General features: G+C 41.7%; 4 protein-coding genes across 32 annotated transcripts; 2 read left to right on the plus strand and 2 right to left on the minus strand.

The window, feature by feature from the left end:
* Positions 1-757: 757 nt before the first annotated feature.
* On the plus strand, positions 758-260,220 carry HTR2C (5-hydroxytryptamine receptor 2C). Of its 14 annotated transcripts, none has more exons than XR_005259910.1 (9): positions 758-776; positions 74,273-74,378; positions 83,871-83,971; positions 144,272-144,411; positions 180,568-180,961; positions 213,735-214,366; positions 241,931-242,131; positions 252,913-258,726; positions 258,951-260,220. XR_005259910.1 is itself a non-coding variant. In XM_038164795.1 (7 exons), exons 5-7 carry the CDS (start codon positions 213,982-213,984, stop codon positions 253,743-253,745), a joined length of 1,419 nt encoding a protein of 472 aa, XP_038020723.1. In that variant the 5' UTR covers positions 38,376-39,270; positions 83,871-83,971; positions 144,272-144,411; positions 180,568-180,961; positions 213,735-213,981; the 3' UTR covers positions 253,746-260,220. The 14 variants fall into 14 exon arrangements, 1 of the variants encoding a protein (XP_038020723.1); XR_005259908.1 differs by lacking the exon at positions 758-776 and adding an exon at positions 38,376-39,270; XR_005259905.1 differs by lacking the exons at positions 758-776; positions 74,273-74,378 and adding an exon at positions 38,376-39,270 and having other exon boundaries at positions 258,951-259,869; positions 259,961-260,220.
* Positions 260,221-267,453: 7,233 nt separating this feature from the next.
* On the minus strand, positions 267,454-289,947 carry IL13RA2 (interleukin 13 receptor subunit alpha 2). 8 transcript variants are annotated; one of them, XM_038123088.1, is made up of 11 exons: positions 289,357-289,947; positions 281,271-281,385; positions 280,241-280,389; positions 276,278-276,429; positions 274,058-274,211; positions 273,470-273,590; positions 271,551-271,735; positions 270,329-270,486; positions 269,432-269,576; positions 268,691-268,793; positions 267,454-267,796 (listed from the first exon to the last, which is right to left on the minus strand). In XM_038123088.1, the coding sequence occupies exons 3-11, from the start codon at positions 280,320-280,322 to the stop codon at positions 267,754-267,756; spliced, it is 1,143 nt and encodes a 380-aa protein (XP_037979016.1). In that variant the 5' UTR covers positions 280,323-280,389; positions 281,271-281,385; positions 289,357-289,947; the 3' UTR covers positions 267,454-267,753. The 8 variants fall into 8 exon arrangements, with proteins under 8 accessions (XP_037979016.1, XP_037979011.1, XP_037979013.1 ...); XM_038123083.1 differs by having other exon boundaries at positions 281,271-281,388; XM_038123085.1 differs by lacking the exon at positions 289,357-289,947 and adding an exon at positions 282,090-282,135.
* Positions 289,948-296,425: 6,478 nt separating this feature from the next.
* LRCH2 (leucine rich repeats and calponin homology domain containing 2) lies at positions 296,426-338,829 on the minus strand. 8 transcript variants are annotated; one of them, XM_038164739.1, is made up of 22 exons: positions 338,489-338,828; positions 324,547-324,691; positions 321,689-321,815; positions 320,715-320,820; positions 320,477-320,613; positions 320,117-320,250; positions 319,901-319,988; positions 319,495-319,606; positions 319,083-319,180; positions 318,904-318,971; positions 318,566-318,670; positions 316,845-316,922; positions 313,362-313,430; positions 311,613-311,661; positions 310,365-310,481; positions 308,397-308,441; positions 307,948-307,998; positions 306,832-306,889; positions 306,061-306,173; positions 304,819-304,956; positions 304,445-304,522; positions 296,426-303,316 (listed from the first exon to the last, which is right to left on the minus strand). In XM_038164739.1, exons 1-22 carry the CDS (start codon positions 338,766-338,768, stop codon positions 303,197-303,199), a joined length of 2,316 nt encoding a protein of 771 aa, XP_038020667.1. In that variant the 5' UTR covers positions 338,769-338,828; the 3' UTR covers positions 296,426-303,196. The 8 variants fall into 8 exon arrangements, with proteins under 8 accessions (XP_038020667.1, XP_038020674.1, XP_038020675.1 ...); XM_038164746.1 differs by lacking the exon at positions 338,489-338,828 and adding an exon at positions 338,080-338,470; XM_038164747.1 differs by lacking the exon at positions 338,489-338,828 and adding an exon at positions 334,424-338,066.
* Positions 338,830-346,915: 8,086 nt separating this feature from the next.
* LOC119695099 (UAP56-interacting factor-like) lies at positions 346,916-359,136 on the plus strand. Of its 2 annotated transcripts, none has more exons than XM_038122981.1 (9): positions 346,916-347,143; positions 349,430-349,573; positions 353,331-353,473; positions 354,745-354,869; positions 355,703-355,787; positions 356,211-356,254; positions 356,336-356,410; positions 357,063-357,174; positions 357,932-359,136. In XM_038122981.1, the coding sequence occupies exons 1-9, from the start codon at positions 347,062-347,064 to the stop codon at positions 358,025-358,027; spliced, it is 906 nt and encodes a 301-aa protein (XP_037978909.1). In that variant the 5' UTR covers positions 346,916-347,061; the 3' UTR covers positions 358,028-359,136. The 2 variants fall into 2 exon arrangements, with proteins under 2 accessions (XP_037978909.1, XP_037978910.1); XM_038122982.1 differs by having other exon boundaries at positions 355,706-355,787.
* The last annotated feature ends 217,580 nt before the right edge of the window (positions 359,137-576,716 follow it).

Raw genomic sequence — 576,716 nt, forward strand, 5'->3', positions numbered from 1 at the left:
TGCCTCCAACTGTATTTGCTTGCTGTATAATTGTGGTGATTAATTGAATCTTCTATCTCCCTGGGGACACTTCATCTGCTGCCTCTGGGCAGCAAGGATGGCTGATGGGTCCCCCCAAAATTGTTTCCTATGCTAAGAGTGCAGGTGATGTCTGTTTTCCATCTGTGAAAATCCACTAGACTTTGAGGTTGTAGAGAACAAAGTATTCTGGGATGTCAGCAGTGAATTCAGGACACCAGGGACATGGGGGAAATCTCTAACCAGACTGGAGTTTTGCTGAAAACTCCTCAGTGCTCCAAACTGAGGCTTAAACTGACACCAACATTTTATTGTGGTTATGCCATTTATTTTCCTTGGTGTGGAAAATACATAAAACTGAAGAGGCAAAGCATGGAGAAAGAGGTATGATACTAAATATATTAATACCTACTATAGAAGCAGCTTTCCTTCTTCAGGATTAATTTTGCTGAGAAATGAATGTGAGACACTTGTGAAATGAGTCATTCAATTTGTCAGTCCTAAATTAGTTGGCTTAACTTAGGAAATACATTTTATGTTTACTAATGTAACCATAGCTCTGAAGAATATGGCTAAAGAAGCCTCTGTGATGTTACTGGTGGCTAATTTGGAAAACATTTCTACACGTGACTTCCACAGGCATCTCTGCTGGGAGGGGAAATGAAGGCCTGATTGTGCAAACCCTTCATTGTTTTGGGACACTTTTGAATGGACTGAAAAATATACTCAACTTCGAGAGGAAAAATTTCCCAGCTGTGGTGAGTAACCCTAATATGCTTTCAGTAGTCTTCCAAAGGGTTATTCATGGGGATTATTTTGAGGTACATCACTCATTCTTGCTTCCCAGGCAAAAGTGGCCACTGGCACAGGAGCCAAACATAACTGTTTATATATAGTTATATCTCTTCTGAGGTAATCATCAGTGTTGAAGAGGCCCTGGCAATAAAGGCTGACCATTGCTGCAAAGGCCAGGGTCTTTTTGCTCTTTGCACTTTGGAACTGGAGAACTTGATAAAGAGGAAAGGGTGAAAGAGAGCAATAATGCTGCTGTAGTTCTCTCTTTTTCTGCTCTGGAAGAAAGGGCATCCAAGGTGCTTCCCTTATGGCTTTGGAGTCACAGAAGAAAGGCAGTTTGAACTGATAATTGATTTTTCTAGAGAACAGAAGGCCAAATAGTGACTCATGGGCTAAATCCTGTTTGCAAAGCAGTCTTCTGACCTGAGAAAATGACAAATGGCTGGTGGCTGTGTGACTTACAAGCTCCTCAGCATAAAGAAGTAGCATCGCTGCCAGTCCAGAGTGGTTCACAGTGCTTCTACTCCTGAAATAAGAAAGATCTAGTCTTGGTTAAGCAACCAATCCCATTTTCTGGGATGATTGACAGCTACCATGGCATAGAAATAAGCTGCCCTACCATCACTTCAGGTTTTAGTGCAGGTCACAGGTCCTTGGCAGTCATTGCTCTCAATTGTGCAGTAAACAACAGAATCAAACAACAACAACAACAAAAAAATCTATCAAAGTATTACTATTTAAAATGGTTGCTCATAAAAATCACTTAAGCATAGAAACAGAAGCAACAAAGCTGCTTTGTCGTGGTTAAAATAACCCCCAAACCAACGTGCTGGCAGCTGCAGTGATGGACTGAGCAGGAAGATGAGGACTAAAAGAGGCTGCAGGCACTGCACGTACACCCAAAGCCAAGGAGCAAAACACTGAGGGGGGGGGATGTGCAGCAGGATATGGTCCCTTCCAGGAGCGTAACATAACAAGTTTCCATGTAATTACTATCATTAACTAACAATGATTAATTCTTTTAAAGTCATATCTGGGTAAATTACAAAATGCTTCAGCCCAGTATCCAAAACTGCTTCAAGTAACTTGTCTGCATGTGCCTGATTTTACAAGCTCAAGCTGTAAGTAACAAAACCAAAATAAGCTCTCTTTGTTATGAATCATTATTGACTAAATGATTTATGGCGTAAGTAGCTTGTGCAAGTGACTGCAGATGCAGGTGGGTTTTATATTGCCTTTCTTACTGATTGGAATAAGGTCACTTTGTCTGCATGTGACATTGGTTTGGATTAATTACAAATTTTCCATACAGTCCTCCATCCTTGAGATGCAGCGTGGTGAGACTTTTGGAGGTGGAATGATTGACGCCAAAGAGCAGCAAAGTTAAAGGCAGCTTTTTCATTTCCATTGACAGAATCACACCCTCCCTTGTTCCCCTGCTTGGCTAGTGCATGTGGGTGGCCCAGAGTTTGAGAAAACAATTTTACACTTGAAGAACATCTCAAATATTGACTCTAAACCTGGGTGTTGCTGCTGTGGCTGTTGGGCAGGTGACAGTGGCATTGCAGAATGTAACAGGAGATGGGGAGCCAGGGAACTGGTGCACCAGGTTTTCCATTCCTGCATCCCTCTGAGCAGCTCCTCTTTTCTTCAGGCCATCTCATCTCCCTACCACAGCAGTATTTCAAGAGTAGTGGTGGAACTTGTGTCCTTTTAACTTTTTTCTTTCTAACAAGGAAAAAGGAACAGGTCCTTATTTTTGTTCCTGACAACAATAAGAAAAAAATTGAAGTTTTGCAATGACTGGAAAAATAAAGCAATGTGCTATCATAAAGCACTTCTTAACAATGCTTCTGTCAAATATTGTGGGAACACAATATTTCATGATGTCATTTCCAAAATAAAACTGTTACTTTTTCAGGTTGGGTTCACTGTTTGCTATATGAAAATTGTTTTGCATCAATGCACCAAAAAATCCATGTAAGCCATTCAAGGTATCAGAACTTCTAGAAAGGAAAGCTATTACTAATTGTGGACTTCTCCCAACCTACATAAATTCTATTTTTGAATATATTCAACATAATTGCTCATTATGTAAGTATGTTAAAATGTACAACACCCTTACCATGTCTTCCTTCATTGAATGTCATGCTGTGAATTACAAATCTGTTAATGTAGAAGTGTAACTTGCACATTCCAAATGCAAAGATCTATTTTCTGTTCCAAGTCTGTTATGAGACCATCTGTGATTGCCAGTTTGTAAGAAGTGGATAGGAGCAATAGGAGTTTGCATGCAGGTTGTACATAAACTCTGGTCTCTTTCTATCTACTGTAGTGTGGAGATTGTCAGCTTTAGAGAACATCGACCAACTTTTTGTCTTAAGTTATGAAAATTTATGCAGTATTTATGTTCCAAAGCTTTTTCATAACTGCTTTCTGACTAAGAAACCATTAAGAGCCCAAATTATAAAAATCATAATTAACTGGGTATGTGGTATTGCTGTCTGGCAGTGATCTCTTTATGGAAGAGATGTGGTCTGCCTTACAAATGAGGATTTAGTCATAATCTGTGCTGGGTTAATACAGGGAGAGACTCTGTCCCTGCAGGTTAATCAGGTGTGAGGGGGTTTAGGCACTGGAGCAGTCTCAGCAGGCAGAGCAGTGCTGTGCCAGCCAGTACAAACCCAGCTGTGAAGTAGAGGAGCCCTGGGGTGATGGGCTCTGTGTTCAGCCCCTTTTCTGGGTGTGCAAAGGGTTTTTTGGCTGTACTGGCACTGCTGCTTTGTAACCTATTTGTGCTGCAAGTGCAGCCAGCCAGGCGCTGACGCCAAACTGCTGAGCCACCAGAACTCGCAGGGAAACTCTGGCCTTTCTCCTCCTTTGCAGGACAGAATTCAGAGTGACAACTGTGCAGTGGTTCTCTGAGGTGTTCCGTGGGTAAAAATGTGTTGCCTCTTTCCCCTGTTACTTACTTTATTTTTTTCCCTTTCATCAAATGATAAAGCTGCAATGATCCTATGGATTGGCTTGGATTTATGAAAGTCAAAATACATGGCATATTTTAGAGCAAAGGGTGGTGTAGGCTGGGTCACTGCTGTGTCCCACAGCCCATGTGTGTTTCTTGGGTTTGACCAATGACTTAACATCTCCAGTGCAGCTACATGGAAATATTTAAGTACATTTTTGCAGGAAGATAAAGTCAGGTGATCACAGAACACTTGCCTGACCTGCCAGCTGGTAGAAGCACTGTTTCTCTCCAGCATCTCCATTCAGCTGCAAGAGGTCTCTTGTTGCCTATCAGAATTCTAATTTTGCTGGGAAAAAAATGAAAAATGTGCGTCAATGGTGCCATAGTCTAAACTATTATGAACTGCAGGGTTTTTTTAGCTTTTCTTAGTGTGGGTTACCACAGATAATAATAGTATCCTCTGCACTGTGCAAGATTGCTCTCAAATTTAATGGCTGTTTTGAGCTTACTGGGGGTTAGCAAAGAATCTCAGTGTGGGCTAAGTGAAGTAGAGATGAGTTTAGGATGTATTTTATTTGAACATTTAATCAAACTTCTACTAAACTTTTTTTAAAGGATTAAAAAATCTGACCTACCACCCCCTAACTCATCTGTCCATCCAGCAGTAGTCCTTCTCATCTGTGGGAGCAGTATTTGCTCTGCTGCACCCGAAAATCCACAAATGTTTGAAGCATTGATACATTTCTGCTGATGTATTTATTTATTTCTTTTTATAATCAAATTAGCTTATGAGCTCTTCATTATAGCTTGACAGTGGCCCCATCTTCAGAAGCAACTATAAACTATGCATCTATTTTAGCCTTGTTTCCTGAGGCAATTCAATTTTTTGGAGACATTGTCAGTCTGTCCCTCTGTATTCACCCAGTAACTTTTTAACCTGTTGTTAGATTTCTGTAAAACCTGACAGAGAGATGGATATTCAACTTACAATATCTGGAGGAATTCCATGGAAGCAGATGGCTAATTAAAGGAAAGCAACCCAGTTAGTGTCCGTAAGGGAAATGTTTCATCATGTGCTTAGCACTTGAGTTCTTCATGGAATTTACACAAAATATCCCAAATATAATAAAGCTTTCATTAGTGCTAGCAATGTGTTACACATTATGGAGCCACAAACCTACCAGTACTGTTAGTTCTGCAAGCAACTCATATTTTCTTGTTGCCATTAACTATTTGAAGGAAAACAAATAAAACTAGTGTGGAAGTTGTTGTAAGTTTGTATTTCTAGACCAAATACTTCTTTTACACCATTATTTTTTATTAATATAGTAAAATATGAGGATCACCTCAATTTCTCCCCAAGTGATGCACCTACACCTACACCTACACTGCTCTCTGTAATCTATTTCACACTTTTGTGGATTCCAGTCTGGGAAACTTTCTCCATGAATGAGGGTCACAGTCAGTGCTCCGCTGGGGGTCAGGGCACCCCAGAGCAGACAGAGGAATATTCCCAGTGCCCTGGGCTTCCACACCGGGTGGCCACCACTCCTGCATCCCCCACAGCCAGGAGGGCCAATTGTGTCCAAGCCTATTTGTGATATGGATGAAAAATCAAAATTTAAATTAGTCCTTATAATTCCTCTCTTTTTGTTATATCTCATTCTTTTTCTTTTTTTCCCTGTCTCCCAATGAAATAAATCAGCTTGTGTTTTTATTCCACACTGCCCCAAACCAGCATCTTCCAGCACCTGTGCTTTTCCAGAACACTTCAGAGAAACTTGGGCAGCGAGGCTACTGCATTTTAAAGGTCTTTGAAGTGTCTGTAAAATTACACTTCTGATAAAGCAGCAAAGACCCATTTTATCTGGCAAATACTGGGTAGCAGAAAGGAGGAGCACCTATACTTGCAGTGTGTGGTTTCAGTGCTGCTGTTTGAAGTGAGTCTTGTTAAATTTCTGTGCTGCTCCCATCGCCATTGAGCTGCCTTCAGCTGGGTCCCAGCAAGGAGATTTCAAAAATAAATTAGTTCCTGTAATTAGGATGCCCAGCCTCGCTGGTGGAACAGCAGCTAATGCCTGAGGATTGTAAAACCGTGTACCAGTCCTAGAAATGAGTTTCTTGATAAAAAACTGCAAATGGTTCATGTGGCAGGGAGTGGAGCAGAGCCCAGGGAGGTGGCAGGCTGCATTGCTGGGCACAGCTCACTGCTGGGCTGTTTTGACAAACCAACTACTCGGAAAAGGGGGAGCTTTGAAGATGCTCTATGGAGCTGGGATTGCACTTTTGCTGATCTGGTTCATGTTTCCTTGACCATAGGTATAAAATTCTATCAGAAGCCATAGTTTTCTTCAGGTGGAGTATATAATGGTGTAAGATCAAGATGATGCTTTTTACTGCCACAGAAACAGAATGAAGCCATTTGCAGAATTATGCTTAGTGATTAAATCTCTCCAAAGAGTTCCATGCATGCCATTATTTTACTGGTGTGGTTCTTGTTGGTAAAGGCAGTCTTTGCTGTGCTGCAGAGAGCTACATCTGAATTTTGCCTTTTCTTTTCAGAAGGCAGAGTCCCAGAGGTAAATTCTAGCTAGTATCAGACCATATCTCCTAGAATTCACCTGATCAGAGTGTCTCTTTCTGGAACAACTGTAGACAAAGAGGCCTTGAAGCCTGGGAAATGATATTTTCCCAAATTGATCAAATTTCACTGTTTTAAATCTTGCTGTTCTGGTGATCCTTGCCGTGCCCTGTATATTTATTTTCAAGCTTCTCATCTAAGCGCTATCTTGTGATAACAAATTTCACAATTTAATTGCACTGTGTAAAGCTAGATTTTTGTTTATCAAGTTTATAATTCACTTTGAGTGAATGTCACATTTTTCTTGAGCCCTGGGACCTGAGGAGCAGAAGATAGAAGCTCAAAAATACTTGAAATTGGCTAAGGTCATCTAGAAGTCAGGAGGTCAGATCTCCACAGGTGTAGGAACTAGTAACCTTCAGAAATGCTGTTTAGGAAAATTTACTTTATTTGAAATTATGCAGATAATGCTTTAACCAGCATAGGAATTCATCTAATTATTTGGACTGATGATAATACAGTGGTGCCTCTGGGATAGAATATGAAGCCATCTTCCAGCATCCGGTACCTGTCCCCTGCTTCAATGGCATCAATTGATCTTGGCTCCTCTGGCATCAGTGGAATTGCAGCTCCTGTGGAAAATCAGAGAGTGGGAAGTTGAAATGCTTTGCTTCTACTTTGTTTTTTTTTAAAAATTTTCTTTTACCACCTTGATTACTGAATGAAGCAGGGCCAGTTTTCTGCTGTTTTCATGTCCCTGCGCCAAAGGCAAAAAAAAAAAAGTATGAAAGTGGAAGCTGTTCTTTTTCAATTTATAATCCCTTAATTTACGCTCTTTGCAGTTTTGAAGACAAAAGGCTTTGGTGCATGAAAGTACCTCAAACCCTAACCCAAAACTCTCCTTTTTGGGGGTTTTATTATGTAATTATGTTAATCATAGGTCTCCTGACCTCTGGTTCTAGTTCTTTCTGTTTTGCATCTAGGTAACAATTGTGAAGGAACAAAAAATAAGCATAGATATAAATTTCTTATTCTCTTGATCTTTGTTTAACATGCCATAATCACAGGGAGATTTTTATGACAATTAGTTCTGGGATTTTTTGTTTGATGACTTTTTCTTTCTTTTTTTTAATAGCTATTAGATCCCTTGAGTTTGATTCTTTTCTAGATTTTACATCGCCTGTGAGGAGTTGTCATTCCCTTCTCTCCTGAAGTATGGTAGCACAGAAAAAATGGATTAAACTTAACCCAAGTTATTTTTGTAGTTTGAAGTGAACACGGTCTCGTGGAGAAATAGCAAACTGTTATGATGCTGAGGGTCCTTCTCTCAGGGTGATTATTTTAACACGAGCCATGATGGCAACATGGGTACCATGCAGGTGGGGAAAGAGATTTTCCCATGAAGAAGAAGAATAATTTCCTGTCGTTGTGTATTTTGCTCCTAACCTGCCTGCATAAAGTGCTTACTTTTCTTTTTAATTTTTTTATTAAATTTTTTTTGTTCTTTCTGCAACATGAGCCTTATCAGCTCTGCAACTTCCTTCAGAAAGCTTGAGAGGCCATTTCTTCCCACCTAATTACAATTCTGTTACCTCAATCTATGCATTTTGTTTCTGAAATTTATGTAATTCAGTAGCCCACCTATCCAGAAACCAGTTTATTGTCATTGCTGTGCTGTGTGGCTGCCTGAAGGTACAGAGAGCCGACCCCTGCCTGGGCACAAGAGTTCTCACAGCTTTAGAAACACAGTTCTAAGCTGTCACAGTCTGCAGTCATTGAGGGGACCCTAGAAGCAGCTTTACTGCAAAGCCCCCAAAACTCTAATGTGGTTAGGGCCAGTACAGAATAAGAGAGAAAATTAATTTTTTTATGGGGAGTCAATGATGGATTCTCTTGTATGTATTTTTAGAAGTACTTTTCTGAAACATTCTGGTTCTTGAGGGAGTTTGTTCAGAAGATATTGTGCTCCTCTTTTATTGCAGAGACCAAGAGCTGCTGGAGGTTTCTGTTGGGTGTATGCCCTGGGAGGTGCATGGCAGCACTGGGCATGGGAGGCATCACTGGGCAGAGGATGCTGACATCAGGGTGGGCTCAGTTCAGTGCCCCAGCACATTCTGCCGTGCCAACCCGCCTGGCTGGCCTGAGCACCAGGGCTTTGGGCTCAGGCACTGGAGGTGACTTTCACAGCTCCTGAGCCGCACGAAACCCGATGTGCTGCACTCAAAGCACGGTGGTGAAGGATGAGCCTTAGGGTTCCTAAATCCAGGAAATAAACTCTGGTCAATGCCTCCCCCTTGTGCATGTGCATTAGGATACAGCTCGTGCTGTGTGGTCTCCTGCTGTGGCAGTGTCTCCCTCCTTGCTCAGGAATGAGTGATTTCATCTGGGGTGGAACTGGGGTTTTGCTGCACCTGTGGCTGTGGATCCTGGCTCCGTTGTTGAAGAACTGGGAAGGCATCAGTGACTGTGGAATTATAGAGGAAAAGGGAGGATCTTGAATGCCTTTAATATGAGCTGCAGTTCCACCCAATACCCCGTGCTTGTGCTATTTAACTACAAGTTTTCAGTGTTCATGCGCATGTGCCATAATGCTGTGAAATGTCCTAAATAAAGCAGAAAAGTATTTCGTGGTATTTCTTCCCCTGTCCTCATAGAAGTTCTTTCTCATGATCTAATCAGGTCTGTACACAGATTTTTTATTCCTTTCTCTTGCTTAGCCTGCCACCATCACTGATTGCTGATGACCAGTGATTCAATGAAGTGCTGAGTCTCTATAGCAATTCAAAAATCCCATTGTCAATAATAACTGGCTGCATTCATGTCCAGAAGCCATGTAACCATGTAGAAATGCGCATTGTCATTCTGACCTGCATAAAATAAGCTTATGAAACTTTAATGCAGACCTATTGCTCAGATGAAAATCCCCCTACTTGCAGCAGGATGCTGAGATGACACAGCTGTAAGTTCATATAGTCACCTGCTCTCTCCTTTGCCTGATAGAATTGTGGAAATCATGGCTCTGCTCTTTATTCCCTATTTCTGCTCGTAAATCTTCTGTGACAGTAGAAAACCTAAATGTATTGTGTTGGTGAAGGGAATTAGAATATTATTTTCTTTTAGTCATTGTTGTCTAGCTAGAGAAATGTCTTTCTTGTCACAGCTGTTTCCAGGGAAAAACACATTTACATTATTTGGTTACAATTTCTAGTACTAGGATGTGAACTGTTTGTACTTCTAAATGCTTAAAGGACAATTGGAGATATTTGGTTCTCAGGGGTGAAATTTCTACATACCTGTTACACAAAATTTGGAACTCAGACCTGTTAAGAGAAAAATGTATTCTGAAATATAGGTGTATATTTTGCAGCAAAGCTTTAATTCAGAGAGTATGCATCCAAGTGTTAAAGATACTTCATTTTAAAAACATATTTCATGTACCTCTGAAGCACTTTTCTTTTATCTGAAACTGTCACCACTTTCAAAATGAATACAATTTAAATTCCAGAGTACTTAATCTCATTACATAAGTAGAAAGTTCCAAACATGATTGTGTTTATATTGATTCTGTTTTTCTGAGGATTGGATTCACTGCATTAAAACTTTACAGAATAAATCAATCTTTTTTTTTTTCTCCACTTACAGAGTCTTTTCTAATGACTTTGTTTGCTATGTGACATTAAGAAAAGATGTACTTTCTTAACTGCTTTGTAAAAGCTGGTTTGTTTTCTCACTCTGATCTTGCCACAAAGATCACTTGGGAAGGGCAAGAGTTAAGCTGAAGTACTGGATTTTCAAAAACACAGGACAGACTGAAATACATCCCTTTGAGCTGCCCCTATCCCTTGTGTGTACCAAACCCCTCATTTCATGGAGTGCATAAATCCAGAAAAACACATGACTGATCCCATACCAGAACACATGTGGGTTGTGCTGTCATTTCCAGTGATGTATCTCATAACTTAAACATGAATTTTAGCTTTATATCTAGCCCATTAAGGGGAAAAGTAGCATTTCATGTAACTTCTCTAATGCGTGGTGCCGCTGTGGAATTTGCATGGCAAGATGATCAGGGGTATTTTGCAATGGATTTATCTGTTCCTATCCCCTCCACTGAACTTTTTTTTTTTTTTTTTTAATTTTTCTGTGGGGTATTGAGTCTGTTCAGAACTAAAGAATTGCATAATTTAGGAAAAAGGAGATTTGATGGGAAACTGCATTTCTGAGGCAAATATCAGACAAGATGTTGCTGTCAGATTTTGTAATTAAATAGGAGGAACTTCAGCACAAAAGTAAATCTTTGTACCCCTTGACATCTAAGTTAAGAAGTAGTTATGAAAGAATTAAGTTTCTGCTACAGTGAATGGAGCTGATGTTTGTATTCCCATTTATTCAAAAGTGGACTTCTGGTGATGCTCACACCCTTGAGGAGGGCAGGTGGGACTCTGCCCAGCTATTCTGTCTTTAGCATTGGATTATCGACATCCTGGGGAAAAAATGTAAATGTCATGTAAACTATTCCTGATGGAGTTCAGTCCAGTGGCAGTAAGAAACCTGATTACTTTGTTCTGACCTTTGGTAGTCTCAAATGTGTACATATTTCCAGTAAAATAAATGGATGCTCATACAGGCTTTGGGCTGTTTAACATATATTTCCAACAGAACTGAAACATTACAAGGACTCTACCCTATTTTTCAATTAAATAGAATTTTCCTTTTTTTTTTTTGTCCTCTAGCCTGAAAATTCATTAATAATAACCATCAGCCCTGAGATTTCTTAACTCACCTTGACTTAGAACAAGAGACTCCACCGGTTTTAGGAGGTCTGTAGAAATGTTGCAAATTTACCAGAAAATTCTTTTTCCAAGTATTACAAAATTTGATTACTTTTCTTTTTGAATGAAATCTTTCAAATATATAAAATAACGTTTCAATGGTTCATGATGTAATTTGGTATGAAAAAGCAGAAATGAGTAAATGTCACTCTTCTGGGAATTATTCTTCTAGAATTCAGTAACTCACAGCTAGAAGTACAGACTTTACAGTTTCTTTTTAATCATGGTCTACTGGCACCTTTAGCTTAGATGCTGAAAATAAATCTTTCTGCAACTAGTTCAATGAATTTCTTAAACTGTTAGCCTAAATTTTAGATGTTGTCTCTCTCTTTTTTATTCTCATTTCTCTAGCTTTATTTAGAATTGCATTGTTTTCTGTGATTTTTAATGTGTTGTGTCTTCTGTCACTCATTTTGTCACTTCCAGCATTCTGGTTCCAACATACGTGGTTTCCAGTGCTAAAATTATATGTCTTCAGTTGATTTGCATTCAACACTTGCCCACTTCTTAACTTTAATAATATCCCTGGCAGTGTTAGGTTTGCAGTTGGACTCCATGGCCTTAAGGTTTTTCCCAACCTAAATGATTCTATGATTAATTCTTCATTGTGAGTAAAAGCTTGTTGCTACTATAGAAAAATGTATTCTACAGACTTAAAATAATTTAATTGCAGACAAATTCTCTGATTGTTTGACCTTTTGAGTTTGCAGATACTGTGCTTATTTAATGTTCACTGTGTAGTGTAGGGCTATAAATTATCTCATTTTCTTCCTTAGGTAGAGATATGTTATTTACCAAAGTCTTCTGAGATTTGTGAGACTGAAATCACATAAGGAATTCAGAAGCTTCATTTCCAGCTTTTTTAAGTGAATTTTCATAGTTCACTTCTCACCACATCCTTGAAGGACAGGAATGAAGTGGTCTTGTTGTAACTGCTTGCATGTGCATTTTACAAAAGTTTCTGCCTTTCTGTGGACTGTCTTTGGAATAGATTCTCTCTTTGGTTGTTCTGACAGCTTCCAATGCTGCAATCACAGCAGTAACATTAGGAGTTCACAGTGCTGTCTGTACCACAGTTGAGCTCTGATTGCCAAATCCTATAACCCTGCTTGCAAGAGGCACCAAAATCTTCAGGTGGGGCCTTTGGAAATTAGTGGATGTTTCAGGTGAGCACCATCTCGTCCTTGAGGAAAGCAGCTGGTGTGGAGACTAGAAGCAGCTTGTCTGATTTCTTGTATTTACCCCTGGTGCCCTGGTGATTAAGAGAGAAACCATTTCTAAGCCATGAGGCACCAAAACTTTCTCCTGTGCTTCAGCAGTGTCCAACCTGGCATTGCTGGCAGCAGGGACAGTCTGCTTTTCATTCTCTGGGTAAGTGCTTTTCATTCTCTGGGTAGGTGCTAGCAGAGATTCACTCCTTCAGACATAACATATGTTTTGGGGGATTCAGAGGCAGTCACCTGCATTCTCAGCATTGAAATGTGAGTATTAGTGTGGTAATACCTGCCTGCTGCCTGGGTGCTATTAATATTTATCTTCCTTATGTGTAGAGATTTCATTTCCTGAGAAATATCCTTGTAGGGAGTGACAAAATGGGTGTGGCTGCAGGAGGATGCTGCCACACCTCTCCCCAAAGCCTGACCCTTGGCAAAACCCCTTTATTAGCCTAGTCCAGTGTTTCACTGAGTGGCAGTCCATGTTGGTAGATGCAAGGGATGTTTCATCCAAGGGCACTGGATGGGACTCTTCTCTTTCCATGTCTGTTTTCGTTGGCAGATAGTACAGCTCCTGCACTCCCTGTCCATCCCCAGGAGCCTGGCCTGTCACAGGGCATGCTGAGGTGGCTCTCTGACAGCTGACTTCCACAAATGTGGGAGCATGCAGCCTCCAGCCCTGTGTCAGTAGAGGGTCTGCCCCTGCTCCAGCCTTCCTGATAGTCAGCCCATGCTGCTGAGCTTGGCCTTACTGAGTGCTCCAGCATCTTCAGCAGCTGAGGAGAACAAGTTATCATCAGTGACCATTAATGATGCTATCAGCCCAGGCAGGTCTGGCCAGCATGGCCATTAAACAACTCTTAGGTTTTCTATGGGCCATGAGAATTTCTCCCTCATTATTAGTGAAGTTGGAACTTAAGGGGGGCTCCCCTCGAGAGCACAGTTTCTTTTCCTGAAGTACATGAAGGTCATTTGGTTTCTGAGGTCTGACCCAGATTTTCACAGAATGGTAGGCTTGCAAATCTTACAGTGTTTAGGGACAGAGTATTTTTCATCAGAACAGTACATCCGCTTTTAATGAAATTACTTTCATTTATGTGTGTGCATAAGTGTCTGCAAGAACTGAAGGTCTTGGAGACTGTATGTACTGTAGAATGCTTGCATCAGCACCTAGCATGTAGTCTCCATATAAAACTTGTGCTATAAAAACTGCCAAAAAAAGATCTATAGTGTTTGCTTTGGGTGGGTTCCAGTTTCTGCTCTACCCTGAGAACAAGATTGCAAGAGAGGGAGGGGATTGCATAGCAAATTAGTCCTTGAAATGCAGTGATTTGTAGGTCACTTTAGCACCAGGCCATTGTAATAAAAAAACTTAGTCCTTTTAAACTGTTGTAGCAGGGGATCCAGGCTGTGAGATGCATGTGATTTGCAGTACGTCTTACAAAACTGTGTTCAGTGTACTTGGCCTTTTCCATTGAAGAGTTCTCCACAGAGCATTTTTGTTTTAATAACCATCTAAGTCATGATAATAAGTAAGTAAACTTCATCCGCTTTCTCTGACATTTCATTGTGACACAAAATAAGTGTTCAATTATAATTTATTTCTGGCTATGGAACGACAGAGATATTTAATATGTCCTGGAGAAGTTTTAAAAAAACCAGCGTAGACGGAAATTACAAATTTATTGGGACTCTTTTGGGTTTTAGATACATACCTACTGGGTATGATATTTTATTTGACCTATAAACCAGAGTAAATATTACAACTGGTTAATATTCATACACTTCTATTGAAACCAGCAGACTGACTGCCAGTTGTGCTTGGGGACAGCAGTGAAAATCTTTTGGAGCAGCACAGAAATGTTTTGTTCTGTGTGCAAATAACCCTGTACTACTTTTTGAAAAGTTTGTAGACAGCAAGGGCCCATATGCAGGAAAACCAGAGGCAGAAACTGTCTAAGGGGACCTGGCAGTGCTCAGAGTTATACCACTGCATGGGAATCCAACCTTTAATTTTTCAGCCCACTGCCGTGCTGGCTTACTTTTATAATGTGCCATCAAAGGCTCTTGGCATGATGACTGCTCTCTTTGGTGCCTGTGACCTGTGAGTCTTGGTTTTGTCCTTTCTCAGACTTCCACATGTTGGATTTTGGGTGTATGGGGCTCTAAGTAATCTATGACTCTGAGATGCTCAGAATTCGGACTGGCCACAGCCTACAAATATGCTCAGACATCTCATGCCTGTGCTTAAAGCAAATCCGTGATTCTTTGCTTGCACCAGAAAGACAAATACAGTTATTTGGGAGTGCTGCAAAACAGACAGAACTTCCCTGCCTGTGTCAGAAGTGAAAGGATGTGATTTCACCACTTGCTGGTCTCAAAGGGAGGTGCATCCTAGTTTTCCTTCAGATAGGGGGTTTTCAAACTTGTCAGGAGTTGTAGGTTATTTGAAAATCTGCATGAATATCCCAGAAAGTTGCAGTATTTTTCCAGCACATGAAACTTCATAGAGCCAGGGTGGCTGCTGCTGTCAGTGCTTTTTATGCCAGCAAGGGCACCCAAGGAAGCTGAATTTGGGAATTAGCTCTGCAGACATGTCTCCTCTGGTCCATGCCATAGCATGCTATGTCTTTGACATTGTCATTTGACAATGGAAGTAAATTCTGACCTTATCTGTAAGTATTGCTCCTGCTGGGTGATGGAGATTGATAATAAGAGCCTGACATTTTTTCACGGTTAATTAGTTTAAAATGAGAATAGCTCTTGTACTCACTGCTGACTATCAGAGGCAATAATTACAAGAGTATTTTGTATGAACAATCCATATCCTGTTACCTTGGGCTGCTGCTGGTACCCAGCTAAATGTTTCAGGAAGGATGATTTGCTTTTCATGATGATCAGTAAAAATAGATTAATGGGAGAGTTCTATTCAAAGGGTAGAAGGAGGACAGGCTCCTCCGTGCAGCACTTGTCATGTAAGTGCACGTGCTTAGTGGAGGATGGTGCACACAGACTGGGGCTTGCTGCCTTTTTGGCTTTCTGATATAAAGGCTTCTTTTCCAGGAGTGTCTCAGCAATTCCTAAGTGAATCCCATGTCTGTAACTGATTTAAGCCTTTTTGCTCTTAATAAGGTGAATGTTAGACTTAGGGCTGCCAGATTTCAGAGTGGAAACAAACTTTATTGACTGGGCAAAATAACAGCTATCAGATCCTTTACCTGAAAGGAAAAAGGAAATATATCACAAAATCTGGAACAGCAGGATGCAACTTTCTGTCCAGTCATGTGTGCTTGCTATTAAGTAATTACTAAGAAATTAAGGCATGCAAATTAAGCGCTCTTCATTATGTACAAGAATACACTTGTGAAGGAATGCATAACTTGGGAAGTTGCAAGTAGGATGTGTATAGGTGTTGCTAATAAGTGTCCCAATATTGGCATGAAATTAATGTAGATTAGCTAATAATAATAATGATATATTTTCTATTCCCTGAAGTGCTTCTCATTTGATTCCTATGAGTGGTGGGTTTATATATGATGCTCTTAAAGGGCACTCAAAAATGAGGTGTTCTAGAAGAGCATGTTTTGGTGCCAAGAGTTCCTGGTCCTGGAAGTAACTTCTGATAGAAACACCATTGTACACTGAAATATATCTCTTATTTAAACAACATCAGAGAGGGTCAGAAGTTTTAGTTGTCTATATAACTGAAACAAAACTGTCAGCTGCTTTTTATAATAGTTTTTTTTTCCTCCTAAATATGGTCAAAAGGCAAAAGAAATGGATGAGGTGTTTTTATTGTTGTGCCAATTTGATACCTCTTCTGGAATTTATGGAAGAAATGTTCCTTAAACTGCATTGTATCCTTAAAAAAACCCTGCCTTTTTAAATTTAATCTAGCTTTGGGGAGTCTCTGAAATAAAAATGAAAAAAAAAAAAAAAGGAGGATCTTTTATATATTTGCATGAAATAAAGTGAGTTAGCTTGGAACCATTGACTTTTGAGAAAGGAAGAAAAGGAAATATTTGCTTGTGGTTGTCTTCCATATAATGAGAGATCTGGGAGAAAGACAGTGAATTGTAGGCATCACAGGTGTTTTTCTCAGCACTTGTTGCCTCTCTGAAAAAGGTGTCAATTTAATTAGAATGACTTTGAAAGGAGTCCAGGAGACATGACATTGTTTTGCTCCAGTTGTGAATTACATCCATTGTTTTCTCAGCTTCCCAGTTGCAGACCAAGCTAGGATGCAAGTCTGATGTAGTTCTGTTCACTTCACAGTGACCCCATGGTTGAATTTGACCCATGTTTTGGTTAAAAAAACCATAATTAATTGTTTTGAGTCCATCACTGTCAACTGGTAAAGGATGAATTAGCTTTTCCAACGTTAATAACCTAATAAATAAATATAGGAAAAAATCAGGTTTTTGGTTTTGTTTGAGTGGGTTTTTGTTTTTCTGTTTTTTTTTTCTTTATCATAGTCTTAAGACAGTTTTCAACTTTATTAATATCAAGAGTTGGCAAACAGAAAAGTTGTCAGAGGTGTTTTTTGGAAGAGATCTAAGAACACTTATATCAGTTCAATGTATGTTAAAATATTCCCGTTCACAGCAGAGTATCATTGAGAATGAAGGTTTATTGTACTCTTCATTTTCCAGAATTACATGCGTGTTTTATGAAAAAAAAGATTCAATATGATGTACCTGCTTTGGGAGGTAGAAATGGCTAAGAATTTGAACAGAACCTTGAAAAATGTGTTCTTAAAACCTGTCCTCTGGTGCCCTTCCCACCTGCCAATCTTAGCTGTGGAGAGAAAAGAATCCTTTAAAAATATTTTATTTCTCAGGCTGTGAAGCATCCTGTGCATATAATAAAAAATTCCTTAAGGGCTGAACTGCACTTCCAGATTGTGTCTCTGCTGATGAGGCTGGGATTTTTTTTTAAGCATGACAGCAGTTCACTGCATAAAGTAGCAATTTCTCCTTGTAGATTTTTCATTGAGGTGTTTGATATCACTCCTGAAAGCCAGAATTAAAGAACACTGACTGGTAGAGATAGGCAGTCCTTTTTCTGCACCTTGAGTTCCTTTTGCTCTGGAAACAGCCCAAGAATTCCTCTAGACTTTCAGTCTTGGTCATTTATATTTAGGTGTCCACTACTAGAGCTAGAGAAATTCTGATTTTATGCACCTTAGGTAGTGCTGTTCACATAGCAAATACATTCAACTGGATGTGACATCACTGCTGATCCTGCTGTCCTGGAGAGGAAACTCAGTGTGCCTAACCTGAACTGGAGTAAAAGGTTAACATAAATTGCTCTTCTCCTTATTGAATCCAAAATAATTATATGGCAAATCCTCTGGCCAGTGACACATCCTCTTTAAAGGCAGCTGGATGTTTGTTGAACACCAGTCTGGTTTCCTGGCTAGTTTCTAAAAATGAGGTCCTCCAGAATTTCTTACTCATTTTCATAGTGGAAGCCAGAGATGACTACAGGGAATGGGGTTTTAAAAAGCTCTCACAGTATCATCTACAGCTGTATCAACAAAAACTCACAATGTACAAATCACATGAGCTTCAGTGGAATCTATTTATCACTCTTGGCTGTTCTGCTTCCCCTCAGCTAGCACCCTTCATAATGAGCTGCTGAGATTTCCATGGTGATTTGCATTCTGACTATCTATAAGCAGTGAGGTCAAATCTTTCTCTTAGCTTTATCTTCTAGTATTATTGTTTCCTGTAAATGCAAAACCACACAGGTGTGTCTCTGGAGGGCCAATTCGGAATTGAAGGACAGCTGTAGGACAGTACATGGCTTTAGTAATCACTACTGGACATGGAAGGTTTTCAAATGTGTTCTTTTTAATGCAGTTTAGAAATCAATAGAATGGAAAAGCTAATTTCCTAGCTGGTGTCTGAAGAGGTAAGAATTTGTGGACCATCTGACATAAGGCACTGAGAGGCAGAGATGGAAAGTTGTACTGCAGCTGCCTAACAGTTCATTTTCAGGCATGGAGAGTCAGCTCACGGAGTCTCCACTTTGCACAATGCATGGGAAGCCACTTGGTGTGGAATTGCTCTCTGAGAAACCCCTTGGTGACACAGAGGGAGCACAGAACACCTTGAGCATTGCCTAAGGGCTAAGATCAACCCCTTTTTTTTTTTTTTTTTTGCAAGCCTGTTGTTGGAAAGTCTCAAGAAGCGTCACTATGTTTAGATTGGCAAATTCATCTTGTGGCTTTCCTTCATGCTGACCTGCTGAGTAAATATTACTGAAAGGAACAGGGTGAGTGCTTTTATTACAGACAAACGTGGAATGATATCACATAGCAGCTCCTTCGTTCTTGGTCAGCCTCAGAGAGAGCAAGTGGGTCTGATACCAGCTGAGCTCATGCTTGGCAAGTGGGTCCACACCTAAATAGGGGGATCTTTACTTTTGTGAGTTAAAACTTCCAAAATCAGAACTGCAGAGGGTTTGCCCACAGTTATTTTCAAGCTGATATTTGCTGGGAGGGTTGAAAATGTGGTGTGACTTACTGTGCATGACAAACACCATTGCTTTATAGCCACAATGTGCTTTGTGGGAATCCAAGCAACCTGGGGGTCTTTGGGAGATGAGTTTTGAAATGGCTTTAGTGCAAAATTATTCTAATTGCTTAGTGTTTCTAAAACAAACTAATTATTAATCACTAGTAAGCAGTATTTTCACCTGCACTGAAAGACCACTGGCTTACAGGAAGACTGAAAGCACTCTCTCCATTCCTTGCATGCTTTTAAGTGTGGGAGGTTGGTGGTTCTGAGGAAGGCTGGCAGTGTTTCTGGCTGAGGATGCTGCAGTTCCCTGGTTCTCTCTTGCTTTGACCTTCTTACAGCCTCTCCCTGAGCACGGCTCTCAGACCTCCCAGTACCGCTTCTCACTGGGTGGACTCTTCAGCAGCACTTTCCATCCTGTACTTTCAGCTGGAGGCTTGTGGTGTTCATCGCAGCCCTCTCTGGGAGGGTGGCTGTGCCCCCCCTGGAGAGGCAAGGATGGAGTTAGGTGGGGAAAAGGCTGTCCAGGGAAAGCACTTCTCTTTATTTCAGACCCACCTGTTGAGGAGGAGTGTATCTCAGAACCAAGAAGCAGTGCACAGGTATATTTAGGTGCCAGACTGCCATTCTTACCTTCACTGAGAATGGACAAATTTAATGTTTTTGCTGTGGGTCTGCTTTAGAATTTTGTTTCTCGTTTCTCAGCTCAGACACAGAATCACCTTCCCAAGTCCTGTTATTATCTCAGTCAAGTCAGACTCAAAGCTGTCCCCCTTGAAGCAGAGAAGGGCACAAATGCCAGTCTTGCTCCTTTGCTTTCTGTCAGTATGTGGGATTGATGTTACTTCTCAGTGGCATTAATTACCAGAGAGTAAGGAATACAGACAGCTGTGCTCCGACCATGGTAGACAAGACCTTTCAAAAGTGAATATAGTAATTCTTGATTCTTCCACGCCTAAGAACATATTTGCCATGCTGGAAGTCCCTTGTCATTTTTAGCCAGCAGGTATATTAATGAATTACAGGAATAAATATACTTACTGAGAATTCTTCTAGGGTTTTTTTTAATGAAGTGATTTTGCAAAGTCCAACCACCACTGCATCACAAATATGATTGTGCTGGACCCCAGTTTTGTACAGATTTGTAGTTTCTAGGTTGCTGTGTCCTAAAGTTGTAAGGATACAGCCCTCCCTGCAGTTCTCATGTAAGACTTATGCCTGGATGTCCTGCCAATAGAAGTACCTCAGCAACCTCTCTTGGCAGCTGCGGGGCTGTACTTCCTCCATCACTCCTCACAAAGGCAAAGCCAGTACTTATCCCCTTGGCAATGACGGGAGTTAAGTAATGAGGTGATAAAAAACGTGGTGAGGACTTGACTCCAGAGGCATGGCTGTGCCAGGAGGGTTAATTGTGGACACTAATGCTTCAAGACAGGCTTGCATATAACACCTGCTAAGCATTTTTAAAAATATGTATAGAAAGTTTTGTTGGCAAAATACTTTTCTGAAAGTTCTGGTAGCTCTGGAGGAAGATGACCCAGATGTGCAGCTCAGGACTCCTGTGGCTTTCATTCCTGGCACATGTCCTGGCTTCCAGCTGCTGCTTGGGCTGGCTGCAGGTCTTTGGGAGGTCTTGTTTCCTGTAAGCCCTATGCAGAGGTCTTGAATACTGTAGGAAGTGTTCTCCAGTGCTGGACAAGAGCTGATGTTTAAATTTTGTGCACAGTTTGACCCAAGCATGTCGATCATGTTGCTGGGCTCTCTGCCTTAGCTTTGTAAGCTCTTAGTGGCACAGCTAAGCTGGTATCAACATTGTCACCTGCTAAAAGGGCCTGGATTAAGATTGTTACTAATACACTTGGGTTCAATCCTGTGTCTAGATGATACTGCCAGGGTCTGAAATCTGCTCCCAAGCTGCACACATTCTGCCTCTGTCACAACAAATCTCCCTTCTGCTCATCTCCAGTTCTTCTTTCACTGCACTGTGTCTCTTAAGATTTATTTGTGCTGCCTTTTTTGTTCTAAGTGTGGATATTTTAGAACAGAATAAGTAGTCATTAAGTAGAAACATCTTTTTATATTAGCTAGGGCAGGACTAGCGCTTTCCTGTCCAGAATCTTGCAGAGCACCTGGCTGCAAGGGAAGCAGGGTCAGGGCGTTTCAGTGCCACCTGCCCAGCAGCAAGTGGACAACCTTTATTATCTCCTCCATCATCCCAGCTCTGTGGCCCCCAAACAAGTTTACTGTTCACATCATTTCTGGTATCACCTCAGGAAGAATGTAGGATTGAAAATTTGGGCAGATCAGTGTTGAAGATAATACACATTCCTCTGCAAAGGCAAAAATTTATGTGAAACACAATTATGAAATAATCTGAAAATTGATTACCACAGAAATAACTGAAGGAAAAATGGCAAGTTGGTTCATTTGTTTGTTAGGCTTTGTCAGATCATTTTCAGTAAGAAAGTTGAGGAAGATCTCCAAGAAGCTTTAGGAAGATGATTTCAAATTTTAGGGAAAATTAGTTAGTGAAATTTAGTGAAAATTTATCTAGAAGATTAGAAGATCAGGGCTGTTATTTGAACTGCATTTACAGTGACTATATTTGTGATATGGAAAATCTTTCGGTCTTATACGTGTGTCTGGAATCCCATTATCAATGTTCAAGATGAAAAATCCTTGAAATTCATATGTGTCAGAAAGATTAGATTTTTAGTTCTGGCTGCTTCCTCACATCATTCTTTCTGTCAATATTTGTCTCTACAGTAGGTGCTGTAGCTCCCGTTGCCTTCAAATGTGAAGGATTATCAGATTGGATGTCCAGTGATTCTGTGCTACACTACAAAAGTTCATGTACAAAATCTTAACATATTTCTGATTAGGAAAGTTACATATCCTTGTTATCTAATCCTTCAAACTAAATAGCTTCAGCTAGAACCTGTTGTTTAATACCAGGCAACAGGATGGTCTGAGCATAAATGAAATTAGAAAGTTGCCTACTGCACCAGTGTAAATTTGCCTACTATTCATCATGGATCAAGTGCTAAGAAATATCATCCCTGAGAATGAATGAGCTGAAGTCACTGAGCCAAATTCTTTCTGGGTACAGTGTCACATTAGGCTCTTCTCATTCCTAATGTAGCTGTGAATTTGGCCCAAACCAAAATCCCTATAAATCAGAAGGAACAGAGAGGACAGATGCTGTATCTTGAAAGATACACTCCTCTGGAAACTGTAGCTCCCTCTCTTGCCTTTTCATCCCAAGGAAGCAGATGGTTTCTCACTCACCCAGCTATGATGAAAGCACAACGGGTAAAAATAAAAGCAGAGGGCTGGATTCCTTCCTTGGCTGAGCTGTGTGTGGTACCATGAACCCTGGTGGGAATGCAGAAAATGGAAATGAGTGTGAAGCACAACCCAGAGATCTACAGGAGAATTTGTGTAACTTTTACTCCTGGAAGAGTAAGGGAATATGCATGTGCCCAAAAAGAAAGATGAATGCACCCTACTCTTACATCATCTGGCCCTGGGAGATTGCTGGCCACGATGAACAATCCTCAGGAAGCTGTGATTCTCTAAGTGCTGTTCTTACTCCTCCTCATGAGTAAGCCAGAAGCTCACTAGCTCAGATTTTAATTAACAAGGGATTTAATTACCTTTTTTGGCTCTTTGATTGAATATTCCAGTATCTGTGTACATCCAGTTTGTAGAACAATAGGGGGGGAAAGTCTGCTTAGTCAAAACCCAAGCAGCAAAGATCTTCCTCATGTCCTTCATTTCTGAAAAGAAATAAGAAAAGCAAGTGGTAACTGGTAGTTCAATGCCAACCAACGCTGAATTGACCCATTTAATTTTTGTAGAATTTGGGAATAAAGACCTATGGAAGCTTTCCCAAATTATTTTTGTGAGGAAATAATTTTCTTTTTAATTTAGTTTTTTTTTTTTTGCTACACTTCAGTGAGAGGGGAAGTAAACATAAACATCATCATAATAGTAGTAACAGTAATAATAATAATAATAATAATAATGCTACAATGATTCAAGTAAACTTCTGCTCAGTATATTTGTGTTTTCCTGTTCTTCTCTAAAGCCAAACTAATGAATTTGTTCAGATCAAAGCGGGGCACATTGTTCATGTCCTCCTATGTCACATCCTGTGTGGAATCAGCTGTGACAACTCAAGGTAATGCATCCATTAGGACAAGGCGGGAGCAGAGATATGTTGATGAAAGAGGGAACATACATCCAGCTTTGGGCATGGCTGTTTGGTATCTGGGGATGACAGGAAGGTTATTTTGAAACTTCAGAGTTGAATTTGGAGATCGTGTGCTGTAATTTAGATTGTCTTTCAAGCCTTCTGTTTGTAAGTATGCTAATTGACACAGCCTAGGACTCAGACACTCACGGAGGTATGACTCAAAGCCTTTTAATTATGCCATCTGCCATTAGTCCTGTTCTGAGTGCTCTTGGTCACATGCAGGTGATGGCAGTGGGATGGGGCTCAAAGCTGATGAGGAGATGTGATTTGAGCTTGTGCTAGCGTTCATGCTTCTGTTGATCCAAAAAGAACCCAATTTGTTCTGAGCTGCTGGTGACAATTTGTGATATAGTGCCTTGCTTTCATCCTTTTATTAGTTGGTAGCAGTGAGCAAAATGTTAAATCAATAGGTTATTGCTTCCAGCAGGCTAAAGGTTTTTGTATGGCTTTTGTAAGTTGTTAATATATGGAGTCTTGCATTAGGAGTGAAGCATGAGCCTTTGTTTGGAAGATTAGGGATCAAGACAAAACCCATCAATCTGTAGGAATGAGGCGTTTCTAGGAAGAGAAGCTAAATTCTGGCTGAGACCTGGAGGAACAAGAGCAGGGTAAGGAGTGGGGAGCAAGTCCCAAATGATGTGGAAGCACAAGGGCTCTGCATCTGCAGAGATGGTTGAGAGCTCCCTGGGAACAGCACCCAGCTCCTCACTCCCCCACTGTCCAGCCTCTTGGGAACTGATTCCCCTTTCAGAGGAAGCTGGGGGTCCTTTAGAGCATGAAAGCCAGGACACCTGCTCATCCCCCAGCTCCCTGAAGCTCTGTTGGTGCTTGGAGTGTTTGCTGTCACACTTGGGTACAGCACCCTGTCACCAGCAGGTGGGAGAGGAATGTGTGAATGGAGCAAGGTTCCTGGCTTTCACATCCCCCCAGGTAAGTCCAAAAGGCCCTCAGCAAGTCAGCACCTGAGCAGGGTCACATGTCATTATGTTCTTTCAAACAGAAGTTTTCCTGGCCTAAAAACCTCCAGGGGGGAGCTTCCACAGGGTGCCTGATAGTACTTAAATATTCCTTGTGACAAGGAAGATAGAGTTTAGATGCTGGGTGAAGCTAAGGAAAAGTAGTAAAGCATCAGAATTTACTGCCCAGGGAAATTTAGGGCCTTCACTGGTGAAGATCAAGTTAAACACCTCTGGAAAAACAAAGGATTACTGGGGAAGGGAGCAGCCCTTGATGCTCTGAGCAGTGCCTTCCAGCCAGAATATTGTGTTCTCTCTCATCAAGCAAGGCCATTTTAGCACCTCCTCTTCCCAGTTGTCTTCTCTCCCAATGTAGCAGCCCACGATTTTCCTTCTTCCTAGCCTTTATGTTTCTGGCTGTTTGCTCTGAATTATTTTCTTGGTTCTGGTTCTTTCCTGAGCAGAGCAGAATGAAAGGATTTCTCTACACACCTGGTTTCTCTGTACACCTTGACGTGCTTGTCTGGGTTTTTTTAAGCAGTATTGTAACACCACTTTGTGATGATCTTGTACATGGTGATCTTGTGGTCTACACATGCACAGTGTAAAATACAAATTGCAGAAATAGTAAGCAGTGTACAAAAAGAATCTGATTCAGCTTTTGTGTTTGCGGGGTTTTTCTTTTTCTTTTTTTTTCCCCCCCTTTTTTTAATGCAGCAGATGGTTTCTATGCAGGATTAAGTCTAGATAGCAAAGCACTTATACTGGATATGTCAAATTTCCTCCTGGGTATATTTATAGAGGTATTTCTGAAGCAGAATGTCTCCAGTCAGATTATTTAAAACAAATGAAACATCTTCGTTGAGAGCTAGCAATAGGATTTGTGGACTCCTGTGTGCAAGAAAATACACACAGGGTATTCTGAGAATGGTTCATATCTCATTTAGCTGTATTAGCTTTCATGGAATATCCTCTTGTTTGGCACTAGTCAGATAAACAAGAAATTAAATAAAACTGGAGTGTATGAAAGATTCCAGTACTGATACTGAGGGTTTTATTAGATTCATAGTGCATTTAAAGATCCGTAGAAAACCTCAGGAACTTGCCAATCAAATGAACTTGTGAGAGTGGCACTGCTCTGCTTTTTTCCTTGGAAAATGTTGGGAGAAGCAGAGGCTGATGAGTTACCAACTCTTAGGGAGACCTAAATTCATATTGTAATTCAGAGTTTGGTGCCTGAGGAGAAGGTATAAAATTACTTTCTTCAGTTGTTGGCTGGAGGAAGATAGATACAGAAGAGCAATGAAAGATGTGCTCCCAGACTTTCAGGAGACGTGGTATTTCAGAGTACTGTGAATACATTAATTGGTAGACTTTAATAGACCAGGTTCAGTAATTTTTACTATATGGTGCTGGGCTTTCCCCCCCCCTTTTCTTTCTCTACTGAGTTCCAGAAGCTGTCTGTGTCACTAGTTAGGCACATGCATATTTTCCAAGACACTTTTTCATGCTCTTTTACATGTCACTGCTTGGTATTCATTTTTCTGTAAGTTTTTCTTTGGGTGTCTTGCTGTGCTGCACAGTGTCTACCTCCCAAATGCTTTTTGGCTGCTTCCATGTGTTTTATTTTTTTTTTCCTGTTCCATCTTTCTTTTAGAATTGTGAACTTCTGATACGTGCTCAGCATTCCAAAAAAAGTTCCACTATCGTGATGAAGGAGCTGAATGTGTTCCTGGACTTCCTTTAGAAGTTGTTTTTTTCCTTGAGAAAGGAACTTGAGGCAGCCCATGAGTTTGGAGCTGCAAGTGCTCTGCCAGCCTCTTCCCTGGTGTCCAGATCCAGCCTCCAGCTGTCTGTCTTGGAGAGAGGCAGTGTGCAGTGACAAGCAGATCTGCCTGGTGGGCGGTGCTAATGATTTCAGTGCAGTCTCATATTTGCTCATGATTTGGAAAGAAAGTAAAATGGCAAAAAGAAAACTTCCAGCATTGGTGACAGAAGTTATTGCTGGAAATTCTCTGGTAGCTGAGGTGCCCTCAAGATTCTGCTTTGGCTTTAGCAGAGGTGTGTGCCTCTTTCAAGTATTAAAAAGAAAAAATCTTTTCAAAATACTGCAAGCTACTTGGTTGTTATTGCAAAAGAAAAGCACTTTTTCACCAAAAGCCATTGTAATTTTCAATTAATTGCAAATGGTACTGTCTGAGTAATAAAGTTATTAACTATTGACTGATTCCCTACTCTCCCACTGCTCTCAGTATATCTATGAAGGATTTCCCAGATGAGCTTTTGACAGGCTTTAAACAATCAACCATGACAGCGTGGAGGAAAAAGTATTGTTTAGCTAACCTCCTAGCTCTTGTGTTTTCAAGGCAATTTTACTGCTTTTATCAGTGTGACCTAGTTCCTGTTTCCTTTTATGATCATTGTGCTAGCTTTGGATGTTGACAGGCTGTGGTACCTCAAGTCTGGATGGTCTGACTTAAAAGCCCTGAGACATCCTGTTCCCCAGACACTACTCCTGCAGAGAGGTCCCTGCCAGTTTCCCAGGGCCATCCATATGTATGTATGTTTTTGGTTTTTTCCATTATTTTGGTTGGCTGATATTTTTCATGTTCTCATTCTCCTCCTACCAACAAGAATCTGCCCACATTTCCTTGGAGGTTTGTCTGCCTTCTGTGGGAGGACTTGAATATTAGTTCCTCATCTTTTCTGTGTCCCTCTATTTTTATTGCTCTCTCCTTTTGCTGATTTATGGCCTATATGGGAGCCAAGGTGCAGTAAAGGACATAAGTCATATAAAAAAAATGCACAAAGTTAATCAAGTTATTTTCACCTGTCTAATATCTTTTTATAATTGCAGGTATTGCATTGGGTGATTGAAAGTGGAAGTATCTGCCTTATCTTTGTAAAGGTTGCCACATCTTAGCGGAAATAATTATCTTCTGCACAGCTGTGGTGATAATTATGGTGTTACAATGAGTGCAGTTTTCTTGATGTTATTGTGCTTAGCAACAGACCTGTTTTCTCTGTTTTCCTAGATTCAGCTGATTCACATTGATCTATTTTTGGCACAGGTATTAACTTTGGGTGGGGGAAAAAAATCTAACTTGAGATATTCTACAAATCATGCAGTCAACTTCCGTGTGTGTGGGAAAGCTGCAAGGTCAGAACAGCTAGAGTGTAAGGGTTTGTTCTCACCCTGGGAAAAACAACTTTCTGGGCATGATGTCTGCCCTGCCAGACTGCTGCTTGAGTCAAAAAAGCAGCCATGAAAAGATGTAATTCCAGCACTGCTTGTAGGCAGTATGAATGCTTTATTTTCAGTGTCTCCAATTCTTTCTGCATGGCTTTAACAGATAAAAGCCAAAGACAAACAAATGGCACTTTTCTGTTCTTTGTTAGTTATGGCAAAATACGAGAACTTTTTCTGTAGTAAACTTTTGAAATAGGATGTATTTCACAGTTATTTGCTAGCAAAATGTGCTGTCATCTTTACAATAGCAAGCCTTAGAAGAAGAAGCAAGCCTAGGAAAAAAAGGACTTCTGAAATATGAACTCTGAGGGTATTAAATAAATCACTGTATGAATGACTGAACAGTCATGTGCTGTTCATGGTCAGCTGATCTCTGTTCCATCCATGCTTTTATGAAATGCCTTTTACTTTCTGCTTCATTTGACAGTAGATGTCTGTAGATGGGATTAGGTAATTGACTGGATGCTGTGTAAACCCAGGCAGTTTAAAGCAAGTGCTGTAGAAGGTCTCCAAAGCCTATTCTACCATTTCCATTAGCCTCTGTAAAGTGCTCTGATAAGATCAAGATGCATAAGATATTATATGTTAAATTATGCAGCCAGCTGCCCGACTGTGCTGCTGGAGCCTGGGGAATGACAAAAGCTATTGTTAGGGCCAGCCAGAGGTGCTCCTTCCCAAAACCTCTTTTCTGTTGTTGCTTTTGGAACTTTGCATATTAAAAGTTTTTCTGTTCAGTCTCTCCCCAAAGGCTGGAATGTAATTTTTTTTTTTCCCACAGGATGATTTCATTGATGGCACAAAACCAATTTGAAATAAAAGAAGAAAAGGACTGCATTTCCAGGGATTTTTTTTCCTTGGGATTTATGCTTTTGTGGCATCAAACAAGCTGAGTTTTGAAACTCAGTCAGAATACAATAATTAACTGGGGCACTATTTGATAGGATCTTGAAGGAAAAGAAAAAAGTGCTTATTTGAAATTTGGATGTTTTAGTAATTTAAGACTAATTGAGAATCTGTAATGAAAACACCCCTTCTCGCAGCAGCTCCAAGTGGGTATTTAAAAAGAAACTGGCAGTGGAGGAAAAGTATATTAACATGAATGCAGCAAGAAGCAAGGAAATGAGGTGCACAGTGAAGGCACCCTAACATAAATTTGTTTCATGCTTTATTTGTCCACTGCAAACTGAATCCTGACTGCCCTAACATACAAAGTAGACTGACCAGCTGCATGTCTTGTTTGGTGCAGGGGTTCTTTGCAGCCACAGCCCAGGTCTGTAGATTATTTTTGACACTGCCTCTGGAGAGGAAAGCTTTATTGTCTGGAAGCCACAGTTCCCTTTCTACCTCAATACAGTGTTCAGTGTCCCACTTGAATGAACCAGTCTAAGAAAAATAATATTCCTTTAAAGTGATTTAGTAAAGAATGAGTTTCTAAAGCAGACTGAGCAGAGGGTATATTCAAGAATGGGAGCAGAGGGTATATTCAAGAATGTGATGTGGAAAAGGAAGAGCTAAAATTCTTTGAATGAATCTTTGAATGAAGTCTGGTCTCTGTGCTAGACCCAGCTCCCTTTGAAACTTTACTGGGTTTATGTTTTCTGCTCTGCTGCTGCTCTACAGGAAGCAATGAAGTCCATTGCTCTGGGTCCTATAGCTTCAGACTGGTGCTTCTTTTCCTTGAGGATTGATGCTATTGTTTGATGCAAATTCCTTTATGTCCTGCCTGACTCTGTAACCTTGCAGCACAGGTTTTCCTTTGTTTACTGGCACCTGGAAAACAATTATCTGTGCCTACAAGGCCCATGCTTCCCTGCCTCCCATGGCTGATGTTTTAAAAAGAGTGCTGTACCCATCAACAGGTGTTAGCAGCATCTGCTATCAATGTGGCATCACCCCATCAGCCCAGCAGCTCCTGCCAAGGAGCTGGCACTCATTTCATGACACATACTCCCCATCTGCAGGCAGAGCCACTCCCCATCTCCTGCCCTGGTGGCACTGGCACATGTCTTGGTGTGGGCCGAAAGCCACCCAGGCAGATGGGCTCAGGCTGCTCCACGTGTGTGCAGCAGGGATGTGCATTTGTAAAACGGGAGCAGGATTCCCACAGAGGAGAGATAGTGCAGCTTTCAGGCATGGACTCACCTTTTGAATCCCTGTGGGTGGAGTGTGCTCTGATCTGTGTTTCCCTGACTCTGTTTGCTGTTATTCAGTGCTGTGACTAAGGTCTAGATCAGCTCTTTTTCTTATATCTGCAGAAGGCCTAATCTTCAAAATGTTTTCTCTATGTTGTTAGTTTTCTTTGAAAATGAAAGTATTGAAAGTCTGATTGCTAGTGTTTGCACAGAGGAGCCTGCTTCCTGTGGGTAATACACTCTACTGAGGATGTGTGATGGCTTTTGTTCTGTTTCTGCCATGTCTTTGTTGCTGTGCTGTCTCCCTGTGGCTGTGTAATTGTAAAAGGCAATCTGCTTTAGGTCCTCTTTTTCACAAATCCAAGTAACTCATGTCCATCATTCTCCCTTTGTCTGCAGGTTTCTTAGCAAATTCTGTGTTCCTAGAACCTCGGAATGGCCCCTAACCAGGAGTGTTTGAACTCAGAGCTGGCCAAGCTGGCAGTGTGGGTTTGCAGAGGCTCAGGGTGTTCTGTGAATGCCCCTGCTCTGTCTCTTGTAAAGGGTCATTCCAGCCCCATCTGAAGTGCCACAGCTGTGGGTGTGTTTGTCATTCAGGGCAGAAAAAGTGTAATGATCCTTCTGATGAGAAAGCCCATGGACTTGAACTACAAATCACTTGAATGACAGAGTCCTGAGTCTATTGGAGTGGTGTGCAAACCTTAAACTTCATGTGACCCCCTCAAAACTCCCCAGCCTTTTCTGACTTCAGGGAGAAGACAGAAAAGAATATGCCCCAGACAGCTCAGTCTGGCTCATAGGACCAGCCATTTGAATGGCAGAAAGCTTCTCATTAAACTTGTGAACAGAACACTGGAAAATATCCCCTGAATGATTTATTTTTTGGTTGCTCACATTGTTCAGAAGGGAAGTTGTCCCCTTAGATTCCACAGTAACCCCTCCTGGATTTCTCTAGGGAAGTGCATGTCTTCCTTCAAGGATTGCCCCTTCTCCAAAACTTTTCTATTTCTGTCTATTGCCAAAATATTGTTTGTTGATTGCTGATTTCTTTTGTTAAATTTAGTGGAGAGCCAATCACAAAAAAATAGGTAGGATGTAGTAGTAGCATTATGTTTGATTGTCTTCCTTTGGAATTAATATTCCAGAAATCCTGTTTTAGTGGTTGTACTGCTTAGTGACTGAGCAGAAACTTTTAATGAGATAACACTGCTGCAGTTGGGACCAGCAGGTCTTGGAAGGTATGAGTTGTTAGTCAGTATTTGCAAGGGGTGGCCTGAACACTTTTATTGTCCAGGCAATTTTGGATCAGTCACCTAGGTTTCTGCATCAACCTACAAAATTTTACTTGTATTTAATACCCATCTGAGTTCTGCTAGCACAATAAATCTAGAGGACTCTAATGGACTTTTAAAATATATGTGATGTACAGCAAAGTGTTGCCTTCTGCCTCATTTATTTGTAAAATCTTTTGCATTTTTAGTAAATGTACTCTTGAGAGGTTAGCTGAAGCCCATATTTTTCCTGTGGGAGATGATGAAAAGAATTAAATGGAAGTATTAGTCTGAATTGTAAAAAAAACCCAGTTGATCAAACTGAGCAAAAGTGGCCATACTTAATCCTGAATAATTCCCCAGTGCTAGTAGAAGCATTCCGTGTGCTAGGTGGAGCTAGCATGACATTTTTAAGGCAGCAATAGAGAAACCCAGTCCTGCTATAAAAGGACAATGTGTTTATATATTTTAGATCATTCACTACTAAAATTAATGATAGGTTTCACCCTTCTGCCAAAGCTTCTTTGTAATTTTCTTTTTAGCCCCGGTTCAGATGAACCTTTGCAGTGCTCCTGGGTTAATGTGTTCAGGCTGAGCAATCACAGCTCCCCAGTGAGTGTCCTGCCAAGGGGCTGGGACACAGAGTGCTGCTCTGGCCAGCTGGAAAGCGCTGAACTAACCCCTCAGCCCGTGCTGGAGCAGCAGCTGTGGCCCCCCAGCAGCCCAGGACAGGGGGCTGTGTGCTTGGGCAGCAGAGAGCTCAGGACACCGTGTGCTCAGCAGGCCCCTGACCACTGGGCTGCTCTGCAGTGCTCCCCCCACCTCCCTCTGCTACCCACTGGCCAAGAGTGTCAAAGGGAGCACCGGGGCCTCACAACGTGCAGAAGGGGATGGTGTCATCTCCCTGCAGGATCCCTGGGGGCACAGGAGCTCTTGGAATTCCCAGGGAAACTGAAGTGTGTGCAGAGCTGTCCCCAGCTGTCCAGGCTAGGACAAGGCTGAAGTGGAGCTTACTGAACCATTTTAGAACAAGGTTTTGACAGCTGCTGTATGAGAAAGCCCCTCTTCAGCCCTGCATGAGCAGGTCTCCTTTCTCTGCTGTGGTGTGTCAGCTGTGATATCACTCCTCTCTCACTTTCTCAGCTGGGGTTTTTGGACCTTGCAGGTTTAAATAACTGACTCTTTAATGCTCTGACTCCATCAGGAGCTGCCCAAGCATGGATAAGCTCATGCTGCAGCTGAGAGACAGAGGGACATCCCCAGCATGCAGGTTCCCAATGCAGTTCTGTGAGAAGGGAAGGCTCGCTGCTTCCACAGTCTGCTAACTGCTTTTTGGTGCTGAAATTGGTTCTCTTTCCACGAGGTCAGTGCTAACATGTTATACCCTGCATATGGAGATGCCTTTTAACTGGTATTTGGGACAGTGGAGTCCCGGGGATGGGATGCTGCATCTGGGAGCAGCAGGGCAGCCAACAGCAAGGCAAAGGAAAGGTGGGGATTGTCCTCTGGCTGCACATCAGAGCTATGGTCTCCAGAAGTGGAACAGGAAGTTGTAGGTGTGAATCTGCTAGTCCCAGCATGGGCTTGACAGGTTTGTTCTGTGTTGCATCCTGTGGACTTTTGAACAGATACAATATTTATCAATTTCTGGCAAAGGTATGGTAGAATTCTTCCAAAACTGTATAAAAGTAAAACAGATAAAAATAGAAAATTGAACTTGGCCATAAAATCTTGTGACATTTTTGATGAAAGGAAAAATTTCATGACAAAGAAAATCCCCAGAAGGAAGATGAGGTGGGGAGGGTGCCAGAAGCTGTCCAATGACTTTGCTGTGTCTCCCTGTGCCACTGGGTACTGGGGTGCTCCCCTGGCTCTCTGGGGCCCAAGCCTGTGCAGCTCTGCTCTGAAGCTGATGGCACATGAGCTCCTCTTTTGGCATTAACTAGGACAGTGTTTCTTCAAGACCTCTCCTCACAATATTTCCCTGGTATTTGTGTATCCCAGTTGAATGCAGAGCTTGCTCATCACGGGTGCCTGGACAGATCTTCCTGGTTTTGGTGCCTTTGTTGATGCAGGCAGAAGCTGATGGGGACTAAGCTGCATTGTCATTATTGGCATTATGCTTCCAAATATGAATGGAATCTTGAGGTCATTTTAAATAATGTGTTATGGACTTGGTTAGCCCAAAATAACTCACCAGCCAGCACCAGAGGCAGAGGGAGAACCCATGTTCCCCAGTTTCCCAGTTGCAGTAGGCATTGGTTCCCTGTTGGCTCAGCAGGGAGACGAGGACCCTGGTGCAGGAAAGTCAAGAGATCTAAAAGTAGCATGTTCTTCCTACGACTTATCAGCTGTTCACAGCACATATGGCCAGAAAGGAAGCTTAAATAATTCAGTCTCACTCCTTTTTATCCTAGCTCAATTTAACCTAGTTGTCCTACAGTAAAGCTATTACCAGTGCTCACCTTCCTAAAATACTTCTAAGCTTCACTTTGTCTGCACCAAGAAACAGAGGATCTACTTCCTGTAGTTTGGGCCCTGTATCCATGTTTAATCATTCTTGCTGTATTTGAATCTCAGGAGAGTTTGTTTTCCAATACCCAGGTGGTCACTTTGCTACAGCCTATTTTCTCTTTGGGTCCTTTTGGGGTTTTTATTCGTAGCTGCTACCTTTCTTTCATTACTGAATCAGAAAGAAGTACCACAGTCAGAGCCATCATCCCCCATTTATAATGATGATTTGTCTTCTTTGAGAGCTTAATTCTGAATAAATTGATTTGTACTTGTAGATACCAGAACTGATTTTGGCTATAGGGTTTGGCCCAGTTGTCTCTGACTACAAAGGATGTTCAGTAAATAAGATTATTGTCTGATGTGTTCCTATTTTAGTGTTTAATTTCTCAAATACATTTGAAAATTTTGGAAAAATCAAGACTGATTTCTCAAAAGTAGTTCAAGTAGGAAGCCTTGGTAAAGGTGAAGCCAGCTATCTTGTAAAAGGCAGCTGGGGGGACCTTATAATCCCCAGGCTGTCCAAACATGCTCTTTTGACTCTTTGCCAACACATTCATTGAATTCTGCAAACCTTACTCACAGTGCAAATACTTCGATTTCTAAATCACAGGTAGAAGGAGGACTGTGGGATTTTAATGTCTAAATACAACGGAATATTTTCAAGCACAACATAACTACTGATTTAAAACAAAACAAAAAAAACCTTGCAAAAAACCACAATATCATGCTGATCTCTTAAAGATTCATAATCAGTAATATCTACTTCTAAATAGACCAAGTCAAAAGAGTGTTTTTTTTGTCTTGCAAATAGGATGTTTGAAAGGATATTTGGGTCTCTGATGTCCCTAGCTTTTTCATGCAGTGAACTCCCATTCCAGTCACCGCGCATCTCCTTGGGTGAACACTGCACACTGGTCCTATGATGTTTCCCACTGAGGCGCTGCAGCCTGGCAGTGTGGCTGGCTTGGATAATGATGCCTTTTTTGAACTTCTGAAGTTTTTCCAGTATAAATAAACCTTAGGACTGGTGGCTCACCCGGATAATGTGTGTGTGAGTGTTCAAAACTGTAAATGCTTTGGTTGCTCCTTTCGTTAGTTTGGCTGGGAGGTAGTTTCTGAGCAAGCTGGCTATTAAAGCTCAGCGCTGTTGCTTCCCAAACTCCATGCTCTGGTATCTGCTATTGCACTTCTCTTCTGGCTGGATCCCCCTCACTCTGAATCCAGTGGTTCTGAACTCCAGACATCCAAGGGTCATGGTAGGTGCTCAGTAGCTGGTTATTGGAGGGGCTGATAGGAAAAACTGCAGGGTGATTGGTGATACAAAGTGTTGGGAGCTGCTCTGTTAGGCAGCCTGGAGAGCAAGTTCAGGGAACCCTGGGGTGGAAGCCTTGGCATGTGCCAGAGACTATAGCCAATTTATTTGTAGCCAAGAGCTTGTAGGGAGTACAGATTCAGGCATTGCCTGTAGGCACACGGTTTGGGGTCACTGGGATGGGGCTGGCCCAGCCTCATCCCCCGTGGGCACAGCTGTGAAAAGCAGGTGAGCAGCACTGACAGCAGCGAGCCATGGAGTGCCCAGGGGTGCTGAGAACCAGCAGAGGGAACAGAGGGCACACAGGCGCAGTGCCTCAGCACCAGGGCTGTGGAAGGCTGGGCTAAAGAATAAGAAGGGCTGAGGCGTGAGGTCTTCTGAGGTGTGAGGATGTTATTCTGTATGGGCAGATGGCTGAAGCCTTCTGATGTGGTATGGTGTTATTTTGTATGGAGATACTTTAAAGCTTTTTGAAATTGCATGTTGATACTCTGTATTGTGGCCATCTTGACTGTGGCATGTGCTGTGACAATTACCCTTTACAGATTTTGGACGTGTCTGTGAAATGTCCTTCTTAGAAAAGCTTTCACTATTTTCCAAATTTTTTTACTTGGTCAAATTTTCGTGGTCTGTAGAGGAGCTGTTCACTGTACTCAGTATGGCTCCTACTGTGTGTAAGAAAACTGGGTGCAAAGCTCAGGAGGGACACTCTCCCTGCCTGTTGTTTACCCAGGGTGTCCTGGCTTCTTCCAGTGCTGCTCTTGCCATTGTTACCTGCAGGACTTCAGGTGCTTGCCTGTATGGGCAGGCCAATGCAGTGCTTCAGTGCATGACGTGCACAAGTGAAACTCCAGCCAACCCCATCACTCTCCAGAAGGGTGAAATAATTGTGCTGACATTGCTTTTCACACTGTACAGTACAGAGCCCTTTCCTCCCACCTGTAATGGTTTTTACATGTGACCTGAAGGATGAGCTGACAATAGATGCATGAATGGTTTACATGATGTATGAATTGTTTACTTACCTGCCACAAACCAACCATGATTTTCTGCAACTTGGTAACAGCAGGGCACAAACCATTTCTCGGAAGATGAATTAGTCTTCATGTGCTACATGAGAGCAGTAAAAGAATAATTCTAAAGAGAGGTCAGATGTTGAGTGTCAGGAGTAGAGCATGAGAATTTTGTAACATGAAGGCTGAGGTCAGTATTCCAGGATTTCTGAGCAGACAGAGCCACAATATTTACAGGACCCCTGCAGGTGGGTACAGTTTCATCCTGCCAGGCCTCCATCTCTCTTGCCCCTGCTCAGTTTTATTTTTTTTTTCCAAAGTAGCCATTTAAACTAGTACTATTATTTTTGTAAGTCCCAGAAGGGTCGGAGTGCTGGATGCTCTTGAATGTGCCTGCTGTCTCAGGTAGTTGCTTGTTTTGTGTGCATGGACATGTCCACCACCTGGGAACTCTGAATTTCAAAAGGTTTTAGAGTTCTTATTCCTCAGGTATCATGTAGCAGTACACTTGAAACTTGTTTCTGAAAGCTGGGAATAGTTATAGTCAGGTTTCTGACTTCCAAAGTTATTTATATTTTTTTTAAACCCCCACTTTAATGAAGTATGTCTTTCTTACAGTTTACATTTATTTGTTATGCATTTAAAGTCTTTGAGAAGGATTGTTTTGCAGTGCAGTCTAATAAGAATACATATATTTGGTGGAATATGCGGTTTAGTACAATTGTGATGTGAGTTTTTGGTCTTGCAGTTGTTTGCAGATGTCTTTAATGATTCAGCTTTCTGTAGTGTGACACTTCCCAATATGATGGCTTCCTTACATGCAAATATTTTTTAGAATGAAGTCTCATATTACACCAAATCAAAAAAAAAAAAATTCTACCCTTGCAAGCATGTGCATAATTTTTAGAGGCAGATCTGGTATCTGACAGAAAGATATGACCCTGCTGACCTGAGTTTCTCACCCCAAAGCACTCTGTTGTACAAGATGGAATAACTCAAATGAGCATTTGATCTTATGAATTTAACAGGCAGTCATTTCCTCTGAATTTAAAGTTGGTTGGTCCATCAGGTCTTGTAGTTTTAAAAAATAATAGTGCCTGTACACAGAATATTTCCATTGAATGTGCTGCAGAGGACTGCCTTCTTTCAGGACAGATACTTATAGTGATGTTCTGGAAGTCACTGTGCTGTGTTTGCATGCTAATCAATGAGCTCAGGAAGCATTAAACTCAAGAAATCCTCAGCTATCTTTTGGAGAACAAATTTGATCTTTGATACTCAGGGGAGAAACTTCAGGAGCATAAAGCCTTAAGTGTCTCTGCCTAGCATTTTGATTGCTACTTATACATGTTTTGTAGGTCTGGTGTTAAAAAGACTTTCTTTAAGATATGCAATGCATAATAAAGACCATTTGGAATTAGTTCACTGTGGTATTCTTGCACAAAGCTGCATGGCCTGGAAGCAGCGAAACATGCATTGCACTCGTTTCATCAGGGGATCATGTTTTAATAGCCCCTCTGTACTAGCCCTACAGGAAAGAAAGTATTTGTTTTGCTGTGATGCATTCTTGCATCAGTGGTAAGTACTTGCTGGTTTTGTGTTAAGGTACCTTCCCTTTCAGACTATTTTTCAGGAATGAAGTTACAGGATGCTTATCTTACTTTTCACCATAGTAATTTGTTTCGGCTTTGTGTGCTCAGGCTAAAATATCCACACTGCCAACAGCTTCCCTCACGGTGATGGAGGCAGGTATTGATCAGGTTAATTTTGGTGTCTCCATGGCCTTGGAGAATCAAAGGTGCTAACGGGTTGCTGTGTGACGCAAAGCAGCTTAACAAGGTTCAGGGCTTCACACTAGTTTGTCCTGCTCAAAAGCATGTTATCTATGGCAACAACTGCTACTGAGAAAAAAGTGGAGATTTTTAAGAGGGTAAATCACCTGTTTTGCTGACTTCTGAGTTTCAGATGCCAGTTGTATGGGGGCAAGAGAGGGAAAAGCTTGATGTGGGCTGGACTTACTGGCATTGTTATTGTTGTATCTGTGCTGTGACATGATGAAAGACAAACCAGTGTATCCTAAGGCACTCAGAAGAGGGGATGAGGAGAAGCAAAGAGACAATATGTGGCATTCAGCTGGTTCACAGTCCTGGGGCAGGAAGGAGGTGGCTATGGCCCAGTTGCTACAGCCAGTCTAAGACCTGCAGAACTCATCACAGCTTTATGATGTGTGACACATTGGGTTTCAGTGCCTCAGCTTCTGCCTGTGCAGAAGGGATAGCCTTGCTGTGTAAACCAAGGTGCAAAACTGCACTTGCTGCTGGGGCCAGTGGGAGCAGTGCCACTAACCCGACTCTCCTGCCAAGACCAGAGAGGGACACCATGGTCCTAGGGGATACTGGAAAAAATAGCTGGTGCCGTGTGGGATTCGGAGGACAGTGGCCTGTGTGCCCCATGTCTGGCTGGGTTGCTGGTGGGGGTGCCAGTGACAGGGGTGAGCAGTCGGGCTGGGTGACAGGGGCTTGCTCGGACTCCCAGCACAGCGGTGGTGTGTCGGGCCTCACTCCCAGCCCCGGATGGAGGCATTCCTGCTAGCTGCCCCTTCACGTCCTGACTCCTGGGGTGCTCTCCCTCCCCACCCCCGGATTGGGCTCCTGCCTGGGCTTCTTGGCCGCCTGCAGATGGGTAAGAGGCCGGGACCGCAGCTGCGGGCGCTCGCATCCTCAACAGGCACATGTGAGCAATGTGCCTTTAAGACTAGCAGGAGAGCAATAGTATCTCCCTCCCTCCTGTTAATTGTAGCATGTTTTCAGCCATGCTTTCCAGTCACATTCGCAGGCTGTGAGAGGGAGCAGCGCTGCCAGCCGAGTGCCACCGGGCAGCGCCGTGCCCTGTGCCGAGCGGGTGCCCGCGGGTGATGGGGCAGCGCCCGGCGCCGCAGAGCCCTGTGCCACGAGCAGGAGCCCGGCGTGCCTGACTTCGGGTCACACTGCTGGGCTCGCCACGTCACTCGTGCTCCTCTCGTGTCACCTCCTCGCCCGCCCGGCCGTGGCCTCCAGCAGCAGGGTCAGACCTCTGGCCAGCCCACCCTCGCCGGGGCTCCTGCGTGAGCTACGAGCGGTGCTCTGCTGGAGCCTGGGGTTCTGCAGTGGGTGATGCAGTGTGATGCCTGGCTGGGGATGCAGGGGGCTGCTGTGGGAATGCCTGGCTCCCTGAGCACAAAGTGACTGCAACTAACACGAGCTTGGGACTACTTCTCGGAAGATGCCCTGCGTGTCTCCGGTCATTCCTCTCCAGCCTCACCGCAGAATATTCGGAGTTGCTAGCTTTCTTCTGCCGAGGGGGGACAAAGGCAGAGGCCTCCAGAGGGTTAAGAGCATCTGCTTTTACGCCAAGTGTTCGAGCAGGAAATAATCTGCAGAGATACATGTGCAGCAATTCAACTGCTGCTGCTCTGCCAGGCTGCCGCCGCTGCAGTTCGGTGTGTGAGAGGAGCCGTGCTGCTCACAGAAGATGCTTTCTTGGTGTGTCCGAAGCTCCAGGCATGGCAGCAGAGCCCCGGCTGCCTGAGCTGGGGTAAATGTCTCCAGCCAAGAGGAATTATGTTGACTTGCTGGCTCTGTCGCCTCACAGAGGTAGGTGCTGCTGCTGTGCAATATGCCGTGATCTATTCTGGGGGGATACAGTCCTCTCCTTGGTCTGGGGTATACAATTTAAAAAAAATTTTCCATGGGAACTGGGCTTAATTTGCAATCTATAATGCCAAACAGAAAATACGTGTGTGATTTCTTCGTGTGCAGCAGGGAGGAGAGGGCAAAGGATACCTGAGTGATACCCTTTCTGAATGCCAATAAAGTTGTTGCACTTAATTGAAACAAACTACCCTCTGTCTCAGTGAAATGCACCTGGGAGCTTTTACTTCTTCCTGCTATGTGACCTTTCCATGAGGTTGGCTGCAGTATGTTGGATTATGCTTTGGTTCAGAAACTGGGACACAGTGCACTCTACAGGTCCCTTCATTCTGCTCCTGTGGACCTGGGGAGGACAGAGGGCATCCACACAGAGAGGGAAAATGCTGCTGACAGGGAGCTGATGTTTTTTTTGAGGAGTGAAATTACACTAAGAGTAAGAAAAAAGGTGATGATCTTCCCTAAGGAAGAGGGAATGTTGAGGTCCTTAAGGGTTGATCTTGGTGTTCGGAAGTAGAGAAGGAAATTTGTTTTAGAAGCAGCAGTGTATGAGCCTGGGATTTTTGTTTTGCTTTCCCAGCCCTGGGGAGAGGAGTTTTGTTCAACTCTAACTACTTTACCACCCAGAATCTTTGCTTGAGGATTTTTTGCACCAATACCTGGGAGAAAAAAATTTGTCAATGGCATCAAATTTACTTAGGCTTGTTTTCAAAGTTGCCTTCTTGAGAAATCCCTAACAAAATCAACAGCAGCTAATACTGTTACCTTCTCACCATCAGGGCATGCTCTTTTTGGTTTGTCTTGAGACCTCAAGTGGGAGTTTTATTCTGTAAAGATTCAGCTGAAAGGAAAGTTTCCAGTTTTTTGGAAAAGCAGAGTGTTGGACATTGGATACCTCTTTGATTTTGTTGGCCTGGTTGACCCACATATGTAGGTTTGCCTGTTGGCTCCTGAGTGCAGACCCTGCCAAGGAAGGCTGGCTGTGCAGAAGAGGAAGGTGCTGCCTGGATTACACATCTGCATCACATGGAGAGCGGTTTGTGTTCGCTCCTGGTGTTGCAGAGCGATTGATACAGCACAGCCAACAGTGCCATTGCTGTGTAACAGTTTTAGAAGTGTTTCTGTGGCACCCTGGTAGAAAAAATGTATCATTCATGACTGCACTCTTCAGGAGAAAGAGCAGCCCTGTCATCTGCACTGTAAATCTCTTTAGTCAATTTTGTTTTCTTTGCTCAGGTAGCAACACATTCTTAACTGGAAAATGTTGCTACCTGAGCATTTTTGTCAGAGTGTTTGTAATTGCCTCCTCAGTTTCCCCAGGGGTGCTGCGCTGTGTTTGACTTAGCACTGACATATCTCATAGGGAAGTCTGGAGTAGAATCTCCTGCTTTTTTTTTTTTTTTTTTTTTTTTTTTTTTTAATTTGGGCCCAAATGCAGTCAAGAACATGTTTCCTTCTCTTTTTGCCAGAACAGGACACTTGTATGTCTTCCTCTGGGATCCTGTAGAGAAGACCTCTTCTGCTCTGCAAGATCTCTGTGTTGGAGGTGCAGAAGCAGAAGTGGGTCTGGTGGATTTGTTGTTGTGCATGAATTAAGAAGCCGCAATCCCTGCCAGGGATGGAGGCTGTGATGATACCTGGGAAGCAGCTGCTCTCTCTGTCCTGAGAAAGAGGATCCCTTCTTACCCACACACTAGGTGATATCCAGTGCTCCATAGCAACTCTTATTTCTCCCACAAAGAGGAGAAAAATCTCCAGGCTTCACTTGGAGTGGTGAAAATGCAAATGTATGAACATTTCAGTGGAGTCTCACCAGTGTGGAATTGGTATAAGGTCATTTGAATAACTTCTTTCTGGAACAGCACTTATAAAAGGTGGTGGGCATTAAGTAACACCATTGTCTGTGCAGGAAACATTAGAAAAGAATATATATTAGTCATCCCATTTACTGCTGTTTGCACACAGACAGAATGGTGATTAGAACTGGCTGAATCAAAGCAAAATGGCTCTTAAACAAGATTTCAAAATTCAGAATTGGATTGGGCACTTGCTGGCCAACAACTATTTTGGTCATCTTTGTGCCTCTGTTCTAGCAAGTGTCTTTATCAAGAGGTCCTTCTACAAGAACAGCAAAATCTTGCGGCGTGTTTCTATGTGTTGTGTTCTGAAGAAGTGGATGGGAATATCTTCCTTAAAGCCTTACTTGTATCTGCTCAGGAAATCAAACCGGTGTATTTGAAGCACTGATTATTTCTAAGCAGCCTTTCTGGTCAGCACTAAAGTTCTGCATTAAAATCTAACTATGTGGAAGTTGAGAGCTATTTGTTAGAGTTAATAATGGTAATTAAAAAAAAATTATAATTTATTAAATGGGAGCTGAACAGCATTTTGTGTCACACATGCTGTACTGGTCACTTCCTCTCCCTGACAGTCACATTCTGCCCACCCTGGAGACTGAGGGCAGGGACTCTCCACCGTGCCCCCTCTGCAACACGGGGCTAAATTTGGTGTTCTTATGGGCCCAATGCTGGCCTGGCAGCAGAGATGCTGGGATCTCTGCAGGTTTGCCCTTTTGGAGACAATGCCTGCCCTTATCCCTTAGGTGCTGTGCCTGCCCAGCCATGCTGGGATAGCTGGTGAGTCATGTGCTGCTCATCAGTCACAGGTGGTGAGGAGATGGGTAACAGACAGGCCAAAGAAATAAGTATTTGGTAGGGAGTGATTCCCTGGCTTCTGTAGGGATTTAAACAAGGGCCTGTCTTTAGGTACCTGCACTCTTTCAGCAACCATTGCACTTTTATGGTTTGTAGGCTGCTTGTAAACCAGCTACAGGTGAGTAAAGCCTGTGGTCTAGAAACTGTTGAGTTGGAGATAAAACTGTTCCTTTCTGAGAGTGCCTGGAGTGTCTTTAAGAGACTGCATTTGAAATCTATCTGGCTTTGTACCACTTAGAAAATGCATTCACGGTAGGTGGTGGCATCAGTCTCCTCTTAGTGAATGCAGATATTTATATTATGCAAAAGGTTTTCTCACTTTGCTAGATTCAGATGATGACTGGAGATCATTCTTGTTAGATAAAAAAACGGAGTCTGACTTTAGAGGTGAATTCAAAGAGCAATTTCTATTTAATATATATAGCAACAAATAGGAACAAAGCTGCTTAAGGAGTGCTTTAATGATGAATCATTATATTGCTCTCACCAGTCTGAAAGGCAATAAAAGTAAAAATGGAGTGCTAGGATGTAGTTGCTTAGAAAATGTACAGAAAGGGATCTGTATTGTTGAGTGGGTTTTATAACACATCAAAGAAATGTTTTGAGGTGCAAAATTATCAAGTGTCTTTCCACCCCAAAGATGAGGCAGCTGCTACCTATTGTTTATTGTTCCAGAAGGTCATTTTCTTTGGTTGTGACTAACCAAATTTAATAATTTATTGCTTTTTAAAAAAATCCTGACTGTTTCTCCCCGCCCCCGGATCAGGACAGATGCTGTCATAATGCTCCTTCAATGCTGTAATTTTTATTACCAATCTTAATTAAATGCTGTAACTTCTGAAAATCAGATTAATTTGAACCATCAGCCCAGTGTAAATGCTGCTATCATCAGAGATCATAAAATGTTCAAGGCACCATAATTCTACTACATAGCTGCAGTGGCAAGTGTCCAAGGATCTGGCTACCTTTGTTCAGCTGACACTGGCTGAAATGTGAGCACTTCTGAGCAGTGCAGCATGAATAGGAATGATACATTCCTCAGCTGTCGAATTGCACATTCTAGCCATAAGTCAACAAACATTAGAGAAATGGCATCACCCCCCCCATCACTATGATGCTCCTCCTGTGCTATAAATATTGTATGAATTCTGCACAATCAATAAAGGGGAAAATAGAGGAGGGAGGTTGTTGCACAGCAAAGCTGCACTTCAGGGGTGAGCCAGGACATGATACAGATCAGCCCCACTGCCAGCCAAGGTTTTTTCTATCCTTGGGTCATGGTCCATGAATTCGAGTTGCACAGTAACTACTTCAGCTAGTTTGCTCTGCAGCCAGGACACACTCTGATCATCACTTTGGTCTTCTGGACCAGGACATGTTCTGGTTCCTTCATGACCAGTTGGCTCCTTTATGATCAATTTCTGTATTTTGATTTTTTTTTTTCCCTCCACAGATATTAGATGACAAGTAATAAATTCTGATTCCATCTCAAGCAGTGGCAAAGTTGGTCTCCCTGCTCTGTCCCAGCTTCGTTAGGTGTGACAGTGTGGAAGATCTCACTGGTCATTACAGATGTAATTACCTGGCTCTGACAGACAGAAGGGCATTAATCTGACACTGCAAGCATTGGTGCTGGAGCTCCATGTTTAGATTTTCTTCGCAGCACAGAAAAATGCTCTCTGAGGGAACCATTACCCTTGTCTACAGCAAGATGAGATGAATTGCAGGCTGGAAATGCCCAGTCCTCTCCAGTCCCATGGATGGAGCTTGCATGACTGGCTCAGGGCTGGGTCTGGGGGTGGTGCAGCAGCACTGGGTGAGATGAACCCCTCACAACAGCAGCTGCTCTCAGTCCACATTCAGCAAACCACCGGCCCCACCTGGGATGCTCCTGGGTCCTTTGGTGGAGGATCTGACCCTGCAGGTTGAACTCTGTCTTGCTGAATTGAGTGCCTTTGTCAGTCAGTCGCTGTGATGGAGTGGGGCTGTGGAGTGTGTGCTGCTGTTTGCTCCTGGGCATCCCAAGAGCAGATGCTGTTCTGTTTCTGCTCACTGGGACTCAATATTGCTACTTGATTCTATAAACCATCTCTTTGATTGGCATTGCTGGTCATGCTTGTTCAATACAAGTTTTAGCTACCAGACTTGTATTTTCCAGGCTTTATGGTGAAACCAAAGTGGCAAAATCTGTGTCAGTTACAGACTGATGTGGATAGTACATGTTTTGTGTCAGTGGGTGTTGTGGATCTTCTGCTCCTGCCCACTTCCCAGCACCTTGATTGTATGCAGGCAGTTACTGGTGCAGAGAGAAGACCAGAAGAGTGGGATTTGTGCCATAAAGAATTTTATGTTTGAGGTTTACCCAGCAGGCTTGTTTCAGCCAAAATGTGGAATTTGGAGCATGTTTTCATGCCGAGAGTTGCAGCATTTGACCACAATTTTTCTTTTTCAGCATATGTGACATTCAGGAAGCTCTGGGCAGACATATATGATTTTAGAACAGCTATTGCTTGCAAAGGAAAAAAATAATAAAATGCAGAAGCATATTAATTATCCACACTTTAATATATAAATAGTGGTTTGCACACAGTTATTGTGGACATTGTTATTTGGAAGACTGTAATATTAATGTTTCTAATGGGGGCTATTGTACATCTACTGAAACTCTTACAGTTATGGATTAAATTTAATATGCACTCCCTTTGAAAAAGCCTGATTTTTTTATATTTTATGGTACCCAGTGCTAGGTACTCGGCTTACAACAATCAAATAGCTGAATGCTGGAAGAAATGTACCAAACAGCTCTCTTGTCTTGATAACTTAACTGCTTTTAAATGTTAATCATCTCATTCTCTATTTTCTAAACCTGTGTGCAAATATAAAACCTCATGTAAGCAAGTAGGTCTGAGCACTGTAGTGTGAATATGGCAAATATTCTCTAGCAATCCTCAGTTCTGCGATGCATGCTCAATCCTTGGGGTCATCCTGATGACACAGGCTATAGAAAATTTCACCCAGCAACTTCTCCCTGCCTTTCAGAACAATATTCAGGCTTATTTAAAGAGTGCAGATAACTGGATCTCAAAGGTATCCTCAGGGTAGTTGTTTTGGTGAGTAATTATTTCTGGTGATTTATAAAATAATAAATCCAATCTGTTTATTTTCTTGTTTCATAAGTTGAATCATCTTCGTCCTTTGTCTGCTTAATTAAGGAGCCTGCTGGTAATGCAAATCATTTCCCATGATGTGGACAAATCATTATTCAGCCTTCTTTTTTGCTGAAGAGATCATATAATTTAAACCCTTTCCACGCAATCTGTTTTCAGGCACTTAAATTCTATGCATTTCTGTGTTTTTCAGCATCTTTTTGAGCTGTGGACATTAGAGGTGGCTTCTCTGGGACAGCACAATCCCAGATTTTACTAATATTCTCTCTAGCACCATACACAAAACCAACATGATGTTTCTAACCTTGCTTCTCTTCAAACATCTAAAAGTGTCATTAGATCTTACAGCTCCAACATGGCCCTGGGACCTTGTGTTCCATTTTTCTGCTCTGACTGCCATATATATTTTCAATTCTCCAACTTTCAACGTAACAATTCCCCCTTCTGTAGTGGGGTGGATTCTTCCCCACTGCATTCTTTGATCCTAGACAAGTAACCTTGTGTTTTCTCTGTTACAGTGTCTGAGCTCTGATAGGGCTGGGCACATGGAGACGACTGAGTTGTTTGACTCTGCTTGTCTGAGTTTGGTAATATTTATCATGTAAGCCAGTTCTGAGTTGCATTGGGCTGTGAAAGTTTTCTCTGTAGGCCCAGTTAAAAGCGCTTCCATTCACTGATGGCTCCTCATTAAAATTACATCTTGTCAATTATCAGTGATCTTTAAAGTGTGCTGTAGTAATTTCAGGTAATGATATTCTTACAGTCGGTGTGTGGTGTGTCACTGAGCTGTTTGCAAAAAACAAGTTTGCAGTGCTGGCACAGTTGCTAGTCCCTCCACCCCCCATCCTCCCCTTTATTAAGTAGATTTAAAAATTTCAGGATTATTCCAAAGGCTGCTGGAGGTTCCCATCACATTGCAGGTTCAGGAGGCCCTGCAGGCACAATGATTTCTGCTGCTTTCAGGTTCAGCTTCCTGGTGACCACTGGGTGATGTTTTCCAGGAGAGACTGAACAGGTTGCTGTTGAGGTATTCATAAAATCCATGACAAAGATAGAGTAAATTGCAGAACTGGTTTTTGAGCACTCGTTTTACCATACTTTTCATTGGTTCTGAGGTCTCTGCTGGTGTTTAAATACTTTTGTTGTTGTTGTTGTTCTTCCTTAGGAGTTCAGTCCTCTAGCAATTGCTCTATGATGCTGCTTTGGGTCTCATGTCCAGGTGACCACATGCAATTCCTGGACTAATATTTGTGGCCCGTCCAAAATGCTCCTGTCCAGCTCCTTGCCTCATCTGTGTCTTTTCTGTAGCTTGATCATTGTTCTGCCCTTGAGGTACTTCCCTTCTAGCAGGAATACAGAGCAAAATCTTTCCTCTTCCAATCACTGGGGTGTTGCTTTCTATTTCCTATCCCCTCAGTGCTTACCCTGGTATTTATTATTTATTTAGCACCCCTTGACCTCATCTCTGAGACTCTATAATTCCACCTTGATTACTTCTTTCTCGCTATTTTTGCCGCCTTCATTTTTTTCACAGTTTTTTCTTGAGCAGTCCATTTGTTTCCTTGACACTAACAATTACTGACAGCCTGGTATCCTGTCTCCAACAGTGGCAAATAGCAGATGCTTAGAGAATAATGTAAAAAGCAGGGTGAGAATATAATAATCCTAATAAATCCTGGCAGCAGTGATCAACGTCATGTCTGCCTGACTGTTGTGAATGTGTTTAAGTACAGCCCAGTGGGGGCTATGCGTAACACCATGTGGGTGAGGAAAGGACAATTTTACAAGATGGCAAATTTTCTTGTGTAACTGCCTCTTTCCAAAAGTGCTGGCCTTTCCTCGTGCCACTGCTTTGCTTAGCTTAGCACAAACAGCCACATGCTTGTTTCTGAGCCAGTCCTGAGGTTTATTCACAGGACTCCTTGTACCTGATAGGGTAGGAGCTTGTGTTCTCTCCCTTCTGCCTCCTTGAGATGGTTGCAGTGTGGCAAGATGAAGGGAAAAGTCCTTGTGTGTGGATAGGAGCCCTTATATGATCGTGCTGCTTGACAGATTCCTGTGGCGTTTAGAGCTGATTGCAATAAAATCTGATAAGTGTGATGCTGAAAATCTATGAAAATCATGGCCACACAGGGAAGGAAGAGACCCAAAGCAGTAGGAGAAGTTATGTGGAATATTTGGGGGGCTTTTCTCCCTGTATCTTCATGGTTGCTTTGGGGTTCATTCTTTATTTACAGGTTGTTTTCTCCAGTATTCCTTCAAATCTGAAACAAGGTCTGAACTGTGTGAAGGAAGTTGAAAAATGCACGTCAATTTTATAAATGCTAGGTTTGAAGTTGCATTTAAAAATACCTCTGTTAGTATGTAGAATATATTATCCGGGGTACTGAGCAGCTAAATAAGATGAGGGATGCTACAGGTGTTAGACCTTTAGCTGCTAGTCCTTCATCTGATGCTTCCTCTGTTGCCATCACTGCCCCACAACACCACTTAAACTTATGAAGAAGAAGGTAAAGAAAAAGGACCAGCCTCTGCTTTACAACCTCTATCTTGCTTTATATGTGTTACTATATTCTAAAACCTTAAACTCCAAGTTTTTTATCATGTGATATTATACACTTTTAATCAAACTACACACCCATAATCTTAGTTCTATAATTCACTTTTGGAAACTTTCTCCATGGCTTCAGGTCAAATGCAGTGTTCCCTTGGGGGTCAGTGTCTGTCAGCACAGAAAGTCTAAAATTCTCAGCAACCAGGGTTCTGGCACTCCAGCATCCAACACCATAGTTTGATTTATCCTCACCTGATGGCCAACTGGACTGATAGAATTATTTTCAGAGTCTTATTTTCTTCACGTATTTTCTTTTTTGGTTATTACTTGGTATGTTATCCACAAAATTTTTGGAGTCCTTGGGACTTCTTTAGGATAATGTGAAGGACCAAAGGGAAGTTGACATGACTGGTGATCAGCATCCAGCTCTTCACTGTTTGACCTCACCAGTAAGAAAAAGGGTGCTTCTTTTCATGGAGGTGACTCCACAGGTCCCTACAGCTCTAACTCTCCAATGCTTGGTGTGTGATTGTTAAATAAGACTGGGCATCGTTCTTTCTGTCTGTTTTCTCCCCTCTCCTTGCAGAGGCAGAGGAGTGCCTCCAGTGTGCCAAGTGATGCCTGCAGTGGCTGCAGAGGATGTTCAGAACAGGGTGAGGCACACAGTGTGCCTTTCCCAGATGGAGGTTTCCAACTTTGTGCAAAGTTGTGCGTGCCAGAGCTCAGGAGTGTGCGCATATGCAAATTATCTCGTTAGAAATTCAGGGCAAAAAGGCACAGAGCTCCTTTGCTGCCATAGGGAACTATATCCAGAGACTCAGGGTAGCAATATGCCTCCTGATACATGTTTTAGTTCTGTATAAATCATCTGTAAGTGTGGCTCACTTTATTCATTTAGCTGGTGACACTTATTTAGGAGTGATACGAAACAGTCACAAAGTAATGAGGACTGCCTGAGAAGAAAATATGTGCTAAAGCTCTTAGGTGTAATGCTAATTTGAATAAAACATGGGCTATGCTGGGGCTGAAGAATATTTCTTCTAGAAATCCTAATAATACTTAAGCCATGGATGCTTAAAAGTTGTGGGTTTTGTTGGTTTTTGTTTTTGTTTTTGTTTTTTTTTTTCAAAATGAAGATGCCATGATTATTTAAGAACATTTTAGACTCCTTTTTAGGTTGAGTGGATTCATTTTGTTTTTAAAAGAATGTTTTATTGATATCTTAGCAGTAGGGACACCTGTGCTCATCTAATGTATACAAATGCAGCCCAGCAGCCTATACCCCTAAACACGATGGAAAGCACAGAGAAGGACTGCTCGTCATGCTGCCAAGTCAGACCATGCTTCAAGTTAGGCAGATATTACTTTAATGATTGTTAATGGAGAGAGGGTGCATGGAAAAAGAATGTAAGTCTTTGTAAAAGCTGAATTAAAAGAAACATTGCAAAACTAAATCTCCAAGTTCTACGTTAAGCCAAATTATAAATATGCTAAAGGTAATTGACATTTTACCTAGGAGGTGGTTATTTTCCCCACTGTTTATTTCTCTGGAGGTTATTCACTGTGGAGGCATGCCGTAAAATCTTTTGCTGAATTGATAACCTTGTGCTACTTGCAAACAAAATTTGGTTAAATCACAGTTATAACTGCTATCTCACAGTGCAGATGCTTTCTAGTTGTGGTGCAAAAATTAGAACAAACAAGTCTTACTATCTTGAAGTACTCATTTATAAATATTAAAAGATAAGTGTGCATTTTTTAATGTGAGATTCTTGGAATTTGGGTTGGAGCATGGTTATGATAAGAGGATGTTATGCTTACAGTTGAGGAATGCTCCTGGTGCAGGAAGCTCCGTGTGCAGCTGCAATGAGAGCTGCAGGTTGTGCCCTGGGTGGGGGAGATGGCCAGAGCCCCGGGCCAAGGGCTGGGAACTAGCGCTGACCCTTCACCTGACAAAGGACATGGGGCCTCTGCTGCTGGCTGGAGGTGGCCAGGCACTCTGAGACTCTGCAGGAGCTGGTGAACAGCAGCAAGACCCCAGACTAAATGTCACCTTGGAATGGGTCCTCAGTGTGAGGGCAGAAAAGCTCAGGGATTCCTTTGCTGGGGTCCCTCCCTGGAGGCATCAGTTTCAGCTGTTATCATATCCTCCACCACGATTTAAAAGAACCAGGTATTTGGAGCTCGTTTATGGCACACCTGGGGTTGAGCCATAGAGGGAAACCTGTCCTGTGTGGGGTGTGCAGAAAGACAAGCAGGGACCCGGTGCGTGACTGGAGCTGCCACTGCTGAAGGGCTTTGGTCCCAGCAGTGACAGTCTGGGGTGGTGCCACTGGGACCTCGGGAGGGGCATCTGAAGGGTCAGACAGACCCTGACTTCATCAGGCTGTGGAAGTGCTTGATGAAGTCCTCAGCCTGAGAAACAGTATTTTTTTTCAAAGTGAGATGAAATTCTTTAGTCTGTGGTGAGCCCTGAAAGTAATAGGTGCTATTAACTGGAGATTTAAACTTTGTCCCTGTCTGCTGCTGGCTGCAGATTTTATGATAGTTCTTTTTTTTATTTCTCCAGTTTGGGTTGTGTGGTTTGTGTTGCTTTAGTTTGTCAAAGTAGGCTGGAGAGATTTGGGCTTCAAGTAATTTTTTGAAGAGTTGCAATGGAAAAGGTAGGGCTTCCCCCTGGCTCTTTTATCGGTGGCAGGGCAAATATGTCTGCCTGCAGCACTTGATTGAAATCTCCTGTGGGTTGGGAAACAGAAGGTGTGAATACTGTGTTAACGATGCTAATTTGGGAGAAGAGATAGCCAGGAGGGCACGTGGTCTCCCTCCTGCTGAAGCAGTAAGCACTGTGTGCTTACAGGGGTCTCTTCTGTTGTGGTTTGGGCTGCCTGTGCTCACGTGTCTCTGTGCCCACACCTCAGAAATCATGGTTTTAAAAAATCACAGTTTTTAAAAATGCTTATCTTAGTAGGAGAAGATGACTTACAGTGATTGTTTTATTGTTCTGCCATGCCAGCTCTTCAGTAAATACATATGATCACAGAACCACAGAATTGTTTAGGTCAGAAAAGACCTCCAAGACCATCAAGTCCAATCTTTGATGATTACCACCTTGTCAACTAGACCATGGAACTAATTTCTAAGTCCAGTCATTTCCTGAACACCTTCAGGGATGGTGACTCCATCACCTCCCTGGGCAGCCCCTTCCAACAACCCCTTCTGTGAAGAAATTCTTCCTGGTGTCCAACCTGAACGTCCCATGATGTAGCTTGAGGCCACTTCGTCTTGTCCTGTTGCTGATTGCCTGGGAGAAGAGGCTGACCTTCACCTGGCTGCAACTTCCAGGGAGTGGTAGAGAGTGAGAAGGTCACCCCAGCCTCCTTTGTCCAGGCCAACCCAGCTCTCTCAGCAGCTCCCCATCAGACCTGTGTTCCGGACCCTTCCCCAGCTCCGTTCCCTTCTCTGGACATGCTCCAGCCCCTCAGTGTCTTTCTTGTTGTGAGGGGCCCAGAGCTGGACACAGGATTTGAGGAGTGGCCTCAGCAGTGCCCAGTCAGGGGACAGTCACTGTGCTGATCCTGCTGGCCACACCACGGCTGGGACAGGCCAGGTGCCACTGGCCTCTTGCCCACCTGGGCACACCTGGCTCCTGTTGAGCTGCTGTTGGGCAGCACCCCCAGGGCCTTTCCCACCAGGCACCTTCCAGCCCCTCTGCCCAGCCTGGAGCTGTAGGGGGTTGTGCCAAGGACAGGACCTGGCTGACCCTCACACAATTGGCCTCAGCCCATGGACCCAGCCTGGCCAGATCCCTTGCAGGGCCTTCCTGCCCTGCAGCACAACACTCTCACCCAAACTGGTGTCATCTGGCTGAGGGTGCCCTTGATGCCCTCGTTCAGGTCATCCATGATGTTGTCAGCAGTGCTGAGCCACGAGTGACCGGCTGCCAGCTGAAGGATGGTGTGTGTGCAGCAGGGTGAGAGGCAATTTCGCTGTTGTCCCAGGCAGTGAAAAGGTGCCAGGACACAGATAAGCAGACTGAGGGAATTTCTATTTTTTCATAAGCAGAATCATTAATTTTGGATTTGTTTTCTAACCAGATATTTTTAAACCTATCCAAACTTTAGGGTGTTGTTTCTACACTAGACTGCTGTTGTGAGATTTGCAGGGGTCCCAGGATGAGGGAAGAGATCAGAATCTTGACTCCATGTTTCAGAAGGCTGATTTATTATATTATGATGTATATTATATTAAATTGCTATATTAAAACTGTACTAAAAGAATAGAGAGAGGAATCATCAGAAAGTGAGACAGGAATAGAACGGAATGAATAACAAAGTCTTGTGACTGACCAGAGAGTCTTAGCCAGCTGCATCCTTGATTGGTTATTAAGTAGAAAAACCTAACATGGATCAATCAACAATGCACCTGTTGCATTCCACAGCAGCAGATAGTTACTGTTTACATTTTGTTCCTGAGGTCCCTCAGCTTCTCAGGAGAAGAAAATCCTGGCAAAAGGATTTTCATAAAATATCATGGTGACAGACTGCTTAACACTGCCACTATTCCTGTGGGTACAAAGTCTTTAACTTTTATTAAATTTCCAAATCCAAATCTCTACAGGTATTTTCACATTTTTTAATATCACTATTTTTACAAGATATTGGGAAAGCTCATATTTCACTAATCAATACAAAGTTCAGCAATGACATCTGGCTTGTGTAGTGGCTTACAGAGCAATGTAAAATGAATTAATCTCACAGGGTGTTTACTGTTTCCACAGTACTGACATTTTATAGGGAAAAAGAAAGACCTGTATCTCATTCTATGCAGCCAAGCTCATTAGTCTGATGGCAGATCTTGGGGATTCTCTGTATGCAGCTCTGCTGCCTGTTGGATGGCACATAGGCACATGTTTTTCTGAATGAAATTTCCTGACCAGTGAAACCAGTGAGGTCCATCACAAGCATCCCTTGGCTGTAGTATGGGCACATATAAACTGGCATGATGGAAAACTGAACCTGTTTCATGTTTCTGGATTTCACTTTTCTGGGCTCCCCCTGACAGGGATGAAGCCAAAAGAAATGGCATCACCTGCCTGTAAGACAAACAAATACTTTAATTTTTGTGGAATGCTTTCCAATTGATCTCTTTTTAAAACTTTACAAGCTTGTAGCTTTAATGCTCTGTCATCTGACTATCAGCTGTGGTTGAAGGAAGAACTAACTCCAGACCCTAAATGAGAGACTCAGTATATCTGTCATAAACAAGCAAAGAAACAATACCCAATCTCTTCTTAGCCTCTAAGAAGTGTTGCTCTACAGCTGTATCAGTGTTTTATTATATATTCTATGTCCTGGGCCATTCCAGAAGATAATTTTGATCAGGAAATGACTGCCAGCCACATCACTGCCCCAAGCAATGATGAATTCACAACCCTTTATAGAGTTTGCAAGTGAGTTTGCCGTGTCGTCTGACATTGATGCAGAACCCTGCATCTCCCAGAGATGAGGAAAAAGCTCACTGGAAACACTTTGTGAATAATAATTATAGAGATATATTCACCTCTGATTTATTTTTGAGATTTCTGTGAGAAAAGTGGATATTGAGATAGAATTTTCTCTTTTGCTCTGTGTTGCTCAGGGACTTTTTTTGCTTCTGGCTGATTGAGGAAAAATGAGAAAATGCTGAAATTGAACACTAGACTTCCTAATAGTATGAAAAGCATCCTAAGGGGCTTGGATGTATGTCATAATGGCAGTAGTTTCTTGGGTGATTGGTAGCTAAGAGGTCAAGCTTGAAAATCTTGATATAATTTTCTAAGATAGTTCAGTTTTGTCAGGATGACAGATTTTCGATTGGAGATGAAATATAAGAAATGAGGGGTTTATTTTGTAAAGATGACAGGAACAGGTAGCTCTTTTTGTACAACAGACCCTGTTATCCTTTTCTTTTTTTGCACAAATGTGGATGCTGACTCTGGAAAAGATGAAGATCCAAGGACAAAATATTGCCTGGAGCAGTCAATGTCATCTTTTATAATAGCTGTGCCGCACTGCTATATAAAAATGCTTTGCAATGGCGGTGTTGGGGCACGTGTAATTCTGGAAATGCATTCAGCTTTTAGTGTCTTCTAAGGCAAAATTGCCTGTTAACAATTGCTTTACTATCAGGAAAGCTTTTGAGAGTACCCTGTGTTTACAGATTCAGTAATCTGTTTTCTGGAATTTGGGGCAGTTACTGCTCAGGGTAGAGTTCTGCAGAGGCAAAGGGTTGACTTTTGGGATGGTGTGGTTCATTTCTGTGTAATCTCTGAGGCTTGATATAGAATATAATGACTTTAGATTAAACATTTTTCCAAGTTAGTGACTTTTATGTGGTTGGTGATTGCAGGAAAATAGGGAAGGATACAAAAAAAGAGAAGTTTTATGAGCATATTATGAATCAAAAATAATGTAATATTTACATAGCATCCTGTTAAATGCCTTTGAATATCATGTAACAACATCTCTCCAAATACCAATTACTGTTTCGCTGTAACTGCAGTGGTTGAGGTGGACTCTGAGTCTCAAACTGCTGGAAGGTTCCTTAAATGAAGACTCTGGGTCTTTTAAAATCATTTACTGCTCAGGTTTACACCAAGTGATTATCAACAGCACTGAATAAATGTGTGAAATCCCAGAGGTTGTGTGCAGTATCACACCGTGGAAATGTCCCCGGCAGCCGTGAAAACTCTGCTGGCAATCAGCAAGGGGTTACATCCTCAGGAGCCACAGTCTCCCACGCATTATGTGAAGAGGGGGAAGGAAAGAGAGATGCTGACCCTCAGTGCAGGAACTTCTCAAGCTTGCAGCTGAATATCTGCCAGAACTGAATGGAGGAAAATCTTCTTGGTCTCAAATTTACTGGAAGTGTCCCTCAAAACAGCTTTAGCCTACACTGTCCCTCATTCAAAACAAAAATATAACTTTGTTTTCTGTCTTCTCGTTGCACTCAGTGAAACACACAAATGCTGCCAGAATGAGAGTGGGTATCATGTTTTGAATGTGCAATAGTATTTTTTTCCTGAGAGGCTTTATTTTATGATTTAATTATTGTATGACAAGGGTTTGTTTGAAGAAGAAGGCAATTTAATTGGATTTTCTATTTTACAGGCAGGATCTAAAGAATTACTGGAAGGTGTTTCTCATAATGGTTACAGCTCTCCTTTTATAACACTTATTTACACGCATTTCATGGCTAACACAGATGTACGTAGAGAAATAGTACATATTTATAGACTAAGCCTATAGTTTAAGGCAAATTAGCAGGCCTTGCCTTTAGTAGAATATTTTCCTGCATAAGGACTCTGATTTTAAATAGTGTGGGTAATGGTGTCTTTGCTATCCGAAGAGTGTATGGTTATGACTCATGGTGTCATAAATACTATGGCTATTACAGTGAGCATCCAACTGAAATTACACAAAATTATATATTTGCCAGGGTTCTTTTCTCTAACGGCCAAACTTCAAAATAGAAAGCTTTATTATTCATTTTGATGCGTCTGAACTACTGAATGTTCTTGCTGGCCCACTAGACAGTTTAATAGGGCTCCTGAACATCATCAATAATTCATGCGTCTCTTAAACAGGGATGTGGTACTTGTGGTTCAACTATAATCTGAGTGTGTTAAATTGTGATCTGCTAGAGGATGGTCAGGGACACGCTCAGTGCTGGGCCTAGATATTACAGATGTGCAAAATTCTTGGATTTGAACGCCCTGTGTGTGGTGCTCCCAAACAGGGAGCTCTCTGCTTCGCCCTCCCCACAACTGTTGCGTTTCCTGAAAGGGAGGCAGCTGTTAGCCAAGGATGTAGTTAATGTCCTTCAGTGCAGTTTGGATGGTGTAAATAATGTAAATCATCCCCTGAATATGACTCTCAGTGCTGGCTGGACCAAAGATGGGGAAACTGGTGGTCCAGGTGGAGGGGTGGGGAGGAAGCCTAGGCTGGGGTCCATGCAGGTTCAGGTGGCATTAGCAAAAGTCAAAGTTAAACTGGAATGGATTGTTCCAGTTCAATACAGAACTGAAAATCCAGGGATTACTGTGGGACATGTTAGTTAGTATTTATGAAGAAAACTAATAGGATGTGACTTTTTCTGGAGTATGTCTTTGACTTCATTTTCTTTTTCTTATATGTCGCACACACTGTGACATCCCTTGTTGTGCTAAATACCATATCCAGAGAGAAGCTTTTACAATCAAAGAGAATGAGAAAGGCCAAGGGTGAGTACAAGCAGGGCTATCCCCAGGGGCCTGTCATCTTGCCATGCCTCAGGGAGGTCTGCTGTTAACATTGGCTGTCTTTGATCTCCTTTTGCCACTGCAGAACTGAGGCATGCACAGCACTGAGACACATGACATGCCTGGGATGAGCACCTTGGCAGAGCTGAGAAATCACCGAGTTCTCTGCATAGAAATCCAGGCCTTTTCTGCAGGAACCTTCCTTCTTCAGACCTGTCACACTTGAGCCATGCTCATGTCTCAACAGGAGTTGAGTAAGAAGTTACAAAGAGCTAAGAAATTAAGGGTATATTGTCTTGTGTAGATATTTATTAGAAACTGTTGGCAGTGTCATTTTTGAATAAGAATTTGTTGCACAAAGAGGAGTAACTTGTCAAGTTGACAAGTGCAAAAAAAACCAGTACATGTAACCATTCAAATGAAAGTTTTACTGTAGGTGGAATGAGTCTAAAGCCAAGACCTTCTTCTTCTTCTTCTTCTTCCCTTTTTGAACTTTTTGTTCTTTATCAGGCTTCTAAGAAAATCTCATGCTGACTTGTTGAGTTCTGCCTTGCTATCTGGATAAGGGTCAAAGTGTGCCCCTCTTTGCTCAGGATGCAGAAGACTGTGAAGAACTCCATGGCCACGCAGCTTTCAGGAGTGAAGCTACAAAACCCAGGCAAATATGAGCTGTGCTGTTTGAAAATACCTTTTTTTTGCAGCTGATTTAGGGGCTGGTAATGCAGCACAGGGTTGTGCTCTGCCAGTGTGATGCCTGTGTTGAGCTGGGGAGCCAGAGGAGGCTGCTCAGCTCTGTCCCAGCCTGACATGGCTTAAGGCTGGGGCAGATGTAAGTCCACTGCATGCTGGCTCAGTGTGCCTGATGCCTTATACATAGGGTTTCTAGCAAAAATTGGCTAGAGCTCCCATTTTTCCATCCAGACTGCAGTGAGGTTAATCCTAACAATGTGCAGCTCCCCCTGAAATAGTTTTTAGGCGGTAGAGGTGTTTGAAAAGAAAGATAATGCTTCTTCACTTGCTTTTGGCCATAATGGAAGCATTAGATCTCAACATTTCTCTCTTAACTGCTGCCTTTCAGTGAACCTTTTCCTCTGTCGGGGTGAAGTTTTTGGGTCAAATGAAAATTCTGGCTCTGTGGTGAGATAGCAGATGATGGCAGTGGTGGCAGTGATTATCACTTATCGTGCACCTACTCCTTGAATTGATGGCTGGTGGAAAAGGGCTGGTGGTTCCACACAAGGGTTATGGAGCTTGTTCATCTGGGACGCTCAACCCGGGCAAACCCAGTTTCTCAGTAGGCTGCCAGCAGGGCATCTGAGATCACAGCTCCTGAACCACACTGGATAGGGGAAGTTGGGTCTATTTGAACAGGTTTTAAGGTGTTTGATTCTGACCTGGGAGGGCTGAATCTTGCTGATTGTGGCTGAGCTCTGAGCACTGCTGCCTCCTTTGCCTGTTGCCTGCCTGGAGCTGCTGCTTATGCAGTGGTACAGGTTGTCCTGCTTCTGCCCAAACTGCTCATCAACAATAAAACAGCTCTGAAATGTGACAGGATGAAACCATTTCATAAGAAATTATTTTATTCCTATTTTCCTCCTCTCATTGCTGTGACAAGCACTGGAGTTCTTCCAGACTGTCAGTGGGCTACAGCCTGGGACCCTCTTTCCAAATGTTTTCTGCTTTATTTCTTAGTGTCATGTTTTGTTTCCATGGAAACTCCCCAGCCTAACTCAAGTTATAATACTGTCAGGTGCATGAACAATGCTGTCACTAAAGAGCATCCTCAGCTCTGGATGTTTGCTCATCATGTGTCCTGCTACACAGTCAGTATGGTGTCAGGAGAAGCCACATGGTCACCATAACTTGATGGGAGTCTGAAGGCTTTGGAAGAGCTGGTGAAGCCAGCTGTTACACCCCTGGAGAGGAGTTTCCATTGCCTGGTCTTCCTTAAAGCTGTTGTGCCCACAGCTTTGCCATTTTCAAAAGGACTAGCTTGGGCTGTGTGTAAAAGCCTGTCTGCAAAATTCATATTGAAAAGAATAGATTTACAACAGCAGCAAAAGAAGTTAAACAGAAAAGATGTTGCTTCCAAGAATATCGGATTCACTACAAACTGTACCTTGGAGTGAAGGGCTGACTTCTGTCACTGAGCATGGAAGTGTGTGAGGCAATTTTTGTTCACTGTGATGAAGAGGAGTGGCTGATTAGATCAATATTTCTCATTCTGTTTGTACCCTGGAATCTGCTCATGGCAATATCTTCCTTCTTTCAGCCCCATCCCTACTGTTTTCTTTGAAGAACATCAGTATAAGAAAAAAGCTTACTTTCGTGGAGGCAAAAGTACCTAAATAACAGTTTCCCCTTTCCCCTGAGAAATTTCACAGATGCTGTTATATTGGGAACCCCATTTTCTAAGTGCCACATTAGCAGGACAAAACACAGTGCACAAGAAAATTTGCAATCCTTTAAGGAAGAGCCATTAGACTGTGAGATAAAATGTGGCTCTGCATCTCTAAAAATAATATATTTGCATCTCTATAAGAACTTCAATTTTGGTAGCCAGGAATAGTCTAGGCATCTTCATTGTAATTATTAAGAATTACTAGCTTGCACAATTACTGCTTTGAGAGAGATGTGAATGTACATGGTATTTTAGAAGATAGGGAGAAGTGAAGAATTTATTGCTATTTAAAAAGCTGAAGTTAACTTGTTTGCTGGCAAACAGTACAGGAATTCAAGCACTGTCAAGGTGGAGAGGGCTGTGGGGTCATCTTGTTTGGTGTCTTTGATGGATGCTAAGATGTTCAGAGGAAGGGGGAGCCTTGTCTTAGCAGAGGAGAGAGAATTTGTCCATTCAGTGAAAATGAGGAGTTGGAAGAGGGAGGAGAGCAGAGATGCAGAGCACTTTTTTTTTTTTTTTTTTAAATGGCTGTTACTTTACATTTGAAAAACCCTAAAAGAAAATTATCAGTTCGGAAAGAGATCAGTGTCAGGAAGTTCTTTTACGAAAATCTGCAGCTACTCTGCTTTAGGAACACACCATTTTGGTCTCAGAAACTCTTTTTTTATGTTGTCAATCACGCAGCCATAGCCTGAGGACTGCCACAGAGCCCCCTGAACTCAAGGAAAGGGACTCATCATTCATTGTAGCTTGTATCACATTCAAATAGCAGAATTGGGTCTGCAAGGCCTGCAGCCTGGAGGGTGGGAGCAGCAGGAGTTTCTGCAGTGTGGAGTGGGGTGATCAGACCATGGATTTGCTGATTTTTCTGCTTATACGATGCAAGAATAGTAATCTTTTCTGGAACTCTTGAAAATGGCCACAACTCTGCATCTTAGAACGGGTTTCCCATCCCAAGTAAAACTGGTTTCCATTTTCTATTCTGTAAAACTGTGTCTGTGCACTGTCCTTCCATAGCAGGATGGAATCTTTCCATTCAGCGGCGTAGATCAGCTCTGCTGGCTTTTTGTTTCTCGTTAGCTTATTGCAATAATTAAAGTAGATGAGATAGGATGTACTTTATGCATGAACACTGCCAGAAACTGGCAGCCCTCCACAGGGCTGTACTAACAGGTGCAGATACTCCTTGTCAGCACAAAGGTGGCAGCTCACCGTTCCTGACTGCTTCTCTCGTGGCTGGGGTGTGAATGCTCCTGCTGGCTCCTGGTGCACACCAGCATTTTGACCTCCATAAGTACCTCCTGCTGCAGGATGCTGCTGGAATAAGCTCTTAACATGCCTGTCTTCTGCTCCTCGAAAAGCCCCATTTTTCACAGCACATTTTCTTTTGAAGTCTGATTCAAAGCCCATTGTAATTGGTGTAGTATCCTATGCATTCTAATGCAGCCAAATCAATGGTCATGCATTTAGGAATGAAGAAAATTGCTTGCATCTGCAGGGTGGGAGGATTCAATCTTAGAGTGCCATGATGTTTGAAAGGGTCTTGGATGTCAGGCTGAAACCCAGCCACGTGTGAGCTCCAGCTTTGTGTGGCTGAATGTGGCCCTTGGCTGTACCTGTGGGGGAGGGATTGTTGCTCACATGCACCCTGCTGATGGCAACCGCTTAGACATTCAGCCCCTCTCTGATGTCAACACGTTTTAAAAAAGGATTACAGAAATTAGTAAAGGGCTTAGGAAAGTTCTGCAAAAATGACTGGGTGTCTGTAAAACATTCATTTTTAACGAGAGGCTCAGTCTAGTTAAAATAAGGTTAAGAGGATACTTATTGGAACTGTATAAACACTGCAGCAGGAGATTTATGGCTGCAGGAGGCTTTTTAAACTAATAGGCAAAAGTGGAACTATATAAATCAGTGGTTGGGAGCTAAAATTAAGCCAGTACGTGTTGGAAGAAGTGTAACCCCGAAAAAAATCCTACATAAGGACAGAGTGGATCTTTATCACTAGAAGTCCTTAGGAATATATCCATTTTGAAGGTCAGCACATTACTGACTTCCAGGGCAGCTGCAGGAGACTCTGATTAAAGATTTCTGGGTTATACCATTGTAAGACCTTATAAAATATTTAGACTCCCTACTCTTGGCCTTAAAATTGAAGCACTTGGCAGTCACTGATGTGACGGAGCTTTGGAGAAAATCCTTCCAAAGTTTTAGATTGAATATTAGGACAAAGATCTCTTCACAGAAAGAGCTGACAAGCACTTGAAAAGGCTGTCTGGGGAAGTGGTAGAGTCACTGTCCCTGGAATACTTAGATATGGCACCTGGGTGTGTGCTCAGTGGTGGGCTTGGGAGTGCTGGATTTATGTTGGACTCGATGGTTGCAGAGGGCTCATCACACTGTTAGGTGATAATTTCCATAAGGATCCAGGCTCTACCAGCCAGGATTCCTCCAGAATCCAATGACTTAAAAAAATAATTATTTTTCTTTGCTAGTCTGATTTATTGTTTTTGTTAATAACTTTAAACTTATATTTCTTAGCATATATCTTTGCTGGAGAAGTTTTAGACATAATGTTTTTAAATATATATAAAACGATCTCATTGATGCTTATGAATGTTTTATCCCAAGTGCAAAATCTGTAGCTAAATATTCTGGACAAGTGATGAAACTGTCTTTAAAGAAACCCTTTGAAATGTACATATTAAGTAAGTGAAGAAAGGGAGAATCGATGAATATTTTTTTTTTCATTCACAACTCTCAGCTGTAGGGATCTTAGATGTTGCTCACAGATTTAATAGGTATAAAATAACAGAGGATTTATTTTTACCAGATTTTACTTTCCTTTGAACAACTGTCATCAGATTTACTGGTCACTGTGTGTGTTGTAAACAGGATCACAGTTTTGAGATTACAGTTAATTTGTTTATTTTTAATACAGCATTTATTAAGGTAAAACTGAATGAACGTCCTGTGCATCAACATCCTTTGAGAAGCACTCTCCATTTCTGAGTTCTGTCACCGCCATGTTCAGCTGAAAGCATCACCCCTATAAGAGCCTCATCCCAGCTCCTCACAGGCAGATTTCTACCCATGACCTCGTGGCAGCAGTTTGTGTCCTGCTTCTTTCTTAATTGCTTGTAAATGACATGGTTTGGAAAGCAGAAAGTGATTTTGATTTTTGAAATACAATACTCACAAGGCAGACTTGCCTTGAGAAGGGGTAGGCTGAATTCTTGACTTGGAGGTTTTTAAATTCACTAAAAAACTTAAGCTTTGGCAGAAGCAAAGGGTGTGGGTCAGTTCAGCAGTGCCACAAAATCCAAACTGATGACATTTAAATGCCAAACAGAATTGTACTTCAGGAAAATAATAATAACAGTATTCTACCCTGCTTGATCTGCTTTAAAATGTTTCATTTGCCTTAACAAAGCCTTGGGATGACCTGGTGTGGCTGATGCTATTAATATTGAAGACCAGTGCTTTTAACAGTAATGGCTCTTGAAGTGCAGCACATGGGTATTATAGGAGTTAGAATAATATAAATTTAACTAAACTGGCTTAATATGCCCCCTCCTGCTGGGGAAAAAGAGCCTAACGAGCCAGAAATGAGAAGGAATGAAGAAGCAAAGCATCTCATCAGATAACAAAAGCACAATGTGCAATCAGCCACACGGGTCCTTGCAGAGAAACTTCCCCAGAGATGCTTCCAGGGAATGAAGCAGATGCAAGAAATGAAAGTAAGTGGGAATAAAGGAGTTGGTGTATTTAAAAGAATATGACAAGCAGAATTGAATGTTAGCACGTCATGGTGTAAATCTGAAATTGAGTTCATGGGTTTTGTGGGATGTCCTGAGCAGCAGAGTGGTCCCTGAGAGCACCTAACTGTGAATGACCCAGTGAGCAAAACTTCCTGCACTTCTGGTAAGGGAGTTTGGCTATTTCCCTCTCCAGTTTCCATCCCTAAACTTTTTGCTCTGTTTGGGTAAAACCTGCTCTTTCCTTGACCAAGGTTTGTTCCTTGTGTTTGTTTCATAGTGGTTATCACTCATGCTGCTCTTTCTCAAGTATTTGTTGCAGGTGCACTTCAGGGCTTGTGTTGTTTGGGAATTCTTTTGATGCTGAAGAGCTCTTTCTAAAGCTTGTCTGCACTTTATGTGCTAAAATCTTGGGAGCTGTTTTTTTTCCTGAGATTTTGGGAGGTAATGGTGGCTTCTGCAAATGTATCAGCTGCCATTGATCAGGTTGTGTGTGAAATCTAGCTTTCTCAAGATTTTAATAACTTAACATTTGAAGCATCTAAAATACAGAATTTTGGTGGCTTTTTCGTTCACAAAATTCTATCTTTTTCTTCTTTGCAAAGCTGGCATAGCCTTCTGGGAAGGTAATGCTTGTGTGCCTGCAAATGTTAATATGTGATTCCTAGCAAATTTCAGCTCCACTTCAAACAGAAATCCCTTTGATTTGGGGTGCCTCTCTAGGGCTGCATGGTGCTTAATCTCTAGGGTTATCTGTACTGCAGGCACTAAGAAAATATTTATGTAGTTTAGTACTAATGTATATTGTTCTTTTGCTGAGATTTTTGTGCACAAAGCATCTGTGTGAAGTCTTTGCTGCAGGAGAGAGCAGTGTGAGGGTTTGTGCAATAGCCTTCCATTGTATGTTCTGTTCTTACTGAGTCCACAGCTTTTATTTGTCCTTCATGTTTTGTTTTTACCAGAGTGTGGGACATTTCTTAGCCTGCAGACTTTGTGCAGCTGCTGTTCTTTGCTTGCTGTTTCGTCCAAGGGACTGGAAGACAAAGTGAATTTCTGCTGTTAAAAAATAAGGTCTTCCTGCCCTCAGTCACTGATATAGTTTGCCTTGTTCCTGGAAGTAGAGAATACAGCAGTTGGCGTTGTCACTTTGGGGTGAAATTTGCTGTGCTAGTGTGCTTTGACTTCAGGCAGTGTATTTTGCAATTGAGGAAGGACAATTTTCTTGATTATGAATGTTAATAATTAAAGATACAGGATGCCACTATTTTGAAAGCCTTTTCCTTAGAAACAGAAGTTTTTCAGGTGATAAATCTATAGTGTGTGGCATTATTATCATCATACTGGGTGTGATACTGTTCACTTGTGGGTTTCTAATTTTTTGGAAGGGTATGAAAGTCAATGTTCAAATGGCCATTTCCTATAAATACAAATAAAATACATCTGAAGAGGGCTGTCCTAGGCAGTACAGTCTGGGCCTTAACCTCAAGTCCTTTGCAAATTGAAGAAAAATGTGATTTCCCAAAGCATTGCTGTCTTGCTGGCACTGTGTTTTATTCTTATTGAGATGTTCTTTAACTGATAATCTCTTAAATGATTCCTTATATTGATTTGAGCGAATCACCTGCCTTTGTGGGACTTAATTGCTGGATAATCAATGTGTAATACTGCTGCTTCTTTTGGTTTGTTTTTTTTTTTGTTTTGTTTTTTTCTTTATAAAACATAAACCCCAACTCCTGGTGAACAGCTGAATTTCAGGCTGTTCCTGCCAGCATGGCTGGGGCACAGGGGGTGTGGAGGCCACTTGGGAGCTGGGCACTGGCCCCTGGTGCTGCTGCACTCACTGGGCCAAGGTTCTGTCAGAAACTTGCCAAGGATGTGGAATAACAGAAATAATTTCCAATGTTTTGAATCTATTTATAACTAGGAAAAAAAAAAAGTGCTTTTTAAAGGCAAAAATTGCATGAAATGTGTCCTGTCAAACTCTCACTCATCAATGTCAAATTCTCATGACATTGAAAAAACAGCTATTTCTGCATGGAAAATGTGACACAACTGAGTTTTGAATTTGCTGCTGACTTTTGTGTTTGCTACTTTCCTTGGAATTAGCTGGTTTCTTTGGGAAGGTGCTAATTTTAAGCTAGCAGCTCCAAAAATGGGTGAATTTCCTGCTCAAAGTAGTCTTGATGTTGAGTTTTATTAAATCTGTAATTTACTTTGAATGAAATACATGTCTGGGGAGCTGGGAGAATTGTGCATAGCAAATTGTGAGACAGACATCGAAGCACTGCATTTATGGCCTGGCCCGTGGCTCTGACCTGGATTCCCTAAAGATGTTCTCACCCCACAATGCAGCAGGAGGGCAAAGCTGCTGCCAAGCGCTCTTCTGAGGGGTAAGGCTGTCAGTTTGTCATCATAATGTTGCCAAACATATGACATGCTTGCACTTAATTGACTTTTTAATTATTAGATTTTTTGGACTTACTATGTACTTGGAAGTCATATGAAAATTGCCATTTGTCTTGCTCAATGCTAGGTAAGAATAAGTGTGAAGGACAGTGAAAAGCAAGTACGTATTAATGTTCTATGGATGTGACTTCACTCTGAGTTTTTATTGACAAAAGAATAAAAAGGTAGCTGATAATCCTGGCAGACAGTAAATTACAGGCAGGCATTTGTTTCTGAGCTCGACTGCTTTTGCATTTCTTTTTGTATCCTAAGGGAACATCTCTACAGCAGATAAAGACGTTTAGGAGTTAATGGCCCCTCATCTGTAAGATCATTTCCCTTTTAACCATGCACTGAAAGCTGCCCCTTTAGAATGTGACTGCCTCAGCTTCTGTTTCAGAAGTCACTAAGTTGAAGGATCTGGGTCCAGTTTCTTGGAAAAAAGAAATATCTCACAACCCACACAATTTTCCTCTCCTCTTCCCTCCCAGGTTTGCTGGCTAGTGTTCCTCCCAGGAGAGGCAGGACCTGCCAGGAAGCTGTTTGGAGGCTTTCCCATGCTCTCCCTGAGGCTGACATTTATCCTTCCTTTGCAGATGCCTGTCCTGCTTGCTTGTCTCTCAGGTCCTATTCAGAAGCCTGATTTATTTGCCTTTATCTCTTTGGGTTTTTTAAAATGCAGCCATTGCAGCCTCTATTAGGGGTATTCTGGCTTTCTGTTTTGTATTCTCCATCTCTTGGCAGCAAGCCCCTCCTTTTGGTGGAAAGAGTGCTTCATCAATATTTGTCATGAGGATTGAGCAGGTTGGGGGTGACAAAGGTGGCCAAACATACCCTCTTCTCCCCAGGAGCTGTGCTGGTGTGGACTTTGCAGACTCAGTGGTGTGGGCTGAGGTACAGCTCAGCTGGGGCTGTAGATATGGCCCTGGACCACTAAAACCCACCAGGGATCGCACTCTTAGTAGAGCTGTCGTAATTTTAAAATCTGTGACCTTGAACATATTGTCAGGGTGTGGTGAAAGCCAAGGGAAGTTAAGCTTTGGTGCCAGCGTTGCTAAGGTGGCTTGTCTTGTCCTCCAGTCTGTGAGCAGAGTAGGATGAAGTGGGAAGGTGGTGGAGGATCATTGAAAAGACTGCTGCTAGCTTGGCATTACCGGTTCCAGAAGGGGATACATGGAAATTAATTCCTGGAGAATAGGCTTGATAAGCATCTTGAATTCTCCTGGGCTTGACTGGGAGCGGGTGATATTGAAATATACAACTGAGAGGTTCAAATACAGGTTTGTCCCTTACACAGCCTTGCTGTTACTCAGAGATCTGTGGTTTTTTGGCTGTCAGTGGGAAGAAGCAAAGCAAGCAGATGATGCTGAATTATACAGGCAGCAATGCATTATCATATTTTTCATTCATGGCAGAGGTGGATGAAATGTCTGTAGAGATATATTTGAAATTCTCCTTAAATGTTTTTAATAAAATCATGATTTGCTGGTTTCAAAGCAATTGGTTCCTCAATTTGTTTGGTTACTTGTGGAAACCAGGACATTTTCAACGTAAAAGACTGCATACAAGTTTTGCATCTCCAAGGTTTGTTGTAAATGGCATAAAACCCCAAAGGCATCTTAGTATGGGAATTAAGATACAATCCTTCTTTGTGTGTATTATCCACTACTTTTTAATTTCATTTAGATAAGGAAATGCAATCTGCTGCAGAACACTGAATCCCAGTAGTAATAATTCTGGCACACATCTGTACATCCAGCATCAGCTGCAGACCAACCTACAGATTTTTTTGTTCTGTAATAAAAGGAACTTAAAAAAAAGAAAAAAGAAAAGCCAAATCCTGTAATCCTTTGTTCATCTTGAAGCAAAATTCTTCTGTGTTTTGTGTGTGTGAGAGGGACAGCTGCTCCTCAACACACTAAAGCTTCGTTTGCTTCAAAGGAAGAAGCACAGAGTAAATATTTGTAGCTGTCAGTTGTGTCCTGTTGTTGGTGTGCAAACATTTGATCCTTGGCCTTCCCTGCTCATTTTGAAACTTTTGGGCTGCGTTGTTCTCATGTGCGTGGCTTAAATATTCCCTGAGAACAATGTAAGCTAACCTCTCATTTTTGAGGTCCGTGGTATTCATTATCAATGAAATACTTGTGTTTGTAACTGTTTTAAATCTATTGTCATCTCCACGATAACTGTTCTTTTTGTGCTATCACTTTTGATAGCTTTGTCATGTAAAGTTGTCCCCTGAATAGGGTAATACAGCTGCCACAAAAAAGTTATACTGAATTTTGAAATATGCTTCACCCCTCAGTCCCCAGACTAATTTGATAGAACCAGGGCTCAAAAATAACTTCTCTGAATGCTGGATGTAAACCTGTATAAGCCAATCTTTTATAACTGCTAGAGCAATGAAAAACACAGCTGAACCCCATAATAGAAGTAATCTTCATGGCAGAGTGGTAAAACTTGCTAGGAGTTCTCCCACTGATGACTATATTTATCTGGTGTGCCAGTGCTGGGCACTGTGTGCTGCCAGGGCTGGGTACGGAGGAGTTGAGCTCTAAGTATGAAGTTTTATCCACTCTGGTATTCACTTATCCATTAAAAATCACATTATAATTAATCTGCATTAGAACTGATTTTTAGTTGGAGTTATGTTTTTAAGAAGGGAAATAATCACATCCAGTATGTATCAGTGCAGTTCATCTGTTGCTGTTTCCATTTAAGCCCTAATCTTTTCAGCACAAAAATGTTTATATGCCTGAGAATATGTCCATGCCTCCAGCACCAAGATCTTTTATTTTCCCATGCTTACAGAAGATAAACATTTATAGATCCTCCTGAAAGATATTTCCGTGTTGCAGAGTACTTTGATAATCTCTGTGAAAATGCATGTTTGGATTCTTTGTGATGACCAGTTTGAAAATGAAATTACACATCTCTTTAGGGAGGAAGCCTTGAGAAATTATTTAAGCCTTTCAAAAATTAGTGTGTAATAAATACTGGCATATTCTTGTATGAAGTTCATTCTCTTATCTAAGGTTAAACTATAAAAGGATATAAGCCTTGAACCTGAGTAGTACTGATGCAATCATAATATCCACTTCAAGTGCTAGCTCAAATTTGTTCGAACTATTGTGCAAAATATATTCATTTCCCATGAAAGTTGCTCTGAATTGGTAGCAGCAGCATTACAGAAGCTTGCAGACCCATAGGATTAATACTACTAGGGTAAAATGAACATTTATCAATCAGCCCAACAGGCTAAAAAGGGTCCATCCACTCTCTCTATTTGTACAACTTATTAGAGTCTTGGAGGTATTCTGACTTTGAGGCCTGTATTTGAAAATGTCAGCATTAGGAGAATTTGGTGCCTGTTTGGGAGTTGGTTTCTGTGGCTGGTTATCAGATTTGTGTGGGAAGGAATTCCTCCAGGCTGGAGGTGATGTTTAAATCCACGTGCTTGTCAATGCCTGAGTGCTGAGCCAGGCTCAGACTGCCCAACAACAATGAAATGAGATGAGTTTGGCCAAAAAATGGAAATGATGGAATGAACACAGGCACATGAAAGAATGGGGCAGGGTTCTTCCTTCTACAGCATGTGTGGAAAATCAGGTCTGTGTCAAATCTACATTTCCAGTTATGGATAGCTGCAGGACCAGCTAGGCGTGAGAAAGATGAGCCTGGGGGCACTCAGGAGTCAGGGAATGCAGCACAGCCCTGCCTTTGTCCCACGGTGCCTCCAAACAGCAGATTTCAGACTGAACATCATCCAAACATGGTCAACTCAAGACTGAGGAGTAAGAGACTGCTGATTCCCGTTCTTTTATGTAGCTCAAAGGTTTCGTTCTCAGCATATCATGTTAAATGTTTTCCCTCCTTAAATGTCAGTGGAATAACTGTGTGCCATTCTTCATGTACTCTTCTACCAGGATTTGTTTTGTTCAGATGGTCCTTACACTTTTGCTCCATAATTAAAATCTGTGTGTGGAAAATTGAAAGAAGCAGATTCCAATATGCAGGATATATAAGAGAAAGACTTTGCAGTGGTTATGGGACCTGAATTTTATTGGTATCCCCTTTCCACATTTCCTTTTTCTTTGTTCACATCCTGTGTAAGTGGCCTGCCAGTCTTTGGGGAATACATGTTCCCCATGCACAGTAAAAGGAGCTGCCAATGTGGTTTAGAGTCTGAGCAGGTAGCTTCAGTTTTCCTGCAGCCACAGGCAGGGTCCTGCCTTCATCACACTGGGGACACATTTTGCTTTTTCTTTAGTAGCTGCACTGTGCCACACTGCTGACTCCTGCTTCATGTGGCTCTTCTGGCAGTCATGGCTCACCTGTGATCGCTCTGACTGAAATAATGAAAATCCCTGATAATCTGGGCTTGTAGTGTTTTCAGTGGTTTTTGCTCCATGACTGGTGGCACCCCAACCATCAGAAAGTACGGTACAGAATCTGTATGTATTTCACTCTATTATTTCTCAGATCATTACCTTCTTATTAAATTCCTTGGTGAGGAGTTTCCTCTTCTTGATATTAAAATAAATTAGTACGCTAATAAAAGAAAAAAAACCCCAGCTTAAAATGTCTACCATCTATTTTAAATTGTATTTTATTCCTCCTTTCTTTCCCAAGGTTCTCCTTCTCTCCCAGCATTGTAATGCATTGAAAAATTCAATGAATATAGGCATCCAGCACTGCACTGAATACATACTGATCACAGGAATGCTATTTTTTAGGTGAAAAATAAAACAGTAAACCACTTTCTGTGAGGTCATAAATTCTCGAAATGCTTTATCTTTTCTCTGTTTAAAATGTGTCACTTTCTGTGATATGCTGAGGAATCTCTTTCCATCCCATTTTGCAAAAAGAGCTTGGGGGGGGTAAAGTTGACAGTTTATCAAATACTGATTTTTAGTTGCTTATGTCTTTCTTTCTAGTCTGCTACAAAAGTGCTTGGCTTTGCTTGTAAGAAATTTACATTTTGGGGAAATTCTGTCAAGTTCAAGTGATGCTAAGGTGTATGGCCATGCACAGCAAAAAATGTTAGCTGAGGAGCTGATGATATCTTTGAAGTGGTGCAACAACTCTTCAATAACTATTAAGTTTGATATATTGACAGGAACTATAACTTATTAACATTTTGTTTTGTTGTTGTGCATCTTGTTTACTAGACAAATAATTTTCATTTCAGATTGCTCAGCAATAACTCTCTCATATTTAATTAAACTGATTTTTTCTTGTCTTTGTTTATTGTGTTCAACTGGAAAACAGAACAGCTGGAATGTGCTAATCAGATATTCTTTGAGAGCTGAAAATGTCTTTATTTTGGCTGAAAACAAGTTTTATAAAATCACTTAGGACTTCCTCAAAGAAAGACAGAAAATGCTCGCTTTCAGTTTGTCCTCTTTATTCCATTTTTGGGGGAGAATGTTAGCACAGAAGGAGTTTGTATTTTTTGTTTTCCCTTAAACCTTCTGGCATTTCTACTTCCATCTAGACCTCAAAGCTCTGAGGTTAGGGCTCATTGGATAGCCTCAATATCTCTTGTTCCTTTATTTGCTGCTAAGTTTCCTTTTGATGTTTCTGATGTGTTTAGGTGCTGACTGTGCAAAATTAAACTTCAGACCCCAGGTAAAAGCAGCCTGAGGTGCTGCCAGTGGATATGGGATCTCCACTCTGCAAGGAGCAATGTGAGACACAGTAATTCTGCATTTCCTCGCTGCAGCTTGAGATTATTTACGGAAATAGATGCTATGCATAGATGTGCTAGCATCAGTAACTTCATCTTAACAGGCTGCAGCAACCAAGTCTGCCTGTAGCATCCCCATGTAAAATCCATTTGCTCATCTTCACAGTCATAGTAGCTCTAGAGCAGCCTTACAGCTCTGTGGAGAAAGAAACAAGGTATTTGTCAGTGGCTGGAGAAGTGGGAGTGTTCCTGCAGTTTATTTGAAGCTGGATCATTAGGAATCAGTTTATCCAGTGGAATAAATAGCCCCACCCAGGGCTTCCTGGAGTATACCCAAGGCTCCTCTCCACAGGTTATTAAAAATAAAATGAATGGTGGGAAAATCTATTAGTGCAGCATCTTGTTTTTGAAGGCAAAGAAATTCTTTAGAGGGATCTAAATCCTGTATTGCTGTGGCAGCCTTGTGGAAGACCTGGTTAAATGCAAATAAAAGGGACAAAAGAATAAACAAGTATTGAGAGACTGATGTTATGAGCTTGGGCATGTACTGCTTTGTGTTGATATATGTGTATATATATATATATGTGTATATATATATATTTGATATATTCCCATAAAATCTGTTTTCCTCCTTCTTACCAGCAAAGATCTGATACCATCATGGTTTTTGTATTGGGACCAGAGTGATTTGGCTCTGGCTGAGGCCAGGTTGCCCACCAAAGCTGCTCTGTCACTTCTCAGATGCACAGGGGAGAGGAAATATAGCAGAAGCCTTGTGGGTAAGGACAGGGAAATCACTTAGCAGTTGCTAAGTGATTTTGATTTCCCCAAACACTCAACTTGGAGACATTAGTTTACTTTATTACCAATCAAATCAGACCAGGGTAAGTAGGAATAAAACCAAATGTTACGACACCTGCCCTCACAACCCCTCCCTTCCTCATGGACCACCCTGCTTCATTCCCATTTTCTCGCCCTCCCCCTCTCTGGTGTTGCTGGTGGGCTCAGCCTTGGTCTGTTGGAGCAGGCTGGTGCTGGCTCTGTTGGACATGGGGGAGGCTTCTGGCAGCTTTTCAGAGAAGTCAAATCTCTGGTGTCCTCCTGCTCCTACAGCCTGACCACACAAACCCAATACATCCCACCCCTCCTAGTTTAGTGTTAGTTTATGTAAATAATGCACATTTTTTGATACAGCACTCTTGCTTATTCTTTAAATAATATCCCCTACAGACGCTTGGACTAAGTTCTACAGTAGTTCTTGAATACAGTCATGCCTTAAATGCTGGGAGAAGTATTCCCCTAGCATTGCTTGTATTTGGTAGAATTGTTCACCTCTGAGCGCTTTTAGGGAGGCGACTGAGCTGTGGCTCATCCTGAGGTTTCTATTGGAACAAAGGAGTGGTGCAAATGTGTTCCTTTGCACTCTGTGCTTGTACAAATGAGAATGCACAGCCAGCATTCCCAGGGGAGGCAAATAATCCAGCTCTGATTCAACATCTGCAACCAGGAGAATTCCCAGTTTGGTTTATTCCAAGGAAGATACATAGAAAATAGTCCAGATATCCACCCCAGATATGTTGTTACTGCCTCATCACAAGATCATTGTCTGTTTATGGAACTTCTGGAGAAAATATTAACACAAAATAGAAATTTCCAATATGAGCGTCTATGTGCCTGCAAAAATAGGTAACTTTAATGTATTGTTTCCCTTGTTTCTGTTTTCTAGAGGAAGTAACATGTAGAGTAGATCAGTTCCTGTGCAGTACAGATTTGCTTTCCTTTTCACTGAGCCTGTTATTTATTTAACAATTTACCAGTTTTTCATAACAATGAACACGTTCTATAGTATGGATAATTTTACTGTCATTGTATTAAGTTTTAATAATACTTTAAAATGAACAGTTTTTTATGACATATGTAATTTCAATATCCCATAAAAACAGTCAGGAGAATAGAACAAATTAATGGTGCTTACCAATAGTGGATCTTGTCAAAATTAATTTTAAAATAACAATGATCATAGTAATTAGTTACAATGCCTTTCTTGAGTCAACCACTCTCTGTGCAATTTTCATTTGATAAGAATGATGATTGTTCATCAAAACCTGTCTTGTGATCCTGACTAAACTTCAGCTTTATTTACCCAGATAAACATGAATGCAAGTCCACAAAAGCAGTGGATGAACCTTGTACAGTGCAATAGCTGCAATGCTTGTATAACAATTAAACACACCTATTAACAAGAATATATTAAAAAAAAAAAAATCAAGTGAACATCATCCTAGGAGCAAAAGGCTGAGATTTACACCTTATTGATTGCTGAGCTCAGCTGAGATTTTTACATGAATTTTCAGACTTGCTTGCTTTGCCAAAAGCCAGAGTTATGGGTGCAGTCTGTGGAAGCCCAGAGGATCCCTGCTCTTGCTGGGATTGCTGCAGACACCGTGGTGGGCTCTACCAGCAGAGTGCAGGGAATGCAGGATGTGCATGTGCAGGGTGACTGCTGCCCCTGGTAGTTCCTTGAATGCTGACTCTCAGGGCTCAGGACAGCTCTGCAAGGAGCAGCTGATGAGGTGGAAATCTGCAGCTTGCTTTATGTTGCACAGATTTGCCACGTGCTTGCTGGTTTATGCTCTGGGCACAGAAGGAATGCAGATTGTGTTGACCCAGTCTGCAAGCCAGGCTCTGAATGTTGTGTCCTCCTCACTGCTGGTCTCGTTCATTTTGTGTTATTGGGCAGGGTGCTTCCCACTTCCAAAACAGGGATTTGTGAATCAGCCTCCTGGATCTGGATGTCTTCTCAAAGTTCTGTAGCATCTTTTTTTTTTTTTTTTTTTTTTAGTTAGTTGCATCTAATAAGCAAATGCCAGAATGAAACTTGCATTCCCTGAATCATCCAATCCCCACATGCTCTGTATTAAGGACGCTTCATTCTTAGGGAGGAAGAGTGGTTAATATCCAGCCCACCACAGAGGCAGCTGTGCCCCGTGGCACTAGAGGTCTGATTCTGTCCTTTAAGCATCCTGCCTGACTCAGGGGCTTGTTTACATTTCCTCCTCCTGGGTACAGCACTGGAAACTCAAGGGAAATTCCTCCTTCCCAGGAAATTGCTTTTATGCCAGTCAAGCAGTGCTTTGTTCTTTGTGCTTCACATATTAGAAAAAGGTGTTTAAATCTCGTACTTCACACGGCAACGGGGTATTAGCAAATAAACTCACAGCATTTTGCATGTGGCATGTGTTTTGCTGTAAATATTAAGAAACTTCTCTACTGTTGGTACTGGAAGTGAAAAGCCTCTTGAATTAGGAAATACAGAGTAGTTCTGAGGGGAAGAGCTTGAGTGCTGCACCACAGCACCTGGCATCTCACAGAACTGCTGGTCATGTCTCCACAGCCTGAATAGGAAACTCAGAGGGTATCAAGCACAAGTGTGTTATTGAATGTTGGGTATTTTTCACAAAGCAGTTACCTGGATTGTGATTTTGGTGTGCAATTTTGGAAATGTAATTTGGATATGTTGAGCAGGTTGCCACCCAGCAGGCAGTGAGAGGCCCAGAGCTCTGTTCTTCCTGGGCTCTGTGGGGAGCTCCCCTCTGGGGGCTGCTGTGTAGGAAAAAGGATGTGATGGGAGGTTGGAGGCAAGCACTGAGCAAGGCTTGCACCTGCTGAGACTGTCCTTGTTGCTAATTAGTTGTTTGCAATTAGTTTTTGTTGCAAATTAAAAAGTAAAAATTTGAGTAGTAGTAAACTAAGTTATTAGTGTGTTTGAACCAGTGAGAATAAGCCAACTGTATCATATCACCTTCCAGAAATTTGTCCACATGTCACACTTTAGGACATTTTAAACTGAATGCATTAAGTGTTATAACTTCTGGAGGACTAATCTAACCACATCATCTATTTTATAAGGCTGGTGTTTAAACTTTAAATCACTGTTTTCAGGAGCTGTTTGTTTGGCCTTATAAATTCGAATACATCTGAAACTTGTCATGCAAAATTCAAGTCAGAAAGCAATTCTCTGCATTGAAGTCTCAAGAAAAAAAAAGAGGTAAGTAATTTTCTTGTAAGATGTTTACTATGAAGAGAACAGCTTGTTGCTATAGAATCAAAAATAAGTTTTTAAGATTTGATTTTTGAATGTCTTTAGCTGTTGCACTTAAAACTGTGGAATGAATTATATTTGAGATGGGAATATGCTGCAGGAGCAATGAATCTAAAGTACCTCTTTTAGAAATGAAAGGTGCTGTGTTAATACATATATTAGGTCAATCTCTTGTCTGTCACAGTAATTGATGCCCATTACCTCTCCCTGAATGACACAGTTGTTTCAGTGTGCTGTGTCACACCCTGCAGGAAAATGAGTCGTGCAGAAATCTGGCACGTCCTGGCTGCAGGCTTGGAGTGAGAAACGAGGCTTTGAGGAAGGCTGGGGGGGATGGAGCTCATGGCTCAGCCTGGAGGAGCTGGTCCTCCACTGACCCCAAGGTTTGGGGGCAGCAGCAAAGACCCCCTGGCACAGTGGTGTCACGCTGAGGGTACGGCTGGTTCCTCTGGAAGGCACCAAAACCCGAGACTCCAGCACTGGGGACTTATCACAGCTTTTGTGATATTCTCTGATGGTATTAATCAAGCTGTGATTTAAACCCTGATAGTAACGTGCTAATATGAGTACTCTTGCTAAATTCTAGCCTGCTTAATTACATTCTTCTTGGCTACCTTCCCACTGATGTAGTTTTATTCTGCATTTCTTAGCCTATTTTGTTGTATTGCATGACATCTTATAGCAGACTCTGAGTATTCAACCTCTCTTGAGAAATATCATTTGACTGGCATGTGAGATGAATAGGGATTCTTCTCCTGTAAGGAGATGCTGGACAGAAACATAAGGTTTTGCTACAAGAAAATTCATGGAAATTTATGACAAAGCAACATTTTACCTCCTCTGATGCTCTAAAAATTCATTGCAGCAGATGGCCTCGTGCTCAGTGATTTCTACTGTTAGCTTTGATGCTGTTTACATATATAATTACACCATGCTCAGTGACTTCTACTCCTAGCTTTGTTGCTGTTCACATATATAATCTATAACCTAAAGAAAACAAAAGTCCCCAGCTTTCTGTGCTAAGATGCAGAAGAATGAGAGAAGTATACTTATAAATAAGTTATTGGTGTGCCTGCTGACCCTAAAAGCATCATTACTTACATCCTCAAAACAAAAATTGCAGTAAGAAAAGAGGTGAATACTTGAGGAAATATGGAAAAAAGAGCTTAGTGATCAATGAATGCTTCCACAGCTCTTCAGAAGCATAACAATTTATCAAAAACATCATAAACAAAATTATTTTCTAAGGAAGACTCTTTTATATCTACTTCAGAATAAATGAACAAGTGGTTTATGAAATAAATAAGTCTAAAATAGACTAGTTTGTCTAGACTAGTTTGTATTTTTTGAAAAGGTGTGAATTGTCTGACATAGGGCTTAGACATAAGGAACATTTTAGCCCTGTTTTTAGAAATGCAGGTGCTTTTCCCACTGGCTTTGCTAGGAGAGTGTGGAGTTTATAATGTTTGTATGGTTCTGCAATATTTTGTTTTTTCACCAGTTCTCCACATCAGCATTTAGGTCCTCACAGGCAGCAAGCCCTTGCTGCAGTTTTCTTTCTGTGAGAGGTGGGGCAGGTGCCAAGGGCTCTACACGGTGCCTTGGCCATCGCTGATGGCCTCAGGTTGCCGCCCAATCTGGCACTGATGGGAGGAATCCTGAGCCCAGAGATGATGGGAACAGTCTGGGTCACTGCTGTGCTGGGAAAGTCTCAGAGAGGAAGGTCCCATGCTGTCTGCACTGCAGTTTTCTCGCAGAAGTGTTTAATAGAGGAGAAACGAAATAAAATAGCATTCTCTAGGTGGATTTTGATATTATAGATTCTGTTCTTGTTAGTGTTTCCAACTGTAAGTGTTGCTTTCCGGTAAGTGTAATTACCTCATACTGGTGAAGCTGCAAACAAGACAAATAACCCAGTGTAATTAAAGCCCTGATGAGACCTGAATTTTTGGCTCTCTTTGCGGGATCATGTCCTTCTTAGATTGAAACTTTGAGACTGATTGTCTAAAATTCAGGAGGAGTTTAGCATTCCTGTGCAAGATATCAGGGACACGGTGATCCTTCCAGGGGCAGAAGGAGCTTCCCAGCTGGGCAGCTGCAGCTCTGGCTGGAAGCAGCCTGACAGCCATGAGAGATGTGCTGTGAGAGAGTCCAGAGCAGCCCACGAAGCTGCTCAGGAGGCTGGAGCCCCTCTCCTGTGAGGACAGGCTGAGAGAGCTGGGACTGCTCAGCCTGGAGAAGGGAAGGCTCTAGGGAGATCTCAGAGCCCCTTCCAGTGCCTGACAGGGTTCTGAGAGAAGTGGAGAGGGTCTTTTGGCAAGGGTGTCCAGTGACAGGACAAGGGGGAAGAGCCTTAAACTGAAAGATAGTAGGTTTAGATCAGGTATTAGGAAAAAATTCCTCACTGTGAGGAAAAAATGTGGATGCCTCACCTCTGGAAGTGTTCAAGGCCAGGTTGGACAGGCTTGGAGCAACCTGGTCTACTAGAAGGCATCCCTGCCCACAGCAGGGAAGTGGGAACAAAATTTTTAGGTCCCTGCCAACCCAAACCATGCTGTGACTCTGTGGTTCTGAGGGTTTCTACTTTTAGATATTTATTTATTTTAGCAGCAGGCAGGAACTTGAATTATGAAGTAGCAAACTGGATTTTAAAAGGCATGGGAAGACATTGGGTGGGTACTTTGCACTTTGGGCCTTTGTGGGTTCTGGACCCACTGAATTTTTCATATAGCACATCCCTCAGCTCAAAGAGTCCACGATGTGTCTGCAGGGAGCAGGTTTTGTTGTTTAAAGGAGTGGATGTGAGGCACTGTTAAGAAGTTGGGGTACCCTACTCTGTAGTGCCCCATGCTCATTGCATGGTGAAGCTCATTTGGAGGTGAAATCTGTCTCTGCACAGGCAGAGACTGCACTGATGTCCTGCTGCTGGCTCAGGAATTCACAGACTCCTAGGATCCTTAAGGCTGGAAAAGACCTCCAAGGTCATCAAGTCCCACTGTTGGTGCAGCACACCCATGTCCACCACTAAACCATGTCTTCATCCACGCGTTTTGGAACATTCCAGAGATGGTGATTGCACCCCTTGAGAGTGGTGCTGAGGAGATTGTCTTGAAAGTTGGAGTCCTGTATGTATAGAGGATGTAGCACTGACAGGTATTTCCCTTCCTGTTTGGTGCCTGTGTTTTGGCTCTGGCTAGTGTGTAGAGGTGAGCAGGTATTTAATTTATTTCTCTCTCTGCCTCTGGCCTGCTTCTCTGGCTGTTGTGGGGAGAGCTGGAACATGCCTTTTACCTTGAGTTGTGAGCCTAAAGTGACCTCTGCTCTCTCTGGCCTGGAAAAAATGGATGAACCACCACTTCTACCTCTGGTTGGGTGAAACCTGGAGTAAAATGCTGTCTGATCATCACTGCCTTGCAGAAAGACAATGAGATCATGCTTTTTAAATGGAATGATGACTAGTAACTGTGGGCTATGCAGGTTTCTATTGAATTTATTAAATTTCTTAAGGTATGAATCCTCTAGGCAAGATTATGCATTACGACAGCAAATTATCCAAATGTACAAGAGTTATTGAAGAGTTGAATGCATCTGAGTTTTGAAGTGCCAAATATCCTGGGAACAGATAATTCTGATTATGTCCTTTATTGTGTTAGAGCCATTTTATGGGTAATATGTCTGAATAAATCTGAAAATGTCAAACTTATACATGAGCAAGAGATTTGTCTTGATGGTCCACACCACTGAACAGCGCACTGCACAAAAACTGGATTTGGCAGTGTGAAGGGACAGAACTTCTCTGTATCTGTTATATTACATATAATATTCTGCTGAAATATAATATCATAATTCTGCTGAAAACTGCTCCAAACCACATCTGTGTGGCTGGGGGTGACTGTTGTGATCCTACTGTTTTCTGGTGGATGTTCTAGAAATGTTCCTGTTAGTCTGAGGGATTGGCAAAGTGAGTAATGTGGTCAGTTGAAATTCCCCTTTGCCTTGCCTTTAAATTCCAGCTATACCTCTCATGGGCTCCTGTCTTATTCTGGTGCATCAGAATGCCACAGAAAACAAAGCAAATGCTTCTATCTCAGTGCAGATACCTTGGCAGGTGAATGTAATGGGTGGCTGCTCTTCATCTCTTATTTGAATAGAAGTGGTCACTCCAAATAGTGGCACAAATGAAAAAAAAATCTAATTAAAACAAGTTATCATATTTTATTTTGGTGGGTGTTCGGTAGTTTGGAATTCTTTGGTGCTCTTTTTGGTTTTGGATTTTTGTCTTTTTGCTGGTTTTCCTTGCTTTATTTTAACTTCAATACAACTGTGCCTGAAGGAAAAATTAACCAGCTGGACTGCCAACAGCTCCCTGCACTAGCAGTAAGATAGCATTGTGAGGGGGAAGCTGCTCATGGCCTGTGGGTGAGATCTGAGGAGCTTCCTGCTCTGTGGGAGTGCCCCACCAAAAAAAATTACCCTTCTGAAAGGACTGTTGTGTGTGTGCCTGTCTATGAATCACGGCAGCAGAAATACTGAGCAAACACCTGTGGTAATAGCACAACTATTGTGTCTCTGCTGTTAGGGAAGAAGCAGCCAAGAGAAAAGCTGAATGGCCTTTCCCAGAGATGCAGGGTGGCTGAGGTGACTGGAGAGTGAGGCTGTACCTTGCTGTGGTGGGAAGGTGTGTGAGCTGAGGTCTGTCCCCTGTGCAGGGCAGCTCTGGACACTCCCGGGGTGTTAAGAAACTTTGCAGCACAGAGCTTCTGTGATATTATAAATTAATCTGACCTTAGTAATTATGTGAATAGCTCCTTATGAGCAAGAGCCTGCCCCCAAATCACACAACAGCTTCCCACAGGTGTGGGTGTGCAGAAAGGATAATGGCAAGAAGGAGGCACAGGAAACCATCTCAGCAGAACTGAGACAAGGTGTGCTGTGGACTCGCTGTCTCCTCTGTTATGGTGGAAAACTTTTTGGAAGGAGGAATTATGTCTTAGGCCATCACATAAATGGAATCTTGCCCTACTATGCTATGTTGTAGTATGAAAAGCTTTTATTGAAGTCATTTGCCATATGGGGCCCATATTTTTCCATCAGTCTAATTAGATAAACTAAGAAAATAAGTGTAAATACTTTACTGAGTGAGACTAATACAGATAGCAACAGCTACTTTTGCTGTAAATGAATGGCAGATCAAATCATCAAATTCAGCTTAGCTTGGTTTGTTCTGTCTACCAGCACGTATTTCCTTTTACTTCTCATCTGTATAATGCAGCCAAATGCTAAAATGGGCACCATACACAATCTAAATAAGAAACAGGTACTTGAGAAATTATTTAGAGAGTGGTCAGCCATGAATGGCTTTACAGACTTGCTTTTTAGGGCTTGAGTAATTTAGTGCCTTCTGATAACATAACTCTGGTTTCTGGGTACAGGAAAACCCAAGAAGAGGCCAGAAATTCAGTTGTGGGTTTCATCTGAGGTTCTGAGGCTTTATTGGTTCCAGTAACAGGGAAAAGATACAAATTGCAGAATATTTGCATTTCAAGTTCTGTTTTCAGCGCTGTTAAAATATTTAATTTCCTGCATGTAAAGCTTGCCTCCAGATAAATTTTGTTTGTTTAAATACTTGTATTAAAAATGGGTGCCTTCTTGAAATGTATCTCCCGTAGAAGTAAATGCAGAAATTATGACAAGTAGTTCTGTGAAGGAAGACTGTGCTGGCAGTGCCCTCAAGCACAGTTACAACTGTAGAGCAATCCTTTTGCAGTGAAAATGGTGAGCTACTTGCCCAATGAATTTCCAAGTAACCTCCTGCACGGGTTGCCAAATTCCCTCTTACCCCAAGGTGAGGTGGATGGGGGAGGATGAGAGTCTGAAAAACTGATGGCACCTTACTCTTGGGTCAGAAATGCCTGGCTTGAGGAGCTGTGCCAGGGGGATAAAGCTTGCAAGAGAAGGAGCTTGTGATTAGTGAACCACAAACTGGGAACAAGGAGAGTCATTACGGTTTGTGTTTATGAAGGGCTTAGAGCTGCAGTCCTAGTGCGTGCTGGTGACTCGGGGGTGCTGTGGTAGTATAGAAACACACTGAGAAACATGATGAATGTGGGAGTTCATGATTATGACTAATTATTGCAATATAACAGCATTTCCTATGACACTTTAAATGTTCTTGGATGAGTGTTTGGTTATGTATTTTAGTTTCTCCTTGGTTAAAGGGAGTCCTCGAATAAGTAGTGATATTTAAAGCATGATTTACAAGAAGGAAAGAAACCACCATCACTCTAGGGACTTTTACCCATTTAGTCCATTTACTGATTCAATTGTGCAGCAAAATAAGTGCCCTAAGCTTAAAGATGCTGCAAAGCGAGGAAGCTTTGCCACTCCACCTTGTGGAGTGACAATATGCAGAGCTGTGATCTCTCACCTGCAGGGCACCTGGGGCATACACAATTCTAGTGGAGTGTGAGTATCTTTTCCCCTTCTGAGTGAAGCTGTTGGTGGTGCAATCCTTGGTGGTTCTGGTTTTCAGATTAACACAATTCAGGTGTTTATTGTCCTTTGGGTGACTGAAAAATTACTTCCAGTTAGAAGCCTGTTTCTGATTGAGCATCAGTCAGGACTGTTGAAGAATGTAGAAAATGGTGGAGTATATAGATGCTTTTTTCCCACCTGTTCCTTTTCTAAGCCTTTCTTTCCTGCTTGTCTTTTTCCATTTGAGCAGGCTGGTGGCATGGGGGGCAATAGCCAGTCTTCTCTGAGTGACTGAATGGCTCTGCTGAGCTCCTCTCATGGAACCTCCCATGGTTCCAGCTGCTACTGTGTCCAAAGTTTCCAGAGAGATACTGCATTTTTTCTGAATACTGACAAAATTCTTTCATTTTTGCTTTTATCCCCTAATGGAAAAACATGAAATACCTCAGTGAGACTTCAGTGCTGTTCATTTAAAAAACTTTTTCCAGTATGTTTCCTCTATGGGAATAAACAAAAAAAACCAAAACAAAACAAAAACAACAACACCAACAAAAACCCCCAAAAAACCCCAAACCAAAACCAAAAGCCATGGAAGTACCTCAGCAATTGCTCATGATGTGCAAATGTATTTGCATGCTCTTTTTTTAACCTTGTTTTTAAGCCTATTCTTAAAACATCTAATTTCCAACAGGAATGAAAGAAAAGTTTAAAAATATTGAAAGAGGAGGTAGGAATGCAGTTGCTTTTCTTTTTTGCCAAGGCAAGATTTCATTTCTCTGAAGACAGAGAGTAGGCGATGGTGAGGACAGCTGTGAATCATTCATCGCGTAGACCTTCAGTTGCTGGAGGAGATGCACATCTCAGCTCATGGCTGATCTTGTGCCCCAAATCTCCACACTCTGGAGCAGTCTGTACCTTGGGAATATAAACAAGGAGTAGGTCCTTGAGGGAAAAAACCAGCAAAAAAAGTCCACCTACTTCAGGTTATCTCTGTCTGACCTATGCTACCAAGGTCTCTCAGAGAAAGAATCTAGCAGATTTCTTGTCTTAAAAACAGAAAAATTAGGCCAAAAATTTCTTTTCTGTTTTTTTTTTTTTTTTTTTTTTTTTAATTTTAAATAGAGTAATTATATGAGTAGGCAGAAACCTGGAGTGTCTGCCAGTTTGCACATAGCACAGAGAGTTTGGCATTTGCCAAGGCTTTTTTTTTTTTTTTTTTTTTTTTTGGCAGCTTTCTGACACTGGATGATTTGTATCTGAGTCTGATCTTCCTTAGTGTCTGAAATGGCAAAAATGCATCTGACTAATCAATGACATTGGGATGACCTTCTTGTGCTCCTAAGGATACCAAGGGACTTTTTCCTGGCCTTGAGATCTGCCTGTTCTCCCTGTGCTGGGAGCCTCATTGTTTCACCATATTGTGGAGTTATTTCAGTGCCCATAGGAAGCATCAGAACTGTAAATTCTTCAGCTTAAAGGGTATCTTACAAAATGCCACCAACCAAAAAACCAACCAACTCACAAGTGTAGTGATGTGGCTTTTTTAATCAAGACAGAAGAAATCAAAGTTCTTCTCATACCCTGAATCAGACTTTCTGACCCATTTCTTTTGCTGTTTGTGTTCTCCCCTACCACTGTAATTATCTGAACAGCTGGGTTTATCCCCTACAGTATGAGTTTATCCCAACAGTATGGGTTTATCCCATCCCACACTGCTTGTTTCATTTTATTAGGCAGGAGAGGTTGGTCCTGTGCATCTTCCCAGACAGAGGGATGCGAGCTGTGCATTGTATGCTGCTCAGAAAAAGTTTCCTGGATATGCCCCAGAAATGGGCACATTGCATCCCAGGAAACGTCTGTGTGCATCCTCCAGCTCGTCCTGTGGCCAGTTCTGAGTGTTCACACCTTGCTCTGCCTCTCCCTGTGCTCTCCAAAGGGCCCCTCCACGTGCAGCTGCAGAGGCTTTGTGCTGCCTCCTCACTCACTGGACTGCCACAACGTTTTGGACGGTGCTCTGCAGATCAGGGCATCCCCGTGGATCAGCCCAGGCATCATGGAGTGTGATTTCTGAAATGTGATGGCAGCATCTCTGCCTGGATGGCCCCCGCTTCTGCAGCTGTTGGTGCTGCTGAGGCAGGGAGCCTGGGGCACTCATTAGTGCAAACTCTCAGCACATCCAGAGCTCATAATCACACTTTAAAGCCTGACCACCTTTGTGGGAAACCCCCACCAAAGGCAGTAATCAGTCAGTGGAGTGAGGCTGACAGTGGTGGGTTTTAATCCAGCACAGAGCTCCCACTCCCATTGCTCACCCTTCCCAGCCTGTCTGCAATGGCAGCAAGCTGTCAGCTCTGCTCCTGGGAAATTCCCAGGAAATATTTCCTCTTGGAGGCAAGAGGAGCCATGCAGGCTCACACGATCTGCAGCGTATTTTGGGCAAACAGATAAAAATTCCCAAGGGGCTCATTCATCCAATGTTAGCATTTTTCCTGAGGTTGGAGTGACTGAAGTTATTGTGACCGTAAAGCAGCAAAACATTGCAGTGCCCTAGAAATGTGACCCCAAACATGTATGAGATTGCTGTGTGTTTGGTTTCTTTTACATCTGAAAAGTCCTTTCTGTGCCAAATATGGGTGCTGCAGTGTTGAAATGAAGCTCAAATCTGGCTTGGTGACAGCTGTAGTTTGCTTTAAAGTTTAAACCATCTGTATTTTAAAAGAAAATTATCACAGTTGTGTTTCTGTGAATGTGGTCAGAGGCAGATTCTGCTCATGTGGTGATGGTGATGATGATGTGATTTCACTGGCAGGTACAGTTCCTGTTGCTGTAAATTCAAATGTTATGTTCCAATGAGAGCAGGGCTGAGCTCTGAGTGTTCAAGTGAGTGCACGAAAACAGACAAGTTGTCTGTGCCTGAAGTGGCAGGGAGTGATCTTTAATTAATTGAATTACTGTCTCTTCTAGGCTGTGTCACCTACTGCTGTAATGTGGGATAAAGCACAGCTGCAAAGGCAGAAAAAACCATAAATCCAAGTTTGTACCTGTGTGGTTACAGGCCATAGCAGGTAAGTTATAATATTAGATATCACTGAGTGGAATATCTGTAAGTCTATGAAAGGATTGCAGTCTTCACCAGGCACCAGTTATATTATATGGAGGAGGATGTGCAGACAGGGAGATAAATATAATGTTAAAAGACACATAGCATGAACCAAACTCAAAACACTGCTTACAATTTGAATTTTTGTGCATAGTTACCATATCGATTAAACAGTCTTTCAAATAAGTGTATGACAGATACTTGATAAAAGAAATTATGAAAATGAGTGCATGGTATCATGTGCAAGCAGAACATTTAAATGTTGTAGAGATAAAGGCTTCTTTGGGTCACAGTCTCAGTGGTTTTGCCTTTTTCCTAATGGCAGCCCAGTGCGACATTGCCCTAGGAGGGAAAGCTGAAATCTGCAATGAAGGCAGCTAATATGGTGATTCTGGAATCAGGATTTTACAGAATTTACATGAGCCACTTAAAATGAAATACCAGCAACCACTTTGCTTCCCATCACGTGAAGGCATTGCACTCTGCTACACATCACCTTTCCAGAGACCTGGGTGGGAGAGGGAAGTGCCAGCAGTCTGCTGGAGCAGAAAATCCTGGGAGTGCTGGCTGGCAGAAATCAGGGCTGCACTGGTGATACCCCATGGTTTTGTTGGTGTATGTCATCACAAATTAATTAATTAATATTTGCTCTTCCCTCTTCTTCTTCCCCTTTTAACGTCTGCCCTAATACACAATTTAAGCAGTTGTGGATGACTGGAGTGTGCTCTGTAAAGTGTCTGCGGATCTGAATTACTTCAGCATTCAGGTCTAGTTTCTTTTATTCTGCACAGATCTCCAATACTTCCTCACTGAATGTTGTTGGTTGGTTCTTCTCTTGAGCTGACACTAGACAGAAAAAGCAGTTCTGGATCTCACTTGTAGCCCAACAGTTTCTTGTCTGCTGTAACCACAAATGCAAATCAGATGGTTTGTCAGTAGCTCACTTGCCATTCTTAATGTCATTGTGCAGATGGCTTCAGGAAAAGGGGGTTTGTATACAAGTGGTGCCTACATCTTGATTAATTCTAGATGAGCTCAAACAAAAGCTGCTCACCCTTTAATAATGCACATCTTTGAGCTCGCTCAGCAGCACAGGCAAGGCTGGGGACCATGTGTGTGCCAGATCTGTGTGCAGCAAGGGGAGGAAATGTTTCCCTTCGTGGTGGGAGCATATCTGTGCCCTTTAGGACTATGTTCAATGCTGAGAGAGACAGTGCTGTATGATGAGGTAGATGGAGAGGCTGTTGCACAACTTCTGTGGTGGGGCAGAAGTCCCTGGGATACTTCCTCAGTAAAGCGCATGGGGCAGGAGTGGAAAAGGGCAAGACAAATCCTGATCCTGTCCTTCACTTTGTATCTCCCAACCACCTATGGGCTGATGTCCCACCCTGGCCTGAGCTCATCCCCGTTCCCTCAGAGCTGATAGATTTGAAGAAGGAAGAGATAAAAACATCCCACAGTTATTTGAAGAAAAAATGCCATTAAGAAGTTAGACTATGGCCAAGGCAATATTATGCACTGAATCTGTTGCAAAGCAGAGGAGGGGTTTAAATGCCAGAAGCAACCTGCAGTTCTGTTTGAGACATTTCTGCAAAACCATAAGGAAAATATAAAGAGGTGAACTCAAAACAATGTCAACTGTGTCTGTGAAAACAGGCTTAAAAGAGTGAAAACATTCAAAGGAAAACAAAAACAAGCCAAAACTCTAACCAGTCTGGTATGTAGTGATTGACAAGAGCAGGACAGAAAACCCTATAAACAGTTTTTATTTGGGAATATGCTTCATGTGTCCTAGCTGTTGCAAAGAAGAATTATTACTGTTGTTTGACAGACTTGGCCATCTAGCAAAATACTTCCCAGCATATGAATAATAGCTGAGTAATATGTTTGTGAATGAAAAAATCAAGGTTGATGTGGTGGTAGTTTTCCAGTGAAAGTAAAAGGAATATTTTTGGAAAACCTATTGAGTTCAAAAAAGCATTTTCTATGTTTTAATCTCGAAAGCAAGCGACCTTAGCAACATGGTTCCCTCTTCCTAAACAGGAAAAATGAAAATAAAAATGTGATGGCTTAAAAGGAGGAGGCAGATTTGCTCTCAAGCAGAGGATGTAAGAGGGAGGGCCATGGCTTTGTGTGCAGGGACACCCGGCCAGTTCTGCTTGATTCTCTCACAGGATTTCAATTTGTCTGTTGGGATTGTGCTTATGCTTCTTATAGCACAAGTGCTCAGGTGCTAAATAATTTATGCAATTTGTATTTGTCATTAGAACTGGAGATGAGGAAAGACCTTTTGGTCTTTCTCCTGCTGCATAGAAAGCAAATCTGTATGTCAGTGGGTTTTTTCCTTTTCTGATTAGGGAGATGATTTAATCATTTCCATTGAGTGGCTTTTCCAGGAATGGGAAGAGATAAACCCCCATAGCTTGCCTGACATTCATCTCTCTATTCTTCTTTGATTAATTTTCTCAATTTTTTCCAGATCTTATATATTCTAATTCCTTTCTGCAATCCCCTTAAAACATTTAGCATCCACTGCACGACTGCTGTGTCCACATGTGTGTGTTCCGCTCTCTTTGCACAGTAATCTCTACAGCCCTGAAATCTCTACGGATGCCTCAACTAAACAACTAATTGTGTTTATCTTCAAACTGCTCTGATGACTTGGTCCACTGAAAAAGAGCATTAAGAGCAGGTGGTGAGCTGTGATTGCTGTTTCTGATTAGAGAAGAATTATGCATGTCTTTATTTTTATTATCTCTTTCCCCTGTCTTCCCACCTGCTGTTGGCTCTGCTTTTAACCCTGCAGCAGGGTCTGCCTTTTTTCCTTTCCCTGCGCTCAGACATGGAGTTAATGCTACAGAGGGCCCCTGGTTCCCAGCTGCTGTACTAATAGCACAATTGACATTGAGGTACCAGGGCAAAATGTTTATTGAGAACCAGGGGAAGACATAATTGAATGAATTAATGATGGAGGGAGGGATTAAGATTATGCTCCTAGCTTCCAGACATGCCAGATATTTTTAAAGCAGTAATTTAACAAGGAGAATGACAAAAATGCTAAAGAACTGAGATGTTTGAAGGGCTTGGGGGCTGTCTCAGCACTGGGTATGCTCCTTCCCTACAGGGAAGCTCAGCTTATTTTGGCTGGATTTCTAATATTGGGTGCTCCAGTGATGCCGTGTGAAGGCTGAACTAGAACAGAGACTAGACAGAATTACAGAATAAAGTAGGGATTTTTTTAAAAGGCCTCAATGGATGCACCTTGGGCAGCACAAGAGCCCATCCAGGGCTACACCTAAGATGAACCAAAATGGTCACAAAATGTGTGACCCGTCACAGGGTCTCTCACTTTTATCAGTTCTGCTCCATTTGCATATTGGGGTTAATTGTCTAATTACAGCTTTAGGTTATCGAGGCCCATCCTTCTTGTTTTTCTCTCTTCATTCCACTGTTGTTTGTGCTCTTGGGCCTGAGATTTGGATCATTTGTCCTTGGTCCCCAGCTGGAGAAGGAATTGTTTTGTCTCCCTGCTCTGTGAAGAGAGCTCACCATCCCCTACTGTGAAAGTTAATGCCCACACACTAAAGCAGCACAGAATGTGAGAAATATAAAAGCTAAACCTGAGACAGCACCCGGACTTGAGCAGACAGGGCTCGCTGGTTCAGAGATTCCTTGCTGGGATACTCTAAACCCACAGCAGAGTACAAGGCCACTGTTCTCCATGCTGCTGAGCTCTGGCTCAGAGGAATGTGCTGCACAGAGCTTTGACCTGGCTGTGTGTGCAGCTGGAGGAAATCACAGTTATCTGTGCACCACCTACAAAGAGCAAGTGGGAATCCTCCAGAAACAGAGCTGTTAAAAGCCAGGAGTTCCTGATGTGAACATAATAGCTAATTGTTAGTACATTTCCTCTCTTATGGAAGTACTGCCTTGTGATCTGGCTCACTTGGTGGGAGGAAGAGGTCAGGGCTCAATTTCTGTTGGGTTCCTTACATGTAGAAGGCCCAAAACATAAAACCTGTGAAGTTTTATGAGGCGTTGTAGCGTCTTATGTCACTTGGTAATGCTCATGTCACTTTTCTAAAGAGTCTCACCTTGCTAGAGCAACTCCTCTGAGTATGTTACGCTGTGTAACTGCTTGCTGTTCTAGCTAAGTCCCTGGTAAGCTATGAGCCACGAAACAAAATGACACTTAAGGTTTGAAATCTGTCTGACTTTCCTTAGGGTTGAATGTACGACCTCATGCTACAGTTTTAGCTAGACTTGGGTGACCAAAATTCAGGAAGGCCTGAACAGTCTGCCCTGATGTGCACTGTGTATCCAAGCAGGCTCATGATGGCTGTCTGGTGTTGTTATCCTCAAGGTTTGTCTTTGCAAACAATCCAGCTCTGCCTCTGTTCACAGTCTGAATGCCAAAGACCTAATTCTGGGTTAGTTTCAGATTTTCTTTCTTGTCTGATTTGGATGTAAGTGGAACAGTTTGGTTTTGGACAATGAAACCAAAAATACAGGTGACTTGACTTCATTTTCTCTGCATTCTTTTTCTGAAGTACATTTTTATCTCCAGAAAGAGGGGCACGTTGCTTTAACAGCAATGCAGAATTTGGAATCATAGAATAGTTTAGGTTGAAAGGGACCTTTAAAGACCATCCTGTCCAACTGCCCTGCATGGGCCATCAGTCCTGTCTAGTTACAGAACAGATAACAAGCACTTCAGAGCTGTTTCTTGACTCTTTTTTCATGTGAAAAAGGGGGTAGTGAGGAGGATAATACTTTTTTAAAGTATAGAAAAGCATTCCTCTACTGTTTTAAGCTGAGTATTTAAACTATTCAGTGAGCCCTAGGGAGAGGAAGAGCTTTCTGTTTACAACCCTCTGCAGCCACCTTTGAGCTTTTTTCCATGAACTCAGGCAGCTGACAAAAATACTTCAATCCTTTCAAAGGGTGAGCCAGAATCCACTAGGTCCAATTTTGTTGCAGTCTCAGCTGATTTTAGGCTTTCTTTTTTTTTCATAAAGACAAATGCATTCTAAACTGACATGCACTGTACTAATGATGTTCTTTTGATGAGGGAACAATCAGAAAATTGCAGATTAAGATAATTAAAGAAAATAAAGTGTCCCTTACATACCTTGCAAATCTAATGAAATTAACTTTACTGGTTTCAATTTTAAAAGGCAGTGAAAGAATAGCTGCAGCAAGGCTATGCCATGGATCAGGAGGAGAGGTGGTGATAAATTTGAGCTTCAGAAGGGATCTGCATGTGGAAAAGCATTGGCTTGAATGGAGCAGATATTTTTAAATAGCTGTTTGTGCCTTGTACAGGGACGATGGGTAGTGACGCCTGGAGGTTGTGCCACTGCAGTGGGCCAGGAAATGTCAGCTGGGAGTCTTTTGGGAACAACCCAAGTAAAGGTGAGCAGGGGCAGAAGGAGGGACTGACACACTGTGGCCAAGGGACTGGCAGGTAGATTGGGCACAGACTGGGAGATGAGATGCAGGATAGCTTCTGCAGGAGCTGGGAGAAGTCAAAATTCCCTGGGGTCCCACTGGACAAAATGACCAAGTAAAAAGTTCCTGAACACGTGCAGCTTTTGCTGCTGCTGCTATGGTTTGGTTTGGTTTGGTTTGGTTTGGTTTGGGAAGCCAGGTCTTGCCACTGCATGCAGTTACTTCACAAAGATGGGAATCAGAGAAATAGAGGGTCTCTTGTCTCAGGTGATTATTTTAGTCTTTTTTTCCCCACTTGCTGCCCTTGTTTCCCTCCTGTTTCCAGCTGGAGCATGCAGAGGATGATGGATGGGTGCAGAGCAGTGGATCTGTGAGCAGGGCCAATGCAGGTGCCCTGGGGACAGCCCCTGCACCCTGGGAACATCCCACAGACCCCCAGAGGAAGCCAAGGAAAGCCTGCAAGTACTCAGCAGGGAGGCACTCACAGAACCCAGGAACAGCAGCAGTGAAGGGGTTTTCTGAGTCAGAGGACCATGTGTAATCCTGGTTTGGGACCAAGGGTTGACATGAGTGCTCTGGGACAGAGGGCTGCCACTCCTGGGGTTTGTGAGCTGCTAAGCTGGCTCAGATCTCTGCTTGGGCTGAGCCTGGTCCTGCTTGGTCTCAGGGACCTTTGCTTCAAGGGGAGCAGCAAGAACCTTCCTGCAGGGGAGGATAATGGTTCCCTGCAAGGAAATCAGGGGCTTGCAGGCACTGGAGAGTCTTATTCATGGCACTGAATCCTAAAATCCTAAATGTTCTTGTCAGGTGATATCAGTGCTCCATCCTCTTTTAACTCCTGCTTCAGCCTTAACCTCCTGTGTTTGGCACAAAGTTCCAGTGGATTAGCTGACATTTTATGTTTTAAATTGCTGGCTCTTCATCCCTGAGTCTGTTCTCTCATTTCACAGCACAACAAGAAGGACAAGCCTAGATATTTATAGCTTAGTGTATATAAGTTCCTTGCAGTCTTTGTGTTTTTATTGCTATAATTTGTGACATAAAAGTGTCAAAAGTGAGATGAACAGCCTGTGCAGATGGGAACAAGCTGAGCATGAAGCTGGGCTGAGCAGCAGAATGGAAACCCAACACCAGAGCTGCCCCAGGAAACCTCCCCAGACCACTGCATTGGTGTGAGCCTGGCCCAGCCTCTGGTGTTTGCAATTTTTTCTGTCTAGAATTGAAGTCAGCAGGGAAGATCAGGATTCAAATGCTTGTGGTATCACCTCTGTTTCCAGGAGAATTTTTAAGAAAAGGCCAGTGATGCTGGCTGTCCCATAAGCCTTTTCTTAGTGACTCATTTCACACTGGGAATAAACAGGGAATTGAATCAAGCTGGGCCTGTCTCGGACTTTTCCCCTGAATCCTATTTTTATCTGCAGAAATGCAAATCAAAAGTACTTTGCTGAAACTAGGGAGGTACTTTATAATTTATTTGTCAAATTGGTGGGAAGTTTCTGAAACATATGGTTCCAAAAGTATCTGTTGCTGCTGAATATCCCCTCCCTCTGGACACAGAGGCTATTCAGATGTGCTTGAGGATGAGATGAGCTGCTGGGAAGGGAATGTCAATCAGTGAGGCAGGCATGAATGGTCTGAGCTTTCCATGAAATGTGAAGGGTGCAAATATTTAGTATCATTAAAAGAACAAAGTTGACATATTAAATAATCAACTTAGTAAAATTCATTTTGCAAAGGATCTGTTTCTGGAAATTGGGTGTTAGCATTTGGTAAAAAAAGGCTAAATTATAAAACACTACTGTGAATATTGTGAAAGTAAAGCAAGGAGTGTCTGTAAAGTCAGCTGCAGGCTTTAAGTCTGCTCTGATGCTGAAATAAATTCTTGATATTCTTAAGTTTTCACTTGCATCAGTGCTCTACTCCATCCTGTGTGCTCCCACAAGCAGCAAACTGAATTGACAAGCTGTTTGAAACCAAAAGTAACTTTTTTCCCCATGGGGGACTTGGTTGGTTTTTACTCCTAAGGCTCAGAATGAACCTCACACACGTGGTGCACAATGTTGAGTGTTTTGAGGATGCTGTTGGCTTTACACTTTCCTGTACAGGTGCACATCACTGCTCTTAGGTGTTTGGCACTTGCCAGCAGTGTTTGTACCAAGAGCCCTGTGCTGTGCCTGCCTCCCCAGCTGTGATTCAGGAGCTTTCTCTGAATCTCTGATAGCTTCTCCTCTGGTAGTGAAACACAGCTTGCTCTGGAAAGCAAATTATTCCATGAAATAATACTTCATAGCAGTCCTCAGTACTGAGCTTTTACGAGCTGTCAGTAGTTAGCATTTGTCTCTATGTAGTGGCTTAGTTTTATCTGTGAGTGAGGCCAGATAAGAAGAGAATTTGTGAGCACAAGGAATGAGTGGGCTGGCACTCGTGCTCAGAAAGCTCCGCCATGTCTGTCCCTGCTCCTGCTCTCAGCATGTCACCAGGCAAGGGATGAGGTTTTCCCTCCGCCCAAAGTGGTTGGAAAGATGTTTTGAGGTGGGAGTTCAGTGGAAGAGGAGGCAAAGCCCAGGTTAGTGTAGTGCAGAGTGTAGCAATCACCTGCTCAGGATGTAAATCAGACTGGGTTAGCTCTCTGTTTGTGCCTGGGGAATAATTGCTTTTTGGCCTCCTGACTCATCTGGGATTTTTGTGGTACAAGGTTTGGATTAGGAATGAAGAAAAGAAGACTAGACTGACACATCTCTGCTCGTAATTTCTTCTCTGCAACTGCTTTTGTGTCTGTTGCTCTGGTCTTTGGGGTGTTCCATTTTGCTGTGTGACCCAGCGCAGGGATTATCTAGGTTGAAGAGACGTGTAGGAATTACACCATTACTGTGGTTTTACAGCCTTATAGTGCTGTGAGGACCCTGAGTGTCACTGGGCTCATGGGGTGGCACATTGCAGACAGAGTGTGTAGCAGCAGCATCAGTTCTGCTTCCTTCTAAATTGGAATAAGCCTGTGAAACAAATTCTCTGTGAAAGACTGTGCCCTTAATGTAACTATTTGAGGGCTAACACCTCTCCTTCAAAAGATCTATTTTCTTACTGTGGGTTGAGCTTTTTGATCTCTTTAAGGTCAGTCATTGTTTACTGAAGTGTATTTTCACTTCGTAAACTCCTATCAGTTGTTCTGTATCATTTCATTCAGGTGCATTTCTTATGGTTCTTGTGCTCAGCTGATACCCTTGAAGTTATTAATTTGACTCTGTACCTTCTGACATTTCCCTGTGCTGAAATGCTGATCATTCTCACAGCCTGTCCTGTCCTCTCCTTGCTGTACACTCAACATTATTCCTTCTATAATATGTATGCCAGTGGCCTTTTGCCAGGCACTGGTACTGTTGCCTGGTGAAACAGGAGAATATAATTACAGTTCTTTGAAATAATAACAATACCTCTTTTATAATTCTGAATGTAAAATACACTTATAGGCAAACCTATTAGCACTTTGCCCACTTATTATTGATAGCTATACCAATTTTTGCTGGTTTTCATTTGATAGGGAGAGATTAAGTTCCTGTTTAGTTCTGGAGACAGTGGGAGTTACTGGGCTTTAGGGCAAAGCCCAAACAGGATTAAGTCATGCAGGGTGAAAAGTTTCCTGAGGATCTATCAAGGGGAGTAAATGTGGAGGTGGAAGAGGTGGGGAAGAGTGGAAAGATGCATAAAAAGTTTCTCATGGACTGATACCTTGCATGGGTGGCACCTGCATGTACCCTGCTCCCTGTTTGTCACTGAGGTGTGGGCTAAAGGCAGGAGGTGCTGTGGCAAAGAGCTGTGGGGCTGCAGCTGTAAAATCAGGGTGGAGAGAAATCCACTTAGAAATGTAAAGGCATGGCTGTGTACTGCACCTTGGGGAAAGGCTGTCAGTTTTGAGGTAAAGTATCTGTCAGAAGAAAAGCTGAAGCAAAAGTAGAAAACTGTCCAAGGTGTCTGGATGCAGCCCTACAGAAAAAACAAAGTAAGTGTGTGCTGTTGTTAACAAACCCTTTTGTGACAGGAAGGGGTTGATTAACAGCACAATATCTAGACAAGGACCACGGACAGCAGTTCTGCTTCCCATGGTTTGCAGAGGCCTGCAAATGTTTACAGAGGTCTGGAATATGCAACACGCTTGGCATAGTGGAGATATGAAAATAAATTAATTAATTTTCATGATAATAAGCCTTGCTTTAATAAAAAATGCCTGAATTTTTTAATTGTAAAGTTATGTGTTATGAGATGTGCCAATGCTACATCGGGGTGCAGCCTCTGCATTGACAGCTTTGACAGGTGACAAGACTGCCTGCACTGATCTCCTGTCTGAGCAGCTTGTGTTGGAATGGGTAAAGAAGCACTGAGCGAGCTCAGTTTAAAAAAATGAAGTTATCAGAGCTGAGCAGGCTCATTTTTGCTGGGACAGTTTAAGGTCTATTCATATAAACAGCTCAAATGCATGGGAGGAGTATAATCTCTGGTGGGGACAAGCCGTCGAGGCAGGGCTGGGCCACAGCTTCAGGTGGGAGAGAAGAGCCCTGTACCACCAGAGAAACTGATTCATTGGCTGCCCTTCCTGTGTCCACCCTGCTAGCAGCAGTCCTGTGCTGTTGAGATTACTGTTCATCACAGCGGGGGCAGTCAGCCCTGGATGCAATTCTGGAGCTCCAACAGGGATTTGAGTCTTTTTTTTTTTTTTTTTTTTTTTTTTTTTTTTTTTTTTGTATTGCACTTCTAAGCAGAAGCCCTTTGTAAGCCATATACCCTCGTGACATTAATTTCATTGCTCTGGTTAATGCTCCTTGAGACTAGTCACTTTAATTTTGCATGATATGTTGTAGTTGGAGTATAAATATCTACATCAGTCTCTGTGGTTGCAGGAAAAATCAAGCTGTAGTACCTCTGGGGGAATACAACTCCATGGGGACTCAGAGTAAATATTTCTTGCAGCCCATTGAAATTATTTCACTGATTTTATTCTGGCTTGTGGAAGGAGCTGGTGCTGCTGGTTGATGGTTCTTCCTTTTCTACAAGGGAACCCCCTTTTATTTCTGTGCTGAATGATAAGACTCTGCTGAATGTGCACATATGAGTAAAACAATTTTAGTTAAACCTGCAGGTTAACCTGGGGCAGGCAATGGGTGCAGCCGCTCTTTCCAGAGCTGCCACTGAAACAGGTTTCCTTCTTGGATTTCAGCTGGATTTGCGTGGCTGCCTGCAAGTGTGTCATGTTTGAACTGTGTGGGCAATGACCACAAAACTTCACCATACAGCTCTGAATGGTTGGCTGAACTTCACATGGTTAGGATTGGCTTAACTTTATGTAGGAGCATTTCAGCAGTGTCCTAGGGGTTACTACAGAGCACAGTCTGCTGTGGGAGCCATCTCCAGGGTGAAGTGCAGTGTTTGTCTGAGGTCTCTGTGATGTTGTTCTGGAATAGAAAAACTCATGCTTTGCCTTATAGTGCTGCATATGGCACAAGGGGAAAGAAATAGAACAGCATGTAGGGAACTGCAGCAGAAAGTGAGAGAATCACATACTTGAGTAATTCATTAGGTGATTCATCCTGTGATAGTTCTTTGGATCTGTTATAAGAATTAGTACTTCTCCTTATGCAGTGGAGGAAGAAATTAATTCAAACTTTCTAGAACAGCATAAGAAGTGCCTTTGAAGCCCTGTCAAATGTTCCTGTGATTTAGGAATCCAGTACATGGGGGCAGTTTATCAGTCTGGGCCAGCTGAGGGACTGCTTTGAATGAAATCATCTTGATCAGCACTGAAATCTGCTGATGGAAAGCTGTGAGCAAAGCCAAATATGTGCCTGTCTGTAGTTTCTTCTTTGATACTGGCTTCAGTAAGATGCCCAAAAAATACAAAATTCATTGGTCTTGTTTGAATTAAAGCAGCCCAAAAATGCAGGTCAAGTTCAGATGGTGACCTCTTTATCTGCTGGCAATAGATGTTGCATTTCTTTAGTAGAACAGGCAGCAAGGCAGGTCAATTGGAACAGGACTCTCTACTTCTCCTAAAAAAAGACAAAACTGTTTTGTGCATGAGAGAAAATCTTCCAGTTCATGAGCAAAGAAAGGGTGGACCTCTTGGTCAGACTGTTGGATCACTCCAGCTCATGTTGACTTCTCAGTGGTACAGATTTGGCTATGGTGTGCTTTCCTCCCTCTAATATCAGAGCTGTACCTTCCTCTTCCATCTGGAGCCATGGTTCTAATTTCTCTCACTTTCCGGAGGTCCCAGAATAATCGTCACCATCCTTGCAGATATTTTTCTGACTCTACTTCCTAAGCTGTCCCTCTTCTCTGTGTACACGGGGCTTTACTTCTGAGGGTATCAGTGCCCATTGGCTTAATTTCACAGTTTGGGACTAAAAGGTTTGTAGTTTTTTGGAAAACTGCAAAGTGAAGTCATTGAAGTAATTGTGTGCTTAAACAGTCATTTGAAAATATAAGTTGTCCTCAGTCAGTACTGTGTGCAACTTTTTGTAATATATTTGCAAACCAACTTTAAATTATGTAGCTCCAACAGTCTCAATTTTGAGTACAATGATCCCCAGTGAGTTTTGGCAGTGGCTCTACAATTTTGTAGATTAATTTTCAGCCTTTTAATTTGGTTGGGTTTTATTTGTTTGGTTTTTTGCTTCATTTTGTTCCTTTGTCTTATTTTTTTTCCTTGTTTGTTTGTTTGTTTTTTGAGAAGCTGTCCATTTTGGTGGTCCACCTTCCACTTTTATTCCTAGAAAGCTTTATTCCCATCTGCAGCTTCTGTAGGTGTTTCTGTTCTGTGTCTCCTCTCCAAGTAACCTCTGACCCCAGCAGCTATCCCCTGTCCTGCTTCCTGCCCACACCTCTGCCTCCAGCAGGTCTTGAGGCAGTCCTCAGAAAAGAGGAATTCCTTGGATCCTCCTGCTTCTTCAGACAAACCTAGGCTTCTGCTCATCCTGTGGCAGGATTTGTGTTCCTGTAACCTGATTTACTGACAGCTGCCCTGCTCTTCATCTCTCCTGTCTCTGTCATTGTTCCTTGATGCCCTTTCTGCCTCTGTGCTCATGTCTCATGCTGAGTTCCTTCATCTCTTATGATCTTGCTCAAGGACAGCAGTGAGTTGGGCTCCTCAAATATGAGTGCTGTGATTTTCATTTCTTTTCGGCCAAATTTTCACTCCTCATCCTCTTTTATTTTTCACCTTCAGCATTTCTGCTCCTCTGTCCACACCTGGCCCAGGCTCAGAGGTGTGTCAGAGGTATCCCAGTCCTCTCTCAGCCTCCTTGCCTGGATCCCAGCATATCTGTTGCATTTATTCCCTCCCCCAAAACTGGAATTGCTCAGACAGAGAGCTGAGGTGCTGTCCTGTGATATCTCTCTGCTTGTGCCTTTGCACTCACATCTTCCCTGGAGAGGTGCTGTCTCCCTGTTGGATGATGGTTTACAGTGCATTATGTGCACCCTTATGGTTTTGTAGTGAAGATTTTGAGATATTAAACACATTAACACTTGAAATGTGTTGTACCTGTTTAGTTTTCGACCTCAGGGAAATTTTTTGAAGATGTTAGCCGTTTGCATAATAAACTTATGATGATAACAATATTTTACCAAGGAAGGAACAGATCTAATAATCGCTGTCTGAGGTTGTAACTCTGAGTGTGACTTGCATTAGAGTTTTGTGCAATTTGACAAGTTTTATGCTGATTCACTTTGCATATGGGAGAGCTGAAAGCAATTCATGTCGACCTGAGTGTGCAGGATGTGAGTCATTGCCCGATGGTCAATGCCTGGTGTGGCTAAGAAGAATATTTTCCATGAAATGAGTCTGTGAATCTTTGAAAATTACCTTTTTACATATTCATGAAAATTTGCCTAAATTCATAGCAGCTTTGCACAGAAAGTGAATTGTGTTCTAGGAAGTCCCATATGGTCTGTGCTTTTATATTTGAACAATTCCTGCATCAGAAATGTAAAGCCCCAAAACATGTTCTCAGACCATTGGAAGGAAAGTCGTTTACCTGCCATGGTGGCCATATTAGAGTTGTGTGTGATCCCTGCAGGCTTCCTGACACCTCTGTTCAGGAGCACATCAGCACAGAGCCCTGTCTGTTGTCCTTTCATGGTTTTGTAACCCACCTCTGATGACCCTCCTTGAACACCAGTCGGGGTGTATGGAACAGAGTGGGTCAGCTTGGTAGGTGTGGGAGCCAAAAGTGGGGTGTGTGTGATATTTAACAATGGGCCAAGTCTTGGGATGACCCACTCTGTGGTGCTGGAGCTGGTTATTGCCCTGGGAACAGCACCTAAATCTATCCCTTCTGCTTGCTGCACACAGCTCTGCTCTGCTGTCAGGCAAAGGTCAATTTTAGCATGCCCAGGCCATGGGTAAGAGCCTCCCAGAGCTCTCCTGGCTGTTTGGAGCAGTGTGTGGACAGAGCTTTTTTGGGGACACAGCTGTATTAGCCCTCAGAGAATCTTCTGTCTCAGGGAGGGAGCTGGATCCTCCTGATAGGCAAGCACCAATATTTTATGGCAGTGTGACTATAAAACCTATCAGTGCTTGGCTGGAAAATCACCCTGATAGATGCTGCTGTATATTCAAATGTTCTTGAATTTAATCTAGGCCTTGTGGGGAAATAGGCATCATCACCCCTAATGAGACACTAGGCTACGAAACCGGTTTCTCTGAATGGCTTTAAGGGAGCTAATTCCTTGTGGAATGTCTGTCCCTTTGGGTGGCTGGCAGTGGTTAGCCATGGTGCCCTGGTTTTCAGGGAATACTGTTTTCATGGGAAGTGTGGAGCTGGAGCAGAGCTGCAGCATTAGGTTCTAAAGTAGCTCTCCTGTTCTCTGGTAAAGAAGTGAACGTTCTGTAATTGCGGATCAGCATGAGATGGTGCACTTTTTTGGGGTTTTTTAACATTAAGGAAAAAAGAATCACATGCCTTTGTGTAAAGAGGATTAATTAGTCACTGGATGCAAGCCATGTGTATAAAATGCTAAATATTGTTCTTCTGGAGAGTGTATCAGCTAGAACTGGCCAAGTATTGAAGTGTATGTTTGCCTTTTCTCCCATGGACTAATTCACTAGAGTAATTATGATTAGAAATCTCCTACAGAGATGTACATGGAGGAGGAGAAGAGAGCTTTGGCTAAAAATTAGATTTATGGAAATCTTTATTCCAGCTGGCTCTATTTCCAGTTCTTCCTTTCACTCAGACTTGCTTCTTCCCTTCCACTACTGATAGTGGTAAAGTGTTCAGTAAAAGCACTAATGTTCTGTCACAGCATAGACAGAAGGTGACAAAAAGGATGTTTCTACCTCTCCCTGCTTATTTCTGCAGCTGTGGGCTAACTAGTTACTGTCTTGCAGGTGTTATGAATGAAATTGCCAATCTAATTTTATCAATAATTTGCAAGAGCCAAATTATGATATAAAAACAAAGTACAAAATTTATTTTGCGCAAATTTGACAGAATTTCGGTCAGCCACGGATCGGACAGAGTCTAGCCCGGGAACAGACCCTGGGTGACACGCTGAGCAACCCCAAGCACTGGCAGCTTCGGAGTGCGGCGGCACACCGAGGTCTCCTTCCACTCAGGTTTTTATCCCATTTTTCTTGCCGCGGGCTAGGAAGTCCATTGTTCTTTTCATAACCAAACAAGTTCCAAAGGTTTCTCGGTCCAGTAGAATGGTATCTGATGGAAGGTGGTCCGGTCCTCGATTTCTTCGGGAATAATTCATCGGCTTCTGGTCTTGTGCTAGACAGGACTAAGCTTAACAATACACACTGTCCCATCCCGAGAGAGATATCTTTGTTATCACCCTGAATACCTGATACTCAGTCCTTACTGGAAATCTCTTTTACAAACCAAGAGATTTCCCAGAAGTAGTTTTAAAATTCTAAATAGAACCAAGAGTTCCCGCTGTGTTTCACATGTAAATGTGGTCTATTGGTGTGGTATGTGTGTTGGTTTCTCACTGCTGCTGACTGCTTCCCTGGCTTTTCCTTAAGAACATGTCCAGATGTAACCCCTGTGTCACTCACTTATTTAATATCTATCTACCTTAATATATTTTATACTATCTTGAATCTATTTCTCTATTTTAATAAATATGAATTTTGACATCCATTCATAACACAGGCATACAGGGAGCTGAGGAGAAGCAAGAAGGGGAACCACCACAGCATTCCCACTGTGCCCACTCAGCACAGGGTAGGTGGTTTACAGCTCTTGGTAGTTTCTGTTTTCTCCTCTTCTGGTTGGGATGACTCGCAGTCACCTCTTGCATGGCTCTCCCAGCCTCCTGGGAAGATCCTTCCTCACCCAGGTAGCTCTTTCTCCCCTTGAATTTTGGTAGCTATGTCCCTCTCTCTCCTATCCCTGCTCAGCTGTTGGAGATGTCTCCCCAGCAGCCCACTAGGTTGGGATGGAGTCCTTCCATCTGCTTTGAACTGCAGCTTAAAAGATGGAATGACCTTACCACTTCCTTTCAAAAAGACACAGGAAAACTTTGAGTCATTTTTAGATTCTAATGAGCCTGGATGTGACAGTTGCAGCTCTCCAGAGGGCGGATGGGATGAAGTGTTGTTGTGACACTCTGATCTCTGCCACAGGAGAGCTGCTGCTGTTTTCTCCCAGGAGCTGCTCTCCCTGTGTGCCACTCAAAGTTGTGCAGGGGCCATACCTGTGGCACAGGCTGTGCTTGTATATATTTAACAGAATCTCAGGCACCATTTTTTGATCTGTGCTGTGTCATAGGCTCAGCTTTTTCACCATTCCTTTTGACACTACTGCTTCCACCACCCTCCCCTTGCCTGCAGGCCAAGGCAGAGCAGGATCTCTGATCCCCTCTTCCATGTCCTGATTTCAAATCATGGTAAGGGCTGACTTCTGTACAGCAGCTTTGCTCTGTATATGTCTGAACAGCTTTGTGCCTCTCACTTGTCTGCCTTCCTCATCATGCAAGCACATAGGAGGCTCTCTTCAGGAAGAATGCTAAAAGACTATTGTTTCAGCTTAAAAAAAAAACAACCCAACAATTATTTCCTTCCTGCTTTCATCAGACTGCATCTTCTGTGGGATGCTTAAGCTGCTGCCTAGAATGCAGCTGGTGTCTGGCTGCTCTCCCATCCCAGCAGCAGCCTGTGCTGGTAGCAGGTCAGTTTGCAGCTTGTTACCAAGGGTGCTCAGGTGTAAATGCCTTGGGAGGTGATTTTGGGCAGGTAACTTGTACTGGCTGCGAGTTTTGGTCCACTCAAACCAGCTGCAGTCATGCTGGAAATGGCCCCACTGTGTGAGAGAGGGGTAGAAGCCTAAGGCTGGACAACTAACAAGGACACCCTCTGGTCCAGAGTGCTTTGGGCATAAGGAATTGTTAACAACAGGTAGTTTAGGGAGGAGAGACTTGCAGTGACATACCCAGCAGCCAAGATAATGCAGCACTAAAAAGGCATTTTGAGTTGTGCATTTTATTTTATTGTGTGCGTGCATCTTAAATATCTCCTAGAGTTTAGTGTTGGGGGGGGGGCGAGGGAGAGGTTTTGGGTGCCTAAGGTGGGTTAGTAATGTTAACTGCAGTAGTTTCTGCTGCTGCTCTAGCATTGGGGACACACCTTATGAAGAGCTCTGGAATATCTCTATTTCAGAATAGAAATAGAGTGCAGCTCTGCACTTGCCTCCTGTGTAAATGGTTCTCTGCTGCAGAACTACCCTAGGTTTTGTTTTTCTTTTGTTTGTTTGTTTGGTTTTTTGTTTTGTTTTGTTTTTTTTTTTTGTCTGTGTGACCATTGATTTTTGAGACCATGCACCCTAAATGAGCTAACTGTCTCCCACAGTGAATTCAGAAAGTTCAGGGCTTGATGAGTTGGAATAGTGCTAAGATTAGAAAAGCATTTTATTGGAGAGGCTTGACAGGAATAGTAGTTAAAAGTTTCAGTCCCTTCTCAGGTGAGGAACTTACATGAGTATTAATGTGGCAGCAAGCAGGGGAATAGCAAAATACACAAAAGTAAATTTGGCATCTTTGCAGCAAGGCCTAGGTAAAAGGTTTTGGTTGTGTGAGGTGCTGCTCCTGTAGGCACACAGGGAGCAGAAATGGGGCATCCCCTGACCTGCCAGGAGGGTTTAGGGATGCATCTTCCTTGCCCCAGACTTCTGTGCTTGTAGATCCCACAGTGTTAAAAAACTTTATTCATGCAGCTATTTTGTACCCTGATCAACTTTTCCTTAATGCTTGGAGAACAGCAGCTGTGGGGGTTACTCACTGAATGAATCATAGGAGAAATTAGTAGTTGTCTTTATGAATTATCCCCTCACCCACTTACCAGATTTCTGATTGCGGTTTTTGTATTTGATGTATTTTTTCTTTATTTTTAAATTGTGATTAACATTAGATTTTAGCTTAATGTGAATGTCTGGGGAAGTCCTGGTGATTTAGATACTTGTATAAATTTGCCCTCCTCTGTGGAACTTCAGCATTTTGTTGAGCTATTGCATAGTGTTTAAATGAAATGTGTTTGGGGGTTTTATATGTATTACAGTTTGTTCTGTTGAAAGTAACAAGAGCACTGTAAACCATTTTTCATTGTAGCACCTCTAATTTTTTGCCAAACTATGGCTGCATTTCTCTTTTCCAACCTGGCGGAGCTGCATTTAGACCTGGAGCAGGGGCAGACACTTTGCTCACCCTCACAGAAGCATCTCCAGGTGCTTCTGGTGCTTCTTCATCGTTGCAGATGATGAAGGGGTCAGGAGTGGACGTGCCTGACATTTGGTGTGACCTTTCAAAGGGAGCACTGCTGTCAGAGGAGGGCTCATGTGCTGAGAGAGCTTCTCAAACCAACCTGTAACCATGTGCCAGCTGAAAAATTTCAGTGCCTTGCTATTGGCCAGCTGGATTTTCAAAGAGCCACCAGCCTGAAGCTGATGGTTTCTAGACTGGAGGTCTAGTGCTTGAAGTAAGTAGAGACAAAAAGAAAATCAAACACCAGTCATGAGCTTGCATGTGCTGCACAAATGTTGAAAGAAAAAAAAGGAAAAAACAACAACTCCCTTTTATTTAATTACAAAGAGCTTTGAATTGCTACTGGGTTGTTTTTGTTCTTTTTTCTTGCTTTACATTTTTTATAAAATGTTTATTTTTTTAATTTATTTAATTTTTAAAGTACCTTTCCAAGTCTTACCCTTGCCTTTTTCCTTCCTGATGGTTGCTGCCCTCCCTGCCTGGACCCATTAGAGCATTAGTGGCAGTTCTGGGTTGAGCTGAGCTGCTGCCATCCCTGCCCTCCCTCCCTGCCTTCCCCTGGCATGGCTCAGGCCCTGGCAGGGCTGGAGCCTGGAGGCTGCTCCGTGCTCACTGCGAGGAGCTGACCTGAGGAGACAGCACACACCCCTGGGACTTCCTGTTCACTACCTGCACTTTCCCTGCTCTAGCTGGTAGTGGTTTTATCTGCTGCCAAAATGTTTTAATTTTCCAATTGATCTGGGATTCAGCAGGAGGAAAGATGCCTCCTGGAGGAAGTTGCAGTGTGCGATGCCAAGTACTGTCCTGGCTGTTTTCAAGGATCAGTTTTGGTTGACCACAATCTCTCTCAGAGCAAAACAGATTAACAAAAACTATTTTTTTTGTCCCCAGGATTTAAGCCACATAAATAAACAGTTAATGTAGCTTTTCTGAGAAGTGTGAAGGGATGTATTTGCCTTCCCTTGCAATTTTTAAATGTCTAGGATGTGGGGCAGCTCCTTTCACTGAACCCTGAAGCAATACAAGTGCTTCAGGAAATGTTAAAACACAGTAGTTGTGGTGAGCTTTATGGTGCAATTATCCACTCAGAGCTTTAAAAAAGTGACTGTCCAAAGTGCTTGTCTTTATTGCCAGCTGGAAAGATAAATGTAACCTCTTAAATGTTTCTTTGTTTCTTTTTGGTTAATGGGTTTAATTTTTTTTTTTCATTTGCTTGTTCCATCATTATTCATTTATTTTTAGCAAGAGGAAAACGATGGTGCTAAACTAACTGGTGGTAAACAAATTAGCTTTTCAGGAAGAAACTCCACTGCTTTGAATCTCATAATCTTGCAGCAGGACTTGGGAGTTTTGTAGATTCTGTTGTACATTACACAGTACGAGACAGCTGGAAGGAAAAATATCCAACTGGGACCTGAAACAACACAATAACAAAGAGGGCTCCTGCAAACCTCAGTGACAGCAATTCAGATTTCCTTTCCATTCATACACACGGGCCTGCAAGCTAGAGGAGCAGAACTGTGGTCTGGGAAACTTTCCAGAATAATTTGTAAGCAAATGAGGGATGCAGCCCTGTCCCCCCTGGAGAGGCTCTCTCTAAAGCCTGCCTTTATCCTGCTCCCAGAGATGGGCCAGGGAGTGTCTCTGGGCTTTCTCAGCTGCCAGTGAAGCACCAGGTCCCTTGGCAGACCCACTGTCCTTCTTTAGGAAGACGCTTTCCCCAGTTGTCCAGATATTGAACACATTCTTATAGACAATGCTTCTATATTAGGGCTTCTTAAAAAAAAAAAAAAATCAGACAAAACAGTGAAAGGGGATTTGTTGCTTCCCAGTGTCCCAGCAGATGGGTGGAGGACAGCACTGGCACAATGCTTTCCTGGTCTCAGAAATTGTCCTCCCACTGCTGTAGATGCCAGTGTGATGCACAAACCACAGACACTTGTGATAATATTTATCTTTTTACCTCTTGTCCTGGGCTTTAGTTGAACTAAGTATATGTGAGAAAGCAGTGGGAAAGGGATAGCCATGGAATCTTAATTTTTCAGGTTAAATTTCCAGGCTATGAAGGTGAACAGCTAGGATTTTCTGGTTTCAACATTTCCTTTCTTCTTTTTTTTTTTTTTTTTTTCTTTTTTTTTCTTTTTTGAGTGCCTGCAAGCAGAAAGGAAGTGTTCACTGCCCTAAAAAATCCTTCTTAAATGTGAATCACAGTTATGATTTTTTTTAAAATACACTGATACACAGATTAAAACAGAAAGGATCTGCTGCTTTTGCCTTTAGTACAATTACTTCTGTACTTTCTTCAATTCACAATGAATTCCAGAGTAACTGCAAATCTTTGAATATGGCATGAAATCCCATTGAGGCTTTAACAGAAAAAAATATTCGATCACTTAAATTTCAATTAAACTCAGATATTCTAAAAGATTACACATTAAAAAAAAAAAAAGCCAGCAGAATTGCAATGTTTTTAACACTGGCTTTTTTACATTTGGTCCCACTTAACTTGCTGAATTCACAAACAGCACAGGACACATCTACAAAGCCTCCAGTCCCAGTGTGTCAGAGGATGTCCATTCCTCTGGGAATTAGCCCTTCCCTGAAGGGACCTGATGCAGAGAGGTTTGGATGCCTGGGCAGCCTGCCTTATTTTGTGAAAACCTATGTGCATGACCTTGGACAAGAAGATGAGTCACCTCATGGTAGCTCATTTCCCATCTGCAAAAGGGGGATGATAAAAGCTCTGGCCACCAAACCAGGACAGATTGTAGAAGGATGAAAGCTGTTGCAGGAGGCAGGAGATCAGTGTGTTCCATTGGTTTGTGTCTTTGGGAAAATGTTACTAAACACTTTTTCAAACCCAGCTGAACAGAGCTGCTGCCTGGGGAGGAACAAGAGAGACAGAGAACAGCAAGGGGGAGAGGGGGGTGTGAGCTGCCTGGGTGGTTCAGCTGAAGGAGCAAGCAGGAGATGCCTTGGCTTCATTCCCAAACCTCTGGAGAGCCCAAACCCAGGTGATGCCCTGTTGGCTTTGCAGACTCGTGGGGAGGTCAGGGCTGTGCCCCAAGTGCTCCTGTCCATGCTGTGTCAGGGACACAGGGCTGTTCTTGCACATCCCGAGCCAGTTTTGGTTTTCTTTGACTTCTGTTGTACTTTTTTACCCATCTTCTGTTTGCGTAATGTAGTACAAGTGTAACCACTCAAAATCCATACAGACAGATTTTGCAGCAATATTGGTCTTTTCTACTGAAAAGACTGGAAATCATTATTCTTTTTGACAGCCAAACTTCTCTAGAGAGTGAAAAGGAAGCATTATTCTTAAGTAATGAAGGGATTAAATGAAATTTCTCAAAGCTGTAATATATTCAGCTTCAGATTTGAAATGTTCAAAACATTACTCTTTGACTACAAAAAATTACTTTGGCCAATGTAAAATGCCAGGGAAATTCTACCCTGGATAGTTTGTGCTCTGGGGAAAGAAGATCTCATCTTATGTGGATGGTGCTTTCTCATATTTCTAGATCTGTATTTTTTATTTATTTATTTATTTACAAAAGTCAAATGCAACTACTTTCAGTAACTGGGAGAGAACTACCTTGTGATCACTCTTTTTTTCTGCAAGTAGCAGAAAAAGCAAGCACTAGAGGTTGGTGTTAAAATCGTTCCTTGCACTTCTCTTTAGGTATATCAGTCTTTCACACTATTCAAAAGGGAAGCAAAACAAAAACATTGTGGGCAATATTTTATAATAGAACAATGAGCCTGAATAGCTGGATTTAAAATGCCCTGTTTCATAAATATTTCAAAGAATCTTCACAGATTTAAACTTTGGTTTTTTTATCATTGCTTTCCTTATTATGCACCAGCTTTTAAGTTCCACTGTGAGAGAAAACTTCAGAGTGAAGGATGTTATTATCAGTATGCAGCGGCACTTTTATATACTGATTGTAATGAAGCCTCTCCACATTGCTTTCCTTCATGACTTTCATTTCTACACCTAAAATGAAAATGAATAAACACACCTTTTGCTCGGCAAATATTTTGTAAAGTCAGCAATAGATTGCTGAGTGTCAGAGTGCTTCAGGGCTTTTCTGGACATGCCCAGTGATCATGGTGACCAGCGGAGAGCCACATCCCACATCCCTCTGGTTTTAAGCGTGTCTGTTCTCATAAGGGGCTGCTTGTGATCAGAAGCACTTGCTGCAATGCATGGTTTTCTATGTCACAATTTTCCTCATCCTTTCCCATTGGTCTTGTTGCACCAGCATTTGTTTCAATGCAGCTACAAACTCGGCTGATGGTCTGAGGCTGCAATGGTCCTGGGAGTTCTTGAGTGGCAGCAACCTCTGGGGTCTGTTTAGATAATGTTGAGAATATTAAAAAAAAACAAATGGCAAGAGAAGAATATACTGATATATATTATACATATAAAATTATAAATACTATTGAATATCAAAACAGCACACAGTGATCTGCTACTGAATCTTTTCTGCACTCTTCACAGAGGCAATAGAGGAATCTGAGTGGCAGGGGGAGACTCTGCTGTGGAGAGTTATCCCAGGTACCACAGGGTGTGAATAATCCCTTTTGATGACATGCTGTTAATGAATGGTCTAACTTGGTCTGCCTGCACTTGCAATCTGGTTATTTCCTGTTATTTATGATGTTTTGTTAATTGAATTTTCTTATTAGTAATAAATAATAGCTTTCCCAGCTTTATTGTATAAGTATTAATGCAGTGTAGCTGGTCAGTGCTTTCATACCCCTGACACAGAGTGTGAGGCTGAGAGAGTTAAAACAGTGATAGTTCAGGTCTTTGTGCAGTCTTCCCTGTTACAGAAAGAGCTCTTTAAAACTAAAGGGGGGTATTTCTGCAGTTTTAAAACACACCAGGTATTTTCAGGTATTCGTTCTCGGTTTATTGCTCAGAAACAAACTTAATAAATATAAATGAAGTTGAGCTTCATGCTTTTAGCAGATCCAAAGTGCTCCCTCTATGACTATAAAGCTGGTGTTGCCATCCCATATACCCTCATTAGATGGACCAGAAAGGCTGCAGAGTCATCTAGCTTTCAGATTATGACATATCATACTTCCCTTTGGCAGGCTGGAAAAGATAGCAAGATTTGTTATTTACAGTTTTTTTTTTTTTCCTTGGGGCAGAGCTGGCCACTTGTCATCAGAACAACATGAGGAGTAGGTGTACACTGATTTATCTTACTTTTTCCCCTCTGCACCATATTTTAATTCTAGGATTGTTGGGCTGGCGTGTGATATTTATTTATCTGTCTATTTTTAATTCTCCTGGCCTGTTTTCTGAGTGGAAAGGGCAATCTGTCAGGCTGGCATGGAGCATGCCCACAGCACCAGGCCCTGTACTAAAGCACCCCATCTCTGGGAAGTGGGGGGCAGGGTTATCACCTCAATCCACCTTAGCTGTGCTGCTTTCTCACAGCCACTATAAATACTGCTTTGATTGGCACGGTAAAGGATTGTATTTTTGGTACTGCAGGTACACACAGGGCTGCAGTTTAACACAATCACATGCTGCTGGTTTCCAAGTGAGATCCTCACCTTGAAATTTCAGTGCCTCCAGGCTGGTGGGTGCTGGGCAAGTGACACTGGCCCCTGTCCCCACCTGCCTCGCCATGGGCACGGGCAGCACTGAGGGTGGGTGGGCTCCGGAGGGGCTGTGAGTATCAGAGGGGATGAAAACCTGGCTGTGTGTGGGGTGTGAGGTGGATGAAAACCTGGCTGTGTGTGGGGTGTGAGGTGGATGAAAACCTGGCTGTGTGTGGGGTGTGAGGTGGATGAAAACCTGGCTGTGTGTGGGGTGTGTGCTGCTCCTGTGAACGGCCGCTTTCCGTGCACCTCCCGGCTGATGAGCTCTGGGAACAGGTTCAGAAATGCTCTTTGCTCAGCTTCATCTCTGCCTCACTCTGTGCCTCCATCTCCTCTCCTCTTTGGCTTGCTAATCTGATTTATCAGCCATCTCCTTGTAAAGTGCAGGATTAGCTTTTGTGTGGTATTTCGAGCACTGTACTCATATTGGGGGTACTTTGTAAGGTAAATAAGGCATACTCCAATATCAGGGATGCATTATTAGCCCCTGGTGCTTTCACCTGACTCTTCTTCTGTAAAAAATGCTTGCCACTGAAGTTTCAAAAAAGACCCTTTATTTTGTACAGCTTTTTTAGTGTGGTGACTTTCAAGATCATCTCCATGTAGTTCTGCATTTTATTTGTGATCAGTAAGCAAGTCTTTGATAAATTTCTTTTGCTTACAATGGGAATGTATTTCTCCACAGACTGAGTTGAGTGAAACTGTTTCATGTTTCCAGTAGTGTAGACATGTAACAGTCTGCAGATTGCTTGATAGTTCTCTGGTGGGTAAAATTAGAAAAGAAAAAATTTGTGAAATTAAAACATCATTTAAATTATAGCCCTTTGTTCTACCTTGTTAGTTAACATTCCAAACAATGATGTAAAAACTGTATCATTTGTTATGTGAAAATGTACCCAGTGTGGCACCATCTGTGTACCAGTTGACACTATTTATATCAAAAGGGACATTACAATAGCTGGAAGAGCCCCTATTCCCAGATAACCATTTCCAGTGTGACTCTAAGTTATTGATTTGCATTCATTCTCTATTAACCTATTATGAGTTCATCTGCTGCTTCCAGCTCTCTTATCATGTTGATGTACTTCTAATTTTCCAAACGGAATGGTGATTTACTTCAAAGATGTTGGGATAAATTGCTCTCCAGTGAATATCTGAAAGCCTCTTATGCCCCAGATAACTTCTTTGATTTGAAATCTACTCTGTGAGTTCTGATACATAACAAGCCCAGCAGTAATTCCTCGGTAATCTGGAAATGTCCCTTTCCTTTCTGCCCTTCCCAATCTGCTGAGTAAATGCTTGTATTTCCAAAAAGAGCCTTTATGAGATAATGTGCTCCATGTCTGTGGATGGAATGACCATCCCTGTTTAGTAGGGATATCCCATCTGCAAAGTACTCTGAATTTCCTGCGTACTGTATGAGATGTAATTGCACTTCGTGGCTCTTTTGGGCTTACTCTGCTTGAGTGCATTTTGTTTTGTCCTAAAATACATGTTTGCATATTGTGCAACCACTGGGGAAACCACAGAACCATACAGGAATGAAGTTATTTCTAAAAGTGCATTTTTCCAGTTAACTTACACGGTAAAATAAATTTGGACAATGTTTGAATTGGAAGCTGTGATTTAGAAATAATTTTGGAGAAAATTATAATGCTGTAGTAGAGTGAAAGGCAAAGAGTTATATAAATACTATAATGGAGAGAAATTCTATGTTCTTAGATTTGACTGATTTTGAAGACAACTAGTTTGATCAGCATTGAATGTGATACAGCATTTCACCTCTTCTCTGGAATTATAGAAGTATCACTCTGATACTTAGGGCTGTTGGCTCAGTAAAGATGGTTTTACCAGCACCCATGAAGAATGCAATTAGTTGTCTTGTTGTTTTGAAAAACTCTGTGTTTCTTTTTCCCATGACTGTCTAAGCCAGTGAGCCAAGTAATTCCTCCCTAATGTGGATGGGCCCCTGGAGAGATCCAGTGGGTGATGTTGGAGGGTTCTGGTGACATTAGTGGTGACAGCTGCCTCTCAGTGCCCCCACAGACGTGGCAGCTGTGAATGGTGACAGGGGACAGTTGTGTGCTGTCCTGGCACCTCAGAGCAAGGAGAGCCTGCACTGGGAGCTCTGGTGAGAGTCTGGGATTGACTGGTCCTGCCGAGTCCCTCCAAGTGTGACAAAAGGTGGCCAAAGCTGCTGGCTCTGTGGGAGACAGGGCTTTTGGGCTGGAGCCTCCCTGTGCAGGGAGAGCTCAGCAGGAGCAGGGGGACCCTGCAGTCACCAGGCAGTCTCTCCTGCTGGCATAGGGAGGCTCTCGGTGTTCAGCCAAGAGCTGCTGGGCTTACTGGGGCATCTGCTCATGGAGCAGGGAACCTGGTGGACCTAGCCTTGTAACCACAGGCCCCTCTTCATTTCTCATCTTGGGGGACACATCTTCCCTCTTGTGTGCAGTCACCAAGGGTTCCTCAGTGCTGCTGCATTGCAGTGTCAGTGCCACCATGTGTGAAATCCCTCCTGGATGCTGCCACTGCTGAGCTGGACTCCAGGCTGCTTTAACTTGCCAGTGTGAGGAGACTGATTCAGATTCTGCTGTGCAACTGAGGCAGAACAGAAAATGTTCAAAATAAAATGTGCTCATCCTTTCCTTCCCTACTCCCCAGTCCTCACCCTGATCTCTAGGAGCACCATGTGATATCCAGATGGTTATGAGAAGTTAAATTGTGAGGAAAGGATCTCTTCCAAGTACTGTAATACCATGTAACCTAACTCAAATATGCATTGTAGCTCAGAGGCAACATCTTGGTTTATTCTATTAAAGTATAATTAATTACCATTTCAATAGGGCTACTAGGTATATGTATTCACCCAGTGCATTGAAAAATAATAACAAAGCTTCTTATTATCCAAGAGATGATGTTATACATTGTGGATGCAGCCTATTAATATGGAAATACTGGCACATTCAGGATAATTTGTATGGTGTGTTTCCTGACCTAATAATGAAAAAAGGAGGTTAGCTTCCAAGTTTTCTGAGATGGGAATTAAAGCTTTATAGCAAGAAAGTCTTTGATAGTTTTACACAAATGGCTGAAACCTGCAAACCTTGCATATTTAAAGTGGTTTATTCCACAATGATGACTTGGTGATATTTCTAATTAATTGGAGTAGTACATCACCGCTGAGTTTCCTTGGCTTTCCCATTATCTCACTGTTGCTTGCAATTTAGTGGAATTAAAAAGCATTGAAAGATACAGCATACCAAACATGGTGTAATCTGAGAAAATATGGGCTTATAAGGAGATTTGATAAAATGTAGTTTACAGAAGATTATGCAAAGCAGGTTTCTCCTTCAGGAAGCATTAAATCAAGCATTGAGCATTTCAGGTGCTTTATTGTTGCTAGAGAGTGTATAGTGTGGGGTGGCTATAAATACTCAACTGCTAGGTCTGAGCCTGGCCAGCATTTTGCCAAAGGTGTGTTTGTGAAGCTGTTGTATTTATGACCACCTCTAAGATGGTTTCAGTGTTTAATCAATATCTGCTCTAGCCATCAAAATGACAATCTTCCTTTCGGAGCTTTGATTCCGTGCCAGCACAAATGTGAGATGCTGAGCTGTGTTTCAGGAATACAAAGATTGCCGTGTTGCACTGGAGCTGATGCCCATCAAATGTCAGGCTCTCAAGGTGCCCTGCGCTGCAGGCAAAGGTGTGACTGTGTCACATGAATCTCCATTCACTTCAGCCAAAGGCCCTGACAGTCCCCTGCCCATCCCTTCTTCCCTTCCACCTCTTCCTCCTCCAGCTGATTGTCCCAGGTCCACATTGCTCTGGCTGTAGTGTGGAGGCAGATACACACTGGCACTGAGGAGACAGAAGGAGAAGCCCAAACTTGGCCAGTGTTGCAGGGGGTTTTTTGACTCTCGCCCCAACCCTTGTGATGTCTGGGGAAAGGCTCTGAGCATTCGCGCCTTTGTCTCTGGGTGATGCTTTGTGCTTGTGCAAAGTTCATTTTTGATGGGATTCTGTGCATTGCTCACTGTCATTTTGTATTGTTCAATGAAAACACATCCTCGAGCTCTCCTGCTGTGCAGGAATAAATTCTTTTAAAGATTGTGCACTTCTCCAATGCTTTTGTATCTCTTCAGCTAAATCTCACAGCCGTGGTCTCTCACCCAGCAGACATCTTACCCCCAGATGCTCAGATAGTAACTTTTAAAATACAGCACACCTTGGTAGTAGCTGGTTGTCAGAACAGTTATGTTCTCTAAAGTGTTTTCTGAAAGAATGGTAACTGTGCATATGAAGCTTTCTTTTAGGTTTTCTGCTGTTTTGCTTTGCCCAATTAATATTTGACTGTTCTGGACCTGATGGCACATAGGTGTTCTGCTTGAAGAGGAGAGACTTTGCTTTTTCTGCTTCTGATCTGTTAAAGCTTTGTCTCTCGTGCTAAAAATGGAGAGTGTTGTATATGCTGGACCTTTTTGTTTGCCTCATGAACACCTGTGGTCCACAAGCTGAGCTGAAACTGTCACATGTCTATTTTTTGGGAGGAGTAACATCTGACAGAGTCACAAGATAAATTCAGAGAGGGGCTGAGCATGCTCTGGTTTTGTCCTTGTGCATGGTTGTGAAGATGGGAGGAACGTTTTATTGTGGGCCTGTTTGTAGGCACTTTTTGCATTAAGTTCTTGGTTTTATTTTAGAATCAGAAATGCAGTTGAAGAAAATGAAATCAAGGTGTGAAGAACATGCTGTTATTGGAAGGAGTGGCAGCTTGTATTTGCTTGGTGATTTTGTGAGGCTTTATAAAGGTAATAGAAATGTTGGGGGCTGGATAGGCCTGGTATTTGAGTGTTTTCAATACTTATTTATTTTAAAAAGTGGACTCAAACAAATGCTTTGTAGTATGATAAATTATTTATCCAAATAAATTAATTTGGTCTGATGAAATCCCAGTAAGAAGACAAAAACTATTAGGGACTTGGCTTCTGTAGAATTTCTAACAAGGCTTGATAACACAGGAGTTTAGGGGGAAAAAAAGTTATCTGAAATCCTGTTTACTCATAGTAGTCTGTTCAAATTTCCATTGCAGAAATGAGAATTGTTTTAGCATTCCCAGTCCTTGTTTTTTTAATGTTTGTTTGCAGAAATAAAATCAGATTGATCTCAAAATAATCAGTTTTCTTTCTTTTTAATATGACATTATTTTCTGTGTGAAATGACATGCTTTCATAAAAGTAAATGTTGGACTACTCTGAGCCGTCCCATCTCCTGGAGAACAGGGAAACCTGGTAGGAGTATGGGCAGGTAAGAGAGCTGCAGAAGGTGGAAGGAGAAGACAGTGCAGGTGTGCCCTCATCCCCACTCCCAGGTGAGGGATGCAGCACTGTGGGGTGGAAGGGCACAGGACAGCTTCAGGACATGCTAAAATCCCTCTTTTAGAAGCACAGCTGGCTTGCACTGTCCCAAAGCAGATGCCATCCAAAGATGCCTTCCAAGTGAGTCTTGTACTGTTTCAAAGAGGAAAAAGATGCTCCCCCAAGCTTTGGAGATGAAGCATGTTCATTGGAGTGAGTGACAGGCTGGGCATGACCTCCTCCTCAAAGCTTTGGATTTGGATATTTCTGTTGCCAGTAGGCTTTAAAGGGTAAGGAGCATTGCTGCTCATTAATTAGTAAAATTTGAGCTGACTTCAAGTGTGCCTGGAAACATTAACTATCAGAGTTGGATTCATGCCCTTGAAGAAAAAACAGTTCTGTGTTAGTTTTCCAGTTTTAATTAGTAATTCTCCTTCTCCTAAAATAATGCCTCAGCTCAGGAGCTATGAACAGCTTTGGGCAGATGGAGCACTCTGGAGGCTGGTGCTATGGACCAGGAGTCTTTTGGGGACACATGGCCAGCTCTGGTGGAAGCGCTGGGTCTGGCATGGCCAGCAGGTTTGGAGAACCCTGGGGAGCTCCTGTCACTGTTGTGGCTGCACTAGGCAGAGGATCAAAGTGACCAGCCCTTGATGGATTTCTAAACACTCTGCTCCAGCATCTGCTTCACAGTGGCCATCACCAGCTGTGATGGCAGCACCCTTCATCATCTTTCTCCCCACATCTCCTTTTTCACCACAGTGGAAGGTCAGTCTTTTCCTGGCTTTCTGAACCCTCACACTAGCACCTTTTTAGAGCTGCTGGGGCTTTGAGTCTCAGTTCAATGTTGAGGTGTGAATCTGAGGTAGCATTTTGGACCTGTCTGCAGCCCGAAGACGCCTCTCCAGCTGTCCTGGGTACAATCACTCCCTGCCATTTGGAGTCTGAACACAGGACCCTGGCAATGTGCCACACCTCCAGTTTTGGGCTGGGAAGTCTCTGGGCACATAACAGGTATGTGTGGGCATGTGTTGACAGGCAGAGGACTGGAAAGTTTCCAGGATTTCCCTTATTCTATTGGAAAACTAGTCAGTGCCCCTGTACCATTGCTGAAGCTGTCCAGAGAAAGAAATTCTGTCAGTGCCAAGTGCTGTTGTCAGTCTGATCCTGTGTCATTGATGAACAGGTCTGAGAGTAACCAAATGGTTAATCTGCCCTGTAGATAGATATGCTTTTAGATACAATAAGACCTGCCTCTTTTATAAAATTAGAGCATGAATGTGCACAGGCATTGTATAACTGAGAAGTGAATACTGTATATGGGAACATGGTGGTTTAATATATATTGAAGGCTTTGATTGTTCTCCTTTCTGTCCTTCTGGTAGTTTATGGAAACATATGAAAAGTTTTCAAACAACCTTTGAAATTGTGTAGTTGATCATCATTTCCTGTTCCTTGAGCCAGCAGTGTTTAAGGATTCATAATTCAGTATTTCAAAAATTGTCAGTGACTTCAATATATGAAATTTTAAATATTCTGAATGTACTTCTGGCATTCAGTGGTTGTATTTGTTCATTCAAATGTAATGGATATTCAATAGCACCTATTATCAGCTTGATACAGAAAATATACTTGGGTAATTACATATGCCTACACTTGATATAAATTTAAATCTTTTTCTGCCAAGAGGTCTGGTAATAAACAACACATTTTATGAAGATTCAGTTCAGAATTTTTGAATTAATGAAAGAGAGATTTGTGGGCGAAAGAAGGATCCACCTCCCTGGTGAACAAAGCAGGGTGTCAGTTCTCTACTTCTAGCAGTCCTTTCTGTGCTCTTTGAATCATCCTCTGTGTTTTACTGGCCCGCAGAGATTGCAATCTGTGCATCAGAAGCACCTGAGTGTTTTTCTGAAATGGACACAGAAACGGATGATACTGATAGTAACGTGTTCTCTACTGTTTTTTAAATTTAAAGAGTATATATATTTCACCTGCTTAACTAATCCAATATAAAAATTGGATACTATTTTCTACACGCTGGCATGTCTGTGTGGGACTTGTGCACTCTGAGGGACAGGTGCTCGCTGGTGTAAAAGCTGTGCAGTGCTGAGTGTGTCTCAGCAGAAAGCTGCTTCTCTCACAGTGCTGACCAGGCAGGTGACTGTAGGGATCAGGAGCTGCTGAAAAAACCCCTCAGTTTGGGTTTTCCGTTTTCTGCACCCCCAGGCTCTGAGCCAGGGAGGAGCACGGTTCACTGAGCTGGTGAAGGATACCAGAATGGAGCAGTTTTGCTGAGCTCACAGGATCTCTGAGATTGGCTGAAACGCTTTATTTTGACGAAGGCCAAGCAGTTCCTTTAGATCAAGAATAGGAAACTGTGTTTGGTGTAAAGGGAAGAATTTTAATCAGACTTTATTTATCATTCTATGAATTAATACCTGGAAAGAAGAATTGCATTTTGGAAACTGACTGCATTCATAGGAACTGCTATAATATATCTTATGCTGCCATAGCAACATAGGAGTGCAATGAGTTAGAAATCTCCCAGTTATTAGAAAACCTGAATTAAGCCAAATATTGAACAAATGGTGTTTGCATAACACCCAAGGTTCTGCCTTCTCTCACAAGGTTTTGACCTTGTTTCAGGTAAAGAGAATCAAAAAAAGAGAATCAAATCCTTGAGTCTCGAGAATCAGACTTGCCTGAGAAAAACAGTTTATTTTATGCTGAAGAGTATAAGAATAGCTGTGCTGTGGTGCTGTATGGCAAGTCAGATTTGTGAACATATATTTAGGCTGCTGACTGTGCTCAAAGCTCTCTTGAAGAATATTTTAAATGGTTGTGAAGAATGGCAAGAGAAACTAAATTCTCTACTTTATGTTTCCTTTTTGTGAAACAAAGATGCTTATGTTCATTTATTTTGGCCTAATGGAAGGTGAAACAAAAAATTCTTTGAAAAAGGAGTATTCTGAAAGGTGAGAAAATAGCAAAAATATAATATTAGCGAAGACTTGAATGAATTATTTGGTTTCCACCTAATGTTTGAGGAGAGTACTGAGGCTGGTTTTGAAAATATTGTGAGATCAAGAATTCTATATTGCTTTCTGTATGAAATAACTCTTCACTAGGATAAAAAACAAGAACAATTCCTATGGCATGTAAATGGGAAGAAATTTCTGGAAAATATTTATTGGGACAATTTCATTTGGAAAACACCCTTCCATTACCCGAATGACAGGAAGAATAATTCTGTGAGCTCTCAGGGGGCATAGAAAAACTTCACTTTTTGTTATTTGTTGATGGCTCTCCTCACAGTGCTTTTTGATGCCTTTCCTGATCATACAGAATCTTTAAACAATGAGCACTGGCTAACTAGACTCTCATAGTAAAATAAATTATTCTAGTTTTGACAGTGAAAAAATCTGGTTTAAATTAAGGCCAAAGCACAGAATCTGTGTATTTATGTAAATTGGAATTATTGTGGAAGAATAATTCCATGTGGAAGAAGGAAATGTGTTGTGATATTGCTTTATTTTTATTCTTATTTTTGCTGATCTTTCTTATTTTAAACTTTATTAATGTATCTGCTGTAGTTTGATCTTTTGTCAGAGATTGCTAATATGTCTCTAGACCATCTTTTCTAATGTGATTTTATAAATACCTTGTTGCAATATCCATAGAAAACATCTGTGGGCTTTAATAAAGTTTTATTTGTTATGAACTTATTTGCCTGAAGCGCAGAGTTCTGAAAGTACACTTTTAATCCTGCTTTTCAAAAGCTTTCAAAATACTTATGGTTGAGAGGATGAAGAATTTTTTTTCCTATTTTGCAGTGCTCCTAGTGCTTGTCAATAATGTTTTTTTAAAAATTCAGGTAATAGTACAAGTGCTGAAAAAAAAAGTGCAAGTGCAGCTGTTTCTGAACGTTCTGCTAAAGCACTGATAAATCTGTTGGCTTCCAGTAACACTGCAGTGCCATTAGCCTGAAGTATTGGTAATTGCAATTAAACTTAGATTATTTCCCGTACGCTTTCTCCTTACAGCGCCTTTTGATGTACTCCCTTTTCTTTAACTCACTAGCTCTGAAGCGGTTTCTTCCTTTCTCCAATTGACTCTTGGGCATTCCAGTTGGCTGCATTGCCTTTTTCCAGCAGAGAATTTTTCCCAGTGCTGCTGCAGGGCTAGGGCCACCAGAGGCTGACTTTCCTCTCTGGAGCAGCTTTGTGACGTCTCCGCGGTGGCTCTATGGTGTCCTCATTGTACATGCTGTGTGTATCTGTCACATACACAGCGCATGCAATGTGGACATAATGGAGCTCAATGGCCACCTGAGAACAGAAAAAATACCTGCAAATGATGTTACGGGCTTGCTTATGTTTTGGATTTTTAATTTTTTTTTTGCTGTTGTCATAGTATTTTAAAGCTTCCTTGGTGTGCATATATGCTATTCTTGTCCAAAAATTGTGCTGCAGATACAGGAAAAGAAGGCATTAGACCTCACAGGGTCATTGTAGTTTTCCAGATCTTCACAAAATAATTTTTTTGCAGGACTTAAACAATAGCAGGAATCTAATTTTGGCTCCTAACAGCAAGGTGATCCACTTTGGGTACATGTATTCTATTAGTGTTATTTTGTGGGTAATTTTTTTGCACATTCTGTGCTTTGTACTATCACTGAGAGTTTGGGGGGAAAACCTGTGTTTCTCATGTAACAAGAAAATGTTGTGCAAATCTTGTATCAACATTTAAGTTTGGGGTTTGTTGTTGTTGTTGTTTCTTGTTTTGTTTTTATTTTTGTTTGGTCAGTTTATTTTCAAAACCAAAAGAGCAAAGCAAAACTAAATCTTCTGGTTTGTTTTAAATAAAAAAGCCCCAAAGCCTATCATTTGTATCCCAGCTTTTTACAATGTTATGGCAAGAGATGTTTTTAAGAGTTGTTTTTTTCAGGCAGTTCTACTCACTCATCTACAGTAGCAAAACACAGAACCATGTTCCATGTTCTCTCTGCCATGAATTAACACTTTTAAATGATGGGGTTTTTTCACTAGGTGATTTTGACAAACTGAACATTTGTGTGGATAGCAGTTACCCCGGTAAGTGCTAAAATACAAGGAATTAGATATTTAAAAGTGAAAATGATTGCAGGGGCAAAGTATTGCACCTCAAGTGACTTGTGGAAGCTGCAAAAATGAAAGTCCATTCTCAGGTGGATAAAGCCTGAATCTGTAGTGGGCCAAAATCTGCTTTCAGGAGCTGAAACCCTGCTCAAGAACAGGAATTGTGCTCTTTACTCTGTGCTAAAATTTAAAAAGGAGGGATGTGTGGTGGCATGGGACATATTTTCAGAGTCAGTGAGGATGTGCCAACAAACAACTCTTTTGGGGGAGCTGCACTGTGGGAGTATCATCTCAGCATCCTCATCTCATTGCCTGTCCTGAGCCTACATGAATACAAATAAAGACCTGACATGACATGATGAAAGATAGTTTCTGATGTTTAAAGAAAAAAGAGTATCCAGTGCAGAGAGTACCATGAAATCAGCGCTTTGCTTCCAGGTGCTTTTCCAAGAGGAGCTGGGATGTGACTCCTCACACCCTGCAGGTGTTGGTTGTGGCCAGTGGGAGCTGATGGAGCTCCTCTGACCTCGCTCTGCGTCCCACTGTACTGAAGGACTTTTTGAGGGCTGGGACTCTCCTCTGCCAGGGTAGTTTTGCTCTCACTGGATTAGTTTTTATTCCTCCCTATAAATCACTATTTTCATTAATCCAATTGCTGGAAAAGGATTATAGCCTCAGAATAAAATCCGATCGTAATTAAAAATGTAAAAGCCGCTTATGTTTTTTAGGCCAAAGTTATTAGAGGAAGGTATCAACCTACCAATATTAATACCCCAATCTCAGCTGGGAAGCTGTTATCATGATGAAAGTGCCTGATAATGGCCCAGTTACTGAATATTTTATTGCAGATAACTTCTGCTTGTGTTTGACTCTCATCTATGTGCACACCAGTAGCTATCCACAGCAGCCTGCCTCTCACATGCTTTGTGGGTATCCTGGTTTTTTCACATTTCAGGAAAACTCTCTTTTTTTTTTTTTTTAAGAGCTAATCTAGCAATACAGTAAAAGCAAGAAGAGTTTGTGACAGACTGTTCAGGGTACAAGGGCTGTGGGAATCACCTCTGTAAGAGGATTGAAGCATATTCCAGTCTTCAACATCTGCATCTTAAGCCATCTTTTCATAATGAATACTCCCTTATGAAATATCCTCTCTGCGTTTGTAGTTTCCATCAAACCCCTATCTGGATAAAGAAAAATGGCAAGCTGGAACAGCTCTCAGCCATCCCATTATTCATGCCATGTGCCCAGCTTAGAGGCATGCAATTGTCTGTGTATTCAGTTTGCAAGCCTGCTTTGTCACGCTTTGAGTAGAGCACTTTTTAATTACCTCTTTATAATTAAATCAATTGAGGGGCTAGAGTTACCTATTATTGTTTTCAATCCAAAGATTGAAACTTTATTTGACCTTTGATTTCTTCAAATGGGAGGTGTTTCATTTTGTCTCTGGTATTTTGAATGAAATGAGTTTTCTGTGAAGGAAAGGATGCTGAAATACTTATTCCCTGATGGAGGATTTAGATGAAAAATTATGGACCTGCGTGACTCTCAAACTGCATTATTCAGAATCTCTTCCACCTAGACTGTGCTCAACTTTGCAGACTCAAACATCCTTCACCTGACAGTCTGTGGCATTTGGTCTTCTGATGGTAAATGAGCTTTGCATCTGAAGCAGTGAATGAAATAATTTAGAGCATCAGTGCTAAACTGCAAAAGGATGGAAACAAATTACCTCCCAAATGTCCATTTACTACAGCGAGTTTTCAATGAAGAAAGCTCTTTCTGATGTTCATTTCTGGTTTAGGTGTGGTTTTTGATGGTTTTTCTTTTTTCTCCTTCCTTGATTTGCTTTCCCAGTTCCTTTTCATGGCGATATTTTGATATTTCCTTACAGTAATGGCATATTTGTGATCTTTGTTCTCCTCCAAGTGGCCCCATGTAGCTTGTGCTTCACTTTTCTGGGGTGTTAGAAGCAATGCTGACTTCCTTATCTGTCTGATTTCAGGCAGCTTTCTGCTCTCTATCCAGTGCTGCTGGTGTCCCAGGCAGGTGCTGAGGTGCTGATTTGTGTTTCCCTTGGCTCCTGTTTCTCTTGCTCCGTGTTGGGGTTCGGCTGCTCACGTTCAGCCTGGCAGTGATAGTTATATTCTGGGGTGCCTGATGGCAGCACCAGCTGCTAGTCCAAGTTATTTCAAAATGTTTATTTACATAAAATAAATTTAGTCTCTAGGTTGCGCTGAGGAATTCTCTGTATCTCTAGTCTGTTCTAGCAAGAAAGCTGCTGTGCCAGAAAAAGAGATTTCATAAGAGGCAGCATTAAAGGACTACATGTTTTTACTGCTGTGCACAGCTGAGGAATTCCAAATTTAGTATTGTCTGCATGTGGTGGAAAAATACAAACTCGGGGAAAAAAAAGGCTAAAAAAAGAGAAATGCAAAGATTCAGCAGAGTGTTCCTTCATATGTTTCCACTGTAGAAGTCTTGAACCTCAGTGAAGTGCTGATTTTTCTGCTGCTAACACGCTTGCAGCTCTGCTGGGTGCAGTATGAGATTTGTTTCTTGCTGTCAACAGCCTTGCTCGACTCTTGCTTTTGGGAGCAGGAGCCTTTCGCACATGGAGGGGAATGAGTGATGGGGACTGAAGCCTGTAATACAGAGAGAACTTGAAACTTTGCCTGCTGCCCTAAATAACCAGTAAAGAACAGCCCTGCAAACCTCTATCTTCCACATGTTCTGGTCCCCTTCCCAAAAGCTGAGTGTGGAGCAGGAATCTGAACAACCAAGCACTTTTATCTGCATAAATCCCTTATGCCAGGGAGTGAGAGGGGCTGCCCTGTGCCCTGGCTCCCTGGCGGCTGCTGAGGCAGGCATAGCTCAGGTGCAGCAGTAGGGTCTCACTTTCTGCCTGAGCCCTGGCTGCACTGCTGCTGCCTCTGCAGAGAGGGGTCTGCCTAAACTTGCCCAGGTTTGCCATGCCCATTGGTTTGGGAGCGTGCCCTGCTGTGGGGAGTCCTTCATTTGCACTCCTCTAATTGTTTTCTCTTGCTGGAGACCAGCTGCATCGGGAGTGCTGAGCAGAGGAAGGTGGGTGTGTGTAGGGGGAGTTTGATGTGTGTGTGGTGCTGGTTCCTGCCCTGTTGGTGTTTGAGAAAACAGCAGTGGAGTGCTGTGGTGGTGTGCTGGGAGGAGGGGATGCGTTTCACATTTATAATGCCGGACCTCTTTTTCGATAAAGCCAAGCTCTGGAGCAGATATAGAATCATAGAAGCATTTAGGGTGGAAAACTGCCTTAAGATCATTGAGTCCCCTAAACCTTCATTCTGCACCACTTCCTGAGCAATAACTCCTACCTCAGGTACTGCAAAGCCACGCTCTGCTGCTGAGTCCTGTCTGCAGCAAAAGAAACATCTGCAGGTCCAGGCTGTGCCCAGGGGAATGGCCCTGGCTTTTGTTCTACCTCCTTGCACTGCAGGCTGGGAGGGTTGAAGCTGCCTTGCAGCCTGAAGGGTGGAAAGAAATGAGCTGTCTCTGGGCAGCTGCTGAGGCTGACCTTGTCTAGAAATTCTCATCTCCCCAGGAGTGTCTCTGGGCAATGTGGTCTCTCCTCAAAGCAGTCCTTGCTGGCCCCTTTCCTTTAGGAAAAGGAGATTTAGGATTAGGAGAGACTGGGGCTGCTTGTGAAGGCTGAGGGACAGGGTCCAGGAAGAAGGTGGCTTCCAGGGCACATTCCTGCAGCTCTGCATTTGTTTCATTTTTGAGATTAATTGTTTTCAGATATTTTGTCATTATTTTCTGTATTTTTCTTAAAGTCCATTTTATTTCCTCTCTTTTCCCCTTGCTCCATCATTTCCTTCTCACTCTTACTGGATTATGCTTTGCATGAGAAATGCTGTGGTAGAACTACAAGATATTTTTGTTTTGAGCTTTTTCCTATCCATCAATTAGAAAAGCTGTGGGGCTTTTTAATTACTCTGTCAGTGAGGAACAAAGTTTCTTTTGTATTTTTTTGTCGTGCTTCTTTGAACAACTTTAAAATTGTAATATTCTAACTTTCACTGTGGGCTTCCTTGCATTATGCTGATAACGTGGATTTGAAGTTGCATAGGTATAGCCCCAAAGGCTGTGCACAAATGAATTCACTGCTATTGATGAGCATTCAAACTGATAAAAACACTGACACTGAGATTTACGTGTTGAAAAAGGACAGAACACAAATAATTTAAATATTTTTCTCATGTTTGAGTAAATTTGTGGTGTCTGATTGAGCTGGTTAGCAAAATAAAGACAGATGGCAATGAATTCATTCCAACACGTTTTCATTACAGTACAGCTATTCCGACTTCTCACAGCCCCTGTGAAAATTATTTTCTTGTTTAAATTTCCCTTGCTGTTGCTGTCCACACCCTGTCCAGGGAATTCAGAGGTAGTGTGATAGAATTTTCATGGAGAATGATTTTTATTTGCAAAATAAAAATTAAAATAACTGAATGAGGAGCTGCCTTTAACCAGATAGTCAGTGGTGCAGTGAGTGAGAATTTTACTCCTTCTCCTTTAAAGTTCATATCAAAACTTTAACAGGATTAGAACAGAGTTTATCATAATTGAATTTTAGTCAGGTACTTTTCAAATTTTGACGATGACACAGTAATTTTTCAGTCCTGTCTTCATCAGGAGAGTGAGAACATTGCTGTTAACACAAGAAATGAGCAGCAAGAGCAGGCACTGGACCTGGCCTGTGCATCCCCCAGCAGCCCACCTGCTTCTCTGGGCACTGCCAGGGTGATGGGACCACTGTTTCTGTGTGCGGGAATGCTCAGAAAATACGTTGTGAAGGAAAGCTTAAACAGATTATAGGCCCCAGCAGAAAAAGGGAGGAGAGAAAATGCCCTGCAAGGGCTGAAATTGACTGTAACCACCTGTAATTGATGCTTTGTCCAATGATTCTGGTGTCTTCTTGAAGCTTCTGTCCTAAATAAATATAGCCTTTAAAGTTTTTATCTTAATGCAATAATTGTTTTGTCTAGTAATTTCATCTATGGCTTTAAAGGACTACTTGAATTTCCAAGGATTACACTAACCAGTCAGAATCTTGCCTCATTCCTTTGACATATTTCAAAAGTGCCCTTTATCTTGGTACTTTCCTTATGCAGAAAATACTGAAATCAAAGTATATTGCTGGAAACATAGCACTCAAGGTCTGTGTGAAAAAATGTGCAAAACCCACAAGAGTAAAGCAGTATTTACTGTAATTTCCTGTAGTATAAATTGCTGGGGGGGGGGGGGGGGGTTGAGACATCTGCACAGTATTTGCAGAACTGCTCAGTTGGTTTGGTTCTTCTATGTCAGATTTGCTACAGAATTTATAGATAGGAGGAAACATGTGTCTTGAATATAGATTATTCTTGTTTTCTTTGCTCTTGAGCCCCCCAACAGTGACTGGAGTGTGGATGTGCTCTGTCATTATCCCTCCCAGGCCACTTCTCTGTTTGCCCCCCTGCCTGTCGTGGGTGTGTGCATGGGCAGAGTGAGGAGGCGACAGGTTGAGCTCAGCACTCCTCAGCTTTCCCTCCCTCCTGTGCTCCTGGGAATGCTGTCCTGTCTCCTGCTGACAGGGACTGCCAGCCCCTGCCAGGGAAGGATGGCCACAGGGTATAGGAATACTGTCTTAGTGGGGCTGCTCACAACCAGGGGTAGTGCCCTACGCCCATCATAAAGCTTCGGAGCTGGGAGTGAGGAGGTGTTAAAGGAGAAGGATTTTATCTGTCTGTGCTAGCAGCCTCCTGCAGCTCAGGGAGGATGAAATCCTGGCAGCCATGGTCAGCTTTGCCTCTCTTCTGTTACTGCTTGTTCCTCCCCTGGCAGAGCTCTGGGAGTGCCTGGAATTTCTGCCCTGTACCAGGCCTGGCCTGGCCTGCCACAGTCGCAGCCTGTCCTGAGCCAAAGCAGGGCTCAGACTGATCTTGAGTAAAGCTGGCTGTGGGATTCTGGTCAGAAGGCTCCAACTGAGGCAGCTGCAAAATCTAACATTTTCTGTCTCTGAATTGACACCATGTCCATTAATGGAAATGTTTTCTCCATAGATGTAATAGACCAAACAAAAAGGAAGGCATAAATAGTGACGTCAAATACTGCCTGCTAAAAATGTAGTGCTGTTCTGTGCTGGAGGTGGTGAGAGGACCAGAAGTACTTTGATAGAAGGAAAGAGGTGGAAATTTGAGGGAGGAAAAAAAAGTAAGGGCTTGTGCATATGCATCATTCTGTGGAGAAGAGGGTAGGAGGGAATATATTGACATCTGTAGATACAAACTCAGATTACGAAGAGCCAAGAGAATTATGCTTAGACTCCACCAGATATTTTGGGAAAGAGGAGCAAAGTAATAGCAGTTCAGGTTGAGTCCACCCAGCATCCCTGTCCATGTAGATTTCCCCAGGGATAGTGTAGGAAAAGCCCCTGAAGACCTTCTTGGGGATGGGGACAGCAGAAGTTCCAGCCCCACTTCTGTCTCCTTTTGCTAATCTGGAAATCAGCCTGGCTCTCCAAATGAAACCTTCAGGGTGGCCAGGAATTGGAAACCACCAATAAACCCTAATCTAAGGGAATGCCAGCCCTTGCGGAGGTGGTGAGTTTGTCACCTCTAAACATTTTTTAGAGGAAAGAGCTGTTTTTGTGGGAATTTGAGGATCTTCTCAGAGGCTGTTGCTGCCCTGAAGGCTCTGTGCAGGGCTGCTTTGTTGGCTGTGCATGAGGTCTGTCCTGTGGCTGCAAGCAGCTCCTGACCAGGCATCCCTCCTCACATTCACACCAAGCACTGCCAGCTCAGTGTGCAGCTGTGCCCAGTGCTGTGTGCTGCCATGGGAGAGCAGCATGGTGATGGCAGGCTGGAAATGTGCTCCCTGCTTCTCTGGAGAGCACTGCTGTGGCTCAGGAAGTGCCAATACTTTTAACTCTGACAAACCTAAGGACCTGGCTTTTATTACAAGTCTAGCCTATGGGAAAAGCGAGTTTTTAATTTTTATTCTTTTTTTTTTTTTTTTGATTGCCACCAAAATGCCATGCAGTTGAGGGAAGTGTGCTGTATCCTTCATGTCTGTCACATATTTTGGTATTTTCTGTAGAGCTGTAGCACGTTCAGCATGGGGTGTAGGGTCATTCAGTCCCATCTCTACTGCATTTCCTGCAGTGAAATGCTATCGTTCCCTATTTCTCTCTTTTCTCTCCCTTCCTGTGTTCCTGACTTGCTTTCCATTCCAGATACCCATTCTTGGAAACTTTTGAGAAAAGGCTTTCACAGAAGCATGTGTCCTGCATTTTGGGTGGAATTTATTTAGCTCATCACAGCCTGACTTGTTCATGGCAAGCGATGGTGTTGCTGGGTCCTAGCACTGACAGCATGAGAGAACATTTTCACAGGATAGAGACAGAAGTATGTCTATGGCAAATAAAGCCTACATTAGACTTGTTCATGTCCTGAACAGGGTAAGAGAGTCACATTTCACCATGTGAAGATAACCAAACCACGTGCTCAGGCAATAGCACCAACCCAGGGGATCAAGCAGTTCCCGTGGCACTCTGTCACTACCATGCTGCTCTTACCTGACATTTGCCCTCTTAAAGCTCATCTGGGGCTGCCAAAAGGTGTCATACTCATAATTCTCTTAGTGCAGGTGGTTCTGATTCCTGTGTCTCTTTGCTAATTGTCATTTTTGTAAATGGAATGAAGACTCTCGAGTTGTTTAAGCGTGACCTTTGAAATGTCATTGCTAATTTATTCTGCCACCATCACTGATCGTGGAAAGACATGGCCATGAGCTCTTTTAACCTACTTATTATGTAAGTTCACAGATCATGACATTTCTAGCTTTCTTTGAATACCATCTGCTTTTAGGGCAGTTTAGTGTTAATGTAAATCTCCAGAGCTGGTATTGCCCTGCTCGTGTGAGTCTGTTGTGATACTGAGTTAGTCCAAGAAATCTTCTTACTGCTTCATCTGGGGAGAAACATCAGGTATTTCAAAGTATCTCATCTGTGCTGCATTATTTCCCTCACAAAGGCTATGTGTGTTAGCTCAGTAGAGTGCCTGAGTGTTTACTTGGAATGTGTGAAAGGTTTCAGAGAAGCACGACCTTGCTGTGGGCAGACTTCTCAGTGGAAGTGCTTTCACATTGAACAGCACAGAAAGACAAGAACTTTGTCTGAGGGCCAAACGTGTGATTCATACCATTAAGGTGAAGCTGGGTGCTTCATATCATCATCTCATGTCTGAGAATGAGCTTATGCTTCTGCTTAGCCACATGATTTAGATTTTTTTCCTGGCCTTTTCTTTGACCTGGTGGCCAAAAGTTCCTGATGCTGCCGAGGGTTGATGTATGTGCACAGAGTAGAAGCCCCAGAGCTGTTGTGTCACCCTCGTGTGGCTGTGGCCTTTGAGGATGGTAAGAACTAGAGCCAGAATTTGTGCCTGAGAAGGTTTGCTTTTGGCTTCATTTCTTCCTCTCCCAATCTTTCTATTTTGGATTGTTTGAGGGGGTGGGCTGGAGCACGAGGGGAATTGGGAAATGTCTGATTAGAAGTGTGATTTCAGAATATTATACATGATAAAAGTAAAGGCTGGGAGATACAAATGTAGAGGGTGCAAAAGTATATCCTACTGAGCTGCTGGTACAGGAGAGAGCCTGTAAATGGTTGTGCTCAAGATCTTGGGTCTTCAGCCACTTTTGAAGACATGAAATCTTCTTGGTGTACCTTAAGAAAGCAAAGCAAATATTCTTTTTAGTGCCTAATTTTTGGAGCTGAGTGAAGCTGTACAAAATTTGCCATCACAGGCATGTTTTCAATGAAATTTCACATTTTCATAGGTGGATGTCTCAGAGAAATCTTATTTTTCTTCATATTAATGCAATTCTGAACTGGAACAGACAAAAGAGTATTTTTGTAGAAATGCTTTCAAAAATACTTCTTGGTGTCTGGACCAGATCTATGTAACAGTTGCTAGGAGCAAAAAATGAGTGTGGCACTTCAGAATCTGACTTGATGTGTGGGAACTAATTTTTATTTAGCAAAAATAAGATCACATGGATGCATAGATATTTTCTTTGCTTTTTTACCCCCAGTTCACCTTGCCAACTTGGGCTGAAATTAGAACCATGTAAGTCACTAAATAGCTTCGAGAAACCCTGTTTTTTTAATAGCTCTGCCTTAGCAACCTAGAATTAAAGTTCATGGGTATCAGATGGCATCTAAATTATTGAGGATACTTTTTTTTTTCTTCAGCAAAACAAAACTTCTAATTTTCAGGGCAACTTGTTGCTCCCACTTGTGTGTTATTTTTGCTGGCTGGTGCTTGCCTGGGCTAGCAGCCTTTTTAGCAGTTTGCTTTCCTGCTTTCCCTGTGAGGTAACCACTTACCTTTGCCCCAAAGTGTGTTCATTCACAGCTCTGAATTCCAATATTAAAATTACAGAATGTGCAAACTGTTTATTCTTTATGACCAGATGTGGTATTGAGCACTCACACTTTGCTTGTGCGTGTCAGAACACGTAATTTTTTTATTATGGATTGTTTAATTAACCATGGTAATTGTTTCCCTGAGTTGTAAGAGACACTGCGTTTCAAATTCTTCCAGAGAAGAGATGTTGCTTGCTTGGAGAATCATATTTTTTAATGGGGATTTGTAATGAGTGTGACTGCATGGGGCAGGCCCTGCTTTCCCCTTGATTCAGTGAGGTTTTTTGCTTCCTGCCATAACGTTATAGGCTTGCCAGAGGGTGGGTGGAGATGGTGCTGGGCGCAGCACCACCGAGGAGTAACGTGCTAGCAAGGTCATTGGGTCTGCTCTCTCTGCAGGTAGGGGCTGCAGACCCATGTGGCAGCAAAGGTGCAAAGGTTATTGTTGCCTTAAAACCCACAGATACACCTGAAAATGGTCACAAAGGAATTATGTCTTCTCCCCCAAATAGGGTGGCAGGATCTGGAGCCCAACTGGAGTGCTCCTGCACCAGTGCACACAGCATGGGCAATAAACAGGAGGGTGAGAGAGCCACTGTGGAGCAGCAAAACTGGAACTCAGGATAAAAAAAGAGTTTTTGACTTCTGGAGGAAGAGGTGTGCAAATCAGGGGACTGCAAGGATGTCATGAGTTCGTGCAGGGAGAAAATTAAAAGGGCCAAAACCCAGCTAGAACAGAATGTGGTGCTATTGCTGTAAAAAACAATAAAAATGTTTCTGTAATTACTTCAGTGATGAAAGGAGGGCTATGGACAGTCTCCATTTTTACTCAAGGCAAGAGGAAAAATGACAAAAGATGAGGAAAAGGCTGAGGTGCTTCATGCCCTTTGCCTCAGTCTTTAATAGTTGTTCTGTGGGTGCCCAGCCCTCGAGTGGGAAGAGAGAGGAGGGAGCAGAATGAGCTCCCATAGTCTGAGGGGTCAGTGACCTCCTGCATCACTCAGACATGCACAAGTGTCTGGGGCTGGGTGGGATCCACCACTGGAAGAGCTCTCTGAGCCACTGGCCATCCCTCCCCAGCAGTGCTGGCCAGCTGGGGAGGTGCCCCTTGACTGGAAGTAAGCAGCTCTGATGCCCACCTACAGGAAGGGCTGGAAGGAGCATCTGGAGAGCTACAAGCCCTTTATAAGAGGGATTTTCTGTGAGATCCCAGTTTTTTTTTTTCCTTCAATAGTCATTTCTAGCTGCTGATCTTTGTTGTTTAGCTCCACTACTCTGCCTCAAGGGTTTGTATGAGTGGGCTTCTCACATCTGTGCACTAAACCTCAGAGCACCACAGGTGATTTCCAGAACTGCAGCAGTGCAGTGGGATCCCAGAGAGGAAATTCTGGCCCTTCAGGATTACACTGGGACTGTTTATCCAAGCCCAGTAGAGGAGTGAGTGCTGAGGGCTGCATGTGTTGAACTACACCCAAATTACAACTTTTTGGCAGAGGATCCCCTCTAGCTGGCGGTGTTGCAAGTGCAGTAAGTACATATCCCTTTAGGATTCATTCTTCCTTCTGGACCGAGCAAACCAAGGGCCCACAGCCTCTTGTTACAGTCAGAGTAGCACCCTTCACTGCTTAGTTCAGATTCTCCAGGAGCTCTGTAATCTGCATCATTAAAAAGTTGCTTTGCAAGCTAAAGATTGTTAGAAATAGAAATTTTCCTTCTAATGTATCCACACGGTTGAAGGATTAGATTTTACTTTTATAAATCAAAGATGAAAATTCAATTTTCAGAATTTTGAGAAGGATGCAGCGAGCCGTTGTGCAGCAGTAAAGTGTTTGGATTCTCCTGAGTAAGATGAGAAGCCTGGCTAAGGCACCAGTGGTAATTGATAAAGTGAATCAGCACTGCTTTCGCATTTATTTCCATAATGCTTTTTGTGTACAAGAGCTGAGTAGGTTCTGTTTGGCCCAAGAGGGGTATGGAAAAACCCTGTTTTGTTCATTTAATTTCACTGTATCACTGAACCCACCAAGAGCAAGAGTAAGGGCACAAAATGAGGTTTCAGGAGCATGCTGCAGATGCAATAACAGCCTTTATAGTTCTTGTTCTCACAAGTCTTTGTTTTTCCTCATGTTTTTCCTGTCTGGTGGTGTCTCCTGCTATGATGCCTCAATAAAATAAAGTAACTTGCTTCTGTGTATTTCAGGCATGTTCAAATATTGTGGGTTTGTACTGAAATCCTTTATGAAGCTTTCAGTTCCACAGGGACTTAGACTGGTGAGACCTGTATAAGCTCACAGCTTTTGTAGCTCTAATCTTGTTAGTTAAAAGGTGGCATGCTGATAGTTTCATTTCACAGTTGAATTTTTTTAATTATCTCTGAAGATGGATTTTGGCTTCTCAATTTTGGCCATGAGGTAGCATAACCTACAACACAGTATGGAGAAAGAAACCTCAAATTGAATGTGCTTCAGGTCGTTTTTTAGCTCTGAATCTATATTTGTCTGCCCAAGAAAGTTTTAACTTGACCCAAGGAAAAAAGAACAAATCAATAAATCCAATGAGGGTTTGCAATGTAGCACTGATATAAAATATGATTTATTAAGTCTGTAATCGTAAAAATCTGTTATATGCTGCTGCCACTGGGGGAATAAAAGAGCTGAATAGTTAAACACCACTTGGTTTAAATGTTTTGTGTTTTGGTTCCACTGTAGGTAAAGGATGATATTGAAATTTATATTGAACTAAAATATCCAACCAAAAACTTTTGTGGATTCTTAAAATACACATCCATCCATCAATATGTGTATATATTTTTGTTTAAATACATGAGATATATTTCACCACCCATACATAAATATGTATTTATTGTGCCAGTATGAATGCAGTGTTCCCTTTATATCTATCCCTGGAGAATTCCTCAAGGACAGACCTGATCTCCTGGATATTCAGGACTCCACTCACTTTATTTGAGGTACTCTTACCTTCAACCAAATGCTTCCATTCACAGGTTAGCCCTCAGCAGGACTAAAAGGCATTTAATTTGACTAATTAGTTTTGACATCTAAGAACTAGATAATTTCGCAACATTGGAAAATTTCTGTTCTCATTTGTGTCTTCCTTAGATAGAGAGAAAATGTTGTTATTTTTCAATGCTGTCTCCTTAGCTAGGTTGGTCATTCTCCAGAAATTTCTTCTTGACCTGGAATGACCCTGGAATTCAATGCTCCCCATGATTGAGAATGACTTCTTGTGTTTCTGGGCACAATAAATATGGTGTGTGAGTGTTCTGCCTGGGAATGACCTGTTGCCAGGCACATTAGATTATCAGAAATCACAGATGGGAGCATGCTTTGGGATGGCAAGCTGTGTAGGAATTTTCCACCATGTCTGTATGCTTTGAACTAAGTTTTCAAAAGATTCAATAAATGGCTTTCCCTGCCCTATGTTAATTTAGAAGACCACAGATTTTCCAGAGCCTGCTGTGTGTTCCCTTTAGTGTTTAATGCCTGTGCACTGTATGCAATGTTTGGGGTTGAGTGCAGAGTTCATGTTGAATAAATGAGGAGTTGAGAGCTCAGAAGAAGCTTCTATTTGCTTTTCTGGCTGACCTGAGATGCAGAATATCCAGTCTTGTGGCTTTACATACACTTTGTCTGATTTTCAACTGCAGGACTGAAACCCTTACAGCTCTCCAAACTGTTTCCACCAATTTGCCAGCATTGGGCAGGTGCTCAGTACCTCAGCAGCCAAAGGCTGTGCCTGGGTGTTCCTGTACCCCTGCCTCTCTGCACTCCACTTCAGAAAGGGTACATTTAGTTAAAGTCCTAGCCAAGGGTTTCAAAAAAACCCACCTTTTTCCCAGCCAAGGGTTTAAAAAAAAGCCATTTTTTTTTCTATAACTGAAGGAAGAAACACTGTCATTGTTTTTCCTTCAGGATGTAAGGAAGTCTTATTCTAGGTGCTATATATATTCATATATATATATTTATTATATCATTTATCTGTATATGTAAAAGAGCTGTTCATGGAGGTGGTATATGCCATTCCAGAAGAGATGGATCAGGCTGTGATCTCTGGAAATGGCTGGTACCCATGATTTATTATCAAACCATCTAATTATAAATTTTATGCAATTTTTGAAGACATAGATCATATGGGATAGGTTGAATGTGTGGGTGAGAGAACATTGTTGAATGCACAATGAGAGCAAGGCCGTATTTCCAAACTTTTGGTGAGGATGGGTTTTTTTTGTGTGTTGTTTTTGCCAAATTCTGGGACACTGCTGCTGGGTTTTAGGAATATCTTCACAGAACAGCAATGTGACTTTACAGAGATAAATGTTACTTTTAGATTTCCTTGGAAGAAAAGCTGAATTAAAAAAAAAAATCTGTAGTGAAATAACAACTTGTTCTCTCTGCTGTTCTTCTGCCTGCTCTTTGTCATGTCTCTTCTTTTTTTCCCCTGACTTAATGTCTCACTTATGCAGTGTGCTGCACGGGAAGTACTTGAGCAGCAAATGAACTGGGTAGGCAGAAGCTTGATTTTTCTAGATGTTTATTGCCTCACACCCTACTGGCACTTGACAGCTCGGACTCTCAAACTCATGAAAACCGTGGCAGTTGCATTTTCATATCTATTTTTACTGAAATGCTATTTTGCTCCTTATTGTCAGTGTCAAGCACGCTTAGGCAAAGTGGGCTGAGAACTGTGTCTGCTCGGGTTCACAGACTGCCAAGCTTGGTACAAGGAGTCAGTAAATAACAATCTCACCTATTAGTTAAACAAGCTTTTGAAGAATTGTGACTCTGCTCTGATAGGTGGGAAGATAACGGGCTGCATAAATAATACTGAGGAAAGGGTAATGATTTTAAGATGGCCAGTAATGAGGAGAAATGAAGTAAACATCAGCACTATGTAGTGCCTGTCATTTGGGATTATGATTAAAAGAGCAGTTTACTATTCAATAGAACTGAAATCCAAAATGTTTTGTAGAAAATCTGGAGAAAATGACTTTTTGGCAATTCTTGTAAAAGCTGGAAGGTGAACCATGCACTCTACTATTCCTGATACCTCGTCTGCTGACAAAGGTGTTTAGCTCTTGCCTGACTTGTTGCCAGTTGTGAGATTTTGTTTTTTGTCTCATCTTCACTTTCGAGGAGAGAACATAAAAATTCTTTCCCATTTAGTTTGCACAAATCTGGTGGTTTCTGGAGTAGTTTGGGGGATCTGAACTTGCAGCTTGGCAACATTTGGATGTAGTTTTGTAATCTGTTAATCACCATTCTGACCAGGTGAACAATGAACATTTTTAAAGTATTTTTGAGTGACTGTCAATTATCCTAGGTTATTTTAAGATTTTTGTGTGTGTTTGCTCCTGTCTCGGTCTATCACTGAAAATAATTTATTGTCTTGTCATTCTAATATTCAGAAAGAAGTGCTCTGTTCTGTCAGTTATCTTGGATGGTTTCTTGGCTCTGGTTTTAATTTATATATTGTTTAGAGATGCATGATATTTTCATCTTGGAATTTTTTCAGCTATCTCAGAAAACACGTGGTTTTTCCCATCTCCTGAAGAGTCATTTCAAAATGCAGAGCACGTAAGAACTCCTGCACATTGAACACAGTTTTGTAGGGTGTGTTTCCCACTGCAGTCACTCATAACTGGTTAAATGGCAAGCCCTGGAGAATTCCTCAATTATTCCTAAAGAGTTCTAAACATCATTGATATGTACAGAGTTAATGACTTATTTCTGCTTCTGAATATTCAAGAAAATACTGTCTTGTGACTTACAGGACCTTGCTTTGACAAATGAAATTGAAATGTATTCAGTAGAGAGTTCTTGTTTTCAATCCCAAGCTTACACTTTTAAAAATTTGTTTTTCTGTTACTTATCTTCTGTATCAGGGCAATTAAATGCAAAACCATATGTCTGAATTCTCTGGGAGGATTTCTGGACAACTGCTGTGGAGTCTGTGAGCATACCTGTAGCTAGCACTGGCTGTGGCCTCCTCTGGATTAATATCCATAAAATGCTTCAGCAGCTTGATCTGTGTGGAAAAGAGGATGTTCTGTTCACTTGTAAGGTGATTTGAAGGGAGTTCCAATAACATCATCTCTTTTTTTTTTTTTTCCCCGATGCTGATATGTCCCTTGATCTAAAAGAGTGAACAAACAGTGCTGTATCAAAAGTGACAGATTATAGTAAATTAGATGACTCTCTAAATGCCAAGGAAAAAAAAATCAAAGCTATCTAGAGACCTTCCAAGTGAAGCCAAAAAAACTCCTTTGAGATTCAATCCATGAAAGGACAAGCTAATGAATTTAGGGCTTGTAATCCAAGATAAATAAATCAGAGCTGAGAGGGGGAAGGCTAGTAAAGCTCTGGGAGATGTAAGGGTAATAAAGGACTGACAAATAGGCATGACTGTGTGACATGATGAAGCAGCAGAAATGACAACTATAATAATGTGTCAGTGCTGAGTCCTGGAAGAATGAAGCAGAAACCACTGCTGTCTGTGACAGCAACGATCTGGAATAGCAATTTCATTCAACATTAGAAAAGCACTAGGGGAGATATGGGGGTTAAAAGCAGCTGTGATTACTCTGGGACAGAGACATTTCTGGTGTTGGTAGGTGTGGGTGTGTGCACAGATAAAGGCAGAGCCAAAGAAAATGCCTTCTACAGAGAGGAGAACTGAGGTCAGAGGAGGTAAAAACTATATGTCGAAAAAAGAGTCAATAAAAAATGAGTTACTTATCAGAAGGCATTCTAACATTTGGAAATCCTTTCAGAAAGGTGTAAGGGCAGGTGTTCCCTGACTCAATACTGAGCTCTGGAAAACATGCTGCATGATAGGATACTCCATTTTGATTGTCATTTGGGAGAAGTATTGACTGGATGCTCTCATGGGACTCTTTAGTCCCAGCCAGTGTATCACATAAAAGGCAAAGAAGGAACAAGTGTGATGAGAGCTGTGGCAATGGGATAGAATTTGATGTTACCATAGATACCTGGGACTGTACATAAGCACTAAACTACTGTGGCTTTGCTCTGTGTGAAAAGCTGCTGTAGCTTGATTTTCTCCTCATGCAAACAGCTTGGAATATTTGGAAATTACTATGATAACTTCTTATCCATGTATACCTCTACAATCATCTCATGAAATTAAGGATTGCAGCTGAAAGCAAAATCCCAGAAGAGACAGAGGGCATTTGTGTACTAAAACTAAAAATCAGATTTGCCAGGCACACACAAGTAAAAAATTACTAAAATAGGTAGCACCATATTCTTGAAATTCCCCATGTTTCACATCCTCGTGACGCACAAGTCCCTCCTTTCTCTGAGCCATCAGTATGTTGTTGATGTGGAACTTTTTTTGTAAATAGCTTTGAAATTAGCTAATGAAGAATGGTAGACAAGAGATGATGAGTTCTGTCAAAAATGCATGTGGTAGCTCTCCTCTTACTCCTCTTCAGAGGACCCAAAATTTCTGATTTTCCTGACGCAGGGTGAGCTGGAGAAAGGTGTCTGATTTAGACACTGAAAACCATTTTTAAAATCTAAACCTTTGTATTTCTGTATTGTGTGTAATCATGGTAGCTTGTCCTCTTGTTTGAGAATGCTTTTGAGGAAAGCGAGTTCTTCCCTTTTCATAGCCATAGCAACGAGCCATTTTTATGGGTGTTCAGACTCAGCTGTAATCTCTTTTGGTCCTAAAGATGGACCTGAACTTGCACTGGCAGTCACCTTCCTGTCAGTCAGACCATTTGGTGGCACCTCTGACAGTATCTCTCCCCCCTCTCCATAGGTCATTGCTTTTTATCCCTTTTATGTCCTCAGAGACAGCTGCTAATGAGTGGTGATCCTGTATTATTATCCTCCTTTCCAAGGTGCATACTTTGAGAACTCTGCTGTTAGAAGAGAATAGAGCAGAGTAGAATAGAATATCATATCCTGAGTCAGATGGAATCCACAGGGATCATCAAAGTCCAGCTGCTGGCCCTGCATGGGACAGCCCCAGGAATGCTACCATGTGTCCCAGAGCATTGTCCAGATTCTTCAGTTCTGTCAGGCTGCTTCTGTGTCCACTGCCCTGGGGAGCCTGTTCCAGTACCTGACCACCCTCTGGGAGAAGAACTTGTCCCTAATATGCAACCTAAACCTCCCCTGACACAACTTCAGGCCATTCCCTCGGGTCTTCTTTTAGCAGCAGGACGTGGGTGCTTATGAGCATAACCTGGAGCTTCAGTCTGAGCTGGCTGAGCACAGGGCAGGTGCAAAACTTCACCTGTCCTTTATTTCACTTACCTGGTTCCTGGAGAAGTTATAAGCTGATATAGTACACTAACTTTGTTCCAATGAAGAGAATAAAATAAAAAAAAACAACCTGAATTTACTGTAAGACAAGGCTTTGTTTCTCAGAATATGACTTTTATACTCCTACTCTTCACAGGTTACACAAACAGTGCATATCCCCTGACTTTTTCCTTATTTTCTGTTTTCTTCTCAGTCTCCTGGGGCTCTTCTTCATGAGTTCAGATAGATGCTAGGCTTCTGTCTGTGGTGGTCTGGTGTGAGATGGAGCTCAGACCCCCAGTTTTTCCTTTGGAAAGGCAAGCCTGGTTTGCTTTTTTTTCTAAACACCTCCTTGAAGTTCTACTCAGCAGTTAATGAACACTAATGCCTTTAACTCAGAGCATGTGGAAGAGAAAGAGGTCTGTAACCTTGTGGTTCCAAGCCCAGGCATTTATTGGAATGATTTACTGGAATCTAATTTATGTTTGTATGTAATAAATGTTGAAATATTCACTCATACTCTATTTAGAAGTTTTGCAATGCACACTAATTTTAGGCTTTTCAAAAGTTTTTGTTAATATTTCTAATGTCTTGCAAAAATAAGTCTTAAGAGGAGAAGGATGGTTATGATGCCTAATCTAATACCTACTCGTAAATAAAGAGCACCAAAGAACAAAACAAAACCCAGTAGTACACAAACTGCAAAGTACAATCTGCTTAAAATTATCACCATTTTGACAAGCTGAAGGGAAACTAATTTGAAAGAAATGCCATCTTCATGGCTGCATTTTGATTAGCTCCCACCTTGTGTGAAATGTTGGAAGTCTTTCTCCTTCGTCTCTTGATTCAGAATTAGCCCTTCTTTAACAAAAGAATGTGTGACTCTATTCTCCATGACATTTTTGATGACACTTTTGTAATTAATTTCACCAGCTTTATGTCAGTTCTTCAGCCATTTCATTTCTGCATCTCAGCACCATTTGATTTTCTCTTTTCTGCTTTTCAGTCCCATTGGGAAATAGCTGACACATCAAGGAATTTGCAGAAATTAAGGTGCAAATGGTAATTCAAAGCACAACAGTGAAACAAGAAATTGGTATTTTTCATTGCCAGGAAATACACAATGACCATGGTTCCTCAGCCACCATAAATCCATGGGCCCCAGTAGGCTGTTTTTTACTTGCATGCTGCTGAGGCCCAGGTACAGTAATTATCCTTTGCTTATTTGCTCAATTTGGAAGGTAGAGCTCCTTTTAGGCTCCCTGAGACAGTTTTCTTTACATCTGTGGAAGACAGGTGACTTATCCCTCCCTGCCCACAACCTGTGGATGAGTGTTTTGGTTTGAAAAGACAGGTATCTTCTAAGGAAGGCCGGAGCCTCCCCTGAAATGGAAAATGTAAACCCCCTTCCTCCAAATTACTATAAATTTTAAATTAAGGGGTTCTCAGGCAAAGATATGGGAACAGCAATAACAGTTCTTTAGTAGGAAAATTAAAAAATACAAATGCAATAGTACAAACAAAACCTACACTGCCAGAGTCAGAACATGCCCTGACATCCTGTTGTTTAGTGTGGTGGCAGCAGTGCCATTCCGTGGTGGCTCAGCCCTCCTGCAGTGCCAGCTGTGGTTCTGCTGGAGCAGGGATCCTGGACAAAGGTGGAGTTTTACTCTGAAGCTCCAGGGCTGCTGGAGATGGGCCTGCTCTTCCTCTGGGAATGCAGGGAGCAGAAAGCTGCTCCTCTGGGAATGCAGTGGGCAAAGGCTGCTGTGCTGTTCCCAAAGCTCAGATTGTATCCAGGTAGGAATGCTGGGCTCCTCCCCTGGGCAGAGCATCTCCCATGGGATGATGGAATTTGATCAGCCATGCAGGGACACTCAGTGGCCATGGACAGCAGAGATCTCTTGGAGGGAGGATGGGTTGTGGGAGAGATAAAGAAAACTGCCCAATGAACAGAAGATAACTGCCCCAGCTCTGACTGATGGCAAATAGAATACACACCCCCATTTCCAACCTAAGACAATGAGGCTGAGGGTGATGAGCTGCCCTTGGTCAGTGTGTAACTGAGTTTACTCTGATGTCTGACTGCTGACTCAGGGCTGCACTGAAGGAAGTGCATTTTCATCCAGTTATCTCCCAAAATTATTAATAACATACTTCAGTTGAAGGAAAAATAGGTCCGAAAGAGATGCACAACTTGTGTCAGAACACTCTTCTTGCTGGGCTCCCTGTACTTTATGTTGTTATGATTTTCAAGAAGACCCTCTAGTCCCTTTTGTAACTTTAAAAAGGGTAGAAAAGAACGAGGTGAGATTTAAGAACTATCTAGCTAGCAGAACAGCTACCTTTCATTTACTTCCTGCTCCACAGGCCTCAGAACTGTCAGCTAAGATTAAGAGCTTATAATTTATTTCAGCTGGAAGGTAAGTAATTATATTTTTCAATGTGCCACCTTTTACTTTGCTGTGTTCTAAGAGACAGAGTTGGCAGATTAAGGGCCTTTTCTTTAATTTATGTTCATCAACAAGTCTCTCATCAGTTTCTCTATAATTTTCTCTCTTGCACTGATAACTTTGAGCATGCATTGCACCCTTGGTGAGCAATGAGGGGACCTAAATCTCTGCAGCATGAGTGGTGCTGGGTCCCTGAGAACCTCCAAAACTGCTCTGCAGAAATTTGACCTTTCTAAACCTAGGGTGTGTGCTTGGAGGAGAGCTGGCTGAAAACTGAGCTGATTTGGAGAACAGTCCAATTTCCACTGAAATTTCAGTGTTTTTTCTGAAGGTGTCAAAACATGTACTGTGTTTTAAGTATAGGTTTAAGAGGGAGAAGAGGATTAGAAATAGAAATTACCTTAGTGTCAACTAAGGACAGGTAGCCCTGAACAGCAGTATCATCAGCTTGCTTATTTTTCTAGTCCTTGTTGGCTGCCTTCTTCCTTTGCCTTGTCTTTTGCTCCTGCTTTGTCCCTGGCATGTTTTCAGGGGCAATTTTTCTGTACATGTATGGGTGGTGCAATCTGTGTATATTTTTTAACTGTCAAATATAATCTGAGAAATGCTCAAGTGTGTTGTTCAATTCCAGATTGTGGAATTCCTGGTATGAAAGCCAGGTGACCCTGCCTAATTTTAATTTTTAAAAAAATTATCTTTCCATAAATAAGAGATTCTCAAAATTCACTTGTCGAAACCTCAGATAAAAAGAATCTTCCCAAGTGTGCAAACTGCTGCCATTAATTTGTTTAGCATGTCAATTTTAAATTTTTTTCCCCCTGAAGTTGCCTGGTTTTGTAGCTGAATAATAACTTCAACTGGTTTTAAAGTGACACAGGATCATCTTTCTCCATCCTAGGAATGTTTGCTTTTTACCAGTGCTTCCCATTCCTTTGGATACTATGGCAACTGTGTGCATAAATTTTGTGCTTAAACCAGCAAATGAAGCTTAATATTATGCAAAATATTATGAAACTTTATATTATGTGAAAAAGGAACAGTTTTTTCACCTGGATCTCTGTGTATTTGGTGCTAGGATTGTATACCATGAAAACCTTTTCCTGGGAAGCAAATAAATCTGTTTGTCTTCTTCATCTACTGAAGCTATATTTAAGAAATGTAAAATTTGGAACACCTTTTTATTTTTGCCTAAAATTCCTTTATTTCATTCAGTTGAGGAACGTGTGTCTGTCTTTGGAAGCAGCTGTGGCAAATGGGCACTTGGGGCTAGTGTGTGCCGGTTAAAGAGGAAGACTATTTTTAACAGAGATCTGATTTATATATATATATATATATATATATATATATATATATATATATGTATGTATAAATATAAAAAATTATTTTGTGGTACTGTAGACGGTCTTACAAGTCTGTATCTTAAAATTTATTGAGGAAAAAGGTGCAGCGATGTAATTGGATTCACTGCACCTTGGGGGGACATCTATAAAGATCTCTATTGTAGCAAGGCTTGGAGTGCCATGAAAATTTTGTGTGCATTAAAAGGAGCTGTAAATGCAGCAGGAACTCACAGTGGGGAATCTGCCAAAGGCAAAAGCATCGACTGCCCAGCATGGGGCTGCCCTAAGCAGAGGCTTTACTGATTAGAGTGAAAAAACCTTCGTTTTTAGGTCCTTTGACATTGTAAATGGTATGCAGATATAAATAAACTGCCTCATGTGCAGCTAAAAAGCTTGGAGTGGTGATGGCAAAGGTTTGGGTGTTAGACTAAAGAGATACATTACATGCTTCATCTTTTGGGAATCTGCAGACAAATGGAAATGTTCAAAGGGTGGAAAGAAAGAGGGACAGAATGTGTAACTGCTGAGAACAGGCTGAGTGAGCTGTGGGTTTTTTAGACTAAAAAGGGCTCCTGTGACTTTGCAATATATAAAGGTTTGTTGTGAAGACAATTTTCATGAATTATTATCTGGCTGTTGCAGAAAATAAGAGAAGTGAATAATGAATTTTGACTTAGGAAATACTCTTAAGCTACAGAGACTGTGAAACATTAGAGCTGGTTGCTTGTGGAAGTCATGAAATGTGCTTCACTGATTAATTCACTGTGGGTTAAAGCCCTGTTGGATGATTTATAGTAAAGGCAGGTAATACATGCTTTTTATCCTGTCTCAGAACAGGGGAAAGGGAAACAGCCACTTGAAGTCACTGTCAGCTCTTTTAACTCATCTCCATCTGCATTTTTAAGATGAGGAACAGATATTTACAGAGCTGCTGTAGACTTAATTAACACTACAGAGGGTATAATTTTCTTGCCCATCTGTGTGAGAGCACCCAAATATGACACCACTGCTGCTCCAGAAAAGCAAGTCAGTGTTAAACTTGCTAGTGAACACAGGACTAAATGCCATTCTGCCAACAGGACAGCTCTAGTCTTATCAGTGATGTCCTACAAAAAAAAAAATCTACTTTTTGTCAATGAATGTTGAAAATAGGTTTCAAGTAAGAAGAACCTGAAAAGTATATATAAAATTTCTTATCTGCATCAAGGAAGAGGTAAATTGGGCAGAAACATACTATCTGGTGCTATTCAGCATTTGGAGACCAGTGCACAGGGTCCCATTGGAAATAGAAATGAGCAGATCAAGTTGGAAGTGGAAGAAAGATTCCAGCTGTAGCCTAGAAGTAGACTCCAGATATCTTAAGACTGGATGTGTTTCTATACTTGCTGAAGGAGCTAGCTCCTAAGAAGAGATGAACACTTTACTGTGTTGAATTGCATGGAAATTTTGGAATCCTAGAGGAATTTGCTCATTTTAGCCAGTCCAGATACTGTCTGTGCTAAGCCAGGAAAGGAACTGCGGTGTTGGTCCACATTTTCAGAAACTGGGCCCAATGGGAGATGTTTTCTGAACTGATTAAAAGCCCTGAAAAATAAAAGCTATGTGTTGAACTTGTTTACAACTTAAAAACTTGCAAACAGGAAAAGCAATTTAATCACTTAGCACTTTAAAGATAATTATATCAATCTGAAGAGAGGCTTTACTTTAGGACTTCTTGTTAGGAAAATAAACCAAAACCAACCCCCAAAAAGATTTTTGTTCTACAAATGTAAAATTAGTTGTGTATTGCAGCACCAGATAAAACTTAACAGCCATATCTAAAGATACTCAGTTATTTGTGCATTATGTAAGATTAATACAAGCCTAGTGACAGGCCTCCAACTGTCCCAGCAGTAAAACACTGATAGGAGAGTAAAGTACTCGTGGCGAACCGCATAGGGATAGGAATTTATGGAAATGTAACTCTGCAGCTTATAGCTCTGATATTGACACTTCCATTTTCATAAAATAGTTATTCATTGCATCAGTGCTTATTTTCTTATTTGCTTATTTTCTTTGTACTTTACTTTTCCTGGTGCCTGTTTGGAGAGAAAAGCTAATATCAGAGATGGTGACAATGTGTTTCTCTTTTATAACACACAGGTTAATTCTTCTTCCATGTTGAGGCATGTAGCATGTACTGCCTCCAATTGGGGGTAACTTCAACAGAGCTCTGACAGGCATAAACCTGGTCTTCCAAATGTTGTCCCTGGGACATTTTTTCAAAACCTGAAAAAATGAATTAAATAATAGGCAAGGTCTCTTTTTAAAAAAGGACATGTAAGGTTTTATTTCATCTGGAATACCCCTTTCAATCTCACTTTTTCCTGCTAGGTTTGTTTTATATTTGATTAGTTCTAGGAGATGGATTTTGACATTTAAAGTATGTGTAATAGAAAGAGAATAATGACATATCTGGGATTACAGAAAAATATTTGCCCTTGAAAATGGTAATGCATTGTTAAATACTGGTTGCATCATATCTGAGTATAATAAAATCAAAGTGGAAATGGAATGATTGTGTGGGGAATGAATAGTCTCAGTATGTGACAGAAGAAGGGACCTCAGCAATTCTAGCAGTGCAGCTGAAAATGGATTTTGCAGCATGGGCTCATTGGGTTTCCAAACCTATATTTTAAAAATAAAAAAAATATTTGTATTAAAAAAAATATAAAATTTGAATTAAAATTGAAAGTGTTTGAATAAAAATAACAAATGATCTTCCAGTCAGTTCAGACCTCATTTAAATCCTTGGATAAGTTCCCCCAAGAGCCATGGTGTGTTGATTCCTCAAACGGGGGGTGTGTTTATCCTGTTAGTGCTGCTGAGGGGTTAAGGTTTAAGTTTAGCTGGTGTCAGGAAATGGAAGCTATTTGCAGAGTGGACCATACCTGATTTGCAGCTCTTGTGAGAACTGTGTTGGCACAGCTGGGTTGAGCCAAGGGCTGGAACAGGACTCAGTGCACGGGAGAAAGGGGGAGAGTTTCACCTCTGCTCTGCAGGGCAGCCTGCAGTGCCTGCAGCTTGGAGCACACAGATTTTTCCTCAACTCCTCTCTTTCCTGCACAGTGGTATGCAGGTATGTTTATTCCCAGTTTTCTGGTCAGGGATAAACTGTGCTGAGAAGAAAGGAATGGGTGAGGAGTCCTCTGGGCCAGTAGGAATGGTCTGTGTTTGGGTTTTGGTGTAGGTGGTTGGGCTATTTTGTTGTTTTAATTCCAGCCATTGAAGTCAGCTCTCAGGAGGATTTCTGGCAGGGTGTGACTTTTCAAATCAAACCCAAGTGAGGGCAACCACCTGCTGCAGCTGGTGCCTGTGCTGGGGCAGTAGTTTAGTGGCTGATACAACACTGGAAAGGTTGGTTTTTGCCTGTGGTTTTGCTCCCATTAATGGTTCTCACCCTTCTACATAATCCATGCACTGGGGCCCCAGCTGTTGTTCTGAGTGTTTATGAATGGGCTGGGTCCTCTTTTGGGTGAACTCTCTTCCAAATTGTCACATACCTAACTGGGAAGAAAAATTTACAATGTGAGTGCATGAAGAAAGATACAGAGATAGGGAGCAGCATGTGCTGATGTATTTTTTCTCAGTTTATTGTAGCAGACACTAGGATTATATTTTTCTTGCAAATGCACTTTTTTTTTTGGTCCTTATCCTTCATGTTTTTAGTTGCCCTTAGTTCCTGTTGACAGTAACAGAACTGAGTTTTGCCCTAGTTTTATTTAACAAGGAGAAAACCAAGGGCTGGGACAGGGAATTACAGGCAATGAAGCCTCCTCCAGGTCTCCATTCCCCACAGCTCAGCTTTGTGTTGAGGGTAGCTCTCAGAATACTGTTATTAATAAAGTGTATTGACTGGAAGGGAAATTCAAGAGTCCTTTTTTAATAATCTTTCATCAAACTGAAGGAATTTCGGGCTTGATTCTTGGATCTAAACACTTGATTAACTTATCTACCTTATTTATCTGCTCTTGCCTTTTCTCTATCCTCTGCCACTCTGATACCTGCACACTGCTGGAATTTGCCCAGCACCTCTCTGCTCCTGGATTTCTGCTCCTGGCAGAGACGTCCCTGGGGCTCATCTGACTCCAGCTGGGGAGAGGTTTGTTGTGCCTCTGGCATGTTTAGGCTGTAACAAATGCAATGCATTTAAAGAAATTATTCCCTGTTTGTTGTGCTGGAGGCTTCCACTCCTATTTTTAAATATGTTCTTCCTTGCTACTATGGGCTTTATCCTTAGAAGTCAGTGCAAGAGCTGCTTATCAGAGTGTGGAACACGGCTGCCACCAGGTTGTGTGTGATGTGCTCCCCATCTCTAACTGGCAAAATATATCTCAATATCTCCCTTTAAGATATCTTAAGAATCTCCATTGTCCTTTTCCTTTGTGCAGGATTGGGGGATTACTCATGACAGAAGCCCAGTTGTTCCCCTTCCCTGTGTGACCACATCAAGCAGCTGTGTCTGGATCTGTGCTCCCATCCTGTGCACTTCCCAAACATGAGAACTGTTTTTCCTCCAATCCAAATAAAGGTAGGACTTGATGCAGACCTTTGGTAACTCCTTCAGAAAGGGACCTTGGGAACTCAGCTGCTGTAGGTTGCAAGTCTCAGAGGACTCCCTGTGTAATGGTATCTGCCTGTCCCTTGTGCTCTTACTGTGCTGTGGCATCTCTTAGGGAGACACCTTCTTTCCTGGCCTCCTAGAACAGGTATCCTTCACTATGGAGTTCCCCAAATGTACACAGGCAGCTGTTCACCTTTCCCCTGACTCCCAGCATGTCTGCTCTGCAGTGCTCTTTGCAATTTCCAGGGTTGGCCTTCCAGATTTGCAAACACACTGATCTTGTGATGTGCTGTGTGCCAGCTGACTTCATTTTAAAATACAGAAGCGCCCCTTCTTATTCATCCATCTCTCCTGTAGCACTTGTGGCTGGTGTCATTCAACTGTGGAGAATTCTTCAACACCTTTCACCTGTTTGTGCATGTCTGATATTGAAAAGTTTCTGTTATTTAAAGATGCAGGTCTTTGCAGGGAAACTGACTTTCCTGATTTATGTGACTACTCATTGTTCTGCAGTGTTTTTTTTTTTCCTTGATGAAGAGGCAAAGTCCATAATTTCAGACAAAATGAATCATTTGCTCCCTAAGTTGTGTGCTGTCGCATGTTTCTGAGACTGATGTCTCAGAGACCTGTTCCAAGGTTGGTACTTCAAAATTTCTGGGGACAATTGTTGGAGAACTGTAGGCACATTTGTGGAAATAAGCAGGTTATTATATACATATGTGTTATATGTGTATATTAGTAAATATGTAGATATATTTTTCTATATAAATATGTTTATTATATACATATGTATATCATGAATATTCAAGGTTAGCATATGGGATCTGCTCCTAGAATAGTGAAAATAATAACCTTTCGAGACTAGGGAACTGGTTGGAAGGTGCTTGAGATTGTTAGGAAATAAAGACTGAGGCAAGAAATTAAATCACACCTCATCTGAGTGGATGGTGAGGCCAGAGGAAAGCCTGAACACTGGAATTAAGTGACTCTGGTCTGTGAGATGGCTCTCTCAACAGACACAATGGAAAACAAGAGTTAAAGACCATGTTCAGTATCAGGGAGGGCAAGAAGACAAAGTGATAATAACAGCTATATTGGCTAAATATAGGCAAAATATTATGCAGTGCAAGATGGATTGTTAAACTAATAAATGAATACATGATGTAAGGGGACACCTAGAATGGGTTGAATGTGTGAATATGAATAAGCAAAACAGTGTTGGCTCTGGTTTTGTAGATGTTCCAGTTCCTCTGGACTACTTATTTTTGTGTAAGGACTCACACTGGGATGTTAATCAGCATATCCAGCCATTAATCTATTTTATAGGTACAACATCACTGTTGTTGATGTCTAAAAGTACATCTCTAGAAGTGGTAGTGAGTCATAGCTGGGTCTATACAGTTACCAGTGGATACTTTTCTATGAGTTCAAAAGACCTGCAAAAAATCAGATGTACTGCAGAAGTTGCTGATGATGCTGATACTGGTTTAGAATATGGTGTGGTCAAAGTGATAAAACTGACAAACTGCAAGGAAAATGCAGGCAGCTTATTCCTTCATTTCCCTCTAGCATACATTCAGTGCTCTTCCAACAATTTATACAATTGTCAGTAAAATAGAAAATAATCAGTCCAAAGTAGTTCTAGATTTTTTTTTTAGTGAGGTTGGTTACTTTTTGCCCCTTATGGATTCATTTATGCTTGAAAATTCGGGGAAATGAACCACATGCAAGATGACTATAATGAATTTTCTAGATTTGTGCTTTCTCAATGGGTCACGAAGGAGCTGTTCTGCAGAAATCTTGATCCTAGGAAGTGACTATTTTTATAAGGCTCTTCAAAAAGAAGCTGTGCTTCACAGAAAATATTTCTATTTCATAATTCTCCCACTCCTGTCCCTTTTCATCAGTTAATTAAACTTTCATTAAATGTTTACAAAACCAAAACCATTTGACTATTTGGAAACTATTTGTTCAAACTGTAAAGAGGAACTTGGGAAGGAGAGTTGGGCTCAAGCATTAAAGCTGTAGTTCCTGAAACTTGTCCCACTAGTCTTTAGCCAGCTTATGGCTTCAAGTGGATCTGTGTAAGAAGGAGAAAGCAGAATGCAAAATGATAAAAAGGAATAAACTGGCAGTGAAGCAGGCTGGGTGCTCCAAGAGGGAATAGCTAATTGGGTATCATGAGTAGCTTCATTTACTGGTATTCACACACCTGGAAACCACTGGCTGCCCTTTACAGCAGTGCTGGCTTGTTCTGCCTCATGTCCTGGGGAGGTGGTTCCTTGTTTGAAGCCCAGATTTGCTTTCAGACCCACTTCCCATCCAACAGGACGCCCTTGCTTATTACTTTGCCATCAGGCACAGAGAGCCCTTGCCCTGGACAGTTCAGGTTTGTGAGCAGGCTCTCTGGTGCACTTAGGTGCAGTTCCTTGTAGTAAAAAAACATCCCTGATATAAAAAATTAATAGAATAATCCTTCACCATACCAGAGAACAGTGGGAAAGAGACTGGAACTAAGAGAAAGGCCTTTGAAGCCAATATTTAATTATATTTACGGCTTTTGAATGCAGTGCATGAAAGTGGGAAAGGGAAGACAGTTTTCCTCTCAGTTTTTCAATAATAAAGGAATAAAATGTCTCCTGTGGAAGTGAGCGTGCTCATATGGGAATCCTAGAGGCATTGCTGGAGTCCTGCCTGAGTAACAACAGCAGGATGAGAGCCCTGTGGAGCAGCACTGATGTGCACCGAAAGAGATAATGGAGGAGTGGAAAGTACCATCATTTAAAGGACACGTCATGAAGCAGTGTCAGGAGGTGTTTCTACACATGAAGATAAATTGCCGTATGCAGTCATCCCACCAGCCAAGAGGAAAAATAAATTTTACTTATGAAAAATAGTAGACCTGCCTTTGTAGGAATGGTGCAGTGCAAAGTGGTCCTGATGGACTTCCCCCAAACCCAAACATCCCTGAGAGTTGTGAGTTTATAAAGGCAGCCAGGAAGATGCTGTGTAACCTCAGTTTCTCTTTTGCAGTTGTTTCTCTTTAATGTACAACGCAGTCTGAATTCAGACTTGCCATAAGTTTTCAAAAAGGGTTGGCCTTCACTGCCCTTTTTTCAATAACTGATTGAGGGGCATTTTGGATTTACCCCACTAAGGTTATTTTAACTGTTGAATGATTTCAGCCCTGCTCTTGGCTGAACGTCTTTGGGCTCCTGTGCCAGTGTGCCTCGGTGGGCTGGAAAATTATTTTGGTAAATGATTTGGTAGATTTTGGTAGTTCTGTGTTGCTGATCTCACCCCCCTGTTTTCCCTTGCTTTTGCTCTGTCATTTCTCCACCTTGGCAAGCACTGCACTTTCTGCCACATCCCACTTCTTTTACTGGCACTGCACCCTTGTTCTTTTGTGAGGTCTATGGAGAAGGATTTTCAGAAATGTGAAGAAAACTCAACTTGAATTTTTACTGGGTCTTAACTCAAATGTTTTTATTAGATCAATGAATGGAAATCTGGGAGCCATTAGAAAAGCAGTGTCACTGAAATGGCCTCAAATTCACCCTTGATCCTGTAATTATGCTTTCCAAGATACCATCTCATTATCTAAAACTCAACTGTGTCATTAGTTATATCTCATTTTTGTAATTACAAGCTATACATTTGTCATATCTGTGGAAGCAGAAAACATTGCCATTATAAATCTATGGTTTATGCAGCTTCAGCAGGAATTGCTAATGAGCAAATCTTCCTTTCTGTCTCTTTCTATTTTTTTTTCTGAAAGCTTTTCCAAACAAGCTCCTGCAAATGGAAACTGAGCCTGAAAATTCAAATGGTGAAGTGCCTCCCTTAGGCCTTCTTGGTGCTTTGCTCTTGAGATATGTTAATAGACCATGATAATAAATTCCCTGAATTTATTTTGTTTTTCTCTTCTTAAAGATGTCATTCTTCTTTCTTCCACAAATAATAATGTGAATGCAAATCTGAGAGAAAATTAGTGCAGCTACAAAAACAATAATCTTAGCAAGCATCTGTTGTCCTAGGAAAACTTTGCATTCTGGAGGAAAGCAAAGCTCAAATTCAGAATCTCTTTTCTTTCTTACGATGTCTGTGCATTTGAAGTCACCAAACTGAACTGTCCTGGCTCAGTGGTGAGAGCAGAACATTTAGGATATGCTTTTTCCAGATCAACACCTTGAGTTAGGTGATTTGTTTTGGTTTTTTTTCAATTGTGTTCTTTCCCATCTGAATTATACATTATAAAATCACTGTAGGTGTCTCCACGAAACTATAACCAAAATTCAGTGCCAGGGGAATCTTATGCATGGCCTTCCTTACTCTAAGAAGGTTTCTCTGTGCTTCTGGTGCTCTCCTAAATTCCCTTTTCCCAGTCTTTCCTCTTTTTCTGTGTGCTCTCTGTGGATTGTTTTCTTGTTTGCCCCCCCCCCCTTCTCTACCCATTGATTTTGATTTCTCTCCTGCTATTTTCAGTTCAATTCAATTCTCACTGCTTGCCTGGATCTCCATGCCCACAATATGGTCCCAGCTCCCCACTGGCCATCCATGCATGAATAATCTTTGCTTTCCAACAAGTCACAATTCTTGTTTACGATCACTTTTCTGTTCTTCCCTCTGAAATACACAGTAGGACATGAAATAAGTAAAACAGGCAAGGAGACCTGCTCCTTTTGGATGCCTTTGTTAAGTGATCAGCTGTGGGCAGGGGCCCGAGGGGTCGCGCACACCGCCGCTGCTCCCTTCGGTGACACAGAGGAGGAGAGACAGTTTTGCTTTGCAGCAGAGCTGGGGCTTCCATCCTCGCGGGCGTGCCTAGGAAGACAACTCTGGCTCGTTGTCCAGGGTCCTCATTCTGACCCGGTTCTAGTCAGGTCACGGTGACATTAAAATCTTGCTGGTAGAGTAGGAGAACTTCTCACTAGTAGGACCCGTTAATTGGTTCTTTAAATCTTCGGCTAGTTCGTAGTCTTTAGGGTCTTTGGTTGGGTTTCCTTGGATGTCTCTTAAATTGCATATTTCCCGGGGATGTCACCTGGCGCCATTTTGGGGGGCAGCGGAGGCAGTACCCGATGGGTGAAAGAAGAGTGTCGGTAAGGTAAGGGGATTGACAGTGGGGGTAACTTAAAGGGTTAACATTTAACAGCTATTTAATTAACATAATTAACTTGTTACAATTTCAGATTAACATTAACAGCTCTAATTGTATTAACTTATGGACTTGTTAATAACAGGATATTTCTTGTTTGTTTGCACTTTTTTCTTCGCTCAGGTTGTTGCTCAAAAGCCAGCCAAACAAAATAATATTTGGAGAGGGACAACTGTGAGAAAGGTACAGTTTGAGCTCAGGGTACAGGAATGAGCTGTAATACAACACTTTTGCAATGGTGTAAAAACATTCAGCAAACATACAGAATACTTTAAACTACTGCTAAGTATCAGTAGCATAAGCATTGAAATTCATAATCCTTTTTCTCAAGTTCATGCTGTCTGTGAAGATTAATACTTAGATCACTTTTTATATAAATACAGCACTGACTTTCAAGACTTAGTAGGTTTGTTTTTTATGGAGGTGATGATGTGTTTCATTTTTGCTTGGCAAAATGGTGATGGCAATTTACTGAATTTGTTGCTTTTATGACCTGTAGATGCAGAGTGTGTGTGTGCCAGCATGCATAATCCCAATTTTATTCCTTTATGCAGTTAGAGTAAGAAAAAAGATTTAGTACTGTGATGTCATTCACACTGTGAAGCCTTGCAATGAATGGTAGGAAAACAGCTGTAGTCACCTTAATGGAAAAAGGAAACTTCAATGCAGCAGCAATTGCACTTGACTGTGCATTGTGCTGCTGCAGAGGAGCCCTTGGGGATGTCACAGGTCCTGAGGCACAACTTGAGCAGGAAATCTGTTGATTTCCTAAGGTGCTATGAAAATATGCTGCTTTTTTTGGTGTGTTTCCATTTTGAGTATTGCCACAGTTAGTTGGTTATTTCCCTTCCAATCAATCTTTTCTTCTGGGCGACTGAATTATGTATTTCCACATCATCGTGATCAACAGTGCTGAAGTCATTGATTTCATTTTGAGGTAATATTTTGTTGTTTTCACAGCCTACCTTCCAATCTTATTCTGCAGTATGCTTTATGTATGGAGGGAAAACCAATATTATTCCAAGGGAATAATGAAACGACAAAACATTTCAGCATTTCTGTGTGCCCGAGGCAGACAGATTTTCTATATCCAGAGCAGTGGACTTAAGTTTGTATCTGTAGAATTGAACTTAAGTTTGTATTTATTTAGAACGAAAATCCTATTTAAATAATATATTAAATTGTTCCAGATGCACAGTGTTGTTTTGTTGACAACAGATGTCTGTTCTGGAAACAACAATATTGGTGTCTAAGTAGAGCTTACATTGAGAAAATTGTGTCTAGACTTTATAGAAGACATTGTGATTTCTTCAGAAATAGAAAAAAGACCTGGAGGATATTGGCACTTCCCCTCAGGGCTTCAAAAACCCAGCCATTGTTTCAATTTATAGTTGTTAAGTAAATAACTACAAAAATCATATATTTTTGTAGTCTACAGGCCCCTACTGGGCTGTGGGTTGTTTCTACAGTCCTGCCATGTCCACAGTCTGTCCAAGGCCCTGGGAAAAGCAGATCATGAGGAGGAAGATTTACTTTGCCAGGCTCATTCACCTTCCTATCACCCACCTCATGTCTTTTTAGAAAGAAATCTGTTAAAATGGCTGTGTAGATCTATAGGGAACAAGGTCAGTTTATGAAAATCCTTTTGTATATTTTAATTCAAATTAAGTTCATATTTAAACTGTTCTGTTTAGCTAAAGTGTAAATTCAGATGCTAAACTGAACCAATCTGTCTGCTGCATATGCTTTATCATTGAACTGTCTTGACAACCCTTGTTAACATTTGCATAAACTGTACAGGCTAGTAATAATGATGATGATGGAATTAGCCTGTTAGTATCTTATTTTTGTTGTATAATTTTATTCTCTGTAGGAAGGAAAACCACTATATCTTTTGAATTAGTCAATGACTCTGCTTTACTATTATTAGCTATTTTTATATATTTGTCTCCCTAGATAGCACAGCAAAGCCTGCTGGTTTCCTTGTAGGGAGTCTTGAAAGCTTGTCTGTTGTGCTTGTCATCTCAATTATTAGATCATTTAATAGTAATATTTTAGCATGGTTAACTGACCTTCCTCTGAGATGTATTCAGAGCTGAATATGGTTGGCAGTAATTTGAAAAGTAGTTGTGGACAACATGACCATGCATCTCATCTCTTCTGCATACATCCTTTAGAAGTCATGTATTGGACTTGTGCGGAGAAGTTGGTGTTGAGCTGCTGAGCAGCCAGCAGGGCAAGGGAACAGGGATAAGAGTCATCCTACAGCCCTTGAGGTCCTGAGTTCTTCCAGTTCCACTGCTCTCTGTCCTTTTATAAGATATCTAAGTTTGGTGGTTAAGATATTTCTGTATTTTCCTATACTGATATACACGTCCCCCTCCACGTTTCTTATATCAGGAATGCATCAGGACAAATATAGGTGATTTTAATATTTTGTAGTTTGTGCATGAACTGTTCAAGATCTCTAGAATGCAATTGATTGACAATTTCTAAAAAGAGATGTAATTGTGTTTGTTAATCGCTGTACAAAAAAGGAAAAAGAAACTTTAAGTGGTTATATGAAATATATACATATACTTAAGAACATATTTTCATAATGTAAAATGGTTTGTTAAGCTAGTTTTAACTTCCTATTAGGATTTTCACATGAGCAAATAGCAGCATATAGTTTTGCCAAAACCCCTCATTTGACTGGTTTGACTTCAGTTTCCATTTCTCTTCTAAACTGGTCCTTTTTTTAGATAATGTGAGGGAGCAAGACATGTGACTGACTGAAGTTGGAAATATCTACTTTATAATTATAGCTTTTAAATTATAGGAAAAAGGAGAAATTCCCTTTAATTTTAAACTTAATTTTTATGTGTAGGGAGCAAAAGTCAGTGGTTCCGAAGCACAGATGTATAGCAATATATTACTAATACCATGGTATGGTATTTAAAAAACTGAGAAAAAAAAAATTGAAAAATTCCACTGGCCATTTCAAATGAAGTGAAAGAGACTTTCATGCTGTAAATCCTTGCCTACCACACTGGCTGGTTTTGATCTGTGCTCTCAGGGTTGTGTTGGCCATGCTCATTCTTTTCATCCTTGCTTCTGTTGGGGATCTCCAAAGCCATGAGCAGCCCCCCAGCTGGGAGCCTCCAAACCTGCCCCAGGAGGTGTCCCAGCCTCCAGCTGGCTCCTTTCTGCCAGCCTTCTCCCCTTTCCACATGCTCTGGCACCAGCCTGGGCACCCAATCCAAAACCATTACATAAGGAGTGTGACTTGTACAGTGCACAAGTGGTGAGTGGGTGCAGGCACATCTTGGGGAGAGCGGAGCCATGGGCTGAGTAAAAATAGGCTTTGCAGTACGTGCCAAAATGAGTGAGTTACATTGTCAGCTGAACAACGAAACCCAATCCCCTGCTGCTGCCCACTTCCCTCCCCAGCCCCTAATAACTGTAACCCAATAAAATAAACCACACCAGCTGAAAGGAAGTAGAAGTGGCTTATTTTCTGTCACTTGTCAAATAGTCGAGCATTTCACCTGATGTGATGTTTTCAAGTTTGTAGAACATTTTATTGGGCAGACAGAAAGCATTGGTCAGCTCACCATGTCTATGTGTGTGTGTGTGTGTATATATATACCTATACACACACACAAAACAAATAGGGATCTATATGAAGGACCAGGATTCACTGGCTATTTTAAGGATTATGGAACTGCTTTTAAAAATATGTTAAATAGCCAACAGGGTGGAAGTTGTGTATAGATTTGTTATCAGTGATGAACTAGTGTCAGAATGTGAATTTGATGAGTCATTTTGTATTAGTTGTAATTATGGAACATCAGTGCAAATAAATCATGTACACTCGGTTATACCAAAAAGTAATCTTATTGATTGCACCTGACATTTTGATAATAAGCTCCTGTTGAAATCATACAAAAGGTAATTTTAAATCTTATATCTTTGTCAGAGTTATGGCTTTATGGTCAAAACATTAATTAGTTTTATCCTACAGCTGTGATGCAGTTTAATTTTGCAGTGTTGGAAAGACAGCTCTATGCATGAGAGGCTAAGTTAAAAATATTTCTCATGGGGCACTGATGTGGACAGTTGCCAAGCCAGACTTTCAGATCCTTCCAGGGCTTTCAGCTGCAAATATCTACCTCTTAATATTGCATTGATTGGCAAATGCCTTTAAAAATCCACTGTGTAGGGACTTCCATCTTGCACCAATCCATAAACCACTGGTCTGTGCTTCGGCTTTGGGATTTTTGACACATTCTCTGTTTCCATTGCAAACCAGCTTTCATGTTACCAGCCAGCTCAGCCTGGGAGTTTGTACACAGAAAGAGGCTCCTGAGTGCCAGAAGTTACCAGAATGAGTCTGGGTTGCCTGGGAGAAGTTCATAGTGTTAAGAAGGGGGCAAGGATCTTGGTTTTCTCCTTAAAAAGGGTTATTTGCTCTTATGGGTAACAGCATCCCAATAAAGTGCCTGATGGTCCTCAAGTCCTGGGCAGCCCAGTGGCAATCTCTGAGTGGATCTGCAGAGGAAACAGGTTTATATTCTGCCTGAGCAGCCACTGATGGGCACTGGAGGCAGCTGGGCAACACTCCTTGTTTTATAGCTCTGCTTTGCTATTGCAGGGAAAGGCCAGGAAGGAAAACTAGGGAGCTGAGAGGTCTGAGCTCTCAGCAGCTTGTGAGATGTCCCCACCTGAGGAGCAGCTTTGGGGCAGGTGATAAAGGGATGTGTCCACTTTGTGAAAGCAGTTCTTTCAGGTCTGTGCAGTGCTGTTGTGCTGCCTGTTTTCCCTTGTGCTGCTGACCTGCAGGGTTGTTGCTGTGACAGGTGAGCTTTGTTCTCTAGCAATTAGAGAAATTTGCTATTTACCAATTAGAAGAGCAATAGTGAATGGTTTGGTGGTTTTTTGGGGGTTTTTGTGGTTTTTTTTTTGTTTTTTTTTTTTTTTTTTTTTTTTTGTTTTGTTTTGTTTGTTTTTTTGTTTTTGTTTTTTTTTTGTTTTGTTTTGTTTTTTTTTTCTCTGAGAGATTTAGCAGTGGAGGTTAATTGTGCTCAATAGACCTGTGCATGATTATATAAATTATAAATTATTTAAAATGATGCTTGTGATTCTATGAGCTTGACTACTGAGCATCTTGTGGGAGGGAGGAAAACTTCTAATGGTTTGTTTGGCACAAAATCTTAACTTGAATGCTTTGCTGTTCATGTTTGTAATGCCTTTGCTTTGGTCTCTTTTTGCAAAATCAATCAGTGGGCCAACACTTCAAATCTTTGAGATCCAGGCAAGCTGTTTTGACTTTCTGAAATCTTTGCCTGGGAGGGATAAAAGGCTGTGGGTAAACAAATTCAGGAGTTTTTTACTAGAGTTTACTGATAGATGGGCAGCCTGGCCAGAGCCCAGCATGTACCTTAAAGGCATTAGAGGAAGCATCTCATACCAACCTGAACTTAGCAGCAGAGGAGAAAACTCACATGTGGTATTAACTCATATGTGACTTCTTATTGTAAATATTGTGGTCATATTGTGATATTTTTTCTTGACTCCTTTCAGTGCTGTCTCAGTTAGAAGCACACGACTGACTCATTCCTGCATCTGGGTATTGACGTCATTGTGATGCACTTTTCATTTCTAGCATGAGTGTTCCAGTCTCTCCAGTATGGAATTTAAATGAAAACATGATGCCCTTTATTATTACTGAGAAGTAAATGAACTAGAAAAATTACATTCATGGGCTTTCCAACTCATTCTCTATTGCACTGAACATATTGGACATCAGAGCCTGTCAACACAGTCATCTGAAACTGTCTCCTTCAGTGTTTCACTCCTAAAACCTGAATTATTCATCAGAGATTTTACTATGTTAACATATTCTTATGATCACGTTGACTTTAATTCCAGTGCATGAAAAAGGAAGTTTGCTGTTTCTCTTTGCATAAAAACAGATAAATGTATTAATGCTTTAACAGACACCCTTCTAAATCCTTTGGAGCAAGTCAGAGCAGAACAAAGCACAAAGTAATGTCAGATCACATCAAATTAAAGTATTTACAACAGCCAGGGTGTGATGGTGAAGCTAGCTAGGATTGTGAAGAAGTTTCTAGAGGTCTGGATGGAGAAGGTTGAAGTGCTTTATTCCTCAGGATGGGCAGTCTGCAGCAGGATGCCTTCCATGATCAGTTCCACACGTGCCATCCATGTCACAGCACCGGGGCATGGGGAGTCGGAAATGCCCTGGGAAAATTGGAATACTTTGAAGGTCAGAAGTTCTGATTCAGTTAATGCTTGGGAAAAGGGTGAAGAGATTTATTTGTTTTTTTTTTGGTTTTGGTTTTGTTTTTTTTTTTTACCTCCTTTGGTGACAAAATAAATGTATTCTACAGAGTTTCTCTGAGCTAATGCTCAGGGGTTTCTTTATGACCAGCACTATGAGAAGAGATAAAGCAAAAGCAAATTGATGTTTTAGGAGGAGAAATTGCCTTCTGTGGTGTCAGAGGACAAAAAGGCTCTGATGACTTTTTCTGAAACCTTATGAAAAGTAAGATATAGTAAGTTATAGGGCTATTTAGAATCTTGAAAATAAGTGAACATTTACACCTGTACATAACATACAAAGTGATGTCATGGTTTTAGTTTTGTCATTGTAAGTGGAGGTCAGCATCCTGGAGCAGAGCTCTGAGCCAGAATCCATGCAGTTCTTCTGCTTTGAGTGTTCTCTTGGAGAAAAGGACGATTGTGGGGTTATGTGTTCAGAATGTTTGTTTGCATGTAGCCATAAAGCATCATGAGGGCCATTTCCAGGTCAGCTCAGAATGACAAATCTTGTCAAGGGGACGTGTGCTCCTGCAGTGGAAGCTCACAGAGTGCTGACAGAGAACAGGAATAGTGTTCTGCCTGTTCACATGCTCTGACATTTGGGGAGAGGCTCAGTGCTGTGCACCATGCTAAATGAACTTACTATGAACAGAACCCAGCAAATGCATTTTGAGCTGCCTTTCAAACAACTGAGCATTGCTGCTTATGCAATGAAGGTCTCTTCAAAATACTGGCCTTGTTTAAATGTGGGTCGAGTATGAATTTCTTAAGACACTAAATTTAAGCATAAGCATGAAGTAGGCCAAATAGCAGGATTGTGGGTTGTGTTTTTTTGGTTTGGGTTTTGGTTTTGAGGGATTTCACTTGTTTCCCTGTCTGATTTCTTTTTTTCTTGGGTTTTGGTCTGAATCAGATTTAACCCTATTTTTTAAAAAAACTTCCTTGACTTGGAATTACTTAGAAAACTTGTTTAAGGAACCCCAGTTCACAGACCTTGAATAAGTTTTATCCATTGACTTTGTCAGTTTAGAGGGTGTCAGCAGAGGGAAGATGGGATTTGTTGAGCACAAGTTGTCTGAGGCCATGAGGAGCTCTTGCCCACCCCTCTTCCCTGGTCAGTTTTAAGGGCAGTTATAGTCTGAATCCCACCACAGACACCCTGGCCTGGGTAAATTCTGGGTTTTCCAGTTCACACGCAGTAGGATTTCCTTGGCTGTGCCTGTCCAGGAGCCATGGGAAAGAGGTACCTGTGTTTCCCCCTCTGAAGGCAGTGGGGGAGCCCTGCCAGAGCCTCCAGAAGCTGAACAAAACTGAATGTCCATGTTTTCCAGGGGAAAACCCTGGAAGCAGAGCAATGTATTTTCCCACTGACTTTTGCTAGATGAAGCAAATCAGCAGTCTGGTAATTATAATCTGTCTGTTTTGAAAACTATTACTCTCAAGCACTCACCAAGCACAGGCTTTTGATATGTATATTGACAATATATGTCTAAAGTACTGCAACTTCTTTTGGAATATTAAAGGAAAAACTATTTTAAAATTCAGTGCCTAGAGATATGTATTTTTTGTAGTAGGCACATTTATGTAAAATCAACTTAATTTCCAATATTCATATTTTGTGAATGGGAATTCAACATATATGTTTGATTGTACTCGGGAAGGAGTCGTGTATTGTGCTGATTGGTATTGCATTTCATTGGTAACAGGAATGACAGGAATCATGACATCATGACATCATGACAGGAATGCATGCCTAAAAGTTTGTATGCTGCATATTTTCACCTGAGGTTTGAAATACCATTGTATCAAATATTTTGAGTAGAAATTAGTAAGTAGTGCTGATTATTACACCTTTTTACTCTGCTCCTACATATTTTGCAAGCAGGAAAAAAAAAAAACTAAATACAGTAACAAAATATTCATTGCTAATTGCTACTTAAACCTTTATGACCTTAGATTTTCTCTGGTGTTTGGCTTTAAATAAATTATTTTTAAAGCCCTCAATGCATGCCTTAAGTTGCTGTTTTTAGCATATTTCCATGAAGTTTTGAGAAGCGTGCATAGACGATGAATTAAGTGGTGTAAAAGAGGTGGAGGAAAGGTGCTAGCAGGTTTCATAGGGCTGTTCTGTGAGGAAGGGAGGCAGCAGGCAGTGCTGATGCCTTTATGGCAAATAAAAGCATCAAAGCTCTGAGCCCTGTGTGGTGTGACCGCTGCCAGAAGAAATATGACAATTCTCAAAACAAAGCCACCCCCCTGCCACCCCCACATGCTCTGGATGTGAATATCACCTCCCTGGTGCATGCTGATTTGTGAAGCTCATTGAGAAACACTCTCTTTCTCCTTTCATTGAGTGTTTTTTGACTTTGTGTTTTCCGTTTTTGCATTTGGAAATTGTTCATCTCTGCCCTGTTCACGCCTGACTCATGGTTTGCTCGCAGACTTTCATGGCTTGAACTGCCCTGCCACTCTAACCTTGCAGACAGTTTTCAAAGTGGGGTTTAAAGGCAATTGTTCAGGTTTGATCTCGTGCATGAGGATTTATTCCTTGTATCTAGAACTTCTTGTAATATGTTCTTGGAAAAGAAGGAGAACCAGCAATACCTCACCTTGAAATCTGCTCATGTTTGCCAGGTGAAGAACTGGAGAAACCAGCAGCCATCCTCTTCCTAAGGGCCAAACTTTTGCCTCAGAACGGGAAGAGCATCTAGAACACTCTACGTGTTAGGGGACTCAAGGGACGTAAAAGTGAAAACGGATTCAAAATAAATTAGCAAAATGTCCCCTGTTCTTAGCTTTCTTCTCAGTATTTTGCTTTCTAGGAACTTCATCTTCTGCATTTTGTTTTGTACAAGAATAACTAAGTCCTGCAATAATTTTCTTTTAAATATTGATTTAAACTGCAAGTCTAATATATAACTAGGAGATAAAATATTCTAGGAATATGGTGTTAAGCTAAAATAAGATTGAGAACTTTAGTTTGATGCATAACATCTATTTAAAGTAGTCACATAATTTATTGGAGCTGAGCTTCTACTGAAATAGTTCTGCAGTTTCATTATCACTTTTTTAGGCAGACCTCTGATCTAGATAACCAGGGGAATGCTATTTTGGAGGAAAATATTCTAAATGCCTTCCTCTTTCTGAATTACAAGGAGATAAAAGAAGAATACTTTCCTTGTGAATCAAAGGATGATATTTATGAAGAATTCCAGAGGTTGCTTTTCTTGAAACTTAAAATAGAACCTTGAGAGTTCTTCACCTTAACAAAATGCTAGGTTTCTAAAAACTGAAAGATTACTGATCCATATATTCTGGCAGTTTTAAAAATAGGGTTATTTTTGTCCAAACTATAAGCCAGGTTTAGCAGTTCTGAACAAAGTACGTGTCAGTAGGCTCTGCATTTTGGTAGTCCTTCAAATCATCTTGATGTCTTAAAATCTGAGATCCATGCTGAAATACAAAATTGTTGGGGTTTTTTGTAGGGACTTTTAGAATTGATTCAAAGTAGATGTAAATCAAAGCTGCAGCCTGTGTGTTTTCCTCTCAAAGGTGGCTTTGGAAACCACTTGCTTGTGATCCCGACCTTTCAGGCTCCTGAAACTGCAGCAAACTATTGAGAGTGGAAAATGGCTGTGAACATCTTGTGTCTGTGTTGTGGCACCAGGCCAGGGATGCATGTGCCACCATGCAGATGGGTTCTGCATTGGTTGCTGGACAATTCCTGGCTCTCTCTGTTCTGTCCCTGTGTCTGCAGAGCTCTGAATGCTCAGGGAAAGGGGAGCAGAGAGTGGCAGGGAGAGCTGCTGGAGATCTGCTCTGTGAAACCCTCCCTGTGCTGAATGAGAGAGACCAGATCAGATCTTGAAGCACACTCAGACAAGTCCCTGGGTTTCAGAGAACTGCTGAAACTTCTGAAAATAGTTTTTTTCACGTGTTTGGGTTGTTTGTTTTGTTTTGGTTTGTTTGTTTTGTTTTTTTCTCAGCACTTCATATGCTGCCAGTAGCAGGAGCCAGGAAGCTGCTGTGATCTGCAGCATGATTTTGGCAGCTTTTCTTGACAGAGGTTGAAAAAGCTTGAACCCTACTAGGCATCTCCTTCCCTTGGTAGCAAAAGGGCAGCTAACCTCTTTAATCTGTAAATGCTTTGGTAAGAAGTCATTGGGGAAATTGCCTAAAGCTCCAAGCCATTAGAAAGCTTCATTGGGCAAAGTCATCCAGTGTGTGCAGGGATGGAAAAAGCCCAGACTGTGACCAAGGACAGCTGCAAATCCACTCCTGGTTCTGACTAAAGACAAAGCTTTCATTTCATGATTATTTTTTCCTCCAGAAGGAAAAGCCTGATTGCTGATCTCTCCGGCATATTTCATAGATATCCATTGCATTTATCTGATCTGCTGATTTTGAGGACACATACTCTTAAACACTTTATTTTTTGCTAGCAAACTTTATGACAAAAACTCTTTTACAGAAACATGCTTCCTGGTAGTTTTTGCATTGGGGAAGAAGAAGGGAATAACCACTGTATAGGCTATTTAAATAAACTGAAAGGGGACAACAAGATCATTGAAAGTTTTCACTGGGAGTTTAAGACTCTCACCATGTTATTGCAAGGACCACAGGGCACTGACTATGAAGGTTTCATGAATCATCAGACCAAACCATTATACCTGTGAATGAAACTAAATATAGGTAGGTAGTGCTAGAATTTCCTACCTTTTTTTTGTTTTGGCTATTTCTTCTTGGTACCATGGGAACATTTAATCCCCCATTTTCTTTTGAGACTCTCCAAACAATGGATGACAATTTATCTACGGTACTCTGTTCATTCTGGCTAACTGCTCCAGTGCTCCTAGCTTTCTAGCCTGAAAGATATTGAAAAGCTGGAGAAGGCTATTCACAACAACGCAGTACAGCTCTAAATATTTTTATTTCAGTAGTAAGATGGGACCTTTTGGATAGTTCTTATGAAATAAATCCTGTAGTTCATAGCCGGTTAAAAAGGATCTGGAAAGGAGAGGGCAGGGAGCTGTAAGGCCATTTGATTGTGCTATAGGGCTTTAAAATCTCCCTGCTCTTATTTCAGATGCTCAGCATCACTCTTTGCTTGCTCAGCTAATAGTACACAAAGTGATCATTAATCAAAGTAAATAATGTGGCTGTAGCAGGAAACATGAGGCACTGAATGCAGAGAGAGTGTGCATTGATTCCAGGGGATTTTGGACAGATGGGTATCATCACTGCAATGTAAATAGATAAGGTTTCAGGTTCATGATTAGTTTTGCAGACCACCTGAGTTGTGGTAATGGTATATCAGCCCTTAGCCTCTGGTAATGTTGCTGGTTTTTAAATGTAACTTTAACTATTTTTCACTTCCCTGCAGGCCAAACTCAGGCATTTGCACAGCTGCCAATGCTCAGCCCTGGGGGGCTGCAGGATGTTGGACTGCTGTGCCTTCAGTGCATTTGGCAAGGGTTCCCAGGGAGAATCTGTAGAGCCAAGGCTGAGAAAGGGAGGTGCTGCCACACAGAGTCTTCACTTGTCAGCTTCACCTGATCATCATCTAGTTTTCTGTCACACTCTGTAGGGGGATAGAATGTAGGAAAACAAAGATGGTGCAGAAGGCAATCTCACCCCTGAAGAGTTGCAGCTGTACCAATCACCAAAGATTAGGAACAAGTCTGCCCTTAACAGGCCACAGCTGTGTCCAGTGAGGGCGAGTGCTATGGAAGAGTGGGTTAGCTGGTCGAGAAGGGAGCTGGGGTTTGTTGGCTGTGTTGTGAAGAGGAAGGAGTCAGTGCTGTGAGGAGCTGCCCGTGATAAATCCCCAAGAAGGTATGGAACTTTTGCAGTAAGATGATAACAACACTCCTGGCAAATTGTTAATGAAGTCTCTAATGAGATGACTATGCATTTAATATTTTCTACATGATACATAAATTTCACCTGTTGTCTTTGGGAGGCTGCAGCAGGAACAGGTGATTTGAAGGACAGATTGTGGTGATCAGCCAGTAGTATGTAAATATATGTGCAGGAGGGCAAGCAGGCTTGTGTGCTGGACCAGGGCAGGCACTGCAGTGCCAGGCACAGGGGAGGAGGAAGCCCTGCTAAGCCAGTCTGCTCCACCTTTGAGCTGAAAGCATTGGCACCTGCACAAAGAAATCCTGTTTTACCTCAGTAGCAGCAGTTTTCACTTACCCACAGAGAGAGGGGGCTATGAGCTAGTTGCTTTAGCTCTGGAGGGGGAATTTTTTGTTGTTACTTTGTGTCAATGATGTTTTTGTCGTTTCCTTCCTTTACAACTTTGAAAAAAATAAAAATTGAAGGGATTTTTTTTTTTGTCTGCTGATGGAGTTGGTGGGAAATTGCAGCTGCCAGGCATTTCTTGCTCAAGGCTCTGATGATCCGTAAACTTGGGATAGGTGGTCATCTTAACTTTCCAGCTTCTGAGGAAGCAGGCAGTGCAGTCAGACTGGATGGACTGGCACAGGAGCTGGCTTTGCAGTGAGGGGAGGAAGGCTCTCTGCATGGATTAAAGGAAAGCTCTGCTCTGCTACCTGGAGTGGGAAACTCCAGCCCAAGCAAGTTTAGAGTGTAATTGGATTTAAACCCAGAATCAGTAGAGTCCAAGCTCTTGGAGCCATAAACACTCATGAAGTGACTTAGACCAGAGAGGACCTATGGAGATCTCTGGTACAGCCTGCTGCAAGCAGGGCATGACTAGCTGAGCTCTCTCAAGGCCTAATCAGTGGGATTTTGGATTATGACCAAGGCTAGAGGATCTCATCCTTCACGTTTTCATTTTTATATTGTCTAATTAAAGAATCTGCCCTTCCCCAATTGTGGAAGTCACAGAATGTGATTTTACACAAACATCAAAATAATGTGGGTGGGATTTGATTATCAAGTAGCATATTAATATGGAAAGCTGTCCAGTCAGAGTCATTTTACTGCCTCAGGGTTGGGCACCTGGTGAACTGGGCTGCTGACCTGGCCAAGGCTGTGTAGGGCACAAAGTGTCCATTGGATTGCACGACTGGAAGATGATACACTGAGGACTCCCCCTGCCATGGGGACAAAACCAAGACTAGTAAGGTTATAGCCCTGAGAGAAGGACTTGTATTTCCCCCTTTCTAGTCCTGGCACTGGCCTTTTTTTTTTTTTCCTTCCAGATAATTCTTTAATCGAGATTTTTCACCTGAAGAGTGAAATTGGTGCTCAGGGTAGATGTGAAGGAGAACAACCGGTGTTAGATGACACACTTGGACACTAAAAAAGCCATTCATAAGCTCAAGTATAAAGAAAGCCTGGGCCTTCTTTTGTCTTCTTTTTCTAATCATCAAAGCTAAATTTATTTTTAATACTTTCCTTAGAGTAGACATGTATTTTTATAAACATACATTTTTAAACAAGAATTTGGGACATTTTCCTAACAGAAAAGCATTATTACTGTTACCCTAATAAGATTGCATCATTAAATAGTTTGTAAAGGTTTTGAAGGGCTTGGAGAATGTTCACTTTGTAACTTGCACTGCATTTTTTCCAAAGAGTTATAACTTTCTGGAACTGTGCATCCTAGCAAGTATTATTTAATAAACATTTCTGTGAGTTTTTTGCTTTATGGAAGCATTGCAGATCCAACCTATAATCTTTCTTGTAATACCCTACAACATAAATTCTTGCAGACCTGATATCAAGAGTCACCTGGTAATGAGGCACACAGCTTGATGGGGGTTGGTGAGCCTCTAACAGTTGGACTCATGGAAGATTTTCAATTAGGTGGATCACTGTGGCAGTTTCATTATCTACATACCTTGTGTTTGTTACATTGTATGGCACCATGGTTCAAACAAAGCTGCATCTCCTTTGCAGTTTGTCCCTGTGGTCTGGTTTGTCTGCCTGTCTCTGAGGCTGGCATAGTGCAATACTGAGCTGCATGTTCAATTTGTTTTCTGTATGTTTCCTTCTCTGTGACTCTGAAGTAAATTTCCATTGCTTGCAGAGGATTTTGAGAATGCAGATATGTTAATGTGAGCTGCTTCAGATCCCTTTGCAGGAGAACCCTTGGAAGGATTATGCAGAAGTTTTACAAGACTGAAGCTCGTAGGTCTGTTTTGGGTCCAGAAGGTCTTTTGGCACAGGCCGTGATGTGAATGAGAAGGAAGAGCCTGTACAGTAGAAAATGGAAGCTGATCTTCTCCCTGGGCACTGCTGATGAGGGGATGAAACACTCTTGGCCTTTTCTCATGTGAATCTACAGCTAATGCCCTCCTTCCTGAGCCTTAGATGAATTGAACATTGATTTAATAGGTTGGGTGGTCAGCTGAAAAATCACTGGATTTGGGTCTAGGATTTTCTGCTATGTGTTTGTTTGATGCTCCTAAAGCAGCACTACTGACTTAAAATAGTGTCAGACCTCAGTGCATGAGCTGTAAGAGCCTGTGCTCTCCAGGGCATTGCAGAAGTGCCAGCAGGATGCTCTGGGAGCACAGCACTGCTCACATGAATTCCCTTGGTCTTGCCACACCAGTGCACTGGAACCCGGCCCTGAAATAGATGGAGCAAAAAATTTTGGCATGCCTTATGTTACACCACTAGAAATTAGAAACCTGCCTGTTTGTGTAGAATTTAGGGTGCTATCAACCACTGTGAATTCAGAATGTAATAAATGCACTAAGGCTGAATAGCTAATGACTGATTTCTACATACCAGGCCTGAGAAAATGTAAATATAAATTCATTCATAACATAAAATCACTAGTGGTAATGTACCTGTGCTAAAACATAGCCCTTAATTTTGAAGAGTATGAATAAATAGATAACAGAAATGACTGCTGTCATCTCTCCAAGAACAGCAAGGTCTCAGCATCTGATGTGGCTGTTTGCTTTGGTGCCATAGAAATCAACAGAACTTGCAGAGACTTCAGAGAGACTCTGATTGCAAAAGGACATTTTCCCTCCTCGCCTGTAACTCACAATTCCTTTGTTTTGGGAGTTGTTGAGTGCAGGTGTGCAGTTGGCAGCGTGCTGGTGAAAGAAACTGTAGTAGTGGGACAAATAGTGATAAGGAGGTCAGAATACAACAAAATCTGACATCAAGGGGGGTATTCATGTGCCAGCCTACCAAATTCATAGCAGAGACAAAAGGTAATGCAGAGCACTAAAGAGCAAGGTTTGCTAAGGCATCTGAACTGTCCTGGTTTACATGTAGTGCCGTGCAAAGTGACTTTGGAAATTATTTAATTTTTTGCTATGCACACAGGGGGTCCTGAAAATAGCACAAATACTGGAGTAGATATGCTTAAAACCATGGATATTTTCCCTTCTGTGAGAGCTCTTTCGGCTGTTGTGGTTTAAAATAAATCACATTTCTCTGCGTTTTGAATTCCTTTAACATTCTGGGAGATAATAAACTGCTTCATTTGCAGGGTGGTATTTCATGTGTGGGTGTATGGGACCTTCACATCCATTTTGCATCTATTAGCTTTATCAGTTACTTCATCTGTGCCTGACCCATTGCCATCAGTGGAGCTTGACATGTTCTGCAGAGTCCTCCTGGCTCTGGTTTCCAGGGAAGCTCTATTTCTTCCTTCAACTATAAATATGTGGGTGCTATCACTCAGCTTCTCTGCAGTGGCTGTTTATGCTATAAACAGTTTTTGGGGCTCTTTGATCGATTGATTTGCTTGGTGATTCTGGCATGTCTGCAGTTTGAACCAACCCTCAAACCAAGGAGGCTGGATGGGATTCCCTCAGAGGTCAGGGGGCATTAACCATGAGCCCTGTGGTAGCATCCAAGAGGTTTTTCTGCAGTTTGAACCAACCCTCAAACCAAGGAGGCTGGATGGGATTCCCTCAGAGGTCAGGGGGCATTAACCATGAGCCCTGTGGTAGCGTCCAAGAGGTTTTTATGGTCTGAGCTGTTTTATGGCTCTGGGATAGCTGAGGTTTTCCTGACACAGGCAAACACTCAGCTCAAACATTTTGGGGTGCCTTTGTGGCATTGTAAGATGCATTTAGTAGGGTATCTGATTCATCTTGCTGGGTGAGGCTGGGAAGAGAGAAAATTGACCAAAGGAGTAAGGGAAAAATGAGAGAATTTTCTCCCACGAGACCAGACACCAGAACTGTGCAGCTGAAGATGACCCTTACTAGTGAAGAAATACCAAATACTCCCAGCTGTGGCTCTGGCAGTGCCTGGCAGCAGGGAGAAGTGTCATTATCAGAAGTTGTGTGTGTGTAAAGAAAGGCCGAGCCCCTGCAGGTGATGCTGGCTCCAGAATGCCCCCATGTGCAGCTGGCTATTTGCAGATAAACCTGTCTGATCCTCTAGGAAAGTCAGTCATGGAGGAATACCTGGAAGCTGGTTAAATGTCACAGACTGTGACCCAAAGCCAGGATAGCTTCCAAATCTGGATGATTTGGATCCATCACCAACCAGGATTCATCTCAAATCTGTGCTGTGTTGGTTTTGTCCCTCCCTAGGGTGGGGACAATCAGACCAGGAACACACTGAGCTCCTGTGGGAAGTGATCACAGCTATTACCCAGTCACAGAGCCTTGTCCCCAAAGGCAATATTCAATATGTCTATTGACAGAATTCCCACTTCACTGAAAGACAAGGTGACATTCCTGTGTCTTAAGACGTTTTACTCACCTGTTATTTCTCACCAATGGCAATATGGTGTAATTTTAAACAAATAATTTTCTTACTGTTATCTGAGGTTTCTTACTAAGAATTTTTTTTTCCTCAGCGTACTGTGAGAGAGATTTCTTTGATATTGTTAACCTCAAGGAAACTCTGCAAACTAGTAACTGAAAAGCTTTCTGGTACATCTAGAGAAAGATATAATTTTAAAATAAAAATTGAAATATTTTACAGTAAATATTACTGTAAAAATACAGTAAAATACAGGGGGAAGCAATGAGTGGTAGCTGCATGCATACAGCATGGGTCCTGTTTTCTTGTTTGAAGAACTTATTTATTTAGTCATGCACTCAAAACCAGCTCAATTATATAAACAAGCCCTAGCACAACTTTTTTTTTTTTTTCTGACTGCTTTAAACTGGGGAACTGCCTGAGTAATTTTCTTCTGAGTACAAGTAATTACTCAGGTTTGCACTCAATTACTTTCTTTTTATTAAGCTTTAGAAACAATACTGTATTTTGAATCCCATTATTCTTTTTATTCCTAGCTTTAAGCAGAGCCAGCTAAGGGGCATAGGATGAACACAAAAATATTTTCTTTGTTTGGGGATGAAAACTGTGATTGACATTTATCAGTGGTTAGTAAATTCTGTGTCTACAGTCAGTTTGTAGCAGCAGCAATGATTGTTTCATAATGCTATTACCTCAGTAAATGACATTTTAAAATTTCCTTGATTATTCATCTTTTTTGCCTTTGAAAATTTCTAGTATATTTTGGAAGCTGGGTTATAATGAGCTTGTAGGCAGCTTATCACATAATTTCCAAGAGGCATCAACACTGGTCTGTGGATGTATTTTACTTCTGATAGTGTGTGTTTGCTTTCTGCTTTGCTAAGCATTAAGATAAAAAACACACTCTAAGGTAATTGGGAGTCCTGCCCGTGCTCCTCTAGAGGAAAGATGATGTCAGGGGTGTCTTATCTATCAATATGCCCCTGAAAACAGGTGTGTGTGTCTTTGTGAAAGCTTGTAGGGAGATGGCAGTGGGGAGGTGACTGTGCATCTGCTGTGCAGGACTCTGTGATGATGAATTCCCATCTGTGGCAAAGGAATTGTCTTCATCCTGCACAATATTTATTTTCCTGTATCAAATGAGCTTAAAAAGTGAGCACCACATTCTCTGATCCTCACAAGAGTGAGGCTCCAGAACCTGAAGAAGTGGATTTGGCCCGTGAAAATTTGTCTTCTGGCGTGCAGGGACTTTCCTTCCTGGGGCCACATGCTGATGAATCCAGCAGGGAAATTAGGCTGGTGACCCTGAGCCTGCCCAGCAGGAAACGTGGCCAAGGCTCCCTGGGCTCCAAGAGGTTTCCTGCCTGGCTCTGGGGGTTTGCAGCCTCCTTTGCTGACAGGAGCCCATGGTCCTTTCGTGGTCTGCCCATGGCCACTCCCTGCTGCAGTCAGACTTGTGTCTCCACCAATGAGCACTTCCAGGTGCATCTCCAGCAGCGTTCCCAAATGGAGTGGGCTCAGTGAAATGCATTGCTTTGTTGGCTTAGCTTTTATCCTACAAGTAGGGTTTTCAAATAATCATCCATCAAACCCCATCATATTTTGGGAAGTGTTACACTCAATAAAATAAACATGAAACATCGTCTTTCAGGAGTCTCACAGCAAGCACACTTACAATTCAGGTTGTGTTGGGGGACAACACAGCAATGAATACAAGGAGGCAGGATTGAGAATAGATTTTTCCAAGTCAGAAGGATTAATTCCAACTCTCACAGAGGATTTAGCACTTTCCATGTGGGATGCAAACCTTGTGGCTCTGGAATAATTAGCAAGCAGACTAAAGATCTAGTGTGTGTTACACAAGACAAAAATGGACTTTCTTTAAAAATCATGATGTGTACAAAAAATATTATTTGAAAACTTAAGGGAAGTAGTTTAACAGCTTATACCCATTTATTTATGAGCTCATAGAGGAGATACAAAGATGACTACAGAGCTCTGCAGTTTTAGAGTTGGCATCAGTTGTTAACTTGGCTACCTTCTAACAAAAAATGCTTTACTATCAACAGGAGACAGTCAATGAATGGACTTTTTCATACATCTGTCTTTGCTGGGGATGAGAGGTACACATACAGAGCTGTACCATGCTGAATGCCAGAGTAGATGCTTTTTTTCCCCAAATTAAAGCCTGAAGATGTTGCACCATGAGGGTGTTGGGGATTTCCTAGGTTATAGACAAAGAAAAATTTGATTTATTTGTTCTGGAACTTTGTAGAGATTTATTTACATAAATTAAATTTAATTTAATTAATAGTAAATGGACTATTTTCCTCCCATCTCTGGCCCAGGGATTGCACCAGGACTATGGCACCTTCCAGCAGCTGTGCAGGAATGGATGCAATATCTTCTCCTCTATTTCCCAACGTGACAACTTCGAAATAACAGCAAAGAGATCGTTCAGTTACGAAGAGATTAAGAAAGGGGGGAATGGGTCTTCATAGAAATATGCATCTCTATGTCAAAAAAATATTGAATGTGATGAAGTGAATTCAGGCTCATAAAATGAATTCAGCCTCATTTTTAGTGCTCTAAAATGATAATGCAGAGGAAAACCTATTCCAGACATTTCTTTAGGCATTGCAGTAACTTCATTAGCCTTTATTTCTTCTCACTTCTGCTCTCTTGACAGCTTTTCAAGACTCAGGTTCTTCCTTTTTGAAAAGCTTTGATGTGCTCATCTGTTTGACAAACTGTTTGAGGTCTTGATCTTAATTTAACATTTGTAGATACCCACAGAGAGTTTTGTTAATGAAGTCTTTAAAATACCAAGTGAAGTTCTAGTTTTCTTCAGGAACAAAGTTTTATCCTTGACATTATTTTTCCTTTGGAATGATATTCCTATTTAACATCTAGGAAATTATTAGTCTTACAAAGCAGCAGTGGGCTGGTAAGGGTAGGGATGCAATTAAATGAGGATTTTATATTTCTTTGGGGGGCCTTTTTAAAAAAAATAAGAATACATCATAATTGAAAATGTCTTTTGAATGACAGAAGCCTTTGATACCACAAAGGAATGAGAGTAAGTGGTTGCCCAACCTCAGATTAGGAGTGCTCTTACACTTTGATGGATAATACTTTGTTGTCTGGATTGAAGCCATGGTTTTTGCTAGTTGGTTTGGTGTAAGGTAATTAAATTGAACTAAGGGTTATTCATAAACTATGTTCATGAATTTTAGCACTACTGACAGTGACAGCAATCTGAGCTCCTGAGTCTGTGATATGGACTGACAGGAATAATTCATTGCCTTCTTGTAGCTAGATCTGGCATTTCTGATCTCCAATACCAGATGCAGTGGCTATAAAAACCTCCTTGAAGAGCTGTGTATAAGAAGAAAAGGTTGACATGAAGAGAAAGAAAATGTTTCCAAGAGTTCTGTGAAACTAGGAAGTCATGTCTGTTTTATTGTTAAAAATTTGGTCTATTTTTGGCCCCCTCTGTGGTGCTTTGGGACCTGCTGCAGCCCGGAGAGATCCAGAGGAGCACAGCCGCACTGTCCTCGGGACTTCACTTTCTCTGGAACTGTTTTCTACTTGAACCACACAAAATGTTTCTTTGGTATAGTAATGTTTGCATTAAAAAAAAAAAAAATTTACAAACTTGGGTAACAGTTTCCTGGCAGTGTGAGCAGCATAAATGTACTGTTGGTTCTAAGGCATCTGCTGTGACCTTGGTCATAGCAAAGTGGTCAAAATGGGATCTCTTTTTGAAAAGACAAAACAATTTTCTTGTTTTCAAGGGGAAACTTTGGAGAACACTTCTGAAATGTGGAATTTGTTGCTGCTTTTAATCTGTCAACAACTAGCAGAGTTTTGGCTGGTTGTTTTTTTATTTCTTCTTTTTCCTTAGTGCTTTCCCTCATAAATGAAATAATGTAAATAAATTACATACATTATCTAAAATAATGTAAAATAATTCCATCAGCTAATTGCATTTGGCTAATTTTAAAAGAAAAATATTTTGCCTCAGGTTAAAGCTAAGGCTCGACATGCACAGCCCTGTTGCCTTTAAATGCTAATGTAGGCTCACTCTTTAGATAAGGAACAAGTGATCCTTAAAAATGAGAAAGCTGCATCAAGAAATTTGATAAGGCTCATTAAAGTTCAGTTAGAAAATTCATTTTAACACTAGGCACCCTGCCCCTTTTATTTCCCAAGCACAAACAATAAAATTTTCATCACATACAAGTACATACTTAAAATGTGCTATGGAAATAAATAATCTCCATGTTTAATTCATCTTATATAATAATTGATGTCCATTAGGGATTTGGATCAGGCATTAGGTATACAGCTCCACAGCGTGGCATTGGATGTGTGATTCCCAACTGTCCCTACTGGAAAGTTTGTCAAGTGAATTGAAATAAAACTTTTTTTCAGAAGAGTCATGATAGATCTTTTCTAAAGAGTTCATCTGTTTTCTGAGCAATGCAGTCTTGGCACACACTCAAAAAAAATTTGACTCAGCACTTTTACATTGAGTGATTTCATGATTCTTTTATCTACTTCTGTAAGTTTTATTCATTTAGCATCATACTATTTTCAGTTATTGGTTCTCAGCCATGAGGAATAATCCCCTCCTCCTGTCCCCAATATTACAAAAATTTAAATTTTCACTTGGCTGTTTGATTACAGAGTATGAGTTTTGTGAGACTCGTGACGTGGACATTTACAACATCAGTAAATCCAGGTGTGAAGTTGGAGCATTAGGCAGCTCCCGTGTGCTGGGGCTCTTCAGGCTGCTCTTAATTCCTTTTGTGCAGTGATAAACCTGCCAAGAATGCAGTGCTTGTTATGCCATGATGGATGTCTTGTGGAGTCAGTCCTTGTCCCCAGTGCCTGCCCTTTCCCTGCCTTTGTTTCCTCTGCAGTACTGCTTATCTGTGAGACATTGTGCAGCCTTCTGAAATGATGCAAACCTTTAAATAAATGTGGTATTTTTGGCTGAATGGGGACTGGTGTGATCACTTTCCAAGGTGCTGGGTTGTGGCTGTTCAAACCCTGCCTTTGAGGGGCCTGTTCTACAGAGTGGACACTGTCTGTATGTAAAATTATTCAACTGAAGGTGATTGGGAAATGTAAATGAGTCCTGTGATTTTTTTTAAATTGCATTTATCCCTTACTTGCTTTAATGCAATTAATGCAAAAGTGTTTGGGTGATCTTAAAACATAGAAAGCAGATCATATAGAAGTTAATGACTCGTGTCAGCGAAAGAGGTGCCCTTTGTGCTGTCCCAGCAAATCTTGGCTATAATCAGTTTAGGAGGGTTTCTAGTTCCCAAATGGGTGACCAAAACTTTGCTGGCAGTTGCAGCTGCTTGATTCTTATTCCTGTGGCACAGGTCACTAGGGACTGCAGCATTTTGGCTCCCCCACAAGACACGTATTTCCATGAGTTTTAAATACCATTCAATGGTACTGACCTTGCAGGAACAGTATGTTCCAGAGGAAACTCAAATATTAAGTCTTCATAATTTTCACTGTAAATCACTTTGTAATCCTGCATTAAAAGGAAAAAGCCCTCTTAAGATATTTATTTCCCAACTGCAGTTATAATGTTCTAATCTAAAAAAATTTAAAATACTAATAAATGGGAAAACCCACAGAGTTTAAATGTCTAAAATGTCTAAAATCAAGCCAGCCGAGTGACTCAGATATTATTAACTGGTATTGCTCAGTGTTCTTAAAGAACCTTCCCTGAGTCTTTTTTGAAAGACAAATAACTAATTTAAATAAGCTGTGCTTTTCCCAGCCTAGGTAGGCTAGGTCTTAAAGCTGACAGTGCAAAGTGTAACCTCACCGCCATTAAACATTAAATAGGCATTTTGTGAAGACTGTGGCTAAAACAAAGGCCCTGGTGTGTGTTTCTTCACCTCCTTGTGAGCACTAAGCAGATTATTTTGGTGAGTCTCCCCGGAAGGGGCAGAAAAAAGCACACCCCTATTGTATTTGCAGGGTTCCCTGGCGAAGGGAGAGAATGATGCATCTGACTCCATGTTCTCAGAAGGCTAATTTATTATTTTATGATACTATATTATATTAAAGAATACTATACTATACTAAAGAGTACAGAAAGGACACTTACTGAATGCTAAAAGATAATAATGAAAACTCCTGACTCTCTCCAGAGCCCCGACACAGCTCGGCCCTGAGTGGCCCAAGAGTGAAAACAACTCACAGCAGAACCCAATGAAACAATCACCTGTGGGTAAACAATCCCCAAACACATTCCAAAGCAGCACAACACAGGAGAAGCAAATGAGATCAGAATTGTTTTCCTTTTCTCTGAGGCTTCTCAGCTTCCCAGGAGAAAAACCCTGGGCGAAGGGATTTTTCCAGAGAATGTGAATGCCACACATCCTTTTGGTAGAAATGGCCTATTAAATTTTAGGTGATGAAATTCACTTGGTATGACCCCTTGGGTTAGCACACTTGGTCATTCCTGAACAGTTGTCTTAACTTGGACCCAAAGGTTTCCTACTGATCGAAATGCCCCTTCCTTCATTTGCCATATATTCAGAATCAGCAGCTCATGTGCTGTCTGCAGCTTGGCCAGTGCGGGTCATTCCGTGGGGACAGCGAGCTGACACAGAACTCATCCTTCTCAGTGGTACCTTCTGGAGGACCAGATCTCTTTTTGCTGCCTGTGCTGCTGTCACCCAGGATGAAAAGCTGCAGATATCCCAGGGCTGCAGCTGAGCTTTCAGTGCCTTGGATGAGAACTGCACAGATGCATCAGAGCAGCACAGGCAGTGACTTCTGGGAAGATCATGAAAAAGTAAAGTTGGGCTAATGGACCCCAGTTCCTCTGCCTTCCCTTTTGGCAGCCCTTCATGGTAACACAAAGTGAGTACAAAGCCTGGCACCAAGACAAAACACAGTGATTTGTGCTGAAAGTGTTCCTAGAGGCAAAAGGGATCTTTGAGGGCTTCCCTGCATTGATTCCTGTTTGAACTAAAGCCAGAGCTTAAGCCAGATTTTGCAGAACTGCAGCTGCCTGCCCCATGGCTGTGGCACTGGGGAATGAGGTCTCAGCCCAGATCTGTGGCAGGGGCTGGGCTGGGCTGAGCAGAAGGGGAGCCCTGTGCCAGAAGGGGTGCGGGGTATTTGGGCAGCTCAGCCCTGAGCAGGGGCTGTGCTGTCCTGGGGGGAAAGACAACCTGGTGTGGGGATGGATCCTCCTGAGCATCTGAGCTCTCTTGGGACCAGCAGGGCTTCTGTTTGTGATGTAAAAGTGACATGATAAATTCTCCATCGCAAACAGCGCACAGAGAGATTTCCCGCTTTGGCAAGGGGGTCGGTGGGATCCAGTGAGAAACAGAGACTGAAGGGGTGGGTGTTTGAGCCTTGTGATGAGCTGAGATGATGTACCTGACATCCTGCTCAGCCCAGGCGCTGTCTCCTATTTTGGAAAATACCCCTTTGCTCCTGTAAGCTGCTTATATGGGGGTGCTGGACTACATTTCCTGTCCCATCTGCTTTGCTTCTGATGAGAATTAAGTTTTGAAGCTGACCTTTCTTGTTGATGGCGTTGTTCAAATTGGTTCCATCTCTGGGAATGTGAAGTCTTGGGGGAGGGAGGGAAGCTTGTTGGTGGTTTTGTTTGGGTTGGTTTTGTCTTTTTAGCTTAAACCTTATATAAAAATGTTTGAAATATACCCCTTCAGAATTAAAGTGGCATTGCATAATTTCTATATTAACATTTAAACCCATCATAATATCTCAAGTTCACATAAACCAAATATTTAAGCCAAAGATGTTTCCTATTAACATATAAAGAAAGCTACAACCCAGGGAATTCTCTGGCTAAATGCACAAATTATGTGCTTAATTGCAAACCACTTGTAGTTCCTAAAAGCAGCAGCTATCATCAATCCTTTCTTAGATAAAGATGAGGTGAGGCCTTTTCTAAACTTTTGATCATAATATGATTAGCCACAATTGCCTCAAGTCACTAATTAAGTAGATAATTTTCTTCATGTGCTGACTCTTTTTTAAATGTAAACTCAATGGTTTCTTTTGTAGCCACTGCACCTTTTTTCTACATTGTGAATTGAATTCCAACTTTGAATTAAAAGCAGTTTGACATAAGTTGGAGGTAAAAAATTAATTATCTAAACAACAAGAAATCTAAAAAATAGGAAAAAAAATATAGTTGCTAACATGGTGTGCTATTAGCATAAAAATATTTGAAGTTACTGTAATGCCACAACCACTGGCAACGTTTACCAGGCAATCAGAATTAGCTTTTTTCTTTGGAGAAAGAGTATCAAGTAACAGGAATTATACAATAGGATTAACAAAAGTTACTTAAATGGAAATATTTTGGCTGTAGTCAGTGGCTCCTAGGTCAAACTCCTATTCAGATCATCCCTCTTGTTTGCATTGTGTTCTCTCTGAATACATAAGCTGGGCTCCCCATGCATTGTTTGGGAGGTGAAGCAGGGACCTAACACTGCTGTCAGCTTTCCTGGCTCCAGAACAGCAGGACCCCTTCCCTGTGCCCAGTCCAGCCCCAGGGCTGTGTGTGGTTCTGAGCTGTGTCTGCTCCAGCAGGGAGGAGACACTCCCAGCAGTGCACCAATGCAAACACTGGTGCTTTGGCTCCATTTTCAAGGCACAGTTTTTGCTCTGTTACAGACAAGGGCTCCTTCTCTGTTTGCTCAGGCTTCAAGAGTGCCAGGGCAGAAAGCACCTCCTGGTTTGGAAAACGTGGGCAGTGCAGCTGAAGGTCAGTGATGAAGAAGGGGCATCATCTGCTCTGAGGCATTCCAGGAGAGGCTGTCTCCTGTCATTTAAAATCCACTCCCTTTCTTATGCAAAGCATATAGGGGCAGTCACAGGAAGTGTCATTAACCTTCCTCTCATTTGGGGAGGAACTGTTTGACTGCACTAAAATTATTATGAGTGATATAATGGGTATAAAACAGGAATGCTAATTGGAAAATAAGCCACAAGAGAGGTGTCTGAGGGACAGAGTGAAAGGTGATGCTGGCATATGTCTCATTCTCTGTGGAAAGGACTGCAGGAAAAAGGAGAATGGCAGAGGGCAAAGCTGAAGCCATGAGGAATTGCTGTGGGTTTAATGTGTTTGCTGTAACCTACCTTGCTGGCAGAGGCCCTGCTCCTATGCACCCAGTGCCAAACTTCCAAACAATGAAAATTCTGCAGTGGTGGAAAATATTGCTGGCTTTTTCTGGGTCTGTTTAATTTTCTTTCCTAAGAGTGTTCTAAAATACTTATATAGCCTATATTGTCTATGCTGACTCTTTAGCAGGGAAAGAGCAATGTGCTCATGCCTTGGGGCTTTGGATGTCACCAGCTGAATTGGTAGAACAGATTAAAGTTAGATGGATGGCAGTTTTGAAAATCCTCTCTTGGACTGTGCTACCCTGAGTTGTTTGGTGTCCACTGGAGAAAATGCAGTTTTGTGTCAAAACTGTGCTCTTTCTCATCAAAAGATCCAAAAGGGAGTTAATCTTCTGCCCTCTTGTGATAGTGTGTGTGTGTGGTGCTCTTCTGTGGGGTGCTGAGTTGGGGTTTTGTGGTGGTGGGCTGTTTATTTCTAGATCAGAAAGTGGCTGTTGGTTGGTTGGTTGGTTGTGAATTAGAGATTTTTTAAATCAGGCCTCCAGAGGTATAGAGCTATCTTCTTGTTATCTTTTTGCATGCCACAGAGTTGCTCAAAGGAAAACTAAAAGCCATTCTCTGCAAAATACCAATTTTCTTTTGCTGCTTTAGTTAGTAACATTCAGAATTACCAAAACTGGGTTAAAATATTTATTTTCTTATTTCTTTTTTGTTGTGTTTTGTTTGGTTGCTTTTTTTGGTGAGTTTTTTTGTTTGGTTGGTTTTTTGTGGGTTTTTTTGTTTTGTTTTGTTTTTTGGGTTCTATTTGTTGGTTCCCAGTTCTGGGCTAAAGGGCAGACACAGCCTGTGCCCCCACATCAGACTCTGTCCCTTAAACCAAAGAGAAATTCATCCAATACAGCGTCCATGTTGTGATAAAAATGCAGTTACAGTCTATGCAGGCATACTTCCAGAGACTGGAACAAATAGAAGAAATATTTTTACTTGTTTTTGGACTACAAGAGAAAAAAACTTGCAGCTGACTAACCCTCATGCAAGGAGTAAGTTTTGTCTTAAATAGGATTGTAACACATTTGTTTGCAAAGGAGTGTGTGAAGCCAGCACAGGTGACTTTTCTTCCTAAAGCCATATAAATCTCCATGAGACTCCTTTTTCACACCCAGAGGGCTCAGGGAGGGAATCCTGAAGGAACTGAACTCAAAATAGAAATAAAAAGGGGGGGGTGGGGTGGGGTGGAAATTGAGTAAAATGCTCTTCTGTGCCTCAGTCGCAGAAGTTCGAAATTTAGTTAAGTATTCAATTTTTTTGGTATTTTTTTGAAAGATGAATCTGAGTAGTTATGTAGCAACATGGACTACAGAGTTAAACTCAGCCTGCAATATACTGAAAAATATATTAATAATGGTACAGAGTCTTAAATGCTCGAACATTATTGTCCTATTACACTGGCTTTAAACACAGTTTTCAAGGGAGCAGCAACTTAATTCTTAATTTAAATCACTAAGCAAGTGCAGATTATATTTAATTTAAATATTTATTGACTTTGTTTAAGTGTTCAAAATAGATTGGACTTTGAACAGCAAAACTGCTAATATCTGAAAATTTTACTTCTGAGCCAAATAAAGAAGCTAGTCAGGAATACAGCTAAGAAGTTGCTGTGATTAAGGAAATACTTTAATAAAGTATGTACAGAGGGCCTTTGAAAATGAGTGCTCTCCAGTAAAGAAAAGTTTTGTTGCATCTGATAGCATTTTAAAGTCTTGCATTTTCTCTTAGCTTTCTAGGAATTGCAGTTCTTCCTGTTGCACCAAGTACAACTGCAAAAAAATACACAGTGAACCAAAGACAGGTAAAAACATACCAACCTGCTAATCCCCTTGCATTTTATGATGAAAATTGAAGCCCATGATTATCCCAGTTGATTTCACTAGTCAACACATATAAAGTTAAGCATGTGTGTAAATGTTTTCAGAGTAGAAATATAAACCTTGCACAAAGAACATTTTCACAGTTTTGAGGGTATCCCTATCTGTAAATGAGTTTTTGTATTCAGATGTTCCCCCAGCAGTATTTGGTAACCCAGAACATCCTTTGGCACAGTGTTTTCTGCAATATGGCTAACCCCCACTACCAGACCACCAAAGCTTTTTCAAGGATCAGTTCAAACTCTTGGCTTCTCATTCCTGTTCTCCTCTAGGCCAGTTTTATTCCCTGCTATACCCTCTCCTTTTGAGAAACAGCTTCTCTATTGCATTTATCTGTCACATGCCTAACGGCCTCCAGGTCCTGCAAGCTTTAGGATAATTTAATGCAACTTGTAGGTTTCATTTTGCAAAAGTGCTCGTGTTGCCTAAATAACACAGTATCTATGAAGTCTTTCAGGACTGAGTTGGAACCTTCTGGAAGCCTGTTTGGCAGTGTCTCACATTTTTTCAGTGTGGCAAAAAGTGTTCCTGAGATTGACAGGCTCTTTGTGCATTTCATTCAGACATTTCAGCAGTCTTCCCTTGGTTTGTTCTCTGTGTTGTGAAGTCTGTAAGAGCTGCAAGACCTTCTCTGCTTTCTCTTTATACTGCTATGAAGCATTATGTGAATTGTTTTAGGTTGTGTTTCCTGTCTAATTGTACGCTGCTGTTTAGGTTGCAATAGAGCATGTGTTTAATTTTTTCTTGGCCTCATTACATTTCATTCTCTGCTTCACGCATCGCCTGTCCTGTTAGACCATAAATCTGATCTGTTCTAATCACTGTAAATTTTCTCTTTCACCTAGCTGTGTGTCACCAGCAACACTAGTCACTTTGGAAATTGCTTTCCTGAGAGGTTATTTTACAAAAGATAAAGGAGGAGGCACTGTGCAGTGTGTAAGGCTGGGGGTTTCTCGCTCCTTCAAGGCTCAGAGCAGCTGCTGCAGTCTGTCCTCTGCTCATGGGCTCATCTCAGCAGCTGTCACATGCTGGAGGGTCACCAATATGAGTGCCTTGGGCCGCAGACTGCAGCACAGCAAAGTCTTCACTGGGGTTTGTCATCTGTGTGCAGTATAAATTACATCATATTGGGTGGCCTGGTAAAGCAGAGTTACCGGTTCAGAATTACTTTTTGTTGCAAAAAGTACTTTTTAAAGACAGAAATTTTGTGGTACTGCATCAAGACAGTGATGCAGAGCCAAGAACCTGCATTGGATGGTCCATCACAGGATCCCCTTAAACACAAACACTGTGCACATCTTCTGTGCCTCCTGCTTGGCTTCCTCTCCCTTTGGAGAGCACTGATGGGCTGATATTTGGTATATTGATAAGACAGTAGGTCTGTGGGTTAGCTGAGGTCAGTTATATCAGTAGCTTTCCCATTTTCTGTGCTTGCAGATGTCAGTGCCTCCCCTAAGCTCTTGCTCCCTTGCTAACCCTGCTTTGGGGCTGGTTTGGGACAGACACTGCTGCCAGCACACATCTGCTCCTGGCCTTCCTTGTGCTGCTGCTGCTTTTCCTGCTCCTTCCCCCTCTCATTTAGCCCTTCTGTGGTGTGCTAGATATCACAGGAGACTCATGGGAAGAGATTTTGACTTTCTTGGATTCCTGCACAGCCTCTGCATGGAGGCTTCCCTGCCCCTGGCTCTGGGGTCTGTGTGAGGGTGTGGGGTGCACGGGGGAGTTTTGCCATTTTGGTTTCTTGGGCTGTGCAGTAGAGATGATTTGGAGCAAGAGCTGTTCAGTTCCCCAGAGTGTCAGGCTTTTCCCTGGCCTGGGCTCCCCTGCTGGATGATTCCCCTGGCCTGTGATGCTGTGTTCCATGATACCTGTAGTGGCTCATGGCCACAATTCACTCTTGCAGAAGGATGCCATCCACTGATTTGGATGAATGAGTTTAAGATTCATAAATAAGAAGAACACAATGAAATTTAAATTCTAGTATTTATTTTTCCTGAATTTCTTGGATCTTGTTTTTTATTTCCTTCAGATATTTCACTAATCAGGGAGAATAAGTGGGGATGGGAACATGCCAATTTTTGATTGGATTACTGAAGGGCAGTTTCCAAAGCCATGTGACACTACTACAGCAAAATTAAATTAGGGTGCTTCATAAAGGTTTTAATTGATTAATGTATTTATTTGATTTTGTGAGGTTTAGTAGCTTTTAAATGATCTTTTGAATGTTTCTGATTTTTAAATGACTCATATTACTTGTCTTTCTAGCTCAGGGGTGCTGCAACATTATGTGGCATGCTTTACTGCCTTTTTTCAGTCCACTGGTGACTGCTGAAGGTATAACTTCTCCCTATTGCACAGAAATATGCCAGTGTATTCCCTTCTGCTAATTTTTCAGATGTGTTACTTTAATTAACAAAGCTAATGCTTAGGGATCTGATTGCTGAAAAGCTCTGGTGACAGATTAAACCTTCCTGTATGGAGCTGGTTTGTTGTGTTTGCAGAGGAACCCTTCAAACCAGTGCAAGTTTGCATCAGTAGAACCCAGAGAAGAAATTCAGTGATAAACCAGATTAAATAAACAAGTGGGGGAGAGTGGTGTGGGCTCTTCTTGGTGTTTGTTAGATGAAAGCTGCTTACACTTGAAGATGTTAATTATGGGCAATTTTTCCTTGGTGTTGTGAGGTTTGAATTACTCAGAACTATGTTTAATAATAAAATACTAAAACCAGAACAAATTCTTAGTGAGCCACAGCTGACCAAGCTGTCCAATTAATGGGATTTTGTCTAATGGACTGATTTAATTGGGACGTTTCAAACATACTCTAGAAAAGCCACAGACATTTAAATTTCAAGGATAAACACTGTTTTTCATTCATATCTCTCTCTCTCTCCATCTCTCTTCCCCAGAGGTCTCCCTGACATGTGTGGCTCTCCTCGCTGGTGAGCAGCTCAGCCAGTGCCATCCCCAGGCTCCAAGTGCTTTGAGAAGAGCCCACTGAATTCCTGCTAGGAGGGCCCTGAGTCACAGGCACAGCAAACCTGCCCAGCTCATCACCAAACCTCCTTTGGAGCAGCTGCCAGAGAGGCTGAATTCCCTGTTTCCTGCTGTGCTGCCAGATCCTCCTCCACAGGCTGGAGGAGAGCTGTGTCCTCCTGGCTCTGTGTGAGATCCTCACCCTGCACACCCACGGCCTCTTCTGCTCTGTCCCTGCCACCAGTGCTGCTCCACCACCCACCAGATGTGGAAGTGGCTGCAAAGAGCTCCCCTGCCTGAGCACAGGTGCTCTCTTTCCAGAAAAAAGTAAGTGCTGCTCAGCAGGAGCTGGGCTAATGTGTAACTGCATGCTCAGATAAAGAAACTGCTGCTCCTTGGGGGCAGGCAAGGGGAGCAGGGCACTCCAGAATTCTGGCAGGGGCTGGGCTGGGAAAGTGCCAGTTCCAGCACACTGCTCCTAATTTGCCTGGCAAGGCAGCTTTCTCAGATGAAGTGAGATGTGGTGAAGCCAAAATTCTCTTCAGGAAGCTTTATTTGGTTTAAAATGTTTTGTTATCAAATACTGCTTCTGACTTCTAACTTTTAACTTTGCTCAGTTCACCTCTGTCTTTATTTTAAATTCAGTAGTACTTTACACAAAGTGTTCTCATCAGCCAAGCCACTGCTGGATTTGTACACAGAGTAGTTTAGTGTTCATCTGTCTCATTTCTTTACTGTCCAAGATGAATCTCAGGGGACTGAAGCTCTGAACCAAGTGGCTGCAGGCTATTCATCTGGAAAACAGAGTCACTTAGACCTTTGTAAAGAAAATAATTTAGTAATCAGTGCAAGAGGCCAGTCTCTAAGCTAACCCATTTGGAAAAATTGCCAGTGCAGTAACTACAGACATTTTATGACAATAATACTGATTATGTCCTTCCATTATTGTCAGAGTTTCTTCTTCTCTGCAGCTTCAGGACTGAGTTGGTTTTGCACCAACTTCTATGATCCTGTGCATTAGAAATGCTTTGTAATTTGAGATTGGTGCTGCAGAGCTGGACATTGAGCTGCTGACCAAAACAGGTGAAGCCACTGGGAATTGAGGAAGACACTGCTGCCCTCCAGCCCTGTCCATCCTCCCTCAGGAGCAGGGGAGGACCCTGGTCTCTGCTCTTCTGTACAAAGGGAAAGAAGGGGCCACTTTAGAGGGTGTTTGCCTGCAGCCCCTGCCTGCCAGCCCACACTATGCACGCTCCAGGTTTCAGGTGTCTCTGGGATGGGATGGGGTGGCACTGGTGTCCTACCCTGCCCTCCAGCTGTGCCAGCTGAGAGCGTTCTCGCCCAAACACAGAAGGTGAGCACTCTCTTGTACACTATGTTCTGCTAATTAGATATGTGTGGTGAGTCTTAGAACTTACCTAATCTCAGACTTCAGGCCCTTATCTTAGAGGTTTTCCTTATTCTCTGTGCAAATGGGAAGATGCTTGTGGTCCTGAGCACATTCAGCTGTGTGGTTTCTGTACCTTCCAGCCAGGAAAGGTGTCCTGCAGTGCTGGATTTCAGCCAAACACATTTTGAAAAATCCTTCTGGCAAACAGAAAGTTTGGGGTGAAACACAGCATAAAATGAAGTGAAGGGGAGACTGGTCTGTAGATATAAGGTTAATGCGAGGTTTTGGCTGTATAGTTTACAGTTTTGCTTTTATTTTGATTGCCCATGGTTTGTAATATTTTGAAAGCTTAAGGATTAGGGTAAAGGATCAGGTTCCTCTATCTGTGCTAGTGAGATACTCAGTGCTCCCTATCAACAGTTGCCTGTCATTTTGGGAAAATTCCTGCAGAGGTTTGCAATCCTGGCTTTTTTGCTGTTGGCTGCTACATGGACAAGATGTGGGGCAAAACTTCCCACCAAGTGGGAGCAGGGGAACGGGTGACATGTCTCCATTTCAAACCCAGGGAATCTCCAGGCACCACTTCCCCCAGCAGCTCACAGCAAGGCAGTCCAGACTCAGCACACAGATCAAATCTACTGTTTTGCCATCTTGGTTTTATGTGGTAAAGGTTACTGCCAAGTTCAATTAAGTACATGGAAAAATAAAAGGAGGAGCAGAAGTGATGTGCCTTGAGGCAGAGAAGCCTTTATGGTGCCTCTCACAGGCTCAATTACATTGCTGGCAACTATCTTCAGCACTGTTTTTGAGCAATGTTAGTGAGGGGAGAGAAGAAAGAAAATAATTCTAAACTGATGTGCCCTAAAGGCTCATCTAGAAGATTTTCACTATCTCCATAAAGGCTCTGTACACTTAAACCATTTTGCTATATTTTTTTAGGTTATCTCCTTTGCATGGTCTTTCACCCTCTTGATTTTTGCTGTACTATCCTTTTCCCTTAAAATTCAGAGAAGTGTTTTGAAGTTTACATACTATAAAATCAGTAGTTACTCGAAGGATGTTTTGAGCAGCACTTGAGCAGAAAGACAAGGTCTGCACACAAGGTCAAGACTCCAGGGATGTCTCACTGGTGATTGGAGGCTTGTGAAGTCTCAGACTGCTGCAGCACATCCTCCTCTGATGGGTAGGAATGATTTATTGGCCTTTGAGCAAAAAGGAACAATAAAATAACTTTCTGGTGGGGAGACAGAAAGCTTTAACATCACCAAACTTGTGGATTTTAACAGTGAAGAATTGTACTTTTGGAGAGTAACAATTTCCACGAAAAACCCATGGTTGCTGTCCAGCAGTAAAAACACTGTGAAGAACAACACAAGCTGCTTCTGGGGGAAGCATTTCTCAGTGACAGCTGCAGAAGAATTGCTTTGTGCTTTTCTCAGGAGAGAAAACACCCGTGTGCTCCACGTGATCATGTTCAGGATTCACCCCTGCCCTACTGAGCCCCTGGTGGGTGGAGGTGGGGATGTCCTGCTGTCAGTGTACAGAGACCAAGAGGAGGAGAAACCAGCTCCAGCTGGATTTTATACAGAGCTTTTTGTTTCCAAAAGTGCCAGCAGATTTAAATGACTGCTGCAGTTGTCAACAAGTTCCCCCTGCATATTCTGTAATGATTAAGGTCCTTAGAGGTTTTGGACTGCTTATGTTTCTCAGTGTAGCTGCAGATTGTGAACATAAGGGTTGCATCAAGTAATTTAAATAATTAATTGAAAGGCAGAGGTTCCTTCTGTGCACTTGGGTAGGACCATTCCTGCTGATTCCACATTTGAATCACAGAATATTCCGAGTTGGAAGGGACCCACAAGGATCACTGAGTGCAGCCCTTCAGTGAACAGGCACACAGGGATCAAACCCTGCCCTCGGTGTTACTAGCACCAGGCTCTGACCAAGTGAGCTGTGCCTCGGTCCTCTTGCTGCTGAAAAGGACAGCAGGGTCAGGTAGCTGGATGTTTACTGAAAACTTGTCATTTTTTGCCCTTGACACACAGTTGCTTTCAGAAACAGCTGGTGCCTTGCTGCTACCAGCACCAGAGTGTTTTGTTTGATGACTTAATCGACATGTTCTTCTATTAGGAACCATTTTTGGGTTCGAAAACAGATTTAGGATGATAGTTTTTGTAATAAAAAAAAAAAGTGATTTCCTCAAATTCCAAATGTGCCCATGGTGAGACAGCCCATGTCCCGTTCCTGATTTGCTCTGAAGCCAAGTCTAAGCAGGTTGTGGGCTTTGTCTGAGCAATGCAGGGCAGTGGCTTTGCTATTATTGGACCAAATCATTCAGAGCATCAAGAAGGTACAGACTGACAGTAGGCCCAATGTTTACACAGCTTTATTTCTGAAAAAGTGAGAAAAGTGTGAGTCCTTCAGCTCTATTACAAAGACTGTTGTTGCTTTTTATGCTGAGCAGAGATGTGCTTGTTTTTTTTTTGAAACTCTTTAATGCCTATTGAATTAAAAGCTTCTTCTCCATATATTTTTATGATATTGCAAGAAGCCTTATCTGGTACATTCCAGAAGAGACTTTTCATCCAAATTTACCTTCTGCTGTTCTTGATTCTAGCTGGTATCAGACACTTCAACAGATCCAGTATATTCAGGTTTTTTGAGCAATATAAAAAGGTATATTTAACATTATTGACCTTTGATTTGGCAGTGTATGTGGGTTAGGTTACATCTTACATTTTCTTTCGAAAGGGATTGCAATTTTTTCTTTTTGCAAAACTTCAGTTGCAACAAAGTGAAGGTCAGCTTTTCATGTGACCTGACCTTTTATTGCTTGGGATTCCTTCTAACCTTGTTCTCAGTGGTCTTATATGGCCACAATTTCATTGTGCTTGGAGTGCATGGGACCAAACCCAGGACTATTATGCTTATTCTGAAGACCTTGAGAGCAAGCTTGCTTTGCAGGAGACTCAAGAGTGTTAATTGCTGGTTTTGCATCCTGCATGTACAGTTTAAGTATTAATTTAGCTGCTAGACTGCCCTAAAGCTGCAGCATTAATCAGGAGTTAATCAGTAATCCTGTCTTTAACAATCTTTTGTAAGTTTATAGAATTATAAAGCTTTCTCTGGCAAAGAAATTTCTTGATCTAGTTTACAAGGAAAACAGGAAGCTTAAAGCTGACAAAAACACAGTGCTGTTGCTTGGATTTTGATTTTATTTTGAATTTCTAGGGTCTGATCATAGCATGTTTCCTCAGTTTGCAGGCAAGGACATGAATGAATTTCATCCACAACCCCAGGTTTGCTCCAGCCTCTGCTGGGGATACTGGGTATTCTCAGGCAATCACGTTCCTTATCTCCTTTCTTTTCTCCCTAGTATCTTCCTAACTAGGAGTGCCCAATTGCCTCTTAATTGGCTTCTTTCTTTTAATTGACCATCTCTCTTACAGAATGGCAGTCAGTGCTGACCTGCTTTCTCTGCTGGAGATGCATACTCTTGTAGCTTGTTTGAGACAAGCTGTTAAAAATAAAACAATTTAAAAATAAATTAAAAAAAATTCTAATTTATCTGGCTTGTGTGTAAGCAGGATCTTAAATGCTGCAATTTGCTCCACAACTCCCTTTAATGAGCAGGAGGGGGCACCTACCTATTTTCTTTAGCTTAGCTACTCGAATCTATCCCATATTGTCAGGAATGTAAGTATTTTTTTCTAATGTCTAATTTTCTGTGCTGATTTTAACACTTCCTGGGCAGGTCAATCAGTTATTTTAAGTGCAATGTGTGATTTTCACCTGTGATCACATAGCAGAGGTCACCTAAGGCTGTGTTTTGAGCTGAAGCCAGGGTATGCTTGCTGTACCTTGAGAGAAGTTTCTTTCAGCTCACTCCTTAGCAGCCCTTTCCAGAGGCTTTTCCTGGTTTATTCTTAGCTTCTCCTGACACCCACAAATGACTGCAGGAAGATGGGTTATCTGCGTTGCATAAGAGCTGTCAGCAAGCAGGACTCCCTCCCCTCTTGTGCCCACCCAGCAGCAGAGCAGCCGACCCTCGCCGGATCCATCCCGGCATGAGGCTGACTCAGTGCTCTGAAAACTTGTGGGGGATTCTTCCCTGAGAGCAGCGATGTATTATTGTCAGCCAAAAAAGAAAAAGCTTTTGCTCCTGAGAGTTATTTCTGTCCATTTGGCAATGTGCTCTCTTCCTCAATTGAACACCACAGAGCCCTGGTGTTCCAGCAGATCCGTTGCTGCTCAAACCAGGTATGGAATAAAAGCTACGGGATTAAAGAAGATGTGTGACCACACAAAAGGACTTCGGTGCTTATGGAGATGACTGCTGCGATCTATTCTTATGTACATTGATTTTATAACTGGTACTTTGAACAGCCTGGAGAGGCTGGGAGCATATTCTCCCTGTCTAACCTCTTGCTGGGTTTAAGAGACTCTCTGAATGTCTTCAGGGGTCATGCCTTGCCATTCTGCATGGAAGTAGGAGACATCAGGAGATCCTACTTGATGCCAAAGCAGCTGATAGCTTCAAGAGAAATGACATTAGAAATCAGCTTGCTACTATAATGGGAAAGTAGTAAAGGCCCTATCTTCAGCCCTTGTAAAATGTCCTTGGGTTGGCATTGTGAAGGTGTGAGGTGATATCTGCAGGGATTTCACACAGTGATTTTGGCTTTGGATTGCCACTCAGCAGGGAAGTGCTGCTGGCCCCAAACCAGGTCAAGCATATTGTCACTGTGGCCTGGGCAGTGGCTCAGGGGCCATCACAGAGCAGAGATTTGGCTGAAATTGTGCAGATAAAATAGCAGTATTTATGTAACTATCCATCACCCACCACAATTCTTTGCCTCGCTATCAGGCCAGTGAGGTTTTCTTATCAAAATCCTTGTTGCCACTGTTGTGTTGTATAGGAATTAAGACAGGACTCCTGAACTAGGACAGACAACTTCCTATGTTTGCCATGGCAACACCTGTTCTGAAATAGAGTGCTCAGTACTTAAGGCTGTGTTTAATATCCTGCTCAGTGACCTTTTTAAGAGAGCTGAAAGTGCTAATGGCAGGGTAGTCTGTGAAAGGATATGTGCTTTTAATCAGCTTCCCAATGGTAAGATAATAAAAGCAATAATCCTTTCAGGATTCTGCTACTGTGATCTCTATCTCTATTTCCCAAGGTCACTAAAGGAGTAAGTAGAAGGGAAGATAAGCTTCCAAGGAGTGGAACTGTAGAGACTGAAAAACATTACACCCACCAGGCTGTTCTGCTTCCCGCTCACAGTGAGGCAGTCAAACCTTGTAGAGAACAGACCCGGTGGTTTCACAGAGCGCAGCAAATTTCCAGTGCAGCATGAACTTCAGATTCTGGTTCCAATGAGTTTTTTTAGTTTCTTTAAAACCTCTACAGAAAACACTCCACTTACCCCAAAAAACTATCATCTGCTACAGGTAAAAAGAAAACCTATCAGCCATTCTTGGTATTTTTTTAAACATAATAGGTTGGGTGCAGTAGCAAAAAAGTGTCATTAAAATATCCAGAGTTGTTTCTGTTCTCATCTGTGGTGAACTCCATCCCTCAGTAGCAGCCATCCATTTTCCCTTGACTTCTTTAGGCTCTGTCTACAAGAACCCAATCAGGCTCCTTCCAGTGGTGCCCAGTGACAGGACAAGGGCAATGGGCATGAACTGAAACACAGGAAGATCCATCAGAACAGCAGGAAAAGTTCTGTGAGAGTGACAGAGCACTGGAGCAGGCTGCCCAGAGAGATGGTGGAATCTCCTTCTGAGAGATCCAAACCTGCCAGGATGCACTCCTGTGCAACCTGCTCTACGTGAACCAGCCTGAGCAGGGGGGTTGGACCAGGTGATCTCCAGAGGTCCCTTCCAACACCAGCCAGTTTGTAATTTAGTGACCAAGCAGCAAATTTTATTAACCTGCATAGAAAATGCACTGGATTTTTGTGTAGGCCTTGATTTTTCTTTCTTTAATGTTGGTGTAAGTAAAACAAGCAAGTCCTGGAACACTAAATAGTTATTTACTGTAGGTGTTTTGGTTAGTGAAAAGATGCAGCAAAGTCCCAGTTTGTAGTACAGGGTTTATTTTGATTGCCAAAGCCCAGGACTGCCTTTCCAGCAGAACTCTTGTCCACACCCAAGTTGTGATCCTCACCCACTTGATGTGGGGTCTGCAGGCTCTGCCTGGGCTGGTGGAAGGACTGCCTGTGATGGGCAGGGTGTGCAGGAGGCCAGCCTTGACCCACACGTGCTGTGTGAGTGCAGAGGTGATGCAGATGTGGGGATTATGGGCAGCAGGATTAAACAGTACTTTCACATGCCAGAAGAAACCTTGGCATCTAACTGGAACTTGTCACACCAAAGAAACGACAAAATTTGATCCCTTATGGTTCCAACCTTCTTCTTTGATTTGCTGGCCATGTATTTTTTCTCTCTGGAGCTTTACTGTCTGTGTTGAAGCCTGATTTTATTGCATACTGTGGCACAGTAATGATTTTTTTTTTTGGTGTACCATGCTGTGAACATCCAAGCCAAATTGTTGACAGTCTTAATGTGTTTTGGAGCAAATGCATTTCCTGAGGTACAATGTGTTCCACCTTATCCTTCAGTTAATATATCAATTCTTCTGCCTCAGGCAGAGATAGTTAGGCTCATGTCTCTTGGTTGTTGCTTTTAATTTGAATTCAGTTATGGACATTGAAGAAACTGTTTCAGACATTACAATTGCTTTAAATTCACAACAGAAATGGTCCATGAGCCATCAGACTGTTTCCAGACATTCACACTGAATGCTGAAATTCAGGCATCTAGCTCAGACTGTGCCAGGCAGCTGTAGAGAATTGCACAGACAGCAGTGATATTCAGGTTGCATTGTAGTTGAATAAGCTGGGTTGAACTCCTCTTCTCATTTAACTGCTGAGCATTTACCTGCTCTTAAAAGGAAGGGTCCTCTTCAGGTTTCCCCACCCTGCCTTCACTCATGGCTCTATGCTCCCAGCGCTTCTCTTACATTAGTTTTTGCCTTCACTGAATCCATTAGTGACTATTTCAACTCATTAATTAGCTGGGATAATTCCCAGCTGAGAAAAAACAATAAAATAAAGACAAAAAAAGGGAAAAAAACCCCTGGGCTAGTGAGCTGATACAGCTCATTCCAAAGTGCCGAATTTCAGGCATGATGAATTTCCAGTCCAAAACGTGCCCAAAATCATGTTTTCCCTCAGGTGTGTGATGGAACAGCACTGAAGCATGAAAGTTCTGTGAAATAGTCATGATTGTCTTAATTTTACCATCTCCCTCTGTCTTTCTGTTACTGCTTCTAGTCTGACAAGTAGAGTGGTTATCAAAGAGTTGCAGTTTGATAGAAGGGTGTGCTTTGCTCTGGTGGCTGAGCTAAAAGAGTGAAAACCTTGAGTGTATGCAGTCCAGGCTTTCTGGAGTGAGAATCCAGGACTGAACCCAGCTTGGGTATTGTGTCTGCTCTATTGCCTCTCCCAGATTTTATTTCCAAGCTATCAGATCTTGATTTATCTGCTTGTTAACTGAACATAAGTATGTTTACATGTTGTACAGATATTGTGTGTCTGAAAAGCTGTTTGAGAGCCTGAGATAATAGAGAAGCTGTGTAAGAACTTGTAATGAAGGAATCCTACTAAATTACCTGTTAAGCTTTCTGTAAAAGTTTTCCTGTGACTATATCCATATGTTATAAAGATACTTTGAGATATATTCTGGTGAGTTAGTTCACCTGAAGAAGGAATATGTCTAAAATGTAATCCCATTTCTCTCTGTATCTAACACAAACTGATTTCTAAGATGCAAAGCCAAAAGAAACCCAGGTTGTGGTGTTTTCCATTTTGCTCTTTCTTTCCCATCCAATTTGACAGCTTGCATGGCTCCTGCCACTGGCCAGGTATGAAAGTAGAAAGTTGGCTGTGTTAGTCACAGGACACCTTCAAGTCTGGCTTAAAGCAAGACTTGCTGAGGATTTTGTGGGGAGGCTTCTCCACCATGACCCTGCACCCGCTGTGCAGTTCACCAGAGCTGCCCTGGCCCTGTTGGATAGGTCCTGGGCTGGTAAAAATCCATCAATGTCATTAGGATGTGGAGCTGAGCTGAGTAGTCATGCTGATTTACAGCAATGACTAATGGTTGGTGAACTTCTGGGTGCAATCTGAAATTTGGGCAATGCTGTTTGCTCTGTGGCACTTCCTTGGTTTTGCACATGATTGAAAGAGAGTGGCCTTTTATCTGTAGGTGAAGCAATTTTGGCTGCCCTCTGACAGCTTCTCACAAGGATACTGGGACTTGAGACAAACATGAATCAATTGGCTTCTGAGAAAAATTCTGAGAACTGGCTCTCTGCCACTCTGCCTGGAAATGGGACAAAAGTAATATCATTGCTCCATTCTCTTTCACTTTGCTGAAAATTTTTCTGGCCAAAATCCTCAGGCTAAAAAAACAGTCCACAAAAAAAAAAAAAAAAACCAAAAAAAAAACCAAAACAAAAAACAAAAAACCCCCCAAAAAACCACAACCAAAACAAAACAAACAAACAAACAAAAAAAACCCCAAACCAAACAAAAAAACCCCCAAAAAACCAAAACAAAAAAACCCCAAAAAACCCCCAAACCAAAACAAAACAAAAAAACCCCAAAAAACAAAGCACCAAAAAAACCCCCCAAAAACCAAGACACAGAAAAACCCAAAAAAAACCCAAAAAAAACCACTCAGCAATGTGGTTTTGTTGTCAAAATTGACAGGATTCAGGGTGACTGAAAAACCATAAGTACTTGGCTTTCCTTGGAGAACTGAAGCAGAGGAATATGGATTGAACAGTCAAGTGCTAATCTGTGAAGAGCAAGTGGTGTGATTTTTGCCTCGGGAGGAAGTGGTGGTGAGCTGGGAGCGGTGCAGAGCAGGGGAGCAGGGCTGGGAACTCTGGAACCTGCTCACACCCAGTGAGTGAAGCTCACACCTGCTCACACCCAGGAGCTTCACTGCCCATCACTCCCCCAGAACCTCCTGACCTGGGAAACCTGGGCTTCAGGGAAGGTGTTGCTTCAAAGATGTGGTTTCAGGTTATTTGGTCTGTGAAAATTTAGTGTGTGAAAGCAAGGAAAGGGTCAGGGCAGGTGAGGAATGAAGCAGGAGTTTGGGGAAACTCTCCCCAGTGGTTGAGGGTTGGGACTGCACCTGTGGGCAGCAGAGGTTATTATTTGACAGAGCAGAAGATAATTTATTTTAATGACATAAACACACTTTTAAAAAGTTTTAACAAGTTCTCAGAATCTAATTGAAGAAGTTTGTGCAGTCAGCAGTGGGGCAGAGCCCTTCCTGGAGCTGGTGTGACACATGGTGCAGTGTCACCTGCTGGGCTCTGATGCCAAATCTGTGACATTCCCCTCTGGAGTTAACCTCTGGCAGCTGAAGGTCTGTGAATCTTTCAGCACCTTAAATTTTTGTCCAATTTATTGACAGGATTAATATGTTCATATTTCATGGCATTTTTGAAGATACAGAACTAGGCTTATTTCAGTGTTATCACTGGAATGTAAAAATTCATTTTTCAGGGTCTTTTATACTCAATAGCACATTTTTGTTTTTTCATTCTTGTTTAATTCATTTTGGATTTAAAATATACCTCTAGAATTGTGTTCTTGTCAGTTGAAAATCACTTAATATATTTGGACCTTGAACAGAGATTAAATGTTACTGTATTATTACTTTAAGGCAGCTCAAAAATGTTAATTGTGAGAAAATTCTGCCTTGAGTAACTAAGGCTATAATTCTAAATGAAACTGATTTAGCTGATCTCATAAATAATTAGTGAAATTGTAAATCAGATAGATGCTGATTTATTAGCATCTAGTTTTAGATTGTGAATGTAAGAAAATATGAATGGGAAGAGGATGCTGGAAGTGTATCTGTTGGTAAGTAATAATTAGAGAGGGTAGAAGTAATTTATTCAAGATCTAAGATGGCCTTAGCTGACAGTATTCAATTTTTTCCCAGAGTGAAACAGTGCTAAGGAAAGATTTCCGTTGTTATAAAATGAAAGTGGGGATCATCAAAACTTCTTTGAAGACCATGAATTTATTGAATAAACTTAGATAAATCAGTAACTTGTGTTGAACAAGAAAAAATAAATTTATTGATTATTCTCTGGATTTTCATCTGGGGTTTTGGGGATTGCATCGTAGAACAGGTGAGAGCAAGATGAGGTAAATGAATTGAAACACAGCTAAAACTGAAGGAAAACTTGTCCCACACACTGCAAGGAAGAAACTTCATACCAGCATTAATTTATCTTAGTTTGGTATCTCAGATACAGCACACACTGTGGTTGTGTGCAGCTGCTTGGTGTGAGCTGTTAGATGCTGCCACACTTCTTCCACATGCAGGGCTTTCTTAATGGTGTTTGTGGGCAGCTGGTGATGTGGCTTCTGATCCTCACTTTTAATCCTGAAAGTGCATGAAGTGCTTCCTTCATCTCCCTCTTCTGCATGGCAGAGTTACCTCAAAGCTAAGAGCTCTCTCTGTCCTTGGCTCTTGAACCCTTTGCTGTGTTTTCTCTCCCCTGTCCAGCTGCAGAGGGAGAGATAGAGAAGCTCTGGAGGATGTCTGGTATTGTATTTGCAGGGAAAGTCCCGACAAAGGCAGGAATGATGCATCTGACTCCATGTTCTCAGAAGGCTAATTTATTACTTTATTACACCATATTATATTAAAGAATACTATACTATACTAAAGAATACAGAAAGGACACTTACTGAATGCTAAAAGATAATAATGAAAACTCCTGACTCTCTCCAGAGTCTGACACAGCTTGGCCCTGAGTGGCCAAAGAGTGAAAACAGCTCACAGCAGAACCCAATGAAACAATCACCTGTGGGTAAACAATCCCCAAACACGTTCCAGAGGAGCAAAACACAGGAGAAGCAAATGAGATAAGAACTGTTTTCCTTTTCTCTGAGGCCTCTCAGCTTCCCAGGAGAAAAATCCTGGGCAAAGGGATTTTTCCAGAGAATGTGAATGACACAATCTGGCATCTAGCCAGGGCAAACCTGCTGCAGCTTGAACTGTGAAGGGCAGGAATGACAGGATCCATGGCATTGTGTGGCTGGCAGGGGTCATTTTGTGCTACAAAAATGTCTGGGAATCTGATATGAAACACCAGAAGAAAGCCCTTTGCTATAATATTTTTTAAAAGTGTTGGATCTGCAAGAGACTCCCTGCAAACCAGCACCTCTGCTTTTTCACAGTGCTTCTCTCCCACACATTGCTGTGCCTTAGAGAGCAGAGAAGGATTTTGCTCTCATCTGTTTGGAAACTTTATTCTCATTCCTGGCAGTGGGGTGGGTCCCCAGGTATTTCACATGGGTCCTCCCCACCCTCTCTGCACCCCTGAAAGGTTTTATCCCCACAGTGATTATTCTGTTCTCTGAGCTGCCTTTTGGTGAGCAAGCAGAGATTGTGTGCATGTGGAAGAACTGAGCTTTAGGTGCCAGAACAGACTTTGGGCAAGCTGAAATGAGTGCACTGAGTCTCTGAGCCCGAGCTGGAGGTGAGAACTCAGTAATGCATCCTGAAAGTCCTTGAAAAAAACTGTCAGAGACACCATTGACTTAAGATCTGTGGGAAGCTGTTTTTAGCTCTTGCTCATGATGTTGGCATAAGCTACAGATGGCTGAGTTTTTTGTCCTCTGCTTTGTATCTAGTATGCAATGAATACTTTGCTCAGCCTGTAGTGAGACAGTGCTGTCATTGCAATGATTCATCATTTCACTATTGTTCTCTACATGATTTGTCAACCCAAACCCAACTTTAAGAAAATGCCCAGTATGTTTACAGGATGGGAAAAATACTCAATAAAGAAATGAGCTCTGTCGATAATTAGAGTTTGTGCTCATGGGTAATACATTATGGAAATGGCCAGTTCTGTAAATATATGGGTAAAATTCAGAAGTACTGAAAGGTAAATTAACAAATAGTAATGGTCTAACCATTCAGTTTGCCCCAGTGTAGCCCCTGAATCTCTGTGAGCAAATGTTTATGAGCAGAAGTAGCCATTTGGCTTTACAGTCTATACATTGTGGACTTGCTTCCATTTGCAGTAAATATGCACAAACCCTCTGTATTACAGCACTATACACACAAATAAATCCATGCCCTGGGTCTGCAGGCTGTTTGGTGATGCACAGTGTAGCTTGGTTCAGAAGCCAAACTTCAGACTAGTTCTTGAAAAGGTGACCCAACATTTGTGAACTGCAAAGCTGTGCTCAAGTTCTGCAGTTGTGGTTTTGAAAAGCAAAGTCCCAGCTCTCTCCTTCTGATATCTACTTTTTTTCAGTACCCTTGTTGAAAAATTGGAAATGTTTGGAAAAACTCAGACTGGGCATGCTTCCTTCTTTAAGGAGGAAGCATCTCTTTTTTTTATTGTCCCTTTTAAGAGTAACTAAATACTTTCAATAGCCCTCTGACAGATATCTTTCTTTTGCCGTTCATGCAATGTAGGTGGCCTTTATCATGTTTTTCAACAACTCAAGAAAAAATATTCACAAAGTTTCAAAAAGCTGAAGCAATGTGGGTTTTTATTTTGCTGCTTCCTTCCTGCTCCCATCCTATCTGAAAATCAAGAGATGAAAAAACCCACACATTCCAATTTCAGACATTTATTTTGTAGCTACCAGAAAAGGGACCCTGCCAGGTCATTATTTTCTTAATATGATTCACACAAGTCAGTTTCCCTGGCTGAGTGTTCTTGAGGATGATCTCTCTGTAGCAGAAAAACCTCAATTATTGCTTTCAGCAGAGGTTAAACAAGTTGCCATGTCGAGCAGTTGGGGGTAGTAAACTGTTGTGAGTGGAGCTGAGCTCCAGCACGCATCCCACGCGAAGCTCTGGCCCTGGGTGCATGCAGACGGAGAGCCGTGTTCTCCATGCTCCAGGGATTATTCACTTAAGAAATATTTCTCTTTGTACAAAAACTTTGTGAGTGATATATGCCAGAATGACACATGGATTGTCACATTTCTGGGGCTCTGATATGTTCTGTTTACCAGGGAAGGCATCGCTTACAGGCGGAGTGACAGCCTGTGCGCCTTGGGAACCAGCGTGTGTAATCCCAGTGCCACCACAGAATGACGCTCCCAGAAAGGCAGACCCAAATCTGTGCAAGTTAAATAAACTTTTGGGAACTTCAGAGGATTCTTAGTTGAACCATAACTCATGGCAACACATTGAAAAAAGAATTATCAGGTAATTATTAGAGAACAATAACATTGTTAGGCTGATTGGGCTATGCACCAAAGGGCTGTCAATCATAGTTGTTATGAAAAGCAGAGCATTTAGAGGCTGTCAATCATACCTGTTTGTAAAAGCCAAAGGACTTCAGAAATTGCTACGCCTGAATTTACCAACTGCAGGAATAACAAAAGCACCCGAGTCTCACGCAAGCCGATATTTCAATTTGTGTAGAAGCTCTTGCGTAAGTTTATGCCTTTATTCATCTGAAAATATCTTATGGCACTTGGAATTTGGAAAGGTTTATTTTTTCTGCTAGCTCCTTTATAGCACTGATTTTTAAAATATTTTTAAGGTTGCTTAAGTGTGTCAAAGCTTGTAACAAAAATTGACTTTTGTTACATTCCTTTGCTGTGAAGCAAAAATGTCTGAGTTAGTATCCAAATAGCAGAGAGCTAGTGCTGGAGCCTTTCAGCTTCTTGAGGTTCACACACTACTGCATATCCAAAATACTGTAGCAAATACCAGCTGAGGAATTTAAAAGGATTCAGGAAATCCTTAACATGGAGGTACCCACCCATAAATGTTGTGGGAAATTACCTGACAAAGACCTGTAGAACCTTTACTTTTGAGAAAAGTGTGGGATGTACATAACCCACCTGATTTAAACCAAAAGTAGAAGTTAGTTGTTTGTGTGTGTGTGTGTGTGTGCATATTGTGCTTCCCTTCCCTTCCCTTCCCTTCCCTTCCCTTCCCTTCCCTTCCCTTCCCTTCCCTTCCCTTCCCTTCCCTTCCCTTCCCTTCCATTCCCTTCCATTCCCTTCCCCTTTTAAACTCAAATTGTGGAGCTTTTGGGAGGAAATACCTTTCTGAAGATACATTTGAAAGACTCTACTGTGCATCACCCCACTGTGCCCTGGATTTGGAACTCATCTCATTTTGTAACTGAGGCCAGGTGCAAGCATGCCTGCGTGTTCAGTGTTTACAACACTGCTTGAAAACCTGTTTCTTACTGAATAAATCATGGGTTCCTATTGCTATGAAAGGTTTCCATCAAGGAATCAGTGTAGTTTGGGTTTATCTCAGAACCCCTAGGGCTTTCAGCAGGTTTCTTGCTGCTCTGGGCCCTGCGGGAGCCCCAGCATGAATAATTGTGGCATTAAACACAACCTAGGCATGAAGATTTTTATTTATTTTTTCTCATATTCAGAGCTTCATGTTACCAGATCCAGCATCAAGACCTGGGTACTAATACCTTCCACCCTTGGTGGAATCATACCAGAAGGTGTTATTGCAATTTTTACCTTGGTGTCCTTGTATTGGGCACTTTATTAATCGTGGAGGCAGGGAAGGAGAGGAACGAGAAGTCCTTGCTCATGGCTTGACTGTCTTAAACAGATGTAGAAAGGAAAGGAAAAGAGGAAAAGCTGCCCAAAGCCATCTGGTGAGCTGATGGCAGCCCCAGAGGCAGGAACTACATCTCTGCAACACTCAGAAGAGTTTCTTAGGTGGACACGGCCCACACCACCTCCCCAGTGGAATGTCCTCAGAGCATTATCCTGCCAAAGCAGGAGCTGCAGTCACACCATGGGTAGTTAATTCAGTGAGTTATTAATGCAAATGTTAATAATTGAACTCAAGTGGTTAATGAGTTTCTAGAGAAAAGATCAAATTATACTCTTCAGATGCGGAGTTAGAATTTTGCCTAATTAGAAGAAATATGTTTTTCCCGTGAGGGGCAGTTGCTGAAGTGACAGTTTGGAGTCTGTTGTGACAGCATTTGCAGAGATGAGTTCCAGCCAAAGAACAGAGCTTTTTTAGAATCTCTGATAGCATAGTAGTTTCTTTTGGAGGCATAATTATGTTGCATTCTTTGCAGAGTTCATTAGGGAAAGAAAAACAAAGAACTTGTGTTCCATGTGGTTGATGTTCACACATTTTTATCTTAGTGTGATAGAAGAAGCTGTTGGATCCTGAGAGTAACATGGTGTCTCTCTCTTTCACTGCTAGCCTAATAACTCAACCAGTGCTAGATGGAAACAGCTCTTCTAGCCCACAGCTGTTTTTTCAGGAGTCCATCTTTTTTTTTGGGAGTGAAATCTCAGAATGTGTAAAAATGTTTGAAGGCTTATGTAAACTAAAAATCTCAGCTAGAAACAAGTTTGTGGAACTATTCCCAAGCAGCTACAGTAATAACTATTTCCTTCCTTACATCTTAGCATTTGCAAGCAAATGTGGTGAACAAATCAGAGTGAGATGCTGGAGGGGTGCTGGCACCCCTAAAACACAGCCTGTGCCAGGGCCCAGAGGAAAGTGACATGCAAGAGCTGCTCCTTTTCTGACTCTTGTTTTATGAAATCTTCTGAACCTGGGACATTTACTGCAGGGATTTTATGAGGTAATTTCTTAGAAAGCCCAGCCAAACCTTGCTGCAGCTCTCTGTTGGTTTATTCACACTTGCAGAAGCTTTTTCCTCTGCCTAGGGCAAAAAGAAACTCTTCCTGCTGCAGAGGCTGGAGAACTCACCAAAACTAGGTATAGCCCTCCAAATTTTGTAGAGAAACATATAATGTGGGTTTAGTCACTTGGTAGTGCTGCTCCAACCCTTTCAGGCAATTTGCAGCATCCTCCCTGCAACTGAGGAAACTTTTGCAGCATGTGGGAACACACAGTGGAAATATTCCCTTGTTAAGTGTATTTTCTGTCTGTAACTCTAAGCTATGAGCTGTGAAGATAAATTATAGCAGCTGTGCCACATTTGTTTTGGAAAGAACCTAGTGTTACCCCAGGACACAGCTGTCACTGGGAAAAGGAAGGGTGGAAATAACTTTTAAAAAGTCACGTAGGAAAATGGTGCTCAGCATTGAATTCTTCCCAAACCCTCCTGCAGGTGGGAAGGTCCTTACACAAATAACTGGGATATCAGGCAGAGATTGTTATAAGAAAAATGACCCAAACCCAGAGGTCTACTGTTATTGTCTTTCCTTTTTTTTTTCTTTAGCCCATTAGAATTTTTTAGAATAAGAAATTATGACTGAGTTATTTATTAATGACAAGGGCATTTAGATCAAAATCATGCACGGATTATATATATATTGGTGCAAATATATTTACATACATCTACAGAAAACTTATTACCTTCCAGCCTGAGCTGGATGGTGATAAACTGGGAAGAGACCTTAGTTTGACGGGCAAAGTGTTCTGGTAGGGCAGGCAGGCTCTGTTCTTAGATCACAAAACACAGTGCAGAGCTTGGTATTCTGTGAAAAACCTCAAAAGCACCAAAGGGGAAAAAAACCCAAGCAACAAACCAACTCATAAAATAATGGATATCCTGGCAGGAGGAGCGGAAGAATTCAGGAATTCCCTGGTGGTTTGTTGCTATCACTGGATCAGCTCTGCAAGTGAGGCACGTTGAAACATGGCAGGAAGAGAGGAAGGTGGTTAAGTGCACAGCTATTGTTACTCAAAAATCAGACTAAAGCTCATAAAAATCAGCACACCAGTCACACAGGGGTATGTATAGCTTTGCTTTTGATGGCTCTGTGTAAAGTATACCACAGCAAATGTGCTTTTTTTTTACCTGTATTGATAAAGAAATTTTCTAAATAATATTTATCTAAGAAAATATTTGTTGAATTCTTTCAAGTTCTTGTCTTGTCCAGAATTGTTTAGGATGATAGCTTTGCTCATGTATTCTTTGGGTACAGTTTGTGTCATTGAGGGCCTCCTATTTTCTGACTTCACAAAGAATGTCAGAAAAATAATCATGCAATCAGGAGAAGTGTGATCAGGGAGGTGCCTGTTGGGGTGAAATAGTGCAGTGCTGTTATTTGTCAGTGCAGCACTGGTGGTCCTAAAGTACTGGTTAGGATTGGGGGCTTGCCTTTTTTCTGTGTGTCTCTAATTTTTATTTTGGCTTCTTTAATTTCTGTTGTGATACTGACAGCAGAGATTAATTTGTTCTCCAAAATGGTTCTAATCTGAGGTGATCTCACTAGTAAGGAAATGTTCAGCTGACTGCTGACACAACATCTGTAGGCAAAAGGCTGGTGAAAGATCAAACACATTCCTCTTCTAGGAGGTATAAGCTGTGGTTTTACTCAGGCTCTGTGGACTTTGGCTCATATAAGGTTCCTGTTATGCTTTTCAAATATTAAAAAAAGAAAAAACTGTTCTAGATGTGGAGCTTTAAAAAAATCTCTCATTGAAATTGTTGAGTGCAAAGTCACTGGCCTTCAGACAACTTTTAGAAACATGAGTCAAGTGCCCAAGATCATAAAATTCAGGAGATAATGCACTCTGCTTTTATATATATATATTTGCTTTCTGTTTCTGAAGCCTTTAGGAGGTATATTTTTCTTGTTTTGTCTGCAGCCCTGAGACCTTCTGTCTCAAAGGACTGGAATTTAAAAACCCAAGACACAAGACACTAAAAGACTTGCAAGGAAAACCTATGGCAGTTTGCAGTACTGGACGAGTTTCATTTTTCTCAAAGTAATATGAAAGCAGGGATGGAACAACTCACACTGCCATTACTTCATAGTTGGTCTGTGCTTTTGCAGCTTAAAAGAAAGGAAGTAAAAAAAAATCATTTGGTATTAAATAGTAGCAAGTAGGAGCAAGAAGTATTTTAAGTTATTTACAAGAATTCCTTATAATCTTTAAAAAAATATTATTAAAATTCAGCCTTGTCCTGAATTTCAGTCATTTCTGTAAAAACAGCTTATTCTGTGTTTTTCCTCTTATGTGTTAAGACTCAGATCTGTGAGGGGCTATCTCTGTTTCCCTTCTGGGGGAAGGCAGAATGGAGCATTTGGCTTTGATGTAAGCTCTAGCTTTTCTTTGGTCTTTATTCTTATGTTCTCAAAGAAGTGCATTATTGCAACAAGCAGGCCACCAAAATAGGTCTACTTCTCAAGGAATAAACCTTGTATTCCCCGCTTTTTCCAGCCTGCCCTCCCAGCAGCACCTGTAGCTGTTGCTGTGCAGCCTCTCAGCCCTTCTGGAGCAGGGTGAGAAGTGAGCCTGTCCCTGAGCTGTCAGGGTGGGTGGTTGTGTCTCACCCTGCACAGACCCCGATCTCTGCTGGCTCTGGGTGGGGCTGCAGCCCCTGGGTTCTGAATGAGCCCTGGGCTGGGGCTCGTGTTTCAGGGCTTCTGCTCTGCAACATGAGGATGTTATTGTTGGCAGAGTAAAGCCCTTCTGCATCCAAATTACTACAATAGTGCTTTTAGCTGGAAAGCACAAAGTGTAATCTACTTCAGTTTTCTAAATGAGTTTAATGCTATAGAAGCATCAAAGAGAAGAACTTTTGTTTGGTATTGTTATGCCTCATGAATCCTCAATGAAGTTACAATCTCTAGGTTTTGGTAGCGGGTTTTTTTTTGGCTTTCATCCTTGGTTCTGTGCTTGAACAATGTCTGTCCTCCCACACAGCTTTGCTGGGGAAGGGAAAGCAGGATTAAGTTAATGTTTCTTTACTTTCAGAGCTCTTCTCTGCCCAGGACAGAGTTGTCTGCAGGTTTTGTGGGGCTCAGGTCCCTGCATTTGGTGAAGTTTCTGTGCCTTAGGTCAGTGTATGCACTGGTAATAATACTTGCACCATCTCTTGGTTTGTCAGTAAATGTAAAGTCTCACAACTTGGCAGTAATGAAAGAGATTGAAGGTAACATGTCTTCATTTGTGCTTGCCATCAGCTCAAACAGGATCCTCTCATGTCCCATGCTTATTTTTGATTGCTGCAAGAGGATTTCTTGGTTTGCTCCAGCTGTGCATAGATGACTTTGTCCAGTGTTTCAGAGATGTTTGGTTTCTAACATCTTCCGTCTCAACTGCTCTCACAGCCACAGATAAACACTGAGGCTGCAGCTAGGTTTGAAACTCTCAGTTTTGCTCACCAGCTGTAAACTGATACTTCTACCCACTATGTTTAATGACTGTGATGCCTTGTGAAGGCTGACCTAGAACAGAGGCTAGATGAAGTTAAAGAATAAAGTAGGGATTTATCAAAAGGCCTCAATGGATCCACCTGGGGCAGCACAAGAGCCCAGCCAGGGCTGCACCCAAGATGAACCAAAATGGTCACAAAATGCACGACCGGTCACAGGGTCTCTCATTTTTATCAGTTCTGCTTCAATTGCATATTGGGGTTAATTGTCCAATTACAGCTTTAGGTTATCGAGGCCCATCCTTCTTGTTTTTCTCTCTTCATTCCACTGTTGTTTGTGCTCTTGGGCCCGAGATTTGGATCATCTGTCCTTGGTCCCCAGCTGGAGAAGGAATTGTTTTGTCTCCCTGCTCTGTGAAGAAAGCTCACCATCCCTTAATATGAAGCTCAGAAGTTCACACTAAGGCAATACAGAATCTGAGAAATAGAAAAGCTAAACCCTGAGGCATCAACTGCTGGTTGCCTGATCCATCCCTGAGGTTTTTAACAGCTGATATGGTGCTCCCCACTTTGGTGAACATGTGTGCCTTCACCCAGTCCTCCTTTCTGGTGCAATGATGGATGTTCCCGAGTTTTGGAAGTGCTCTGGAATAATGTTTCTGGTGTCTGTTTTGCCAGATCTTCTTGCTTTCTTTGAAGCTCTTGTGAAGTGTTGCACAGTAGCACATCACCACCAGCAGTTTTTGCCATGCACCACTTGATGATGTTCTTGCCCAAAGGGATTCTCCATCACAGAACATCATTCTGTTTTGTGTCAGTATCTGTACTGAGCTCCTTGGCTTTCTAACAGCTCAGACTTGCAGAATAAAGTGCTTGAGTAAGATACTATTTTTAAGGACATTGAGAGGTCTGTTGTAATTTGGAGCAGAGCATTCTGCCCAGGGCAATCTCATGGAAACTTTAACTCTGTAACTGGAATCCTGGCTTGCGGCGCACAATTTTCCTGCAGTAAGGTTCAGATGTTCCTGTAGCCCTGTGTGGGTTTCTGCATCCCACCTCCTTCAGCCTTAAGGAGGAGGCACATATCAAAGGAGTGAATTTGTTTTGCTTCTGGGATTTCTTGAGACAGTTCACTAAAGGCCCTGCAAGCTACAGGCATGAGTTCAAAACTATCCACCTCACACATAGCCACATGATGGTCCAGAGATTCTTCCTCTCAGTTGCTCAAGAGACAGCGAGGAGTGGTGGCACCAGGGTGTTGTGCCATGTCCCCTGGACTGAAGGGCACGATTTCAGCCCCACAAACTGATTTCCAGCATCAACAGACTGGGACATATTCCTGTTGACCCTGTGCGGATGAAGCTGATTTCAGCCTCACTGAGTAGTTACTACTTCTATTTTGGGCTGCTTTAGCTTGATAAAACTGAGATTTGAAAAATGTGTTGGCTACTTTTTTTCCCTTTATAGTCAAATCTTCTTTAAGGGTCAGATGTGTGTGAGAAAAAAACATTGCCAGTGTAATTTTAAAATTACATGATGGTATTTGCTAGGTCACCAGCACAAGGAAGTATTTTATTGCTTCCTAGTTAATGGAAGTGACATAATTTTTTCAATTTTAGACTACTACTATTTGTCAAAGTGTGTTTGTAAAGGTTACACTGCCTGGTGTAAAGCTGCTTAAAATATTGTTACTTTAGATATTCCCATGACCATTTGTTTGTATTGGTAGTGGTTTTGGAAAATGAAAATCTAGGCTACAATTTACTGACACGGAACTCAAGAGGTGTTTGTATTATTGCATAGATATATCCAGGCCCTATTTCTGCAACTGTTCCAAGCTGGTTGATACAGGGGACAAGACCTTCCTTCATCTGTAAAGTGCAGGACATGGGAAAAAAAAAATGGTAGCAATACATGAATCAGGGCTTTGGGCTTTTGCTTCTTGGCTTTCCTGTTTGCTACTAGATCAAGAAGTCAGTGTAATTAATTAACTCGGCCTGCAGAGAAGTTGTATCTATTTGTCACAAGGCGTGTGTGCATTGGGAATCCCAAACTCCCTGCGATGCAGCTCAGCACTGGCAGAGCTGAGTCCCAGGCACAACCTACTGGGGTGGTGTGATCCTCACCCCCACACTGACCAGACAGGTAATTAATGGGCTCAGTGCCCAGAGAGATTTCTCTGCTGCTGATTCCCTGGCTCCCCAACCTCATTTGTTGTATCTCTGTGCAGTGCTTGCTGTGTGCTGTAGTTGCACCTCTGAACTAAAGCAATTTCTGTCTCAAACTGTTCCAGTGTTTGAACTTTGGCAAGAAAGGGACACACTCCTTGGAGCTCAAAGGCTTCAGATATTGCCTCCAAACACACTTTTGCTACACTCACTGGACACAGCAAAACTCTTATTCACCTATAATCAATAGTGCCAGCACCCAAATTATTTTGGTTCGTGGTGATACTGAATTTGTTGGAGGTCAGAAGCCAGGAATGATGGACCTGCCCCATTGTTTCTGATGGAGTATTTCCCTCATGTGAAAGGCTTGCTGTTTCCAGAGGAACAGAAGTGTTTCTCTTTCAAACCTACTTTCAGTGTATGTGGATGTGTGTTGTTTTTCTCCACTTGACAGTTGGTGGTTTGTCACTTCCTTAACTCTGAGCTGTTCACAGAGATATTACGTTGCTGACAAAGTGGAAGCAATTTAGTAATCACTTACAAAATCGACACCATTAGAGTTCAGCTTTGTTTCAGCCATTAAAATGCAGACACTACCTGATTCATATATAAATTGCTATGATACTTTCATTATCTTTCCTCTGTGGGGTTGAATAAAAGTGTATTTGGTGCCCTCCTTCTGATACAGCTGTGCTGGTGTGACCCCTGGAAGGAGAACCTTGTCCCCTGGCACCATTGCTCACATGGGGACAGCTCCCCTTGGGTCTCTGACCCCACACACCAGCACCCACAGCCTGTCTGGAAAGCACTGCTGCTGCACCTGAGAGATTTCACCCACATTTTAGGTAAATGTAGGAAGAATATTCCTTTTAAAAAGTGAATTGGCTGCTTTGGATCCTGTTTGAATTTCTAAATGCAAGTTTTCCTTCTTAGACTGTCACTGAGGCTACAGGTTGTCTTTTGCATTTCTTTGTTAGCCTTTAACCTTCATATTTTCTCTGTTGTTCTGTTGCTGAGTTTGTCTACAGCTTCTCTCCTATTTCCACGTTCTTCTCAGTGGTCCTAACCATTTTGTTAAATGCAGCCAAGCACCTGCCTGCTCTTTTCAGCACCTCAGGTCTGCTCCCTCTGCTGCAGCTTCAGCACACCTCAGCTGGGAGAGAATCCAAAATGTACAAAATCCTTCTTCCATGTGTACGCTCATACGGAGAAACAGGTTAATCCAAATTACGTCAGTTTTTACAGACCTCCTTTGCCTTTCATGTCGTGCTGGAAAATGAAGTATTTTCAATTATGTTTTGTCTCCTTCACTTCATTTTCCCTGACTCATATATTGATGTCAGAGATGCCAGTTTGTGTCAGTGCAATTTGCTCCCATGGAAATGCCTCCTGCACACATGCGCCCGACTCCTCACTCCTCTGCTTACATAATTTGGGAGCTGTCAGAGCCCTACCCCAACATTGCCCATCTGTCTATTCTCTCAAAGCTAATGAGCCTTATTCTTCCTGCTCCAGGCATATTACACACCCTGACTTATTCATAGATGATGTCTATTAAAATTGTCAAATGCTTTGAAAATTTAATTATTTCCCTAAATAAAGAGTCTGCTTCTAATCACATTGAGGATGTTTCAACACAATTGGCCTGTTTTCTAGTGCAAATCAAGAGTGACTATGCTGAGCTCTGTCTGGCCCCGTGGGCATTGTCATTTAATTGAAAATACTTGTGATTTACTATAGTGTAAGAGCTCAGAGATGTCCCCTAGCTTGGTCTGTGAGCAGCATCACAATGCAGAACTTATCTGGAATAAGGCATCCAGATAAAAGTGGCCTCTTATGGCATCAGTCAGTGTGTGACAGGGGTGGAGGCTGGTATTTGTTTGCTTTTGGAGTGATGGAGCATACAGAAATCCCTGGCTTGCTATATCTATACCTTGGATTATATTTGTCTCTTTCATGTCCTCACTTGTGCCTGCATAAGGCTCAGATGCTGAAGCAATTATCTTTGTTTCTGACTGATAAACTCATAGTTTACAGCCAAATTATTTTAGTTATTCATGTGTTACCATATTTCATTATTATTTGATTTGTTCAGCCCTCAGTCATTCTGATTTTCCTGTGTTACATACCAACCTTTACTGATGTGGGTGCTGAATCTTGGTTTTGAATTATCAATGTATTTAGTTCTCAAAGTAAATGTTTTGGTTAGGCAACATTAAAAAAAAACAAAAACCCAATTTACTATCAAGATCAAAGTGTACCAACCTCAACAGACACCTTACTTCCAGACCAGGGTTTGTTTTTCCAGTCTAATCCATTTTCATCTCCTTTGCAGCCAATACTGTGGCAGCTTCACAATTGCTCTGTTCATCTTGTTCTCTGGAGTTTACATAATAACTTCCCTGGTGACACCATATCAAATGGTTTAATGAAGTGTGAGGTAGAGACATTGCCTTTTTTATTATTTTTTTTTAATTTTATTTTCCTAAAGAATGGAGTGTTACAGAACAGATGAACAAAATCCCAAGACACCAAGCCAAGACTTACAATGTACATCTGGGAAACTCATGTTGCCTTTCACAGCACTTTCCACACATTTTTGTGTCTCAAATTTTCCTTTTAAATCCATTCTGAATTTTTGCCTGGTTAAGGTCAAACTAAGAAGTTTATAATTGTGTGGATAATTTTCTATCTTTAAATGAAGACAAGTTGCTGTAACTGTTTCAGCCTTATCTTTGTCCTTTTCTTCTTTTTTTTTTTTTATAACAGTTTTAAAGAGTTATATTTTCTACCTACTTTCATCATTAGAGTTTCCCTTACTACAGATTTATCAGGATATCCAGTTATATATATAATATACTTACATCAGAAAAGTGTTGGCTTTTTGAATTTATACTGTCAGCCATTCCCTTTGGGGTCTGTATGGCTCAATTTTCTAAGAGAAAAAAAAAAAAAAAAAAAGAAAAGGTAATTAAAAAGAAAACCCCCCCATGAGTAACTACATTTTCTATGTAATTATTGTATCAACTGTTGCTATGCATGAGATAAAGATAAGTCAATTCACTTATGAATGTTTCAATAATCCTTTCTCTGACACTGCACAGGTATGTGAAAACACATATTTAATTAAGCTATTACAGTAAAAGCCCTGAGCCATTTGTCAGTTCATTAGGCACACTTCTTATTACGCTTCAAGCTTTGTTTTCCTTTTCCTTGGCTTATTTGATGCTGTAATTTATTCTTTTTAAAGGCATTTGGACAGCAATGACAACAGGAGAGGCACTCTGTAACCTATATTAAGAGTGCACCACCACAGCAGGGAGGAGACCTCTATTAAAAAATCACTCCCTGAGCCTTGAATTAGAAGTTCTGCAGGCTGAGGTGCTCACTGGGAAAACAGATTTGGGGGAGAAGCTGTGCGTTTCAGCTGTGTGAACCCCCCGTGAGCAGCCCTGTGCTGGTGATGTACCAGGCTGTGCAGGGGCACCAGGGCTCAGAGTGCCCGAGCTCAGGGCCACATGCAAAGGAAAAGGGGAGATTTTCCCCTGGATCTCGTGTGGGATGAGGTGCAGGGTGAGCGCCATGTCACAGCATCAGAAATTTCTGTCTTCACTGGAAAATGAGGGGTCCTGTGGTGTGATTTCAGAGGGCACGGAGAGCTGGAATGAAGAGAAACATCAGGGGATTTCTTGCTTGATTAAGAAATGTGACTTACTAAGTAAAGAGTGAGTCAGCAGCGCTCCCCAAGCAGGGGTGGGTGTGCTCAGTGTGTGCCAGGCTGTGACTCACAGCTGCTCACCGGCTCCTGGCCACACTGCTGCTGCTCTCTGTCACTGCTGCAAACCATGCTCAGTCATTAAAGAATGCCAGGCCCAGTGATACTGGGTGTGATATTTCCCCTAAAACATGAATTGAATGTAAATCCCTTGATGATTATTTTTTGCTTAGAGGCATGTATGTATTTAGGTGTGTTTTGCTGTGGTTGCACTTAGAGCTATGAAGTTATTCAACCACACATGGGTACTGTGCATCAGAAACTGCTGAAAATTTTGCAGTCTTCTGGTTTTTAAATAGGCCTGGTTTTAAAACTTGCAAAAAAAGTTAGCTAAAGAAAGCTAAGCAAGTGTTTTTGTTGCTTTGTTTATGTTTCATTTTGGGTAAGTGCTCACTTCCAGAGTTTAATGATGTAAACAAAGAGCTGCCATGCAAAACATTTGAGAGAAGAAGAAAAACTGGTTTTCTAGAGAGAAGGAAAGTTTAGAAAGAATAAGAAAAAGTTTAGAAAGAATAAGAAAAAGTTTAACAGTAGTTTACTACAAGAACCCTGAAAAGCTGAGTGTAAAAAAGCTAGCGCACAGGATTTTTTCACCAATGTCACACTTGATGTTTGCCACATTGTGCAGCTGAATTAAAAGGGACAGAGGTAAAGTCACTGCAGTGGAGGCAGAAGCCAGGTCCTTACAACCACAAGAGCTGCCTTGGGAATCCTGTGGACTCTCAAAGCTCCATGGGCCAAGGAGCAAATACCCACAATACTGTTGCATTAAAGGTATAAAAGTTTGGCAGAAGATAAATGTCCCTTGTGTTGCAGCTGTCCTCAGAAATTCGAGGCAGGGCTCAAATTCAGGTTATAGCCAATTCAGACTATGGGACTGATCAAGCTCAGGAACTTTCAGGAGCACAGCTGTACAAATAGTGCAGTTACCAGTCCAGGAATGTGGGTTTGATTGCATTCAATAGGACTTTGCATGATCCAGATTCATGAATAATGTGATTTATTGAAGCAACAGGAAAGCAGGGTCAGGACTGCCATGATAAATGCACTAACTGCACAGAGCTAATATGTGCTTCGAATTTCAGCCACTGGGGACATGTGTGCTTAAAAAAAAAAAAAAAAAGAAACAAAAAACCAGAGAGGCAGATTGGAATTATATCTACCCATAGAAAATATGAACAGCTAGGGTATAATCATTCCAAGAAGTTAGAACAGTGTGTGATGAGATTCAGATTTATTCTGTTGTGGTGTTTCTGCATGTCTGAGCCAAGAGAGCAAGTTCATCATTGCAGGGAGTGGCAGAGTATCTACATCTTCTTGTGAGGTTCCCAGGTGTTCTTCCACACAGGGAAAATAAAAAAGGATGCTGGTCTTACAGCCAGAAGGTAGATTAAGATCTCTCTGTGTGTTTGTATTGCCTTGAAATGTCTGGAAAAGAAATTAATGCCTTTCTGACTCAGTATGAGGGAAGATACAGAGAGGGGAATTGATGCTATTTGCTTTTGGACAGAATGGTAGTGATTCATTATTACGACCCTACAAAATATCACTGCTTGAGCTCGTATCTGAGCAAATCCATTTTCCTTTTGCTGTGAAAAAATTAAATACTCTTTTTTAGTTTGCCAGTAATTAAATAGTTATTTTCTGTGTCAGAATTAAAAAGACTGGTAAAAAAGCTGTGTTTGGGGAGGTTTCCCTAAGGTTTTATTAAGTGTTTTTCACACTGCTTTATCTCTAATACCTATTGGGAAAAATTCCAGAATTTCTTGCAAAACAGAAGAGGATGTATCAAATTCTTCCTTGGAAAGGAAATCTCTAAACAAAGTGCTAATAATATATCCCCAAGTTCAAGAGTAGCTCAAGAAAATAGTCAAATTAGGCTTAACCACTTCTCTGGATTGCAACTTCAGTTGACTTTGCAGTGAGTGTCTACAGAATAATCATTGGGGTTTGACTTTTCCTTCTCTGCTGCAGTGACTGTGAAAACATTGCCTTTGTGTTGGCACTGGAGGCATTGCTTTCTAAAGACAAGGAGATTTCCTGATGCTGCCAAGTGACTAGAATGAGTTGGGGCTTTCCAAAACTGCCACTTTTCAGAGATTGCTTGAGCTGTAGGATCCTCAGACACACGTGGCCTTGGCAGGTGGGGAAGGTGAGGAGCTGGCTCTGGTGTGTGCCTCTCTCTGGTGTGAGCTGGGGCAGCTGTGGGGCCCTAGATCCCAAACCAGGCACACTGGATTTGTTTTCCCTTTGTTTCACAGCTCTTTTTTCCCACGTGGCCACACACTTTTATTTCTGGCCCTGGGGAAACTGAAGAGGAGAGGATATGCTGGGCTGATCCTGAGCTTGAGCAGCAGGGACAAGCACAGGGGGTGTACCCAAGGGTCGGAGCTCTAAAGCATCCCCATGCTGGACAGCTTTGCTCAGAAGCACAATTCTCATCCAATTATAGGATAATTTAACCTGAAAGGGGCTTTTTTAAGGTCTCTACTCCAACCTCAAGGAAGAGCTAACTTCCAGGTTAGATGGGTGTTTGGGGGTAGATCCCAGCTGTGTTCTGGGCTTCTGCAAGGATGGAGATCCCACAGTCTCTGTGTCCCACTTGTCTGACCACCTGCACTGAGATTTATCTCATTTTTTCCTACTTCATACACGATTTCCTTCCATCTGTCACTGTCACAATTACTTCTTGTTTTGCTGCCCAGCTTTTGGAATTCTCCCTGTTTCCTCTGGAAGTACCAGCAGGTAGATGTAGGCAGCAAAGACATCCCTGTTCAAAGCTTTTTCTCTGAGCTGAACCAAACCCAGTATTTAATGTGCTTCCTCCCACATCACCCAGGTCATCTCCATTGGACTGCAGCATTCTCACACACAGTTTAAAAATAGAGCTGTACAGAAATAGGGATGTTTCCTAGTGCTGCTACAAAAATGAGAAAGATGAGTTCCAACTGCCCAAAATATAGAATTCTATTAATATAAAAATATGATTTTTTGAATCATTAAAAGGAAAGTAGCCCTTTACAAGTTTGCCATGAAAATCTGTATTTTAAAGCAACCTTCTGTTCCAAAAAAAGTGAAAATTAAATTGGCAAGGGACTAAAAAAATAAAGATGCAAATAGCAAGAAATGCAGGGTTTAGAGTGAAGAATGAAGCCTTAAATCTGCCTTACTGAACATAAATTTCATATTCTGTTATATAATTTTAAATTATTTGCCATTTTGAAAAGGGCTTCATGGAGCTATAAAATTTATGTCATCTGACTATCTGGCTCAGATAGTTGTGAACTATCTGCAACTGTTTTCCTGTCAAAAATTGCAGTGCTTACAGTTCAGTTTAGTTGACTTCAGATTTATTTTTTCTCTGATGTAGGTCTACCATCGAAGTCAAGGCTGAAGGAAAAACTTTTTATTTAAAAATGTTTGTTCTTTATGAGCTTGTTGGCTTTCATCTGGTTATTGGGGAGATGTGAATGTGACTTGGAGAACTGGACACTGCCAGTATTTTGGGAGAAAATCTCTCTTGCATATGGCCTTTGTACTAGTGATGCCATTGGATGTTTTTGGTGTTTTTGCGGGATGGGAATTGGCGATCGTTTGATCATTAAATACTTCTGGGGATTTTTTCACAGCAAGACTCACCATGAATTAATGTATTACCTCAGTCTGCCTGAAACTGAGGTTGTTTTTTTGGGCTGAGCTGACAATCCTTGATTTCTCACCCAATTTCAGATGCACGTTGGTAACATCCAGAGGTTCCCTCAGTGATTCCCGAGGGCTCAGGAGCTCTGCAGAGTGTCCAGGAGAGGCAGGATCCTGCCTGGGGCCAGGGAACATCTCCAGTCTCAGCAGGCAGCTGCCTCTCTCCAGGAAAAAGTGCTCTGAGCTTTGAAGGGTAAAACAACTAAAAATGAATTAATTTAATTCAAAGGAAAAAATAATTGTGTTTATTCCAAGAAAGGTTTGGGGTTTTTTTCCTTTTAGCAAGTGTAATGGTGGTAAATAGTCCCAAAGGCATGTGAGCCCCCCAGTGCCCCACCAGTACAGGCTAATTAACCATTGTAGCTTCTGCTTCCCTCCAATTTAACCTTCTGGAATATCCAAAATCTCCAGCATACCAACCTCTGCTTTAGATAATTCATATGTTTCTTGATAGACAAAAGTGTTTTTCTACCTTCAGTTTATTTTAAACTGGACTTAAAGAGTGAAAGGAAAGAATGTGCCAAAATAAATCATTATTTTACTTTATCAAAAAGCAAGAGTGGCATAGAAAAGAATTTGGCTTTGCTGAATGTTTAAATTATAACTTTAAGGACTGTCAGTAGTAGATTGAACTGGAATTGATGATTGACCACAAAATTCAGTATGTGTACTTTGATGTTAGATATTGGAAAAAAAAATCTGTGATGGGCCCATGTTTCAATTTAAAATATGGAGATGGTTCTTAAATAAATGCAAAATCCATGAATAAATTGTGAATTATTTTTCTGGTACAGTGGTGTGCTTAGAAGACTGTAGCTGAAGGAATTAGTCACAAAGTTTTACCTTGAGGAGACTGAGGGATGCAGTGAAAAGAAAAACTGATGACTTCAAGCCAGGGTCTGTGTAAAATAATAAGAGTATTAGCAAAGCAGTAGAACAGTTAATTCTGAAGGTGAAGCCCAGGCTTGAGCATTCCTGTAATCAAATTCTCACATGATTTTTCAAACTGAATATGTAAAATGCAAGAGAGAATGACTCTACTCACCATTTCAGTATACAGACTTGAGCAGTTATAAATACAGACACTTTTAATTCAGAAGCCTTATCTTGGAGTTGTTTATGTGGTGTGGTTTTGTTTGGGGTTTGTTGGTTTGTTTCGTGATCTAGAGTTAAGTCATATCCTGTCTATGATCCTTTGGCTGCCCAGTTAATTAGAAACTTTCTAGAGACCTTTTTTTTTGTTTTTGAGACCAGCTAAGTTGGAAAAAATAAATGGTCCAGTGACCACTTGTTCATTCATCTGCATGTGCAGCTGCAAAATTATTTTCTGTGCCGTGCAAAACTTCTTCCTAAATATGAGGTTTAGAGACCCTCTGGGAGTAATTAACTGCAATGCAGAAGCAAATCTGGGTTCATTGTATGAACTGCTCATTTAAGAAATATTTTTGTGCACAAAGCCCATTAACAAGGTTCCAAAACCTTAATGAATGTTAAACATTTTATTATAGGATTCTGAGCACTTCCTATTTAAATAAAATCTAATGTAATCTCATGAATACATCTAGCTTTTGATACCTGGATTGCTGTGTCAGATATGTGCCACAGTGCATTCAACAGCTAAAATCTGGCTTTTATTTTGTTATTTATTTAACAGTGACAGATCAGCTCTTTTCTTGTGGGCTGCACAAATAGTTGAGGATGTGCTCAAATGAAGCTGCCTGCTATTGATTTTATTCTGCTTCCTGGTCTACTTCCATACCCCTGCTCGACTAAGTGCTTTCCTTCTGTGCTCCCAGCCCCGTGCTGCACACGGCTGTCAGGAGCTTCACCCCAGTGCAGTGGAAGTGCAAAGCAAAGCTGCTGTTTCTCATCAGTTGTGCAGGACTGACAGTCAGAATTACTGAGTTCATTTAACCAAGACTGGGAATACATGCCCTTAGCTTCAGTGGCTGCAGGCATGTGCCTGAAGTCAAGAGTACTTTAATTTACCAAACAGCCCAATGCATGAGGCTCAAGGACCTCAGAAGCAGCAGCATAATGTTCTCTGGCCTGTGTTACATGGGCACTCAGGGGTGGTAATCAGCCTTGCCCTCACTGTCAGCTCCTTTGTGGAGCAGCACAAATCACGTGAGATGCTGGGAGGAAATCTGACCCCACTGAGTGTAGGATGAGGCTCTTGGGGCAGTAGTCCTGAGCAGCAGACTGCTGGGATTAGGCTTGCTGGCCTGGCTGTGTGCTCATGATCAGCAGGAATCAGTGGCACAAAAATAGATGAAAAGCAGAAATAAGTGCTCAGCTTTTATGAAAGTTTGTCCTTTCCTTTCTCTTAACTCTTTGTTGTCTGTTTGTTCCAGAAGGATCATACAATGTTGTCTAATAATATTGCATCTTATCCACCATTCATTTCCCAACAGAAACTGAACTACAGTATTTGTTATTGTAGGAGAGTTAATAATTAAGATCTGAGGGTTTTTACAACACCTTCATTTTACCTCAAAATATGTAAGATATATCCAAGCCCTTCCATTTAAGGTGATGGATTACCCTGTGCTTGGCTGTGCTATCCGGATTGGTTGGAATTTTGTGCAATTACTATTTTACACAGCAGCAGAGTATCTGTGAAGTGGATATCAATTGAAACATATTTTGCTCTTCAGACTTGCTTTTGCAGGTTTCACAAAACATTTAATTAGTGATAATCAGCTTTTAACCAGAGCACACTGATGTGATTCCCTGCCTCTCTCCCCCAGGATTGTAGGCATAGTCTGTACCCTTCAGATAAATTGCTTGCAGTCTGGAGAATGTCCTAGCCAGCAGGAAGGGGAAGAATAAGGATGTCAGTTGCATGGGGAATAAAGAAGGTGTTGCGTATACTGTGGTTTCAGTGAAGAATATCCTTTTCCTTTACTTTTCAGAATGGTGAACTTGGAAACCAGCTGGAGATTGCAAAGTCTCCTTTCCCTTGAGGTTGGTGGTCAATGGTCATCCTCTACCACACCCAAGGAAAGCAGAAGAGCTCCACGCTAACTTCTGTAAGGTCTGCTTCACTATGGAAGATCAAATGATTTTCTGGCTCAGGTTTTGTAATCTGCCTTGGACCTGGACTTTGGAAAAGGAATCGTCTCTGAGGCACGGTTAAGAGACAGAAACCAGCCCCAGACAATGAGCACTTTAAGCAGCACTGGAATATTGCTCAGCTTAACAACAGTGTCTGTTACACTGGATTTTAGTTTGCATGGTGGTCTGATGGCTTGGTCCTTAAGCAGCAATTTGACTCTGAACCAGAGTTTGCCTACATCTGATCCTCTTAACACCTCTGAGAAGGGTGAAGTCTCTCGGATGTCCGTGAGGGAGAAGAATTGGCCAGCCCTCCTGATCTTGGTTGTCATCCTGCTGACCATTGGGGGGAACATATTGGTAATTATGGCTGTGTCCTTGGAGAAGAAGTTGCAGAATGCCACAAACTTCTTCCTGATGTCGCTGGCAGTAGCAGACATGCTGGTGGGTATCCTGGTCATGCCCGTGTCGCTCATTGCAGTTCTGTATGGTAAGTGCCTTCCCTCCTAGTTTGAATATTTGCTTTTGCAGGGAGTCCCCCGAGGCTGCCGCAGTTTGCTGTGCCTGATTTTCCCTGTGCTGGTGGCTTGGGGAGTGTCAGTGTGTCCTTGGTCGTGGGTCTGTGCTGAGGTTCATTCTCTGCTGGGAGCAGAGCTGGTGTTCACAGCGCCAGGAGTGACCTGTGAATAATGTCACACTGGGCGGTTCTTACTGCTGGGGCCACCAGGAGAGTCTGAGCCAGCGAGCCAGCTTTTTACCTTGGGTTGGGTTGCCCCAAAGCTGAGCTAGGACACAAAAGCTCACAGAAAAGCTGAGGAGAGTATTCATGTTCATGAGCTACCCAGCTCTAAGCCGGGTCAGGATCTGTCCTTGAGCTCCCGCTGCTAGGATCAGCGGGATTTGAGCAAAATCATGGATCAGAAAGGAGGTTTGCATGAGTAGATTTGGCATTCAGATAAAAGCATTCCTGGCATTTGTACCTCAGCTTGCCTTGTGCCCTTCAGGGGGTCATTGTGCCTCTTGGTGCCTCAGTTTCCCTGTCTCTAACCTGAGAGTATGCTCTGCTTTAAAGCACCCAGAGACCTGGCTGTACAGGTGTAAACATGTATTTCTCCCCATATCAGGGTCAGTGTGCTTGCAATGGAGTGGGGCGCTGCTCCTGCACTCAGGTGTGGAATCACTGTTAGCACTTCAAAGAAGTAAAATACCAAATACATCTAACTTTCATCTGGCTGAGACTCCAGATCCCTTTGTTCAGTGTGGTGCTAGGAGTCTCCATCCCTGGGTATTTCAAGGGAGTAATTTGTTCTCCCCTTATCTCTGATCATCATGTTTGTATACTCTTGTATCAATTTTATAATCTGTGTATTTTGTAGATAAAACTTTAAATTTTTGAAGTCTGTTTCCAGATTTTCTTAGAAAGGTATTTTAATATTGATATTTCTTGGAAACAAACAATGTTTTTTACTTACAAATTTGATTAGAAATTGGTTTACTGTCCTATAAAGTAAAATGTAGGGATATTTATCTGACTTCTTCACTTGCCTAAATGAGTAAGTCTGGCAGAGATTAATTTCTAAAACACATTGATCAAGCATACATCATTCCAAAGCTGATATAACTTGTCTACAGAGAGCTAAATCAATATGTGATTTAGGTACAGGCCTAGCTATGGAGATCTTATGCACAAAGATCTTTTATTTTGAACTGTCAGAATAGTTCCATCTCTAAATCTTGTGTGTATTACAACATGTGTATTTTATTTTTAGCATTTTACTCCAGCTCCCTGGAGCTTGAAAGGGAGCATATAAATACTGAATTATGTGACAGACCTGCACTTGCATAAATTCTGTGTTAGCCAGTGACTCTAAAAAGGTGAATTTATGGAAATGGTCTTCCTACATCCATACTTTCAAGGTCTTTGAAAACTAATAGAAATGGATTTTCTGTTCTGCCTAGAAAATGATTACTTAAGGTAGTTTAAAGGTGTAAAGCATGCCACCCTTTTAGCAGCAAGGAAATATCACTGATTTCAAAGGCATTGTAATTATCCTCCTTTTTTGCCTGAGAACCAGCACTGGCTGTTGATAGCCCAAAAATTTCTCCACAGACAAACAGTACTATGTAGATTTTTTGGAAAAATCGTAATTTCATGGAAGATTTGTGGAAATACTTAGAGGAATGAGGAGGCTGCTGGGGCAATGCTGGGTGCTGGACCAAAGTATGTTGCCTCCAGGCTTCGTGAGGAAAAGTTGAGTTTGGGGAAAAATGAGCCTCATAGGAACTTGTGGATTGATCTCAGTAGGACCCCAGTGAAATAATTTTTTTAATACTATTTAAGCTACAAATTGTGGAAGTAACGAGGGGGAAAATGTTCTTACATCAGCAGAATTCTTGTGAGAAAAACAGGGGTGCATGGCCATGGACTGAGCAGGGAGAGGGTTACTGCTTGGAAACATCACTGAGAATGTTCAGTCACTTTTACTCTGTGTATTTTACCTTTTTCCTTCTAGACAGTCTACATAATTGTACTCTGGGCTGTTTCAAAGGCTGCCATGTGCTGTACTGAGAAGTGTATGCAGAACATCTCTTCCAGATTTGTAGAAGTCACTTTTAATTTATGTAATCAGAAAGGAACCTTAAAAAATACATATAACAAATAGAAGAGTGAAGAAATTACTTTCAAGTTTCCACATCAGCTCTCTCAGCCTCAAAGATAAATTCTAGTCGACAGAGTAACTAATTTCAGAGTAGGCTCATTTCCTTACTTTTGGCTAATAAGGTAAATGAAGTAGATTTCACTTCAAGCATAACCAGAAAATTGAATAGACACCCTCCACAAATACTTCTGGTTTTTGGTGGTTTTCTTAATTAAAAGAAGGGGAAATCAAGTTGTAAATTAATTCAAGAGTCTTATTATAAAGGAAAGGACAGCAGGAGTCAGCATGATGGATTTTTCAACAATTAATCAGGGCTTGGATATATTTATCAATTAGTCTTAAGTGTCTTACAGTAATCGATGAGTTGCATTTGACAACTGAGAACACTTTCCCTGACATGCAGTTCCTAAAGAAGTAAGCAAATTAGTCTGCTAATTAATAAGCATATACTGGGGAGAGTAAATGAGAAATGTACAAGTGTTTCATCTCAATGAAGAAATGCCTGATTAATTAAAAATACTGGTATTTATATAAAAATATTGATAGGGCATCAGGTATCTTACACATGATGGAGCTTCAGAGAGCAGGTGGAGGTTGTCTCCTCACCTCTGAGCACTTAGGGACAAGCAGCAGTGGGTTTACATCATGTCATGTGTTTATGAGCAGGAAAGAGAGGGCTGGTGGAGGAATGCAAGAGAATCTCCTCAGCTGATCTGAGTTGCAGAGGATATTGAGCTTTCTGGGTTCTTGCAGAAGGTTCACAGCTGCCAACAAGTTGCCAGAGTGTGGCCAAGGAGTGGCCAGCAGACCCCTCTGTACTTCCAGTGCAGGCTCTCCCTTCCCTTTGTGGTGCCAGGGGCTGAGGCAGCTTCCAGGGGGGCTGGTGTTGGATGCAGCATTCATCAGCCCCAGCTGCCAGAGCAGATTTACACCCACAGTATTGTTATTATTGATAATTACCATCATTATGGTGTGGTGACAGAGATGTGCTGAGCACTTGGGTACACTTTGATGCTGGTTTCCCTGCAGAGGGGGAGCAGTGCAGCTCAGCTCTTTGATATGACTTTCAGGTATCTGGAAATGATCAGGCACTTTAAAGACCATATCAAGTCGTGGGCTTAAATGCATCTTAACTACACTGAGTTCCAGGTGACAGTTGCATTACTTTCAGAAATTATTATTTGTTCCTCTTAGTTTTAAATGTGTAATGTTTCTGTTTCTGTAATGTTTCTGTGCTAAGTAACCACTACATTTTATTCTTCTGCTAGGGTGTGAGTGAATGGAAACTCCTACACTGCTTGTACTATCTGTGTCATAAATTCAGGATTATTTTTTTTTTCTCTCCGATGACACCTTGTACCTGGGGTGTATGCATTGAAATTTATATCCAACAGGAAGTGTGAGTTTATCTTATGCTTATCAGTAGGATCCTTAGGCTGCTACACTCTGTGCTCACCCAGCAGCATTTATTCTCTTTTCAAGTCCCTAAGCTTTCTTGTCTCTCAGCTAACTTAAATAATTCTGTGAAATCTGAAATCCTACTACATCATTATTTACCCTCTTTCCAGATTATTAGATACATAGGAAACTTTAGTTGAAATATTGAGTGTCCTGTTACTGAATTTTCTCCACATGAACAACGGCCTGTTTACCTGATGTGACAAATGGGATAAAGTTGTGGTGTTTCTCTGTTGCTGTTGAAAAAGAAAGCTCTGTATGATGTGCCCTGAATCCACGGAACACCTTATTTTCTGCTACCCAAGGTTTAAATTGTGCTTAGAGTCAGAGGAGGGGGGGAATACTAAATGGATACTCTCTGTCCCTCATTGAATATGGGTCCCTGGTTGTAAAAGATCTTGAGGCAGCTAAATGTAAACTTGCAGGATTTTTCAGAGCCTCTGAAAATGTGGCACCCTATGATGATTCCCTGCTGGGAACAGCATTAGGAACCTACACAGCTTTGGCTTGCACTGGTGGAGAACTGATGGGTTCTGGTCAAGTGAGAGTCAAAGGCTGAAGTGCTGAAATCAGCACAAGAGCTCAGCACTGGAGAGGGTGATGATACCTGTCAAGAGGAGGGAGTGATGCTCCACACCCTTTCTCAGCAGTGATTAAATCTATTAAACCTATATTTGCATCACCCTCTTCAAAAACATTTGACTCAGAGCTTTTAATTGTTGTATTGAAAGCTGGATTTGCTCCACACACATAAATTTCCTCTTAATGTAATTTTTGATTTTGTCTGAGATTATCTATACTTTATGTCTGGGTTTTTATCTAGTTTATTTAATTTTTTTTTGTTTTGCTATACTTTTCATGTTGTACAATAAAAACTGGAAGCCAGATGAGTGGGGAAAGTGTCATTATCTGAGGAGTGGAAAGCACTTTGAAGGAAAGACCACAGTGCTTCATGGTACTTTAAAGACATCTTCTCTCTAGTCTTATTAAAGCAGAATTGCTTTCAAAAAATGTCAGAGCAATTTAACTTATGGTAGCCTTTTGTTATTCTTTCTCGTTATTTTGATGTGTGTGTTTTAGTGATGTCTTGTCTGAAAATCTCCTCAAGATTTTTATATGCTTCTGTTATGAAAGATGAGAAGTAAAATTTGATATTTGCAGAATGACACCAATGTGAGATATGAGATAGATGCAGTTATTTGGACTTGATATATATATTTTTTTTGTCCTAACTGATGAAATTTCACTTATTCATCCATGCAGCAACCCCGCCCCCAGGACTTTTTTGACAGCCAGGCTGTGTATGGCTCTAGTGCAACATTCTCCATTGAGAGAAATACTTCATATGAAATTAGCAAATGAACATGAATGTTTTCTACTGCTTTCCATTTCTTTCCTTCTGTCTCAATTAGTTTCATAGAAAAATCTGCTAGACATTCTTCTAGAGGCATGTTGCAATTTTATAGTAGTTACGCTAAAACCCAAAACCCAGCTTGTTAGTTCTGATGGTGTGTTGGGGGCTGACCAGGAATGAAGAGATGGCAGAAATGGTGTAAAACCATGGATGCAGTTAAGCTGTTTATGTGGACACAGGTACCCCACGAGACAGACGTGGTGCTTAAAGCAGCTTTTATTTTCAATGAAGTAAAATGTCACCAGTAACATTGTACTGATTGTTCCTCTTGTCTGGGAATATTTATTTAACTGAAGTGCCTTCCTCATACACACCTTTCTAATCCCCGTTGAGGTTTTGGTTCTCACCAGGTTGAGAAAGAGAAAGATGCAAAAGTGAGCAGCCCATAAAACTGGAGAAGCTCCATGAGGAGCTGAGCTGTGCTGTGTGAAACAAAACACAGCACTGATGGTGAGGTTCTGTTCTGGGAAGGGCACAGGGAAAATTTTTCTTGGTCAGGCTCACATCTTGACTTGCTTTCTGCTGAGTTCCTCCTTTTGGGAATGGATTTTTGTTACAAGACTTGCAAGCAATGGAGCAGTCCATAAATAAATCATATAAATTCAGGAAAGCAAGTCAGGGAAGTCTCTGCTGTCTGCAAACAGACTGTTGTCAATTTGGAGGTTTATTTTACTTAATACTTAAAGTATTAAAGTGAAATTTACTTAAAGTATTAAATGGATTTCTATTTGTCTTTTGAACAGTGTCTCTACATTTGGGTAGAGCAAGAACAGCTACAGAGTGTGCTTGGATCTTCTGGAAAGCGGTTTTTCTTCACCTAACACCTGCAGGTGTCAGATCTGTCTGTCTTCTGGTAGATTAAATTATAGCAGTGTTCAGCACTTGACCTGCCATCACTTCTTTGGGCAGATGGTCATGTACTTATTGGTAACTGAGCTGTTTTTTCTCCTTATGCTGCACCTGTACAGACAGATGTAGAAAGCTTGTCACTTTTAATGTAATGAGAACCAGCCCCATAAAAATTCAGATTTTAGTAAAACCTTGGCTTGAATTGCAAATTCCTCTAAAAAAATTCCATGGAGACTTGGTGTAAGTCTTCTATATGGATGGTATGGATGCTCTTTTCTCTCCCTCAGGACAAGTCTGTCCTTCCCTTAGCAGGCCTCTGTGCTGCTGGTAAATTTGCAGTGTTGTGGTAAGCAGGTTGTGACCACCAGAATAACATCAAAGAGGAGCAGGCAGTGCCCCAGGTGTCACCTGAGCTGCATCCTTGGAGCCCTGTGCCCCACCAGGAGGGACAGCCAGGCAGCCTCTGGTGTCAGCAATTCCCCAGGTTGGTCTGGCAGCATGGTTTGAGTCTTTCCCCCACCCCATGTGAGAGTGCAGCCACCCCAAACCCTGGCCCAGGCTCTTTGCTGTGTGCAGGGTGAAGGGGCCAAAGTCAGAGCAAGTGTTTGGGGCTAGAACTCATGGGTGCAGCCAGCTGAAATTATTCCCTGGCCTCTGGGATATTTTGGAATCTTGCCTGCACTGCTGTGTGTTAGCTGAGGCAGCGTGGGTGACCTGGGGTCAATAGCTAATAATAGTAATAGTAATAATAATAATAATAATAATAATAATAATAATAATAATAATAATAAAGTGCACATGTCCCTCCGGCCTCTCAGCAAAGCTTTTTTGTGTCCTATCCTGCCCAGCTCTGGGCAGGAAGGTCATGTTCCACAAGGTGCTCTGCTCTGCACCTTCCTTCTGGAAATGGATGCTGCTATTCTCCCTTAGATGCTCTGGAGGCCACAGCTCTCCCCAGGGCAGCCCCTTTCCCCTGCAGCTGCTCTGCTGCAGCTCCTGGGAGCCTGGGCTCTGTTTTGCCATGTTGTGTCTTGTGGGAAAGTGGGAAATTAGGGGCTCTCTCTGGCTACTGCTCTGGAGGCATCCTGAGGAGCATGTCATGGCAAATAAAGCTGTTGAGAGTGCTTTTGTCTAATTGCACTTTTGATTGAGGCTGTGGAAGTATATCCCTGTCTGCAGCACTTCTCCTGGGAGGCTGGAAGAGGGATGGGGTTGTTCTCGTTGCTGGTGAAGTACTTTGCAGCATATGGAGCCCACGTCCCCATTCTGCCAGCTTTATGGCGATTTGTTGCAAAAAAATTAAAACTTAGCCAGTAGCATCATAATCATTGGGGTGTATCAGACTATATTTTAAGCCATAAACTAGAATTTCTGTCATGAAAATATGTACTTTTTTAATATAACTCCCTTCTTGCAAAAATCTGGTGACTTTCACATTTATTTTAATGCTGAATGAAAAGGAATTTCCAACCCTGTAACACTCCTGGGAAGCTCAGATTCTACCCAGCATGTCCAAGCAGCAGGAGCCACTCCAGGGCCACAGAGCTGCAGTTTGCTGGTGTGAGCCATGAGCTGGGCAGCTCTCTGGAGCCTGTGGGGAACAGGAGCTGCTTCCTGTGGTCAGCAAGCACCTTCCTCCAAGGAAAGGGCTCAATGTGTCCACCTGACAGTGGCGCCAGCAGCTCTGCCTGAGCTCCCAGGGTGCCCTGTGGCATTCACATTCTCTGAACTTCGCCCAGGGTTCTTTTCCTGGGAAGATGAAAGGCAGCGAGAGGCCTCAGAGAAAAGGAAAACAATTCTTATCTCATTTGCTTCTCCTGTATTGTGCTCCTTTGGAATGTGTTTGGAGATTGTTTTACTCAAGGTGATTGTTTGATTGAACTCCAGTGGGAGTTGTTTTGACTCTTGGGCCAATCAGGGCAAGCTGTGTCTGGACTCTGGAAGGAGTCAGGAGTTTTCATTATTATCTTTTTAGCATTCAGTAAGTATCCTTTCTGTATTCTTTAGTATAGTTTAGTATAGTATTCTTTAATATAATATAGTATAATAAAGTAATAAACTAGCCTTCTGATAAGATGGAGTCCTCCTCATCATTCTCTCCCCTCATCGGGGTTGCCTGAATTTACAGTATTGCCCCATCTCACACAGGAGCTGTTCCCTACGGCTTCTTGCCCATTGCTCAGAGCCATTTGCATGTGGCAAGCCTTTTCTTATTTCCATGAGGAAAGCAGAAGACTCCTTGCCTTAGGTCTCTGATCTTGCTTCCTCTGCTGCTGAGCTCTGGATGGTGCAGCAGAGGGTTTGTGGTGCAAAGATAATTTTTGGAATAAATCAATGCCAGCTTTAGAGAGAGTTTCAATGGCACCTTGCTTACTGCTGTGGGTAGGGCCTGGCAGTTCTGTGCCAGGTCCTTGTGACTCATTTGAGCTCAGCCATTATCCCCATTTTGGAGCATTAGTTTATAGGACTCCAAAGACCAAATTCTGCTGTCAGATAAAAAGGCAGAGCAGTTGCTATTTAATTTTTTTACCACCTGCCTCTTTCTTGTTATTTCTTCACCCTGTGCCACCTGTATATCATCCAGCTCTGACTTTGGCTGGCTTCTTGGAACAGGCAGAAAGATTCTTTACTGTCCCCTCTGTGTTTGTTCCTGTTGACAAGAGGATCTTGTCAATCTGCCAGCATTAGAAGGAAACATCAGAGAACAATAAACATTCCACATTGGTAAACATGCTTTTTTTGCTCCTCCAAACCCCTTGCTGTTAAGCAAGTAGCTCCTTTGCCTGCTGTGGGCTAATGGGACTTATAGCCTGTGATCTGCCAGGGATGAGGCTGCTGCCCACAGAGCTCAGGCTGCTCAGTCCAGCACAGATGAGCAGAGCACAAACACTTCCAGCAGCCTCTGTTTCTGGTAGCTTCCATCATAAGAGAAGCTTGGAGAAGATTGTCATAGAGAAGATTGTATGGCTGCTCTCTGTTGGCTGCAATAAAAGGTACAGATTGCACACCCTTTGAGTCAGATTGTGTTAGATTGGGATAAATAACACTCTCCAGAGAGGGGCAGAGATCCCAAAGGCCCTGGGTGTGCCCTCCATCACACCCTCCCTCACATTCCCCATCAGGAAATGAAGGGCTGTGCCAGCATCCCAGCTTGGCACTGGGCAGGTCAGGTGTGTGTGAGCCGCAGCCCTGGCGGGTGGCAGCACTGCCAGACTGGAGCTCATCCTGGCCTTTTTCAGGAAAATGTGCTTGTAGCCCAGATTTTCACAGCTTGCCAAGAGATTCTGCAGGGACTCAGTGTTTGCCCCAGGGGTCTGACAGGTTTTCTCACAGACAGAGATTCTTGCAGAAAGGCCTGAACAAAACCAGTTATTCTGACCTGCATGGGAGCATGAGACCTTATTTCTGAGATTTAAAAGGACACGCCCATTACTTTCTTTTTTTTCCCCTTAAATATGGAAAAATGAAAACCAGAAATGCTACAGAGCACCTTAGATTTTATTTTCTAGATGGATTGCTCCTCTGTTTTGCTCAGTGGCAGCAGGCTACAGGTAAATAACTGTAAGCATACGGGACCTGGGGCATGGTTTCCTAAAAAATCCATGAGGGGAGATTCTGACTGTGCTAAAGCCAGTGAGAACATTGACAGGACATGCAGAGAGGCTAGGACTTCTGCCAGAGCAATTTTCTGTCTCCTTCAATCTCTTTACTCTCTTCCTGCCTGGTCATGACTGCAGGTCTTGGCATGACTGCAGCATCATCCCTCAGCTAGAAGAGTCTGAGATGTTTTGCTGCTCTCCTCTAAGTCTGAGGAAATCTCTTCTGCCACTGCAGTGCAGCTCCTTTCATGGTATTGCTGTTCACTGGGTTTCAGCACCACCATCCAAAGCACGAGGCACTCTCCTGTTGGAGCTTTATGGAACATACAGGTAAGAGAAACGAGCTGGCATTTGTCCAGCTGAGGTGACCCAGAGTTGCACAGTGTGCAACATTCAGCTCAGTGCTGAAATGTGCTCCTGGTCTGTGCAGGGCCTGATTCTAAAATGTGTTTTTGTGGGTATCCATTTACTTAATGTGGTTTGGCATGAAACACTTCTTTATGTCGGCTTGGTGAGACTGGCTCTCCCTGAGACACTTGTGTTTTGCTTTTCCTGCTGTGAAAGGAGTGAACTCCTCTCTTCTGGGTTGGCTGAGACTGTTGAAGGTTTTTTTGTTAATTTCATTGGTTTTGATTAGAAGCCAAAAATATTTAAAATATAAAGGAAGCAAACTCACCTTAGAAAAATATTGTGCGGAGCTACATAATTCAAATAAGAAAAAGCAATCACAAAGATCACAAGGGGAGTTTCCTGATCCCACAGGAATGCAGGATTGAAAAGAACTTTCTGACTTCTTGTGTCCTTGGTTGCTACCAAGCATCATTGAGACACTGAGCTGCTGCAGTCATATCTTCCATTTTCCAGAGCCTATTACCCTCCAGCTGCCTTCTTTTGGGAAGCTGAGGACAAAAATGTGTGGTTTGGTATGTAGCAACAGAAAGCCAGGACAAATATCTCAGCAACCTATTATGAAATCAAAACCCTTAACTTTCTTGCAAGAGGCAGTTTTTAAATAGAAAATCCTAACACTGCAGTGTGAAAAAACAGAGCCTCCGTTTACCTTGGTACTTTCTAAGAGAGAAATGCGCTTTGAAACTCTCCTTCAAAAGCTGAGAAACTGGGCTGCTTTCCCTTTTCAGATTTATCCAGTGAAACCTGTTCCAGAATTTCCTCTCTCACAGCTCTACCAGGGCTCAGAATTCACCATGGGGTCAGTCATGTCTGCATGGTGTGAGGCTGGGGTGTAAAGCAAAGCCAGAAGCTCAGTGGCAATGACAGCAGCAGAGCAGGTTAGCTAAAGCCTCCACCTGCTCTTGCTAAGTAGGGACAAGATTTTTCCAGCATTTCCAGCTCCACAGCTCACCTGGAGGTGTGGTGTCATCCCAAAACACACCCTGGAAGCAGTTCTAGGTAAGCACAAGCCACATAAACTATCACCCAGGCATCTCAGGGTGGTTCCTTGCATGCTACCTCTACAAATGTGGAGAAGAAACTGGCAGAGTCCATTTTTGCCCTGCCTGTTCCTGAGAGGGGAAGGGAAATGTTTAAATACTTCCAATTATTTCAGTGGAGTAAATCCTATTATACTTGTTGAACACATGGCCTTATATTTTTCTAGTTTACCCACAGCTCATATGGTGCATCCAATCAGGGAGCTATTTTTCATATGTTAGACATCAAATTGGATGGGTCTGTGGTTTGCTTGGTGAAATTGAGAATTGCCCAACCAAAATAAATCTTTTATGTGCAAGAATGACTCATTAGAATAATTTTGAATTGCACTCATTTAAATGTTTTTATTCAATGCAAATAAAGTTTTAGATCCAATTATAGTTTTTATTTCCTCCTTTTGCTCAAAATTTTTGGAAGATACAACAGGTTTTAAAACTCACAGGAGTGTAAAGTCCCCAAAATCTGCAGTGTGTATAGTTACATTTCTGTTTTATACATCTCTGTTTTACTGGTGTCAATTTAAATACAGCAGCAGTTTTAATGCTGTCATTGCAATCTTCTCATGCCCAATTTGCTTCTAGATCAGTGAAGCTAAATGTGCTTTAAAATGCATGAATCTTTATTTACTTTTTATTACAATAGCCTGTTAGATCCAGTAGTAGTTTTGTAAGTGCATTGCCTCATTGTAATTAACTTTTATGAGTTTAGTTGAAAAGAAATATAAACTCCTATGCTTTGTAGCAAACCAGAAATTGATACAAGATAATGAGAAAACTGGAATTGTTATGTATAAAAAGAAAGACTCTATGATGATAAATTGTTCCAGCAGTAAATTTGATGCTTCATAAAGGCACCAGGCAGGTAATGGAGATACCAAATAAAATGAAGACAGGTAATGTGTTTCCCACAGACAGATTTAGCCTCATCTGAGAGGATGAACAGCACCAGCTCCAGGCACAGGAGCCATGTGAGACACACCTAGAGTCCTCCTTGGGCGTGTTTCATCCCCATTCTTAAAATTTTAAAATCAAGAGAAAGGATTTAACTAGAACTGCAAACATTTTACCAAGATTGAGTTAATTTTAGTCTGTGTCATTGCACACACAGGTTGACCTGTCTGTTCCTCATCTGGAGAAAGACTCAGTTAAATGTTCACTGCCTCCCCAGCCCCACTCCTGGTGTCCCAGCAGTGTCCCAGCAGCCCAGGGAGCAAGGGAGCTGCCTGCACCTGACTGAAAGAGCAGCATCTCCTCCTGATCTTTACCCTAGTTAAGTGAGAAATAAAATATTCTCCACTTAGAAGCATCATATTTGTGTCCCAGATTTTAAGGCACAGCTGTGATCACAGGTGAGAGGACTGCATCTCAATGGCTTCAGCCACTCTGCCCATTCTGAACACTCCATACCAGTTATTGTTTTTACTTCTGCTTTCTCTTACCCACAAGCTCCTTGTTTTCCTTCCTAGAAGGTGATTGCAGCTAAATCTAGTAACAATTCCATGCATCAAATATCTGGGACATATTATCTCATGCTGAGAACTTGCTCTCAGTAGGATGTGTTTCCCCACGCTTGTCAAGGAGCAGCCACACTTTCCAGGAATGGTCCTATTGCAGACTGCTGCAAAGATTAACAAATGGCTTCATTTCCCTGGCTGCACCTGCAGATAGCAGAGACCTTGAGGGAAAACCCAGAACTCCAAGGCTGGTCAGCTGTGTTTGTGTTCTCTGTCTGGACCTCATGTTGAACAGCTCTTTCATCCTTGTTCAATCTCTGTTTTGTGTTCACAGAATCATTCAGGCTGGGAAAGACCTCAGGATCATCAAATCAAACCATAACCCTGACATTACCAGGGGCACCAGCAAACCCTGTCCCTGAGCACTACATCCTTGTATCTTCTGAACTCTGACAGGGACAGTGACTCCAGCACTTCCCTGGGCAGTCTTTTGCAAAGCTCAACCACCCTTTCAGTCAAGAATTTTTTTGTAATATCCAATCTAAACCTCCCATGGCACAACTTGAGGTTCATCACTCAGGAAATTTGTTGTTGGATGTAGATGGATGCCTCATCTGCATTTTGCTGTTTGGTGTATTTGTGTACATCCTAAAATATTTGGTGCTCTTGCTGTATTATATTATGGGAAGCACTGTGTGAAAAGTAAGATTTATTTTTAGTGCATGGTAACTTTATGTGATCAATACAATAATATCATAATTTCTTGCCTTAAGGGCTCAACCTGAATGCTGCTGAAATGCCAAGACCTGATCAATAGTCTGCTGCATTTTTAGAAGAGATGGATGTAATGGGCCAGCTCAGCCTTTGTGCTCAAAAATGGGGAAAATCACTGCCATTAGGCAGGCCAATACAGCCATAGACAGCTGCTTTACACAACATGCAAAGAAATACAGAGAAGTGAGGTGAAATCTCTACCACTCCCTTGAATATCTTGTAAGATAAATATTCCAGTGTAAAACGTTAGTTTAAATTATGCATGTTTCCAGGATTGGGTTAATTAACTCATAATTAACTCAACTTTTTCATTCTACTCCCTTTCCCATCCGTCAGCTGAATTGATATCATTAAATTCTACTCAGCAAATTATGATTTTACTGTCTCTATCCAATTCACATAATTTATTCCTTGAAATTCTGGTTCTAGAGTTGTCTATTATTCATTAAAATACCCTCATAAGTTACTTCACTTCCCTGACACCTAACAGTAAAAGTAGCAGTAAGTTCCTATTTGTGTTTTATCAGCACTTGCTGGAAAACAGGCTTTATGTAATTCATCTGCTTGCATGGAAATTAAATGAAAATTACATAGATGGAAGAGGGGCCACATGCCAATTGCTCTGCCTTGCACTATTTTGCACACTGCCTCATTGACAAAATACAATCTTTTCCTGAATGGACAATTTACAAGAGGAACCAAATGGATCCTTACTGTCTCTTCTGCCAAAACTGTCATTAAAGATGCTAATGGCATGAGGGGAATTTGTGCATGAACCCGTCATGGAGCCTAGGCTGCGATTAAAAATATGTGCTACATCAAATGCTTAAATGATTAAAAATGGCTGTGATTTAATGTGCTACATCAAAACTTGGGTTTCATGCATTCGTTTCAAAGATATATTCCATTTTTCGACTCTGTGTTTTCTGCTTGTAACCAGTTTTCTTGTTGGAAAAGTTTACTCTTCCTGCAGGCAGTCTGATAAGCACAGGGACAGCAGTGGGTTCAGTGAGTGAATCTCTCACCCAAGATACTGTCTTGCTTCCTAGATGAAAAAGGTTCAGGACTAGAAAGTTCAATCAGGAATATACAAACATGAAGTGTTCCTCTATCAGCTCTTAGGTGTGGGATTTGATGGGCAAGGCAGGTGGATGATAAGGCTCTGTTGACTCATGGTTGTTTTTTTGGGTGGTTTGATTTCCATTCCTGTTGACATATTGGTGGGAGCCTCAGTTCTCCAGCCGCGCTGGAGTTATCGGGACAGACCAGTTGTTATTCAGACCAACACCTCTCCATCTTATGATGTATAATTTGTTTTGCAACGTGTTTATTTTTGGTAAGTTGGGGTGTTTTGGTTGTTTTTATAAATGTCTATTTCCATCCTCAATCAGAGGCAGCAGCTGCATGGAAAGGTATTGGTGTTGCTGAGATATGAAATTGTATGACAGGCTTGCACCGTGCCTGCTTGGGATGCAGGAGCCTGGAAATGCATGTCTGACTGTGGCATTCACATTCTCTGAAAAAAAAACCCTTCGCCCAGGATTTTTCTCCTGGGAAGCTGAGAGGCCTCAGAGAAAAGGACAGTGATTCTCATCTCATTTGCTTCTCCTGTGTTGTGCTCCTCTGGAACGTGTTTGGGGATTGTTTACCCACAGGTGATTGTTTCATTGGGTTCTGCTGTGAGTTGTTTTCACTCTTGGGCCACTCAGGGCCAAGCTGTGTCGGGGCTCTGGAGAGAGTCAGGAGTTTTCATTATTATCTTTTAGCATTCAGTAAGTATCCTTGCTGTATTCTTTAGTATAGTATAGTATTCTTTAATATAATATAGTATCATAAAATAATAAATTAGCCTTCTGAGAACATGGAGTCAGATGCATCATTCCTGCCTTTGTCGGGACATTCCCAGCAAATACAATACCAGACACCCGTGAATATTGATGGCTGGAGCTGGGAGGCGGCACAGCTCTGCCCTTCTGCCTGTGCATTTGTTCTGAATGGGAATTACTTCTCTCTCCACTATCTAAATGTTGGATATGTTGGGTAAAATTTTGAATTTGCCGGTTGGACTTTTGTTGATTTCTTCTGATCAGTCAATTTGAAATTAACAGAAAGGGAGATTTACATTTTAACACAGGAGAAGCCAAGAGCAGTGAGTCACTTTCTTGTTCAAATCTAACTGGCTGTGTCCATCCAAGAGGCACAGCAGCAGAACAAGATTAATTGATTGATAGAACACAGCAAGATGATGTTGACAAGCATGAATACAGGGAAAATCAACTTTCAAGATGAAGTCCTTAAAATATATATTTTACACCTTACTTTATCTACTTTCCATAATGATTTTTCCAAGATTTTCTAGTCCATATTGGGATAGGTGCCTGTTGTACCTTGGGAGTAGCTAATTGTTCTACAGCACTAATATTATTCATTTGTGTTTGTGAAATTTTAGACAACAATTATAATTTTAGAATCATAGAATATCCTATGAGTTCGAAAGGACCCTGTCAATGATTGAGTCCACCTTCCTGGCCTTGCATGGGAAGCCCCAAAAATCCCACCATGTGCCTGAGAGCATTGTCCAAACATTCTTTGAGCTCTCTCAGGCTTGAGACTGTGTTCACTTCCCTGGGCAGCCCCTTCCAGTGCCCAACCGCTCTCCAGGTGAATAATTTTTTCCTAATATCCATCCTAACCCTGCCCTGATGGCTTCAAGCCATTTCCTTGGGTCCTGTCTCCGGTCACCAGAGAAGGGATCAGTGTCTGCCTCTCCTCCTCCCCTCATGAGGGAGCTGCAGACCCCAGTGAGATCTGTCCTCAGTCTCCTCTTCTTGTGGCACCCAAAACTGTCCCCAGCACTCAAGGTGAGGCCACCCCAGTGAGAACGGAGTGGGACAGTCCCCTCCCCTGACTGGCTGGCAATGCTGTGCCTCATAAACAGCACCTATTTTATTATGTTTAGCCAGATTATTATGTTAACACATTATTTTATTATTGTAGTTATCACTGGGTTTGATTTGTAATCAAGTGCAAGATTACGCAGTAATAATAGTATAACCATGATAATAAAATTATGTTGCACTTGATTACAAAGCAAAAACAAGCCTATCAAAACCCCCAATGGTATAACTTAACTAAATATAATTTCTTTAATTTCCTTTACCACCTCATGAGACCACTATAATTTTCTGGGTAATAGTATTCTTTCTAATATATCAGTACACCCACGCTTCATTTATCCATGTTAAATTAAACTTCTACTTCAAGTGAATGGACCTTACAATAGGCCTACAATTTCTGCAAAACTCAGAGGAGTACAACTGCACCCAGAGCGTGGTCACATGTTAACTTTCTCTGATGTTACCCCCCAGGAATAGGGTCCACATGCCAAAACATTGTTATGGGAAATGGGATCACTTGTCCTGAACTGCAGTTTTCAGCAGATTTTTTGAATCTTTCTCAGGATCCAAAACTGAGTATTCGCATCATTTGTGAGAGAGAGACAGAAAGTCAGGCAGGACTGATGTTGCTGCCTGTATGTTTTCTTTTCGACTGAGGAATGCCACCTGAATTTTAGGATGTGAGGATGGAGGTACATGGGATAGCTTAGTCTGAAATGTTTCTAAACCTTTGGATCTGTAAGAAAAGCCGTGCTGAGTTGACTGTTATGTGTACTCATCCAGCAGTTTGACAACAAGTGGGCATATTATGAGCTGTAAGCACTGCAGTAGGAAAACACCATAACTTCAGGTTAAATCACATTCCAACTTCAAGTCTTTTATGACAGACTCAGAGAAGTGAGCAGTTTTAACTAGGAACAAGGTGTGCACAAAATGCTTACAATAATGGAAATCCTTCAGGTCAAATTATGTGGTTTTACAAGTTGGATTGTGACAATGAATGACAAATTTGTCGCTTGGAGTAAAGGAATGATATTAAATCACATTTCATTAGGCTGGTTGGGGTGTAACAGCTCTTCTGGGAGGGCATGGGGTGAGCAGGGTTGCAGGAGCCCTGTTCTTCATTCCCAGACAGCCTTCCCAGACCCTTGCTTTCCCAGGGTGCTTTGGATACTTGGGTGCATCCTTGTGACAGGGTGACCTGCCCTGTTCACAGCAAGGGGCCTGGGACAAGCCAGCCTTCTCTGAGCATCAGATCATATGGGAGGCTGATTCCCAGCTAGTCTGAATGGAGACTCCTACTAGAGGGCCAGCAATTGAGCCCCCTCTCTGCAGCTCTGGCTGCTCCTGGGCTGAAGTTGGAATTATCCTGCAGGCCTTGGCAGGTGCAAAGGGAAGCACTGCAACATGCCAAGGTGTGGGCTGCAGGACTTCTTCCCTCCAAGGCTTGATGCAGAGACATCCCCGGACCATGATTCTGCCCACACTCCCCATCATGAGCCTTTAATGTTGGTACGTTTTGCTACCACAGAGGTGGGAGAATTGTAGCAGGAGCTCTCTGCTGTCTCTACCCATGTCCTGTGGGTGTCTAGGCTGTCTAGGAAAGCCTCCTGTGCTGCTGAGAGAAATAAGCTGCCTGGCAGGATTACCAGCCAATAAAGCTTTCAGGCCCAGTCTTCTTGTGGAAAATTATTTTCCAGGCCTGTGAAAGAAGCCTCCAGGGTTTCCATGGTGTGGCAAAATGAGGAAACGTCTACGAATGATAGGAAAATGGGGAAGAAGTGGAGAAGGACTGCTAGGTAACTGGTATTAACTTCAGACTTTGAAACATAGTGCTGGAAAGTAAAGGCTACTGAAGTAATATTTTTCAAATATTGTTCAAGATTTGAGAAGAGATCAAGTAGTTAAATAACTTGGTCCATTTTAGCAGCACTTGTTTGCTTCCTCTCATTTCTACATCTTATTTTTCAGTTAAAATTCTCTGCATTTTTGTCTGGGCCACACCACACATCAAGAATCCTCATGGATAATTGTGCATTTCTGGGTGCAAACTGGGCATATTTTGCATACATGCATGGTTCAGCAGGTTATTCCTATAGAGTACAGAACTGATTAGCAATACAGGCATTTCTAGATTGCTGTTAGAGTTCTTTAATTAAATGTCTCTCTCTTGTTTACATACAGGATGAATTGTTCTCCATTCCTGTTTCAGGGAATGACCGAGATCCTTCAGTGTGCTGCCTTTTAATTGGGACAGGTTGCACCTGCACAGATTTCAGTGCTGAGCTGGTACATGATGATCAACAAACTCCTAGAGAAGTGACACTTGCTCACATGCTCACACACTTCCTTGGGATTACTGCACATGGAACAATGTTCATTAGCAAATTATTCCCTTGAGAGAGCCCCTGAAGGTGCTGTTCCCAGTGTGCTGAGCTCCAGCCTGACGTTTCTGCTGTAATGAAAAGTGTGTTCTCGGTCAGGAGAGGTCTGGGCACAGGGGCAGAAATGCTTTGCAAGTGGGAGGTGATGCTTCAGGGTTTAGCTTTTATGTTTCTCACATTCTGTGCTGCTTTAGTGTGTACTTCTGAGCTTCATATTAGGGATGGTGAGCTCTCTTCACAGAGCAGGGAGACAAAACAATTCCTTCTCCAGCTGGGGACCAAGGACAAATGATCCAAATAATTTGGATCAAGAACATAAATAACATGGACTGAAGAGAGAAAAACAAGAAGGATGGGCCTTGATAACCTAAAGCTGTAATTAGACAATTAACCCTGTGAGCTGTCGTGCATTTTGTGACCATTTTGGTTCATCTTGGGTGCAGCCCTGGCTGGGCTCTTGTGCTGCTCCAGGTGGATCCATTGAGGCCTCTTAATAAATCCCTACTTTATTCTTACTGTGTCTAGTCTCTGTTCTGGGGCAGCCTTCAAAAGGCATCAGAAGTGTGCACCTAGGGTATGCAGTGACAGCAGGACAGTAGATGGCACTAAGGATGAGGAGCAGAATTTCCAAGCTTCTTAGCAACCCCCAAATAATTGCTTTTGGCAGTGGCTGCTGTGGAACACTCTCACACTGGCATTCTTACCTGTATAATCACTTAGAATCAGAGATGGGGGAATCAGCTTCTTTGGAGAAAGCTAAATGTGGCATGTGTTTTGCAAATCCTGAGAAATATCAAGAATGAAAATGATTATCTCTTAGCATGACCAAAATATGGCTTCTTTCCTTTGGTTGAAGTGGTTTCTTGCCAGCATCAGTCTCACCAACTGCCTGTGCTAGGTTTTGACCTCATCAAACAAACCGTGCCTCACACTGGCATGAAGTAGAGCAGAACATTAATCCACTGTCCTTAATGGGAAATCTGCTTCACTGAACTCCTTCAAGATCCCTAAATTCCCCAAAGCTCTTGAGTGTGGGTTACACTCTGCTTTGGCACAGGGCTGGTGCAGGTGCAGGGCTGCACTGAATCGGGGCCAAACAAGGATCACATCCTGGGCACATCAAGCAGCCTGCAGCAACAGGGAGGCAAAATCACTGACACTTTTCAAACAGCAGATCTCACATCATATATCCCAAGACATAGGGAAAAAATACTGAGTGGACATGCCAGGTATAGCAGACCAAACATCTGCATCCTATGCTCAAAGCCAGCACTGCTGGTTTGCAGAACAAAGTTTACAGTGAGTATGCAAATTCTTATCAAATTTGTCATCTTCCTGGAAGATTAAGTAAAAATGTTGGTGAGTGAAAGATGAAAGATCTGTGTTCTCTGAATAAGGAACCCTTTATATTGATACAAAGAATATTTTATCTCTTACTGATATCAGATATTTTTACCATGATTTGGAGGTCAATTTGTCCAGCTGCATTGTCAGGAGGGAACCTGAGCTGAGAAAGAGGATTAATCCCATGTAGGCTCCCAGGCAGCTGTCAGCATAGCACAGACATCTGAATTGCCAATGCGTTTTGCTGAAATAAAACCAAATACCTAAAAAACCCAATCCTCTTTATGGTCTTTTGTCCTTTCCCTAGCCCTAGAGCTAGTCCTAGGATTGAGGCAGAATTTAAAAACTTGATTTGGTATTAGGAACTCTGAGTTAAAGCATATGGCTTCTGCTCAGCAGTCAGCTGTAATTGAATAATGCCACGTCACTTTCAGTTCTGAATTTTAGTTTCCTCAAATGATCTGTAGGCTTTGGCAGCTAGTTCTTGTGATAGTGGATCTTTCTCAATCTCATCAGAACTGAGGAAAACCACCTGTAACTGACACATGTTTGTGCGCTTTGTTATGAGACAAATTATTTGAAAACATTTATATTCTCATGTTTAGAATGTATTTGTGTGAGGTCTGTGTTTGCTTGTGGGCTTACTTTCCAGTGTGGTGTTCATCCAGCTGTTGCTTTATTATGTGTTTAAATAACAGGTGAAGGTTGATCTATGAGCTGTATGAAGGAAATTGAAGGAGAGGATGCTCTCCTGATGCTGTGCTGACATGCAGAACATCAGTGGATAGAAAATGTTTACTGTTATGGATGTTTTATTAGGCAGCGGTTTCATTTAGAACAATTGCTATCAAGAACATAGGTAGGTCAGAAGTGTGTGAAGAGATCATAGCTCTCTTGGAGTTAAAAGGCTGGAAGGAACCCTTTATATGAACTTGCTGAAACAATTCAATTAATTGTGCCATTGCTCTGTTAACTGTCCATATCACTCAATGCAAAAATTCCAGATGCAACTACAGATGCTTCAGCTGTGAGCAGGGAGCAGCACTGAGGCTAGAAATTCATTCTCTGGCTTCAAACATAATTTTAGTCTCTGCCAATAAATGAAAAAATCAATACAACTCATGGATTTATGGAATGACAAATCACTACAGAATAATTTTATATTTCCATAAGAGAAGGGATGCTGATGTTGGGATGAAAGCAACATTCACTAGGTTTGCTTCTTAGCAAACATCCCATTTTATTAACAGGGTTGTTTGAAGTATAGTGTATGGAAAGCTGGCTCCTTGCATTTAAAATACTACTTAAATGGTATTCAAGCAACCTTTCCCTAGCTCAGATAATTATATCTGTTCTAGCTTTAATTTTCTTTCTTTCTTACATGTCCTGTTAAGACTGCAAGTCATTGCAATACTGGATAGAAAGGAAAATCTAACAGCTAAAATTCTTATAGCAGCATGTGAGTGCAATTGTTTAATTTGCAATAAAATACAGTCCCATCAGTTAATCACTGGAACTTGTGAGACAAGAACCAAAATGTCTTTGGAGGCACATTCAGCTCCTCTGGATTTTCCCTCAGTGGTGAGGGGTTTCCAAAGGAGACCACGCTGCTCCATGCCCATTTCCTGCCGCTCTCTGCCATGCCGACAGCTCCAAGAGCTGTAAAACAAACAGCTCAGAGGAAAATCAAAGCTCAGGAAGTGTGTCACAGCCCAGCTGGATGTCAGCAGTGGCACAGATCCAAATAAATCCTTAGAGTGGTATTGCACTATGGCAAAGTGGCGTCTTCTACTCGCAGATGTTCAAGCCAAGTGTGGGATCCCAGCAGTGTCTCTCCATCACTGGTCCTGGACACATGGCCACCTGCTTCTCTTGCTTGGTGGTCTCCTCCATTTCCTTGGCCATCCCATCACCTGAGAGCCCATCCTCTGCTCAGCACCCCTTGGGACACTCAAGCCCTTTTGAACTTGCAGCACTGAAGAACAGAGTCCTTCTCCTAAAAGTCACCATCATTCTTTGTGTGTAGATTATGTCCCTGTGCTTGGCTGTGCTGGAACATGTGATGTTTAAGGGACCCAGATAGCCTTAGGACAGCCTTTTTTTCCTCTAGAAAAATGCAGACTGGAAACTTAAAGGCAAACATAATTTCTCATGTAGCTTGATGCCAAGGAGTTCAGTATATTGGAAAAGCTTTAAATTCCACTCTATTGATGATAAAAGGATTGCAAGTGCTGCCCTTGAGATCAACTGTTGCTTTAGCCAGGAGGCTGCATGTCCCGGAGCCCCTTTGTGGACAGTGGTAAACACTGTTGGCTGTGGGGGATCAAGCAAGATGTTCTGTGCTTCTTGGGCATGATGGAGATTTTCAGCACCCTCGGGTGTGTGACTCTCAGACTGATATGGATGTCTCTGAGTCATTTGTCTATGTAAATCTGAGGAAAACAAACTACCAGAAAAGAGACAACGTAGCTTTACACTTCCTGATGTGATAATTCAGAATTTGAAACGCTTTACTTCCTAGTTAAGAGAGAGAGAAGAGAATAATTTAAATTCTTTCATTCCCTTGGGAATAATGCAGTGCAATAATGTTAAAACTGTATGTAATTGCTTTCTATTTTTGTAAAGCCTGTGGCAGCTATGAAACTTTAAAGTGAACACTGGAAGGTCTGGTTTGTACAAATTTCTTCAGTTGCATCAGTGGTGCAGTGAGGGTAAAAAGCAGTGGGAAAATGTAGGCATTATTCTACAAACCACAGTAGTGGGTTTCCCTGGGATGTGTGAAAGAATCTTCAAAAGCAGCAAAACTCCTCAGAAAGTGACAGGTTTGGGGTCTGTCCTGGGTTGCTGTTTGCATTGTCTGCTGCTGCAAGGAAACCCAAGCGAGCGCTGTCATAGCATGGGGCACCCTGCTCGTTTTGGAATTCCCAGGGAATTATGTGAGGCATCTCCTGGATCTCTGCTGCTGACCTTTCCAAGAGCACTCTGCAGAGCAGTGGGTCAGTGAATGGCCTGAAACAGACCTGTGGCAGCTGCAGGATGATCAAAGGTGCTTCAAGCACACACGGGGTTGCCATTTTAACTGCTGGAAGGTTCTGCTTTGTACTGGGATTTATTTACTCAAACTCCTGCCTTTTTCATTCAATTCATTAAAGTAGTTAAAAATGAATGGCAAATATAGTAAATATCAGAAGCCTAAAATGAGAAGTATTCCACGTATTTTAGTTTTTAGCCAACTCAATGAACAACATTAAAAAAGGCTTTCAAAGACGTAAGCATCTTTAGTACTTATTTTGCACATGTTGCCTCTGTTTCTTTTACATAAATAGTATATATAGTGTGCATATATGTCAAATGTCATAATGAGACAAAATATATAGTTTTTTCTTCCTGTGAAGGATGGTTTTTATCCTTTTATCCATCCCAATAGATACAAGGCACTGGCTAAACCCAGCAAATGTGTGCTGAAACCTTTTCCAAATTCCTGCTCATGGCTGGAAAATAAATTATTGATGCAGATTGCTGTGAGTTTCTCAAGAAAAACTCTTGAAGATACAGAGATAAATTTTACCTAATTCTTCACTTTATTGTTGTGTAAGCAGGTATTTTGTTGCTGTTATTCCAGATTTGTCCTAGGTGTTATACCAAATTTTCCCAGGAGATGTCCTAGAGCAGATTGCATTGTAGAAGTACTGAACACATACAAGAAACAGACTTTTTTTTTTTCTTCTTTTTCCGTACAACCATTCTCCTACAATCTGGAGTAATTCTGTTTTACCATTTGACTTAATTAATTTTACTGTGTTTTGGATTATTCAGTCACCTCCTTCTACAGTAGCTGGTAATTCAGACTCTCATGCACTGAACAGTTTGGTGCCCATAACAGTGCTAAGCAACACTTTTTACCCATATGCATAAAGCCTCTGACAAAAGTGACTCAGTTTCATAGCTGCCATCTTTCTTGATGAAAAACACAAAAATGTAAGGAACTCTTATCTGACAGCAAATTAACTCCACACAGAGATGGTCTGTAACTTTGCCAAAATGCCTTTGAAGTTCTTTGTTTTTCTGCCAGTAGTTTGTGTTCATCTCAGCTATTCAGTGACACACAGAAACTGTGGTTTGCTTTTTCATCCTGGGGCAGGAGATGAAATCCCACCTGGGGACCATGACTGTTGGTTAAATATGAGTGTTTGTCTCATGTGTCCTGTGAGGAACCACATCAAGCACGGATGCCATGAGATGCTGTTCAGTCCTAGAGGCTGAAGTAATATTCTGCAGCAGTTTCCTTCTTGCAAGGATTTTTACATGCTGATTTTATTCTGATCAGAGCCAGAAGCTAACGCTGACCTCAAAGTAATATCACTGCAATAGTTTTCTATACACTTTTCTCTGTGAATTTGGACAGTGTAAATTTCTACCACCCACAAAATATTTGGAGGGAAAAAAAAAATCTGTGGTTTGATTACATGCTGTGTAAAGAAATACCAACTTCTGTTTTGATCTGCTGCATTCATCTAATTCCCCTCAGCACTCTCCTATCTACCTATCTACACTGGTCTACCTGCCAGTGCATTAAATATATGATTTTAAGGGCTCAGATTAATTCAAGGTACAAAAATCAGTGTTTGTTACAAAGAATTTGGTTTTTTTGCTTATGCAGGTGTTTAGAACTGTTTCATTCTTGGAGCCAAATTTGCACTGAGATGAATGTTTTCCATTGGAAATGCAATTACTATATCTTAGAGGTGCTGGGGTCCAAGAATTCATTTCACTCAGTCATCTGCTCTTCTAAATATAGGGTAATTGCTATTCTTTGTAAATGAAATAAGAGAAAAAAGAACAAATTAGAGAAATGTTACCCTCTGTAATTAGAGTGTTTCTGAGGACAAAATTGTTTTAAAGGTACAACATCGTTAACAGATTTTTTTTTAATCCTTGTTTGCATCTTAGCACAGTCACAGGGCACATTTCCTATGTTTTGTACATTTATTCAAAACAGAATTAGAATAAAGCTGTTTTTCTTTTTCTTACAAATTACTGGCTTTGTAGGCTGTGTAGGTGTTTTACAAAGGCACATACCATGCTTACTTAAAAATAATTACATTTTGAGCTAGAATATATATTATGCCCTTCCTATCGAGCTACAGTGATGTGTTACAAGCTGCCATTCTACAAATTTCCAGAGTGACACTTTGTTATTGCAGATCATTTTAGGAAACTTCCTGAGAAAGTAAAATGTCTACTCGTGGCTGTTCAGCTGGAAATGTAATGGAGTGCTCTGGGACAGGAAGGACTATCAGGATTTGGAATTAGGAGAACTCTCATCTCGCCTTTATCCTCAAAAGCATCCCGCCAGTTTGCCTGGGCAGTAGTTGTGGGCAGCGTGGCTTGGCTCTGTTGGTGTCTGTGGTTCCTGCAGTGCCAGGGCTGGCAGCAGGTGATGTCTGCGCTCCCCACACACCTTTGCTGCTGGGAGCTGTTGGGTTGGGATGTGTGCTGGTTCACTTCAGCAGCAGAAGTGGTTCTGGGGGGAATCAGTCACTGGAAGTGTTTGGATAGCTTGAAGGAGGAGGTAAGAGGCTGTTCATCATTCAATAATGCTGGAAAGGTGGTTGTTGTAGAAACCTCTTCCAGGTCCAGCAAATGTCAGGCATCAGACTGTGCCCACTGCAACTCCATAGCTCAGCCTGGAGAGGCTCTCACACACAGGAAGCCTGGAGGGTGGCAGTCTTCTTCTGGAGACACTAGGGGTTTCCTGGCCATCTGCCTGATGTGGGCAGTAGCCATCAATGGCACCGTTCCCCTCTGCAGAGGCTGCTGCACAGTCATGATCACGCTGCACAAGCTCCCGGGGACCGCTCCCTCCATCAGGGCACACTCAGGGCTTTGTGCTCGTGGTTCATCTCAGCCTGCAGCACAAAGCTGGCTCTGGCAGCTCAGACAGGTAGTGAGGGGTAAAGTGTGCTGAATGAGCTTTAGTGTGGGTTGGCAGTGAGAGCCTGGGCTGCGCAGGGAGCACAGCTACCGCTTGGATTTCTGACTTGTTCTTCCCCAGAGCATTCACTGAGGAATCGCCCAGCAAATCCAAGGTGTGCTTACCTGCAGCTCTGAGCTCAATTGCATGCTGATGGCAACGATGTCCTCAGCTGTAACAAAGTGTGAAGTGAGCAAGAGGCAGAGAATTTGATCCTAGTGTTATAAAGGGGCTGAGTCATATTTAATCAAGCTCTATTCATTTGTACAGCAGAGGTGCCTTTTAAAGTAAAGATGCTCCAGCCACAAAGTGCTTTACTTAGTTCCCTTTGACAGGGACCTCTCAAATGCTTGCTGCTGTGGATTTCAGTCCACTCACAGTCCGTTTAATAGACATGGTGCACACTCCCTGAAAGGAGTGGCTTATCTCCCCAGAGCTGAGGTCTGGCTGTGTGGGTTTGGTGAGTACTTAGCACTTCATCTGCTTGTTTCCCACTGGTAAAATGAACTAATGTGTCCATCTCGTTCTGCTGTGCTCCTTGTGAAAGGTTCCTTGGCTCCTCTGGGGCATTTCATAATAATTTACTCTGGTTCAGTTAATCTAAGGTTTCTGCATCAAGGTATCCTGGGTCTCTCTTGGCTGGGTAATTTGTTCCAAACTGTGATTTCAGAGACTAATGTTTCATCCTTTCCATTTGAGATCAGTAGGATGGAGCTGCACCATTCTTAATATAACATTGATTCTACAGAGTGATGATTCTGATCCTTGGGGTAGACTTCAAGATTGCTTTAGACATTCATGTTCTGAATGAAGAAACAAGAATATCTCATTATTCAACTATTATGAAGTCTCTCATGTTTCAGCTGCTATAGGTACTCTTGATTTGTTTTCATAAGAAGCCCAGAGCTTGGCAGGACATGTTATTGATCTCACACAATCCATTCTGGACACTGGCGTGGGGGTATCATTCACAAATCAATTTTCTCTGAGCTTTGATTTAAGTATCAGTGGCCTTTGAGGATCTTTCTGGGTCACTTTTATTCTGAAGCTGTACTTCAGCACTGAGTAAACTGTTTAATGAGTGCAGGCACCCAAATGAGCTGTGTGCCAGCTGCTGTCAGATGTGGCTATTGAGTCTGTTCTGTTTGCTAACATAGTTTCTGTTAAGAATAACACCTCACTCTACCTTCAAAACAGTTTTTGAGCTTCAGGCACTCAGTCCCAGCAGCTCTGTAAGGAGGCAAGTATTCCTTTGATATCAAGGCACACTGCCTGGGGAGAAAAGGTGAAGTAGTGTCATTTAGCTATGTGTTAGACTCTGCACAAAAACTCTTTGCTACCTTTCTCCTCAGCAGACAGAAACTGAGACTGACATGTCAAGGGAGTTTTAGAAAGGATCTGAGTGAAATTAATGCCACAAAGCGCTTTGCAATCCATGAAAACAATGTGAGGAGCGAGTTATAAAGGAATGTAACATTTGATTTTGTAAAGATATGGAAGAAAGGTTAAGAGTGGGGAAGAGTGCTGAAATGGTCACTTGCAGGCACTGCCCTTTAGTTACTGGTCACAGAAACCGGATGTGTGGGAACTGGCTATGGGTTTATGGAGTGTCCAGAGCCAGGAATTTCCCATAGAGAAGTCCCATGAGAGGTTTCCTGTCTACCCCTCATGCACATGCCCCTTACTGGTGTCACAGACCGAAAATATTCCAATGGTTTCTCAGAAATGCTGGCCTAGCTTCCCAAATTACTTCCTTCCTTTTTTTTCCTTTCATTTCTTTTCTCTCTATGTTTCAGATTATGCTTGGCCTTTGCCTAAACAGTTGTGCCCTATATGGATTTCCCTAGATGTGCTCTTTTCAACTGCATCTATTATGCATCTCTGTGCCATCTCTCTTGATCGGTACGTAGCAATTCGCAATCCCATTGAGCACAGCCGCTTCAATTCCCGCACCAAGGCCATTATGAAAATTGCTGCAGTTTGGACCATATCCATAGGTAAGCAACGTGGCTCTTGACTGTGTCTGAATGAATGATAGCGTTACTCCAATTTTCATTTAGGATTTTTTTTTAAGAGGATACACTAATTAATTTACCTGGCCTGCATGTCTGAGCGGAATAACTGGAAATGGAAGCCTTTCCTTGCAGCTGGTGGGAGCAGTCATTTTTCAGAGCACCACCCCTCTCCACTGCTGCTGTGTCCCTGTCAATGTGCCGATAACAGCAGTAACAGGACAAGTGGTGCTGTAAAACTGCTGTGTAAACAGAGCAGAAAACAGCATTAGCAGAGCCCAGCACGGCTGTGAGAGGCCGGCCAGCTCAGAGCGCACGGCTGCGCTGCGGTCGCTGCAGAGGAACTCTCTCAAGGCCTAGTAATGGTTTAAGTGGAGCTGCACAGGGTTGGAGGCAGGCTATCAGCGAGGTGTTTACTGCTCCTGCTCAGCCTTTATAGCCTGGGCCGCTCTCTGCCTCAGCTGGATTGCTGCTGGTACTGAGCTAGCAAGTTTGAAGTCTTAGTAAATGAGGAGTAGGCATAACAGAAGGCACGTTTGTATTACTTTGATAAAGCACAAAAAATAAAGCAGCAGTAAAATAGGGAAGAAAACACAAAATTATGGCAAGGTGACTCTGTAATACTGAGAATTATGTGAAGAAAAATTTTTTTAGAACTCTTTAAATGTGCTTTAAAAGAGACATTTGAGGCAGGGGCAGAATTGTATGACAACTTCTATCTGCTGTATTGCCTTTTGTGCTTGTGTAAAATACAGTCTTACAGAGATTTAACATTTAATTTCTATTTTATAAAGTGGTTTTTGCTTTCAGTGCTGTACTGCAAGGAAAAGCATGTTCCAGGTATTTGAATTTCTCTTCAGTTTTTGCCTGCTTTAGAAGTGGAATATGATTCTGGATGTCTGAGTGCTACAGGGACTGATTTTGAAGAAGCTTGCCTTGGGAAAAGGCTATGGGAAAAAAACAAAATATGATAAATTAGGGAAAATATACTTTCTCTCCTCATGAATATAACAAGAATATCTATTAGAAACAAATTTTCATGTGTCACAGGCCTGCTACATTTCCCCTAGGTAATATAAGCCACAGTGAAATTGGATTTGGTTTAATCAATTCATTTAAGATTTTTTTGAAATTATTATTACTATTATTTTTAACTCTCTGTGCTCTCTATTTGACATGGGAAAGAAAGCTGCTTAATTCAATATATAAGCAGTCACACAAGGACAAGTTCACGTGGGCTTGATTTGCACAGGCAGCTCCCAGTCAGCACAGAATTTGTGCTCCATGTTGCCCTGGAACACAGAGGGAGAGCTGATAGACACCCCCCCCAGCTGAGATATATAAATCACACCACAAAACCTGGGCAATAAAACTGTTCTGCTTCCATTTTTGGAGCTAACTTGCAGATTTCTGCCTGTGCTGCCTTAGATGTTGCTGACGTATCCTTAGAAATTTTGGCTAGTGCTGAAGGTGGCTGCCTGCACTAGTGCCTGAGGACCAAGTTGTGGTTTGGACTCTGAGTCCGAGGGATAAAGTAAGTACTTCATGCATGGTTCACTGATTCAGCAGACTGGTAAGGAAATCTGGTGTCTGACCAAGCAGTAAAGACACAGGCCAGTCTCTTCATGGAGCTGTTTGGTGAGGATTGGGCTCATGATGATGGAAAATAGGCACACTGTGACCTCTGCTGCACCCCAAGGAAAAGGGTACCTGAGCCAGAACAGGTGAGGTGACTGTGCTGCTGAACAGTGCAAACACCTCATCCCTACCCAGCTTCCTCAGGAGATGTTTAACCACTCTGCATTGGATAGGATATCAAAAAGGTGAAAGAATGAAGGCACAGCTTGGAAAGGAGATGGAATGGCACTTTTCCACAGGGCACATGGTTTGGCAGCCCTCCATAAGGCAATGGGTGGTGCAGCTCTTCCCCAGCACCCCACAGTCTTTAGAAGGAAGCTGTGAGCAGTTGCTCTGTGGGATGTCTGTGGTGCGCAGAGGCTTTGGGGGGCTGCTCTGGGCAGCACTTCCCTCCCCAGACTGAAGGGACACGAGGTGCAGCTGTGCCTGTGTGCCCTCCTGTGTTAGGATCACAGCTGGGAGCATGTGCAGCACATCTGGGCTTTATGTTCAGTTCATTCTCTTTGATGCAGCTACTGCTGGCCCAGGAGAGCCTTTGCTTGCATCTGTTTTTTTGAAGATACAGGCAGAAACCATTCTCCCCAGACAGTCTGTTCAGGGCACCGAAATGCTGTTAGATTTCCTCCCCAGTACATATGATAGGGCTTACCCTTTTACTTGGGCTTTCTGCAGTAGGTTGCATTAAATAGTGAAATAAAAGTACTCTTGGTATGTATCTAGCTCATTTTAGCATAACTATTTGTACTTCATAAATGAATTTAGAAACATGGCAGATGTGGGAATAAAGCAAGCATGGAATGAAAGAACTCACTCAAAATGTATTGTTGCTGTTTTCTGGTTCTTAACTACCTTATCTGTCACTTGGAAAGGCCTGGTGAAATCCTGTACTAATTTCAGGAGGATGAAATAGGTTAAATGAATTCATCCTCACTTTGGTGTTATGTGTCACAAAAGAATTTGTGCATTTCTGTTTGTGATTAGGCATCAAATTCAAAGCAGCACTTAAGGGCAGGCTGGTCAGTTTGCAATTCCTAAATCCTGCTTCAGATGAAGAAACTTTTAAATGCATTCCATGCAAAAAATCTTGAATTCAGTTTCTGAATCAGAATTCAAACTGAGAAGTGAAAAGCATATAATTTATCTTAATTCAGTAGCTTTTGCATTCCATTTTTCTGAAATGTTAATGCTGACAGCAAAATATAAAAGAGGTTCTTTGCTCATTGAGCTACAAATTTGTCAAGGTGCACAAGCCTAAACTTCTGATTAGGTTTTAAAGTAGGGGAATATAACAGAGTCCTCCCATCTCTTGACAATTTCTTTGTGAATAGGTCTTTTCCAAAGTTGTCTTTGTTCCAGAATAAAGTACATCACCGACAGTTGTCCTGTGCTTTAGAAAACATAACTTGAGCAAGATTTTTGTCTTCAGTTAGAGAAAAAGTGGCTGCTGTGGAGGGCTGGGCTTGTAAAAATTAGTTTTGTGGTAGATAGCACTGTGCTGAGGCTGGAAATTAAAACATAGGCAATAGAAATATCCTCACAATTGAAAATGAAAATCAATTTTAGGTGTGAGCCTGCTGGCAGAATCTTGGTATTGTTTCAAGATATCAGACTTTGTGTAGTTTCAAAGTTTTCACCAGTAATTTGGAGAATTGGCCATCTCACCAGCCTCCCTCTGCCCTGCTGTGAGGAAGGTGAGTGGAGGTCCCCATGCAGGGCTCAGCAGCGGTAAGGAACCAGGGAGCACACTGGGTCATACAGGAGAAAGCGTTAACTGGGTAACATTAAAATAAACAAAATATCCTTTTGAAAATCTGAATGAAAGCACTTCATTGGTGGCGAGGTACACACACATTGCTTCTGATATGAAAATAACTGAAACATTTTAATTCTGCAGTTCCTAGTGACCCAAACGTATGCTTGGAAAGGCTTTCCCTCTGCTTCCTGGGGTGTTCAAGGTTTGGTTATTTGCTGTAGAGTGCTGAAATTGCACATGCTACCAATTTTCCAGCTTGCAGTTTCACAACCTCACAAGCAGTGTAAATTCAATTTAGTTCGTAAGTGACCAAGACAGGGCTATCCTTTAAATTTTGTTCTCTGCGCAGTGCCATAGGCAGATGCCACAAATTGTGTGTGTGTTTGTGTGTATGTTTGAAAACATTTTCATTCTTCCTCTGATTCACTAATGATATTATCATTTTGATTTCAGGGAGGTACCTGAGGTTTGTGTATACGATAAACCATTCAGGTTTAAAAATGAAATTTAAGTCCCCATTTAACTTTCATAGTGCTTCATTGTTTTATTGAGGAGATCTATTGATAGAAATATGGAAGAGTATGAAAAATATAAATGTGTGCTGTGAGGATCAGTATACACTCATCTCAGACTAAGTGAACTTACATCTAAGAGCTTTTTGTTTCTGCCCTGTTCGTCTCTCTCAGGGGCTGAGCAGCTTCATGCTTGCAAGCTGCTCTAATGATGTCCTTCAAGAGCCTCCAGGAACCAGCTAAGCCTTCCCCTCTCTCACTGGAGACAGCCCTCAGCCTGAGGAACATGCCTGGAGCGGCACCACTGATCCAAAAGGAATTGTGGTCTCCTGGGGCAAGGGGATGTGCTGAGGGCAGGTGGTGCATGGAGACAAAGGGGGCCTGGAACAGCTCTCAGGGCCTCCCTGAGGTCACAGTTTCAGAGCACATGTAGGGTTCTGGTTTGCATTTCTGCCCATCAGTGTCTCTGGGGTCAGGGGCTTGCTCAGCAAGGCATTTCCATGGCTCCACGGTGCTGGTGGGATGTGTTTGCTCCTGGCACCCTTAGCTCTGTAGCTGCTCCTGGGAGATCAAGCTTTGGGATAAGACCAAAACCCCAGGGATTTCTTTGCAGGCTTCAAGTTAGCACAAACCTCTGGACTTAATAGATTTAATAGAAAAAAGGGCAAAACCACTGCTAATGAAGAAGACAGCACATGGAAGGTCAAAATGTGTTCATTTGGGATTTTGCTCAAACTTTTCTCACTAAGCAGGCAGGATGTGTGGCTCATCACCTGGACAAAAGGAAGCAGCGCTGAAACCACTGTTACTGGCAAAGCAAAGGTTAGATAATCACCCTCCATCTCCTGGAAAAACATACACTTTCCTGACTATGAGCACTGCCTTAACAGAAGGACAGCAACCACATATATTGCTGAGAAAAATGGTTGCATACTAGTAAAGCCTAAGGGAGCTTAATATCTCTCCAGATTTGGGAGATTTAAAATATACTGTGTAAATGTATTTTAATTTTTTTTTGCCTTTTTATATTTGACACTGAATGTCTGACAGGGTATGTTTGACTAAAATTCTTCTCTTGAGAGCATGGGGATGGTAGTTGGTTGGCCTGTAGGCAGAGGTGCTGGGGTGGTGGTGGTCTGATAACTTTTGTTTGCCTCACCAGAGTGCAGAGGTGGCATTAGCATTGCAAGCTGGGCTGCAAGTTGCCTCTTGTGGAGCAGAAGAGCTGGCTTCTGCTCATAAAACATTTTCAGACCTGCCTTCTGGTCATGGGTGAGACAGAAATATTTGCTTTATGACCTAGAGCAAAACACTAACGTGTCATCTGCTTGTTTCCCATGTGTTTGAGTTGTCTACAAAGTTATTTTATCTAAAGACATTTTTTTGATTGAGTGCTTGTTCCATGATTCCCAAGAGGGTCATTGATCTCCCCAGCACAGGACCAATAGTTATCAAGGTGAGGAAGAACATATTGGCTGATAACAAGCTGAATTCATAGCAAGGAATGTACCTTGGGATTTCAGGTGATTTCAGGGTGCTTGGATTGGTTTGATCTTGTCACTAGATGTCAGTGAAAGGTTTTGCCTGGGACAGCAGCAGATGGTGACAGTGTGTGAAGAATTTTGACAGAAATTAGACTGACCATCCCACCAGATCTATTCCCATGAGCAAGGGGCGTGCTGATGTTTGTGTCTGAGGTTCTGCTCCTGAGCATCAGTCCAGCCATCAGTCCAGTTGGATTGCTTGGGGCAGCCCAGCCCTGGCAGCAGCTCTGGTGTGAGCAGGATCCCCATCACCCTCCTTCAAATGCACAGTTAGAAACTATGCAAATCAACAGAAGTAATTTGGCACAATAGAAGGGCAGGTGGGAAAGTAATTTATTTCTTCTGTCTTATACTGTTGTTTGCTGGTTTTCCATCTGGCTCAAGTTGCTCAGTGCTCTCCCAAGGTTTGAGTAAAGGTCAGCAGCTCATCCAGGCACAGTCACTAATGGCTTTCATCTGCTTGCAGTTGTACTTGCTGTAGGCAGGGAGATCCTTCAAAGTTCACCCCCCTTTTATCTTTGGCTTTCAACCAATACAAGGCTGGCACAATTGTTTTATTGGAATGGTCAGATAAAACTAGACCTAATCCAGCCCTGAAGGCGCATTGTTGCAACATGAGAGGCACTGCAGTTTGTCTGCTGAAATATGGGGACAACATGGAATTTTAGTGATTTTGAACACTTCAGAAGCCAACATTCTTCAATTTTCCTCTGAAGAGCTTTGGTTTCTGAACCCAGTGTCTTTTCTTGTACACTGCAGGAGACTGCTGGCCAGTGGGGTTTGCTCCTCGCTGTCTGAATGAGAGAAATGTGCAGGAACTTTGTGAGACAGTTAAGAAACCAAACAGACTTGTTTTTGTTTAAATATGAGGTACATTTTCACTTATGTTTGTTTAAATATGAGGTTAAAGATATGGATTTGAACATATAGTGTTCAGCAGTGTTCTTGTTTTTACAGCGGTGTATTTGTGGCAGCCACAGGCTTGTTTGGCACACAGCTTTCTCTTTGCTTTCTCCTTTCAGTTGTCTGTAAATGTCAGGAGAGTGGCAGTGAGGTCCAAAGCCACCTGCAGCAGCAGAGCTGCTCTTCCCATGGACACAGCAGACTTTGAATTCAGTGGTGACCCCAGGAGAGGTGGTCCCTGTCCTTCCTAAACTCATGTAGCTGCAGCAAAATGTGACCACTCTTGTATTCAGCGCTGAGAATTCCACACATGGAAAGACAGAGTAAACCCATATGCCTCTGTTTTCTTTAGTTAGGTAGTTGTCCTTGGAGAAAATGTGTTCTTGTAGATGAGTGGAAATTACTCCCTTTTTTAGTGGAAATAACCATCAAAGACACAGCTATTCAGTAATCTCTATAATCTCTGTCAGGCTCCTGGGCTTTCACTGAAGAAAACAAGGTATTAAACACAAAAAATATATTGTTTTTCATTTAAGTCAAACTATCTGTGAATATAAATTTGGACTTTTTAGTCAACTTTTTCTCTAGCAAATATTTTATAAATCTGTATTTGTTGTCATTTGGGTTTTGTTTTATTAATTTAGAATCTGTGAAGAGCATCTGTTACTCTGTCCCACAGTATCATGTCAGCCCAATTTGGTGAACATTTCTACTGGCTTAACAACGTCTTTAAAGCTGACAGGCAGCAGTTAGGACAACATTTGCAATTGGATTTGTAATCCAGAGGATCCCTCTCTCTGTGGCTTCCTGCTGCTCTGTCAAACAGAAGCTAAAGGAGGAAAAAAAATTACATTCACCTTCTCTGCTGTGGTGTAAAGGGATGTCCTGCTCAAGCTGTTGCCTGGCAGAAATGTTCTCAGAGCAGGGACCTGGTTCTTGGCTTACTGGCTGGCAGGTTGCCTCTTCTTTCTGGGGCAAATCCAGCTGTGCCAGGCACTGCTCAGGCTTCAAACAGTTCCAAGTTTGCTGTGAGGAGCCCTTTGATGTGCAGCACTTTAACCTCGCAAGTTTTTGGAGCAGCGCTGCCTCTTCTGGGGAATTCGCTGCCACCGCAGTTAAGGGTTATTTGACACAACTGGAAAATGCCTCTGAGGCGGGAGACTTCAGCTCACTACGTCAGCCCGATGTTTGTTGATGAAGAGTGTGTCAGGGAGAAGCTCAGGAAATGCTCTGCACTGGGGCTCAGAGAGCTGCGCTGACAACAGGCTGTGGGCAGCAGTCACTTTCAGAGCCTCTTGCCTGATTTGACACTCACCCTCCTTGCACTGCTGTGGGGAGTTTGGTGTTCTCTGACCACCTCAGTTCTTAAATTATGGACAGTTAAATCTGCATTGTTAGTGCTGTGGATTGCTTGAGTCAAGTGGAGCTGAATGCCTTCTCTGTACTTGTTCAAACAGCAGAACTCAAGTCAGGCAGGCATCCGTGTTCATCCACGTCCAGGAGCCCTGGGAATGCTCAGGGGTGATCAAGGCACCTCTGCTGAAACGAGGGCCAGGCTGTGAGCTGTGTCTGCAAGCAGGTGTTGGTGCTTTTGGGATGGTGGCAGCAGTGATTTTGCAGTAATCCCCCATGAAGGAAGCCCCTTTGAGGTGTCTGAGACCTTTCACACTTCTCACTGTGAGTCCCTGTTGCCCAAGGTGTGTACAGAATCAGTTCTCTTTCAGACTCAATTGAGCAGTGGATTGGTGATAAATAATTTATTAAAGAACGAGTTTCAAAGGAGAGGTGTGAGGTGAAGGAAGGCATTAGAGATGAGGGTAGTGCTGCCCCTGAGCAGTGCTGAATGCAGCAGACAGCTGAATAAAAGCATGTTGCCAGCTTATATGAGGGCATCTTTCTTCCTACTGCTGTTAATGATGGGATTTTCCCAGAGTGGAAGAAAGTGCAAATAAAGACTTAGTGCTCTCTTTCTTCTGTGCATTCTCAGTTTGAAATCTCACTTTCTTATGTGAGAGGTGAGAGACACTTTTCCATTTTTCCACTTTTCCAGCAGCTGCCCCCTCATTCCCTGTCATTAACGCTGAGCTATCTCATGCTCATGCAGAGTTTTAGGCTGCCATCAGTGCTCTTGATTTGTTTATCCATCAAATCCCAGAACTAGGTTATTCTTCCCAAATGTACCTTATGTGTGTCACATAAATGTCAGTTTATGCGTGAAGATATCCCAGAACCTTATCTCATTTCCCTTGGCTAAAGCAATAACACCAACTTAAATGATGGCTACTTCGTGAATGAACTTTCATTCATTTTGGAGTTTCATTTCAAAGGGTAGGTGCTATAGAGGGCACTAAAGCATAAAATTATACATGCAAATATAATCCCAGTGTAATGCCATTGACCTAATTCAGATTTTTTCTTTGTGTAAAGAGTGCTCAGTCTAACTTCCACTGTTTCCCAAATGTCTGTGGTTTGATGGAGCTATGGCATTAGGATGATGTCTTTAATGATGGGTTTATGAGGTGAAGGTTATTGCAGTGGCAGGAAATTGGCACAAGCAAGATAACAGGTAACATATCAGAAAGGAGGCAGCTGCCTTGCCAAAGGTGAACTGATGAGCATTGGCATGTAGAGGGAAGGAAGAGCAAATCCTGGAACTAGTACTTGAGCTAAGAAAACACATGCTACAGTCACAGGAAGGCATTTATAATCCTTAATTTTCAGAAGAAATTCCATCACTTGATTACTGCCAAATGGTAATTTTCTAGTAATGACAAATTGCAGATGAATTCCCCAGAATCCTGAAAAACACTTAGCTGCAGTGGTAAAAATGCCCTGGTTAATCTCTTTAGCATGTAATTCTTCCTGTTAAGAAATTCAGAGTCCCACAGGATTGGCTTTATGAACCTGTGATGTTCACAGCAACTCCAAAAAAGCAATTCAGGCACAACAGTATTGGTTATTTCTTGGGTGGAGGAGCTCAAGGAGGGCATGGCCAGCCACAGACACACAGCCCACTGAGGAGTGGTGCTCCACGGCAGCCAGGTGCCCAGAGGGGAGCACAGAATTCATTCTGTTGCTCTCTAGGTGCTCAGATGTGCAGGACTTTTTTTGTTTCTTTAAAAGGGCAAAAAAAGAACTTAAAGAGAAATGAAGAAAGATAATCAAAGGCATAGAATGAGTTTGGCATGAGGAGAGAGAGTGAATAGAATAGCATTCTTCAGCTCCAAAAGAGATGTCAGACAGGAGAGATGATGACAGGTCTATAAAATCATTAAGAAGGTGTAAAAGGTGACCAGATAGTGATTATTCACTGTTTCTCACAGTAGATGTACTGAGGGGAGTCAAAGGAAATTACCAGGCAGCAAATTTAAATGAGCCAGAAACACTTGGTTCAGATGAAAAACAGAGAGATTGAGGAACTGAATGCCACTGAGTATTGTGGAGTTACAAATGAGATGAAGGATTCATAAGATTTATCATGAAGATAAATCTCTCAAAGATTATTTTAAAAATGACATCTGGATGCAGATTCCTGCTTTGGAATTTTCTAAGGTGTAATGCTTACAGCTGCCTCATTTTGTACCCATTTTGTACCATGGCCCTAAACTGGTACTTGCCAAAGACACGAGACAGGACTAGATGAACCCATGATGCTTTAACTAGATCTGGCCCACCATGTGTTTTCCTGTCCACGCAGGTTGTGGCATTCCAAAATACGTTGTTGCTTCTGGAAGGTTTTGGGTCTGTCCTGATGTGGAACTGGGCTTCACAAATCAAGGGATGAAGTTTGGATCTCAGTACATGTGAAAAATATTTGCGTGATGTCTTGCAGAGACCACTTTCTGTTTGCACTGAGATTGTCTGCAACGGCCCTGAGATCCAGAACTTTGCTTCCATGTGTCTGTGATACCATGCAAAAGTGGCTATTTTTCTGTCAGGGTTATTTTAATTACTGTAAGAATCTTGCTTTTGAATCATCATAGCTGTAGTGCTTTCAAATTTTGAAAAAATTTCTCTTTAAAATTTACTCCTTTCTACCCTGCGACAGTGATTTCAAACTATCCCCCTCAAACTGGTGGGTATGGAGTGGTCAGCTGGAACACAGCAGAGTGGTGACTGCCTTTCCTACACCCACAAATTCCAATTAACGCTAGAAAAGTAGGAGCTAGGCTGCATTCACTGAGTCAGCTGTGGAGCACAGCAAAGCTGCCACTGTTCCTGGAGGAGGGTGTCCTACCCTGGAGCTGTGCTCCGAGGAGTATAGTTGGATGTTTTCCCTTTTACCTGGAAGTAATGACTTCTCTTCCAAGCTTTAGGCAGTGGGCTGAATGCGTGCAGGACCTGCATTGTCTCTGCTGCCTCTTTGGAGCCTTGTCTCCAAAGGTAACAGTCTCCTTTTTGGTTTCATTTTCCTAGGGATATCCATGCCTATTCCAGTCATTGGTTTGCAGGATGACTCCCGGGTGTTTGTAAATGGGACCTGCGTCCTGAACGATGAGAACTTCGTCCTCATTGGATCCTTCATGGCTTTCTTCATCCCCCTCATCATCATGGTGATCACGTATTGCCTGACTGTCCAGGTGCTGCAGAGACAGGCCACGGTGTTCATGTGTGGAGAGGTGTCCAAGCAGAGGAGGAGCAGCGTGAACTGCCTCAAGAAGGAAAACAACACAGAGAACATTTCAATGCTTCACAATCACGAGGGGGCCTCCCACTTGAACTCCCCTGTAAATAAGGAGGCGGTGCTTTTCCGGAAAGGAACGATGCAGTCCATCAACAACGAGCGAAGAGCCTCCAAGGTCCTGGGCATCGTCTTCTTTTTGTTCCTCATCATGTGGTGCCCGTTTTTCATCACTAATGTAATGTCTGTCCTTTGCAAGGAAGCCTGTGATAAAGACCTGTTGAGTGAGCTCCTGGATGTGTTTGTTTGGGTGGGGTACGTGTGCTCTGGGGTCAATCCCCTGGTGTACACCCTCTTCAACAAAACCTACCGCAGGGCTTTCTCCAATTACATCCGCTGCCAGTATAGGCCCGGGAAAAAATCAGCACTGCGGCAGAACCAGTGTCTGAACGTGGCTTCAACAGCTTTATATGGGAAAGACCTGACTTTAACCAGTTATCGAAATGGCAATGAGTTCAATAGCATGGAACTAGATGAAGCTGAGGAGGGCCTTGAGATGCAACCAGGGACTTCAGAGCTCTCCATAAACAGCTGTAATGTTGTAAGTGAACGAGTGAGCTGTGTGTAAAAGTGACTCTCATAGACCTTTGCTACGGTGTATCCGTAGCCAAAATATATTGTGTAAAAATGTAAGTGTCGGTCAAAGGACTATGTAAATATTGCACTCTGAACAAAGCTTTTGGTTTTTCTAAAGAGAAAAAAGAGTTGTCTTTCCAGTCCAGTACTTAAAATAATATATATTAATATACTGCAGTGAAGTTTAAGGTTCTATATTTACTGTTAATACTAGATCAGAACTATTAGTTACTTTGCATATGTCATGGACAAAATGTTTGAATTCTTCTTCCAGTGCATGAACAAAAATGCTGAATATTTATCTCAGGTGGAATTTGCTGGAGTCCAGAATGGCACGTTAATAGTTATATATCAAATACATGCTATTAGACTTGGTCAGTATAACTTCCTTTTTCAAGTTGACAGTAAATATGTACTTTAAATCCTTCCCCCTATTTGTGCCGTGTAAAGACTTTACAGAAACCTGGCAGAGAGACATCACAACAGCGTAGTGGCCATGCAGGCGCCTGGCCAGACATGTCCTGTTATGTGTAGTGGCTTCTGCCATACTGGGCCAATCTTGCACTTCAAGATTGCAAGTGGTTAGATTTGTTAGATTCTGGCTCCCTCTCCAATCCTGCTGTTTCCTTTCTGTCCCTCAGGAGGCTCTGGCTCCCCTAAGAAAGGAAGGGAATGTGGTTTTGCAGTTCTGGCTGGGATCACTTGGGCTGGAGAAGAAGCATGAGAAGCAGAGTGATGCCCACTTATCAAGTTCAAACATCCAGTAAATGGAAGGCCTAGGATTCATTAAAAGCCCTCCTCTGGTCTTGCAGATAACCATCAGCTCTGGGGTGGAGCAGGCTGTGTGGCCAGCACTGCCTTCACAGATTGCTGGAGGACCAGGGGCTTTGGCCTGTCTGAAGAAGAGCACTCCGGCTTTGGAAGAGCCCAAATCTCTGCTCTTCTCACTCCTCACATCTTTATTCTTTAGCTGGTTTGGCATTTGCTTTTATTTTCCAGCCCAGGGCTGGTGACAGAACCCTGCTTTGGGCACAGAGCAGAAGGTTCTCTGTGTGTGGTGTTGGCCAGGGTCAGGCTGTGAGCAGCAGGATGTGCCTGCCTGGGCAATGCTGGAGAGAGAAGCAAGAGAGGGTCCCTGCTTCTGTCTCAGGAGGGGGTGGGCAGAGCTGAACAGAGCATGTGACTGGAATCATTTGCTGGTGACACAGTTCTAAAGCAAATGGTGACCAGGGACAGCAGGGAAGCAGACCTGCAGCTAGTCTGCATGGAGTATGAATCTGGAGTAACTTTAAAATTTGATTTATTCCATTTCACTCCCAAAGTAAATTAGAGTATATCATATTAACACCACTTACATCTTTAATGAAAGCATCCACATTGGGATTGAATGTATTTTAAGTAATCTGCTTTTAATACACACCATGTATAATTTGAATTAATTTTCCTCTGCATTCCTGTGTACACAAACCCTCCAAGGCACTGTGTCTTTCTAGCACTGTGCCTCTGGGGTGATGTCTCTCATGCAGATTTCCTTATGTGGAGTATTGTCTAATACCAGATATCACCCATAAGGTTTTTATATCTTCATTAACTACTACACAGATGCTGCAGTGCCCATCTAACATGGATGCATTTAGCATCACTGACAGCCTCTGGCTAAGATAATTGTCAGAACACAGACGCTTACACTAGGCATGGATAAATCACATTTTATCTACATGAATTGCTTGTACTCTCAGCTTGTTGTGTTCATTCCATTAAAACTAACTCATAGAAGAACTGGAATATTCTGCCAGTGCTTGAGGTGTTGCTGCATGGCTGTGTGCCGCTACAACCTTGCTGAGGCCACTACTAAAACACAACATTTGGGTTGTATCTGCTGCTGGGTTGATCCCAGAATGATGCACTGAAGGTGATCTTCTTTTCTCCCTCATCCCCTCCTGGGATAAATCCATAGTACTTCCCTGCAGGCAGATGAGGTATCCCAGTGCAAAGTGCAGCTCACTGCTTGCAGAAGGCAGCAGAGCTGCTCCATGTGCCAGCCTGCAGATACCACCATGGGCTTGAATTCTTGGGAATCCACTTGCCTCTCCAAAAAGGTCAGGTAATCAGCAGGAAAACCACTGGCCAGAGACACAGCAACTGCCCTTTACCCTGAGTCAGATTTTATTATCTCAAAAAGTACAAAAAAATCAGAAAAATCAGAAAAATCAGAAAAAAAGGAAAAATCAAAAAAATCATAGTGCATTTTATTTTTTTCCCCTTTGAGTGAATGTATAGCACATCTCTTCCATACACGTATGTGTGTGTGTGTGTCTATATATATATATATATATATATATATATATATATATATATATATATATATCTCTTTCAGAACCTCAGACTTTGAAAGCATTTGGCAATAAGTTGAATTACAGTAGCTTCTAGCACATGTGTAAGCTGTGTGAATAGCTCATTTTCAAGCTGGAGCTCAGTGTAACACAGGCATTGTTCACACAGGCATTGTCTTCGCATGGGAGCCTTCATGTCTCCTTGCCAGTTCTGTTGTATGGGCAAAAAGGGAACCTGCTACATTTGGATGTAAATAATGAGAATTGAACAGAGAATTTTCAGAATTTTTATAAGTGTTTTTAAAAAAATTCAGCACCAGAACTGTAAATATGCCAACCTCAGCTGGACCTGTTCTGATGTCCATCTCTTGTCTGGATGAAGAGCCAAGGGGACTGACTGCCTTACAGCGCCTGTGTTCCTCCCAGCCAGCAGGGGAGAACATTTCTCTGAATGGTTAAATACTGTCATATACCCAGCTTTCTTTGGGTCATTCACATCAGGGTTTTGTGATGCTGCTATTAATTTATTAAAGAAAGGTCTGTTGGTTTCATCATTCTTCTTTTTTTTTTTTTTCATGATCTATCAGAAAATAAATAAGTCAACATGCCCTCTCTTTCTTTCATCTGTCCCCAGTTAAAATATGTCCTGACCATAAACCAAACCAACAACAAAAAAAGGACGATAAGGACCTATACTTGAAGTATGGCCCATAGCTGCTTAATCACAGGAATTAGTGTCAGCAAAAGTCCCAATACTCCAAACCCCAAAACTTGTTAAATATGAAAGCAGTGATAGCTCCCCTTCAGTAACAACTGTTAAAATTTAATTTTTTTTAACTATGTGAATTTGAAGAACTGATTTATTTTTCTGAAACTTAACCAAAGTCAGGTTGTTCTCACAGCTCCTTTGCTTCTCCTGAGATGTAACCATTAACTGTGGTGGTGCTTCCAGAAGCCCTGCCTGGGGCTGTCTTGTGGGAACACCTGCTGGAAGCTTTGTGTGAGTCCTCAAATCCCAGCTCAGGTATGGTTTTGTCTCACAAATAGTGTCTGTGGCAGTCTTTTGCTTTGATTTGGACTGAAGAAGTGAAGATAGTTCCTTGGAAATGGTTGGAGGCTGAGATGTGCTGGCTGCTTTGTTTCCCAAACCAGATGGAGCCATGCAGGCTGGCTGCCTGTGGGACAGCACACGTGCAGGGGCTCTGCTCCAGCACACGGACCACCCTCTTGGACTGGAACTGGGCAATCTGCTCTGGGGGCAGCCCAGGTCAGAGCTGGCATCGTCCTGTGCTGTAGAGGCTTGCAGTCTTTGCCCAGGGTCAGAAGCAAGGCTGGCTGTGGTGTTCAGGCACAAATCTGTGACTGGGCAGCCTGGTTTCTAGACCTGAGCTGCTCATCTGCATCTGTTCCATGCTACCCCGCACAGCCAGGTCTGGGGCACAGCATCCATGGGATCAGCCGTGGTGGCTTTGGGGACCCGTGTGTGCCTCACAGACTGTGCTTTGAGGAGAAGGTCAGCTCCTCCCATCCTGTGCTTGCTGAAGAGCAGCTACCCAGAGGCTGTGGCATTTGGGAGGTGACAAGATTCAGAGCCAATGCTGAGGGGTCCTAAGGCATCCCACCTCAGCACAGCTCTTTATTGTCTGAAGAACTGTGAGTCTTCAATAGTTTTCATCTGAGTGATAATTTAGAGATGTAAATGTGAGGCAATGTGTGAGTAAGCACTGTGAGCAGTGTGGTTCTTGCTGTTTTCTCTGCAGAGACACTCATGTCAATCCTTAGAGACTTTCTTCTGGACAGCCCTGTGAAGAATTTCATCAGTGATGTGGAGTGTGCCTGGTGCTCTTCCCAGTCACCATCCAAGGTGTTGGAGACATGAGAGAAAAAATGCAAAGAAGAAACATGTTTTAAGGAAGAAAAGCAAACTGCAATCAGCCCTTCAGAAATACCATTTCACTTTGAGCTACTGAAGGGTGTGCGATACTGTGGCAGACAAATTGTGCATTCCAAAAGCAGAGCCTGTCATGTGATACAGGAGCAGATGTCTCTTGGATGGCTTTCCTCCCTGTGTCACAGTATCATTAGGATAGCTGCATGCCAGCAACTGCACTTGGCTTTGTCTCCATTTCAGGGGTGGAAAAGGCATCAGAGGCTTTTTCCTAGGAAAAGGCACACAAAAGAGCACCAAACCTTGTGCAGGTGAAGCAGAAGGACGGAGCTAGACAGATGTGTGCACACATCTCAGCGACCCCAGAGAGCCACAGATGGCATCAGACTTTATTCTTCCCTTGAAAAAATGGGAGTATCTGAAAAGCTGGGGAGGAAACCTGTGATGGGGACATCAGATGTACCTGCTGGTGTGATTGTCAGATGGGGGCTGTTCCAGTGATAATGTAGTTTGTGGGGGTGCATGCATAAAAAAAAAAGCTTTTTTTTTTTCATTTTTAACTATGAAGTTGTTATTATCTGTTTTGTCTCTCCCCCATTTTTCTCTAAGTCTCAGGTCTGCTTGTTTGCTTTTGCACACACTGAAACCTGTGCTCTGAAGCTGTCCGAAAACATCCACGGGATGTGCCATTCCCTCTCAGCTCTGCAGGGATACTGCAACCCTACAACAACATGGAGATGGAGAGGCTTCAGGTGAGGGATTTTAGATCTATACACTACAGACAATCAATGCAATGAGGCTCACTTGCTGATTAAAGAACCACACCAGAATGTCTTTAATGAAGTCAAGTGCATGAGCTATGCACTGAAAAAATTTGCTTAAGACTGTCCTAAATGCCAGGTTGTGCTGACAGCAGGAGGGTGTGTGGGTACATGTGCAGGGAGTGTGGCAACAGCAGGGTTTCTGCTCTGTCCAGATCTCCCACATGGTCCCTCCAGGAGGATTCCTGTCTCAGGACCAGCACAGCGTGTCCCATACTCCCAGGATTCACTCCACCCTTTCCAACCACACAAAAGGTTGCACGAGCCCATCCTCCTGGGCCACAGCTCCCAGGGTCTGTGCAGGGGCCCGGCAAGTGGGTAAGTGTCTACTGGTGACAAAGGCCAAATAACTCTGGTGGCTTTGAGGTGGTGACAACAAGAGATTTACACAGACTGCTCACAGCAGGCAGTGGGTGACAAATTATTGTGGAAAATTGAGACTCTGGAGCAATCCTTCTTCTGTATATCATCTCATTAATGTTGTCTTATGTTCTGCTTCCCCAAAAGCCAAAGACCTTGTAGCAGATAAATGCAATTTCCCCAGCAGTTTCCTGGGACAATGGTAGCTGCTTTGTGACTCTAGTTGGTACCAACACTTAGGTGACTTGAAAAATCAATCATGCAGCACCACACAGGGGCATGTTAAATCCACTGTTCTGAATTTTCCTGTGCTTGAATTGTATATTGGATAAATTAATGTTTATTAAAATACAGCCAGATTATCCAATGTATATGATTAATGGGATCTAATTGTGGCATTTTGAATGATTTAACTTTCTGATACACAAAAAAAAAATCTGAAAACAGTGCCTGTTAGACCACTGCCTGGTTACATTTGTTAAAATTTAGAGCAGCTTTACATCTGTGTGTGCTGCTGCTGTTGGTGTCTCCTCCTGCAGAAGGACAGGTGGGAGCCAGTGATGGATGCTCATCAAAGACAATGAAAATTTTAATCAGGGTCCTTTTCCCTGATTAAAGAGAACAGCTCTTCTGTGACATTTGGGGAGGAGGAGGATTTTCAGTGCCTCTCCCGTGGAGCCTTCCCAAACATCATGACACTGCTCAAAGCAACAGGTAAGAGCAATTGCCTAGCAGAGATCTCAAGGGTGTTGGGGGTTCCTGCCCTGCAGGCACCAGTGGTTCATGTCCCTCCCTATCTCCACAGGTCACAGTGACTCACCTGTGAAGCCATGGCAAGGTCTGGCCCCCTCAGCTAAGTGCTCCCCTCCTTTTCTTTTTGCAGCATAGCTGATGCCTTGTGAAAGCTGACCTAGAAGAGAGACTGGATACAGTTAAAGATTAAAATAGGGATTTATCAAAAAGCCTCAATGGATGCACCTTGGGCAGCACAAGAGCCCAGCCAGGGCTGCACCCAAGATGAACCAAAATGGTCACAAAATGGACACCTGGTCACAGGGTCTCTCACTTTTATCAGTTCTGCTCCATTTGCATCTTGGAGTTAATTGTCCAATTACAGCTTTAGGTTATCAAGTCCCATCCTGCTTGTTTTTCTCTCTCCAGCCCACGTTGTTTGTGCTCTTGGGCCTGAGATTTGGATCATTTGTCCTTGGTCCCCAGCTGGAGAAGGAATTGTTTTGTCTCCCTGCTCTGTGCAGAGAGCTCACCACCTCCTAATATGAAGCTCGGAAGTACACACTAAAGCAGCACAGAATGTGAAAAATAGAAAAGCTAAACCCTGAAGCATTCCAGCCCCAAGGCTGGAGCATGGGTAGGACTGTTGCTTTTCGTTCGGGGGTCCTGGGGGGCCCCCTAAGCTGTACGTTCGCTGGTAGCAGCAGGCAGGCAAGGAAACTCCACACGGTTTCTGAGGGTGCTGATTAGATGAGGGCTTACTGGGGGTCCCACCCCCAGGAGCAGCATGGTTTCTGAGGGAGAAGGGGGAAAGGGGGAGGGAGGGGGAGAGAGGGAGAACCTGGGAAGAAAAGGAGCCAAGAGAAAGGACTTTGTCTCCCTCGCACAGCTTCACAGGGAGATTCAAAGTGTGCGCGGAATCAGACTTGGGCCAATGGGATTACAGACACATGATACTGCAGGGAGGATCACAGCTTGGAATAAACCCTACATTTTCGAGGGGTGAGACAGAGCATACCATTTAACTAAAATGTAACAATACATGGGATAACTCTCAAGGGAGCATTTGCTCTCTCTTGTACCTTCTCTGGGTGTTGTGAGGAGAAAGCTGCCCTGATCCTGCCCCAGGCTGTCCCGTGCTGGCCTTAGCGAAGTGCAGGAATGAGCTCTGACTGTGCAGCACACCAGGGCAGGACTTGTGGGCTTCCTTTACCCCTTGAGGGTAAATGAATGTAGTTCTCTGTTGGTCTGTAGGCAGTTGTCATGTTTGTTTAGAGAATAGGTGGGACTGGGTGTTGGGCCTGAGCCGCAGCCCTGGTGGTAGGCACAGTGTGAGGACACAAGGCCAGGCAGGGTGTCTTACGAGAAGGGAGCAGAAACCTTGGCTTTTTCCTCCTAGCAGACAAAGATGGGTGAAAAAAACCTCTCCATCAGGATATCAGGGAGTGCTTGTTCTGACTAAGGAGAGGGAGGAGCTACTTAGGCTGGAGAAAGGCATTGATATACAGAAAGGGTGGAAATAAAGTAGGAAATAGATGCAGGCTTCCAACAAATGGGGTATTCCAGCCTGGGACTGCATTTCCTGGTGAGGCAGCAGTAGCAGGAACTGAAATGCTTATTGAGGGCTCAGCTCTTGCATTCACACAGGGATTTATCCCACAGGCACAGCAGGAGGGCCCAGGTCAGCCCATTTGTCCTCATCCTCTGGCTTGGCAGAGCTCAGGCACCAAGCCAGCCATCTGCACAGCAGCACCACCCCAGAGTCACCTCCCAAAGTGTGGGAGGAACAAACATCCCAAAGAGAGAACACTATTTTTGGGCTATGATTCTTCCAAGTCCTAGCAAAGCCACAAAAAATGCTACAATTTTGGAGGAAGGCAGGAGAGGCCATGCCAAGTCAGTGCAACTCCCACACGCAGGACAGCATGAAGTCAAGGCATGGCAAAGGCTGAATGTTCCCAGCCCCGGCCCAGCCCCAAGTTCTATGAAGCAATATTTCACTTGCATTCTCAGAAGCATCCAGAATCAACCAGCTTGGCTAGCCCAAGCCTGGCTGCATGCAGTCACAAAAGTGTGTTTTGTTTTATAAAACAGCATTTCCATGGACATTCAGTGTTACTGGAGTCTGCTCAGGAGAGCAACAGCATGGAGGTAGTGTCCTTTTGGTCTGCCTTCAGCTGGTGTGGTTGAGCAAACACTACTGAGAAACTTCCAGGGCTGAGCCTGCTTTGTGCCTGCACTGCCTGGCTTTTAAAAAACACTTCTCTTTGTTGCTGTAGCCAGGAACTCCATGCTTTTTCTTCAGTTAGGTAAATTGTGCTATTGGCCTTTTAAGCTCTGTTGTTAAAAGTGAACTTTGCTGAACCTGGCAGGCAACTGGGTTATTGTTTTCTCAGCACGAGTGTTTCTAAACAAATTGGCATCACGGGCACAAAGTTCTGGGCAGCTACCAGCCAAGATCAATTTGAGAGTCCCAAAGGCTGGGACATATTTCCATTTCAACAGGTAGGAGCTGGAACATCATCAGATAAAAGGCAAGGACTATTCTCTTCTGGGCTTCATGCATTGGTTGGGGACCTCTTGGTGGCACCATGGCTCTCTCAGCCTCCCTGGGCAGCTCTGGCTCTGCAGTCAGACCCTGTGGGGGTACAAAGGATGTTTGGGTACCTAGAGACAGTATGGGATGCTATGTCTGCTGTCTGTTTCCTTCTCCTGTGTAAATTTTCTGTAACCATGCCGTGTTACACTCACCTACATGTTAGACCACTGCCTGGTTGCATTTGTTAACATTTAAAGCAGCTTCACATCTGTGTGTGCTGCTGCAGTTTGTGTGTCCTGCAGGACAGCTGTTGCTCTGAGTGGTTTAACACTGCTGGCATCTGCTTGCTGTCACCTGTGTGCCATGGCCATGCATGGAGGGTGCTTGGGGTAGGTGACATGGCCAAGAGCAGCCTTGGAGGGACGCTCTAACCCCTGGGAAGATCAGGCTCTGCATGTCTGTTTGCTATGCATGTTTTCTCCATTACTGCATGAATTCCAGTGAAGAGTGTTCTGCCACTCTTTCTTTGTTTTTAAATCACAATGATAGCTAGATAACATTAAAGGAAGGTGTTCTCTGGTTTGCTTAAAAAAAAACCAACCCTGATATTAAGTACTTATTTTTCCCCAAATGAAAATAATTCCTGGTGCTTTGGTGAGGTGTGACCTCCAAGCACACCAAAGGTGTGACATGTCTTTGTCACCTCCATTCACAGCTTCTCAGGCAAGGAAACAAAGCCCATCCTTTGTGGATGATCTCTAATGGCCTTGGCTCAAACCTCCTCACTGCAACTGCAGGAACCTTTCAGAGCTTCCATCAAAGGCAAGGCAAAGCAACCTCATTTGGCATCTCAGAGAAGTCAGAGGTGCTGTGCAGGCTGTCCTTGCTGTCCCTGCACTCCCAGAGGAGTGCAGCACTGCCACCATGCTCATCCAGCCTCCCAGCCTAAGGAAGTACCCACACTCAGCCCTCCCTGGGCTGATACCCACCTAAACACTGAGATTGTTTCCTGGGCAGATCCATCAAGAAACGAAATATCAAAGCCATGTTTAATATTTTAATTTTTTTTTGTAGTATGTCTGATGGTGTGAGACTTGCTGAAATGGCATTTTATTTCCTGGATGTAGCAGTCCTGTGTTGTGTCTGGATGCAGATCCACACAGGAGGCAAGCAGCCCAGAATGGCAGGGACGTGAATCCTCAGTTTGGGCTAAGCCTTGTGGTGTGTCATTTTTCAGCTGGTTGTTTTATCTCTCTGTGCTCTGGGAAGGGTATCTTGACACAGACAGTTTGCAGAGCCATTTCAGCTGTTCAGACAGCTCAGCCACAATATGTTGCCTCAAATTGTTCTGTCAAGCACATGCATCAGCTGTATTTGCTTGCCTTGAAGCTGTGAAAACCAGAGACCCTCCTGAGAAAATTTAGATTCTACAGAGAAATAAAGAGGGTGACAACGCTCTCAAATGTACAAATGCCACACAAGGCAGCAAGCTGCAAACCTGCCATGGCCTGTGAGGCTTTTTAGATTTCAGATTAAATAATTAGCTGCTGCAGTCCCAAAGCCTTGAAGTGTAGAAGCTGCCACCAGAAGGGCTGTGTTGTCCTTCCAAGATGCCTGCAGTGGCTCAGGGGTGGGTGCTGAGATCCGTGGGGGCTCAGGGGTGCAGGAGCGGCTGCCAGTGAGGCAGGGGCACACAGCAGGGCATGGTCAGACCAGTTTGGGCTGATGGGACCTTTCTGTGGGCGCTCAGTGGCACGAGCATGGGGGAGGGCAGTGGCAGGGGCTGGTTTTGGCGGACACATGCCCTGGGGGACCCAGATCTGATCAGTGGAGCAGCACTGGGCTATGGGCACAATGCCACAAGGCACAAGGTGAGGTTACCCCTCGGTCACACCAGAGCTGAATGATGGGGCAAAGCTGTGACACGTCTCTGCTTCGCAGGACAGAAAGAACAAGACTCCTCTTCCTTAGGGTGACAGAGACATTATCCTTTCTGTTTCATTTTCATGCACTAAATACCAAATTCTGGCAGTATGATGCTGCACCTGCTTTCCATGTCCTCTGCATCCAAGCACAGATGCTGACACCCAGTGGCCATGGAATTTCTAGCACCTGTACAAGATGGAAAATTTCAGCAGAGATGCCTCAGCCGGTGAGATCCAACATCCACCTTTTCACTTCCTCGAGTGCAGGAGGACTAAAGAGTTCCTGAGAGTTCGCAGAATGGGCAAGTCTGGGAGGGAACACTGGAGCTCATCTTGTTCAAACCTCTCTCAAGCAGGGTCCTCAAGTGCTCTTTAGTCAGGATTGTGTCTTGACAACTTTTGAATATCTCCAAAGGACACTCCACAACCTCTCTGGACAGCCTGTTCCAGTGCTCTGTCCCCCTCATGGTAAAGAAGTTCCTTCTCATGTTCAGCTGGAAATTCCTATGTTCCTAAGTCAGCCTTGCTTTGTGTCAAGTTGTAGTGGTTGAAACACTTGTACTGAGACGCCACTCAGAAAAAATTAAAAAATATGAGGATGGATATGAGGAAACAGAATGTAAGTTGATTTTCAAATTATTCTCTTGCTGGCACCTTGAAAATATACCTCAGTGAGAGAAGAAGGGTGAGTTTTGAGTTCAAAGACCTTGGTGTTCCTCTTCCCTGTTTTGCTACTTCCCAAAAGCAGCCAGAATATGACAGACTAAAAGGATTTTGCATTTCCTTGCAGCATGTACGGGACCGTGCTTTTGTATGTGTGACAAGTATTGACATTCTCTAGGGAGAAAAAAGCTGTGTAGGAAAAGTTGGGTTTATTCTTCAACAAATGGCTCTAAGACTTTATCAGTGAAAGACAGAAAGAAGACTCTAAACTCATGGGTATGCAAAGACAAAGACATGTCTCACCAAACATGTGGAGCTTAGTTGGTAAAAATACGTGGAACCCAGACATGAGCTGGGAACAATAAGAGCAGAGCATGCCAAAAGAGGGATTTTAAAAGTGCTTTACTAAAAATATTAATTATGAACTACAGCAAATGGATTAAAACACTCTCATGAGACAACTGTGTGAAAGAAATACTTTGGTATTTATATATATATATTTATATATATATATATATATATAAAAAATATATATTTATATATATAATATATATATTTATATATATTTATATCCTTATAGAATTTGGTAATTCTATAAGGATAAAGAACAGGATAAAATTCTGTATATTTATTCTATAAGGATAAATTCACAGGATGAAAAACCACTACTGAAATTCTAGCAAGGTTCTGGATGGTAGGAAGGCGAGTGCCATCTATTAGGGCTGGATTTTTCAAATTCTGCAGATGTACCACTGTGAGAAAGCAGGAGGGAGGTGTTTTGCTGCTGCTGCAGTGAGGACCCTCTGCAGCGATGAGTTTGGGGAGCAGGGAGCCCTGCACTGGGGCCAAGCCCAGCTTTCCTCACCTAAGTGCTCCTGTGAAGCTGCAGCATACAGATACCATAAGTAGATGTACTTAATTTATCACTCTGTTACTAGGCAGGTTTCTAGGCAGGCTTCAGCCTAACTTTTATATTTTGTGGTTACTGAAATAGCTTTGATCTTTTTTGGGGTGAGTTCTAGCTGTGGAGGTACAACAGCCTTTCCTTTGCTCTCTCTTACTTGCACCCATGCACTTTAATTCTTCTTCCCTTCTTACTTTATTTTGGGTAAAATTGGACTAGAAGCTTTAGCCCAGTTTAAACCCATCCAGCAGGCTGGGGCTGCTGCAGTATTTGCCCCAATCCAAATGCCTTGCCCAGCATTCCCACCTGATAAAGTAGGTGATATTGCACCAGATGTAGCCAGGACAACAGGCTGGGCTTGGCTGCCTGCCCTACTTTTTCCCTTGGGGACGTTCACAACGCACTCACGTGGTTTTAGTAGATATTTTAACTGTTTAGGAGTCTGGCAGAACATCAGAGGCCTGATAGCAGTTCTGAAAATCCATGCCCAGTGCATGCTCACAGGTATTTTTCAAAGTAAAGGCATCCTATGGTGGCTGCCCAGGAGACAGTAGAGACAGAGGTTGTGTCTCAGCAGAATTGCAGCAACCATGAAACTTCATTTCTGCTTCAGTCCCTGCACTGATCTTTTTCTATTTTTTTCTGGTTCTTTCCTCCTTAGGTTGCTCCCCAAATTACACTGGGCTGTTGCCCATTTAGCAGTGGAAGCAGCTGATAGTGATTTAATAATTTTGCAGTTGGATGTGTAAGACATCCAACTGCTAGCATCTGACAACACTTGCTGTGCTGTTTTGTTTCTGATTGGATTGGTATGGCTCTTTACATAGCTGATTGACACAAACTTGATTTTCTCTCTGAGCTTCCACTGTTCATTAGAAATTCCCCTTTTGAATAAATGCTCCTTCAAGAAAATACATTTTCAGGGTTGTTCTGATGAAATGAAACCACACTGAACCCCTGTGTTTGCCTTGGTTAGTTCTTCAAGCAAAAAAACACAGAATGGGCTTGGAAAGGGCATCCCATCCAGTGATGCTTTTAAAATATTTTTTTTCTATCATCATCATAGGGAATTATTCCTAAAAAATCAGCCAGGAATTTCATCACATGAGAAACATCAGGTGTGTTTCATTGAATTCTGGTGCCAATGTCCAGTTCCTAGAGAAATTCCCATGCCACATTTGCTGGAGTGACCCTCACTTCTCCTCTGAATCATCTGTCCTTTGCAGTAGTTGTGGTCATGCCTCTTTAGAGGAAAAGTTTCTCTCAAGGCCTCTGCACCTGAGCTTTTCAACAGATAAGGCATATCAGCTGATGAAATGGATATCTCAGGTAGCTCCTGTTCAGCGTTTAGATGCTCTCAGCAGGCTGAGTGTTTGGGAACAGGGAAGACCTGGTGAGAGCAAGGTGGGCACAGGGCCTCAATGCAGCTGTTTGCATACGTGTAGCATTGTGTGTGAGCTGCTGCCCTTCAGTGTGTGTGTCCTGCTGACAGATTTCTGGAGTTCTTACAAAAGAAAAACCCAAACAAGCCCACAGAACAACACGTTATCTTTATTCATGGCAGTTTCCACTGCCTCTTTTTCTCCCTTGTCCTGTTATCAGAAACACCTTGCTTCAGAGTCAGGTTAGATCTCTTCCAGTTTTCCTGCAGTCAGTTTAAGCTCCTCCAGTTTTCCTGGGCCCGTTAAGGACTGGGATTGCAACAACTTCCTCCACAAGTGGCAGCAGGCAGGGAAGACCCGCCTGGGCTGCAGAAAGCTCAGGGCTCCTGGGCTCTCCTTGGGATGGTTCCATGAGCAGCCCACCAAAGACGAGCAGTACAGAGGCACAGGCAGTTAGAATCCCAGAGATGTGTGCAATGGCTTTCCTGCTGGGGATCTGAAAGGGACACAGGCTGTTATTCCCAACACTGAGAGAGCTGAGGCCGTGCTCCAGCATCCCTGTCAGACATTGCCCCATCCCAGTGGCAATGCAGGAAGAATTTGTTTTCCACAGATTTCTCTCTAGCATCTACACTTTGTTTGAATTTCAAAAACCAAAACATTTGGAAGGCAGATGCACGGCAAAGATGAAGGGGTGTGAATTTGGGACTGCAAACAGCTATCAGTTCATCTCTGGGAAGCACAGAAGGATCTTTGTAGAGCCAGTTCTCCCTCATGAGTGATGCCTTAAAAGGCTTATTAGAAAAGCTTCCTGCTTGCTTATGCTACATAGCCATCAGGAAAAGAAAATAGTTATCAGTACTGGGGCATCAGTTCTCTCTGACCTGAAGAAATTAGCATCAGTAAAAGCAGACAAATTCATCCACTCATCTGCTTTCCCCTCATGCCATCACTGACATGAATGTAAACAGCTAGGATGAGAGTACCAAAAGAATGAGGATTTAGCCCATTAAAATGGCACTGCTATAACACAGCTAGGACAAATCTCTGCTCTTGAGTGGTTTGGGGCATGATAATAGCTTTATTTATGCTACTGTGCATGCAACCAACTGCTGCATTTAACAGAAGCAGTCTGAGCTCTTATGAGCAGTATTTGAGTCTCTGCAGTGAGTTTATGGGTTGCTGTAGGGGCATTTCATATCAGAAACAGACACACTCAGGAAGGTTGTTTACTGAAAATGAACTCTTGTTTGGTGTCCAATCTTAGAGCATCAATTAATGTTTGGCCCTTAGACATTTAATGTGATGTTTCAGTTACAACTGTACTTATACATAGTTACAGACACCAACAAAAAAGCACATTGCTTAGACAGGCATCCTTGGTGCTTACCTTTTCTTGCACTGGCCAATCAACATAAATATTATGAGGCTAATTGACAAACTCAGGATGACTGGAATGAGAATAAATAGCTGCTTGTCCTCTTTTCTGGGCACTGCAAAGATAAATGGCAGGAAATAAGATGTTAGAATGGATTATAGTAACTCCTACGAAGCTTGGGCTCAGACACAAACTCACCTTGTCCATGTTACCCTACATGTTTTTGTTTGTTTGTTTGTTTGTTTGTTACAGGTATATGTTACTGGGTGGGGTCACATCCTCCTTCAGGGTATTATATCTCTGGCACATTGATGCAGTCACTGCTATGTGCCTCTCCCTGCCTTTGCACCTTGCAGCAGAGCCAGTGCGCATGAGGACAGCCCAAGAGAGCCTACAGGATTCAGAGGAGCTGATCTGTGGTGCAGGATGGCCAGGAAGATGCCCTGTGCAGAGACTGCAAATTCCCCTTCCCCTCTCTTGGTTAGCAGCCACTCCTCCATCCCAGCTGTCCCCATGCAGCAGGGAAAGGTGCTGCTGCAGAAGCATTAATATTTTGGGGCTCTCCTGCTAAGTGGACTGGAGAGGTAAAGCTGCAGGAATGGCTGTGCTGGAGCAGGTTGAAGGTGGAACTAAACCAGCAGCCCACCTCCAGGGCTGGATGCCAGCAGATCCCCTGGGCAGACATCAGCACTTGCATCCAAACAGGTTTTATAAACCATACAAAAGAGAAACAATTTACTTTGAGTTCCATACCAGAGAAACAATCCTGTGTCCATTCACTCCAAAAGCCTTGGTCCGCACAAAAAATGTTTGTTCTCCCCCTGACACGAACACATGAAACGTGGCTTTGATTTGCTCTGGAAATTGTTACAGCAGTTTCCATTTGTGTCGAAACAAACTGAGAAACAAAAGAGAAAGAAATATCAAGGAATTACGTGCCACCACCAGGATCTGTCTGGTGTGGCCTGATGTTCCTGCACATTGTCCAGGCTCTGTAAACCTTTGGATTATCTTTTGTCAGTTTTAAATGATTTCACAATAGTTTTGTACAAGCTAATGCAAATAACATGACTATGAAGACAAATCTACTGAAAATACTTTCTGGAGGTGTCATCACTTATGTTGCCATTTATGCCTGTTAATTTATGGAATCTTTCTTTTAATTACCTAAGTAGACTCATGAGTGGAATACGACAATTAAAAAAGAGATGTCCCCTATGATTAATTAGCCCTTTTCAGTTTTGCCTCTGAACTGCACCTGGATAACATACAAGGAAAAAGCATCATGCATAAAAGATATGTTCTGTCTCAGGCCACTCCTTTTGAGAGATTAGTTTCAAAGGTCCGAGTTATGCCTCCCTATTTAGGGAAACAGACCACAGCGACCTTTAAATTTCCTCGATGGCAGTTTTCTGATAGCAGGCAGGAGGAAACGCTCGCTTGGAGCCTCCTGCTGGGCTCTGTTCCTGCTCAAGCAGAGCTGCAGCTGCAGGTCAGGGGGTTAAGGAGGAGCGTGTGCGGTGCGGCAGCCGCTCCGCGATTCCCGCCGCGGTACCCCACACGCTGCTGCAGCCTGTGCCCCCTCTGCCGGCTCGGCCACGGCTCCCCGACCCCTTCCCGTCCCTGGGACACCCCGGGTGCTGTCCCTACCTCCCAGGCAGCCGTGGCTTGACCCGCATCTTCTGCCACCTGCACCTCGTACTCCAGGCAGTGCGGCGGCACCCGCCCGCCCGGGGGGCTCCAGGCGGCCCGCAGCTCCTGGGCTGCAGGCACGGACAGCACCAGCTGCTCCGGGGCCGAGGGCTGTGCTGAGGGGGAGAGAGAGAGAGGCTCAGGAGGCGCGCTCGGACAGCCCCTGGCGGAAAGGCTGCAGTTAATCCCCGCCAGCCTCTGTCCCTGTCCCCGCTGATGGGATTTCTGAGCGCTCCCGGCTTTCAGCCACCGCGCTGGAGGAGCAAGATGTCACCGAGTCTGCAGAGTGTGTTGTTTATTTGAACGTGACACACAGGCTGGCCGGGGTCCTTGCTCTGGGCTGGGTGCAGGGGTTTGGAAGCGCGGGGGGTGAGCGCCGGGCCCGGCACGTTCCCCGCGCGGCCGGGGCCGCCTGGCCCCTGCAGGGACCCTGCACGCTCTGCATCCGGAAAGGGCTCTCATCTGTGTCCGATACACAGAGCCACACGCGAAGCACGTGGCAGCACTAATTGAATTCAGAAATCCTGCTCTTTAGCTTAGAGGCTCAGCTGGACGATTGGCTATTTGTCCTTCTGGCATGTAAGCAAATGCACCAGCACGGTTTAATAAATATACACCATAATAAACACTGAGTACATGTAATGTTTGCACATCATGCTGTGCTCTGCTCCCTTTCCCTGTCTCTCACGGGTTTGAAATCCAACTCTGACAGACCCCATCACGCCTTGCACTCAGCTCACCCCAGACCTTAGCTTGGTTTGAACAGCAAAACCCAAAGATCTCTCCTGTGCTTGCGAGGAGTGCAGCAGTGGTTTCAATCCCAGCAGGAGTAAATGAAGATATGTCTGTGAAGACTGTGCTGCTAGAGCCAAAACCCCCATAGCTGCTCTGCCACTTGCCCAGCAGGCCGTTTATGTCCCAAGTTGTCCAGCTGCCAAATGCAGCACTTGGAGGCACCCACAGACCTCCAGGGTTGTGCTGAGTGGTGTTGCTTGCCTGCAAACACTCCTGGAAACTGAAGTCCTGCTAGGCGCATGCCACAGCCCCTTCCCTGCTGTGGAAGGAAAGGCGCACATTCCAACCACCCAGCTACAAGAGCACACATTGAATGGAGACCCCTAACTCAGGAAGTGGGCCTGGCGGCCACCAGGGTCCCCTTTTGCTTCCCTGCCACCCTTACCGAGGTTGTGAAGGCGCAGAGTGGTGTACAGTGGCCGGAGCTGAGTGGCTGCTGCTGAGCCATTGACACAAACGTGGAGATCCCGGTACTCTGCCTGGCTGAGGTTGTGCAGCACGCAGCCGAGGTTCAGGCCATGCTCCTGGATGTAGTAGTCACACTGCATCGCCTGCTCCAGCCCCTCGTACCTACCAGGGAACAGGGGAACAGAAAGAAGAACCAAAGCAGATTACTGCTTAGTGAGGTGTTTTTTATAAGATTGGACCTAAGCCTGAAATATTGCCCATATCCCAGCCTTTGTCCAAAGCACAGTGCTGTGGGTCAGTCACTATGGCAGAAGTGTGGAGAAGAGAAAAAACCCAAGTTAACTTGCACAGACAGCTTCTCAGGTTGGTTTTTAGGCTGGGCCAGGCTCTCCCTAAGCCCATTCCTGGAGCACAAGAGGGGCCAGAGTGTTACTGGAGCTGGGGAGGGATCTGGCCTCTACTCATGGAGACAGTCTTGCTCCTCTAGGGCCCTTCCTGCACCATCAGCCATGGACTCCGGAGTTGCAGAAAGGTCTCTCCCAAACCAACATGAAGTGTTTTTAGGCAGGATGTGTGCCATGAATGTACTGAGTGCTGCTGAGCTGCTCTGGCTGACTGCGGGTGGTTCCCGTGGCTCTCCATGGGCACATGGAAACTCAGGGTTTGCTAGGAAGGGGTTAGCTGTTTGTTACCTAATGTGCAGCCACAACCCTGTCCCTTCTGCCTTTGGGGGCCACTCCCCAAAGCTGAGCTGCTGGCTGCATCCTGGAAACACTGACTGGTGTCTCATATTGCCTTTAAGATTCCTGCTGCTTTATGCCCTCACGACAGGGCTGAATTTGGCCCCTGTACTCCAGACCTAATGAAAGTCTCCTTGCACAGCACATTATGTTTGGGGGAAAAACTTCATGTTCTAGTACTATAAGAATTCGATCACAGGGATCAAAGGATGCCGTGGTGTCCACCCAATCTTGTGATAAAATGGGACCCAGATCCAAATGCCTGGTTTTATTGAAGGCAATTGAATCAAGGTTGGGTTTTTTTGTGTTTGTTTTCCTTTTAGGCATGAATCATACATTTCCATGGTTTCCTTCAAGCAGATCTTTGCAGTTAGCAGAATGGTTTTGAATTGGTGCTTCTCCTTTGAAGACTATTTCCAAGAACTACATGGAACCTCTTTAAAATGCAGCTATGCTTTTCTCCACATATCCCAGTGGCACGAAATCCTAAGTCATCCTTTCCATAATATCATAGGAGCTGAAGCACAAATACAGTATTTACTTTGTCCCAAACCACTAATTCTAGCTATGTTTTTCCTGCAGAACAGAATTTAGGCACCAGTTTAAAAGAAACAGCTGAGAATTATGTATTATTATTATTATTACCTTGTGGCAGCATGTTTGCTTGTATGGGATATGCTGAGGCTATGAAAATATATTTGAACACTAAAAACTCTAAGTTGCTGAGAAGCTCCACTGTGTGTCTGGGGTTCACTGAGCTTGGTAGCCTTGTGCTAAATCCTGTCCAATTGAGATATATGCACTGTGATCATGGGAAATGTGCAGCCAGAACTACCCAGGTGTGTTTAGCAAAGGGAAGTCTTTATGGTGGACAACATGCAGAAAACACCTCCTGGGGATGAATAAAAGGAAAGGAGGAAGTGAGAAGACATTTCCTGGCAAAGATCAGTATGGGCCTGATCTTAAGAAAGTAAGAAAGGACTTGGTGTTTTCTTGCCAGAAGTTGTGTGTTGCTTGGGACATTATTTTGGCTCATTCTGGGTGAACTGGGCAATAGCACTGCCAGCTATAAAAGCATATTCCCTGTGGCGTTTTTGTACTCTGAGTGGTCCACTTGATTGCTGCCTGGATGTTTTCCTATTTTGCTGTTACATACCAATAATATAGCCCATAATGGACACCACGAGGTGTGAGGAGACCTGGCTGCCAGGTGCACTTCAGGTATTCCCAGTCATGGTAGATGCAGTTGAAATTCTGGACCTCTGATTCAAGTTTTCCTGTCAAATGAGAAGGAAATAACCACTATTTAGCAGTGTATCAGTCAGATGCAGCAAAACCACAGTTTTATGCCTTTGAACAACTGTGTGATGCACTTGAAAGATAAAAAATGGAAAGAAAGGAAAAAAGAAAAGGCAGCCAGTCAGAATTATTAGTTTTACTGCCAAGTGCTCTGTTTCTCATAAAAGCCAGTCCACCTTAGAGCAGAAAGATGCTTAACTAACCTTTTCATTAAGCATTGGAGCTCTTGCAGGGCAGCTGAGCAGAGCTTGGGCAGAGGGAAACAAGCTCCAAGTATCCAGGAACCACAACCACAGCCTTAGGTAGTAGAGCTGCTCTAGTATCTTAAAGAGCAGCAAGCCCTGCAATAACTCATCCATCCAGGAGCCCTCAAGCCAGCACTGGTTCATGCAATAGGCTCATGCAAAGCACAAAACTGCAGCAGGTACCACAGGCTGCTCCTAACCTTGTGGTGGGATCTGAAAGGTTGCGTAAATCCAGTCACTCTGCACCTCCACGTCACCTGTACACTGTCCTTTGAGCAGTGTCTGCAGCCTCACTTCAGCAGTCCTGCTGAGGTCAAATCCAACTCTGAGTTTTAGCTTCCTAGTAAAAATAACCTGGTTGAAAGACAGACTTTTTAAGCACCTCTTCTGTCACTAAGTGGGCTGCAGAATTAGGTACCCTTGCTCTTGCTCCAGCTGCAAATATTCTCATTTGTGTGCTTTATTGTCTCTTTATATTTCTGTCCCGCCTCACTTGCCCAGTGCTCCTCCAGCATTAATTCATGCCTGCTGTGCCCAGCCTTGCTGGCTGTTGACTCCCTTCATCCCACAGGACCCAGTCAGGACTGGGCAGAGCAGGCTGATTAATGGGACCTCCAGCATCAAGGAGCACTGCAGACAGCCTGAGGAGGATACCACCACAAATCCACATAAAAGGCTTTTTTTTATGGTGTGAAATAATCAGAAACAGAAAGAACAATGAGTCTTGTAAGGCTGGTTCCTGTGGGAAGCACGAGCAGCCCCTGAAAGGGTGGACCAGCAGCCAGGCAGTGCAGCACAGCCTCACCCACCACTGTGTACCCCCTGGCTTGGCCTTTGTGGGACTTTCTGAGCACCCCCTTTGAAGGTTTTTCTATTTTCTTTCCCTCAGACTTACTCCCCTTCACTTTATGCAGGGACAACAAAGTTGACAAGGTTTACAACAAATGAGGAGAAAAAGTGTTGTGTTAGCTCACGTAGGACAGAGGTAACGTGCCATAAATGCATCTGTGCCGTAAAATGCATCCGTGTGCTGCAGTGGGAACAGCAGTGGCACAGCCTACAGTCAGGCTGCCCTCAGCACTCCCCAGGTGTGAGAGCTCTGGTGAGCCAGGTGTTTCTAACAGATATCAGTGATGCTGTCATTGATCCTCTTCTACTCATGTCCAATGGATTTTCTTCAGCCTGACTGTTCTTTGTGACCTTCTCTGAAGTCAACATTTTGGCAAGGTGTCAGAGGTGATTTTGCCCTAGTCTGTACATCTGCCTCATATAAGAAACTTTTATTACTCATGGCTTCAGGAATTCTGCGTATGGTTTTCTTTTAAATTGCAGTTAAAATCAGCCTGGAGGGCTCTGCACAGATGCACACTGCTGCACAGCTGGGAACATGAGGTGCATCGTGACCAGCATCAGGTCCAGGAGCCCCTTTCCATGCCCTTGCAATTGCAATCTGTAGCTGAAACAAGATTTTCCCCTCTGCAGCCTCCTCTGGGGTGGCTGAGCTGAACCCCATTTCTGTGGGGGCTGAGCACAGCCTGGCAGCCTTGCTTTGCTGCCCCAGGCAGGTGAAGCAGTGACCTGTTCCAGCAAGGAGCTGGGCTCCAGCACTGCCAGCCTGACTGAATGCTCCTTCTCTCTCCCTGGTCTCTTCAGCTGGCAAGCCCTCTAGCTCTCCTGCTTTAGAATTGTGCAAAAGAAATCCCTTTTTCTTTCAAGATTTCAATCTGTACTTTGGGTTGTTGAGGGAGATCCTCAGCATATTTTTCATGTGTTCCTCAGTACCTTGTGCCAACCAAACAGCCCCCACTGCTGGATTTCTCCTCTCCCCATTCCGTTTACCTTCCCAACCCTGTAGAAGCTTTCATCTTCTAAGCACTCACAAAATATATTCCAACAACCCTTCCTGTGCTGTGCCTGCTACTGCCCTGCTACACATCAATGAGAGATGACTGACAATTTTATCAAAGAGCTGAGTTAGAGTCAACCACATCTAAAAGAGAGAAGTAAATGGCAATTAGAAACACAGTTATGGATAGAGGGAATTTTAGAGCATTAGGATAATAGATAAAATTTAACTTTTATTTGTTCACTGCTCTGCTTTCCTAAGGATCTGTTGTTTCAGTTCAAGCCCCATAAAGATGCTTTAGAAAAGTGTCAATACTTTTTCCTTTTACGATGAGGAATGTTATTATTCTGGGCAGCAAACACTCAGGCCTGTGACAGAAAGAACCCCTTCCCTGGCTGCTGCTGTTACCTTTCAAAGCACATTCCCATTCAAACCACTGAAAGTCTGGTTTCTCATGGAAAACTGGAACAGCTTTGGTTCTACTCCTGCTTGAAGTGCAGACATAAATCTGTGCAGGAAGTAAAGGAAGAACAACAGCCCTGGTTTGGGAGGATTAATTCATGCTGTGCCTTACCTTCCAGTCTCTATCCCCAGTGCTGTGATATTCAAACTTGTATTTTACTGTGCACTCCTGGAAGGTCTGGGCATGGGGCGGGGGCTTCCACTCCACATCCAGAGAGCCCAGGAGCCCGGGGTCAGTGATCCGAAGGTCTCGTGGGGGAGCAACTGCATTAAAAACAAAGCAGAGGGTGAAACAGAGAGTCCAGGTGAAGAAAACAAACCCAAAGCAGTCATGCAACGGTCAGTGTGATACTTTGCTGTGAATTGTTGAAATGAAGCTGCTGGATGAGGAGGCAAGTGCTGCAGCCCTGTCTCTTCAACAAACACACATGAGCTCTGCCCCTGCCCACCCCCCAAACACCAGTTTTTGCTGGTGCTCAGAGAAAGCACTCAAGGATCATTGAAAAGGCACACAGAATGCCCCTTTTCCACACTCTTTTCCAAGATGTTTTAAGCAAAACTGATGTCCTGGGATGACCTTTCATGTCTTGTATTTGCTTACCTTCAACCCCTGGTATTTACCAACCTTCAGGACACTTATCTCTGCAAACATTGTGTTCAGCACATCCACCAACATTGGATGACAGATCAAAGCATGCTGTCAGGGGGATTTATATTCCTTTGTCATAATAGACACAAATCACCCATATTGCTTTAAATATTCCTTTCAAGTGTATTAAAGATAATTGGGGAAAAATGAAAAAAAAGGTAAAAAGCAGAGAATTAGAATAGTTCTTATTTTGAACATCTATCAGCTATAAAAAAATGTGCCTTTACAGTTGATCTGGCTTTTACAAAGGTATTTCAAGGTGCTGTTATGTGTCAATAAATAAGGAAGCATGGATGAATTCCATCCTAAGACATGTCCTAAAGGTCCAGCTCTATATGGAGTTGTTATTCACATGACAAAAACTGTTTGGCTGCTCAGTTTTATTAGCTGGAACAAAGCCAATTTTTGTCAACATTGAAGGTCATTTTTCTCCACTATCTTGAGGTGAGATTATCCATTTGGTTTCTACATATTTATTGCATGATACACTTTATTTCACAGGAATTTGGAGCCCATGTCCTGGCATTGCCAGTCCAGAATTATCACCATTCTCCCTTTGAGTCTGGCCTCCAGATCACTGGCTTCTCTAACACCTTTTTCATGTCTTCATCAGGATTTACACCATTTTTTTTCTTTTATTCTTTTAATAAATCCATTGTGAAAGCAGACCATAAGGATATTTTTCCATGGAAGATGGTGACATAAATCCAGCTGTAATGTGCTCCCCGGAAAGTTCGCAGGGTACATTGCTGGAGGATTTGTTTCTTCTACAGGAATTTTCCCAAATAAAACACACTTCAGGCAGCAGTTTGCAAATCCCACTTTTCCCAGTATGTTAAGCTCCCTGGGAGATTTGTCACTACATTATATGGTGAAGTGGGAGATGTATTTAGGATGATACTGGACCAAGGGCTTGGGAGGCTCCTCCCAAGTGTACGAATGCTGAACCTTACAGAAGTGCAAACAAGGAAGCAAAGAGCTGCTAGCCTTTGTCATGATAACTTGTCAAGAGAGGATTAGATTGGTCAGAACTGGAATTTCTGTCTGGATAGGAGAATGCTCTGAAATTTATTTATATCTTGAGCTTGAGCAAAACAGAAGTATTTTTTCAAAACAATTGTAATTGTAAACAGCAATTCTTGCAAAAAAATTCTGACTGGATTTCAGAGGGAACAGAAAAGCTTCTTTTTGGGATGTTGCTTGCATTCTGAGGTTTTATTGTTTTTTAAATGTCAGCACTGCCTCTTGCAGTTTCTCATTTTCACAATAATACATTACCAGTCTCACTCACATCCCCATCACTCATACAGAACACAGGACTAGAAACGCTCTATTTCATCACACAGTCTTGAAGGAAAGCTGCTGGATGTTTCTTGGAGAAAACCAAACTAACAGCTTCTCCCCCTGAGAATGTTTGTGGTGGTGAGTCAGGAGATGCTGAGCTGGCTGTGAGACAGCCACAGCCCTCACTGCCACCTCCGTGGCTGCTGGGACACTGCCACCAGCATCACTGCTTTGGTGACTGTTGGAACCCAGGGCACAGGGAATGTTTCTCTGCCTGTCCTGAGAAGTCCTGATCCCCAGGAGAACACTGCTTTTAGCCTTTGTCCATGGAGAAAGCTTCCAAGACTTTGGGATGAATTGGAATATCCGAGTGTGTGCAATAGATAGTGGTACAGCTCATCACAGGGTGAAAAACTTAGAGTTTGGGTTTTTAGTTTGGAGGTGAATAGGAGACAAGATGGAGGATTTTGGGCGTTGTCTGATCTCCTTCTTGTTCTTCATCTGCTCCATTTTCTGAAGTGTTGGTGGCATGGGGTGATTACTTAGAAAGAACCACAGTGCAGATGTGTGAACAGAGAAATAATTAGTTATTGCTAGAAAGGTAGAAATAGAATGCATTCTAAGAGTTCATTGGACTAAACAGTTTTAGAAGACCTTGAACCTGTGTGTCTTGTGACTTTTTGTTGCCTTTCTCTTTGGGTGCTAAGTGTGGTGTGCAGACAGCATGCTGAACTGTTGATAAGAGAAAAAATAAACAACAACCTGAAGACTGAAAAAACCAAAAGTCCCGTTCGTCTCTCAGTCCTGGCACAGAACTTTTTAGAGGTCTCCCCATCAGGGGATCCTCAGGGGAGTTTTCACAGGTGACAAACCCTGCTTGTCCCCAGCTGCCCCTCACCACCTCTGTCCACACCACGCCCTCTGAGATGCAGGTGAGGTTTGCAATTTTCCACCTATTTTGCCAGTGGAAAAACAGCAGCCTGCCAGGTGTCCCCCATATGTCCCCCCTCTATGTCTGCCCTTCCCTGTGCTGCTCAGAGAGGTGGAGATGACACTCATGTTTTCTGGAGCCCATTTCAAAGGCAGCAGGCTTTGCTCAGTGTGGCAGCAGGGGGGTTGTCATAGACAGGTAAAAGATCTATAAAAGAAAGGCCTCAAATAATCAGGCCTGCTCTGCTGGATTGATAGCTGACCTGTCATTTCTTCTAAGTGCAGCTAGTACTTTGCAAGTTCCCATGTGAAAACAATCTTGGTATTAATAGTTTTTTAACATAACACCTATTCTTGGGCGAAAAATAAGTCCACCTGCATAAACATTAGATCTGTTCCATGAGAACCCACAAAAGAAAAATGTAAACACCCTGAACCTTAGCATGTACACACAAATCACCCTCTGACCAATAAATGGAGTAGTAAGAAAACTACCACTCAATAGATGTTGCACATGAGGTCTGTGAAAACTGTATAAAATGAGTTATGTGAATAAAGATTTGGTTTTTCCCACATGAAGAAAATGGAGCCTTGCCTGATTTATTCCAACAGAGGGTTGTGGCAGCTTTCTGTGCGTGCTGGCTTGCAGAACAGGCAGTCTCTCAGTGGCTTCCTGGGCATGTTCTCACCTCTGCACCATGCACTGCTTCCATCAGGGAGGGCCAGACCTGCTCAGCATCTCTCTGGGTGCAAATGCCAGCTGCCAAAAGAGCCAGCAGGTGCAGTGCAGCAAAGGAGTGCTCGAGGGCTGGAAGCAAAGGGTGCTTGAAGTGCCATTGCCATGAAAGCTTGCAGAGCAGTGTTCTCTTAGAAGCATTACTCTCCAAGTACAAATAAGCCTTGTGTTTCTTACACCCAGCACAGTCTGTCTGTCTGGGATCATGCTCAGGAGCATTTATAGCAGTGTTTGTATTTGATAACTCTCTATCAAACAAATAAACTTGCTATGCACCGAAGGCAGGCTCTTCTTTCAAATCCGCTCAGAAAAGAGCCACTAAACACATAACATATTTACACAATGGATTACATGTTTATGAACCAGCACTCACACAGCAATGCACACACAGAGAAGAAAAGATCTGGCTGAAGGACAAACCCCCAAAGGGCCCAAGTGAACACCAAGCAGTGAAACAAGAGCACGCTGGCCTTTACCTGTGCTGGGGGAGGAGGAGGAGGCCAGCAGCCAGCCCCACCCCAGAGCCACGGCGAGCACGGGAAGCCTCCAGGGAGCCATCAGGGGTCAGGGTGCCACTGGGCAGGTGCTGGGCAGAAGAGTAGTCCTGCAGCAGGGCTCTGAGGGGCTGTGGAGACACAGCAGAGATCAAAGGCTTCAGCATTACCCTGGTATTCCCTCTGCAGGCTCAGCATTGACAATAAACATGGCTTTACTTGTTTACCAAGGCTGATTAATTATTTCCCAGAGGACTTCTCTTTGCAACTTTTGGTGATGGCCAAATGTGGCTTCATTTGAAATAGTTTCTGGCCAGCTAAGTACACTCTGCAGAAGGGTGTCAGCACTTCCATCACCAGCCCTCTGTCTCATGCCTTCTATGGAAAGTGATTCAACTCCTTGCCACAGGAAGTGCCTTGGACCAGTGATACTTTCATTTAAAAAAAATGAAAATAGAATGCCTGAGCCTTGCCTTATCTAGACACATCTTATGCAACTATCCCCACCTTTTGCCTTTACTGTTTCAGGACTTGATAGGAATGGTAGGAATGCTTGTGAGATTTCTTCTTAGTTGTCATGGCAATATTTGAAGGGGACAAATTTCTATTCCTGTGCAAGTCTGCTGGATGAAAGACAGGGACTGAGAGGGAAAGGAGCAGAATTTGCAGGGAGGGGGCTACTCTTGCCTTCATATTTCATGCTAAAGGTGGGTAGAAATTACTGCCTACAGACACCCCAGCTCAGCATGCCAGAAAGCACATGGATTCTGACAGGGTTTTAATTTCTTCATATAGATACAGGTGTAGGTATAGATTAGACAGAGATGGAGGATGAGAGAGATATATAGATTAGATATAGATACAGATCTAGGTATATAAATAGGTCTAGATAAAGACATTAATCTTCCTGGAACCTTGAGGCCATTGCTTGAGCTCCACTTGAGTAAGAACTTGATGGCCTCAGTGTGAGCATGCAATTTATCACTGAGATCTATTCAGAAAACAAACTCACTTTATATTGCCCACACAAGCCTGGCTTAAGCAGGTGAAATCCCAGGTCAGAGTCTGGCACAGCTGCTTCCTCCTCAGCACCCACAGCTACCATGCAGCAATGGGAAACTTGGGCTCTGCTGAAGGACAGAATTTCAAGTCAGAGGGATCTTTAGAAATCTGAGGACTGGAGCCAACACAAACCCCCCATCACTGGAAGAAGTGGCTCAGGAGAGCCAGAGGAGGAGACAGGTTGTGCTGGCCAGGATATCTGTACGTGTTTAAACTTAACCAGAAATTCAAGCTGGCAATACATAGCAGCAACTAAAAATACACAACAATTTTAACTGCAAATTTTCAATTTAAATTAATATCAAATTCCCCCAGTCCATCACATAATTGTAACTATTATATCACATGAATCCATCACATAAATATAGTTATTACATAACTATTATTGTTACAGCAATAGCAGTAATTTTTCTATTTCACTGTGAAGCGAGAATGTGTAGGCAGAAGAAATCAGAATTACTTCTTTAACCTATGAAATACAGGATAAAACCAGTGTCAGTACAAACCTGTAGGCAGTGGGTATGTGTTTCAGAAAGGTCTGAGGGTGCAGTGGCAAAGGAGAGTTGCCTTGCAGAGCTGGGAGAAGCAGCAGCAGCTCTAACTTGGAGCTGGTGAGCAGCAGCATCCAAGGACTGTGTGCATGCTAGCACAGAAAGCTTCTTTTCATTTCCAGTAAGGTTATTTGAATATATTCATATGATTTCAGAAGGCAAGTAAAAATAAACAAATGCTTTCACAGGGAGATTCAAAATCATCAGAGTGCTCTTACCTTGACCTCTAACTGTGTGAGAACCCATCTATCTCTGGCTCCTCAGCAGCTTCATGGCTCAAAGCTTTGCATTTCACAGAAATCCTGTGGTTTTTAAAGACTCCTCTCTGTGCTCCCCAGGGATCAGATGTTGCATTGCAATGTGATGGCTTTGGCCACACGGTCAGAGGCTTTACTAAGCATCAGGGGGAACATTGCTGGGCTTTAGGAGGTGCTGGTGCTAATTGTTCTTGTTATGTGCTCAAGTGGGTCAAAGGTATGTTTGAAATATTGAAGTGATTCATGAAGATGAAAACCAAATGGCAGAATCAGTGCAGGCTGTCTGCTGGAGCTGGTGACACACAAGTTGGCAGCCACAGCCCCCAGCTCAGCGCAGACCCGTGCATTGCCCTGACCCCGGTGGCTCCACCAGGGCGTCCCCAGGACCACCCCCAGTGTGGCCCACCACAGAGCATTCCCATAATCTCCCTGGCTCTGGAACCAATCCAGCCTCTCCTGGCTCTTGGGGCTCTGCAGGGAATACAGGGAATTACCCTCCTCCTCACACCTCTGCTGTGGCCAGGCATTCAGCCATGAGTTTTTACAGCCTTGCTGTCTCCATTTACTTCATCCCTCCTCTCCTGCAAGCCCTCCCTTGCCCCAGCCTGGAGAACTCTGCAAGGAGCAGGTGCTTCCACCACACCTGGTTTACCCCAGGTGAGAAATCTATTGCCAAATACACCTTGCTGGAAAAGCATCTGATGGCTCCTGCTGATCTACCAAGGATCGTTCAAGGTCTTGGCCAGTCGTGCATGAGTCAGCCACTCCTGTGAGCTGCAGGAATGTGACTGCAGTGAGTGCCCTCCAGGAGGGACAATGGGGATTGCCCTTCCCTCTTTTTGGGAAGAGCAGAGCTGTGCTGTGCATGCCCTGACAAGCAATGGGCTGTGGCTCAGGCTGACTCTTCCCATGGCCAAATTTAGGCATATTGGGAAAGAGTTCAGACATACAAAGAGCATGAGAAATGGCATCAGGAATTGAAGGAGTGCTTCTTGGCAGGAAGAAAAGTGTCCTCCAAGCACCTGTACAGGACTTAGGGTATTGCTGTTTGATGAGAGGCTGAACGGATGTGTTGTCACTTCCCAGTTGTTGTCAGTGGGAATGTTTTGGAGCAGCAAGGACATGATCAGGCCCCTTTCCAGCTGCCAGGTGTCGTCTCCATTTCTCTATGTGCACAAACATGCAGAAATGTGTAGTGCTAACACAGTCACCTTGAGAGCCCTGTGAATTCTGGGGGTAAGAGGGTTATGGGTGAGTTGTCCCTTCACTGAAATTGCACACTGCTGGGTTTTCCTTCTTACTTCCTGCAAAGGATGGGGGGGAAAAGTCCCTTACTGCTGGTAAATGTATGGCCCTGCTTTCAGAGTTATGCAAGATTAGAATTTAGCATTCATGTATTCCCGTTGTGTAAGCTACTTAAAAAGAAAAGGTCACACTGGACACATTGTTTGAAACAAATAAGAAACATTTGCCAGTAGAGTGAATGCCAGTTCCCAAATGCTAGAACTGGGTCAATTCCTGAGAAAATTAGATTGGAAAAAATGCATAGTTGGGATTTGCAACAATAGAGTTCCACCACACATCCAGCAGCACTGGAGCACCCGGGAAGGAGCAGAGGGTGCAGGTCTGTGCTGAGCAGTGCCAGCTGGTCCAGCTGCTCTGGCCACCTCCTGCCCAAAACTACCCCCTTTGTGAGCTGCAGGTGCTTTTCTCTTCCTCTCCTTGTGCCACTGTGCTGGCACTGCTCCTCCTGCTCTGTTCCTCCCTCTGGCAGTGCTGGTGCAGCCGGGCTGGTCTGGAGGAGCTCCGCTGAGGCTCTCTGGAGAGGATCCATGCCCGTTCCAGCAAAGCTGGGGGGAGGCACTGCTGTGGGTAGGAGAGACCTCAGTGGCCCAGGGCACAGCTCTGCACAGGCCACATGCTCAGACCTTGGCTGGCTCCAGCCTCACTGAGTGAAGGTGAGAGCAGTGTCCCAGCAAGCTGTGGGACAGGCAGGGACAATCCCTGCCTGTGCTGGACCAGAGCCCTGAGGTCAGGGCAGGGACAGGCAGTGGATTTACGTCTTATTAACTGTTGTGTAAATGGGATAAAGCTGCAAAAAATATTAAAAAATATCCATCATAAGGTGATGACAAGACCATGGAAGAAGACATAAACAAAACCAGAGCAGCTCTGGCTCACCAACAAGCCCTGCCAAAGCTCTGTGCAATGAGCTGAGCCTGGTGGCATCGCTGCTGGCTGGGCTCAGCCCCTCTCTGTGTCCCCTGTGTCACCTTTCCTTGGAGGCTCCTGGAGTCAGCAGCAAAGCTCCCCTGAGCCCAGCAATGAGCAAAGCCACAGGGACTGTGTCCCCCCTTTGATTGTCTGCCTTCCCTGCTGCAAGGATTTGGAAGTTGACTCGTTTGGTTTGCTCATGAATGAGAGTTTTTAGGATTTGTCAGCTGGGTGACTGACCCCTGGAGTCACTGTGTGCTCAGGAACACCTCAGCTTCCTCCTCCTCCTCCTGGAGCCTGTCCAGCTCCCAGAGCCCCACAGCAGCTCTGTGGGGGCAAGAGTAATAAAAACACTAAAGCTGAGGGAATGCAAGCTTGTAAAGGTGCCACCAGGATGAAAAAGATTTCAAAAAGCCAAGAATCCCCTGAGCTGGGTTCTTGGACTATGACAGATAAGCAGCTGCATGAAGAAATTAAAAAGCCCTTCTGTAAAAATCTGCTTCTGTTTGAGGAAATAAAGGAACAGCAGCATCATTGCTGAAGTACTTCATTGCAAATGGCAAAGCAGTTGGCAAAGATCATTAACGGAGCTAAATATAAAAAATGGGCCAAATCCTCTTTGGTTGAAATATATTTGATGTATTTGTCCCATTTGTGCTAAATTGGTTCTGTCAAGCAATCAATTGTAAACCTAGGTTAAAATATTGGGATGCCATAGCTCAAAATAAAAGGTTTCAACTTTGCAACCTGCATGTTTAGAAGCAGCTTCGTAATCACCAAAATAAAAATTGAAAGGCTCCAGCAATGAACAGACCATTTGGTATAAAATGGCATGTTTCATTTGATCCAGAAGGATAGTTTTGAAATTGCCAGGGGCATGGAAAATGGATGATTTATAAAAGCCTCAGAACTGCCTCATGTTTCAGGGAAATCAGTCTCTTTTACAGAACTTGCATTAAACAAGCTCTTTCCAAGGTGCCGGGATGAAGGACTCAGTAATTCCAAGCAGACCCGTGGCCTCCAGCACAGAGTTATGGATTGCACTGGAGAGGGGATGTCACCACAAGGACAAGGGCTAGGAAATGGAGCACGGGGCATTGGCAACAGTTTGAGTGTTGCAAGGAAAAGAATCCCTTCTTTACATTCATAAATTAAACACTTATGGCTGTTAGAGGATTTCAGGAAATGATGGAAGGAATCCAGACTCTCTAGCAATGTCCAGTGTCAATATTTATTTTTCTGGTGAGTGGAGACCTCAGTTTTCCATATTTCTTTGCTGATGGCTACTATCCTGGCTTAGATGGCATCTTAGGAAGGACAGCAGCTGTTTGAATGTGCCTGTATCATGTGAGCCAACAAGGCAGCTGCCATGGAACTGGCTCCACTGAAATCTTTGCTTTCTGTAATCAGTGTTGCTCCCAGAAAGCCCCACCCAGCCCAAAGTCAAACATCACACACTCCCTCTGCCTTTCAGATGACTCTGTGGCAGCCTCCCCACTGCCTATGAGGCAGCCCTTGCACAAATCCATCAGCAGTTTCCTGCAATTCCTGAAGAAATTGTTTCTGTGTGCTGTGTCTGCTACCTTGGGAGCACACCCTGACTGAAGTATCCACAACCTGCTGGCTCCTGTCTTCACACTGAGTCAGCTTCTGCTCCTGGAGCAATTTCTTCCACAGCTTGCACGTACCCTTTGCCCACACAAGAACTTGCTCTGCCTTGCCTCTGATGCAGCTGGGCTCAGGTTTAGCAGAGACCGTGAGAATAATCCAGTTCTTCTCATGGCACAGTGCCAAGAACTCCATGACTCTACGCTGGAACAGTAGTGCACATAAAACTTCTGTAGGAAAGAACTACAAAGCAGGCTGAGGAATTAGTGCTGACCAAAGTGCATAGCAGTGCCTGGGAATCAGCCTGCAGGAAAAAAATGGCTCCAGGGGCTGGGGGTGGGCAGGGCAGGCTGATGAGATGCTGAACGGGAATAGGAGCACAGCCTGGAATGCTAGGGACACCATTCTGCCACTAAATGCACCAGCGCATTACAGAAACAACTGAAGACACAAAGCTGGCAGAGCAACAACTGCAACAAGCTGTGAATACATCCAGAGGGAGATGTAAAAGAAGGTAAAAATTATCTCCAGAAAAGGAAGGCTCTCCTACAGAAGGATTAGGGGGGACAAAGAGCCACTGTACCTATTTGTGCAGGCAGCACTCTGCCATGTGGCTGCTCTTGGCTGCTGCCAGCACCATCAGCACTGGGTGCAGTGGGGTCCTGCCAGGGGCTCTGCCAGGGATATGGGGCTTACAGGGAAGATCTGTGTGTCCCTGTTCTGAGAAAGGTGCCATTTCCCCTGTTGCTGCTGCTCCCCTCTGCCTGCAGACTCAGATCTCTGCTGCCCAGAGTCAGGGGCAGCTGCTGACCCAATGCAGGGAAGCCCAAGGCTGCTCCAGGACCACTCTCTGCTCTTCAGGCAAGAGCAGGCAGAAAGAATACCTCGTATCTAACAGACTGAGCCATGCTGGAGCAGAGATAATGGAGACATCCAAAAATAAGTGGTTCTCATCCACACCCTGCCTGTCCTGCAGGGTGGGCAGGAGCCTTCTGAGCACCAGGATCTGACTGTGCAGGCATTCATCGAGAGTTAAAAAACACTCTCCACTTCCTTCCTCCCACCAAATCCACCAGCCTGCTGAGGGGGCAGGTGAGCACAACTGTTCCCTACCTGGCCTAGAGACCAAAATCTTCCCACCACATGGCTGTGAGCCTGGCTTCAAGACTGAGTTTATCTGGAAAGGCAAATGTCCTAAATCGTGCTGCAATCCTGAACCCAGTGTGGAGTTAGTGGAGTGGGCAGAGCAAGCTCCCAGGCTGGCTGCCATCCTGTGGCTGAAAACCTGAGTGCAGCCAAGAGCCTGCTGCCTTTCCACAAGAGCAGTTTTGTCACCAGAGTGACATGGGCGATGGCAGCCAGGTGTTCAATCCCTTCCTCAGTGCTGAATCCTGGGATGGGCTGACACACCTCACTGAGACCCTCCTGCTCAGCCTTTTTGCTGTGATGAATGCCCAGATGTCAGCCCAGCCTCCTTCCAGCACATCCTGCTGGCAGGCAATCACCATCTCCACTGGCCACCTGCCCTCCCTTGTACCCATTTTATCCCAGCAGCATTTGCCCCAAAAGTAATCACCTTTGTGGTAAAAGTAATTAAAGTAATTATCCCCAGTGGTCAGCACTTACAATCTCATTTTCAGGTTGCTCCAGAATAGATAGACATACCAAAAACCAGGTTGAGAGTTATTATTAAGGCAGAGAACTCTTCCATGAGGTGCTGTCCCAGTAACTGTGAAAGCAAGGCTGGCAGCAGGGCAGCACTCCACAGGCTCTGAGAGTGAGGATGGGGGAAGCAAAGCATGGATCCTGGCAGGCAGGGATCAGCTGCCTCTGATGGCTCTGGCACAGGCAGCAAAGGGAGCCAATGCTCTGTTCAGGCCATCTTAAGGTGAGAATAATCTCCTGGTTTCTTCTTCTCTGCCATGTCTTTTAAAACTGATTTGTCCTCCTTCAAGCCCTTGGAATAAGGAAAATAAATTTCCCTTTCCTTTTCCTTTAAACTCCATGCACCAGAGAGTTTAGGGAGGTGTTGGCAGAAGTGTTCTGGTCCACTGTGCAATGGGACTAACAAGCGAAAGAACAGATATTCCAGTTTTTATTCATACAGTTGTTATTCCTACAGTTGAATTCCCTGACCTGGGAGCTGGCAAATCCCAGTCTCTTCACTTCTGTTTCCTGCCTTTGTCTCCAGTGGTGCCATGGGCAGGGCAGGATCTGCCAGGGGTGGAGCAGCCACCACCCCCACAGTCACTGCTGGGGCCACACGCAGGAAAAGGACATCCCCAGGGACACCAGGACAGCCAGGCCCCCGGGGGGCTGGCTGGGCAAATTGGTCAGCCTGGGAGACCTGGAGGCACCTTGCAGCCAGAATCTAATCCTGCCTTTGCTGCTGAGGGCAGGATCTGGCAACCTCCAGAGGGACGGGCACAGGGTCAATGCCTGGGCAGGGCAGCTGGCACATGCAGGAGAAAGGGCAAGCTCCAGGTCAGCCTCCCAGACTGGTCCTTGAACCCTGAGCTGCAGCCCAGGGCATATAAACCAGCATTTTCCCTGGGAGCAGGTGGTTTTCCTGGAGTCTGAGCGGGCAGCAGCGCTGGGCTGCTCTCATGTGCCTTCCCTGGGGCGGCCAGAAACCACCAATGCAAACAGCAGCCCGAGCCTTTATTGCTCACATCAACAACTTCTGGTGTTGAAAGCTGCTTTGTGAAATGTTAGATGTGCAGTTTGGCCTGAAAGTGAACAAACTGAGGAGAAATTCTTTAAAAAAGAAAAAAGAAAAGACAGTCCAAAAATGCTGAATGGATTTGCCCTTTTCAGTGGCAGATCTTTGACACCTCCCCCAGGAGAGAAGTGTTAGCCCAGAATAACTGCTTGGCCAGACAGCCCTTGTATGACATCAGCTGACAGCTCTTATCAGCAAGCCAGGGCTGGATTAGGACATGCCTAAAGGCTGCTAATGATATGAAAAGCTGTTTAAATCTTCCCATAAAAGAAAAAAAAATATAGGAAGATACTTAAGGAATGATCACCAGAAGGATTTTAGAATGGCCAGAATGTGGCTTGAAAGGGATGAGACATTGGTGAAACAATGGTGTAAACATACACATACATACACAGCTGTCTGAAATCCTGCAATTTAAACATCACCCGGCACTCTGAGCAAATACTACCAAAGTTACTTCAAGAACACAAACATCTATGCCACTTAAAAATAAAGAGGTGCTGGAAAACTCTTTCAAATTTGTACAGAAATTTTTTTCAAATGTATATAGAAATTCTTTCAAATTTATATATAAATTATGGTATGCATAAATCCATATTCTGCACTACAACTGAACAGCTTTGGAGAGTTTCAAACACACACACACACAAAATAAAATCAGAATATAAAGTAACTACAACTTACCATCACACTTTGGGATTTTCCTTTAAGCCAGGTAACGTGTTAGACAAAATACTTATTATCTCTTAAAAAAAAGAAAGCTGGAAGAGTGAAATGAAAAAAAAAAGTCCTGTGTACATTCCTGTTTCTAGAGAGTAAGCTTTGATCAGCTGCATCTGACAGGGCAGCCTGGGAGTGCTCTGTGCGTAGGATGCACATGAAGAAATAGGGCAGGCACGGAGAGCTGGCAGACGTCAGGCTCAGCATCCCCTCCCAGCAGCACAGCTCCCTGCACGTGCGGCTTGTGGCCCCACAACCATGTGTGAGGGACTTTCCCTTCGCAGGATGCAGCATGTTGGGGAAACCTTGCTTAGTGTGACCTGAAGAGCCCTGCCTGGCTGTGGGACACCGTGGGGACAGTGCCACAGGTAGAGCCCAGCAGGGAGGGGCTCTGGCTGGGGGCTCTGTATCCAGCAGACGGGAAAACCTTGGCAATCCTGGCTGGTTTCAGGTCTCCCAGCCCCCATCACCTGTGACATAGTGACTGCTGCAGTTCTGCACATCCTGGACTAACATCAGCATCTCAGCTGGGCACAGATGTCCACAGTCAGATGACTGCTGGACTTCTTCATATATGGGGAAAAGCCCCCAAAGAACAAGCACAAGTGTCAGAAAGTAAAACATTTTTTATCCAATGAGGAATTTTGTTGGCTTTCACCGGGTCCTTTCAAACTGGCTGGGGCTCCTTCATCAGAGAAAAATGTTGCTCCACTGTTATTGCCTGTGAGGTATGCTGTGACCAAGGTCCTGTCCAGATGACTGCAGCTTTCAGACAGCAACTCAGCAGCTCTCCAGCCATAGATCATTGTGCTGAAGGATGTGCTCACAGGACTGCTCCCCAAGGCATAGCTGGCTGCTCTTCCCAGCACTGACTGGCCAGTGCAATCAGGCACAGGTTTGATCTCCCCAGGTTTGTGGATGCTCTTACATAGGTTTGTTCTGCAGCAGGAAATATGATTAGGAAATATTATTAGGGAAAAAGGGTAGACCAGCCTCTTCTGAAATCCCTGTACAGCCCAGGAGCACACACACATCAGGGAACAGTGGAAAGGGAAGCAGACGGGGGTGGATCAGCTGCTGTGCCCTCTGGAAGGCGTTGCTGGCAGGATGCCTTCATCCAGCAGCTGCTACAGGGCTGTGGTCTGCAGGCAGCGAGGGGGGGGACACCCTGACCCTCTTGAGGGGGTGGTCAGGCTAATCCCACTCAGCTGGGCTTGGACAGGCCAGCTGGCCCTGCACTTGGGTACTGGGAGAGACCAGCTCTGGCCAGGGCTGTCCCTGGGATGTTGGGGCCAGATGTTTTTGCCAGATAATTTACCAACAATTTATAGCACTGATAAAGGCTTGGGTCAGTGTGACCAGACTGATGGTCACTACACTGTTCAGACCTCTACAAAAGCACAGCAAATTTCCAAAGCCAGAGCCCTGAGAGGGCCATTCCCATGTGAGTGTCCTGAGGATCCTTTTCAATAGAGGCTATGTTGGGTTTTCCTTTCAGAGGGGTTCACCAAGCAGCATTTGCACTAACCACTGCACTTTAGCTTGGGTTAAAGGAATTTACATCTCTGCTGTGAACCAACACTTACAAAACAAACCAAAAATGGTTTTATTGCAGATCTGTTGCTGGTAAGAATGAGTGCTCCAGTTTCACACTGAAGGCAGGGCTCAAACAGTTTAAAAACTGCTTTTTCAAACAAAAATATTGGCTAACACCTAATATCTGCCGTGCAATTCTTGAGAAATTAGAGGTCCCACGGGTAGAGGCTCTTGTGGGTGTGCAGGATTAAGCCCAAAAATCATCCTGTAATTTCCTTGTTGTTCCCTTTTCTGACTTTCCCCGGTGTTATGCTCCGTTCTTGGGGCTTGCCCTGCGTTAGAGATGACTTCATGGATTTGAGTAATGCTACTCAAAAGATTTACAGCAGCAAAACCAAATATTTCAACAAGTTTTAAGAAATATACCAATAAATCGTTCATTAATGTATTCATCTGCTGCCACTTACAAGATGGATTTTAGCTGATGGGGGAAGATTTGTCTTAACAGAGAAAAGAAAAATATTTATTTTAATGAAAGGATCTCAGTAGTTTGCCTGCTTTGTGAAAGACATTCCTTTACACTCTGGGTGCAGCAATCTGCACTCTTCTAAAATTGAGTTGTGCTCTCCTTAATTCCCCACAAGGTGACTGAGCAGTGACTTTTTTAATCCCACTACTAGCCTTGAAACCTGAAGAGTTGCCTTCTTCAGCATCTCCCAGTCGTACACCACCCGTCTCTGCAGAAAGCCCCTGGGACGATGCCATGGGGACAGAGGCACCCTGTGATGCTTTCTTTGTGAAGTCCTGCAGCACACTAAGCCCCTGGAGGCCTGAACTCCCTTGCTCCATGCATTGGCTCAGCCCCAAACAAATTATGTGGCTCATTACACACCAAAATATATTTAAATAAACCCATATAATGTCAGGAAAAGGATAAACAGGGAAAGTCTCCACAGACATTGAGCCATTGAAGTGGTTCTGCTCCAGTGGTTCTGCTCCAGCGGATGCTCCAGGACATCACCTTTAATTGCACAGGCTGGGATTGCAGGGAGCAAAAGAGAGCTGGACCTGCTGTCTCTGCTGGGGCAAGAGCTGCCAGCTCAGCCTGGTGCCCACCCTGCCCTGGGCACAGGGGTGAGCACTGAAGATCCTATGCTGAGGAGAGGGGAGGGCACTGCCCAGAACAAAAGCGACATTGCTGCAGTTGAAGCTAACGAGCCACAGCCTAGGCTCATCTTCCAGTCCACAGCATCTGTCCCTCATTGGTTTCCTATTTCCCAGTTTGGGCGTATCAAGCATAAAACAAATATTCCTGTACTTGTAGGTTTTATTTCTGTGAATGTCTGGCACAGAAAACATTCACCAGAGGACAGAAATTCGTCCCCTGTAAGAAGGACTGGTCAACAGAACACAAGTTAACCACTGTCTTCTTCCTGCTGGGTGGGAGATAAGTAAATAAATTCCCCAGCCTTAATCACTTCTGACAGCCTGATTTTAAATGCCTTATTTTGACTTCCAGTTTGTCTCCTACAATGTCTAAAAAATTTCTGGTCTGCAGCAGCACTTCCATGGCACCACAGCGCCGTCCACTCAAAACTATGAGCCCAACTAAAGAGTGGAATGTGGCGCAGGGTAATAACACCTTTGGATTCCTCTTTTAATCCACCAGAATCGCAGCATGCCTGACAAATTAACCAGCAATTGAGATACATTTCATGTCAATCCAGCTGTTCATTTCGAACACACCAGAGCACACAAAGCTCTTGCTTGTGAAGAAACATCCCACCCTCTGTTCTGCCAGCTGACAGGAGTACCTGTGTGCTCCCCAGCCATTTTCCTAAAAATCTGTGTGATTTGTCACAAACCAGCATCTACAGCTCTTTAGAGCCTGCTGGCCAAAAAGGATAGCCTGAGGCACCATCCTGGGGAGCCCAGAGCCAGCAAGCAGGGCAGGACACTGCAGCTCAGAGCTGAGGCTGGAAGGGACTGCAGGAGATTGCCCATTCCACCCTCCTGGCAGAGCTGGCTCAAACACACCAGCAGTGGGCACCGGGGCAAAATCTGAGCAGAACGTGTTTCAGCCCTGTAGGGCAGGCACGTGGGGAGCTCACCTGACTTGGTGGGGGGTGGAGGGATGCCAAGGCTCAGAGACACTGCTGGAAGCTAATAGAGAGCTGCAACTCCTTTGGGCAGCCCTGAGCACCACCCAGGTGTGCATTGTCAACTGCCACATCCTTGGCTTGGATTTTTCAGGTTTACAAGCTTGGAAGGGTAACAGCTTCAGTGGCATCAAGTGTTTATTTGTATAAACAGGCTGCAGAAGTGGCAAACAGAAGAATGCTCTAGTTCTGGAGATCAGGGTGCAGGAGCAGTTTTCTGGCCGAAGAAAAGGGGCTGCAGTGTCTGCAGGCAGAGCACAACCCGCACTCACAAGGAAACACGGGATTAATTCAAGTTGCAATGTTGTCAAGCAGATGCAATCTGCTTGAAAATGAAAAAAAGTGAAAGAAAGTGAAAAATACCTCATGTTTTTACCGTTGTTGAGTAAACTGTCAAATTAGACATGCATTTGTTGTGGTTTTTTTTAAAAGACAATAATAAATTTAGTTCTAAAAATTTGTATTTACAGAAACTAAATTTACCCTCCTGTGCATAAAGCTTTCTTGGTTTATGTGGAAGTCCAAGTGAGAAAAAACAGATGGTGGCGAGGTTTCTTTCCCCATCTGTACCTGTGGAAACAGAAGTGATAAGATCTGCTCTGTTTTATAGATATCTTCAAAGCATATTATAGCAATTCTGAGTTTGCTTTTAGTCAAAACAGAACTCCTTGCAATTTTTTGATATCTGAAAGGGCAAATAATTTCACCGAGAAAAAAAAAAAAGGAATATACCCCAGTCTGGAGTCTGGGGACACATAAATCTTGAAAGAATCAAGTATCTTTCCTAAATTAAATGTTTGTAATTTCAATTTATGCATCAAACACAACTCCTGAATTTGCAATGAAAGCGCTTTGAACAAAATATTAATGCAAGTTATCAAAAAGAGCACACATCAGAAGCAGTCTGTGTGATAAAGCTGTTTCTAAGCCAGTAGCAAAAGTAAAAATTGGGAATGGGATTTTCAAAGTTCCCAAATACACAAGTAAGGCTCAGTGATGCCCTATACAGGCAATACACCAAAACTGATAATCAGAGCAACATGGCACTGCTCAGAGAAGGGCAATAACACTGAATAATAAATCATGGCTCATTCACTGTGAGGGGGGTCTATCTGCTACCTCTCTTTTGTAATTCTGTTGCATATACAGGAGGAAGAAAACTTTGGGAATTCCCCTATGATTTCACCAGAAGAAAAAAAAGCTATCATTTAAACTAATATTCCTGGGAAACAGAAGTTTACATTGCTTGAGCCAAAAATTACAAGATGATCACTGTCCTTACTGGAGAAAGAACAGAATGCACTTACTATTTCAGTACACAGTGAAAAGTGCAAGCTAGACACATCACCCAATGGTTTGTGGAGAAGAGCTTTCACATAAACATTATTTGGAACTGAATTCAGTACTACTTATCTATTTCTAAATTATACCCTTGAGAGTTTTCAGAGATAATCCTGCTTTCTTTTGGTTCTGTTTTTTAGGGCCTGGAGAATACAGGGAGTGTGGGATGATTTGTTTCACTAAGTATTCTTCAGAAGTTCATGCACTTGGAAGCTTCTGCTAGGAAATACTGTGTTGGCTGTTGCTTTGCCTTCTCTTTCTGAGAGCTGGAGACTTTGGAGATCAAAAGGGAGAGGATGAAATGAACAACACAGCATCGGCTCATGAATTTATACCTGTCTATCTGGAATGTGATATTCTTATTAACACAAATTAACTTTTACACTGAAGGTATCAGTATTTCTCACTCAAGCTGCAAAAGGATTTCAGCCTCCACTAACTGTGGAGAAGAAAAATATCTGGAATTGCATCAGGAGAGAAAGTCACAAACATCATTGGGCTGCTAAAGAGTAGGAAGTTTAGCTCTGACAGTTTCATGGAAGATAAAAATGGTAGTATGTCATTGTCTTGGTTTCAATAGGGACAGAGTTAACTTTCATCTTAGAATGGTACAATGATTAAGGTTGGAAAAGACTCCTGAGGCCCTTGAGTTCAACCATTAGCCCAGCACCACTGAGCTCACCATTAAACCCTTTTCCCAGTGCCACATCCACACAGCTCTTGCCCACTTCCAGGTATGGTGATTCCACTGGGCAGCCTATTCCAATGCCTGGCCACCCTTTCAGAGAAGACATTTTTCCCAATATTCAGTCTAACCCTCTCCTGACACAACTTGAGGCCGTTTCCTTTCATCCTGTCACTTGTTACCTGGGGGAAGAGACCAACCCCCAGCTGGCCACACTCTCCCTTAAGGAGCTCTAGAGAGTGATGAAGTCCCCCTTGAGCCTCCTTTCCTCCAGGCTGAGCCCCTCCAGCTCCCTCAGCTGCTCCTCCGCAGACCTGAACTTGGTAAAGTTCAGCTTGGAACAGAGGCTTTTGAATGTGGCATCATTGCCCTAGAACATCCTTTTTATAAGAGGAAAGTTTTCTTCAGAGCTGAAAACCAAACACACACTCAGAATATTTCAACAATAAATCCATCACTGGTAACTGCAAAAAAAGTTCCAGCTGCTGAGATGCTTTTGTAAAGGAATGGTGCTCACTTTCTTTGGAATGCTGCTCCTCAGTTTCTGCTTTATAGTCCCCAGTGTGCTTCATCAGGAAAAAAAGAGCAGCTGGGTGTGTGCAGGTGGAGAATAAGGTCTCACAGGGAAAAACATCCCTCAAAACAGAGTATTTATTTTCAATATTCAGGTATAATAATAAAATTTACTACATCTTTAAATAATCTAAAAGAAATTAAGGTAAAATAAATTAGGTCCTATAAAACACTCTGTTAACCTACATTAGAATAACCCAAATTAACTGCAACTCCAAAACCTGGCAGTTCAGTTTCCCTGAGGCTGGATCAAGCAATTGATGACTGCAAACCAAACCGATTATCTGTGCTAGTGCCAGAGCCAGCCCAGGGAACAGAAGGGAAGCAAATCACCTCTGTCGGGAGGAATTTCTGTGCTGCTTTAAGGTTATCATTAGCAAGATTCAAAAATCTATGTTGCTCCAAATATAAATGTGAGAAGACATTGGGTGGTTCTCACAGGAAAGCATGTAAATATATAAAGATTGCTACAAGTGAGGGCAACTTGATCCTTGTATATTCTCACCACTGCTGGTCAAAACCAAAATCCCAACATACTTCATATGTGGATGTGTCCTACTTCCCTGAACCAGGAGTTAGCTTTCCTTTTCTTTGTCAGAGGATGTTATTTCCTGACATAATGAAGCAGGTCACTTATCTATCAAAATGAAAACACAGACATTTGAGAGAACATACAACAAATTCTCATTATTTACTACAAATATATAAACTGAAATGAAATAAAACTGAATAACTTGACTACACGAAAATTATGAAACAGTTTGTATTTTATACACAGCGTATGTACATGGGTTTTGGAAATGTGGGGTTTATCCATGCAAATTTAATACAAAACGGTATTTACAAAAACAAAATAACAGTAAGAACATTTTTCGAAAGAAACATGTATGTTGGAAGCTCCAGCAATAATGGAAATCCTGAAAAAAGGCTTAATACTGTATAGTACAAGTAGACAATCTTCAAAAGTATGAAATATGCACTTTACAAGAACATGAAATGCAAAATCAATTGAAATGCACTATTGAAAACTTTGCAAGTATATACACAATTTGAGCATCTATTTTTAATGATCACTCTCCTGCTGTGCCCTCAGAACTATTTCTGCCACATCCTGCACACATTTACATGTTGACCATTTGGTTACATTGCATCTTCTGAGTTTTATAACTACAAGTTACAAAATAAAATAACTGAATACCAACTGAATGATAATTGCAAAGCAATCACATTTTCATTGTTCTAGACATTCCACAATAGTAAAAAGTATTCACATTACTCCCAATGTATTCCACCAACCCGCTCTTTTTCATTCCACCTGTGTGCATTCCTCCTGGGAATCTCAGCCTTGCCTTGCTGCTGGTGCCACAGCCAGGAACTCCCACAGCTGCAGGAATTTGCTTCAGGTATCACATCCCTTCAGCAAACACAAGTGCATCAGCAGCTCCATGTGAAAAGCACAGTCCTGCACAGCTTCAGAATACAAATTAATACTGAACTGTTACTGCAAGTTCCCGTGCCAGGTATGGCACAACCAAACCCTACACAGACATAGTCATTCTGGAGATATTTCACTGGTTCAATCATTTTAAAATGAAACAAAGCAAAAAGGTATCCTTGTGGCATTTCCAAATATTCTCTATTTTACAATCTGCCTTTATAAAACTATGATGGAAAAAGTTGTGTTTGCCTTATTTCACTTAACTTGGAATGAAGTGAAGAAACTCTCCTTAGTGCCAAGAATTTAATTTAAATTACTGACTTTATGCAGTAACTGAGTTACAAAACTCTGGAGGGAAATTCTGGTCTCGTTGAAGCCTTACAATCATAGACTTCTTTAGGTTGGAAGAGACTTCAAGTGGATCAAGTTCAACTGCAAATTTAACACTGCCAAAATCAAAATTTTTCCAAAACAATTTAATTGCTGTCCATGGAAAAAATTTTTGGTTTTCGCTTGCTTAAAGATTAGGATTCTAAAATGTAAAAAACACTCTGAAAAATCTTTTTTGAAAATGCAATTGGCTATATATAATTTGAACTAATAATGATAATTAGATGTCATTTTATAACTGGTGTGCCTTCCCTAAAACTGACCAAGCAGCTTGCAGAAATTTTGCTGCCCTTTGCCTCTCATGCTGAAAAAATAATGGTCAAACCCAATGAAGGAACAAACACTTCATATAATCACAATTTTAAAATAGTATGTTAGCAAAATTGTACTATGTGAAATACTTAAAGACAAATAAAGCAAAGGGCATTTTATATTATGTAACAAACAGGAGCCAGAACTGCTTCTGTGCAGCAGCAAGTTTAAAATTCAATTAATCACATGTATTCTCTAAGCAGTGAAGATCAGCAGAATTTTTCTTCACAGGAAAAGAGAAATTTATCTTCATATTTTCCAAAACAAACTTGTACCATAACATATCTCATTAAGAACAGACAGTTTACCTGTCCCTCTGTCTGTAAATGAATGACACACGACCCAGTGTGTTGCATATGGAACAAACCCAGCAGTACTGTTTGCATTTCCTCCTGAAAGTGCACGAGGGCCACATTAACCAGTTCAGAGCCACAGTGCAATTTTCAGTCAGAAAAGTTCCTACAGCAAAAGTATCCTCTGCCTCACTACATCACCCACTGCTGGGGAAAGTTAAATATTGCTGAATATCTATTAGTGATTACTCTCTAATTATCACTTGGTGGTTTTGTTTAGGTTGCAGCATCTCTTTAAGAGCAAGGAGGTGTTTTTGTCAGCAGTTGTCCTGCACAGCCTCACTGGCACAAAGGCAGGGGAGCACAAGTGGCACATGCCAGGTCCCCTGCCCAGGGCTGGGCACGGGCAGTGCCGCACCTCTGCACCATCAGCCACGCTTCCTGCAGCACTGGGACACAGCTGTCCAAACCAAATGGGCTCTGGGAACACAAAGCTGGCAAATCCCTTGTTGTTCTAAGCTCTCCTGAAAGCTCCACACACTCCAGGATCCTCATCCTTCAGCTACGTAACACGTCCCTCTGTACTGAGACTGAAGGCTTTTCCTAAAGTGATTCACTGTGAAATCAATTCAGAGCACTCTCTGCTTGGACAACTCTACTTTGCCTTTCCCATTGCTGGTCTTAATGACATTTTCTTAATTCCAATTCTTAATTCTCTTAATTTCTAAATTGTGTGTGTTGGGGTGTGTTTATTTACTTCTGCTTTTCTAGTAGAGATCCTCTAACAGAAACACAGACATTAGCCTGATTTGGTTAGGGAAAAGTGACATTTGATTTGCCAATACCAAGCCACATCTCCTATCTGCAGAAGGGCTAAAAACTCCCGCAGGTTGTTTTCGGTTGAAATCAGCAGAATCAGCCTTTCAAATAGACACTTAAGGAATCGGCAAAGGGAAGAAGTGCCAGACCTTCGTCCTTCTCTTCGGTACCATCATGACACATTAAAGTTCCATTATAGTGAAAACAGACATCTTCATTTTTGTTTGGATTTAGCTACAGATTTATGTCAAAATCTGATGAGACCGTCACTAAATTATATGGTATTTGAAATGAAGTTTTTAGTGCAGTAAAAACCTAATGGTTGTCCTCACCTACAATTTTATTGAGGTAACACCACCTTCCCACCTCACTTCAATGTAATTTTTCTTACCTTTTAAATACTGTTTGCCTTATCAGAAATTTTTTATTAAATGAATCCACGTAACATTTTACAACTTCATTTGACTTACCAGAGGTCACTATTTTAGACAAGAATCTGAGACTAAAGTTTGCTAGAGTCAAACAAGTTTAAGCCATGTTTGCTATGGTCTCCAGCTCAGGTGCAGACCATAAATCAAAAAGGTGAGAATCTACTGAAGTCAAGGGTAAAACCTGCCTTGACTTCAGTAAAGCCTAGGATTAAAAAAAAAAAAAAAAAAAAAGTGAATTTATGATTCATGTCAGTTGTTTATTGTTTCAAATCCATTCCTCCTTATTTTATGCTCATAGTTCTTGGTTAGATTTTGGAAGGCCTCCAGATCAGGGGTCTGGATGGTTTCTGCATCCCCAGCAGTGCCCCAGTGAGCACAGTGGACTAGCAGAGCTGGAGAACAGATGAAAAGCATTTCTGAGATACTCTCTGGGAAGACACCACACTTCACAACAATTATTTTACTGTCACTGCTGTAAGACCTCACCATATCTGGGACATTATTGCTCAAGTGAAAGATCAGTCACATGTGACATACTGCATGCAGTGACATAAAACACAGAAAATACACAAGGCCAGAAGCCCTGCCACTATGCTGATCCACTCTGTAATTTACAGTTGATGCCACATTATTGCAAAGTTTATTAGGAAAACTTAATGCTTTTAATATTGACTTTTCTTCACGTTTTAAGTGAAAACAGAATGAGTGCAACAGGAACTGAGCAGACCTCTGTTTTTACCCACCCTATCAGCTGTATCAAGTACTAAGTAATGGCATCATATCCTAAACAAAACTGAAAATGGGTATCTCAAACACTGGAAATGTTTGGAGCATGGATTCTGGAATCACAATGGTTCATCAGTGCCACTGGAACAATTTCTTACAAAAATTCAAGAGGAAGAAGGGAAGTGGCCCAGAGTAACTAACCACCTCAAAGCACTAGATCTGAGAATGAACAAAAATAAGTAAGATGCTGGGAATCAACAGGAAAGGGGAAAAGGAAATGAGTATTTGCAAATTCTCGTACAGAGAAGACACAACTATCTCCACAGGCTACCTGGAAATGAAAACTTCAAACTCAAATCTTTTTAGCATCATTTTTGAAATTACTGTTAAAGAAATCACAATAGTACAAGCCAATGTTAGCAAGGCTTTAAACTATTATTATTATTATTATTGTAGTAGTAGTAAATGCAGTTAGAGATGAGAAAAAGATTCACCCAAGCACAGTGGATCCTTTCTCAGACTGCTCCTAAGGCTACTTGAAGGTTTAATCTCTGCCACGCTTAAAGGGAAACCTTGGAAGAATCGGGATTATCCTCCCCCATAAGCAAGAAGGCAGCCATAATAATTTCCAAGGAATGGCAAAGCAAGACTGTTGCTAGCAAGTCTGTGGGGAAGAACTGCAGAGCACTAAAAAGAAAATGTTTTAGATTTCAGTTTAAAATGAATACATAAGTTTCATTTCCAGTTTTCAACTTACTAATGAGTTTGCGAAACCCCTAAGTAGTCAGGAAAAAAAAAAACCAAGGAAAAATGTTACCTTAAGATCAGAAAATGTTTTAAAGTATGACAATGAAATAGCAGTGGAGATCAGTTTTCAAATAACAAAGTGACAATTTATAGTTAGCACTTCCATGGCTAGCATTGAACTAGAACTTTGCTCTGGTAGTAGCAACAACAGTGAATTGAAAGATAAGGATTTTTTCTTTTTGAGAGGCTGGGTTTTTTACATGTAACAGGCAAGCATTTTGCTTAGTGAATTATAACTTTTTCATTAGTTTTTGCATGACTTTTCAGATAATGACATTAATGAAAATAGAGACTGAAGTTGTTAAAATAACCATTAGAAGAGATAAAAGAACCAAGTAGAGATAGATTTGAAATATAATATTTCAAATGTCAAAGCAATTCAGTTTCTTTAAACACGTATTTATCTAACCTAAGATTTATATCTAGGACTTTGCAAACTAACTTATACACCAGCCTCTCCATCAGCTGTGTTTTAAGACAACACTATATGAACAATAGTGGATTTTAGCTATTACATTTACACAAACTTGTTTCAATGGATTTAAAACTAAGTGGTATTTTTAAACTTATCATCAGAAAAAGGTTACTTTTCCTGTCAGCTATTGCCTATAAGACTACAGTACAACAGACAATACTCCTCCCTCATTTTTTAATGAATTATCTTACACAGGGTCTTGGTCAACTGGAAAGAACAGAATCAAATCTTGTCACATGCCTGGCAAACATATCCCTTAACTGAAAATAACTTGGCCTGAAATAGAAAATCTGTGGCAGTCAGAACATTTTTTAAATTGAGCTACCTATTCATGAAGAACAAACTAATACAAACAGACCTACTACCAAAATTATGAAGTTATTTGCAACTTGTTTGGAGAAGAACTCAACTGTGTATGGTTCAACACGCCAAGAATTTGTTCAGAAGCAAACATATACATGAACTCAGAAGGTTCAAAAAAACACCACAGTGGAAATGTTTTGTTTTCACATTTATCCATTGATCCAATGTCTCAGCACAGTGACATTTGTACAAACTGACCTGTGTGCTAATGCCACACTCATGTAAATTACACAATAAACCTTGCAAACGCTAAAAAGATAAACACTGATACTTTCCAGCTAAATTATGGATATACCTGTTGTAAAAATGTCATGTGAGATCAGGAGCAATATTACACAAAATCCTGAACATCATAGTGTAAACCTGAGATTTTGGCAGTTTTATCAAAATGTCCTAAATTACTCTGTATGAATCACTAGTCCTCATGTCTTATTCATCATGTGTATTAGTTTGTCCCAAAGAAAGAAAAGTAGACAACTTTGTTTTTTTCCAACAATACAATAAACCAAAAAGTAATTAGGTATTATCAAATTAAATAGCATAAATAAAAAGTATTTACAGTATTTTCTAATTATTAGACAACAATTAAATTGTGCAACAAACTTAAAACACACAACATCAAAAATGTGAAGTATTACTTAAATCTTCACATACTGATTTTACAAAAAAACTATTAAAATATTTTAAAAATTCCATTTTATCTATTTTAAACAAAGAAACTTCAAAAATGTTTAAGACTATTAAGAGTTATCAATTACACAGGCACTTCACAGGTAAACAATCTACAGTACAACTGAAAAAAAATATTTGGCACCAACCTAGAAGACTGGAAAAACTCAATAAACTGTGTCCTTTTCCCACTGTATCCTGTTCTGTGTAATCACCAGACACTCAGACTCAATACTGGCAATATCAGAAGTGCGTAAGTTACAATCAGGAGTGCAAAAAACAATATTAGAACACAAATATTAAGCTTTCAGAGAGTGAAAGGGGATTACAAGTGATCAGTTGCTCACATTTTTACCATCATACCATCGCTACATTTTTGACTTATCTTTAAATCAAATGATTGACTCAAAAAATTAAAGTGACGGGGGGGGGTGTGCTTTGTACTTTCAAAAGTAATTCAAACAACGTTTTCAATGTAAAAAAAGAAATCCAGCATTTAACTCTAACACTGAGATGTTACATGGCAGCTTTTAACTTAAATAGAAAGAGAACCTGATGCTACCACATTCTCTTGGTACATCCAATTACAAAAGCAAAAAAAAAGAACAGTTATGTTCTTTTAACTGTGAACTGACCCCAAGGTTTTCATACACAGCTCCAAAGTAAGGCTCTCTACAGCATCTGGACAGGTTTTAGTTTTTGATGGCTTGGGTGTTCCCTTGTAGGAGGCTGAAGTGCCTCAGAGAAATCCATAACAGACCAAATGGGAAGCTACCAAGAAGTCGTGTCAGATGGAAGAAAGCTGAGATACTTTCAATGCAGGCAACTCAAGCAGAGCTTGAACTGTGAGGCCAACCTTCACCAGACCCCTTTCCTCCAGAATGTGATGAGGCAAGCAAAGTCTCTCCTGCAAAAGAACACTGGATATTTAACCAGTTCCATGCCTTTGTCCCTAGGGCAGGTAACAAACATATTCTCTGAAGCCACACACACGTCAGGAAGACACTTGCAGAGAAAACACCTCTGGCCTTAAATGTCCCTGTGGTTCTCTACAGCAACAGAATGGGCAGAAACTTGTTACAGTTAGGATCTGTTTGAAGTGTTAAACTGTGACAATGTCAGAAGATACATAAAAGACTGCTAAATTCTTAAAGGACTTTCCTTTCCTAAGCAGAGTCAGAAAAACAAGCTGGTGGGTGCTGCTGGCTCAGTGGCCTTCTTCCCCCTTTCCCTTTTTTGCAAACTTAGTACCAGTCTTTCTCTTGGGATAACTCAGAAGTGCTGATAGACTCAATAATGAACCATTCTCCAAGATAGTCATCATTCAGCCTCAAAATTCAGCACAAGCTGGACAATCTTCCCAACTGTCAGCTGGTGTTACAAGTAACTCAGGAGGTAAATCTCAGCACTTCTAGCTTCTGAACGGCCTGTGGCTCCACATGAGACAGAAGCTATGGCAGATCAGTAAACCAGCTTCTAAATCTATCAACTAATTTTTCTTCTTGCACTAAAGAAGATCAAGGGAACTTTTTGTCTCATAATATGCAGGAAATGATTTGTTTTTTAGGTTTTTTTTTCCTCATAAAAAGGAAGTAAGAGGCTACACTTGGGCAACAGAAGCACAAGTAATGGGCTGCAACTACAGCCATGCTAAAAAAGAGAATCAATCATTCAGGCTACAGACTTCTGTGAGGGTATTTCCTAGGCAGACTGAATTCATGCCAAAGTGAGTTGCTAAACTCAAGACTTTCAAGTAACAAAACAAGTCTCAAGTCCATTTCTTTGTTTAGATGACAATATATCTTACAAGAAGGTCAGTGTTATTTTTACTATTAAGAACTAACTAGAAACCCATAATGTAGCTTCCTCAAGTTCATCCCATAAGCCTGGAATGGAATTTCTGTTCAGATCTTCAAGTTCTCTTGTCAGTGTCATAATCACTACTGCTCCCTAAATAAAGCTCTCCAACCCCCCAGCTCAGTATTTGCTGACATTTTCTGTGGTTATTAATAAATCAATAAAGCAATAAGTGTACCTGTGGAACGCCCAATTTTTTACAAGCATCAAGAAAGTTTTCAACATTTCTTCGGCATTTTGCCATGCTGAGTTTAGGCTGTGAAGACAGGATATTAGATCTTCATCAGACATTCATGAAGGAGTGCATATTTCTGATGTAAATTCACTTACAGTTACTAAAACACAAGATACATTCTATGAAGACTCAGTATGAAGAAAATAGCTCTTAAACTAAACTTCTGAGCATCGCTTAATGCTTCTTCCAAGAAAAACTGAAGTGAGTAATGTAGCAAATCAATGCGGTAAACATGAGTCACAATGTTTAATATTGAAATTCAAAAGCTTTTTTTCATGTAAGATGTACCAAAAATAGAGAAATTATTTATGCCTTACCACTGCTGGTGATGGGACATGAATGCTGGCAACAGAACGTGGCCTTATGTGGTTGGCTAAATGGCAAAGAACCACCCCATCCATCAATGCTGCTCCAATGTCATCTGGCAAAATTACCTTCAACCTGGATTCAAGATTCTAGGAAAAAGACCATAAGTTAGTTACTCTCAACATTAGCTAGTTTTTAATTTTAAAAGCAGGGTGTTTTAAAGCATGTAGATGTATAAAATTAACATTTTAATGCTAAAGTGAAATAAACAGAATAAATTTATGCTTTACTCAGTATAAACATCCTTTTCTCCTTACAGGCCCTGTGTTCCTTTCGTTTGTTTTGTTGGGTTTTTCTTGTGTTTTATGTTATTTTGTGGGGTTTTTTAAAATGACACAACAACATACATTGAGAAAGATATTCTGCCAACAAGGACCAGAATACAGAGCTCTCAAGCCCATCCAACAAACTCACTGCTCATAACAGGAAAGCACAGAACTTAAGGACAGAAATGTTATACTGAATATGTGATCAGTGCTTAGTGGGCAGAATCTGTGAGTTGAAATCACACAGGATTTTACAAGAAGGAGTAAAATAAAAAGAAGGGAACACAACTGTGGGAAAAGCTGTGTTGCAAAACAGAGAAGACAAACAATGGTTTTTCCCACTCCAACAAGACTTCACTGCTCAGGAAGTGAACCAGACAAACAAACATCCTTCATAGAAGTCACACCACAAATCAGCACTGCCATGAAAAGCAAAGCAGCTATGATTTAGTTAACTCTAACTGCTTAAATGCCTTGAAAACAGAATTACACAAAAAACAATTTACTAGAAATCTGAAATGTAGATTCCATTCAGGATTATGGAATTTGTAGCAACTTCCTACAATGAAAAAGCATTTAGCCATTTAGAAAATAATAATCATTTTTCTTCAGATCTCAGGTCAAACAATAGCAAACACAAGCAGATTTATTGTCTCCCTAGAAAATTTAAAACCTCAGAAAAAAAATTTCATTTCACTTTGTTTTTTTTGAAAGAAAACAACCCCAACTAATTCCCAGCTGGTATTTTGGTTGGACCCAAACAAGTACCAGTGTAGCCTGTTACATGAAATTCCTTAAGAAAAAATACCCCTACAGGGATGCCCTTTAACAACTGCAACAACTTGGAGGCCTTTAAAATGGAGATTTAAATTGTGGAACAGAGCAAACCAAATGCACTGCACCCATATAGAGAATGATGGCACCTACACTGCGAAGCTGTCTGATTTGTTCCCTCTCTTCCCTTAAATGTTCCATTTTCCTCCTCATAGTAAACCCAGGATCCACTGCACCGTAGTCCTGGCGTGAGGCACGGCTGAAAGCTGTCAAACATGAGGGAAGTCAGTCAGAATTCAGATTGAAAACATTCAAAAACTAAAGGTCTGTAACTGAGGATAAAAAGGAAAAAAACTGCAGAACTTTTAAGAACAAATATATTTAAGCATCCTGCTAGAAAAGATGCTGCCTATGAAACACCTTTCAAATAAAATGCAGAGATCATCTGACTTAAGTGTAAGTGGATAATTAGAAAATATGGAGACTGAAGTGGCTTCAATATTGAAGTATCACTATGGGACATACAACTCCATCTGCACTTCTTCAAGAATCTCAACAACTTTTGAAAGTATTTGCATTATGTTTTACTTTTAATCATTATAAAGCCTTTAAGCTATCAAACCTCAAGAACAATTGTGTACTGTTTCCCTGTTCTTTGACAGTGACTAAGTATGCACAAAATAAAGAAGTGGGGAAAAAAAAATTTTAAAAAAAAACAACCCTCCAAAAAAAAATCCCAAACAAATCACTCTGCAACTTGAAGAGCTTCCAATTATTTGTTGGCCAAAGCAGCTGTCTGTGCCTTCCCCCGTACTCTGCAGTGATAAGTAAGTTGAGTGAACTGCTGTACTGTGACATCTGCTATGCTTATTGCCTCTTGCGGCCTGGAAAATAAATACACTGTGCTAGAGAACAGCAGCTTACCTGACCTTGGTTTGAGACCAAATGGACCATGAGTGTTACTATCTGTCCTTTCATAATCCTGTTAAAAGAGATGAAGTCAGTTTTCTTCCACTCATTAAAAGAAAGAACTTTTGTTCCCATCAAGATACTGTTTAAATTATTCTTGCCTAAGGAGAGTCCTTCTGCTTAACTGTTAAGTCTTTTGAAGAGGACAATATAAAATAAATTGAATGAATGTAACCTTACTACATATAGGTCAAACTGTCATAATGAAAAAGGAAAGCAGCACTAGATTATCTAAAACGTATTTCAAAATATTTCAAACTACTGCAAATCATTCTGTGAACAGAGTTTAAGCCAGCTGTAAGCAGATGCAAATATTCTCCCAATGTTTAGCATCAAAACATTTCTTAAGAAATATCTACTTCCAACTATGAAGACCAGGTTTTTCTCATCTCACCATCTGAAAAAAGAAATGCATTCAATATCTTGCTATGTACAAGAGATACCCTTGTTTCATTCCAGTGTATTCTGGGAGATGTTTTAATTCTGCTCTCTCAGGCTCCTCACTGACATGAGGTGGAAATGTTAATCATATTTGCTTTACTTTGAGCTAAGCAGTGCAGTGCTCTCTCAGTGAGACTCCATGCACAGCTACCCCTGAATGAGGCTGGAAGGCTGCACCACAAAGGTGACACCCAGCATTGAGAAGGATGAAATTCCTCGAGAAGTGTCACCACCTTTGGGTTCTCTGTGATTTATAAAGTACTAAACCATAAACTTCAAATCCTCTCAGTGACTACATGCCCTGAGGAGCAGTATTCTCAAGGAAGGCCTAGTATTCCCTAGGAAGGCCACCAAATATGGCAAATTTGGTTTTTGTTTTATTAGTATTATCATCAGAAAAGATAATGAAGACAAAGCAATGCACCTTTCCTCACACCAGAGTTGTAAAGGTAAAACAATTTGTAATATTTGTCTCTAGTTTATGTCTCTTTTTAAATTTTTATTATGATGAAATACTTCTAATTGTAATTTCAAAGGAAACTAACAGCTTTGTATCTGCATGAAAACCTGGTGACAGCAATGAACACAAAGAATGTTTGTTGAATGAAAAACAAACCCACAAACTTGTACCTCAGACGACACAGGAGACTGTGGGGACACATTAGTATTATCACTGTCTTGCTAAAAAGAAATCAAAAAGATGAAATTATAAAAATGAAAATGATGATTTAACAAGAAACATGAAATTATGAAATCCATGAGACATGTAACATTTATCAAGTATGCTACAAACTGGCAGCAACTAAATTTAAAATATGTAAGGCAAGGAACCACTGTTTGCTGTTTATATCAAATATTAGTTTTACATCACCTCTGCTTGACAGGTGAATTAATTTTGCTATTACCAAAGCAAGCAAGCATCCTACTGTTCCCCAGCAGGCAATGATGATACTTTTTTTTCAAATAAAGTAGTATAACAGTTATTTCTGCTATGGCTTTGGAATGCAAAGTTAATTTGTTCAAAAAAGACAAGAGAATAAATTTAGTTCTTAATATTTCACACAATTACTACATCTCACCTCATCATTTTCATTTCCACTTGAACTCTTTCTGGAAGACTTATACTGCAAAACACACACAATTATTACTTTAAAATGAAAGCATGGTTTTCAATTGAACTAAAAGGCTTGCTTTCACTCAGATGTTACTTATTACTAATGAAGCTGCTGAGAAAAAAGGCCATGTTACAGAAACAAAGGAACAAAAAGAAACAAACCAGAAAAGAACATGACATTTCTAGGCAAGACAAGACCTTCATTAGTTGAAGAGATACGTGCCTTTTAAAACTAACACTTTTATAATGTGAACTCTGCATGTGACAGCTGATCCAAGAGAAAACATCTTAACAACTGCTAACATTATTTCTTAGAAAAATTATGCAACCTGTGAAAGCTGCTTTTGTAATATGTTTTATGTGACTAAGATTGCTTACACTTCAGGAGACTGACTTGACATTGCAAAAAATTAAATTAAAAAGAATTAATGTTGCCTTTAAAACTTCAAAGCCTGATCACATCCTTTTATGTATTTGAGACAATGCTTTACCCACAGGTCTGTCTGATTTGCTGTGTGTTGCCTTCAGCACTGTCCCACTTCCCTGATTATGCAGAAAGTGGAGAAAATTAAGGAGGAATTGAAGGAAAAAATATACAAAAGTGATATTAAAAAAAATAAACGTATTTCATTGTCTACAGATCAAGTGTACTAAAAAGTAGAGAAGTCCCATGCAGATTGAATTAAAGAGACCATCACCACAGAAGTCTAAGTTTGTGGGGTGTACGTGGCCAGGCTACTCCTCTTCATGATGTGACACAAATGCAGGCTAAGCAGGAGACAACTGTATTGTCACTGGTTTCTCACAATAGCACTGGTGCCTATTTTTTTCTCAGTCTGCCATGGCAAACAAGGTGTTTCAGTGGGTTATTGCCTTGGTTTTGCAAATGAAACTATGAAACAGTGCCTGGTACAGGCTGTTTAATTCACTTAGGAGACCCATCTAGTGCTGTGTGAAATGTGATTTCAGGCATCTGCTTCCATCACAGAGCTCACAACTGACTGGGAAGTTAATGAGCAACCACTTCCGTATAGGTAGCACAGCTCTTTAACCAGGCAAACAAATGAATTCTGTTTTACTGAGAAGATTCTCTCTTTCTCCTCCAATGCCACATAAAAAATTAATTTCAGAATGAAAACCCTGGAAAGAGGATACAACTCCATAATCTTTTCAGGAAAAAAAAAAAAAAAAGGCTTCTGTAATCACAACAATATATCTGAGATGTATGGCATGCTCTGTTCTCCCAATAATTTAATTTCTTTTAAGTTCCCCGGCATTTCACAAAGATGTTTGATGGCAAAGACACAAGAAACTCATTTCATAAGTGACAAATTTAATTTTAATTTAACCTACCATTGCTCAGAGCTCTCCTATTTCTGTACTAAGCCCAAAACAAACGTTTCCCAATGCTGCTAGAACTTCCCCTGTTCTGCAGAAAGCAGACACTGGCACCTGCTGACTGAGGGTGCACACTACAGCAGCAAGGGAACACTGAAAATATTCCTTCTGAAATGCAAACTAATGCCACGAGACCCAAAAGGCATAAATCATTCCTAGAACTATGCTGAAAAAAAAAGGCAATGAATATTTTCACTAAAAATAAGTACATAAATAGCTAAATAAAAATCCCTCCAAATAGATGATGAAGGACATATGACAAGATTAGTTTTTGGTTTTGTCAGAAAACAACAATTAATTACTTTTATTTGAAGGATAAACAAAATCTTTGATCAATTTTTTTCATCTTGATTTTCCTGCACTCTCAAATTATCCTAAATACATATATATTAATCAAAATAGTAAAATAAAAACATATATGTTACACGCAAATTTAAAAGCATCATAATCTTTGAGGATTTACTTTTACTTAGTTTTATAGTTTCTCCTACTCTTATTAAAAAAAAGTGTCACCCAGCCTCACTCCCCCCATTACCTTGAAATACTCTTTTCTAATTTGTTTACTTCTCCTTCTTTCTTCATTCTGCCAGATTACTGGCTGTGTTTCTGGCCAGTGCTGCTCATCCACTGAATCCTTCTGGTTTTCCAGTGGCTGCAATAGTCAGAAATACTTTTATGTAAAATTTAAATATCCCTCTTGTGTATTAGCATGAATTATTAGCACAAACAATTATTAACAATTGTTAATTGTTTGCCTGCCTCAATCTAGCTTTATGACTTGAAAGTTTACCAGTCTTAATGATGATTCTGGTAGAAACCACTTATTTTTTTAAAATTCTAAAATATATTTCACAAAAGAAAAAGAACCTATGAAGTAATTCTTCAGAAAGTAACACTTTTCAGCATTGAGACTAATTTTGTAGGTAGGTTAGGAAACCACCAAAGGCTGCCAGAAATACACCAGTTTCAAGTGTGGTTCACCACTAGCACATCTAATTTCTCACTGTGAATACTCACCACACAGAGAACGGATGGCTACAACAAGACAGCTGGAGTATTTGTTGGCTGTTTCTATCTAAAGATTATACACCCCAACACGCTGGAAGAGGAAGCTCTCTTTCAAAGTACTGTATTACGCAATACGTACTGAGGAGACAGCTAAAGTAGATTGATCCTTAAATAATAATAAATATATATGACTGTCTACTTTATGAAAACTGTAAGTAAGACAATCTGAACGGACTGTTTCTTAAGGGTACCACAACATTTCTGTTTCTTCTTACAAGAATATGAGGGCATTTAAAGCAGTTGTAGATAAACTAACAGATTGAAATAATAAGGTACTCTCTGCAGTTTAACAGGAATTTTGTCATATCATGCAAGCTTCTCACTAAGGTGTGGGAAATGAAAGGTCTACATACTTCAACCCATCTAGAAGCTGCATCTACAAACCAAACTGAACATTATGGTGAGGCAATACCTTTATATGGAAAGACATAGTAAACCCAAGAAAGTAAAATTTATGCCTCATTAGTTTCAAGGCCTTAAAGCTGGTACCACATGCTTTTAAAACAAAAGGCCTCCATTACAAACAAGTCACATTGAGGCATAAGAGCTCCAAAGGGTTCATATTTTCCACCACAATTAAGACACCTTCAAGAACTATGTGTATAAGCAACCACAGGAATGCATAAAGTTTTCTGCCCTAGAGACCAAATCAAGGAAACAACAACAACAAAATCACTCCAATATAAAGCCACCACATTTACATTTGAATATTTACCTGCCAGCTGTATGGGGACACTGAGGAATTCACTTCATTTGTTGAAACACTAAAAAGTGAGATGAAAGGCATTATGAAGCACACTCCTTCTTGTGAACTTTAAAACAAGTTACTTGAAAATAACAAAAAAATGAACCCTTTAAAAGTGGCCTCTCCACAGCACTACAGTATTTTTTTGCCATCTCTATAGGATGTCACAATGTGGCTTCAAAGTATGACCACTTAACTAAAATCTGAAATTGTATTTCACTCTCATTTAACATAACTTGACAATGGGTCATCCACACTACAATACTTTAGTCAGGTAAAACTTCTTTTGACTTTTTTAGTTTGTTTTGGTTTTCAGTCTCAGAACTGCCTTTTCATTAACAAAAAAGGAAAAGGCAAATTTAGTTCTTCCTGGATTACCTTCTAATAAAGAAGCCTAACAGAGTTGTACACTTGAATAGGTGACAGCAACTCATAGAGAAGCTGTGGTAAGTAAGCAAGGCCTGGAAAGTTCCAGGTAACAGCTGCAGCATGAGTCACACAAGCACAGCACATGTGTGCAGCCAGCTCTGCAAAACCACAGGTACCACTGAGGGGAGACAGCCAAAGTGGGATGTGTCACACTGAAGGAGCTGTACTGGGTCAAGATGCTCCCCTGAGGTGCAGCTGAACTACACAGAGCCATTCCCACCTCACTGCTACTCAGCACCACCAGCTTTTTTCTCACCACGTAGGTCAGGACATTTCCCAGCTCCCTAAAGACAAGGCTGTGGGTATTTCTGATTATTTATGGTTTCTGGGTTTGTTGTTGGGGGGTTTTTGGGTTTTTTTGTTGTAGGTTTTTTTTTTTTGTTTTTTTTTTTTTTTGCTTTGTTGTGTGTGTGGGTGTTGTGCTTTTTTTTTTTTAATTCAAAGAAAAAGCCTAAATACAGCTCCTGCAGACAGTGGATTCCTCAGTAAAGCCCAAATACAGCTCCTGCAGACAGTGGATTCCTCAGTAAAGCCCAAATACAGCTCCTGCAGACAGTGGATTCCTCAGTAAAGCCCAAATACAGCTCCTGCAGACAGTGGATTCCTCAGTAAAGCCCAAATACAGCTCCTGCAGACAGTGGATTCCTCAGTAAAGCCCAAATACAGCTCCTGCAGACAGTGGATTCCTCAGTAAAGCCCAAATACAGCTCCTGCAGACAGTGGATTCCTCAGTAAAGCCCAAATACAGCTCCTGCAGACAGTGGATTCCTCAGTAAAGCCCAAATACAGCTCCTGCAGACGGTGGATTTCTCAGCTGATTCATCAGTAACCGTTCACAAACAATAAAGGTGTTGTAGGCTGAACTCCCAGCAATGCTTTTCCTACAGCTCTTAAGAGCACAAAAGGACTGCCAAGGAGGAAAATTTAGATGCCTAAGCACAGTTCCAGTGCCACCCTGTGTAACACAGGATAAGACATCTGCACAGTACCATCACCTGTGGGAGGAACTACAACCTTCACATTGGAACTGGAGCTCTGAAACAAATTAATTGCTGCCATAATCAGACCTACAAATTTGTTTCTGTATGACACCTACTTTCCTAAATGCTCAGAAGAACAGATTTTTTTTTATCTGAAAGAAAGAAGCTCAAGAATAGATTACTCTTGTAGCTTCAATTTCATCATGAGCTTTTAAAAGCATTATGACAGAAGATGGCAGTAGTAACACAATGAACAAAAGTGAAAATAATAAAAGATTGAAAGGTGTGATATATTTAAGTATATCAATACCATTTTTCAGATTCCATTGGCTGCTTTGGCCTGTTCCTTGTGTTTACTGAAACTGAATGATTAAGAAGCCTAGGGAAAAAAAAAAGTATTTAAAGCAATTTCCTTAGAATATATTACTTTTACTGCATCACATTTCCTGTAAATAAAAAAGTTTTGAACATTAAGTGGCACCTTCCACAAAACTAAAATGTGTGTGTACATATATGAAATCCAAGCCCATTCCTGCTTCCATTTGAATTAAGTGTATAATTTCCAGCTCTCAAAGTATTTCAAGTTCTGTATTTTAAGGAAGTAAAACTTGGTGATAACTCAAACACAAATGAAGTCTCCTCTTATTTTTCTCCCTAAATAGATACTATTTCAACTGATCTCACACGTGTGTAAAGTGATGCTGCTCTCTAAAAGCCTCACTGTTCCCTAAATTTAAAAGAGGCAAAAGAGTCAACCTAAAGCAGACCAGCAAGGATAGACACAGACTGAGCACAAAAAAGTCAGTCAGGAGAGGCAGATGAGAAGGTGGCTGAGAAAGAAACACCGCAAGTGCAAAGGAAATGTAGGTAAAAAGGTGAGGTGGAAAATTGAGAAACACAGCCTAAGAACTAAATGAAAATTTTAATGCAGAATTTAATGGAAATTCCATTTTTCTAAATGGTAAACAGCCAAAAAAGCCTATATTTACAGAGATTCAGAAAGGTGTTTTCATCTGGAGCAAATGCATACCGCGCGTGTGTGTGTGTGTGTGCGCACAGGAAAATGATACACACTATTATGGATGTTTTAAGTGTTAAAAATAAAATTATCAGTAACACTTAAGAATAAATGTTTTCAAGTAAGCATCCCCTTGAACTTAAGTGAAAAATTTTGAACTCTTGAAGGTAGCAATATTACACTTTGACACTGACTTCATGTGCAGAAGTGTGATGGAAGTGTATTTATACAGAATTATATTGAGAACTAGAATGTATTAAGAATCAGATCACAACCAACCAACTATTCCATAGAAGAAAGTAAAACAGTAGGCCCCTTTTTCATATTACTTTACCATTACATAGTGTAGCACAACCATTAACCTTAAATGACTGATGATTTTTCAATCAAACTTCTCTGATTACTATGATAACTGAGCTCAGTAATCTCATTTGCAGTATAAACCTCTCATTGTGTGACCCTTAGTTTAATGGGATTATGAGAAGTTAAGCCTGTAAACCTGTAAATGTCTGTAAAAGTTAAGCCTGTAAATGCCTGCTGCACTTAGTCTGTAGCATCTGCTTCCTTTATTTTGTGTTCAGAACGTAAGTTTTGAGAGGGCATTCCAGGATTAATTTATACTACAGCCTGAAAAAATTGCAACCAAAAAAATATTCAGAGCATGGGTTATCAATCCAGAATATAAAGATGCTATTTTAAAGTAATTACTTTTTAAAGAGAACCCCTATTCAAACTAGCTTTGTCTTCAACTGAAAGCAATGAGAAATTCAGTGAGACTTTGTAGCAAGCAACAATTACAAGTAAAGAAAAGAATTAGACTCAGATTAATGAAACACTTGCACCAAAACTGACATTGTAGCGTAAATGCAATGATTGTATATAATACAGGCTATTCCTTTTCTATACTTATTATATGAAATGCAAGGAAAAACTATTCCAGCTAATTCTAACATATATATACATACACTTTTCAGCTGCTTTTCACCATTTCTGTGATACATGTACACAATTAATGATTGAGTTCATCATGAACTATAATTATTTAAACAAAGTATATTCTTATACTTTATAAAACAAAGGCAGTAATTTTTGAAAGCTCCTGTTTAAAAACTGAAGAATATAGATGGGGGAATAACAGCAAGTTCATTATCTGACATGTTGCAAGCCCAGTTACAGAAATCTCAATTTTCTGTGGAATAATGAACTTGAAAGCTTTTAACAAAATAAAATAGTGAAAAAAATTAATCTGAATTTACCAAATTGCAGACAATTGGCAAAATAATTTGTTCAGCTGAAAGGGGGTCAGAGGAAATCACTTCAGGCACATTAATTACTGTCTTCCAGGAAATACAATGCAAAGCAGAGTATGTAACATGAAAGAAGAAGTAGTTTGAGTTCAGAAGTTACACTCAAGTGTGGTGCTGATGGTCTAAAATTTCAGCAACTGCTGCCACTCATGCCATCACTCATTAAACCCAAATCTTTATTGTATAGGTCAATTATCAGGCCAAATACTGATGATCTGACTGATTCATGAACTAAGAACTTGCATAGGATAACTGAGCTAGAACTGCAATTAATTTCCTACTTATGATTCCTACAAAGCACACCAATTCTGCTGTTACAGAGGTAGCACACAAACTAATCCTCTGAAAGGGTTCTAAAACTCACACAATTTTTAAAATCTGAATTACTCAACACCACACATTTATATATTCTACTTCTATATTATAGAAGCACAGTATCTACTCCAAAGTGCTTGACCAGATGAGAGAGAAAGGCAGTGGCAAGATCAACAAAGATATTGGAAAATATTTTCTCAAGTTTCAGGATTTAAAGAGTGGAATCTCTTCTCAGCCACTTATACTGTCAGATTTTGTGCAAACATAACAATGATTAACAGACACAAATGAAGTGAAAATGGTAGCGTTATTTTAAGGTTAGCTATCTTCAAGTTTAGACAAGCAAGTACTACCTTGAATCTCTAAAGTGTAAAAAGACACTAGACATCCTGTGCAGTGAGACAAAGATGATTTATTTTCAACTCGTTCCAGAGCAGTCCACTGACTTCACATCTGGCTCTGCTTTGTGACTGAAGCTGTGCTCTTCTGGGTTTAAACAGTTTTAGGAAATCACTGCTGCCAGGTAAGACCCCAGACTTTAATTTGGTGCAAATTCAAACAGGCTCATTTGGAACCAATGAAAATTACTCAATCTAAACTACCCTACTGTCTTTTGAAAAAGACAAGGAGTATCCAGAATAAGTTATAGAGCTTCAATTTATAAGACAATTAAGTCTGAAATCACTTTATTCAACACCTACATGTTTGAGTATAGTCTACACTATACTCCAATTTTATGTTACTGGTGAGGTTTGTATATTACAAATATTTCCATCATGGGTCAAATGCAAAACAAATTATCTCTGAAAATGATCACTTTAAAACCTAAGTATCAAACGAACAACACAAAACCACCAAACAAACAAAACTCCAAACATCCAAAAGCACCACTTTGCATGAGCTACTATACCTGAGGTTGTACACTTGAAGAAAAATAAAAGCTTTTATTTTTGGCCTCACAGTGTTCTTTGGAGAATTGCCTAATTAAATATTTTCCTTATTTAATATTTCATCCTAAAGAACAAAGAACATATTGCAACCTGTTCTTTGGTAACAAAACATCTTAGGCTAACTCAGCCAATCCCTTTAACTCTGTGTTTGTTCAAGAAATGGCCAAGAGCATTTCTTTTGTCCACATTTGAACTCTTTATACCTTGATGCACGTCCTGCCGCCCTGGTCCTCTGGAAGAGCTTTTCACTGAATGAAGTTCTATAGCTTAGTGGCCTTCGTCTGTATTCACATTTCATGCACACCAAAGCCAAAGACGGAAGGAGGAAGCAGGATAGGTTGATGGGAGAGGACAGGGAAGTCATTAGCATAGCAAGAAAAAGGAGAGGAGACTGCATAATACAAAAACATACACTGAACAAACAGAAACGTGATTAGTAAGGAGTTATTTTGTGATGCTTAACTCCCTGAGGATTCTGTTCACTGATTGACCATATTTTCCACAAATAAGCACAGAAGTATCTTCACTAAATGCTAAATAATATTCTTATCGCCAGTTAAGAAGCCCCACGGACTCAAAATCAGGGCTAAATTTTCTATTAGAGGAGCTTTTGAGCTCATATACCTAAAGATACATAAGCCAACTTTAAAACATAAATGCTAAACTAAGAAATAAAACTTAAGAATTATTATGATTGCACATCTGCATAATTCATTACAAAGCAGAACAATTAGCAAGACCACTGCATTAAGACACAGCAACATATGATGAGTAAAATTCAAGTTGCAGTACTTCAGAAGAGGAGTGGCTTGGCATTTCAAATGATTAGATAACCAGGAAATATGTAATCAAACAAGAGCTTCATGCAACATAAAAACCATCCAACACACTCATTCTCTCTTCCTTAATAGGAGAAAATGATGCATTCTTGGCCTTATCTGCAGTACTTTAGGTACTAGAATATACTAGCATTAAGATTTCATTCTTATTTTTCCCCTCCCTGTGAACAACAACCAATTCTTGAATGCAGGACTTGGGAGCTCAATGCAAAACCTATTTTATCTTTCACACATGCACACTACTGTTACTATATTTACCTAATATAAAATGCTGGTGAATTTTTAAGACCCTGCAATTCATAGTATTGGGATCTCAGTTTGTCTGAGGGCTTCATGTGTATTTCAACCATCTTAAAAGCAAAGCAGCAGAGTCTCATAATTACACAGCAATTTGAAAAAAAAGGACATAGTGTTTAAGTTCGTATGAACTTGCATCCATTACTGTGGGATAATGAATGAGTGTTATGAACTATTGTAGTTAATGAACCACTATTAAATACAACTTTCACCTCTCAGAGGAGTTTACTCTAGAAGTACCTTAGAGCATTTGCCTGCTTGTTAAAGGAAGTGAACAGAAACTGTTCCTACACCAGCCTGGCCATTTCTATGTGACCCCAGCTATTCCTTCCTGTTTTTCATTTTACAGTTGCTAACTTGTTCTATTACATTCCTTTAATCTGCTGCTTGTTCCATGGCTCCTTTTCAAGAACTGCTCTGTTGAGATGCCCATAGTGAAGCAGAGAAAGGCAAGCAGTTGAATAGTTTATCTTTATCCATAGATGTTGTCATTTGACAGAATAATGTTCAAACAAATTTCCCCTTCAGTCCACAGGATATTGACTGAAGGAAGTGCAACCTAAATTAGCTTGTATCTGAATAAATATAACCAGCCATAAACAAACTGTGGGGAGGTTGTGTAATTCAGACAAGAAACACAGGACAAGCAGCTTGACAGAGTCTGTCACTTCACTCTTTAGCAGCTGGACAAAACTGTTCTCAAAATAAGGTGCCAAAAGCTTTTGGGTATAAGAGGTTAAAGAATAAATTAACTGTAACAGAAGTTATTTTAACTAATATTGTTATACCTGTGTTTTTGTTCTTGCTGCAACAACTGAGCTGCAATTTTTCTCAAGTCAGTCACTTCTTTGAGTTCATCATCATCTTCAGCCAGCAGCTGTTCTTTCTGAAGTCTGAAAAATTGAGCATTAGTGACCTGCCTGACTTCAGTGAAGCAAGACACAGAAATGGCTCATTATGGCAGTAACTAAGCAGTGCTTCCTGTCAGCTTATTCTCTGTCCAAGAGGAACACTCTGCTCAACATGAGAATTCTTTCCTCCATATGCAAGGAGCTTTAAAAAAAACCCCACTATCACCCCTGCCACTACTAGTAAAAACAACTCAAAAAAGATGAAGAAGATTTACCTTTTTTCATCTCCCCAGTCCTCGTTTTGTTCTATTTTCTGGGATTTCTCAGGATGTTTTCCCCGTTCCTTCAATAAAATGGAAAAAAAAAAAAAGTCAGAATTGAATCAAGGCAGGAAAAAAAAGAAAAAAAAAAATCAAGGCTACTGGACAGTTTTTCTTTTGTCAGTCTCTGGTACCTTGACATAGGAGAGCAGGGGGACAATCTGTGCATCTCCCTGCTCAGGAAGAGCTCCCTCCTCTGTGTTGGGATCAATGTAGTCAAACGCCTCTTGGTCTAGGGAGGATTTATGAAGAAGAACAGGAAAGACATCAAAACAGTTCTCTTGATCAAATGTTATTCCTGAGAGAAATAAGTACTTATGAAAAATGTCAGATAAAGACAAAATATAGAAATTGTGCCTTTCTCAGCTATATTTTTTTTTCCTTTCCCTCAAGCCTTTTCTGCTTGTGATTATTACATTGTTTTCTGAACTGATGCAAATACAATATCAACACATAGTCCTGTCATTTTGTGTCATTTTCTTACATTAGATTACCTAAGCAAAGTATCTCTGTTACCTAAAACAACAAATGCACAAGTGGTATTACCTTTCTGCGGATCCAGTTTACTTCCCATTACGTGATTGTCATTCCTTAATGTCTGTTCCCTTGTTGATTCTGACACCTGGGAGTGAAGGCTGATTGTATCATCATCAGATGGCTGCAAAGACACTCACATTTAGTGCAGAATTGACATGGAAATGGTATTATTATATGATTTCCTACATTCCCATCATATCATATTAATTAGATTCAACCTTAACCAAAAAAGTTAAACAAATATATAAAAAATTTGTGTCTGATATGGCAGTCTAAGGGTTTAAACTCAACTGTACACATACTGAAAGAATATTAAATGCAACTTACTGAGGTATTTCTCAAATGATATAAAATACAAAGAAAAAAGTTCTAAAAAATCAGAAATTACAAATTCAACAGTGAAAAAAATACTCACTTCTGTAGTGGACAACCTTTTATCCCCATTATCACTTCCAATGCCAGAGTCTGGTCCATGGTTTTTATTGGGATAAAAGTCTTCCATGCTACATTAAGAAAAATAACACATAAAATACCCACACAAGAATGAAAGAAACAGTAGTTTTACTTTCCATAAGAAAATAAACATCCTTTTCAAAAGATGTTCTCTATACTCAAAAATCCCACTACTCACCTGTCTGTGAGTGGCTGGGAGGGGATTCGTTTACCTAATGATGGAAGATCCAAGGAATCCGGTTTTTTATCTATTCTGAGGCACGCCTGAATACTGAGGAATTTAAATATATGTACTTTGCCCTTTAAACATATCTGTTGGGAACACAGGAAAAAAAAGAAGTCTTAATTACACAGCATGTCTGCTGAGACAACACCCCAAGAAATATCTGCAGCACTGCATTTACAGTCACAACACCCCAAAGGGAGAAATACACAAAATACAGCTAAATAAAAAAAGGAAACTTGATTAGTATAACTTAGAACAGCTTCCTCTAAAATCCTAATGCAAATTTCTGTACTTGTGTGCTTTGATACTAACCTGTGCTGGTGGTATCTGCATTGGATTGTTATCCAAAACTATAACTTGTAAGTGACGTAACTTTCTGTAACAAATGGGAATTTCTGTAATTTTATTACAAGAAAAGTCCAGCTTTACCAAGGGAAGGTCTCCTAATTCTGCATTCAGGGAAAAAAGGCAAACAAAAAAAAGAATCAGTTATCTTCTTAACACTTTGCCTAATTTGCCTACATCAATGGAAAGAAGATGAGTAGCTCACCATCTGGCAACATATGGAGATTATTTCTTCTTATGTTCAATTCTCTAAGTGACTGCAATTTTCCTATTTGCTGGGGAAGAACCTGAAGTTCATTACAGCTAATATCCTAAGAAAGACATAATTAATAAATCAACTGAACATCTTAAATGAAATTACACAGAGGAATACTGTGATCAAAACTATAACAAAGCATACTAATAAAAGACAGAAGTCTGAGAAAAGAAACCAAACTATCTTGGATTTTCCATGGAGAAGATGTACCATAACAGATCTTGCTGGTTTTTTAAAGTGTTTAGTGATTCCAGAAATTCAATTCAAGAAGTTAAATCAATGAATGATGAAATACTGGGTTTGAAATGAATACTGCAGTCTAGGAATCAGGAGTTCCTGGCGTAGTTCCCAGATCTGTCAAAAACTTCTTGTGCTATTGCTGGCAATTGACTGGCATTCTCCTCCTCTTCTAAAAATTCTTTTTCCTTAATAAATCTTGAACCAACCCATGAAACTAAAAAAGAGCAGGCAATAGCAATAGCATGCTCACCAGCTTTTTGGATACAAGCACTAGAGGGTGACAAAGCTGCATCAAGTGAACAGAGACTAGAGCTATTTCTGACACTAATTTAATATTGATTTATGTAGACCAGAGTGATTAAACAATCACAGAGTCTTTCCAGCCTTCTTATGTTCTAAATAGGTATACTATAGGTACTGGAATGAAACTGTCTACTATGTCCTTAATCACCATCAAGCATGCATTCTGGGTTTGACAACCTTGAAAAATAAACCAAAAATATCAATAAAACACAGTAACTGAAATTAGATTTTGTATTTCTATATTTTATAAATAGTAATAATTTATTATACAGAATATATTATATATATATAGAGCTTACATATATATATATATATATATATTATATATATATATAGTGCTTATAAGTGTACTTACTACAAAGATTCACAGTTGTACTTACCAACTCCATTAGATCTCTCAACTTTCCAATTTCTTCTGGAATGGAGACCAGCTTGTTATTACTGACAACCAGAACTTTCAGTGGAAGATCAAACAGATATTTTGGCAATGTTGACAAAAGATTTCGACTTGAAAGCAAGAAAAAGGGACAAGAAAGGCTGAATTATAATCTCTTATATAGCTCTCGGGGAGTCTGAGATTAATATTGTACAACTTTTCTCCCATCCCAGATCACATTCTTCACCTATTACAATTTCATCTACAGCGTCCATCACAAATTCCTTATCAGATACAGCCTATTTCAGCTATGTGAATTTTAGATCCCCATTTCACTCAATGAAATGAGGATGTACTAGGGCAGAATCTAACACCAAAATGTACAGAAAAATCTGTTAAAAGAAATAATGTTTGACGCTTACTTTTATCCCGCTGGTACCTTCAGAAGAACCACCTGATTTGACAGTCTGCAAAGCAGAATTTATACTGTTTCTATTGCTTCTCATGTCATGTTATTGGGACCCTCTTGACCATCCCAAAAAGCCCTAAACATTTAATTATTTTGCTGAGCAACAGGCTGGAAAGTAAGCCTTAATTAAAATGTATTTCTTCTGTGTATATTATTTTCCAGCTGCATATATGTATATCTGCTTTGTGCACATGAAATACACTGTAACCCACTATTGGATTTAAATCTACATTGAAAAATGACCCACACAGTGGACTTCCACTGCCAGAAGCACATAAAATGTTTCTAATAAGGTACATTTTAAAAAGTCATTGGGAAGCAAGCTTGTTCAGATGTGATATGAAAGCAATTCCTTCCACACATAAAAGTAAAAAAATAAAAACCAGTACTTGCTGTTGATTTAGGTAGAGCTAGCTTTATTTTTGACAAAAAAGTTACTTTTAAGTGCTGATACTCAGGTTCATACTACATTAAGAAAAATACCAGAAGTTTTAGTGCTTAGCTGAAATAAAGTCAGAGCACTGTTTCCATAATCTAAAAATCTTGGAGTTTTTTTTCATATTTTCTCCATAGATACAGTTTATAGAACTGTAAAAATTTAGGAAATTTCTAACAGTATTTTTATAAAAGCAATGTATTAATTCTGTGAAATTCTGAGTGAAAAAATACAGAGAAGTTATTTATCTAGGTATGCATTAAGTCTCTTTTTCTGTTGCATTTCAGGCAGATATGCCAGGCTTTTTTGGTTGAAGGCATGAGAAGCAAAAATGTACTATGCAAGTGTCCTCGGTTGACTGTATGATGCTTTTATGTCTTGTTCTGTTTATGGTGAATAATAGGTTTTGCACCTTTCAGGCTTGCTCCAGAGAGTGAAGGGGGAGGAAGAAGCGCGCAGTTTGTTTCCAGACACTGCTCTCACTCCTCCACATTCCTGCTCCTGCACTGCGCTGTCTGCGGACGGACAGACAGCGGGACAGAGCTCTCCTTTGTTTCGTTTAGTTTTAGCTAGCTGAGGCAAAGAAGTTGCCCGGAGTGTGGTTCTTTCCCTTTTCTTTGGAGCTGGTTAACCCTGCTCTGGCCCGAACAGCCAGCAGAGCAGCGGCAGCTCGCACCTGCGCCGCCGGGCCGGGCCTGGGCCGCGGCATTTCCAGCGCCGGAGGCACTGCCAAGAGACTGAGTGAGCCGAGCTGCAGCCCGGGGAGGGGGCTTTTCTGAGTTTGACAGCTGTTTTGGAGCAGCAAGAGGTTTTACTGTTCAATATTGTTTAGGTTTTATTGTTTAATAACCAGGGGTTTTCCACTTTTCTCTAAGGAGGTATTTTCTCCCGAACCGGTCGGGGGGAGGGGCCAATTGAATCTGCTTTTCCAGAGGAGCCCCTTTGGGGCTTCTCTCCCAAATCTGCCCTGAACCAGGACAGCAAGTTAACTTTTTTTGAACTGACTATAAAAATGTGGCAATGAAGCAGGCATTCATGTCACTTACATAGATTTCCTCTGTTTTTTTCAGGTTTTTGGGATTTTTAGGAGCTGCCTGCTTTACTTCAAAATGAAACGCACAATACATTTCTTCCACCATCTGAAGCCCAAATTAGAATGTGACTTTCTCCTGTAACAAAGCCCCTGAGCTAGGAAGGCAAGATTTTAGCCTGTTCTCCAATGCTACAGCCCACACGTTCCTGCACTGCAGATCACTCCTTGGACAGGAGCACAGAAATGAGGATAAGGCACAGTCTGGCAAAGGATCATCAGGAGAGTTGACTCCTGAAAGAAGAGTTAGAACTACATAGCATTTCTGTGTAAAGAAGTGTATTCTGCCTCTCAAACACCATCAAAAGAGAAATAGCTTGCTGCTGAAGAAAGTTAGGCCCTATTTCTTTCAGAAAATATTGTGGTTTTGTACCATAAACATCCTCTTTAAAGTTGTGACAGGGCACCTTACTTATGAATTAGTACTGTAGGAATGGGTATTTGCAGTAGGTTTTGGGGATGTAAATAGCTCTTAACTGAGAAAATTGTTTTGGATTTGATGCAGGTAATATCAGAAACAAGGAGTATTGCAGAAAATAGGGTCAGGAAAATTTTTCTAGATTCCCTCACCTTCCAGAGCTCATATCATTCTTCTGTTCTAGTGAGAAAATCCAACCATATGATTCCCAAGTTTAAAAAGAGCAGTACAGCAGGGGATGTAAGTAATGTGCAAAATGAACAGGACTTTCTGGCCAGAGTAATTTAGCCTCTTGATAGCAGTAAATTTCCAGTTGTGGTTTCTGAACACTGTCTACATAGGATCAGAAACAAAGAAAACTCTGCAAACACAATGACCTGATGAAGCAAAATGCCAGCTCTCTAAGGAGATTTGTTAAATAAAGAGCAAAACCAACCACCATTACTCACCTAATGTTAAGGTAGGTAAGCATTTGCAGGTTTTTAATAGATTCTGGAATGGATTTGATGCAGTTGTGATACAAATTTAAAGTTTCCAGTGGTGCAAACAGCCAGACATCAGGAGGAATTTCAGTAAATCTGTTCTTTGAAAGATCTAGAAGCAAACAGAAAAAAAAATCCTTTTTTAGTCAAGACTTTCTCTGCAGTAAGAGGAGATAAAAGTACCCGCTGTTATTCTTGTCATGCTCCTAAAAATTAAGGTGCTGCAAGAAGTGTAAAATAATTCAGTTTTACCAGATGCTACTGCATATAATTAATACACAAAAGAGCCTTAAAATACTGAAAGATTATTGCTCAATATGCAATTACAACAGAAAGTAGAAGAGTGACAGGAATTCAAAAATACATTTCCTACTACATAGTTACAGTTACAATGACACTGAATATCAATTATGATTGTCCCTCCTCTATCAAGTCTTCGTTCTGTGCAATTCTTGGGTTTCTTTGCCTCCAACTCTAGGTACAACAGTAAATCAAGGCAAAAATTTGAAGTTATTTCTCCTGTTTGACAGCTACATTAGAATCCAATGTCATTGTGTACAATATATCTGCAATGCTAAAGCCAAGTTCTCAAAGCACCCTTACACAGTAACTGACATTCTCCAGCTACACATTTCTAATTTAACTAAAAAGAGGATAAAGCTGCATAAACCAATGCCACAGATATTTATATATAAAAGTCAAGATGCAATTTACCCTGGCCCAAAAGCAGAAAAAGGAGAGATCTTTGACCATGGAAACACAATTCTTGAGCTAAAGTTATTCTGACAATGCATGACTGCATTATGCAAATCTGCATGCAGGAGTTATGACAAAACAGAGCATTACCAAAATGCACAGCACCTCTGACTATATGAAACCTTGAAAAGAACCAGAAAATACAAATGAAATGTGACCCAAGAATCCTGGAAATTATCAGCTAAACTACCAAAACCTGTGCCATCAAAAGTCTACTAAACTACCTTGGAAGAAAGAGATATTTACTTGAGAACAACTCCCTAGTCTTCTGAAAGGAACTCTAGCTGCCAACTCAAGACATTTCAAAAGGATGTGGTTTCTCAGAAATGCTGAACAAACTCTTTTAACAGAGAAGTAATACAGATCCCTTGCTATTTCAGGCTTTAGTTCTCAGTTTTTAACACTCACATGGAATAACTGTTTCTGCTTAGTTCCCATCACAGTATCACTGGAACGAACAGCTTTGCAAACAATCTAGAAAAGGGTTGGAAAATTGGCTCCAAGTCATTTTCAGGTTCAAAGAGAGCTCAACAAGCTGAAGTTTAACTGGCAAACCAGCTACGAGCAGCATTTCTCAGGGTCAACACTGCAATCAATATTGCTTAGCTTCTTCATCACTGGCGAACAGGACAGAATGTGCCTTCAGGAAGGGCACAGACAGCACCCAGCTGGAGGGATGGGATGAGAGCCAGGACCTCCCCTGGCAGACACCCAGAGTGAATAAAGGCTCACCTCACATAGCTCACACACATTCATGGTGTGAACAAAGGCTTACCTGTGGCAGATCCCTGCTCACAGCAGCAAGAGCTACAGGACAGAAGGGTAGAGGAAAGCTGTGCAGAGAACACCCTGTGATGCTGCACACAACAGGCTGAACGTAGGACACCAGGGTGCTGAGCAGAGGGAACGGCCTCCACAGCGTGCTGCAGGTGACCAGCAAACAAAATGGACCGGTACCATGAAACACCATCTTCCTGGGGCGTTATTTTTGGTAGTAGCTTTAACTTCACTTCTTGAAGTCTAGAATATGTGAAATTTTATGTACTTTCTGGCTGTCATTCCATTATTTCTAAAAAAACATTCTCAAGCTTAGGCATCACAAAGTCTTCCTAAAAATCAGAGTATCTACTGCTGATGCAGAATTCTGCAAACTCTACCTGCAAGAGGCAGAAAAATATGTTCCTAGGTTGAAGGAATGGCATTCCTAATGAACTGTGAGAAAAATGGAATAAAGTTAACTAAAACTGAACTTCTCAACAAAAAAATAACTGAACATCTCAACAAAACCTAAAAAGTTTATTTAAAAAAAAATAGCATGCTTGAGAAGGTTTTCACAACCAGTGAAGTTCATTCTCAGTTTTCCACTATATCAGTTTTCAGAATGTTACAGAAAAGTGACAGCTTTCACACGAAGGTTTTCTGCAAAACCCTTCTTAAACAAATGCTCTCTTGTTCTAATATTCAGCAGAGTGCAACACCTGCATGCACAAGAGATGCCCACAGTTTTATTGCTGGCCCAGTTCTACAACCTCCATCACATGCTGAAGCCGTTCATACAACCCCATCGTGAAAAAAACCCCAGCTTTAAGCCTCTTCCTGATTTGGTTTTATCAGCAGCTGGAAAGGTGACTGAAGGCTGGTACAAAGATCTAGTCCACAAAACAAAAGAGAGAATCCCGCCCTACTGCCACTGTCCCAGGAGATGCACTGTAGACCTGAACAAGAAGGTTCAAGGGCACCACAAAAATTTTGCTGCTGTATTTGCTTCCAGCCACACCTCAACCACACATCTTGTAAAGTCCCAGGTTAAAAACAGCTTTGCTATTTCTTCTGCAGAAATAAAATCTAGAGGCAAGGCCAGACAACAAGCAGAGGATGCACCAAGACTCTGCTCTGGACAAGTGGACCAAGGGTGTAATAGCCTACAGGGAACATAATGCAGCTGTGGTTTCCAGCCTGGCCTGACACAAATCACAGCAGCACAGTCTGGCTGGAACCTCTCAGTGTGCCCAGGTACAGAATCCATACAGCTGCACACCAAAACACATATCAAGGGCACCGTATTTGTGTACTACTGTAGAAACCACTTCTCTGGAAACAATGCCTTCGAAGACACTGTGGGGCAAGGAGTGCATTTTTTTATTATGAAACCCAGAAATCCTATTATAATAGGCAATGACACCCACTATCTTTCAACAATAAAATAAAAAAGGTAAATAAAGAGGTGGGAGATAGCATGACTTTTATTCCAAGCAATTTTTCATTCCATCATTGCAAAACAGCATTAGAATAACTCCAGGGGTTGGTCCTGACTTTTATGAAGAGAAAGATTTGAGTATCTACAGTTTTCCACAATATTCTCATACTGAATGTACTTGCAGCTTTTTAAAATCAAGTAAAGCTATTTTTATCCAAACTAAAGGATGATTTCTACTCCAAAACCATTTTCATATCAAGCAAGAAGTTTATGAGACAGTATTGCCTATTATGGTAAATAAAATGTAGATGTGAAACGTATGCAATTTAGGTACTTTTTGAAGACTAATAATACAACAGATGACCAAGAAAATACAGTCTGAAAAAAGGAAGAAACTTTAGGAATAGAGTGCTCCTCTATAAAAAAAGACAGCTTCCATTTCACCTGAAAGCAGGCTGCTAGCACTTGAGGATGGCTTTGTAAGGGTTAATACACTGGAGGAGCAAGGAAAGTGCTAAATGCAGAACCACAGATGATTTAGATTGACATTTCCTCTAGAAGTGACATTATAGGAATCCTTTGCTTAACCAGTAGACTGGAAAACTCTCAGTGGAAGTGTTATGTGAGGACTAACCAGAAGACACTACCCATGCCTGCTCATGAATCACAGGGTATTTCAATACATTATCTCTGCAGGAACAATGAAACTAAGAAGTACACCATTACTAAGGTTAAATTTGAAAGAGGAACTAGAAAAATATGAAGAAGTCGGTTTGCCCTTTAGTTTTCTTTTGACAGAAAAAGTAAAGTCTTTAGTTACTATAAGATGGTGATTAAAAAACACTATATAGAAAGAAGAAAAGGAAAGAATTCTAGGAAATCAGTCTGGAAGGGAAGCTACAGGAAGTGAGAAGTTATCTTCTATCAATTTAAGCCACGATCAAGAGGGAAAACAAAAAGCTCAAGCCGTCAGGTTACAGGAGTGTGCAGCCAGGTATTTAAGTAGTATTACCATCACATCTGCCTTGGTTTTGCACTTTTCCCTAAGGATGCAGTACTGCTTCCCATCAGGAGCATGCTGATACAACAGACTGGCCTTTTATTTAAGCCAGTAGAGTTCCTTCTATATTCACATATTACATATACTACATGTTGAATTTGAAATAACAGGCTCAGCTAGGAAATTTACACTGAACCTCATCTTGATTTTTTTATAATATTTTTCATAAAAATACCTTGCTGATCAAGGATATTGGTGTCAGGCTTTTGCTCCAAAACTGTATTAAGAAACTAGATGATAAAACCTCCACATTCCTCACCCCACAAAACCCAGAACTGCTCTCCTAATTCATCACAGGTAAATTTTCCTAGCAATGCTTTAGCTGAAGCCAACCAAAATCTAAGAACAGTTGTAACTGCAAAATTAATCCTACAGAAGACAACAGATGCTTAAAAACAAGTGTTCAGACCTGATCCCAAAGATACTCTTTTAGTCAATCTAAACATGAATCTGAGATCACTGCACAGAACATGGGTAAAACTCATTTGTCTGTCAGATGCAAGATGATTCTGGAGAAGGAAAAAGTAGCCTCAAACACTACAGCAACACCTGCATGTGGTCTCTGCAGGAGGCACAAGCTGTCAATGTCCACAAACCACTGACTGAAGAAAGCTTTGTTACATAAACAATGAAATGGGTTTGTTCATGCTAAGTGCCATCGCTGTGGTTAGTCGCAGCAGACAGATCTCTTTCTGCCTTGGATAGTTTCTCAACAAACTGGAGAAGGTGCCTCAGGAGAAAGGAAGTCTTCAGCTTCCCAAGCTCACCTCAAATGGGATGTCCCTCTAGCATTTCCCTCAAACTCTACATATCTACTTGAAGTCTCACATTCCAATCTTAATGTACGATGAGTGACAGAAATGTTTTTAAATTTTCCCTTCAAAGCAAAAACAAACCTGGGTAATTAAATGATAAACCCCAGAATTCTTCAGACTTACTTATGTTGCAAAATGAAGCAATGAACAATTAGAATACATCCAGATGTAGAATGAGTTCCTATACTGATAAAAACACCAACTACTTCAGTTGCAAAGGAGACCAACAATTTTGAACTTACTGGCAAAGAATGTTCAAGAATTAAAGCACCATAAATCTAAGAAACTGTGTCTTTCCCATAGAAAACAACATTTGCTCTCCAACATCAAGAGCAATGGTGAGGGACAACACAGAAGAAACTGAGCACCCATCAGCTCCTATGCACAGTAAGGAAGCTGAGAAGACCTGCCAAAACCCTGTAGCTCTCAGGAACTTAACTCACTGCAAATTGTCAAGGAAAGCTACGTACATTTGAAGTCTACTCTTAAAAGCTTATGTAGCAGTATTTAACTTGATTTTTATCTGTTGTGTATACTCAAGTCAAGTAGAAGCAGTCTGTCCTCTGTTTAAATGAAAGAAAAAACACTCCCAGGACTAGAGGTGGCTAACAGCAGCTTTTATTTTTTTTTCAACTAGGCGTTTGACAGTGTGGAATAACTTCTAGTTTTGTGAAAAGGTATTACAAACAGATATCAAAATGGTATTTGGATTCTAAATCCAACAACTGAAGATCTAGGAAATACCTGCTTTATGGTTCCCTGCCCCTAAGTTTAGTTACAGACTTGATCTGTGCAATTAAAATGACAACAAAGAACCACATAATTGAGTTTTCTCATCAAGTAGAGAGGAAGGGCTGTACAGGCAACCAGAAATTCCTTTTGACAGTATCTGAGTTCTTGGCTTTTCATGCTAATCAATACTTCTGCACAAAAAACAAAATGCTTTTTAAAAATACACTTTTACTACTTTTGAGACTTCAATAAAAAATAAAACACCCTGTCAGACTGAACAGTTCTTCCACATGACAGAAATGTTTCTGTAACTTGCCAGACCAATCAATGGTTGTCTCTCACATTTCTGCTACCAGGCAGAAAGAACTGAGATGCAGCACACTGGCTCTGAAATCAAAGCAGCCTTAAGGAACCCACTATTCCAGCCCACCCTCACTAAGCCCAGTCTCCCAGTCTACACTGGGTGCACCCACACTGAACATATCTAAATTGGCAGTTCTTGTTTTTCATGTAAGCTGCCTTTGCTCACCACATGTTGGTTCAGGTATGTGAGGTTTTTCCTGAAATCTTTACCAGTAGAAAACTACACCAGAAGCTCTGATCTAAAGGCTGGAACAAGTTGGGGGCGTGCTGGTGTTGATCTGCTGCACAGCACTGCCAGTGTTGTCCACACAAATCAGATTTGCTACTTGAGGTGCAACAAGCACACTTGAGAGGCACTGATTATTTATTTCAGAGTTGTGCAAGCCTGGGTGCTCAGGGGTATTCTGCAAGTCAAGCACACCAACTGTCAAAACTTCTTATTATTTATACATTTTAGCAAAGAAAGGAATTAGTGTTCATTGGCTGCAAGTTACATAGTTCTCCTTACAATCAGCGCTCTATCTTCCATGGGCTAAGGACCTCTCTTGTTTCTCATGCTAATTACTCCATGTGCCCAGTCTCTCTTCCTTTGGGTCAGTGGGCTTCTTGGCTTGGTGGTCCATCAGTCACTGCTGTGATCTCCCCCTGCCAGAATTACCTTTGATCCACTCAGAACTGATTCAGCAGAGATGCCGAGTTGGCTTTATAGGATTCATCCTTATCTTGGGGGTTCTGCCAACTATCCTTGTGACGTGTGTTCCGCACTTCCTGCGTCCACTGTCAGTGTTACATCCTTCTTCCCAAGCCTTGTTAACTGCCCCCACATCTGAGATCACTGAAGCCTGTCAAGCCCTAAATCCAAAGGCAATTCATAAACCACTAATTTGTTTTTTTAACATCTGGACATCACTTAGGTCTTACCTGTTAGTTGCTACCCTCCTTGCTGAGCAGGCTTGAAAGTACACAAAGATCAAGGAACATCCTTTCTCAAGAAAATTTTACATATTCTACATTTTGCAACGTGAGGATGAACTCAACAGATGAATTCTTCGCCACATCGCAACATTAGAAAGGTCCAGACATCTCCAAAACAAGATAACACAGTGCTCCAACTCTGGAGTGTGTTCAGCTATTTTAGCACAGCATGATTTCAATGGAAAAGAAAGAATGCATAACCAGGATCACTCCTCAGTCTGGCGTGTGAAGGTGTAAATTCACATAGCATGTCAAAAGGACATAATCCATTACTTCACATCAAGGATTATTTTCCTCTCCATTACTGAAAGTGTCTTGGCTCCACAAACCTTTCAGAGTTTGAACTGGTAAGCAGAAAATCCCACTGGAAGCTTTTTTTGTTTTGGCACTTGGGTATTTAGTCTAGAGTATAATTCTTAAAATGCTTTACTACCAGAAAGAGTATTTTCTTGACAAGTTAGCAAGACTTCTTAAGCTGCCATATTACAGCACAGGGCATCTTCCACTTAAACTCACCATCATTGATCGGTTTAATGCTGACAATTTCTTTTCTGGCTTTGAAAATTTTTAATTCCAAATTTCTGTCTCACAGACAAGTAATATAAAGGAAAAGTAATCCTCATCTGGCAATGAAGCAAAGCCTGGGTTTATTAAGGAATATCTCAAATATACACAAAATTCCCAACACTTACAGCAGCCTCTGTATGCTCAGTAACACACATCCAAACCTTTGTCCTGACAAGCTTACAATCTAAATAGACATGAGACAAGCTACAACCAACCTGCAGTAATCAGTGTTTACTACATGACTTATCTTTTGTGCAGATAAAATGGTTTGTCACTGGATAAACTGAGCAGAAATATTTTTGAAGTAAGCTAAACTGCTGGAAAACAAAGAACATTGGAGAACAAGGCAACTGCATTAAGATCAAAGCAGAAAAAAACCTGAAGAAACTGAGTAATCCAGCAGTCCATGAGCACTGAGTGTCCTCGGTTGACTGTATGATGCTTTTATCCCCAATCGTCTTGTTCTGTTTATGGTGAATAATAGGTTTTGCACCTTTCAGGCTTGCTCCAGAGAGTGAAGGGGGAGGAAGAAGCGCGCAGTTTGTTTCCAGACACTGCTCTCACTCCTCCACATTCCTGCTCCTGCACTGCGCTGTCTGCGGACGGACAGACAGCGGGACAGAGCTCTCCTTTGTTTCGTTTAGTTTTAGCTAGCTGAGGCAAAGAAGTTGCCCGGAGTGTGGTTCTTTCCCTTTTCTTTGGAGCTGGTTAACCCTGCTCTGGCCCGAACACCCAGCAGAGCAGCGGCAGCTCGCACCTGCGCCGCCGGGCCGGGCCTGGGCCGCGGCATTTCCAGCGCCGGAGGCACTGCCAAGAGACTGAGTGAGCCGAGCTGCAGCCCGGGGAGGGGGCTTTTCTGAGTTTGACAGCTGTTTTGGAGCAGCAAGAGGTTTTACTGTTCAATATTGTTTAGGTTTTATTGTTTAATAACCAGGGGTTTTCCACTTTTCTCTAAGGAGGTATTTTCTCCCGAACCGGTCGGGGGGAGGGGCCAATTGAATCTGCTTTTCCAGAGGAGCCCCTTTGGGGCTTCTCTCCCAAATCTGCCCTGAACCAGGACACTGAGTGAACAGGGTCTACTAACCATTCCAGCACCTCCTCCTGAGACCGGGAGGCCCCTGCTGTAGCAACTTCAGCATCTGCTCTTACCGGCTGGTGCCTCCCACTGACTCTGTCCTACTCATGCCAGACCTCATGACAGCGTTGAAGAATGGCTGCAGCCTCTCCTATTAGCTTAAAAATCATTCTACAGTACCTCTCATTAGTGCATGTAACAACTTGGAGCAAACACTCTCAGAAACCTTTTAGTTCTAGGTCAGTCTTCAAAAAAAGTTCTGGTCACTACATCCTGCTTCCACCTACGGGAGCGGTGCTGAAGTGACAAATGGCAGGAGCGCTTGGTTTAACACCCAGATGGTCGGGGGTTTGCTCCTGTGCAGTCACACCGCCTGCTCAGCTGCCAGTGAGCCGAGGCTCAGGGCTCCTTCAAGCCTTTGAACCACACAAACACTTTTTCAGAAGTCAGTCATTGACACTTGGAAACACATTTGTGATAATCATGTCTGCCAAGAACTGAACTATTTTAGTTCTATACTAGAGTATAAGACTTTATTTTTTATTTTCACCTGAAGTGTGAGACCTCCTCTAGACCTGTGAGCACATTATCCTACCAAGTGGCAAACAATGCCAGGCTGGAAGAATGCTGAACATCAGACTGCTGGACAGCTACAGAACAGCAGAGAACTCAGAAGTCTCTTCCCACAGCCATTCCACTATTTTATCACCAAAAAAAAAAAAAAAAATCAAGTAACTTCACATCTTCTGTGGAACTCCAGCCTTCAGCCCTGATTTAGTTACCTTTTTGCTAAGGACAGATTTCGGCATTAAATGCCAGCCTTGCTGGGAATATGAGTATGTACTTTTGAATCAGCTCCAACTAAGTAGCACAACTCAAATGGGAAAACACACTTCACCAAAAAGAGTATCTCAAAAAGCAAAAGCTACTCCATTATTCTTTATCACACAAGATTTTGCAATACAATTCACAATCTAAATTATTTGCCACCTCTGCAAATAATCAGTAACAAGTAGAAACATGTATCCAAAAAAGTTCCTTAGTTGATCAAAACAGAAATATTACAAACCTTAGATGTTGGATATTTCAAACCACAAAAATAGTCAACACAATGGCAAATTTAATTTTGATGGATGGAGATGGTAATAACCCAAAAATTACACGTTGCATGTTTTTTGTAGGTGAGTGTTTCAGATAAGGCTGTAACACTAAATTTATTGGGTTTTTAAACATTAAGATATAGGCAGTATTCTTCATAATGCAATCCTTTTAGGCAGGCAAATAGTAATAATCAGTTCTTTTACCTTCAAGTCACTGAACTTGCCCATCACACCAAGTATCCTTAACCAGGATCCATTACAGTGGCCCTCAGCAAGAAAGCCTCAAGCACACACAGCTCATTTCTGCTTTGCCCAAACACTGGACAGGCGGTAAGAACCCTGTGGAAAACTTCCATAATTGTTTATAAACTGCGTCACTTCCAGATTTGCATCAGATGCATTTCAGAGCATAAACACTGACTCCTCTGCTCCAAAAAACATAGAATCAGAGCTCCTCTTTTTGTTCAAATCTGAAGGAAATGCTGCTGAAGAACCACATTTTGCAAGGCATTTGATTTCCAGAATGTAACCGAGATTTAAGATATACATCCTATATGAATGCTTATTTTTTTAGCTGAATATTGGATTGTTGTTGCTCTTCAGTTACCACTGTCCTCAATTTAATCAACATTGGCTGCACCAACACAAATAATTTTATTCAGAAAGGAAAATATAATTGGTTTAGAAGCGCATACTGTAGAGGCAGAACTGCATTATAAATTAACATGCTTATGCATTTCACACTCAGTATTAAGCCTTGGGGGTTTGATCTGTAATCACATGAATGACAATATACCTTAGCAAGGCCAGAAATAGGATGTAAAAAAAGTCAAAGACATGCAAGTGACGGTGACAATGGTCTCTATAACAATGCTATGGACTATGGTACTGGCCATGACAGGAGGTCTCACTCCCGTCATACTGGAATACACTTGGTGTTACTCCTCCAGGCTATGAGGACAAAGCAGAGGTGAGAAAGGAGAAATTTCAACATTCATCTATTTACAGGCAATCATTCACCTACTTATAATTGCCTGGGAGTTCCCTCAGAATTAAGAGGTGGGAATTGAAGCTGCTGTGACAAAGCCATAAACAAATAAGCCTGCTGGCACCACTGCATTTTCTGGAGCTGTCGATCACGCACCTTCCCTATTTACTAAATTCATTTCTTAAAGGTGCTCACCAAAAAGGGGCAAAATCGTTAAAGGCACAGGTTGTCTTAGGTTCCGTGCTATACTGTCAGACTGAACTATCTGTAAAAAAAACAAAACAGCAAACAGAACTCTTCAGCTAAGCAGACTGTGATTACACTGATGTGATAGACTCAATTACTTAACTGCCAGGCGGCCTAATGCTGTTCATACAGACAGAAGCAAAGTTACACATAAAATTACTGCAATATTCAAGATATCTCTTGATATCTCAAGAACTATGATTTTATTTTCTCTTCAGAAGTTCATTAAAAGCAGCACAAGATCTGTTTGGGCAGCCAGAAGACAAATTCAGATAAATAATAAAATAAGGATTTCCTGGCCAAAGTGTGGCAAGGACAATTCACAGTTAAAAACAAACAAAAATAGCTAAACAGCCAGATATGGTCACTATGCTTTAGACACATAATTTAAAATACAAAAAAGATGCCTCAGTATTTGCAAATTAAGTATTGGCAAGCCATTATGTAAGTTAGATGCAAAATAAATTCCCAAGCTATTTTTGATAAATCAACAGAAGTTGTGCTTCAACATAGCTCTTGCTGACTTTACTGATATAAAGATAGAATATTCTGGGTTTACAGTAACACTGCAGATCCTACTGCCTAAGGGCTGGTGATATGGAAAAGAAATTGTTTACATCCACACTGGCCAGAGACTGTGTTTTTAAAGCATTTGTTTCAAGCACCACAGAATTGAATTTCAGAGTCACTTACATAAAACAGAAAGTGAAACCCTGGAAATATTTGTGACCCAAGCCCCCATCTCCTCAGTCCAGAGCCTTGTTCATGGGGATATTTGTATGTGAAACAGGGAGAACTGTTTCAGAAATACCAGTTACTGCATGACTGTTGCCTCTGGGGCAGCTGCTAATTCCCCATGGAGCTCCAGGCCACACTGACACTGTCAAGGATGTCCATGATTCACCAGCAGAACACCATTTACCCACTTGACAAAAATTTCTACAGATCAAGTCAAAATACAGACTACAGGTCTTTTTTTAAAAGCACCTTTTGAAAGACATCTAAAATTCAAGTTTCACCAGGATTCATTCACAAACCAGGACTACACTAAATCAGGATTCTCCCGAGACGGTACTTACACAGATACAGTTTAACTCTTTAGTACAGGATTTCAGACAGCAAGTAGTAAAGCTATTTTTGCCAGAGACAGCCCTTAAAAACATTTTCACACCACTATTCACAATAACAATTTAATCCTGATGGAAATAACTGGACTCTACTACATCCTACAATACAGAGACAAGATCACTGTAGACAGCTCTGACTCAAACGTTGAGATTCAAAATAGATGGACAAAAAACCCCTACCAAAATGCACACAGCAATAATTAGAAGCAAACAAAAAGTACAGACCCTTGATGCTCCAGCTTCAGGATACAGAAAGTCTTTTTAATAACAGACTGCCTACATGCCTAGTGCTTTGGTTCTTAAATAGCTACACAAAGCAGTGACCAACAACAATGCTAAATACATTTTTATGCTACTACATAGAAAACTGAAGCTTCCATTATTTCATATAACTTCTTTTTATTTCCAGGTACCACCACGGACAGTTTCCTATTCCAAACAATATGCCAGCTATTCATAACCCACGGAGAGAGAAAAGGCCCAAAACAACCCCCCCCCAGCATCAATTCACTCAAACAACATTTTCAAAAGCCACTACTATTTGTGAACAAAAGATCCTGGGCCTCCCAGTAATATTTTCGTCTAGCACATTGTTTAAAATTATCCACTTTCAGCAACTACCCCAGCAGCAAAAAACCCCACAAGCAAATGGAGATGAGCCACAATATGAGAGAACCTCCGTGGAAAAGGTAGCTTTGTTTTCCAGGAAGCATACAGAAAAACGCCTCCATATTTACTTCACCTAAAAGCCTGGGTAAATCCAGGCCCACACTCACGATATCCAACACGGTGAACACACCAAGCCCTCCACACTCACTGCTGGATGCTCACACATCCCTCGCACCCGCACTTTGAACAACCTTCCCGCTGAGCGGGGACGGCGATACCCCAGGCGATACAGCTTTTACCGCAAGGGATCAGACACCCTTGAAGGTACAACCCAACCACAACACGGAGCTCTCGTTCCCCCGAGCGCGAACTCAAGCGCTCCCCTCACCCTGCACACCCTGCTCCGGACACACCAACTGCAATTACCCATCGTAAAGGCACGTATGGACCGACACAGGGGACAAATGCCCGATTCCCTGAGACCTCCCCTCTTCCCTGCAGGCACACAGACCGCAGCATCTCCTCGCCGCGCACGGAGCCGTTGTTCGCCCCGCACAGCCCCGGAGCCGGCAGCCCGGGCGCACCGAGAGCGCCGGCTCCGCTCCAACCACCCGGGGGGACAGCGACTTCCACCCGCCGAACGCCGAGCACCAGTGAGCTCGGACACGCAGGGCGGGCTGTGCAGGGAGCCCCTCCGCCCGCAAGGCCGTGTGCCCCCGCACACACAACACACATAGAGAAACCTGGGCCCTTCCACGCGCACACACACCCCGGTGCTTGCTCACACGCTCACACAGAGTCACACTCGCCCCCTGCCTCCCCAGGCACCTCCCGGTGACTCGCTCCGCTCGCACACCGCAGGCTCAGCGTGCCCCGCTCACAGCCCACACCTGCACGGACGCTCGCCGCACGCTCACGCGGCAGAACCGGCCCCAGTGCGCCCAGAGGGAAGCCCCGACACCGCAGCCCCACATGCTCCACACCCCGGCCCGGTGCCTGCACGGAGATCCCCCCAGACGCGGAGCCTCCCCGCTGCCCCCCAGTGCCCGCGCCCTGCGGGATCCCCGCTCATCACCCACAGCGGCCGCTCCCGTGTCACCCCCTCGGCTGCGCCCACAGCCCTGCCCTGCCACCGCGGGGATCCCCCCGCTGCATCCCCGCACCCGGGCCCCGCACCCGCCACCGCCCGGCCCCAGCGGCCACCACAGCGGGTCCGCTGTGTCCGCCCTCAGCGCCGGGCCCGCAGCGGCCCCGCTGGACGCCCGCAGCCCCGGCCCGGCGCTGCCAGGGCCCCCTCACCTGCTTGCGTGGTGTCGCTCAGGTCGCAGCCGCTGCCGGGGAAGTCGCGCAGCTTCCTCCCGCTCAGGCACAGGATGCCCGAGCTGCCCGCCTCCTCCAGGGCCCGCTCCAGGCTGCGCACCGTGTGCGACTGCGGCAGAGCTGCCGCGCCCCAGTGCGGCCCGGACGAGAAGGAGAGAGTGAGGTGCGCGGGGATGCCGAGCCCCGCCGCTCCGCTCCCGGCCGCCGTCCCGCTGCCGCTGCCGTTGTTGCCGCCGCCGCCCCCCTGCCCGGCCGCCATCTTGACCGGCCCCTCCACAACAACGGCCGGGGCCGCTGCGCAGGCGCCGACGGGCCCGCAGGGGGCGCCGCGGCACGGGGCGGGGCTTCGCGGCGCCCCTCGGCCGCGCCAACCAATCCCCGGCGGCGGCGGCGCCAAGGGGCGGGGCTTCCCGAGGAGGCGTGCGGCTGTGCGCCCGAGGGCTCGTGTGCCGCTAGGGGGCGCTGCCGGGGCTGAGGAACCGGGATCGGGACCGGGACCGGGATCGGGATCGGGATCGGGATCGGGATCGGGACCGGGACCGGGATCGGGACCGGGACCGGGATCGGGACCGGGACCGGGATCCTCTTGGCAACGGAGGCATCCCGGGAGCGGGGGGAGCCCGGGAGGGAGGGTCCCGCAGTCGGGACGGGAGCGGGCGCGGTGGGCGCCGTTCCGGAGGGCGCGGCTGCGGGGGAGCCTCGGAGCCCAAGGAACGCGGGGAGCATCGGCTCGGCAGCCCCGGCGCCGCTGCGAGCGCGGCCCTGCCCGGCCGCGGGGCCGCTCGGCTCTGCCGCTGCCCTCACGCGCCGCTCGCCGCTGCCCGCGCCGCTGCCCCGGCCCCGCGCAGCACCGGCCGCTCCTCAGGCCCGCAGCTCTCCTGTGCCGGCGGCATCGGAGCCTCCGCGGCCTCTGCCTCGCAAACCCGGGCACCGGCAGAGCCGGGCGCGGACTGCAGAAATCGCCCGCCAATCGTCCGTGTCAGAACAAAGGCAAGACGAGAGAGCGGCTCACCCTCAAGTGGGTGAAGGAACGCTCACGAAAGCCCCACAGACACGAATGCGCCGAGCTCCGAATGTGAAAGAGCAGTGGAGAGACATCAATCAGAAGCCCCTTGCAAGGTCCAGGGCCCAGTTACCTGAATAAAAAGATACAGAGCTGCTGCCATACTGGATGCATGGATAATTACCTCTCCTACCATTTAATCAGTCCTTCTTAGGTGCTCTTCCAAAAATGGCTCTGGAGCTGTGATTAGGAAATGCTATAGAAAGCCTCACAGACCCACATTTTTATGCAGTTGTCATACGTTTGATGAGCAGAATCTGCTTTCAAGTCTCAAACCTCAGGAAGATCCTTGAATTCTTGATTCGGATTGGGTTGGTTTTTTGTTTAGTTTTGCATGCATATGTCATGCCTAATTGGGGGGTCTAAGGGAAATCCCCTCTCTAGGGGGTATGGAAGAGACTGGCAGCAATGCCAGCAACGTCACTGACAGACAGCTGAGCCATTCTTGATCACTAAAGGACCAGACCTGAAATACCGTGTGGCTGATGTCTGGGTGACATTCAGCAGAACCAATGAGCCAGCATCACAGAGCAGGTCCTGAACAGCGAAGGGCTCCGTGCAGCGCTGTGTGGGTTTGGGGATCTCCCTGTCCTGGCACGCAGACTGCCCTTCCAGCAAAGAGCTCTGTGTGCAAAATGCTGCTGTGGGGGGAAAAGGCCCCATTGCCACCTGCAAACTGTGTGGCTGGCTGCCTCCTCTGGCCTTAGCCGTGGGTACTGCTGGGGCCTGTGGCATTCAAGCTTTCAGATGAATATCTGCCAGTCACTCTGGCTGGGCCAGAGCTTCTGCTCTTGCCCTGAAAAAAACAATCATTCCCTGGATTCCCAACAAGAAAATCAGGCCAACCTGTATAAACACTGCTGACTGCTGCCCTTGGTTGAGGTTCCAGCCAGAGAGGGTGGAGGGTGAATAAACCCAGACTGGTGCTGGGCCAAGTGTGTAGGATGATTTTGTCTGCAGACATGGAGCAGGAGGCACAGTAGCTCTGCAGCTGGCAAGAGTGAAGCAGAGTAGGAGCCTGGACCAGCTCCAGCACATAAATTCTACTAAATGTTAGAGATAGTTGCTCTGAGTTTCCTAAGCATTTTGCATGGCACAGGGCCAGCTCAAAGGTGCAGTTTGGTTGTCCTCCCTCTCAGCCATATCACTCAGCCTCTTGCTCTTTAGAGCCCAACTTAGAAAAAGAAAGAGGTTAAACTCTCTTTGTATGAAATAAGTCTGACAAATTAACCAAATTAACCAATTAACCAAAGAGTTTAAACATGTTTTTGTCACCCGAGTTCTCATATATTTGGGGCCTTTTTATCTTTAACCAAATACTCACTGTACCTGCATGTGCTCATACAAAAAGCAAGCCAAGCTTGCTCAGTCTGCTCAGACACAGTCTCACATCTTAAAAGGAACTGAACTGTAGGCTGGAATAATATCTGAGGCTTTTCCTAACTGTTCACCAAAAATTCCCAATCTGCAAACTGTCTTGAGCAAATGCTGCTGACTCAAGCAAAAGCTTGAAAGCTGACTGCATGTTCCTGTGGTAGAGCAGATTTCCCTGTGGGGATCATTTATCACCTCCAATAGCTGCAGAACCAGAAAAGATGTCTGCAATGCTATGGTCTAATTACTTTTATTTATAATTTTACAGCCTTTCAACAGTTCTTTTTTCTCATGCCCTCCTTTCTTTGTCATTTCACAAGCAAAACCAGAGTTACTAGTCTAGTGGCAGAAGGCTCCCCAAACCAACCTTCCTGGCACAATGAGCAGTAAGCCATAGCTGTGCCATCCCTCACTTTCTCCTGGAAAACAGAGATTGCTGCATTTTCTTATTCATTATGGAAGCTGAGTAGAGGAAGAGGTGGAAACCCTCAGATGTTGTCATGACACTGCACAAGACAAACATATTTTCTTGCAGCCCAACAGAGTCAAGTTTCAGGAGTTTGAAAATTTCTGAAAATCCCACACTGCCATGAAGAGTTTCCACTTTGAAAGTCTTTGTGGTTACCCACATCTGCTCCAGATGAGATGAAAACTCATGAAGATATGACTTCAACAAATTTAATGTTAATGCCTCAAGGAATGAGATCTAGATCAGGCTTTGATCTATCTAACTTTCAATGTGGAGTGCAAGATGTGATTACTCACAACTCTTGCAGTGAGGTAGCCCTTGGCACAGCTGGCCCAAGGCATGCTCAGAACAAGGGAGTGAGAGCTGTGTGCTCATCCTGCTGCTCTGCCTGCTGCTGCTCCTCCTCTCAGCCCTGCTCAGCATCATTGCTCACAGACCCCGAGTTCCCCAGGGCTCTGCCTTCTGCAGAGAGCCAGACAGGATTATCTGTAGCGTTGGTGTGAAATTGAATATGACAGCAGGGACAGCAAGAGCGGAGTCCTCAGTCACCTTTGTCACTCTGCAGCGTGTGCTGCAGGCTGTGTCCCAGAGCAGCCCGGTGCCTGTGGTGAGGACATCAGAGCACAGTGACAAGGCGAGGTGCTGCCCAGGGCGAGTGATGCTCCCTTCACACCTCCACAGTGCTGGCAGACTTCTGCCAGGCCACACAAGCTCTGGCACCTCTGGCCAAGCAACAGGGATTGTCAACAGCAGGGAGAGCCCTGAAGCTTTCGGTGTTCCTGAGTAAAGTCCTTGAGGTGAACACACAGCAGGTCTTTGTCAGTCTAGATTGCTATTTACTTAAATCCTCCTGAAATGTCAGCACTGACCTTTTTTGCATCTTTGAGAGACTTCCTTTTGCTTTAAGCAATTAAACGAGAGCTTTCCTACTGTTCTTGCTGTGCTTCTTTACAAGTGCACTCAGTACTCCTCCATGGGTGAGACCCTGAGGTAACAGTCACTGTTCCTTCAACAATCCCATGATCCTGGTGCCATATCCTTGATGCCTCTTCAAATCCTTTGTGTTTATTTTGCTTATCAGCACATGCTGTAGGTGTCATGGATATTGCTTTTCTACTTTGAGACCTGCGGGTGTGCAGTCTCCCACAGGCAGTTACAATAATCTCCAAATACCTGGATTCAAGATTCATACTAAAGTGGCACCATCTGGCCCATTTTGAAAGTGAAGTAAGCAAATTATACATATATTCCTTCTTAAATCAAAAGGCAAATGCCACTCTATCTCTGCTAAAGGGCAGCATTTATCTGAAACACCATTTTTAAGAGCTAGAAATAGCTCAAAATACTCCAGCATCTGATGCTTGAATAGAAAAGAAGCAGGCAGGATTCTGTCTAGCTGCCTTGGCAAGCAATATCTATTCTTTAAGTCTTTTTGTACAGACCACAATGAGAGAACAGATCCATTAATAAGAATATTCCCAATATCTTTCCCATTGGGAGCATCTGATTCATTGCACAGCTAGCAATGCTTCATTAAGCACGAGGAAACAGTTCTGAAGGCAAGTGGGGAGGGGAGCACCTCTCCTTAAAGACACCATTTCAATCCCCACCTATTCCAGCTATATGCACTGCAAGTATCTCCTTGTAGTACTGCAGAGGCCTTTGTCCTTTGCTGAGCATTTTGGTGTGATTTGAAACAGCATTTGTCCTTTCATTCCATTTTGAATAACTTGTTTGCTGTGCAGTAGCATACTTGCTTGTTTCTTGGAGAGATTAGAAATGTAGCCCTTTCAGTGAAGGTTTACTTTAACATTGAGAGATCCCTAAAAGCAGCATAAACTGAAACTACTCCTACATGACAACAAGCAGCACGGCCATGGGTGGTGTACCTGTGGATCTCCATTTACCAGAATGTTGCTTGCCTGGTTACAGATTGCACTGAAGCTCCCAGCTCCCTGTCATCCTGTTCATGTGCTTTTTTATGGGATGACTGTGGGACACTCTGCATAGTGCAGAGGTACAGCTTATGGGTGTTGTAGCAGTGGTTTTGCATGTGCCAGGCTGAGAGGACAATTTTAATACACATACAGAGAGAGAGGGAGAGAAAAAGCCAACAGCCTCTCTCTAAAAAACTCAGTTTTGTTCTATGCAGGCTTCACCTGCTAAATTTGTAAGAAGAAAAGCAAGGATTTTGTCATTTTCCATGGTTGATCTTGTTTTCCCTGAACAGAGCTCAGTGATGTGTGTACCTCAGCCACTTTTTGGCATACAGTGCATACATTCTGCATAAAAACTGAATTATCATCATCAATGTAGTTCATTCTAGGAATGGCTAAAATAAATAAATATTTGTGTAACTAGAATTTTCTTCCAAGAGCCTGGAGAAGTGTTTTGTTTTCTTCCATCTTCTCAAGAAGATGATTTTCAAGTGGTAACATATGACTGAAAGGCCATGTTCAGCATCTAACAATAAAACATAAGCTCTTTCTAGTGGTGCTTCACCAATTTTGCAGCAAGCTATTGTAGCTGTACTGCTACCAGTGTTCCTCATGAAGAGCAGAGAATGATGGTCCTGGGGTTCTCATAAATTAAAAGGCCTAAACATCCCCCTTGTGGGCAAAATACAGTGTCACAAAAGTGATCAGAGTTTTGGCCCATTGAATTAAGTGATTGTTTGTGTTTTGAGCAATTCTGGGAGAGGCTGGAAAGCTTCCACACCCTCAGATAAAAAATGTGTGCATGCAGATTACAAGCCTTTCCTTGACACATATTCCTACAGCCACTCAGGCTTAGTTCCCAAGAAAAAAACTTAAACGTTTATTAACAACTGAGTCATGTAGTTTTGGGTCCATTTCATGAAAGTGAATAGTCACATATTTTGCAATTTTGTATTAAATAACTGTGATATGAGGTGCCCCTGCAAATAAAAGACAAAGTGGCCAGTTTTAATTTTGAGATCACGGCGTAAGATTTGTTACAAACAATAAATCATGACAAGTAATTTAACATGCAGAAGATTCACTAAATCTACTTAGAGACCAAGAACACATTTCAGATAATACAAGTGTTTGACTCCTGGCACGTGTTCCTTTCTCTCACTGAGTTTATTTTTGTTTAGTTTTAACTAAAAGCCTTCTAGGGCTCCTTGGGGTTTCATTGTATGACAAGCAGACCATCTGATAAATTGAAAGGCCCAGTGCCCCTAAGTAACACTTGCTCTTTTGGAACGAGTTGGTCCTGCCTGTGCCCTGCCTGGTCCTGCCTAACAAAGGGGAAGGAATACCTGGTGCCCTTGACAGAGATGCCCCAGTGCTCTTTGAGAGCTCAGCTTGATGGTTTGTTGCCACAGTACCAGCGAGTCAACACAAAACACTTCTAGAAGAAAGCATAACATAAATACTTCCCCCTCCCCCATAGTTTCTTTTTTCATTGTTCATTTATTAATTTCCCTTTTTAGTTGTGAAAGTCACATTCCTGAAGTTCCTTTTTTAGGATGCAGAGTCAAATCTGTCTGCCAGACACCTGCAGTCCTCTCCAGGACAGGGGGATTGTGCTTCAGAGGAGGCTCTGGCTCTTCAGGCCTTTTCACCAACTCCAGCAGGTGTCACCTCCACTGTTGATGTGAGAAATTACTCAGGACTGAGGTGATGGCAGTGCTCAGACATACTAAGCAAATGGGACACTTGCCAAGATGTTAAGAGGTCACAGACTGGCAGTTGAGAGATAAGAGCACATATCAGCTCATACTTCCCAGATGAAGAAATATGGCTTGGAAAGGTTTTATCATTGCCTTTAATGCTATGCACTTGAAGGAAAGCAGCTAATTAAACCTCTTAGCTGGTGAAGTGGAATTTGCTGCAAAAGCTGTGTTAAGTTCCATGAAAGAATGTCCTTTGAATATTTTAGAAGTTGCCATTTCTAAACTCTGCCTTTGTCTTTTTTGGTCCCAAATGTTTGTTTGACTAAATGTGATCAAATAGAAACACTGCTGGAAATCTCTCAGCTGTTGCTTCCAGAGTTTCTGAAGATACAAGTGTCCAAGATTTTACAGAAAGCCAGGAAAGCTTTCATGACACTGACCTCACAGAGTGACCAATTCCAGCTGCTGTCCCATGCAGAAACCTGGGTCATTCAGCTCATGTGTGGCCTTACCCGAGGAGACTCCAGACCCCTGCTGCAGCCCTTCCCTCGCATCTCTGGACAGCTGCTGCTTTGCAGGACACTGTCCAGCGCCCTGCTCCAGCACCCTCCTTGGGTGCTAAGAAATGATACAGCCGTAAACCTCCTCTCCCAGGACACCACTAAAAGCTGGCCTTATATGGATAATTCGAGCCCTTTCCCAGCAGCCACAGCTTCTCTGGATACTCTGGCTAAATTGCTGGGAAATCTCAAGGATTCTCTTTGGAGGAAGGCTCTTGGGCTAGGGCCACATTAGAGCCGGGTTCCCCAGAGAACAGCAGAGCATTGTACCACAGAACATTGCAAACAAGGTATCAACCCCAGTTCCTCACATCTCACACCAATCTGCTTCCTTGGTCATTCTGCAGCGTCACTGCAAAATACAGCAAAGGTTATTTTTTGCTCCCTCAGCACTGTTCTTTTGTTTTCTTTCATGAAAGAACAACTCCCTAAACAAACACTTGCAGAAGCACTTGATCTTTCCGAGATCTATACACATACCAGGAGGCAATTCTTACCCCGATTGATCTGCTTGTCGAAATTTCTCTCCCATTTGAAGTGGAAGGTGGAAAAAAACCACTGTATTGAAAACACAGAACATACAGACACTGTTTGCTATTTGTGTGGCCCCTATTACCTACGTGGTGAGAAAGTTTATTTCACAGCATTTATCTTATGGAAACCTCACAGAAAAGCATGCTCCTCACTTGATGCATGGCAGCCCTTTGGAAGATATTGTTCTCCTATCTCTTTTTTTATTTCTTCACCTGTCTTTTACAGTAGAGGAAGATGGTTTAGCTTGCATTTTGTATTCAAACTGAAGAATAGCTTCGGTGCCATAACCAATGCTACAGAGACTGAAAGATCCCTGAAGAATCTGAGTTCTGTGTGTGACAGGGGTGCTGCCCCGAGACCAGTCCCACATGAGTGCTTCCTCCTCCGGGCGCTCACATTTGAGAACAGACCTCATGCAAGAATATGAGCCACGAGTATCTCTGTTCGCAGAGTTGCCTTGTTTTTCTGGTCTTCAGAAGGAAGCAGGGGCATTCCATCGCTCACATGGCTCAGAACTGACTGCCGGGTTGTTAAGATACATCTGCCGCTGGCATAAACCCCGGAGCAGGAGGATTCGAGGGAGAAGCGGAAGAGTGTCAGCCCAGAGGCTGGGGCACGGTGCTTCAGGCAGAGAGAGATGCAGGGGGGGTGCTGATGGAAGGGATCGCCGGGGAGGGTGCGGAGGGCAGGCAGCCAGGGCAGGGCTGAGCGCAGGCGGGGAGCCGCGCTGGCCGCAGGCGGCGCAGGGGCCGCGCGGTGCGGGGCCGGGGCAGCCGGGCACGGGGGCCGGCACAGCCGGGCACGGGGGCCGGGGCAGCCGGGCACGGGGGCCGGCACAGCCGGGCCGAGGGCCGGGGCAGCCGGGCCGGCGCATTCCGGGCAGGCGCAGTGAGCGCACAGCGCTCCGGGGCCATGGAGGCGGCGGGGCCGCAGCCCGCGCCGGGCCCCGCGGCGGGGCCGCAGCCGGGGGCCGAGGAGATCGACATGTCCCTGGGTAGGTGCGGGGCGCTGCCGGGCGGCGGGGCCGGGCGGGCCCCCCGTGCGGGCGGGGAGCCGGGGCGGCTGTGTGCGGATGCCGGGCGGAGGTGGCCCCGCCGTGCGGGTGCCCCTGTGCGGGTGGCAGCCCGGGCGGAGGGGCCGTGTGCGGGGCCCGGGCTCGGCGCGGGGCTGGCAGCAGCCCGGGGCTCGGGGAGAGCGGCCCGGGGGGCTCAGGCACAGCAGCCCCGGTGACAGGGGAAGGGGGGCCGTGGCCTCGCCGTGCTATTTATAGCAGCTTGCTCCGCTGCTCGCCATTCCTCTGGCACGGGGAATGTGGACTGAGCATAAACAACCAACAGCCGCCCTGTCATGAGCTCCCCAGGCCTGGATTCTGACGCATGGACGAGAGATCTTGGTGGATTATCGTGTTGTTGTCTCTGCTGTGAAAGGAAAGTCCACCAGCACCTTTTGTTACTGGGTCAGCTTCCTAACTGAAACCTTGTGTCATTTCTTCCCAGCGAAGAGTCATTTGTTAGGAATGATGAACATTTTCCACTGCAAACTCAAACTGATCCCTTGGCTTATGCACCCTTATTTTAATGTTTCTATGAGGAGCTATAGCAACAGTGGATCCCTCATTTTTGATTTATTTTTCTCTCATAGTGTTGCACACCCTTTTTCTCTTTGCTGATGTGTGATGCTCCCTTTGCTTTTGCTCTCCCTTAGTGCTTCCCTGAGTCAGACCTCCTGTGGTCCAACTCCATATTCCATCCAGAATACACCTTACTCAGAGTAGAAGAGAGAATTGGAAAACAAGAGGCCCCTGGTGAAGAACTTTCTCCATCAGGAGGTTTCTCTATGCTTTCAGATGCATTTGTGCCTTACATGAGTTAGCAGTCACAAAAAACCTGCAAGAGTTGCTTTAAAGCTGCCCTGATCGATCTAATTCTGCCTCGAGGGCATAGATGTACCATAAATGACCTCTCAGGATCCCCTTGCAGCCTTGTGTAGGAGTCCATTATATCGCTCTGTTAACCCCATCATATTTACGGGCACAAAAGGCAGTGTAACAACTCATACCCAAACAAACAAAACACTGAAAGGTGACAGAGCAGGCACCTGAGCATTCAGCCCTTCTCATTTCCTCGTGCTGTGGACAGCCCACCCTTGGATGAGTGTGGTCACCTCCCTGCTGAGTGTGCAAGGATGCTTTCAAAACGCTTCAAAGCATTCTGTGCTCCAAATCACACATGTCCCAAAGGCACATTTAGCTGAGACCATTAGCAAATTCATCCCAAGAACACGGGCCCAGCATCTCCCAGCCTAATCTTTTCTTGGCAGACTTGAAGGAGAAATAACAAAAGCAGCCTGTTCTTACATCTGCTCTAGTTTCTTTTCCTTGGGCTTTGTATTCATTTGGACGCCAGAGTTTCTTGATAGGAAATGACAAGGGAGCAGTGCTGGAGGTCTGACAATTCATGGTAAGCACCCACTGAAAGCTGATGGTACTTCTGTCCTTTGACTCCAGTGATACATTAAGGAGCTGGAGTAGCCACTGCCTGGGAAAGGGGCTGTTGTGGACGCTTCATTTCTTGCTAATTCATTCAAGTTAAAACATTCTGCCTGCAGCTTCACAGATGTGCCTTTATTATTTGCATAGTATTTTCTGGAAGATTTGAGGTTAAAAAAGAAAATACTGGAAAATATGAATTAATGAAGAGACATCCCTTTGCCTTTGCCATCCCTCTTCATCAGAACAGCTTGAATTAAGAAGATCCTGTTGATTGCAGACCAGCTGATTGAGAATGGAGGGGCCTGAGGTGTTTCTTGATAGAGCTCTGCATCTGGCACTGCTTTGTGCATGATCCAAGTAGCTCAACAGCTGTCACATCCTCCCCCCTTTGGCCACCTTTCCTACAGCAATTCAAGTCAGACCTTCTCAGAAAAGTTCTCTGCCCAGACTGAGCTCCTCATGCCCCTGCAAAAACATCTTCCCTTAGGCTCGTGGGAAGCCTGCAGGATCGGTGGATGGGGTCTGAAATCTCTGTCCTGCCCATGGAGGGAACGTGCTGGATGGTGGCACATTTGTAAATCATTTGCTGCACTCTAATCTCCAGCCTGCAGGAGCCCAGTAAATTGATCCTATACTTTCTAAGCTAAGCTTAATCTTTCATTGTCCGCCCAGCGTAGCTCACAGAGCAGCAAGCTCCGTGTTTACCACGGACAATTCCAAGCACCCAAAGAGGGAATGGCTGTTGGTGGAAAGTGCAGTTTCTATGGATTTCTCCTCATTTCATTCCAGATGACATCATAAAGCGCCACAGGAAAGAGCAGACAGATGCCAGCCCCGTGGGCGACAGCAGAAGGCAGCAGGTCAAGAACAGGAGTTCAGCCTCTGGCTATGGGCGTCCCCGATACCGAGCCTGGAAGCAGAGGAATTTGCAAGGTAGATGGGCACTTGAGGCAGCAGAGGCTGGCCAGCTGGGAAATGCTTTTTTTAGCAGAATCCAGCTCTTAAATCCTTCTCCTATCCAATTTCTGTGTGCGTATAAGATGCGCTCAGGCCCTGATTAGCTTTTCTCCCCATAACAATGGAATATCAGGGCCCTTTCAGATAATAATTCATCCATTTCTTTCCCTTCCACTCTCATGAATTACTAACCCTTCCACTCTCATGAATTACTAATTTAAAGTGACTTAATATCTATTCTCTATTCCCCTTGGCTTTGCATATTTTAATTATGCGTCTTCCTAATCCTCATTTTCCCAGAGCAGACTTAAATTATCCAAATTACCCCCTCAGTAACCGTATTTGATAGCTCAGTTATTGAAGCTAAATTGTCACTTTTGCCAAGCATACTATTTTTATGGTGAGGTTTTTTTATAATACCAAGTGATCACACCTTTGTTTTGTTCCACTTTTACCTACAAACCAAAGTGATCTGCTGCATGAAATGACATCTCTATAAACTTTTTTTAAAATTACTGCTAAGTCACTCCCTGAAGATTTTAGCAATATTTTTCAGAAGTATCTTTTCAGTCTTATATTGGAATGCCAATCATACATTAGGACAGTGGGATCACCGGGAGCAATCCTGCTTGTCTCTGCTCTGCCTCCCATCATTGTGTTCTTGGTGACCACCACACAGTGCCTTAGAGAGGATTGTTCTACTTCAAATCATAATGGTGATAAATGCCCTTAGCAAATTGATTTTTCTATCAGAACCCACAGGCTTTGATATTCTCCCACACTCAAGCAATTACTGCACCCAGAGGCAAATCCAATAAAATATTTTTCCCTATTTCTGAGATGGGAGAGCTTTTCTGTTAATTTATATAATTATTTCTGCTAGTTTCAGTATTTCATAGGTTTTCATCAGCCCTGCCAAGTGCAGAGACCTGCCATGCTGTGTGGTGCTGATTGTCAGTAGCAATTTGGGGAAGCTCAGCGTGACTGGGAATTCAGCCTATAATTCATCAGGGGCTCAGTTCACTTTGGTCCCTGCTGAAATGCAGTCCCTTCTGGGCTGAGATGTGATAACCATTATCAAAATGATGATCTGAGGAGCCCAGCACTGTAATGACAGAGGAGGGGGAAGGGTATTATGCTGATTAAACCAGCAAGCAAAGTGCTGTTAATCCCTCTCTGAATATGGCTTAAACCTTCTCCCTAGTGGGGAAAAGATGATTTTTAATGATGAGAAATTTGAATTTCAAATCTCCTTGGAAAAAAGAGTCTGTTAGACATGGGAACTTGTGCCCAGACTGGACTGGCTGAGCAGAGGTGCCTTTTGGCCATCCCAGGTGTGCTCAGAGTTAGGCTCTGAGCACACGCCCAAACATAGGAGGTGTGTGGGGGGGGATTCCTCCTCAGCTGCTGATGCTGTGGGGTTTTATTGAAATATTCTTACATTATTAAATATCTGCCAGACCTTTTGCGGACATGAAGCCTCCCATGTGTCCCACTTCAGGACACAGATGACAGAGCGAGGCCTTGGTCCCCAGCTGGTGTGATGGGGTCCCCCTTGGAGACTGATGGCTCTGTCATGTGTTATTTGTGTTGGGTGAGCTGTGCCTGAGTGCACTGCTGAGCACAGGCTCTGTAATAGGAACAGACTGACAGGGACACGATTTTCTAGTCAGGGCTGCCTTCTGTTGCAGTCTCTCCCATTGCCCTGATGAGTATCCAGGAAAGGCAGCTGAGCTCAGTCTCTTGTCCTCTCCAGGGTGTAGCAGAGCTGTGCAGCAAAGCTGGGTGTCCAGGAGGAGAGCAGCTCAGCAAACAGGCAAGAGATAGGGACAGGCCCAGGGTGGGGGCTGAAGAGAAACAAGGCAGGGGAAAAACAGACTGGGGAAATAGAAGCAGGAGAAAAAGTCAAAAGGACATTGACTACAGCAAGTCCACATCTGGTCAAAAAGAAACAGTTTACCAAAGTTGAATGTTTGTAATGTTTGTCACAAAAGGAACATTTACACACCTGCACTCCTGCAATGAGAGGGCATTTGTCTGCAAAGGAAGTAACAACTGGCCCCAGAGCTTGTGAGCTGTGTGGTGTTTTTTGTGCATGTTCCCAACCAGCACCTCTGGCCATGGGGCACGAAGCACCCCAGCATGGTGTTTGGGATCTGCTTCCCAAGGGCCTGTCCTGTTGCCCTTCTGTTTTAGAGCCAGAGCAACTCAAATAATCTTCAAGCATGTTGCAGTGTAAGCAGCTCAGGCTGGTGCTGGCTGGTGTTACACTCTGAGGCTGCAGCCTTCATTCCTTGTGGCACTGGTGGCCCCTCCCAGCACTGCCACTGCTGAACACTCAGAACACTTCATTTGCAGTTGATCCAAGTCTAAATTGCTGTCACGTAGCAGTCGATGATGTAAGACCAATATATGCACCTCACTGCCCTGTGGTTTGTGTCAGTGAGGTTCTGCTGTGAGATCCAGGGTTTGAGTGCACTCCCACTGCCCTCTGCCATGCACAGCTTTGTGCCTGGTTTATTCACCTCCAAGGTGTGGGCATATCTCACTGGTATAGCAGCTGTTGGGGGAAATGGGCTCAAAACAGAGGGGCTTAAGTGACCTTGCAGCTGGGGATAGCAAAGTGTGAAGCAGCAGTGAAGGAAAACACACATCTACTGCTGTTAACCCTCTGTGTGCACTGAAAAGTAGAACATCTGGTTATAGACAATGGAGGTGTTTGGTAGACTTGGGGCACTCTTCTGGACATGCTTGAGCTCCCTGCCTTGGTACAGAGATCAGAACACAGCATGGTGGTGACCCTGTGCAGGCAAACCCTTGATAAACTGGCAGCCTGATGATTCTCCAGCACTGTGCCAAGCTTAATGGTGCTGGTGACTGTGCCCAAGTGGCTCTGCTTAGGTGTTGCTTCAGGGATCTGCTGGTTTGTGAGGTAACAGAAGTAAATTCCATCTTGGCATTCCAGCTGTGGGTTTGTGATTGTTGTTGTTGTGCCTGTGTCAGCTCACACAGTGACTCAGAAACTTGCTGTCTCATTAGACTACAGAATTTTATTATGTGGAGTAATTAGGTTTGGTAGCAGTGTGCCTCAGTCTGACAGGGCTTTCCTCTTGCTCAACACTTCAGCACTCCTCAAAATCATCAGCAGGCTTAGGGGAGAAGGTTAAATGCAGGACAGACAGAGGGTGTGTGTGTATCATGGAAGAGCAGCAGGAGACTTCCCCTTCAATACGAGCAACTATGGTGTGTCAAGCTAAAGGAAAACAAATGTGTATATATATATATATATATATATATATATATATATATATAAATAAAAATTATGCTGTGATGTGGGCCCTCAGAGCTGCTGTGGGGTTGGCTTTGGGATGCTCAAGTCTCTAAATGCTTTTTCTGTTTCATAGTTAATTCATAGCAGTGTGAGCTCTGACAACAGATTGACAGGTCTCCTGATGCGGGTGTTCCTGTCTTTATGAGGAATCAGAATTGTGAAAGGCTTTTCTCTTCTGTATTCTTTCACATCAAATAATGTGTATGGCAGTCCTATATACAATAAGAGTGCTAGAGAGACATTGGAAAAATTAATTATTTAGTATGAATCAGCGTGACTTTTGCACCACTATTTCTGTAGATACTCCTGTTTCACCTAAAGTTAACCTTGTAATCTATTTACAAAACTGTAGTCATAAACTGAATTTTGAAGGATGCTAAGGTAAGAGGGCTTTGTTTTTAGGACCTCACCGTTTCAGAAGAGGCTTTGGACAGCAGCAGTTCAGTCGGAGACAGTTCAGGAATGCTCTGCCTGGTCGCAAGAGAAGAGCAGCTGCTGCATTTGATGGAGTGAGCCCTTTAAATCGCCAGGACTCGGCTCAGGAGGTAGGGCAATAAGGAAGGTTTGGCTTTTCCCCAATGTCATGTAGAAATCTGCTCAATTTTATGATCCTGGATCATCCCACAATCTACATAAAAACACCATCTTTTAATGCCTGTGCACAGCATTTTTATGCATAGGTGAGTACAGACATACATGAATATGGAATAGCAATTTTACAGTTAGTTTTATAAAGCTTCTGACTTAGCATAATTTTACTGATCAGTTCCCATGGGTTTTGCTAAAAAGATTTTTTAAAAATTGGTATGAAAAGGTTTAAAAATATTTCCATAAAAATTAATTCCATAGCATCTCATCTTACTATTATCATTTAGAGGAGGTGTGTTAAGATTTTTGTTATTTGTTCTCCACCCAGAGCATTTTCCAAGTTCCTGTGAAGTCAAAGGACAAACTTGGTGACTTGTCAGGTGACTCTGGTTCAGGGATATACTTTCCACCAGAGACACCGATTCCCACTACTGTGACAGATGGTGTGAGAGGCAGCTGGGTTTTCCTGCACTGATGAAAATCCAGTCAGTTAGGAGGTCATAGATGTTCAGTAAGCTTTTTAAAAAAAAGGCAAGTGCTGAACAGGATGGCACATTCAGTGAATGTGTTGTAGGGGTATAAATAAGAAAGCCGTAAACTGAGCATGCATGTGCAAGGAGTGAGGTTATTCCTTAAAAGAAAGACCAGGGTGACTCAGATGAGTGTGGCTGGTATTTACAGAGAGTAATAAGCAGTTGCTAGGAGGCAGAATTCTACTGTAGCTTCCACTTTGCAGGAATAAACCAAGGGGGAAGAATATGGAAATAGACCTCAGTTAGCTGATACTAACATGATGGTAGTTGTCCTACAGAAGTCACCAGGCTGGAGCCTGCGGAAGCGTGTGTTGGAACTGCAGGACAGATCCTGCTGAGGAGTCTTCTGGTGTGTTCCATACATCAGGGCACGGTCCAGGCAATGCACGTGTCTAGACAAGAAAGAGCTGATGACCAAAAGGACACCTGAGCAGGGCTGTAATGCACAGCTTCTGTGAGACTTGCTCTGCATGGACTGATCTTTTATTTCTGCTTTGGTTTCTGCAGCATTAGAACGAAACGTTCTCCCTGGCACCTGTAGTTCCATGTGCAGGAAGCGAGGCACACCCCCTGACTGTCACCAGCTGTGTCAGCAGAGAGCCGCACCTTGCGTGCTGTCCCTTGCTCTCGCCCCCTGTTCTTGTACCGAGATTGTGCTGCAGGTGGCAACTGCTGAGGTCTCACTGCTCTTTCAGGGCACCAAGAAGAGCAATGCTTTTGCCAAAAGCAGTGGTGGGCAGCAGGAGGAACAGCCACAGCCATCTCCAGGCCCCAAGAGATTCAGAGCAGATGCTGCCAGCATCCACGCCCCAGGGAGAAGGTAAAATCTTTGGTTACTTTGGGTTATTTTGGTTTTCAGTGGTTTTTACCTGTGCAACTCATAGGATTTCTCTCTCTGTATGTGCCAGCTGGGTGTGGCTACGGCCATGTCTATGTGCAGCACCAGAAAAATACCCCTGGGTATGTTAGGAAGGCACCTGGAAAGAAAACAACCTCATGCTCATAGTTAATAATGCCAATATTAATCTGTGATTTTATTTCAGGAAGCACAGAAAATGTGACCTTTGTATTTTTAATAAACTTTGTCGCTTTGGGAAAAACTTTTGAAGGGTGAACTAGCATTTATTTTCATACAGGCACAAAATACAGATTCCAGCCATAAGGGATGGGCAGAGACAGGGAGTCTGTCCCACTGAGGGGCTGCAGGAGCAGACTGTGCCCCAGGAGCTGTGAGGAACGCAGTGTGCCTGGTGCTGGGCACTGTCTTGGTGCCTGTCTCATCAAGATCATTATGTTCTCTGAGCTCAAAAGGAAGCTCCTTGCAATCCTTCATCTGCTCTGAGCAGAGCAGGGACTGAATAACACTGAGAGGTCCTTTCTGACCTGATTTTTTTTCTATAATTTTCCTCCCATGTTTTTTGCTTTTAATGAGCAAAGCTCAGAACACACAAACTGTTGCCTCATTTGAGCAGAAAATCAAGTTCCTCTGAAATCCTTTGCTGGCAGAAAAACCTGTTGGACTGAACTCTGTAACACACAGCCTCATTTGCTGCTTACACTGCTTTTTAAGACCAGCTTGGGTTAGGTATTTTGGCATTAAGTGTTAGAGAGACCTGGTATCATCCTCACCTCTTTGTCTCTCTCCTTTACCAGCAGGCCTTTCCTGCTGAACAGGGGACCAGCGTTCCAGCAGAAGCGGGTGCAGCAGTGGCTCTCCAAAGGCCGCTTCCAGAGAGGGGTCAGTATTTGTGACATTTCCTCTGCAGTCTGCTGGTAGTGACAAACCTTCACGTTTTACAGCCCAGTTGTAGCTTTGCTTCCAAAAGTAACTGGGGGAGAAATGGTGGAAGACCTGAATGCTGCCTGTCTTGGTAGGAAAGTATTTGCAGGCAGTTTTTAATGCAGCTTGGTACTCTGGCGGCTGGGAATTCTGGGAGGGTGATAAAAATAAACCTTACAGTTTATGGAGCAGCACAAGCAGGGCAAGGTAAAGGCACCCCATACGCATCACTGTGCCAGTGGGAAACACCAAATTAGCACGTTTCTTGACAACTCACAAGGAAGGAGCTCTTCAGATACACCAAACAAAATCCTGGAAAAGGAATCACTATTTCTGAGAGCTAATTCTTTTAAGTAATTGTTTTTAAATATATTTTTACAGCAGATGGATTCTCAAGGAGAAGGGAAATGGCCAAGGATGAGAAGGTAATTGGTGAACAAAGGCACAATGCAAATAGACAGTGCTCTTTCAGGCTTGAAGCTGGGTAAATCTCCCTGTCTCGGCAGGTGGCAAGTGAAACCCAGCCCGGGAGCAATTCTGACGGTTTCTGTGGTTAATCCTCAGGCGGGCCAGCCCAGCCTGTAAGTAAATGAGGTGATTTGTTAGGGTGGGAGTCCTACAAAAGCCATTGCAAATCCCTTTAGCATTATTCCATCTTCACTTCTGTAATGAGTGTGCAGTGAATGGTTCAGACCCAAAAGGTTAGCAAATGTCTGATTCCTTTCCCAGCATATCAGGAGGAGATAGAAATCTCCTGTATTTACCTGTAATTACATGGTAATCTGTGATTACCTTGCCCTCATTTGTTATGCAGAGTGAAGAGAAATGGAAGCACCATTGTGGGAAGAGGTGTCAGGCTGGTTGTGCTGGTGGTGGTGTGTTGGGAGAAACAGTGTGCCCCAAAGGGACACCTTGTGCTCGCTCTGTAAGAGGAGCTCAGAGGCTGGAAAGGGGCAGCTGCAGGACCTGGCACCCCACTGGGGGCAGAGAGAAGGGTGGGCGAGGGCACTGTGCATGTCCTGGGTGCAGAGAGCACCCCTCAACAGCCTTGATGTGACAGTCCCCAGTGCTGGAACTCTGCCTGCACGGCTACTCTCCTGACTCTGCCAGGGGCCAGACATGCCCTGGGACGGGTGGAGTGTGTGGGTGTGTCCTTTACTCCGTGCTGGTTTGCAGAGGATGGGAAGTGCTGCCTTAGCATCCTGAGTGACAGCAGCTCTGTGCTCTCCCCAGGCCTGGATCCAAGCGCCCATTCCTGCGAAGCCAGAGACCCCCAGCACGGGTGGCCAAGCCCCAGCCCAAGGGGGTGCTGCTGAGGTTCAACTTCCGCGCCATGGCCAACCAGGTAGAGGATTGTCGACGGGACAGGAGGCACCTGGCTCCTTGCAGCAGCCCTGCCACTGAGCTGTTAACGTCACACTCAGGTTTCTGGGGCTGCCAGCTGGGTTTATCTAACACAACCTGGGAGGAAAGTCCCGTAGCTGTGTTGGCCAGGTTGCTCACAAAACTGAAGGCACTTGAGAAGACTGTTCAGCAACTACAGACTCAGCCCAGTTTTCCCCACTCTGATGGCCTGTCTTGGCCCTGTCTTGGCCCCATGTGCTTGCTTGGAGCAGGGAGGTCCTGCTGATGAGTAGTCCTGGCCAGAGGGGACTGTTTCACTGTCAGTGCTTCCCATTCCTCAGAGACACGTGGCACTTCTGGGCTTTGCTCGCTCTTTGCTTTGGTGCCCTTCTTGGTGTCACATTTTACACTGGAGTATGGTCCAAGAGCCCCGGGGCAGCTGAGAAATCCTGCTCCACCTTCTTCATTGCCGGCGTTTCTTGTCTGGACGGTTTGGTTTTACCTGATGCCTTGTGCTCAAATGTCATCTGCTTGCTCCTGTTCTTGCCGAGGATGCCCTGTGTCTTGGGGCTGGGAGCTGCTTGGAGGTTTTCCAGCCGCACACAGTCTGTCGAGCTCCCTGTCTGTGTGTGGTTTAATTGACTAACCAGCTGTGAGTCACCAGCCTGACTGATGGGCTCTAATCAATACCCTGCTACAAGTTTGGCTGTGCTTTGCCACAAGACAGGGGACTGACTCGCTCTCGCTTTCCCCTGCAGACCAGCCTGACGCTGGATGAGAGGTTCTCTGGTCTGAGGAATATGAGGCGCTTTACAGCGGCCCGGAGCGCCGGACGGACGGTCACCATGCCTTAGGACCGCGTGCTCGTCCCAGGGACTGCTTGTGACAGTCCAGGCTCCGTGACAAGGCCTCAATAAAAGTCGCTAGATTCCCTTTGAGATAGCTGATTTGGCAATGTGCTGTCTCCTTCCTTACACACAGAGTGAATGAGTGATTGAGGGTAGGGATCAGGCAGGATGAGAGTTTGGGCTGGAGCATGGGGCAGGTGGGACATGGGCAGGGTGGTGGAGGGGGATGAGTGGAGATGGATTTGCTGGGAGAGCTCTGCTGGGAAGCTGTAGGGCTGGCACCAGCCCTGTCCCCCTGCCAGGGCACCCTGTGCTGACCAGGGTGACAGCTGATCGTGGGAGGGTGTACCACGGAGCCTTCCCTACATTGGCTGGTGGGTAGGAGGGTTTGAGGATGTTGTGCCTGCCCACATGGGGGACAGAGGAAAGTGGGGTTCCTGCAGGTGCCCACAATTGCCAGCATCCACCTGACTGCCCAGGTTGTGCTTGCAGGCATCCCTGCCCAGAGGTTTGCAGTGTAAGACCCCTCCACCCTGAAAACCTGTTGCTTTGCCCTGGCAATCAGGCCTGAGCACCTTTCATTTCTCTGTGGATTGCTGTGCTGTTCTGACTGCTGCTGCAGGGACGGGGTGAGACGTGCCATGCTGTGCTGCTGGAGTCACTGTCCTCAGCCTGGAGCAAGACAGGCTGCCCCAGCCCAGATCACATTTTCCAGTGCTGAGTAGTTCTGCATTAGGGTTTTTGTAGTTGCAGCTCCACCCATACTCAAAGCAGCAACACAATCAAACCAGCAGCAGCACTCTGATAAACATTGGGTGAGATGTTAGTGAGCTGGGTTCAGACATTTAATGAAGCCCTGCATCAACCCTGAGTAACTGCTCCATTCTCCATCCACTGCTGGAACCCAGCACTGAACATGCTGGACACAGCTTGTTACTGGGCTCTAAGCTACACCTGTAACAGGAAATATTTGATAGACTGCTTTATGTTTTACACCAAGCATCTTTAAGAGACTGGACTTGGCATTGGTTTTATAGGAATGTGTGAAATGTTGTTAGAAGCAGTGATGTATGAGTCCAGTGCACTCAATAAAAAACTTAACTTGTCAAATGTTACCTCTGGTTATTTCCTTTCCTTCAACAGCTCTTTGGTGCAAGTTCAGCTTCTGTGTGATACTGCATGGGCTGGTGCTTTGGGGGAAACTGTTCCCCATTGGTGCCCACCTCCAGGCAGTTTACTGCTTTAAAAACTGGCTCCAAAGCAGTGTGAGGTTTTCAATAGGTATCTTGTAAAATCTTTGCTGTGATCTCTTATGCCTTGAATGTTATTGGCAAAATTATCAGAGCAGTCGTGGCTCTGAGTATGTTCAAAATTAAAACAAATGCACCCCAACACCCAGGTTAATGAACTCTGGAGGAGACATCACCTCTTCCTGCAAATAATCTGTATGTCACGGAAGTGAAAAAGTTGAAAAAGAAGCACAGTCACAAATGGCAGTATTCCTGATTTCATTTGCCTCCTGACTATAAATATGGACAGCAGATGGCATACTCACTAGGAATACTGGAGCACTTCTTAATCAGGTTGCAACGGGATGGAGCCATTCAGTCCTAAAAGAACAGCTGAGTGGGAAGCATCCTTTTGCTATTTTGCTGTTCAGATTGCACCCTGATTCTATTCTCCAAAGAAACGGTTTTTAGTAATCTGTACCTTATAATCTTTTAACCACTGTTTAAATTAATATTGAGGGCTTAGGTGATTAAAACTGGGTTTTTTCCTAGCTTGATTCCCTTGCAGTGCTGGGTGACTTTTTATGTAGCAGGAGATAAAACAGGCTTTGCACTGAATTCACAAGCAGCCAAGATGCATAAGCATCACACAAAAAAACATACTGGGAGAGGGCACAGTGTGAGCTCAGCCCAAGAGGCATAAAATACCCCATTCTGCCACAGTACTAAACCCACAGAATAATTGTCTCTAACGGAACTATCCCCGCTGTTGTGCACAGGGTGAACTGCTGCACAGGGCTTGCCTGTCCTTGGGGAGGGTATTCGTGTGACACAGTTCAGCTGCTTCCTGAGCCATCGCTGGGGCACACATGGCCTGGGCTCATCCAGTGTCTGACAGTTCCTGTGCACTGTCCTCTGCTGGACAGGTGGCCCAGCAGTTCCCCACCTGGGGAGTGGCAGCAGCTGGCTTTGGCTGAGCTCCTGGCCAGGATGGCTGCACACAGGCCAGGGCCACTGTGAAGGGGGCAGCTCTGTGTCCTGGAAATCTTCTGCTCTATTTCAGGCCAGGCAACACCACCTCCAGAGTAACATCTCTGATGGTGCCTGAGAAATTTAAAAATGAAGAAGCAACTGCACAGGGTTAGAAGAGAGTCCCCACCGTGCATCCCAGGGCAGGGAGGACACCAGCATAGATGTGTGGACCTGCTTGGTCACTGCACTGAACCCGCAGTACCATTCACCTGTGTCTTTAGCCACTTGTATAATTGCATTTCACAGCACTTGGTGGAGGATTCTTCCAGTACTGCTTTTTGCTTTCTGTTTATCTGTGAGTCCAAAGGGCCCCTACTCTGCTTCACTCTTGCCAGCTGCAGAGCTACTGTGCCTCCTGCTCCATGTCTGCAGACAAAATCATCCTACACACTTGGCCCAGCACCAGTCTGGGTTTATTCACCCTCCACCCTCTCTGGCTGGAACCTCAACCAAGGGCAGCAGTCAGCAGTGTTTATACAGGTTGGCCTGATTTTCTTGTTGGGAATCCAGGGAATGATTGTTTTTTTCAGGGCAAGAGCAGAAGCTCTGGCCCAGCCAGAGTGACTGGCAGATATTCATCTGAAAGCTTGAATGCCACAGGCCCCAGCAGTACCCACGGCTAAGGCCAGAGGAGGCAGCCAGCCACACAGTTTGCAGGTGGCAATGGGGCCTTTTCCCCCCACAGCAGCATTTTGCACACAGAGCTCTTTGCTGGAAGGGCAGTCTGCGTGCCAGGACAGGGAGATCCCCAAACCCACACAGCGCTGCACGGAGCCCTTCGCTGTTCAGGACCTGCTCTGTGATGCTGGCTCATTGGTTCTGCTGAATGTCACCCAGACATCAGCCACACGGTATTTCAGGTCTGGTCCTTTAGTGATCAAGAATGGCTCAGCTGTCTGTCAGTGACGTTGCTGGCATTGCTGCCAGTCTCTTCCATACCCCCTAGAGAGGGGATTTCCCTTAGACCCCCCAATTAGGCATGACATATGCATGCAAAAATAAACAAAAAGCCAACCCAATCCGAATCAAGAATTCAAGGATCTTCCTGAGGTTTGAGGCTTGAAAGCAGATTCTGCTCATCAAACGTATGACAACTGCATAAAAATGTGGGTCTGTGAGGCTTTCTATAGCATTTCCTAATGACAGCTCCAGAGCCATTTTTGGAAGAGCACCTAAGAAGGACTGATTAAATGGTAGGAGAGGTAATTATCCATGCATCCAGTATGGCAGCAGCTCTGTATCTTTTTATTCAGGTAACTGGGCCCTGGACCTTGCAAGGGGCTTCTGATTGATGTCTCTCCACTGCTCTTTCACATTCGGAGCTCGGCGCATTCGTGTCTGTGGGGCTTTCGTGAGCGTTCCTTCACCCGCTTGAGGGTGAGCCGCTCTCTCGTCTTGCCTTTGTTCTGACACGGACGATTGGCGGGCGATTTCTGCAGTCCGCGCCCGGCTCTGCCGGTGCCCGGGTTTGCGAGGCAGAGGCCGCGGAGGCTCCGATGCCGCCGGCACAGGAGAGCTGCGGGCCTGAGGAGCGGCCGGTGCTGCGCGGGGCCGGGGCAGCGGCGCGGGCAGCGGCGAGCGGCGCGTGAGGGCAGCGGCAGAGCCGAGCGGCCCCGCGGCCGGGCAGGGCCGCGCTCGCAGCGGCGCCGGGGCTGCCGAGCCGATGCTCCCCGCGTTCCTTGGGCTCCGAGGCTCCCCCGCAGCCGCGCCCTCCGGAACGGCGCCCACCGCGCCCGCTCCCGTCCCGACTGCGGGACCCTCCCTCCCGGGCTCCCCCCGCTCCCGGGATGCCTCCGTTGCCAAGAGGATCCCGGTCCCGATCCCGGTCCCGATCCCGATCCCGATCCCGGTCCCGGTCCCGATCCCGATCCCGATCCCGATCCCGGTCCCGGTCCCGGTCCCGGTCCCGGTCCCGGTCCCGGTTCCTCAGCCCCGGCAGCGCCCCCTAGCGGCACACGAGCCCTCGGGCGCACAGCCGCACGCCTCCTCGGGAAGCCCCGCCCCTTGGCGCCGCCGCCGCCGGGGATTGGTTGGCGCGGCCGAGGGGCGCCGCGAAGCCCCGCCCCGTGCCGCGGCGCCCCCTGCGGGCCCGTCGGCGCCTGCGCAGCGGCCCCGGCCGTTGTTGTGGAGGGGCCGGTCAAGATGGCGGCCGGGCAGGGGGGCGGCGGCGGCAACAACGGCAGCGGTAGCGGGACGGCGGCCGGGAGCGGAGCGGCGGGGCTCGGCATCCCCGCGCACCTCACTCTCTCCTTCTCGTCCGGGCCGCACTGGGGCGCGGCAGCTCTGCCGCAGTCGCACACGGTGCGCAGCCTGGAGCGGGCCCTGGAGGAGGCGGGCAGCTCGGGCATCCTGTGCCTGAGCGGGAGGAAGCTGCGCGACTTCCCCGGCAGCGGCTGCGACCTGAGCGACACCACGCAAGCAGGTGAGGGGGCCCTGGCAGCGCCGGGCCGGGGCTGCGGGCGTCCAGCGGGGCCGCTGCGGGCCCGGCGCTGAGGGCGGACACAGCGGACCCGCTGTGGTGGCCGCTGGGGCCGGGCGGTGGCGGGTGCGGGGCCCGGGTGCGGGGATGCAGCGGGGGGATCCCCGCGGTGGCAGGGCAGGGCTGTGGGCGCAGCCGAGGGGGTGACACGGGAGCGGCCGCTGTGGGTGATGAGCGGGGATCCCGCAGGGCGCGGGCACTGGGGGGCAGCGGGGAGGCTCCGCGTCTGGGGGGATCTCCGTGCAGGCACCGGGCTTTCAGTGAAAGGACTCCTGGAGGGACATTGTGAAAGCAGAACGCTCTCTCGGGGCTGCCTTTTTGCGTGGGATTTTCTAGCCTTTACCGTTTATTTTCCTGATAGCATCTGGTTAATTTTCCGTCTCCCGTTGTATGGCACCTCAGGCGTGGCTACGGGGAAGCTCCTCCTTTGGTCATTGGAAAGGAACCATTGGTGTGTTACAACCGAGTGCCAGCCTGGTAGGCTGACTGCAAGTTCCTGTCAGTGTCTTTGCAGCAGCAGAAGCTAAAGGATTCCCGGCTGTTTTCTTCTTTTCTGTTGAAGAGCTTTTGAACAGCTGCAGGAATGATTTTGCAGTCAGAAGATTGCGTGCTGCTTTTAGTAATGGTGGAGTATCTAATTCACAAGCATAAGTGGCAATGTCTACTTTAGCCCACTGTTAGTTTTAATACCCCAGAATGCTATTTCTCCTTAGTGCAGCTGGATGTGTAGCTGAGGATTAATAAGGCCATAAATGTGATACAGCTTCCCATCCCTTATGCTACTGTCTGTCCACAAAGCACAGAAGTTGCATCAGGGGCTCCTCTAGCTCTGTCTGTCTCCAAAGAGGAGGCTCAAGAGCAGAAAGACAAGAAGGCTGGGGAGGAGGAACAAAGTGATCTTCCCTCTGTTCTTGGAGATGATGGTGGTGAATTTCCCACCATTCTGGAAGATGACAGCAAAGCTCCAGCAGTGTGCATCGAGGACAGGGAATGTCTTGCAGTGTGGGATAAGGAGTGGGAACATCCTGTGGCACAGGAAAAAGGAGAGCAAAGATCTCACAGTGTGGGAAGAGGAGGGCAGACAGCCAGCGTCGTGGTGCCACGATGGGGTACATCCAGTGGTGTGGGAAGAGCACAGTGAACATCATGCTGTTTGGGAAGAGGATGATGAAGCACCACGTTTTTGGGAAGAGGACATTGAATCTGCCTTTGTCTATGAAGAGGACATTGAACCTCCCCTTGTCTGAGAAGAGGACAGTGAACCTCCCTCTCTGACAGTAGCACAGCCTCACAGCCAGAGGGGAGAGGAGAGAGGTGCCTCATGCAGGTGAGTGCTCTCTGTCTTGTCTGCCAGAGCAGGGTGTGGGGTGTGTGTGTGTGTCTGAGCATCAGCTGTGCTCAGTGTTCCTCTGCAGCTGAATGTCACAGAGTCCTTTGTTGCTCTTGCCCACCTGAGTGCAAGGGGCTCAGAGCCCCAGAGAGTAGAGCTGCATTTTGGCTCTCCTGCAAGGCAGGGTCTCCATCTTGGAGTGACTGCCTTTCCTGTTGTTTTTTTCAGGGAATACTGTGAGCCTGGGGGAGCCTGCCAGGAAACATGCTGAAGCTGAGCCAGTTGGCCAAGGGTAAGTTCAAGTCCGTGACTTCTCGGCAGTGATATCTTTCAGAGAAGGACATGCTAGCGTGGTCTTAATCTCTAAAAATGTTAATGCATCAGCTGGTGGAGACTGTCATTATTGAGGCCCAATTTATCTTAGTCCCAGGTTAGAACAGCAACATTGTTAAGCATTTTCTCCATCTTGTATTTCATTTTTAAAGGATACTGCAAGAGCTAGTTAAGGAGAGATCTTGCTTGGGATCAGTTTCGGGTTTTGGTCCTCCTGCAGCAAATTCATAGAGAGGGATAGATAAATGAGAAGACATATATCAAGAGCAAAGCTCTCTCCTAAACCCTACAGTTATGTTTAGGTCTGGTTTCAGTGACAGCCCATGACAATGATCATATTAGTAATGTATGCTGCATGTTTGCTCTGTTATGCAATTCCAAACAACAGCAGTGGCACTTGAAATAATGACCAAACCCCTTCCCTGATGTTTTGCTCTATTTTCACAGAACCAGAATTGCTTCCTGCTTGCAAAATGTGTGTGAATATTAATAATAGTCGTGATGAATATTAATAATAGAGATTATAAACTAAGGCCCTTTGAGAATATAGATGCAGAGAATGTCTTTAAAGCTTTGTGGCTAATGGATGAGAGACCATTTCTCCAGAGCTTCCAAGGCCAAATGTCTCTGGCCATGCGTCCTGTAAGTGGCCCCTGAGGGGGGAGTGTCACTGACTGAGCTCTGGTGTCCCATCCCAAGGCAGTTCGGCACAGCCTGGCTCCATTGCTCCAAAAAGACTCGTTGCAGGTTTGTTGTGGTCTCATGCCACAGCCTTCTCCAGTTAATGGTCTTCAATGTCCTTTTAGGTGGCCATAAAGAAAATAAATCGTGAACAGCTGTGAGGAGCCAATTCAGTTTTGCTATGCCTGACAACAGTGGTTGTCAGAGGCATGTGGGGCAGGGATTGTGCATGTGCCATGTCCAGGAGGTAGCTAGGAGAAGATGGAGGAAAGCCTCGTCTCTGGGGGGATTTCTCCTGGCAGCCCCTCACATGGGGCAGTCAGTAGGAGACACTGTGAAGGGGTTTCTCTAGTCAGGTCATGAAAAGGCCTCCACAATGGGCGGCCAAGAAATTTTGGACCAGACCATGGGCAGACGTTGGGAGGGGCCGGGGTGTATAAAAACAAACTATAAAACTAACTACGTCACAGCTGGGCTGCTGCTGCTGGGGCCTGCCACTGTTCCCTTGCTACCTCCTCAGCCCTGGCCCCAGCCTATCTTCTCCCCTGCTCGTTTCCTTTGTTGTGGATGCTAGGAAGATGAGATTCTTGTTTCCAGAAACACCTGTTTTTCCCATTTTTCAATTGCCTTGCCTGTTTCTGAAAGTTATTTAAGCAACATGTTCCTGACAGTCGACCACTAAATCTAAATTTAGCACACTAAATTTAGCACACTAAAGTGTGCTAAATGGTGCACGGCCTCCTCCCATGGACAACTCTGAGAGTTGGGGAGTTACCGGTGCAATTGCTGAGTTAAGGTGGTGAACCAGCCGGACGCAAGTGTTGTGGTTCCAGACTGATCTTGAGCGTTCTGAAGCACATTTTTCACATGCTTGCCATGAAAGGCATCTCCTTTTTCACAGATGTCTCCTCCTTTAGTCTGTACAGATTCCAAGGACAGTGTAGCTACAGGAATGTTTCTCCATTTTACTCTGTGTTCATTTACAAGTGACCTGGGAGCAAAATTCCCCTGCAGTCTTTTCCATAAGGTAATTTAGCTGTGCACATTCATCTCCATGCCATTGCCTTCTTCCAGCTACCTTGTTGATGAAGATCTCTGGTTGGTGATGGAGTATATGGATGGAAGAACTTCACAGGATGTTGTTAGACAGACATTGTTGGCTGAAGGAGGGATGGCAGTTGTCAGCCGTGAGGTGAGGGCTCCTGCTTATGCTGCCCATGGCTTGGACATGATGGTCCTTCAAAAGAGATGGTGAGAACAGGAATGGCTTCATGCTCAGAGCTTTGTTTTGGTGTTGTTTTTATGCCCTGGAGAAGAGACAGCCTCTTCAATGAACTACCTGTAAGTATCCCTGCACTTCTGCTTTCTCTTCTAGTACTCTTTCATACTGTTGTTGTACTCTGTCACTCTCTCTTTTGATTTTGTTGTTCTCAACTTTGCCTTGGACCCTTTGTCTGGAGTTTGTCTGCACTGCACTCCTTGCTGATCAAAGCAAAGTTGCTGGTGGCATAATTGTAAACTGTCCTTTCTTGTGTAGTATAGTCAGGTTGTTCATTTTTATCCTTGTGTTTTTTGAATAAAAACTGTTAAACCTGAACTCCCTTGAAGTATCCCTTCCTTATCATCCTGTGATTCAGCTGACCTGAGCAATGTGAGGGGAGAGTGGGCCCAGCCATGCCCAGAGCTGAGCCCCAGCAGAGCCCTGGCAGAGCCCAGAGCAGCCTCGGCATCTGCAGAGCCGGGCTGGAAGGAGGCCCTTGTAGCCTTCTCGAGTGTGTCCAATTCTTGTTTACAAACTCTGGGTGGGGAAAAATGCCCCTGGTGCTGGAAGAGGGCAGAATTGTTCCATGCAAGGGAAAACTTTATCCCCTCCAACTTCGGCCAAAAACTTGCATCGTAAGGCGAGTCAAAAAAGGGCCGGGGAGGAGCTCCGGCCGCTCTGTTCCTGCAAACCGAAGCGTCCTTTGCTCGGTTCTGAGGCTCCTGGGCTTTCCTGGCCTCACGGTGTTTCGTCGTGCTGGCTCCCAGCAGCACAGGCTCATCCCGGCACAGGGTGGGTGCTGGAGGCTATTGGCACGGAGATGCGATCCCGGGATACACATTTGGTGGCCACCTGCGAGCAAGAGAAGCATCGGTCTGAGCTCGCCGCCCGTCCCGTCCTCCTCTGCTCTCCTCCTCCCTCCGGCTCCGCCGCTCACCGGGGGTCCCCGAGCAGGTGCTGCCGCAGCCGCCGCTCCCCAGTGGGGAACCCACCCCGTACTGCTCCTGCAGGGTCTCCTTCGCCTTCCCGGCGGGCCAGACGCCTCTGTCAGCCTTCGGCCCTCCAGGGCCCGGCTTCTCTACCGGCTGCCGGCGGCCGGGCTGCCGAGCGGCGGAGCTCGGGCCGGGGAACCTCGGGAGGCGCGGAAATGTCCTCAGCTCGCGTCCCGCCCCTGGAGCCACGGCGAGCCAGGCGGAGCCCAGACGTGGGACAGCTCCGCATGGCACCAGCTCTACCGCTGCCCGCCCAGCAGCGCCGCAGCCAGAACGGCCAGAGGCGGGCGGCGGCGGGGAGGGGGCGGCGGGTGGAGCGGGAGACCGCGAGAGGAGCAGGGACCCTGGCAGAGGGACGGGAGGAGGGAGGGCAGAGTGACAGCGGGAGCGGGGCAGTAGAGCCGCCGCCGCCGCGGTGCTGCCGGAGCGCCGAGACCGTTTGTGCGTTAGTCCGAGTGCCCGTTGGTCCGTGTGTCCGCTGGCCCATTTGTCCGTTAGTCCGTGTGTCCGTTAGTCCGTGTGTCCGCTGGCCCATTTGTCCGTTAGTCGGAGTGTCCCTTGATCCGTGCGTCCGTTAGTCTGAGTGTCCGTTAGTCCGTGTGTCCGCTGGCCCATTTGTCCGTTCATCCGTGTGTCCGTTAGTCCGTGTGTCCGTTAGTCCGTGTGTCCGTTGGCCCGTTTGTCCGTTGATCCGTGTGTCCGTTAGTCCGTGTGTCCGCTGGCCCATTTGTCCGTTGATCCGTGTGTCCGTTAGTCCGTGTGTCCGCTGGCCCATTTGTCCGTTAGTCCGTGTGTCCGTTCCCCGCCGGCCGAGTCCCGGGGGCAGCACAGGCCACGCCGGGCCGCTGAGTTGGGGGGGACCCGCCAGGCTCGTCCGTGCATCATTCGAGGCTAATTAAAGACGTCGTGATTGATAAATCGACAATGGATGCCTGCCCCCCTTAGGTTTTTAACTATCTCATGAGGGGCTAGATGCCTTTATGGGGGCCTACACTCGCTTTTCTACACTTTCTTGGATGTAAAAATCCTTAATTGATTGTAAGAATTTTAACCGTGGTAATGCACAAACATGCCACGAGATGGCAAGTTGTGACTGCATTAGGCACCTCATACTCCTCACAACTCCTGCGAGGGAGTCACCGGGAAAAACCAAACTACGATCACTGGGATGGGGAAGGAGCGTTCACGAAACTAATGTAATGTTCCTTTTCTCAAGATTAAAAATAGTTTTGAATCTATTATTTTCTCTGCCTTTTAACTTGCTCGGGTATTCTGACACGAGGGCTATTTTCCACAGTAGTTTCTGGTTTGTTTGTTTTAAAAAGCAAAAATAAAAATTGAGAAAAAGCTGAGATTCTGTTTCTTATATATATGCTAAGTATTTTGGGAACTACTTGTTAAAGTAAAAAGTAATGAACCTAAGTTTATTGTTTCTTCTTGTGGGACACACACGAATCAAAAGCTGGAGACCTGTGACTGTATTCAAGAGTAGGAATACAAGAACATTCCTACCTCTCCATTGCCATTCCTGTCTGATTCTTACACCATCATTTTTGCCAGTGGAGGAAATCTGTTCAGTTTTGGCCAATGATGACTCATAGGTAAAATTCTTTTCAAGAAAAATTAAATTGTGAGGTAATACAATTATTGAATAAAGACAATTATTACACATCTTACAGAGCTAACAGAAAGGGGCCATATTCTACACCTTGTTAAGCCAAGTCTCGATCGAACACTTGAAGTCAGTTTAACAAACTGACAAGCCTGAAAAGGCTGTTTATCAAACCAAAACTGCTGAAAGGTGAGGCAGGGGAGAGCAGCTGTAAGAACTTGGCAGTAGCAAGTGTCCAGGTTAGGAACAATAAAGCATCAGGGAATTCTGCCTTCAATTTCTATGGCTTTCACTTGCATGTAGTGTGAACGACCTCTGTCAACATTTATCCCTGCCCATGTTTGCTACTTTCTCCTCAGGAAACGTCTTTGCAGTTTATCTTGTCTGTTAGGATTCATTCTGTACTACAGAAATCCCCTCAAACTGCTGAGAACAAGCTCCTCCAGCAAGGAATAACATTCTCTACACTCTGTGAGTCTGAGTGACAGCCAGTATCGCAGTACAGCGCATCCATTCATGAACATTTACATCATTTATATCCAGCCCTTCATCTTTCAGCAACACTTAACTGGCTCAGTGAGTAAAGAGCCCTGCCAAGCCCCTGTGCCAGTGATGGGCAGTGACAACCAGCCTGCTGGCAGCCTGTCTCACGTGGGCTTGTTTAAAGAGCACCATGAGCAATAACACACATCCAGTACAGCTCCACTGCTGCTGGCTGATCTGAGATAAACCCTGAAGGTCAAAGAAAAGGTAGCTCTGTTTTTGGAACAAAAAGGGGTGTCTGTCTGTCTTTATTCCAGTCCATGATGAGTGTTGAATCAACTTCAACAGAACTAGGGTTTTATTAAGGCTTGACTTCAAATGTCATAAAGCATCAGCTACTCACAGGAAGCTGAGCTGTTGGTGGTCTGTCTCACTTACTGTGAAAAGACAGGACAAATTAGGGGAGGCTGTGCTCTAAATTGCTAGAGAACATAAAGTTATTTACTTGTTCATCACCTGTCAACTCCCTGCTTCCTTGTATTCTGGTTTCTCCTTACAGTGTAAAATGCTTCACTTCTGTTTGTGTACATACAATATATATTCATAGAAATCAACATCCACAGGCCTTTTTTCCACAGAGATTTGAATAAGGTGCAGTTATAGCTACATGTTTTATATTTAAAATACTCTATCCTGCCCATTTCTGAATTATTCAGTGATAGTTGTCTTCAGTTACAAGAAACAAAACCTTTATATTTATGTACAGATGGCATTCCATTAACTGTAGTTACATTTAATCTTTTTGCAATTAAAGACATTTAATCCTGAATGCTAAGAAGATGTCTTTGGAGACCATTAATTTGAAAATTTGTTTACAACTTTTGAATAGGATCTGAGGATGCTAACTTTCAACCCTGAGAAAACCACCTAACTTTTGATTTAAATTAAACTTTCATGGACTTAAAATCCAATTTAAATATTCATGACAAATTTGCTCCTTGTTTGGGGAGAAATGCATGCATTAAAAGGCATGCTGATTAAACTCAATGTAGTTTTAATGGAAACAGGTAAACACTTGATTAGTGGCCAGCTAAAATCTGTTTCAATTTACATAAAAAATCATCTTCTCCTTGAACCCAAGGTCTAGCTCATTTAACTTTATGTTGCTTGACACAAATAATTTTAGTATTGTTATACCATTGCTAATGACTTTCAGCAGAATCTCATCACATATTCTGATACAGGATTTATAATTTTGATGTTAAAGAGAAGTTAAATACTAAAGGATGAAGAAAAAGATTTTTTTTTGCTACATATTTCAGTCAGTGAGGAGTCACCTGTGTGTGTGTGAACACAGACAGTGCCACTCACAGCTGTCATCAATTTACTGCTTGTGGCAGAAATAACCTGACACCCCAAGAAAATGATTTGGCAAAAAGGAAACACTTCAAAGTCATCACTCATGGCTCCAGCAGAGAAGAGCTGACTGGGAAAACAGTTTGCTGTTTCTGGGAGTCGCCGCTATCAGGACGACTCCGCAGATGTGTTAGAAAGTCCTTTTTCCCAACCCGGCTGTCGAAGAAGGAATCAGAAGTCTTTGACTGTCATTCTCAAGGTTGTTTATTAATTGTTATCTAAAACATTTTCTGTCTGGCCTGCCCTGATCTGTTCAGCAGGTCAGCCAAAGGCACACTGCCCTCCCACAGGGCCGGTGTTGTCTTTTATACTGTAAGCTACGTACTTGATATTTACTATTCTGTTCCAATACCTATCACCTATGTTAGACAGTGACTGTCTTCTCTAAACCAATCTGAAAGTGCCAGCATCACCCAAATCATGGAGGTTAGGAGGAAGAAAGAAGGAGGACAGGGCACGCCCTGATTCCTCCATCTTGGGACTTCAAACCTCCATTCTAAAATTCTCAAAATTCCCCTTTTCACCCTGTGACAACTACTATTATGCTACTTAAATTTTTGTGACTTGTAATTCTTCATACAGAGTTGGTAATTTGCTCCATGGGCTAAGATCGAAACACTACGTGTCTTTGGCTGCATGCCAGGGTCTCAGAGCCCCCTGCCAGGCGCTTGGGCCATCCAGGGCACCCAGAGGGGTGTCCTGCGTTCCGACAGCTTTTGTTTTTGTTTGTTTGTTTTTAAACTGAGCATTTGTGCACTGGCATCTTTCAGTTTAGGACTCCGGTATATTAAACAGAACAATAAGTTTTGATAGCATCAGCTACCAAATTCTTATTTAATATGTAGGGTTCAGAATTCAACAATGAGACAAATCTTCCATTTTGTCAGAAATCAATATCTAATTTACCTTAGGAGTACTTCAGCAGCATTGGAAGTTATCACTAAAGTGGGTATCTGTGCTAGATCATTCACAACTTATAACTCAAAAATCTTTTTTAAAGACATGTCATGCAGTATAAAATATTACACACAAATGAGCTCAAAACAACAGGAATATGTTTCATTAGCAACTCTCATCTCAGAAAGATCATCTTGTCTATGTGTTAATTCCACCGCCCTTTGTGTGGAATGAATTTAGATCCTGTGTGCTCTGGGTCAGTGAAGTACCAAGGCCTGAACAACAGGCCCAAGCCAAAGCTGACTTTCCAAAGATTAACTTTCCAACTAAATGTTAAATATTGTTGCTCATTAACAAAATATTGTTATATGTGTTCATTTATTGGCAAAACATGTTCGCCTTTCTGTATCTAGAACCAGAGTAAGGCCGCATCTGGCCTAATTAGGGGGGTATAGGATCAAAGACAACTCCCTTGGATCCTCCTTGAGCCCTGGCCAGGCTTTGGGAGAAAGCTGACAGGAAAATGAAATTAGAAATTATGTCAGCTGGTTTGTCTAGCAGTGTAAAAACCGGACCACTGCCCCAGCAAAGTGAGGGAGCCTCGTGGCCTGCAAAGGAGGAGGCACTGCAGGAGTTCCCAGTTCCTGGCGTGGTTCTCCAGTCCTTGGCTGTGACAGCTTCCTCCCAGAGCTGATGTCTCTTGGGCTTGGATGATGTGTGATGTGTCTTCCTTTATCACCGTAGGCATTCTTTCCTGGCAATGATTAGCATTGCTCAGCTTGTTCCTTTGCACTTCTTCGCTCATGGTTAGGTGCCTTGCTTAGCTTATCCTGTCGTGATTCTTTGCAGTTTTCCATCATAGTAAATGCCACTGTTCCTTAAGTTGGTGTCTGTGTCTCTGACCCTACTCACCAGCAAAACAGTCAGAGAACACATACATTTCCACCCAAAATAAATGTTTCTGTTGGTTTCATTGTAGTGTGAAAATTAGGTTTATCACTCAGCAGTCAGCATTTTAAAGATCTAATCATTTGTTACATTTTGTTTTTTCTCACATCCTAAAGTCATTTGACCACATTTAACCACAGAAAAATCTATCAGTAGTTTCCAAATAGATTATGAACGACTTAGTAGATTTTTGCTCTTATCTATCACCAGTTATTTCAAAAGTAAACCCCAATAATGCAATCTCAGTTAAAATAAAATAATCTTGACTCCCCAAATTAATTTTATGAATACCCGGAGAGGAACTTACAGATTTTCTGTATTTGATGCTTAGGGATGTATTCTCTGGAAGGTACACACTCATAACCAGCACAAGCCACAAGGTGGCCCTTTAGGACTACTGGAAAGAGATTATCATCATGACAAAATAAATAATTTTGACACTGGAATGAACTGGGCCAATTATGAAGTACACAGCAAGTGTGAAATTGGTCTAGGTCTCTTCTGAAGGGGATTGATTGCTTGGCTGCAAAGAGGCAGGCAGCCAAGTGCTGTATTGACCCACAAGAAGAAGAAAGGAACTCAGAATTTTTTTATTGAGGGCTCTGCTTTCCTCAAAGCCATAAACCAGTTTTATTTATGGAGATGCAAAGCAAATCAGAACAGTGTGCATAACTTGAAAGTTTAGAATTTTCAAGGAGAGCACCCCTAAACTTGGCACTTAGAAGTGGCAACGTGAAATAAATGTGTGTGTAGCTGGAAATCAACTATACATTCAGCAAGTCTATAGATCACTGACACTTGTTTCAGCAGCTATTCTCTAATGTGCCTCAAGTGAAAGAAACTAAGTGAGAGGATATCATTTTACCATGTGCCCCGTGGACAGCTCTGCCACAAGCTACACAATCAATATTGGGTTCTAACAGCAAAGTTGTTATGAGAAAATTCTTATTCAATACTAACCAATCTTTCTAGCCACCAGTTCTTAGAAAATCTTTGATATAATTTCCTTAAAACCCCAAACCCTCTATAACTAATAGTGCCAAAAATATTGAGCCCAAATATATACATATTTCAAAACAAGGAAATAAAAACCACCTGAGAACACACTTGTGATTCTTCATGTCTTTTCCACACCTTGATATAGTTTCCCAAAATTATGTTCCTCCGAGATGCCAGCATAGGCAAAATTTATACACTTGAAATAAGGTGCTGATGACATTCTAACAAAGTGCCTCGGGCTCCTCAGCTGAGCAGGCACTAGAGTTCCCCTGTCACTGCTCTGTCAAGTGGTCCTGGAGCTTGCCTAAGCTGAAGAAGCCAACTGAGGTTATGTAGCTCCTTGAAGACGAGATGGACATTATTTTCCTGTTTGTTTATCGCTTACTTTCTATCAATTCGATTGTCCTGCTGAGACAGGTAAAGAGATAAAAGGACTTATGTTGTGATGCACTATATAGGTATTTAGATGTTCTGCACTGGGTGAACTTTTCCCATTGTACCCCCTGGTAAGGTGATTTGTCCCTTGAAGCCCCTCCCTTCGCCCCTCCTCACTGGTGTCCCCTTGGCTGTGGCCTTCTGTCCCCACCTCCCATTCCGCGGGTATAAATGTCCCTTGAGATTGGAACTCTCTCTCTTCTTCACCTGGAAACCCTACGATGCAGATGTCCCCTTCCCGCTAATAAACAGGACATCAGAACCACGTGGAGAAAGAGCGCTTCTCGTCCTTTACTTCGTCCATGTAGGATCCGTGTGGGCATAAATCCCAAACTAGCCAGGGGGATTTACAGCCCGAGACCCACGGGTTCCTTCAGACTTAGGAATTTCTTGGACATTATTCTACTGTGTTAGAGAGTGCAATGCAAATCTACCCCAACTATTTTTCCTAAAGTCACAGCACCTGTAAGACAATGGTGTGTAAAGGAAAAAGTCAAGACCTCGCTTTTTAAAACTCTGAGCATTCATAAAAAAGCAAAAGTAAACAAGACTGACAATAAATTTCTTGGGTATGGATAAAAGTTTAAGAACATAGCAATACCATTTGTTCTCTGTAAATCTGACAGATATTTATAGATTTCAAAACACTAATTTTTTTATGTTAATTTTAGTACATTCTTGTTTACTATGAAAGTTTTCTTTCCTTACTGCTTTTACCATTTTCCATTCAAGAGCTACAGATTTTCTTTTTCCTCCCATTTCCTACAGGGAATAGGCTATCATGGCAGACTTTTGTTTATTTGTTTATGTATCTTTGCATTATTAATAAGCCCTGGGAAGAGAGTTTGTTACTTAAGCTCCCTCTGCTGGCTCTTCAGTAGCAGAAACACAACAAACGAAAGGTTTTTCACTTGCACTCCCTTTTCATTAGTGTAGAGCTGGGAAGCTGCTGTTACCAAAGTTAGCACTTCTCCACAAAGGAAGTGCAGAGGACTTAGAATACTAATGTAATCAAGAGGCTGCAGGACCTCGGGACAGTAGTATCATGTATAAAATATTACTTAGCTAAGTCTGTACTTACTGCTTGCTACACTCAGCTTCAAGCAAGGCTTGAAGCTCTTCAAGCTGAGAAATGCATTTCCTTCCACCTTGCATTCTCACCTGCTTAGGATTTAAATACCAGTTGTGTTATTGACAGTCATAATTTGTCTTGTTCTCTTCTTAGGCAAAGCTTTCTCAATTATGAATATTTCACTCCTACCATTTCAAAACGTTACCATAGTGCACAATATATACTTTGAATATTTAGGTCTTCACAAAGACTTTATACAGACTTGGCAGTTTCTCAGACTGAACCGAGTACAGCTGTTCACAATTTGAGAGTGCATTTTTAGAGAATAATCACATTTTCAGCTGCTCATCTGCAAGTTCATTTTTACAGTTTGTGGCAAAATCTAACCTATGACCCCTTCTGGACTCTGCACCCTATATCAGAATACTTTCCCCATATTTTCAAGCATTTTAGTTATTCCCAGTCCAAATAAAATATAGGCACTGTCCTGCCTTGAAATCTCCAGGAACATCCTCTGTCTGTGATCTTTGAGTCAGATTCCCTCTAATTCAGGCATGCCTGTTAAGTGGTCTCTCAGTGGGCATGAAGTCACATCAGGCTCACTGACAGAGGAGCTCCTCCAAAGACTGAGTGAGAATTTTTTTTTCTCCCTACTTAATTCCAATGACATGATTAGTTTTCCATTTTAGGTATCTCACCATACTGGGCCAATGCTGTTCTACTTGTCTGTTTGGCAATGAGGAAATGAGGAGTGATATCCTCTCCATTCATTCCCTAAGAGATTGCTGATGTAATTTCAAAAGGATCATTATTTTACCTTAACATGTGCTTTGAAATTACATTGTTCTTTTTGCTATGCTGTTTTTTGTTTTTTTTTTTAATTACTTGCTGGTTCTTCATTGCAATCTCAAAAGATATAAAATTCCTTTTCTTCATCCCTGTAAGACACTAACGCATGAAACACTTTTCTTGGTTTACAAGAAAAGTAAAGAAAAAGTATCTTATTTTCCTCTGAATTCTGCTCCAGCTGTTCCACCAGGACTTCAAGGATATTACCTCCCCCCTCCAGTAAAATCTTGGAGTCTTCTACAAACAAAATAATATTCTAGAATCTGCAAAGAAAAAGCCAAGAATACCATCTAACATTCCTTTTGATTCACAGTTTCATCACCTGATTTATATTAGCTCTGCACCTGCCCTGAAAGGATCTGGAATAATTCAAAGCATAGTGTTAAAGCCTGTTAACTAAGCTATGACAGAAAAGCACCTTGAAGGTCCCTGCAAAAGCCAAGAAGGATTAAACAGACATATTGAAATAAATAGGGATGCAGAAGAAGTTAAAATCCATAGGAAATAAAGAATGTTGTTATTTTGGTATTTTATTTATGTTACAGTTATATTTAAGTTCATCAAAAGGACTTCCTGAAGACTTGAGGAAAACAGAAACATCCCAAGTGTGTTTCTCTCCTCAGTAAATAGTTTTTAAGTCTTCTCTGAATATTCTTCCTCTGCAGGAATTTTAAGAAATTACACAACAACATGCTCCCCGGTTGCTTTGATAGAAGGATAAGGAGTAGGCAGAGGGTTCATAGTGCTCTTTCCCTGCTGTAGACAGAAATCCCATCTCAGGTCTGTCCTGCCTCTTCTCCCTTTCTCTTCAAGAGCTATTTATACACTGTTAGCTATTTATGGCTAAACTCATCACTTGACCAAAAGTAGTAGAAGTTTTCCCATTTATTCAAAGAATGCCTGAGGGTTTAATTGGGATGGCAAACTGGTTCCTTCAAGTGTGACAATCAGGTTTGACCACCCAGTAAATGGGCTACTCTTTGTACTAAACTAATCCTCTTTCCCAACGAGTTCCATGCACCTCTATTTTTCATTACATGACACTGGGACCTAAGAGGTTCTTATGGACATTCTTATGGACATGCCTGAATTTTGGCACAGTCACAATATAAAGATATTTTTAAAAGGACAGTCATATTGTACAGATCATCACAGAAGGCAGGGATGCACGGGGAGAGCAAGACAGCCTTGGCTTCAGGGCTTTCTGACATCAAAGAGCTCTGATCTTACTGCATTGCTTTTTAAAATTCCCACAAGCCTGTTTTTAACCACAGTAAACAGTTGCTGAAGCCTTTATGAACCATATGTTCAGGATGGCAAATGCTCCACTCTAAGAAAAGCCATAAATTCATTTGTGTTTTTCAAAACTCCACAATTAGTTCATTCTTCACTATAAATTGTCAGATGTAAAGTTTCTTTCCAAGAATACAAGTGAAATTTGTGTTTTATTGTACACTTCATGCTGATGCACAGCCTTGTATCACTTAAAGCACTGGGGTTGTGAGCACATTGAGGTTTACTCCGGGCTGGAATCATGAATGGTGGCTTGAGGAAATCCGAGATCAATGAATATATAGTTCTTTGTTCTTCCAATAAAGCCTCCCTCTGTAATACACGTGTGAATGTAATTTTTTTTTCCAATAGAAACTCAATACTGAATTTCTTCCTAAACAAAAATTTAGCCCTGTTTCACTGTTGTATTTAGAAATACTGATAAGGAATATTGTTTCAAACTAAATATTTGGAATATTTGGCTTATCAGGATACTTATAACCATGTCCATAAGCATGGTGAATAATCATCAGTATCTTATACTATTTCAAATGTAGCACATGCAGGTTAAGAGCCACTGCCACTGATGTCCTCTTTGATTTAATTTATATTTTCTATTTATGTTTATGTTGTTCTTTTACTATTTCTCCTGTAAACTCCTCAGACTTGGTGCAATCTCTTAATCCATCTGTACAGTGCCCAGCACGCCACAGATTAGTGCCTAAGTAACAGTAATGATGATTTCTAGTGGTTGCTATCTATCAGAAGCCATTTTAAGGCTTCCAGCAGAGGCCACAATTGCTCAGCAGTTCCCAGGAATGCTTTTCTGTACAGAAAACTAATTTCTGAAATCAAGGCTAGAAGATTTTACTGCATAGCTGAGATTTTGCTGCAACCAAACGTGCATTAGATTATTTATTGGTAAGGAAAAAAAGATGTATCTAATTAATAATTGCCTCATATTTTGGGAAGCTAATGAAGTAGCTTTGGTCTCTTAGAAAAATAATTTGCCATAAAATATGAAGTCTCTGAACTAAAGCAAACCATTTAATAGATTAACTGCAAATCAGTACTAATTTGCTTATGAAAAGAGCTCTTGTATTAGAGAGGATAGCTGTAATTTATGAAAAGTTAAGGGTTTCACTATTGACAAAAAAAACTACTTAGAGTTTAAACTCTGGATTTTCATATTTGCTAACGGCCTTTTCTGTATTCCTCTATTATATGATAGGCCTACTTTGATAGATACAAAGTCAAATTATTCTCACTACTACTGGAAGAAAACTAATTATTTCTGCAGTAGAAAGAAAGAAAAGCCTCCTGAAATTACAAAGTGAAATAATGAAGAAAATGGCAACAGGTTTTTTTTCAGAGTTAAAAAACCAAACCAAAACAGTACAGACAAGGTGATTCTAGCTGAGTCAGTGAAAGTGTTGGGATAAAGCAAGATCAGAAAGAAAAGCATCTGGTTAAAGAGCAACTGGGAGAAAAATGGGGAAGTAAAATGAAGGACAAAGAAGAGTAAAGTAACCTGAATTGAACTAACAGAGCAGTAAGTCATACAGATCACAAAATATTTTCCTGCTAGTTTACACCTGATTCTTAATCCTGGTCAAGGCTGCTGCTCACTGAAGATTTACCCATTCACACAGCCCTTGTGTCAGTAGAGGCTCTGCTGTGATTTTTTCCCCTCCATTATCTGACCCCCCCCCTCCCTCCCTCACCATCATTTCTCCTTTCTGTCCTCTTGCCTTTTTCTTCTGGATAATTCCTCACCAAATAGTTTCCACTACAATTTACCCAGTGGCTTTGCAATTCCTATCTCACCCTCTCCTGTTTTTAACAACCTGTTCCATCCTTGAAATAAGTTTTAAAATGTTAGTTATGCACAATTCTAAAGAAAACAGAAATGTGGTTATATCTGTGTGCGACAGTCCCCATTAGAGAAGCAGAAGTAAGAAAAAGAGTGGGATACAGTTCTTGAGCAAAAGGTCACTAGAAAGTAATTAGAGCTATGGAAGCTTCAAAAAAATCCTGCCTCCCTGCATTTTATCTTCAAAACAGTTACAGAATTTGAGTGAATGAAATGTGTAGAATAGCTAGGCAATGGAATTCATACTGCCAAAGTTAATTCCTTTCTTCATGTCACCACCAAAAGGCAAGCTTCAATTTTAATCCCAGCCAGAAACAGTGTTTTTGTTTTTGCTTTTACATTTGCAAGGATGAGGAATAATTATGTGCATACCTGCCACAGCAAAGGTAAAGTATCTGCCAAGCTCTTTTTGATATTACAATACATTGTGGAAAAAAGAAAGTCTAGCCACATTTTATTATGCAGTTATTTATCAAGAATCTGTCATGTACACCTACCCTACCAGATTGCAGTCTTGAAAGGTAAGAACAAAGCCTGTTTGTTTTGGGTAAAGTAATCTGCAGAAAAACTCTATTGCTGTACTTAGCAAATGACTTGCATCCTCTGCAAGGGCAAGATGGGAAAACAAACCATCAACTCAGAGAGAATGAGATTTATTTCATCATTTTAAAGTTTCTTGAATGTAGTTTACAAAGTGATTCAGTCTACTATCATTTATTCAGTCCTCTCCCAAGGACTATCAGATATAATAAGCTGCATAAAACTGTTTGAATTTTCCTTCTATTTCCTTTATGGGTTGCTGTTTGAAGTGTGTACAGAAACGTCACCTCTTTTAGGTATTAATTCAATGAAAACAGAGGTAAGCCCAAATCAAACTTACTACTAGCAGGCTCCTGAGTCTATAAAATACTATTAAAAATTTGAAGGAAAATGCTGAAAACCACCCTGGGATAAACAGCTCATGGCCCAGTGTCTAATTGAAATTTTCAGGACAGTTCTTGCAGAGCTGGATACTGAATATAACAGAACTGGTAAACTTCATCAAGTTTTGAAGACCTCCATTTATGCTTACTTTTTTTTATTTTATAGAGAGCCTTATATCCATCTTGGAAAACTTCTACTATATTAAGCCCCCTACACTGATGACGCTAATATTTTCTTGATAGATGAACCAGAAAATCAGCCCAAACTTATTTGGAGCTAGTGATAAATGTTATTGTACAGATCATGAATGGCAGTCTTCATACCAGCCCTAAAAGCAACACAGGACTCGGAAGAAAACATTTCTACCACAAAATTTCTTTGGCTACTTCAAGAGCAAGAGCATATCCAACAAAATCCAAATTATTACTTGCTAGAGTTATTTTACATAATAGTAGAAAAAACCATTGTTTTTTGACAACTGTCCGAATGCTAACTTCAAATGTTAGTGTCTCATGGTGTTGATACCTATCACATGCCAGTGTTCACTGGGTGTGCTCTCATGGTGCAACAATGTGCTGACCAGAGAATGATGTGTAAAAATAGAATTTTGACAAGATCGCACATGTCCCTTGAGTCCTCCGTCTCCTTGTTCTTCCCCCAGAAGTGCAGCTTAACAGCTCTTCAAGCACTTGCATAGAAGCACAAAGCAGCCTCAGGCATGAACTCCTCAGAATGAAGTTCTTAGCCTTGGGTACAAAGCTGGCTCTGTGAGGTGTGGGCCTGTACCTCAGTTACTCTAGAAAAAGATAAATTCTGCTTTTTCTGCAAGTGCAAGGTTCTATTTGTGATGCAAGACCCAGGAAGATAGGCAATAATAACAAAACCAGACGGGGCAATGGGATTCCTCAGGCACACCCCACTGACAGAATACCCTGGGTGAACTGAGGGAGTGATTCTAGCCCCGTCCCTGTGAAGCTGCATCTGAGGGGATCCAATTCTGGTCATGCTGAAAAGCTGTAATGTGGATTCCCAAATCAAGCAAGGAAAGAGTGCTCTATTTAGTAAGAACAGCAGCAGAGCGAGAGGAAACAACTGCACATTCACATATCAAGTAATTCAGTGACCTTTAAGCACACAGATTTTGATCTAGAAAACAATGTAAGAAAGTGAATGGACAGAATACAGGTTGTTACGAGTAGAAAAAGGTGTTCATTTCTTTTAAAAAGGTTGCATAGTTGCTGCTAAGTTGGAGTTTAAACTATTTGTTGTTAATAATTTCATGTTGTAAACACCTGCTGTTAATAGTTTTTCTCTAATTAAGTGTTAATGGTTAAAAATCCCTCTTTCATTGAGCATCCCCTCCCCCCCCACCGCGTCCTTGGAGATGAAATTGGGGACTGAAAAGGTGAAATCTGAGCTGACATGCAAATGTAAAAGACCAGCATGCAAAGGTGTAAACACCGTTCCAAATGCTGCAAAAAAACCCCTAAAACAACGAGCCAACATGGAACTAAGGGATCTAAGTAATATCTAAAGGTGAGCGACTGAATAAAATGTCTGTTAAGAGCCTTTTTACCCCTCACCCTAGCCTAAGGATTCCAGCTAGGAAGAGCACCTCAAGCATTGTACTGCACCATGAAGATCCCTAGAAGCTCTTGTGATGACCGGAGGCCGCAGTTCCAGCCCGCATACTGACAGAGAGACCTGCAACCATCCTCCTTCTCCATACTTGGGGGCAGCAGAAGTATGGGCCTGACCTGTCAGTTCTCTCTCCCTGAGCTGATTTCTGTGTATTAAAGGCATCAGAAAGGAGAAAGGCTTCCTGCCTTTATATTCCTTTTACACACAGGTGCTGCTTACTTCTAAATCTTAGCAGGCTAAATCTTGTTCTCAGGTAGCTCCAGGCATTGCTGGCCCTGCTAGTTTGAGCTGCTAAACAAAACCCAGCTGAGAGAATATGAAATCTCAGGAGAAGCAAACTCTAAAACAAAAATCAGAGGGAGCAGAAGAAAATATAAACAAGTGCCTGCAGTAGTCCGGGCACCAACTAAAGGAAATGTTACCAACATGACAGATCATTCTGCAGTGACTGCTCTTAGCAGGGCATACTCCACAGAGGAGGCTCATTCCCAACTGCTGCGTAGTGCACGGTCCTGTAGGGTGCAAGATGGCAGAAGGACCCCGAAAGCTCACGGTGCACTGGGCATGGACAGCAAAGCATGCAAATTCTTGGCACATTTTCTCCACAGAGCATGGCAGTAACGTAAGATGGGATGAATCATGGAGCTTATAACAGCCTGAGCTCAATCAGCAGCGCTGAGATGCCTTAACCTTGGACAGAGTTTAACCTTCAAAGCAGAGGATCTGCTGGAAGCCAAGCAGGAGATGGTTCTCCTGCCCAGGGGAAGGGAACACTGCCCGGAGCAGCTGTGTAGGAGCACTGATATAAGGGTCTTCTCGAGCCAGGTCTTATAAGCTCTTGGAGATCTATATCACACCCGAGATAGCTCAGCCACCTCAAATAGCATAAAATCAGCGGGATGGCTTCTGCAGCAGTGTTGGAAACAGAAAAGTTTTAATAAAAGGCAAAATAACAAAGCTCTTTACAGAAAAAAATTGAGCCAGGGCAAGAGGCTCTTGCTCCTGCTAAAACACCTCACCAAAGCGATTAGTTTCTTTGTTCTCTTCTTTTTCTAGTGAATTGCTCAGGCAGGACTTTTTGGCTTCTGTCCAATTGGCTATCCTTAAGTTTGAGGTGAAGTCCCCAAGGTCCTATGAGGTGTCTTTTCACCTAATTGAGGAGAGAAACTTCTGGGCTTTTTTCCTTTTTTAGGAGATGAAGTATAATTTTGTCACTCCATCAACAGGGGCACATTCCTACAGAGCATCACCAGTGCAGTTTTCCCTGGAGCAGCAGGGCTGTGGAGGGAAGTGTTCCCTGGGGAGGGGGTCAGTGCCCACAGGGACTGCCTGGGAGCGAGGCCCTCACTCCTCACTCTCTGGTGAATTATTGTTTTTCTGCTGGATCCCCCTGAGGGGTTCTTTGGCCCTTTGGCTGGAACAGCCCGATCTGCTGGCTGCCCTTGAGTGAGAGGTGTCCATGTGTGTGTGAGAGGAGATTTGGGCCATGACTCCTGCCCATGCAGCAACTGGATCCTGGGCACGGTGAACCAGGAACCTGGGAGTTCACTGGGGCATCATCATGGACACATCTTTTTTGTCAGTTTTGGCCACAGAATTTGGTTGTGAATTAAAGATTGTCCATGTTTGTTACCTGTGAAGCTGTTTTCCATGACATCAGTACATAGTTCATGTAGAGGATGACAAAACCCGTTTGTTTATGTTCTTTTGGCTGAGAAACAATCTTGACCGTGTAGCATTCAGAAGTAGCAAGAAGTACTGATTAACCTCTCTGGTAGACAGATTAGATAGCCATGATTAGCCAAATTGACTTCCCAAGCCTGCTGCCTGAAAACATCTATTATTGGAACTCAGATGGAATTAAGGAGCTTATTTCTCATAAGGGATTAGAACTGCAAGTGCATCTACAAGTGTATGTTTGTGAGACAGGTTAAAAAAAGGTTTGTCACTTATTGCAAACAGAGGAACACAGCTGAGTGGAAGAAAAGGATCATTTCATCTCAGTGCTAGACCCCACATTCCTATTGGCTTTCTCAAATGGTGACAGCTAGTTTGATTTTTTAATTAAAAAGGAAAAAAAAAATTAAATAGGAGATAAATCATAGTCATTCAAGACCAAATGTTGAACATTGGCTCCTAATTTTCACCTTCAGATCAACATTCATTATCAATTACGGTGAATATAGCTGAGTGATTATACAGTGAGGCCAAATTGCCAAATTCTACCTACCCATTTCTTATGGTCAGAACTGGAGGCATGATGAAGAGCTGAAGCACTTAACCCAGAACGTTTATTATGTTTAAATACTTTCCTGTGCAGTGATGTCAATACACATAAAATTTGATGAATTTTGGAAAAGAAAATCTGTAAATGTGTACATACGTTTGCCTATGTGTGTCTCTCTGTCCATAGATAAGGTATTCAGACACACAAAGTCACTCAGAGATGTTGTATGAAACACCAAAGCTCTGGGCTCAGTTGTCAGTCGAATCCCAGCCAACTGCTGCAGCCCTGGGCTGTGAACATCAGCTGACCTGAGCTGAACATCAGTGGATGCTGAAGAGATGAGGAGGTGAAGAGATGAGAGCAATTATCTCTCTGTATGCATGTTCAGCTGTGGGTCTGCCAAGGCTGTTTTTAAGCTTCATTTCTTCTATTTAATCTTCCCTATTAAGGTTCAAATCGAGATCACCATCCAGATCAAGACAGGTAATGATAAAGGGAGAGCTGTAAGTATTGCAGGTAAAACTAGTTTTTCAGATACACAGACAAGGGTGAAAAAGAAATCATAGATTGTCTAGGTAATGGATACTTATTTTAAGTTCACAGGAGGATCCTGGAAGAGCATTTGTTTTAGTAGTGACAAAACTATTGGTAAGCAAATTCTGAAACAAGTGCATTCTTAGTAACAAATCTGCAATGAAGAGATACCTCAGTTCTGCAGAATCCAGTAAAGTGGAATGACCTGCTCATAAAATCCCTTTTAAAAGCTGACCCTAGAGCAAATATATTATTTCAGTTTAAATTAAAAAAAAAGAAAGAAAAAGAGATAAGATAGACTTAAATGGACAGTTATATATTATTTCCACCTCCAATATCATGCTACAATTCTCTCTTGAAGAAAATATCTACCTATTCAGGCTACCTATCCATCAGGCTGGAACAACCCTGATAATCTCTTTCTGAGGAAAGTTGAAGACTGTATCTGTAGCAAGGCTTAACAAGGCCACGGGTATCACAGCAGGGTATAAAGGTAGATTGGTCTTGCTGGAGCAAGACACAGAACTAATGGAAGTACTGCTGTGCAAAAAATTATCTTTATTAGACTGAAATTTTAAGAATACGTAAGCAATAAAAGCATTTGAGTTGTTCTTCTTAAGTGTCCTCTTTATATTGTGGTCAAACCAAATAAAGCTTTCCATTTGAGAAGCAGCTTTAACAATTCTTATTTTTAGCTGCATTAAAAGTTAAAAATACAAGGAAAGAAAAACATTTAAAAAGCAAACATTGCAAAACATGAAGTCACATAGTGGAAGACCTTTTATTAATTTGAAGGATATAAACTTAAAAGACAGAGGAAGCTTTTAAAAGCTTCATTTAAAATATATATTTAGAATACTATAGTAATGATTCCACCTGAATGCAAATATGAGATGAGGGCTAAAAGCTTGTACAAAAAGGTATATTTACTAAGTGGATGCACTGATCACTGAACTTTACACAGCATTAAATTTTAATAAGTGATTTGAGAAGCCTTAGTTGTTTATAGTTGTTGTCAGAACTGTAAAAAACCCTATGAATTTACATTTACAGACTGTTTATCTCTTTGTAAATGACAACATTTTAAAAAGAAATCGAACAAAACCAGAAAAAAAAGTGCCTCTGATCAATGCTAATGGCCATGTTGTGTAAGCCAGTAAATACATCAAAACCTGAGTGGTAAACTTTTCTGTCCTGGTCAGCTGTGAGGGAAGGAAGCCAAACATACTTTTAGCAGACTGCCTGTTGTTCTTACTCTTCATTTGCAGTGTAACTTGAAGGCCTCATTAAGCCTCACTGGCTCAGCACTGAGTACTGAGCAAACCAAGGGCATTAAAATACTCAAAGCCCCTGACTAGGACTGAGCATCAAAGCACATGGGCAGAAAAGAATGCCATGGGCCAGAATAGTCAAAATTATCCCAATTACCAACTCAAAGCCTGTGGATGTGACAGCCTGGTGAGAGAGAGAAAGCTAGATAAGTTTTCTCAGAATTAGCTTGGGAAGCTTTAGGGAGCTGGAGATAAACAACGATAGCCAATTATAAAAAACAACCTGCGGGTGGTGTTTTTCTGATATCTGTTTTCCTGTTCTTCTCATAAGATTGTTTATAAAGGGGTGTCTTGTTAATTAGCGAGTCAGGTGAAATGTATTGATTAAATGACCAATCAGGTCCACCTGTAGCCCACCACTAAGCTGTAAAAGACAAGAGGATGAAATAAAGGGGGCTTATGCTACTTTGCCTTCTGATCTGACTATGGGTCATCTCTGCCTCAACAGTGACAAAAGCCAACTCAAAGTCTGCTGTGGAGAAATGTGGGTTCTTGATTTTCAGGGTGAATATTCCAAGACTGTACTAATTCAAAAGGTGGAACTCTCTTTCTGGTGTAGTTCAATATGGCCACATTCCTAATTCCCCAAAACTTCTTCTACAGCTGAAGAATTTTTAAGAAGCTCACCTAGCATGGAAAGAAGAAAACTAGTTTTTAGTCTGACTAATATATTGGAAAAAAAAAAAATCTTTCTTTGAATATTTGCAGCATTGCAGAATATTTGGGCCATTCTGCTCCCCAGCTAATTTTGTTGCTTGCACTGTTTCTGTACATCACTTATCCAGGGGATATACACAAGTATATCCAAGCACACAAGTGCCAGAGCTCCCAGCTAATTATCTGAGAAAGCCAGTTCATGAAAAAAGTTGAATAACAAAGAAAAGGTAAGAAATTATGTGTTTGGTTTTTTTTTTTCTTTCCCTTCTCCTTGCTGCTTTTCAGTGCTCCAAGCAGACTGGCACTAAGCAGAGCCACCCACTGGAACTGGCATTGTTTGGTCCACACTTGTGGGATGCTCCTTGGCTCTGGGCTGCAGAGACAGAATCTGCTGTGTCCAAATTTATTTTTGCAATGATATTGTGGCAGTTGAACTTCTTTCTTGGTCTTGAAGTCCCTTAGATTTTTAAAGAGTGGGACCTCTTTTTTTATCTCAGATAGTCTGCAAATTACAATTAAAATTACAGCTATTGTTGAAATTGCAGATTCCAACTCCCCAGGTTTTTAAAATTACACTTCAGCAGACTGTATTCAAAAGAAAAGTATTTTAAAAAATGTACTACAATTGCTGTTTTTCAAGTTGTAAACCATCACTATAACTGAAAAAAATAATCCAGGGATTTGAGTCTTTTTAGACTGCATATACATAAGAAAAGAATGAACAATTAAATAAACTATTAGCATTGTACACGGGAGGGACTATGTTAGACCTGTTGTTCACAAATAGAGATGGACTGGTGGGTGATGTGGAGGTTGGAGGTCGCTTGGGGCACAGTGATCATGAAATTATAGAATTCTCAATAATTGGTGAAATAAGGAGGAATATAAATAAGATCTCTATGTTGGACTTGCGGAGGGCAGAGTTTGGCCTATTTAAGAGACTTATTCAGAGAGTCCCCTGCGAAACAGTCCTTGAAAACAAGGGAGTCCAGGAGAGATGGGTGTGCTTCAAAGCAGAGGTCTTGAAGGCACAAGAGCAGACTGTCCCTGTGTGCCGAAAGATGAGTCGACGAGGCAAACGTCCAGTCTGGATGAGCAACGAGATTTTGAAGGAACTTAGAAAAAAAAAAATCATCTTTTTAAGGAGGGACTGATTTCTCAGGAAGTGTTTAAGGGAGCTGCTAGGGCATGGAAAAAAAAAATTAGGGAGGCCAAAGCTCAGTTTGAACTTAACCTGGCAACTTCTGTTAAAAATAATAAAAAAAAGTTTTTACAAATATATTAATGGTAAAAGGAAGGGTATAACCGACCTCTGTTCCTTATCGGATGAGGCAGGCAACCTAGTAACTAAAGATGAGGAAAAAGCAGAAATGCTTAATGCCTTCTTTGCCTCAGTCTTTAGTGGTAAGACAGCTTGTTGTCAAGACAACTGTCCTCAGGGGTTGGTAGGTGGTGCCAGGGAGCAGAATGGTCCTCTTGTTATCCAAGAGGCAGTCAGAGAACTGCTGGGACACTTGGATATTTATAAATCAATGGGACCAGATGGGATCCACCCTATGGGATGGGTGATGAGGGAGCTGGCAGATGAGCTTGCGAAGCCGCTGTCCATCATTTATCAAGCGTCATGGCTCACTGGAGAGGTTCCAGACGATTGGAAACTGGCCAATGTGACACCTGTTTACAAAAAAGGTAGGAAGGAGGATCCTGGTAATTACAGGCCAGTCAGCCTGACCTCAGTACCAGGAAAGATAATGGAATAGTTCATACTGAGTGCTATCACACAGCACTTACAGGATGGCCAGGGTATCAGACCCAGTCAGCAGGGGTTTATGAAGGGTAGGTCATGTCTGACCAACCTGGTCTCCTTCTATGACCAGGTGGCCCTCCTGGTAGATGCAGGGAAGGCTGCAGATGTTGTCTATTTAGACTTCAGCAAGGCCTTTGGCACTGTCTCCCACAGCACACTCCTGGAGAAGCTGGCAGCCCGTGGCTGGGACAGGAGCACTCTGTGCTGGGTTAGGAACTGGCTGCATGGCCGGGCCCAGAGAGTGCTGGTGAGCGGTGCTGCATCCAGCTGGGGCCAGGCACCAGGGGTGTCCCTCAGGGCTCTGTGCTGGGGCCAGTTCTGTTTAATATTTTTATAGACATGGATGAGGGTTTAGAGTCCTTCATTAGTAAATTTGCAGATGACACTAAGCTGGGAGCTTGTGTTGATCTATTGCAAGGAAGAAGGGCTCTGCAGAGAGACTTGGATCGGTTGGATGGATGGGCAGAGTCCAACAGCATGAAGTTTAATAAGTCTAAGTGCCGAGTTCTACATTTTGGCCACAAAAATCCCCAACAATGTAACAAGCTGGGGACAGCGTGGCTGGACAGTGCTCAGGCGGAAAGGGACCTGGGGGTGCTGGTCGACAGCCGGCTGAACATGAGCCAGCAGTGTGCCCTGGTGGCCAAGAAGGCCAAGGGCATCCTGGCCTGCATTAGGAATGGTGTGGCCAGCAGGAGCAGGGAGGTCATTTTTCCCCTCATTTTTCCCCTGTACTTGCTGGTGAGACTGCATCTTGAGAGCTGTGTCCAGTGCTGGGCCCCTCAGTTTAGGAAGAACGTTGAGCGTGTCCAGAGGAGGGCAACAAGGCTGGTGAGGGGCTTGGAACACAAGCTGTATGAGGAACGTTTGGAGGAGCTGGGGTTGTTTAGCCTGGAGAAGAGGAGGCTTAGAGGTGACCTTGTTGCTCTCCACAACTTCCTGAAGGGAGGCTGTAGACAGGTGGGGGTCGGTCTCTTCCACCGGGCAGCAAGTGACGGAACATGAGGACACAGTCTCAAGCTACGTCAGGGAAGGTACAGATTGGATAAAAGGAAAAAAAAAAAATCAGTGAAAGAATAATAAAATACTGGAATTGTCTTCCCAGAGAGGTGGTAGAATCACCATCTCTGGATGTGTTTAAAAAAAGACTGGACATGGCACTTGGTGCTATAGTCTAGTTGAGGTGTTAGGGCATAGGTTGGACTTGATCTTGGAGGTCTCTTCCAACCTCATGATTCTGTGATTCTGTGATTTATATGATGCAGAAATAATTATTAGAATAAAAAATTCGCTGAATTCAAAGAGGTTTTTTTTGGGAAAGTAGTACTCTTTATATTAACAAGGGTCCAGAGATTGTTACAACTGATATATGCCATTTTGCAAACATTAGCATGCCACTATCACAGACTTTAATGAGGTCCACCCACAGCACAGCTGAATGAATGCTTTATGAAAGTGCCGTATATCCATATTTTTCCTTAATGTCCAATTTTGTAACACTGAAGTATTATCTATATTGCTGCTATGGGTAATATTATGCAAATAAATATAAAAATGTGGAAATGAACAACTCATAATAGATTTTTTAAAAATAAGTATTTCAGTAAAATGAAGGAAGTTTCTAATGAAAATAACAAAATGAAATGCTGATGTTTGGATTAGTTTTATAATTGGACTTTAAGGCAAATATTGCAGTTATTGTTCCAACCACATGTGTTTTCTGATGGAAAAATTTCCCATCTTAAATATCCTTACTTAAAATCAATTCTTCTCTTTGCCTCAAACAGAGGAGGAATTTGATCTATATTAAAATCTATGCTCAAAATGCCTCCTTGCTAATATTTCTTCTTTACTGGAAACATTAACTTTCTATTTAACCAGTAATGGAAGTTTAGAATTTACTAAAAATAACCAAAAAAAACCACCCAAAACTGTCAACTAAAATTCTTCTTCTTAATTGACCTTACCCCAGAAACACAATTGGAACGTGAAAAGTAGGCTTTCAAAAATGGGCATTTTTGAAATTTTTGAAAGCCCTGAGTTGCAGAAGTGGGAATGATAATTGATATCATAGTATAGTGAATAAACAAAAGCAATTTGCAATTAATTCAATGGAAATAATCTACAATATTGCTGCTGCCACGAAACTTCATTTTTGAGTAAAGTTTTTGTAAGCAGAATAATGGAAGGTTGTACAAAGGCTGCACAGGAAATGTGGCTCTAGGCTACAATCTGAGCTCTCAAGCATAGGCAAATATTTCAAGCATAGGTTCAAAGACTGGCTGTTTAATGTCAATATACATCTCAAAATTTCTTCTATTGCATGAAATGGTAGGGCAACAAAGCAGAAAATTTGCTACATCTTTCTGGAATTATGTTGCTTTTTCCACCACTGCACAAACCCCTCTTTTAATAAAACAAGGGTTTTAACTAAAAGTTCAGAGTGTGACATGAACTACCTCAAACTTCAGAGCTGTTCAAATCAAAATTTAGTTATTCTGTTTTTAAAAATTGTGACAAAAATAATATATCTATGAAGTCTATGAAATCATAAACATAATGCAGTACTCCTGACTATATTCACAAGATTCCAATGAGATCTAGAGGTAGAACAAAAAAAAATCACAAATTAAATGTTTGTTGTTGTAGTGGATCACAAATTAGAATAATTTCCATAGCAGCACCTCTAGTCTTCTCTTAGGAAAGACTGCCACGTTTTGTTTGCTCCTTATTAAAAATGCAATCTTTTACATGCTACCACATGAATAATTTCTTCCATATATTCTGAAAAAAGTCCCAAACCCCAAAACAAACCTGTCTCTTCAAAAAGTCATGTCAAAGGTGTAAAAGGAGTCCAGGAGTTACACAAACCCATCATAACTGCAGATAATATGTTTACAAAATTCGTGCACACAGATTATGTTCTGCTTCTCGTGTGGAATTTTGGGGGAGTCGGATCATGTGTAAAAAGGAGGAACAGAAGTTCCGGTATAGCGGGTTTGGGAACAGAAATGGGAACTCTTTTTGCCCTGCAGAGATGTAAAACAGCGCAGAGCTGGCGGCGCACGCAGCTCAGCACGCACCCCGTCACTCCCTGCGCGCCTCCCGGCACGCCGCAGGCCCCGGGCCGCCGCCTCAGCACCGCAGGCCCCAAGCCCCGCCCACCCGCCCCGCGGCCCCGCCAATCCCGGCCCGCCTTTCTCCGCTCCGTCCAATCACAGCCGCCCTTTCAACCGGCCCGCCAAGCTCCGCCCGCTCAGCCCCGCCCCTCAGGCTGCTCTCCTGACGGGCAGCTCCTGCTCCTGCCGCCGCGGCTTCTGGAGCCGGCGCTGCCGCAGCCCCGGCAGGTGCTGTTGGGGCCGGAAAGGGCGGGCGGGGGCTCCCGTTCTCGCCCCGGCCGGGAGTTCTCCCGGGGAAAGGAGCGAGCGGCGAGGAGTGGGCGGGGTCGTCCTCCCGGACGACGACGGCGGCGGGAGGGGGAGCGAGGCCCGAGGGGACAGCGGGGCTCGGGGACATGGGCGGGCGGGAACGGGCGGGCCGCGATTGGTGGGGCCGGGCTCTGCCTCGGGCTGGGATTGGCTGGGCCGGCGGGGGGGCGGGGCTGGCCGTGCCGTGGGCTATAAATGTGCGCAGGCGGGCGCTGTGAGCAGTGCGGCTGCTCCGGTGCCCGGAGCGCTGCTGGGCCGGGGCTGCGGCCTTGGGCGGCGCTGTCCCGGGGCGGTGCTGCTGGCCCGGCTCGGCCCCCGGAGTGCCCGCGGGGGAGCGGCCGTGACCCGCCTGCTCCGCTCTACGGGGCAGTAGGGCAGCGGCGGTGGCTGATGCGGGGCCTGTAGGGGTGGCGGGGGAAGCGGCCCGGGGGAGGAGGCTCACTGAGGGAGTGGGCTGGGATGTGGCCCCGCGGGGTTCCGGTGGTCAAAATAGTATGAAAAACAAGGGCAATAAACCGTCTTACTTTATTATAACTTTGTTCTACTTTTATTTTATGCTGCTACCACCTTATGTTATTTCAGTGTTCTAGTTATTATTCTATTAATGTATTATACTGTGTCATTACTGTATTTTTAGTACTTTTTTTTTTTTCTGTTACTTGATCCATGATGCCTGTTAAATAAAGGTGTAAGGCTGAAACACCCAATTGTATTCACCAACATAGAGCCCCTGGGGCAAGAGCCAGCCCCAAAGTGATGTGGAGCTGAAATAAATCCCGTGGGGAAGGGGCTGCAGGAGCTGCTTTGGGGCCTCCAGGCCCCAGAGTGATACCAAGCTCCAGGCAGGAGTGCAGCTCTCAGGGCTGTTCAGAACCAGCCCCAGGAGAGCCAGGCTGCTCCCACCAACCTTGGGGATGGGTGTAACAGCTTATAGAGATGTGTAAGTGATGACAGTGACTGATTTATGGCCTTGTCAACAGCCCCGAGGTGCAGTGAGAACCAGGAGCATCTTTTAGCTGGAGGCATTGGGAAGCTGAGGAGCTGGAGCTGAGGTAGCAGAGCTGGCAGACACAAAGATGGACTGGAGATGAAGAAGCCCATGGTTTTCGGGCTGTAAATCCCCCGGCTAGTTTGGGATTTATGCCCGCACGGATCCTTCATGGACGAAGTAAAGGACGAGAAGCGCTCTTTCTCCACGTGGTTCTGATGTCCTGTTTATTAGCTGGAAGGGGACATCTGCATCGTAGGGCTTCCAGGTGAAGAAGAGAGAGAGTTCCAATCTCAAGGGATATTTATACCCGCGGAATGGGAGGCGGGGACGGAAGGCCACAGCCAAGGGGACACCAGTGAGGAGGGGCAAAGGGAGGGGCTACAGGCAAGAGACCACCTTATCTGAGGGATACACCATCTGAGGAAAGGGGGGAAACATTTGTATAACACAACACCCAGTGCAGCATCCAAATAACAATCTAGTGCATCACAACATGGAGACAAACCTATTTTAGGACTCGGGTAGGGAGTGTAGGGCTGGGATAAAGATGGTGGAGTGGGAGCTGAAACATTGCTGAGCTGGAGCCATAAGAAAATCCTTCACCTTTTCACCTGGCAGTGCTGGGAAGATGTGGAGCTGAAACATCAGAACTGGCAGTGAAATAAACCTTTTGGGACTGGAGCTGAAATCACTGGAGGGCTGGGATAAGGACTCGTGCTGGTTGTGAAATCACTGAAGGGCTGAGATAGGGCCTGTGGGGCTGGAGCTGAAATTTCTGCAGAGTTGGGAGAGCAGCTGTGGGTCTGGAGCCATAATGAAGATCCTGCTCTGAGAGCCAGGCATAGCTTTTCCAGGCAGTGGTGGGAACATTCAGAGCTGGAGCTGAAACAGCAGAGCCGGCAGTGAAATAACACTTGTGGGGCTGGAGCTGGAATGTGGGGTTTGGATAGTGACTGTGGGACTGGGGTAGTGACTGTGGTGTGGAAATAGGGGCAGAAGGACTGGAGCTGAAATCACTGTAGGGCTGGGATAGTGTCTGGATCTGGGATGTAGGGATGGAGTTGAAACATGGCGGAGCTGGAGCCAAACTGAAGATCCTGCCCTGATGTCATGGTTTGGCGCTGGCCCAATGCCAGTGCCCCCATGAAAACCCATCTTCCCCTGGTGTCTGCTGTGAGATGTGATCAGAGACAGAGCAAAGCAGGCCTCCACTTGCAACAAAAGGAAAAAAAACTTTATTATTACACAATTACAATAAAATTAACACACAGAGCAGAATGGAAAACCTTTTAAAACATTTCTCCTCCCCCCACTCAATTCTTGCAGAATATTACAGAACCTTAGATCTTAATCCAGTCCATCACCCTTCAGATAATCAACTCAGTCCATCTCCACCCTTCAGATAATCACTTCTCATTTCATTAAGGAGAGAAGGAGCCCTCCTTGTGCCACCACAGGTAAATCCCCGTCACTCAGCAACTACACGTCGTGACTTCTTCCTTCCATGTTCAGTGCTCTCACCACTGCACATGGACCAGAGCTGCTTTTAGGGTTTCCCCTTTCAAGGACGCCTTGCCCAGTTCCAGAAGAGAACGACAGTCTCTCTCACCTCATTTTGGGACACCAGTCCCCCCCAATATTTCACCCCCTGGGGCCGAGGGGTCTCACCATCTCTTCATCACCTGTCGTCTCCGCACACATCACTCCTTTGGCGCAGCCTCCCCCTAAAATGCAGTCTCTGTATTACAGGAAAGGTTCTATCCATGGCTAATACAAGAAAAGTCCAGCCAAAAGCCTCTCCATCATCTCCTCCACCTAGGATTCTCTCAACTTCTCCCAGTCTTTCTTCACTTGCACCACTCTGCATCACACTTGCGCATTCCTTCTTATCCGTTTCTCTCCTCTCTCAGCTCCCGGAGGATCAACATTTGCAAGGTTTTCCATCGTCTCACAGAAGGGTTAAAATCACAGTCTCAGCTTATCTCGAACTCCCACACGACGGGGGAAGACGGGCACTCTTCCCCTCGTCGGCCCCCCCCTTCTCCTCCTCGGCCAGGCCAGTGCTATCGAATTTCAAGATAGCACTGGCACCTCTCTCTCTCTCTCTCTCTCTCCTTTTGAGAAAGGGGGGGCTGCCCACTACCTCTCCGAGTTCTTCCACCCTTCCGTCTCTTCCGTCTCTGCCCAAGGCTCCGGGCCCACCTCGCTCGGCCGCGTGGCCTTTCCCCTCCCCCACCCAGCCCGAAGCTCGGCAGGGGAGGTCTGACCTTCTCCTCCGACCGGAACCAAAAGAGGGAGATCCCCCCTGGGAGCTCTCGCTTTTAACCCCTGTGTTCTCAGAGGCGGATCCATATCCTCAATGGTCAAACCAGGTGCCAATATCCACATCTGGGCACCTATTGGTTTGACCACTACCACCTCCCAAAAACCCACTTCCTCTCAAACCACGACATTCCACCCTTCGCCTCTGAGAACACATTAAAATTCTATTAAAACAACATTAAACACACTCCTACTAAAACAATAACTTACACTGCACCTCCATTCTTGGATTTCTGTTACCAATCTACTTTAACCTACTACATGCTTTGCAGGAGCAGCTTGGACTGGCAGTGTTGGGAAGATGCAGAGCTGGAGTGTAATGGCAGAGCTGGCAGTGAGATAAACCTTGTGGGGCTGGGGCTGAAATCACTGTGGGACTAGGATAAGAACTGTGGGACTGAGGTAAGAACCCCCAAGCCTGGCTGGACTCTTTTCTGGAATGACCTTTTGGTGGTCCTCACAGAAGACCTTTCATCTACTGTACAACCTCCGTGACAGATGAACTGAGATGAGAGAAGTCTTTCTTCTGAGACATGACACCCTTACATGGAAAACCCCCTTTTTCTCCTAAGAACTGAGATTGAAACTTCTAACCCAGCGGGGAGGGTGTGTGAGGGGGGGCAAGTAGCTGCAGGTGTGACCACTGGACCAAGAAGACAATAGCCCTTGCTCAATACTGACCAGATGTGATCATAAGACCATTGTATCTTTTCCCCCCTCTTTCCCAACTTTCAAAAGAAAATTCTAATAAAAACCCCTTCGGGTTAGTCTGAGATTTTGAGATCTCCCTAAACTCGGAAGCAACTCCTTGATTGGACCAGGACTGGACTTCGACTGGACCTCGAAGAGCTTTGTTGCCTCTGCGTTTGGTAGCTATACCCACTCCCTCTCTCTTTTTCCTTTCCTGCAGGTTTTCTCTTTCTCTCTCTTTTCCCCCATCCCCTCCAATGCATTTTGCTGTGATCATTCAATAAAGTACACTGGTTTTGATTGTTACTGCAAAGCCCTTGCCCTGTTGGTGTTTTGTACCCTGAGATCAAGTAACGAACCATCACGATCTCTGTTTGTAAGGACGTAAGAAAATCCAGAGGTGCTTAATGCATTCCTTTCTCAGTCTTTAATGTCAGGGCCAGTTGTCCTGAGGACACGCAGCCCCCAGCGCTGGACTGTGGGGATGGGGAGTTGAGCAAAGCCCCGGTCACCAGGGGGTGGTTATTGATGTGCTCTGCCAGTTGGACACTCCTGAGTCTGTGGGCTCTCATGGGATCCACCCCACTGTAATGAGGCAGCCGGTGAGAGAATTTGCCAAGTCACAGATGTAAGGTGGAATATATTCAGTTTACATGTAAAGAAAATCCAAGCTCCCCTTGTTACCTGCTGTATACAGGGTACTGAAAAACATAAGGGTATATGGAAATGTAGTTATTAATGGGATTTCAATGTTACAGCCTACCTTGTAATAATGCATTTATTACAAATTAAAAGGAATTCACTAAAATGACAACTAAAATATTGTCTCGTGTTCAGTGACCAGGAGTCTAAGGTACAGTTTTTGGAGTATAGTGCAATTACCTGTTATACCAGCATAACAAAAGGATGTGAACAGTTTCAATTTCAGTATCCATGCCTACTGCTTCAAGTAAAAGATTGTACTAACTGTAAAACATTGTCCTATTAGAAGGAGACATGAGAAACTTTGCTGATATCTTACAGCTGTACAATCTCTACCAGAGCACACAAAGGTAAGGCATAAACTGCTTTAAAACTGCTAGTGACACAAGATCATGTTTCTGCTGAATGAAGAAAATAATATATGACTCATCCAGAATAATGGGAATATATTACAAATTCCAAAGTAAGACTTAATGCATCTCTGATCTTCAGACAATTATTTTTAATTAAAGCAAGTAAAGTGAGAGCAAATAGATCTATAAGGGATAATTATTGAATGAGAAATATGCCAGTCATATATTTCTGAGCACAATTATACAGGGATAAATTTGCCATGTTATGTTGCCTTTTGTAAGAAAGAACCTTACCAGCACATGTACAGACTCTCTAAAAGGCCTTGAGAACTTAAAGTTCTTCCCAAATTACATTAATAATAGGAGTTTCTCAAATATACTGAACAGCAAATAGGACTATTAATCTCAGGGGCTGACAGCAGATATTTCACCCAAGATTAAACAGCAAGAGAGAAAAGGCCACCTGGACTTGTTGTTCTAAGTGACCTTGCTGCTGCTCTGCACTTGGCTGTGGAGAAGGGGGTTTCCCTTGAAATGCAGGGCTTTTTAGAAAAAAGCGCCTCCAGTTTTTTTTATTAACAACCTCATAATATGAAATTAGATAAAGCAGCTCAGCTTTAGGCACATCACATTACTGCTCTTCTCAGAAGAACACAAAGCTTATCATAAGGTGGCTGAATTAGAAATGTGGGAACTCGACACCCTCTGAGCCAAAAGGGAGCTGCCAGGTTCCATAATGGGGCTGTGTTACCGCAGGCCAAGGGATCCAGGGGTTAAATTAACAATGTAATCCCGAGCCACTGGCATCACACTCTCCCAGTCATGCTGCCCTTTTCCCCAGAGAGGAAAAACACCATTTCTGCTGCAGTTACACCAGCACGGAGCTGCCTGTGACATTATGGTCCATGAACAGGGCAGATTGCAGCTCATCCGCTGTTACTTTTAATTAGTTTGTTGTACCAGTTTCAGCTTTTCCAACATTTCCCTATGCTTTAAGAACAAGCAGTATGTTAGCAGGGGTACAAGAGGGTCAAGTAGTGTTAAGCTCTACAAAACGAAACTCAGCAATTCATTCAGAGGAGCCAGAACTGGCCTTGGTCTGCTCCAAATACCCTACTCAAATGTTGTGTTAACACTCACTACAAAGCACTGCTAGGATTTCAAATGTGATTCTGTATAAGTTAAATTATGTTTTGCTGTGTCATAGCCAGTCACAGGCAACAACACATTCAGCAAGCCTTCTTTAGAACAGGTAGAACACTGCCCTGCAGTGAATCTCAGTTCTGATGTGCAGACCTCTAATTTCTAGCCAGTTCATACTTGTCAAATTTTGGGCCAGCATTTTTCTCTAAATTCTCTAACATTCCCCTCTATCCTTGAAGAATGACTCTGTCTTTTGCCAAAATGCACCAACTTTTTTTTTCCCCTTTTAAAATCAGGACAGTTTTCTTACTCCTGAAAATCTCACTAACTCTGTTTCATCCTTTATTCATCATTACTCAGCATGAGTGATTGGAATTTACACAGTATCTCAGATTAGATCAGTAATTTTCTGGTAATGTTCAGCTGTAACTCACCTGCTGCTTAAACAGTAGCAATAAATTAATACAGGATATTTCACAGAGTTCATTCCAGCTATAGGCTGGGTAGGAATAAATTAAGACTCACCACTCACATCCTATATTGTAACTTTTTAAATGTAAATTACTAATATCATGATAGCAGAACACTACACTCTTTTTCTGTTTGATGTAAAGTAGACATATTTCAGAATTATTCCTATGCATCAATGATATTGCTGTTCCGAGACTTCCAACTGGTGGGGACATTTTGTTCTCAGAAACAGCTGTGGGAATTACTGAAGAAGACAAGAACAGAACCTGTCCAGATAAACCTGTCTAAACCTGTCTTGTGTTTTTTTTAACCTGCATGGTGCTGAAACGTTTTTTTACTAAACAAATTTAAAGCAATCCATTAAATTAGTTGCACAATGAAATAAACAAATTATTTCCTAAACACTTAGGACTAGAACTGATTGGGACACATTAAAAAAAAAAAAAAAAAAGGAAAGGCTGTTGGAATATGTGGTTCATCTGATGCCAAAATATTTCAGAGGTGGTATCTGTTCTGTTACTGGAAACAAAAAAAAATTGCAGTAAATGTGCCAGCAGCCTGGCAAACTGAAATTTACCCTGGTTCATGCAGTGACTGCAGTGGGGCTCAACAAGGGGATCTAATCCATATGACAAAATGCTGCCCCTTAACTAACGTTGATATTAGCTGAGTAGGAATTAAAAGAGCAATATAACGTTTTCCTGAATATTTGCCCTGGTTTGTAAAATAAAAGCAACAACTGCGTGAAGCTGTTTAAGATGGAAGACCTCCTGCCTTTGTGATGTATTATGCAATGCATGCAGGGCTTGTCTTAGAATTAGAATGTGGGTGGAGGGTCAAAGTGAATAGAACATAAAGTAGAGACACTTTAATGAATCAGTGCAAAAATACAGTTTAACTTTATTCAAGGCATAGTGCATGAGACTGCTTTCTAAATTTCAATTTTTACTGGCTTCAGAAAGAGAAAATCACAGCAAGCACAAAGGCTGTGGTTCTCATACTAATGTGGAAACTGCAATTTTGGCTTTGTGTAAAATAAGTGTAAATGTGCTCCTGAATATCTGCTACAGATTCTCTTTAAATGGAAATGTCAGTGAAGAGTTCAGAGATGAAGCAGGAGTAGCAACATTTCCAAGCCCTAATGTGCTTGTAGAGAGCACAGGAATAATTTCTCTAGAACACAATAAAAGCCTCTCAAGGTTAAGATAACAGAGGAATGTGAGTGAATCACACACCAGGAATAATTTGAAATGTGGCTTCTATCTTAATTGTCACAAATGCAGAAGCAGGTTTTTTTTCTGTCTGTAATAGTTGCATTTCCTGTACAAACATCAGTTTGAAGCTCCATCTGTTGCCAAGGACCTTTTGAAAATGTATGTTTCTTGCCTCATTTTTATGAGTCAGACAATGTACATTGTTGGTTTAAGCCAATTATACACAGGAATGCTTCCTGGATAAGTGTTTATATTTGTAAATTGAAGTTTTGCTTTTGCAAATGGTTGCTTTTATAAGCTGAAAATTCACTTCCCAAAGCATTTATACTAATAAAGCTCAATACTTCAAGTAGTAACCAAATGCAAACAAATAGAAATTGAGCCCAACTGATGTATGTCTGTACATTTTATGGATAAAATTATTTTGTACAGTATTTTCTAAGGTCTAAGTAGGAATGACAAAAGAAATAGCCTAAGGAACATTATTTATTGCAATATTAAACTTGTCTGCTTCAGGAGCATATGCTGATTCCAGAAAATGTAGTGGCACAAATATTCCAAAATACAAAAATGCAGTATTTAAAAGCCTTCAGAAGATTAGTTAATGATCTGATTTTGGCCTCACTTGGAGATTTCACGCTAGGTTAAAAGTGAATGAAAGCAACAGGTTATGCAGGGGTAATAGCAGTGCTACCAGAGCTGCTCCTGAAACAGCTGTTCTAAATGTCACTTAGCATTTCAGAAAATCACCTGAGTAGAACACAATTAAACCTTAGAATACTCCTATTCCTCACTCCCCAACCGAGCCACGTGTCCCATAATAACACTCCTTTACCATTTACTGTTCCTATAATTATTACACCATAAATTTTTATTTTATTTTTTGCTGTCAGTTTTGTGCTCCTGGGATGGAGTCAGAGGTGAGGAGCCTGGGCAGCTGAGGAGGAGAGGAGATAGCTGGAGCTGTGGGGAGCAGAGGGAACCCCCGCCTGCCCTGGCTGGAGGGGAGCAGCCCGGGGAAGGATCAGTGCCGGCAAATGAGCCGAGAGCTGCCTGGGAGCAGCTGGGGAGGCAGTGTTTTGTGTTGCACCAAATAGTTTATTTAGTTGTTGTTTTGCACTGGGTGACTGGAAATTTGCACTGCGTAGTCTTTCTATTGCACTGAACAGTTGATGTTATATCACATGGTTTGCTCTTCCCCCATCACACGGTTTTTCCCTCACCCAGCCCTCTGCCCTGTACCCCCCGCTGCTCTGGCCCTGGTTCCCGTCCCCTCGCCCCTCCTCAGTGGGGTTCCCCTGGCTGCGCTCCTCTTCCCCCCGCTGCTCTGGCCCTGGTTCCCGTCCCCTCGCCCCTCCTCAGTGGGGTTCCCCTGGCTGCGCTCCTCTTCCCCCCGCTGCTCTGGCCCTGGTTCCCGTCCCCTCGCCCCTCCTCAGTGGGGTTCCCCTGGCTGCGCTCCTCTTCCCCCCGCCCCCATGCCCTCGGGGATAAAAGTCCCCCGCAAGAAGGGGACGTTCTCTTTTCTGCCTGGGGTGTCGCCAGGGTCTGAGGTGTCCCTTCTCAGGTCAATAAACAGAGGAGCCTCGTCCCCACGTGGAGAAGAGCGCTTCTCGTCTTTTACTTTCGTCCCTGTGGGTCCGTGCGGGCTGGGTCCGTAGCAGCTGGCCGGAGCGCACCCAAACAGCCCGAGAGAGACGGGATACAAGAGCGGTTGTGAGGCTCTTGGTGAAATGATTAATTATCTGACACACTGCTAGGGTAGAAGCCTGGCTGCTGAAGCCCTTTGATGTGGCTGATGGCTGGTTCTGAGGAGATGGAGACCCTGGGATTTGCTGCTGTTCTGAGTTGTTTCCAGAACTGTCTCATAGGAGTGTATAAGTGATGTAAACCAATTAATCTTATTTACCAGTGAAATGATGTGGATAAATAAATCCAACAACAGCATTAGGCATGTCTGTATTTATTTTAACATCATCTAAATATTGTTAGTCTAAGAATTGTTGCTGGTAATTATTTTGTTATCACGTCTGTGAAAGGACGCACTATGGAGAAATTCTTTTCCTTACATTTTTGACAGAACAGGTTATGAAGACTGTAGAGGAAGGGCTTCCTTCCAGGCAGACTGATTCTGCTGATGCACTATGGGACTTCTGAGTCACAGGCTGGGGGTGGAAGTGCTATATCTACATCAAATGGCATTGAAAACATTTTCCCTGCAGAATTCTCCTTGTTTTCTGCCTTTTAATTACAGAAAAGAGCATTTTCTTCCTCATGGCTGGTTTATTTTGCTGTTCTGTTTTGTTTGGGTTAACAAGTCAGGAAGGAACTTTCTAAGTGTTAACTTATACTGGTACTTGCCATGTTGTCCTGCTTAAGTCTGAAGAAATTGTGCATTTCTGTAATTGTGGAACTCCTTTGCCTGCGACTGAGAAAATACCTGTTAAAAATAACTAAATACATATCTATTAGAAACAAAACTTTTGAGCAGCTAGGCATCACACATGAAAGCTGTGCCACAAGGAGAACCTGAGTTTTTAGGTAAATATGTTTTCAGGTGCTCTGTGTGTGTGCACCTGCAGGTCATGGTAAGAGTCCTTTGTTGGTAGGGCTGAAGATGGAATTCAGGCTGCAGTATTGTGTTTTGAATAGTTACATGCTTTTGAGTAGGACTTGCTGAAAAATGAATTTAAATATTAAATGCCAAATTTGAGATTTTAAAACTGTGTGTGTTATGTGTGTGTCTGAACAGCATGAATTTATCCACTGAAGGATTTCTCTAGGAAAGGAAGCACCTGCGTGTGAACAGCATGAATTTATCCACTGAAGGATTTCTCTAGGAAAGGAAGCACCTGCGTGTGTACTCAGGTACCCCTCTAGATTTGTAAATGCACCACACAAAGCAGTTCCCCTGCTTGTCATACACTACTTCTTTTTTATTTGACTAAAACTCTACAGGTTGGTATTTCACTGAAAAGCTAAAAAGCTGGATCCAATTATTAAAAAACCCATACCACAGAACTGTTTCATGAGCTATGAGAATGTAGAAAAATTCAAAAGATAGCAGGTCAGGTACCAGTTTGCATTTTGAGCCATGACTCTTCAGCTTATTTCAGTGTTTCAGGATTTTTTTTTGGACAATGCCTTGTCTCTGTTATTTCAAGTAACCCTCTTGCACTGCTAAAGAAAATTGACTTGACTGATACCTGACTTCAGCATCACCTTTTGAATCCCATAATCTTCTTCAATTACTCCTACTGTGTCAGGTTATAAGTAGAGCTTTTCTGGCATTGGTATTGTGAGAAAAACCAAAACAACAACAAATCCCCTCTCTGGTTTTTTTTTTGGTTTTTTTTTTTTTTTTTTTCAGCAGCATTACTGCTTTTTGTTTTGCTCCTCCATAACATGCAGCATGAGGTGCAGGCAGTGGGCTGAAGTTCTTGTGAGAACTCCAGAATGGGGGTTCTGGGTTTTATGGATGGGTTTCATGTGTTTTGATGAAATTTGCTAATATATATAGGCAGATATTTGAGCAAGTATTTCTGACTCAGTTGATTGCAAGGTAGGGGTTTCATATCTGTCTGGAAAAAGTTTTGTTCCCTGAAGCTTCCCTGTCATCTTCTTGTTGTTCCGGATGCATTTTTGAGGCGCTGAACCATACTTTGGGGAATCTTAGTCAGACTGTCTCTTGATTTCTGTTTTTGTCAGGACTATTAAGTGTAGTTTTTTACTCACCTGATGCCTTCCCAAGCTACAAGGGGAAACTGCCTCTTTCTATCAGAGCCTGCCTCTTTCCCAAGCTTAGTAATATTTCAAGGGAGCCCTGAAATTTGCTGTTAATGCTGTTAACAAAATGAGTATTTCATACCAAGATGAACACAGGTTCTGCGTCTAAGAGATTGTGTATTTACCAAACTTTAAATTAGGAAATGAAATATTTTTAAATTATGTTGAAGAAGGCTCTGATTAACAGCCATTAGCATTAAAATTGGCATTTTATTAAAAAACACATGACATGCTCAGGAAGACATCTGTATCTTCCTAGAAGTATTTTTCTGTGTACATTTGTCTTCTTCTTTATGCAGCGACATGCTGAGCACCTTACAGAGAGTTGTATAAGTACCTGCACAGTCTTCCCAGTGCCAGGATGACAAACCTGCCACTCCCAGCAACTCTTTTACCTGATACAGCCAGAACTGCTTTTAAAATACTTGAATTTCATGATTCTGTAGTATGTCACTTATAATGCATGCTCTGAATCCTATCCCTGTGCAATTAATCTCATATATTTTTCCTTTCAGGAAAAAATTATATTAAGTTTAGAGCAACTCATTGCCATGGCATGCTCCCAGATTAGTAACTCTGGCCACAGAAAGAGTGTGCAGCACCTCCTAAACCTTGTTTTGTACCTAGACCCCAGTGAGGTAATGTGGAATGTGATCTACCCTTCAGCTGTGGCACATTTTTTTTAAAATTTAAGATTTATATTTTATGTTTACAAGTATGCCTTTTAAGGTAATGACCTTTAAAAGTATATGTGCCTTTGTGAAGGTACAGACAGAAAAATTAACATTCAAGAAAGAGAAAAGTAACCTGCAGTCTTTTGTTGCCAGGTTTACCCACATAGCCATTGTAAAATTTTATTTGTGTGTTTTTAAGAAGTTGACAAATATACTCATTGGGTGAAAAAATACTCCAGAGATATAAGCTGAAATGTTGCCTGGTTTTGCTAGTAGTGACATAACTAAGCATTGAAACTAGAGGCAGCAAAGTAAATATTTCATATTCTAAGACATTAGGTGTTAAGGAGATAAATGAAAATTCAAATGAAACCTGTTAGCAGTGTGTCATCTTCAGAAAGTTCACAAACAATGGTAAGGTGGTGTTATTACTTTGGTTTTCTGCTGGGAAACTAACATCCTTTGGAGAGCAACTTGATGTTCACATGGCTGGCTCATAGCTGGGACTATTAAATGGGAATTGGCCTACTAAGTCTTGGTGGATTATGGCTGGTGCAAATTATTCTCCAATTAAATTTTCTTGTGGAATGAAATAAACAAAGGTCTGTATATGAGCTGACCAGATTTGTTGGATATTCTTTAAAAGCAGTGCATTTTTAGGAGCCACATCCCCAAACCAATGCACTTTTCTTTAGGATACAATGTAGGTTTAAAAGCTGGGTTGAATCTTTAAGTTGAAAACTTGATATTCTCATGGAAACTTTTGTGTGGTGTACAAATAAAGCATACAGTATTTGATTGAACAATAATAATCATAATAGCAAACCAGGTTAAGAAGAAAATCCTTCAAAATGAAAGAACCAACAGAAATGTTATTGCACACGTACTTTATTTAAAGATTACTATCATTATTTGTTGTAAGTTTTACGGACAGAGCTTATTACAGACACTGCTAAACAAAGAAATGTGAGTTTAATGCATTCTTCAGGAACAGCAGTTTTGTGCATCTTGATTTAGGAGGAGAAACTCATCTGTTCCCATGAATTATGGGGCTTTGAGTTGCTTCTTTAAAAATCTGGCTGCAAATAGAACTGGCAGGTTATTGAGGCCAGAGTGGAGTTTCTGCTGGCTGGTGATAAGAAGAGCCTGGCAGCCCAGGCTCCATCTGATAGAGGGAGAACAGGCTGAATGTTAGCATGGTCATGTGAGCAATGGCAGAAGTCACTGAAAGAAGTGGTTTGCAGAAATTTCAGTTGGTTGCTTCCAGTGTGGTTCGTTTTCTGTCATCTGCTCCAAGACATCCAGACAATAAGATGAAACATGCAATTATCTGTGGGGGGATAGAATGTAGGAAAACAAAGATGGTGCAGAAGGCAATCTCACCCCTGAAGAGTTGCAGCTGTACCAATCACCAAAGATTAGGAACAGGTCTGCCCTTAACAGGCCACAGCTGTGTCCAGTGAGGGCGAGTGCTATGGAAGAGTGGGTTAGCTGGTCGAGGAGGGAGCTGGGGTTTGTTGGTTGTGCTGTGAAGAAGAAGGAGTCAGTGCTGTGAGGAGCTGTCTGTGAGAAATCCCCAAGAAGGTATGGAACTTTTGTAATAAAGTGACAACGATTATCTGCATATGTCATTTGCATAAGGAGGAGGTAGATGTGAGTTGTTCTGTCTAACTGTTCAGCCTGGGCCAAACCATGATGTTTAACTTGTCAGTGACCTGTTCTCTCAATGTTAACACATGGCCAGATGGCTGAAATATAAATCAAACCTAGAAACTCAGAGCTAGGAGTAAAGAGCTATGCAGAGAGTAAAGAGGGACAATTTCAAAAGTGCCATATTTAGTTTTGGGTTGATTGAATAATCCACTGTGTAGCAGCTTAATTTCCCATGCTTTAAAAAAGTAGAGAACATCTTAAACTTGCACTGTGAGCCTTTGAGAATGAGTTAAAACCATTTACAGGTGCTACCAGAGAGGCACAGAATTTGCCAGAAATCCCCTGCAGCATCAGCAGGAAGCAAAGATCTGGGGGAAGCTGAAACTCGTTCATCAGGGTACCTGGGGTTGGGGCTGCCAGAGGTGAGGCAGCGCAGGAGATCAGCCAGGAAACACCATCCTTATGCCTCAGGTAGGCCGCACTCATGGTCACAAGGTATTTTTATTTTACTTGCTTTAAGAGGAAAAACTCCAAAAGAACTTTATCCTTAGTGGTTGTCTAAAAAAAAAAAAAAAAAGAATCACGGAAAGCCCCATGACTGCAGCTGTGGATGCAGGGAGTGAGAGAAGTGATGTTTTTAACCCTAACCCTTACCCTGCCTTTTTCAGGCATCACTGCACTGTCAGTTCATTCTCACTGCCCCAGAGTGATGCCGAGTTTGAAATGCCAGTGCTGTATCTAGTCAATTTAGAAAGAAAACAGTGGTTTTAACATATTTTTGCTCGCTGTCAATCTGTTCTAAAGCCAAGGGCTGGCAGGGCAGGGTGAGCCGGGAGCTGCACCACAGGGTGGCACTGATGGCTCGGCAGAGGCTGAGCTGGCACTGCCGAGCATCCTCAGTGCAGAACTGAGCTGAGAAACCCCCTGTGCCCTCCCTGGGGACAGCAGCGTTGTGCCACAGCCGGGGGGCTGGCACTGAGCAGTGACACGGCCTGAGAGAGACCCCAGCACATCCTCAGCTGGGGGAGGGCACGTGGGGAGCGTCCGGGAGCTTCTCTAAGGGGGAGCTGTGTTTCTGTGTCTGCATTTGCTCCATAGTAATGCCTTCTCCACTGATGATTAGGGGAAATACCTTATATTTTACCATTATTATGTTTTCTTTTTCTCTCTCTCTCTTTTTTTTTCTTTTAATGCTGCTTTTCTAAAAATACTGATCAAAATAAAATGCAAAAAGGATATTTTGACTCAGTTTTCATTAAGAAGGTGATGGGCAAGGTATCCAGACCTGTATCCCCTTTGGTCACTTCTTGAGTGCAGGACTGAATAAGTTACTATTACATTTTTATAGGGCACAACATGTTTGAATTACTTTTTCTTGTAATTTTATTTTGTTTTACTGATTGGATTTCTCCCTACAGGTTCATATGGGGAACTAGAAAATAGCATTGAATTCTGTAGTAATCTGATCTTATTTTCATCTCCAGTGTGCTTGTGTTAGGATCAGAGAAGAGCTTACAACATAGCCAAGATGATCTCTTACTCTGTGATTGAATTCTTTGTACTTGGCCTTGTTTCCAGTTCTCACTTACTGAGAACTCACTTACTGAGAACTCTCTTCCTGAAATGAAAATTGTTTTTATTGCAGTATTATTTTTTTAGTCAGTGTTTTAGTGTTTGGTTTTTTTTTAATTACTTTGTATCTGTCATCCAAGTTACCATCCACTTTGACACCCTTAGCCTTTTCCTTGCACTTTGTGTGGCATCCTGAAGACTTCCCTTTTCACCACTATCTGTACCAAAAACCCCAGGAACCTGTGGGATTCAGCAATCTGCAGATTAGTAGTGCTGAATTGCTGGTCTAAGAGCTACCCTTGCACACCCTGCTAAATCAGGTTTTCTGACTGTAGGACCTGCTGTGTACCCTCACCACTGATTGTATCTGGGACTTTTTCCTATTTTCTTCTCTACTTGGTCATTTTCAACTGGTACCAGTCATTCTTTATAAACTGGATCTCAGAGTAAACATAACCCCCTTTGCCATGCAGTTTTTTCTGTTCAGTCTGAAGAGGAGAGGGCTTTGGGGAGAGCTTACTGCGGCCTTTTAGTGTAGAAAAGGGCCTTATAACAAAGAAAGGCATTTTACCAGTGCCTGACAGGATAATGGGGTGAAAGAGGGTAGATTGACTTGGATGTAGGGATGAAATTTTTATATGATGAGGGTGGGAAGACATGGGCTGAGAGAAGCTGTGACAGCCCCATTACTGGCCATGTTCAAGACCAGGTTAGAGGGGCTTTGAGCAGCCTGGGGTGGTGAAAGATGTTCTTGTCTGTGGCAAAGAGGTTGGACTGAAGAGGTTTTGAACTACGGTCTTTAAAAGTTCCTTCCAAGCCAAACCACTCTATGATACTGTTAATGTGTCGTCTTAATATAACAGTTGGAAGAAGCATCCATGAGAAGTTAATCTGTGTTAGATCAGTAAGAGGGTTACCAAAATGTTTATTTCCTTTCAAATATCAAGTCTCATATATTTACTTGCTATGCAGTAAATGTAATTCATGTTTTATGGAAAATATGCACACACATTTGGAAGATCTGCATATGTCACTGAAAAAAACCCTGAAAGTAATTGCTGCAGATGAGAGTTAGTGCTATAATCTATCTTGGGTTGTAAAGTAACATGAGACTGTTTTTCTGAGCTCATGTTTTGGAGTTGGAGAAAGAGTGGGTTCAGTAAAGGGTTCTGATTTATATGGTGATTTTTTCCCCAACCTGCTGTGCAGTCTTTAAACTGTGTTAATTGTTTTGCTGACATGAAGGAGAGACAGGAGGTTGTTTCCCACACAGACGGGAGAATTCTGAGGAGAAAGATTTGTATCCTTCTCTAAGTTAAGCCTGCACATCTGCCCTTGCCTGGGACTGCTTGGCAAAAATTCTTCCAAGTGATTCTCTGGTTTGGCTACTCAGAGGAGAAAAGGACAAAACAATGGTGCTGTTCTGAGCTAGATAAGGCGCTACAATGGGCTTTTAGACCTGTGTGAGAATGGCACAGTCCTTGAATGTGGCGGCCTCAAAGGGGTTTTGCTGGCATTTTGCCTCTGTGTTTTCTTTACTGAGGCATTCCTCAGAAGCTTGTGGCTCTATACAGCTCTTCGGTTTGGATTATGTTTGCTGTGAACTTGCAAATATTTAGAAAATACTTTTTCATAAAACACAGGGATGTTTCTAAACTGAACTCCTACATCCCAAGTTCTTACAGCTTTTACTTACCACACTTATATTGTTTTCACATGTCAGAGGAGGGAAATGTTACTTCAGAAAAACATTAATGTTCTGACAAGGCTTTTAAACCTTATAATTAATGAGGAAATTACTAGATATTCATGCCCTAGATGCATTGTACCTAGGCATCTTACAGACAACAACATCTCAAAGCTGGTTAACCATTATATGCTGCTTTCTTTAGTGACCAGCATATTTTCAGACTTATGCAGGAACATGTATAAGACCTGTGTGATAAGAATTAATCAGAAAGCAGAAGATTTAGGGCTTAATTATAATTCTGTTCCAAAGCAAGGGAGTGTGTGAACTGCTGGTAGTAAACTGTACTGTGCAAACACTGCATGCTGATGGAATGTGCTTGTCAACCCCAGTGGCATTTCTTTGCAGTGAGCTTGTTGTTCTGTCACTCAGCTGCACCACGGGAAAAGATGAGTATCTCAGGGGAATGTGATCTGCATTTTTAAAAAGAAAGTCAACCTCAAAGATGCCACAGAAGGACTAACACGGATTAGAGATAGCTGGTTTATTGACTGTGGATTCTGCATGCTTCCTGGGTGATGACACATGTTTAGTTGCTAAAACTTCAGCTGAATGTATCAGTTTTTGTGTTTCATTGCTGATGAAATGTTTGGTTAAAGAGTGCAGTGCTATAGCATAGGAAACAGTTACTAACTCCAAATGATTCTCAAAATTTTATTGCTGTTCCAAGATTTGATTTGGTTTTTTTTTTTAATTGCTCAAATCTTAAATTTTTATATAATGTTCTTCTCTCACAGAAAGAGAACAAGAAGACTGATGACAGATATTTTAGCCTAGTGTGTACAACAGCAAACTAGACTAAAACAGTCAAAGTAAAGGAAGTAAGACTTGAGCAAACTTCTCTGCTTTCAAGTTAGAACACTAGCTTATCCTCAGAATAAAGAAGAAAGGGTGAGTTGAGGTTAGGTTGTGACCAAAAACATTAGTTCAGAGCTAAAAGTCAATGAGGTAAAATGATACAGCAGCTTCTCAATTTGGTGAAATAAATTCTTTTCAACTCCATTGGCATTAGAAGGACATATGTATGTCTTGGGGTGTGGGCTGCAGGGATGTAATCTGTCTTTTCAATGCACTTGATGATGAATACAAGTTTTTTTCTGGTTTTCTGCTAACAACTATTACTTGACTTTTCAAATTTACCTCAAGACTATCTTCAGTTATGTGTTTTCATGCTACACATTAGAGTTTCTAAAGAAGCAGCAGAGATGTTTTGCCTCTCAGCTGTTTGTGTTGCAGAAGTGCAATTAAACTGGGAATATTTATGGGGAAGTTTTGTACTTTTGCTTTAATAGATACAACAGTGCCTGATTTTGCTTCTCTCCAACTTTATGGGAGATTGTAATTGATTTTGCTATTGGGAACAAAACTGGGCCAGGCATTTTGAGCTGTAAATATCATTGGCATTTTGAAAATGGAAGTACTGTTAAATTGCAGTGCTGACAATGGATTACCCACATTAAGCAGGTTTCACTAAGTTTTATGTGTAGCCTAGTCATTATAATTCAAGATTTCTATGTGTGTGGGAGGCCTAATACACTATGTTTTTTACATAGTCCTGTATATATGTAAATGGAATTGTGGAACTCCCTTAATGCTTCAATAAATATGCCAAATGTCTGTAGCAACCTGCTGTTCATTGTGCCCAGATTGCTTCTTTGTAAGTAGGTATCAATCTTCAGCACTTGCTGCATTCAGCCTCTCCTGGTCCCTGATCAGGATCCATCTGTTCCACTGTGTTTGGTAGTGTGGATTTTTTTTATGACATATAGGTTTCAAAAATGTTAATCTCCAAGTGGTGCCTGATTCCTACTGGGTTGTATTTGTCAGCATAATAGTTTCAAATTGCAAAGAGATAAAGTCGTGCACTTCCAGGCAAGAATGTGTTTTGTTGTTTGGTACATTTACATAGGCAGGGCAGATTTTTTTTTTTTTTGGTGACATTTTTTTTTCTCAGTTATAACTTTATGAAGGTTAAAAACTACCACATGTTTTTATTCTGATTCACCGGAATAAAGCTGAAATGTTTTTTCTGTATGGATATTGACTATTGGAAGACAAGACTGGATGCTTCCTGGGAGAATAATTTATTTGATTTTTAGACACTGTATCTTTTTCTTTGGTTTCTACTTTCTTTCAGAAGTGCTGGACCATGTCTGTTAACATGTGAAAAGTGTGGGAAATCTAAAGTGAGCACATGGATGCATAACCTTTGAGGATTTCTTTGCAAATATGATTTTGTACAAATGAATTGTTGAAGCATTGGTTCAAATTTAGAAAACATATTATAGGTGTGCGAGTGGGTGAAGATACTGGTTCTGCTGGGAATAGTTTTACAAATGTATTTGTGATGTACTGCCTGCACAGAAATGCAGTTTTGTTCCTGATCTGATATGCTTGTAGTAACAGAAGCCATTATCATCTGCAAATAGGCAAATGTTATGTGTGATTGTGAGTTTGGCACTGTCAGCATCTGTGCCTTGGGTCGTGGTTCACAGACATTAAAGCCCATTAGTGTTCTGGTGACACTGGGATGGCAGGGCTGCAGCTGCCTGGCAGTGTGTGCCAGTGCGGAGCTCTCCACAGGCGTGAGCAATGCCCAAAGGGAGAGCCATGGGAAACAGTGCCTGATGTCTGGCCTGGCCTGGCCTGAGGATGGTTTGCAGGCAGAGGTTTTGTTGGGAAAAATGGTATTAAGGATTGCTGTGATTTGAAATTTATATGAACAATTTTTAAAAATGAAAAGAGGTAAAGAAATTTACATGGGTGCATTGCAATGCCAGGTAAGACACGTGTCTAAATAGTGAAGGATGCCAGAAGACAGCATTAGTCCTTTAGTTTAAATTAAATAACCTCAAGCATTCACTTCATGCTCTGAATGGTCATACACCTGGTCTGCATATACTTAGCAACCCTGAGGCAAGAAATTTATCCCGAAGCTTTGTAATAAACTAAGCTTTCCCTTTCAATGAATTATGCAAATCAGCATAAAATTGAAATTCTAAATTGAATATATGCTTGCATATTTTAAATGTTTTCAGGTTAAAAATGAATATTTTATACTCACATATCCCTTATAAATAACATCTAAGACTTGGTAAATAGGATCCATAAAACTTCTGAAAGGCACAGCAGGACTGGCATATCAATGGGAGGGACTAGCCATGAATTCTTGTGCAATTTTACAGTGCTGCTCAACTTCAGAGAGGTGCAGTTGTTCCTTTGCCATGCACAGAGGGGAACTTCCTCTCCTAGTGAGTACCAAGGACAGGGTCACTACAGACACTACACAGAGCTGGGCTTTTTGTCTGTTTGGCTGGGAGCTGATTGCATCACTAATTAACTAATTTACTCACAAGTTCAGCATGGTAGGGCCAAGGAGAAGGAATCACTCTGCTGGGTCCTTTTGCTGCCTTTGCTGCTGGGGCTGTGTGGGTGCCACATCCTGGGCTGGCTGTGCTGTTCCCTTTGGGGTTCTTGGCTCACAAAGGCACTGCAACTGCTTTAAGGCTTCAGAACATTTATTCTCACTCTTATTTTTCTTACCAGTCCCAAAATAATCTGAGTTTCTTCATCTCCTCTACCATAAACTTCTGTTTCAGGGACATAATATTTATTATAAATATTTGTATAGCACTGGCATTTGAAATAGCTGCTTCAGCTGATAGGCTTTGTTCTTGGGAAAATATTTCCATTTTTTAAAGTTTATGACTAAACTTGGCATCTTTGTGGCTTTTTTGAATTGGCCAGAGTGGTAGCCTTATTTTTAAAAATGTTAGGAATCTTTCAATATCAATGTTAGCTTTTATTTCTAGGAAAATACTAAATTCAGGAAGAAGATATTTTGATGTATGCTTTTTAGGCTTCTACAAATAGTTAAATCATCAAAAAACCAGTAGAGCTAGCTGTTGGAATCCAGCACACCCCTCTGGGTGCCCTGGATGGCCAGAGCCGCTGCAGGGGGCTCTGAGACCCTGGCATGCAGCCAAAGACACACGTGGGGTTTTGATCTTAGCCCATGGAGCAAGTTACTAACTCTGTATGAAGAATTACAAGTCACACACAAAAGTTTGGATAGCATAGTAGAAGTAGTCACGAAGTAAAGGGTAGGATTTCTGAGTGCTGTACAGGGGGGTTTTAAGCCTTGTACGCAGGGGTCCAAGTTTTGTACATGGGGGTCAGGAGATCTAAGATGGAGGGATTTGGGTGTGCCCTGTCCTCTTTCTTTCTCCTTCCTAACCTCCATGTCTTTGGTGATGTTGGCACTCACAGATTGGTTTAGAGTAGAAAGTCACCATTCAATATAGATAGTAGGCATTGGGGAAAAAGTATAAACATGTAGTACGTAATATATGATATAAAAGATAGCACCAGCCCCCTGGGAGGGCAGTGTGCCTTTGTCTGACCTGCTGAACGGGCCACAGCAGTTCAGGAGAAGAATCTTTTAGATAACCAACAATAAACTACCTTGAGAACAGACAACAGAAGACTACTGAGTCTTTCTTCGAAGGCACGGGTTGGAGGAGGGACTTTTCCATCTTTTGGGGTCACCCCAATCCGGGGGTGAAACCCCACATCTGGCGTCCCTGGGTGGGCAGGAGACCCGACAGCTAGCCAATGTTAAAAGCAGAGAAGAATGTAATTAGAACACAAAGAAAAGGAAAGCAAAACATCAACCCCCCCTCCAAACTATAGGAGTGTTCTTTTCATACTTTCATTTTATTATCACTTTCTCTTCTACTTCATCTGACACTGAAAACAGTTTTATTGTAAATTTTCATCCCTCGATCACAACTACACACTCAGATGTAATAAATACATATAATACACATAAAGAATACAGGAAAGTGATTTTTTTAGTGCTTTTGCTGTGATTCAGGTCAATATCTACAATCCCAGTGCACACGCAGTGCAGGCAAGCTGCAGGAATGCTCACTGGGACAGAAGCTGGTTGGCTTTTACACCCCAGCATTGCTCACATTCATCTCAGCCCTGACTTGCAGCTTTACCCTCTGCCTGCCACAGTGCACTTCTTGCATTTCCCTTTGAAACATCTAGCTTTTAGGAGGAATAGGGTCCTGCCAAATATGCCAATCCAATACTGCAATCCTTGCGTCCCCTTTTTCACTGGAAATAGAGTCAGTCTATAAATAACTTGAAAATTTTGTGTTGGTCTTAATAGATGGTTAATCATATTACAAAAAACAAAGTCCAGATAGTATGTGGAAATTAATTTTATTTACTAGATTTCCTGTAAAAGTACAATAGGAAACACAGCTGTTTTTCTTTTCCCAAGCACTGATGGGAACTGACTAGTTCTGTATCACAAACTACTAAAGTATGATATTGGTAAAGAAAATCAAGTATTTATGTCTGTGTGGCTGTTTTTAAGGATGATTTCCCCAAAGTTCAAAATTGCAGATGTCTTGTATAGTGGCATATAAAACCCAGCTTTGAACATGCTTTGATCCTGACATATCTCCAGAGGGAAAGTGATAAAGAGCCCACTAAAGATTATTCCTGAAATTCCCATGAGCTTTTGTAAAAACCTGTAATAAGGTGAGCTTGTGTGGGCTGAATGCTTAGCTAAAGAATGCCTGAAATTTGCTTGAAACTTAGCATGGAATTCTCTTTTCATATGGGGAATTTTCACTATAGCACCTGATAAAGTCACTGCACTTTGTGATGCTGGCCCTAATTTTCCCTAGCATAAAAAGAGAGAGAGAGAGTCTTTAATTTTCTGAAATACTTTGTGGGATTACAATTTTCCTAGGTAACAAACCTACTTTGTAGTGCATCCACTGCTCAGACAGGCCATCCATAATACTGATACAAAACTGATTGGTTTTTCATCTGCCATTTTTACAAAAGCAGCTTTCTAAGTAGAAAGTTTGAAGCCAAACCATTTTCTGTAGCTAAAACCGAGTGTACCATAATTTGACCCTTCAAAAGTTCAGTTGTGCTTTACTTAAAATATGTTTATTTGTGGAATGTTATGGATGTTTAGCTCTTGGCTATCATGTATCACTTTTTAGGGTCCTTTAATTTTATAAATATCCAGGTCTGGGGCACCCAATACAGGAAATTAACCTGAGCCCAGAGTAGCCACTTGGGTGCTTGGAGGGCTGAAGCACCTGTGTGGTGAAGACAGGCTGAGAGTCAGTGTGGAGAGGAGAAGGCTCTGGGGAGACCTTAGAGCACCTTCCAGTGCCTAAAGGGAGGGACTTTTGACAAGGACAAAGAGGGGTGGCCTTAAGCTGAAGGAGAGAGGATTTAGATTAGATATAAGGACAAAATTTTTCCTCTAAGGGTGATGAGGCACTGGAAGATGTCTAAGGGTTGTGGACTCCCCATTCCTGGCAGTGTTCAAGACCAGCCTGAATGGGGCTTTGAACAGCCTGGTCTAGTGGAAGGTGTCCTTGCCCATGGTGGGGGGTTATACCACAGGTGGAGGCTGGTTCTTTCCAACCCCAAACCTTCTGTGATTTTGCATAACTGCTCAACAGCTGTTTGCCCCCCAGCCTGTACTGATGGATTTTCCATCCTCAGCACAGGACACTGCATTTGTCTTTGTTTCAGCAGGACATTCCTGTCAGCCTGTCGCTGCAGCTTCTCAAGGTCACCAGCTGATCAAGCACTCCTCCCAGTTTGTTCCTCTAAGCCACATCTCAGGGTCTGACAGACTTCAACCCACAGGGAAATACAGGTCCCGTGTGTTGCTGGAGATCGCAGCTGCTGTGACCCTGCTCTTTTTCTCAGTTGCAATGAATGCTCATAGTTCAAACCTTTGTGAGTTGCTGTTTCTCTGCAGAAACTCAGGAAATCCCGAATTGCTTTGTTCAATTTCTTCTCGATACTGCAGGTGCCAGGAGCTGTAGGGTGCCTCTCTTCCCCCTGACAGTCTGATTCAAAGATGCAGGTTTATGAGGTTTTATGCAACTTCGGGTGAGTCAGTTCTTACCTACTGAAAGCCCTCTAAGCTGCTTCCTTGCCTCTGCTCTTTTTTCTTGGGAGCCACAAAGTGGGAGCAGCTGCTTTGCATGCCCAGTGTGATGCTGTGTGCTCAGCAGATATCACAATTGCTGTGTGTGAGTACACATCAGCAGCAGCTGTGGGCCAGGCAATGTACATCGAAGGGAAGAATAAACTGTACTGGAGTTTCTGGTATTAGTGCTTTCCTCAGTTTATCCACTCTAATATTTTCTCTTAAAAAAGAGGTGATAAAGAAAATCAGAACTTCTGTGTGATTGAAAAGTCACCATGCAGTATTCAGATGAGCAATATGGTTACTGGATACTATGTCCTGATCTTGCTGACTGAAACCACACTGAAACCCTCACTGGGCTAGTTTGTTACACTTTGGCTCTTTTAATAACAGCTTTTTTATCTCTTGCATTCAGTGGTTAATGATATTTGTTCAAGAAAAACTGCTCCTTGGTCTTCAAAACAATTTTACAGTATTGTGCTCATCAACACTGAAAACTCAATGTGAGTCACTGTACTTAAAAGATACTGAGATGGAGAAATAAAACAGTAACAAATGGAAATTAAAAGAGGTAGAATGTCTTTTTTAATAGCTCTGAAGGATGATGTGCTTATGTAGTAATGAAAAGTTACAGCTTCTCATTCGTTTTTATTTGAGACAGTGAAATTGCATCTGGAATTTCGGAGCGAAGAGTGGAGCACCTCCACAATTCAGAGACCCATATTAAACCTTCCATCTCAGTAGCTACTTTTTCTGTTATTTGGTAGTCTATGCAACATATTATTAGATTCCTTTGGGAATTCAGGTGTGACTTCCAGAGGAATTTAAGAATTTAGGTACTGATGCTCTGAACTCCTTTGGAAAGCTTAGGTAACTCAGAGGTCAACATTAAGAACTGAGCCATATGTTTTCCAAAATCTATCCTGGTGCTCCAACATACCTGATGCTACAGCTTTGTAACCATGTCACAGAGGTTCAAATTCAAAACTTGAATTCCTTCCAGAAACATATTTTTACCTTTTAGGAATGTTTAAGAAGATCTTGTTTTCTGTCTGATAGAAAACAGGAACAATGAAGGAACTCAAGGGAATACAGGGAATTTTCTTGTGTTTTTACAACGTAGAGTGCTACAAAACAGTAAAGAAGATTTCAGAGTTGCAGAGTAATAAGAACTAACCTGCCTCTGACTGGAGGCTGCACCTTATCTCCTGGCTTTAGTTCTGGGCCCCTCACTTAAGGAAAAACCTTGAGGGGCTGGAGCTTGTCCAGGGAAGGGAACAGAGCTGGGGAAGGGTCTGGAGCACCAGGAGCAGCTGAAGGAGCTAGGGTGGCTGATCTCTGAAAAGGAGTCTCAGGGAGACCTTCTCACTTGTACAAATGCCCAGAGGAGGTTGTAGGCAGGTTGGGGTTGAGCTCTGCTCCCAGGTAAGGAGTGCCAGGACCAGAGGAGCTGGCTCAGCGTGCACCAGGTGCTGAGGGATGCCCTCAGTGCAGGTGACTCTGGGTGGGAGCCCCAAGGGAGAGGCTGGGAATTGCCTCCCTTTGGCTAACAAATGACACCTGTGGCTCATGTGACCGTGAGGCTCCTGTGCTGGGACTGTGAGGAGATAAAAGCCCAGGGGTTGCTTTATTCAGGATCCCTCCTTAGGGAGGGATCAGCTTGAGCTGTCATTTTATTATTTAGTTGCACCAAGATTAAATCATTTTAAGGATTTAGATGGCTGAGACTCTGCTGTGGGAACCCAGAACTTGAGCTGGTAAGGAAACCTGGGCTGGCTGTGAGTGTGGGGTGGCCTCTTTCACAGCTCAGCAAGTGCTGGTGTGGCTTCTGGATACTCAGATAGGGAAGGTTTAGATTGGAAGTTAAGAAATATTTATTCTCTGAAAAGATGGTCAGTCGTGGGAACAATCTGTCCAGGGCAGTGGTGGAATCACTGTGGCTGGAAGTACTCCAAAGCTGTATGGATGTGGCCTTGGGGGATATGGTTTAATGGTGACCACGGTGCTGCTGGGCTAATGGTTGGACTGGGTGGTCAGAGAGGTCTTTTCCAACCTTAAGAATTCTATGGCTCTGTACCAGCTTTCCTTTCAGATTGTGACTAGTGATAGCCCCATGATAAAATTTGTTTTAAATTGAGGAATTTAAGAGACAATATAGCACTCCATAGAAAATAATTTAGAGTCATCAAGAAAATAAGAGAAGGGTTTCTAGGGGCTTCAAATTTCATTGCTCTTTAGTGTTTTCCATTGGGCCATTTTTCACATCTGGTGTGAAATCCAGCTGAAGGCAATTTGAATGATTACATTTGCCACTGTCTGTTACATCAAAGGCCTCCCCTGCAGCATTCTGTTGTCAGCTTCAGCTGAGGAGCTGGTGGGTTAATGAGGAAGACTGAAATACCTTCTGATCCAGACAGGTGGTATTCCCAAACCAGACAGAGCTGGCAGGACAGCTCAGGGAAGCTCTAGCTGCCACGGCCTGCAGCTGGAATCCTTTGGTTCCTAGAGCTGTCAGTACAGAACTGCTCATGGACTCTGAGATCAGGGTATAGAAGGGGAAGCAAGGACTTCAAAGCTATCCTGAGCTCTGAGTTTTTACATGCAGCTTGAAGATCCCAGTATTTCTGAATATGCACGTTTTTAATCTAAACACCACATGGTTTTGCTGACCTATGCAACGTTGATATTTCTACCCTAGTTTGTATGTGTTTCTCTGTGCATTCCTGCTTTAGTTCTAGGAAAATGGTCGGAGTGCTGCTGAGTCAGTGCAGCTGGGATAATGAGTCGACCTACTTTTCCTGTCTCATTGGGACAGCCATGCATTATTGGAAGAAAAATTAATTGCTACAGATAATCCTTTCCATGGTAAAGTCAATGTGGAAAATCACTTCACCTATCACTGTATTTGTCCCCATCCCCATCCATAAAAGCAGCCTACAGCAATAATACAAGGAACAGCACTAGCTGAGAAAAATACTAAAGTAGTGTTCATGCATAACAACTGTGCAGCCCAAGGTCATAAAGCAAGTACACAAAGCACCAAAGGGTGGGCTGCAGCAAACTATTTTTTTTAAATTTGCAAAGGAATGGTGAAGAAGTGGAAAGTCTTCGTTCATGCTGTATCTTTTGATGCACTTTTAAAATGAGCAAGGATCTATGCAAAAAAAAAAAAAATCTTGATTCTTATCTGCAAGTCTTTTATGTGTTTGCTTTAAGGAAAAACACTGTTCTGTTATTCTGTGTGTAGAGCTGTTGCAACTAGAATTTATTTCAGTAAAATAGGTCTGAAATCAGGGTGACTTACAGGTTCACGAAGTTTTATACATTTAGTTGCACATTGTACCGACCACAGCAGGCTAGCCAGAATTTACCACTTTATCTGAGAATTTACCACTTTATCTGAGAGTTTATCTGACTTTGTGGAGTTTTTTCAGCCACAGAACTCATCTATGGTAATGCTGGTGGGAGAGAGCACCAAGATTTAGCATAGCTTTTTGATGGTGATAGACATGCCATCAGTTTGGGGATTTCTGTGCTGTGTGCCTGCTCAGATTCATCCCTAAAATAGCCCTGGGATATGTGCCGGGTCCAGGGAGCCATGTCCAGTTTCATGCAGAGGTAGTGGCTCAGGTCCCGGCAGCAGTGCAGTGCATCCAGCACACCCAGTGTGCTACCCCAGGGTAGTTGTGCCTCCAGTTCTGGAATGAGGCTTATGGTGGAGTTAGCTGAGCTTTCCCAGCGTGGTGCATCCTCACACAGTCATGAAATATCCATAACATGATCCGTGCAGAGAGATCCCTGCATCTTGACTACCCTGAGCAGGCAAGGGAACAAACCTGAGCTGGTGTGCAACATAGTGCTCTAGAAGAGATGACATCAAAATGATTAAAAAAGAAAAAGGTGGCCAAAGCACAAGAGTTTGTATGGAAATGTAGGCATGAAAATTACCTGGATGGCAGCCATTTCACTGCTGAATTCACCCTGGTACCCTGTGTTTCTAGAGCTCATAAAAGTGTATAAATTAACAATGCTAGCTGTCGGCATGGAGCACATTTCTGGTATTTGCTGTGTACCAGTGTCTTTCCTGCAAAGCTACTCAATTTTCTGTGCTGTGGGCAGAGCTCTATGTTCCTGCCATGCTACCAGAATATCTGCTCCTCTCCTGCCAGCAGAGTCTGGCAGTAAACCCAGTGTGCCTGGCACAGGGAGATCAGTGCAGATTTCCTTCCCTGTGTGGAACAGGTTTTCCTGCTGCTCTGAACACCCCTGGGCCATGTACCCTCCTTGTGGGACCTGCATGGAAGAAAGAGGCTGCTGCTCATCCATTCTTTTAGCAGATGTAATTTCATGGGTTTTAACAGCTTAAAGCATCTCTTGGGCACTTTATGCCCATGTGCAGTGGTTCCAGGGCTCCTGGCGTACAGAGTGTTGAGATACTGGTCCTTCCTGGCTCACCCCATGATCTCTGGAGGTTGTGTCTTTCTCCTGAAAGCCTTTACTGGGGTGAGGAGTCACAGCCTTCTCTGTTCCTGTCAGTGATTCAATTTATCTGTGTGTTCTGTCCTCTCTCTGGTGGGAAAGGGGCAGATATATGTTTCTTTATCTCCAGGGACCACTTAACTGATGCTGCATTTCAGCATTAAAGTTGCAAAGATGGTTTATGTAGCAAAACAATAAAGTGCTCATAATTCTGCCTCACATGAGAAGTAAGACAATCACACAGTTTAAAATAAATCTTCAGCTAACTCTAGACATATGTAAAGTTGCTCAATATTATTAGTTTTTTTCTTCCACAGTCCAGTCATTTTCTTCATTCTCCTCTGAGATTTCTGCCTGCAATTTCTCTCTAAACTCAGCATTAGACATTCTGTTTCAATGCAGCCCTGAAAATTGTGCATTTCTTTATTCTAACCCATGTTTCAGACATACTGAAACACGCTCTTGGACACTAGTTCATTTGGAAGATTTAAGGATCTTATAAGTGAACCGTCTTCCTGTGCCAGGATTGGAGAAACTATGATGGGGAAGCAAACCACTTGTTATTCATGAGAGAAATATGTTTCTGATTAAAATACGTGCATATAGTGAATAATTGTAGATTTCAGTAATCATTTTCTGTTGATTTCCACCCCCCCCCCCCAAAACAGACATACTCTTGCAAGTATGAGCAATCCTGGAGCTGTGAAACTCTGATATGCAGTATTATTTGGGAAATAATGCTGATATTTTTGTTTGATTTCTGTTCAAGGTTTCACTTGGGCTGTATGCTGGTGGATTAACATCATAATAGGAATGAATGCACACATCAAGTACATAGAAGAAATGACAGGTAAACACACAGCAAATACATTTTGAGTTTTCTGAATGTGAATGGTTCACGCTGTCTGGAAGTGTTAATGAACCCACAGACCTCTCTGAGAAAAAGGTGGCACTTTAGAAACACAGCCAGGATTCTGTGTAAGGAGAAGATTCTGAAACAGACCCACGTTAAGGAAATTACTTGAGATGACATTTGGTTCTTTAGGCCTGAGGGGTGTTTTAATCCTACCAGGATTTAATCTGTATTATGGATGCATATGAGGAAAGAAGAGATAATTTTGAATGAAGAATGCTCTCCATGACTTTGACTAAATTCAGTCACCCTTCATGAAGGCTGAATCTAATTAAGGTATTTTTTCCCCTTACACTTTCAGTGGTCCGATTTTGTCTTTTAAGATCAGTACAAGGTAAAGTTATCCTGCTTGTATGTAAAAATACTTGTACTTCCTGCCTCTTTATGTATTTGCAAGAGAAATTCTTGGGTTTTCTGTTAGGTTTTAAACCTTGTCTTTATTTCTACGATTTTTTTTCTTATTTGCATGTTTTTCAGTGATAGTTTGTATTTGGAAGCATTTGCATTTTCAAGAGCAACTGCAATGCAGTCTGTTTAAATGCATTGCAAAGCATGTTTGGCGTGATTGCAAAGAAAACACAGTCTAATTGTAAGATATTCCACTTTTAATTGGAATACTGGCACTAGAGCTATGGTGAAGTGTAGCTGTGAGGTGCTCTGATGGGTAATGTGTCATTATAGATGTATTGAGTTTCCCTCTGTAAAGCCAGATAGAACAGTTACTGAACACCTAGAGAGAAATCACACCACTTGTAGTTTCTGGGCACTATTAGAGAACATTTCCTCCTAAATTTTGTTACTTATGATCCTGATAATAGGAACATTAGGCTTGGGCTGATATATGCTTACAAAACATTATTGAAAACAACATAGAAGATTACTGAAATGGAAAGTTTTTCTTTGCTTGTCTTGATTTATAAGAAGTGCTTTTTATTTTGGTTCTTTCACTTTTCCACGTGCATCCAATTTTCACTTTGCCTTTCTTTTTTTTCTCAATTATGTAAAATATTCCTTTTGGCCTTTCAATGGCAGTTCTGCAAGGGCATAAAACAATGTTTAAAATCTCTCTAACCATGAAATTGTCCATCTGTCCAAACAAAAGGCCAATGTGTTACATTCTTTGGTGGTGCAACATTTTTTTTTAGTGTTTTTATAAAAAGACCTGCTTATCTAATGACATTTAAAATTAAGACTATAATCATTTAAATAACCTGGTCCTTAACTTTCCTACTCTATGTACATCCTATGCCCACTTTACTAGAATTCCAGTCTCATTAAAATATGAATTTATAATGAAGCTGAAGCAAACCTGTTATGTTTGCATGACAGGTCTGTTTGCAAAGCTCTCAGGAATTTGACAGATTTATCACAGGAGTTCTTGCAACTCATGCTGCTACATGAACAAACCATAGTTCCAGCTGTTGTAGCTATTCTCAGAGTAAAACATCTTCATGTTTTCCCCAGCTCTATTTGTATCTTACTAAGGAAGAAAAAGTTGTGGCATCCTGTTTTCCTTCTGTCACACCCCCATTCTGGGTGATCTCCTTCCTGTGCCACTTTAGTCCTGCCTTGGAGAAAAGTCTTTCTCCAGAGCTTTAGACATTTTCTTGCTTACAGAAGAATTTATAAGGAAGTACTTCAGAAAAGGCTTCTGGACTTGTGAATCTTTTCCTGGATGCAAACTTAAGTTCCTGATTGTTGATATGCTCAGATATTACTCAAAATCAGCTTAATCTATTATTTAGGTATTGATGAGACCCAAATTCCTCCCCTGTATTTTAGTGGGTTGGGTGCAGAGTTAGTTATGGAGACTGAGAGGCAGAAAAAAATGTGATGCTCCTATAGTGCATTGTCAGGAATACAGAAATGATTTCTTGGGGAAGAGAATCAAGTGCATTGTCTGAAGCCCCACACTGAATGACAGTGATTCTTCCAGAGCACACAGAACTGTGCAGTTAACATTAATAATGTAGGGGATTAAACATTTTGAAATTGATTGTATAGTACCAGATCTTAAGGCTTTTATTTCATTACTTCAACAAGTTCCTAGTTTAAATTTGTCTTTAAAAATGCTGATATTCAATTGTATGCACAGCTGGTCTGTGTAACAGCCTGCTCCTTTAACGTGCTTTGCCTCTCATTCCCTTGTTCATCACTCTACCCCTTGCATATCTCACCTTAAATTAACTTCCAAACTCCTGAGGGCTGCTAGAGAAACAGGACTTGTATTGGGATTTTTCAGCACTTTCAGTAAATGTAAAATGTGTGAGGGCTGTGTGTGCCCCCTGTGAAATGATGAGGGAGGAATGGCCAGGAAATACTTGATTTCAATAGGAAGGAATGACCTGTGAGCGAATCCAAAGAAACGTTATGGGGTTTGTAACAGTGTTACCCTCTGATGTGAAGATGTAAGTTGTGCAAGTTTTCCTGTTCAGCAAAGCAGCAGGGCAATTGATACGTTAGCTGCTGCAAGAACTGGGATAATTTGCTGCCTGGAAGGAAAATTTTGAAGCGCTAATCAAAGCTCCCTATTTTACAATCTTTTCTATGGTTTTATTTTTAATTTGTGTGAATGTACTAAAAACCAAAAACGCTTATCTTGGCATTGTAGCTTGTATCTTGTAGAAGAGCTACAATTTGAGAGTGTCTCTGATAATATCAACAGCTCTGCCAGCTGAAGGGGATGAAGGCTCTTGGCTGGAGTGGGAAGTATAACTTCAGGTTACATAGCAGCCACTGGAATAGAAGCAAAGCTGCTTCTCCCAAATCCTGGTATTTGCTGTTGTTGCTTTTGGAAGGCGTTGACTATCACAGCCATACTCTTTTTTAGCTGTTTTGGGAAGAGGTGCTGCCCTGGAGTGATGGGTGTTTTTCAAACATGGCATATTTGAGTGTGATTACCATGTTTGTGTTCCTTTTGCTAGCGAGGAACTTAATCAAAATCAGCAAGGGTTTAGCATTTCACTGTTTCAGAAGTTGTTGGCAGGGATTCAGAGGTCTTGCAGAGCAACTGGGAAAATTGAAGGTGTCCAAGGACTAAGAGAAGAGCAAGGATAAGCAAGCTTGGCTGTCTGCTTGCAAATGCAGAGGAAATGTACAGGAAAAACAATGGTGCCATATGGGGACTACACCACATAAGTATAACTGTGCTGAATTGCATTTCAGAATAAATAACCCACATCTGCTTCATGATGTTTGTAGTTCAGTGTGGCCACAGCTGCATCTAGATGTTTAGAATTCTGATATTATTTTTAACTGACTAGAGCAATCTTTAAATTGGGTAAGTATATGAGCAGATTGAATGTACTTGTCTTGTTTTACAAGGAAAATTGTTCTTCAGCTTCAAATTTTAGGGGTATGTACTAGGATTACTTTACCAAATTACTACTGTGATTTATAAAACATAACACTATCCTTTTGCTATAAAGTTTATATTAAAATACAGTTTGTATTTTTCTTCTGGAAACTTAGTGTAACTAGACAATGCTACATTAATTGGTTTCTATTCACACTTATGTTCACACTTTTCTTATTTGTTTAATGAAAAATGCTGTCTAATCCAGACTACTCTCATTATAATCCAAGTAGGTTTAAATTTTTTTTCAGAGTATCATGTAAGGCAAATGAAATGATGAAAAGAACGCCTTATCTGGCTGTTAAGGTCATGACTTCTATATAGCGCTCTCATTTGAACAATCAGAATTTATGCTGTATTTCAAGGAGCTTATTTAATGATATGGTTTGCAATTTAGATTAGTTCATCCCTGAATTTTTCTCTAAAGTTATATTATGTCTTCAATTGCACAAAAAGCTAATAAGTAATTAGTCCATTTTGCACACATAAAACCTGTAGGTGAAACGCAGTAATTTGTAAAGTACTTGTAATAAACCCTATATTACGCTAATGAAATAATTAAATTAAAATATCTCAATTATATATTTCATCAGAGATTTTGTAGTGTACTTATTTTTGCTGCATACAGATACTAATGGGAGAGGGCGTTCCATTTTTTATGGGTGGATTTTTTTTGTTTTAGATTCTACAAGCATGCTTTTCTTAGACTTTAAAGAACAAAATATTTGAAAACTACAGGTGAATCAGGAATGAGATGAATAGCTGATGAAACTGTGGAGCGAGAAAGTACAAACAGTTTCTCATGGAAATTGGGAGCAGCTCAGGGTGCCAACTGTCCTGTACAAAAAGAAAATGCAAACATTCCTATATTTAATCCAATCATTAGCCTGGAAATTTCAGCACAAAACTCTAAAGCCTGGTTCAGGGCTGGTTATCCTGAGAGCTGCCAGAGTTGAGCTGTGTGACTTCACCTCCCTGCCCTGCTGCATTTCTTGGATAGTGGGAGATTGTTACAGGGTGAAAATGCCTCTCTTCAGGCTGAGGATGATAAACTCTCTCATCAAGTGAGAGTGTGGTCTTGGAGAAATGAATGTAAAGGCCTTTGAGGTGTGTCACAAAATGCATATGAGAAACAAAAGTCATGGAGGGATTGTCACAGGATGGATTTTATAAACTCAATGGTTTATATCTTACGAGCACTCTGGTCTTTTTTCTTTTGCTTTTTCAATGCACTAAGTAAATATTCTCCCAACTCTGTAAAAATAACTTTTTTTGAGTTGGAGCCAAAACTGAGCAAACTATTTTGCTCCACTGCTGTCCTTGGAGCAGGCACAATTCAAGTACCTTTCAAAGCAGGAGCATCCTAATTACCTGGAGAATCTCTCAACTGCTTGTAGGATTTCTTCTGCTGGACTGAAGCAGGTACAAAATCATCCCAGTTCCCACTGCTGCAGCTCTGGTGCACATAGCAGGGAAGTTATTTTCTATATCTAATTCTTTTAGCCCCTGTCCTTTCTGAGTCCTCCGAATAATTTATTTCCAAACTTTAAATCTGTAAAAACATTCTGTGATGCTTTGCAGTTATGTGATCACCTTGTCACTGGTTCCTCTGCTCCCCACACTGGAAGGTGCAGCAGTGCTGTTTTCTGCTCTGTGATGTGAGCTCCTATCACTGCCTGGGGATAATGGAAGGGCAGTCACCTCGCGTGCTCCCATCCTGTAGTGAATCCGCTCTCATTCTGGTGTTTCTTTATTCCTGCTCTGAGCAGATTCCTCCCACACAATACCAAAGCTATCTCTGAGTGCTGCTCCTTTCATCAGCATTTCCTTTTTGTTGCCCATTTGGGTTCTGCAACTCCTCTTCTTGCCTCAAAATCTTTTTTTCTCTTTTCTTTTTTTTTTAGTTCTCTTTCTGTTTAGAATGGGATGCACTTCTCAGTCCTCAGGAATACATTTCTTCTCTATTCTCCATTATTGCCCCAAGCTCAGGATTTGATGCCGATTGCTTTAGCCTTACTACTTCCTTGTGCTTAAACAGCTACTCAAATTTAAGTATAAGAAGTTAAACTATTAAAATTTTAACATCTGCTTTTCCCAATTCAAAATAGATGGCACCTTTAGCATTTTCCTGAATGGGAGGCTAAAAGCCTCAATATGAATATAAGTTGAATTAAATCTTAAGTGAATATTGAGCACATACCCATAATATATATGTATTTAAGTGCTTTCCTATGTATAGGTATTTTACCCTGATTTGAAGTTCTTCCCAAGAAGGAACATATTGTTTCTCTAATTAACTGCAGTTACTGGCTGAAAAAAAGATATAGTACTTTTACAGATAATTAGGGGAGGGTGTTTTGCTAGTTCACTTCTCTATTTTCTCATTAGACAGGCATCTATTCATCATTCTTGGGCTCTGTAGACAAGTTTTTTTTCTGCTGACTTTGTGCAAATGTAACTTATACAGAGCTGGCGGCTAAATCTTAGTTACTTAGTAATAGCATTCTAGCATTCTTTTGTTGGATGCTATTCCTGAACTGTTCTTTTTAAAGAAAGGGGGTATGTGTGTGTATGTATATATATATATATATATACACACTTACCTCTTTCAGTGATGTAAGAGTGCATTTGAAAAATAAGGGCCAGAACTGGAAAATTAATGTTTAAAATTAGATTTTCAGACAGTCTTATTGCACATTATTTTTATATGCACTGAATATAGACAATTATTACTTCCCTCCTACCCCAATTTTTTTTTTGAATGCTCTACTTCCTTGAAAATATTTGTTTATGGACAGCAAAAAAATCAAAATAAGTTCATACTATACCAATAGAATTAATAAAAAAATTCAAGGTGAAAAATTCTCTGAAAATATTTTGCCTTGATTCGCTTTGAAAATCTTGCTTGTCTGAGTAGAATGACTGGAAAAGGGTATTGTGCAGGAAAAGCCCTGTTATGAATGCATGAAATTTTAAAAGTTATTTTTGAATAGATTGATGCATATTCAGATTAGCTTCCTGCCAGATGGAGGGAATTTACAGTAAATCAGTTCTTGGCAGGAGAGAAATAAAAAATGAACAACATCTGCTTATTTATAAAGGTTGTCCTATTCTTTTTCTATATTGGTGGGGCACAAATTACCTACCCAAAGAAAGTTTTATGACAAATAAGCTGTGGAATGTTAAAGCCTACAGGGATGAAAAGGCATTTGTGTTTACAAGAGAGGCTGACACCAGAGCCTGTTTACAGATTGTTCACAGCGCCTTTGCACAGCTACTGCTGCTCAGCACCTCTGTCCACTGAGCTCCTGCTCTGGGTCTTGGTGCAAGAACAGCCTTGCCAGAAGTTATTTTGGGCTGTGATCTTGCAGATGTGTCTCTGTAGGCAAATTCAAAGTCAAACATTCCACATCCAGAGAGGAGGAAGGCTCATGAGTATGCAAACCTTGAACAGCCTCCTCTTGACCCACGCAGATCAAACTGTCCTGTGGTCCTATTAATATTTCTGTTCCCAAGTTCATACTTTGTAAGTTGGGTATTGGAGACCTCAGATATTAGGTCAATATATTTGACTGCTCCTTTGTAATGACCTTACTGTGATGGCTGTGCCTGGGTTTTTAATAAGCAGTTTGTTTACACTGTTGGCATTTTAATGTCCATGTACATGAAAAGGGAAAGCTCAGGCTTTCTCAGTGTCACTGGTGTCCAAGTATTGGCTCAGAGCTGCTGCAGCCAGAGGTTAGATGACTGAAGCCGGAGTTAAGAGCATCTTTCTGGTATGGATAGCTCACAGCAGTATTTCAGTGACTGCAGCTCATGATCAACAAAAGCTGGAAGCCACGGGCAATGACAAGGCAGTCATATTTCGTATAGCTAACTTTGTTTACCAAAAATACCATGCTGTCCTCTATGCTCATATTTCTAAGTAGAAATAGCTGTAGAATGGTATTTTGTTGTGAAGTTTAGAGATGAGATATCCTTGCAACATTGGTAATTTATTTCCTTTACCTCACTAAGCAGTAGATTCCTGAGGGAACACCTGGGCAGAGGAGCAGAGTGGAGACAAAGCCACCATTGAGACTGGTCCATGCTGGAGGATCACTGGTGGCTGTTCAATGTTTATCAAGGGTGATCCCCACCTGCAAGGTCACTTGAGCACTTTAAAATCCTCAGCACCCTCCTGCTTTCAGCCTGTTTCCCCAGCATAGCCCCTTCCCTTCTGTGTATGCTGCTGGCCATGGCTGGCTCTGAGTGGATCTCAGTGCTCCTCTGTTTTTCCCCAGCTCAGTAAACCCCCCTGGTGCTGCCATCCCCTGCTTTGCTGTGGGATGCAGCTGCTCAGGATCTGGTCACCTTGGTGAAAGAAGTCACAGCTCTCATGTCTTTGTGAGATTTACGTGGAATGTAATCATCTATGGCAGATTTGAAATGGAAATATTTTCTTCTCCTCTTATTTGTGAAATTCTATCATCCTGACCTAGAATGCCAGACATTTTGATTCCTTCCAGTTAAAAATGTAATTATGTCAGATATTTTATCAGCAAATCTACCAGGAGATATATTGCTTTCTATTTTTCAGACACTGCCTGTCAAAGGACTTAGAATTGGCACTCTTGTCCTTGGCCAAAAAAAATGCCAAGGTAATAATCTCAATGATGATAGCCAGAAATGCTGATGAATGACATCTGAAGTAATACAGCCATTAGATTACATTTCCTCTTTTCTGAATGTATATGTGCAATACTGCTATTTCTTCGGGTAGTAGAAAAAATGTGCTAATGTAATTTGAAAATTACACTGGGAAAAATGCATATTTTCAAATAATTCCCACTTTATGTTGGTGGTTGATATGCAGGACTTGTAGGTGTTCTATAAAATGACTGTATTTTGGAGACTGAATTTGAACTTCGAAGTGAATTAAAAGATTAGGCCATGATTAATGTTTAACTTATTCTGTAAAATATATGTCTGTTTAGAAAGCAGCATTATGGAGTAGTCATTTAGCATGAAATTCAGTGAATTTCAATAGGTATAACTCAGGAGTCTTACAGCAAGAAAAGACCAAGACTATCAAAGGTGAAGCAGAAAAATTTTGTGAGGACTGAAGGACAGTGATAAATGAATAGAAAAGGAAAATGTTGTTACTTCAGTTATAAATTGCTTTGCAGCCCAAGGTTCTGTGTCTTTTAAATACTTGGATAACAGGGGTGTTCCATGGGGTGAATGCTGCAGGGAAGTGGAGCTAAGCAGAGTGTCCAGTGTTTGCAGGACCATGTGATCTGAAATGGAACCTATTCTGCAATTTCTCCTTGTAGATTTAAAGCTTAATCCTGCAAGATGCACACATACAAACCTCACAGCAACTTTTCAGGGGAATTTGCTACCTTTTAGAGAACTTAACTGAAACTATTTCAAATATGTAGGTGTTAAAGGCAAAACCTGGAAGAGGCAGGCAATGCTTCTCCATCATGTATCCTCAGCCCAAAGTTGCCAATATTATTCACATTTTATGGCAGGGAAATGGAGTCAAATAACCACCCTGGAGCACCCACTGCACCCAGAGCTGCAGGAATGTGTCTGTTGAGTTCCAGTGTGTGGTTTGGTTTGGTTTTTCCCTTCTATGTCCTATTTTCTTCCTGTTTTTCAGCCAGGTCTTGAACTCCTGCAAACCTCTTTGTTTACAAGAAATGTGTTGAAACAATACTTGCATTTAAATATTGCAGGTGATTGTTTTTGCCCTCCTTAGGGACAAGAGACTTACAAGCAGTTGGTGCAATCCGCTCCTAAGCACATTTCCACTTTCACAGTGTGTAGTTATGAACACAAAAGAAAAGGGGAGGAAGCTGGGGACTTCCTGGTTGACAGCAATTACAATTTTGTGTGTGTTTCTGAACATTAGATTTTTGCTGAAGACCAAGCCACTGTAGGCTGTGCAGTAATTATTTAGTATTCTATCAGGGAACACAAAACACATCACTGACCTTGAGTATCTTAGCAATTGTATTCAAGAAAATGAAAGTTCATTTATGCAAATAATAAAGGACAATAATTAGATAACATATAATTTAATGCTTGGACGATTTCTAAAAATTAATTTGAAGTTACTAATGGTGTAAAATGTCAATTGCTTTTCACAAACGTGTGTTTTCTTACAATTGGTTTAAGGAGTTTAATCTATACATTTTGCATATGGTAATTCAAATCTTCCTTCAGTAAAGTGCTGGAGCACATCAGCACTTTAATTAGGGAACATTCACTGATATCAGAGCAATTATTTACCTGAAAAATCTCTCAGAAGTGTTTTATTATAAATTTTTTGGAGTGGCAGAGCAAGGGGCAAGGTTCTGCAGTTAAGTTTGCAGCTGTCTGGCATTCTAACTACTCTTTCAAACATTGTTTGCTTCTTCAGACTCTTCCCTCCTTGTATTTGAAAAAGAAATAATGAGCAATTTTGGGGCATGATGGAGAATGGAACAAAGCAAGCTGCTTTTCATGGTCTTTAACAAAAGCTTTTATTTTTAAATGGTTGCTGAATCATATTGCTGGGCATTGATTGGCAAACCCTGGGAAGAATCTTTTGTTGTCCATCATTGACATATGGGTTGGCTAGACATGGTTATGAATCTCTGCAATTTTGTTCTCAGTCTGCAATAATATTTCATTAGACGTTTTATACGATAAGGGAAGGAACAATTTTGAATTCTGAGCTTTCACTATATTCGCTTACTCTCTGAAATGTCCTGGAGAAAATTTGACTATAGGGATATTAGGATGGGCAATGAAATTTGAACTGAAGTTAAAATAATTCTCTATTCAAAATACAGTTTTCTTAGTGCATATATCAAATGAAAAATGAAAGAGTTTAATTTTAAAATGGCCTGGCCCAGTGTTCAGCAGGAATGTTCTAACTGAAGACAAAAATAAGTCTATATTCCCTTTGAGGTTTTGTTTTCTTTTAAACAGTAAGTGTCTGTATTCACTGATGTTACAGAATTCAAATTCTGAGGATTAAAAAATATTTTTGCCTTATGTAAATATACTGGAAAACTCTGGGTTTAATAAATGACATTTTTTCTTTCCTGCTTCTTTGTTCTTATCCCTACATGTTAATTGAGGGAAAAAGCATGCCATAAATGCATGTATAAATATATGGGATGCTTTTCAACAAGGTAACTTTTCCATAATCTTGTTTTCCTAATTTGACCTAAGAATGGGAAAGTTTGTTCCCTGTGTTTTGTCAGAACTTATATTTAAAATATTTGTATTTAAATTAGAATCAAATTAGCTACTTTTTACAGCCACAGAGAACTATTAATTGTCAATAATAGCAAAACAATATTTTGACCTTCCACAGCCCAAAAGTATACTATTACTAATTAACATCAATTGATTATGTTTAGTAACAAGAGCAGAGTCGATAGTGCAAAATGCTGCCATAAATATTCATGTGAATGTTAAACGTGCCTATTTCAGGTGTCTTTGTGTCACTTCCTGAGTTCTCTTGCACTGGCTGGGCTTTTGCCAGACTAAATGATCACAGAAAAAAGAATCTGAAGACCAGATATTTTAGCACTTAAGTTTGTTTGCCGTCAGAAATTCCTGCAGGAATCTGTGAGGACTCATGTTTATCTAATTATGTAACCAGTGCCTGCTTAGGAAAGTTGAGGTCTGTATTGAAAAAAATCCCACACCACCACTTGTGTTAAAAAGCTTCTTAAGATCAGATGGGGTGTGGATGTCAGAAATCTCCCATTTCTGATGCCACCTGTGTCTCTTTAAGCAAGGAGGTGCTTTTTTGTCCTTTTATCATTGTTATTCTCTGTGTCTCACCTGCAGTAACAGCAAAGAGACTTAACCAAGAGAAAGAAAAGACACTACTAGAAGCAACAGAATCCTAATATTATAACAGAAAACAATTCTTTTTGGTATATTTTGTAACTTAATTAATAGAAGCTGTTAACATTTTCATGGTTCTGCAAGGTTTCTGTAGCCATACCCAAGTTCCTTTATGCTTTCTGCATGATCATAAACTAGACAAGTTTCATAGTCATTCTATTTCCATTTTGAAAGGATACAGTAAAAATGAAAAAAAATCACAAAATGACAGAATTTTGAATGATTGAAGTGAATTTGCTTAGGAGAAAAAGATATTGATAAAATATTTTGTTTTACTTGTCTTGAGCAGAATGATATGCTTTTTAAATGTGAGAAGTTCTGTAGAAACTGAACTACCAGTTTGTTTCTGTGTTCTTTTGCCACGAATACAATATTAAATATTTGAATGGTTCTTTAATATCCTCTATTGGAATTATTTCAAACCACTGCCATTCTCTCCACAGTTAGAGGCTCCTTACCTTCCGAAGAGAGTCATTACTGGGATGTGTAACAGAAATTTTGTTTGAATTTAAGGTGGATTTTGCAATGTCTGTCCTTGCTGATCTAAGATTAAAGAAAAGTGTAGAAAATTTAGATAAGAGAACTAAATACCTTAGTTGATGAAAAAGATGTGAACACCAGGACACACATCTGCCTGTTATGCACCCTGTGCCCTTTGGCTCCTCCAGTGCCTGCGTTCAGAATCCCTCTGGGTTTTGCCTCCTGGAGGGCAGGACTGAGTCAGATGGAGTGATGTTCTGGTTAATGTGAATCTCTCCATTTAGAATGTTTCAGATAAGTTACTGATGATTAGATACCTTTCACTTGACAATACAGGGGCATATCACACCTCAAAGAGTTTAAACACAAGTTAGAAAACCTTTAAATACTGTGGCAATTTCTGCTAACTTTACATCTTTGTGTGGTGAAGCTATTAATGTCCAGCAGTGACTTTGTGTTCCTGGGGAATATTTCTATTACACATTTATGGTGTAGGAGAAAAAGAGTGAACCTTCAGGAATAACTGCAAGTCTGATCTTTTAAGCAGCTGTCCCTCCTGTCACTGTGCTGTCTTCAACATCTGAACTCAGGCGGAAATCACCATGCACCTAAGGAAAGCAACTGAAGTGCAGTCCTGAGAAGGATCTTGAGGCATTGACATCTGAGTCTCACAGTGCATTTACAGATCAGCACCAGTCTTTCAACTGGAGTGAGGCTTCAAAGTTCTCTGAGAGAAATCAGTAAAACCTCAAAGCACAGCTGGCATCATTTTTCCAGAATCTCCTGATTATATGTCATTAGCGTGGAGAACTCATAAGTCCCTTTAAAAAGAGAGTCTGGTGTGACATTAAATTTTTTTTTTTTCTGGTGGAAAAGATCTTTCCCACAATATATTTAGTTCATTACTTGCTTTTAAGATAAAACCTTGTGGAGTGTGAGTGGAGGAGGTTGTGCTTTTAAGATAAACCTTGTGGAGTGTAAGTGGAAGAGGTTGATTTATGCCCTGCCTCTCTCAGATATTCAAAGATCTTGTGCATCTGCACTCTGTAAACATTTGGAGCAACAGACAGGTTTGTTTTCTTTGATAAAGCTGCGTTACATGAGTACTGCAAACACATTGCCAGTAATAAAACGTTAAAAGCTGCTAAAATCATTAGGTTCTATACACTTATTATTAAACTGAAGAAGTGCTGCATGTTTATCACCAGCTGCTTTTCTGAATGTAGTAATGCACTAGAGAGGCAGAGTGCTGAATCCAGTAAGCATTGAAGAGATGATATCACTTGTCTCATAAAGAATCACAGATTAGTAGAAATGTTTTCAATTCAATTATGGCTTCCAGCCTCAATTACTTCAAGAATTTTTCCTGTTAATTTATGGAGATGCTCACAGACAAATATTCTTTTATGTAATTATTTTTCATTCGATGAGAAACAGAGGAAGCAAACTCAATATGGTCGAAATTTTGCATGCATAAGCCAGGTGGTAAATACACATTGCTCTCAGAATACCTGCTTACCCTCGAGTTTAGGAACAGTTTATCTGTAATGACACTTCCAGACTAAGAAATGCTTTCCTCTGGATGAGTAGTTTGTAATCTTGCCAGAGTGCACCTTTGGGGACCAGCCCTTTCAGATATGATAGCAGCACAGTTCTGTGTCTCTAGGTAGAATAAGGAACAGCAGAATTTCTACTTTACTGCTCATCCATCCAGGCCTTATGAAACCACTGGATGATGAAGTTGCACTGCTCATTTCCTGCCTCGCTGGAGAAAAATGATAAAGTGCAATATTTTTGCTTTTGCATATGCTGATACAGAAGGTTTTAGTGAGAAAAACAGGGGGAAAATGTTTTGTTTCAGCAATAACAGGAAGGGGTCTCTGTGTAGCTCCCTTTTGAGAGCCCTTCTCAGCCCGTTTCTGAATAGAGGCTGTTCTCCCTGAAACGACATGGCATCTGCAGCTCCCTAGAGATGTCTGTAGATCCCTGGGCTTTTGCACTGGCCCAGGACAGCAGCTCCTCTTTCCAAGACTGGCAGTGGTGCTGCACTTGCTGGTGGGGGAGGATTCTTGAACATTAAGGCAGATTCTTGTGGAGAACAAAGAATCTGGATACCATGATACTGCTAGAGTTGGATATTCAGAATCAGGATAAATATTTTCATGGTGAGTTATTGAAGTTGAGAATGTGGATTGTTTTCCATATTTCTTTATTTTTATTTTTATACTTTTCATCATTTTTGCTGTCCTTTTAAAATTTTTCTCCCTTTCATCTTGTTCCCTCTATTTTTTCGATAGCATCTGCACTTTTCTGTGGAGTTTACCCTTTGGCTGAATTTGATAGTGAAGTAACTAAGAGCAAAGTGTTCTCTAGATTATCTGAGCTAAAAATAAAATATGTGCTGGCAACATCTTTTCTATTGGTAAAGTTAGTTTAAGATGTGTTGTTGAGAAAAAATCAAAGAAACTTCACTGATAGTCCTTTATGAATGAGTCGCTTTAAAAAACCCAACCCTGCCCCGATAAAACACAGCCAAACAACAAGAAACACCCCAAACAATAAAAATATACACAACTGTTCTAAACATTTTCTATTTTCCCCTTTACCTAAAGTACTAAAAAAAAAAAAGGGCAACTTAGAAGATCATTTCACATAGCTAATAGAATATCATGGCAATTGTTTGGATGACAAAGGATTTGACTTCATAGGAATTTGACCAGAATCAATTAGAGAGTTCTTATGTCCCTGCCCATTGCAAAAAATTAATTTTGGATCTCTCCTGTTCTATTAAAGGATATTTCAATCGAATTAATAAAATTTCCATTTCCAGGCATGGATTGGGTCAAAGTGCTCTCAAATAGGTGCCTCAATTTTGAACTCAGTAGGTGTTAAGTGCTGCTTGTCATTGCCCTCAAAAATAATTTCCATGGAAGAAATGTGTAGCCATAGTGGAGTGTCTGATATGCACCACAGGCCCTATGTAATAATTTAATTCTTATGAGATCAAATGATCTTACTCAGAGGCTTTTCATTTATGTTCATTGCTGGACCAGAAACAAGAGCACACCAACCTGTCAGGTTCTACCCCTGAGTGGGAAATGTGGTTGGACACTTCCCAGGCACAAATTATCCTGAAAGCCATGCTCTTTTGCCTTCTCTACAAGTCCTAATGCTACAAATTACAAGCATCTTTCTCAAAGGAAATACCTGTAGGAGATTTGGTACCCACTACCCAAAACCTTGAAAAGGCAGTGTGTGATGTCTGTGTGGTGTTTTTGGCACTCAAGGCCCCTTCCCTACGCAGAGGAGCCCTTACCCCTCCCAGGAAAGACTCCTGGCTGTCACAGGTGGGGAATTTTCAGAGGAGATCCTGCTCAGCATCCCACTTGCAAGAAATAAGAGCTGTTAATGCCGCTGTGCTTTTCTCCCTACCTTTGAAAGTCAACACTGAGGAGCCGGAGTGTGGAGAAAGCATGACGGGAGAAGTGGCTTATCACAGCTATCATGAATAATGCATCTTGGCTTCACTGAATATGTGTAATGGCACTGCTAACATCTTTAAGATATGTTTTAAAAACAGTGTATTAATAAACATAAAAGGTATTTCTCACCTCAGTGATAAAGACTACCCTGCTGCAATGCACTTTTGTGACATAAGCCGTATTTCTGCAGTTAGATTTATTAGTGTGAAGAAAATTGCTCTTCTGAAAAACAAGTAATACAGACACATTATTACTGTTGCAGAAGGTGTTATTAATCCACGCCCTGCCTCTCCAGTTGCACAGACTCTGTTTATTATCTGCAAAAGGAACGTGACTGTAGCTTTCTCTAGCAAATTCTGCCAGCAGCTGTTCTATCATGAGACTTTTCCTGCTTCCTCTTTATTTTCATAGGGAACTTTAATGTCGTGATGCAATTTTAGAAGGAGTTCACTTGCTATACATAAATAGAGGTGTATGTTGATAAAGATTTCAGTATTTTTTCTTCTAAACTTTAATTATGGACCTAAATAAAATAAGACTAAAATGAGAATGTTATTGTGCATGGTACAGAGTTGGAGAGACATTTGTAAGAGCTGCCAGAGAAATAGCTTTGAAATCTCAAACAGAGGCTTAGTGCAATCAAGAAATAGTAAAAAAAAAAAAAAGTGAGCAGGAGCAATAACATGAGAAAATAATCCCATTTACCAGATGGTTAGGATAAACGATTCTGGGGTGGCCTACCAGACCAAAAAAGGTCTGGTAATCCATGTGTGTGGAACAGGAGATAGTGAAGCACCTCCTGTATTTCCACTGCACTTCTCTGCAAGTTCAGCAGCAGATTCCTGTCCTGAATCCCTTTCTCTGCAGCTGAACTAGTTACACTTTCCAGAGTGTGCTCAGCATTAGTGGGGTCCTGTTTGGGTAGCCTTTGTTTAAAATGCAAAGACCAATGGATTTGATGAGGTTCTGACAAAATGCACATTCCTGAGCAGCCAACAAAGTAATCATGCTTTACTTGGGCATTGATTTCAATCTTGTGCCTCCTGTAATTCAGCATAAGAAATGATTATTAATCATGTCCTTTCGTGGCATTTCGAGGGAAATGACACTGCATATAACATTTTATTAGTTCAACATTTTTGGTCCCCCTTTTTTCACATTATTTTAGTAATAATGAGAAAGAAATTGTTTAGGGTTCAGTTTTTCTAAAGGTACCTCTTGCTGCTTGTGGCTTTCTGTTTTCCAGTAGCATCTGAGTGGCTCTTGCATTCAGTCTTCCTTCATGATTGCCTCTGCCCAGACACCAAGTTTGCCAGAGCTTAAATTAAAATTATGGGTGAGGATGAGCACAGGCTGGTGGCGGTGCAGCTGATCACATTTATTTACTGCAGCTGGGAGAGAATATTTCTCCACAGCTAAATTTTGCTAAGTATAAAACAGACAGGATCAAAGTACTCCCAAACAAGACCCTAATGGATTTCTTTGAAGTGAAACTGTCTGAATTATTTATTTTTAGTCTTATGTGGCATAATTGGCTTAGAGAAGTAATGCTGTATCTAGTTATAATTAAAATAAGGTAACATTTTAAATATTAATAAATAGTTTCTCTATCACTATGATACAGTGATTAAATGTGGTGCAAACCTTATTAAGTCTTGTTTTTGCTCACTAGCAATGCATGGCTGTAATTGGCTCTTGTTTGATCCAATGTTTCTCTAAATTACAAAGGACAAAGCTATCAGATAAAAATGAAATAGCATAGAATGTATATTTCACCATCCTTTTTGAAATGCAAATGTTACAAAATGTATTTCTTATATGTTCTCAAGTTATGTTTGATATTTGTGATGATTGCCCATCGTTGCCTTCAATTACAAGTCCACTTATCAAGGATAACCTCTGTGTTATTCATATCATAATTGATAAATCTCATCCTTTCATTAAGATAAAGTGAAGACTTCCCTAATAACAGTAATAGTGTCACATGATGTCTGAGGGGACAATATAGTGCTCTTGACTGTTATAATTTTAACACTCCAAAAAAAATTGTAGCAAAAATACAAGTTGCCTTTTCCCTTCACCAGAATGTTTTGTTTGTTGCATGGATCTGAGGTGAGAGTAAATTAAAATAGTCTCCAATAAAGCCAGTCAGCTGTTTCAATGACAATAATTGTGGTTTTAGTTCAGAACATTTTAAAGAAATATCGCTAATTTAATTTTGAAACGGCGAAAGGAATGCACTTCCTTCTCCCCCACTGTAATATGTGTGGGAATTCTACCATAGCTTGAGAAGCATCTGCAGTGAGATTTTCAGCTTTACTCCTTTGTTCTGTGCATGTTGGAAAGAAGGTGTAGGGGACAGCCAAGCTGAGCTGTGGTACCTGCTTGCCATGTTTGTCACAGCATGTCTGAGCCACACAGGTGTGTTTGCAGTCCTTGCAGGGACAGGCTCTGATCAGGATGTGTTCTGCAGCTGGAAGTGAATGCCCACAAGAGGCAAGTTTGATTTGACATTTCTGGCTACATCTGAAAGTATCAGGCAGGGAATTCATATTGCAGAAAGGAGCCTGTGGGAATGTAAAGTTGGTGGTAGAAAGAAAAATGATCTGAACAACAGATAGTTTGTAGTATGCCACACATCTGCTAACCCAGGTGGACATATTCCCAACTCCAGAATTCCTGTCAAAAGAGAAAGAAGGATCACACAGCAAACGCTATTATTATTGTTTTGAATCTGACCAATTGTGTCATTTTTGCTGGAATCACATCCAGAAGGTAAATTACAATATTTACACAGCAGAGCAGAACACACAGACTACCTTAGAAAAGTGCACAGTGTAATGGAGGATTAGCTGTTGACCTTACTGAAGTGCTTTTTATGTGCTAATGCCTAGTTTCCCTTTACTTTTTATGTGGAAATTTTTCCCACTCATTACTTTGGTTCTTATGCTCTGAAGCTCCCAGCAAGGCCTTTCATTTTGTCCAAACTGTTAATATTTATATGGTTGTGCAACTGCCCAGTGACAGCCTAGTTTGACATCTGCTGGCATCTGTCTATGTAAGCAAACTCATTTTGTTGCTTGCATGTGGAAAATGTGAATTGTCTGCACTGAAATGTCTTGTATCTGCATCCATTTCTCTCCTTGCAGATACCATCAAATCACTGTGGTTCTCTGAAATTCTAAAATATGAGTTACTCAGCTTTCCCCATCAAATCATGAGTCATTTTTTCCCTCTGCAGTATCAGTTTTCTGTATGATGCCTTGTTTTCTTAGAACCTTTGGTATGAAAATGAGGACTTTAATTCTTGCCCATTCCCCAGCACCTTCTGTTGAAAACGTGATCTTTTTGAAGGTTTGGGAAATGACAAAGCACACATAATTATTTTTTTTTAGCAGCTTAAACCAGCATTTGCTTCTCAGACTGAAGCTTCACATTGATTAGGTGGTAGATTTTCTAGATTAACTCCTGACCACTTTTGTTCTCTCCCATGCTGTTGGGAGACTTACTGATTTAATTGAAGGTGTTCTTGAGTTTTTCAGCTGTAGATATGTGTTTTCCTCCTTAAGCTGTTCACTTTACTCATTTTTATCATTCTGTGGGCTCTGACTGTTTGTTTTTTTTTCACAGAGGTTATGAACTAAAACAAAGGCTCAACTATTTTTCAAGAATCTACTTGTAATTAACTTGGTTTTAACTCACCCTTAACAATAGATTAATAACACCTGTACCTGCCACCTAGGGAACTTCCCTGGGGCTCTATACAGCTTAGACACCAAAATATGAAGGTAATTTAATTTAAAGAAAACAGAAACGGGTCATTTTAACAATGCAGTGGCATCTTTGTGTTGTATTTACTTGGAAGCCTTGTATGACTGTGATATTTTTACTTTTCTCTCCTGCCAGGTATTTCTGAAAATTAATAAAGCACCAGTTAAAAAAACCAATAAAATATAAGGATGGTGTTGCACCAGTGCAAGACTCTCTATCCTAGCTCTCTTTTTTCCTTGTTTTTCCAATAGTAGTAGGGACATAGTAAAAAAACCCCTTTGGTTTTGTTTTAGGCCAGATAGTGGAATTATTCAAAAGTTATTTGCTGTTCCTCAAAGTGATATTTCAGGTTGTGTAAAGGTTTGATAAATGTAGTGCAGGATCTGTGGCAGTGGTTAAGAACATGCAGAAAAATACAGAGTTTGCTCACTGCTCTGCACCACGTTTGAAATCATACTGGCTCATTTTAAAACTCCACATTTTTGTTCATATTTTAGAAATCCTTAGCAATTTGTAGTTAGGCAAAATTGCGAACTGTAATGATAAATAATGGCATATGGGTGTATGCAAATGCAGCAAACACCCTTTCATTCCACATGCAGCGCGATACAATTCCCATCATCTCCATTCCATTAGCATTGCAGATACAAAACTTGCTGTGCTGCCAAGAGAGTTTACATGGTTTTGGTAAAATCAACAGAAACTGTGCAGCTGAAGTTTTAAGAAATCCTGAATTTTCCTGCTCAAACATGCCTGTTGTTTATTTTTCACATTCCAAATGAGTCAAAGGAGGACAATTTGGATCCCCATTACCAGAGCATTTTTTTAATCCCCCATAACTATGGTTCAGTAGGTGTCCAGGTTTATTTAGACTGCAAAAATGTTTTTAGAAAATCTTATCCCTTTTCCTCCAGTTGAAAGAAAAGCAGGGCAGAAGCTGGTTTTTTTCCTTGTGGTGTATGGTTATGAAAAAAAAAAATACAGTCATCTAAGGGAACAGATTAGCTGAAGGCAGTAACTGGGAGTGACAGTTACAAACCTACCAAAGAATTCAAAATGGGAATTATTGGGTAGCACTTAAATTTTTTAAATTCCCATCGCTACAAAGAAATTTGAAAATGTTCCCTATGATGTAAATGTATGTTATTAATATGCTTTGTTAAGTTGAAAAAGTGATTCAACAGGAAAATATATTTACTTGTTGGAAACTTCAATGAAAGGAAATTTGAAGTATAGAGAAATATGTCAAAGTTGCCAATCAACAATAGCAGTTAAATCATCTGCCAGACAGCTTCTGGTGAATCCCTAGATGAGGTTTAAAATACTTTTGTTGCTGTCTCTGCCCCACTGAGAGGCTGCTGCCTTCCCTGCAGAGCTCTGGGCTCTTTTGGTCCCTGGTCGCAGGTTATGGGTTAAATCACCACACAAAAGCATGAGCTGAGACCCTGGGGATGAACTTCTGATGGAAAAGCGCCTTAATCCCCTTTTTCCAGGCCCAGGAAAAGGGTTGGAAGGCAGGTGAAGACACAATGCTTGGGCTCACAATGCTAAATTCTTTGTCTGTGACACACAGCATGAATTTCCATAAATCTAAAGTCCTCTGGATGTATCTAGATGTTTTCTGTGCAAGTGTGAAGTGGCTTGGAGCCTCATTAGGAAATTTGGGAAAAATGTTTTGTTTGAAAAGATTATCTACTATGGATTTTTCAATGCCATATTGGTCTCTGTTTAGAGAAAAACCTTATGTAAATAAATAAGGATGAATTTCACAGCTCCTGCAGAGTTATCAAGTAACCCAGGATTACCCTGGGCACTGTCAGGGCTGTGATACACAGGAAAAGCACAAGTGCAAGTATGTACTGATGCTCTCCCACACTACTTCTCCAGCTGCTGTGTTTGCCTCAGGTCTGCCTGACCCAGAAACAGTGTGGTTAGAAACTGTGCATTTTTCTTCTATGACCTTTCTCAGTTGGTTCTTGGAGTCAAGTGAACATTTAGCTTCCTCAGCATTATGCAGCAGAACCTTTCCAGGCTTAAATGTATTTGATTGGCAGAATTTTTTTATTATGGTTGCCTGTCTCTCTGTGGTGTTTTTGTGATGCTGCATCACATTATCCATCCTCAAGCCCTCTGCTACAGAGGCAGATTTAAGTGGTGACTACACCCTGTAGTTACAGAATATTTATTTTCTGTAAAGTTAGTTTGGATTGCTGGGTAAATACCATCTGGTTGTGGCAATTTGTTACTCTTCACTTGTTCTGAAAACTCTTCACATTAATATTTCTATTTGAGGTAAATCCTTCAGTGGGTTGTGTTGAAACAGCCTTCTCAGCATGAGTAACTCCCAGATCTCCATGGTGAGCATGGCTGTGTCTTCCATGAACATTTGTCTTATATTGTGATCATCAGATCCTTCTGCACAGCTGCTGCCAGGTTATCTTATAATGTACTTTAAAGAAGTTTTGTGTTTAGTTTTCATGCCTTCTCCAGACTGTTGCATTGTTTTATAGTGATATCCCATATAAATTGCTTGAATTTGTTTCTTATATGGAGAAGTCTTCAGATTTTCATGGGATTTCTATTAATTTGGAAATATTTCATGTACCATTGTGATTAATGGTGTCATATTTTTTCCCCTCAGTATTTTCCTGAGTAGTTTATATACATGCATTTGAACTCTCAAAAGTGCAGTTTTCAATGCTTCCTAATACCTGAAAACAAGAAGGCAAAATTAATTTTCAATGCTGACTGCCTTGCCTTCATAGTGACTAGAGCTGTCCACAAACTTCTGATGTTTGCCCTGTGCTGTTCACTGTTATTTACTTATTATGTGGATATCTGAGGCTGCATTCCAGCAACATTTGCACTTGCAACTAAAATTGCATCCCTGTTGCCTGAGATTGTTCCAAATACTGCCTTGTATAGATCATGGAACACTGCTGAGGAGTGCTTGCTATTGTGCCTCATATCTCCAGCTCGGAAGGCAGAAATTAAGTTATAACTGAGACCTGAATGTGATTCTATGAAAATAACCCAGGTTACTTTAAATACTTTAAATTGTTTGGTTGCTCTGTTTATAATTCAGGTACACTTGGAAGAACAGCTTGAAGGATTGCTCTTGCCTATGCCAGCAGACTGGAGGATTATTGACCCCTCATGGAAGAAATTTTTATCGATAGCTGAAGAATGGGCTGGGCTTGGAATTTCATACTCCACAGCAGCATGTATGACCATAAACTTGTAATTTAAAGAATTTTCGCTGCTGCTGAATTCGTCCATTTGGAAAATTAGATTAGATTATGCTTGATACTCAAAAGGAACCCTCCTAAAGACACTTGTGCAGTTTGTTGTTTTACTGGGCTGCAAGTTGTCCATAGACTGAAGCCAAGAGACAGAAGAAAATTCCAGCTTCCATGCTGCACTATAAAACTGTGTAACTCTCTTTTGAGTGGTGAGTTTATCAACAAGGTTATTGCTGAATACTTTTAACAACTTTTTTGAAGACATCTCTGACAGCCAGAAAATTGTACACCATAGGGGAAAAAAAAAGCCTTAGATGATTTAACGTCAAGGACAGTATCCCACATATTTCTGAGGATGTCAGCAAGAAACTGGCTACAAGTTTCTGTAAGGTTGCTGTGTTCCATACTGAGCATTAAAGTGGCTGTTCACTGACAGCAGTGGTTCCCTGTGCTGTTCATCACAAAGGATTATGCAAGGCAGTGACACCTTTAGTGCAGTCAATGAAGTTTGTGAAAACATTACCTTGAAGAAACTGTTTTTCAGTGACCATTAGTGGTGCACTGAAAGTGGTTTGTGATTTGTTTCTCTTCAGGGAGTAAGGAATCCAGTGTCCAGGTTCACTGACTCTTTGCTAAGAGGCACTTTGTCTCAAAGACAGTAGCAATAATTTGGAGAATGTCCTGGAAATAGTTGCCAAAACTGTAAATTGAACTGTGGTCTGAGTGCTGAACTGCTGCCAGTTCTGGGCACTCCTTGATGAAGATCAGTCACAGTTCCTGACTTTGCTGTTCTCCAATGTCAGATGGCTTAGCAGGAACAGGGAACACGAGCCTCATGGGCGTGCAACATGCCATGATGAAATAAGACCTTTTATTTTAAATAAACATTGGGAATCGCTATTAACTGAAGAAATTATAGGTTTTTGTGAGTCTCTGTTTTACCACAGGGATATGATTATGCGTAAAGTCATCAGAAGTGTGAACTTTAGGAAAACACCCAGGGAGACATTTCGATAATATAGATGACATTCTTTAGATCCTTGAGAGCTGATGATTAAACAGCCTCAGATTTTGAGTTTTGTGTTGTTAGAATTTTATCAGAATAGTGAGACCTAGCTAAAGTAGAACTCTTGTTACAATATTACATATTTTGTGATTTTCTCCCAAAGTCTTAAATTTTATTGAAAAATTTATCTTTTGCTCCAACTGAATTAATTAATTTTTGAGAAACACCTAAATTTCTGAAAGGCAGAAATTAATTTCATATCCCAGATGTGCATCTTGGTACAAATCAGTGTAAAAGATGGAACCACAGAACTTTCGGTGAAAGAAAATGGACTTTTCCTTCCTATTCATGTGTTGTGAGGTGTTTTGTGGTTGTCAGGCTGTACTTATTGGGTTATTCTTTCTCTGTATATGTTTCTAAGTTCTTTCCTCGGTGTTTGACTTCATCAAACTGAGCTCTTCTCATGCTTCATGAGAAGCATATCAATAGCAGGCAGAGAACTGGGTGTATCTATCAAAAACCACAAATTTTTATTCAAGTGAAGTCTCCAGTGAAATGTGAGCACGAAGAAGAATAGTGGTTTCTGAATGTGTCAATGCCATTTAAATATTGTTATTTCAATGGTTTATTCAAACCACAAAGTTATTGCTTAGAAAGTTTATGTTTGTGGTGCTGAAGGTTATTTGTTTCATTGGGAAAGGATCCAAAACCGGTTTTCTAAATGGCACTTTTGTTCTGCACAACCTACTTCCCAGTATTTTAGCTTGAATTGGACTTGAATGCAAATTAATGCCATCATATTTACTTTCAAAATGGAAAATCTTTTCAGATGTAGCAGATTATGTCGGAGTCATGGAACTCAATACTTCACAATGGTTGGATATATCAGCATGTGGACCATGACAAATCTCTTGTGATGACTGTATACAACTATTCAAGAAACACAGTCCATAAGTTTAACTTGATAATGATTTAATAGTGGTGTTGTGAGACGTGGCAGTTGGGTTAAAAGTGAATTAAAGAGGCGGGGGTGTCTAGTAGATTTTTGCTGTCCTCTGGAATATATATTTTTTTACCATACAGTTTTTTTCTGAAGTAGAGATGCTTTGCTTAACATGAAAGTTTGCCAACATTGCTCCCACTTACAAACAGGGAGAGGGACTGCAATTTGGCAACTATCAGGCTTTTTGTGACCCACTTCTTATGCTTTGTATAAATAATTAAACAGCTGGTAAATAAATAAATTTATCTGTCCTGTCTACTATGGCTTATAATGTAATACATTCTTATTATTCTTGGCTTTGTACAAGCCAAATTGCATCCTGAGCTGCCTGCAATAATAGTGTTGCTGCTGTATTCAGTCTGTGAAGGGCACTGGAGTTGGACTTAGAAAAACAGGATTTCCTATGTTCGCTCTGCCTCTCAGTTACTATGGTCAAGCAATTTTACCTCTTCACTGATCTTCAGCCTTTGTCTATCTTGGCACAACAGATGTATCTTATTATGCTCTTAAATCTGGAATGTATTTTGACATATGTGATCAAATAGGGCATAGTCTGTCTAAAAAAGGACTAATGAGCTGATTTGAGTTAAAATAAATACCTCCATCATGTTACAGGCATGAGTGGTTTAAGAGCTGGATCAAGTATTTGAAGTGGGAAAGGCTTGACCATTCTGGGCTTGTTTAGGGTTGTGTATTTTTTTTTTCTTTTGTTAGGCTTTTTTTTTCTCCTTTTTAAAAATATTTTTTCTTTGATTCATAGTAGCTGTTCTCTGTGGTTTATCGCCCTTCTCCAGCTAAAGGTTTTCAGCTCCTCACAGCTTGTTTTCAGGAGTTCTTCCTTTTCCAAATGAACCAGAATGAGCCTGCTGAGCTGGAGGGCTGGGGCACTGTCCAAGTGAGCTAATCTGCCATCTGCACCTTCCCTGGTGAGGAGCTGTGACTCCAGAATTCCTGGCAGAGCTCAGAGAGGCTCCGGGGTCCTCTGCCCCACCTCGCTGCCTGCCCACGTAGGGACTGGAGCTGAGTGCTCAGAATTGGCTCCTCCTGGCTTTCCTCTCCTCCTGCACAGATGTATCTTTTCACTAAATGTGGCTTTGGTTTTACTTATTAGTTATTTCTTTTAGTAGATGAATTTCTTGGTCACTGGAATATTTGACATGGCGAAATCATCTTCTGTTCTTCTATCCAATATTGTCAGTTGTTACCAAGTTAGTTATTTGAAGAAATGTTTCCACCTGGTAATAGCACCAAACAAATTCATGGGTGAATTTTATGGGTAAAATGATGAAATAGTGACAGCATATTTTAAGAATATTAACACTGTTCTAGGAAATAATTCCAATTGCCATCTACACTGGGAAGACAGATCATTCCTGAAGTATTACAGTCACAGTAAATCATTACAGTAAATATTATGTATTCTTTACAGCAATTTAATATAATCTCTGCATGGGTAAATGGATGTTACTGTTCTATAAAACCAGTTTTTCAGCTCACATGTTCATGTCTAAAAACCCAAACCATTCCCGATTAAATGTTCTGGTAAAAGGATGTATGAAGAATTCAACTACTTTTCCTTTGGCAAGTAATTCATTACATGGGTAACCCGAATTAGTTTACTGTTTGATTAATACAAGTATAAGCAATGCACCACGAAGGGAAAGACTATTGTAATTATTATCATGGTAAAATAAATTATGTGAAATTGCAGTCAGCAAACAGGCTATTGTTCACACACTGTGCCCTTGAAAATAAATGCCAGATATATCTGAAACATATGAACAAATCTGAAAGCTAATATGGACCTGATCCAAAGGCCACTGAAGCAAATGGAAGGATTCCCACTGACTGCAATGAGCTCTGCCTGGGGGCCAGTGACAGTGACATTCAGGTTACCAAAGGGCCAAGCTGCCAAAATGCAATTGGAAATTTTTCTTGTCCCTTGCCAGGCTCCATGGGAGAGACATCAGCTGTCTGAATTCTTGCAAGAGAAAGCATATATTTGGGATGTCCATCTACTCCTGTGTAGGCTATTTATAAGTGCTGAGGAATCACAGGCTGGTTGAGGTGGGAAGGGACCACAGTGTGTCACCTGGTGCCACCTCCCTGCTCCAGCAGGGTCATCTCAGAGCACAGGGCACAGGATGGTGTCCAGACAGTTCCTGAACATCTCCAGTGAAGGATTCTCCACACCCTCTCTGGGCAATCTGTTCCAGTGCTAGTTCACGGCACAGTAAATAAACTCTTTCTCATGTTTAGGTGCAATTTTCTGTGCATCATCTTCTTCCTGTTGTCTCTTGTCCTGTTTCTTGGCACCACCTTTTTCAGAGGCCTTTTTTTCCCCCCAGTACCATAAAGCATGTCTGCCATTGTGCTAAAGGTTGGGTGTGTTGAAAATTTAGTTTTCTTTCTCTGTCTCATTAACTGTGTCCTGTGACAATGATTACACCTGCAGGTGCTCACTTTTAATAGGCCACAAACATGCACACCTCGCTGGTGGGAATTCTACCTACTTGGTGCCTAATCAGCTCTGTTTTGGAAGTCAGGTGGAAAGGTTTCCCATTTCATTGCTGGTTGCACTTCTTACTTGACCATCTGCCAGGTTTGGTGACTCTGTTTTAGCAATAGCCTGTTTGGAAATATATACTTTCTTGATATTAGGCAGGTTTTGAAGTGGTAATTAATTTCTGGCACCTTCTGAGCTGAAGATCTTTACTGAGCATTCAGAACTGTGGCCTCTAAAGTAGTGGTTGAATAAAACGAACTCTTAGTGAACCAATTTTTTGACTAGAATTGTACTTTTCAGTGAGCCATGCAACACCATGTTAAATATAAACTTTGTTTTCCCTGCAGAGCAAATTTTGCCTGTTATGCTAAATTATGCTAAAGAGAACTATATGGAGAGCCCCTTATTTAAGTTAAACTCAGACAAAATGCCAGTCAAGTTTTATTCATTTTTGTTCTTGCAAAATCCTCACTTGTGGCCAGCTATCATAATAAGATACATCACAGTGCAAAGGTGTTTATTTCAGAACATGGAAGAAAACATAGACATTGTTAGAAAACAAGAAATGGTTTCTTCAACCATACTGGAAGAAATAGTATAGCCATGACAGAAGTATATAACAATGATTTCATTAAAAACCTTTAGAATTACATTTTTAAATTATAGAGGGATTTTTACAATAGTTCAGGATTGTCTATTTATATGGGTTTATTTTCTGTCAGGTTTCTTCTCTTTGTGTAAAATGGAGGGTTCAGTTCCTGTCAAGGAAATCCACAGTTTACCTAGTAATATGCAGGATTAAAATCTGTGGATGACTCATGAATCACTCTTCTTTGTCGCCTACATTGCTATGTTTTTTCCTGTTAGGTTGGGAAAGAAAATCTTTAAGACTTTATTCCTGAATTCTGCCAAGAGAGCAATTTCCAGCTGTTTGGTGTGTTGAAAAATCAAACCTGAATACAATGCCAAGAGCAGAAACTTGTGTGGAATATCATTATCTGAAAACAAATAATACTTGAAGGTTTTCCTAGTGCTTTGAAATAAGAAATGCCCACTTGACTTACAAAAAACTTACTATAATTTATATACAGGGGATGTACTAAGTAAAGCTGGGGCTTTTTTTTGGTGTATGTGTATTAAGATGTGTATTGACACATCTGCAAAACGTCCATCAGAGTGTTTTCTGCATGGGCTGTGAGACACCAGTGACCAGGCTGGTCTAACCAAGAATGGTGCTCCTGAAGCACTGGGGTCCCTGTCCACCTGCACGTGCTGTAAACAAGAGCACAGAAGCAATGGTGAGAACAGAGGGAAGCACTAACCCCAGTCCTTTCCTGTGCATGTATGAACAACCTGTGTACTTACTGCAATCTTCGTGTGCCCAGGGCAGCCAGTAGCTGAGTTGTACAATCAACAGGTGATGACAGTGTTGCACAATGATGATATGAGTTGTACAATCATCATGTGTAATATGCTGATAAAACTGTATGTGCCCTTGATTTTATTGCAAATCTTTACTGTCACACTTGTGTGCTGATTGAATGTATAGTTTTACACTCAAGACAAAAATTTTTCTACGCTTTGCATGTTTTATTTGTGAAAAAATACCTTTTTGGTCCACTGCAATACTTTACAGATTGAGCTATGTATCCTGCTGGTTAAGCTACACTTCCTATTAGCAACTGAGCAAATGAGTGAATTTAATCAGCAATTGAGGGGTGCACATTATTTCCTCTGCAATGCTAATTTTATTTTGTAAACACAGGGCTTTTTAAAATTCACTTTTAATGCTGAATATTCTTTCAGAGCCTCTGTTGGGTCAGGAAGATTACACTTAAAAACAGGTCATGGAATTTAAGAGGATATATTTGTGCTATTCTATGTTTGAATCAAACCAATTATTCAGTCATTACTGAACAGCTTGCCACTTGTAATTTTTTGTGTAAATTGGTCTTTACTAGAGTAAATGCACACTGCTAAAGATTTGTGTGTTATCAAGTAATGCAGTTCTTCCTCTGAAATTAATTATTCCTGGAACCAAGCATTATTGCCTTACTGAACTTGTAACAACACTGCATTTTGACTGTTTCCATTGAATTTAAATATATGTTTCTAGTCCATATTAAAATCCTAATTTCATTGTTCCTAGGTTTTAATCTGATTTTTTTTTAAAGTAACTGCAATTTAGCATAACTTTTCAGTAAATAGCTTTATAGTTTCTTCTTCCAAAGGCTCCTCTTCCATAGTTTTTTTTGTCTTTGCTGGTCAGCTAAGCTTCAAATGTGAAAAATGAAACAAGATTGTTAAAAGAAACAATGGGTATCAGAAAGTTGTTCCTTGACAAGTTTTCAGTTTTACTGAACCCTTTGCCCAATTAATTGTTTCAGTATCTCAGACGTCTCATGATCAAGAGTGAAGCAGCTCTAATTCTCTCCTTGTTAACAGTAAAGTCTTTTATCTTTACTCAAAGAAAAGGATTTCATTTTCTCCTTTCATTTTCTCACAGCTGGGTTAAGAGAGATGAGAGTGCACTTGTTTGTGTATTTTAGCAAAGTTGGAAACTCTCAGATGTTCCTGGTGTTGACACAACTGTAACTGAATGACTTGCAGCCCAAGAATATTGGCAGCTTCATTTGTTAAAAATAGCTCATATAAAATATATATATTGGTTTAGGTGTTGATAATACAGGGGCATCAACATATCCCCCAAAATGGGATTTTACCTGTTAGAGCACTGTGGTTCTTGGCATGGCTGAAGGATAGCAAATTGCATTAAACTGAGACTATGTTAATAGGTTGATAAGAACGCTGATAAGCACTACTTCTTGTTCTTTCCCTGCCTCTTCTGCAGTCCTGTAATAATTCTGAGTGTGCAGTAGAAGGATTTTGACATTTGTATTATGGTCACTGTCAAGTTTTCCTCCCTCTCCCCTGAAAATGCAGCTTCACAAAGTCATTATGGTGAAGTAAAGAGGCCAGATCAGGCAGCTCTTGCTGTGCTTTCAGACAAACTCTTGCCATCTTCAGGCTGATTCATCTGCTCTGAGATACACACTGTTTAAAAACCCACACAGGCTCTGGGTGACACAGAGAATACAAAATATGCTAAGGTTGCTTTCCAGCTCCTTACAGTTATTTTATCTCTTTTGGCCTTGGTAAGGTAAATCTAAAGTAATCTACCTGAGAAAAACAACCGCTTGAGATGCCAAGAGCAGAGGGCATTCTAGGGCATTGAAACTCTTGTTATCTCATGCATAATTTCCACAGGAAACTAAAGCTCAGCCTGGCTATGTATCCAAGCATGGATTTTAATAAGGCAGGTGTTTTACTGACATGCACTAGTTTAAAACTGACATAGACAGAAAGAGATGAGACATTGTTTCCCTCAGATTATTTAGGTACAACATTTACTATTCCGGTATTTGATTTTGCACCACTATCAGATCTGCAATTACCACACTCAAAAGCACTTGAAATGTTCTAGTGAATTCTATTGTCTAAAAATATGTCAATTTTTGTGTCAAATGTGAGGATTGAAGTTGTCATTTAAGCAACAGAAAAATGTCTCTGCTAATTGCACATTTAAAGCAAAGGAAATAACTGAATTAATTTAACTCAGGTTTAAGGAAAAGATGTGATTTGATTCATATGACAACATGTTGAGTTTGGTACTAATACTTAATTTGACCAAGACATATTCATACAATCAAATTTCACAGACCATTGAATAGAGGGTTGAGAGGACAAGTAGTTCTGCACAGGTCCTGTCACTTCTTGATCATCAGTGACCTTCTAAAAGGTTGAAAGTCATTCTCATTCCAGGCTTTTTGGTAACTAAAACCACTTGACAATACTATGGTGGTTCCATTCCAAGAGGTCCAGTGATTTCCGATGACAATAAGTGAGCTGTCTTCCTGATCAGAGTAACTGTAAAATTTTGTGATATTTCTATACCCATCAGAGCACTAGAGTCTCTGCAATCATGCTGAGCTTTGAATGGGCAGTTATTGTGCTGTATATTGATCTTGGAGTCAGGATTGAATGTTGTATGAAATCAATGCCTTGCGTGCAGCAACAGCAAAACGTTCTGGGATATCTGGATTAAAGTAGGATTTGATTTGTAGATGAAGTTTATGTCCATATTTACTTGTGCTTTCTCTGAAATGAATCTTTTGAAGTAGGATTCTCTAAGCACCCTGAAGGTGAGCACTTTTCCATCCAAATGGACTCTGGTGCAGGAAGGGGTTCTCTTAACTAGACCTTAACTCTCAGCTAAGGATTCAAAAGATGGAAAGCTACAGCAAGGCAAATGGAATTGCCCTTGCCTACGACAAGGGCAATTAATTTGCTGTGACTAATTGGAAAACATATTTGCATATTAATATGCAAAATGAAAGTGCAAGCTGTGGTTTTGCCAAGCACAGGAATCATGTATAAGGTAGCATACTCAAATGCTACATTACTTTGTATGCTTTGTTCTATCAAACTGAGGAAAGTTTTTGAATTAGGCGTGAGAGATCCCACATTATCAGCATAGAAAGTGAAAGGATGAACTGAGAAAGGGAAAAACATGGTCAAAAATAGGCAAACCCATAAAACTTATCTATTTCTGTATTCAAATAATCCAGTACTGAGTAAATGAGTAATAAATAAAGTAGTACCCTTGCAGACAGCCCCTCAAGGCCATTTTCTTTACACCAAAAGGTGGATTTAAATGGCATGCATTCCTAGATTTCTGTACAGCATAGGTAGGAAATGGGACACTACAATCATGGTGTTTTAATAAAAAAACCTGAGAGGCAGAGAAGATTTTCTTACAGTGTCTAGGCAACATTTCCTTTCCTTTTGCACTGAGGCCTCTAGGGATAGAAAGGTAGAAGATGCATTTGAGAAACACATTTTTTAATCTCGTCAGGCTGCTAATTTAGGCTTAGCTGAGACTCATCTGAGACGGGCACAGTTAATGAAACAGCTTATGAAGCTGAAAAACACTATGACTTGCAATTTTCCTAAGCTTTTTTTAAGTAGGGAGAAAAGGAAGTCCTCCTGCGCTTCTCACCTGGAACATTGAAATTACTTACTTGTCCAAAGACTCTCCTTGTTGTGAAAAAGGGGTAGAGATTTGAAATCAAATTTGTTCTTTGAACTACTTCAGGAATATTTCCCTCCCAAATGTTTTTCTTGGAGCAGATTGCACCATTTGATGCACCTTGTCCCCAGGTGCTGTTTGCTCCAGTAACAGGTGGGGATCTGTTTAAGCAGATGAAGGTGATGGCATTCATTGAGGCATTTGCAGGTACTGAGACTGCTCCCACCATGTATCTCCCTTCTGCTTTGATCTGCCTTGCTCCAGTCCTCTGATGTGTCTGTGTCTTTGCTTTTCTGTGCAGGAGCTTATCTCCTTCACTTGCATGCTTAATAGAAAACAGATCCTTGAGGTGATATCTCCACGCGGAAACTTTCTTGTTCTCCCATGATCTACTGCCTACACCAAGAGCTGTCTGTTCTGAATCAAAGGGTGGAATACTCCACTCTGGCTTTCCTTTTCAAGCACCTGTCAGTGTCACTGTCAGCTCTAGGAGCTTCCTTCTGTCTCTCATTCTGCGTCAGCTCTTCCAGCTGCTCCCATTCTGCATTCAGCTAACAACAATCTTCAACAGAGGAACAAAGAAAATCCTCAGCTCTCCAGCCATTGGCATTACTGCAGGTTTTTCTGCAGCTGTGTCCTCAGGACAGCCAATGGCAGCAGGCTGACATCACTGCACTGCTCTGCGCTGCAGGAATTTGCAGTTTGTCCTTGGTGCCACTCCTCTGTCCCCAGCACACGTGTCCAGCCTGTCTCAGTGTCTGTGGTGCAATTTCACCTCTGCTCTCAGCAGCCATGCTGGTGCTTGTTTGCTCATTTAGATAACCTGAGAGGGGAAATGGAAATAGAAAGAATGGTAATACACTGAAATATTAAATAAGATATACAAATACATGTATATATAAATATATATATATAAGAAAAGGATGTTATTCTATCTTCTCTCATTCAGACCCTCTCTGTTGAATTTGGAGATGTAATGATAGTCATTGCCTTCTTTGTGTGCTTTGTGCTAAAGGGCTCAGATTTCCCCCTCAAACATATAAGATATTTTGAAAATTTTTTGCAATCTAACATATATCCTTAACATTTATATAGTCATTCAATTCATTCACCTGAAAAGTAACTTACCTATATTATTTATTTATTGTTATTTTTTATCACTAAAAGAGACCTGACACAGGACACTGCTAAGGCTAAACCACTGGATTTTTTTGTGTTTTACTTAATAAACATTTGAGTCTTAAGCTGTTATTCTTTGCCATCTTTAGATTTCGAGCTGGTATTTATATAGTTAGGTGTAGATATATATTTGGTCTAATGAAAGCTAGTGAAAGTGGAATTGTCAAAGGCTTGCTGGACATAATCTAAGGAAACATATTCAATTCTACCAGGCTTTAATATATAACCTGTTCTTCCTGCAGTCACAAAATATTGTATTTTCTTCTTTATTAGCAACCTAGAGTTGGATCAGCTCATACAAAATTATTTCTGCTCAGATTGTAATACTTTAGATAAATTTATGTCTGTGAAAACTTGTAATTTTCCATGTTTTGATCAATGTGCACATTCTGAACCCATTCTTGCTGAAGAGCCCATGAGCTGGAAATTATTTCACTTTGAAAAACATCCAGTATATTATTAAAACCATTTCCTTTGTCATACCCCTACCCTGTTACTCACTGTTCTCTTCACAGGGGCTAATTAAACGTTATGCTGCTAATCAGTGTTGATAGATACAAAGTACTGTAATGTCTTCTGGCTTTATGGATTATGCTAATGGCCATCTGCCTATTATTGATAATTTGTTCTTCAGTTACTGGAGGGGGAGGAAGGAGCTGTTTGGTTAACTGTAAAAGGGAGCTATTTGGTTTATGATGCATTCAGCTGCATCACCAGTTGTCTTTGGCTATTGAAGTTACTATAACTGCAAAGAATATAGTTTCATCAAGGTCTGAATTTTATCTAGTTATTGTATATGAAATTTGTATGTTCAGACAGCTGGAATGCATCATGAGTGATAAGAGCCTGACAGCAATGAGCTTATTAAGTACTCAATGTGTTAAACCAAAGGTGGATAGATAGATGATTAAATTTCATAATGCAGTTGTCTAAAATGCTGTTGACTATGAAGAGTAAAAGACCATGAAAAAAATCTAACAGAATTCTGTAACACAGAAATCTCTATCAAAATCTGTGAGCGTAGAGGCTGCCTCAAATAACAGAGTCTGAGCATACTCCATCAGCAGCTGGAAAATTTCAATTATAAGAATTTGGAAGCTCTGCTCAGAGAGGTAATGTGTACTCCTGTTTTCATGTAGTGTGATTGACAGGATCAGATATTCTCCAGTATGAAACATACTGGATAACAGTCCTTTAGCAGCCTATTAAAATTTGCAAAGCCATTTCAGGTTGTACTGAAGTTCTCCTCAGCTGCTTTGACTGTTTTATTTCTCAACCAGAGCAGAGAGCTCTGACACACAGTGAGAACAGAGGAAGCTCTGATGCTGTCAGCAGCAGTTAACTGGAAAATATCCACAGCTATTTCAAAACACGAAAACACAGTTCACTTTTCTGTAAAATTTTTTATTACTTCTTGATGAGCTCCTGGAACATGAGGAAAAACTGAACTCAGAAATTTGGAATATTTGGATAGGAATTTGAAATACAACACAATAGAGTTTTCAACAAAATTTTCCCGAGAACTATTTGGGAATCATGTCAACCCTTAAAGTTCTAAGCAGTAATCACATTAAAGAGCTTACACATTTGAGTTTTCTTTCTTGAGGAACTATGTAAGTGTGAAGCTTTTGAGTAGATTAAATTTCACTTTCTTCCAAGACCTTAAACTAATCTAGAAATACTCAGTGCTGAGAAAGGGAAGCCTTCCAAAAAGAACTTGAAAATTCACTAAGGGAGACAGGACTGTTATGTGGAAGGGCATAGTCTGACTGATGGAATAGCAATTTTTGGCAAACACATTCAGTGGTAACCACTGAATGTTCTGTAGCTCCTGCTTTTCATTTGACTTTACAAGCAGTGACTGTGAATAGTTGATATCAGTAATAACTTCAAGACTCCTGGCAGTAACCAAAATTTCACAGGACCAAGAGTTTGTATCAGGATGCCTGTCAATGCAGGGCACCACTGAGACTTCCCCCAGGCAATCTGAAGGAACTCAGCTTGAATTCTGTGAGTGCTTTGAAGAGCCATTGAAATGCTGTAGCAGTAAACTGAAGCACTGAACAGTGCAGTTTGCTCTGAATACAGTTCTTATAAACCAGGAAGGTAAGAATGGCCAGATTTAGCACAAAATGAAATTACTGCCAGGTATGCAATCTCTTTAAAATCAGTAATCTCTCATGCAGCAGTAAAACAGATTTCTGTGTCTTTCTCACAAATGTAGACTTCCATAAATTAACCAACCTTACAACTTTGCAGAGATTTTGTGTGGATTTCCAACCCCTGATGGCACTAAGAAGATACTGAGGGTCTAATGAGCCACACCTGGAGCCTGATGACCCTCCAGCCCTTCTAACCCTGCCCTCACTTTTTTCCCAGGGTTCTTATTTAAGCTCACTCTTTTCTGTATTTTGAAGGACAGGCCCAAGAAGCTGCCCCTTCACCCTGTAATTGTTCTTGGTTTATTTTTATTTTCTTTTTTAAAATTAATTTTTAAAATTTTGTTTAGTCCTGTAGGTATCTTGGACTCCCTAGGTGCTTGTAGGTGTAGTATTGTAATTTTCAGTTATATCTCATATTTGTCTACTATGGCTAAAGACAAAAACACAGTCATCAGGGATTCCCCATCACTGATAACAGGTTTATGTCCTAACCACACTCCTATTTGCTTCCCTCAGGGTCACTCTTGAATCTAGCATATTGCTTGGACTTCCACAGAGGAAAAAATATTCTTTAGTATTGTTATATCCAGCTGCGCATTTGAAGATTACCCTGAAAACATTATTATCTGCTTCCAGAAACTGAAAAAAAAAAAATAAATCAAGAGGTATTGTTTAATCTTATTATTGAAAGAACTAACTTTGGAAAGAACTGGCATTATTATTATTATTATTATTGTTGTTGTTGTTGTTGTTGTTGTTGTCTTTGAGTACTTTCCTGCTTTCCTTTTCTTATTTTTCTAAGCAGATGATATTTTTTATAGGTAATGTTAATTATAGACCTGCTCTAGGAGGTGTTAAGTGACAATAGTGTTGCAGAAGCGTCACTGACTCAACAGTGCTGGCACTGCTTTGCTGTTCTGCTTTGAGGAACAGATGGGAGGATAACATGTACAAGAAGCATAAACCATGGTGCTGAATGCAGAGGCCAAAGGGAATTTGGTACTCCAGTAATGGATATTTGTATATCCAGGGAATTATGTTTGTGTGTCCAGCTCTTTACAGGAATTCCAGTCAGACTATCAGGATACGTTTTCCTGAGTAAAATACCCCAGCATGGTACCTGCTAACCACTACTGTAAAAAATGATATCTGGCTTCTCAGCACAGCTTTGAGAACAATTTCTGGATAGAACTGCCAATGGAGAGGAGGGAAATAGCTCCTAACTGGAATTCCACAGGAACATCTTCCAGGAGGGGAACTCCCTCCATTTGCTTCTTCAGGTGCTTGGATTGCAAACCTGGTTCACAGACCACTTGTCTGCTGGGGTGGGGAATAGAGACACTACTTTGAAAAAATGTTCTGTGTAGCACCAAAGAAATCAGCTCTGTGGTTGTGACAAAGGCCATTACCAGATGTGAAAGGCTTACTGGCATTAGAAAAAGTCACTTCAGTGCATTTATTATAGAAAGCTGTACCAGCTTATAATCAGAGTGATCAGAGCAGCCATGTTCTTGTGTGTTGACACCTTTGTTATTAAATGCAGTAGTGCTCTAAAAATAAGCCAAGCTGCAAAACATCCTTGTGAAGGTGCTGCACAGATGATAGGGCAGCTGCAGAACTACTTTCTCAATGTTTTCATGGGGGAAATAAAAAGACACATTACGCCTAGATGAATATTTTTAATTACTCACAACTGAAGTGGGCTACATCTGTTTTCTATAGCAGTGTAAGGAGTGTCAAATAAAAGACTGCAAAGTTTGCAGTCCCCTGTGCAAATGAGCATCCTAGGGGATTGGTTAAGGCAGTCAAGAGAAATTCAGTGTTTAAACTAAAGCAGAGTCACAGCAGAATAGATGTAAAAGCATTGTAGATGGCAAATTGATCTCGACATGCAGCATCTTTTGCCCAAACCCAGTGCATTTCTTTGGATACTCATGAAGGGAAATAAATGTTGAGTAATTGACTTGAAAGCAATTTGTGCTGAGAATGATTTTTGTGAAGTGTAGGTTTGAAAGGCCCTCACAACTTGTCAAGGAACAAACAATTCTTTAGTTGGCCAGTTGGCAGTAGGGTTTAAAAGCAGTCAAAGAAAATGAAATAAACTGAGTGTTGGTGTAATAACCTCATAACTTGTGTTTATCACAAAAAAAAAAGTTGTTGGCTTTTAAATGAGGCAACACTTCATATGACAGAAGTGTGGTTCTAGTGCAATTAAGCCATAGATTAAACAGTCATGGGTTGTTTAAGCCTAATGAAAAAAAAACCAACCAAAACTTCCATGCTGTGTGTAAGAGTATGCTCCTGTCATGCCTAATGTCTGTGCCAGTCAGCATTGTCTGTGAGAAACTGAGCAGCTCTTTGGAAACACATTCCTCTGATTCAAGCTCTGTGTTTCATCCTGCAGTTTTTTCACAATCATCTGCAAAAGAACCTGTTTGCCCTCCCTGGGGGTAGCAGGAGGAAACAAATCTTGTCCTGCACATTCCAGATTTGACTGCAGTTCCACAGGGCAGCCTGTGTTAGTGAGGGAGTCTGCTTTCTTACCACTGTTCAGGATTTTGCAAATCAGACTGACAGCATACCATGGATTTTTAAAAAGTCTTCCTTGGTGCTCTGGGCTTGTTTTCTGCTGTGGTCAGTGTAGGCTTGTGGCTGTTTGGCTTTGTGGGGCTGAGATTCTTGCAAGTGCAGCATTGAATTTTAGTAGGAGTTTCTGATGTCTGCTCTGGCTGAAGAGGAGCAAGGCTGCAGGAACTGCAAGGAAGGTGATGCTGAGGATGCTGAACAGAGGCACATGGAGATATTTTTTGTTATGGCCAGAACACATATCTCAGTGTAGTTCACAAGTTGATTACAGGACCACCAGAAGATACATTTATTTAACTTCTGTAAACATGACACTACCAGTAAGTAATAAACTTACCAGGGAACACTGCATTTTACTATGCATTGTTTTCTACCAAGGGTTGAGGAAAATATGTGCAAACCTAGAGGATATCAGAGTGAAAAATAAGAGATGAATCCTTAGATTGAAGTTTGCTGTGAGGGCAGGGCTCAGGTGTCACACCTTTGCAGCAGTGAACCTTATGGATCCTAAGAGGATACAGCACTTTAGCATGATCAGCATAACAGTTCCCAAATTCCTGAATTCTCCTGAAACAGAATGAGGGAGCAAATCACACTCTGCACATTTACGCTACAGTACTTTAGGAGGAGAGACCCCTCATTTGGTAATCTGGAGAGACAGAGCTCTGTTAAGCAGTGTGTACCAGAAAAAGAAAGCATCCAAATACAATTTGATGGCAGACATGAGAGTCTGCCAAAGGTGTAAAGGATTCCTTGTGCAGAGTTATATATTTGCCCCTTTTTCCATGTAGTCTCCTTCCATTTAAGAAAATAGTTTCAAATGTAATGTGATCTTTTTACTTTATCACATTTTTGCGTGTTAACCCAAGCACATTTGTATGTGTTTAATCTGATTTTGATGAGAATGTGATGTAGCATGAAGTGAAGTGCTTTACTGAGCAATGGCCTTAGGGAAAGCCCTGATCTGTGATCAGCCTGCTGATCCAAAGGAGGCAAACTTGGTGCACAGGGTGCAGAAAGCAGTAGAAAAAAGCAGTGCTGGACTAAGCCGGCCAAGCCTGAGGGAGCACATAGAGAGGCACCCAAGGGGTTGGAAGCAGCCTGTAGCAGCAAAATCCCCTCCAATGCAGAGCTGGAGGATGAAGTTCATTACAAATTTTATCTGATTCCAGCAGAAGCAGACAGGTTGCAGGAGCAAAGCCAGCTGTGCCGCTTCCTGAAGTGTTGGAATCTGTGGCAATGACTGAACAATTTCCTTCTCAGATGAGTGACCAAGTTGGACACAAGCAGCTGGTCACTAAGAACATGTGGTCTCAGCTGTTGTGGCTGTGTGACAGCAGGGGATGCAGCCGTGTCACCACTGACTAGTGGACCTGAACCTTGAAAACATTTTAATCATGTACTATTTTTCAGGTTTCAATTAGTAATAGCTCTGGCCTGGGCCTGCTCTAATAAAATTTCTCACAGTTCATCCTCAGGACACTTTTTGGAGTGGAGGACCAAATCCTGGTCAATACTAATCTATTAGCAGTGTATGAACAAAATTGAGTTAAACTTTTCTTGCTGCTCTTCCTGATCAGAGGTTTTGCTGAGGTGTTGCAGCTGAAGGCTCCAGCAGAAAATTATGTCCCTTTCAGGTCTCGTGATGGTACTTATTCTTTATTACTTAATCAGGAAATTGCATCAATTTCCATGCTGATTTTTTAAAAGATGAACAGTGTTAAAAGCTTAGGACGCAAACAGAGAAAGTACAATGATGCCAGTATGGTCTCAATTTCTGTGTCTGACCTGCAATGACTTCCACTTTTAAAAACCTTAAATACTGTTTTGCACAAGACAGCTGCATAAATACGTGGGCAGAAAAGTGGAGAACAGCCTGAAGATCACGAGGTGCATGTTAGGCAGACTGAATGTAATCAGCTAAAATGGGATTTGGCTGAGACACTGGAATTAATTAAAAAAATATTATGTGGAGGTTGAATGACCAGAAGAAGTGAGGATGCTGGTGGATGCCACACTGGAGTGAGGGCAGGGCAGGCAGAGCACTGATCTACTGCACTGGGCAGGGGCACTGGCTCAGTACAGACTCACAGGAGGAAGGGCAGTGCCTTGTCTGGTTTGTGTTGAAGTGTGGAAGGTGTGAAATAAGAAGTAGTTTTTGGATGGTTGTGACAGTGACGCTTTTTTGGTCTGCTTCTTCTGCACCAGTAAAAAAGGGCAACCCACAATGAAGCAGGGAGATTCCAGTAGATGAGAGGTATGACTGGAAATGAGAATAACTTGGTTTTTCTTTATTGCTAGGCCTTGGGAAAAAAGGTACTTAAACCTGGTGATTTACTTTGCCTGCCCAGAAAATAGGATAACAGCACTTTCTTATTAAAAACTGTCTGAAGCTTAATTCCTTGCAAGGTGCTGTGATATTTTGGAAGAAACTTTTCTAAGATGTTAAGTAAACCAGTCCTGTTCAAGCTTGAATACCTTAGAGTCACAAGCTGTGGAGTGGTGGTGTCCACAGGGAGCTAAAGCACACACTGGGAAACTGCTGATGTATTCATTTCAATTTCTGGAAGCATTTAATGAAGGACCTGCTGGTAAAATGAGAATGAAGTAAAGTCCAGACCTCTAGAATGCAATTTTTCGTGAACTCTTAGTTGGAGATAATATTAAAATCCATTCTTCCATCTGCCCTATATTTTAACCAACATCTCAGAGCTAGAGTTACCTTCAGAAGCACAAATGTTTTTTCGTCATTTTCCTTCTCCTTATTGAAACACAACTTGGTGAGAATGCAGGGGCCCAAAATTTGGTAAATCATAGAAAAGATTCAGAGAAATCCTATATTTTTCTTTCAAAATTCCTCTCCAGAGGAGCAAGGCAGAAAACTAAGCCACTATAATTCCATTTGTCCTGTGATTCAAATCTTTTGTAATTCTTGTATTACATTATAAATTTTAGAATCAGGGCTGCAGGTTTTCTTTAGCATTCTCTCTGCATATGATTTGGCATGGCTCTGCCTTATTGTAGGGATTAGGGCATGAAATGAGTGGCTTATTTCTCTTTCCTGAATGTGGATTTCAGGATTTTCTGTTTTGTTCGGAGCAGGAGCTCAAAGGGATCTACTCTGCTGCTTTCACTGAGCACCAGCAGAGCCTATCAGAGCAGCAGAGCATCTCTGACATTCTAGGAGGCTTTAGTGGGCATGGCTAAAATGAAGTAAAAATTCATGTTTTTCTAGGGAGCTCCGTCACGTTAAAGCCAAAGAAGAGTGTCGGGTCTCCAGCCCCCCCCGGCAGATGCCAGTTGCTGGGGTCTCCTGCCGCACGCTGGGCACCAGTTGTGGGGTCTCGCCCCCGGATTGGGGTGACCCTAAAAGATGGAAAAATCTCTCCTCCAACCCGTGCTTTCAAAGAAAGACTCAGCAGTCCTCAGTTGTCTGTTCTTAAGGTTGTTTATTGTTGCTTATCTAAAAGACTCTTCTCCCTGAACTGCTGTGGCCCGTTCAGCAGCTCAGACAAAGGCACTCTGCCCTCCCAGGGGCTGCTGCCATCTTTTATATCACACATTACGTGTTACATGTTTATACCTTTTCCCCAATACCTACTATCCATACTGAATGGTGACTTTCTACTCTAAACCAATCTGTGAGTGCCAACATCACCAAAGACATGGAGGCTGGGAAGGAGAAAGCAAGAGGATAGGGCACACCCAAATCCCTCCATCTTAGAACTCCTGACCCCCATGTACAAAACTTGGACCCCTGCGTACAAGGCTTAAAACCCCCCTGTACAGCACTCAGAAATCCTACCCTTTACTTCATGACTACTTCTACTACAATACCTGAACTTGTGTGCGTGGCTTGTAATTCTTCATACAGAGTTGGTAATTTGCTCCACGGGCTAAGATCAAAACCCCACGTGTGTCTTTGGCTGCATGCCAGGGTCTCAGAGCCCCCTGCCAGCGGCTCTGGCCATCCAGGGCACCCAGAGGGATGTCCTGGGTTCCGACAGAAGATAATTTTGTTTTTTCTTTGATCTGCCTCCTATAGGTAATGGATCACACATTCAGCAAAATAATATGTATGTATGTCAAATATGTGGCTAAGGTTGTACTGTCATTCTGTTGAAGCATACAGCAAAGTAAACTAATTACGATTTAACATTAAAGAAAATTTAAGTCTTCTCTGTAATGCAGCTTATCTATTTTCTCTGTTAGCCTCAGGACTTAACCTCCTGGCAGGTACTTACCTATTGAGGTCTGAACTTGTACCCTAACACTTACTATAATTTCCAAAGTATCATTTCATCTTATCTACTCCTGTAGTTTTCTGTTTTGTAAGGAGATTTTGTCAGAATATCTACAGAAAAGCCCTTTTTCCTCCCACACCAATTCTTGCCACTGCACAAGCTCAACTTAATCTGCTCCATGAACAATTGCTTCTAAATGCCTTGAGGTACTTTTAGTAGTTTCTTTGCTTATAGCATTGAAATACCGGTGTTTATATTTCCTACATCCTCCTTGGAGAAGCATGATAGTGTTTGGTTTAGAAAATAAGACATCCTTGACTCAGTTTTTTTTAAACCATTGATTTTGTCTTGAACTTTTGCTGTTTGATTTTGAAAAAGAGGACTCAGTTTCTGAAGGGGAATGTGTAGTTGAGAAGATGAACTTACCAGTAACAATTTGAACCTAAGTACATCAGATATCAGCAATTAATAAAATTATGCTTTTTTCCTGTAGGGTGTATTAACTGCACAGCAAATATGAAGCAAACAGTCACTATGGCAGGTCTTATCAATCAGGTAGAAATGAAATACAAAAAGATCATGCAGGTTGTTCAGGGGAAGCAGTGCTCTCTCCTATTGTAAATCAGTGAGGGTTGTGTCAGATTTGACATATGAGTGTATGTCAGATGCACTTTTTTTGGCCTTAAAAATAAAGGAGAAATCAGGATCTCCAGAAGGAGCAGAGACAGGGTATTGTGTGGGGAAATAGAAATCCTGGGGGTGGGATTGGTAATTGGTGTCTCTTTCTGGGTTTATTCAAGAAGCTAAGCAGCTTGAGGCAATATGGAAGAAATAAAAGCTTGACAAAACATTGCTAAAATAGGTTTAGAGGAACAGACAAATTGACAGGTGTATAGAGTAACCAAGCTGCCAGAAAATGTTTCAAAACAAGTCTATTTGTTTTTTGGTTTTCAAAATTGGGTGTCTTGAAGACACAAGATACAGGGCAAGTTATTGTGCAGCTGCTGGGGGTAGGAGAAGGGAAAGGTGAACTGAGAGTTTTTGTGCATAGCTTGTGTGGGAGAAAGCCAGCCCTCTGCTTGTGGATCAGCCTGGGAATGAATCTCTGTGGGCAAATAGTTCTCTCAGTGTAGAATCAGAGAAAAAACCACTTCATATCTCTTTTCCCTTTTCATTGAAAAAGCATTGTGAGCCAAAAAAAGGGATATTCTTAAAGAATGTTAGGAATTCTTAAAAATGGTTGTTGAACTTTCTGCACACCTGGAAGATGCCCTTTCACCTGGACATTTCCATGCTTAGTCCAGAATAACTTCTATGTAGAAAGAAAACCATGTCAAAACAAACAATGCACTGTATTTTCAATCTGTCCCACCTATTCACCTTCCAGTAGCATCTATCCATGGACAGGCTGAGACAGAAGCCATATAATAGAACACAAAATGCAAACTACAAGGCTACATAAAGTTATTTGTTGTAGGATTGGAAGCTTTTTGGTTCCTGGGAAGTTGAGGTGTCTGTGCCTAAAGGATCTCACACATTTCTGTGCCCACCAGGAAGCAAAAGGACCAGAGACTGAACTATCTGTGACAATTTGGAGAGTATTTTGAAATTTTTACAGGATTAAGGAATTTTTCAAATGGAAATGAGGCTTTATACTGAAACTTTATGAATCTAAATGAAAAATAATCTGTTTTCCAAGATTTGAGTACTCCTGTCCTTAGTTGTTTTTGAAGAGCAATATGAAGTGTTTTGAGATGACACCTATCATTTTATTTTGATAAATCCCCTGTGGTAAGTGCTCTGAAGTAGAGAGAAATACAGTAGTAAAGAACTGTTGATGGAAAACACAAAGAGCAGTGAGAGGATGGATGGACTGAAGCTGGAGACCAGACTAGATACATCTAAGGCAATTTAAAGGAATTAAGAGCATATAGTAAAATTGACAAATGAGTGATAGGAAAACCAGATTAGAGTTCAGTGCTGGGAGGAGACGTGGCCTTGTGGATAGCTGATAATAGGGAGAGTAATGTGCCTGGTGCAGCAGGGCAGAAGAAAAGGTTTTAGTTCTGTGATTTGATCTTGGTGTTCATTAAGACAGTGTTTGACGAACGGAATGTGAGGAAGGAGAGTAAAAATAGAGCACTGTGGAAGGGGCCAGAGAGGAAGAGTACACAATCTTCCTGACATCTCAGGGACTCCTGTCCTCAAAACCAGCCCATGTGGAGCTGTGGTGGATCCCCCCAGCAGAGCTGGCCAAACCTGCACAGGTGAGAGCACCTGAAGGGAAATCCAAGGCAGCTCAGGCTGGCTAAGCAGGGCTCACAGGGGAACTCAGCTGAGAGCTCATTCTGCAGCCCAGAGAAGCCTGCAAAACTTCCAGGAATCCCTTTGGAATTGCAGGCTGGCTGATGATGTCCCCAGGGTCCCAGGGCTGCAGGGAAGAGCTTTCCTGCAGACAGGAAAGGTAACACTCCCCCCAGGGTGTAGCTGTTTTTCTCAGCCTCTCCGGGGACTCAGACTATTCTGAGGTGATTGACTTGCAGCTGGGTAGTGTATCTTGGCAGAAAATATGTGAATATTCCTTATACTGCTGTCATGAAAGGCATGCTTTAAAAATTCAGGAGTCTGGATAGAAGCAGCTATCTGGACTGCTTGATTCCATGATCTATTTCATACATACTTGACAGAGAGGCACACTATGAATGTTTTCTGGCTTTTCCCCTAATAATTTTTGATGCTGTCACCTTATTTTTATAGCTGAGGTTGGCAGCTCATATGTGTCCATGAAAGTGTCAGGAAAAAAGTAGTATAATTCAGTTTAAAAAGGCAATTAATCAAGAGACTTGAATCTACTGGAAATGAGGCTTCTTTAGTTCTAGTGCTCAAGAAATTTGTTCCCTACTAAATTTTAAAATATAAGTAATTTTATATTAAAAATGGCAGAAAACAAGGAATGCCACACTGGAATGAAATTGGTCACCCCCCCGAAAAACCCTTTCCTTTTCACATGCCAAATGCAATGCAGGCAGAACAAAACAGCTGCTGGCTGAATGAACTTGAGGTTACCCATGCTGGGCTAACAGAGACAGAGATAGTCCCAACAGGACATGCTTGTTTTCCTTCTCAACCATCTCAGCAAGTCATGAACCTGAAAGAGAACTCCTAGGGAGAGCTCATTTTTCAGGCATTCTGCAATTGTCATCTTTTCACTTTTATATGTGCTGGAGAAGTGTTCTACAGTAGGAAAAATTTGAAGAGCAGCTTTTGAAGTACAAGGACAAATCAATCAATTAAAAGCTGTTATAAAGATAAGAGTAGTGCTGCCTGCCTTTCATGGTGTCTTTGTTCAGCACCTAAAAGTGAAAGGTTCAGATCTAACTAGTCTCAGGCACAGTAATTTGAATTTATAATTGTTTGTGGCTTTGTGGAATCTGGCTATACATACAATTTGAAAGGAATCCACTGAGGTCTCAGCATAAAAATATGTTTGGAGAAACTGCCTTTGTATTCCATGACAAAAATGATTGTGTGCAACCAGCTCTTAATCCCAATTTGCTCTTAATTCCAATTCCAATTGACAAATTGGCTTGATTTGTCCTTCTAAGGACACTAAAATAGGACCATTAAAGAACTTGGAAGGAAAGGATGTGTTTCAATGTAAATAAACATTGAAGTTATAATTACTAAGTTTCTAAGTGGCTGGAAAATAAAGTAAACATAAATAAGTGAATGGCACACTTTTAGTGTCAGGAATTACTGCCTTTACTATCATTACCTTTCAACAGTAAATTGGAGAAGAGGAAACAAAAACCATACATGCAGAGTTCTGCTCTCTGTCCTGGGCCCCGGGTTATTGCTGTTATGAAAGAAATTGCCAATCTAATCGAATCAATAATTTGCAAGAGCCAGATTATGATATAATAATAAAGTATAAAATTCATTTCACGATCAAATGACAAAATTTAGGTCAGCCACAAATCAGACAGAGTCTAGCCCAGGAATAGACCCTGGGTGACAGGCTGCGCAGCTCTGAGCCCTGGTTGCCTCAGAGTGCAGCGGCACACCACTGCGATTTTGAGTCCAGTTCTTATACTCTTTTTCTTGCCGAGGGCCAGGATGTCCTTTGTCCTTTTCTTAATCAAGTAAGTCCAAAAAGCTTGTCCGGTCCAGGATATTGCTATCAGATGAAAGACGGTCCAGCTCTCGATGTCTTGGGAATAATTCATCGACTTCTTGTCTTGTGCTAGACAGAACTCAAATACTCGCATTTACAATACACAAAAACCTATGTCTAAAGAGATACCCCAGCTAACAGTCCTGATACATGATAAACAGTCCTTACTGGAAATCCCTTTTATACTAAGGGATTTCCCAGAAACAGATTACAAGCCTGAATGGATTTTCATCAGATGTGTTGTTCCCCCCTCCCGCTGTCAGCAGCCAGGTGTGCTGCTGATGGCGTAATTCTTTACTCAGCTAAAACCTCTGAAACTCTGTGTCGCTTTTCCCCCTTCACATGTAAATGTGGCCGTGTTCTGTGGTATCTGTATGTCTGCTGGTTTCCCAATCCTACAAGCTGTTTTTTTTTTTAGCCCCTGGAAACTTGCCTGGGCAAGTTTCTTGTGCTAAAACATAACCTCCTAATTCTTATAACTACTTCTAACTTATTTTTATTATTCCCCACATTTATAACTGTATTATATTCACTATAACATTTATTATTTTATTAATTTTGACTCTATTCATAACATTTCCAATCATTTTCTGCACAGATTACAAAAGGAAAAAAGTGCTAATTAATTTTATTTTTTGCATATTTTAATGCCATAGGACATGAATTTAGTAAAGTTTAAAAATGGGTTTGAAGAACAAAAACAAAGTAAGTGTTCATAATCATACTTGTGAGAGTTACAGATAGGCACATACCTGTTTCTTTGAAGCAGAGAAACCTGGCCAGCAACATGCAACAAGGTTGCTTTTATTCAAAAAACCTCTAAGTTAGGCTTCTAAGCAAATTCTAAATTTGGAATACTTAATTTTTCAAGGGGCTTCTCTTGCAAAAGCTCTATAAGAATACAGTCTGCTCTCTTCTGAGAGTGCATTTTCAGTGACATGCTTGCATGACACAGATGTTTGCACGTGTGTATATTGTGAAACCAGCTCATTTGCACCATTTATTTCTCATTTTTGTATCTGCTGCTGCTAATAGGCTTTTTACATCCCCAGCTTGCTGGTGATGAGCATCTCCATGCCTCTGGGGTGACCTTGCAGAGCAGGTGTCTGTGACATGGGGTGACCTGAGGCTGCCTCCCTGGCTGGCAGGGCTGGGGCTCTGGGGACAGCACAGTTTGCATGAACACATCCCACAGCCAGCCCTGCCCCTGCCCCTGCCCCTGCCCCTGCCAGGAAGCTCTGCTGAAGGGTTTGCTGAGAGTGCAATCCCACCAGCACAAACTTCACTGAATCCTCTTCCTCTGAAAACTCAAATAAATCCTTTTTATGTACTTCAGGTAGATAATTAATGATTGATGTAGAGAATACTTAATGTTCATTTTCTGTGATTATTTTTTCAAGTTTTCTGAGGGAATTCAGGATTTCTCACGTGGAGCTGGAAATATTCATTCTTCTATGGGTTTTCTGTGGCAAGGCTAGCTGGTTTTATTTTCAAAGTAGCCTACAGCAGGACATGCCCTGTGTAATGTCCCTGGGTGTCTTTTCAGCTCCTGCCTCTTGTCATTTCAAAAAGCAGGGTAGGACGGGAGTATATTAAATTTGTGTGCCTGTCAGATTAGCCAGGTTTGCCTCTTGCCCTTAAAGAGACAATATTCTGAGTTTGTGATGCCATCAGAGATCTTCAAGCATCTTGCTCAACTGCCTCAAAGTATTACAGGCTGAGAAAGAAAAAGTTTCTTAAATTCAGCTGTGTCCCAAAAAACAGCCAAATGTAAGGTACCGTAAAAGAGGTTCTTCAGTCAGCAGCAAGGTGATGCCCATCATTCCTTTGATCTGGTGTGACTTATCACATCAAGAGGGGATATATCAAGTTAGAACACTATCAAGGAATTTTCTCTTCCATGGGAGAGACAGGCAGAGTAGAGATGAGTCAAGTACATCACACCTTAATTCTGCATTTTGATAGTTCACACTTCACACAGCAGTGACAGATCCTAGGTAAGAGAATTGTCATAGTCTTTATTTTAGGAATTGCTAGGTGACTGTGGGTGAGTGCACACCATAACCCCTGTTTAGGAGAAGCCCCTGGAATGTGATACTTCCCTTGGCATGAATGAGAAGGGGAATTCAAGCAGATTTTTCCCCTTGTGGGATGCCTTAGGCTGGCCAAAGCCATGGAGTGAGGATATCCAGGGAAAACAGCTGCATCCCTGTCACTACATTGCTGCAGCAGACAATGATGAGGTGGTGGTTTAAACATCTTGAATTTTAGGATTTTTTTTTTTTTTTTTTGCCACTCAATTAAATTTGATCTGTCTGGGGCTGCTTAAGGATTAGATCAAGAAGCAAATAAATATTAGAGAATAAAAGCATGCTAAAAAGGACAAGAAGCACTCAAAATACATTGAATTTTTAAGTCACTTTTAAGTTTTGGCCATACTTTTCCATACTTTGAATAGCTAGATGCCTTCATTTGATCTCATTCCCATGTTTTGCTATCATCATTTTCTGGTCACAGAATTGAGGAATTATTTGTTACAGGTGGATATCTGGAGGCCAATCAGTTGCTCAAAACTGAGTTGACTTTCTTCATCCCATTCTTGAGGCAAATGTAGAGGAGTCTCCATACTTGTCATTTTCTCTAACAAAACAGTGCCAAAATTCCTTTTTGATATTGAAAAAACATTAAAAAAACTTGGTAAAAACCGTGCTGTGATTTTTAAAAAAATTTTTTTCTTTATTTGTATGGTCCCTTCAAACTTGCATAGTTATTATTCCTAATTTTTTTTCCTGTTCACCTTAAGGCTCCTTGGCTTGTGAACTAGAGTTTATAAGAAGTAAGAAAATAGGAACTTTTTCTTCTGTTTAGAGTTTTCTGAGTCCCCACTTCTGCAATAGTTGTGGAACGAGGGTTCTGCTTTTCCTGGTAGCAAACACTGTTTCAATACTGATATTCTGAAATAAGGTAGTTATTCATGGTGCCATACATGCAAAAAACCTAATTCCATATTTCACAGGCCCAACAAATAGCATATGAATGTGACTCCTGAGAATAAAATCAAACTTTATATGCTTCTGAAGTTCTTTTTCATTCTGACTTAGAAACTTAGCCATGAGCTAATGATTGCTGGTTTATGTTTGCTCACAGAAAAATATACAGAAATAGCAATCCAGGGCTCACGGGAGAAGAGAAATAGCTGAAATAGAAGCTTGAGATACAAAGAAAACTAGAGTTAGTAGTGGCTTTAGTTATCTGCTTATTGCAGAATATTATTAAACCGAGACAAATACTATATTCAAATGAGAATTATTTTATCAACCAGTCAAACCAATTAAAGCTCCACCACCATGAGAATGCAGATCCATGGTGTCAAATGGAATTGATACTGCTTGAATGACTCAAGATTTCCCAGATTTTAGAAAGGGTGCTCAACTGATCTGTGGGTTATGCTAAAACCAGGTTTTCAGTTGTACCTCCATATCTTTAGCCATAAAATAATGGAGTTCTATTTCATGGGAGCTTCCAGTCACAGTTTTAAGTACATTTTCAAAGGCTAACATTAGAAAAACTGCCCAGGGGTGAGTACTCCATTCTTTTTTTTTTCCTCACAGCCAGATTTAATCTGGCTCTTCTGACTGTTTATATATATGCTTTTTTTTACTAGTGGTTCTCTGAATATTAACACTGTTGGAAACATAATGACAGAAATATATGTTGGTATTTTAAAAAATCTCTTTCCAATCTGATTTCTCTGCTATATATCTGAGTTATTTCTCTGCTAAACTGCTTCTGCTTTTCTTCACTTGAATGTGTTGGTTTAGTGGCAAACTGTTAATGAAGTTCAAGTCAAGAGGAGAGAAAATGGCTTTATGAGGATTATATGTTTTTCACTCACTAAGGATGGATGTAGTCCCCAAGTTAGATTTAAGCCATTATTTCAACGATTTGCTACTTCCGAATAAGATGATAGCTAGCAGCAAAATCCAACCTAGGTTCAATCTTGTCTAAAGCAAATTTTTCTGACAGTGCATCCACTTGGATTGTACCCGGAACTCCATCCAGACAGGTTGAACTGACAATTTGGTATTAAGTCTTTTTTAAGTGTGGGTAATCTCTGTGAACAGCATGGTAATATTCAGTCCTAGTCACTTTTAATACTTCCCTATCTGTAAAAAGGCAGAAATAAATTATTAGTTAGAGCTACAAAGAAGAATGAACTAATTTTGGCCATGACTTCATATTCACAAAAGAGAAGACAGAATTAATGCATTAGTATTTTTTTAAAGAATTTTTTTGTCTTATTTTCTCCATTCTGTCTTTCTGGTTTCAAGTCTTACTGCATGTAACAGATACACAGAACAGCACTTGAATATGAATTATATCTTAGAACAAATACCTATTTATGTTTATTCCTAAATCCTCTCATTGTGTGCAATTGAAATGTGATTCATATAACAGCTCACTGTTACAGGTGCGGCAGGAGAGGCTCTGTAATATTTGTGATAGTCTGGGGAAAAATGCCTTTACATGGTTCTAATTCTTTTCTAAAAGAACACTTTTAAATTTTATTTTTTTCAGACTTCATTTTATTGAAAAATTGACCACCCACACATCTGCTAGTGCATTTCTTTCTGTGAAATACTTGCTTTAGTTGATGTCATGTGTGGAGGATGCTGATGTCTTCTGGTGCTGTTGCACCTATTTCACAAAGGAGAGAACAATGATCTCCAGTGCTCTTCCTTTTTCCTTTTTAATGTAAATGTCGAGTTTTTCCCTTGGTTTTCTACTGGTCCATCCATTTCACTTCACTCTCTATAAGGTTCAAAAACTTTTGCCAGCTTATCTCTTGCATCGGACAGCAGCTGGCAAGCTTGAGGTGCTCTCCCAAGTGGGTACAGCAAGGTTGTGACTAAAATGTGATGTCTCTCTGCTCTACTTGTTCTGCTTCTACAAAAATAACCCAGGTATGCTCAGCCCAGGTGCCTTTGAATGAGTTTTCTTTGGTAGTTAGTGACAGAATAACACATTAGCATTTCAGTGAGGCACTTGGTGATTCATTTTCTTCTTGAAACTTCTTTGCATATATCATATTGTTCTTTTTCACTGAAATTAAAGTTGTGAAGAGCCTGGAATTTGTATTGCAGTTGATGTGTTTATTCTTACTGTTGAATGTTATTCTTACTGTTGATGTGTTTATTCATACACGCTTGGCTCTTTTTCTTCTATCTTCTTGATTTAATAAATGGTTTATTTACACAGTTTTGCTGATTTTTTTGAATGTTTCAAGGTGTCTGAAAAATGATTCTGAATTTTGAGACTGTCCTTTGAGATCTCCAATTCATTCCAGACCAGACAGTCTGAATTCTGAAAGTTTGAGTGCATTCCTGCATTCCCAAAAGCTGCAGCACCTGTACCTGGCTTGGGAAGAGAAGTTCAAAGGGTTTAGGACAACGGAGAAGAACCTGCAGCACACAGAGGATAAAAGATTTTGATGTAATTCCTCTTGAGCTCCCAGCTGCATCCATAGGCTTCAAGAGAGTTGCAGTGTTTTAACTAAGGCTACTGCCCAAACAGCAGAGTAATCTACAGCTGGTACATGTTTGTTTTGACGGGGAGTTTTGTGCCTCTCTAACACACAGATTTAGCAAGAATTGCACTCACTGATCCCCTCTCCCAATCCTCCTTCACTTCATGTTCTTTCCCTTCCCGAGTTCCAAGTTGTTCTTTGGGGTTTTTTAGGCCCTTCCCACTGGGCTAGATTATGCCAATTAACTTTAGGAGCATTCCTAGGGGGATTTTTGATTTGTGCTTTGCCCCCAGCTATCTTCCTAGACAGTGCTAGGAAGTGAGCCAGTCTTCAAAGCTGCTGAAGGCTGAGAGTTCCTGTAGAGCAGGGAAACAGCTGGGGAGTTTGTCACCCTTTGAAAGCAGGGCTGAGTGTTTATCTCCCCTGTTTGATCAGTGATCCTCCTGTCAGGATTACACTGCTATTGACTGGTTACTCTGTCTTGGCTCTGAACCCAGCCTAACTCAATTAGCCAAATTTTACTTCCCTGGGTTTGCCTGCCTGCTTTCTTCTCTGAGCTTCCTCTGTAGATCAAACTCTTCTGAGCTAAAAAGCTGAGCTAGCTAAATCCTCCCAGTAGTTTCATTCAGGATTTTGTTAACTCACGGGACTTGACAAAATGAAAAACAAACAAATAAATGAGCTTTTCCTCGAATGCTATTCCCTGAGTGCCTTGTTTCACCTCTCACAAAGGAGGTGCAGAGATAAAGAAGAATTTAGGCTGACTATATCAAAATCTGAATTAGAGATAAAATATTTTATTCTGCTATCCCTTCTCCTTCAAAGAAGCTGACTGATCTTCTTAAAGAAGAAGATATCCTCATCTATAGAGTAAGGAGACTGAGCAAACAAATAATTTATTACTAAATAATAAATGGTGTGCTGGTGTGCTTTCGTCTTCAGCCGTATTTGGGTGTATTCTGGGTGGGCTGTACATTTAGAGAGAGGTCCTTGCTATTCTTAGAAACAGATGCAAAACATTTGGAAAAAGCCTGTGTGAAATCTCTGGTTTAGTGCTGCTACAGCCAGTAGGATAGGGAGTTCTCTTGGGGCTCCTGGCATCCTGGATTGCTCATTAGAGAGGAAGAGAACCTCCATAACATCAAAAAGCAATTTTTTTTTTGCCAGCTTTGTGAAAAATATAGATCAAACATATGCCTGCTAAGCCTTCTGAGGATTGCTTCAGTGAAGACCCCCATTGGGGAAGTCCAGGCTGCTGCTTCAGTGATGCTTGGGGTGCCAAGGGCTGCACAGCAGCTCCTCTGCCAGGTGTGGTGGGCTTGAGCAGGCTGCTGTGCCAGCTGTGCTGGGTGTGAGCAGGCTGCTGTGCCAGCTGTGCTGGGTGTGAGCAGGCTGTCCCAGAGATGCCTGTTCTCTCCAGCAGTTCCTTGGACTGTCAGGAGGAACAAATTCTCTTGTTTCTCTAACACTGACTGGGTAAACAAACATGCAGCTCTGGGATTATAGCTAAATGAGCAGGAATCAAAATCCTGCCTTGTGCTATATGTACCTTCCTCTTGAGGAAGCATAGCTTGTCCTCAGCTCTCACTGGAAATTCTGTTCTTGTAGCAGGAAATGGGCAGTTTTACCTGCAAGAGCCTTTGGCACAATGGAGGAGGAACTGCAGGCATACTTTGCTCCTTGCTTTTAAAACAGCTGGCCACAAAATCTAAAAAATTTCTGCTCCAAGAAGAAGTATTTTCATTTAAAATGGCCAAATTTAGCAGTGGCTCGTGGCAGGGATGGGCAGGCTGCAGGAGCTGAGGTGCTGGGAGGACAGAACTCCACTCTGTGGAGTTTCCTCTGTCTCTTGTGAAGGTAGAGAGGCTCTGCCTGGGAAAGGGGAGGCGGCCCAAGCACACTTGGTCTCCTGATCCCTTGCTGCTTCTGCCACAGCTGAAGCCCTCTTGTCACAGTGCCGTCTCTTTTCCTTTGCATTTCCTCTTTCTCAGCATTCCAAGAGTTCCGCTGGGAGCATGAACATGCCCATGTGTGATTTGCAAAATAAGAATGGGGAAGCATTAGGGTCTTCAGACCCTCTGTGAGGTCTGGATCTGAACCTGAACAGGCTTCACTGCTGTCTTTGTGGAATTATTAATCAAAAATGTGTAAAAATATATATAAATAAATTCATAAAACTTGAAGCTTTCTTCCTTATTTTTCCCCACTGCCTCTTCTCCCCAGATTTAAGATGAAGAATCGGCAAAGAGAGCCATGGTAGCCTTAGGCAAAGTTCTGTGGAAATGAGACTGGAAAGGGAGAAAAGAGAAAGCTGAAAACTTTCAGCACAGTCTGTCCACTTGGGGCATGGAATATGAACTTAACAGGTCAGGAAAGACTTCACCAGTGACTAATGGTTGTGTTCTTCTATGCAAACATTTTGTAATATTTGCTGCAAATTGTGTTTTTAGAGTTAAATAAGCACGTGGGGCAACTGAATGTGCTTTCTGAAACCTCTTTGTACATGCACTGCCTGTATTTTTTCACTTGCCTGTGCTGGACAGGTTCAGCACAGCTGTTAAACTGTGGCCATGTGGGAGCCACTGTAACCCAACCTTTAGATATATTTTTCTCTTTAAAGTAATCTTATATGCAGGCAAGCCTCAGGGTGGGCTGTGAAAGTATGAGAACTGGCTAAAGAAAGAAGTATTTCAAATGGAGGGTGCAGTAATAAAATAATTATATCTGGTTTTTGGTTGGCTTGAACTGCTGAGTAAAGCTGTGCTGCATCAAACTGCTGTGACAGCAGAATATCAAACTCCTGCCTTTAAAATAAGCCCACTTTGGAGCTTCTGGACCATATTCACTAGTGTGTCACTTCTGCTTATGCTGGTGTGAAATTACTTATAAGCAAGCATTTATTGCAGTATGGTAGAATAGGACAACTGTGTCTTCATTTATTACTGTGCCAGTGAGACTGCAGATAAAACCTAATTCCTCCCTGATGGAGATGTGCACAAAATGCACTGAAAGTCTCTGAAGGAGTTCTTACAGGTCTGAATGAATTAAAAAAGTGAGTTAGAGAATGCTATTTGTTTTTTTCCTTGGAGATCATGCTGTATAATTTCAATATGGTCCTTCTGGAAAGCTCCTAGGACCTGGTTACAGCACCTCTGTGGTGATCTCTGCTAAAAGAGTGTCTGACCCCATATGAGACTGAGAAGGTGGGGTGAGAAGTGCATGTCTAAGCAAAAGTAAAGAAATGGACTATTTTTCTTATCAATGATAGTAAATGTTAACTATTTGCTCAGAGGCATAAGAAATAAATTTTTTAGTATCTAGGTCAGATGTCCTGTGTGAGAATGAGAATTTAAAGATAGCATGTTTACTTTAGTGACATTGTGCAATATTAATTCACTGAACATTAGGTGGGTGTTGTTAAAGGGTAAAAAGAAAATAAAGCACCCTAAGCTCATTGGAACATGAATATTCAATGGTTTATTTTCACCTGAATGTACTTGAAGAATCATAAATTCCTAAAAACAAGCACTCCCCCAAATTACCCTCAAAATATTGTTGCCTCTTCTTTCAAATCCATTAATTGGGTAGCCTAGGAAGTAGGTAGTCAGCTGCTGTGTTTCATGGTACTTACTTTTTGTTCCTTAGGAGTTCCAAGCAGTTTTACTGGAGTAGGGGAGGGAAACCAGGAGGGAAACCTGTATTTTATACTGTGAGAATATGATCTGGTAGGTTCTCAAATGCAATACATATGCAAATCAGAAGCACTTGAAAGGATTTCAGCCACTTTTAGAATTACATCAGGGAGAACAACATAAAGAAAGTTGCCCAGATTCACTGCACTTATTAGGAAATGCCTCAGAAACCTCCCTGGTGAAATGCAAATGAGATTCATAAGTCAATACAGGAGATGCAACAGAACCTACTCTCTGAAGATCAACTTCCCAGAGACATCCTGACACATCAGCGTTCACGTCCCTCTTTTAACTTCCTGCATTATAAATTCACGAGGTTCAAATCTGTTGTATGTTATGGATTTGTAAATTGAAACCATGACCTTTTTAACTTAAAGCAGCAAAACCCACAAAAGAAAGCAAATCTTTATAGAGCTAGCAACTGGGATGTAGCACAGCGATGAAAATAAAAGTATGACATGGTTTTTCTTCTCCATCCAAAGGAAGCCCTACTGTATTTAAACATAACTTTAGAATTTTTAAATTTCTGTTGTTGTGTTGGTTTCCAACTTTCATGACAGATGACTGTCAAATGTCACATGAGGCTCTGGCCAATAACTGCATCATGCTGCAGGCTCAAATAAAATGTTAGCAAGGCTCTTATATGGCTCAGTCCCTTTCCTTAGCAAAGAAATAGCAGCCTTTCTCTGCCTACCAAGATTTAACAGCCAGTTGCCAAGATCAGTCTGAGCTGGTTATTAGAACAGCATTTCTGCTTTTGTTCCCAGGAAAACCTGTCTCTGCATAGCACACTGACAACAGCAGGCAAACAGGAAAGCAGATGTAGGCTTCTCTCTGAAGTTATATTTGAGATTGGTGCACATCGTGTTTATAGAATCTTTTTACCTAATTACTCTATATGCATAGATAAAGGAAGAGTAGAAAGGGATATATAATATACTACCGGATTTTTTTCCTACTGCAAGTACCTTGTGGAAGTAATGAGATAAAAGGGTTTTGTTGAGGTGAGATGAAAGGTGGTGGGAGATTTCTCTGTGGACCCTGTGTTCACCCTATATGCCTGCACTTAAACACTGCATCTTGTGTAGTGGGTTGCAGTATTTTCAATTTCTTTCATGTAACTAAGAAAGAGTAATGGTTATCTCATGTTTTCATCTGAAACCCTGTTGAAGAGAATTCAAGAATCCAAGGCGTAGATATATTGTGGCTTGTAGATACTTTAAAGTTTTCCAGAATGGCTGCTACATTTTTTCTTTAAACATATTTTGCCTTCTGTTTCTATCTGCTTGCTGCTTTCACTTGACTTTAAACTGCAAATTTTTGGGGTTTAAATAATGCATTTCTCTGTGCAGATGTGATCAGTACTCAGAGATCAGTCTGTTGGCTTTGGGGCTCTGAGAAATAGTCAGCTTTAGCTGATAGTTAGTAAAGCAAATAACACTAGAGAGATGAAGCTCCAACAAAATTGTGTTAAAGACATGAGAAGGAAAGAAAAGAGAATTAAACAGAGAAATGAAACCCATGGGCTGGGCAGGTGACCTTCTTCCATGTGCTGTATCTGTACACAGGTGTGGAAATAATTGCCATAGCTTACAGGAGAGTCAGACTAATGTAATGGTTAAACAAATCAGAGCTCATGCTAGAGTCTGGATTGTTGTGTGTTTTCTCACAGCCTCTCCCTGCTGCTGGGAGGACTGGAGGATGCATCTGGAGAAAAGGACATGGTCAGAATTACATTGGTTTAAATAACATCACATTTATTCCCTTGAGCTGTCTCAGCTCTGCTAATGCTGAGTTAATGTTGCTGGGGACACCCTGGTGTTCTAATCTTTGTTGTAGATGACAAAGATAATATCTTTAAACTGTTTGGAAGAGTGAATAATTTCTGTGTGCTTTCATCTAGGTAAACTGTTTCAATACAAGTTAATATCAAGTATGGTTATTTATTCCTTAAGTTCTCTTAGAACATAATCTGTTGCTTCTTATTATTCCCCTAAAGACAATAGAAAGGGAACATCATTGCTATTACTGTACTTACTGTGTATAAAATACCCACATATACACTGAAATAGTCAAATGTAAGCCTCTGTTTCTAGAACCAAATATTTTCTGACTCAGGAAAAAGAATAAATGTATTTTCAATAGATTTTGATAGGTAAATTAATATCTTTGTGCAAGGGGCTTTGAATATGCAAGATTTCCTTTTAAAATACCATCTTATTGTGAGATTTTTTAGTTGAAAAAACTAAATTGATTTTTTAGGTTTTTTTTCCTCTCCCAATAGAGTAACTTAACTTGAACTTTAGGGCAGACTTTTCTTGGCAGGGATGCCCTTTTTCCTGATTACTAGTAGCAATTTTGTAGTTTTGAGATGTATTCTGGAATTAAAGGGCATTAAGCACATAATATACTCCATGATGTGTGTTCAGTAGAGTATGGCTTCTGGAACAATGTCACCTTGATTGCAAGAAATACTTTGAAAATAAGATTTCTGAATATGCAGAAATCCATAAGGAAGACTAAGAAACCCTTGTGAAATCTGAGCCAAAATGTGTATTTTAAACAGTGTACAATTGCAAATACAATTATTCTCATGGCACATTTAATTTGATTTTTAGTTTTGGAGAGACCAGGTAAGTTTGGCTGATTTACTTTATGGAAAAAAAAAAATGACTCCAAAGAGGAAGTGCAGTACAATGTTGGAGGAGGCTTCAGCTTGAATCTCCTCCCAGTCCTTCACCTTGTTTAATGCAGACAAGCTGGAAAGCTTTGTGCACATTTAACATAAGTGAATGTACAGTTGGACATTCCTTATGGCAGAAATCCTGTCTGCTTCTGTAAAATATTCTTCACAGCAGTGGGTTTGTGCTCTCCAAATACCAACAGGAGCAGTAGAAGCCACAAGAAAACCCTTCTTATTTTGGGTGAGAATCCATCAAGGGAGTCTAATGAAAATTAGAATAAATGATGTGCCAACAGAGAGCTTTTGATGAGTCACAGTTCCAAAAGGAATCTGCCAAGCCATTTCAAACTGGGGAAGAGAAGGAATAAAGAGCCCTTAGAGAGATGGAGCACAGCCACTGCAGTCTGGGTCTCCAAATAAACACCATAGACTGCAAAGATTCCTCCAAGTCAGGCAGGGAAGGGGACTTTTGTGCATTCATATTTGCTGGAAAAATCCCTTCGCCCAGAATTTTTCTCCTGGGAAACTGAGAGGCCTCAGAGAAAAGGAAACTATAATTTGATTTGCTTCTCCTGTGCTGTGCTCATGTGGAATGTGTTTGGAGATTGTTTACCCACAGGTGATTGTTTCATTGGTTTCATGTGAATTGTTTTGACTCTTTGGCCACTCAGGGCCAAGCTGTGTTGGGACTTTAGAAAGAGTCACGAGTTTTCACTGTTATCTTTTTAGCCTTCTGTAAGTATCCTTTCTGTATTCTTTAGTATCCTTTCTGTATTCTTTAATATATTATAGTATTATAAAGTAATAAATTAGGCTTCTGAGAAGATGGAGTCAGATGCATCATTCTTGCCTTCGTCTGGGGGGCCCTGCAAATACAATAGATCTGCACACCTGAGAGCTGTTGATCTGCTGTGTGGGAGGGAGATACTGGCTGTTCCAGGATCAGAAATGCATCCCAGCTCCTTGGAGAGGGGCAGTGCTGGGGTCATACAGCTGTCTGGGTTTGGAGCATCCAACACGGGCAGAAACTGAGTCTCTCACTTGTGTTGGACAGTGCTGTCTTTTGTAATTAATTCCAGCTATGGAAAGAGCCAAAATCCTCTTGGCCTGTGAGAGCCAAAGCTGTGTGCACCCTGGTTATCAAAGTTTTCTTGAGGTTCTTCTGATTTAAAAGTTAATCAGAGAAGGCAATGAGAACCAAACACTGAAACTCTCCTTGTTTCAGGCAGGTGTTGTGCCTTGCAGCACTCAAAAATTTCCCCAGACTGCCCAAGGAGGCAGGAACCCAAAAAAGGTGGGGTTGTGCACCAGAATGGCACAAGGACTAAAGATTTTCATTCTTCCTCTTACCAATAGGTAGAGTCTGCAGTAAAACAGTTCTTGTAAGGAGTTCTGTTCCCTACTGACAATAGTGCTGCATGGAATTGGCTTCTGATTGCAGAGCAAGGGACCAAAATGCACATAGAATGACTTAACAAACTTAACAAAAATTGTAATTTATTTTTTGAATTTCTGTAGAAGAACCTGATTCTGGATTAATTTAGACTTTTTTTGTTGTTGTTGTTTTGGGTGGCTTTTTCTGGAGAGATTCAAACTCCAAATATCAAAAGTACAAATGACTTTTCTTTCTGATTAAAATTTCAAAGAAGTTAGATTTATACATACATCAGTTCTTTAAAATATAACCTCAACAATATTAAGGGTGCAGCCTACACTCGAGGAAATCAATAATAATAATTTAAGAACACTATATTTTTCTCTTCTCTTACATGCATACATGCTAATTACAAATGTATGGTTTTTGTCCTGCAGAAGAAGACTAATTGAAGGAGCTACTAATGTATGCATGATGTTGTATAAGGAGTTTTGTTTGACAATGTAGTGTGGCAAGGGAGGAAAATGGATTGTCAAATGATACTCAGTAAACAAAGTTCTGCAGTTCTAAGCACAAGGATGAACTAAGGGAATTTTTAAATTGAGCACGTGTAGAAAAAGGCTTTGATTTTTGCATAGGATATATGTGTTTCAGGGTGTTGGTTGTCACCAAAACATTGGTCCAAAAATATTTGTAGGACTGTGGCTCCTTGTGGATCTGATACAGACAGCAGAGCTACAGATTTTGACTCTGCATAGACTCAAATGTCTCATGTGCCAATGATTCTGTGATTCTGAGTCAGTGGAATGGGTATGAACCTGTCTTTAAGAATTTCCTCTGAGCTCTCAGAATATTATGAAGTCTCTGTTCATGAGACCCTTATTTCAGATGATTTTGAATGTTTCAAATAATACCAATAATAAAAAGAAACAACTGTCAGTGCTGTCTGATGCTGCCTTAGGGCAGTAGTTGTGTGTGGGTTTGAAAAAGAACCCATAACAGATGATACACATTGGTAAGAATTACTTGTTAAGATTCACTCCAACTCACAGGGGTCCAGGAGCAGCCACTCCAAAATCAAACTGGCTATTGAGTTGTAACAAAGCAAAACTTGAAAGAAAAGTATTTGTCTGTTGGAAGTTGGACCTTGTGCAAGCAGGTGGCTTGATGCAGAGTGAATAACTAATCAACAGAAGATTTGGTCTTTGAGGCTGTTTCCCATTAGAGCTTTTCCTGTGTAAGCACTTATTGGCTGACCTCAAATAAAGCAAAGCATCCCTTTGAAATAACTGCTTACTTGCAGGGCATTTTATCCCCAGGTGACTGGTGTAGTCAGAAATGAATAAATCCTGTATATATCATGTAGATTTGCTTGTATTGCAGTATTAGGAGTCTTTAAAAGTATAAGAATGCTCTTATTAGTGTGCAGGAAGGGCTGTGTGGGACAGAAACTGACGTGGTGAGTAACTAGGAAAGATGAGAAAGGGCAGAATAATATGGCTGCTAGACACATGGGTAGAAAAATGATCATGCTCATTACATTATCATCTATGCTTGTCAGCAGCAGTGAGAAAATTACTTGTGCTTACAAATGTAAAGACTCTGAACATAGGAAAACAAAAATAAATACCGCAAGTTTGGATATGATGTCACGTGGTAGTTTTTAGAGTGTCTTCTGAAATTTTTTCCAGGAGGTTTGATTACATTTATTTCATTTTGGTGTCACTAAGAGCTAAACCTCAGTCTCTATGGGTTAGTACCTCTAGGCAGAAAGGTGTAATGCTTTTTCAGGCAACACTGCTATCCCACCTCTGCTTTGAGCTGAAAATAACAGATAGGAAATAAGAAATGGAGAGAAGGAAACTATAGAATTGCTTAATGCAAGAAAGGGCTTTTAACATAGTAAGAGTAAGAAATGTATAAGGCTATGGTCTCTGGAAGCCAAAACCCTTAGCTCTTTTGGGAGCTTGCACACCCAAGAGCAGAAAAAAAGAAACTGTGTTATGGACAAAACAATCTGGGGTAAAAAGTCTGTTATTCCAGAGATGGACAAAAAGGTTTGAGTGCACATAAGATAGCATAATTTATGATTGTGAATTTGGGCACTAAGATGAACAGCAGAATTATGTAAACCTTCTCTAAACTGTGCCAGAAGTTCAATGGAGACTTAAATAGTTCCACTGCACTTGTCTTGGAGGGAAATAGAGGAATGAAACCCTAATCTAAGATCTGATTTTAGCCAAAAATCATTGTGTAACCAGTGGGTTTAACATTTTTGAAGGCAGTTTGATGATTTGTTTTCCTCTTTACATGACCTTTTATTTTTTAAGCAGTATGACCTTTCCTCTTGGGAAAAAAATAAATCCTGCAGCAATCTAGCTTAAGCAGCTGCTGTAAAGAGTATAGTTGATTTGAAGAGTTTCTCTGAAGTCCCTATGTTATAACAGGGGATTATTGTTCTGGCTACACCTTACCCTGTCTGTGGAATGGTTTAGTCTGTCTCTACTGCATCCCCAAACATGATGCTCAGCCTTAACACACACTTGAACCTCTATATCTATTTAAGAGAAGCTATTAATTATCACTTTGAAATTTTTCTACCTGTGAGCCTTCTACCTCACTGAGCAGGATGTAATTATGTCAGTAAAACCAGCAGCACTATAAATCTTTTGCTTTGAAACAATTTGCTTCAAACAGATATTTTAGTGTTTCAACAGAGAGGCGAAAAGAGCCAAGTATCTTTGTATCTTTGTTATGCAGAGCCAGCCTGTCACTGTGCTGAGCATTATGTAATGTTAGCAAAATAGAGGCAGTGCCTACACATCTTATGCTAGCTGCTGCACTTTATAGAAAAACAAATACCAGTTTACAAAAGCAAATATCTGTGGAACAAAGAGCAAAAGCTGTAATTCCCACTTAGCAATGCTGGTAAATAACAGCAAAAACCATTTCAGAGCCATTTCAATGCCAGTGCTGGTGTGCACCAGTGCAAACAGGTGTGAAACACAGAGCAGTGAATGCACCCTCTGAGCCGTGTGGTTCTGGGCTGGTACTACAGATTCCTGCAGCTACTCACTGCTGCAGTCCAGCTTCAGTGGGTTCCAACTTTAGGAACCTCTCTTTGTCACCCACTGCTCTTAGATTGCTTGGATAACATCAAGGAATAGAAGAAAATAATTAGAAATTATCATATCTGAAATAATTTTAATCTTACTATAGAATCCTTCCCTTCCCTTCCCTTCCCTTCCCTTCCCTTCCCTTCCCTTCCCTTCCCTTCCCTTCCCTTCCCTTCCCTTCCCTTCCCTTCCCTTCCCTTCCCTTCCCTTCCCTTCCCTTCCCTTCCCTTCCCTTCCCTTCCCTTCCCCTTTTTCTCAAGACTCTTTTTGTGTATTCTCCATCCTACCAACTTTGGTATATTTCACTTCATATCTCTTGGATCATTGATCATTATAATGTAATGCATAGAAAAATGTAAAATTGCAGAAAAAAAGGGAAGGACTTTGAAGTTTTTTTTCCTTACCTTTTAATGTGTTCCCACTGCACATAAGATAAAAGCAGCCAAAAATATTTCTCCACCCAGTTGCTTTGTAGAGTTTGCTTGATCCTCAAGAGAAAAAAAAAAAAAGCTTCTGTACTAGATCCCCTTCTCCTTTTTAGGAAATGTAACAAGATTTTTCTAGGATAATCAAAAAAATAGACACTTTCTAATAGACTGAGCATGATCTTGAGGAGTCCAAGTGGTTCTTTTTTTTTTTTTTTTTTTACTTACTATGGGACAGAATGTAAAGTTTAAGTATAAAAGTGAGATAAAAGTGAGCTACCCTGAATCTAATTTTCAGACTACCTTACCAGTACTTCTTCCTTTGCACATTATGATGATCCAACAAGACTTGGATCAGCATGTCCTACATTCCATTCTTTTGTCTCTTCTAATGTATACATATATTCATGCTTAGTATTTTTACTGAGATAAGGAGTTCCAAAATTATATTGATCCTGTATTTTTGCAGTGTTCTGCGGAGCAGATGTAAAGGCATTTCTGCTGCTTCCTTCCACTCCCTGCATAAGGAAGATCAGTGATGTCAGAAGATATAGAAAGGCCATAAATAATTTGATTAAGGAACTGAATTTAAGTATGGTCTATGAGTGTGCTGTTATGAGTATTTATATATAATATAATAATATTAGTATTATATTATATAATAACATATAAAATTGTATTATAATATATTATAATATATAAATACCTGTAATTTATAATATATAATATATAATTATATATTATAGAATAATAATATAATAATATAATAATAATATAATAATATAATAATAATATATAATACAGTGGCATGGCAAACTCTGTTGCAGGCTTTATTGTTTTGGCCCCCCTCCAAACTGCTGATGGGAACTGTTAGATTTCCTAGGACTTCTTATTAAGACTGCAAGTTTCACTGACATTCATGAACCGATCAGTTTACCTGAAACTAACATAAAACCTTATTGGCACCATAGTGCTCCTTGTATTTACCAATTAAAAAAATAAAATAACTATCTAGAAGTGGTTCTGTGCCATGACCTCTTCCCTGAGGTGCTTGTTCCAGTGCCCAACCACCTTCTGGGTGAAGAATCTCTTCTAAATGTCCAAAGTAAACCTCCCCTGACACTACTTCTGCCATTCCCTTGGGTCCTGTCCTTGTGACCACAGAGGAGAGATCAGCGTCTGCTCCTCTGATTCCCCTCATGGGGAGGCTGCAGACTGTGGTGAGCTCTGTCTTCAGTCTCTTCAGTCTCCTCTTCTCCAGGCTGAATAAGCCAAGTCACCTCACCCTTTCCTCATATGGTCTCCTCTAGATCCTTCACAACCTTCGCAGCCTCCTTTGGATGCTCTCTAACAGCTTTAAATCCTTTTATTGTGGCCCCAGGACTCGAGGTGAGGCTGCCCCAGTGGGAGCAGAGACAGACAATCCCTCCCTTGGCAATGCTGTCCCCAGTGTCCCCAGGACAGGGATGTCCCTCCTGGCTGCGAGGGCACTGCTGTGACTTGTGTCCAGCCCTGCACTGACCAAGAGCCCCAGGCCCGTTTCTGCAGCTGCTCCCCAGCCTCTCATTCCCCAGGCTGTCCGTGGGTCCATCCCTGGATGTCACTTTTGGCAGTGGTGTCACCTTGGGAGCTCTACCATGTGGAGTTGGAAATGACCCTGTCTTGCTAAGTGCTTGAACTGGAAACACAGATACAGATGTTTCAAGCAAACTTGCCAGTTTTATAATTGCTGTTAAATTCACAACTTAACAGACAGAAGTTCAATTTATATTTCATTATTATGCTGTGATACTCTAATTTTTTTTCCTCTTACAAATATGTAACTAAATCTTTCTTAACTGTATTCATCTTAATTCCACTACTGAAGTTCTCACAATAACTGAGTTTTCAGGAAACATTCTCTGATATATTACTTAATAGTTTAGTTCTTTTTAACCTTTTATATTTTTTTACACTTTCAGCCACTATTTTATTGTGCCTTAAAATAAAAGCAAAGCTTAAAAGCCGTGATTTTCATCCTGAGAGAATATTGAAATGAAAGCACATATAAGAAGGATCTAATTACAACATGTAAAAATAGAATGCTGTAAATCCTTCATTTTTAAAGAACTTTGTTTTGGATTGAAATTTAATCAAACTGCACTTTGAGTGTTTGAGCTCAAACAGAGAGGAAGGCTCAGAGCATTAACCCACATCCTATAAACCCTTTCTCCTGTGATAAGTCCTTCTTCACCCGAGCAGTCTGACTGATGTCAGGGGCTCGAGTGCTCATCAGCCCCAAGTGACAGAGCACAATTCCCAAGGAAATGAGCCCTTGCAGCTCTGGCAGACCATGTTATGGCCACATAATGTGCCTGCATCAGTCTTCTGTTTTCCACATGACACAGGGAAAAGTTTCCACGGGCAGTTCAATGAGAGTGCAGGCTCTGGCAGTGTGGAAGGATTAAAAGCAGTGATGGCTTTGTCTGTGGGGGTGCCCAGGATGAAAACTGGTGCAGTGAAAGGATCTGATGAGTCCAACCAAGTATTTGACCATGAAATAGGAATGGGAGTGGTTTGGGGAACATCCACTAAGAAAAGCCCACAAAGCGAATAAACTGACACCCAGGGAATATGATTTATCCAGCTTTTCACAGCCATTCCAGAGAGTCTGGCAGACAGAAAAAGAGAGAAAGAAATGGGGGAAAAGCAGATGTGTGACAGAACAAGTCACAAATGCCAAGTATAAATAGGGACAGATTTATTAAGAAGCAGTTATTGATTCTTCCACTTTGGCTGATACCTCCTATTCCCTCATACCACACCAAATTATTAAATTCTTATTTTTCTTACAACAATTTCCCCATTTTCTTTGGTAGTTAATGCATGACCACTCAGGTTTCAGCACAGTTTCCACTTTCAGCAGTGGCTTCTTCTGCCCTGCCTTCAAGTAATTAGCTGACTGAACCTGAGCAGATTGTGTGGAGCAGTAAGGAAACATGAACGGTGTGTTTTGTTATTCAGACATTGCCTGCATCCTCTGTGCATGTTGCTTGTCACAATTTAGGTAAATAATCTGGTCAGAGGTTGCTTAACTCTGATGAGAGATGGGGGATAAAAATATGGAGCAAGAAAGCAGTGAAGATTAAATTAAATAGTAGATTTGGGGGAAATGCTGCAAATATGTTTCATTCCTGTTTCTGCTTTTTGTTCTTTTGTTGAAATAAGAAAGATGATAAATGTAAGCTCACGCTGAAGCTCTTTGTTCTGTATGCAGAGGGTGCATCTTGGGGTTGTTTTGCTCTCTTTTAATGTTATTCAATTAAAATACTGTTTTGAAGTGGAGAGTGTAAAGTTCAATCTGGAATGTCTCAAATTTCCTTCCCTGTATGTTCAATGAAATAATTCAGTGAATTTATCTGAATTTAAATTTTTTCAAGTGTCAAATGCTCTTTATGTTCAAAAATTACATACAGTGTCAAAATATCCAAGTATAGTAAAATATGTAGTTAGAAAACCCAAATAAATTTATAGCTAAATACAATCCTAGTGTTCGTGCAATAGTTCCAGTGTGCTAGAACACAATACAAATGCCTAAATGAGATGAATCACCCTGAAAAAACTGAACTGAAAAATTGCTTTAACCTTTTTGAAACAATGCATTTTGACATTTCCAAAATGTAACAAGAGCCAAGATTTCATGTAGACTTTTCCCACTGAAGCTGTCATAAAAATCAACAAGTTCTTATGACGCATTTTGAAGGAGAATGCATTATATTTTCAAGTTAGAAAATGGTACTGCAGTTAACCAGTATTTTTGTTACTTGATTCTACTGCTAAAGAGATTTGGCGATTGAGAGCATGGGCCTTGCTTCTCCTTCAGTTGTTTATTTTTTGGCATGTATTTTTTGGAACACTTTTCCACCTTTAGTAGTTGAAATTCTGAGGTCCAAGATAGGAGGATAACTAATCTGAGCCAACTTCAGCAGGTCCAAACAGCCACTGTGTCTTTATGATCACCATACTGCCCAGAATGCAGTGGTATGATGGTCATAAAGAGCAATTATACACCAGTCCTGTAAATTTTAGATTTTATCCATGATATTCCTCTTCTATGAGAAAGCATTTGATGAGCAAGGGTTGCACGGAATAGAGAGGCATTTTTGAGAAGATGAGTGATCACCTATCAATCTGCAGTCTGACTGAGTGTGTAGACACTGGTACTGCACTTGTGCTCCACAGATGGTTTCAGGTCCCCAGATGACTTTACTTGGAGGGAAATTTAATCTTTTTTTCTTTTCTCTCTTTTTTTTTTTTTTTTTTTTTGTAATAGTAAGGGAACTTGATAAAAATGCTGGTTTTAAGAGATTACTTTTTATGCCATTTGCAACCAGGTACAGATGTTCAAGTTACAAGAGATAGTAACTTTCTTTCAACTCCTCTGTAAAAAATAGTGCTGTAGTTGTTTCCCTTTTCTCTTCCTTTTTTTTTTTTTTTTTTTTAATCGCAGTAACTTGCCCTTGCAGTAAGATTCAAGTTTGACAGAACATCACTGGAAATGAATCTGTTCTCTGCTTTACTTGTCTAAAGCGGAATCCTCCCACTGCAACAAATGCAGTCACATTCTGGCAAAAGTGGCTGATCTGCTAAATCCCAGGGTGGTGTTGGACAGAGGGGAAAATGTCACGTGGCTTTTCAGAGCTGAACCTGGATAATAAATCTCATATTGGTTAGGTCTTGGCAGAGGAATGGAAGTGGTTAGAGTGGGTGCTAATTGAACAGAGTGGCTGCTTTTCATCTCTAAAGGGATCAACACACACAAACACACAAACATTTTCTTTCTGGTGACTTTGACAAAAATAATTTAAAGAACTTCCCACAAAATTTCATTATATGACAAAGACCCAACAACGAAACTAAAGCCCTCACCAGCTGTGTCACCTGTAATAAAGTAGCATACCAAGGAAGACTCTCTGGATCAAATCCAAAGCCCATTTTAATGAATTCAGCTTTTTCCCTTGACGTCTCTTAAATCTCAGGAGCTCTTACTGAAGAAAGAACTTGAGAACACTTGCTATTGTGTAGGATTTAAAATATATCTTTTTTTTTTCTTTTCATTTCTTGTTAAGTCTTCTAGTTATTTTAGATGGACCCATGACTCTCTTACTGAAGAAGGGGTTGCTGTAGGCTGGGAAAGAGCAAGATGGTAAACTTTTAAATGGCAGATCAATGATGTGAATGAATTTTATGTAGAAACACACTTTTGGAATTGAGGATTGAATGATTTTGTGTGGGAACTATTCATAATAAGCCTCAAACCCTTCAAGGTATGTAATTTTTAGATATGGTGCTCCTGAAAAGGAAACTAAAGGTGTTAAGTGATTCAACTGTCTGTCAGTGATGATTTAGTTTGGAGGAAGGTAAATGACACTGTCACATTGAGCTGTGTTTTATACAGTAATTGTGAACTGCAGTGAGAGTAGTGGGCTGGGAGATCACCTCTGTACCCAGCAGATTTGAACTTTATATTGACAGGCTGCATTTGCTCCCTGCATGTGGGTCTCCGAAAGGGTCATGGAAACTCAACTAGAGAGAAGAGCCTTAGCAATCATAAGACAGAAAATCAAAGAGGTCAGCTGTTAAATTTATTCAGATTTACCAAACAGGTGTCTTTTTCCCCTAACCTGGCTTGTGCTGGTGCTTATGGGGGAGCAGCTGGGGCTGCCTTCCTGCTTAAAACTGTCCTGTGAGATGAGAGCACACAGTGAACTGCTGAGTTTTGACTACAGTGAGTTTCTCTTACACACATACAGGCAGTCAAGCATTCTCCCCTTTTCTGCTTAGATCCCTGTAACTGATCCATAATGCTGCTTCATGTGCCTGTGATGACTATTTGCTGCTGCAGTGTGTCTTTTTATATTCAGTTTGTGTGCTGAAAAATTCCCGGACAGGTGCAAAATATCATCCAGGTACTTCTACAGGAATTATGTTTCTGTCTTTTATGTACTGTGGTGGAAAATCTGCCATGAGCAGTTTTACACAGGTATTTAACTTTTTAAAGGGAAAAAGAATTGCAATTGAATAAAGATAATTTTCACTGGCATAGATTTGAAACATTTCCTAAAGGTGTGGTCTTCAGGGCTGCCAGGACAAGGGTGAAGAGATGGAGAAATCTTGACTCCATGTTTCAGAAGGCTGGTTTATTATATTATGATATATATTATATTAAAAAAAAACCCACACTAAAACTATACTAAAAGAACAGAGAGAAAGATGCATCAGAAGGTGAGACAGGAATAGAAAGGAAGGAATAAAGGCTTGTGACTCCCAAAGAGTCCGAACCAGCTGCATCCTTGATTAGTCATTAAGTAGAAACATCCAACATCAACCGATCAAGGATGCACCTGTTGCATTCCACACTAGCAGATAATAATTGTTTACATCTTGAAGCTGAGGCCCTCAGCTTCTCAGGAGAAGAAAATCCTGACAAAAGGATTTTCATAAAAATGTTGTGGTTACATAAGGGTGTTTTAAAATTATCACTTTTCTTCTGTCAATAAGGAAAATAAGGCATTGGAGAGAATGTAGGAATGGCCTAAGAACCAACAGGAATCTGATATTTCAAAGAACCAAAAGAATTAACATTCAAGAGCCTGAATGACAGAAATCTTTATGACTCTGATGAAGTCATCTATGTCCATTTCTACTGACTGGAAAGATAATATTGAGCTCCAGAATATTGATACAAGCTTCAGTTCACTCTAATTTAACTACAATATTAACTATAACATAGCCCTCTCACACCCTGTCTGTAAAATAACTGCCTTTAAAACTGCTCACAAAGTTTTTTGCTGACTTCCTTTTAAAAATTCTAATGAAAGTACAGATTTCTGATATTTGATATTGTCCTTTGGTGGGAAGCTAAGTTATAGTAACCAAAGGAAGAAAATTATTATGCCTGAAACTTTTGTTTAAGTGATCCACCAAGGAACAAAGTGCAAGGTTTCTTAGATCCCACGTTCTTCTCCAGGTGTGTTACAACATGGAGTGCCTGTGCTGGACCTGTATTTGATTTTGTTTTGCAGTAGATGCCATTGTATAGTCATAATTTCATTCCAGGGTTCTCCTATCAAGTACGCTATAGACCATATAAGTGTCTACATGTAGGTCTGACTATGAAAGCTGGTTTGTTGGGGAAAAACAGGAGCTCCACACATTTGGAATTTGTAAATAGGTGTAATGGGCTGAGTTGCAGCTCACCCACTCTCAGCACCTCTTTGAGAGAATGCCTGTTTTACATATTTGCCATATATACATATATGGTGCAAGGAAACAGTCTCCACTTTGTAAAACACCCAGGAAAAAGCATCCTTTAATGCTGTGAGACTGATTAAATATTTTCTAGAATCCATATTAATGAATGACTGCTCTCTATGGATTGCTGTGCTGGAAGATGGCAAAGGCTGTCGCTTCTCCTGCTTGGCTGGTACTGTCCTATTATTGGTATTGCTTCTTAGTGTCACGTTTAACCTGGGATGTGGCACCACCTCTCTCTGCTTTGTAGAACTGAGGCTCACTAGAGGGGAGACTGAAAATATTCAGGCCTACATTATGGCTGTTCTAATCCTTTTTTGACAGTCTCTGCTCTGCAACAGTCTGCTTCCTGCTTTTACACTTCTTACCCAGTTGATTGCTTGCCTTCTACTTTGGAGTATTTTGTTAGCAGTTATTGCTTTGTGGAAGGTAATTGATTTTAAGTCCTTGCAGGTACCAGCAGATGATGCAGACGGGTGAGCACACCTTTCCTGGGCTGCTCCCATCAGAGAACCACAGACAGAATTTCTCTGAGGAAGAAGAGTATATTGAAAACTTTACCTAGGGGGAAAAAATGAAAAAGAATGTCCTGGGCTTTTTGCCTGTTAGAAAACTTCCAATCTGCTCTGTGAAATGAGTTTTGTTACACCTGTCTCTCTCAAACAGCTCAGTGCAGCAGGAGGGAACTCTCAGTGGTCAGCCTGCCAGTGAAAATTCTCTTTCAGCTGCTGTCTCTCAGGTCTTTCTTGCTGAAGGTCAAGGTTTATTTAAGGATCTCTGACCCTGCATCTGGGACCTCTTTGCTCTGTTTTAGCATTTAGTTGCTTGGTCTCAGCCATAAGGAGCTGTTCAGGCAGTTTCTCCCTTTTTAATCTTTTATTAACAACCAGTGAGCCTGACTTTGTCTGACCTTTCTGCTTCTTGCCTTTATTTATCTGCCAGACATCAGCCCAGCTCTCTCAGTGAGCCTTGGACCTTGTGAGTGAGTCTTGTTTTGAGGAATCCTGGGAAGAGCTAGTTGGGATAACTTTCTCTTTTAGATGCCTTCCTTGGAGCTTCTCTTATCTCAAGTCTTTAGAGGAATGCCTCAATACAGGCAAACCCCTTGAAGTTACAGGTTATGGTTAGTGCATTTTGCCTTAATAATTCTGTCCATGGGGCAGGGATTTTGTCTGTCCCCACTGGCATCCTGCAGTATACACCTGCTGAAACATTTGAGGTTTCTTAACTTATCATTCTGAAAGGACACTGTGATGAAGTGTTGCTCCTCTGGGACTACTGGGGTACATTATACACCAAAGGACAGATTTTATAAAGCTTTGCAAGAACATGGAAGGTTTAAGCTGCAGGTCTGTCCTTGTCTGGCTCAGCCCAGTGCTGATCAGCTCTCTCTGTGTAACTGCAAAATTATTTATTTCACAGAGGCTTTGTTTGGGCTCAGCTCTTTGCTGGGCTATTCCCTTGGCCAGCAGGGTCTTGGCTGCAGCACAGTTCTGTGGTAATCACATATGCTCTGAACACAGAGAGACATAGCTCTCTCCCAGGATTTTTCTGGGAAGCTGTGAGAAGCTGTGAGAAAGTACAGAGAAGAGAATGAGAAAAAATTCTTATCTCCATTTGCTGCACCTGTTGTGCACATGTGGAATGTGTTATGGAGATTGTTTACCAAAGGGTGGTTTCTTAATTGGACTCTGGTGGTGGTGTTTTGATTGACTGACCAATTAGGTCAAAGCTGTATCGGGCTGTCTGGCAAGGGCAATGAGTTTTTCTTCACAGTATAGTGTAGTGTAGTAATAATAAAGCAATGGATCACCCTCTGCAATCATGGAGTTAATGCTAAATATTCCCCATTCAGGGAACAGTTGCCACAATGCAGTCGCACTCCTGCTCCGGGGCACTGGCCACAGCTCAGAATGGAACCCCTCTCTCCTGCAGCACTGTGCCGACCTGATTTAGGGGCTGGAGGCAGGGCTGGAAGTCTGGAACTGCAGCCACACTGCCCTGAGATGTGCTCATTGTCTCCCAGTGCCACTCAGTAATTGTTGGAGAATAAATCCATTAGAAGACCTTTTGGATATGAGAATTATAATTTTGCAAAACAGCAATTACTACAAGCATTACCCTTTAGCTACTGACAGCAAAGTTCAAAAATCTCGTCATGTGCTGGTTTCACAGCAGCTGATAAAGGTTAATAAAATGGAGGTTTAAAAGGCAGCATTTCTAAATTTTTTATGCTCAGAAAGGATGATTTTCATTTTATTGGACTGACTTAACCCACCCTTTCCATTCACATGGAAACTGCACGACTCTCAAATTCCTTCTTGCATTCCATGGAACCATAAACTTGAGGCCTTGCTGATGTCACAGCTGGCAGAGAGGAGATTACATTGTCTGAAGTGAGCTGGTGTCTGTAAATATCACTGCAAGATAAGATTTGTGCAGTGGCCTCTGGAGAACAGCACATCTGCTTCACTGAGTTTTTGATGTTAATTCAGAATTGAATCCTATACATTTCTAGCAGGAATTCTTAATGCAGTGGAGTTTAAGATTTTGTAGTTTACCTTTATTATGCTCCTGTGTCTCTGAACATACTAAATCTGTGTTGCAACAGGAAGAATTTTAGAATTCATTGATTTATGTTGGCTCTGCTATTTGGAGTTAGTGCAAATTTCATGTCAGTTTGAGAGGTCTGTGCCTCCTGTTCCGTTTCTCATTAGTAAGGCATGATGAGACAGGTTGTGTGCATTTTTACAGGTTGCCTTAATTTTACATAGTCCTCAAATGTGTACTTTGAGATTATTCTGTGCATTTTATGTGAAAAGAGAAATATAAATATCTTGAGTTTGTGGTACTACACTGAATTCCACTGATTTAAGACAAAAATAAAGACTTGTTAAATTGGGCTGATTATATTTAAAATTTAGTTCTTTTTGGCTCTGCAGTTGCTAGAGATGAGTCTGCTCTGAATCCCTATGCCAGAGGCAGGTTGATAACTGGTTTCTTTTGTTTTATTGTGGGCCATACTGAAGCACCAAGGATATTTAGGGTAACAACATTGAGAATCCAGTTTTGGTTGCTTTGTTCATTGTATTTGCAAAGGCTTCACATGTGAGACAAGACTGTAAATAAAAGGCTTTAAGCTTAAATCAATGATACAGTCACAGAAGTGGTTGTTAATACTGACTTCATACTTGAAAAGACACATGAGACCATTTAATTTTTTACATCAACTTCCACTTGAGCTGTCTTGAATAATATTTGTGTTGGAACAGAGTTAGGAGCTGGATGGCTGTGGTACCTGAGCAGTTTATGCACTATAATTATCACCTGTTTGTAATTCATGTTGCATGGTCCCTCCAAATCCATCAACATCTCCTAAAACAATGGCTCGGATCAAAAGTGGCTGATCTGCCCTTTGAAAACTTACAGGTCTCTTGCCTTTTATTAAAAAATACCCTCAGACCATTGTGCTGGAATTAACTATTGTGCACACTGCGTTAAAATGATCGGGGAACTTCCCAGAACATAGGATTGGGGTGGGGCTGTGGACTGGATGAAGGAACTCAGATTTCAGAGGTGGTTTGACTGGCAATTTCAGTTCTCTAGAGCATTCCTAATATCATAACACACTTTGTTTTGTAGATTTTATGGAAAGACAATGATGATTTGCATTGAATGATGACTTCCATCTGTGCCCTCTTAGAGTGCTGAGAATGGCTCAGTGTAACGTTATTATCATGCCCCTATACAGCCGAGTGCAGAGATGGACAGAGACATGAAGCAACTTGCTCAGGGCTGTAAAGTGAACAAAAAATTCCTAAGAAAGCCTGATGTACTTTTTTTGACCTGCAGAATTACCAGTAGACTTTACTGTGCTGATGTAGCTTTGAAAAAAAAATTATTTTATGTATTCTATTTATTATATTTTTAGATAAAACATGAGGTACTGACTGAGCTTGACCAAATGGAGAAGTTAATAAATACAGAAGAAAGAATTTTTTAATATACATAAACTTGACATCTGTCTTATTAAGATTAAAATAAGCAATAAACTTGTCAGATACTCTCATCAGTAGCACATGGGATTTCAGGTATAATAGCAGCAAAATGTAATAATAATAATAATAATAAAATGCAGTCAAAGCATTCTGGCAATGAATGTTCTTGCCTGTAACAATTTTCAAGAAAATTTACATTTTTAAGACCTGTTCCTTTATAATTTCAGCCTGTTTGCAGTAGCACAGGAGGAGCTGATATTTCAAATAATTGCTGCAGTGACAAACAATGGAAGCATTTATCACAATATGCCAATTAATATTTGGAGGCTATTCAGCACATTTAACAAAGGCTGAACATAACCCTTGTGGTGTGTCCTAATGTCCTCCACATCCCTGCCCCAAACACTGCTTTGATCTTTTAGATTCTTTTTCTTTAACATAATGGGTTTGGTTTAACCAAACTTGGGGACTTTGGATGCATAAAGGAGGTATCTAATGATGCAGATCACTTCATGCTTGGAGACAAATGTGCATACAATGAGCAGGTGCCAAAAGAGGGAAACTGTTACCACATTTTTATATAATTTGAGTGATCTATGTGTTGGAATGATGGCACCTATACATGCTGCTTTTCCTGATGCTGTTGTGTTGAGTGCACAACTTAATGACATTTGATGCTCTCAATTTATAGTTTCTTATCTCATTTATGTTTGCTATCAAAAGGATAATTTGTAAAGCAAATGTTCTGTTGACCTGAATTGGCAAAAGCATTTTTCAATCTGCCAATTTTTCTATTTAAATTAAAAAGAATTAAATTTATTAGCCTATAACTTTCTCTCTCCTTTACAATAGGTTTATCATTTTATTTAGCATTTTCTCAGACAGTGGAGTAACCTTTTAAGACCAGAAGAGTGAAGTATTTGCATCTGCTTTTAACCTGATGTCAACAGAAACTGTAGATTGGGTTGATTTCTTTTGGTTATGGCTGATCAGAGCAAGAATAAGACATGGGTGATACCACAGCAGGAATTTGTCTTGTTTCAGACACATGGCAAAACCCAGCTGGGGCTGATCCAAGTAGGAATGGACCTAACTGCATGTCTGAGCTGAGGAGTAAAGGGGAGATAAACGCATCTCTCTCCTGGATGCTGCACAAGAGCTGTCAAGCCTTAACTATGTTTGTTTATTTAAGCCTGACTTAAGTTATGGCTGACTGACACAAAGTTCCAGGTGTTCCAGTTTCTTTCCTGTGGCTTGTTTGTAACCTCTCTACCTCTGTGGCTCCACTGAAGATCTACTGTTCCCTGGAGTGACACTGTTGTGGATTTTCTTGCAGCAGTGCGTTAGCGTTGGTCATGAGTTGTTTTGTAGCGCAAATGTTTTTCTTTATGACTTTTTTCTAGCTCTAGACATCTTAATAGCACTGTTACAGCTGCTAAAAAAAAAGAGTGTAAAGTTTGTTGGGAATAAGGCAGATCAATAATATAATTTTGAATTAATTCCTCATAGAAGAGCATGCTTTTAATATTGCAAGACATACAGTGTAATGCTAAGTATAAACGGTGAAAAGATGTATTTTTCTTGACTTTAATTGCTAATATTAATGAAAGAAAGCCAACAGATGCATCAAAGACTTTATCCAGGACTAAGACAAGTCCTGCACAAAAGTACTTGTATATATGAAGATGTCATCATTTTTGTTTTAAATGAAATATGAGAGATGTCTTGGGTCATGAATAACAAAAATGCTGAGGAACAAAAGCCAGTGGCAAAAGTATTAACATGTAGAAAAGACAAAGTGCTGAGTGCTCCTGAATGATTATAGATTTTGCTCTTTCCTGCATCAGTATCTGCCTCCCACTGTCCTGACAAACAGCTTATCTACCTTTGCTCATGTAGACTCTTACCTGAACCTCTTTATTCCCAGAGGAGGCAATCAGTGAAATTGCACACACATTTCTGCTTCTCTTACCTTCCATCTCCTATGACATTTTCATGGGTTTGTGCTTCTGTATTTCTGCTTGAGACTGAGCTGATATACTGCTTAGGTTTTTCCAAATCCATTCAGACATTCCAAGTGATCTTTTTCAGTCATGCTTTGCAAGTTCTCACAGTGGATGAATTCCAGGCAATGTCTGCTTAGCACAGTGTCCAACTGCTGCTGCAAAGTCATCCAAAAAGGGTTGCTGTGTCACTGACTTGATAAACGTTTTTGCCACTTCCCTGAAAACTTCTTCTCCTTTCCAGTGATTTTTCTCCCTTCTTTCTGTAATGTGCAGCTGATAAGCAAATGACTCAAAATCAGTTTTTTTACATAAATTAGAATTAACCCATGGATTCTGAGGTGTTGAATTAAACTCAGCTCTGTTGAAAATGGTTGTTATTCTAACAAAGTAAATTTAAATTGTGGTGGTATTTCATGTGCTTCTGACAGAAGCGTGAATTTGATGTGATACCAATCCAAACATGAATGACTGGCACTGATGGTGCAAGCACAAGACAGAAGCAGGTCTGGAACAGATCACTCTGGCTGTGCTAGGGCTGCATCCACATTGCTGGCTTTTTGTCATGTGATTGGAAGATGGATGAGACACTAAGTGTTAATAAAACAATAACAGAACCTCTGTAGACTGCAAAGAAATGCAAACTTAAATTTTCCAAAGCAATGTTTGAAATTGTTTTTAAAATTACAAGAAAGCTGTAAATTTCAAAGTGAAATATCAGGCCTTGCTAAATATAGGTTTGACTGCAAACACCTATAGATAAACACGAATAAATCTGCAGTAGAAGCAGGTTACACATTTCAGGTTTGTGGTATAACTCAAATAATAACCTGGTTTTGTTAGAAAGGGTAAGAGAGGACAGATCCCTGTTTAGATTTTATTCTGTTGAATCTGAAACTCTCTGGAATATGCTCCTCCAGAAAGCCCAGAATTTAAATACATAAATCCATGGAGTTTTTTCAGCCAGAAGGCAGAGGTTGGTGCCCACAGGGGCTATAAGAGAAGATTCTGTGCTGGCTCAGCTCCCTTTCCAGTCCTAGTGTTTAGATAAATAAAAACATTTATCATCAGAAACATTATCACCCTAAAGAGACCCACAGTCAAATGCTGTGACTACAGCAATCACAATAACATGATAAAAAAGTCCCAGAAGTTGCACTTTTCTGGTAAAATACCAGTTGTAGCCACTTTATGCAGAAGATTCTGATTTAAAGATTGATATATGAATTTCTATCAAATCATACCTTAAATCAAACACTCAGAATTTTAAAATTTATTTAGACTAACCCCTCACAAGATTAGAAACAAAATATTAATATCTTTGTATTTAACATTCAGTGTGGAAATACCAAACATTTCTGAAATAGGTTGCATTCAAGAAACAAGATGCTGTTACAGAGCTGGCAGGTGAACTCTCAGTGTTCTCCTGTGCTCTGTGCTTTAGGCTCAGCCATGGAGAAATCTTCAGTTCCAATCACTCAAATCACTAATAAAATAACATAAATTCGGTATAATTTATTTTCAAAACATGGCTATGTGAAGTAACTAGTATTAAACACGTTTCATGTTTAGAATAAAAACAGCCTAGTTTTTTTGCTTTTGCTTTTTTTTTTTTTTTTGTTGCACATGGCAGCCTGTCTCCTCTTGTTCAGGTAGATGTGTGATCTCTCAAATTAATTTTTGAAGCTGCTTTTCATGAAGTGTGGGTGTAAAAGTCTATCAGATATTAGGTCTTAAGGTTGGAGATGAAAGCTGTCCATAATTAAGTCATTATTTATTTAACTTATCTGCTCAGTCCTCCAAATTTGGGCTAAGCCATTAATTTGAAATTTACTTTGAAACATAAAAATAAAGGCTTCCCTTGAAGCAGAGCAATATATAACTGAATATTTTTATACAAAATCTCTTTCAATGTACTTTTCTCTGTCCCTAGGAAAAGAACATTAGAAATTTGGGTTTTTGAAAACTTTTGTGCATAGGTGCCCAGGGTCTCAATTAATTTGATCATAAAACCATATCAATAAACTAATAGAAAAAAATATCCTTAAAAAGTGTCAGTAGAAGGCAACACAGGGAGAAAGGCTCTATTCTAATGGTTTCTGCATGGGATCTAGATAGCTCCCCCTGAATGCCTGTTTCCTCACATGAGGCACAGAAGAAGGATGTTCCTGACTCGAGGGACTTTTGTGCACTTGTGAGGTGCACAAAACACATAGGGAGAATCTGGGTCTTTTCACTTTCTTTTAGGGTTCTGTTGGCTCATTTCTCCTGTCATTAGGTATGCAGGATCAGTAAATATGATATATGTATGCCTTGAAATTTCATTCCATTCCCGTACTTGCTGCCATCATTGAGAGAACACTCACATGCTGTTCGGTGTTCCTTTAGGCTGCTGCATTCATTCATCCTGGAACATGATTTTTTTTCCCATTCCTGTTTGGTTATCAGCCTAAACTCCCCGCCTGTGGTAATGAAAAGTTATGGGGGAAAAAAGATGTGCATAAAGAAGTGTAGGACTGGAGATTAAACTCCCTATTGTAATTCATGTTATGCTAATGAGGCACATAAGATCATTCAGAGCAGAGTAATGCAGTGATAATACCAAGAAACCAACATAATTTACTATGGGGAGCCTTTACTTAATACATCATACTTCAGCAAGAAACTTAATAAAAGGAAGCTTAACACATAAATACCATCAAGAAGCATAGAAGATAATGCAGCATTTGATCAGAATAATACACAAACACTACTGTGAAACCTAATTTCCAACAAGTTACCCAGGAATCAAAACATACATATTGCTTATTGCTGCTGCTGAAGCAGTAGCTTAATAACTAAGGATACCAGAAGAGGCACAATAAGCATTTCCTATTATTTATATTCCCCTGTTGCCTATAATGACCATATAACTTAATATTTGATTGAATGGTCTGGATATGAAAGCTATTTCCCTTGCAAATGAATCCTAGCACTCAGCTGCAGTACAGCAAGAAGTGTTACCATGGTACTGTCATGAGGCTTATCCCATGACATTTTCCCCTCAGTTTTATTGATGCTTTCCTTTTAAAGTCATTCAGCTTCATTGACTAATAAATGTACATGGTGCCCTAACATGCTTTGACTTCTATTCCATTGAGGGTCAAAAAACCATCATTGTTGGCTTGTTATTTGTTATTATTAGCATTATGAGAAAACCTCTGAAAACCTGCAATGTCCATTTGAATGATGTCATCATATTGGTAATCCCTGAAAAAGTGTCTTTCAAAACCTTGGCAGAGGTGGGGAGGGTGGGAAAGGAACGTGAAAATACTTAGTGAGATGTTAGTGACATGATTTAAGAGCCCTGACTCACTGCCTGGGGTCCTTGTTTCTCTTCTGCCTCATGTCTGGAAGCTGTGACCTTGCATGTGGAAATAGGTTGATCTGCAGGTGTCACCTGTGTAAATTGTTGCAGAGAAGTGCCAGAATTGATTGATCTTTTTCCCCCTTTTTCCTCCTCTAAGTGCTTTTATTCTGGTGAACTTCCAAAACCAAAGTTAAATGAAGATTAAAATGCTTTCCAGGTTGTTTTCTGTCTCACAACTGAGAATCCTGACTTCTGAAGCTGAGGGACTTTATTCAGTACTGCTGGGCATGATGTCTGCCAGCTAAGGACAGGAGAGATCCCTGGCTTTACAGCTGTTTACCTTGAAAACTCTCAGAAGCTGACTATAATTCAGGGATCCCAATGATTTAGATTCTGCTGAAGATCTGGAAACTTCTGGGAGTCTTGGTTTGGGATTTCTTACATCCATACAGAAACTTGATGTGATCAGCTCCATATTTTGGGGCTCTTAATTCAGCTATTGCTTCCAAAGCTTGTACATTTTCAAATCCAACCAAAACCAAACCTGGTCTGACAAGGAGCCAGAGCACACAGCTTCTAGACCTGTCATTGGGGTCAGATGAATCTCATTTTTTGTCTTAAGGCCTTGTAACCATCCTAAGATCATTTATTCTGACAAAATCAGTGTGTCCTTTCAGAAATCCCCTGATTTCAGGAGCATTTTCCAGAATAGGTGATCAGAACTCAAGTGGGCTGAAACCAAGATGCATCCTGCATGGAGGGGGGTCAGGTGGAGAGGCTGGAAAGGAGATGTAACACTGAATTCATACTGTGTGTAACATTAAGTATTACAACATAAAGTGTTACAGAATGAGCCTGAGCTGGTAATGTTAACTTCACATGTGTCTAGAGTTGGTGGTCATCTCACAGCTGCTCTTCTGCACACTTAGATCTCAGTCCAGTCTGCAATCTGCCCACAGGTTTTAGAGGGGAGATCCAGGGGACTCCTGATGTGGCCAGTATTGGACTGACTACCTGAAGCTTAAGGTGTTCATGTCAATAATGCAATTTCTGTTGTCTCGCCTTCATTAAATATCATTCCAGTTGAAGACAGTCAAATGTATTAATGCGTTATCTAGACTTCTAAAAAATAATTTAGGGTTTGTTTTTCCAGATTTTCAGTCAATTGTGAAAAAATAAAAGCAGTTGGTCAATATTCAATATTCAAATGGGATTAATTATATCAACTTGTTTCCCAGTATCAGTAAACCACTAATAATATAATCCTTAATCTATTTCTAGTCCCCTGTGTGAGAAATATAATACCCCATGGCTTTTTTTAAGCATTCCTATTTACCAATTACCGGAATTTTTTCCCTGTGTCCATATAACATTTCTTTACATTACATTTACATTCGTAATTAAAAATTGATTCAGGGAAAAAAGGTCTGTTTTCAACAATCTGCCAGTTCAAGTCTCTGTATATACCTTGCAATGGGAAACATGAAATGACACTGAACTAATTTATGCAGGGTTAATCTGTCAGTTATCATCTCAGGGAACTGCGATAGATCTGATTTTGATCCCTAATTATACTACATTAAGTAAAAATGATAGGTTATTTTTGTGAAAGAGCTACCAGCCACAATGTACAGCAGCTGTTATAAAACAGAAGTTAAAATTCAGAGCTGCTAATGAGATCTGCAAACTGACCTGCCATTTCAAAGGCCTTTATATTGTTAAGTTTGTAAAAAGAATATCTTCAGTTTTTGAGTACATAGTGTGTTGTGGTATGATTTTAAATTCCAATAATAGTGTTACATAGTCATTTGTATTTACTCCATGTTATTTATTAATACATGTCAGAAAAAAAAAAATCATTGCCATTTCATATGATGCATACTAAATTTATAGACAACCAAAATGCCATTTTGTTAGGAGAATTGCCAGGATTAGTCAAACTGAGAATCTAGGCAAATGTTTTCATGCCTTTTAAAAAAATGAAAAAAATATGCTTAAATTTATTATTTCTGTGGGGATAGCTGTTTGCATGGGACAAGCAGACAGCAGATAATATTTACAAAATATTTCTCTCACTGTCCATAAAATCTGGATATTTGATGGTAAAAAAACCAAAGCAAAACAAAAAAACTCCAACAAAACCAAACACAACCACTCCCCCCAAAAAAGTTACAGAGAAAACAGTTTCTTCTGAGTATCATTTGTTTTCAACAATAAATTTGGTCTGATTCTGGTTCCACAATGATTTCTCGCAGACAGAGTTTGTCTCTCCAGAGTAGAAAAGCCAGCGTTCCAGCTCTGCAGTGGAAATGTGAAGTTCAGCCGTGGGGCTACCTCCCTCAAAGGTCACCTCACACGAGTCCCTCTGGCCGGGGGACAAGTGCAGGCTGCTGCCACCCCCCTGGTGGCTCGCAGTGCATCACTCAGTGTCATTGCACCAGGCCCCTGGCTGGGTAAGAATTAGTATTGACTCCATGATTCACAGAAAGTTGATCAATCTCTTTATATATCATTATTAAGAAACCCATTGCACTTTTAGATCCTAGTTCTCTACAGGTGTACTTGATTGGTCCTTTACTAAAAACACCATCACCATTGGCTAAGTAAGAAACCAACCTTTGCTAAACAGATCTCCATAACACATTCTACGTGTTCACAATACTAGGTATAGTAAGTTAAGAATTGTGTCTAATTCTTTTCTCTGACCTTCTCACAGACTTTCCCCAGCACGATGCCTGGGAAAGTTGTGTTTTCTCTCTGTGGCCAGAGAGCTGCTGCCACAACTTAGTGTATTTGCAGGGAATGCCCTGATGAAGGCAGGAATGATGCATCTGACTCCATGTTCTCAGAAGGCTAATTTATTACTTTATAATACTATAATATATTAAAGAATACTATTCTAAACTGTACTAAAGAATACAGCAAGGACACTTACTGAATGCTAAAAGATAATAATGAAAACTCCTGACTCTCTCCAGAGCCCCGACACAGCCTGGCCCTGAGTGGCCAAAGAGTGAAAACAACCCACAGCAGAACCCAATGAAACAATCACCTGTGGGTAAACAATCCCCAAACACGTTCCAGAGGAGCAAAACACAGGAGAAGCAAATGAGATAAGAATTGTTTTCCTTTTCTCTGAGGCCTCTGAGCTTCCCAGGAGAAAAATCCCGGGTGAAGGGATTTTTCCAGAGAATGTGAATGCCACAACTCAGGGCTTGTGTTGTGCCCCTCTCCAGCTCCCACTCCCCATGTCCCCCCCATGCCCTGGCCCTGATGGCTGCAGCAGCTGCTGCCACTTCCCTGTGCTCCAAAGGACCCTTCAGCAGCTGACAGAAACAGAGCACACAGTCTTAAACTGCACTAAGGGAAATATAGGTTGGATATTAGGAAAAGTTTTTTACAGAAAGGGTGATAAAGTTATGGAATTGTCTGCCCGGGGAGGTGGTGGAGTCACCATCCCTGGGTGTGTTTAACAAAGCCTGGATGTGGCACTGGGTGCCAGGGTTTAGTTGAGGTGTTGGGGCTGGGTGGGACTCAATGGTCTTGAAGGTCTCTTCCAACCTGGTGGTTCTGTGAATTTTGTGTATTATCCTCCTGCTGTCATCTCCTCAGTGTCCCTCAGCCCTGCTCTGAGGCTGCTCCTCTGCAGGAAGTCTTGGACCCTGCAAGAGAAGGAATTTGGTGCCTCTGGCTGTTACTGCAGCCTCCCTGGCAGATCTTTTGGGGGGAGTTCAAACCCCTTGAAGGGAATGGAAAAGTCTCTTGACTCACTGAGTTTCATCATGTCCATACACTCCTGCTGACAAATGTTTTAAGATCTGACTGTGGGGACTTAACTATCCAACTGATAGTTTCAAAACTATGTCTAAATTTACTCTCTTAGTCCAGAGAAGAAAGTCTTACCCCTCACAGCTTCCTAAGGCTTTGCACAGACAAGGGATTTGGCAGATGGATTTGTGCCCAGGCCCTCACCTTTGCCTGGCTGCCACACTCCCACAAGAGAATTCTTGGCAATTAAGCTCAGACCTGAACAAAGTCAGAGAGTCATGCAGGAGAGAGGTGGCAGCAGGCTGGGATGTGGTGATGCCCCAAAGTGTGAAACAATAACTGCTATCAATTAAAAGGCCTTCTCCTGCCAAAGGACTGGTGTCTCTTCTACTACTACTTCTACTGCTACTCTTCTCCATCTACTCAAGTAATTAGATTTTAATGTGTTGCTATAAATTAAATAACTCAGTAACCTCAGCTAAACAGCATTTTGTCCATTGGCAATGTTAAAGAATATTTTGTGGCATGTAAGTACCAGGCATTTAGTAATATCTCCTTTAAGTAGTTTTGTATGTTCGGTTCTGCTTCAGCTTTCACTATTCCAGGGGTTTTCTTTCTTCTTCCTATATATTTTTACTCAATCCTAACACATGATTCTTCTTTGCTTTTCATTGTTTCCCCTTGACACACTAATCAGACTGCCAGGCCACTCTGTCTCAGCAGGGCCAGCATCCTTTTAGCTTTGTCCTGTGTCTGTCCCCACATTCTTCAGATGTTTTGCCTTGAGTTTGTGTTGCACCATCTTCAAGAAACCTGTTTGACTATGGAGAAAAAGGCGTGCAATGAGGCATCAATAAAGGGACAAAGATCAGGTACCCTGAGGAGGTAGAACATCAATAAAAAAAAAGGAATGAGTGCTTCTGAGGAAGATAAAGCAGCATGATTCACAGCTCTGGAGAATGCTAGACAGGCATGAAATGTTTGTAAGGTAAATAATAGCCTAAGATCAAAAAAGCAAACAAAAGCAGATGAAGCACAGTATCAAACAGAATTTAAATAAATCATTAAAAGAAAAAACTATTTCTTGAACCGTAGGACACTAAACAGCATTTAATTAAAGATGTGTTCCTAATCTTCTCATGTGATTAGTTTTGCATTACTCTGCCATTTATTTTGGTGATATTGAGGCCAAAGGGGCTGGTGTTCTCGGCTGAACAAGATTTAAATAACAGAACTTGTGCTGAGGTTAGTGAAAAACTTTGATTTACTTCAGTGGAACCATCAACTTGTCTATTCTTAGGCCCAGAAAGCAATTTTTACTTGACACCTGCTGTTTTATCTCACTTTCTCTCTCTCACTTAATGTTGTCGCTGGCAAACACAGGGACTGGAGCTGTGCCTAATGCCCTACTGAGGGAATCCTTGACCCCTTTTGTAGGCAGGGCTGCCTTTGGGTGGACAGATAAAACCTAGTCCAGAGAGCTGCGCAAAAAAATTAAAGGAAATCTTTGCCACTGGTCATCTTTCCTCAGGCTTCATAAGGAGCAAACTTAAAGTAGCTCATATTACTGTACAGCTGAAAAAATAACAGCTAAGAGCTTTTGATCTTTTCAGTAATATGTGGTGATTTTTTAAAAATAGAAGTATCTAGAGTAAATTTTTTGCCTTATTCTCTTCAGCTTATATCTGAAATGGGCAGTATTAAGTAGGCCAATGATCTTTACATAAGTCGTTGTTTGCCCACAGTAAAACAGAACACCTCATATTAGCTACCGGATGCTCCTCATTTGTATTACCAAAACATTCAGATGATTTCTTAGGTAACAACTGCAGGAATTGCTACTTCTGTAGCAAATGTTTTACAAATATTGATAGTATTCTAGCTCTAGGGCTTAGCTAGCATGTTATAGATGAGAAGAAAAAAGCAAATAAAAGGAAAAATGTACTAATGTTTATTCTACAAAGTCAAATAAGTGATTTAGTGATTGGTAAGACCCCTATAAATCACTGCAGACTGTTTTCAGCAAGCTTCTGAAATTGAATCTGCTCTCCTGTTTAACACAGCCAGGCCTGCCCAGAGCTCTGGCCTGACATAAATCAACTCTGTTTATACCCTGACTGCTGTGAAATGCAAGTCTTGATTCTCAGATTGCCAGATCCCATCCCCTAGGGATGAAAGCTGAGTGCTGTGGAGAAAATATTCCAAAAAAGCAGCACAGATCTGGTTTGGAAAACCCTCACAGGAGAGAACAGATCTATCATCAACCCTTCTGTGTGTTATGCAGCATGCTTGGCGCTGATGATATAATCAAAAAGGTGGTGTTAGGTCCTAAGGGAGTCATGGGCATGCTTTTATGAGGATTTTTATTCATTTAGTACATAATTAAACAAACAAACAAACAAACAAAAAAGGCCAAAAAGAAAGCCTGTATGTAGATAAGCAATGCTGTAACTCTTGAAACAGAATATGCAAATTGCATTTTTATGACACAGCTCCCATATTTTCATTTTCTTGTAGATCTGTAAAGCCTTGTCCAAGCTAGGAGTGTCAGGAGGGAAAAGGCAGAGAGCTCAAGCTGCTTTCTGCTGAGGAAAATCAGTCAGATGCCTCTGGGTGTGATGGCAGTGCAGGGCTACGTGACAGACAATATTCTCTTAGATTAAATACCACTTTTGTAACTGTAACCAAGTATCTGTTTCTCAGTTTCTCTAACACTTGCTCGAGGTACATTACCCATATAATTAAGCATGATTAAATGATAATTGCAGTCTTTTTGCAAAGTAATTCCATGGCTGTTTATGCTTTGCAGAAAGTACATTTTTAGAAAGTGCATTTATTTTCCATGTGTCAAGGAAAAACTCTAAATGTTAAAGAAGTTGCAAAGGAATAATTGCCATAAATTTACAAAGGAATTACTAGGTAGCATATGCCTGAGATTAAATACAAAACAACACTAATTTCTGTCAAGATGCAATTGTATTTTCAAAATTGTATGTTCAATTTTTTTTTATTATTTCTGAAAAAATAGAAGTCATTGTAAATGGAAACATCTGTATTTGGTTATGGGTGATAAATTATTTAAGTAAGCTACATGTTCTTTTATGCACAAGAGCCCTTCTGTCAGTTCCACAGAAACTCCTTTTTACACCCAATTCTGGAGAACACAAAGGATACACTCTTTTGCTTTGAAATTTCTTCTCTTGAGCAAGGGTAATACAGTAAGCAAAGGGTAGGAAGGTCTGTACCACAGAGTGCCACTTTGCATGTTAGAAAAAATCCTCATAAACACTGGCTTCATCTGCATTAACTTCTTAGTTTGGATCCAGGGTACACCTGTGAAGTAAATTGTCCCAGTTGCTGCTGTGGAACCTCCTGGCCTCTCTGGATTTGAGGTTTGGAGTGAGACTGTATGTGGTGTTTCCTAAAATCTCATTCCTTTCTGGAGGGCATTCCAAAGGAGAACATATTTCTTTTAAATCTGAGGGAAACAATCACAACATAATCTTAGAAGCAGAATTTCTTTGAAATAGGTTTGGATATTTATCATTGTGATTTATTTTTCTTTGCGATAATGGCATTTTTTGGGTAAAGGATTGTTTGCTTCCTCTTTGGGAACAAACACCCTGCTCTCTGATAGCAGTTTAGGGAGTCCTGGTGCCTTATTTCACAAGTGTTTAAAAATAGGCTTGATGAGGTTGATAATTAATTTTAATTTTATTATTTGTAAATAGTTTTGGTCATAGAGCATCTCAGCATAAGGCTGAGACCTGGGGTTGTTTTGTCTGGAGAAGTCTCAGTGTGGATCTTATCAATGTTGACATTTATCTCATGGGGGCTGTAGGGAGGAAGGGCTCAGGTGCCTCTCAGAGGTTCCCCCTGACAGGACAAGAGGCACTGGGCACAGACTGAAACCCATAAAATTCTTTGTGAATCTGAGAAAATAATTCTTTTATTGTGAAGGAAGTTGAGCACTGGAATGAGTTGGTAAGAGAGGCTTCAGTTTCTGTCCTCATACCAAACTATGCTTTGGGGAGTCTGGTTGCCAAATTTTGCTGGAAACTGGTGCAGAATGCACAGGTTGGTGCCCTCCTTTTCTGAATTTTTTTTTTTTCCAGGTTACTTTTGCAATGAAAGAGGCTTCTGCTCTTTCTCCTCTCGTGCATCTGTCTACTGAAATGACTTTGTCCTGTAAGATTTGCTTGAAAGGGATGTTGAAAAAATTTACAGACACCAAGATGAGTATTAAATACAAAAAGTCTCTGGAGGTGAGATATGCTGTGCCTATCCTGCCACAGTCAAATGAAACATTGCCTCTCAGGTGCCTAAATCAACTAATTAATCCATACTACATTAATTATGATGATGAAAAGCTAATCATAACTTATTGGCCTAAAAACAAATGCAAGGGAATGAGAGAGATTTTCAAGGCTGGCTGGTGGCCCCAGTCCAACATACTCCAAAAATCTGCTGGAGGTACCAAGCAGTACTCACCTGACTAGTGACTGCAGGTAAGAACCAAATCCATTACTTTTTGGGGCCATTTTCAAAGGCAATGAAAAAATTGTTAGCATTCTCTTCATAACTAAAGGTTTTGTTAGTCTTCATGAAACATTTATACAAGATTTTCATCATTTTTGTCTTTGTGTGACATTTATGAGTTCCTCAAATGTTCTTATAAACATGTACTTTTATAAACATATTTCACAGAAGACAGATTACAGTATTGGACAATGCACATTTGTCTGGAATATTTGCAAATTTCAGTCTCTGGTGAACTGCATGTTTATAGCTTTAGACAAGACTAACAATGTTGTAGTGATTAAGAGAGATTTCTGTGCTGGTTTTGATTACTGTGGCAGCAAAGCATATCTGCAAGTGACAGAGTCAAATGTATCTCAGCCAGAACAGAAGGGATGTTAAATCTGGGATGCCCCTGTTGGTTTGCCTTTCCTTCTTTCTGTTTATCTCAGCAAATTATAGTCCTGCAGAGACTAGTTTGGATCTAAAGTTTAACCTACATTCCCTTAACATCTGTTCCTGAGGAGTAAAAACATATGAATTTGTACATACTGATTCATTTTCAAAGGGAGACACTTCCCATGAAAATAATTTCCACCGAAACATAATCCAAACACTCTCTAAAAGACAAAAATGAATACTATAAACCAGGCTGAGATAAAGGGAAAAAAAACAGAAAAAGAAGATGTGGTGCAGGGATTTTTGCAGTAATTTTTCTTTTCAAAGCCAATGCAGGTAAACAAACACAAAGGTAACCAACATAATGCATAAAACAGGAACAAAGAAAATTCTTGAAAATAAAACTCAAGTGGAAGAAGACACTGAGTGGAGAAGCATAGGATTTGTCTTGTCATAATCAAAAATAATAAACCAGGCAGGGAATAATGGCAAAATGCAAATTCTGAAAGTTAAAGCAACTCTATAGGGAGAGAGTATTGTCATGGTGGGGGCTAATCAGCCTGAGGGCATCACAAAATCATTGTTGACTTAAATCAGTTCTATCAAGAATACTGACATACTTCATATAGGTACTGACAAGACTAGATAGTTTTACGGAGAAGCAAATTTGTCTAGGAAAATAAAAATAAATGCATTATGACAAATTTTCATCCTGGGACAATTTCAGCTTTTGTGCTGTAGGGCATCAGAGCAATAACCCAGTGGTAGTGAATCCAGCCTAGGAACAAATCAGACCCTATAATAAATGCAAAACTGGATATTCTGTACTATTATGGGTAATGTCTTTGTTGTCACCATAATGTGGAAGCAAATGACAAATATTTGTGCTTTTGTTTGTTTGAATTTTTGTCCACAATCTTCGTACACAGGGGAGATCATCTTACGTCATTGGGGAGCTGGAGACTTGCTTTCTGTTTCAGCTGGGAATGTGGCTTCTGTTTTTAAAGAACTGCATTTTCCTTCACATCTGCTGTCTTTATGTTTGAGTTTCTGGTGGCTGGGAAGAGCTCTATCCCCACGTCAGAGCTGGAGAGAGAGAGAGAGACAGTGTTCAAAGTTGCTTTCTTCCTTTTGAATGTGAAAAGAAAATTATATCTGTCTGCCAAGTGGGAGGAGGAGAGCAGGCTGCAGAAGGGCTTGTGTTACTGCTGCTGCAGGAGCATTTTGTTGAGAGCCTCCAGATGCATGGGAGTAGTGGTGACTATTGTAGAGACCCCTCAAGGGCCACACACTCACAGACATGAGGAAAATGTGCTGCTGTTTCCAGGACATCTATTAATGCTTGCTACTTATAAGTTTTCTCAGTCTTAGCCTGGGAAAAAAGAAGGGATGGAGAGAAGGTGTTTTAACATTTAGTTGTATTTATTATCCTGCTCTGATTTGATTGCTGATAAACAAATTTGCCCCAAAGAAACCAGGTTTATCCATGGTGGTGATTGCTGAGTGATCTCTCCCTGTCCTAATCTCAATTGTGTTTGCTCTGTCCCCATCCAGCTGAGGAGAGAAGGAGAGGCTCAGCCTTGGCATCCAGCCTTGGCCAACCCACTTGGCTTTTTTAGTGGGAGAATGATCTCCTTGATTTCCTGAGATGTCCCCCAACTAGAATTGTTCTGTGATTATAAAACTGAAATCACTTTATGGAAAGGAAGTCTAAGTCTGGGAAAAATTAACTTATTTCTGTTTTTAAGTACTGGGCCGCAGACTTGAGTTCACTGGCTTTGTACCAATGTAACTGCCTTAACCATCTTATTGCAAAACCAGTGTCACAAAATGGACAACCTGGCATCTTCTCCAAACTTTTGGTTTGTCTCCAAAAGATGCATAACTGAAGATGCATAACTAAAATGCACAATTATACATGTCCAGGCAGCCTGGGTCTATGCAGACAGTAGGATTTTGTTTTCTGTAGTATTTCAGTTCCTTAAGGACAACTGATGGTTCTGGTAATGTATCTGAGCTGCCCTGGATGCTGACACATTCAGAACTGAAATATTTGCTGTTAGCAGCCAGAGACATTATCTTAATTCAAGTGAATTTCTCTTTGGCTTCCAAGTGATTCCCAGTCATATTTTTATTGGCAAGTTACTTTATTTATTGTATATGTATTTAATACTTCACCTTGTTTATGGAGGTATTTTTCAATGCCTTTTGATAAAGCTCAATATTTTCTTAAATATGTATAATTCCTCTTAAATTCCCACTTCTAGGATAAAATGAAAGTTTTATTATGGAGCAGGGCCCTCATTCTTCTTCATAAACTTGAGCAAATCTGGGGGAGAGATTCTTCCCTAGTAAAATGAGAATACTGTCCCTTTCTTCCTGAAAGTAATTCAGGTTTTCAGGTGCACACCCCATGAGAAATAGGCACAGTTTGTTACCAGAGTTCACTTGAGGGAAGATGCCCCATCTGTGCCCCTCTGCTGGACCAGGGCAGTCTGCTGATGCCACTCATTTCTCTAATCTCTAAATGTGCTTCTGTTGCCTGGACCTTTCTCAAATAATAGTTATGTATACTGCAAATAGAACTGGAAAACCCTTGTGGAGCTCTTCCCTCACCATTTTGTTTTCTCTTTCATTCATATTGCTTGAGGAAGTGGATACAGCCTTGCATGTCTTCTGCAGCAGACACAAAAGAAAGTAGGATTTTTCACTCTTTTGTAGATACAAAGCATACCCATGGAATTTGAATTTTTATTTGTTTTTCCATTGTCCTTTTCTTCCTTTAAAATGTATCTAGTAACTCCTTTTGTCCTTTTACTTTTGTCTAAGCAATATGAGTATCCTGATGTTGCATGTTAATTTACCCTGACATGTGGTTATTGCTGTAATGTAATCCACTGAAAGCTCAGCTAGTAGATGCATTTGTACCTAGTGTGATGCTATATTGGATGTCCAGTGAATTTATCCTCCTAGCTGCAAGTAGTGTAGCTCTTTGTCAAGCCTCTGTCTACTTCAATTAAAAAAAAAAAAAAAAAAGAGCATAAAGATTCCTTCATTCTGGGAACTTATTTCTGTTCATGGAACTGCTTTTTACAGTGAAATTAATGGAATATTAAAGGTTCCTCCAGCTTCATGGCACATCAGTTGAGTGACCTAATACATACTTATTAAGGCCATCTTGATATTTTACAAGCCATTTCATGCCTTAGTTCAAAGAAGTTGGGATGCCTTTTCCTTACAGGAAGTGAGAAAAATACTACAATTTTACAGTGAGTTATTCTAGGGTCAGCTTTTAAAAAACTAAATGAACTGACAGTTGCAGTTCCCAACAGATGGCAGATAATGTGACTAAGATTGGAAGATCTGCTTTAAGGATTCTGTTCATGTTTCCACTGTTTTGCAGATGGTTTGTGAAACAACTGACAGCTTCACTTTAAACAACAGTATTAATCAAAGTTTCAAAGCTTTCTCTCTGAAATTTCTCCTTGTTTGGGTGCTAAATAGTAAAAAAAAGCCCATAAAACATTCTGCACCCTTTCTCCCTCTCCACCAGACTTTGTTATCTCTGCCATGTCCCAGGTTTGTTCTGCCTAGTTGAGCTCCCCAGCAGCTCTGCCTTTGGCCACAGCTCCCATGCTTGCTTACTGAGAGACTAATTGCTCTCCCTTGTAATATCTTGTTTTTCACTCATATTCTTATTGCTGACTTCCTCTCCCACATTTTTAACAGGTTTCTTTTTCAACAACATGTCTAGCTCAGCAGATGTAGGGACGCCTCATTTTCTGCAGAAGTATTGCCCCCTCCTCTTTTCTCACCACATGTCCAATATTACAAGTTACCCTATTAGAAGTAGTTATTGATTCCTTCCTGCTCATTTATGTTATCTGCAGTTGTGGTGACCCCCAATTCCTTTATCTTTTTCTTCTTCTCTGTGGAAACTCTTCCATTGATTATGCCCATTCTTGTTGATTTTAAGGCCTTAAGCTTGTTAGAAAATGTGTTTTATCATAAATAACAGTGAACTAAAATTACAGTATTATAGATAAGGCTGTCTTTCTAGACAGCTAATTACACAGGTTGTCCAAAATCCAGTCCTTCCACCTCTTGTTCTGCCATGCTACCAATGCCTCAAAGTCTTGCCCATGCCTTTCAGACCTTCTCTCTATGCATATATTTTACCATTTCTCCATTAAAATAAAATAAAATAATCTCTTTGTGCATATGTTACGTTTTATTCTTAGTTAAATATATTTTTTACTAATTAAGTTGCCACAAGTATGCAAACTTGTCTGGTTTTGGGTAGAGATGTTGCCTTAACATGGAAGTTGGTTTTGGTTCTTTCTTATGAGGCAGAAAGTAGCTGTTTATTAACAAGAGTGATTTCTTGTAGCTAAAATAAATAGTCTGTTACTGTCTGGTCACCTCCCAAAACATAATATTTCCAAAATACATGGGCAGGCTCTGGGTTTTGGCAGTTCCTGCTACTTACCCATAATGGACAATTAGACTGGAGGCTAAGCCAAGTAAATTTCCTCTCAGCTTAACTTTTCTTCTGGCAAATGCTTAATGTGTATGGTGTTTGCATTATAGCAATAAAGTCGCAACATTCACTTAGGTTTAGAGATTTATAGCAGAAGCTTATTTTTTATTTACTCAAAACAAAATTCCTCACTGCAGAGAGAATATAACTGGAAATTCACCTACCTTCACCACTTTTCAGCTCGATAAAAGTTACATCTGTGATAACTCCATGTGAAGAGTTTTTGAGACCTGAATGAGACTGAGAGATGTAAATGAAGGAGGATGAAAAACAGCTCTGATGAAAGGCAGTGAAAGAAGAGAAAGAAAAGTGAGAAAGTAAAAAAAAAAGCAAACCCAAATGTGATTGAGACTGGCAAAGAGGAAGAAGGGAAGCCCATGAGAATTCATTCAAGATTAATTGCAGAAACTGTTAAAACCTGGAGTATGATTTTTGCAGCATATGTTAATGTGTCAGCAAAGTGGGGAGATGACATAGCCAGCAGGAGAGAGGTCCTGGGAAACTCAAGGTGAAGCTTAAGCTGACATTAAAAGAGGAATGACTTGCAGGCTCAATCTGCTCCCTGTTCCAGAATATCAGGAAGGACAGATTTTTTATTCTTTAATTTTGAAGTGGAGGAAGATTGATGTTTCAATATCCTGGGTACTCCAAGGTGGAAGTTCAGTTAAAACAACACTTGGAATGGATGAAAAAAAAAATAAAATCCAAATACAGTTCTTTGACTTGGGAGTCCAGTTAATGAAAATGAGATTAAAAAGACACTAGCTAAATGTTCAGCTTTTCTTAATAGTCTTCAGAAGAAAAGGAGCGTTTATTAGACTTCTCATCAGCTCTACAGAATGTGAAGTTGAGCAGTCATTGCAGTGTCCTGGGAGGAGCAGAGGAACGTGCCCAGGGGCTTGTTAGGAATGGGTGGCAGTGCTGATGCTTCCCACAGACTTATACAGAGAAGGAAGGCTTTGGGTCTAAAGTTAATATAATAAATAGAAATTTAATGGATATAACAGCTAATATCCTCAGTGAGTGCAATCAGGATAAGCTGAGGGTTTACACTGAAATTTCTTAGAAGAGAGTGTGGTTCTTAAGTAAGGATGGACACTTCTATTCTTTGAGAAATAAGCAGTGAAACAACTGGTGAAGATAAAGCAGACATAAATTATATTAGTTTGCTTTATTCTTCTAAACACTGATTTAAACAGTTACCCATTTATGTGTTGTCAAGGCTAGAAAGTCTTCCAAATTGCCAGTGCCAGAGCAAGCACTGCAATGGGAACACAAAAGTACCAATGTCTGAAGTGGATAAATTCTGAAATATTGTTTAAAGTTTGTGAACTAGAAGCAAAGTTCTCACAAATTCAAACAACTTGAAATGTACTTTTTTGACTAATTGAAGTTCATTCTGCTAAAAGTCTGAATAGAAGTAGCCAAGGTAGAAACCTCCCCTCAGGGCTAGTGTAGGTGGAAATAACTTAAACTGTGTGGCACATAATTGTGTTATGTGGGTGAATGTCTGAAATGGAGCTTTTGAAATTTCAAACAAGTGCTACTTGCAAGCTGCAGTTGGTGAAAGCCACGTGTAGGTTTGGATAACACCTAGGCTAAACAAAAAGTGCCATGTCCTGAAAGCTCCAGGTAACCAAGAAGTGAACCACAAAACTGTGAGGAAGCAGTGAGGAAGCTGATCACTTGTGCTTCTGCTTTTGAACTGGTTGGGACATTCAGGGGCTTGGAGCTGGGGAAGGAAGGTGAAGGTCTGGACCGGAGGAAAGATCTTGGAAGTGGGGAAGGATCCTGGACATCTGAGAGATTTGTGGAGATAAATATTGAAGGATGCCCAGAGACCTTGGTAGGTAATGCCTTGTCTGGCAACTTTCCATTCCTAATGTATAAAATGTTAATAACTACATAACTTTTCCTATTAATAAAAAAAAAAAAACCAACAGAAGAGAAAATACTTTTAAAACATGGATGTCCAGAAATATAGTGATGTCCTGAAGCATATTGCATGGTGAAACCAAATAATTAATAACAGAAAACCAAAGGCAAAGTCTTGATTTGGATAGATGGGGTTTTTTAATGTGGTTTGGATTTTTCTTTCCATTGAGCTCTAGAGATGTGAATTTGAAAGGGGTGTGAAATTACTAGTAAAGAGTTGCTGGTGAAAACATGTGGAGAATTTGAACGGAGAAACTAGTAATTGAAAATAACTCTTTTGGTAATAGGGGAAAAGTTGGTTGCAGTTCACATCTTGGTGTTTGAAGGTGGTGAAGGTGGTGGTTGGTGGTGAACCACCTTGGTTTGAAGGTGGTGTTACCCAGGAGAAGCTTTTTGCTTTAGAGTATCTGTGGGTGGAATCATGTGGCTTAGAATTTGCTGCTGTAGTCTTCTCCTCATCCTTTCCTGTGGTAAATTTTCGTACTTTCATGGAAATTGAATAAATTAATATTCCTTTATTAAAGTAGTCTTTCACTTTTGGAGAATTCAAGATAGGTTTTTAGAAAATGTAAACAAGGCAACAAAGGCTCAACCAAAGTGTGAGATTTATGCTGCAAAAACATTCTGTGTGAGATTCAGTGAAGAACAGGGGGGAAAGGAAGACCATGGGCTGTTCCCATGAGTCACTACTGAATAGTTAATGAAATATTGGTAAAGTTTACTGATATATTAATAAATACTGTGAGTATATCAACAAAATACATTTTGATTTCCTTTGGGGGATAAAATTTATGTATGAATCTGACCTTTTTCTCACTGGTGTTATTTTTTTAACTTTGTAGCAGCAAAAAAGGGTAAAATGGTTGGACAACATACATGAGATGATGCATTAATATGTGAATATGGTAGGCATTTGAAATAGATTAATGAGGAATGTACTGTGTACAAATAATGTTTCACAAAGGGGTTTATGTTTAGATCTGACCTTGTCTGTCTTTGTTCCTTCTCACTGTAACACCCAGAAGGGTTTGAGCAATGAGTACAAACGCTGCTGCCACCTTGTTCTTGCTGCCTGAGATTTGCTGCTAATGGCCTGACTCATTAGAACCCACTCCTACAAAGATGGACTCAGAAAGTCTGCAGAATAAAATAGGCTGCCAAAAGCTACCCAGTTGTAGATACATCAAAATACTAAGTACCAAATTGCAGCTACAGTTTGCTTTACTGACTTGCCTTTATAACTTCCCAAGGTCTCTTAAAGCTGATTTTGGAACACACTGAAGTAATGTGAGCTAAAATGCTTACATCAAAGGATCTCTCTTATTTCCACTGGTTAACATTGCTGTGGAAACTGAGCTTTATATTCAATAAGAAGCAAGCTCTGCTTTCCTAGGTCTTCATTTTCTTTATTTTCTATTAAACAGAGGATATTTCATGTATCCTTAGCACATCCTTTCCCCTTGCCAGAGAACCAGGCTCCAGCTCCCATCTCTGTATGGATGTGTGTACATGGAACCCATGAAAGCAACAAAAATTTTTGTCATTGCACTCACCATGGCTTGATATATTTACAGAATTGTTAGGAAAATTGAGCTTTTTGGTGACTAAAGGTGCATATTGATTTGAAAATTCAAGACCCTTCCTTTAGGATGATATGCTTGGAAGTGGAAGGACCATGTACTTGTTAATTTATAATGCCTCTGACAGTTTTCTTTGAGGATTAGGCTCAGAATTGTCAGTCCGAGTCACAAATAGATGGTGGAATAAAGCTGATTTGCCTACAGAGGATCTGTATGCATAAAGAGAGACTCTTGTGATCATTCAGGAACTTAAAATTAGGTAAAGCATTAAACTAAATAAAAATTCTCAACGCTGTGTGCTAACCATCATGAAATAAGGATCCAGGACCTCTTGCTGTGCAGCCTCTGCAGGAATCTGCTGAAAGGCACACGGACTGCAACAACCACTAAACAAGTCTTTTTTTTTTTTTTTCTTTTTTTTTTTCCCTTCAAATAAGGAGCTCATGCCCTCAAATTCTTAAAAAAGCACAAGGAATTAAATTACTGTTTTGCACCTGACATAGAGCCCCTCCTGCCTCTCTTGCAGTCAAGCTCAGGAAGAAATGTCCAGGTTCCTATCTAAAGGTGGTGAGTGTTCAAGTGTCAGTCTACCCTGGAACATTTTTTTTAGGTAGAGAGAGCTTGGTAATAGGGAAAATATGAAGTTTTTTTTCCTTGAATTAACTACAGGGAAATTTGATTAATTTTTTTTGCCTGCAAATATGCTGTTAGAGCATGAGTGGTAGAAGATTCCTTGAAAAGTTCACAGAGCATTGATTAGCCTTTATACATTATGTAAAATAAATCCAAAAATCAGAGGGAGAAGAAGCATAAAAAACCCCCCCTCACTATACAAACTTTATTGAAAAAAGAGTTCAATTCAAATGCTTGAGACATTTGTTGTAGGAAGGTTTTCTGGCCTGGATATGAAGACTGAGGATGGCAAAACTGAAAAAACACCATCTTGGTAAATGAAACTTACTTTTGAAACCAGAAGTGCAGCAAAGAAGAGCTGACATCAAGGGACACTCAGAGAAATTAAAATTGGTAAAAAAAACCCCACAGCCAGCAAACCACTTATTTAGGTGAATAGAAATTTTTTGTAGTCACTGGAATATTTAATCCAGTGACATAAAAAAATCTCTTTTATTTAGAACCTGTAAGATGTGAATAAACTCCCTGTATGATTCAAATTAATAATTTGGATGATAAATGACTCCCTAAATTATTCAAATTTAAAATTTATGTGCTAAAAAAATCAGAAACACGGTGAGACCAATGTGTAAATATTTACCAAAAAATATTTCTATGGAAGAACCTTTCCACTTCAATATTGAAAGTAAAAGCAGGGGTTTTTTAAATGACAGATAACATAACCCCAAATCCGTCTTCTAAGTGGAAAAGATTTCATGAGAGTTTACTGCAAAACATTGTCCCTTCTCAGAAATCAATGAAAATTTGTTCACATAACACTTTTAAAAAGTGGAAATGTTGGATCATTCTTTCTTCATTGTTTTATGAGGACAAGTAAATGAGAGAAGTGCATTATTAGCCACAAGAATAATGTTTAAAGGATTAAAATATCCATAACATCTCTATTTCTGATTGGATGGAGAATGTGGTACTAAATACTAGATAAATGTGGGAAGGATAGTGCACCATTTGCAAGTGCTCTGCAGTAGAATGAAAAGAATATATATATATGAAAGCATTTAGATGATTTAACTGACTATGTTTCCCAAAGCTTGCAAATTGGGAGATTTTACATTTCAAACTCAAGAAGGCAGTCAGCAAAGCATTGTTCAGCCTTTAAGGATAATCTGTCACATGAATCAGGAAAGCCCTTGAGCAGATAATATTGCCATTTTTCCTTTTGACAGTACCAAAGCAGCTTATGAATTTCCCTGACCATTCCCTTAATCCTTCCCTGAAATCATTAACTCTCTGTAACATCCCAGCGTGGTGCCTTTAAACAGAATATGTTGAAAAATATATAAGCTCACCATCTTGACACAGGCTCAGGAAAATCATTTTCATCCACGTTGAGTTTCTTCATTGAGAGGGTTTTTTTAAATTCATTTGTTTTTCTTGTGGTGGAAATGCTGCAAGTGAATGAAGCAGGAATGCATTGCCAAAGATTCTATATTGCCCATTTGCATTCACAATAAATAGGTTCACAGAAGGCATAGGATGTGCATAAATTTAGCCTCAAACATAGGTTGAACACCCCTATTGTTTATGTAAGGTGTTTTTTATTCTATTTAATCCAAATGATTTTTTACGGTTGCATACATGGAAAATTCTGTTTCTAGAACTTCAGGCACTGAAGGGCAGATACATCTTGGACTGAAGCTCATGCCAAATCCAAAAGCCACTGAACTACGGCCTCATTTCTACCCACACAGAGTAAAGGATTGGAAGGTGTGAATTGCATTGTATTGAAATATCAGCAATCTGGAAGGACAACTTTAGAACTTGATCTCAAATTCATCAGGAGCTTTTTAACTTTCTGTTAAAAACTTTTTAGCTTTCACCAAGTGAAGGCTGTACCACAAAACTTTATCCTGCAGCTGACCTGTTCACTGAGCACCACGAGCTGCTTCTTATGAGAGGTGGGAAATGGGGGTATGTTTTACCAGATTATCCCAATAAGAATTTATGCTTAACTTAGAGCTGAATGAAGTAGCATAATATAAATGATGGATATAATAGTTATTAAAGACAGACAGAGGTGGGATTATCAGACTGTGTTAAAGTCAGAGCCCCTTTAGGGGTGAGGTTGTGTCCAGGCCCTGTAGTGTGCCCATGGGATGATGACAGCATGGTTCTGTAACCCACAGCGCTACACAGCTGCCCTGGCCCCAGCACTCCCTAGAAAAGCTGCCCTTTCCCTTGGATTTTACTTGATATTGTTGAAAAAGACCTAAATCTATGCTCCCTGCTTAGCAGTTAAGAATATTACCACAACAATTTGCGTCAGTTTAACCACTGAGTTTTTTTTTTTTTTTGCCACATGTCTGTGGGGTTTAGCTATATAAAATCCATTAGTATTGATAGTAATTGGAGGCTGTGTAGCTGGATCTCTTAATTATCTTTGACTTAATTTAAGCATAGAATCAAAGAGTATCCAGAGTTGGAGGGGACCTTACTCTCCCCTCTTCTGATGCAAATAATTGCATGGGGAAATGAAGTAATAAACAGTAGATAACAGCCTCTCTGTACTGATGAGTGCAGCAGGTGGTCCTATATTTTTGTAATGGCCTGTTCAGGTTTCATATCCAAAACCAGATCTTTAAATTACCAAACAAAATTTCATAACATAGGAAGGCTATCAACACCCACATTCAAATCATTTATTAGGTAGGGCTTGCTTTTCTTTACCTTTCTTAGCAGCATTGTTGCAAAGAATACGCACCAAAAAGGAAAAAAAAAGAAAAAAAGGTATAAGCAAATGACATACAGTTACTTTGGTTATCACAGTTTTAATAGAACCATTTGAAGGATATTTATCCTTGACATTTTGAAAGTGAAGTTCAGTCAGTTGTGCAGAAGGGAATACAAATGTATGCATTCATCCTGACTTAAAAGAATATTCTTCTGCTTCATTTTTTTTTTTTAACTCTGTATAGCTATGAATTCCAGTCTTGGGGTTTTTTAAAGAATTTATTTACCCATCCATGCTGCTTTTCAAAATAAACATGAAATTCATCATCAAAAAAAGCTATTTTGTTGTCCAAGTTTATATTGCTGATAATGACAAAGAAAGAAAGAAAGAATCCCCGCAGAACTCTAGAGAAGACAATTTCTCTAGTTCTGCTTTTCATTTAATGCTTCTTTAATAGGATATAAGTTTTACAAAATGGGTTGTTTTTTACTGGTGATAAATCATCTTGGATGTTCACAACCACTTATCCAGACTGCTATTAAGCTTCCTTCAATGCATCTGCAACCAAGAGCATCTGTATTTTATAAATGTTGTTTACAAACTCTTCTGTGAGGGCTCCCTGTTGAAAAACACTGTATGCTGATCAGGCAGATGTTGCAGTATCAAAACTTCATATATCAGAAGTCAGACTCAATTTCTGAAGACCTGGAGAACCACTGCAGCAATTATTGCAATTGCTGCATCAGCGTAGCAGTAATTGTGATAATTTAATACATCACAGCACTGAAACTTGATGTGTTTTATTTGGTTTGTGTGGTCAGATTTTGGTTACCTAGGGGAGCTCCTTGGGGTGGTTTCTATGAGGAGGTGCCAGAGATGATCTCCATATCCAATAGAAGCAATGCCAGCCAGCTCCAGGATGGACCTGCCCTGGCCAAGGCTGAACCCAGCAGCGCTGGCAGCAACTCTGGCAGACAGTGTTTAGGAAGGAGGAGCAACCACTGCACAAAAGCAACTGCAGCAGAGAAGAGCAAAGTGAGAATGTGTGAGAGAAGCAGCCCTGCAGACAGCCAGGTCAGTGCAGAAGGAGGGGCAGGAGGTGCCCCAGGTGCCAGAGCAGAGGTTCCCCTGCAGCCCCTGGTGCTGCCGTGGAGAGGCAGCTGTGCCTTGCAGCACATGGGGGTCCTGGCAGCAGGGATCCAGCTGCGGCCTGAGGAGGGGCAGGGATGTACCCAAAGGAGGCTGTGATCCCATGGGAGCCCACTCTGGAGCAGGGTCCTGGCAGGGCTGTGCAGAGAGGAGCCCACTCTGGAGCAGGGTCCTGGCAGGGCTGTGCAGAGAGGAGCCCACTCTGGAGCAGGGTCCTGGCAGGGCTGTGCAGAGAGGAGCCCACTCTGGAGCAGGGTCCTGGCAGGGCTGTGCAGAGAGGAGCCCACTCTGGAGCAGGGTCCTGGCAGGGCTGTGCAGAGAGGAGCCCACTCTGGAGCAAGGTCCTGGCAGGACCGTGCAGAGAGGAGCCCAGTCTGGAGCAGCTTTGCTGGACTTGTGACCTGTGCAGACCCAGCCTGTGCCCAAAGGGCTGCAGCCCTTGGCAAATGAAGTTTGTGAAGAGCTGCAGCCCATGGGAAGGGCTCTGGAGAAGCTCATGTAAGAATGTCTCCCCTCAGAGTGACCCCATGCTGGGCCACAGGAGGAGTGTGAGGAGTCCCCACTGCAGAGGAAGGAGCAGCAGATGTCACACAATATGTGACAAGCTGGTCACAGTCCCCATTCCCTGTCCCCTGTTCCACTGAGGGAGAGGAGTGAGGGAAAACTGGGAGTGAAATTGAGCCTGGGAAGAAGGGAGGGGTGAAGGGGAGGTGTACTAAGACTTGTTTTCATTTCTTATTATGCTACTGTGATTAGATTGGTAATAAATTAAATTAATTTTTCCCCAAATTGATTCTCATGACAGTTGTTGGTAATTGCTCTCCCTGACCTTATCTCAACCCTTGAGCTTTTTCTCACAATTTTCTCTTGTCTGTCCAGAAGAGGAGTGATAGAATGGCTTGGTGGGCACCTGCAGTCCAGCCAGGGTCAACTCCTCACAGTGTGAGGATAAGAAAAATGTGCCCAGCAAGAAGTGTTCCCTGTCTGTGCAAGCAGGCTATTTCCCAGTTAATATTTCCTGTGTGTTCACAGGAAGGTGAAGGTGTGGTCAAGGAAAGCATTTACAGCATTTAAATAGGTTGTGGCAAAGAACATTCCTATTGGAATAACTGGGCCAGAGTGAGACAAAACTGGGAGACCTGACAAGTGACAGTGGGAGAGTACCAGTTGGCTGGAAAAATGTCTCAAAATCTGTTATAGAAATTAGGCTTTGGATGCCCAAGACTTTTGACATTATTTTTTTTTTTTTCATATAATGTTTGTGCAGTGACTTGGTATCATACTTTGGGGTACTCATAGGTTATTAATAGATAATAATGTAATGAAGTGTAAAAATCTGAGCTGCTGTGTATCATCTCTCAGTGGAAAACAGAGTAATTTTTCATGTGTTCTTTATCACTGAGCATTGTCTACTAAAATTTAGGAGTAGACTGATAGGACTATGTAATTTGCACTCTCAGAGCACATTAATGATACACAATCCCACTCTGAATTGGATTCTCCACAATGTTGTTTTCTTCACAGATGGAAAACTACTCGAGAGAATTTTGAAGGTGGTTGAAAGGCAGAGTGGGGAGAAGAAGCCTGTCTTTTCTTGAAAATATGTATCTGCACATTCTGCCTCATTCTCTGGTTTGTATTTTAAGACTTTCTTTTAAAATAACTGTTTATTTGTATAGTTCCACCTAGGAAAGGTGTAGAAGAATGGAAGCAAAATCCAAAGGTCCTGTCTCACAGGCATCTACTTTATGTAAGTCTATTTAGAATTTAAAATCAGTCAAATTTTTCTCCTCTGTCATGTCTGAAGACACTTCCAGACCTCATTTCTGTTAGAAACTGCTTTCCAGCACACAGTTACTTGTGGTGAGTTCATTTGCCTTTTGTTCTGGTGCAAAGATTGCCCTTAAGCTTAAACAGACCTTTTTCTCCTGACTCCCTTTCCTGCCACTTACACTTCAGTGAGTGATCACAGCTTCTCTCAAGGTTCATCACAAACCAGCAAGTTGCTTGTCATGGCTTTTTGCAGAGTGTGTATTTTTACTTTCAGTCCATGAAGGATTATTTAATTCCTTCAGTACCAAGCTCTCAAGCACATGTGACTTTCTTTCCTGACAGCATTTTGTAGTGGTCAGAGAGTAGATCTGGGGAAAAATTAACTAGTGGGCTAATGACTGAACTTGGTTTTTTTTCCTTTAAATGCTGAAAGTCCCTTCTCAGCATTAAGTAGAACCACCATTAGTTTATAAAGATGGCTTTGCTTTGTGTTTGCAACCTGTGGGCCCCTTCACACAGGACTGGAAAGCAGAGTTCTTGTAGTGCTTGCCACCAAATTCCTTTGCAGAAAATCATCCTCTGGCCCACAAATAGCAGTGCAAACATGTGAAGGTCAGGACATGGGAAGGAGAAGGGATTCCAGAAGTCCTGCAGAAAATCCTGAAGGTCTGCCCACAGTTAATTTAGACTGTTTTCTCCTATCTTTGTCATGCCTCAGGCACCATGGTGGGAGAAACCGATGTGCTGCTATAAGAGAAATGAAATCCTGGTTTCTTTAATTTTTTTCTTTTTCCAGTTACCTTGTATTCCTGCCTGCTGACCACATGTAGGAGTTCCAGTGATTTCAGTCAGCAGCAGTGAGGTGTCTGAAGTTAGGTAAGCTCTCATGTTCCTCCAAGTAGCTGTACAAACAGAAGTGCTGGGGCTGTGCACAAGTTCTGCTGCTTCAGCATGACAGTGAATTTGGCATATACCAAAAATATTTCAAGTTCTTAGATATTTGAATTATTTAATCCCTGAAAATAAAATTAAAAGTAATTTATATATTTCATAAAAAGATGGTTAGAAGTCCGTCATTAGCTTATTAATTATGATATCCAGTAACAGGTTCTGCTGTGTTGAGGGAGATGCAGCCGTGTGGTCTTTGTCTGGTTTGCTAAATGCTTCATTATTCCTCCCAGCTGGAGTTTTACTGTGCAAGTGTTTGTTTTCTGTACTGCCTTATAAAAAGAATATGCTGCTGTGGAGTTATGGCAGTGAGTGGGAAGCAAACACGTTGTGTGAGTCATTTTTGTCCAGAGACAAAATGTTTGGACAACAGATTCAGACTGAATATATAATCTTCATTAACTTTTATTTGTAATAGATTATCCTTGTGGTATGTTGCAACAGCAGAAGGTGCATACATCAGACTGGTATAAACCAGCTCCAAAATGAGTATTGCATTTATGTGTGCTCACCTGTGGCACATAACTCATGCAGTGTCTTGACAGGAGTATAAAAACCCATGATTTCACCACCTGTGTGTAAGGACTGTCTGCATGATGAAAGGGGTGGAGATTTAGGCATGAGAATTGTTTTTCAAAGGCTTTTGGGAAGCAAAGGTTGCAAGTAGATCTGAAAAGGCTACATAAATAGCCTCCTCTCATTTCCCAGAAAACACAATGTGATCTTCACTAGTTTCTGTAGGACCAGAATTGCCTTTGTCCAAGGATGCTTGAATGCTTTATGAAGTATATCTCATGGCAATTAATGTGTAAATTCTACCCTGTCTGAAAATAAATGCTGATGGTCTTGATCTTCAATTACTGCAGAAACTTTTTGAGTCAGAGAGACCTAAATAATGTTACTCAGCTTGTTTTTTCCTTGTTGACCTGTTGTAGGGCTCTCTTGCTTCTCTCCATTGCTGAAACTCAATTAATTATGCAATATTCTGTAGTAAATCTGCAAAGATTTGAGAAGTTCCTAGCTTGCCCACATAGTAGTAGCTCTTTATCACCATCATTGCTGTTTTGGATGGTCTTTGAGTGTGTTTATTTCCCAGAGATTGAGGTCAGAGCCCAGGTGCCTGTGTTGAGCCTGGTCTAGATGAGCCTGGCTCTACTCAAGTGGAGCTGCTGGAAGTCATCTGTGGCAGGGCATGTGTTTGCAGCTGGAAAAGGGCTTTGTGGGGCTCCAGGGCTAGGTCATGAGAAAAAAACTCATTCCATGGGAGCTGCTGCAAAAGCCAGAACACAACAAAACCACAGACCTGTGTTACAAAGCAGAGGGGCTGCTGAGCATTCTCCAGCTGGAACTTCTATGGGGCTTTATCACTTGGTATATGATGTAATAATGATATAATAATTCAGTCCAAAACCTGCAAATATGTGCAAGCCTATAATTCCAATGACATGGATTACATACATTAATTAGATGTTCCTGGGGGTAGACAGAAGTACAAAAGGCTGTGCTGGTTTTGGCTGGCATGGAGTTAACTTTTGGTTGGGGGCTGTTTTGGGTTTTTGTTGATAATAGAGAGATGTTTTATTTACAGCTGAGCAGAGAAAAAACCTTCCTGCCTCTCACAGTGCACCTCCATTGAGGAGGCTGGGGGCACAAAAAGTTCAGAGATGAAAATAGCCAGAACAGCTGACCCCAACTGACCAGAGGGACACCCCAGACCATATGGCTCATGCTCAGCACATAAAAGTGGGGGAAATAGAGGGAAGGTGGGATGGGGGAGGATTGGAGTGATGGCATTTGTCTTTCTGAGTCACTCTTAGAAGTGATGGGGCCCTGCTGAACACCTGCCTGCCCATGGGAAGAAATTAATTAATTGCTTGTTTTGCCTATTAAAGTGTCTTTATCTCAAGTTTTCCTACTTTTACCCTTTCAATACTCTCCCCCATCTCGTTGGTGGGGCTGTAAGAGAATGGCTGTGTGGGGCTGAGCTGCCATGATAAAATCCTACACACTTACAGATTAATGTGGTAGATTTACAGATCACTGTGTCTGTTTGAGGACTGACAGTAAATCTCACAGGCAGTTGACCCGACAGCCACAACTATACCAGATGAAAGATTTACTGTAAATCAAAGTAAAAATCCCACATTTTGCAGTTGCTTAAAGAAGGTAACTCAACTGATAGTCATGATGGAAATGGAAAAAAGAGAGTCTCTCTCCTGGTAGCACTGTTGAGGAACCTGCTGCAGGTGAGCAGCTGCATGGAGAGCTCCAGATTGAGCTCTGGGATTGGGAAAGGAGCCCCAGGCAGGGACCGGGAGCTGCTGACACTTTGCATAACAAGGGACACCTGTGGTGCTGGCCAGGGGAGTGACGTTACCGGGTTAGAAGAGCGCTCAGCAGAAGAGCCCAGACTCTCTTGGAAGATGGATTCTGAGGGTGTAAGAGCCCAGGGATTCAGGATCCCTCCCTGGAGGTACCAACTCCAGATGGTTTTGTGTTACTGTGCCGTGAATAAATTCCTTTAAGGATGCTGAGGTCTGGCATTCAGCTGTGGGAAGGCTGAGGTTGAGCCTGTAAGGAAAACTTACAGCATTCCCACTGATCTCAGTTATTTCTGAGACTTTCAGTACTGTGCTGCAGTACTGGCCTGGGCATCCTAAACTCCAGGTTTCATTGGATCCAGGCTAGAAAAGACACTATTTCTTGAACATACACTTTGCAATACATACACGTTTCACCTAATAAATCATTAAGAGAGTCTAAGCTAAAAATAGCACTGTTTCTATTATTTATGGTTTCTGTTACTTGTCTAGCAGGTGTGAAGAGCTGTGGTTTTAAGTCCGCAGACGGTGTTGCTGATGTGAAAGTATCCTTTGTATCAAAGGGCCAACTATGACACCAGCCATGATTTCAGTATCATGCTTGGTATAATTATACGTATCAGGAAATCAGTGTAGATAATATTTTGCCTTCTATTTAAAAGGAGTGTTTTTCATGAAATACAAATTACACCCAGGCTATTCTAGATGTAAATTAGTTTTATGGGAACATGTACAAAGGATGACATTCAGTCTCAGATCTGTGGTTCCCTGATGGCTCATTTTATATAGACACTAATCCTAAAAAAGGCCACAGTGACTACTTTAGATCAGACACCCTCTCTGGTGGAAATCCCCTCCCACAGGGAGTATGGTCTTGATCTTGGAAATTGCAGCATTTTGGTAACTTTTTATCTGACTCCTGCACAGATGTGGCTAAACAAACTGTAATTTCTCAGAAATAAGAATTTCTGTGGTGATCATAACAAACAGGCTGGAAAGATGTGCCTTCTCTTTCAACAGAGTTCTAAGATGAAATTAATTTCAGAAATCCCAGGAAATGTAATATCCACTTGAAAGTTTTATAGATTTTTCTTACATATGTATAAAACTTCTGAACGGGCATCCATGAGGCCCCTATCTTATTTCAGCCTTTTTGTGAAACCACACAAAATTTCTTATTAAAATGGAATCAAAGCTTGATTTTTATTCCAAATTATATCCACTCTAGGTAAACTGACATAGCAAGTGCTTGTGAATTTAAAAGCTTAACAAAAAATATCATTAACATGTCATTTGGCTTCTCCCTGAGTGCCTCTTGCTAGAAGAGACAGAAGAGAAAAGAAACTTGAGGCTTCCTCAGCAAATAAAGCCTTTAGTTTGGTAGAGGTTGCTGTAAATATTACATTAAGGATATAAGGGACTCTAAGAATTCTCTAGGATGCTACAAGCCCTTGGCTAGAAATAAAGGCATAAGTTGTGAAATTGTTTGGTATGTGAATAACTTTTACTGCAGAGACCAAGAGCGAGATGCCAATGTATGATGCCTTCAGTCATTCTGCAGTGCATTCATTTATTCTGATTACTCCAAGGAAGCCAAGGGGGAAGGCAGCAGATATGCAGGGCAGGATGCACAGATGAGGAGCCCTGCTGCTGCAGAGGATTTAAAATGCCACTGCAATGCATTGGCTGTGCTGCCTGCACTGCAGCATCTCTTTCAATCAGCAGTGCTGGGATCAGACTTCAGAAAAATACTTGTGCAGAGAGTTGGAGATTTACCTTTCTGCCTCTTAGGGAGATGGAGGGTGCAGGGAGCCTGTGAGCCTTTCTATTACAGGAGGAACTCCCAGGTAATCATTCCTCAATGTGAGAAATTCTCTGCTGGGGGGAGGCTGCATTAGAAGCACTCCTGTGTCCAGTACTGAATGTGTCATGCCCAGATCCTGCTGAGGGTGTTTACACAACCTCACATCTATGGAAGCAGCTTTAAGCACCTTTGCATTCCTCTCTTCCTGGGCCAGGAAGGGATTTGTGCCCTAAAGGCTGCTCCCTCATGGACAGGCTGCCAGCATCTTTGAGGGGCCCCTAAGGCAGAGAAGAAATGTGGGCTCCCAAACAGGAGTTTGGTCACCCTCCTGACATTTTATTTCTTAAGTTACTAGAAAAGAAACTGCAGTTAAGCACAGAGGCTTCTAGAGGGTGGTCTAACTCAAACCAGCACCTCAGTTATGGAAGATTTTCTCAAAATTGTAAGAAGTAGGTGAATTGTGCAAGCTTTCATCCCCTGGAGGAGAATCTCTCCTGATAGTTGATGAAGAGAAATCTCCTTTAAGGTGAAAATGAACTAAGTGAGGGAAAAAGCTTACAGAACTTAAAGGAAAACATATTACTCATTCTTTCTAATTTTCTGCAGTAACCTAGCTGCTTTTAATAAAAATTTCTGAAACCATAATTCATCATAAGCTGGCTTATGTTGCTAGCCTTGGTAGAGTGAATTTGATTTTTTTAGGAGAGTGATTAATAATTTTATTTCTTCTTCCTATTTATGATTTACCATGAGGTCAATCAATTCCTTAGCTTTGTCCTCTAAGTTCATGTTATATGGTATTACAGATGTAAATTTGCAATCACTTTTAATCCTTATGTCTTAAATGTCTGGTATAATATGTGCTTGGGCTTTTGTTCAAATGAAATCACTTGCAAAACCCAGAAATGTTTTAATAATTTAAAATTAGCTAGTCCTGCAGTTGTTAAAAATTCTGATCACATCACATTTGGGCACCTTATGAAAAATGCAACAGCATGGCAATTGTACTTTGTGTCCTGGTAGCTGACCTTCCTTTGCTAGAGCCTTTGTTAAACACAAATTAATTTCACCTGTATGTAGTAAAAGTTCAGAAATGCAACAGGTGGAAATCATCTGGTTTTTATTATGGGAAGGATTCAAGGGCAGAAGGCAGTTCTGTGCACAACAACAGTTTGCTGCTCTTTAACATGTGATTGTGGAATTCCAGCACTGGTCCCAGTTTGCCAATTGCTGTCTTCTCGCTTTGTTCTGATCGTTTCTTTACCCCCTGATTGGGCACTTCCATGTCAGTTTTGGCTAAATCTCCCCAGAATTCACCAGCCTCTCCTAAAGTATTGGAACTCCCTTTGCAGGGAATCTTTCAGTTACCAAGTGGTTTTAATTCAGGTAAGTGTTTGTGTGCAGTCATATTGTGTTTGTAGCTAATATGGCTCTAAAGAATTTAAAGTTGGCTCTAAAGTATATAAGTTTGGACTAGTGCAAATATGGAGCAAAGTGGGACCACCAAACAGGCAGACCCTTTACAGGTTAAATGTGTGACAATTACATTGGTCAGTTTAGAATAACAACTTTGTTTGTGAATAAAGTTGAAAAAGAGATAAAATATCAGAGCACAGCTGGGAGTACATTCATGTTTGTAATGATGTCAGTGTAGTTTGGTGATAAGATTTTTCGCTTTGCCTTGTTTCAAAATAAGGAAAAGGAAAAAAACTGTTCATATATATATATATATATATATTAATTTATGAAAGGTGCTCTTGATGTAAATTGCAGTAGCTTTAGTGATCCCTGTCTCTCATCACCACAGTATATAAGGTAATGATCTTTTTCAGGCTCAATAATTTTATCTATTTTTTCTTACCACAATAAGGTCCATTTCACTTCCTCCTGCCCACGGTCTGAACATCTCAGTGGCTGAATGAATAGGAAAATAGGAGTTATTAGTCATGGAAAAATAAAACCACCTGTAGTCCTTGCTTGAAGAAGCAATTACAATAATCTATTTCTATTGTCATAGTTTTGCTGGAAACATGAAAACAAATGGGGCTACTTGAAATTGAATAATGTTCTTAGTAATTTATGGTGACAGTTATTGTTATTACAAAGCCAATGCAGAGTACGAAAAAAATATCAGCTAAAGATGGAATGGGTGCTTTGCAAATAATTTATACAATATGAAAGTGACAGTTTTCACTGGTTTTGATCACCACAAATGTTTTTCCCCACATCCTATTTTGCTCCTGAGTACTGTAGAAATCTCAAATTAACCATGTTCTTTATGCCATTGAAGATAATTTTGTATCTGTATGTATATGTGTCTAGATATACATGCAGCCATATGTTAAAAGCCCCACCCCAGTTATTCATCAGATTATTATCTTTAATCAGTAAATCATCCCTGTGTTTTGCAGGGCTGTGCAGCCTGAATATATTTTAACACAGTATTTGTTTGTACCTCAGAATCCATTTCAAGGAGATTAAAATTGTAAAAGTGAGTTACACATTTCTCTGAATGCTGCTTCACTGTAGAATGTACTTTAAAAATAATTTCCCCCACTTGGCATGCATTCAAATGCTTTACTTACTTGTTTTACATCACACTGCTTAAAATAATGGTTTCTAAAAGTAAATTCTTACTCTTTTTTAAAGAGGACTATACTTCTACATCTAAGGGAATGTAAGAGCAAGATTTGCTTAAAAACTCCATCAAAACCTAACAGATACTGCAAGCTGCACCCCTTGGTATTTCTATTAGAAGTGTGATGTTGTCAACATTTTTTTAAAGTGGAAAACAATTTGAAAACATTGATCCTCAGGTAGTATTTGTGTTTCTGACAAAGCATGAATTGCTGCATTCCCTTCTTGCTCAAATACAGTTTATGATGTTATGGTGAGCAATTTTCAAAACTGAAAATCTGGTGGCTGCTTGTTCTTGACAAGATATATCTGAAACATATTAAAGGAAAGACCAAAATGACTGCACTGTTTTCATGGCTTCAGCAAAAGAATTTTAGCTGTACAGACATCCTCAGCACTTCAAAACCACTTGCATATTTTTTGGCCAGAGGACTGAGGATGTGGAGGAGCTGGATTAGTGTAATAAACCATTGTGCTCCAAGTTCCCAGTCAAGAGCAAATTGTTTTATAAAAAATGAAGTGCAGTAAAAGAACGTTCAAGAGAAATGTGTTTCAAGAGATTCTGCTTCAGAGTCTTTAGAAAAGATTAAAGGACTCTGCTGTCTGTGCTTTAAGGAGGAGATGTGTGTTTATTAATGCTAAACAGAGCTCTGGGGCTGGGAGTGTACCTGGCTGCTCCTTGTGTCCCATGCCTGCTGCTCAGGCAACAGAAATGCAGAGTTTGAACCATTTTGCTTTTTCTGGAGGCTGTAGCAGAGGCAATGGTGCTTGTGAGACCTGCTGAGGCTGCAGCAGTGCAGAATGACACCTCAGACATGGCAAGGAGAGCAAAGGGGTCCCTGCAGGTGGCTGCGAGTCTTTCAGAGTCCTGTGTGCTGCCTGTCCACAGAGCTGAGGAGGCCCACAGGTGTAGGATGACACTCATCACCTCCAAAACCTTGCCAGGGGGTTTCAGCTGCCCTAGACCTGCTCCTGGACATGTGGCACCAGGGAAAGAGCCGGCTGATGCCTGAGTCTGGCCCCAGGTGGGCTCACAGCAGTGCCATGGGCACTACAGATGCTGTTGTGCCCAACTCCAATGTTGTTTTATAAGGTTCCTTAAAAAGAGAAGGGAATAGCTGTGGAAGAGTGAAATATTCTTTCTCAAAATTGCACAAAATTACTGAAAGGGAACATGCTGCCCCTGCAGTTTTTCTGTTCTGTCATTGAATTCAGCTTATTGCTTCCACGTCACAACACTGGGAAATCAGATCCAACATTTGGAAAAGAACAAGCCACCGGCTGTACCAGCCCAGGGAGGAGACACTGAGAACAGTTCTCTCAATAGGCAATTTTCTTTCATATGTGTTGCATCTACAGAGGCTTTCATTAACAAAATCCATTTCCTTATGGTTTCCCAGCCATCTCTGATATTTTTAGCACTGAGTGGCTTGTAAAAGGTCCATAAAGTCTGTTTTAGACTCCTGAAACTTGCAGCACTGCACATCTAATGTTTGTGCGGTAATGGCTCTAGCACAGCATTCTAACATATCTGAAGATTTCTCCTTTGGGTTTTAACTGGTTTTTTAATATGGTAACTAAGCAATAATATCTGTAATCCCTGGGCATCGCTCCTTCAGCAGTGTATTATAGCACAGAACATAACTGAGAGGAGTTGTGGGCAAATGCATGAGACACTGAAGAAAATGGTAACATGAAAAGATTTAGTGAAAGGCAATTCCAAATGCCCTCTAATATGTGGGCAAAGTATAAAAGTGTCCAAGCTGCATTTACTCATTCCTGATTTAATAGGTTAATTCCATTTTGTTTGTTAACAAATGGGATTGGATATTCAAAACACCAGCAGCAAATTTGACAACTGAAATAAAATTGCAAAGGTTCTGAGAATCATAACCTGAGGATATATGTACCTTTTCTGATTAGCTTTTACATGAACATTTATTGCTAACAACCCAACATTTACTTTTAAATTAGTCTTACAAGGAATTTTGCAGGGTGTTTGCTGTGGTAAGGTGGCATTACTACATTGACTGCAGTGTCAGTTACGTAATTCCATGATGGAAGTTGCTTAATTTTGTTTCCATTTGGTTTCTATAGAGTGCTTTGCCTTCCGCTAAGTGCACCTTGGCTTGTGTAAGCATAAAGCCAGAAAAATAAATATTAAATTTATTTGGTGTATTTATTCATTCACTTTTAGTGCCTTTCCATCAGCTCACACCCAAAAAAGGTAATGAAGTTGGTTTAGATGGGCAATAGCACTCTGTTCAAAGCACTAACATTTCATATCCAACTCTTTTTTTTAAGAAACTGGCTGCGTAGTGATCACTTGAACACGACTTTGGTGCCTCGTTGAGTTCATTTTATGTTAATACACAGTATTCTTTCAGATTTTCTAAAATCATCTATTATTGCTTTTTCTCATCTGAAGACAGTGCAGTCTTTCTTTCCTCACTGTGATCTCTGATGTTGGACAGAGCAGCCTCTTGTGCCAACAATTTGAAAACTCTGGAATTTTTGTTGTTGCAGCTGGAGTTTTTTGTTTCCCTGGTCAAATGTTTTTGGAGAACAGATGTAACAATCAGCCTCTTTCTGTTTGCTACCACACAGCTGCCCCTGCAGGGCTCTAATGAGACAGGGTATAATATTAATATGCATTTATGGACATTTTTGTCACCAGGCTTGTTTTATGCTGTAAATGAGAAACTGTTCCTTCTTGGCTTTACTGGTGCTGTGGATCCCGAAGCTGTCTCTTGTATTTAGCCACTAATGTATGCAAATTTACCAGATCCAGAGGGATTATAATATAATCCTTGTGGGTCCTTCCTTCTCCTAGGGAATAAATAAACTCATAAACGTTTCACACTAAATAAACTAAAAATGGTACAGATTGCAAATTGCTGAGCTGGCACAAATCCTGTTGGATCAGTATGTTAAACACTGAGTGCCTGAAGTTGTGAAGTAAATTAATATTCATGCAATTATGGAGAAAGTTCACTTGTTCTGATGTCATGAAGTGTTTCATCCCTGGGACCCGAGTGGAATTTGGAAATATCCCATCTTTTGAGAATGCAACTGTGTGGACTTAAATACGTAAAAATATAATTTTGGGATTGGAATGAAGCTTTCAAAAAGGAAGAGATTGCTCCTCTTTCACATAAAGTTATGCCACTCTTTGCAGTACTGTAAAGATACAAAATCTACCAGTTTGGGAGGCACCACAGCTTACTGTTCCTTGCTCCTCAAAACATTTCCTTGGATATAGAAGATGGCGTAAGCTACTTTAGCAAGAGCTTTAGAAAGCCTCAGAAAAGCAGCACTTTTCTTGCTTTACCCTCATTCTGTGGATATGTAAAGTCCAGCCAGCCTACTGCCAGGAAGTACTAGAATTACTCAGATCTTAGAAACTCTGACTGAAAGCTTGTCTTGAAATACCAACTCTTCTGCTTTTTTTAATAAATGATGAGCTTATTTGTTTATTTATTCCCAATGTTACCTGTTTTTAACAGCTACTAGGAGTTACTTTGATCTTAGTAGTTATCTGGTTGCAAGATCTACTTATTTTTAATACTAAGAATTCACCACAGTTACAGGAAAATTAGATATACAGTGACTACTTAGTAAGAAATTATTCAACTTTAATGAAAGTGAGACGTTAGCTAGCTTTGAACTACTACTGCATATTGCATGTTGTTTTGCTTCATAAATAAATCCTTTTGCATTCATAGTTGTAAGTGAAAATTTCTGAAATACATATTCAGATAATTAACAGTTAAAGATTTCCTTTTTCTTTTCTTCTCCTTAAGAATATTTTAAATGAGAAGCCCTTGGCAAAAAGAGAGAAGCATCAGTGCTCCAAGCCTGTAAAAACTCATGAACTTTCAGTTTTATCTGCTTTGAAAAACAAAAACCAAAAACAAGTCAACATAAGGATTAAGTAAAGGACTTGGTCCAAATCCCATTGAGGTCCCTAGAAGCACCTTTACAGAGAGCAGTGGATTTGAATCAAATCTCTGCATGTCTGCATTAAAGTTTTTGGCTTCATCCTATCAGCATGGTATTCCCATATATTCCAAACAAAATCTGCACTGGCAGTGAAATGACCTCCAAAGCTGTTCTGTTTTCATAAATCTATTTTTTACTCATATGATTCTACAGCCTTCAAAAAGATGGATGTTGGGTGCAGGCACAAATTTTGTGGAAGGGGTTTCACTCTTGAATTCCCCCAAATCAGCTTTGTTTCATAATCTTCTCATAGTCTCATATATGAGTTTTAATTTGGGCTTAAAGATGAGGTTTTGCATATATTTGTTCTGAGGTCTATATATGACCATGTGATTCTACTGTAATTTTTCCTTCTTTTGGTTCTTCTTTGGAAAATTGAATGTTGGATACAAGATTCCCACAGAATTTGTAGGAATTCCTGCATCCCTGTCATAGCACAGGTCACCGCTTGCTCTGAGTTTCATTAAACAAGATGGGATGATCAGTGTGTGGTAGTGGCTCATTCTAGTGTTTGGTAAACAGTGATATCTTATCTTAGATTGCTATAGGCTCTTACAACAGTGGTTGGAAAGATGCTGTACAATTGGTAATTCACCTTATGAGATTAGTTTTGTGCCAATTGGTTGGGATTATTTTTATCTGTGTGTTGGTCCCTCTGTGTAGATTTGAACTGATGTCCTAACCACAGAAAATGAGAAGCAGAGGGAGAGCTGTTGATGTTCTTGCTTCATATCATTGATGTATCTGAAAATCTTTCAAACTTTGTGAGGAAAAATGGATTAATTTATGTGGTTATTTTTACCACTTTGTGTATGATCTTTTGTATTAGGGCATTATTCAAAGTAAAACTAATATAAGGATATTTCAAGAAGCAGAATTTTAAAACTAGATTAGAAGGGTTGGATGATTCTGCATGTTCTGTTCCTCTTATCATGAACCCGATCTGGTTTTCTTATGCTGTTATCAGAGTGCTGATGTGTGCCTTGAAATGCTTTGACAGAATCCAGGTGTAGAGTTCTGTGCAGTACTTGGTCAAGACTCAGCAGTGAAATGTCTACACAGCAGTAACTGTTCAACAGCTCTAGGACACTTTTGCATGCCAGTGCCTGCTCCTCCCAGCCTGTAGAAAGGTTGATATATGTAATTGGAAGATTAAGGGCCCAGTGAATTATGCCCTTTGTAAACTGTTAAGGAAGCCTAACAGGGAGATTGATTTAACTTCACAGAGATCTGGCAAGAAACACAAAATTTCAGAGGTCTTACTATTTTAGCTGGCTGAGAAAGCAAAACTGCATGGGTTAAAATCCTGCTGTGTAAGAGCTATGTAAGAACTGCAGGTTCTGCCTGGCAAGGTAAACCAGCCAGAAACCAGAAACCCTCCTGATCAGCCTTGTGTCCTGTTCAGACCCACAGCTCCTGAGCCTCAATCTACAGCACAAAGATTGATGTAAGTCCTTGCTGTGCATGTTGGTATATTTGACTGATAACAAGCATTTTCATAATGTGCCAGACTTTTATTTCCATGGCACATCAATTTCTGTATGTCTATTGTCCTTTGTAAATGTATTTTGCCTTCGTGTGAAGCAGGGTGCCTGTTCTCCTGTTACCAATCAAGTTGGCCAAACTGAGTACTACTGCACTTTCTATTATAATAGTCATTATTTTGTCTCTGCTGCCTTCTCTTCCTTAGAAATGTTTTCTTAGTATCATTAGTGTTTTTCTAGATTAATCAAGCAGTTATACTTTCCTGTGGAGCTGTTTGAGAGGAGGCTTTTGATCTGAATGAGCTGTGCGTATCAATTATTGAAGAGTATTTCACTCCCTTCCTTCACCAGTGTGATTTGTAATGATGCTGCCTTTAAGAGGGGCTTCACTCTTGCTACCTGAGTTGGCTTTGCTGTACTTTAATCAATGCAAACTAAGCAATAAAGGCAAAAGTCATATCTTATTTCAAAGTCCTTAATAAAAGCCATGTGAATCAAGAGCATCTGAACTCCCACTTTTGTTTTTTTCTTAAGTAGTCAAAATAAATTTGGCTTCTACTTAATTTTTTCCCCTGGGAATAATATTTGCTAAGTAGTATAAATAGTCCTATGAGATTAATTTTTCCCAGTGAGAAAAAGAAGATCTCCTTTTTAGAGGGATATTATCAAATTAAATTTATCCTCTGCCTCTAAATATTTTAAATATGAAAATCAACAGTTAGGATTGTAACACTACTGTGAATAGAGAGTAGGCCTCTCCCTCTTTTTGCATCATCCTGAAAATGAGTAAGCAATATGTAAGAGGAGAACTTAAAATGGGGCTTCCAGACTATTTTCCTTTTTGGAAATTGTTTTTCACCTGGATAGGGTCATTAAATACACTTCAGAGGTTTTGCAAATACTGTGTTGTGACTGGAAACCCACTGGCTCAAGATCCAGCTTAGCTCTGAGTGTTGAGGGGTTTTAGATGTCTCTATTATTTACCAAGACAAAAGAAGATATGAATAAATATCATGTGCTTGAGGAGACACAAGCATGATCCTGAGATGCATTCTGAAAATGTATTGTGGTACAGAGCTCCCTCTCTGATCTCTTATTAAAGGTCTTGAACATCATTTCCCACCATAGTTATTTAAACATTCCCTTAAAAGCAAATCAAAGGAAATGCTGAAAGGAGCTGATTGTGGTCAGATGATCATTTTATAATTTCCTTGATTGTTCATAGCAGTGTTACATCTTTCAATAGTGATTTATCTCGTATTTCTGCTTGGTCTGTCAGGATTGTTCTGCTATTGCAAGTCATGGAATGGGGACTTTGGACTCTGGACTTTTGCACCAAGAGAACAAATTTAAGACTGACATTTTACCAAGATTAAAATTGCACCCAGTAATGAAGCCCAACTGAAATGTGACTCAACTTCTGACTGATTTACACCTGCAACTCAATGCTGTTTAATTAGAGGCATGAGTGTCTGGAACTGCACCTGTGTGTGAATTACAGATGCAGATACGTGTTTGCCTGCAGAAGAGGAGGCAAACTGGTGAAATTACAGCATTTGAGTTCTAAGGCAGAGATAGTGATGATATCTGAAGGATGTTTGGATTGCTTTTCCCAGTTCTCAAAGCAAAATATTTTACATTTCTGAGCTTTGTGTGCTTCAAACTGGATTAAGATCCTGAATGGATACTTGTCCTTTAGAAAATTTGAACAACACTTACACTTTTTTTGCGTAAAACAGGATATGCAGCAGTGCCTTGTCTCCAGCTGCTATGTCCTGCTTTGCACATGTTCAGCCTGCATGACCACAGAATCCAGATGATTTACAGAAGATCAGGTCAGCCCATGAATGCTCCTGTGTGGTCTCATGGTCCACAAGCTGTCCCTTTTCATTAATATCATGAGGCTGTCCTTTAACTTTTCTGTCACTGTTTTACCTTTTTAAATCTTGGAATATTGTTTTCAGTTTATGTTACGTGCAGATCCTTCCCACGTCTCTTACACAGAGTATTCTCTAGGGGTGATGTGAGCAGTAAAGTGAGAAACAGCTCTTCCATGGACACTAGAATGAAAATGCTTGACTACCTGAGTGGCTTTGATGGTCACAAATTAAATCCTTATACAATTATAGATTCCTTCAAAATTTGTCTCAGAATAGATATGATGACAAAAATCAAGAAAATACACCTAATTAAATTGCAAATAATAACTCAGAGTAAGTTAAGATTTAATTTTTTTTAATTGCAGAAGAAACCCGCAATTTAGCAATCCACAGATCCTTGAGGTTCCTTTATAAAAATCTGGATTTACTGACCATCTCTGCCTATTTCTAACACTGAAACCTGGCCTGATGTGATTGAATGTTAGCAATGGATAATTTTGAAAAGACTTGGAAAATAAATGGGAAATGTACAATTACTGTGCAGGTTGAAATGTGTAACTGCTGATGTTTTTTCTGTTGACTTTTGAGTCAGTGTCTCTCAGTAAGTGAATGACATGGCAAATGTTGATTCCATGGTGGCACTGTCTGTACACTTCTTAGTGCACCCAACAGGAATTTTTCATTTCATGCATCATTTATAATTTGCTGCAACAATTGAGAAGTCTCTCTATGTGTGTGCATATATAAATATAGAACTTTTTCTTAAGAGGAAGAAAATATGCCTTGTCAGCCTTCTCTAGGCTGTCAGAATTTTTCCTGCCTGTAAAATTTGACGGCATAAATTGTATCAATTCAAGTTTCTACATGCAATTATCTCTGGAGGAGATGGGAAAGAACAATAAAGTAGTTGATGAAATTTGGGCAGTTAATTATGAGATATGTTAGAGCATTTCAGTAACATCCCATCTGTTGCCCAACTGCATCCAGAATTAATTCAGACCTGAAAATGGAGAAGCCTTGAGAAAATTGAGATTATGGGGACTGACACTGTCAACAAGGGTATCCCTGTCTCCAGGGCTTTTCATGTGCTGTTCCATTGCAGAATGGGCCAACTTGACAATTCTTTGTCACTAATATTTCAAAGAAATATTGAAGGAAAAGGAAAAGATGGTGAGTTCTTTCTGATTGTTTTTAATTCTGATTGTTTTAATTTGTTTATTAAATCACTGATATTTCAAACTTGTTTACTTGATTTCTGCTCAGATCATATGAGAACTTGTCTCTTCAATCTATCTTTTATTGTAGCTGTTTCTGTAATTCTTCAGACATGTTGGTGCATTGCAGGGGATTTTATCATTATTTGTACATTTCATAGGTAAATATGATAAATTTCTATACTTCTAAGTAGGCTTCTCCAATGGAATACAATTAATATGGGAATAAATGACCAAATGACAAAAAATGGTGCTATGTACTCATTTAGGCTGCCCAGAATGTTAACTGAAAGAGCAGTTTGCTTATATGTTAAATTTTGAAAGAACAAATACAAAGTCCTAAAGTTTTATTTGCATGCTAAAATCCATTGCAGTTTTTACCATGAAATAAAATGAGCTATTTTATTAGTGAAAATAATCCTTCATATTGACAAATGCCAAAATAAGAATGCTTAAGGTGAATAAGTAGTTCATACCATGCAATGCAGAAATTTTTCCAGTAGGCAAGAGCAGATAAATCCCAGTAAATGAGAAAATATATTGATACAGGCAGGACTGATGGCATGAATGACCAAGTTCCACAGACCCAATGAGGTCTTTTGACTTCACATTGCTCTTAAGGTTTGTTATGATCCCCTTGAGAGCCATAAAGGGAACAATAAGGACACATTGTCTTATCTTCTTGGTCCAATGATTGCCTAAGTTTTCTGTTTACAAGAAAATTTTTTTGAGGGAAACAGCCTCAGCTGTTTTACTGCTTTAGAGATGAAGGGGCATCTCAGACTGTGTGTGGCCAGCTGCTCCTTTCTTTGTGTCTCTACGCATCTTCCATCAGATTTTTAATCAAGTGCCTCCATTTTTTTCCTGTTCTTGTTCACCTGGTTTGAGATGTCTTGACACTTGTGGCTGCCTCCCTTTGCTCGCTCTCTGGAAATGCAGCCTTCTGAGCAAGTTTGCTATAGTTTACTGCAAGTAAAAAAACAAGCAAGCAAGTTTACTGCATGATCTGCTCTTTCACACTCAGTGTTTCTTCTCATCTGGCTGAGATATTTGATGGCATGCCCATCAAACTGGATAGAAGCTGACCTGGGCAGAGGTGATAGACCTGGGAGGTGAAGGGGCACAAATGCCCCAAAGATCTGCCATTCTTGTCTGGTCTGTTCCAGGTCAATCCCTCTGACACTGGGAGCTGAAATCCAGCCCCTCCCCAGTCTCCAAAGGGTGCAGGAGCCACAGACTACTGACAGACAGGGGCATTCTGGAATTTCTTTCTTCACTGCTTCTTCTGTACTGCCCTAAGAGAATGAAACCAACACAGAGCTTTTACTCTTGCTACCTGTTTGGCTATCTCTCTTTTTTTTTTCCTCTCATTTTCTTATGCTGAGATAAGAAAAAAATAGATCATTGAATATTCCAATGTTGAAAGTTTTTAGTCTACATGGAAGAAAAAAATCCCATTGACTATATGCAAAAAAGGGCTTTGATCAGACACATAGACAAAGAAAAATCCTCAGGCATCTAGAAAAGCCACCTTGAAACTGGGAACTCCGCTTCATCAAACCCCTCCTACCAGTCACGGTGTTGAGGGAGTGTGCAGTCACAAGCACCGCTTTTTCTGTGGGCAAACAAGTTTCTTTTTGCTGGTAGTAACGTATAACCCCACACTTACTCAGCCCAAAATTCTATTTTACTTCAGTTTTAATATGACAGAAAAAATGTATAGACAACATGTGCTAATCACTTCTGCTTCATTATGGCTTTTGTTGAATGCAAAGATAACTCATTTAATATGTTTTACTCTCAAAAGAAAGTGTACTGGAATCAATATTTCAGATGCTTCAAACTTAGGAGAGCAATGGTTCTTGTTTAGAAAACATGAGGCAGTATTGGAGAAATTAAATTAAATTGCTCAGCGATTTAGCTTTTTTATAATGGCAGCAGAACAACTCAGGCTTTAAAAGGTTCCAGAAAGAGTGCTATGTTTTTCCAGCACGATTATAATTAAGGTTGATGGATGGCTAGGGAGGAAAAGAATAGTGAATTTTCTGCATAATTTTTAGAGTTCGGCTAGAAACTGAAAAACATTTAAACGCCTACACATGGACAAAGCAGGCCAGGCAGCTCTTTTTCCGCTACATAAATCCTTCTTGACCTTTGAAAATAAATATAAATAATCTTTTAAGAATTTTTGATGTTACTTTGCTCTGAACTTGAGATTGAGCCATCCATTTGCTTGAGCAAACCTGTGGCCTCTGGTACTGTCACTAGCTTGGCTGGGCTGTGTTTGAGGTTCTGCTGAATCCTCACTGCTGGCAAGGGAAACCTCCTGAGCTGTTGTCATGGAGAGATGTGGCTCTGGACAACTGGCAGTAAGGCTTGATTTATGCTCCCCACCATTCCATTTCTATTGGAAATTTCCCTAGTCAGGAGTAATTTTCTAATGTGATCTCTCCCCTGTTGTCCCCTATCCTCTTCACAGTTATAAAGGAAAACAAAGGAGTCAAAAGAACATACTCCAAAATATTGCCTAAATATAGGCCAGTTTTTATAGTGCTACAAATTTACTCAAAGCTTGTATGGATTTACGCCAATTCCATGGGATTGTCAAACATTCTTAAAAGACAAATATTTGGTTTTCTGAACCTGCACGAGGCAGGGGGAATTAGTGCGTACACACATTTAGCAGAGTGTTTTTTGCTTGAGCTTTAGTTTGTTTTTGGCTGGAACAAAACTACTTCTGCTGTGTACTTTGTGTGCATTTTAAAGCATTTTGCTCTAGTTCCTGATGAGTCCTCAAGAGCAAATAGTCTGACATCTGTGATATTTAGCACATTTTGGAAGTTCTTTCTTTCCCCAGGTGATTTTCAACTTGTTCTGAGGTGTTAGCCACACATTCTTGGCCAGGCCTATCCTTGAAAAAGGGGAAACCCCATATTTTTCTCTTTGTAAGGTGTATTTTTTTCCTCTTCATTTTTTCAGGAGTAAAACTGTTATTGTATAAGGCTTTAGAGCAAGATTTGTAGGGAGAGACATTTATGTGATCTGGTATGTCTGCTGTGCTGGTACAAGACACTGAAGAGGGGTACAAATAAAATATGTACAAACCAGCATTTTAGTTTTTATGAATTATTCTATTCCATTGTGCTTAGTTTTGTTAGGAATATTACAGATGAGGTCCTAAAAGTACCTAAAAATGGTGTATCACCATGCATGGAAATAGAAACCCCTCATGGCCATTTCTACTTAGCAGATAGGAAATTAAGCCAGGTATTGATGGCTATGTAGAACTACCAGGGATTTTCACCATTCTCCCTCCAATGCTAAAGTCAGTTGTGACTTTCCAAGAATGTAGATACATGCACTGATTGTCCTATGCCACAATTAAACCTGCTGAGAATGGAAAGAGCTAGAGTGGAAGAATCTGTTCAATACCTATTACCTGTGTTACTGCTATGTTTTAGCAATGTGAATGTTTTAATTCATATGAGATGAGAGTGCTTTCCTATTTTGAAAAAATAATAAATTATGTGCATATTCAACAACTCTTAATAGCATTGACATCAGTGCAGTTCATCAGCTCTGAGTTCCATATGTGCCAATTCATCAAAACAACAATCTTGCCAGGTACTGTCCTAATAAATAATTATTTCTGCACCCAGCCCTTCTGAAGGGCTTGTGAGGTCCCTCACAATGTTGGGCTAAACCTTTTGTGATCTTCAACAGAGTTGTAGCTCATTGGGTCATTTCTATTTTTTTAACCTTCATAAGAGCAAAATTTACACCTTTTGTTTCATTTATTATTGACAAAATGAAAGGGAATTACTTGTAGGGTCATCTTGTAAGCAACTTGTAATGATAAATGTCATGCTGTTCATCTGCAAATTCCTTTCTCTATAAAAATAGTAAATATTTAATAGTAATTTTTGGAAACATAGTTAAATATTTTTCTTACATTCCTAGGTCAGCAGCATAGAATTTAGGAAGTGGAGATTCAAGTCTAATTGTCACTTTGAGACAGACACTTAAAATGCTGGGTAAATAAACCCTTTCAACCCAAACCATTCTATGATTATAAAGGACTTTAAACATCATCTAATTCCAACCCTGTTGGAATGGGGCTTTAATATGCTGACACAACTTTTTCCTGAAATATCATTTTTCCAGTGGAAAAAATACTAAACTACTCTGATCACCTCTGCATAAGAAGCTGTGTAATTTGGTTTGGGAAAGGCATGTAAATAAATAAAATATGAAAGAGATGCTCGGCTCATAGTGAATTGGAATTAATTGGGCAAGCTAAGTATTTTCTACTAGTTGGTGCTTCAATAAATTAAAGCTTGGGGATATGAAATGGACTTGAGAGTACTCCTCAAACTGCAAGTGGTACCTTCAAATCCTGAAAAGCTGTGTGAGAGTGAACCATGTCCATCGAACATATACAAAAACTCCAGCAACAGCTTTTTTTTTTTTTTTTTTGTTTTGTATTCTTAAAAAGTAGTTGCAATAATCTGAGTTGTTAAAAGAAATAGAATATCTGGCTTTGCTCTTTTGAGTAAAATAAAAAGGTTTCCTTTCTATTCTGGATATTTTATTGTTTATTTATTCTACAAGAGAACTTAAAGGAAATTCAGATAGGAAAGTCCTGCTTCATTTCATAAAACAAATATTTTATTTTTGAAGTATGGGAAAAATGTTCCTGTGGCTCCTTTTGTTTCTAAACTCTGTGAATTTGACTGGAACACCTGAAAGATGTTAGTATTGCCAAAAATGCATTTCCCTGAGACAGAGAGGCATACGTGTTCAGCCGTTGGTGCTGATGGCACTGCACCAGCTCTTGGATGGGTCCTTCCTGAACTCACTTGGTGCATCAGGCCTGTTTCTGTCAATGGTGTTACACCTCCAGGTGAACAATTAGCAATTAATTAACTCCTTTGGCACAGGACAGCCATTAAGCAGCTTTTATTTGTTGTGATGGAGACCGAGTATATTCAGAGTGTGCTGGGCAGGGGCAGCTCCCTGCAGCCTCCCAGCTCCTGCTCCTTTCACCCTTCCCCAGGTTATCCCAGGTTATCCATGGTTCTGAACTTGGGAGAAAGATCAGATTTCCTGCAGCAGTTGAGCAAACCCTGCAGCATGCATGCTGACACACAGACAATCAAAAGCATCTCCATCCGATTGCAGGTGACATTTTCCTGAGCTCAACGGCTTCTGGGCTTTGATTAGGAAATGACTACTGGGGAAAAAAGGTCATGTCATCTCCTGCTTCTCCTACAGATGTGGCACTTAATGTGCCTTTTCTTTCCAGCCTGCCTTAGTAATCACAGAGGAGCTAACAAAGTTTTGTTGTTTAGGGCTTTATTTGGGTGACTGGTGGGGTATTTCTAGTGGCATCCAAGGAAGATATTGTTCTGGGGTTGTCTAGACTAAATGAATTCATGAATATAGGTTTCTATAAACAGTACATAAAGTGGACATTATACAAAGTATTTATATGAAACAAACCCTGAAATTTTGTATTTGCAATTCCTACCTGTCATGGTTTGGCGCTGGCCCAATGCCAGTGCCCCCATGAAGACATATCCTCTCCCTGGTATCTGCTGTGAGATGCGATCAGAGACAGAGCAAAGCAGGCCTCCACTTGTGAACGAAGAAAAAAACTTTATTATCTTAGAACTATAATAAAATGAACACACAGAGAGCAAAATGGAAACCTTTCAAAACATTTCTCCTCCCCCCACTCAATTTCCCACAGCATAAAACAAAACCTTAGATCTTTACCCAGTCCATCACCCTTCAAATAATCAACTCTTAGTCCATCTCCACCCTTCCGACAATCACCTCTCATTTCATCAAGGAGAGAGGAGTCCCTCTTGCGCCACAGGCTTCTCCTGGATACACAGCCGAGTCCAGTTGTGTTTCCACGTCACTCAGCACCACCTTCGTGACTTCTTCCTTCCATGTCCAGTGCTCTCACCACTGCACATGGACCAGAGCTGCTTTTAGGGTTCCCTTTTCAAGGATGCTTTGCCCAGTTCCAGGAGAAAATGTCAGTCTCTCACCTTTTTAGGACACTAGTCCCCCCCAAATTTCACCCCCTGGGGCCGAGGGGTCTCGAGAGCACCATCACCTCCTCACCTGTTGTCTCCGCTCACATCACTCCTTCGGCACCAAGCCATCGCCTCCCCCTAAAATGCAGTCTCTGTATTACAGGAAAGGTTCTGTCCATGGCCATACAAGAAAAGTCCAGCCAAAAGCCACTCCATCATCTCCTCCCACCTAGAATTCTTCTCAACTTCTCTCGGTCCTTCTTCACCTTCACAGCTTTCATCACACTTGCGCATTTCCTCCTACTTTATTCCTGTCTCTCTTCTCCTTCAACTCTCAGAGGTTCAGCATTTGCAAGGTTCCCATCATCCCACAGAAGGGTTAAAATCACAGTCTCTACTCGTCCAGAACTCCCACCCTGGCTCTGCCGGGCACTCTTCTTGCTGCCCCCCTTCTCGGCCAGGCCAGTGCTATCAAATTTCAAGGTAGCACTGGCACCTCTCTCTCTCTCTCTCTCTCTCTCTCTCTCCTGGGAAAGGGGGGCTGCCCGATGCCTCTCAGATTTCTTCCACCCTTCCATCTCCGTAGAGAACTCACTCTTTTCCTACAGGGGCCTTCACCTCCCTTCCTTGCCCAAGGCTCCGGCCTACCTCCCTCCAGCCGGGCAGCTGGGCAGGGGAGGTCTGACCTCTCCATCCATCGGAACCAAGAGAGCGTTCTCCTGGGAGTTCTTTGCTTTTAACCCCTGTGTTCTCAGAGGCGTATCCATATCCTCAATGGTCAAACCAGGTGCCAATATTCACATCTGAGCACCTATTGGTTTGACCACCACCACCTCCCAAAAACTCACTTCCTCTCAAACCATGACACTACCTCTGTTCAAAAGACAGTTTTACTGAAAATTGATTTAGTTGCATGTAAAGTATAGCAAATCTCGAATATAAGAATAATATAAACATAAAGGAGTGGAGACAGGAACGAATGGATCACTTCTCTGTAGCCTTGTGTGCATTTATTAAAATCAGACTTGGGAATAAACCATCACATTGATCAATAATGTGGAAGTGTGATGTTTTTCATTAGTTGCAGCTTTATAAAACTGGAAACTTATTCCCCTTCTTTCTCATCCAAATTCTGATTTAAGATTTGGCATGAGTAGCTCATAGGAATAGTTGTTACAGAGTTCTGAGCGCAAGAGTATTGTTTCATTCCCCCTTCCAGTTAAGAAATCTTCCATCTCAAAGCCCTCTGCAACTGCTAATTATTCAGCACATCTCTGGGAAGCAGTTTAGCACCGATCCCAATTTACATCTGAGGCAACAGACCCTGCTCAGATCTTGACTCTGAGCTGCTCAGCAGGAATTCAAGTCAGATCCTGAGTGATTCTTTCCACCACAGGGGAGGCAGCTGCTGTCCTGCCTCCCAAAGCCAAAAATTAAATCAGGATAGGGATTTGAACTTTGGGCTCCTGCAAATGCTGATTTTGTTCTGCAGCTCCTTGGCTATTCTGGTCTGGCACACACTCATAGAAGCTGCTCTAATTCAAATAAATAATTAAATATTAATTAGAGCAGAGGCAGGCAGCCACAGCCAAGCAGTTTGGTGTGAATAAACCCACATTTTCTTGTCTAGAAAATGTATTCCAAGCAGGAAGCTTTCTGTTGAATTAAAAAGCAGTCAGATTACCTAAATATAAATTAAAAACTATATGAAATCTCTTAAAAAAAATCCCAGGAACTAATAAAGCAAGGGTAAAACAGTATTTCTGATCAACTGCAAAGCACCTGTAACTTTGTTTTCAGGGTTCTGCAGTCCTGATGTAAATTTACAAGATCAAGGAGAGGCAGTTTGAGGAGCAGCAAAATACATGAAAACCCACTGATAAGGGAGGGAGCTGAGGAGCAATATTGGAGGAATAATTTGCAGCCCTTGTATGGTCTTTAAGCAAATTCTGTTGTCTGCTTTTGGTTGCTGACAGCTTGAAGAAAGGGTAAATGAGAAAGCAGACTTCTAGAAAAAAAGGCAGCCAAAAGTATTTCTTTAAAATAAATTGCTTTATTCTAATGAATCTGTTTTGATGCCTTTTGCTTGGATTTTTGTTTTATTATTTTCTAGTTGTGTTCCAAAAAATGCCAGCTGTTCTGCAGTGCTGGGTTTTGCAGGGAGCAGGGTTTTTTTTTCTAGAGAGGGAAATCCAGAGATCCCAGTTCAGGTCCCATTTCTGGCAGCTGAGTCCTCTATGAGCAGGAGGGTGCTGAGAGCTCCCAGAGCATCCTCACTGCGCAGCAATAGAGGGATCTTTGGGGATGTTCTGCCATTTATTCCTTGTAAAACACCCATTTATTGTGTTAATGGGGAAAAGTAAGTCTGATTCATTTTCCAGTTTGCAAGTAATTTTAGAGCTGTCACCCATTTCTGTTTTGATATCTTGAAAATTGAAGAGGTTTAGGATTTTGCTTGAAACTGGTTTTCATCTAGGAAGGCAAGGTAATTCTTAGTTAAAAATTACAAAGGAATATTATTAAATAAACACAAAATATTGAAACTAAACCATCCACATGAGTCATCATATATTTTTTTCCTAATTTCAGCCTATGAAATATTTTTTATATTTAATGTTCTCTTTCCCCTATTAGATAGAGGGGGTGAGGGGAACAAGAAACCTAAAACTTTCCAAAGTTTCTCAGAAATGTAAAACTTTCTAATAATTTTCAGCTTATTTCAGAAGAGTGAGAGCTCCTTATTTGCTGGTTAGTTCAGCAGTGGGAACAGCACAGGGTTCATCTTTGTGACTTTGAACCAATTGTCCATTTGAAATACTTAGAGTGTTTTGGGATCCTAAGCACAGATTTGCAGCCTTGTTGAAGTGTTTGAGGTTGGATGGGGCTGGTGCAGACTCTCCTTCTCCTCTTGCCTAACCAAACACAACAGTGGGGATGGAGGCAGCACTTTCAAGTCCAGCCTCTGTGGTACCAAACTGGCAGGGAGGAGACATCAAGGCAGAGCTAAGATTGGTGTGGGAAAGAGGAGCCTGAGCCATTTCACTGTCACTAGATTTCTTAGTTGATCTGCAGCAGAACTGTAGTTCTATTGTTGGGGTTTTTGCCTATTAATCCTTGCTGCTTATAAGCTTACTGAAACTTCTGTGCATATCCTAAAGTATTTCTCCAAAATACTGCATGTGCTTAAAGCAGATGAGGTCTCAGACCTTTTCTACCACGGTGCCAGAGCAGTGCCTCATTTACATGCTAAGCTAACTGAAAATGGAAATAAGTCTCCATGTGGCTGGCTCAACAATCCCAAGTTGTTTTACACCCTGTTCAAAAAAGAAAAAGAAGATTATTGACTACTGAAGTTGCAGAAATCTCAGAAAAGATGCCTGTGTGAGAAAGTGTAACTTATCACAAAGGCTGCATATTTCTTCTCCTTGAAGGCAAACAGACATTCATGTTCTTCTGTGTCTCATTGCAGTATAACTTTTAAAATGCCAGATAATGTGTTATTTCTTTTCCAACATAACATTAAGCATTTCCATTAGAACTGGGTAAGCAGGAAAAACAGTGCAACTTTGTAGATTAAATTGTAAAAGTCCTGAATATTTACCTGGTTGATACCAAGAAGACAAATTTGAAATGGTTGATGGAAACAAATAGTGATAGCATGGTTGTTTATAAAGTCCTTGCCGGAGATGATGAAATTTCAGTCACTGCTTTTGTTGCAGGCTCATTTTGCAAACTTTATTTTAACTGTTCTCATACCTGCTGTCTCTTTGACAGACAGCAATTCTTTTTACCCTGTACTTTCCATAAAAAAACCCCATTACCCCATTTCCCCCCGAAAAACAACTTCAAAGTGTTTGCTTCTGGCCAAATCCATATTTTCCCCAGGATGTGGCAAAACTTTTTGTCTCTTTGTGCAGCTTCTGTGATGAAGGTCTCAGCATCTCTGATTCAGCCCATAGTCTTCTCTGAATAAATTTTGTAAGGGAGTCTGATCATTTCAGCTTTAGAGTAAATTTGGGTGTCATACTTTATCCTGGTATAGTAAAATAAACTGCAGCAAACATACCCAACTTGGAAAGCAGCTTGGAGCTAGTCCAGAGGCAAACAGTGAAAACTGGGCCTGTTCTTTCTGACGACTGCTTTGTTTCTAAGATCTTTGGTGCAATTTTGATAGTCCATGGATACGATAACCACTAATTTGTAGGGTTTATCCCAGAAAATGGGTGGTTTGGTTTTTCTTGGTTTTTTTTCCCCCCTCTATTTGTGCAAGAGGAGGTCATAATTTCATTGATTTAATACACCAAGTGTTCAGTTCATTCCCCTGAGTGTGGTATAATAATCCACCAAGACAAACAGGGGATGTTCACCTCTGGGCAAGTGCTCCATCATTTATCCCATGGTGCCAGTCTCTCCGCAGTGATATAATCATTTAATAGCTGCTGTCTTCAGACAGGTAGGCTTTTAACAGTCCATGGGTTGCTGGCATGAATTTGGCATTTTTATTTCATTTATAGTTTCATCCTCCATGATTGGTCTTATCAACCCCCTGTCCTGTGGAGAGAAGAGAAATCTCTTCAGCTGAAGCTTTGATGGTCTTATTTGTCCAAATTTGCACTTCTGTCAGACTCTTGGCTGCAGCTCTATATTTCACATGTGAGGCTGTTATGATCCATTTAAATGCCTATGGGGATCTCAACAAGCTTTTTGAAAAGATTAATGACTTAGCTGTGGTTTTTATGATAGTGTTTCCTGAGAAATGCCTGCATACCTAATAAGGTTATTTCTACAAGCCAAAATTTGCATTGCTTACCATAAAACACAAATAGATGGAGTTTAACTACAAAACATCTGAAGGTTTACTGCCCATTTTTATCTTTTGGAGATCACTTTTGCAGAAGAAAAGGTAGACAAGTAAGGGGAAAGGGAAATAAGAAATGCAACAGCTTTAAAATGACAGCAGAGGAAGGAAAGGGATGTGAGGAATTCTGTATTTTTGAAACTTGTACCATATGGATATACTTTTTTTAAGGGTCTTATTGCCAACAGTCATGTTTTTGTTTGGACATGACTCTTAATAGGAGTAATTTAAATTAGTGTTGGAGCTTGCATAACATTTATTCAAGATTTATGTGAGTGGTTATAAAAAGATTAAATGAATCATTAGCTAAATTGCATTTCCTAATGAAATTACCAAACAGCAGGCTGGAAGGAGAGGTTATGTTTGTGCTTTTGTTAAACCTTGACCCAGCAGAGTACAAGTTTTAAAGTGCATTTGAAACTTCTGTGTTAAACCATTTAATGAGTGTGTGTTAAACATTTATCAGCCACCAGGAACAATCCACATGCCACAACTGGTTTTGGCTAAAATTTGACTGATATCTGTTCTGCTTTTCAAAATGTGAAGTGTTTGCCTGGCATCTTCATTTATTGTGAAGTCGAGTGACTGAGTGTGACAACACCTTCATTTATGAGCGGTGGCACTTTGCTATTAAGATCAGACTTCTGGTCCTTTCTCTAGATTTGCCTCTTTTCTGTTACATATTAGGAGAGCCAATAATTTAAGTGGGATTTTTTTCTTTTCAAATTGTGGTGAGTAAGCTTAATAGGTAGTTTCTATTCTAGCACTTCTACAGGTTAAAAGAGTTTAAAAGAATTAAAGTATTCTTGTAGGACTAGTAGACAAACCTGAGATTAGAAAATTGAATATTAAACATAAAAGGAAACTCACAAGGGAAAATAATATTTTTAGACACTGTCATCATGTATTGCCATCTCCTTAAGTCTATGTGAATGTGAGTAAAATCTCTCCTCCTAAATGAATATGTGTTAGAAAAAATGCCTGCATTTGCAAACAAATGCAGAAGAAGCAATCTTGATTGTTCAGATATAAAACGGAGCAGAACAGATGCACGATTCTGTGGCATATATTGCTTTTTTTCTAAACAGAGATTTATTTTTATAAAACATATAGTGGTTTTCCTGTAATTTCCTTGTTGCTTCATAAGAAAAATGGAGAAATTATAATATTAGCTATTGAGGACATCTTCCAATATTTGCTGAGCAAAGCTGTTTGGAACACAACATGTTGACTCTACATGCCATCCATACATCTGTTGTTTGATTTGCTGTTAGAAACATTAGATGGTACACAGAAGAGAATTATGATAATAGTCTCTCTGGTGGTGTTGCAAGCCACTTTTCACAAATGCTGACTGTGCCTGGGCTAAGAGTTTGTCAGAGGATGAACAACAGGAAAGCAGCTCTGCCTGGAGGAGTGGAGAGCTGTGAGCTCTGTAGGCTGCTCCAGTTCATGGGCAGAAAACATCTGTACAGCCAGGAAAAAAAAAAATCTGAAAAAAGTCTGTACAGCCATGCAGTGTGCCCAGGGCACCCTCCTGCAAGGCCAGAGTGTTATTTGGTATGGAAATCATGGCACAGACTCCTTGGAGCCCCTGCTGAGTGTCACAGGTGTCACATCTGCCTTGCACAGGGACACTGCAGACCTGGACACCCCCACCAGGTTGAGGAAGGGGCTTTGATCCCATCAAGGATTCCCCAGCCTGTGTCCCTCTGATGTGATGAGCTGACTGGGACTGGGTGCTGGCAGTTTCCTGGCAGTTGTCCCACTGTGGATATGGAATTCTGCTCAGTTCTGTGGAAAGCAGAGTTCCTTTCTTCTGACAGCTGCTGAACAAAAGAGTTTCTCTGAAGGGCCCTGACCTGAGGATTTTCACATAATCTGTGTCAAAGCTAATGCTTCCATCAGCTGGAAAAGAGATGATTTTTCAAAGCATATATTTTCTTGTTTTAGTCTTATAGGGTTTATTTTAGGATGACCAGGGTTTCCTCTTGTTTTATATGTGGCTGTATGCATATACATATTGTATATATGTACATAATGTACATACATAATGTACATACCCAATTAGGGTCTTCAGCATAGTTTTTAATCTGAGTGCTAAACTGCAGTAAAAACTGTATTTTTCACCAAGATGGTGCCAAAGTCACACAAACTGGATTATACAGCTACTTATGTGAGTTTTACATCAGGCTACCTTTCTAGTTATTCTGATTTGTAATTTTATCAAGACAATTGCTCTGCTGAAACGCAGTGTAAATCTAAAAAAGCAAGAGGAGTGCACAGATTCGCTTCTCAGAGTCTGGAGAGTAAATTAAGAGTATTTGTTGTTGAACCTTTTGCATTATTTACCTTTTGAGGGGGTGGGGGAAGAACAAGGAAAATACTAAAACTGTTTTCCTTATTCCTAACACTTTGTTAGTTGTGTGTTTCTCCTTCAGGGTTACCATGGTGATAAGAGTAATATTAAAGCCTCACTAGGCAGGTACTGCATTAGGCTAAAATCATTTATCCTTCTTTTCATCTGCAAAGTGCATGGCCAGGAGATGAATGGCATCATTTAGAGCACTCGCCCCTCTGACAGGTTGCTGTAAGCTCAGCCCCAAGAGTTCACATTGAAGCATGAGCAGAAGTTTTGCTGGCCTAAGCTGTACTGCAAAAGGAGGGTGGCTTTCAGAAATATATCCAAAATTATAAATATATTGTTGGGATCAATAATAAGATTCAGGAGCAACAACAATAAAAGCCTCAATAAAAGCCTCTATCCTATTTGCTAAAAAAAGAAATAGAGACTGAAGAATATTCAGGCAGAGGAAGCTGAATGATTTCTTTTTGTACTGATTGGGAAAGTGTTACTTACTTCAATGCCTCGTTAGCTGTGCAAGGCAGGGCTCTCCCAGCTGCACAGGCTGTTTCCCAGGCTCATTGCTGACTCTGATGCAGTTGCCTGTTGTGTTGTTTGGCTCAGGTGTCTCTCCTCAGCTTGCTCTGGTCCACTGCCTGTTCTGAGCAATGCTGCTGATCTGCCACAGAGGAGCCACAATTCCACACTTCTATGAAGATCAGCCTTGAGAAGACTTCAAATTACCTTTTCTTTTCTTCTCCCCCCACCCTGTGCTTCAGGGCAGTCAATTTTCTGTGCACCAGGCAGGTGCTTGTTTATCCTGGTCTCAAAGACCTTCAGAAGACACCTACAGGAACCTTACAGCTCCAGGCTGGAATTTACTCTTCCAGTTTTGACTTCTTCTTTGAATATAACTCTTAATTTAACTTAATATGCACATATATCATTAATACCAATCATTTGTATCAAATTAGAGTGTATAATGTGGTTCATCCAGTACCCTTGCTCCCACCCCCCCCCAAAAACAAATTAGTACATCATATTTTAATTTTACTCCCAAGTAAACTGTGAGGTTTCTCGATTCATTTAGTATGGGGTTCTTTATTTAATTGTTGAAAAATTAATTCAATATATTCCTCTTAAGCAAAAGTGGAAAAATATTATCTTTTGGTCTCCTTCCTAGGTTTGTTTATTTATGGCAGATGCAGTTAATGGATATTTCTAATGTCTTTTATGCAGTAAGTAGATTACCTAATGCCAGCTATTTAATTTCCAATATCTCACATTTTCTTAGTTAGGCTCATCAACATATTTTTACATTAATTATTTAACTGCCATTTTCAGTCTTTTCAGTTAGGCACACTTGTGCCTACTCAGGGCACAATTAGTCACTGCATTATTATAGAATTAAACCAGTTTAAGTGAATAAAAAGAAATTTGCACATTTTGACCACAGCTACATTTTGTTCTGAATATTTTTAGCCTGAAGATTTTAATTTCACATTAGGACCTTTTTCATGTTCTGAAATGGGATAGCCAAGGCTTCTGCAGTTGTTTTCTTATTTTAGGTCCTGAATTGCTTTTGCATTCTATTCCACTTGACTATTGGCCGCCCTTCTCGTCCACCAATAGCAAAAAAGACAGTAGCACAAATAAAAAAGTTCTGAAGTACTGTTAAGGGATTGAATAAATCAATTAATATACAGTCAATTAATATACAGAAATGGGGTGTATCCATTGCCATTGTTCCTGTTGCAAGCACAAAATTCGTTAAGTATTGCTTTTTTCTATAAATGCCAAATCATAAAATTTCTGAGTCATATGGTGGGCTACAACCACCACTGACCTAAATATTTTTTATTTCAAATAGTGTTTATGGATATTTGATCCAATACTTAGCACTGCTAATTTTGGAAAGAATTGCATATCAGAATTGTGTATCAAGAATTGTAACTGCTGAGAGGGTGAAAGTTTTAAGCTCTGTGTTTGAGGCACAGTTAAGGTTTTGTTCCATGTTCTTGTGCCCTAAGTATTGCTATAATACTAATCATAACATAGGGTGAATTTATAAACAATAGAATATATTGTTGCAACTTGAAAATGAAAAATAAAATATGGCCATGCTACTTTCTAAGCATTTTTGAAACCAGAAGCAAACTAAAGAAAATCAACATTCAAGAAAAATATTTTAATCTTGAAGAAGAGCAGTGCCTCATCAGGAAACAGGTCAACTCTCCTTTTCAACTTTTAATATGATGTGAAATTAAAGGGGGCTTATTTCATTACTCTTGTTTGTCTTTCTTATCTGCATTTCTTTTTGCTCTTTTGCAAAGCAAGGTTTGACTCTTTTGGGATATTAACCTTGATTATGCAGCAAGTTATATCATTTGCATTCTTAATTAACCATTAGGTGTGCACTTGGATCAAAAATATTAATATACAAGTTAGAAATACTACAGGATTTTTAATGTGTTTCTTAGAAAGATTTATTTTATTATAAAGCTTTCCCTAAGTGTGAGAATGAAAGGATTGGTTATTGAAATGAAAGAAAGTTACCCTAAAATGTGAAAATTGTTCTTTTTATTCCCAGATGATTGAGTCTTGCTTTGAGTAGTGTCACACAGAAATAATGCCATCATTGGACAAAGTTTAAGTATATTTCCAATTTGTTATGCTTAAATTATCAATAACCACCATGGGAGGCTTTCACAAGTAGATATTTCTCCTAATTTGTTCCTTAACCTCATGCAAAGTGTAAATCTTCCTTCATGAGGACATATTCCTTTTATTGATGCAGTTCTAGAGAGCTGCTCCTTGGCTTTGCATCTGCCCTTTCCACAGGGAAAGTCAGTGGAACTTCTGTCAGCTCTGAAGCTTTCTGAAGGTAGAGTCAGAGAAAGAGCAGATAACAAATGCTAATGAAGTGGCTCCCGGGAGGCTGCCAGCCCTCCTTGGCTTTCAGCTGCCCCTGAAGTCAGTGGGGTGAACACTGAGTTTCCAGGACTCTGAAGGAGGGCTGACATTAAAGCTGCTCCATTTGTGCCACCAGTGCTGGAAGTGGCTGTGTCAGTCTCATTGCCAAAATCTCATTTAATGGTGTAACTGCTTTTGCACAGGGGATGGCTCTGACTTCCCTTTTGGCTACAGAATCTGCCTGCTTCTTTTGAAATTTAAACTTGTTCAGTCTCAACCAAAAACTTGACCTTGCAAAACTTCACTGACACAAACAGCCTCAAAGTAAGGCTGTTTGTGTGTGTAATTATAGTTCATATGAGTAGAAATATGCAAGACTGACCTTTAAAACAGATTCTCTTGGCAATCATAACTGAAGAAAAAATATTTTCCCTTTTAATTTAGGTGGTGAATCTAGCAAATAATTTACAGTATGAATGAATTGCTTTTCCTTTTCTGAAAAACAAAACTTAATTGTCATAATTGGAAAACATATTATCCTGAATATAAAGGGCTTTCTTAATGAAAAGTTTAGTAAGGCTCTTTAATGCTGTAAAAGCACTCACTGTGTGTCAGTAGCACCCGCATTAACCTAGCAGACTGAAACTGCTCCATCCATTGACTCAATGGGCTGTGAAATCCATTCTCTCCATAGGCCTTAACACTCTGGACCTCAGTCTAGTGGATCCTCAGTGGACTGAGGCTCCCATGATGAGTTACCAGGTGAATGATACCCTATTAAGACCTTTTTTAGGCCCTGCCACGACAGACTTAGAGTATTAAAAAAAAGGAATGAACTCATTTTTCAAGGTTCTTCAGTTTCATGTATATCTGATAGTTAAAGCAGTTATATTTAGGGGTCTTTTCAGTGTTGTCCAAGCTTCACGTGAATTTTTTCTAAAGTGCTTTATTTTTTTTTTAGCTTTTGAAGCTAGATTAATTTTTCAGTAGACATTTAGGGGACAGACGTTCCTATTGCTCATTGCCAATGATTTATTAAAAATATGGATATTGATCTAGTATCGATATCCAACTGTGACGGACAAAACTCTCTAACAGTTTAAAGTTAGAAAGTGTATGTTTATTACAACGCTGGGCAGTGTGCAGGATAGCTCCCAAATACACGCCACGATTTACAGGTGATTACAGAGTTCTTTTATCTATGCAAGTATTGAATACCCAAAATACAAATACATATTCATGATTTTGGTACATCCCATTCCCCACTTCATATGGTAATTAGTTCAAAAGCCATTAAGCATGCCTAGTGTGTTCCTTGAAAGGGTCGGTGGTCCCTTTCATGGGGAGGGGTCCCAAAATGAAGAAGTAAATGTAGTCTTCCTCATTCTGACCTTTCTACCTTTTCAAGGCAAATATGACAAATGAACCCTTGGAAGAACTCCCATTCCTTGTCTTTAATTGGTTTCAGAACAGAGGAGGCCCACAATTGTCTTATGTTCCTCAAAGCTATTTGTCAGTTTCTATATTCTTCATTAGAAACCCAGCTAACCAAACATTATGTTGACAAGCAATCAATTATTAGTTAACTACTAACTCTTAACTTCATCAAGGCCTACTTATTTGTTTTAATTAGCTCAAAAAAAGCTTATTTCTAACTAAAATCTTAGCTCCTCTAAAATCTCTAAATTTTTTAAGTTTATGTTTCACCAATGGCTGGAGCAGATTTTACATCCTCCACCCTTCTGTCAGCAGCTCCTGTCTCTGCAGAACTGGTGTACAACCATGGAATGGTTGGATGGGTCTTATTCACACTTCAGAGTCTGGTTGTTTAATTAACACTGCTGGATGAGGTGGTTTAAATGATGAGCTTGAACTGTGCAGGATCAGGGAACAATGTGTGTTCCACTCTGATATACATTTCCTATGCTCTTTGTTTTTCCTTGTTGATGCTTCATTCTCATTTGAAAGGGTACAGAGAATTACTAGAATTTCCAGTTCTTTCTGCTTTCTTGCTGGGGCGGCTGCTATCTACTGTAGTATTAAAGTCATCCAAAGAATTTATTTTGAAAGCCAGGAAGATATCAAATCTTTCAAAAGTCATGTTTTCAAATTTCAGCTTCAGAATTACTGATGGCTTCAGGTTACAGGCTGGTAGGGTAGAAAAAGTTGTAAGTTTAAGTGGGATTAGGCATTTTCTGCTGCACTCTGATTCTGACTGGGTGTTGCAAATACCTGTAAAACTGCTGGCATAGGGAGGGGCAGATGTTAACTTGGGTTTGCCTTTTACCTCCTTCAGTCACTTGTTATCCTCTGGCTTTCATCAGTGTCTATAAGGATCATGCTGGCAAAGTTCTTGAGGTCCTGAAAGGAGCTGCCGGGGCAGAGAGCTCTCCCCACCATTCCCAGGGTGTGTTTCTGCTGCTCTGACTTTTGGACTGGGGCACAGCCCATGAAACCAGACCTGTGTCAGCAGCTGAGCCAACACCAACACAACGGGCTCCTGTGCTGCACCTCCCTCCCCACGCTGGCCCAGCTCAGAGCCCAGTCTGTTCCCACCCTCTGTGGAGCTCCTCTGACACCTGAGGACAGGCAATAGTCAAAGACCATCTCTACACAGAGTTTTAGCTCTTTCTTTATAGAACTAAAAAGAATAATATATCTTTTTCAACAACTATATGGCTCCCAAAGGTAACACCTTTTAAATCCAGACACGACCACGATATGAAAAGCTGCAGGAAGCTGGCCCTCAGAGATAATGAAATTATGGGTTTTTGTGTTAATTGATGCAGCAGGAAAGTGGCCATTTGTACATATGCCTGCTGCTAACCTCCTCCCCTGAGGGATAATCATTTATAATTAGGCCAACCAGTTCCTTGTCAATAAACAAGTTAGAGAACTTTTCAAAAGGGTGCTGTGATTATGATGATTTTGCTGTGAGCCAAGTTTATCTATACATAGTTAAAAAATTGTAAAAAAGTCCACAAGACAGACGAGATAAGTATCTCTAGAGAGAGATGAGTCCTGATTGTTAACTTTTCTACAGCATCTCCATACCCAGGGAGACTACAGCTTTATAAAATGAAAAGTAGCAGATAAAGAGGCAGCTTGCAGTGGAGATTGAAGATTATTTTATTAATTTAAAAATTATAATGTCTTAAATTTTATCTGCTTAAAATTGAATTAATCAAACCGTGATGCATTGAAGTATTAACAAGATTTCAATTAAACTTTGCCACGGTGTTCTTACTGAGTTCTTCTTTCCACTACCAGGTAGGAGGAACCCCTTTTATAATACCTGTAAATGCTGGATCCCAATTGTCACATTATAATGTGCTGATAATATAATGCAAATTCTGCAAAATATCTATAATTAAATATTTCTGAGGCTTGATAATGGCTACTCTAGTATTATATAACTTTAAACTATATGGAAGTTATTTTTTAGCATTCATACTATTCTAACAGTGATTTTGTATTTAATATTATACTCTATTTTGATTGTATTTTATAATAAGGCACAGCAGGATTAATTATCAGATGATTCTTTATTTGCCTAATGAGCTCCTTGAATTTCTGAATTTGGAAGCAATCATCCCAGAACCTTGTGTTTAAAAACACATAGTCCCAAGTACCAGGAAAAGTGTAAAGGAAAATATTTCCTGGAAAGCAGGGTCATTTGAAGCAGAATTTATGAATAATCATCTTCAGCAGTTTCATATGTTGGTTGTGAAAGAAATTAAATATTTGATGGATGGCATATAGTAGTAAAAAATTCCCAAATGCCCATTTAAGTTGGTCATCAAACTGTTCACCTTTTCTGAACTCTTGCTTTAACCAGCCAGTGTCCCTTATTCTCTTGGTATGTTCATTACATGTTTTATCTGGATATATAGACACACATACATAGGCACATGTATAAGTGTGTGTTACTTAGTACATAGGTTTTTGTATATTCAATTAGGTATTTATGTATATATTGTATATGTTGTATGCACACATTAAATTTCTCAGTTTATAATTAGCAGCATTGGAAGTTTTTATGCAGACTGATTTATTTGTTGAGTAATAGCCAAATTTTAGACCCTGAGAATTTTCCACCTCTCTCGCTGAAGTCTGAGCAACAGTTTCACACAGCTCACTTGTCAGAGGTGCCATCTACTTCCTGAGATAATTTATATAGGCTGGCAGTCATTCTAATAATTAGTATATCCCCACAGCTGCTGGATCTAAATCCCCTGCAAACAGCAGTGGTAAAAATGAGTAAACCAATGTAATGTACCTGTGTCATTTGCTGCACAGTGTCGTTACCATAGAAAAACATGAATTTAAAATCTGCTATACTTGAAGATTTCACTATTAAGCAACCACTCTACCTCAAGGTCAGGTGCTGAAAGAATTCAACTTAATGTGAAATGCTCCCTTTTGTTTATTTGGGTGTGATTTTTCTGTTTTCTTTTGGCATTATTATTCTAATTTTAGGGGCATAGGATATATTACACATATATACTATATACATAATATATATGTATATATCTGTACTATACATACGTACACTATATACTATATATACTATATTAATATAGTTTATATATTATATCACACACACATATATAGCTCACTAAATTATACTATAAAATATATCTGCTTGTCTACATATCTGAGGAATTAAGCTTCTTGGACATCTTATCTGTTGAATGGAGGGCACATCAGCTCCTTATCACTTTGAATTCTGCCCTGTGTGATCAGTATTGATCTTTCATGTGCAGTTTCAGGGTCAGTAAGCCTCTAATTTAAGGTATCCATAAACAAACCTGCCTGAATCCTGATGTTTAAAATGCTTCAGAGAAGTGCTACTTCTACAGTGGCTTCTGTAAACTCGTGTTTTTTCTGGATGATTAAAGTTTATGAGGTATTAGTAAAATGTGACAGTGCAATCTCACAGTTGCTTATATTTAAATTCATGTGTTGAGGGTCACCTGCCCTGATGTGGACAGACAGCCCCATTTCTGTGAATGCTGCTCTTGCTAATCTCAGGGACCATTGATCAATGATATCTGCAGAAGAAAATCATAAAAGGTTTAGGGAAAATCAGACTTCGTTGTTCTTTTCCCTGTATTGCTATCTCAACATCTCCTTGCCAGGCTCTGTGTAATAGGGTGGGGAAAGGGTTTATTCTCCTTACTCATGTCAGGCAGATCCCTTTAAGTTTTCCCTGAGATATTGTCTTTCTTGCTCTGTTAAACCCCTAAGTCACTGATCTAACCTGATGGAACCAAATTTACAGTGGAAAAGTACAGCTAGGAAAGGCTCCCTTCTGAAAATCAAATCCTTGATTGTGCAAGGTGAATTCAAAAGATAAAATCTTGTGGTTAGTGCACTGCATTAGGATTAGGAAAGCTGAGTTTTTTTGGTCAGCTCTGGGCTCCTTTCAAAATCCCTTTGGGTCAGACCCTTATGTGAGTCTATTTTTTTTTTGCTAACACTGGAGTTTATGCATCCAAGATGCAGATTCCTGGAAACATTTTTTTTTTAAAGGATTTTGTTGTTCAGTTAATCAGAATAACAGGAGGCTATCTTAGAAATAGTTCTGCTTCTGCCCTTGTAGAGGTATGACCACAAGTGTTCAAATAGGGGAGAACAGAGAAAATCAGTCAGTCTGGGGAGGATGCATATGCAAATAGCTGTAAGTCAGGCACCTTGACCAGGTTCCTCTGATGGGATATAAACCCATCATTAATTATTTTGAATTGCTCAATTTTTTCACTCTCTTTAATTTAGAAGATGGCATGTAGTTGATGTGAATGTTTAAAGATTTCCAACTGGGTACAAGATGGCCTTGAGATCTTTTATAGAGGTCTCAGGGACAGCAGATACCTTTCTCAAACAAGACAATGCTAGGGGAGGTTTCTAAAGTTTAAATAAACATCTAACTTCATCCAAACTGAAGTCAAACTTCTCTGCATTCATTAGTGTTTTGTAGCTGTGTTTAGCCATCAAATGTTCGAATTAAGGATTTCTTGTCACAGCAGAGCTTGCAGCCTGGGAACACGGTCCAGAGGAAGCGGAGCATGACTAAAACTCTGGCAGACAGATTATTGGCTGCTGGTGGCAGGAGGAAGTCTCTAAACTAAGAACCCTCAATAAACAGAGACAGCCTGAACATGGCTGGGGCTGGGAGACTGAAAGCTTCTAAACAACCTCAGCTGGTGGCAGGAGTTAGAGCCTAAAAGCTGCAGCTGAATGTTCCTTTACTCAGACCACGGATTTTAGATCCAGACTCACAGCAGCTAAAATAAATCCTGGAATAGGCAATCAGCTCATGATTGCATGCTCACTGGAGATCTCAATCACGTCTGTAGGAATCAGCCAATGGTGCTGGATGGTTTTATTCCCTCTCCGTGGGGTCTGCTGTCCAACGACCTGCTTGAATCCCCTCCACATCAGGGAGCGCAGTATCAGCCACGTCAGCCTTTGCCTGCTGCTCTGCAGCAGCTTTTGAGGTGGTGCTGAAAGTTGTTTTGCCTCACTTAAAAAAAAAAGGAAATGGAGGCCTGGAGAAATCCTTTTGTGCCTGGTGTCTTGAGTTACTGAGGAGGCATTTGGGAGAGTGATGAGTGAAAGGAAGGAGACTGCAGAAATTTTTGGCCGAGCCAGCGCTGTGGAAACCTGACGGTTTTTTACAGTGTGTAAAAGCACATTTTAGCAATTTGTACAGATAAGCTGTTCCATTTGTACTGTAATGGTAAATGGCAGCAAAATGTAACAACTGCTAAATTTCAGGGCCAAACTCTTGATAGTTTTCTTGTCCTTCTGGGAGTTTTGAAACACTACACTAAGAGTCTTTTATTATAGCTGACATGGGTCAGCACAGGGTGAAAATTCTCCTTAGCCTTTTATATGCAACAAGATACACTGATTAAAAAACTGCAATGTCAGCCATCTTAATTAACCATGAGCTTGCTATCAGTCTGCAGGAATTGCAGTAACTGTGCTCTAGCCTCACCTTTCTCTAGGAAGATTCAGCTTCTCCTCCCCTTGCGTGCCATGGGCTCTGGGATGTTGGGCCACAAACCACCCCGTTCCAGGCAATGTTGGCTTCAGTAAATTGATTCTGTGATCAGTAGCAAATGCCTACTTACTTGTGAGAAATTCAGTGTTAGTCCTGACAGAAACCAGAAAGTAAAATATATTTCAGCTTCACACCCATAAAACGTTGCTGCTGACCTCCGGGTCTCACATGTAAGAAATCAATGCTGGCTTCATTAATTTGGAAATTGTTGTGTTTTGCCATTTCCTGAAGTCCCTATGAAAGTTTTATGCCAAGAGAAGGTGGTGCTCTGCTTGTAATTGAATTCCTGGTGAATTATTTAATTCAAAACATCGTAGAGCTAAGCAAACTGATCCTACAAAACAGAACAGATCACTTCTGTAGATTGCAGCACTTTGGTGCTGCAATACAAATCTGTCTGCAGAACAAGTAATGGCACAACCACTTGGACAAATGCATCTTCCCAGGCATGCTGAAGGTAATTTGCATAGGGAATTGGACCACAAATATAGACAGAATGCAATCTTTCACATCATTAGTTAATGACACTTTCTGTGTTTTGTGGTTTTCGTCAGATTGCGAGCCTGCATAATTAGGAAGAGATTTGCAAAGATATGAAATAACCTAAATAAATTAGGTGAAGAGACATAAATGGAAAAGCAATAGTCTTGATTTAAAGAATAATTTTTTTCTCATAGTTTGGCTAATTTACTGAGGCAAATTATACTATAAACATATTATACTGATTTCTTATGTACTAGAGTTTTTTCTTCTGGGATTTGCTAAATGTTTGTGTATTCCTGTCCTGCAGCACACAGAAACATTTAAGAATAGGCTGCAGCACTGACATATTTCCTGTTACTGTTACTTATAATTTATATAATAACAATATTTATATAACAAATCATTATAAATCATTTATATAATAACAATAACATCTATTGCCTGCCCTCTGATACAGATGCAGGGAACATTCCAAGTCCAGCCTCTAACAAAAATATAGAATCCAAAGAGAATTTTATGAAAATTGAGGTGTTTTGTGATAAATGAGATTTTGCAAAAAACTTATTTTTGCTTATCACTAGCCTTCGTTCTTTGGAAAACAAACCATATGGTTTTCAGCTTGCAGGAAAGATGCAGATAGCTGTTGAGGCAGGCTGCCTCCAAAAAGTTGTCCTTGGCCTGGCTCAACATCTTTGATAATCAGTAGCAGTCTTGGTTTACCCCACAGTGAGACATGTCTGGTTTAGTTGAGTTTGAATGTTTGTTCAATTATTCCTTGTTGTTTTTTCTGGGCTTGGACTTAACGATTTATATGTGTATCCTTGAGTCCCCCATTTCTGCTGCCCAGGCTATGTAAAAATAGCAGTTGAAGATGAAGTTAAATAAATCCAAGTGCCAAGTCCTGCACTTTGGCCACAACAATCCCTGCAGTGCTGCAGGCTGGGGATGGTGGGGCTGGACAGTGCCCAGACAGAAAGGATGTGGCACTCAGTGCCATGGTTTAGTTGATAAGGAGGTGCTAGGTCATAGGTGGGACTAGATTATCTTAACGGTCTTTTCCATCCTAGTTCATTCTGTGATTCTGTGATTCATCTCTCATGTGGCTCTCAGAAGAGGTCTTTCCTCTCTTCCCTCTCTCATTCACACTGTCCTGTCTTAGAGGATGTCTAAAATGTTTGGAAAAATGCTGTGGAGTCTCTGAAACAGTCACACTGTGGGTACTGACACTTCTGGCATGAATTTCTCACGCCACCAGAGGAATGTTTCCCTTGTAAAAGTGCCTGCTTTAAGTCTGTCCTGTTGTCCCACAGACACCAGAGGAGATGCACTGGTGTCCTCTCATGCATGGCATCCATTTGGCTGGGAGGCTCCCTGGGACTGTGTGCAGCTCCTGTGGCAACCAGAGGTTTTTACTGGAAAGCTTGGTCTGTTGTACTGATAATAGCTTTTATAATTTGTGCTGCAGCAGTGCCCAGGGGATCATAATCTGACAGGGCACACTGTGCCAGGCAGAGCTCAGGCACGGTGGAGCTACATTTACAATTAAATTAAGCTAGTTAAAAATGGGACCTTCTCTTGCATGCACAGCAGAGAGCAGGGTTCTCCAAAGCCAGCTGAGATTGCTCATCTTTCTTACCTATCAGCCCAATTTTCAATATGACTCACAAGACAGGGGGACTTGGGACCCCAGGAGGGGATACCATTGTCATCTGAGGGTGAAGTTCAAGCAGCACAGATGTGAAATGCTTTAGGATCCCAAACCAAGGGTCTGATTTTAAATGTAAACCTGCCCAATAGGAGGTGAGAAGTGTACTGAAAGTCCATGGAGTTCAAAATTTAAGCCCTCTCAGTGAAGAAATCCATCTGCACCATGCCCTGCCACAGATCCCCGTGGCCATTCCCTTGCTGTGAGGGATTGTGGCCAGTGTGAACTTTGATGGCCTAAAGGGACAGCCCTGGATGGCCAAGCTGCATTTCCAGTGGGATGGCAGAATGCAGCCTGGGTTTCCAATTATTAAATGCCCAGTGAACTGGAACAGCAAAATAGCAGGTGAAGATGATGCAGATTTATTATCTTTTTCTTTTTTTTTTTAATTTAGCTATCTAAATGACAGATAGGAGCTGCAGTTCTCTAAGGCCATGTGATAACTGAATGACAACGTGAGAATTCCTTCTGTTGCAGAACAGTTGTTTACAAAAATTCACTCATGATTTCACTGATTGTTTTGGAGAGCTAGATGAACACATTAATAACACTGAAATCATGGTTAGAATCCTTTATGACCCACTGAGTGTAACCATTGGGTGTTGCATTCATGCCTTAGCAATTTATTTAATAATGTTTTCCCACCTTGAAACATACTGTATCATCCCAAATCATCTGTTTGATATGGTTGTTTCAATTGCTCAGCTGGCTCTTGCTAGTGTAATTTAACATTTTCATTAGCTCAGTAAAAGAAAGAATTTAAGGATTTTTATGTTTCAAAGGCGTAATGTGTGTCATGGTGGGAATCAGGTAGGAATTACTATTGTTTAATGAATACTTTATGGATTCTGTAAAGTAATTATATAGTGTAATTAAATTATTTGAAATTCAGTTTCTAACTTTGTTTCCTGAATAGACTTAATTTGATCTTGGGGTAGGGAATAAGTTTCTTTCAGTTAAGCCTTCTGTAGGCAGAATAGAGAATATGTCATCTGCACATAGGTGGTTTGGGACTTCATGGGAAAGAAAAACCAAAGAGCTTCCTTGTTTTGATCTATTCTCTGTTTGATGGCTTGTGTTCAGCATGGGGAAGCTACATAATTGCCATCAACTACTCACTGAATTAGCTTGTTTGAAATCTTTTCCAATAATTTATTCTGCAGCTGTTAACAGTAAGACTCACAGGTGAAACAATATTTGTGCTCAGTTTCACAACAGGAGTTTCCATTTACCACAGTCATGGAAGGACATGCTCCTACAGACAATTCTGCACATATGGGGATTCAAACATAAGCTAAATATTTGCAGAGGCTCATAAATTAACTCTTACTGGGGCAAATTGACATGGAACTCAGTGGCCACTTGGTTATTAAAGTAGCACTTGTGCTTTGGCCATTTCTGGCCCTTTTTTCCCCCTCTTTTTGGGACAAATCAAGGTGAGACTTCAACAATTCAAAGATTCCCAATCTTTTTGTTAATTTTCCTGGGTAAAAAGGTAACTTATTTCTACCTTGCTTTTTCCTGTTGGCTAGTAGGCCCCCTCAGGACTTCAATTTTCTTTTGCAGGAATTTCATTGCAGTTCCTTAGAGGACCTTGTTCTGCCATAGCCCACAGCCCATGGCCCAGCAGGTCACACAGACCCCTGGACCTTTGCACTCATTCTGTGACTGTCTTAAATGGTTATGAAAATTAAGCAGCTCTGGATTTATCATCTTTTAGGGTAAAAGAGAACTTTATTCAAGAAACCCAGAGAAGAAGCTTAGAAACTTTCATAATTGAAAGTCCCTGGTCACTGAATTAAAGCATGGGCACAGGTTTGGAGATGGAATTAAACAGATGTTCCACATTTTAGAATTTCCTTCTTTTCCCGCTTGGAATTACAAGTCAGCTCTGAGTCCTCACCGTGCAGAGCGTCTGAACCAGAAGTCTTGGTTCAGGTCCATCCTCTCGCTGTACTCAGAAGAAAATAAAAAAAGTTTTCATGACTTATTGAAACAGTTAGGAGGCCTGAGCCTGTAGTTAAACAGCCAAGGTCTGAGTATATCACAAAATGTCAGAGAATGAACTGTATTTCTGAAGGATGGAACCAGCAGCAGAGTGCGTGCACTCTCTGAGGAGCTGACCAGTTATTTACTGCAAAGCCTGCACCTTCACTTCCAGAAAAAGAGTGCATTTAAAACACTTCAGTACAAACAGACCAGCTTTTTCATGGAAAATTAAATAATCATGCTTTGAAGGAAGATGGCTTCTTTAATTTTTTACCTTTTTTTTTTTCTTTAAGAGTTTTAAGTAGGCAGCTCAAATGAATATGTTCTCTAATTCAAGTCTTGAAAATGAGACTGTGCTCAAGATGGACTATAAGAGAATGCAACCTGCCAGCTTAATTAAGTTTCTGGAAAGCTTCTGGGCAAAATTAATATATGTGGATGAAAGCCAAAATCAGCCTGACAGAACAGATTTTAGCTAGCACACTACAACTCTGAAAAACACAGGAACCTTAAAGAATGCAGCCCAGAAATATTAATTACAGTGGTTAGAGAACTGTCTATCCTTTTTGTGGATGCCAATCTGCATTTATTGTTGCTTATGTCCAAGCCAATATGGTTATCAGAACAATCTTAGAGTTAAATTAAAGAATTAGAAAATTATTTGCCATAATTTTCTGCTTCAAACTCTTATTAAACAGCAGTTGATGAAAATAGAAAGGTAGATTTACTCAAATAGCCTCACTGTGAAACTGAATTAGTTCATAATGCAATAAAGGCCTGTGATATTAAGGTCCTTTATGAACATGAACTCCTAACTTGGCCTTTATCTTTCACTAGAAAAGGATCTCTGCATTAAACACTTTCTTACTCTTGTCAGCAGACACTGTTCCAGAACACTTGGAGCCTTTAGCAGCACTTTGCATAGGCTGCATTCACTTGCCACAAAGAGAAGAAAACACAAATTCTTCTGCTCTTTGATCGCCTAATTCTTCATGTCCATACTTTGCCATGGTGATAGCTCTACTGCAATCCTGTGTACTCCCCTGCTTTTATTTGCAGCATTACAATGGAGGTAACATGGCAAAGATAGGTCACAGAACCACAGAATCAGCTGAGTTGGAAGGGGCTCACAAGGATGATTGAGTCCAACCCCTGGCCCTGCAGAGGACAGCCCCAAGACTCACGCCCTGTGCCTGAGAGTATTGTCCAAATGCTGCTTGAGCTGTGCCAGGCTTGGTGCTGTGACCACTGCCCTGGGGAGCCTGTGTTTTAGCTCAGCTCAATCAGAGAGCTCATCCTGACATCTTTGCTGACCCCACTGCCTGCAGAGGGAATCTCACCCCAGGAAGAAGGTCAGCACCAGAACACATTTGTCTCTTGCATATTTCCAACATGTCATTGGGCAGCTCTGGTGAGCAGCCATGGGAAATGCACACACTGGAAATACAGGATTGCCCTGCACTATGTGCATGTGGTGGTAATTCAAGAGAAACAATTGACTGATGTCAATGCAGAGCAAAGACATTCTGGCGTTTTAATTGCCCCCCTGAAGGACGGTAAACATTGCCGATCTCTCTCCTGTTCTATGAAATATCTCCTTTTCTGTGAAAAGGGCTTTCACAAAAACTCTGCTTCTCAGTGTACAGTGGCCTAGGAGTGCTCTGAAATGCTGCCTTGCTGGGACTGCTTTCACCAAGGCTCTCCTGGAAAGGTGAAGAGGGCTTTGAGTGACACCCCTGTGGCATTTCTCTAGAGTGATTTTGATGATGAAGGTCACTTAGAAAATTTCTTTGAAAACATCTTGGTACCAGAAATTATATTTTCTTCTGTTTTTCATTTGAATTGTGGCTACAAGTTGAGAACAGTAACAGATTGACCCAATTTTCTCCTGCCATCAGCAGGCTGTAATGCTTAAAAGGTAGCCACCCATGATGGCCTGTTCCTGACAGTTCTGCCCTGTCACCCAGCAGTGGCAGAGCCTTGTCCAACTGAACCAGGTACTTTCAAAACAGTAGAAAACTGGAACCTGCTTTCCTACCTGATATAGTGCTTGCTTGGATTTTCTAACATCTTAGTAATGGGCTCTTAAGGACTCACTGTCTGACAAATGAACACAATAGAATCACAAAATTTTCCTTTCCTCACAACATTATGCTGAAAGTATGGGCCCAATTGACCACTCTGACAGTTCAGCAGATTTAGTGGTGCCAAATTGTTCTGCAACTGACACAGAGAAATTTTGCTCAGATTTATGGCTGAACACTAAAAAGGCTTCAAATAGGTTTTGAAGCAACGAAGACATATTTTCTTTCCAAAGCCTTGTATCACCTTCTGGAGTACAAAGGTAATACTTGCACATCATATCAGATGCCTCTCGCTTTTTCTGCGCATTAGTGTATCAATTGTTATGAATAATATAGGAAGGATACCTGTTTCCAAAGAAGTCTATAGCAAAACTCCTACTGATTTCAAAAGGGAAGTCCTCTCCCTAGGCTCAGATCAGCCTGCTATGGCAGTACTCTGAATTTACTAGCACATTTTACAAATGTATAAGCACAAATACCAAACCCATGACATTATATAATAATGTTAAAAAAGAGAGTCTGGTATTTTAATCTCAAAATTTCTAATCAAATTTCATTAAGATTAATCAAATTTCATTAAGATTAATGGCACTTTATTTTCCTCGTGTTCATGTCACAGTAAGTTTTAAATCACGTCTGTTATGTAGCCTGACAATTTTTCATGCAATTATCTTCCAGGAATTAGCATAACTGAGCAGTAAACTATTAGCAAAACAGGTGTTGATCTATATAGAATTAAATGTAAAAATGTGCTCTAAATCTGGTCTTTTAGATACTTTGCTTTTGATTTGCGATTACTATAAAACCAGAAAGAATTTTGAACCTGGACTCCTCTCAAAATGCTGTCTTTTAAGGGACTTTTTGATTAGTTAAGATTATATGTGGAGTTCCATAAAAGCATACATAAAAACATGTAACCTCAAGACATAAGAGCAAATTAATTTAGACAAAATGGAATTCTTTATCCCTGAGTATGTTGGTGGCAGTAAGCCAGTCATGATTTGGACCATCATGTTTTGTATTTTTACTTGGAAGTGGTTTCCATTTGGAGCTGGCTTACTGCAGGTTGGCTGTGTGGAAGTGCCTTTGGGAGAACTGCTCTCTGCAGATTTTGAGGGTCCTGGTCCATAATTCAGTAATGTTCAGGATTACTGCTTTTGCATGGGAAATTTTACCAGCTGGTTGAGACAGCACCACTGTTCTTAGCCCTTGTAAATATAAATGGATATAAATATTGGGGAATACATTCTGCAGGGAGAAATAAGCTTCAGGCACAACAGTCACAGTTATTAAGTATTAGCAGTCTTCATGAGAGAAATGTTCCTTGTTTTCCACGTACACTCTGTGTGCTCCCTCTTCCTTGGATATCAGTTTTGCCTTTGATTTAAATGAGAACTCTATGGGACATGGACAACTTTAGTCAACACTTTTTCACATTTCTTTGTTTCATGCTAACAACTGCAACACTTGGATCAAGGACTTTGAGCAAGCCCTGTAACTTTTCTGCCTCTCTCCATCTCTTGGAAACATCATCTCTGCTCAGTAGCTCATATGTAGTTGGATGCCGTTAATGGTCCATGTCTGAAAGTTCTGAATTGTAGACAAAGTTTAGATTCCTGCCTTCTTTTAGCCCCAGGAAACTGAAATGCTGAAATTCAGAAAGGCCAGACATTATTCTAAATGCACTTCTGAGGTGATGATAGAGCTCATATTGTTTCTCTGGAAAGCACTGATGTTTCTACTCAGTCAGAAAAGATTAAATATTGCCTAATAGTTCTAAAGTTCTTTGAAGGGTAAATGTGCTATACAAATGATACATTATTTATACTACTACTACAATATGCCTCAAGAAATAATCATGGAACTTAATAAGAAATTAATTTTCCCTAGATTTTTTTTTCAACATCCCATAAAAGTTAATAGAAAATTACAGTCCTGCACTCAGAGTCTAACATAATGATTTTAAAGACCTATAGGAAGGACATATTGCTCCCTTTAGAGAATCTTATATGAAGTTTCCTATAGAATCTTGCAAGTTTCATCTCTTTTAAAGTTTGGAGGGTTTAGTCTGGGGGATTTTGGTGGCCCTTGTTTGTTTATTTATCTTTTTCAATACATAATGTGAGAGTTTATTAATTCAGGAACCTGTTTTTCATGTGCTTTCTGAAATTGCCAAACCAAAAAGTTAAAGGATTCTTATGTTCTACAGAAGAGCAGCATTTGCAATCAGACTTCTACAGAGAAAAGAGAAATTTCATTTTACCTGTCATTTCTGGCACATCAAGAGCTGTTACAATGTTTTTAAAATGCATTTACATGGGGTTAGTTAACATACATTCTTTGTAGAACCTTTGATGCCAGTGTTGCTAAGTGGCATTTTGCTAGTCAGCATTAGTCTCACGCATTTTCTCAAAGCATAAAAACAAACATATCAATTTTATTTTTTTGCTATAATTTCCATTTTTCTGTCTTCTCTTTTTGTATGTTTTGTATTTTGTGTTTCTATTTTATGATTCCTTGACTGTTTTTCTCCACTTCTCCTACTTGTTAATAAAAAATATTTCATTAACAAGACATAATATTGCAAAATTTTTTCATTACATATGTAAAAAATATCCAAGGCAGCAAAATATCAGATAGAAGATACTGTTTTAGCAAGGTTTCATCTTCAGGACTGACTTAGTTTGATTTGCTCTGACAGAGCTTGCTTCTTTAATCAAAACAATCCCAAATTACATTTGAAATTCAAGGAGTTGGCTGAATAGAATTATGAGGAACTACTTTACATTTCTTATGAAGTTGAGGGACTATTAAGCAATACTTCATTAATTTCAGTTCTTTGTGAAAAGTCATCAGCCTTGAGACTGTTGTCACAGCAAAGAATTTGAGAAGTGCAAATACTCAAGATACCCTGTGGAGAGTTTCTATACTTTGGTTTTATGGATGTATGGGGTTCTATCAGCACTTCTTTTGCCCAGCTTCAAATAACTGAACTTTGCCCTCAGTAACCCCCTCCCCAGAGCTGTGGTGCAACGAGCAGCTCCCAAAGGCCTGAGAGGAGAGAAGGGAAACAAAAGTTGTCAGAGCAGCTTCCATTCAGATAAGAATGAGCTTTTGGAAATAAAGAATGTGCTGTGGAATGTACAGATTAGCTAATCCCAGCATTTGCCAGTCAGTACAAAGAGCCCTGTCTCCAAAGGGTGGAAGGAGCCTGTCACAAGGCTTTTCCAAAGGCACTTTGGCAGTAAGGGACCCTGGACATGAAGGGATCTGTGGGGCTGGGGTGAAGTGTGGGATGTGTTCAGCTTCTCAGGCAAGGCAGGCTCTGCCTGTGCTGGGATGGGGCTGTGGGGGCACAGCAGTGAGCAAAAAGAACCTCTGCGTCCTCCTGGGCTCTGGTCTGGAGCCTGGGACATGAGGGGCCAGGGCAGGGAGGGCTTGGGCAGGCGGCCAAAGGGCAGCGGCCTCCAGCAGGGGCTCTCAGGAGGAGACCGGGGAGGGGCAGAGGTGGTGCAGGAAGATTTGGAAGGAGCAGCCTGTGGGAAGCACCCTCACACCCTTTTTTGTCCCCTCTCAGTGAAGAGGAGTATGGAGGAAAGAGACAACTTTCCTCTGATTGCTGAAAAAAGCCACGATATTCTATATCTTCATTAAGACAAGATCTTCCAAAAATTTTTTTATTTGACCAGTCAAAATTGTTATGTGCCCTGATCTTTCCCTGCTTCAGGCTCATGGGAAGCTGAAATTCCTTCAGAGATTTTAAACTCAAGGAAATAAAGTAATTGTTTTCTTTACAGAAACAGCTCTTTTGCCTGTGTTTCCTTTATTCTTTTACTTTGACTTTAAGTTATGATTTTGCTTATAGCGTATTCCTACAATTCCTTCAGTTTTATTTAATCTCTCGTGTGTAATTTAGGAAAATCTCTCATATGCAAATAATGTAACAAGTGCAAGACAAAACTTGACTTCTACCATTATTGAAAGGCCTTGTCAGTCAAGAATTCTTGTGCTTTTTTTTCTGAAAGACCCGCACTATAACAACAATTTTGTAATTTTCAACAGGGAGAGATTTTTCTGTACAGAAGCATCTGGGAAACCAGATGGAATGTCTGTATTTCTTTTTTTTTTAATCTTTTTTTCCTTCTTGCTTTAACTAAGTTCTCTGCCATTAGAGCTGGTTCCTCTCCTTGGGAAAAAGATGTGGTTGTTATATTCTCAGCATGAGACTTGAACACTTCCTCCTCTTTTAGAAATTCCTGTTATGTTGCAGAGCTGTTGGGTCAATGCTGAGTTTGTTCACCTCTTGGAACAAATGCACACAGTGTTCCATGTGATGCCAGGTGGTCACAAAGGATGTGTGTAGAAAACAAATGGGAGTCAAGTTCTGACTGAGGAATACTCCAAACTGACCTTTTTATCAGGATGGGCTCCAAGAAGGGGAGCATGTCCCAAGCCTTTACCTGAAATAAAATTATTTCTCTCTTCTTACCATTTCCTGGCTTAGACGATGTGATCAGACTTGTTCCACTTCGTTCCTCCAGCTCCCTAACAAAACAGAGGGAACTGCATTTCAAGAGTGTGCTCTCATTCAAATAGTTTCCACATTTCCCATCTTCAAACCTAGCACACCATTCTCAGTCTGAGGCACAATTTAAAGTTTGTTTTTCTTTTTGACGGTAGCAGTTGAGTCCTAAGCCTTTCATCTTCCCCCACTTTGATATGTCAGTGAAAATTCAGAAAACAAAAGCGTGTGTATACACTTACCTGTCCTGGTGAAGCTAAATGGTACCAAAGTCTCAATAGTGAGTATTTGTGCCTTATTTAGAGCTTCAGATATTTCTGAACTTAGATTTGCAGAATCACTCTTTTCAGTCTTAATGAGCCACATATGTAAACATGTTGTTTCCTGATAGAAGTGCCTCTACTGTTCTCCAGCCAACTGTAAAGTCAAACTCAGCAAATTTTCCTTCAGAATTTTAAAGTTTGATAGAAGCGTAGAAAATGAGGAGTTACTGCTTAAATAATTTAAACTTTCTTCTTCTATTAATATAGTTCTGCAAGAAACTGACATTTCTGGTAGCCTTTCATTTAGGATGTTTTCCCTGTGGAACTCTTTATTGTAAAAACTGTCAGGAAGTGATTTTGCTGATTTTGATTCAGCTCATATAATTTGTTCTTCATAGCAGGGGATAGCTCCTATTATTTTGAAGAAGTAGTATGAAAGAGCATCCTCACTTCACATCTTGCAGTGCTATTCAGCAGGGATCCTTTCAGAAGATATTGACTCTTCTTTGCCTGAGGCATCAATCTTAAAAGTAAATTAATAAACAAATATTTATTGTATCTCAGTAATTATTTTAGCTTTAATTATCATAACCACACAATTTCTCATGTCCCTTTTCTAGCATCACCACCTTTGGCCTTTTAATTGCTACCACGTTAAGCCATATGCCAACCCTTATAAGTAATTCCAAACCTCCTCTTTTACTAATGGGTTCTTTTCTGACATCACCACGACACTGACACAAAATAGGTGAGATGTGAATTCAGCTGGGATCATCAGCAGGTGGAGCAAGTGTGGTCAGGTTACTGGCTGATTTTTGTCTCCATTGGAAGAGCTTTGGAAAATCCCCCCCTCCTTTTTGTTAATCAGTTTTTGGTTCCATCAAAAGCTGCCATTTCTGGGTGTTTAACGCAGTGAACTGACATGTGCCAGCATGGCTGTGCCAGGCAAATGTGTGGGTACTTGTGGCAAGCACCACCTACTGTCTGTGGAGATCCTACATTTCTGTGGGACAGTGCCACAGGTGGGACAAAACTGGAACATTTGGGAGGTTTCCCGTGTTGTACATTTCCACACAGAAATGGATGTGAGGGGCAGCATGCTTTGAGCAGGGTGTGGGGCTGTCCTGCAGCTCCTGAGACACCTCAGGGATGGTTCCTCTTAGACCCTTCCCTCAAGGGAGCGTTGCTTTTGACCATTCTCCTTAGCAGAAAACAATGCAAAAACTCCTTCCATGCCATCAAGGGCACCACCCTATCCAGAGCTGGAGCATGATGCTTTTCCTGAACTTGACAGAAGTGAATCAAAAACTGCTTATTCACTGTTGGTTAATCTTGCAACCTTGCCCACTGAAGTCTGTATCCTCTCCCCTTTCACCAAGGCCATCAATGTTTTATCTGCCTGGAAATATGCCAGGCTGTGTCAGCTTTTTTTTTTTTAAATTTATTATTTTGCTGTTGAAGGTGCAGATGGCAGGATATTTATTTACCTTGACTAACTTAAGAGGGTGCAATATAGGACACAGGGCTTTCAGTTTTGCTGTTTCAAAGGCAGAGAGCAAAACAGCAGAGAAGCTGTTCTGCCAGTCAAGGCAACTTACCAAGTGCCATCCGCAGATAAAAGGATCACTGACATATTTGAGCAGAACAATATGTCTTGGCATTGCTCCTTGCCCCTTGTTTAAGAGCCAGATGGTAAATGTTCCCTTGCCAGGGTTCTATGTAGCGAAGAGGCGAGTTATTTTGCTAAGGAAATGGCAGGCATGTCAGAATCAATAGCCTGGGAAAGCTCACAGTGCGTGCCTGCTCCTGACACATCGAGGGAGGCCGAGCAGGGTGAGCTGGAGCAGGGCACTCATAGCGAGAGGTGATTCTGTTCTGCAAGCAGGGCAATCTCCTAATGACGTTTTCATGCTTCTGCCTTCTACACAGTGCTCAGAAGGAACTGCTGGGAGGTTGATCACAGCACTTCAGACATCCATGGAGTGTCTGCAGGCTCTCGTGGCAGAGGCAGGTTGGCATTGCCTGCACCTGGCTG

Source organism: Motacilla alba, chromosome 4A (genome assembly GCF_015832195.1).
Source record: "Motacilla alba alba isolate MOTALB_02 chromosome 4A, Motacilla_alba_V1.0_pri, whole genome shotgun sequence".
Lineage (NCBI taxonomy): Eukaryota > Metazoa > Chordata > Aves > Passeriformes > Motacillidae > Motacilla > Motacilla alba.

Coding starts and splice junctions, on each gene's coding strand:
- HTR2C (XM_038164795.1), top strand. CDS start 213,982: ATGAGCACTTTAAGCAGCACTGGAATATTGCTCAGCTTAACAACAGTG. Junction 214,367..241,930: donor GCTCATTGCAGTTCTGTATG/GTAAGTGCCTTC, acceptor TCTATGTTTCAG/ATTATGCTTGGCCTTTGCCT. Junction 242,132..252,912: donor AGTTTGGACCATATCCATAG/GTAAGCAACGTG, acceptor TCATTTTCCTAG/GGATATCCATGCCTATTCCA.
- IL13RA2 (XM_038123089.1), bottom strand. CDS start 280,322: ATGGCTCCCTGGAGGCTTCCCGTGCTCGCCGTGGCTCTGGGGTGGGGC. Junction 271,736..273,469: donor CATTATGGGCTATATTATTG/GTATGTAACAGC, acceptor GTTCCCTGGTAG/GTACGAGGGGCTGGAGCAGG. Junction 267,797..268,690: donor ATTGGCCAGTGCAAGAAAAG/GTAAGCACCAAG, acceptor TGTCCCTTTCAG/ATCCCCAGCAGGAAAGCCAT.
- LRCH2 (XM_038164739.1), bottom strand. CDS start 338,768: ATGGCGGCCGGGCAGGGGGGCGGCGGCGGCAACAACGGCAGCGGCAGC. Junction 324,692..338,488: donor GAGCGACACCACGCAAGCAG/GTGAGGGGGCCC, acceptor GTTTGCTTCTAG/ATCTTTCAAAGAACAGATTT. Junction 319,989..320,116: donor TCCCAGCCACTCACAGACAG/GTGAGTAGTGGG, acceptor TTCTTAATGTAG/CATGGAAGACTTTTATCCCA.
- LOC119695099 (XM_038122981.1), top strand. CDS start 347,062: ATGGAGGCGGCGGGGCCGCAGCCCGCGCCGGGCCCCGCGGCGGGGCCG. Junction 356,255..356,335: donor AAATGGCCAAGGATGAGAAG/GTAATTGGTGAA, acceptor CTGTCTCGGCAG/GTGGCAAGTGAAACCCAGCC. Junction 356,411..357,062: donor CAGGCGGGCCAGCCCAGCCT/GTAAGTAAATGA, acceptor TGCTCTCCCCAG/GCCTGGATCCAAGCGCCCAT.